We start from the raw sequence: 576716 nt of genomic DNA, 5'->3' as shown, positions 1-576716 counted from the left end.
TTTATTTCCCAAGGGACTTAGGCACCCAAATTTCATTGATGTTCAATGGGAGTTGGTCTTTCAGGACCAGATTTTAAAGGTATTTAGGCATCTAGTAGAATTTTCAAAAGTGTTTAGGCATCTAAAACTTAACAATTTTAATGGGAATTAGGCACTTATGTGCTTTGGAAATCCCAGCCTTAAAACATTAACTACATGTTGTTAGATTGTCATAAATAGTCATTAGAGCAAAGTAAACACAATGTGGGAGATTTTCAGAGCCACAAAGAGCTGTTGAATATCCAAAGAGACTGGGACTGGGACTTGGGCATCTTAATTGCCCTTTATATCTTTGAAAAATCTCACCTTATCTTGATTGAAATAATCTTATCCATTTCTTTTGTCTGCTATCTTAGTTGTGTAATGTCTTTATATTCACCATTATCTTTTAATTATCATTATAATAGATCCATGAATTTTGCCTTTTCCCCCCTTTTATCTTTTATCTAAATATACCAAATATACCACAATATCACTACAGGTACTAGAAGCACTAGGTGCTAATTGATTTTTCGGTTTGGCCACTGAACAAAAAATCCCTCCAAGTTGACCTGAAATGACAGGGTTTGTTTGTTTCCAAAATGAAAAACTGAAACAAAACATTTCATTTTGTTTCTTGTGTTTTTTACTGTTTCTGTTCTCTTTTGTTTCAGTTAAATCTAGCAAAATTCTAAAATGAAACATAATTTTGAAATGAAAACTTGAAATGCTTTTTTAGAAAATCTTAAAACAAATTGTTTCAAAAATATTTTTTTTCTGAAACTACTTTCCAAATTTGATATGAAATTGTGAACATTTTTATATAACCCAAAATTGTATTTTTTGACAAATAAACTATTCACTGAAACAATTTTGCCCAGCTCTAGCAAGGATAAGCAAGACCCTCCAAAGTTTTGAAGGCCTCACTTAGTAAAGAGATGCTCCACAAATTCCTCATCCATCCATCCATCCTTATTCAAATTCTAAACAGTTCTTTGGTCTAGGAAGCAATTGCTTTAAGCATGTGAATAATTTTCTGTGCATAAGCCTCGACTCAGGAGGGCACTAAAGCATATGATTAACTTTGGTCATGGGGGTAAGTCCAATTTGCTTCAACACACCAGGGATATCCCATTTCCCATAACATTTTGTGTTAATGAATAGTCTCATTAACATTACTCATGTACTTCAGTTTTTGCAGGATCAGAGTGTTGGCATATGAAGGCCTAAAGTCAAAGTATTTCTTGTCGCTATGCTATGCAGAAGTAAGATTCCCATTTAGCTTTGTGAGTAATGGTAAGTAAAAAAGCAATAGAAATTTACTTAGCAGAGTTAGCAGATAGATAGTTTCTAAAGTAAAAGAAGTATCATGTGCGTCACCATCTATTTTTGAAGACGCTTTCTGCTGTACTAAGCTGTAACTAAAACCACAAGAAAGGGTACACAGCATTAAGATAGTAGAGGGAAAGCATAATCCAATGTGCAGGTGTTTCATTATAAGTAGGTTAAAATTGTTTTAATGGAAATGTAGACATAATGGTATACACAACCCTGAACAACGGGGTGACATTTAGTGGTGATTGGTTAATATTAAGCTGTGCAAGCTAACTGCAAATTATAAGATGGGACAAACAATGGAGAAAGTGTCCATATAAACCCTCAGAGCCATAGCCAACTTTGAGACAGGGTGAGCTGCTGATTGGACCCCAGAATGCCATCTTTTCTCTTTGTGCTGTTTGATGTTAGATGCCTAGTCTTTGATTAATAACTTTAATCTGAGTTTGATTGTTTGTCTGGTCCATGAATAATCTAAAAGAACCAATTAGTCACAAGGGCCATGCTCCTGACTTTAGAGCACCAGAATTACAAGGAGAAAATAAATTCTAAGTCACGTGTATAGATCTGGCTGCAACCAAGTGAGCAACCAACAAAACATGACTCAAATTTTTTCAACTTCCAATACTCCAGGCTTTGGAATGAGATACTAATGAAGGCTAGGACCTCTTCTTTACCAGTTCAGTTATTGTTTCTCATATCACTAGAGCAGCAACCATATCTCCACTACTGGCCCACTGCACTGGGCACCATTTAAATACACATATGCTGAGGGTGGAATTTTCAAGGCAGTCTATGTGTTTTGGGTGCATAAACTCCATTAACGTTAGATTTCTCTTGAGGTTATGCTGATGTCACCTTATAACATTTTCAGGATGAGAACTGCCTATATGTAGTGAGAATTGGGCTCTACAGACCCCGAAGTAGCATTGACCATCTCAACCCTAGTCCATCTTGTTAGTTTAATCTTTGTTGTGCTTTTCTTTGTAGCATTTTCTCGTCAGCATTCAAGGACGTGCTTGAATGCAAGTTAGTACTAGAGGGTTCCATGCTTCATTGTTTATATTGGCTGAGTTCTCTGTATCCAGCAGGGGCTGCTTGCATACCTCATCCCCCCAAGAGCTCCTTGGGGGCCATTCTCCCATCATCCTCTATTTCAGGGACCCCTTGAACTCCCAACCTCCTCCCTCATGGCAGGGCTCTTTATGCTCCCCATTCCCTCTTCCAACCATACCAGAGGCCCCATTCTCCCCCGTCCATGATGGGGGCTCTGTATGCAGTCCTCTCAGTTGACCTCCCCACATTATAATTTCTCTTACTTCTGCCTAGGAGATAAGTAATTTTGGGTGTCAACATGTTAAACTCTATTAGGAGGATGGGCATAGTTGAAGTGGGGGTATTGTTATGCTGGTAGGTGTTAAGGGCTACCATAGGCAATTGCAGAGGGGGCTGAAGCTGATGCATGTGCTAACCAAGTGCAAGGGGCTCTGTGTTTTCCTCGTCCCCCCTTTTCAATATTCAGCAAAATCTCTTGGATTCTACCTACTGATACATAAAACATTCCCTGAATCTTCTGAATCGATCAGATGTGGCATTCAAATGTTGTTGTGTTACTCCCAAAAAGACACACAGGGTATGCCTACACTGCAATCAGACACCCATGGCTGGCCTGTGCCAGCTGGCTGAGGGTAAGGGGCTGTTTAATTGTGGTGAAGATGTTCCTGCTTGGGCTGCAGTCCATGCTTTGGGACCCTCCCACCTCTCAGGGTCCTAGATCCTGGGTTCCAGCCTGAGCCCAAACTTTCAACTGCAAACCAGGCAGGCAAAGGAAAAGTCATTTTGAACTGAAAAATAAATCCACGGTAAGCCCACATCTTGAATACTGTGTGCAGTTGTGGTTGCCCCATCTCAAAAAAGATATATTGTAATTGGAAAAGGTTCAGAAAAGGACAACAAAAATGATTAGGTGTATGGAACGGCTGCTGTATAAGGAGATTGATAAGACTGGGACTGTTCAGCTTGGAAAAGACATGACCAAGGGGGATATGATAGAGGTCTATAAAATTGTGACTGGTGTGCAGAAAGTAAATAAGGAAGTGTTATTTACTCCTTCTCAAACACAAGAACTAGGGGGTCATCAAATGAAATACAGTTCCAAAGCCACCTGACATCCCAGGAAATGGTTCCTTTCTTGGGGTTTCTGGCTTAGTTGTATATTTTCAGTTCCACAATAGTTACTGAATGTTGCCCCTTAACAATCATGTCCTATGACCAGTATTTAACCATCTGCCATCCTCTGCACTATGCAGCTGTTATGAACTTTAAGGTTTGCCTTCAGTTAGCAGTTGGGTCTTGGGTAACTTGGGTTTTGCCTTCTCTGATAACATTGGTGTGGACATTCTGGTTACCGTTCTGTGCATCCAATGAAATTGACCATTTCTTCTGTGATTTTGTTCCTCTGCTAAAACTGTCATGTACAGACACTCACTAACTCTGGCTTCTTATTACAAGATCATATTGACCATCTGGAAGATCCCTTCCACCACAGGAAAACAAAAAGCCTTCTCCACTTGCTCCTCACAGCTCATAATCGTTAACGTTTTCTATGGGATGGTCATTATGGTCTATGGGGCTCCAATAGGAAGCCAGTTACCAGAATTAAACAAAATCTTTTCCCTGATCTATACAGCGGTTTCTTTCATGTTCAAACCCATCATCTACAGCCTGAGAAACAAGAAGGTCAAAGAGGCCTTGAGAAGGGTTACAAGGAAAGCTATGTTTCATAAAGAAGGTGAATGTCTAATAAAGTGGCCAGATGGACTGAAATGAGGGAAGAATGAATGCCTTGAGTGTTTTGAAGGTTGTGATGTCCCTGTTCTGTGAGGACAATCTACCTCTCTGTGGTTTGCAAACAGCTTAGCCAAATTATTATGGAACTTTACTAGCATGGGCACAAAACTTTCCTATGAAGGGCTTAATGCAAACCACATGGAAATCAATGGCAGTTTTGCAAAAGATTTGAATTGCTCATATAGTGCAAAAGTGAAAATATGAATATAAAAGTTGATATTTTACTAACAAAATAATAATACACCTCTACCCTGATCTAACGTTGTCCTCGGGAGCCAAAAAATAATACCTCGTTATAGGTGAAACTGCGTTATATTGTACTTGCTTTGATCCACCGGAGCACGCAGATCCTCCCCCCCCCGGAGCGCTGCTTTACCACGTTATATCCGAATTTGTGTTATATCGGGTCGCATTATATCGGGGTAGAGGAGTAATAATCTTCCAAGGGCCTCAAAACACATTGCAAATATTAAACAACTTATCCCCATATTTTTAAAGGTCTTTAGGTGTTGCTGCACTCTGTGTTGCAATGCTTAATTGATTTAGGAACCCAAATCTCATTTTCAAAAGGGATTTAGGCCTTTTGGAGCCAACACCCCATAAATTGTCAATGGCGTTTTGGCTCCTAAGTACCAAAATCATTTATGAAAATGTGATTTAAACTCCAAAATTAATTAGACATTGCAATGCTGAGTGAAGCTCCCCCTAAATAACTTCAAAAATCTGAGTTTCAGTTTTGCAACTTACACTGTGAGGCACAGAAGCAGGGGAGGCTCTATGTTTTTTGCCGCCCCAAGCACGGCAGTCAGGTGGCATTCGGTAGCATGCCTGTGGGCGGTCCGCTGGTCATGCGGATTCAGTGGCGTGTTTGCGGGTGATCTGCCGGTCCCACAACTTGGCGTGTCTGCCGCCGAAGCCACGGGACTGGCTGACCTCCCGCAGGCATGCCGTCGAAGGCTGCCTGACTGCTGCCCTCGCAGCGACCAGCAGGCCGCCCTCCATGGCTTGCTGCCCAAGGCACGCGCTTGCTGCGCTGGTGCCTGGAGCCGCCCTTGCACAGAAGTATTAATTAGCAACACCTCCAGAGAGGTACCACCATCTGGAGATGCTCATATAGAATAGATTCTCCTGAGGCCAACAGACAAAGAAAGGACTTTTGGATAAATAGCCTGAATTTAAACTGACTCATGGCCTGTCTCATAGGTTTCACCCCCACTCTGAACTTTAGGGTACAGATGTGGGGACCTGCATGAGAACCCCTAAGATGATTTACCATCTTAAGTCAGTATGCTGCCACCACCAAATAGTTCAAACAAACGTTTATGGGAAAGTCATTTGGAAACTTTTCCTTCCCCCTTCCCACCAATTCCCTGGTGAACTCAATCCAAAATCCTTGGATCTTAAAACAAGGAGAAATTACTCATCCCCCCTTTCCTGGCAGGATTTGAATCTAATTTCCCTTTCCCCCATCAATTCCTGGTGGGTCCAGATCCAACCCCTCTGGAAAAATCAATCAGGTTCTTAAAAAAAGACTTTTAATTAAAGAAAAAGAAAGGTGAAAGGAAAACCTCTGTGAGATTAAAATACAAGGAAATCTCAGACAACAGATTCAAAACACAGAGGAGTTCCCTCTGGGTAAAAAATCTTAAAGTTACACAAAAGAAAAACCCAATTTAATTCTCCCTCTTATGCAAAAGAAGTCACAAAAGAAAATAAACATAATCTAATACATTCCTTCTCTAATACTCACTACCCTGTTAAGAGGCTGATTCCTGGATCTTTTCTCTCCGGTAAAAACATGCTGAACTGATCAAAGGACAAAGACTTCCCTCCTTCCTGTTTGAAACATCTTGTCCCCCCATTGGTTCCTCTGGTCAGGTGTCAGTTAGGCTATGTGAACTTCTTAACCCTTTACAGGTAAAAGAGGAATTAACCCTTAACTGTCTGTTTATGACAGCCTGTTCTTCAGGGAGGTGTAACTTTAGATCTTCATCGCAATGGTATTTTCCATCAACTGGCTCTCCTTAACTTTGACCCTATCACTCTCCATGAGATACAATTTGAATTATACTGCGTGCGCATCCTGGAAAGGTCTTTGGATCCCAATCCTTAAATGGTCTTCAAGGCAAACAGAAGGGCTCTGCCTTTGTTCAAACATCTGACTTTTGGACACAATTGAAGAGACACCTTTTTGATCCATAGGTTCTCGGGTTTATTTTGTTGCCTTTTTCAAAGGGATAAAAACTTTCCTGTTCTCTGTTATTTGAACAAATATGTTTCATGGCTCTCATAATTAATGGTAACAACAATTCTGGAAGGGATAGAAAACCTCATGTTTCAGGGTTTAAGCCAATCTCAAACTAGAGAGAACCAGGAGGTAGATTATCCCACATCTCCTCAATGCAGAATGCTCACAACTTCCTCTGAAATGTCTTGTGCTGGCACCGGTCAAAGACAGGATACTGGACTATCTTGACCTGGGGTGTTATCCAGCCTCGTAATCCCGATGTTCCTAATTCAAATCATTTAGCATGTTTTTTCTCTCACTCACAGCAGCATAAATCAGGGCTAGCTCTGCACACATCCAATAAATGGCTAGCCATGACAAGGTGAAAGAAATGGGGGGTGGTGGCAAGTTTTTCCAAAAGGTGGGTGCTTCCTCAGTTTCTCTGGTTGAAGCTGTTCCACTCTGGATAAATAATGAAAGGCTGACTGCGCCAGAGAGAAAGAGAGCAAAAATAAGAACATAAGAATACAAGAATGGCCATATTAGGTCAGACCAATGGTGTTGTTTGAAGAAGTACTTCCTTATGTTTGTTTTAAATCTGCTACCTAGAAATTTTGTGAGGCTGGCAGAGCAGCTCATGCCAGAAACTCAGGTCAACTCACTTGTGTATTAGTATAGATCAAAGGAATTGTTAAATGTATCAGTGTGTATTTGGTGTTTAAATTTCATGAAAACTAATGGGACATTGCTTGCATTGTTTTCACTTATCTGTATCCTATAGTAGCAAACATTTCCACTGTGTGTACCTCTGTAACTAAATAATCCATCAAATGCAAGATAAGCCTTGTGGAATGCAAATGAAGGACTTTATCGAAAATGTGCTAATTTCAAAGCAAGTGGCCACTGTGTGAAATGATCGGAGCTCAAAGACTCAAAGGGCATTCCTCACTCTCCATCATCAAAGGAAAAGCTCATGTAGGTAGTGACTCTGTAAGCTTGTTTTCTGTGAGAAGAAGCTACATGTATGGATTCAATGAAAGATCCTGCATTTCTGAACTGTTTGGACTCTTATAGGGAAGTGTACCACAAGCAAAGTGAAGATCCCCAGAGACAATCTGTGTACCCTGAAATGACCTTTGGGGAACTGGCAGTTTATTATATCACTGCCACCATCTGGAATTACTAAGTGTGACTCACCTGTGCATATATTTTACCTGATTTAACCTCTCAATGACTCTCATTTCCTTTTCTTAGCTCATAAACATTTAGTTAGTTTACTATAGAATTGGCTGCCAGCATTGTCTTAGGGATGAGATCTGGAGTACCAATTGATCTGGGGTAAGTGACTGGCCTCTTGGAACTGGGAGCAACCTGACGTTGTGCAATTTTTGGTTTTAATAATTGTTATCACAAAGTTCAGCTTGTCTGGGTGGTAAGATAGATTTTGGAGTCTAATGGAACTGTCTGTGACTACATGGTAAGACTGGTACAATGATCCAGGAGTTCACATTTGTTTTTGACTTGGTGGAATCTAATTATAGGACACACCACCTCAGCTTGGGCTGTCTGCCCTGTTTTTCTGACAGTTTGCCATGGGGTTGGCACTCATGGTTGTGAGCTACTCCAAACAGCATGACAAATGTCATTGTGTGACCCCGGGCTTTTGGGTTATGTGAAGGGGTAAATGCTGTAGAAGCTGGTGGTTAGACCACTCACCTAGGAGGTAAAAGCCCTGAGATCCAGACCACCTTCCTTAATTATTTATCAACAATGGAACAGCTTGAGCAGGAGAGAGGACATCCCTTAGCTCAGTGGCTAGGGCTTTTGTCTGAGAGGTGGAAAATCCCTGTTGAAATTCCTTCAAGGGAGCTCTTGAACTGGGGGGTTTGCCACATCTCATGTGCTTACCCTAACCTTAGGCACAAAGCTATGAGGGAACATCTCTTTCAAAAACAGCATAACACCAGGGTTCCTAGCTAATAATTCCAAGCAGAGATAGGTGTCATCCTGCAGCCCACACTTAGGTATCAAACTCCTTCAGAGGCCAAGTTTTAGGACACACCCTGGCACTCTCCTGGGCATCTCCGATTGGTTATCTTAGGGTACGTCTACACTACCTGCTGGATTGGCAGGTAGTGAGTGATCCCCGATCGCTCTACCGTCGACTCCTGTACTCCACCATGGCAAGAGGAGGAAGCAGAGTCGACGGGGGAGCGGTGGCAGTCGAGCCTGCACCGTGAGGATGCGAGGTAAGTCGACCTAAGATACATCGACCTAAGATACATCGACCTAAGATACATCGACTTCAGCTACGCTATTCTCATAGCTGAAGTTGCGTATTTTAGGCCTGGCTTCACAAAGCCCTGACTAGGATGATTTAGTTGGGGTTGGTCCTACTTTGAGCAGAGGGTTGGATTAAATGACCTCTTGAGGTCTCTTCCAACTCTAATCTTCTATGAGTCTATGATTTTAGGTATTGTATGGCAGTTACAAAAAAGGATCATATTCTTTCAGAAAAATGAACATACTATGTAGAGCTTTTTGGGACAGACATAAGGGAGCTCTCTGAAATTTGGTGGGAAAACACGACATTGCTAATAATGATGTGTGTTGTTGAACAAGTGATCGATGCCATTTCTGAAGTAATGAGGCAGAAATATAAAGGGTTGATGTGAATGTGTTGTATATATATATTTTCTTTTCCTAGAATGCATTGAAACATGTATTTATCTTATCCAAAGACCTGCCTACCCATGGAAAAGCCCCTAGGCAGGCTAAGCTTCCTGGAAAAACCTCCAGGAAGTCTTGGGGAGCAGTTCCTCCACCCAAACCTTCTCATCAATCTAGCCTTTCCTTTATTCAGGGAGAGTGTCTCTTTAAATCTACTTCAGTCTTTTGATCTTCCGCTCTTCATAGGGAGAGGAATTCAGTCTTGGGAAAACAAGTCTGGCAGGCCCACCATGGTTGGGAGAAGGATATCTCAGTTAATTGTCCTTGGTCTTTGCTGAGGAGCTCTTAAATGATCTGTCATTCATCTTCCTGGGTAGTTTCCCAACCACCCGGCTATTGGATTAACCCAATATATGACTACAAAACCATGTTTACAATATTCAGACAAACATACAGATTATATAGTATTTTCATGAATTACTACAGGCAACTCCAAATCCATCACAAGAATATTTTTTTTTACAAGTTTCAAAGAAATATTTTTCTGTCCATCACCCTTCCCAGGGTTTTCTTCACCACCTTATTCCTCGGGCTGTAGATTAAAGGGTTCAACATCGGGCACACCACTAACATTGGTTTTTGTTTTTGTTTTTTTGGTATGCATTCTTATAGAGTAAATAATTTAGTGTGTCTTTTCAGATGGACATAGGAAGTGGCATCAGGATAGCTATAGTATATTTTAAAATCTTTCTACTGCCTGATACATTTTGAAACCTGCTAACAAGTTTTCTCCCATTTTCAGGCTGTTCCAGAGCAAGATAAATCTGTTTTATTTGATTTGGTGTTTTGTGCATGTGCAAGTGTAGTTCAGAATAAAGCTACTACCCTGTCATGAACATACAGCTAAGGGTTCTTAACCCTTTATCTGTAAAGGGTTAAGAAGCTCAAATAACCTGGTTGGCACCTGACCAAAAGGACCAATAAGGGGAGAAGATACTTTCAAATCTGTGGGGGAAGGTTTTTGTTTTGTCTCTCTCTCTGTGTTCTCTTTGGGTCAGCGAGGAATCAGGGCAGGGAAAATACATCTCCCAAAGCCATACTTGAACTAAGCATCTAAGATTACAAATTGTAAGTAATAGGAAGGAAACGTGTTAGATTATCTTTTGTTTTAGCTTGTGAATTGTCCCTATACTAAGAGGGAGGTTTATTCCTTTTTTTTGTAACTTTAAAGTATTGCCTAGAGGGGAATCCTCTGTGTTTTGAATCTTATTACCCTGTAAATTACTTTCCATCCTGATTTTAGAGAGGTGCTTCTTTTACTTTTTTCTTTATAATAAAGTTCTGTTTTTTTAAGAATCTGATTGGCTTTTAGTGTCCTAAAAACCCAAGGGTCTGGTCTGTGCTCACGTTGTTAACCTATTTGGTTGGTAGATTATTCTCAAGCCTCCCCAGGATGGGAGGTGAAGGGACTTGGGAATATTTTAGGGAAACAGGAACTCCAAGTGATTCTTTTCCTGAATCTTTGTCTAACTCACTTGGTGGTGGCAGCAGTACCCATCCAAGGACAAGGAAGGATTTGTGCCTTAGGGAAGTTTTTAACCTAAGCTGGTAGAAATAAGCTTAGGGGGTCTTTCATTCGGGTCCCCACATCTGTACCCCAGAGTTCAGAGAGGGGAAGGAACCCTGACATGGTGGCAAAGCAGTGGGATCATTTTGAACCTGAAGCACAAACTTCAGGATATTAAAAAGGATTTTTTTCTCTTTTGGCTGATTGAAAACCAGGGAGGTTTTTTTTTTAAAAAGGACACTTTTTTTTCTTTTAGCTGAGAGCAGCTGAGCATTAGCCTTCTAAACCCAGGGTTGTGAGTTCAATCCTTGAGGGGGCCATTTAGGGATCTGGGGCAAAAAATCTGTCTGGGGATTGGTCCTGCTTTGAACAGGGGGTTGGACTAAATGACCTCCTGAGATCCCTTCCAACCCTGATATTCTATGATTAAAAAATAAGCTTAGGGGGTCTTTCATGCGGGTCCCCACATCTGTACCCCAGAGTTCAGAGTGGGAAGGGAACCCTGACATACCCCATGTATGTTACTTACTAGGAATCTGTCTAGTAGCAGAATGGTAGCACTCCACCTCACAGATGGAGCTGATGAGGGAGGGTAAGAGGAAGAACTGGGGAGGAGATAGTCTGACAAGAGAGTGACACGATATGGAAGCTTCCTCACCATAGTCTCTAATGTTCAGGCTCAAACCGGGGGGGGGGTCTCATGAGCAGCTGTGCTGTCCCTCAAGAGGGAGTGCAATTGGTAACTGGGTTTCAACCCTAAACCCAATTATAGAGAGTTCTGGGGACCCAGTAGGCAAGGCCTTGATGGTGTGCCACCCCTTCCCACAGGCCACCTCTTCCTCTGGGTAATGCCAGCATGCTAAGAGATGGGTTGCTTCTCATCCCACTGAAATAACTTAGGGTGAGGTCAGGTCCCATTTTACCATACCCTGTCCCTAACCCCATAACACCTGGAAGTGGAGTCTCACTCTTCCCCAAGGCAGTATTGCAGTTGTAGTCTCGAGGTTGGATTGTGGCACTCATGATCTTCCTGACCAGAATACACCCAATTAAGTTCAGAGGCCCCTATGACAGGGGGGTGCATATACAAGTTATGAGATTATTATTACTGTTGTAATATTGGGTTTGTTCTTAAAACAGAGGGAAATGTGGTGTTGCTAGATCCAGGATTGCGAGCTGAGAGTTGTAGCATGTGTGTTTAGAGAACTATCAGGAATCAGGCAGCATAAGTGTATGTTTGTGCGATGGCTGGCATCAGAGGCTGCTGCGGCAACTGCTTCTGGAGCTGCTGGATTGTTGTCTTAATAAACCTTGTTGGATTTCACCCTTTTGGTCTCAGCACTCACTACTCAGCAGTTGTTACCATACCAGAAGCCTGCAGCCCCAGACTGATGTTCCTTAAAGCTTATTCCCAAACTTATTCAGGACTGTATTCAATGCACAAGATGCTTACTGGATTGGGCCCTATAGGTGAGTTAGGTGGAGGAATGCTTAACTTCCCATGGTTAGTGCATCAGTTTGGGGCATGGGTGTCTGGACACCTACCAGGGAGCTGCAGTGTGCATTCTCAGAGGCAGAAACATAGGCGCCTCAGGAACTTTTACTGCAAAGACATTGGCACTGAGATAATTTCGGTCCCTACAAAATTGGATGGCAGCTGAGTGGAGGTTTTGCGAATCCTGGGAAGGCCTGATTCTGGAACTTAGGCACCTACGTCCCTCTGTGAATCTAGTCTCCAAATACTCATTTCCTTTTAGGTAATCCTAAATAGATAAAAGAAATTAACCCAGTTTTTGAAATCCTAGAGATTTGAATTTAAAATTAATCTTTTATTTAGTGTGATACCATGTAGTCTGCATTTAAAACATATTTCACATTGTCTTATATTTGAGGATACATATCGTTTCAGACTTTAATGCAGTTCTCCAGAAACTATAAGAAAGAAAGAAAGAAAGAAAGAAAGAAAGAAAGAAAGAAAGAAAGAAAGAAAGAAAATGTTCCCGATCAGAGTACATTATTTTATTACAATTGTGCTTGCTTTAGCAAATCCACTTTAATTGCAATTGTTACATTTTATCAAGAAAAAATATGTGGACCTCATACAAATGCAATATTAAGACATTTCTTTCTATCTGCTAGTTCCCTCAAGATAATATTTTCTTCTCTGTTCCTTCCAATACACATGATGGAGTTGGACATGAAAATCAAATCAAATCTTGAGGAATAGGGAACGTATCCCGTTGAACATGTCTGAATGAATCTTTTCAGTTTGTCAGAGAGTCTCAAATGTTGTGTAATATGGAATGCATAATAATCAATAACATGTCTAGTAGACTCTCCAAGAAGTCTCAAATAGATCTTCAGAAATCTAGAATCTCTGTTGAGGAACCAGAAATGTATCTTAGGGGTTCTGAATTGCCTGGTGAATAATTAAGAGATATCTGGAACATTATTTGAGGAATATGTGGTGTATTTTATGGAATCATTTTCCACTTAATATTTTCCTTAGGGCAATTTTCACTTCCTTGTTCCTCAGACTATATATGAAGGGGTTAAACATTGGTGTCATAATGGTATAAAACAGAGAGAGCAGTTTGTCAGTGTCCACTGAACCCTTTGATTTGGGTTTTAAATACGCAATCATAGCAGAGCCATAGAATAGAGTTACTACAGTGAGGTGTGAGGAGCAGGTGGAGAAGGCCTTGCATCTGCCCTGGGCTGAAGGCATCTTCATAATTGTGCTGGCGATTTTAATATAAGAAATAACAATGAAGAAAAAAGGGGTGATTATGAATAGCAGAACTGCAATAAACACAGCTATTTTATTCCTGAAGGTGTCCACACAGGACAGTTCCAGCAGAGGGGGGATGTCACAGAAAAAATGGTTAATTTCACGAGACTCACAGAAGGGCAAAGAAAATACCAAATACGTCTGCCCAAAATGTGCCAGGATGTTGACAAGCCAGGACCCGGCTACCATGCTAGCACAGACCTCACTGTTCACAATAAGTGTGTAATGCAGGGGGTTACATATGGCAACGTAGCGGTCAAAGGCCATGGCTGCCAGTAGAAAACACTCTGTACCACCTAATAAAAGTGAGAAATACATCTGGGCAGCACAGCCGATGAATGAGATTTTTCCATCCTCTGCCAGGCCACCATCTTGGGTAGGGTGACTGAGGTGTAGCAGATCTCCACAAAGGATAAGTTCCTGAGGAAGAAATACATGGGGGTGTGCAGGGTGGAGTCCAGCATTGTGACAAAGACAATGACACCATTCCCTATCAGAATCACCATGTAGATGATCAAGAAGACCACGAAGAGCAAACCCTGCAGGTTTGTGAGGTTGGAGTATCCCAAGAGGATGAATCCAGATGTAGTGGTGTAATTTCCACTCACCATTGGATGGCTATATGACTCTGCAGAGACAACAAAGGCAGTAGACATGGGTATGCCCCTGAGGAGCCTGTTGGCCTATGAATCTCTCAAAAATGTGAAATCACACATCTCAGATGTTATAGATAAAAACCTGCATAGAGACCCACACCCTTATGACTGGGTTAGTCACATATTCTGGCTAAGAGGTGTACAGAAATATAATTAGAACTGCATAACTTTTTGTCAAAGGCCTAATACTGATATCATTCTCTCTGAGGTCCAATGACCTGGATCCTGTTTTTTCAGAGCAGGAAGATGGGGTTTTACCTAGAGCTGGCAGACATTTTTTCAACAACAAACAAAACCCCTGAAAAATATGATTTTGACAAAAAAAAAGAAAGAAAAAGTTGAAAAAAGCGAGGGAAAAAAATAGGAAAATTTGGGAGTAAAAATACCTTATTGTTGTTTAAAACTTTTTGTCCCAATAGAAAAGTCTGAAAAGGATTTAAAATGTGACAAGTGTTAATCTTGCTCACATTTCATACCTTTAAAAATCTCTTCCCCTTTTTGATATTGGGGTGAAAAAGGGAAATCGGTAAAATGTGAAAGTGAGTTTTCCCCATTTTGTCTCATTTTTTTCCTCTTTTTCTTTCACTTCAGCACGTTTATTGCTCCACAGAGTCCAGGTCTCTCTCTTCAGAAGTACTTATCCTTTTCATTTGCCCTTTACTTATCTTTATCAGTTTCCATGTTTACAAGGAATACCCCAATGTCAACTGCACCCAAATCCCTCTAACAGGAAGAGAATCCCAAATAAAGGCAATGTTGGCCATGCTTAATCTACAGGTACGAGTAGCAAATTCAACTACTTTGGGCATCTAACAAAGAAAGGTCTATCACGATCCAATAGCTAGAAGTTGAAGCAGACTAGAAATAACGCCTATTTTTTTTAAATGAGAGTAATTAACTATTGGATCCCCCTACCAAGGGTCATGGCAGATTCTTCATCACTGACAATTTTTAAATCAAGACAGGATGTTTTTCTAAAAGATCTAATCTAGGAATTGCTTTAGGAGAACTCTAGGTCTGTTTTGTACAGGAGGTCAGATTAGATGGTCACAATGGCTCCTTCTGGCCTCTGAATCTATGACTGATTTGAACCGTTCATGGTAGTGAGTGCTATACCCTGGAGATAAATGCTTTTGGAATCAAGCTCTGAACATACATTCTGGATTTTCATAAAGGCCTACACGAGTTTGGTGAGCAACACCTAATGAAATTCAGTTTGATCTGGGTGCCTAACTCGCTTACTATCCTTTGAAATTCCCAACCAGGATTCTGCCCACTCACCCTTACAATGAGTAACTCCTGACTCCAGTAGTTCTTCTGACCTATCTCTACTCAGACATTAAGGTCCTACTCCGTGAGAAGGACGATGGAAGATTCTGGTGCTTGAAGAATTTCAAGTAAAACATACTTTATTAATTGAAGCTGAAAATAAAAATAAAAATGTTAAGTGTGACAGTGAAATTGGGAATCAAAAAGAGAAAGGATATGAGGAAGGCCACAAAAGAAATGCACAAAATTCTGTAGGGGGAAAACTCAATGAAGGAAAATACTAGATCTTCAAAAAAATGGAAAAACGTTATTTCTCAGAAATTTTGTAAATGTATTTTGTTCTGTTTTGATCAGTTAATAGGATTGTTGTTGTGTTTCAAAATTTGAAATTTTGAACCATAAAGAAAAATTTGAAAAAAATCCCAAGAATTTTTTGCATTTTTTCACCAATTCCAGGTGAAAAAAATTGTTTTAAATGAATACAAGTATAAGAAAACAATTTTTTTTATAAATCCTGTTTTCCCTGTCCAGTTTCACCACTTTTCTGCCAACACTAATGCAGATGACTAATATTATTCCCCAAAATAGTCCAGTTGACTTCTGAAATATCAATAAACACTTGTTTTTTTCTGTTTTATGAGTACAGTAGAACCTCAGAGTTACGAACACCAGAGTTATGAACAGACCAGTCAACCACATGCCTCACTGGGAACAAGAAGTACGCAGTCAATTTTCAGGTATAAACTTTTGAAAGAACAACTATGACATTTTGTTCAGTTATGAACATTTCCAACCTGTTCCCAAGGTGTTCGTAACTATGAGGTTCTACTGTACAAGGCAAAACACTGTCCATTGAAACTTAATGAGTCTGCTCTCAGTTATTTTGGTGTAAATCTAAGCTGGCTTCACTAACAATGAGGTTGCCCCGTGGCTAGTATATCAAATTAAATTCCTCATCGCACAAGTTCTATTTCTGGTTGTCTCATTTCTCTATCTCTAAAACAGGGCTATTGTTTGTTTTGGCTGATATTTTTGAAACCTCAGGCAGAAATGCACAAAAATACACATCTGTGTGCACACACAACTATACATAGGAAGACTTAGGGGCACACTGACTGATAGGAAGACCTAAGCAAAAATGTGTTACCTTTCACACACAAACAAAGCAAACGTGCAATTTACGAACATAGATAAAAGCATACATGTACACGGGGTCAGAGACACTACATACACACACCAATACATATACATTGCACATGCTTCCTAAAACCTATGTATAGACAGGTGCAAAGATACTTTTGCAGGACCTGTAACACAATCACAGCCAGACTCACAAATATACCTCCCCCCCACACTGCAAATGTACTTTCATTTTTTCTAACACACATTTGTTATAAATATACACAGGGACTTTCACAAACACATAAATATTACTACAAGCACACACAGCAATTACTGTGAAATACACCCATGGACTCACCAACTAATACCTTTGCAGAAACTCACATATTCAAACACAGGATCCCAAAGTATATCCCCATACACACTATCTATCTATCGATCTATCAATGGTGGTGAGACATGAAAAAAGTAAGGTATAAAAATTTGGTTTCAGGTTGCAATTTTCAAAATTTCCTGAGAAAAGTGTAGGCATCACATTTTTGTGAACATTGTAGTTTCAACCAATCAGAATTTTCTAGTGAAAGAAACTCACAGAAAAAGTCATGACTAGCCTATACTTTAGCCTATACTTATCTATCAGTCTTGAGTTGCATGTAACAGCTGCATGAAATGATGTAAAGTTAATAAACATGTGTAATCTCATTCACATGATGACAACAGGATTACTTGCATGAATTAAAAAGTTACTCATGGGCATCAGTTTTGTAGGCTCAGGTCATAAAAGATAACTTCTTGAAGCTCAGTCAAACACGTCAGACCAGGTATTGAACTGCTTCATGGAGTTTTAGAATGACTAAGGATAAGAATATCAAAATTACATATGCCAGGTATGGTCTCTCAGCCTCTTCTTTTGATATAGCCCAAATTATAAAGAATAATATTTTTGGTAGCGTTAACTGGGAAAAATTCATGGTAAAATGAATAAGAGAGTTCTACCTCCTTCAGGAGCAAAGACACAATGGGAGCAAGGTCCATTAGTCCACAATTCCAGTAAGAGACATTCCTCTGCACTACACTCTTTGGCCTCGTCCCTGCTTTGACCTCTTTTGGAAAACACATGCATGTCTTTAGAAGAACTTTCCATCAGTTTCTCCCCACTTCCCTATATACTGGTAGCCAGTCACCTCTGACGGAGTGGTAGAGCAGAGGGCACTGGTTACATTGTTGCTCATCCATTTCCCAAAGGGCATTGTTACCAATGTTAGAAACTGAATCAGTATGATACCAGGGGACTTGGTCTCATTAGCTGCATCCAAGCAGCGTCTAAAACAGTTCTAGGAACTTTACAGTGACACTAGCCAAATTCAGCAGTGAGTGGAACCTTCTCACTGCCCCACAACCAGCCCTAACCCCGATGCTCCAATCACTGCTCAGGGGGTCTGAAATTCTAAGGTTCAAACACTGCATAGGACACATGTTGTGATTCCTTACAGTTGTATGTTATTGGAAATCTAACTGTCTGTGGGAGAGCAGTGGTGTCAGTCAAGTCAAGGTCATTAAAAGCAGGTAACAAACTGTTCACATTCTTGTAGATTTTATGTTCCTGATTCAGGAAGTCACTCAAATAGGTGCTGAGCCTTTAGCATGTGACGAGTCCCACTGACTTCAATTAGACTAATCACATCCTTAAAGTAGGTTCATTTTTAAATTCTGTGATGAATTGGGGTCTATATTTGTTCTTTCTTTCTTTTTTTCCTTTCATCCCCAAGAATTATCATATGGATTGAATGCACATGCTCTGCTCTTCTTGTAGGGAAAAACTATCATGAGATCCAAATTTCACAATGGTCCTTTACCTCTATGTTGGGAGAAAATTTAATTTTCTATTCAGTCGCCCTCAGTTTTTGGAGGTAGGGCTCAAAATCCCCATTGCACTGGTTTGGCTCGGATCTAGAACTGATCCAAAATACCCCCAACCTCTGTGCAAAAAATTGACATTTTTTCCATAATTTTTTCAGCGGAACATGTTGGGGTTATTTTCTCAGAAACACAAAAAACTAGAACAGAATTTTTTTCCCCATTTCCTGTTGAAACCCCTCAAGGCAGCTTTCTAGAGGCACATTTGGTTCACAACAAGCTGGAGTGTAAATCTGTCCTGCACTAGCAGTTTTTTGCTGCCCCAAGCAAAAAAATTTTCCCGAGCCCCTCCCGGCCCTGCCCCAACTCCACCCCTTTCCCACCCCATTCCAACCTCTTCCCCAAATCCCTGGCCCCGCCTCCTCCCCCGGGCATGCCGCATTTCCCCTCCTACCCCTCACTCCCAGGCAAGCCTGGGAGGGAGGGGGGAGAAGCGGAGCAGCGGCACGCTCTGGGGAGGAGGCAGAGGTGGAGCGGAGGTGAGCTGGAGGGGGAGCGGTTCCTCTGCCCCCCCAGGGTTACTTCCTGCGGCCCTCCCCATGCCCCCCAGCGCCACAGCTCACCTCCGCTCCACCTGCTCCCTGAGCACGCCGCCACCACTCTGCTTCTCCCCGCTCCCTTCCAGGCTTGCTGCAAAACAGATGATTCGCGCGGCAAGCCTGGGAGGGAGGGGAGAGAAGCAGAGTGGCGGCGCACTCGGGGGAGCAGGTGGCAGTGGAGCGGAGGTGAGCTGCGGGGGGAGCGGTTCCTCTGCCCCCCTGGGTTACTTCCTGCAGCCCTCCCCGTGCCCCCCGCCGCCGCAGCTCACCTCCGCTCAGGGCCAGCTCCTGGCTTTTTGCACCCCAAGCAAAAAAAAAAAAAAAGGTGCCGGAGTGCCGCCCCTTGGAAAGTGCCACCCCAAGCACATGCGTGGAGCACTGGTGCCTAGAGCTGGCCCTGTGCACTAGCCTCCTGCACAGTAAGTGTCCATATAGAACCTTCTGGGGTGCATTAAAAGTTCTACAGTGTGCTTCAACTCATTTCTAAGCAGGGTGAATGAGTGAATGAAAAAATGCACCAAAAAAGAGTTTGTCAGATTAATCTAACAACCTTCCCTTAAAAGGGAAAAGAGAAAAGGGGAGGGGGGGATGAAGGAGAAGAGAAAGGGAGAAGAAAAGAAGAGAAGAACAAAGGAAAAGAGGGAAAACAATGGAAAAGGTAGAAAGAGGCAGGGAAAGAGAGAAATTAAATAAAAAAATGAAAAAAGAAGAGAGAGAAAAGTCAAAAAGGTCAGAAGATAGAGAAAAAATAAAATAATTGTCACAGTGCTCTGAGTGAACCAGCTCCAGGTGTCCGGCGTTGAGCCTTCATCTTTCTGGGTTGGACTCCTGTGATTCTCCCTTTCCCAGACCAGAGTCCCTAGGCTGAAACACCCTGTGCATCAACCAGGATTACTCAGCAGGTCCAACTGAACTCGATACCAGCACGTGCCCCCTCAGGGAGCTGTGACCAGTGGTGAACACAGTGTCCCAAAACAGCTGCCTTAAAACAAAATATTTTTCCACCTGAACAGTAGGAGTACAAAACACTAGAGAAAATTATTAAGAAAACAAAAGGCCTACACACATGTTTATCTTACCTAAAGACTTGCCTACCCTTGGCAAAGCCCTTTGGTAGGCTAAGCTTCCTTGAGGAACCCCCAAACATTGAATGTCTGTGTGTGTGTGTGGGGGGGGGGGGTTGTTTCTCCACCCAAACCCTCTCACCAAACTAGCCTTTCCTCTATTCAGGGAGTGTGTCTCTTTAATCTCTCTCAGTCTTTGATCTCCCTCCCTTCATAGTGGGAGGGATTCAGTCTTGGGAAAACTGGTCTGGCAGGCCCACTATGGGTTGGGGAAGGATATCTCAGTTAATTGTCATTGGTGTTTGCTGAGGAGTTCTTAACTGGGCTGTCCTCCATCTACCTGGTAGTTTCCTGACCACCCAACTATAGAATTAGCCCAACATATGAATACAAAAACACCTTTACAATATTCAGACAAACAGATCATACAGTGTTTTCATGAATTACTACAGGCAACTCCAAATCTATCACAACAATATGGGTTTTTTAAATTTTTTTTTACAAGTTAGAAAGAAATATTTTTCTGTCCATCACCCTTCCCAGGGCTTCCTTTACCTCCTTATTCCTCAGGCTGTAGATCAAAGGGTTCAACATTGGGCACACCACCATATAGAACAAGGAAAGCAGTTTGTCCTTGTCGAGTGAGTAGCTAGATTTGGGCCTCAGATATGTCACAATGGCAGTTCCATAGAACAAAATGACCACGATAAGGTGGGGGGAGCAGGTGGAGAAATCTTTGCTCCTGCCCGTGGCTGATGGAATACTGAGGATCGCATGGAGGATACGGATGTAGGACACCAGGATGAACAGGAAGGGGACCATGATAAAGGTGACAGCTACTTCATTACTGTAGGTGTCCGTGCAGCCCAGATTCAGCAGTGGGGGCAGATAACAGAAGAAATGGTTGATACTATTAGGTCCACAGTAGGGCAGAGTGAATATGAAAGTTGTCTGCCCTAATGACACCAGCACCCCAATGAGCCAGCACACAGATGAGAACTGGAGACACACACCTCTGCTCATCATGGCCGTGTAGCGCAGAGGGAGACATATGGCCACATAAGGTCATACGCCATGGCAGCCAGCAGGCAGCACTCCGTGATCCCTGAGAAGGAGAAGAAATACATCTGCATGGCACAGCCCAGGCAGGAAATACTTGTGTCATTGGAGAGGAAGTTCACCAGCATCTTGGGGATGGTGGATGAAGTGTAGCCAATTTCCAGAAAGAACAAATTCTGGAGGAAGAAATACATGGGGGAGCAAAGGGCAGGGTCTACTACCGTGATTGTGATAATGACGACATTGCCCACCAAGGTGATGAGTTACAACACCAGCACTGAGAAGAAAAGGGAGACCTGAACCTCCAAGAATTCAGAGAAAGACATGAAGAGGAACTGTGTCACAACTTCTTGCCGCCAAGTTAAAGAAGTATGGGCTGGATGAATGGACTGTAAGGTGGATAGAAAGCTGGCTAGATCGTCGGGCTCAACGGGTAGTGATCAATGGCTCCATGTCTAGTTGGCAGCCGGTTTCAAGCGGAGTGCCCCAAGGGTCGGTCCTGGGGCCAGTTTTGTTTAATATCTTTATTAATGATCTGGAGGATGGTGTGGACTGCACTCTCAGCAAGTTTGCAGATGACACTAAACTAGGAGGCATGGTAGATACACTAGAGGGTAGGGATCGGATACAGAGGGACCTAGACAAATTAGAGGATTGGGCCGAAAAAAACCTGATGAGGTTCAACAAGGACAAGTGCAGAGTCCTGCACTTAGGACGGAAGAATCCCATGCACTGCTACAGACTAGGGACCGAATGGCTAGGTAGCAGTTCTGCAGAAAAGGACCTCGGGTCACAGTGGACGAGAAGCTGGATATGAGTCAACAGTGTGCTCTTGTTGCCAAGAAGGCTAACGGCATTTTGGGCTGTATAAGTAGGGGCATTGCCAGCAGATCGAAGAACCTGATCGTTCCCCTTTATTCGACATTGGTGAGGCCTCATCTGGAATACTGTGTCCAGTTTTGGGCCCCACACTACAAGAAGGATGTGGAAAAATTGGAGAGTCCAGCGGAGGGCAACAAAAATGATTAGGGGTCTGGAGCACGTGACTTATGAGGAGAGGCTGAGGGAACTGGGATTGTTTAGTCTCCAGAAGAGAAGAATGAGAGGGGATTTGATAGCAGCCTTCAACTACCTGAAGGGAGGTTCCAAAGAGGATGGAGCTCGGCTGTTCTCAGTGGTGGCAGATGACAGAACAAGGAGCAATGGTCTCAAGTTGCAGTGGGGGAGGTCCAGGTTGGATATCAGGAAAAACTATTTCACTAGGAGGGTGGTGAAACACTGGAATGCGTTACCTAGGGAGGTGGTGGAGTCTCCTTCCTTGGAGGTTTTTAAGGCCCGGCTTGACAAAGCCCTGACTGGGATGATTTAGCTGGGAATTGGTCCTGCTTTGAGCAGGGGGTTGGACTAGATGACCTCTTGAGGTCCCTTCCAACTCTGATATTCTATGATTCTATGAGTGGTTCCCATTAGCAATGTCCCCCTGTTGTTTTCCAGCTACAAAGATAATAAAACCATTAATTCACTGGTTAATCTGGGAGAATCTCTCAATATACACATATATAACCAATGACAAACATTTTCAATAGTGGACACTGATTCTGGGCGCTCCCATTTTTGGACACCCAATGTAAGACCGCTGGTAGTTGATTATCAGTGGGAGTAAGACCCCTCAGCTCCTGTTGACTGGAATTAGAAAATCAGGCTCAAGGGGCTAGGTCACAAAGGGATTTAAACATCTAAGTGCCACTTTAGATACCTAAATATCAGTATCAGGCCCTACTGGGATGCACAAACCCCCCCCCCACGATGCCCCCAAACCCTGTAGGCACCTAAACACACTGGTCACCTAAGTTTTTACAGTAACAGCTCCCTAGGCAGCTGAGTTTCTTCCTCTGAGCATGCATGCTGTTGTCTAGCTCTTGGTGTCCAGACACCTAAGCCCCAGAATAATGCGTGAACATGGGGAAAGGAGGCATTCCTCTGCTTAGCTCACCTGTGAGGCCTGTTTTGGTAAGCGTGCTCAGAGCTCGCCTAACTACAGGAAACTGCTCCTTGCAGCCCCAACTTAAGTGCAGAACTCTGAGAGTGGGTGGGGCTTAGGGACACATCCCCTCCTTGGTATCGCCCATTGGCTATCTTAGGCAAGTGGCCATGCAGCACTCTGGCTTTTAGGAATCCCATTCTTAGGGTATGTCTACACTACGGGATTAATCCGAATTTAGATAATTCGGATTTGAAAAACAGGTTGTATAAAGTCGAAATGGATGCGGCCACACTAAGCACATTACTTCGGTAGTGTGCGTCCAAGTACCGGGGCTAGCGTCGATTTCTGCACCGTTGCACTGTGGGTAGCAATTCCATAGCTATCCCATAGTTCCCGCAGTCTCCCGCGCCCATTGGGATTGTGGGTTAAGATCCCAGTGCCTGATGGGACAAAAAACATCGTCGCAGGTGGTTCTGGGTACAGCCTCACCTCCTCCCTCCCTCCCTCCCCGCATGAAAGCAACGGACGGCAGACAACCATTTTCGCGCCTTTTTTCCTGGGTGGGTGAACACTGCAGACTCCATACCACGGCAAGCATGGAGCCCACTGAGCTCAAGACAGCACTCATGAATATTGTAAACACCTCGCGCGTTCTCGTGGAGTTTATGCTCAGCCAGGACCAGAGAAACGAGGCGAGGAGGCAGCGGCGGCGGCAGCGCAGCGACAAGCATGATGAGGACATGGACACAGACACGGATACAGAATTCAGTGAAACCACAGGCCCCGGTGCTTTGGAGATCATGTTGTTAATGGGGCAGATTCTATCCATGGAACGCCGATTCTGGGCAAGGGAAACAAGCACAGACTGGTGGGACCGCATAGTGTTGCAGGTCTGGGACGATTCCCAGTGGCTGCGGAACTTTCGCATGCGTAAGGGCACTTTCATGGAACTTTGTGACTTGCTTTCCCCTGCCCTGAAACGCCAGAATACCAAGATGAGAGCAGCCCTCACAGTTGAGAAGCGCGTGGCGATAGCCCTGTGGAAGCTTGCAACGCCAGACACCTACCGGTCAGTCGGGAATCAATTTGGAGTGGGCAAATCTACTGTGGGGGCTGCTGTGATGCAAGTAGCCAAAGCAATCACTCAGGTGCTGCTACGAAAGTTTGTGACTCTGGGAAATGTGCAGGCTATAGTGGATGGTTTTGCTGCAATGGGATTCCCTAACTGTGGTGGGGCAATAGACGGAACCCATATCCCTATCTTGGCACCGGAGCACCAAGCCACCGAGTACATAAACCGCAAGGGGTACTTTTCAATGGTGCTGCAAGCACTTGTGGATCACAAGGGACGTTTCACCAACATCAATGCGGGCTGGGCGGGAAGGGTTCATGACGCTCGCGTCTTCAGGAACACTACTCTGTTTAAAGGGCTGCAGCAAGGGACTTACTTTCCGGACCAGAAAATAACCGTTGGGGATGTTGAAATGCCCATAGTTATTCTTGGAGACCCAGCCTACCCCTTAATGCCATGGCTTATGAAGCCATACACAGGCAGCCTGGACAGGAGTCAGGAGCTGTTTAACTACAGGCTAAGCAAGTGCAGAATGGTGGTAGAATGTGCATTTGGCCGTTTAAAAGGTCGCTGGCGTTCATTATTGACTCGCTCTGACCTCAGCCAAAGAAATCTCCCCATTGTTATTTCTGCTTGCTGTGTGCTCCACAATCTCTGTGAAAGTAAGGGGGAGACCTTTATGGCGGGGTGGGAGGCTGAGGCAAATCGCCTGGCTGCTGATTACGCGCAGCCAGACACCAGGGTGATTAGAAGATCACACCATGAAGCGCTGTGCATCAGAGAAGCTTTGAAAACCAGTTTCATGGCTGGCCAGGCTACCGTGTGAAATATCTGTTTATTTCTCCTTCATGAAAACCCTCCCCCTTTACTGACTGATTTTCTGTAAGGAACCCACCCTGCCCCTTCCCCCAGCTTTCTTTCAAACCAAATAAAGTCACTATCATTTAAAAATCATTTATTCTTTATTAATAGATTAGAAAAAGAGGGAGGGAACCTGGGTGGTATTTGGGAGCAGGATTGCTGGGAAGGAAAAAGCCACAAAGAAAAGGTTAAAAAAATGACAGCCTTTTGCTTGGGCTGTCTACTGGGGTGGAATGGGAAGGTGTACGGAGCCTTCCCCCCCCCCGCGTTCTTACACGTCTGGGTGAGGAGGATACGGAACATGGGGAGGGGGGAGGGTGGAACAGGGGCTGAAGCGGCAGTCTGTTTTCCAGCAGCCGTTCCTGAACCTCCACCAGATGCCGGAGCAGCCCCAGCGTTGCATCCTTCATCCTCTGGTCTTCCTGCCGCCACCTCTCATCTCGAGCGTCTCTCCTCTCCTCACGTTGGTCCCTCCTCTCCTCACGTTGGTCCCTCCTCTCCTCACGTTCACTGACTTCTTTCCTATACTTTGAAACTGTTTCCTTCCACTCATTCACATGAGCTCTGTCACTGCGGCTGGATTCCATAATTTCCGAAAACATGTCCTCTCGCGTTCTCTTCTTACGACGCCTTATCTGTGATAACCTTCGGGATGGAGGAGGGAGGCTTGAGGAGTTTCCAGCAGCTGTAGGGAGGGGAAAAAAGAGTGAATTGTTTTAAAAGCTACATTTTGCAGAACAATGCTTATACTCTTTCACGGTGACCAACACTGTTCACATTACATAGCACATGTGATTTCTGTGCAAGGTCGCATTTTGCCTCTTAATGCTGAGTGCCTGTGGCTTTGCTGCTAGAGATCACAGGTCTGGGCAACAGAATTCGGCTTGCATGCGGCCATGGTAAGCTTCTGCGCCCTCCTTTCCCACATACCAAGCATAGCTTGTAGAGTGCTGAAGAAGCCTGGCCAATCTCAGCCAGTTGGGGGGGGGACAGTGTGGGGGGGCTTGTCTGGGCCCCTTCAGGCAAGTAGAGTGCTGCGGTTTTTCTGTTAACATTCAGCAGCACCAGAAAACAAACTAACCACCCACCCCCCTCGCCATGAATTCTCTGGGATGATTGCTGTACCCCTCCCCCCCACCGCGTGGCTGGTATCAGGGAAGATCCCTGCAGGCACCAAACTAACCCCCCCCCCGCCGCCGCCCCCCTCCCGCCATGAATTCTCTGGGATGATCACGGTACCCCTCCTCCCACCGCGTGGCTGGTATCAGGGAAGATCCCTGCTAGCCAAACGCGAAAAACTCAGGGCCAATTTCCCATCTGCGCTTGGCTAACTGCAGGGAAGGATTTATTTTCCGCCACAGGCAAACATCCCAGTAGGAACGGCCACCTCTGTCCCCTTAATTAAGTTCCCGTATTTCAACCAGGTTACCAGGAGTGATATCACTCTCCTGAGGATTACACAACAAGATAAAGAACGGATGTTGCTTGAATGCCAGCAAACACCAGGACCATACGCTGCCAGGCTTTGTCAGGCAATGATACCAGATTACTTGCTGCAAGCATGGCGTGGTCAAGTGTCCTACCATGGAGGAGGGAATAAAGATGCACTGCCCAGAAACCTTGTGGCAAGGCTTTCGGAGAACCTCCAGGAGAGCTTCATGGAGATGTCCCTGGAGGATTTCCGCTCCATCCCCAGACACGTTAACAGACTTTTCCAGTAGCTACAGACTTTTCCAGTAGCTGAACTGACTGCGAATGCAAAGTCAGGCAAAGTAATCATTAAAAACCGTTTGCTTTTAAAAGAAGTTTTATATTTTAAAAGGTAAACTCACCTGAGGTCCCTTCCATGGGGTCAGAGTCTTGGGTACTGGCTTGGGAGGCTTGGGAGGGTACTTCAGTCAGGCTGATAAAAAGATCCTGGCTGTTGGGGAGAACGGAGTGCTGTGTGCTCTCTGCAAGCTCATCCTCCTCCTCCTCCTCTCCCCCATCGGCAGAATCCTCAGGCGTCGCTGATGAGACTATCCCTGACCCAGAATCCACGAACACAGGTGGGGTAGTGGTGGCAGCCCCCCCTAGAATTGCATGCAGCTCGGCATAGAAGCGGCATGTCCGCGGCTCTGACCCGGAGCGACTGTTTGCCTCCTTTGTTTTTTGATAGGCTTGTCTGAGCTCCTTGACTTTCACGCGGCACTGCTCAGAGTCCCTATTGTGGCCTCTCTCCATCATGCCCTTGGAGATTTTTTCAAAAGTTTTTGCATTTCGTCTTTTAGAACGAAGTTCTGCAAGCACTGAATCCTCTCCCCATACAGCGATCAGATCCAGTACCTCCCTCACGGTCCATGCTGGTGCTCTTTTTTGATTATCAGCCTGCATGGTTACCTGTGCTGATGATCTATCTGTGGTCACCTGTGCTCTCCACGCTGGGCAAACAGGAAATGGAATTCAAATGTTCGCGGGGCTTTTCCTGTCTACCTGGCCAGTGTATCCGAGTTTAGATTGCTGTCCAGAGCGGTCACAATGATGCACTGTGGGATAGCTCCCGGAGGCCAATACCATCGAATTGCGGGCACACTAACCCTAATTCGAATTGCTAAAATCGATTTTGGCACTACTCCGCTCGTCGGGATGGAGTACAGAAATCGATTTAAAGGGCCCTTTACATCGAAATAAATAGCGTCGTTGTGTGGGTTGCAGGGTTAATTCGAATTAAAGCTGATAAATCCGAATTAAAGTCGTAGTGTAGACCAGGCCTTAGGTTCCTGTCTCTTTCCACTCATTGCAGAGGGACACTGGGCTTTGGGAATCCCGGGGATTGTCTAGGTGCCTAAGGCCCTCTGCAAATCTAGTCCCAGGTGTTCCAAATTGGGTGTCCAAAACCTGAAGCACTTAAAATCAGTGGCTAGTTCTGAGAATATCAGCCTGGATCTCCCTGTCCTGTAACATGAGGGGAGCATTCCTCTATCTAACATAGCTTCTAGCAAGTGGCAAGAGGCTTTTTTTCAGGCATAGAACTAGGTTAAATTCAATGGGAATTGGGTAGATAACAACCTTAGATTTTGTTACCTGGGATTTACAGAACCCATAGCAGTGGTAACTTAACTGTTTCACTCCAGGCAGTGTCAGGAATAAATCAATGGGAATACGACGGTTCCATCCAATGAAAGATTAATGCACGTAAGCATGTTCTATATAAAACTGCAGTTTATTAGATTTAAGCACACTGAGACATAAACAATAGGGTTAGGGTATACCAAATATTTATCTAAAATCTGGAATGGAATTGAGTAATTAACAGCAGGTTAATGGCCAGTTGTTCACCCACCAGGGAGAAAAGGTGTCAGGAAAAACACCTCTTAAGCTGGCTTCAGAGCACTGCTCCAAAGTACATTATAACTAAAGATAACTAACTTCTACAAAACAAATAGGTTATAGTGACCCCTGCTAAATCATCACTTTCCCTAACTTTCAATAAACTACTTATCAACAAGCATTCCTAACAATCTTAATCATAATAATACTTCTATAGCAAAGATGCCCAAATTTAAGGCTTCCATTCACTTATTTTCTTTCAGTCTCAATTAACAACTTTTTCTCTCCCCTCCTCCCATTCTGTCTAGCAGAAAGTGCCGGCTAGTTTTGACCTTGCCTCTAAAAGCCTGCTTCCAATTAACCCTATACTATGTGATGTTCTATTTTATTAATACATGGTGCTGAATGCACATAATATGGCTGCAATTAGCTTGATTACATTCTGTGGTACACACACACCTCAAATCCAGGGTAAGAGTTCCTCTAAAAATTCCACCTATATGTAATAATTCTTAGTATTATTCCTTAGAATAATGCCTAGAAGAGAGGAATAACACTAATCTATTATCTTTGGAGAGTCATGGGAGACGGGAGAGATTCCAGAAGACTGGAAAAGGGCAAATATAGTGCCCATCTATAAAAAGGGAAATAAAAACAACCCAGGTAACTACAGACCAGTTAGTTTAACTTCTGTGCCAGGGAAGATAATGGAGCAAGTAATTAAGGAAATCATCTGCAAACACTTGGAAGGTGGTAAGGTGATAGGGAACAGCCAGCATGGATTTGTGAAGAACAAATCATGTCAAACCAATCTGATAGCTTTCTTTGATAGGATAATGAGCCTTGTGGATAAGGGTGAAGCGGTGGATGTGGTATACCTAGACTTTAGTAAGGCATTAGATACGGTCTCGCATGATATTCTTATCGATAAACTAGGCAAATACAATTTAGATGGGGCTACTATAAGGTGGGTGCATAACTGGCTGGATAACCGTACTCAGAGAGTTGTTATTAATGGTTCCCAATCCTGCTGGAAAGGCGTAACGAGTGGGGTACCGCAGGGGTCTGTTTTGGGACCGGCTCTGTTCAATATCTTCATCAACGACTTAGATATTGGCATAGAAAGTACGCTTATTAAGTTTGCGGATGATACCAAACTGGGAGGGATTGCAACTACTTTGGAGGACAGGGTCATAATTCAAAATGATCTGGACAAATTGGAGAAATGGTCTGAGTTAAACAGGATGAAGTTTAACAAAGACAAATGCAAAGTGCTCCACTTAGGAAGGAAAAATCAATTTCACACAAACAGAATGGGAAAAGACTGTCTAGGAAGGAGTACGGCAGAAAGGGATCTAGGGGTTATAGTGGACCACAAGCTAAATATGAGTCAACAGTGTGATGCTGTTGCAAAAAAAGCAAACATGATTCTGGGATGCATTAACAGGTGTGTTGTGAGCAAGACACAAGAAGTCATTCTTCCGCTCTACTCTGCTCTGGTTAGGCCTCAGCTGGAGTATTGTGTCCAGTTCTGGGTGCCGCATTTTAAAAAAGATGTGGAGAAATTGGAAAGGGTCCAAAGAAGAGCAACAAGAATGATTAAAGGTCTTGAGAACATGACCTATGAAGGAAGGCTGAAAGAACTGGGTTTGTTTAGTTTGGAAAAGAGAAGACTGAGAGGGGACATGATAGCAGTTTTCAGGTATCTAAAAGGGTGTCATAAGGAGGAGGGAGAGAACTTGTTCACCTTAGCCTCTAAGGATAGAACCAGAAACAATGGGTTTAAACTGCAGCAAGGGAGGTCTAGGTTGGACATTAGGAAAAAGTTCCTAACTGTCAGGGTGGTTAAACACTGGAACAAATTGCCTAGGGAGGTTGTGGAATCTCCGTCTCTGGAGATATTTAAGAGTAGGTTAGATAAATGTCTATCAGGGATGGTCTAGACAGTATTTGGTCCTGCCATGCGGGCAGGGGACTGGACTCGATGACCTCTCGAGGTCCCTTCCAGTCCTATAATCTATGAATCTATGAATCTATGAATCTAAGGGAGGCTGATGCCCCGCTCTCCCAAATCACGAGCAGTCATTTACACTAGTGCAAGGTGAATGCACAAAGATTCCATCTCAATCTTATCCGTTCATTCCACTGGCTGGGATGTTTGCACATCCAGTTGGAACGCATGTTGTTCACATGTAAATGACTATACAAAGGTGCAAGGCAGTGGAGCCACAGGACCAACGTGCCTGGGTAAAGAGCAATAATGTAGGGGGAAACAATTACATATAAAAATATTTGAAGATAATCATTTTTTAAAATTTACGAGTAGTTGCGAGCTTAGTGTGTTTAGTAACACTGAAGAAACCACACCTAGATGGCTATGAGTATTTAAGTTATGTTATGTCTCTATTGAGACAGGTTCCTTTGTGCATTGAATCCTTGCAACCTAAAAGACTCATAGAAGAGATAATAAAATTATCTGGAGTGGGAGGGGGTTGTGGTTTTGTTTTTCTAACCAAGGTAGAAAATGTATAGTTGGGTTTTCAATAGTGCTAACATTTTGGTGGAAAACATCTGTTTTGGAAAATAGAAACCCCAAATCTGAAAATTTTTGGCCAAAAGCATTTCAGTTTTAGCCAAAAATTTTCAGTTTACAAGAAAAATCTGTTTTCTTGTTTTCAGGGGTTTAGTGGTATAACAACAACAACACCTATCTATCTCATAGAACTGGAAGGGACCCCAGAAGGTCATCGAGTCTAGCCCCCTGCCTTCACTAGCAGGACCAAGTACTGATTTTTGCCCCAGATCCTTAAGTGGCCCCCTCAAGGATCAAACTCACAACGCTGGGTTTAGCAGGCCAATGCTCAAACCACTGAGCTATTCCTCCACAACATCAACAACAAAAATTGCCACCCAATTTTTTTACAGAAACAACATTTGCTTTTTTTGTCAAGATTCTCTTAATAAAAAACAAAACAAAACTATTTTCTGATCACCCGCTCTGAACAATTTTGACCTGATTCTGCTCTCACATCATCTAAATCACGAAAGCATCACCTGATGTCTGTGTGCCAGATTCTGATCTCAGAAATACCTTTGATGGCAATATGACAATTTCTTGTCACACTTAGGCCTGGTCCCCACTAAGCCCCCACTTCGGACTAAGGTACGCAAATTCAGCTACGTTAATAACGTAGCTGAATTCGAAGTACCTTAGTCTGAACTTATCGCGGGTCCAGATGCGGCAGGAAGGCTCCCCCGTCGATGCCGCGTACTCCTCTCGGCGAGCTGGAGTACCGGCGTCGACGGCGAGCACTTCCGGGATCGATCCCAGAACATCGATTGCCTGCCGCCGGACCCTCTGGTAAGTGAAGACGTACCCTTACTCTAGTGTTTCTCCAAGCTACCTCCACAGAAATAAATGGAATTGCTCCAGTCAAATTACAATGGTGTAAAATTGGTGCAATTGAAGGTAGAATCCCACATTTGGTACTTAACAAACATGCTTTGGATTTTTAAAGGAGACTGAGGGAGTTACTCATCTAACTCACATTGAATGACAATGATATTTAGGGACCTAAAGTAGAAATGGGGAAATAATAGATTTTTTGGTTTAGCCAAGAAAAAATGGTTATTTTGCTCTCAATCTCTACTACTGAGGTTGTTGCGCTTTGGACAAAAAATTAAATGGACATTGGGCCAAAGGAAGAGAATGACTCTATAGTCCAGTGATCAAGGTACCCATTTGAATCAGTCATAGAGAAGATCTGCATCTCTTACCTCTGGGGCGAGTGTCTTAATCACCAAACTATAGAATCATAGTCATTCTAGCAATGGAGTGTGGACTTGTGCGAGTGGTGAACAAGGGGTGTATGCTACAGTGAGGGACTATATGTGTTTGGGGTTATTGTGAGTGATGGTTGGGTTGTTGTGTGGGTAGTTTCAAATTCCTCTGGCACACGGGCCAAGTAATCCACCATCTATTCAATCTCCCTCGTACAACCAATGAAACTGTCACATGCAAATTATCTGGAGAGGAAGGGTGGTGATTGGTTGAGTTACCTCTAATATCAGAATGGTATAGGACTCTGGGCATGGCATAGATATGTGCCTTGTTGGTGCACAGAGTGTAATTTGTAAAGTCAAATGGCTGAGAACTTAAAAATTGAACAGTAACAGATCGTGAATCTGAGTGATGATTGCCCCTTGTGATACTGTGAACAAAAGGAGCCCTCAACCATGCTTGTAGCTATTTTGATTCAATATACTGTATTTTCTGGCGTATAAGACTACTTTTTAACTCAGGAAAATCTTCTCAAAAGTCGGGGGTCGTCTTATACGCCGGGTGTCGTCTTATAGGGCGGGGGCTGAAACTTCCGAGCCGGACTGGAGAATCTGCGGTCGCCGCATATGGTGGGGGGAGCTCAAAAACGGCCGCGGCCACATCCCCGCCCGATGACGAGGTGAGGGGGCGCCTCACCGGGAAGGTGTAAGTGAAGGGCAGAGCAAGCTGCAGGCGTCCGGGATGCCCGGGGTATGGAAAAAAGAGATAGAGCGGCGCTGTGCCCAGAAAAACACGCCTCTTTCACCCGTCTGGCCCACCCTTGTATCCTATTACCGTACCTCCTTCTCTGCCTCTCAGATCTCGCTCCTGAGGACTGCAGTGAAGCGGCGCAGGCGCGCATGTGCGAGATCTGAGAGGCAGAGAAGGAGGTAATAGGATACAAGGGCGGGCCAGACGGGTGAAAGAGGCGTGTTTGCGCTACCGCTCTGATAGTCTTGGAGACAGGGAGGGCTGGGCAGGCAGGGAGAGCTGACCAATCCAAGCAGGCTTTGTATACAACAACCAGCCAATTGCCGGTAAGGTACATCGCTTGCCGTGATTGGCTGGTTGTTGTATACTGGGTACCACATACAGTACAGCACCAGTATCTGTACCTGTTCATACAGTATAGCACCAGTACATACAGTACAGTATACAAATGTCCAACAGTCAAAACCCCATCATGGCTCCACCAGCAAGAAGAAAGAAATATGAAGCCAGTTTCAAACTTAAAGTTGTAAACTTTGCCATGGAACATAATAACTGCGCTGCTGCAAGACAATATGGAGTAACAGAAAAGATGGTTCGGGACTGGAAAGCAAATGAAAAAGCATTAAAGAGTATGCCAAGGGGTAAGTGTGCATTAAGAAGAGGCACTCCACATTGGCCAGAACTCGAAAAACATGTAGCAGACATGGTGAATGAGCATCGCCAAAACGGTTATGTAGTGACACGAAATAAAATACATTTGTTTGCACTTCAGTGGGCCAAATCTAACCCAGATCACAGCAACAGATTTAAGGCCATTGTATCCTTGTGTACTAGATTCATGGGAAGGCATAATATGGTACTGAGGCAAAAGATGAAAATTGCCCCAAAATTACCTGCAGATCTTGATAGCAAAGTAAATAGTTTCCATCGATACGTAATACAACAGCGCACTAAACATGGCTATGCGTTAAGTAGTATTGGAAATATGGATGAAACTCCAATGAATTTTGATATGGTTGGAAATAAAACTGTCCATCAAAAAGGTGAAAAAACAATTTTAATTAAAACAACAGGACATGAGAAGTCCAGTTTTACAGTGGTACTAGGATGCACAGCTGATGGCGCCAAACTGAGACCAATGATTATTTTTAAAAGAAAAACAATGCCGAAATTCAAGTTCCCTGTTGGTTGTTTTGTACATGTGAATGAAAAAGGCTGGATGCATGAAGAAGGGGTAAAGCTATGGCTTGATAATGTATGGAGCAGGCGACCAGGTGGACTTATTCAAAAATGTAGTCTACTGGTGTGGGATATGTTCAGGGCTCATTTAACTCCCAGCACCAAGCAAATGCTTGCAAGACTAAACACAGATGCGGCAGTTATTCCTGCAGGATTGACATCGTTGGTACAGCCACTGGATGTGTGCCTAAACAAGCCATTTAAAGATCGCATTCAAGAACAGTGGAATGAATGGATGGTTAGCGACGAAAAGTCATTCACAAAAGGAGGAAACATGCGTGCTCCACAGTTGGATGTTTTGTGCAAGTTTGTCATAAAAGCCTGGAATGATATTGATGCAGAACAGTAATCAAGTCTTTCAAGAAGTGTGGCATATCAAATTCATTAGATGGTATGGAGGACGACTACTTGTGGCAAGATGAAGAGGAAGCCGAAGCTGAGACCACACCATCTGATACGGAATTCGATCCATACGATGACTGCCTTACAAATGTATCACAAGATGTCATTGATGTACTTATGATATCAGATGACGAACAGGAGGATTTTGAAGGCTTTTAAAGGGAAACTGTCACGCCAGCAAAACCTGTAAAAATACCGTAGCTTGCAGTTATGATGGGCGTTGCTAACTCGCCAGGGACTTGCCCGGCACTTGCTCTCTCTCTCTTGTTTGTTATCTTCCTCCTATCATCATCAGTTCCAGTTTGGTTGACAGTTTAGAAAACAAACAGCATGGCAGCTCCCATGGGTTTATTGTCTTATCCTTCCTTTCAGCTTTAGAGTGAATTAGGAAAAGTTTAATCCACTTGCACTGTTTTATGTTTACATGTTTGATGACAAACAGCCTTATGTTTATAAGTGACAGTTTTCCTGTTAAGTACCTGCATGTCATAAGCATTTGAATTAAAATTACCATATTGAAATCAAATCTGATGTTTTTTTAATTTTTTTTTGGTGTGCGTTGGAAGAGGGGTAGTCTTATACGGCGAGTATATCCCAAACTCTATATTTTAACTGGAAAAGTTGGGGGTCGTCTTATACGCCCAGTCGTCTTATACGCCGGAAAATACGGTAACTTAATTTTGATTGACCCAAACCAAATGTTTTGAACATTTTGCATTTTGATCCATAGGCGGGGAAATTGTTCTGATTTGAAATGAAAACAAATAAGTCAGACTTTCCTGTGGTATGGAAATAGCCAGTTTTAATCACCTTTTCACATTATCATAATACACAGAGATTTTAAAACATAGTCTGAACTAAAATCGCAAAAAATAAATACATAAAATAAACACATTTTTCTAAAATATTGAGGATCAATAAGTCTCCTATAAAATAATCATAAAAGAGCAAATGACACTCATCGAGTGGGAAGAGAGCAGATTTTGGAAATGGTGTATTGCATCTGGAATTTTCAAAATAGTCTATGGGAGGTGCTCAATTCACATTCAAAGAAATTTGGGTGCCTATCCCATTTAATCCCCTTTCAAAGCCCCAGACACCATAATTTATTTACAAACAACTAAGCTGACCTTACGTCAATGGGAGTTAGTCACCAGACCTGCTTAGGTGCTTTTGAAAATCTCAGTAGGTGTCTATGTGCATATTTAGGTACCTAAATACTTGTAATAATCTGGCATTTAGGCACTTTTGAAAAAATTTCCTTTAGTCTCTCAGTGTCCCAGTTACCCATCTGTGAAATGGGGTTAATAGCACTTCTCTACCTCACAGAATGTTGTGACAATGAATATGGGAAAGGGCTTGTCTTCACTGCAAGAGTTAGCTCGAGTTAGTGAACTCAAGTTACTCCACTCAAGTGAGCCTAGCCAGCCTTGGAGTGCTGTGTACACATACCCTCACTGCAGCCAGCCTCGCTCCAGTGAGGGTACATCTACATTGCAGTCTAAGGTGTGACTGCAGCATGGGTTGAGATGTCCACACTAGCACAGCTAAAAATGGTGGTCTGGACAGGGTGGCACGGGCTTCAGTGCAGGCTGGAGAGTCTGGTAGGTACTTGTGTAGCTAGTTAAGCTGCTTCATCTACACTGCTATTGATTGATTGATTTATTTGTAAAAGTTTCTATCAAGGCAACGTTACAATAAAATGTTAACATACTAATGTACATTACATATTTCTATTCAGGGTCAATACAGTGGAGTCGCATCTTACACGGGGGTTAGGTTCTAAAGTCAGCACGTAAGGCGAAAATAGCGTATAGTCAAAATTACCCTTGAAAATTCCTTAAATTGCCCATAAAGTACATGGTTTTGTGTATACAACCCTGTACAGTAATATGTATAAATGTATAATGTATACAGTAATGTACAGTATATAATAAAGAGTACATATGCAAAATATAATTTTACAGTACTGTATTTTTAATTACGGGGTAATTACAGGGGGTAATTACAGTGGATCATCAGGGCTTGATGTTAATCCAGGAGGCAGAGGTGACGGAGAGCTTGGATGATGGAGAGCGAGTTGTAGACAAAGTGGTTGGCTCTGATTCAGCTCGAGAAGTTGATTGCGTAGGCTCATCTGCTGCTGGTTGTTTTTCCTTGAAAAACATGGTGATCAGCAACTGTCACTGTTGTCTTTTGAGCTGCTCAAACATTTCTTGATATGGTCTCAAATCATCCATAATACTATGTGTGATTTTGAGGCTTTGTTCCATAGAGGGATCATATTCAGAAATTAAATCATTCAAGTGTTTTGCTGCTTGGAACACTTCAGCAAATTTATAAAGAATCCAACTTGCTGGCTCTTCCTGTTCGTCGTCATCATCTTCATCTTCTGTAGATGATTTTATCAGTTCCTCTAACTCTTCGTTAGTCAATGTTACTCTATGGCTCTCAATTAATTCTTCAATTTATTCCTCAAGGATGTCGATGAAGCCATCACCACCCACTTGCTTGGCCACCTGAACAATGTGTTTTACTTCTTTGTCAATGGTTGGGAAACCCTTAAAATCACACCTTGATCAAGAGGTTGGAGGATGAAGGTGGTATTGGGGGTGAGAAAGACGACTTCAACGTTGTTATGTACAAATCGGAGTGCTACAGGGTGGCCAGAAGCATTGTCTATGATCAGCAACACTTTAAAGTCAAGTCCTTTCTCTTCGAGGTACCGCTTGACCTCCAGAATGAAACACTTGTGGAAGCAATCCAGAAATAATGCTGCCAGCACCCAAGCCTTTTTATTTGATTGCCAGAACACAGGCAGGAGATTTTTGTTCTTGACTTTTAGGGCACGGGGATTTGCAACCCTGTAGAGCAAGCCCGGCTTTATTAAATGCCCAGCCGCATTGCCACAAAACAACACAGTCACACGGTCTTTAGCTGCTTTGAAGCCAGGGGCTTGTCTTTCTGGGTACGTCTTCACTTACCGGAGGGTCCGGCGGCAGGCAATCGATGTTCTGGGATCGATCCCGGAAGTGCTCGCCGTCGACGCCGGTACTCCAGCTCGCCGAGAGGAGTACGCGGCATCGACGGGGGAGCCTTCCTGCCGCGTCTGGACCCGCGGTAAGTTCGGACTAAGGTACTTCGAATTCAGCTACGTTATTAATGTAGCTGAATTTGCGTACCTTAGTCCGAAGTGGGGGCTTAGTGGGGACCAGGCCTCTGATTTCAAAATGTAAGTGCGGTTGGGCATTTTTTTTCAGAAGAGCCCAGTCTCGTCTGCATTAAAAACTTGTTCCAGAAGATAGCCCTTTTCTTCTATGATTTTCTTTAATTGCTTTTGCTGCCTCTTCATTGGCAGATGCAGCTTCACCAGCAGTCTACACGTTTTTGAGGTTGAAGCGGTGCCTAAAACTGTTAAGCCAACCTTGGCTGGCTTTGAATTCCTTCTCATAAGTCCCTCTTCGGCAGGAGGTTTGAACAGCACGTAGAGGCTAAGAGCCTTTTCTTGCAATGTGTTGCCATCGATAGGCACACGTTTATGGTTCATGTCTTCCAGCCATAAGTTTAATGCCTTTTCAGTCTTCACTAAAGTCTTATCACGCACCTGGCTCGTCACCTTAGCAGTTATTAGAGCACTTGATGTCACGGCTTGATGAATTTCTCTCTCTCGAATCTTGATGGCACAGATGCTAGATTCGTTGCGGCCATATTTACGCACCACGTTGGAGACCGACATACCATCTCTCAATAAGTCCAGCACAGCCAAATTTTCCTCCAGCATTGGAACAGATCACTGTTTCTTCAGTTGAGCACCAGATGAAGTAGTTGGCTTGCATTTAGGGGCCATGTTGTATGAAAAATATGTATCTTTAAACACTAGAATCACACTCAGCACGGCGAGATGCTCACACTATGAGAGGCACGCGGGAACTGAGACCGACTGAGGGAACAGCAGATTCACGTCTCCCATCTCACACACACTCCGGGGCATATGCTCATTGAGTGGAATGGTGGGTGGAATTGCCTGCACTATTTACAGGTATCTTGTTGTTTTTCTTTTTTTTGCCGAGCGCGTATAGTTGAATTCGCATAAGTTAAATGCACGTATGATGCGACTCACCTGTACTACACGTTACTTATTCAAAGAACTTGGCTAAAGATTCTGTCTCATTGGCTGAGGAGTCCTCTGCGTACACTGCAAGGGAGACCAAAAATCTTCCTACCTGTCCTCTCATTGCCACTTCTCTGGTGTACATGAAAACTTCTCCATTACAAGGATAGTTGATATTGTGGGGGACATGAGGGTCAGTTTGCACATAGACCAGTCCTTCATGCCCTGGCTGATGCCAATATAGGGTGCTAAAAAGGGGTTTCTTCTCCCCAGTCCTTCAGAGGAATCCAAGTCCCAATCTAGGCCTGAATTTGGCATCAAGATGCATCTATTTTGGAATTGTTTCACTTCATCCAAAGGGAACTGTTAACTTTCACCTGAACAAAACTGCAAACATCACTAGAGCTAGAATCATAGAACCATAGGGTTAGAAGGGATCGCAAGAGTAATCTATTCCAATCCCTCGCCAAGATATAGTATTTCTTGTATCTAAACCATCCGAGACAGATGGCTATCCAGCCTCTTCTGGAAAACCTCCAGCTTCCACGAGTTCCCTAGGCAGTCTGTTCCATTTCCCTACCACTCTTACAGCAAGGAAGTTTTCCCTTAGGTTTAATCTAAATATGCTATGCTATAGTTTGAACCCATTCGCTCTTGTCCTGCCCTTTGTGTCAAGTAAGAACATTTCTCCCTCTTTTTTTGTGGCAGCCTTTCAAGTATTTGAAGACTACTATCATATTCCCCCTTAATCTCCTCTTTTGCAAACCTAGCATATCCAGTTCCTTCAGCCTTTGCTCATATGACTTGTATTCCATCCCTTTGATTATCTTTGTCAGTTGCCTCTGGATTCCTTCCAGTTTCTCTCTATCTTTTCTATACAGCGGTGACCAAAACTGGACACAGTACTCTAACTGAGGCCTAACTAGTCCTGGGTAAAACGGCACTATCACCTGCTGTGACTTGCATGCTATGCCTCTGTTAATGCAAGCTAAAGTTTCATTTCTCCACATCTTATGGCCTTAAGAGAATGTAGCAGCTGCACAATGGTACTCAGAAGTAAAGAACTGTGAAAGATCATTTTCAAAGTTTACCCTTAACTCTGCCTCTGTGTTTGTTATCATGGGACAATTTGTGATGAAATGACCCCCTTCTGTTGCTCATATATTGTAATGGAACTGTGTGAATAGGAAAATCTGTGGTAGATTCACCAAGCACTAGAGTCACAAAATTATTTAGTCACTTAATTGTCACTTTACATATCTAAAACCCAGAGTCAGGCCTCACTGATATTCACAAAACCCCGCTCAGCTGCCCCTGAATGCTGTAGGTTTCTAAGCTCAGTCGGCACCTACATTTTTGAACAAAATGAATATAGAGTTGATTTGCAGAGTATGTATGATTCATTTGATCTGGCCAGTTGGCTAATCCTGGTGAAAATCAAGTAGCAGGGCTGAGTGAATAGTTTGTTTATTCAGTAGATGCCACCTCCTTTCTGTATGTGAATTGTTCATGAATAAATAGTGAGCTTTTCAATTTTGTTTGCTGTTTCATGTTCTTCTCTGTTGGGTTAAATTGTGCATTTAGAGTTAGACTTTCAAAAAGGCTCTCAATCTAAAAATGAGGCCTTTTATTCAGAAGAGCTCAGATCCCATTTAAACATCAGAATTGGTGACAAAAACTTTCAAAAGTTCTCAGGCTGTTCTCAGACAGTGCTTCTCAGAACTAGTGACCAACCTTTCAGAAGTTCTCAGGGTTAGAAAATGAGTGCTGCAGCAGCAGAGATGCCAACTCATGTAACTTTATCATGCTTCCTTTGGTTTTTGTTGTTTATGGTAAAGCTGCAGCTCCTAGTCATACAACCAGGGAGGTGGGAGACAACCTATTCAATTCCCCTCTCTGTGCAATATAGAGAAGGGTCTTCAACGAGGGTCTCCTCCTGTTACTCATAACTACAGTAACTAGTCTTTGTTTTACAGTCGTAAATAAATGGGGACATAGCTCCTCCATCTTATAAATGATTGGTACACACAAGAATGCTTTTACTCAAAAATCCTTGTTTTTATTGGGTTTAAGGCACACATTAAAATAATAATAGTCTAGAGCAGGGGTCTCAAACACACGGCCCGTGGGGTGAGTTTCTGCGGCCCGTGAGCCCTTCGCAGCCCCCCCGCCCTCCCCCAGTGTTTACCAGAGTGGTGGCCAGACATGCACCGGGAGCAGGGCAGGCTCCCTGCCTGCCTGCCCTTCCCAGCTCCAGGAAGAGGCTGTAACGTGGGGAAGGGGGGGCGGAGGGGCTGTGTGTTTCTGTTGCTTTAGGCAGCGCCCCCAGCAGCTTCCATTGGCCGGGAGCAGCCAATGGAATCTGCTGGAGGCGGTGCCTCAAGCAACAGAAATGCACAGCCTCTCCACCCCCCCTTCCCCACGTTACAGCCTCTTCCCGGAGCTGGGAAGGGCAGGCAGGCAGGCAGGGAGCCTGCCCTGCCCCCGGTACGCGCCAGGCCAGATCCTGCCCCCCGAACTCCTCCTACAGCCAAACCCCCTGCCCTGAGCCCCCTGCTGAACCCTGCATCCCGACCCCCTGCCATACCCTGAACCCCTCCTGCACCCTGACCCCTGCCCTGAGCCCTCTGCTGCACCCTGTACCCCAACCCCCTGCCCTGAACCCCCTGCCGCATCTCGCACTCCTCTTGCACCCCAACCCACTGCCCTGATCCCCCGCTGCACCCTGCACCCCTCTTGCACCCCAACCCCCTGCCATGAGCCCCCTGCAGCACCCTGCACCCTGACCCCTTGATGTACCCCTCACCCCTCCTGCACCCCACACCCCAACTCCCTGCCCTGAGCCCCCACCACACCCCACACCCCTCCTGCCCCCCCGGGGGCAGGGAGGGGGCAGAGTTGGGGTGGGGATTTTGTGAAAGGGGTTGGAATGGGGGCAGGGAAGGGGTGGGAAGAGGCAGGGTAGGGGCGGGGCCTCATGGAAGGGGAGGAGTGGGGGCAGGGCCAAGGGCGGCGGGTGAGGGGGGAAGGTGTCAGTAATGCAGCCCTTGGGACAATGTACTAGTTCTCATGTGGCCCTCATGGTCATTTGAGTTTGAGACCCCTGGTCTAGGACACCCCTGATATAGTTACACAAAGTCTGCAATGGTGTCAAGTGTTCAGCAGCAGATTTTTGGTGGCCACCCTTCCTCCTCGCTGCTGGGGAGGTGGATGTCAGTCTCCTAGTGCATCAAAGTGCACTCCAAACTTCTCCAAATTGGATACTCTAACTAATCTCTTTATAGGTTGTTCAAAACAAAGCATATAACTCATAGTGACCCCTCATGGGTTAACAATTTTCCTAGCATCAACAAGTAACTTATAATTTTACTTATCAGCAAAGCATCTCTCAGCAATAAACTGACTAGGTGGTATTCTCGCTTCCAGTTAATGGTGGCTGAGTGCACAGAATGGTTGTGGTTATGTCAAGTCTGGTTGTCTCATAACACTGAGTAATGGGGTTGGTACCGACCTCTCACAAGCACCCCCTCTGGTTGGATGTGTACTCAGTCTTTAAACCAGTCCCAGCCCTGCCATTGGGCTGTACTCCCAGGGCTTCCTCCCTGGAGGCAACGTTTTGCCCTCTTAATCTGTTTTGGCCCCAATTTTCAGTTGGGCCTCCTGACAGTTCAGTCCCCTTCTGGGGGTTTACTGATGTCCAGTTGTAGGCCCTTCCCCAGTGGCCTATGTGCAGGGGGACACACCTGGGCCTGCCCACTACTCCGGGCCCCAGACTTCACCGCTGCCTTACCCTTAGCCCAGGGATCTTCTAAGCTCAGTCCCAGTAGCCAGCCAGGAGCTCTTCCTTGCTCCCTTGGTCCCTACTAGCACTGGGCCATCTGTTGGGCTGCAGTTCCTTCAGCCAGCCACACCATCCATGCTCCTCCAGCTGCAGTGAGGAACTGCAGTGTCTCTGACTTTGTCACTCCTTTAAATAAGGCCCTCCTGGACCCTGATTGCTACTTCCCCTGCAGCCACTCTAGCCTGTTTGAAGGACCTCTCCATTGCTCCTTATCTGGGACAAGTGTGGCAGGACCCTGAGGCCTCTGGACGTAGTCCATCCCATCACACACTGTCACTCAGGTGCATGCCCTAAAGTCACTTTTGCTGTAAAGTCACTTTTGCTTTTGTCTGGACCAATTCATATTTAATTATTTATACACAGTAGAACAGCTTCAACAGGAGAGACTGAGAGACATCCACATCGGAATATCAATTTTATATCTTTGCTTTTCTCTTGGAAAATGTTGATTTTTTTAAAATTCTCCTCTGGGATCTGAATGAAAACATTTCAGTTTTTTTTTAAATCAAATTGAAATGTTTTGGGTCAGGACAGTGCAACATTCATCTGCATTTCCCTGAGCTGCTGTGGCACTTTATGGACATTGTAGTTTGGTTGCCTCATGCCTCTATTTTCCCCTTAGGGCAGGGTTTTCTGGCCAGACTACATCTCCCATGATGCACTACAATCTCCCTCTTGCTGACCTGACACGATGCATGATGGGAATCCCCTGACCACAGTTCATCATTGTGTGAAAAGTTTCCATTTTGACTTTTTTCCTTATCTAGTATGAAAAAAAAATCCCACAGGATGTAAATTGCACTTTTCAATCAATCCTAAGCCCCAGAAAGCATTTATATAACCCTCAAGCCTTCCCCCCAAGGATAATAAGGGTAAGACACCACCCATCAATGTGAAGGACTCCCATAATGCCAAGTAGCACAACATGGAAAACATGGTCACCAGGGACATATCAGTCTGGGAGATGGACACCAGCCAGAATGGAGGGGTGTAAGCACTGGATACTTTGTGGGGTTCCATTACTGCATGGATCCCTACATTGCAGGGGTGTTTTTAAATACATTAAAAATGGTGAGGAACTCGAATGTTGCTGTAATGGGGCCATAAGTACTTAGGGCAGATAGATAGTTGTGCATTGCAAATTCAATTGACATACGTTAGGTACCGTTTGTGGGGATGTACTGTCCATCTCCCTTTGAAATTAGAGCTTTCACTGCAGTACTAATTTCATTCTTCTTGTCCCATGTAAAATAACTCTATTTTTTCCCTTCTCAGTAATTAATATTCCCATCAGCAGAATTGTCAAGAGAGATTTCACCTTCTCCCAGAAAGGATAAATAATGAAACAGGAGAGATTATCACTTTTTGGTGCTGCTGGACTCAATACGGAGTGCATCATACAAAGTAGGGCAGGTCAACCAGGGGACATGCAGATGACATTACTTTCAGGAGTGACGCACAAGAAGAGAGATGGACAATGCTGTGTGGAGCCCAGAACCCAGCCCCTGAAATGCTGAGTGAAGCAGTCACGTCAGAGAGTCCAGGTGGTAACAGAACTGCCTTAGAGGTAAAGCAGCTCCTTTGCAATCTTATTGTCATGATCAGAATTGGAGACAGGGAAGACCTGCCTGGTCACCTGGTCCATCATCTCTGCTCAAAGCAGGATTTTATCCCTCAGTGTGGGAACCTACTTCAAAGCACTGTGGGGAGGTTTAGTGAGATAATATTGGTGAAGTGCTTTGGTAATGACAACTCTGGGATTTTTAAGGAGCAGGGTATTAGTAATTGTTAATTATTAAGATGACTTTATTGTATTTGTCACAGCTTTCTCAAGTGTATCTTTAAATTATTTTAGAGGTGAGTCTTCTATCTCTTTCCTTGGGACATTGTCATTGTTAATAAATGCATCCTCTCCCATCTGAGTAGCTCCACATGCAAGCATCTGTCTAGGATAGAATGTATCCTCCATTTCCTACCTCAATAAGTTTAAGATAAATATCTATTAAACAGATTTTTTTTAACCCAGATATACCCTCTAACTCAGTTTTCTTCATTGTTTTCTCCATATTAAATACCAGTTGTCGACAGATGTCAACCTCTCTGTCACACAGGATGAACGTTTGATCAATAAAAATATTTTCTGCTTTGGCAGTTGAGATAATAATGTAGGTTTTCACATTTCATTCCTTTTTGAATATTTGGATCACTGGGATGATTCTGTGATTGTCTGAGAGTAATTAATAATTTGCCAGAGGTAATTTTATTTGATTTCTATGTCTTTCCCCTGAAATCCCAAATACTGTAACTGTCTGTCACTAATAAAGTAGAAAGGTGTTGACTAGACCAGAATAAAATCACATTGTTCTGATTGGGTATGTCAGAAAGTGGGATAGAAAATATATGAATGAAGAGTCATCTATCAACTTAACTACCTACATACTAGCCAAACAATACTTTCTCTCTCTCCATCTAATCTATCTGTCTATCCATCTGTGGCACCAAGATTTTGATTAGTGATTTTGCTGCTTCATGTTTTGTACTGAAAATACAAGGCACTTAAAATCATGATTCACTTTTCACTATCTATCTATATAACCATCATCACAGTGGTGTCCTGTGGCATTTGTAAGGTTTTCAGAGATTGACATTCTGTTTAACCTGATGACAAAAAAAAAAAATCAAAAAAATTTGATGTATCTCCTCAGGCTGCATTCTCCATCCAGTTTTTCTTTCAATACCTCTCCAGGGAGGACATTTAAATGTTATGTTAAATGTATACTGAGATTTTCAAAAGAGCCCACTGGGGCAGGCAACCAAATCCAATTCAATTTGGGCACCTCCATAACTAAAGCCAGTTTAAAACCTGATATTGAATTAATTGCTCATAATCTGTGAAAATGTGATATTTGCTTTAGCTGTCTCCCAAAATACACCAACGTTTGTTTGATTTTCCCTAGATAAGTCACATGGCAGGCACAAAATGGAGAAATCAAACGTCTGTCACTGAATTCATCCTCCTGGGATTCGGGGATCTCCCTGAGCTGCAAATTCTTCTCTTCCTGCTGTTTCTAGTGATCTACATTGTGACCGTGGCTGGAAACATCCTCATTGTTGCGCTAGTTGTGACTGATCAGCACCTTCACACCCCCATGTACTTCTTCCTGGGGAACTTGTCCTGCCTGGAGACCTGCTACACCTCCACCATCCTGCCCAAGATGCTGGCCAGTTTCCTGACTGGGGACAGAACCATTTCTGTTAGGGGCTGCATTGCACAATTTTATTTCTTTTGTTCTTTGGCAGCTACAGAATGTTACCTCCTAGCAGCGATGTCTTATGATCGGTATTTAGCAATATGTAAACCCCTTCATTATGCACCTGTTATGAACAGTAGGTTTATCCTCCAGCTAGCAGCTGGATCTTGGATACTGGGGTCACTGGCTTGTAGCACAGTAATATATTTGATGTCACAGCTAATTTTCTGTGGTCCCAATGAAATTGACCATTTCTTTTGTGATTTCACCCCAATCATAAAACTCTCCTGCAGCGAAAACCACCTCGTCGTACTCCTGGATTCCATCCTGGCCTGTGTATTCACTCTGCCACCATTTCTGCTAACTGTGATATCATATATTTTTATCATCACCACCATCCTGAGAATCCCTTCAATCACCGGGAGGCAAAAGGCCTTTTCCACCTGCTCCTCCCACCTCATAATTGTTACAATTTTCTATTTGACCCTAATGATTGTTTATATGTTGCCAAAAACCAACCAGCTGCGGGCCTTTCACACAGTGCTCTCTGTTGGCTACACAGTTGTGACCCCCCTGGCCAACCCACTCATCTACAGCCTGAGGAACAAAGAGGTGAAGGAGGCACTGAGGAAAGTGGCGAGTAAATTGGTGCCTTTCACATGCCATCACACAAATTGAGCTAATTGCATTTCACTGGCAGTGAAATGGAGATAATTTGACGTAATTTACTGAGGCAGAGTACAGGTAGCCTGGAGCTAATGGGCTAACAAGAGAAGTAAAATGAACACAATACAAATGTTCTGACTGTTCAAATTCTTACTCAGGTTTAGGACTGATTCATGTTACTGCTGTGGGGGACCTGTTTGCAGCTTGTGTATACGTCTCTTAACATCCCCCTCTCATGAACTTTTTCTTTTCTTTATTCTTCATTCTCATCAACCATTGCACTCCCTTCTTCTCTTGCTCCCTCCTTTCTCCACCACCTTCCCCTGCTCTGTCAGCATCCCTCCATCCCACTCCCTTCCTTTCTTTTTTTCTCATCCAATTTCTTCCACCCCCAGGTTATTTTCCCTTTCTCCTTCCTCCTTGTCTTGCTCCTGTCCTTAAACCAGGTTGAGGTTAATTGTAGAAATTCATCCTACATTTCTCACTCCACAAACAAGCCTTCAAACAAACCCAGGCTGTTCCCTCCAGCTATGGTTGCTTTAGGAGCCAAACACTCGATGTTCTAAGGTATTTAGCTGCCTAAGATGCAAACAGGAGCCAAATGGGGTTTTCTAAAGAGGTTATGTGCCCAACTCCGATTGACATCCATATAAGTTAGGCAGGTAACCTGCTTAGGAACTTTACAAGTCCAGCTAGGCACCTAACTGCACCTTTAGCTGCCCAGACACTTTGAAAGTCTGTTCCTTAGAACCCTCTTCCACACAAGTAGGAGGAAGGTTACATTCTCCTCCTGGGGTAAGTAAATGTGACCTTGGTTCATTTATGAATGGAGCCTTCCTCTGCTTTGAGCTTGTGCAATATGGGTGAGATATTCAAAAGTGCCCAAGGCTTGGAGTGCACTTCAAAGTTAGGTTGACATAACTATATGCAGGGATGTGAAAAAATACACCTCTGACTGATAGAACCATGCCAACCTAACCTCCAGTGTAGACACAGCTTTGCCTACTGAAAAATTGCTTCCATCAATGTAGCTGACTTTGTTCCGGAACATGGTGTTCCTACATCAATGGAGAACCCCCTTCCATCAGTGTAGGCTGTGTCATTTTAGCTATGCCAACAAAGCTATGCTGGCATAATCTCTGTAGTGTAGACACAGCCTATGTGACTTTCAGTGGGAATTCTGCTTCTGGGATGTTCAGATTGTCCTAAGTGTCTTCAAATTCATTGTGTGATTAGGTTTCCTTTTTTTTTCTTTTGTTCATTTGTTTATGTTTTTTTTCGTGCCCCTCAGCATGGTGTATGAGCTTGTCATGAAAAGATACAAGCAACAGTTCATTTAAATTTGTGTCTTAGAGATTAAAAAATGTGATCTGCATAAATTACCTCCAAGATATCAAGACCTCCTTTGTCACTATCTATTTCATCATTGAAAAAAAGATAAAGGAGGGATATTATGTTTCATGGGCTTCAAATTAAGTTTCAATGTTTAATTTGCATTTTAATGATTGCTTGCCTGCACTGCTGAGACATCCCATATTTCTCTCTGAACTATCTGCTGTGTGTTTTCTCCAGGTTCACATGTATTATGAAAATAATTCACAGAACAATTGTAAATGCCTTTTGCTTTCAGAAAAATAAAAATAAAGAAACTTGATGGTCAGGTTAATAAATGGAAGCAATATTAGTATTTTTATTGGTGAGAATGATGATAATGATATGCCTGCAACTGTGTCCAATTCACTAACAATATGTGAGTTCAAAGAGTTAGGAACAGTTTAAAAATACAATTAGAATTAAATGAAATATAGGGAAATACTTGATGCTTTGGGAAGGCAACTAACACAGGGGAAGATAAGAGCTAAGTAATAGTAGTATATATGTATAATAGCACTAGTTAGGATAAGCGACAACGGATTTGGAAGTATAATGGACACTGGGGGACAGCAGAGGGTGATTAATGGGGTAGGATTGGCTATACTGTATAATGGGCACTAAAGGTCGTTAGAGATTCATTTATGAATTTCCAGTTGTGTCTACTATATGGCTGCAAGGTGTAACAACAGAAGAGAAAGTGGCAGATGTTTTCCAAAAGAACCAATAGACAGCAGCATATACTGACTTGATTGGGTCTCAGATGGTTCTGTCTTAAGCTCTGTTGTCCCTTTGACTCCTGCACTCAGCTTGGTTGACAGCTACTCTTCTTTATTTTTCTCCCCTGCCCCCATCTCGAACCTCATGCATGTTGCCCCAGTGAACCTGCCAGGAATGTAGGGCTGGAAGGGTCCTCAAGAAGTCATCAAGTTCAGCCCTGCGCTGAGGCAGGACCAAGTAACCCTAGACCATCCCTGACAAGTGTTTGTCCAACCTGGTCTTAATAACCTCCAGTGATGGGGATTCCACCACCTCCCTTGGAACCCATTCCAGAGTTTAGCTACCCTGAGAGTTAGAAAGTTTTCCATAATATCTAACCTAAATCTCCCTTGCTGCAGATTAAGCCCATTATTTCTTGTCCTACTTCTTGTGGGCATGGAGAACAATGGATTCCCATCCTCTTTATAACAGCCCTTGACATATTTGAAGATTGTGATCACTTCCCCCCTTAGTCTTCTTATCTCAAAACTAAACATGCCCATTTTTTTAAAACCTTTCCTCAGAGGTCAGATTTACTAGTCCTTTTATCATTTTTGTTGCTCTCTTCTGGACTCTCTCTAGTGTGTCCGCATCTTTCCTGTGCCCAGAATTGGACTCAGTATTCCAGCTGAGGCCTCACCAGTGACAAGCAGAGTGGGAAAATTTCCTCCTGTGTCTTACATACAATATTCCTGTCAATACCCCCCAGAATGACATTAACTTTTTTTCACAACCGCATCACATTCTTGACTCATATGCAATTGATGATCCACTCTAACCCCCATGTCCTTTGCAGCAATGCTACTACCTAGCCAATTATTGCTGGTTTTGTAGTTGCCCATTTGATTTTTCCTTCCAAAGTGAAGTATTTTGCACTAAATTTTATTGAATTTCATCTTGTTGGTATCAGACCAATTCTTCAATTTGTTAAGGTGGTTTTGAATTCTCATCCTGTCCTCCAAATTGCCTGCGACCAATCCCAACCTGGTGTCAACTGCAAGTCTTATATGCATACTTTCCATTCCATTATCCAAATCAATAATGAAAATATTGAATAGTACCAGACCCAGGACTGACCCTTGCAGAAACCCACTAGATACACCCTCCCAGTTTCAAAGGGACCTTTGATAACTATTCTTTAAGTACGGTCTTTCAGTCAGTTGTGCACCAACCTTATAATAATTTTGTTTAGCCCACATTTCCCTATTTTGCTTATGAGAATGTCGTGTGGGACTGTATCAAAAGCCATGCTACAATCAAGATATATCACGTCTACAGCTTTCTCCCTATCCACTAGGGCAGTAACCATGGGTCAGACTAAGGAGCAACTGTCCTGCTGGTGTCACAGTGTATGGAGTGGCTCATGACTCTGAATGCTGACCTCATGGCAGACTGGCAGAAAAACAGGGCAGACACCCCAAGCTGGTAGTATATTGTATAATTAGATTTCACCAAACCAGCAACAAATGTGAACTCCTGGATCACTATATTGTCCTTACCATGGAGTCATATACTCTTCAGTCTATCTTGCCACCCAGACAAACTGGACTTTGTGATAAAAGTTTATTAAAACCAAAAATCACACCACATTAGGTTGCTCCCAGTCCCAAGAGACCAGTAACTTACCCCAGATCTATTAGTATTCCAGATCTCACCCCAAAGACAACCCTGGCAGTAAACTAACTATAGGTTTATTAGCTAAGAAAAGGAAATGAGAAATATTGAGAGGTTAAAACAGGTAAAATATATGCACAGGTGAGTCACAGGGTGTAATTCCAAATAGTAGCAGTGATGTAATAAACTGCCAGTTTCCCAAAATTCTTTTCAGAGTACCCAGAGCGTCTCTGGGGATCTCTGCTTTGAATTGGTACACTTTCCTGTAAGAGTCCAAACAGTCAGAGAGATGCAGGATCATTCCTTGAATCCATATTTACAGTTTCAGAAAGCAAGCTGACAGTGTCGGTATAAATTATGTTGCTCATGGGGGTGGAATATTCACACCCCTTAGCGACATAGGGTTTACCAACATAGGCTGTAGTGTAGACATTGCCTAAAAGAGCTCTTCTTACTTAGCCTACCAAAATGAAGGCTGAGTGTGCTCTCTACAAATACATCAGAGAGGTAAATGCCATGGAGGGAGAAGAACAATGTTGTCATAAGAACATAAGAATGGCCATATTGGGTCAGACCAATGGTCCATCGAGTCCAGTATCCTGTCTTCCAACAGTGGCCAATGCCAGGTGCTTCAGAGGGAATTAACACAATAGGTGATCATCAAGTGATCCATCCCCTGTGGCCCATTCCCAGTTTCTGGTAAACAGAGGCTAGGGACACTCATGGTTTTGCATCCCTGCCCATCCTGGCTAATAGCCATTGATGGACCTATCCTCCATGAACTTACCTAGTTCTTTTTTGAACCCTGTTATCATCTTCCTCCCCGTTCCTTTTCTCCCTATGACTGGAGGGGTATTAAAAGGCCACTTCACCATCACAGGAACAAATGTGGACAAATTGGCCATGAATAAATTTAGTCTGGAATTTAGAACTTGCATTGTCTACATGAACTCATAGGTTGAGGCAGGCTGGGGTATGAATCTATCCCACTGTCCACGTGGAGCCTGCTGATGTGCATTAACAGTTCATTATTGTGCTTTGATCTAGTCCTTTTGGAAATGGCACCAGATCGAAGTGCATTAATGAACAGTTAGTGCATGTCGGCCAGGCCAACATGGATAGTTACTCTATGGCAGACTAGAGCAGAGTAGATTCACATCCCAGCTTGCCGTGAATTAATTGTCCATGTAGACAAGCCCTCAGAAGAAGGTGTCTAACCATCAGAGGAGGGAGTTTCTGGAACAGCCTCCCAACAGGAGTGACAGGGTAAACAACTTAACTCATTTTGACAGGGAGCTTGATAAATTTATGAATGGGGATTATGGGACAGGGTTGCCACTGCTAGCAGGAGAATGGACTTGATCACTCAGGAGATCCCTTCCTGTCCTGTGTGTGACAGGTTGTCACCCTGGGATGCAGTAAGCTTCTTGTTCTGGAGACACTAGGCTCAGAGAGAGGAGACATGCTCCCCCAGAGTCCTGGCTGGCTTCATATAGAGTAGTTCCAGAGCATCACCCCAGTGACTCTGTAACAAAGACAAATCATGCTGTCACTTTCCACCTTATATAGTCTTTCCATATGGTGGGAACCCTTTGTTCCAAGCTGAGTTCCCAGTCCAGTCTGTGGAAAAACACAGGTACCAAAATAGAGTCCAGTATCATGTGGTCTGGTCACGTGCCCTTGCATGCCTTGCTGAATCATAGCAGCCATTACTTACAGACTGGCTGATATCTTTACAGGAAGACTAATCTCTTCCATGGTCCACTGTCTGTGCTGATGAGCCATCAGCACTGTCTAGCTTCTGCATTGTTGTACCTAAAAGGCTATATGTGGGTGCTAGCCAGAGTAAGCATATTCGAAATACAGATACATAGGCAATATTCAAAACTCCAGATACAAAAAAGATGCATGCATACAAATAGAATAATTGTATTCAGCAAATCATAACTTTTCTGTAGACACCTCACAAGGCATATCTTGTGCAAGATGCATCATCATTATGTCATAATATCATAATCATACCACTATGATGAATATGGGCCGCAGTGTCTCACTATGTTTCTAAGTCAATAGCAAAGCTCCCGTTCCCTTCAATGGGGTCAGGCTTTCACCAGATGCTGGGAATAAGATATTGATGAGTCACCTGTGGGAAAGGCATTTTGGCTGATCAGACAGGCATATCTAAGGAGCATAAGAAGGGCTGTGTGAAATTGATCAATGTAGCTGTATGTCTAGATTGGGAATATTGTTTGTCATTTGATAGCACGGTGTTTGAACATGGAGGTTAACACCACCCTTTACCATGTTTTCTGGTTGTGGTTAACCCTAGGGGAAAGGGGCAAAGTCATCACTGACATTGTTACCTAAGATGAAATATTTTCCTATATCCCACAAGGTGGGTGTGGTAATATATTTTATTGGACCAGCTTCTGTTGGTGAGAGAGACAAGCTTTCGAGCTGACACAGAGCTCTTCTTCAGGGCTGGGAAACTTACACTGTGTTTACACGTACATCGCTGCAGAGGCAAAGATGTACCGATACAGCTGCGCTATTTCAGCATATCTAGTGAAGAGGCTCTATGTCAACAGGAGAGAGCTCTCCCATCAGCATAATAAAACCACCTCCATGAACGTCAGATGCTATGTCAACAGGAGAAGCTCTCCAACTGACATATCGCAGGGACTAATCATATAAATTAACCATTTTTTGAGAGATCGCTACAAAGTGTTCCCTGCCTGCTACTCTGTCCTGATACCCATGGTTGGTCCCCTGTTACTCAGCCTGAGAAACAAAGATTGTGTGAATCAAGGTCACATCAGCTGTTCTATCACTCGCTCAGCTTTTGGACAGATATTTGCTGTTACACTGCAGCTCAGGTAGTAGCTGACATATAATTTCTTATACAGTATTCTCCCACAGTATTCTTGCCAGCAAGTTAAAGGAGTATGTGCTGGATGAATGGACAATAAGGTGGATAGAAAGCTGGCTAGATCATCGGGCTCAACAGGTAGTGATCAATGGCTCCATGTCTAGTTGGCAGCCGGTATCAATGGGAGTGCCCCAAGGGTTGGTCCTGGTGCCAGTTTTGTTCAATATCTTCATTAATGATCTGGAGGATGGCATGGATTGCACCCTCAGCAAGTTTGCAGATGACACTAAACTGGGAGGAGTGGTAGATATGCTGGAGGGTAGGGATAGGATACAGAGGGACCTAGAGAAATTAGAGGATTGGGCCAAAAGAAATCTGATGAGGTTCAACAAGGACAAGTGCAGAGTCCTGCACTTAGGATGGAAGAATCCCATGCACTGCTACAGAGTAGGGACCGAGTGGCTAGGCAGCAGTTCTGCAGTAAAGGACCTAGAGGTTACAGTGGACGAGAAGCTGGATATGAGTCAACAGTGTGCCCTTGTTACCAAAAAGGCTAACAGCATTTTGGGCTGTATAAGTAGGAGCAAGCAGATCAAGGGACATGATCATTCCCCTCTATTCGGCATTGGTGAAGACTCATTTGGAGTACTGTGTCCAGTTTTGGGCCCCACACTACAAGAAGGATGTGGAAAAATTGGAAAGAGTCCAGCGGAAGGAACAAAAATGACTAGGGGGCTGGAGCACATGACTTATGAGGAGAGGCTGAGGAAACTGGGATTATTTAGTCTGCAGAAGAGAAGAATGGGGGGGGGGGGATTTGATAGCTGCTTTCAACTACCTGAAAGGAGGTTCCAAAGAGGATGGATCTAGACTGTTCTCAGTGGTAGCAGATGATAGAACAAGGAATAATGGTCTCAAGTTGCATTGGGTTGGATATTAGGAAAAAACTTTTTCACTAGGAGGGTGGTGAAGCACTGGAATGGGTTACCTAGGGAGGTGGTGGAATCTCCTTCCTTAGAGGTATTTAAGATCAGGCTTGACAAAGCCCTGACTTGGATGATTTAGTTGGGAATTGGTCCTGCTTTGAGCAGGGGGTTGGACTAGATGACCTCCTGAGGTCCCTTCTGACCCTGATATTCTATGATTCTATGATACCTATTATTTTGAAGGGTGTGGCTATAAGTCTGATGTATGTGGTTATATTTCTGCTTTTGAGGCATCCAAACAAGATTCAGTGGAGATATTTATGATTGTGCTAGCAAGAAAAGGAATTTGCAGAAATAATTCCAGGCTCAGTGCAGCTTAGGGCATGTCTTCACTAGCAACGTTAAAGCGCTGCTGCGGCAGTGCTGTTGCAGCAGCGCTTTAACGTGGCTGTGTATTCGTGGCACCAGTGCTGGGAGAGAGCTCCCCCAGCGCTCTTAAAAACACCTCCATGAGGGGAATAGCTACCAACACTGGTGCACTGTCTACACCGGCACTTTACAGCGTTGAAACTTGCAGCGCCCAGGCGTTTGTTTTTTTCAGACCCACAAGTGAGAAAGTTGCAGTGCTGTAAAGTGCCAGGGTAGACAAGCCCTTAGAAATACAACAAAATTGAGGTGAATTGTATCAAGTTATACTAGATATGTCATCTTCAAATCTTGTGATTACACAGTTGATTAAAATGAAAATAAAAGAATACAAATTGTATTAATGTTTTGTTTATTTTGCGTATCTCTGATTTTAGGGAGGTTTCACATATATTCCCCTCTGCATTTCATTTGGGTTTTTTTCCAGAATTTTCTGCAACAAAAAAATTAGTTTTCAATTAGATAAATATGACCACCATACCCAGAAAGTGTCAAAATGGAAAAAAAGAAAAAGAGGTGGGAGAGGAGAGAATGGGGGAAACAAACCAAAAATAAAAAAAACAGCATTTTCAGTCAGAAAACAAGAAAATTTGAGACAAAACCAACAATTTGCATTAAATATTTTGATTAAAAACAGGCCATTTCCCAGCATATTTCCTTATCCTAATGACAAGATTTAACCAGTTCTGAATTTTTGTTCTTCTTTCACTCCCATTTATTAATTTCCGTTAGAAGGAGACTTAAAAAAATAGCCCCAGTTTAAGGAAATTCATGCAATTATAAAGTAAAATTAGTTAACACATAGGGCTATGTTTTCCTGGAGTTTCTGCCTATAAATCTCACTTTGTGCTACTAAAAACACAATTGCAAAGAAAGACACAACTTGCAGTGGACCTCAGTGGTGTTCAGACGGTGCCACAGAAGTTGTCAGGAATAACTAGAAAAGTTTATTCCACCAAGCAGTATTCAAATAGAATCAAATTAGAATTGAGATTCAAGTCTATTCCAACTCAATCTGTAACCATAGCCATGAGATGAAATACAGTATTAGCTTTTTACCCTAAGGGGTGCCTGTTTGTGATCCAACCCCACTAGCTTTAGGATGGAGAACACCAGATATAGCCCCTTCCATTTTTTCCAGTAAGTTTGGGAGAGCAATAGGCCAAAGGGGACAATTACAAGTAATATTTATGTATATAACAGCTGTGATTTCATGCCCAATCCATGATCACACCCTTATGGTTCTCGCCAGGGCTTGAACACACACTATGAGATGATCCTGACTCAGGGGCCTTACATTCTAAACAGACAAAGGTAAAAAAAGTGGGGAGAGAAACCGAGGCACAGAGAAGTGAGGTAATTTCCCCAGACCACACAGCAGATACCTGCAGAGCGAGGACACTAATCCACATCTCTGGTGCCCGATCCACCACACCCTGCTGCCTCTGGCTGGGAAGGAAGGAGAACAGAGCAGTGATACTGTGTAAATGCTGTAGCATGTCTGAATAGGGTCACTGATGAGAACTTTGCACGTACACTGTACTGAATGGTTGATATGCAATGAGAAAGGAGCAGCTACATTGCATAATGGAGACATGATGTCAGCAGACCCTCTGGGGTTGCAAAAGGGCAGCCCTACTATATAAAGGCTTCTAGGTGACTGCAGAAAAGAAGGGATAAAAAAGGAGCAGCTATTGCGCCAGATTCTCAGTTCTAGTAAGCTGATATAGCTCTGTTAATGTCAGTGGGGCTACACCCATTTCCCGCAGCTGTGGATCTGGGCCATTGACTCCAGTGGAGCTATGGCTGAATCCCAGCAGCTGGGGTCTGTCCCACTGATCCAATGGAGCTACATCAATTAAAGCCAGATGGCAAACCAGTCCATTATCTTCAGTGGAGCAACCTTACTTTACACCACTGGACAAGGTAGCCCATAACGTTTTAGTGGGGAGCAAAAGGGAAGGTTGATAAATGGGCTGTTATACCGCAAAGTGACCACCTGGCCAGAGCATATTGGCAATTAGATGTCAGCAGATGATACCTAATGGGAAAGAGCAATTTATTCTGTGATGCGACCACTAGACAGCAGTATGTGTCAAGGATGAGTAATGGGCAGCTAGTCTGTGAAATAAAGGACGTCTATCGGTAAAGGGCTGGGAATTATAATGAACCATCATCGCTCAGAAAGGTAAACTAGACTTCATCATGACGTGAATCATACCCCTGCCCCAGAGATTCATTAGGCTGTTTCACCAAATGCAATTACATTTGGGAAAAACAACTCAAGTCACACTGGGCATTGCTAAGAACAAAGCTTTGGAGACACAAAATAATGGTGATGGGTTGAGTTAAAAGTTTTGGGATTTGATTGTAATTATCAAACACTTTGAATTGGACAGGAAATTACAATCTTCCACAAGGTTTTGCAATAAGAAGTGAATAGACTTATTCTTCCCCCGGAACACCAGTATAATTCAGGTCAGCGTGGGACAGCTTTCCTCATAGAACTTACTGATGGGCATGCTCACTTCTGGGAACAAGACATGGACAATGCATTGTGATGAATAAACCCAGTGGTTACAGAGACTATGCCAGAATGTTTACATTAATTGATGTGTATACCAATGTGCATGTGTGTCCATTTCCACAAACCACTGTCCTGTTCTGCCTGATTTCAGATGTTCTGAAGTTTGCTCTTTCTTACACATTGTAGAACAGATTTTCTTGAACCCAAGTGATGGCCAGTACTTCCAAAGCCACAATAGCTTTGGTATCTGGCAACCAGGAAGGCTGGGATTCCCAACGGAAGTGAAAGGAACTAAGAACCTAAATGATAGTTGGATATAGGTGCCTAACTCCCTTAGACATCTTTGAAAATCTCAACCAGATTCCATATTTGGTCAAGGATTAGTTCCACTATATAAGGCTATGCAGTGCAATGATATTTCAGATTGAGAAGAGGGACTCAGTTCCAACACGTCTTCACACATGCTTTACTTTCCCTACAACTTTGTATATTTTTGGTCATGCACTTTTTCTGAGTATTCTGTTTTTCTGGAAGTTTCTGTGTGCAGATAAAGCTAGTGGGAAGGAGCTGTTATTGTGGGTGTGTGGAGGAAAGACTGAGAGGGAAATCGAAGATCTTAGAAACGTCTAAGGCACCAATGCTTAATGTCCACATTTCATTTTGAAACCATGCCAAGAGACTTCCAACACAGCTGGACAATAAGGGCCTCATAGGTGAAAGTCCCTTTTCAAACTTCCTTCAGGAATTTTTTCAGGCCCAGTGTTGTGAAATCCTGAGTGCTGCTGAAGAAGAAGAAGGGCCTAGTCAAAGAAACCATTAATAAGTGCAATTAAGATTGTAGGTGATCTTCATAATTCTGTTGAGATCTAGGCTAGGTTATTCAAAGTGGCCGAAATAAATTAGGCACTGATCTGCAATAGAAGTTGGGTGCCAAACTTCCATACGTCGTTCTGAAAATGACAGCCTAAATCATGCCTAAAATCTGCAGCACAACTTTCTTGAATGCCCCCTTCACCTCTTTGTTCCTCAGACTGTAGATGATGGGGTTGAACATCGGGGTGATGACCGTGTACATGAGAGACAGAGCTTTATGCAATGCTGGGGACCACTCTGCAGATGGCATCACGTACATGATAATGATGGTCCCATAATACAGACTCACCACCAGCAGGTGAGATGCACAGGTGGAAAAGGCCTTCTGCCTCCCGGCAGAGGAGGCAATTCGCAGAATGGCCAAGAGGATAAGAATGTAAGACACAACAATGAAGAGGAAAGGGGCCAGGGATACCAGGGAGCAGGAGACCAAAACAATCATTTCTACCAGGAGGCTTTTTGTGCAGGACAATTTGAGCAGCTCCTCCATGTCACAGAAGAAATTATTAATTTCATTGGGACCGCAGAAACTTAGCTGGTGCACCATCCCTACTACTAATGCATTAGCTGAGAAACCAGTTACCCAGGAGGCAGATACCAGCTGAAGGCAGACCCTGAGGTTCATTATAACATTATAGTTGAGTGGGTTGCATATGGCTAAGTAACGGTCATAAGCCATGACTGCAAGGAGGAAGCATTCTATGCATGCCAAAGCACCAAAGAAAAATAATTGTGTGATACAGTCGCTGAAGGAGATTGTCCTGTCCTCTGCTAGGAACCCAGCCAGCAATCTGGGGGCAGTGACTGAGGTGTAGCAGGTCTCCAGGAAGGACAAGTTCCCCAGGAAGAAGTACATGGGGGTGTGAAGCTGCTGATCAGCCACAACTAGAGCAACAATCAGAAGGTTCCCAGCCAGGGTCACAATGTAGATCACTAGAAACACCACAAAAAGCAGAATCTGAATTTCTTTCGGGTTCCCGAATCCCAGGAGCAGGAACTTGATGATGGATGTTTGATTTGTCCATGGCATGTGTGCCATGTGTTCTCTGGAAAGGAAGGAAGGAAGGAAGATTAAACAAACCAGAAAGATCTCCTTTCCCCAAATCTGCAACTTTTTTCTTGTTATTCCACCCCTTTTAACAGTCTCTGCTTAGGGTCAGATTGTCAAAAGCATTTCAGGGCCTAAAGATTCAATTATTCTTGTAGAAGCTCCCTGGAAGCAGTTGGCATGTCCCTATTGCCCCTAGGCGCAGAGGCAATCAAGGAAGCTCTGCGCACTGCCCTACCCCCAGCAATAGCTCCACATCTCTCATTGGCTGGGAACCGCAGCCAATGGGAGGTTCAGGGGCAGCATCTGCAGGTACAGGCAGTGCACACCATGCAGAGCCACATGGCCTGCCTCCGCCTAGGGGCTGGAAATGCAGGTTGCTTTTGGGAGCAGCATGGAGCCAGGGCAGGCAGGGAGCCTGCCTTAGCCCCACTGTGCCACTGACTGGGAGCCGCTGAGGTATGTGCCGCCCAGCCGGAGTCCGCATTCCGAGCCCCCTGCCCCAGGTCAGAATCCCCTCACACTTTTTAATTCCCTCCCAGACCCTACACCCCCACGCAAACCCCTACCCCAGTGCAGAACCCCCTCTAAGAGCCTGCACCCCACACCCTTCCCACACTTCAACCCCCGTCCCAGCCCTGAGCCCCCTCCCGCACTCCAAACCCCTCAGCCCCAGCTCAAAGCCCCTCCTGTACCCCAAGCCCCTAATTTCTGGCTCCACCTTGGAGCCCACACCCCAGCTGAAACCCTCACCCCTTGCCACACCTCAAACCCCTACCCCAGTCCTGAGCCCGCTCCTGCACTCCAAATCCCTTGGCCCCACTCCAGAGCCCACATCCCCAGCTGGAGTCTGTACCCAGTCCTGCACCCCAACCCCCTGCCTCAGACCAGTGAAAGTGAGTGAGGGTGGGGGAGAGCGAGCAACGGAGGGAGGGGGGCTGGAGTGAGTGGTGGCAGGGCCTCAGAGAAGGGACAGGGCCTCGGGGAAGAGGTGGGGCAGGGGGCGGGGCAAGAGTGTTTGATTTTTTGGAATTAGAAATTTGCCAACCCTATGGGGAGCCCAGCCACAGCGGAGACGGAAACACAAGAAGGAAACCACAATTCCCAATAGGTACTATTTAAATTCCCATTTAAAATATTCTGAAAAAAAAAATGAAATTTTCCATTGAAAACAGACACATTTTTGAAAAAAAAAAAACAACCCCCCAATAGCCCATTAAAAATTAACGTTGAAGAAAAATTTTCAATCCGAGATTTTAGTATAAATGAGATTTTGTCCTATAAGACAAGATTCTTTAGCTCCAGTCCAATGGGTCAGAACACAAAATATGACCTTAACCATAAGATATGAATCTTTAGAAAAATGCCTGCATGGAAGTATGAGTCTAGCACTGTGTCCTGCAGGTGCCCAGACCTGGGCTCAGTTGAGCTCAGAGCTAATCTCCAAGTGATTCATCCCCTTTTGCCCATTCCCAGCCTCTTGCAAACAGACTATGGATACTCAGAGCATGTTGTTGAATCCCTTCCCATAATAGCCACTGAGGGACCTATCCTCCATGAATTTATCTAGTTCTATTTTGAACCCTGCTATAGTTTTGGTCTTTACAACATCCCCTGGCAAAGAGTTCCACAGGTTGACTGTGCATTGTGTGAATACTTCCTTTTGTTTTTTTCTTTTAAACCTGCTATCTATTAATTTCATTTCATGACCCCTAGTTCTTGTGTTATGTGAAGAACTAAATAAAACTGGTCTACAATTTTTGAGAAGTCATCTGCTTCAGAGATAAAATGTGCTATTTATTATCAAAGGATGAATATAGGCAAACAACACAGGAATGCAGGGGCAAGATTAGAAAGGCAAAGGCACAAAATGAGCTCAAACTAGCTACAGGAATAAAGGGAAACAAGAAGACTTTTTATCAATACATTAGAAGCAAGAGGAAGACCAAAGACAGGGTAGGCCCACTGCTTAGTGAAGAGGGAGAAACAGTAACAGGAAACTTGGAAATGGCAGAGATGCTTAATGACTTCTCTGTTTCGGTCTTCACCAAGAAGTCTGAAGGAATGCCTAACCTAGTGAATGTTAATGGGAAGGGGGTAGGTTTAGCGGATAAAATAAAAAAAGAACAAGTTAAAAATCACTTAGAAAAGTTAGATGCCTGCAAGTCACCAGGGCCTGATGAAATGCATCCTAGAATACTCAAGGAGCTAATAGAGGAGGTATCTGAGCCTCTAGCTATTATCTTTGGAAAAACATGGGAGACGGGAGAGATTCCAGAAGACTGGAAAAGGGCAAATATAGTGCCCATCTATAAAAAGGGAAATAAAAACAACCCAGGAAACTACAGACCAGTTAGTTTAGCTTCTGTGCCAGGGAAGATAATGGAGCAAGTAATTAAGGAAATCATCTGCAAACACTTGGAAGGTAGTAAGGTGATAGGGAACAGCCAGCATGGATTTGTGAAGAACAAATCATGTCAAACCAATCTGATAGCTTTCTTCGATAGGATAACGAGCCTTGTGGATAAGGGTGAAGCTGTGGATGTGGTATACCTAGACTTTAGTAAGGCATTTGATACGGTCTTGCATGATATTCTTATCGATAAACTAGGCAAATACAATTTAGATGGGGCTACTATAAGGTGGGTGCATAACTGGCTGGATAACCGTAAACAGAGAGTTGTTATTAATGGTTCCCAATCCTGCTGGAAAGGCATAACGAGTGGGGTACCGCAGGGGTCTGTTTTGGGACTGGCTCTGTTCAATATCTTCATCAACGACTTAGATATTGGCATAGAAAGTACGCTTATTAAGTTTGCGGATGATACCAAACTGGGAGGGATTGCAACTGCTTTGGAGGACATGGTCATAATTCAAAATGATCTGGACAAATTGGAGAAATGGTCTGAGTTAAACAGGATGAAGTTTAACAAAGACAAATGCAAAGTGCTCCACTTAGGAAGAAAAAATCAGTTTCACACATACAGAATGGGAAGAGACTGTCTAGGAAGGAGTATGGCAGAAAGGGATCTAGGGGTTATAGTGGATCACAAGCTAAATATGAGTCAACAGTGTGATACTGTTGCAAAAAAAGCAAACATGATTCTGGGATGTATTAACAGGTGTGTTGTGAGCAAGACACGAGAAGTCATTCTTCCGCTCTACTCTGCTCTGGTTAGGCCTCAGCTGGAGTATTGTGTCCAGTTCTGGGCACCGCATTTCAAAAAAGATGTGGAGAAATTGGAAAGGGTCCAGAGAAGAGCAACAAGAATGATTAAAGGTCTTGAGAACATGACCTATGAAGGAAGGCTGAAAGAATTGGGTTTGTTTAGTTTGGAAAAGAGAAGACTGAGAGGGGACATGATAGCAGTTTTCAGGTATTTAAAAGGGTGTCATAAGGAGGAGGGAGAAAACTTGTTCACCTTAGCCTCTAAGGATAGAACAAGAAGCAATGGGTTTAAACTGCAGCAAGGGAGGTCTAGGTTGGACATTAGGAAAAAGTTCCTAACTGTCAGGGTGGTTAAATACTGGAATAAATTGCCTAGGGAGGTTGTGGAATCTCCATCTCTGCAGATATTTAAGAGTAGGTTAGATAAATGTCTATCAGGGATGGTCTAGACAATATTTGGTCCTGCCATGCAGGCAGGGGACTGGACTCAATGACCTCTCGAGGTCCCTTCCAGTCCTAGAATCTGTGAATCTATGAATCTATGTATTTTGATGTGCTGAATTCAAATATGACAATTAAAATAACTGATTGGCTACTGTTTCTAAGATATTTAAATTTTTACATTTTATGTCTATGTATATTGTGTAGATATTAGAGTTTTAATCATAAATTGTAAACCTAGGTCTTTTCATGTGTTTATGGTTGCTTTACATGATAATATTTCACCTGTCCTGTTTATGTAACACTTTAAAAATCAGCAAAAGGGTTATATAAATAAAATTTATTATGAAACAAAAGGCAAAAAACTATTATGTACATAGTTTAGTCCTATTCAGTGTCTACTCAGCGCTTCTTGGCTTGTCTCTTGTATTTATTAAATGGAGCATCTCTTGTCACTGTCCTGCAATAGTCTGCAAGCATTGATGGACTCCATTTGTCCGGATAGCATTTCTCCATTGTTGCAATGTCCTGGTGAAATCGCTTGCTGTGCTCATTGCTCACTGCTCCGCAGTTCGGTGGAAAAAAATCTAGATGAGAGTGCAAAAAAATGTATCTTTAGTGACATGTTGCAACCAAGGCTTTTGTATGCCTTGAGGAGGTTTTCCACCAACAACCTGGAGTTGTCTGCCTTGTTTCCGAGAAAATTTATTGCCACTAACTGGAAGGCTTTCCATGCCGTCTTTTCCTTGCCACGCAGTGCATGGTCAAATGCATCATCTCGAAGAAGTTCACGAATCTAAGGACCAACAAAGACACCTTCCTTTCTCTTAGCTTCACTTAACCTTGGAAATTTTCCACGGAGGTACTTGAAAGCTGCTTGTGTTTTGTCAATGGCCTTGACAAAGTTCTTCATCAGACCCAGCTTGATGTGTAAGGGTGGTAACAAAATCTTCCTTGATTCAACAAGTGGTGCATGCTGAACACTTTTCCTCCCAGGTTTGAATGACTGTCAGAGTGGCCAATCTTTCTTGATGTAGTGGGAATCTCTTGCACGACTATCCCATTCACAGAGAAAACAGCAGTACTTTGTGTATCCAGTCTGCAGACCAAGCAAGAGAGCAACAACCTTCAAATCGCCACAAAGCTGCCACTGATGTTGGTCATAGTTTATGCACCTCAAAAGTTGTTTCATGTTGTCATAGGTTTCCTTCATATGGACTGCATGACCAACTGGAATTGATGGCAAAACATTGCCATTATGCAGTAAAACAACGTTAAGACTCGTCTTCGATGAATCAATGAACAGTCTCCACTCATCTGGATCGTGAACGATGTTGAGGGCTGCCATCACACCATCGATGTTGTTGCAGGCTACAAGATCACCTTCCATGAAGAAGAATGGGACAAGATCCTTTTGATGGTCACGGTACATGGAAACCCTAACTTCACCTGCCAGGAGATTCCACTGCTGTAGTCTGGAGCCCAACAGCTCTGCCTTACTCTTGGGTAGTTCCAAATCCCTGACAAGGTCATTCAGTTCACCTTGTGTTATGAGGTGTGGTTCAGAGGAGGAGGATGGGAGAAAATGTGGGTCCTGTGACATTGATGGTTCAGGACCAGAAGTTTCATCCTCCTCCTCTTCCTCGTCTGACTCAAGTGAGAATGATTCTGGTGCATCAGGAACTGGCAGTCCTTCTCCATGGGGTACTTGGCGTATAGCTGATGGAATGTTTGGATAATGCACAGTCCACTTTTTCTTCTTTGACACACCTTTCCCAACTGGAGGCACCATGCAGAAGTAACAATTGCTGGTATGATCTGTTGGCTCTCTCCAAATCATTGGCACTGCAAAAGGCATAGATTTCCTTTTCCTGTTCAACCACTGGCGAAGATTTGTTGCACAAGTGTTGCAGCATATGTGTGGGGCCCACCTCTTGTCCTGATCTCCAATTTTGCAGCCAAAATAAAGGTGATAGGCTTTCTTAACCAGAGTGGTTATACTGCGCTTTTGTGATGCAAAAGTCACTTCACCACAAACATAGCAGAAGTTATCTGCACTGTTCACACAAGTACGAGGCATCTCTGCTCACTTTGGCTAAACAGAAATGTGTCCCTTTGCAAAATCAAACACAGACAAATAAGAGAGCACAACACTGTATGATTTCTAGAGCTGATAGAGGGCAATTTGTTCAGCAGAGTGATGTAAGCTTCATTATGATTGCATCATCCATGACTTCTAGGAATAACATGATGCAATTCATATCATGTATGACGCAATACCAGCTTCAAATTGCATCATTCATTGTTTTGCCTAAAAAGCAAGTACTGTCCAAACCCAGTCATAGATTTATTCATAGATCCAGTCAAAGATGTATTTTAGTCATTTCTGGTTTAAATTGAGATCCCTTCCCTTTATAACTCACTTATCCTCCGCCATTCCCAAGTCAAGGGTCGTATATACCGACCCAATAGCATATCTTGAAAACTGGAGCCAATCAATAATTTTAAGCATCATTTTCATTCTCAGTGACCCAGAATTAGTAAAGTTTGACTACATTTATTTCAGAAGCATTTTGGCTGTAGAGCTAACACTTCCTTATTCACTTACTCCACATTAGTCATGATTTTATAAACCTCTATAATATCTCCCCTTAGTTTTCTTTTTTCCAAGCTGAAAAGTCCCTCCTCACATGGAAGCTGTTCCACACCCCTAATCTTTTTTGTTGCCCTTTTCTGAACCTTTTCCAATTCCAATATATCTTTTTTGAGATGGGGTGACAACATCTGCACACCGGATTCAAGATTTGGCATACCATGGATTTATATAGAGGCAATATTATAATTTCTATCTTATTAGCTATTCCTTTCATACTGATTCCCAACATTCTGTTCACTTTTTTGAATGCCACTGCATGTTGAGTGGATGTTTTCAAAGAACTATCCACAATGACTCAAAAATCTCTTTCTTGAGTGGTAACAGCTAAGTTAGACCCCATTATTTTATATGTATAGTTAGGATTATGTTTCTCAAAGTATCATTACTTTGCATTTATCAACATTGCATTTATCTGCCATTTTGTTGCCCAATCACCCTGTTTTGTGATATCCTTTTGTAACTCTTTGCAGTCTGCTTTGGACTTAACTATCTTGAGTAATTTTGATTTGTCTGCAAATTTTGACACCTCACTGTTTACCCTTTTCCCAGATTATTTATGAATATGTTTGACAGTACTGGTCCCAGTACAGACCCCTGGGGAACACTACTATTTACCTCTCTCCATTATGAAAACTAACCATTTATTCCTGTAGTGCCCATCTTTAAAAAAAGGGAAGATGGAGGATCCGGGGAACTACAGGCCAGTCAGCCTCACCTCAGTCTCTGGATAAATCATGGAGCAAGTCCTCAAGGAATCCATTTTGAAGCATTTAGAGGAGAGGAAAGTGATCAGGAACAGTCAGCATGGATTCACCAAGGGCAAGTCATGCCTGACTAACCTAATTGCCTTCTATGATGAGATACCTGGCTCTGTGGATGAGGGGAAAGCAGTGGATGTGTTATTCCTTGACTTTAGCAAAGCTTTTGACATTGTCTCCCACAGTATTCTTGCTGGCACGTTAAAGAAGTATGGGTTGGATGAATGGACTATAAGGTGCATAGAAAACTGGCTACATCTTCGGGCTCAACATGTAGTGATCAATGGCTCCATGTCTAGTTGGCAGCCGGTATCAAGCGGAGTGCCCCAAGAGTCAGTCCTGGGGCAGGTTTTGTTCAATATCTTCATTAATGATCTGAAGAATGACGTGGATTGCATCCTCATCAAGTTTGCAGCTGACACTAAACTGGGAGGAGTGGTAAATACGCTGGAGGGTAGAGAGACCTAGAGAAATTAGAGGATTGGGCCAAAAGATGATGATGATTGATGATGAGAATGAAGCTTCAATGAAGATGATGAGATTCAACAAGGACAAGTGCAGAGTCCTGCATTTTGGATGGAAGAAACCCATGCACTGCTACAGACTAAGGACCGAGTGGCTAGGCAGCAGTTCTGCAGAAAAGGACCTAGGGGTTACAGTGGATCAGAAGCTGGATATGAGTCAACAGTGTGCCCTTGTTGCCAAGAAGGCTAACGGCCTTTTGGGCTGTATAAGTAGGAGCATTTCCAGCAGATCGAAGGATGTGATCATTCCCCTCTTTTCGGGATTGGTGAGGTCTCATCTGGAGTACTGTGTCCAGTTTTGGGCCCCACACTACAAGAAGGATGTGGAAAAATTGGAAAGAGTCCAGCGGAGGGCAACAAAAATGATTAGGGGGCAGGAACACATGATTGATGAGGAGAGGCTGAGGGAACTGGGATTATTTAGTCTGCAGAAGAGAAGAATGAGTGGGGATTTGATAGCTGCTTTAAACAACCTGAAAGGGGGTTTCAAAGAGCATGGATCTAGACTGTTCTCAGTTGTACCAGATGACAGAACAAAGACTAATGGTCTGAAGTTGCAATGGGGGAGGTTTAGGTTGGATATTAGGAAAAAACTTTTTCACTAGGAGGGTGGTGAAGCACTAGAATGGGTTACTTAGGGAGATGGTGGAATCTCCTTCCTTTGAGGTTTCCAAGGTCAGGCTTGACAAAGCCCTGGCTGGGATGATTTATTTGGGGATTGGTCCTACTTTGAGCAGGGGATTAGACTAGATGTCATCCTGAGGTCCCTTCCAACCCTGATATTCTATGATTCTATGATTCCTACCCTTTATTTCCTGTCTTTTAACCAGTTACTCATCCATGGGAGGACCATCTCACTTGTTGCGATATGTAAGGGTTAAGTAAAGACATGGAAAACTGCTGGTGTGCTGGCATAGAATCATAGAATGTCAGGGTTGAAAGGGACCTCAGGAGGTCATCTAGTCCATCCCCCTGCTCAAAGCAGGACCAATCCCCAGACAGATTTTTGCCCCAGATCCCTAAATGGCCCCCTCAAGGATTGAATTTACAACCCTATGTTTAGCAGGCCAATGCTGAAACCACTCAGTTATCCCTCCCCCCCATAGTATCAGGAAGTAGGCACAGGCATGCACTATTCCTTCACTTAATAGATAAAGTGCTATCCCTTTCCCCTCCGTTCTCCTTGTTAAGAATTAATAAGTGTTGCAGCTGCATAAAAAATGTGGGGATCTAAAGGATACCTTCTGGGTAAAGAAGTTTCATCTCCTCCTCCCTTCCTTCTCCAGCTTCAAAAGTGAGCCCTGGGTCATGGCCCCTTCCTCCCTCCCCTGAGAACTGCAGATTAAGGGAATTTGCAGCAACAAATTACTACAAAGAACTGTATTTTCAAGGTAAAGATGTGTGTATAAGATGCGTAATGCTGTAATCACTCAATAGGTGTGGGTATAATCATAGTGTGGGAGTTTCTATTACTTAATAAGGGTAATGAAGGTGTTGTAGGAAATGTAGGCATTTACATACTAACTTAAATAAAAAGAGTGTGGTGTAACTAATCCAGGGCTTACTGGACAATTGGGTCCAGGGGAACAAGTATAGCAATAAAGAAGCCTGTACTCATATCTGCCTCTGGGTCAACCTGCTCCTTTTTTCTTCTAACACCACTTATCCCACGATAGCTTACTTTGCTTAAGAGCCTTTGGTGAGGGACCTTGTCAAAGGCTTTCTGAAAGTCTAGGCACACTATATCCACTGGATTCCCCCTTGTCCACATGTTTTTTTAACCCCTCAAAGAATTCTAGTAGATTGGTGAGGCATGATTTCCCTTTACAAAAGCCATGTTTACTCTTCCCTAACAAATTGTGTTCATCTATTTGTCTGCTAATTCTATTCTTAACTATAGCTTCAACCAATTTGCCAGGAACTAAAGTTAAGTTTACTGGCATGTAATTGCCGGAATCACCTCTGTAGCCTTTTTTAAAAATTGGCGTCAAATTAGCTATCCTCCAGTCATCTGATACAGAGGCTGATTTAAATTATAGGCTACATACCACAGTTAGAAGTTCTGCAATTTCATATTTGAGTTTCTTCACAACTCTTGGGTGAATACCATTTGGTCCCGGTGACTTATTACTGTTTAATTTACCAATTTGTTCCAAAATCTCCTTTAATGACACCTCAATCCGGGACAGTTCCTCAGATTTGTCACTTAAAAAGAATGGCTCAGGTGTGCGAATCTCCCTCACATATTCATCCAGGAAGACTGATGCAATTAATTTATTTAATTTCTCCGCAGGGGCTTTGTCCTCCTTGAGTGCTCCTTTAGCACCCTGATCATCAAGTGGGCCACTGATTGTTTAGCAGGCTTCCTGATTCTGATGTACTTTAAAAAAAATTGCTGTTACTTTTTGAGTCTTTGGCTAGTTGCTGTCCAAATTCTCTTATGGCCTGCCTAATTTTACTTTTACATTTGACTTGGCAAAGTTTATGTTCCTTTCTGTTTTCCTTAATAGGATTTAACTTCCAAATTTTAAAGGATGCCTTTTTGCCTCTAACCACTTTTTTTACTTTGTTGTTTAGTCACGGTGGCATTGTTTTGGTCCTCTTATTATGTTTGTTAATTTGGAGTATACACATTTAATTTGAGTCTCTATTATGGTGTTTTTAAAAAGTTTCCATGCAGCTTGGAGACATTTCACTTTTCGGACTGTTCCTTTTAATTTCTGTTAAACTAGCTTCCTCAGTTTTGTGTACTTCCCCTTTATGAAGTTAAATGCTACTGTGGTGGGCTTCTTTGGTGTTTTCCCACCCACTTGGATGTTAAATTTAATTATATTGTGGTCACTATTACCGAGTGGTTCAGCTATATTCACCTCTTCTAATGTGCCTCATTAATGACTAAACCCAGAATTGCATCTCCTCTTGTTGGTTCCAGGACAAGCTGCTCCAAGAAACCATCATTTATGGTGTCAAGAAACTTTACTTCTGCATCCATTCCTGAGGTGACATGTACCCAGTCAATATTGGGATAGTTGAAATCCCCCATTTTCACAGTCACCATCACCATCCTGGTCAGGTGGTCAGTAATATATCCCTACTGCTATATTCTTATTATTCAAGCCTGGAATTTCTATCCATAAAGTTTCTATGGTACAGTTTGATTTATTTTTACTACATTTGACTTTGTGCTCTCTTTCACATTTAGTGCCACTCCGCAACCAGCATGACCTATTCTGTCACTCCTATGTATATTGTACCCTCATATTACCATGTTCCACTGATTATCATTATTTGACCAAGTTTCTGTGATGCCTATTATATCAATATCCTCATTTAATACCACCCATCTTAGTATTTAGACTTCTACCATTTGTATACAAATATTTATTAAACATGTGATGTAATTGAGAATGTTTTATTTACATGTCACCTATATTGATACTGTAAATAAGAAGATGGTGGAAATATAATGATGGTAAAGGACAGTTTAATGTTAACTAGTATTATAATTATAGAGATACGCAATTAACATCCAAAGGGTACCATCACTCTGTTCTCAGTGAGCTGATCACACATTGATACACCATTCCATCTGTAAGTGTAATTGTAGAATTGTGCAAGTGGTAACTGCATGCCTTTTTGCTTAACTAATCATTTTTCATTTTAATAAAGTTTAGTTGTATTATTCAAAATGTTGCTTACATTGCTATACATTTTCTGTAACTGACCTAGAGGCTCATACCCAACAACTAAGTTGGGTTTTATTCCACCCTTATCTTTAACTATATAATATTAATTGGGAACATTTCAACATAAAGGCTAAAACAGAACAACCTACCAAGGAATGTAGTGGATACTTCATCACTTGGAGTCTTTAAATCAAGACTGACTGTTTATTTCTAAAAGCTAAGTACTAGCTCAACCATAAGGTATGGGCTTGATGTAGGACTTTATGGGCTAGAATCCGGCCTGTGTTATGCAGGAGTTCAGGCTAAAATGATCATTAATGGTTGCTTCTAGCTTGAAATCTACAATTATGTGACCTAATATGTCTCTTGTATCCCTAACATCAATTATTCTATGATAGTTTCCTGAGAGTCAGTATGATCCAGGGGGATTGATCACTGCTCTGAAATTCTGGCAGGCAGGGATCCATTCCTGGCCTTGTTACTGACCAGCTTCATGGTCTTGAGGATGTCACTGCCCATGTTATGCCTTAATTTCCCCAATTCTACAATGGAAGCTCTTATTTTGTGACTTAGGAGGGAAGGGAGAGACTTTGAAAGGCACAAAAAAGGATATAGAATAGGTGCCTAAATCCCATTTTGTGCCTCTGAAACTTTCCCCCCAAAAGCTCTATAGAAAGGTTGAGTGTTATTATTGCACACAGGAAAACCAATATTGCATGTGTGGATACTAGCAACATTTGTTTACTCCTTATCACGGTTAAGGGCTTAGCTGCATCTTTGACGTCTCTCAGTATGGATGAGAGACCTTGAGCCCTTATACTCTCTGAGGTGGAAACCCGCAATTCTCCCAACTCTTTAGACCCAGTCCCAGCCTTGCAGCACTTGTTTACCAGCAGTGAGTGCTTAGCAGGCCTGAACTAGGTTACTCTGCCCTTGCAAGATTTCCCCATGGGGAGCAAGGACCAGGTGAACACAGTGACCCAAATCAGGCTTTGGGACACTGAGCATCACTTAATCTGAACAGCAGGAATCAAAGCATAACAAGACACAGAGGGATTGTTTATAAAACAAACAGCCAAAATGCATCTGTCTGACCTAAAGCATAAGTAGGCTTAAGCTCATCCAGATTGCTGGTTCTGGGGGAAAGGTCTGGATCCCTGCAGCCTCTGGCATCCTCCTCTCCTAAGATACAGCAGCTCAGATTTTCTACCACTCCCAAAGCTCTTTGTTTCACTTTCCCACCTGTTGGTCCTTCCGTCTCTGGTTACCAATACCAGTGCTGAACCCAGCCTGGTGGAGGTAACACTTCAAGGTCACCAACACCAGTACTGTCCTTAAAGCACCAGAGAACATGGAGATACCAGGTGCTATAGTCTGCTTCCCAGCCTATGTGGCCGCTGGTCCTATTGGAATTAGCCTCCTGGCAGCCATCTAGCAATCCACTCAATAACGATCAAACCCATCAACCATATAATAGTCATAAGACAGCACAGGCAACTCACGTGTCCGTGACACAGTGACACTCCTTTCCAGACGTTCCTTCGAATGCTGAGAAGCTGGGACTTGGTTGTTGACTTGCAACACCCTTTAAAGATATTGCTACCTAGTTGTGTGCGCCTTTTGCGTATTCACTAATGATTACGTCATTGCGATGGTTTTCTTCCTGACCCTTTTGTGGATTGCTTTGACTCCCTTACTGAAAAGACATAACAACTCCCTCAGCTACCAGTTTGAAATGTGTGTTGCATAAACAAAATTAACAAGTGACCCTCAAGAGGGTTAATAGTTAGGTAAAGCTTTAATGACAAAACACTCTGGAGAAAAGTTCCAGTTTCTTTCTTTCGTTTTTTCTTCAATTAATTTTTTATTAATTTCCATAAAGAAACACAAAATGAAAGTGCAGAAAGGTAACTGTGATGTACAACTTGTAAATGTTTCCAAATAATGCATGCTACAACACAGAGGGTCTTCTCCAATATAGAGATCTGCTCAAACCCACTCCTCCACCCTGGCCACCCGCAACAGCTGCCTGCCCGGCTCACTTCTACTCGTGCCTGATATTGCTTTTGCCAGATGTGGCTCCTGCCCTGGGAAACAGCAATCTTCCATGTGCCCAAAAGTGACGAAAGAAAGGAGGAATGGGGAGGGGGGGGGAATGGGGGCTGGGTTGCACCATTTTTATAGTGTGAGTTTTCATACCCAACCAAGCATGACATTTGTAATTGGGTCCTGCACCCCAACCCAACACGAACCCAACACTTGTAGTCGGGTCTCATTGGGTTTGGGTTGGGTTGATCGGTTCTGCTCCAATAGAACTGAACATTCAGTACATTAGAGGTCCTTATTACTCTCTGACTCAGGTCACCTTCTGGGAAATTGTACTTTTTTAGGAAAGTCACTAAAGTCCAGGGGGAGTGGCCGCTCCACCACTGAGCATATTCACCAAAGGTGGCACCTTGCTGCCACTGACTCTGGGTGCTCTGGGGCTGGAGGGAGCGCACACGGGGAAAGCACAGCTCAGCTCCCTGGACCCCGCCCTGAGCCCCCGCCCAGCTCACCTCCAATTCGCCTCCTCCTCCTCCTCCCCTGAGCACCGCATTCTGCTTCTCCCCTGCCCTGGCTCCCAGTGCCTGCCCTGCAAAATTGATTCACGGCAAGCCTGGGGGGTGTGGAGGGAGAGGAGGAGGGGAAACGCGGCGCACTGGGAAAGAGGCGGGGCAGGGGCGGGGATTTGGGGAGGGGGTCAAATGGGGCAGGGAGGGGAGGGGTCAAATGGGGCAGGGAGGGGTGGAGTCAGGGTGGGACAGGGGGCAGGGATTTGGGGAGGAGTCCAATAGAGACAGGGAGGGGGCGGAGTTGGGGCAGGGCAGGGTTGTTCTTCGGCGGCGGGCTCTTGACTCACTCCAGGTCTTTGGCGGCACATTGGTGGTGGGCCCTGCAGAGCCGCTGATGACCCAGAGCGAGTGAAGGGCCCGCCACCAAAGACCCGGTAGGGAACCGGACAGTGAGTACAAGCCCCCTGTTCCCCCCATCCAGCCCCCTGCCCCCCCTCAGAATCCTCAATCCATCAACCCCCTCTTGTCCCCTGACCACTCCCTCACGAGACCCCCCCAGGACCACACCCTCTACCCAACCCCCCTTCCCCATCCCCTGACCGCCCCCCCTAGAACCTCCACCCCCTCCAACTGCTCCCTGTCCCTTATCCAACCACTTCTCCCAGCCCCGGCCCAGCCCCCTTACCATGCTGCTCAGGGCAGCGTGTATGGATGCCGTACGGCCCACTGGAGCTCGCAGTCCCACCCCCTTACCATGCCGCTCAAAGTGGCAGGAGCTGCCGAGCTGCCCAGGAGCAGTCCAGTGCGCTGGTGGCGTGGAATGCCAAGGCTCTGCGAGAGCGGGGAAGGCAGGGGAGCCTCCCCAGCCATTACCTCAGGCGGGCCGGATGTGGCCCATGGGCCAGTGTAACGACAGAAAAACCTCCCTCTCCCAATTGCCCACCCCTTTAACAACCACTTCTAAACCAGCTTCTAAATTTAACAACCGGTTCAGGCGAACTGGCTCCAGTTCACCACTGGATACAGGTGCCTCAAAATAATTTTTGAGTGGTGTCATTTTCTTCTGGACAAACTTCTGACACCCCCTCCATGCACTTGAGTATCAAGTTTTCCTTGGCATTTGGAGTGGGGGCTGAAGGAGGGGCAACGACGACCCCTCGGGTTTGTTTCAGCAACACTAATGGGTGTGTGGTGGGGGCGAGCAGCAGCACAGGAGGCAGCAAACAGGGGGGCTAACAGGGGAGTTTGAGTGGGAGTTTGCAGGGGGAGGTGGAAGGGGAGGCAGGAGAGCGCGGCGTGTTGTGTGCTCTGTATCCCCAGGTGCTGTGGGCAGAGACCGCAGCAGCCATGAGCCAAGCAGCAGAAAACGGAATGCAGATGGCTGCCTGTGGAAGCTGTGGTATGTACATAGTCCTAGAAGGTGAGCTGGAACAGAGGTATGTTTGCATGAAGTGCCGCCTTATAGAGTTACTGGAAGAAAAGATTAAGGGGTTGCAGATGCAGGTAGATACCCTGGTGGAGTTTAGACAGGGCTTTGAGCAGCTGATGCAGGACAGGCAAGGAGGGACCGAAGGGGAATGCTCAGGGGTGCAGGTGGAAGCAGAGGTAGAGGACAGTGAGGGGGGAATGCTAGAGGGAGAACAAGGGCAGTGAAAGCATGTGACCGTGAGAAGCAGGCCAAGGAAAAGGAGGGTTAGTGAGGGGGAAATAGAACTCAGGAACAGGTTTGGGTGTTTGGATAATGAGGAGGGGGGGCAGCAGGTGGTGACTGAAGGTGGGAGGGTGAGGAAGAAGAGAAGAGCGGCTAGTCTGATAGAGAGAGGGGAGGAGTTGATGGAGACAGCACCAATTCTGGGCCCCTGGAGGATTCAGGAAGGCACAAGGGGGAGTATGAGGGAAGATAGGAGCAGACACAGGTTAGGACTAGAGGGATCAGAGACTAGATTAGTAGATCGTACTGGTGCCAGGCGACGGCAGGTGTATGTGATTGGGGACTCTTTACTGAGGAGATTAGACAGGCCTGTGACCAGGGCGGACCCAGAAAACAGAAGGGTGTGCTGTCTACCGGGCGCAAAGATACGCGATGTGGACCTGCGGTTGAAAAGGATCCTAAAAGGAGAAGGTAAGAACCCCTTGATAATCCTTCATGTAGGAATGAACGACACGGCTAGGTTCTCGTTAGAGAGAATCAAGGGAGATTATGCCAGGCTGGGTAAGACGCTCAAGGACATAGAGGCTCAGATTATGTTTAGTGGGATTCTACCTGTTCCTAGAGAAGGGCAGCAAAGGGCTGATAGGATTGTGAGAATAAATAGTTGGCTAAGGGAGTGGTGCTATAAGGAGGGCTTTGGGATGTATGGCCACTGGGAGGCTTTCGGGGACAGACAGCTGTTCTCACGGGATGGGCTTCACCTGAGTAGGGAAGGAAATAGACTTCTGGGAGGGAGGCTGGCTCATCTTATCAAAAGAGCTTTAAACTGGGAAGTTGGGGGAGACGGTTGGGAGATGTACAGTTAATCTCCACGCCAGATTCCAACATTGAAAAGGCGAGTGATGAGGTAAGAGGAGGTATAGCCAGGGGGATGGGATTGGACATAAGAAGGAGAGGGGGGACGAACACAAAGAGGTCTGTAGCATATTGCGTTACTAAGGGGAGACAGGCTAAACGAGATACATTAGGATGTTTATACACCAATGCGAGAAGCCTAGGTAACAAAATGGAGGAATTGGAACTCTTGGTCCAAGAATTGAAACCAGATATCGTAGGAATAACTGAAACGTGGTGGAACGGCAGTCACGACTGGAATACAGGTATGGAAGGGTATGCGCTGTTTAGGAAAGACCGGAACAAAGGTAAAGGGGGGGGTGGCATTGTATGTCAATAATGAGATAAGCTGTAAAGAAATAATAGTTGAAGGAATAGATAAGACGGAGTCCGTCTGGGCAATACTTACATTGGGTAAAAGAACTACTAGAGCTTCTCCAGGGATAGTGCTTGGGGTGTGCTACAGACCGCCGGGATCAACCCAGGATATGGATAAAGAACTATTTAATGTGTTTAGGGAAGTAAATACTAATAGGAACTGTGTAATTATGGGGGACTTTAACTTCCCGGATATAGATTGGGGAACAAATGCTAGTAGCAATAATAGGGCTCAGATGTTCCTAGATGTGCTTGCTGATCAATTCCTTCATCAAGTGGTAGCTGAACCAACGAGGGGGGAGGCCATATTGGATTTGGTTTTGGTGAGTAGTGAGGACCTCGTTGAGGAAGTGGTTGTAGGGGACAACTTGGGCTCCAGTGATCATGAGCTAATTCGGTTTAAACTAAATGGAAGGAGTAACAGAATTAAATCAAAGACTAGGGTTTATAATTTTAAAAAGGCTAATTTTAACAAATTAAGAGGACTGGTAAGGGAAGTGGATTGGGCAAACGTATTAATGGATCTAAAGGCAGATGATGCCTGGGATTACTTTAAGTTAAAGCTTCATGAGCTGTCGGAGGCCTGTATCCCGAAAAAGGGAAAAAGGTTAGTAAGCAAGAGATTTAGACCGAGCTGGATGAGTGACCGTCTCAAAGGGGCGATTAGGAAAAAACAGAAAGCTTACAAAGAGTGGAAGAGGGGAGGGATCAGTAAGGAAACTTACCTTAGTGAAGTCAGAGCATGTAGAGATAGAGTGAGAAAGGCCAAAAGCCGTGTAGAGTTGGACCTTGCGAGGGGAATTAAAAGCAATAGTAAGAGGTTTTACAGCCATATAAATAGGAAGAAAGCAAAGAAAGAAGAAGTGGGACCGCTGAAGACTATATCTGGAGAGGAGATTAAGGATAATCTAGGCATGGCGCAATATCTTAATGAATATTTTGCATCAGTGTTTAATGAGGCCAATGAAGGGATTAGGAATACTAACAGCGTGACAGAGGGGGATACAGGAGGGGGGATTACAGTATCCGAGGTAGAAACCAAACTTGAACACCTTAATGGGACTAAGTCGGGCGGACCGGATGATCTTCATCCGAGAATACTGAAGGAATTGGCACGGGAAATAGCAGGCCCCTTAGCAATAATTTTTAATGAATCTGTAAACTCGGGGGTGGTTCCGTTAGACTGGAGAATAGCTAATGTGGTTCCTATTTTCAAGAAAGGGAAAAAAAGTGACCCGGGTAACTACAGGCCTGTTAGTTTAACATCTGTATTGTGCAAGGTCCTGGAGAAAATTCTGAAAGAGAAAGTAGTTGAGGACCTTGAGGTCAATGGCAATTGTGACAAATTACAACATGGTTTTACGAAGGGCAGATCGTGCCAAACCAATCTGATCTCCTTCTTCGAGAAAGTAACGGACTTATTAGATAAGGGAAATGCGGTGGACCTAATATACCTTGATTTCAGTAAAGCGTTTGATACTGTACCGCATGAGGAATTATTGGTTAAACTGGAAAAGATGGGGATCGATATGAAAATCCAGAGGTGGAAGGAACTGGTTAATGGGGAGAATGCAGCGGGTCGTTTTGAAGGGTGAACTGTCAGGTTGGAGGGAGGTCACCAGTGGAGTTCCTCAAGGTTTGGTTTTGGGACCCATTTTATTCAATCTATTTATTACTGACCTCGGAACCGATTGTAGGAGTGGGCTGATAAAGTTTGCAGATGACACGAAGCTGGGAGGTATTGCCAATTCGGAGGAGGATAGGGATATTCTGCAGGAAGACTTGAATGACCTTGTGAATTGGAGTATCAGAAATAGGATGAAATTTAATAGTGAAAAGTGTAAGGTGATGCATTTAGGGATGACCAACAACAATTTTAGTTACAAGCTGGGGACGCATCGGTTGGAAGTAACCGAAGAGGAGAAAGACCTCGGGGTCCTTGTAGACCGCAGGATGACTATGAGTCGACAATGTGACGTGGCGGTGAAGAAAGCCAATGCGGTCTTGGGATGCATTAGGCGAGGTATATCTAGTAGGGATAAGGAGGTGCTGCTTCCGTTGTATAAGGCGCTGGTGAGACCTCATTTGGAGTACTGTGTGCAGTTCTGGTCTCCCATGTTTAAAAAAGATGAACTCAAACTGGAACGGGTACAGAGAAGGGCCACTAGGATGATCAGAGGAATGGAAAACCTGTCGTATGAAAGGAGACTAGAGGAGCTCCGGTTGTTTAGCCTGACCAAACGAAGGCTGAGGGGGGATATGATTGCTCTCTTTAAATATATCAGAGGGATAAATACCAGGGAGGGAGAGGAATTATTCCAGCTCAGTACTAATGTGGACACGAGAACGAATGGATATAAACTGGCCGTGGGGAAGTTTAGGCTTGAAATTAGACAAAGGTTTCTGACCGTCAGGGGGGTGAAATATTGGAACAGCCTTCCGAGGGAAACGGTGGGGGCGAAGGACCTGTCTGGTTTTAAGATTAAGCTAGATAAATTTATGGAGGGAATGGTTTAATGGAAAAACATGATTTTAGTCAAAGGAATACCGTGCCATTGCAGGTAAATAGTATAATGGCTAACGAGGGTCAGGCTGGAGCCTCTTGCCTACATGCTCGGGGTTTTACTGATCGCCATATTTGGGGTCGGGAAGGAATTTTCCTCCAGGGTAGATTGGCAGAGGCCCTGGAGGTTTTTCGCCTTCCTCCGCAGCATGGGGCAGGGATCGCTAGCTGGAGGATTCTCTGCCAATTCAAGTCTCTAAGCCACAGGATTTGGGGACTTCAACAGCAGAGTCAAGGGAAAGGGTAGGGACGGCTTTGTGGCCTGCATCATGCAGGGGGTCAGACCAGATGATCATAATGGTCCCTTCTGACCTTAAAGTCTATAAGTCTATGAGTCTATGAGGCAGAGTTGTAGGAGAGAGATCTTTATTGGGCACGCTGAGGCTGCACAGTTTGTGGGAGGTGCCTGGCCCCAGCTTGCGTCCCTGAGCCCCCGGTGACACAGCGAACTAGGTCCACTGGAAACATGGCCCTCTTTGGCCCAGGTCAGGGAGAGATGCTGCTGTCTTGGGTCTGGACTAGAACAGTTCAGAAGCATTCTGCCATTGCAGGATGTGTGTTATAGGAGTAGTCAGAGACCGTAACAAAGATCTGGACCCCCAGTGAGTCATGTGGAAAGAGACTGAGCCTGCAATCTATGTAGGCAAGACAGGCCCAGGTTGGGAGGGGAAACAGAGGCACAGAGAGGGGAAGTGACTTGCCCAAGGCCACTTAATGGGTCAGTGGTGGAGCTCAGATCAGGGCCCAGCTCTCCTGATTCCCAAGTCCAGTGCCCCATCCACTAGACCCGTGCCACCTCCCACATATGTATTGGGTTTGATCCCTTCTTGTTACACTCATTCAGGTCACCTTTATGGAAGGGGGCCTATACAGTCTGAAAAAAACCTTCTGGAGGCTCCAGCTAGATGAGGGCCCATTGTGCTAGTAAGAGACAGTCCCCTCACTCCAAACAGACAGAGGATGGAATATTATCCCCATTTTACAGACAGGGAACTGAGGCCCAGAGAGATTAAGTGACTCATCCAAGGTCCCCCCAGGGAGTCTGTGGCAGAGGCAGGAACTGAACCTACATCTCCCAAGACCCAGTCTGTTGCCTTATCTAGAAGCCCACCCCCTAAGCTGCAGATGCCCCCTAAAGAATGGGAAATGCTCCAGAGCTCATGTCTGCACCATATGCTTTCCACGATGGCAGCTGAGTTTTCTCTAGCAGCAGGAGGATTGGCTGCTTTAAATGCTATATTTACTATACCCCTGCCCTAGAGATTGTACCCTGGACCTGTAGCCCCACAAGTACCAACCCCCTTGAGCCAAGGGAACTACCTCATTGGCTGTGAGTAAGTGGAACCAGCCACTAGGGGGCACCGCACTCCCACAGCCTACCCAATGTTTACTCCAGGGGTCGGCAACCTACGGCACACGTGCCAAACCAGTGTTGACAGGGTCAATTCGATCAGGGTGGATGTAGTCCACTCCCAATAATAGACGGGGTGCCACCCTGATCGAATTGGCCCTGTCAACACTGGTTCTCCACTTGTGAGGTACTCCCTTCTCTTTATGTGTCATTATATAATGCCTACATCTGTAACTTTCACTCCATGCATCTGAAGAAGTGAGGTTTTTTACCCATGAAAGCTTATGCCCAAATAAACCTGTTAGTCATTAAGGTGCCACTGGACTCCTTGTTGTTTTTGAGGATACAGACTAACACGGCTACCCCCGATAATGGGACACAATCATTCCGGGGTACAAAATATATCAGAAGGACAAAACAGGTTGTGTGGGATGTGGGGGTGGGGGAGGGAATGACACTGTGGGTATGTCTACACTACGGGATTAATCCGAATTTATATAATTCGAATTTGGGAAACAGATTGTATAAAGTCGAAATATATGCGGCCACACTAAGCACATTAATTCGGCGGTGTGCGTCCAAGTACCGGGGCTAGCGTCGATTTCTGCAGCGTTGCACTGTGGGTAGCTATCCCATAGCTATCCCATAGTTCCCGCAGTCTCCCGCGCCCATTGGAATTCTGGGTTGAGATCCCAGTGCCTGATGGGACAAAAAACATCGTCGCAGGTGGTTCTGGGTACAGCCTCACCTCCTCCCTCCCTCCCTCCCTGCATGAAAGCAACGGACGGCAGACAACCATTTCGCGCCTTTTTTCCTGGGTGGGTGAACACTGCAGACTCCATACCACGGCAAGCATGGAGCCCGCTCAGCTCAAGACAGCAGTCATGAACATTGTAAACACCTCGCGCGTTCTCGTGGAGTTTATGCTGAGCCAGGACCAGAAAAACGAGGCGAGGAGGCAGCGGCGGCGGCAGCGCAGCGGCAAGCATGATGAGGACATGGACATGGACACAGACACAGAATTCTGTGAAACCATGGGCCCCCGTGCTTTGGAGATCATGTTGTTAATGGGGCAGGTTCTATCCATGGAACGCCGATTCTGGGCAAGGGAAACAAGCACAGACTGGTGGGACCGCATAGTGTTGCAGGTGTGGGATGATTCCCAGTGGCTGCGGAACTTTCGCATGCGTAAGGGCACTTTCATGGAACTTTGTGACTTGCTGTCCCCTGCCTTGAAACGCCAGAATACCAAGATGAGAGCAGCCCTCACAGTTGAGAAGCGCGTGGCGATAGCCCTGTGGAAGCTTGCAACGCCAGACAGCTACCGGTCAGTCGGGAATCAATTTGGAGTGGGCAAATCTACTGTGGGGGCTGCTGTGATGCAAGTAGCCAAAGCAATCACTCAGGTACTGCTACGAAAGTTAGTGACTCTGGGAAATGTGCAGGCCATAGTGGATGGCTTTGCTGCAATGAGATTCCCTAACTGTGGTGGGGCGATAGATGGAACCCATATCCCTATCTTGGCACTGGAGCACCAAGCCACCGAGTACATAAACCGCAAGGGGTACTTTTCAATGGTGCTGCAAGCACTTGTGGATCACAAGGGATGTTTCACCAACATCAACGCGGGCTGGGCGGGAAGGGTTCATGACGCTCGCATCTTCAGGAACACTACTCTGTTTAAAGGGCTGCAGCAAGGGACTTACTTTCTGGACCAGAAAATAACCATTGGGGATTTTTAAATGCCAATAGTTATTCTTGGGGACCCAGCCTACCCCTTAATGCCATGGCTCATGAAGCCATACACAGGCAGCCTGGACAGGAGTCACGAGCTGTTCAACTACAGGCTGAGCAAGTGCAGAATGGTGGTAGAATGTGCATTTGGCCGTTTAAAAGGTCGCTGGCGTTCATTATTGACTCGCTCAGACCTCAGCCAAAGAAATCTCCCCATTGTTATTTCTGCTTGCTGCGTGCTCCACAATCTCTGTGAAAGTAAGGGGGAGACCTTTATAGCGGGGTGGGAGGCTGAGGCAAATCGCCTGGCTTCTGATTACGCGCAGCCAGACACGAGGGCGATTAGAAGAGCACACCAGGAAGCGCTGTGCATCAGAGAAGCTTTGAAAACCAGTTTCATGACTGGCCAGGCTACAGTGTGAAATATTTGTTTGTTTCTCCTTCATGAAAACCTGCCCCCTTTATTGACTCATTTTCTGTAAGGAACCCACCCTCCCCCTTCCTCCAGCTTGCTTTCAAACCAAATAAAGTCACTATCATTTAAAAATCATTTATTCTTTATTAATAGATTAGAAAAAGAGGGAGGGAACCCGGGTGGGATTTGGGAGGAGGATCAGTGGGAAGGAAAAGGCCACTAAAAAAAGGTTAAAAAAATGACAGCCTTTTGCTTGGGCTGTCCACTGGGGTGGAATGGGAAGGTGTACGGAGTCTTCCCCCCCCCCCCGCATTCTTACACGTCTGGGTGAGGAGGATATGGAACATGGGGAGGGGGGAGGGGGGTACAGGGGCTGTAGCGGCACTCTGTTTTCCTGCAGCCGTTCCTGAAGCTCCACCAGATGCCGGAGCATGTCTGTTTGCTCATGCAGCAGCCCCAGCGTTGCATCCTGCCTCCTCTGATCTTCCTGCCGCCACCTCTCATCTCGAGCGTCTCTCCTCTCCTCACGTTGGTCCCTCCTCTCCTCACGTTGGTCCCTCATGTCCTCACGTTGGTCCCTCCTGTCCTCACGTTTACTGGCTTCTTTCCTAAACTTTGAAACCGTTTCCTTCCACTCATTCAGATGAGCTCTGTCACTGCGGGTGGTTTCCATGATTTCTGCAAACATCTCATCTCGCGTTTTCTTTTTACAACGCCTTATCTGTGATAGACTTCGGGATGGAGGAGCGAGGCTTGAGGAATTTGCAGCTGCTGTAGGGAGGGGAAAAAAGAGAGAATTGTTTAAAAAGATACATTTTGCAGAACAATGCTTATACTCTTTCACGGTGACCAACACTATTCACATTACATAGCACATGTGATTTCTGTGCAAGGTCGCATTTTGCCTCTTAATACTGAGTGCCTGTGGCTTTGCTGCTAGAGATCACAGGTCCGGGCAACAGAATTTGGCTTGCATGCGGCCATGGTAAGCCATTGTCTTACAGCTTCTGCACCCTCCTTTCCCACATACCAAGCAAAGCCCGTAGAGTGCTGCGGTTTTTCTGTTAACATTCAGCAGCAGCAGAAAACAAACTAACCACCCCCTCCGCCATGAATTCTCTGGGATGATCGCTGTACCCCTCCCCCCACCGCGTGGCTGGTATCAGGGAAGATCCCTGCAGGAACCAAACTAACCACCCCCCCCGCCGCCCCCCTCCCGCCATAAATTCTCTGGGATGATCACGGTACCCCTCCCCCCACCGCGTGGCTGGTAACAGGGAAGATCCCTGCTAGCCAAACGCGAAAAGCTCAGGGCCAATTTCCCATCTGCGCTTGGCTAACTGCAGGGAAGGATTTATTTTCCACCATAGGCAAACAGCCCAGTAGGAACGGCCACCTCTGTCCCCTTAATTAAGTTCCCATATTTCAACCAGGTTACCATGAGTGATATCACTCTCCTGAGGATTAAACAACAAGATAAAGAACAGATGTTGCTTGAATGCCAGCAAACACCGGGACCATACGCTGCCAGGCTTTGTCAGGCAATGATACCAGATTACTTGCTGCAAGCATGGCGTGGTCAAGTGTCCTACCATGGAGGATGGAATAAGGATGCACTGCCCAGAAACCTTGTGGCAAGGCTCTTGGAGTACCTCCAGGAGAGCTTCATGGAGATGTCCCTGGAGGATTTCCGCTCCATCCCCAGACACGTTAACAGACTTTTCCAGTAGCTGAACTGACCGCGAATGCATCCCAAGTCCTCAGGGCAAAGTAATCATTAAAAACCGTTTGCTTTTAAAACAAGTTTTATATTTTAAAAGGTAAACTCACCTGAGGTCCCTTCCATGGGGTCATGGTCTTGGATACTGGCTTGGGAGGGTTGGGAGGGTACTTTAGTCAGGCTGAGAAAAAGATCCTGGCTGTTGGGGAGAACGGAGTGCTGTGTGCTCTCTGGAAGCTCATCCTCCTCCTCCTCCTCCTCTCCCCCATCGGCAGAATCCTCAGGTGTAGCTGATGAGACTATCCCCGACCCGGAATCCACGATCACAGGTGGGGTAGTGGTGGCGGCCACCCCTAGAATTGCATGCACCTCGGCGTAGAAGTGGCATGTCTGCGGCTCTGACCCAGAGCGACCGTTTGCCTCCTTTGTTTTTTGATAGGCTTGTCTGAGCTCCTTGACTTTCACGTGGCACTGATCTGAGTCCCTATTGTGGCCTCTCTCCATCATGCCCTTGGAGATTTTTTCAAAAGTTTTGGCATTTCGTCTTTTAGAACGAAGTTCTGCTAGCACTGAATCCTCTCCCCATATAGCGATCAGATCCAGTACCTCCCGTACGGTCCATGCTGGTGCTCTTTTTCGATTATCGGCCCGCATGGTTACCTGTGCTGATGAGCTATCTGTGGTCACCTGTGCTCTCCACGCTGGGCAAACAGGAAATGAAATTCAAATGTTTGCGGGGCTTTTCCTGTCTACCTGGCCAATGCATCCGAGTTTAGATTGCTGTCCAGAGCGGTCACAATGATGCACTGTGGGATAGCTCCCGGAGGCCAATACCATCGAATTGCGGCCACACTATCCCTAATTTGAAATGTTAAAATCGATTTTGGCGCTACTCCGTTCGTCGGGGTGGAGTAAAGAAATCGTTTTAAAGGGCCCTTTATTTCGAAATAAATAGCGTCGTTGTGTGGACGGTTGCAGGGTAAATTCGAATTAACGCTGATAAATCCGAATTAAAGTCGTAGTGTAGACCAGGCCTTTATGTGAAAGAAGATGTAGAATCAAATGAAGTAAAAATCTTAAGTGAATCCACATGTTCCATAGAATCTCTATGGATAGTAATTTCGTGTTCTAATAAGAATATAACTTTAGGGAACTATTATAGACCACCTGACCAGGACAGTGATAGTGATGTTGAAATGCTAAGGGAGATTAGAGAGGCTATCAAAATTAAGAACTCAATAATAGTGGGTGTTTTCAATTATCCCCATATTGACTGGGTACATGTCACCTCAGGATGAATTGCAGAGACAAAATTTCTTGATACTTTAAATAACTGCTTCTTGGAGCAGCTGGTACAGGAACAAACAAGGGGAGAGGCAATTCTCAATTTAGTCCTGACTGGAGCGCAGGATCTGGTCCAAGAGGTAACTATAACCGGACCGCTTGGAAATAGTGACCATAATATAATAACTTGTAACATTCCTGTGGTGGGAAGAACACCTCAACAGCCCAACACTGTGGCATTTTAATTTCAGAAAGGGGAACTATGCAAAAATGAGGGGGTTAGTTAAACAGAAATTAAAAGGTACAGTGACTAGAGTGAAAACCCTGCAAGCTGCATGGACACTTTTCAAAGACACCATAATAGAGGTCCAACTTAAATGTATACCCCAAATTAAAAAACACAGTAAAAGAACTAAAAAAGAGCCACTGTGGCTTAACAACCATGTAAAAGAAGCAGTGAGAGATAAAAAGGCATCTTTTAAAAAGTGGAAGTCAAATCCTAGTGAGGTAAATAGAAAGGAGCATAAACACTGCCAAATTAAGAGTGAAAATGTAATAAGAAAAGCCAAAAAGGAGTTTGAAGAACAGCTAACCAAAAACTCAAAAGGTAATAACAAAATGTTTTTTAAGTACATCAGAAGCAGGAAGCCTGCTAAACAACCAGTGGGGCCCTTGGACGATCGTGATACAAAAGAAGCACTTAAAGACAATAAAGTCATTGCAGAGAAACTAAATGAATTCTTTGCTTCAGTCTTCATGGCTGAGGATGTTAGGGAGATTCCCAAACCTGAGCCGTCCTTTGTAGGTGACAAATCTGAGGAATTGTCACAGATTGAGGCAATACTTCCCCTCTCGCAAGCACAGAGTCTGAGTGTAGCAAAATCCTTTTAATAAAGGAGGGAAACAATGCGGCATTATGTTGGGGAAACACCACAAACAGGATTCATACCATTGGCCATGAGCAAAAGACCCACCCCCACGTAAGTTTGTCAGTGTCCTTTTCCTCTCAGGGCCTTAAGTCCAAAAGCCCAAAAGATCACCCCAAAGTCCCAAAATTCCAACACCCCAAAAGTCTCTTGAGTCCAGCAACCCAAAAATCACCCAAAAGTCCAACAACCCAAAGTCTCTGTCCGTAGTCAGTGCAGCCCCAGAGTTCAAAAGTTTATCTGCAGAGTTTTACCTCCCAGCCTGGGTGGAAATGCCCCCACAAGGGGTGTTAAGGGGCACCTTACATGGTCCAAGGGTGACTGCCCCGCCTCTCCGTAGGGTTCTGCTACAGCCTTCACCGTGAGCCACTCCGCCAGCCGCTCTGCTCCACCAGCCATCCCATAAGCCGCTCCAGCCATCACACCAACTGCACCACTCCGCCAGCTGCTTTGCTCCACCAGCTGTCATGTGAGCCTCTCCACCAGCTGTCCCTCCAACTGCACTGCTCTGCCAGCTGCTCAGCCATATATCTTCAGCCCCCCCACTACTCAACACAACACTCAGTGATTTCAGCTTGTAGTAGTGGGAGCCCCAGTGCTAGTGCACATTGGCCCAAGATGAATTCAGCTCAGCAGCCTGTAAGTAGACTCCTAATAGAATCAAGATTAGCTCTGATATTCTACAGTAGAGAGAAAGAAGGAGGTACAATTGGTGTCTCAGGCCTTCAAAAGGGTCCCATACCATGAGGTATAAATACCTGTCCCCAACCTCTCTCCATTCACTGGGTTTTGGAACCCATGTCCCTTGTCTAGCAAGTGCTACTTAGTTGATGGCGAGTCCCTCCATCATAAAATGCCAAGTACAGTTCTACTGACCTTGTTTCACATAATCAGGGTAACAACACTTTATTCTTCCTGCCCCAATAACAGAGAAACTGGAGATCCCACAACAGTCAAAGTGACCATTTGGGCTGCCGTGCGCTCAGGCTGTCAAAAAAGCAAACAGGATGTTAGGAATCATTAAAAAGGGGATAGAGAATAAGACGGATAATATCTTATTGCCTTTATATAAATCCATGGTATGCCCACATCTTGAATACTGCATACAGATGTGGTCTCCTCATCTCAAAAAAGACATACTGGCATTAGAAAAGGTTCAGAGAAGGGCAACTGAAATGATTAGGCGTTTGGAACGGGTCCCATATGAGGAGAGATTAAAGAGTCTAGGACTTTTCAGCTTGGAAAAGAGGAGACTAACGGAGGATATGATGGAGGTATATAAAATCATGAGTGATGTGGAGAAAGTGAATAAAGAAAAGTTATTTACTTGTTCCCATAATATAAGAACTAGAGGTCACCAAATGAAATTAATGGGCAGCAGGTTTAAAACAAATAAAGGGATGTTCTTCACACAGCGCACAGCCAACTTGTGGAACTCCTTGCCTGAGGGGTTGTGAAGGCTAGGACTATAACAAGGCTTAAATGAGAACTAGATAAATTCATGGCGGTTAAGTCCATTAATGGCTATTAGCCAGGATGGGTAAGGAATGGTGTCCCTAGCCTCTGTTTGCCAGAGGGTGGTGATGGACGGCAGGAGAGAGATCACTTGATCATTACCTGTTAGAGTCATTCCCTCTGAGGCACCTGGCATTGGTCACTGTCTGTAGACAGGATACTGGGGTGGATGGACCTTTGGTCTGACCTAGTACGGCCATTCTTATGTTCTTGTGTTCTTAATGGACAGAGGGAAACAACAACAACACAGAGAAAGAAGTGATGAAACATAGACTTACTGGACAATGGAGAGCTTTTTTCCAAAGAGGGGAATTTTGCAAAAAGGAAGGAATATCAAGAGCAAACATGAGTGAAACAGAGTACCCAAAGAAAGTATGGGAAATATGAATAATTTGTTAATTGAGATCATGCTGGATTTAAAAGACATTGATCACTGACAAGCATTACCAAGAATGAAATTTATAGACCAGAAAAGACTTGATGATATAGTGCAAGCACTTAAAGAAGTGCCCAAGGAAGCTCTAAAACCAACATGAATTAACCTGTTGAATTATATCATTTATGCTACAGCAACAGGTGGCAGCTCATTGACCAAATATCAAGCCAGCTGAGGATGAGAGTCACCGAAAAACTCCTATATTCAAAAACCTCCACGGAAACAAAGAGTAAACAGGAATATTAAGCTTTTACAACAAGATACCAGCTAACTGGATGACTTTGAGGAGAAAAAAATCATTTGAAAAGAGAAGAGAAGCAAATGGTCCTGTAGATAAAATATCAGGTGAATGAAAAGGATGTGAGAGTTGTGAAGGAATAATGTAAACTGAAGCTGATCACTTGTAGTTATAGGCTTGAAAGATAATCAGCACAAAGTTGCCAGTATGAAGAGAAGAGACTCTTCAGGAGAGACACCAGGAGATACTGTGATCTGATCAATGATAAAGCTGAATAGGAAAAAATAGAGAGCCGATAAATAATGTGGAAGAGTTTCAGCACTACTAGAAGGAAATGTTGTGTGAGGATGTACAACCTAATCAGGCAGCAGCATGTACTAAAAATGTGAGAGAAAAATTTAAAAAATCATACAAGAGAGGAATACACAAGAATATCAAAGAAAGAAAGAAATGAGGTACTGAGAGGAATGAAAAACTGGAAAGCCTCTGGACTAGATGGGGGTGCATGGTTTCAGGCTGAAATACCTAAAAACTTTCTATGATTGCTTACTTGCCCAACATGTTTGAAGAACAGATGTCCAAGATGGATGGTGACAGGGAGAACTGTCTGCATACAAAAATAGAAAGAAAGAAGACCTCATTGATCCTATCAATTATCAACCGATCACCTGTTTACCAGCTATATGAAAACTTATAACAGAAGAACATAAGGACATAAGAACGACCATACTGGGTCAGACCAAAGGTCCATCTAGCCCAGTATCCTGTCTTCTGACAGTGTCCAATGCCAGGTGCCCCAGAGGGAATGAACAGAACAGGTAATCATCAAGTGATCCATCCCCTGTTGCCCATTCCCAGCTTCTGGCAAACAGAGACTGGGGATACCATCCCTGCCCATCCTGGCTAATAGAAGAGCCAGATACTGTTAGCTTGCAATGGAATGCTGCCTCCTGAGCAAAGAAGCAGAACAGTAAACATGAACAGGACTCAGGCTGAATGGGAGGATCACAGAAGATGCAAAACAAAGTAAGAAAAAAGTTAGAGATGGTGCAGATAGACTACCAGAAAGCATATGATAGCATCCCACATTCATGGATCATGGAGACACTGAAAACACACAAGCATCATGTCTTTTCTGGAGTAACCTATGGTTAACTGGAACTCTTGACTCTAGCTGACAAGAACTCTCATTGAAGAATTCTTAGACTCAAGTTTAAGACTTCAAACTGAGCCATTAATATGTGGGCATTACTAGTAGTGCGGTACACTGCTGGTGTGCTCAACTGGAATCAAGAGAAACAGTAAAATTTTGACATTTATACAAGAAGGCTCCTGGTGATGCATAGTGAAATGAATATCAATCAAGATGTGGACAGGATGGACATCCAATGATGTGGTGGAAGAAAAGTTCTGCTGTCGGTGGAGGAAGCAATTGATAATGAAGAATACAACATTAAAATATATGATGAGTAAGCTGGAGTAAAACATCATCCAGTCACGATAACAAGCAATGACCAACAATGTATCCCAGCCGAAGAAAGCATGAAAGAAAGGAGAAAGGAAAATCACCTCAGAAAGCTGCAAGAAAGATTTACACAGAAATCAATGCATCGATGACGGTGAAGAGAGATCAAACCTATTAATGATAGAAGATTCATAAACTCATAGCTTGTAGAAGGATACTTCAAAAAAGAGACAGAGAGCCTCATTATGAGTGCACAAGAGCAGTCCTTGAGGCTTAATTACATACGAAGCAAAATGGACTGACAGAACCGCTCCCCGAACTGCACAATGTGTTCCGAAAAGGAAGAGATGGTGGAGCATGTGTTGATCCTGGGTGGGAGAGATATATGAATAGACCCATTGAGGTTGCCAAGCGTCTGCATTGGAGACTCTGTGGCAAGTACAAATTCAAACATGCACTATTATGACCACAGAACTGAAAGTGCTCTAGAGAATGAAGAAGCTAAGGTTTTATGGGATCTGGCAATTGTCACAGACCGAACAGTGCAGGCAAAGAGGCCAGACATAGTTGTAAAGAAGACAAACAAGACCATGTTAATTGATACTGCCAGACCAGCAGAGAGAAACATAAAAGAGAAACAAGAAGAGAAGATGGTAAAGTATGAAGAACTCTGCCATGAAGGGGAACAACTATGGACGAAGTGGAACGAAAATTATCACAGAGATAATTGGAGCACTTGGGTGATTTTTGTACCTAAATCCTTTGAAAATCTCACCCAATGGGACTTTTGACTCAGTGTCCTGCATGTCTGAATTTCAGGCTGTTCATACAGTAGAGAATATCTCCTGCCTTCTAGAAGTGAGTGGTGATTTTGACATTAGTTTGTAATGGAAATGGGAATGAAACCAAAGTTCTGTCCAATATCAAATGTTTCTCTCTGCATGTCTCTTAGTGACAAACTAAACCTCCCTCCCCCCATTATCAGTTCATCAGACAAAGGCCTTAGTGGAGAGTTGGACTTGGGAGTAGAATCAGAATGTCAACACAGGCAGATGGTGTGCACAGTGAATTCCAAAGCTAAGCCCCTTCTCCAGAGAATGCTCTGCCCCTCACCTTGCAGCCCCCAACAGTGCTCCCACCCACACACTCGAAACTATAAACTACTGCTAACATGCCCCAACTATCTCCATTGTCTCAGTGCTGCCTTCAGAAATAGAGTGAGAGAGTTGGGTGGTTCAAATAACTGGGTTTTGCCAACCAAGGGCCCTCTGCTGCAACTGAGTCTGTCTGACGGACTGCTGCATCCAGGCAGAAGTCAATGGGCATCTGCAGAGACACCTGCCCTCTGAGATAAGGGGGCAGAATCTGGTCCCTTCAAATTGAAAGGGTAAAAAAGATTTAAAAAAAGGAATATGAATAAACTCACCTGCCTTTTAAACATTGATCAGAAATATGGTGAGCTGGGAAGTTGGGTCTCGTATCTCTCAGGAAATATGGTGAGAATATTCTGATATGTGATTTTCTCTTACTGGTTTCTTAGACTATCGACCTCCGATTTATCTGTCTGATCTCTCTATGTGCCTCTGGAATACAGCACCCAAGGATATCAAATAGTTTATACTTGGAGCAGTGAAACCCCTTGAGGTGTGCAGGGATATCAGTGGGAATGGGGCAAAACACCTCTCCATAGCAGAGTCCAAGACTAAGAACTGATTCTTGAGAGTTGTTTAAATGCTCTCTTGTTCCCCCAGGGACAAGATCCCTGAACTTCACTCTCTGTGACAAGTACTCAGTAACATTGTGCTGGTTCATCCCTTAAGAAGCATTTTACCATGTAAAACAATGACAGCAAAGATTATCAGTGGAGCCAAATTGATGTAGGTGCCCAATCTCAAGGAGAGTCAATAAAAAACGCCTGTATAGAGAGGCTCACATTTTCAAAGCAGCCTGAGGAGTTAGAAACCCAAATAGCAAATCATTTCATCTCCCTTTCACTCCTTTGAAGACCCTAACCATAATGTCTAACAACCACTAGAGGGCAGCAGAGGAGAACACATGGGAAATGGCCCATCCTTCTTAAACATCTCCAAGAGATGAACACACCGGTTAAGGAATGAGAAAGGAGCAAACAGACCATATAAGATAGCAGGACAGAACAGGAGATGAGACAAAGGAGCTGTATAGAGCTAGGAGAAATTTGTCAGACAAATAGTTTATTTTCCCCGTCAAGGTTCCTTTCCCACTCTGAACTTTAGGGTACAGATGTGGGGACCTGCAGGAGAACCTCTAAGCTAAATTACCAGCTTAGATCTGGTTTTGCTGCCACCACCCAAATCATTTAAGAGTTATTTGGGAAACTCTGTCTACCTCCCCTCCCAGAATATCTCCCTCCCAAGTACTATAACCCTTCCCTGGGTAGCCTTGAGAGACTTCTCCACCAATTCCCTGGTGAACACCGATCCAAAGCCTATGATTTTAAAACAAGGAGAAATTAACCGTTCCCCCTTCCCCCACCCACCAATTCCTGGTGAGTCCAGATCCAACCCCCTTGGATCTTAAAACAAGAAAAAATCAATCAGGTTCTTAAAAAGAATGCTTTTAATTAAAGAAAGAAAGGTAAAAATAATCTCTGTAAAATCAGGATGGAAAATAACTTTACAGGGTAATCAGATTCAACGAGCCCAGAGGGACCCCCTCTAGCCTTAGGTTCAAAGTTACAGCAAACAGAGGTAAAATCCTCTCAGCAAATAGGAACATTTACAAGTTGAGAAAACAAAGATAAACCTAACACACCTTGCCTGGCTGCTACTTACAAGTTTGAAATATGAGAGACTTGTTCAGAAGATTTGGAGAGCATAGATTGATGTCTGGTCCCTCTCAGTCCCAAGAGCGAACAACCCCAAAAACAAAGAGCACAAACAAAAGCCTTCCCCCCACCAAGATTTGAAAGTATCTTGTCCCCTTATTGGTCCTTTGGGTCAGGTGTCAGCCAGGTTACCTGAGCTTCTTAACCCTTTACAGGTAAAAGGATTTTGGTGTCTCTGGCCAGGAGGGATTTTATAGTATTGTACACAGGAGGGCGGTTACCCTTCCCTTTATAGTTATGACAGCCCCAAATTGCAGTTTTGTTCGACCCCCTGTTATTTGCAAATTTGACAGAAATTCCACAAATTTTTTCATCCGGGGGGAAAAAAAAGTCTAATTCACACAGCAGCATAGGGAACCTAAGTGCCTCTCCAGTACCTTTAACCTAGTGGTGAGGACACTCACCTGGAATGTGGGAGACCCATTGTTTAGTTCCCCTCACTGCCTGTTGTGGAGCAGAAATGGGAAGATGGGTCTGCTATTTCTCAGGAAAGTGTTTTAATTTCTGATTTATAAGGTACTTTAAACATAATCATGACTATACTGGGTCAGACCAATGGTTCATCTAGCCCAGTATCCTTTCTCTAACCGTGGGTTGTGCCAGATGCATCCAGTCCCAGTATCTGGCAGTTCGAGGTTTAAGGACACCCCAAGCATGGGGTTGCATCCCTGACCATCCTGGCTAATAGGCATTGATGGACCTATCCTCCATAAATTTATCTAATTCTTTTTTTAACCAAGCTATACTTTTGGCCTTCACTTTTGGAGCAGGACTTTCTCAGTCTCTCCTGTCGAATCTTTTTCACTTTGTATAAATCATCAGTTGATATACATGGCTGTAGTGCAGCCATAGGGGCATATAGAATGGATTTTCACTTTGGAAGTCTTTTTCCTTTGACAAGAGTCAGTATGGAGGGATTTAGGTTTCTCAAATCCTCAGAATTATTGGATCTTCCAATCTTATTTGTGGCTGACCTTATGCTCTACTTCCTTCTACCTGAGTTCTATAAACCTTCTGTAAAAGCATACTTTCTTCTGCATGTTGGACATGACACAGCATTGCAGCCATCTTGTTCTCAACTGAAGCAAGACTGCATCTTGCTGGGATTATCAGACTACCTCCTCACTGGTGACAAAATCAAACCAAGAAATGTGAAGAATATGCCATGATTTTGACACTGAAAAATGTTTAATTTCCTTTATTCAACTGTTTATAATGCATATGGTTCTGCTTCATATAACACAGTTGACATCACAACAGCACTGAATACTTACCTCTTAGATTTCACACAGATATCCTGCTACCAACAGAAGCCTCTGAAGATGCTGAACCACAAAACCACAAAACCAATCAGATGTGTGACTTCTTCAGCTATAAAACCTTCAGTTGTCAACTGACTATCCAGATAGGTAAAACTACTCACCCATTTAATGCCAATGTCATCCATATACAGTGTCAGCAGGCCGTTTGTTTCTGTTGTCTAGGAACATGCATAGTTTTGGTTGTATCATCGTAGGCTCTGCAATTTTTCTCAGCTCTTTCTGCTTTAGCAGTAGTTGGTCAGTTGTCTTTCCAAGAAGACAATATCATCCACATACTCAAGAGGTACTAATGAATCTTTAAAAGTCACCCTTCCTATTTGGGCCTCAATCAGCCCCATCATCAGAGACTATATTAGAACACTACATGGCAAAAGTGAGAGAAGGCATCCCGTGGATACTCCTGACTATGCAGAAAACCAGTCTGCAATGCAACATTGACCCTGATACAAATAGTTCTGCAGTACAGTTGCTCCATGAGGCATGATAAGCCCTCACGCATCCCATACTGGTGTTGCAGTAGCTGGTCGATACAGAGTCAAAAGTGGATGCAAAGTCTTTAAATATAATGTGAACCTCCTTTGGTCATGCTAGTTGTTTTCCAGTAACATTCCATTCTATAAATAATGACATAAAAGAGTCATTGGAGCAGGAACTGGGGTCTTCCGCCTCCCCAGGGAGTGCCCCAGCCACTGGGAGACAGTCATTATCACTCCGGCACTCCAGCCCAGTGGTTAGCCTTCAACTAGCCTCCGGCTATTGGATAATTGGCTCCGGTAGTCATAATGGTTTTGATCTTCACGGTGCATTTCTGTGCTTCCAAGGATGTAGGCCATCTCTTTTGTGATTTTATGCCTCTTGTGACAAAGTTCCTCCTCTGCCTTGGTGAGTTCTGCGCTTTCTGGCAGATTTGCTCACCTTGGAGGTTTTCGGCATTCCTCAGTTTGGCTCTTTTTTCACAAACCTGCCGTTCATTCGGCTAACCTCATCACTGGCCAGCATGGGGAAAAAGGAGGAGAACAATCGCCCGCAATCTCTGCTGGCCCACCTAATGGGTCGGGGGACAGGCCAGAGACCTTCCCCTCTGATGGGCCCACAGTACAGATCAACTTCTCTTATATCAAATAGGGAGTTGGGAGGCCTGCCCTCTACTCTGGGTTCCAGCCCAGGGCCCTGTGGATTGCAGCTGTCTTTAGTGTCTCCTGTAACAGCTGTGTGACAGCTACAACTCCCTGAGCTACTTCCCCATGGCCTCTTCCCAACACCTTCTTTGTCCTCACCACCGGACTTTCCTCCTGATGTCTGCTAATGTTTGTACTTCTCAGTCCTCCAGCAGTACGCCTTCTCACTCTCAGCTTCTTGTGCACCTCTTGCTCCCAGCTCCTTGCACACCCCTCATTGACTGCAGTGAGGTCCTTTTTAAACCAGGTACCCTGATTAGCCTGCCTATCTTAATGGATTCTAGCAGCTTCTTAATTGGCTCCAGGTGTTGTAATTAGCCTGCCTGCCTTAATTGGTTCCAGCAAGTTCCTGATTGTTCTGGAACCGCCCCTGTTACCTTACCCAGGGAAAAGGGACCTGCTTAATCTGAGGCTAATATATCTGCCTTCTATCACTCTCCTATAGCTATCTGGCCTGACCCTGTCACACTCTGTTAAAACTCACCTGTGCTGACATCCACCTGGTTGAATTTCTGTCTTTCATAGTGTCTGCCTTTGTGGGTGTGGTCCCATTTCTACTCACCCTAGCTTCCTACTATAGGACCCTCTTGACTATCCAAAGGATCCCTTCCAACTCAGGGAAGATAAAAACTCAGGGAGGTGCTCCTCACACCTCCAGGTTGTTTCTATTTCCTATGGTTCCATCACTATTGTCTCTGGGGCCTCTGTAGGAAACCAGTCACCAGATTTAAACAAGGACTTCTTCCTGCTCCACACAGCAATATCTTCCATTCTCACCCCCCTCATCTACAGCCTGAGGAACAAGGAGGTCAAAGATCCCTGGGAAGGGTCAGAAGCAAAGCAGTGACTTTCCTAAAGAAGAGCAGTTTCCCATAAAGTGACCCAGTCACAGGAGTCAGAGAGGAATGAGGACCTCAAATGTACTGAATGTTCAATTCAATTGCTGTAGAGCTGATCAACCCGACACAAACCCAATGGGACCTGACTACAAGTGTCGGGTTCATGTTGGTTTGGAGTACAGGATCCAGTTAAAAATGTCAGGTTTGGTTGGTTGGTATGAAAACTCACATCATAAGAAAGTGCGACCCAGCCGCCACTCCTCCTCCAGCCAAGCCCCCTCGGAACTGGGGAGAAGGGGGCACATGGAGGCAGGGACTGGAGGTGGGGTTGGTGGGGAAGGGGAGGCTGGGCAGCACCACATCATTTTGAGGATGGGAAGGAAGGCTCTTTCCCCTCCAGGACAGGAGCTTCTGCCAGTTGTGCAAATGCAATAGTAGGCAGGGGTAGCAGGGAGCTGGGCGAGCAGCTGTTGTGGGTGACCAGGGCAGGGGAGCGGGGACAACCTACCTCCACAGCTTCCCAGACCTCACTGCTCCCTCAGCCTGCTGTGTGTGTCTGAGGCCAAGGTAGCGGCCTGCTCCAATGCCCCCACCACATCCACCTCTGCCAGAGACCTGGGCAATGCTAGAGCTTCCTCTGCACCCCAGACGCCTTGGCACAAACCTTAGTGACTGTTCAAGGCAACCTGAACCCAATGGTATCTGACTATAAGTGCTGAGCTTGGGTCATGTCAGGTCTGAAAACAACTCGACACTCATGGGCTGGGGTTAGGTTCAGACAGGCTGTGCTCCAGGCAAGTTTGGGCTGGACTTTAAAATTAGGTTTGAGCAGATCTCTATATTGGTGACTCTGTGTAGCATGTGGTATTTGGAAACATTTACAAATTGTACATCACAGTTACCTTTCTGCACTTTCATTGTGTGTTTCTTTATGGAAATTAATAAAAAATTAATTGAAGAAAGAACAAAAGAACGGAAAAAAAGAAACTGGAACTTTTCTCCAGAGTGTTTTGTCATTAAAGCTTTACTTAACTATTAACCCTCTTGAGGGTCACTTGTTAATTTTGTTTATGCAACACACATTTCAAACTGGTAGTTGAGGGAGTTATTATGTCTTTTCAGTGATGGAGTCAAAGCAATGCACAAAAGGGTCAGGAAGAAAACCATCGCAATGACGTAATCATTAGTGAATGGGGAAAAGGCATATAACTAGATAGCAATGTCTCTAAAAAATGTTGCAAGTTGACAACCACATCCCAGCTTCTCAGCGTTCAAATGAATGTCTGGAAGGGAGTGTCAGGGACATGTGAGTTGCCTGTGCGGTCTTTTGACTATTATATGTTTTATGTGTTTGATCGTTATTGAGTGGATTGCTAGATGGCTGCCAGGAGGCTAATTCCAATAGGACCAGCGGCCACATAGGCTGGGAAGCAGACTATAGCACCTGGTATCTCCATGTTCTCTGGTGCTTTAAGGACAGTACTGGTGTTGGTGACCTTGAAGTGTTACCCCCAGCAGGCTGGGTTCAGCCCTGGGGTTGGTAACTGCAGTCGGGAGGACCAACAGAAGGGAAAGTGAAACAAGGAGCTTTGGGAGCAGTAGAAAATCAGAGCTGCTGGAGCTTAGGAAAGAGGGTTGCAGAGGCTGCAGGGGTCCAGATCGTTCCCCCCAGAACCAGCAGTCTGGATGAGGTAAGCCTACCTATGCTTTAGGTCAGACAAATGCATCTTGGCTGTTCATTTTATAAACAACTCCCCTTTGTCTTGTTATGCTTTGATTCCTGCTGTTCAGATGCTTGGTGTCCCAAAACCTGGTTTGGGTCTGTCATAACTATAAAGGGAAGGGTAACAGCTGTCCTGTGTACAGTACTATAAAATCCCTCCTGGCCAGAGACTCCAAAATCCTTTTCCCTGTAAAGGGTTAAGAAGCTCAGGTAACCTGGCTGGCATCTGACCTAAAGGGCCAATAAGGGGACAAGATACTTTGAAATCTTGGTGGGGGGAAGGCTTTTGTTTGTGCTCTTTGTTTTGGCGGTTTTTCGTTCGCTCTCGGGACTGAGAGGGACCAGACATCAATCCAGGTTCTCCACATCTTTCTAAACAAGTCTCTCCTATTTCAAACTTGTAAGTAAATAGCCAGGCAAGGCGTGTTAGTTTTCCTTTGTTTTTTCAACTTGTAAATGTACCTTTTACTAGAGTGTTTATCTTTGTTTGCTGTACTTTGAACCTAAGACTAGAGGGGAGTCCTCTGAGCTCTTTAAGTTTGATTACCCTGTAAGGTTAATTTCCATACTGATTTTACAGAGATGATTTTTACCTTTTTCTTTAATTAAAAGCCTTCTTTTTAAGAACCTGATTGATTTTTCCTTGTTTTAAGATCCAAGGGGTTTGGATCTTGATTCACCAGGAGTTGGTGGGAGGAAGGAGGGGAATGGTTAATTTCTCCTTGTTTTAGATCCAAGGGGGTTAGATCTGTATTCACCAGGAGTTGGTGGGAGGAAGGAGGGGGGATGGTTAATTTCTCCTTGTTTTAAGATCCAAGGGGTTTAGATCTGTATTCACCAGGGAATTGGTGAAGGTTTCTCAAGGCTTCCCAGGCATAGGAATTCTGGGGATGGTGGCAGCGGACCAGAGCTAAGCTGGTAGTTAAGCTTAGAAGTTTTCATGCAGGCCCCTACATTTGTACCCTAAAGTTCAAAGTGGGGATACAGCCCTGACAGGGTCACTGTGTTCATCCAGTCACAGTTCCTGTGGGGACGTGTTGGAAAGGCAGAGGAACCTAGTCAGGCCTGCTAAGCACTCACAGCTTGTAAACACGTGCTGTAACTCAGGACAGAGTTTAAAGAGAGGGAGAATTGCAGGTTTCCACCCCAGAGAGGTAAAAGCTCAAGGCCTCTCATCTGCACTGATGTATGTCAAAGGTGCAGCTAGTCCTGAACAGCGATAAGTACAAGGGAAAGGGTGGCTATATGTATATAGCTAGTGGCCACACATGAAATATTTGTTTTCCTGTGTGCAATAATAACACTTAGCCTTTCTCTAGAGCTCCTTGGGGGAATAGTTTTAGAGGCACAAGAACAGGATTAGGCACCTATTCTACATCCTTTTTTCTGTCTTTCGAAGTCTCTCCCTTCCCTACTAAGTCGCAAAATAAGAACTTCCATTGTAGATTTGGGGAAACTGAGGCAGAACATGGGCAGTGACATCCTCAAGATCATGAAGCTGGTCCGTGACAAGGCCAGGAATGGATTCCTGCCTGCCAGACTTTCAGAGCAGTGATCAATCCCCCTGGATCATACTGACTCTCAGGAAACTATCATAGGATAATTGATGTTAGGGAAAAAGAGACATATTAGGCCACATAATCGTAGATTTCAAGCTACAAGTAATTGTTATGATCATCTAGTCTGAGCTCCTGCATAACACATGCTAGAGGAGTTCACACAATAACTCTTTCATCAAGCCCATATCATGTGGTTGAGCTAGTACTTATCTTTTAGAAATAAACAGTCAGTCTTGATTTAAAGACTCCAAGTGATGGAGTATCCACTAGATTGCTTGGTAAGTTGTTCTGATGGTTAGTTACACTCAATGTTGTAGCCTTTATGCTGAAACGTTCCCAGTTAATATTAAGTAGTTAAGGATAAGGGTTCAATAAAACCCCACTTAGTTTTCAGGTTCAAGCCTCTAGGTTTAAGCCTTTGGATGTTAATTGCAGATCTCCACAATGTAGCAAGGCTACTCTTTTAATACTCCATTATAATACTAATTAACATTTAATTGTCCTTTACCATAATTATATTTCTGCCACCTTCTCATTGGCTCTTTACATTTCACATTACATAAATTAAGAGCTTCGCCAATGTTCTTCCCATATATCAATATACATAACATTTAATAAAACCTTCCCACTTCTCAAAACCACTGATTACAAACTTTGCTTAAACCGGTTATAACCAAACCATAATAGTAACATAGCCCTGGGCCATGTCATTGTTATTTCCCATAACACTCTGTCTCCAACTTATCTCTAACATTCTCACACCAACAGCTTCAGTTTCCCATTCTCCTCTACACTTAGTTTGACTTAGACCCAAAATCTAACATCTACTTATTTCTTAACCTAACCACCCTCTAGGCTACACTGTTAAAAAAAAACTAAATGAGCTTCCAGCCATTTGATGTTTTTCTTTTTTTTTCTGTCAGACTAAAAAGTCCTCTTTGATCAGAAATGTCCTCCCTATGTAGGTACTTAAAGACCATGGTCAAGTCCCCTCTTCACTTTCACCTCGTTAAGGTTAATAGACTGAGCTACCCATCCAGTCCATCAACTTGGGGCCAAGGCAGCATTGTACCTTATTGTTCATGTGGATCTATACACATTTTATTATGTTCAGACTATGTATGCTGTAACTTGCAATCCTTTTAAGTCCATTTACTTGAGTAGGGTGGATGATAGTTTGAGAGAGAGCAGATGTTTGTTCCCTGTATCTGCATACTCTCATCTGCAAAGCCCTGATCACAAGTTAATATCCCAGCTGCTCAGGTCTCAATGTCACAGCTTATGTTAGCAGGGACACGTCTGCAGCCAGCTCAGAGGGTATGTGCAGTTTGGGGCTGGGGACAAAGGTCTCTGAACGAAGAAATGGTGCTATGGATCCTGTTTCCTCTGAGGTAAACTGAGCTCAGGGCCGAGCACCTGCAGGGCAAAGGGATAGACTCATACTTCCATGCAGGCATTTTTCTAAATGCTCATGTCATGTAGTTAAGCTCATATGTTATGTTCTGACTGATCAGACTGGAGCTAAAGCAGCAAGTCCTATAGACCAAAATCTCAGTTATTTGAAAATCTAGGGCTGAAAATTTTCCTTCAACAGTGTTTTCCAATGGGATATTGGGGTTTTCACTATTTTTTTTAATTTTCAAAAATGTGTCTCTTTTCAGTGGAAAATTTCATTTTTTGTCATCAAAATATTTTAAACGGGGCATAAAATAGTTGCCTCCTGGGAGTTGTAGTTTGCTTCTTGTGTCTCCAACTCCTCTGTGGCTGGGATCTGCAGCTGGATTACATCTCCCATAATTCATCATGGTCTCTCATGCTGCATTATGGAAGATGTAGTCCAGATGAGGGATCTCAGCCCAGCGAGAAGAATGGGGACATGAGGAGTAAACTACATATTCCACAAGGCACTTAATCTCCCATTTGTGGCCAGAATCTCTGTTTTCAAATATGTTGCTGATTTCCATGAAAAATGTTTCAGAACAGTTCTCCTAAGACCATATTATGCCCATACAGCTGTGCAAAGGCAGGGGGCTTTAAGAGGGTGTGGAATGAGAAGTTTACTCATATGCATGTCACTGAAAAAATTATAGGTGGGTAACTCTGGATTTGCTGACAAATTGTTCTTTTTCCCCTTTACAGAGTTAACTGAAAATGTTCTGGGGTCATTTTAATGGATGTATTTGTAGTTGTTGAAACAGCCGCTATATTACATCAGGTCAGGTGAAAAAGCATTATATCATAGAATCATAGAATATCAGGGTTGGAAGAGACCTCAGGAGGTCATCTAGTCCAACCCCCTGCTCAAAGCAGGACCTAATCCCCAACTAAATCATCCCAGCCATGGCTTTGGCCATATACTAAGGCACAGGTTTTCAAAGGTGCCTAAAGATGCAGATAGGTGCCTAGCTGGATTCACTAATAGAATTAAACAGGTCATGGGTTGGATTTTTAAAGGTATTAGGTGCCTAGTAGGACTTTTAAAAGCATCTAGGCACCCAACATCCATTAAAATGAATGTGATTTAGGTCATGAGGTTCCTTTGTAAAATTTCTCTAGAAGAATAACTGAATCTTTAGGCCCTTAAACATTTTTGACAATCTAGCCCTAAGTACAGGTTTCAGAGTAACAGCCGTGTTAGTCTGTATCCGCAAAAAGAAGAACAGGAGTACTTGTGGCACCTTAGACACTAACAATTTTATTAGAGCATAAGCTTTCGTGGACTACAGCCCACTTCTTCGGATGCATATAGAATGGAACATATATTGAGGAGATATATATACACACATACAGAGAGCATAAACAGGTGGGAGTTGTCTTACCAACTCTGAGAGGCCAATTAATTAAGAGAAAAAAAAACTTTTGAAGTGATAATCAAGCTAGCCGAGTACAGACAGTTTGATAATATGCCAACATTTTTATGGCTGACTTAGAACAACGCTTCCTTAGCTCTCGTCCCCTAACGCCCCTACTCTACTTGCGCTACATTGATGACATCTTCATCATCTGGACCCATGGAAAAGAAGCCCTTGAGGAACTTCACCATGATTTCAATAATTTCCATCCCACCATCAACCTCAGCCTAGATCAATCCACACAAGCGGTCCATTTCCTGGACACTACTGTGCTAATAAGCGATGGTCACATCAATACCACCCTATACCGGAAACCTACTGACCGCTACACTTACCTACATGCCTCCAGCTTCCATCCAGGACACACCACACGATCCATTGTCTACAGCCAAGCTCTAAGATATAACCGCATTTGCTCCAATCCCTCGGATAGAGACAAGCACCTACAAGATCTCTATCAAGCATTCTTAAAACTACAATACCCACCTGCTGAAGTGAAAAAAACAGATTGACAGAGCCAGACGAGTACCCAGAAGTCACCTCCTACAAGACAGGCCCAACAAAGAAAATAACAGAACACCACTAGCTGTCACCTTCAGCCCCCAACTAAAACCTCTCCAGCGCATCATCAGAGATCTACAACCTATCCTGAAAGATGATCCTTTACTCTCACAGATCTTGGGAGACAGACCTGTCCTCGCTTACAGACAACCCCCCAACCTAAAGCAAATACTCACCAGCAACCACACATCACTGAACAAAACCACTAACCCAGGAACCTATCCTTGTAACAAACCCCGATGCCAACTCTGTCCACATATCTATTCAAGTGACATCATCATAGGACCTAATCACATCAGCCATACCATCAGGGGCTCGTTCACCTGCACATCTACCAATGTGATATATGCCATCATGTGCCAGCAATGCCCCTCTGCCATGTACATTGGCCAAACCGGACAGTCTCTACGCAAAAGAATTAATGGACACAAATCTGACATCAGGAATCAAAATACTCAAAAACCAGTGGGAGAACACTTTAACCTGTCTGGTCATTCAGTGACAGACCTGCGGGTGGCTATATTACAACAGAAAAACTTCAAAAACAGACTCCAAAGAGAGACTGGTGAGCTAGAATTGATATGCAAACTAGACACAATCAACTCCGGTTTGAATAAGGACTGGGAATGGCTGAGCCATTACAGACATTGACTATCTCCCCTTGTAAGTACTCTCACACTTATTATCAAACTGTCTGTACTCGGCTAGCTTGATTATCACTTCAAAAGTTTTTTTTCTCTTAATTAATTGGCCTCTCAGAGTTGGTAAGACAACTCCCACCTGTTTATGCTCTCTGTATGTGTGTATATATATCTCCTCAATATATGTTCCATTCTATATGCATCCGAAGAAGTGGGCTGTAGTCCACGAAAGCTTATGCTCTAATAAATTTGTTAGTCTCTAAGGTGCCACAAGTACTCCTGTTCTTCTTTTAGCCCTAAGTAGATACTGAATACAATAAAAAGGGATGGAATAACAAGGCTGATTTTTCTTCCTATCTTTCTTCCCTTCCAGAGAACACATGGCACAAATGCCATGGACAAATCACACATCCATCACCAAGTTCATTCTCCTGGGATTTGGGAACCGGAACGAAGTTCAGATTCTGCTTTTTGTGGTTTTTCTAGTGATCTATATTGTGACCTTGGCTGGGAACCTTCTGATTGTTGCTCTAGTTGTGGCTGATCAGCACCTTCACACCCCCATGTATTTCTTTCTGGGGAACTTGTCCTTCCTGGAGACCTGCTATACCTCAGTGAGTGTCCCCAGATTGCTGTCTGGGCTCCTCGTAGAAGACAGGACAATCTCATTCAGGGACTGTATCACACAGTTATTTTTCCTCAGTGCTTTGGCTTGCATTGAGTGCTTCCTCCTTGCAGTCATGGCTTATGACCGTTACTTAGCCATATGCAACCCACTCAACTATAATGTTATGATGAACCTCAGGGTCTGCCTTCAGATGGTATCTGCCTCCTGGATAACTGGTTTCTCAGCCACTGCTTTAGTAGTGGGGATGGTGCCCCAGCTAAGCTTCTGCAGCTACAATGAAATTAATAATTTCTTCTGCGACATGGAGGAGCTGCTCAAATTGTCCTGCACAAAAAGCTCCCTGGTGGAAATGATTGTTCTGCTCTCCTGCTCCCTGGTAACCCTAGCTCCTTTCCTCTTTATTGTTGTGTCTTACATTCATATCCTCTTGGCCATCCTGAGAATCGCCTCCTCTGCTGAGAGGCAGAAGGCCTTTTCCACCTGCGCCTCTCACCTGCTGGTGGTGAGTCTGTATTACGGGACCATCATTATTATGTATGTGGTGCCATCAGCAGAGCGATCCCCTGCCTTCCATAAAGTTCTGTCTCTCATGTACACGGTTATCACCCCAATGTTCAACCCCATCATCTACAGTCTTAGGAACAAAGAGGTGAAGGGGACATTCAGGAAAGTTGTTCTGCAGAGTTTAGGCATGGCTTAGGCTGTCATTTTCAGAGCAGTTTATGGAAGTTTGGCACCCAACTCCCATTTGCAGATCAGTACCTAATTTCTTTAAGCCACTTTGAATAACTTAGCCCAGATCTCAACAAATTGTGAAGATAGCCTACAATCTTAACAATGTCTTTGATTGGGCCTTTCTTCTTGCCCAGCATCACTCTGCTGTAATGCCATGACTCCCAGAGCAGGGCCCTGTACACTGGCCTATAGTGCTTAAACTGTAATCCAGAGGCAAATACTTTCCTAATGTAACCTTTCCATAGCCACAATTATTGTAGCTTCTGCCGGGATGTCCTGTGAAGTTGAATGGGCAGGGGACATGGTCATCATAGCCGTGCTTGGGTGTTGAGGAAATTGGCATGATCATGAATGAGAGGGAAAGTATTCACAAGTTAATCTCTCTATTGACATGGCCTATGAGCTGAAGAAAAAGTTGGAGAATCCCCTGATCTAAAGGTATCCACATGACTCTGCCTAGGTGGCTCATCTTTCAGAATTGAAGCCTAAGAGCGGATGAAGAATTTAAAGTCAATAGACTGATCATAGCCTCTGTACTGGAATTTTCCCATTAAACATTTTGTTAATCAGAAAATGATGATTCACTGAAACCAAAATGGTCTGCGGGAAAGTATTGTTTTTGCACGAGTCTCCCATTTCCATTTTTTAAAGGTTCCAAATGGTGGAAATGTCCCATTTTGAAAGATTTTTCTATTTGGAATTTCCATTAATTTATACGAAAGAACAGGGCAAAATTTTTTTAAAAGATCAAAATGAAACTTTCCCCAGCAGCCTGGGGTGTGGGTCCCATGGTGGGACCCATTGAACATGTCTCAGCTATTCATATATGTGCCATCACAGGGGCCTCAGGCATTGGGGCATCTCCTGGTCTCTGCCTGTGTCTCACAACAGTATAGTATGCCAAGAACTGAAATGCTCTGGTTTAACTAAAGACTTTTGGCTCAACATAGGGGTAACTGGGTGCAATTGAATCCCCTGTGACACACAGAAGTCTGAACTCGATGATCAGATGTTCCTTTCTGGCCTTAAACTACAAAAATTATTGAAGCAGAACATTTGGATGGGACCTCTCTGGGCTGCTTTGCCCAATTATCTGTTCATGAACATTGTTGAGATTTCGTCATTTTTGTCCTGATTTTGGACAGGAAAAAAACAAATCAGAATCTTGACAAGTCCTGCAGGATTCAAAACCCATTTCCTGGGGAGTTACGAGTGTTCTCCTTTCCTGGTTTTTACTTTCCGAGAATAATAATACTGAGCTGGAGATCTCAAAGCACTTTATTAGACTCAGTGTCACCATCCCCATTTTGCAAAGGGTACAAAGAGATGAGGGGCCAGATTTTTTAAATGTATTCATGTGCCTGGAACCCACAAGAGGAGAGGAAATTCATGATTTAGTCCTCAGTGGTGCACAGGATCTGGTCCAAGAGGTGAATATAGCTGAAATGCTCGGTGATTGTGACCACAATGTAATTAAATTTCAAACCCTTGTAGGGGGGAAAATGCCAAAGAAACCTACCACTGTAGCTTTTAACTTCAAAAAGGGGAACTACACAAACATGAGGAAGCTAGTTAAAGGGATATTAAAAGGAATAGTCGCAAGAGTGAAATGCCTGCAAGCTGCAGGGAAACTATTTTAAAACACCATAATAAATGCTCAAACTATATGTGCATCCCAAATTAAAAACAAAACAAAAGAATAAGAGGACCATAAATGCTTTCATGGCTAAACAGCTGAATATAAGAGACAGTTAGAGGCAAAAATCAAACCCTAGTGAGGAAAATGTAAAGGATCATAAACTCTGGCAAGTCAAGTGTAAAAATCTAATTAGGAAGGCCAAAAAAGAATTTGAAGAACAACTTGCAAAAGACACAAAAACTAGCAGAAAAAAATGTAATCACATCAGAAGCAGGAAGCCTGTTAAACAGCCAGTGCCTACTGGATGATCGAGGTGCTAAAGGAGCAGGCAGGGAAGACAAGGCTGTTGCGAGAATGTAAATGAATTCTTGGCATCAGTCTTCACTGCAGAGGATGTGAAGGAGATCCCCACACTTGAGCTGTTCTCTTTAGGTGACAAATCTGAGGACCTCTCCAAGACTAAGGTGTCATTAGAGTTGGATTTGGAACAAATTGATCAATAAAACAGTAAGAAGTGACCAGGACCAGATGGTGTTCACACAAGAGTTTTGAAGGAAATCAAATATGAAATTGCAGAACTACTATCTGTGGTATAGTATATAACTGAAGGATAGCTAAAGTAATGCTGATATTTTTTAAAAAAAGGATCCAGAGGCAATCCTGGCAATTAAAGGCTGGTGAGCCTTATTTCAATACCAGGCAGTTTGATTGAAATTGTAGCAAAGAAGAGAATTATGAGACACATAGATGAAGACAATACGTTGGGGAAGAGTCAACATGGCTTTTGTAAAGGAAATCATGTCTCACCAATCTATTAGAATTCTTTGAGTATGTCAATAAATATGTGGACATGGGTGATCCAGTGGATATAGTGTACTTGGACTTTCAGAAAGCCTTGACAAGGTCCCTCACCAAAGTCTCTTATGGAAACTAAGCAGTCATGGGATAAGAGGGAAGGTCGTCTCATGGCTCAGTAACTGGTTAAAAGATAGTAAACAAAGCATAGGAATAAATGTTTAATTTCCCAATGGAAATTGATAAATAGCGGGGTCCCTCAAAGATCTGTACTGGGGCCAGTGCAGTTCAATATATTCATAAATGACCTGGAAAAGGGGGTAAGCACTGGTATGGTAAAGTTTGCAGATGATACAAATTTACTCACGATAGTTAAGTGCAAAGCAGACTGTGAGGAGTTACAAAGGGACCTCACAAAACTGTGTGAATGGGCAACCAAATCGCAGACGAAATTCAGTGTTCATAAATGCAAAGTAATGCATATTGGAAAACATAATCCCAACTATACATACAAAATAATGAGGTCTAAATTAGCTATTACCACTCAAGAAAGAGATCTTGAAGTCATCATGGATATTTTTATGAAAACATCTGCTCAAAGTACAGTGGCAGTCAAAAAAGCTAACAGAATGTTAGGAACTGTTAGGATATAGATATTCAGGCCTGTCTGTAAAGGCCTATACTTTAGGAATGTAGGTGTATTCTTATCACTTAGCTAGTTATAGATGTATAAAAGAAAGAATCAAAATCACTGTCTTCTGTGAAAGGGCCTTCTCGTACTGTGACAGTCTGAGGCTAGGTCTACACTACCCGCCTGAATCGGCGGGTAGAAATCGATCTCTCGGGGATTGATTTATCACATCTCGTCGCGACGCGACAATCAATCCCCGAATCGATGCTCTTACTCCACCAGCGGAGGTGGGAGTAAGCACCGTCGACAGGAAGTCGCAGAGGTCGATTTTGCCGCCGTCCCTACAGCGGGGTAAGTCGGTTGCGATACGTCGAATTCAGCTATGCTATTCGCGTAGCTGACTTTGCGTATCTTAAATCGACCCCCCCCCCGTAGTGAAGACCTGCACTGAGGCTCTGTTCTAAGGCTAAATAAGGCCTTTGGCTAAGCAGCAGAGGCAGCCATAAGCTGAGAAGTGAACGGTCACATCCTCACATTCCAAACTAGTCACATGGAAATAAGGTGCTATTGGGCTGTTAGGAATACAATCGTGTTCTGATATTCCGATCACCTCCAGAGAAAGGAAAGAGCCTAGAAGATGTAAAAGGAAATTTAGTTTGATAGTTTTCTGTCTGGTAAGAACTCACTTATCAATAGACACAGCTGGAAAACCCTTAAGTCTGTATAGATGTAGTTGTGAAATTCTCACTTCTGTATTGTTTTGTATGTTTATTTGCATGGTCTCTGTCTGGTTCTGTGATGGTTTCTGTCTGCTGTATAATTAATTTTGTTGGGTATAAACTAATTAAGGTGGTGAAATATAATTGGTTAAATAACCGTGTTACAGTATGTTAAAATTGGTTAGTTAAATTTCAGTAAAATAATTGGTTAAGGTATAGCTAAGCAAAACTCAAGTTTTACTATATAGTTTGCAGTCAATCAGGAAGTAAAGGGGGGGAATGGGAACAGGGACTCAGGTGGGGAATTGGGATCATGTTTTGTTAAGGGGGGGAATGGGAACAGGGAATGGGAACAGGAACAGGGACATAGGCAAGGCTCTGTGGTGTCAGAGTTGGGAAGGGGGACACTGAGGAAGGAAACTGGAATCATGTTTGCTGGAAGTTGACCCCAATAAACATCAAATTGTTTGCGCCTTTGGGCTTTGGGTATTGTTGCTCTGTGTTCATGCGAGAAGGACCAGGGAAGTGAGAGCGGGAAGGAATAAGCCCCCTAACAGGAACTATTAGGAAAGGGATTGATAATAAGATAGAAAATATAATAATGCCATTATATAAATCCATGGTACACCAACACCTTGAATATTGAGTGCAGTTCTGATCACACTATCTCAAAAAAATATATGAGTTGGAGAAAGTATAGAGAAAGACAGCAAAAATGTTTAGGGGGATGGAGCAGCTTCCAAATGAGGACAGATTTAAAAGACTGGCACTATTCAGTTTAGAAAAGAAACGACTAAGGGGGGATATGATAGAGGTCTATAAAATCATTTATGGTGTGGAGAAAGTGAATAGGGAAGTGTTATTTACTCCTTCACATAACAGAAGGACCGGGGGTCACCCAACGAAACTAATAGGCAGCAGGTTTAACACAAAAAACAAAATGCACAGTCAACCAGTGGAACTTGTTGACAGGGAATTTTGCAAAGGCCCAAAGTATAATTGGTTACATAAAAGAATTAGATCAGTTTTTGGAGGATACGTCCAACAATGGCAATAAGCCCAGATTATCAGTGATGCAGCCCCGTGCTCTGGGCATCCCTAAACAGCCAGAAGTCGGGACTGGACAACAGGGGATGAATCCCTCAATGATTGCCCTGTTCTCTTCATGCTCTGTGAAGCACCGGGCATTGGCCACTGTCAGAAGACAGATACTGGGCTAGATGGACCATTGGTCCAACCCAGTATGGCCACTCTCATAAACTACACACAGGTGCCCCAGTCCAACACTGCCACTAGTGGCCTAAAAGGGGGGAATGGTCCCTATGTAGGTAGCAATGAATGCAAAGCTGGGTGTTTTGATCCTCAAAAGCCAGCAAACTGGACGGGGAGGAACCTAAGCTAGCCGGAGGGAGAAGGGGTATGTGCTAAGCTGTGCTGATCCCACAGTGTTAGGTGCCTCAGTCCAGGCTGGTGGGAGGCGTCTGTCTTGGCTTACGATCCACAATTGGGCACCCTCTCCTAGGTTCAGGCACATATGGCCTATTTTTCCTACAAGGAAGAGCCCCTCTCTCATGACTGTCAGCCAAGGGGTTAGGGTGCTCACCTGATTCAAATCTCTCCTCTGCCTGATGAGGAAAAGGGAGCTGAAGAGGGATCTGCCACCTCCCAGGGGAATGCTCTAACCACTGAACTGTGGGACATTCTGATATGGGGCTCCCTCAATCTGGCCTGCTGAAGCTTTTCCACTTTGGGTAAAGACTTGAAGAATCATTGGGAGGGAGGGAGGGAGGGAGGGAGGGAGAGAGAGAGAGAGAAAGAGAGAGATGACTCTCTAGCCCAGTGAAAAAAGCACTAAGTAAAAGCACTAAGCACCAGTAAAAAGCACTAAAATAAAATAAAATCATAAAAGAAAACAGAAAAGGAAGCAAGAACCAAGTAACTGCACTGATACCACAAACAGAATTTTTACCCTGGTGGGAGGAGAAGAGCTAGTGATTCCATAAGGTCTACTAGGGATTTTGATGTGGCTACTAATTTTATGTGGAAGGTGCTCAGATAGCATAGTAATGGGTTGCAGTATAGAACTCTACACCAGAATAGAGAACCCCCCACATAGATAGATAGATAGATAGATAGATAGATAGATAGATAGATAGATAACCCTAACTCCTGCTAGTCCTTCTTACATGTGATTATGGTTGGCCCCTGACACAGGGCAGGACGCTGCACTTAAATTCGTCCACTGTCTAAGGATCATGAGCTAAAAGTGAGACTTCCAGACCTACCAATCATGTTCCCCCAGCACCTACTTGCAGACTTCCTATACAGCAAAATCTTTGTCCATGCAGCAGGGCATATAGGTGAAAGGCAACCAAACTTCACTCCTGATGGCTCTGAGTGATGGTCCTTCAGTGAGGTAACATGTACCTTTCTCAGGTAGAAGAGCTGCAATGAACAAAGAGCAATAGGCTGCTATTGAGCAAGCCTGGGCTGGTGCAGTCACCGTGCCAATATTTCCACACATTACAGGCCACAGAACCTCACCCACACACTCCTGTAACAGACCCCTAATCTCTCTCTGAGTTACTGAAGTCCCCAAATCATGATTTACAGACTTCAAGTTACAGAGAATTCACCATTTACACTAGTTTAAACCTGCAAGTGACCCATGCCCTGTGCTGCAGAGGAAGGCGAAAAAACCCCAGTGTCTCTGCCAATAAGACCCAGGAGAAAATTCCTTCCTGACTCCAAATATGGTGATCAGTTAGACCCTGAGCATGTGGGCAAGGCCCACTAGGCATACATCTGGGAAAGAATTCTCTGTAGTAACTCAGAGCCCTCCCCATCTAGAGTCCCATCACCAGACATTGGATATATTTGCTGCTAGCAGTCGCATATCAGCTACATGCCATTATAGGCAGTCTCATCATACCATCCCCTCCACAAACTTATCAAGTTCATCTTGAAACCAGTTAGGTTTTTTGCCCCCACTGCTTTCCTTGGGAGACTGTTCCAGAACTTCACTCCTCTGATGGTAAGAAACCTTCACCTAATTTCAAGCCTAATCTTGTTGATGGCCAATTTATATCCATGTGTTCTTGTGTTCATATTGGCCCTTAACCTAAATAACTCCTCTCCCTCCCTGGTATTTATCCCTCTGATGTATTAATAGAGAACAATAATATCTCCCCTCAGCCTTCTTTTGGTGAGGCTAAATAAGCAAAGCTCTTTCAGTTGCCTCTCATAAGGCAGGTTTTCCATTTCTCGGATTATCCTAGTAGTCCTTCTCTGCACGTGTTCCATTCCATTCCCATTCTTAAACATGGAAGATGAAAATTGCACACAGTATTCCAGATGATGTCTCACCAGTGCCTTATATAATGGTACTAACACTTCCCTCTTATAAAGAGAACAAACACAGATTCTGAATAAAATTTGTTAACACCGTACAAGTTTATGAATCTTGATAATAACAAAAAGAAGTGATAATTAAAAAAAATATGTCTTTCTTTCCCTCCCTGAGAAGAGCATTCTGCTCACCAGTCTCCTTATGGCCTTCTTCATCTTGGCGTTCCTCAGCGTGTAGATCATTGGTTTCAGCATCGGGGTGATTACAGGGTAAAGGACTGAGACCACCTTGTCCATGGGAATTTCTGGAAAGGCCGAGCATAGATGAAGATGAAGAGGATGAATATTAAACACAGAACGATGATCTGGGTTCCACAGGTGGACAGAGACTTGCGCTTCCCTTCCGCGAGTTGTGTCCTGATCTTGACCAATATGATGGTCTACGAAATGAGCAGGAAAATGAAGATAATTATGGCAAGCATCCCACTTTGGGACACCATCAGCAGATCAAAGAGGTAGGTGTCAGTGCAGGCCCGTTTGATGACTTGTAGGACATCACAGTAGAAATTGTCCAGGATGTTTGGCCCACAGAATGGTAAATGGAGGATCAGTTCAATTGATGCCAACATTAGAGCCTTTGCAAATTCCCTCCTGTGCTGCGATGGCACAAGGATGCTGATTGGGACACTGTGGAAGAATTGGACCTTTGACTGGCCTCCAAAGCAGAGGAAATCCCGTGGCTGGTGAGCTTTGTTCTTGGCACTGAGATGGAGAGAGCTAAGCAATGAGTTACAGCGGGGGAGAAAAAATTCAGGGCTTCTCGGTTCCAAGCTAATTTTAGATGGGAAGCGGTCTCAATGATTAGAGGAGGAGGGTAATTGTATTTTGGAGTCCCTCTTGGCTCATTTAATATATATTGTCCAAGAGCTCTACTGAAAGGACTGATAACATTTGGTGAGATACAATACAAAAAGATCAGAGTCCAAAGTTGGTCTTTCGTACTTGGCAGCCAATACACAATCAGAGACCTGAAACGTCAATACTGAGATTCAGTAGGCACCTGGGGACTTAATATGTCAATGAGGTATAAACATCTCAATTAAAACATCCTTCTACCCAATTTTATCAGGCACTTCAAGTAACAATGGTAATGGGATCTTTTTTTTAGTGCTTGCATAGAATAGAATAGAATAGAATAGAATAGAATAGAATAGAATAGAGATCTAACCTGTAGGACTCTTACTGGCCAAGTCGTTATGGGTAGAGTTGGGTGAATAATGAACTTTTTTGGTTCACTAGCTATTAAAAAAAATTAAACTAACGTTTAATGTAAAATTTAAACTAAGGTCAAACTGAAAATAACATTAAAACATTTTTTGGAGATTGAAAAGTCAAAGAAGTTTTGACCTTGAAACAGTGGTAATATCAAAGCAAAGCTGGTTCTGTAGCAACCTGGAAATTTTGGTTTAGACTTTCAGGCATTTTGCAAAAAGCGAAGTAAAATATTTCCAAAACCACAGGAGGTAAACACTATGATGGTAGTGGTAGGATGCTCCCTCATAAGCCTCATAAACCTAGTGGTCAAGGTATTCATCAAAGACATAAGAAATGTGTATTCATTCTCCCACAAACCCCACCTGATGAGCAAACAATGGCATGTGATGTCTGTTATCAATAAAACTATCAAAGATGTCTTAAATTTCAATGTAAACTTCTCACATTGTCTACAGTCTGTGAATTATTCATAGGAGTTATTTTTGAAACATGAATAAATACAAGCAGATGCCAATCTGTAAACACAAAACTATGCTAACTAAATTATTCTTTGAATACTATTTGTTGATTGCTGGTACTATTAGAACTTATTATTATTCCACTTATGCAAATGTCCTAATGGGGTACCTGAGACACTATATTATTTAATTTAACAAAGAGAATGATAAGGAGTGACTTGATTACAGTCTAAAATATCTGCATGGGGAACAAATATTCAATAATGGGCTCTTCAATATAGCAGAGAAAGATATAACATGATGCAATGGGTGGATGTTGAAGCTAGACAAACTCAGACTGCAAAAAAGGCATAATTTTTTTTTATATTGAGAGTAATTAGCCATTGGAACAATTTACCAAGGATCATGGTGGATTCTCCATCACAGTCAATTTTTAAAAACAAGACTGGAAGTTTTTCTAAATATCTGCTCTAGGAATTATGGGAATTTTCTCTAGCCCGTGTTCTACAGAAGGTGAGAAAAGATTATCATAATTCTCCCTTCTGACCTTGGAATATATGAATGTAAGAGAAAGAAAAAATGACTGGACAGATTGGTTTTCAAGCTGCACAGTCACAGCTTATCTCTTGTTGAACCCACAGGGCTAGAATCACAAAGGGATTTAGGTACCTAAATCTCAGCATCAGGATACACCAGTATTCACAAAACCCTGCTCAGCTGCGGCCTAACCCAGGAGGCCCCTAAAGCACTTGGTACCTAAGTTTTTGCAGTCAATGCTCCCTAGCCGCCTATGGTTTTTTTCCTCTGAGCATGTGGGCTGCTGCCTCGCTCTAGGCATCTGAATTCCTCAACCCCAGAGACATGCACAAATCAAGGGAAGATAAGAATTCCTCTGCCTAACTTCCCTGCAGGGCCTGATCCATTAAGCATTCTCAGACCACACCTAACTCCACATAAAACAGCCTACAGGGTAGCAGAAAGAGGAGGAGTTCATTCATAATATTTAACCCTGTGCCTGAGGTACTCACCTGGGATGTGGGAGACCCCCTAATCCAAGTCCCCCATCCCAGCCTCTTGGTGGGGAGGAGGGTTTTAAACAGGAATCTGTTACCTCTCAAATAAGATTCCTAGCCACTGGGCTATGGGATATCCTAATGTTGGACTACTGGTGAAGCTGTTCCACTTTGGATAACTAATTAAAGAGTCATTGGAGGAAATGGACTGGATCCCAGGTATCTGCTCCAACCACCAAGCTACAGAGTCATTCTCATGCTTGCACTCTCTCTCTCTTTCTGGCTCAGTGTCTCTTTAATAAATTAATCCAAACTTGGACAGTTTCAACAGGAGACATTGTGGGAGCCCCACATCACAATATCCCAAAGCTCAGTGGGTCGGACCCTCAGCTCAGAAATGGCAGATTTACATTCAAATCCCTGTTTCCACCTCAGGTGGAGGGAGGGACTTGAACCAGGTGAGTGTCCTAACCACTGGGCTAAAAGTTATTAGGGAGCTTCCCCTCTGCAGATTCTTGCAAAAATGGTGTGGGTGCCTCACTTCAGGATGAGAATCCCAAGCAGTGGGAGATGCCTCCCTACAGCCTGGATTTAGGCCCTGAAATCCCCCTTCTTGGCATCTCCCATTGGTGAGGCAGCTCCCTGCTTAGCATGCTGGTTTTAGTGAACCCCATTCTGAGGTGCCTATTTCTCCCTCCACTCATTGCATAGGGAGCCCCAGTGCCAAATGTAGGGTCTGTGAATCCCATTGATATTCTAGGCACCTAAAACACAGGCACCGGGACACTTGGCATCACCCGATCTAGCTCCCTTTTTGAAACTGAGCCTCAGAAGTAGGAAATTGCATGCAATGAACTCACCAATCTCATTTCCCTTTAGACACAGGACTCCATTCATTTGGTAACACTTCTATCTCTCAATCTGTTACCGTAGGCTGGATATTCAAAAGTGACAGCCTATGTTTCACAAAGACTCAAACTGCATACAACATGGTGGAGGGGAAGGCTCCATCTAGGGCCCTGTACAGTCAATGAAAAGACTCCCATTGATTTCAGTGGGCTTTGGCTCAGGCCAAGGGGCCAGAACTTGTGAAGTGAGGAGTCATTCCTGAACTAGAGCCTGATTAAGCCCCATGCGGTGAGGAGTCATTCCTGTGCTAGCCTCCAGCCAATCCATAAGCCAGGAGCTGGGCTGGTGACTCTAAGGGCAGGTATATAAGCCCCACAGGAGGAACAGCAGCTCAGTCTGCCCAGCTTCATGACTTGGCACTCTCCTCTGCCTGTTAGTGGTGACAGACTCCACAGACCTTAGCCTGCTCCAGCCCTGCTCTGACTCCAGCTCTGTTCCGAGCCCGGGTCCTGTTCCAGCCTGGCTCCCAGGCCCATTCTTGCTTTGTCCCAAACCTACTCCTGACTTCAGCTCTGACTTTTGGCTCCAGTTCCTGTCCTAGCTGCCTCCATACTGATCACTAGGCCTGACTGCCACTGCTACAACCACTAGGCCTGACCCTTCACATCTAGGACACTGGCTCAATTTCTCTTGTCTCTGATAGTAAGATATGGAATTGGCCTGTGTGAATAATAGTTTGTAATAACTGATACTCTTCTTTCATTTGTAATCAATGACAACATTCACACTGTCTTCAATGGCAGCATGACTGAGCTCAAACTGATCAACAAAAAAATGAACTAAGAGCCAGATTATGAATCCCTTGCTTAGCAACTACCGATATTAATTGTTCAACTGAAGACAGTAAGACTCCTCAAGAGAGTAACAGCAATATATCAAAAAGATATTTAGGCACCTAACTCTCATTGAAATCAGTGCTTATGAATGAGAACACGAGTGCCACATGCTGGCAACTTTAATTATCAATAAGAGTGGCATTGTAACAGGGTGCAGGTGGGTCCCTCTATCTTCGGTCACTTCTGCACCCACAAACCAGCCAGAGACCTCTGCTTTGGTGCAATCACCCGTGCTCTTTATTTACAGTACAAGTTCCCACCAACTTGTAGCTACAGACAGCATCAGGCTCACAGCCTCAGGGACTGCTAGCTTCTGCAGTCAGCAGGGGAGAGCGGCCTCTAACTCCCTGGCTCCTCCATTTCCTCTCTTCCTGGCTTCCTTCCTGCAAGCCCTTATATAGCCCTTAGCTAATGATGTCGGCAGCTGTTCCCGGTTTGGCACTTAGGCCTGGGCTTACTCAAGGAGCTCTAATTCCCCTTTCCCGATTGGAGTTGGCCTGACAGAGGTCTGGCTCAGGGTTTCCTAGCCAGCACCCTGTCCCAGGCATGAAAGAAAGAAAGAAAGTGTCTTAGATTATGCTTCGCCAAACAGTGTTGAAGATAGTAATTCACATACTGAAAACAGACAGAATTCAACTCTCTTTATACTTAGATTTTCTTTTTTTAATGGTACATTCTGAATTTCATTAATTATCATTGCTGGTTAAAAGCCTGGGATTTCCATGGTAAATCTTCATAGTAAATTCGATCTGGCAAGACATAATGCACCAAAATCTCCCCTGAAGTCAACATGATGTTACCCTCAACAAATGCTGCGGGATAGGGCTCAAAGTGTGTTTTTCATTTCATGACCAAATCAAAAAGGAAAAGCTTTTTAAGTTGTTTGTTTCACAAAAATTATTGCCTCTTAAGAAGTAGAGCAAATGGGCCTGGTTCTCCTTCTCTATACACACACTTTAGAACAATGCAACTTTAGTGGAATGACTCCTAATTTACATCAATGTGAATGCTAGGGGAATCAGGCCCACTGACTCCAGTGACATTACTCCTGATTTATGTCAGGATCAATGAGAGGAGAATCAGACCTACTAGTGACTTACACCTGGATGAATGAATGCTCCTGATTTACACAAATAAGAGTGAGATTTGAAAGAAGACCACTTGCTTTACTGAGCTGTGTTACAAACATGACATAGGAGGGTTGTATATAGGTGACCCAGTTTTATCATTGACTCTATCAGTTTCCATTACCTGATACAGGTATCATATTGTTCACCATTTCCAGTTAGCTACCTCAACAGGGAATCAGTGATAATTCAAGGACCAGAACGTGAGGTGATGTAAATCAATGTAGATACACAGAAGTAAAGATTAGCTAAACCAATTTACATTACCTACGGATTTGTAATGAGGTCATTCCTATTCAAAGTATGGAAAAATATATAGAAATTCTTTATTGCTTGAAATATGTTTTATGGATGGTGTTCTGGAATGCTATAAGAACAAATGAATTGCCATGCAGCACCATCCTGTCTCTAGTGATGGCCAGAAATAGCTGTTTCAAAGACAGCAGAATTGTACAGTAAATCATAGAGAAAATTTATTCCTAACTCAGACAGGCAGTAGCTGACTGGTATCCCAAAGCATGAAGTCACTATACATATCAAGACATTTTAGAATTTTGAGAATATATATGTGACTAAATAATATCCAATGATAATGAGTTCCATGGGTCAGTTGATCAGGTACGTGGAGAGATACAGAAAGTGTAGGAGAGATGGACACACAGAAAAAAGATAGACAGATAGATAGATAGATACTGTGGATTGCAACGATTCATTTGTTTGTACTTGCACAAAAACTACGCCCAGTAAAAAATAAATATTTGGTCAGAATTTGTCATTGCAGTGCACGATACCTTGACCCACCGTGTTTCATCTCTATGTTCAAAGACTCTTCATTTTTTCAAACATTTCTTGATCACAATCCTTCTTAAGAATCTTTCACTTCCTTGTTTCTAAGGCTGTAGATGAAGGGATACACTCCGCTTGATACCACCTGCCAACTAGACATTTAGCCGTTGATCACTACCTGTTGAGTCTGACTATCTAGACAGCTTTCTATCTACCTTCATTCATCCAATCTATACATTTTTAACTTGCTGGCAAGAATACTGAGGGAGACTGTATCAAAAGCTTTGCTAAAGTCAAGGTACATCACGTCCACCACCTTCCCCATATCCACAGAGCCAGTTACCTCATCATAGAAGGCAATCAGGTTGGTCAGGCATGTCTTGCCTTTTGTGAATCCATGTTGACTGTTCCTGATCACTTTCCTCTTCTCCAAGTGCTTCAAAATGGATTCCTTAAGGACCTACTCCATGATTTTTCCAGGGACTGAGGTGAAGCTCACTGGTCTGTAGCTCTATGGATTCTCCTTCTTCCCTTTTTTAAAGATGGGCACTATATTTGCCTTTTTCCAGTTGTCTGGGACCTCACCTGATCGCCATGAGTTTTCAAAGATAATGGCCAGTGGCTCTGCAATCAAATGAGACAACTCCCTCAGCACCCTCGGATGCATTAGATCCAGACCCATGGACTTGTGCATGTCCAGCTTTTCTAAATAGTCCTTAACCTGTTCTTTCACCGCTGAGGGCTGCTCACCTTCTCCTCATGGTGTGCTGCCCAGTGCAGCAGTCTGGGAGCTGACCTTGTCTGTGAAGACCCTGGCAAAAAAAACATTGAGTACTTAAGATTTTTCCACATCATCTGTCACTAGTTTGCCTCTGTCATTCTGTAAGGGTCCCATACTTTCCCTGACCTTCTTCTTGTTGCTAACATACCTGAGCACTGCCATGATTGTGTTAATCTCTTATGTCTATATCATCTCCACCATCCTCAGGAGTCGCTCTTCCACAGGCAGGCGCAGAGCCTTCTCCACCTGCACCTCCCACATGATGGTTGTGACTTTACTTTATGGGCCCATGCTTTGATGTATGCCCAAACATAAGCTATCTTCTCTGTACCCAAGAAAAGTGGTGTCCGTGTTTTACACCTTTGTCACCCCCATGTTGAATCCCTTAATCTACAGCCTTAGGAACAAGGATGTAAAAGAATCTTTGAGAAGGACTATGGGCCACAAACTCTTCACAAAATGAGCCTTACATTTCAACATAGAGACAGAACATAGTGTGACAGGGTTGTTCTTAATTTCCACAAAAAACAGGAGCAACAACAAAAACTACAGAATTACGACAAGCTATTTCTTTGTTTTTCTTTTTTCTTTTTTATCCAGCTATAAAACTAGGAGTTTTTGAGATATCTGGTTGGACATCTAATTGACTAGGTCGTCTGTCTGTCCATCTCTCTCTTTCTCTGCCTATTACTATCACCACTCTCTCTCTCTCTAGTTGGCACTCTAATCATACCTGTTCATATCAGTAGCTCGGGAGATTATTCAGTCATAGAGATTTACAAAATTCTAAAATGTTTTTATCATTGATAGAGACTTTCCTCCTTCAGGACATGAGAAACCCCCTGACTGCTTGGGCTAGAATGAATTTTTCCTCATGGTTTAGCCCATAATTGTCCTTTCTCTGAAGCAGCTGATATTGGCCAACACTGGAGAAGGGTTCCTGGACTAGAAGGAATATAGGACTGATGTGCCACGGCAATTTCTCTGTCAAGTGACAATATTGCATGTTAAAAACAATAAAGTACTGCCATAGACTTCAAATCCTTGTGTAAGTTTTTATATTCCTAGATCTGTAGAATAGGTCTGAGCCATGTGCAGCTCCTCAGGGAGCTGAAAGAAATTCACAAAAGGACATAGGCATCTAACTCAGGGGTGGGCAAACTTTTTGGCCCAAGGGCCACATCGGCATAGAGAAACTGTATGGAGGGTGTGACAATGCGGTTCTGGCGGAACCCAACTGAGAGTGCCAACGCAGGACAAATTGCTCAAACAGGGCAGTTACAGCCCAAGGCTGGGGTTTTTCCACCTCTAAGGCAAACCAAACCAGCCAGACTCAGAGGACTTCGGTTTCACCCCACCGGCTAACCGCAAGTCTCACAAGCCATTTCCTTAGACACTCCAGTTTCCCAGTATCACCACCAGTACCACTCGTTATGAGGACAAATGGTTATGAAAACCAATACCCAAATAAAAGAAAAAAGGTTCTCCTGATCCCAAAGGACCAAGCCCCAGACCCAGGTCAATATACAAATCAGATCTTACCCACAAATCACGCTGTTGCCAATCCTTTAGCATCTAAAATCTAAAGGTTTATTCATAAAAGGAAAAAGATAGAGATGAGAGTTAGAATTGGTTAAATGGAATCAATTACATACAGTAATGGCAACTGTCATAACTATAAAGGGAAGGGTAACAGCTGTCCTGTGTACAGTACTATAAAATCCCTCCTGGCCAGAGACTCCAAAATCCTTTTCCCTGTAAAGGGTTAAGAAGCTCAGGTAACCTGGCTGGCATCTGACCTAAAGGACCAATAAGGGGACAAGATACTTTCAAATCTTGGGGGGGGAAGGCTTTTGTTTGTGCTCTTTGTTTGGGAGTGTGTTCGTTCTCGGGACTGAGAGGGACCAGACATCAATCCAGGTTCTCCACATCTTTCTAAACAAGTCTCTCCTATTTCAAACTTGTAAGTAAATAGCCAGGCAAGGCGTGTTAGTTTTCCTTTGTTTTCTCAACTTGTAAATGTACCTTTTACTAGAGTGTTTATCTTTGTTTGCTGTACTTTGAACCTGAGACTAGAGGGGAGTCCTCTGAGCTCTTTAAGTTTGATTATCCTGTAAGGTTAATTTCCATACTGATTTTACAGAGATGATTTTTACTTTTTTTCTTTAATTAAAAGCCTTCTTTTTAAGAACCTGATTGATTTTTCCTTGTTTTTAAGATCCAAGGGGTTTGGATCTTGATTCACCAGGAGTTGGTTTGAGGAAGGAGGGGGGATAGTTAATTTCTCCTTGTTTTAGATCCCAAGGGGATTAGATCTGTGTTCACCAGGAGTTGGTGGGAGGAAGGAGGGGGGGATGGTTAATTTCTCCTTGTTTTAAGATCCAAGGGGTTTGGATCTGTACTCACCAGGGAGTTGGTGAAAGGTTTCTCAGGCTTCCCAGGGAGGGAAATGGTGGCAGCGGAACCAGAGCTAAGCTGGTAGTTAAGCTTAGAAGTTTTCATGCAGGCCCCTACATTTGTACCCTAAAGTTCAAAGTGGGGATCCAGCCTTGACATGGTGGTAGGGGTGGGATCATTTTAAACCCAAAAGCCAGTGAGATTTTTTTTTCCTTCTAGCTGCTTGGAAAGCCGAGCTGGAGGTAGATAGATGCATATCTTATCTCTCCTTGCCTGAAGGCAGAGGTGTTAAGTTTTTTTAACAGGTCCTTTGTTAAGAGAAGTGTTCAAATGGGCAAACAAAGGTAAAAGGAATTTACAAGCTGAATTGTGTTTTTTTTTCTTTTTACATCCTCGGGAGTAGCTAGTTAGAAAGTCTCTGTTAACTCAGCAGCAGCCAGAGCTGAGAGCTTCCCAGTTTCAGTCAACTGCAGAGGGGGTGACCCAGCACAAGAAAACAGGAAAATGACTACCAAAGAAGTAGCTAAAAAAATAGAACTGGCCAAACTAGAAGCAGAAGAAAATGAAAGAAAACATCAGAGACTGCTTCAATTAACAAAACTCGAGACAGAGCAGAGAGCAAGAGAGGAGAAAGCCAAAAAGGAGGCCCATGAAAGAGAGATGGAGCTGGAAAAAGCCAAAGAGGAGGCTCACAAGAGAACTATGGAGCTGAAAGAAAAAGAGATGGAGCTGAAAGAAAAAGAGATGGAGGAGAGAGAAAAAGAAAGGAAGCATGAACTGGAAGTAGCAAAGGCTAAGCAGGATGCACCAGCCAATGCTAACGACCCCCCTCCAGGTACCACTTCCCATCCCAGAAAATTACCCACCTACAAGGCAGGCGATGATACTGAGGCCTTCTTAGAAAATTTTGAAAGGGCCTGCCTTGGATACAGCATCGCTGCAGACCAGTACATGGTAGAGCTGAGGCCGCAGCTCAGTGGACCCTTAGCAGAGGTGGCGGCTGAAATGCCTAAGGAACACATGAACAGTTATGAACTTTTTAAAAACAAGGCCAGACTCAGAATGGGGCTAACACCCGAGCATGCCCGTTGGCGGTTCAGAGCCCTAAAGTGGAAACCCGATGTGTCATTTACCCGTTATGCCTACCACATTGACAAAAATTGTGATGCCTGGGTATCAGGAGAAAATGTTAAATCTCTGGAAGATCTGCTTACCCTAGTAAAAATGGAACAGTTTTTAGAGGGTGTTCCTGAGGAAATAGAAAGGTACATCCTAGATAGGAAGCCCAAAACTGTAACTGAGGCGGGGGAGATTGGAGCCAAATGGGTGGAGGTGGCAGAAAAGAAAAAAACTAGTAGCAGTTGGAGCGAATATCAGAAGGGGCAAGCTGAAACAAAACCTTACCACCGGGGACAACCCAAGGCCCCACTCACATCCCAAGGGAAACCCCAGACGCCTTCTCACCCCACCACACCCGTCTCCACCAACCAACATCGTCCCGGTGATACCTTAGCTGGGCGATGTTTTAAATGTAATGAACTGGGACACATAAAGGCTCACTGCCCCAAGAACCCTAACCGATTACAGTTCATTACACCCCAATCACCCCAAAAATCCCCACACCCAGATGCCTCTCTCATACCCTCGGAGCGAAGGGAAACCTTGAGAGTGGGCAGAAAGAAGGTTACCGCCTGGAGGGACACTGGGGCTCAAGTGTCAACTATCCACCAATCCCTAGTGGACCCCAAACTCATCAACCCAGAGGCTACAGTGACAATTCAACCCTTCGTGTCACAGTCTGTAACCTTGCCTACAGCCACGTTGCATGTCCAGTACAAGGGCTGGTCAGGAATGTGGACTTTTGCAGTCTATGACAATTATCCCATTCCCATGCTGCTGGGGGAAGATTTGGCCAATCATGTGAAGCTAGCCAAGAGGGTGGGAATAGTCATCCGCAGCCAGGCTAAGCAAGCTTTCACCCCCATCCCTGTTCCTGAGCCGTCCACCAAGGCCCCGTCTGTGTTACCGGAGACCCAGATAAAGGTGGTGGAACTGGATCCCCTGCCAACGACTGCAACAGCCATAGTGGATCCAATCCCAGAGACCCAGCCAAAGCCAGTCCCAGAACTGGAACTGGCAACGCAACCAGCACCAGAACCATTGCGAGCCCTGAGTCCAGCGCTTGCAAACCCGTCTACAACTCCAATGCCAGAGGGCACCAGCGAGCCTGACCTGGCGGAAGCAGCAGATAACCCTACCCAAGAGGCTCAGCCAGAGCCTGAGATACCACATAGTGCACCAGCGGACAGCGGTTCACAGTCAATGGAAACAGCGCCAGCACCTGCATCGCTTCCAGAGGGACCAAGCCCCAGTCCACAGTCCAAGGAGGAACTGATGTCTCCAGCATCAAGGGAACAGTTCCAGGCCGAGCAGGAAGCAGATGACAACCTTCAGAAAGCTTGGGCGGCGGCACGGAGCACCCCACCGCCTCTCAGCTCTTCTAACCGATCCTGGTTTGTTGTAGAACAAGGACTTTTATACAAGGAGACTCTTTCTGGTGGGCACCAGGAAGACTGGCATCCTCAAAGACAGTTGGTAGTTCCCACTAATTATCGGGTAAAGCTCTTGGGCTTAGCCCATGATCATCCCAGTGGCCATTCTGGGGTGAACAGAACCAAAGACCGGTTGGGGAAATCCTTCCACTGGGAGGGAATGGGCAAGGACGTTGCTAAATATGTCCAGTCTTGTGAGGTGTGCCAACAAGTGGGAAAGCCCCAAGACCAGGTTAAAGCCCCTCTCCAGCCACTACCCATAATTGAGGTCCCATTTCAGCGCGTAGCTGTGGATATTCTGGGTCCTTTCCCAAAGAAGACACCCAGAGGAAAGCAGTACATACTGACTTTCATGGATTTTGCTACCTGATGGCCGGAAGCAGTACCCTTAAGCAACACCAGGGCTAAAAGTGTGTGCCAGGCATTAACAGACATTTTTGCCAGGGTAGGTTGGCCCTCCGACATCCTTACAGATTCGGGAACTAACTTCCTGGCAGGGACCATGGAAAACCTGTGGGAAGCTCATGGGGTGAATCACTTGGTTGCCACCCCTTACCACCATGAAACCAATGGCCTGGTGGAGAGGTTTAATGGAACTTTGGGGGCCATGATACGTAAATTCGTAAATGAACACTCCAATGATTGGGACCTAGTGTTACAGCAGTTGCTTTTCGCCTACAGGGCTGTACCACATCCCAGTTTAGGGTTTTCACCATTTGAACTTGTGTATGGCCGCGTGGTTAAGGGGCCATTACAGTTGATGAAGCAGCACTGGGAGGGGTTTACGCCTTCTCCAGGAACTAACATTCTAGACTTTGTAAGCAAACTACAAAGCACCCTCCGACACTCTTTAGCCCTTGCTAAAGAAAACCTAAAGAATGCTCAGGAAGAGCAAAAGGCCTGGTATGATAAACATTCCAGAGAACGGTCCTTCAAAGTAGGAGACCAAGTCATGGTCTTAAAGGCGCTCCAGGCCCATAAAATGGAAGCATCGTGGGAAGGACCATTCACGGTCCAGGAGCGCCTAGGAGCTGTTAACTGTCTCATAGCCTCCCCCACCTCCAACATAAAGCCTAAGGTATACCGTGTTAATTCTCTTAATCCCTTTTATTCCAGAGAATTAAACGTTTGCCAGTTTACAGCCCAGGAAACAGATGACGCGGAGTGGCCTGAAGGTGTCTACTATGAAGGAAAAAAGGATGGTGGCGTGGAAGAGGTGAACCTCTCCACGACCCTTGGACGTCTGCAGCGACAGCAGATCAAGGAGCTGTGCACAAGCTTTGCACCAATTTTCTCAGCCACTCCAGGATGGACCGAACGGGCATACCACTCCATTGACACAGGTAATGCTCACCCTATTAGAACCCCACCCTACCGGGAGTCACCTCATACCAAAACTGCTATACAAAGGGAGATCCAGGACATGCTACAGATGGGTATAATCCGCCCCTCTAAGAGTGCATGGGCATCTCCAGTGGTTCTAGTTCCCAAACCAGATGGGGAAATACGCTTTTGCGTGGACTACGGTAAGCTAAATGCTGTAACTCGTCCTGACAACTATCCAATGCCACGCACAGATGAGCTATTGGAGAAATTGGGACATGCCCAATTCATCTCTACTTTGGACTTAACCAAGGGTTACTGGCAAGTACCACTGGATGAACCCGCTAAGGAAAGGTCAGCCTTCGTCACCCAGGCAGGGGTGTATGAATTCAATGTACTCCCTTTTGGGCTGCGAAATGCACCCGCCACCTTCCAAAGACTTGTAGATGGTCTCCTAGCAGGATTGGGAGAATCTGCAGTGGCCTACCTCGATGATGTGGCCATTTTTTCTGATTCATGGGCAGAGCACATGGAGCACCTGGAAAAAGTTTTCGAGCGCATCCAGCAGGCAGGACTAACTGTTAAGGCTAAAAAGTGTCAAATAGGCCAAAACAGAGTGACTTACCTGGGGCACCAGGTGGGTCAAGGAACTATAAATCCCCTAAAGGCCAAAGTGGATGCTATACAAAAGTGGCCGGTTCCAAAGTCTAAGAAACAGGTCCAATCCTTCTTAGGCTTGGCTGGATATTATAGGCGATTTGTACCCCACTACAGCCAAATCGTCGCCCCGCTGACAGACCTAACCAGAAAGAAACAGCCAAATGCAGTTCAGTGGACTGATGAGTGTCAAAAGGCCTTTAACCAGCTTAAGGCAACACTCATGTCTGACCCTGTGCTAAGGGCCCCAGACTTTGACAAACCGTTCCTAGTAACCACAGATGCGTCCTAGCGAGGTGTGGGAGCAGTTTTAATGCAGGCAGGACCAGATCAAGAATTCCATCCTGTTGTGTTTCTCAGTAAGAAACTGTCTGAGAGGGAAAGCCATTGGTCAATCAGCGAAAAGGAATGCTATGCCATTGTGTACGTGCTGGAAAAGCTACGCCCATATGTTTGGGGACGGCGTTTCCAACTACAAACAGACCATGCTGCGCTACAGTGGCTTCATACCGCCAAGGGAAATAACAAAAAACTTCTTCGGTGGAGTTTAGCTCTCCAAGATTTTGATTTTGAAATACAACACATTTCAGGAGCTTCTAACAAAGTGGCTGATGCACTCTCCCGGGAAAGTTTCCCAGAGTTAACTGGTTAACAATTGTTCTTGGAATGGAACATATTGTTAGTTTTTATAAAATCAGTAGTATGTCTAAAGGTACATGTGTCTTATTAACTCTGTTTTCTCCTAGAACTCCAGGAAGAAATCAAAGCCAGTGTGGAAACGAACGTCCAACACTATCTGTGATTGGGGGGGGCGTGTCATAACTATAAAGGGAAGGGTAACAGCTGTTCTGTGTACAGTACTATAAAATCCCTCCTGGCTAGAGACTCCAAAATCCTTTTCCCTGTAAAGGGTTAAGAAGCTCAGGTAACCTGGCTGGCATCTGACCTAAAGGACCAATAAGGGGACAAGATACTTTCAAATCTTGGGGGGGGAAGGCTTTTGTTTGTGCTCTTTGTTTTGGGGGTTTTTCGTTCGCTCTCGGGACTGAGAGGGACCAGACATCAATCCAGGTTCTCCACATCTTTCTAAACAAGTCTCTCCTATTTCAAACTTGTAAGTAAATAGCCAGGCAAGGCGTGTTAGTTTTCCTTTGTTTTTTCAACTTGTAAATGTACCTTTTACTAGAGTGTTTATCTTTGTTTGCTGTACTTTGAACCTGAGACTAGAGGGGAGTCCTCTGAGCTCTTTAAGTTTGATTACCCTGTAAGGTTAATTTCCATACTGATTTTACAGAGATGATTTTTACTTTTTTTCTTTAATTAAAAGCCTTCTTTTTAAGAACCTGATTGATTTTCCCTTGTTTTTAAGATCCAAGGGGTTTGGATCTTGATTCACCAGGAGTTGGTGGGAGGAAGGAGGGGGGATGGTTAATTTCTCCTTGTTTTAGATCCCAAGGGGATTAGATCTGTGTTCACCAGGAGTTGGTGGGAGGAAGGAGGGGGGATGGTTAATTTCTCCTTGTTTTAAGATCCAAGGGGTTTGGATCTGTACTCACCAGGGAGTTGGTGAAAGGTTTCTCAGGCTTCCCAGGGAGGGAAATGGTGGCAGCGGAACCAGAGCTAAGCTGGTAGTTAAGCTTAGAAGTTTTCATGCAGGCCCCTACATTTGTACCCTAAAGTTCAAAGTGGGGATCCAGTCTTGAAAGCAACGTTCTTGGTTCAGGCTTGTAGCAGTGATGGAATAAACTGCAGGTTCAAATCAAGTCTCTGGAATACATCCCCCGCTGGGATGGGTCCTCAGTCCTTTGTTCAGAGCTTCAGTTTGTAGCAAAGTTCCTCCAGAGATAAGAAGCAGGATTGAAGACAAGATGGAGATGAGGCATCAGCCTTATATAGTCTTTTCCAGGTGTAAGAACACCTCTTTGTTCTTACTGTGGAAAATTACAGCAAAATGGAGTCTGGAGTCACATGGGCCAGTCCCTGCATACTTTGCTGAGTCTGAAGGCATATTTGCCTTCTCTCAATGAGTCCATTGTATAGCTGATGGTCCTTAATGGGCCATCAAGCAGGCTAGGCAGAGCTAATCTCAGCTTGACTGGGATGTCACCCAGAAGCATAGCATCAGTTTGCCATACAGACAGTATAGAGCCAATATTCATAACTTCAACTACAAAACTGATACACACATATAGACAGCATAATCATAACCAGTAAACCATAACCTTGTCTTAGACACCCCATTTGACCCCCTTCATACAAGATTTGGGTGCCACTACAGGACCTTGGTTGCAACAATGATCTATATGGTCCCAGTTTATGTCAATAACGTCACAGAGGGCCAGCTAGGGAAGGCTGTGCCTCTGCAAACAACCTGCCCCCCGCCTCCATTTGTCCCCTCCCACTTCCTGCCCCCTGACTCCCCCTCTCAGAACCCCCAACCCATCCAACCCCCCCCTGTTCCTTGTCCCCTGATTGCCTCCTCCTGGGACCCCTGGCCCTAACCACCCCCCGGGACCTCACCCCCTATCCAACCCCCCCACCTATCTCTGTCCCCTGTCTTCCCCAACCCTATCCACACCCCTGCCCCCCGTTACTCCCATGCCTATCCAATGCCCCCTGTTCCCTGTCCGCTGATTGACCCCCCAGAACCTCTGCCTCATCCAACCCCCCCTTCTCCCTACCCCCCGGGACACTCTGCCCCTTACCCAACCCCTCACCCCCTTACCACGCTGCTTAGAGCAGCAGGAGCTCGCACTCCCGCCACCTGGCCGGAGCCAGCGCACTGAGGCACTGAGGCTGCGAGGGAGGGGAGACAGCAGGGGTGGGGCAGGGGCTGTTGGGTATTGTTGGCTGAATACCTCTCAATTTTTCCTATACAAGCTGTTCCATTTTGTATGAAATAATTAAATATACACTGAGCAAGAAAGAGAGTGAGAACAAGTCTATAGTGCAGCTGTTTGAGCCCCAAACAGAGAGCTACCCTTGGGTAAATCCCCTTCCCTTCATCAGGGCAAAGGGCGAATTAAACTGGATTCATCCATATCCTGGATCACTACACTAGCCACTTGACTGCAGGTTGAAAGGTAGACCTCCTCACCCAACTGCTAAAACCTTTAGCCTAAACTCATGTGGTGCCTATGTTCTCCATGTAAATGTTCCCCAGGTGCCTCTGGGTATGCCTCTTGGTATGTGCAGTGCAGTCTCACTTGGGGATCCATACATCTGATTAAGCCCCAGCACAGATTCATGAGCAAAGATGGGTGTTCCTCTGTCTCACTCACTTGCAGGGCCTGATCTGGTAGGTGTGCTCAGAGCAGGCCTAAATCCATATATGGGAGAGGCAGGAGCAGGGGCTCACTTCTAACTTTTAGCCTAGCAGTGGCGATATCATTGGCTCAAGGCCCATGTCCCTCTTGGGGGGTGGGGGAAGAGGAGGAAGCTGAACAGGAAGCTGCCACCTCTCCAGTGAGTGCCTGAACCAATGGTCTATTGGGCATTCCGTTCTCGAGCTCCCTCAGTCTCTCCCATTGAGGCCGTTCCACTTTGGATAAATGGAATGAATCATATGGACTCCTTCCAATGGAGGGGGCATTGTGAAATCCCATGGGGACTCACGTGAAGGTGAACTGTTTCCCCCAAACTGAAATGCAAAGCGGTCCTGGGAGGCAGGGGTAAGGGGCAAGGCAAAAAAGCAATTAGCCAGGTTAATAACCGAAAACCATTTGTTCTGCAGCTTTACATGGAGCAAGACCTCGGGCATTGAGGCGACCACCGGTGCTTTGGTTTACTTTTTGGTAGTCTACAGTGAGGCGCCAGGCCTGCCCTCCCGCCTTTAATACCGGAAAGACCTGGCTATTGGTAGTTTGAAGTACCCCTTGTTTTTCCAAGTTGGCAATCACCCCTACGATGCCCTCTTCCGCTGCTTTGGAATAAGGATATTGTTGTTGTGGGGGAACAGGGGACCCCCCCACCTTCACCAGCGCTGTCTTATGCCTACCACATTTAGATGGATATTCTTGCCACACCCCGGCACTGTCTGCCATCAATATGCTTTCTTTTCTGCGGTTAGCGCAGCCACTGCAGCTGTGGCAAAACTTCTCCCCTCGTCCCTAGGCAGGGGCATACACCACTATATCCTGCCACAACATTCCCTCTTGGTTGTAAGGATTGAGTCACAGCCCATGATCTAGCATCCATGGCATTTCCAAAATTACCGTCTTCATAGAGGAGTGGTTAATAGTAAATGAGGCATGTAAAACTGTTCCTAGAATGGTTACTGGGATTTGGTTATGGGTCTGTCACTGTTGCAGCCCCAAATTGAAGGCAGAGACCCGCGTGGGGGGCCCAGGGTTGCCCTTAACAGGGGTGAAATTTAACACAGTTATACCCACCCCGGTGTCTAGTAGGGCCATACAGGGGTGCTCAGCGACTACAATGGCTATTTTGGGTCATCGGTTAGAGTTCCACATTACCTTACCCCAATACTGCCAGCGGGACCCCTGGCCGGCAATGGGGCCACCCCAGTCGGAGCCCTCCCTGGGGCCCCTGGTCTATGGGAGCTGATTGCGGGGCTGGTTCTACTTTTCCACCAGAGGGGCAGAAGGGGTGGCTACCGCCATGGGTCGGGGCGGAGGTGGCTGATTGCCCGCTGTGTGAGCCTGGGTTTTGTGGATACTGGCGGACCATTCACCCTGCCAGGCCAAGAGGGCCAATAGCCGTTCTACCAACAGGACAGTGGGTTTTTTATCCCACCAGCTTATATCCTCTCCCCGAGCCCAGAGGGAGCGCCAAATTTGCTTACAAACCTCCATCTTTGTTTTATTTCCATTTTCTTTAGTTAACGGCAAAAACCTGCCCTTCTGGGGGTGCCGGGTTGACCGGCCCTCGGCTGTCCCCTTTTCCCCTTCCACTGGTACCCGACTGGTATACACGGGGGTGCCTCCTGGCCCCGAGCTGGAGGGCAGTCACATTTACCATTTGATTTGCTTTCAAATTGCTTAGCAATTTGCATGATTTTACCCTTTAACGCTTCCCAATTTGCGGGTTCATCCTTGGCCCTTAGTCCCAATTTATTCCTCCACCAATTATTTATTTTTTCCATAAGCTTCCATAACTGAGCCACAGTCCACGGAAGCTGGCCCAAAAGGTGCTATTCCACATCCACTGTCTGGATTTGTTCCAAGACAACCACAATTAAACTTTGCTGGTAAAAGTAATTCAACCCGGTTTGCCCCAGGCCCTGATCTAGGTTGGACAGGAACTTCCGCTTCTCTTGAGGGGAGAGAAGGATGTTCACCACAGCTTGAACAATAAGCAACCCCTCTCCCTGCAAGTGGGCCACCGCGGTTTTCAGAGTGGAGGCCAGCTTCTGGTTGGCAGCAGTAAGCACCCGCTTGATTTTTTGCTGGGACAAATTGTTTACGGGTATAATATTTTAGAAGGAAAGTAGCCAGGTAGTGGCCTTTTCTGTTTTAAAGGGGCCAAGCTCATGAGCCAACATGGAGATGTTGGCCGGGCCCAGCAGACTCTGGATTTTGGCTAAAATACGCTGAGTCTCGACCCACTTCCCATCCTGGAGTTGTTCTGTGAACCTCTTCTTAGTCTTAATGAGGGCCGCTATCGGGGTGCAACAAGGTTTCGCCCATGATTGGGGATTCTCGCAAAGGGAGAGATTAAAGCCCTCACAAAGGTCACCCGAATCACTCCCCATGAGGCTCGCCACCTGGATAGAACGCATAGCCAATTGGCGTTTCAACTGCTTAATTTTTTTTTATGGTGAGCACATTGCCATTTAGCCGTATTCTGGGTATGAATGGCCAAATCTTTGATGAGTTTCTGAAGGACTGGTACTTGCTTCGCCAGTACTTTCAGGCGGGTGCATTTTGCCTTTTTTGCCTAGTAGTTTTGTCTTAAGGCCTGCAACTTATTCTGGGCAAAGGCTTGGGCACTTTTAGTTGCTTAATTTTCACTAGCTGTTGGGTACACATCTCATCCCTTCTCCCCAACTCCTCTTTCTGTCCCAACAACATTTGATACCACATGGCCGCCACAGTTCATATTAATTCCACAGCTTCCCCTACATTTTGCTTTTTATACTCAGCATGCAGGTTTAACAAATCCTGCCAAGTATGCACACTTTTCTGGGGCTCTACCACAGAGCTCTGTCACAGAGCCCCAGGGATTGTATCCCACTTTAGTGAGAGCCCTCTCCAACTGGGAGAGGTCCTCACACCCCTTTGACAGAGGCAGCAGGGTTCTGTCTCTCTTTGCTGCCTCCCCTGTAGCATGGGCATCCAGTTTTCCAGCCACCAGTGACCCCAGCAGGCCGGGTAGCTGGACTCCCATGTCCGTGCTCCTTAATGCCCATGCGTCCAGCCGTGAACCCATTGATGATGCCATTGCCCATGACTGCGGGACTCCCAAGTCTGCAGCTGTACCCTTCTGTTTCCTGAACATGTTGTTACAATTTGTTAGTATAACTTCTAAGATTTTTTTCAGTCACTTGAAATTTTATGCTGCCCACGCTGGCACCGGGGCTTACAATGTTTACCCCCTGTGCTGGAGGGAGAGATGCTAAGCCTCCCTCTGTATTACTTGGTCCTCTACCACTGAGGGTCCATACACCAAATCCAAAACCCCTTCTCGGGCAGAGCGAGAAACCCTAAATTTTTCTTTTATACTCAGTCATGCTATGACTGAGGATGTATACATGGAGGATTATTTCTTTCGCTTGCAGCGAGGGTCTCTAAGCCCTTCTCCTACTGCCCGGCACTTTTACGGCCAGGGTAGACCTACCTGCACCCTTCCCCCACCGACTGGGGTGGAGAGAGGAATGCTAAACCTCCCTCCATTTCTCAGTCATACTACGAATGAGGGTGGGGCACACCTTTAATCATAAAATCCTTAACATGAAATACCAACCATGCTGGGCAGAGCAAACATGAAACACCAAGGGCAGACCAGTTGGTGCACTCTGCAGGGCCCCTCCCGTCCACAATTCTCCACCAAAACTGTGACAGATTTATGTTACCAATCTGCCTGAGGCGTCAGGTGATTGGGCTCAACGGGTAGATGAATAAGCACACCAATTTAAAACAATTGCGCACCATCTTGGGTGGGGGGGGGCTTAATTTTATTCAGAATCACATTCCTGACTTTGCCACCCTTGCTCGCCCCTTATGGGCGTTGCTCAAAAAGAAGGTGCGGTGGTGCTGGGGAGAGCTGCAGAAAACCACCTTTAAAGTATTAAAGCGAGCTGCCTTGCAAGCCCCAGCCCTCGCTTTTCCAAACACTGCTAAGCCTTTTTACCTTCGGCTGTCATGCGGTCCAGAGGCGCCGGGGGGCGTCCTCTTCCAGAGAAATGCGGAGCGTCCGCTCATCCCAGTTGCATATAATTCCCGCATATAATCCCCGCTGCAATAGCCGGAGGTAAAATATAGCCCCTGTAAAAAGGAGTGCTTGGTGGCAGTGTGGGCGGTTCAGGCTTTCCAAGCATACACCAAAGGGGTGCCAATAATACTGTAACCCCCCCCCATTATATCTTAACTGGGTCCAAAATAAGTTTGGTCTCAAACACCTGCTTGGCACAGTGAACCCTGTTCCTCTACCAAAGGGGGGTGGCATTGGAGACTCTGCAGTCCCCGGACCTGCTCAGTGTGGCTCTGGTGGAGCAGGGCACCGAGCATTCCTGTAAGGTAGCAGAGCGGGAATGTACAGCTGCCCCAAAATGGAACCCCCTTTTAATTCTTCAAAATCAAACCCAAACTAACCATTTATGGTTTACAGATCAATCCTGCTTTTTCCTCCAAGGAAATCAGTACGTCCAGTGGGCAGCCTTAAGTGGGGGGAAAGTAAGCCTCACCAAAAACCTGGTGCATGGTTCAGCACAAAATGCCAAAATAAAGGCAGTGCTGCAGGTTCTAAAATATGAGAGTCAGCTGGGGGAGGACTTTGAGGTATATCTAGTAGCAAACAATAAGTATGTTGTACAGGGGGTATCAATGCACATGTTCTATTAAAAAAATAATTGAAACACTGCAAACCATAAGCCCATCAAACATCAAAAAAAGTGGCAAAAAATAATGGTGTATAAAGGACAAAAGGGGGAGGTCTACAATGCTTGGGTAAAATCGCATGCCCATAAAAACAATAAATTACTCCATAAATAAAATGAACAAGTAAATAAACTAACTCAAATTCGTTCGAGTAAGGTAGCAGCATTGGTCACAGAACTAGCCACCACTGAGCAGGAGGACTTTGTTCAAAAATTGCATAAGTGGGCACATAAGGGGGTGAAAAAAAACCTGTTCAAAGTCAAGCAGGTGGCACAGTGGAGAAAATAAAAACAAATGGTGCAAGAAATCATGAAGGATGTCTTCAGTGCACCCAGGTAAAATGAGGAGCTCAGCTCCACATTTTACAGGGGCAAAAAACCCAAGGGGTATGGCATCATCTGCAAATAAATTGTTTTAATCTGCTACCTACAACAAAAAAAGGGTATAAATACCTCCTAGTAATCGTTAATGTATTTTTAGCCTGAACAAAAGCGATCCCAACCGAGATTAATATGGTGGTCATGGCAGCCAAAAAAATCTTCTGCCAATATGGCACACCCCAAATTATTGGCTCGGACCTAGGGGGGGTGGTCTTTTGTGGGAGAGGTTCTTAAATCCTTACTTGCTGCCCTAAACATCAAGCAACAAATACACATCAGTTATTGGCCACAAAGCAGCGGCATTGTAAAAAGGCAAAACCAAAACCATAAAAACGCCCTCCGTAAAATGTGCTCTGCTTCAAAAACGAATTGACCCCAAAAGCTGCCAACTATTTTGGCAGGCTTACATAATTCTGACCACCTAGGTACCAAATACACCCCTTACCATATCCTTTTTGGTCATCCAATAATGTGTGGTAATCTGTGGAAATTGGAGGGGAATTTACTCACCAGTTCACCAAACGGTCGGTACATCACCCAGCTGAGGGAGGAGCACTGTAAAACTCGCAAAGACGTAAAGGCTGCTTTAAATAAGAAAAAGGCCAAATGCAAAGGGCTCATCATTAAAAACGTCCGGGAATGGCAAATTAAAAACAAGGTAATGTTGCAAAAACTGGAAAAAGTGGCCCACACCCTGAACATTAAGTGGGCAGGTCCATACTCCATTGTAAACCACATCTCCCCAGTAATGTACCAGCTTCAGCTACCCGGTAAACAAAAATGGGAGCATGCCAATCAGCACAAAACATATGTTTCTTCCTAGGTTTCTGGTCATGGCATCGTGGGTCTCAGTTGTGGACCAGCCACCTGCCTGAATCATCCAGGTTTCCATCTGTCCATGGGATTATCTGGATAATTACAATTATGAGAAGGGAAAGTACCTCCAAAGGCTTTCCATGATTCAAGCTACCAATGGGGCCTGAGCCACAGTGTGGCACAAGGCTGTAGGGGAGGAGCAGTGGGGGCAATGCATAGTCCAGATAAACACAGTACGGCCACAGCAAACTACATGGTGGGTGGCTCCGAACCTTCTATAAACCCCAAAGGGACAAACCCTGTTTCTCATGCGGTGGCCTCGAGCAAAATAAAAAGCCCTTTGGCGAGCAATAGCAGTCCCTAATCCCTAAAGAAAATATTGCTGTTCTAACCTCCTAAACCAGGCAAACAACATGCACAACAAAAACCAAAAAGGACTGTAACAAAACAACTAATAACTTTAAAAGTTTTTATATGTGTCTCGGTTTCCCCAATAAATGTATTTATGTTGTTCTTTTTCTTTCCCTTTTGCTTTGTTAACAAAACAGGCAGTAACAGCAAAAGCCCAGGAACACCCTGAACAGAAGTGGTGGAACTGCTGCTTCAGGCCTGCAAAATTCGCCAGTGTAATACAATGTATGTATGGTGGAACATATCTATAAAAATCCTTGGGTGTCCAACACTTTTGTCATCCTTTGTTAACTTTACCACTGTTCAAAATTGGTCATGGTAAAAAAAACATGTCAATTATCCATTGGCAGGGGGGCAATTGTGGCTTAGCATCCTGAAAATGTAGCATCACGTATTACCTGGGTATTTTTCCAGGGGCGGCCCCCTGCCGAAAGCCCCAGGTCCCCTGGCTCTGCATATCCCTCCCCAATTGAATCCCAAATGGGATTAACCCAAAAGGGTCCCGTACCTCGTCAGGCAACACCACGTAGGACAACACTACGTCCCATCGCTACCTAATCCCCCTCTCAAAAAGTTTGTGTCTACCTAAAAACAATGGCCCCTACCTTTAAAAAAAAACTCCATCCATACTGCCAATGCTTATGGTTCCACTGGGAAGGGGAAATCTAAACAAAATGGCTCAAGTAAACTACTGACGGGAGGGTACATGGGAAGGTGTTCAATGTCACAAAAAAGTTCAATATGCCATCTGAGTCAATGCTCCACATTGACAGCTGGCATCAAAATGTGGTTGCAGTATTAGTCCCCAAATGGTGTTGGGTTCAACCTAACCCCCATAGTTCCAAATGTTGGTATATCACGTATATCACCCACTCATCCGCACACACGACTCACCAGTGTGGGGAAGTAAATATTACATGCCCCAAACAATTTCCAGCATCACTTCTAAACTGTAGCCTCCTCTGCTTAGCCCCTAGTCTTCAAAACATAATTCTAGAAAAGCACCTCCATATCTCCCCCCACCAGCAGTTGTGGCAGTTGTTAGCCACCACCAAATGGGAGGCCGCCACTCAACACTAAATCCTTCTGAATGCCACCTTGGGAGCTTTAAACATTTACCTGCCCCTAACACGCTTTCAGGTCCCCACCTTCCTTCCCAATTGTACTGGGGGGCCACCTTCCAACTTGCCCTCCTCATGCAGACGTTGTCCTTGTCCCCCCCAAAAAGGTGAACCTTAGTGGGCTCCTTGTGGAATGGGGCCAATATGGCAGCTAGTATTTAAAATATTCAGCAAGGGTCCATAAAAAACAAAGGGTTAAAATAATTTAAAAAGGCCATAAAACTAGTCACAAGTGCAAATCTCACCCACCTTACAGTGGCCACCGCCCTTAAGCAGTATGCCCTTAAACATACTGCCAAATTGGCCCTCCACACATGGAATAACTTGAGGGACTAATTAAAACCATAATTGAGGCCGGGGACCAACTAGCAAAAATTCTGTGTTTTCCCAGCTCCAACAATATTTAATCCAAGAAGTCTGTAGCATCCAAAAAAATGTGCTCCATAAAGCCTGGTCCGGGAAAATCCATTCCCACTCAGGGATTCCCTGGGAGCAGTGGCCTTTTCACTATTTCTAAAGGTTCACTAAGTAAAAGTGCACAGGCATAGCCTGCTCCTTCATGGCCTTTGGTCCCATGAAAGGAGTGTGGGCCCCTGCTATAAAAATCCAACCATGCCTTTGGGAAGGCTGCCTCTGGGACTGGGTTGTCCATTGCGATGTGTGGGAGGTGGTGCCTCCCAATAACACAGCTAAGCGGTATGTACTGACTACATCTTCTGACTATCAGCACATATAAATTGCAAAGGGCAACACTTGGCAACTGTGGCCTATAAAGCTCCCTCAAATAATGTGTAAAAAAAGGCAATGCCAGGCCACTTTTATAAGGTGGGTCAGCTCATCTGCTTGGAAGGGGAGGCATCGGGATATGCCCCCACTAAGTCCCATGTGTTCACAATACCTCTGCATGTGTTTGAAGGATCACCTTCACCATGGTGCCCCTGAATTTGTAGTGACACTCTCAGGCACAAATTTTTTTGATGCATTGGCCCGCGGTTATGCAAAGTATGGTTAATATCTCTAACTATGTTGTGTTTAATTTTTCATAAATTACACCCAATTTTTTCCTGCCTTTAATGCACACTCAAAACAACTAACTGTATTCCAAACAAATGCCTCCTCCTTTACAAGTATCAGAGGGGTAGCCATGTTAGTCTGGATCTGTAAAAAGCGACAAAGAGTCCGGTGGCACCTTATACACTAACAGACATTTTGGAGCATAAGCTTTCATGGGTGAATACTCACTTCATCAGATGCACCTCCTTTACAGTGTTGCAGCACATGTCTAATCTAAAAAAAGCTGCCTTTGTCACAGCCATCCGGATGGGGCATCTATGCCAACAAAAAAATGTGTTATGCTATGTTACTAATAAAGCCAAAAGCCACTACTGGCTAGTGTATGCAATTGTTGCTGCCCTAACAATTTTGTTTGTGCTATATTGCTGTTTATGTAAAAAACCAACAATATCCCTAGCCACCGTGTTAAAGGAAGGGTAAAAACCTAAGTGGTGACGCCTCACAACAAAATGTTGATTTGGGGTTAGGGGGGGAATGTCAAAACCCAATGGCCCCCTCCCTCAGGGGGTCCCCTGGGGAGGCAAATCAACATTGTATGTTGCTAACGCTGTTGCAGGCATCGCAAGGCAGTTTGGAAAGGGTTAAAGGTGTAAGTGTGAAGTAAAAGGTTCCTTTGCAGGTTACAAAAGGCCACAGAGGGAGGAAGGGAAAAGGGAATGGGTTAACTCAACGCTCCAGCTAGGTCCAAAAATAAAATGCTAACTCCAGCCCAAGGCAACCACACAACCAACTCTCAGCTGCCTGCCAAAAAAACCCCAAAAAATGGGGGCCTGAATTCCAACCTCAACCAGCCAGAAAGAAAAAAGTCAGCTAAACAAAACTGCAGGGGCTGCAAAAACTAGTAAAACAGTAAAGGCCAGCAAAAAATCCCCCGACAGTTTTCACGTCCCTAAAGCGTGTTTTAAAAATGCTGAAAAAGCCACAAAAAGGCAGTTCAAACTGGTACTAAAAGCACGGGGGACAAAGGTCCCTAAATAAAATGCCCCCCAAAACCCCCCAAACTTAAACCCCTCCTAAAAGCTAAAGCAAATCAAAGATCAACAGTGGACCCTGAACAGCCTGTGCACAAAACAAAACTTTCGTCCACCCTTCCCCTTCTTCTTCTTATATTACACTCAGGCTTGGCCAGCCTTGGGTAGTGGGTGTGTTAGTATAAAAGTGGGTTAAGACATGGGTACTAACGCTTTCTTCCTTCCTTTAAATAATGTGAAAAGATCCCACACGCACGCTGTTATTTTATTAATAAAGCTTTAAAACTTAAACACTTGGTGTGCTCCTTCATTCCCTCCCCTAACAATCCTGCACCCTCAGCCTGATCACCTGATGCCTCAGGCAAATTGGTAACATAAATCTGTCACAATAGGAATAAGGGTGTGTGACTTTTGCGGGGGCTGCTTCAGCTACCTGCGTGGATGTTATGGCTGCTCCTTCATAACCTGAGACCCAGGAGAGGAATGCAACAAGGTGACTCTTGGCCTGGGAAGTGAGACAAAGGCCACAGGAGGAGCAATGGGTAGGGCAGGGGGAGGACCAGACCCCTGGCTCTGGGCTCCTCTCCTCCCAAGATGGACTTGGCTGAAAGTCACTGATTTCTGTGATAATAAATTCTGTCCTACGCTGTGTTCCTGTTGACTAATAAACCTGTTTTACCAACTGGCTGAGTGTCCCCTCTGACTGCAGAGTTTGGGTGCAGGGCCCACTGGTTTCCCCAGATGCTCCGCCCAGGCAGACTCGCTGCAGGAAGTACATAGTGGGGAATACTCTGAGGTCTGACCCAGGAAGGTCGAAGCTGTGTAAGCTTCTTTCCCTGGAGACAGTATGCTCAGAGAGAGGAGGCATGCTCCACCAGAGTCCAGGCTGGTTTCATATGGAGTAGATCCAGAGCATCACACTGGTGACTCTGTGACTGTCAGTAATGGTAATCAGTAATCCTTGTCAGTAACCTCTCTGATACTTGAGTAATGGTGAAGAATCACTAAAAATGTGAATTCTTTTTATTTAATTATTCAGATTTTTTGTGTGCAATTTTTTCAGAATTCTTTCAGTCAAAAGTATTACCAAAAATGTGAATTGAATAATATGATTATCATTTAAACTGTTTTAGTTGTTTTCAATTGAAGTTTTGCATGGCAATTTCCCCCCATTTTTTAATCAATTTTATTTTCTGTTTATTATTCATCATTTCAGTTTAAAAAAATGAATATTTTTGGTTAGCTATTTAGTCCAATTGAGGGACATTTTTAATGAAAATTTTTTAATTTGAATTTGATTTAAATATTTTTTAAAGAAAATATTTCTTTATAAAATGAGAAATGATAAACAAATATTTGTAATAAAATGTCATGAAACGTTTCAGATTTTAAAACTTTTTTGACCAAAAAAGTAAAATAGTAGTTTGAAAATTTTTATTGGTGCTGATGTCATAGCTTAGTGGTTTGAGCATTGGCTTGCTAAACCCAGGGTTGTGAGTTCAATCTTTGAAGGGGTCATGAGAAATGAATCACTTGACTCTATCAAGGGTTTTAAATGATGGCAACTGGAACCGTATGTCGAGACTCAGATTTTAAAGAAATGAAGGGGATCTGGGCAGCCAAATCTCATTAATTTTCTTGTGAACTGGGCACCCAAATGCCTTAAACTGTGTTGAAAATCTGAACCACATTCTTCATTTGTGTCTCTGAGATCTCACAAGTTAAGCAAGATTTGGCTGCTTGGTTTTTGGATGAGAACCCACCAAGAATACTTCAGTGAGCAGGCTAGGTAGCTCAGGTTGTGTGTGTGTGATATCCCCTTGGCCTTAGTGCTGGCTCCGATGCTCCAGCCCAGCAGTAGGGGGCACTGTGTTGCAAGGTGGGGGCTCATTAGTGGTACCTCCCCTCAAAGTCTGTACTGAAGCCAGTTGCTTGGCATGATTCTAAGCGAAGTTCTATGGCCTTTTGCAGAGTCACAGCTTCCCAGGATTGTGACCCCCATCCTGTAAGCATTCTTTGTTCTGAGATGTATACATTTCCATTTAGCCCTATTAAAACACAAAAGTTCTTCATTGGTTTCTTGGAAGATATTTGCATCTGCTTTGAAAACTAACAGGCTGAGCGTAATTGTCTATGTCTGGGATTTTCAGTGGAGCCCAAGGGAGTTGAGTTCCCAAATCGCACTGAAATTCTCTGATCCTGATTTTTAATCATCTCTGTGCTGCAGCCTTTTGGGAGTGAGACCTTGGGAGTGAGGTGTCTGGATATTCTATATTATAGATCTGCTGATGGGTCAGTTCACCCACACTCTGCTTTGAGCAAAGATGGGCTTGGTGTGTGTTTAGGGGTTGGGTTTTTCCATCCTTTAGCAGATGTGGAGAGTGCACCCTGTCTCACTTCTGATAATCATTGTGGGACTGAGAAGCAAGTGGAAACAATACTTATAACCAAGGTAAATGCTTCTTTATGAGCACTGAAGATGTTATCTTATTACAGCAGAGCAGAGACTTAGATAGGGTCTTAAAGGGCCAGCGTCCAGAGTTTCCAAAGGTATTTCAGCACCTAAAGATGCAGCTACTTACCCAATGGGCATTTCAAAAGCAATTGTTTTCAAGAAGGGAGAGGGAGCCAGTGCTTACGGCATGGTTGGGGTTATGAGTGACCTGTTTTCAATTCTCTGTTCTGCTGCAGATTTCCTGTGTGATTGTGGCTAAGCCAGGTATATAATGGTTTAATTTACATTGAAACCAATAGGAATTAGGCACCTGCTTCCATGCCCTTGAAAATCCCACTAGGTGCCTAGCTGCATTTTTAGGCACCTAAATACCTTTGGAAAATTGGCCCTTTGTTTCTCCAGATGTAAATATGGAATTCTTCCAGGCCTCACAAAGATCAATACATTTTAGATTGTGGGGTTTTCAAGGGCTAGGGATATGGAGCTCAGGTAAGTACCTAAGATAGGTAAATAGCTTTCAAAAGCTGGCTCCATGTTCTGATTTTGGTAGCCCTCTATCAACTCTGAAGAGGCCCTCCAGATTCACATCAGGGTCACTGAGATCAAAACCTTGCTTTCCAGGGTCTGAGATAATGGCCCGACTTCTGCAGTCTTTTCTCAGGCAAAAATCTCACTGGTATCAGAAGGAGTTTTGCGTAAATATTAGTGAAAACTGACCCTGCACTCCTTACTCATGTGCGTAGCTACACTGAAGAGAATCCCGTATTTTTTGTGGCGTAAGGTATTACTCATCAAGAGTAAGACCTGGTTTATCACAGACTTTCTACCAGTATAACTATTTTAGTTATGACCATGTTTTTTTATCAATATAGTTATACAGTACCAACTCCTCGTGTAGACATAATTATAGCTTATTTCTAGAACTGGTTTGAAACAATATGCTGTTTTGCCAAGACATATCAGTCTCCATGAAAAATTCATCTGGAAGTTTTTTGGGTGCAGGATACAAAGAAAGAGAGATTCAGTAGCTGTGTGCTTAGGGTAGGAGCTGGGGATGTGGAAAATTGATATTCAATCTGTCCTCTGCCTGAATTGGAATCCTTGGCTGGAAAAAAATTCTGCTGTGACTCATGCAGAATATCAGAGGGGTAGCCGTGTTAGTCTGAATCTGTAAGAAGCAACAGAGGGTGCTGTGGCACCTTTAAGACTAACAGAAGTATTGGGAAGAACCTCACTTCTTCAGATGTTCAGAGGTTCTTACCCACGAAAGCTTATGCTCCCAATACTTCTGTTAGTCTTAAAGGTGCCACAGGACCCTCTGTTGCTTCATGCAGAATAGGGACTCGAAGCTGGGTTTCTCCCATCCCAGACTGCTCACTAACTGCCAGGTGATACCCATCACTCGCTTAACACAGTTCTGTTTTCATTAAAATGTTCTGAAGGTTTTGTTTTCATAGTTTTATAGAAATGAGGCAGGAGTAAATATACTTAGACCATCCCTGATGGGTGTTTCTCTAATCCGTTCTTAAAACTTCCACAACGCCCCTAGATAACTTGTTCCAGAGCTCAACTACCCTTAGAGTTAGAAAGTATTTCCTAATATCTAACCTACATCTTCATTCCGCAGCATAAACTGATTCCTCCTTGTCCCAGCTTCAGTGGATGTGAACAGCTGATCACTGTCCTCTTTATAACAGTCCATAGCTGCAATGATATATAGCACCTTTATATTGCTATAACTGTGTCCACACAAGCAAGAATTGTAATTCCTACGTAGTACAACTGAGCATGACTGATTTTTTCCCCATCAAAACCATGTATTTTTCAATGGAAAATGGCTTTTCAATCAAAGGGAATTTTTTTTTTTGCAGAAACAATTGTTTTGTCATAATGTTGAAAAAACTAAAACTAGTTTTTGTTTTGTTTTTGGCAAACCAAAAAATGTCCAGTGACAAATTCCAGCAGAAAAGAAAAATGTTCATTTTTGTCAAAACTGTTGCAGAATTTTTTTTCATGATTCACCTCCAAAATCAAGCCCTAGAGGATAATTTGCATGAATGAGGGTTTTAGAAGTTTGTAGTAAGAACTTCTGGGATTTCTTTGATTCTGATGCTGATTCTCATCTGCAGTGTGCTAAAGGGGGCAGATAAAATGTAAAGTGTTATATAAACTGAACAGATTACGTTATTGATTATCAATTGCTAATCACTAGTATGTAACTGATATTCTTAATAACTACTGTTAATGAGCCATGTAAGCCTAATTTTTGGAGGGCTGATTTCTTTTCTATGCTGGAAATGTAGGCTGGACTTCTCAAAAACAGCAAAGGGAGTCAAGTGCCCAATTTCATTCTATTCTTTGTGATTGTGGTGCCTACATCGCTTAGGTTCTTTGCCTCCTGCAAGGCTCTGTTTCAATCTCAGCACTAGAGCTGGTCACGATTTTCCATCTAAAACAATTTGGACCAAAATTGTCTTTTTTATCTTTTTTTTTTTGCAGAAACATTTTATTTTCTGCAAAAACTGAAAATTTCTCAGTCAAAGTTTTTCTGGTTTAGGTAACATTCATTTTTGAAACATGATTTTTCAACAGAAAGCTGAAAATTTTCACTGAAAAGAGGTTTCTACAATCAATGTATTTTCAACAAAGGTAGTTTTTGGAAAGTGATTTTTTTCAGGTTTTTATTTTTTTTTTAAAGAAGGGGGAAGAAAGGAATTATTTCACGGGAAATATCAACAAAAATGAAAATTTGTCAAAATTTGCAGCAAAATATAATCAACCATTTTGAACTAGCTTCACTCAGCATGGAACAGCCTAACCCCGTTGCTTAATGCAAGAACAGCTTGGCTAGCAAGGGAATCAGCACAGCTGCATTCACATATTATAAAGCACTTTAGCTTGATGGGACAGCACCATTACCTTAATTCTTCTACAGGGAAACTGAGGCACGGATAGGGGAAGTGACTTGTCCATGGTCACACAGCAGGGCATTGGGAGAACCAAGAATAGAACCTAAGGGTCCTGACTTCTTGCCTTCTTGAAGACCAAGGGATCAGCTTTTCAAAAGAGTTTAAGGCTTAGGAGCAAAATCCCATTGAAAGTCAGTGGGATTTGTGCAACTACATCTCCTAGGGGCTTTTTGTAAACTGCACCCAAGATTATTCCCCTCTTGATACTATTGCTAAGTGCTGCCAAAAGCTATGTCACAACAATCACTAACAGACTCATCTCCTCCTGCAGCTCTGCACAGCGAGCGGCAGCCCCTGGAATGAGTCTCAGAGCCTGAGTTGCCCACCTCCCTCACCAGGTTTCAGACCCCAAGCTTCCCTCTGAGCTGCAACATGCACATGGCTAATTTTAGCATCCTATCACGAGCCCCGTGAGACCAAGTCTGTCAACCGGGATCTGAGACTTGCTGCCACTCGCAGTATAGATGTACCAGGGAATACCCTTTCATATAATAGTGCAGTGCCAGGGCAATAGATAATCTTTCAATAAGAACATAAGAATGACCACATTGAGTCACAACAATGGTCCATCTAGCCCTGTATCCTCTCTTCCGACAGTGGTTGGTGCCAGATGCTTGAGAGGGAAAGAACAGAACAGGGCAATTTCATGTGATCCTGTGATCCTGTCCCCTCTTCTGGCAGTTGGCAGTTTAGGGACACCCGGAGCATAGGGGTGCATTCCTGACTAATATACATGGAGGGAGCTATCCTCCATAAATTTACCTAATTCTTTTTTAACCCAGTTATACATTTGGCCTTCATAACATCCCCTGGCAATGAGTTCCACAGGTCGACTTGTGAGTTGTGTTAAGAAATACTTCCTTAAGATTGTTTTAAACCTGCTGCCTACTAATTTCGTTGGGTGACCCGAGCTCCTGTGTTATGTGAAGGGGTAAATAACAATTATCTATCTATCTATCTAGGTAGAGGCTAGAAGGGAGGGATAGCTCTGTGGTTTAAACATTGGCCTGATAAACCCAGGGCTCTGAGTTCAATCTTTGAGGGAGGGATCTAGGGTAAAAAATAATAATAGTTGGGGATTGGTCCTGCTTTGAGTAGCAGGTTAGACTAGATGACTGCCTTCTAACCCTCATATTCTATGATCACTAGATTATGTAATTTGACCTTCTGTTTATCACAGGCCCTTAAATTCTACCCAGTTATGCCCCTGTATCGAGCCCAATAACTTGTGTGTAGCTAAAGGCTATTTTCCAAAATGGCATCCAGTCTGGATCTGAAGTCATCCAGAAATGGAGACTTCATTACTTCCTTTAGTAGTTTGTTACAATGGCTACTCAACCCCCACATCTTCCTTTTACAGGGATCTTAAAGCTCTGAACTCACACTGAAATAAAGTGGTACTTGGACATCTCACTTCCTTAGATTCTTTTGAAGAGATGAGTCTTTTTAGACAAAAGGACATGTATGTCCAGCCCAGGACAGCTGTCAATATTATTGCATAGAAACAGGCATCGGAATGTGAAATTATATGATATAATCTTGCTATTAACTCATAAAATCCTATAATATTGTATAACAGTACGGGGGAATGTCGGTGCACTGAATTTTACAACCAGCTCAGGGATGTGTTTTGTATCAGTTCTACACTCCAATGAGGGACAACAAATTATTTAATACAAAGGATTCTGATTTTAGTTCTGCAGGAAAAGGGACCATGCGGTGAACTAAGGTATACTTATGTGGATCCAATTGCATTTATTGGCAATATCTGGATGAAAATTACACCTCTGGAATTTCCAAAAAGGGACTTCCATTGGCAGAAATCAATCACTCAGTCAAGCCAATTGGCCAGCCTTGTAGGATCACGATTATCGGGATGGCAGATGCAAGGAACCAAACAGGTGTGTCCGAGTTTATTCTGCTGGGTTTCTCTGACCACCCTCAGGTGCAGCTGATACTATTTGTCGCCTTTGCATCGGCCTATGCCGCGGCCCTTCTTGGGAATGTCTCCATCATCACAGTCATCTGTTCACAGCCTGGACTCCACACCCCCATGTACTTCTTCCTGGTCAACCTCTCCCTGCTGGACATTGGCTGTGTGACCTCGACCGTGCCACAGATGCTGAAGAACCTGCTGGCCCAAAAGAAGGCCATCTCCTTCCAAGGCTGTCTGGCACAGATGTACTTCTTCACCGCCTTCCTGGCGACGGAGCTGCTGCTGCTGACTGGCATGGCTTTCGACCGCTATGTGGCCATTTGCCACCCCTTGCGCTACTCCCTCATCATGAGCCAGAGGACCTGCTGCCACCTGGCAGTAGGGATATGGGCATTGGGCTTCCTAATCTCTCTGCCACATACTCTCTCCTTGCTCCGCTTGTCCTTCTGCGGGCCCAACATTATCAACCACTTCTTCTGCGAGCTACCACCACTGCTTCAGCTGTCCTGCAGCGACACAGGCTACAACCAAACCTTGGCCCTGGTGACAGATGTGTTCCTGGGCATAGGCTGCTTCCTCCTCACCCTCCTCTCCTATGTCTACATCGTCTCTTCTGTCCTGAAAATCCAGTCTGCCGCAGGGAAGCGCAAGGCCTTCTCCACCTGCTCCTCTCATGTGATGGTGGTGACGCTTTTTTATAGCACTGTGATTTACACTTACGTCCGGCCCCCCTCCGCTTACCTGGACAGAGACAAAGCCGTGGCTGCTCTGTACACTATGGTCACTCCCCTTGTCAACCCCCTCATCTACAGCTTGCGGAACAAGGAGGTGAAGGAGGCCTTTAAAAAACTTATGGGTGGAAACAGAGGCTGAGATTTTCCACTCCATCAAGGGCAGCATGTCCAAGCATGTCCCTTCTCCTTTAGGAACAGTAATAGAGGGCAGGGAAAGCATGGCCCATTGGGTGGGGTCCTGGCTTGGCTCATTAAAGATGAGGGTTCAGTTCTTGACGCCTACAGCCTTCATGTGTGACCTTGGGTGAGTCAATCAGGGAGATGTTTCCAAAGGCGTTTAAGCACCTAATGGGATTTTCAGAAGTGATTTGATTCCAAAGAGAGTTAGGGACCAGATTTTAAAAGATTATATTAAGTCCATGCATATGACCACCACAGGCACTTCCTACCAAGTGTTACTTACATAGATATAAGTGACCAAATTCAAAATATGCAAGTAACAGGGTACCTTCACCACTAGGCCACCTCCTTGTGGCTGGGTCTGGGGATTAGCTCTCACCTGGGCTGGCATTTCTTCCCGGTGGATGCTTACACCTTGGCCTCTCTCTCTCTGGGAGTTCCCTCTTCATGACATGGACCTCTGTCATGATGGTCAGGTCACTGTTTAGTTTTCCCCTTCCAGGATGTCAAAGTCACACTGGACAAGTTGTCTGTATGCCATGTCAGGCAGTCTTCCAGTCCACGCCTATGTCTGGAACCACTTTCCTAATTGATGGTAGGGAAACCTGGGCCCACCACTACTCTGGGACGCAGCCCAGGGACTCTCTGACCCGCAACCACAGTCTGCTCAATCTCAGATCCTGTTGCTGTTACCCTGGGATTGATCCTAATTCACCTTTCTATCTCCTGGCCCATCTCTGGGTTCACCAGTCTGAGCATCCTCCACTCACAGGGGCTACTTCACCCTTCTCAGCTTCTCACCAAACTATGTAGTCCAGGGCTGGATCCCGGGGCTCACTCTCCCCCTAGAACTCCTCCTTGTTCCTAGCCAACTTCCTTTCTCTATGGGGAATAGCTGCAGAACTCCTCCTACAGCCCCCTCTTGCTCTCAACTTCCTAGATTTGTACATGCCCAGCTTGGCCCTACACAGCTGGGCTTCATCACCAATTAAATTTTATCTGACCATGACTCTCCTCCAGGTGCAGCCTATAAGGTCAATTGGACCTTTTCAACCTGCTCAGATCTTATCTGGGTGACACCCCATCACAATAAAGGAGCGCAAAAATCAATCATCATTAAGGCTATGTTTTAGTCACGGGTATTTTTAGTAAAAGTAATGGACAGGTCACAGGCAGTAAACAAAAATTCACGGCCAGTCCTGTCCATGACTTTTACTATATACCCCTAACTAAAACTTGGGCTGGGGATCAGGGGTACTGGAGGGACAGTATTGGGGGTGCTCCTGGGAAGCGGCGACCTCCAGCTCCTAGCTTCACGTGCTGCCTCTGCTCCACCCCAAGCCCCAGGTCTGCAGCTCCCATTGGCTGGGAACAGAGGCAGCACATGGATCTAGGAGCTGAGTTCCTGTTGCCTTTCCAGGGAGCCCCCCCCCTCCCCACAGATAAGCATCATCCTGCACTCCAACCCCCAGCTCTGAGCCCCTCCCCCACCCAAACTCCGGGTCAGCCGCACAGGCCACTGCAGAAGTCATGGAGGTCATGGCAGGTCACAGAATCATCTGTGACTGCCGTGACCTCCATGACAAACGCAGAGCCTTAATCGTCATTAATATCAATAAGCGTTTAGAATTGAATTGTGCTGACAAACCCAACAATGATACACTACATAGGGGCTTCCCCAAATAAGACATCTTGTCTGTTCTGGGTCTGTCTTATCAACTGGGAGCTCTTGTGGGGCAGGGGCTGACTTCATGACTCTGATTTCCCACCCGTGAAGTCAGTAAGACTTTGCCATTGAGCTCAGTAAGAATAAACTCCATGTCTGTGTTTCGGGCAAGAGGGAACATGTTGTCAGTGCTAAGGAAATAAGAAAATACAATCAGTACATAAATCATAATGGCACTAACCTAATGATATGAATGACTTTGCATGATATTATATTGATATAGATTTAATAGTAATGCCACTAATAATAATTACCGGGTTGCCAGTATTTTTGTCTAGCTAATATTATTATTAATCTTTTTTTCTTTAAATTTATAATGTTGTTTAATAATTAATTGGGAAAGAGATATATCCTTGAAAAAAACTTGAATTAAGTTTAAGTAGCTCTGGAGTCCCTTGTATTAAAGGTAAAGGTGTTGTATTATTTTGGGTATGGGTGATCTAAGGACTATATTGAATGATGTGACAGGCAAGCATAATCCTTTGGGATAATACGGGTGAAGTAAATTTCCTGGGAAATACTTCAGCAGAGGTGAATACAAATTCCTCCCCCACCCAGTTATGCCAACACCAGCCTCCTGAAGCTCTGACCCGAGGAAACAACCATTGTCTAGTTCTTACATGTTCCATGAATTCAAAGGCCTCTGGTGTGGGCTCAGATCCCACTTCTTACACCATCTATGTCATAGTACAGAATACATCTCTGTTTCCCTGCCATGATCCTGCAAGTGCTACCAGCTCCTCAACTGTCCCCTCTTAGAGGCACAGGCCTGCATTTCCGTCCTTCCTGACCAGTGTTTCTCCAGAATAAATATGTATATTCAAGGATTATGAGGAGCATAGATGCTTCAGTAATGGGGTCTAACTGATTAACATGTTCGGGGTCTGGAAGCAATTTTCACCAGGTCTGATTACCAGAGACCCTGGGAGTTTTTTGCCTTCCTCTGTAGCATGCATCACTTGCTGGTCTGAACTAGACACCTAGCTCACATTGAATTTCAATAAAATTTGGGGACTTAATTGCCTTTCCTTTGACAGCCCCAGATTGTGGGAGAATAACCACTGTTTGGTTCACTCAGATTTGGGGAATCAGATATTTTTCTATTGATCAAAGTGCTGGGGAAGGCTCTGACCTATTTTGTGATGAGCAGTTGAAGAACCATGAAGCCTGCAATCTGGTCTTAGGTCTGACTCTTAGGGTGAGATTTTTGCAAGCTGTCTAGTGCAATAACAATTAAATTAATGAGACTTGTTCTCAGAAGATCTAGGCATCAGTGAAAAATCTGAGCCTGGCTTGGTTTGTTAAGAGCTCAGGCTCTATCACACCAGGATGATGGGTGGGATATACATGAAGGTTTTCCAAAGATGCCTTAGGGAGTTTGATACCCTAATGCTATGGAAAGGCAAGATATTCAGCTTAGTCACACAAGCCCTTAGGCCTGAAACAGGTTGCCATGACATGTGGACCAAAAGATAACCCTGTAATTATGAAGTGTACGATTTCAGTGAAAGATGTTAAATCATAGAATCATAGAATATTAGGGTTGGAAGAGACCTCAGGAGGTTATTTAGTCTGATCCTCTGCTCAAAGCAGGACCAACACCAAATATATCATCCCAGCCAGGGATTTGTCAAGCCGGGCCTTAAAAACCTCTAAGGATGGAGATTCCACCACCTCCCTAGGTAACCCATTCCAGTGCTTTCCCACCCTACTAGTGAAATAGTGTTTCCTAATATCCAACCTAGACCTCCCCCACTGCAACTTTAGACCATTGCTTCTTGTTCTGTCATCTGCCAGCACTGAGAACAGCCTAGCTCCATCCTTTTTGGAACCCCCTTCAGGTAGTTGAAGTCTGCTATCAAATCCCTCCTCACTCTTCTCTTCTGCAGACCAAATAACCCCAGTTCCCTCAGCCTCTCCTCATAAGTCATGTGACCCGGCCCCCTCATCATTTTCATTGCCCTCTGCTGGACTCTCTCCAATTTGTCCACATCCCTTCTGTAGTGGGGGGACCAAAACTGGACACAATACTCCAGGTGTGGTCTCACCAGTGCCGAATAGAGGGGAATAATCACTTCCCTCGATCTGCTGGCAATGCTCCTACTTATACAGCCCAATATGCCGTTGGCCTTCTTGGCAACAAGGGCACACTGCTGACTCACATCCAGCTTCTCGTCCACTGTAATCCCCAGGTCCTTTTCTGCAGAACTGCTGCTTAGTCAGTCGGTCCCCTAGCTTGTAGCAGTGCACGGAATTCTTCCTTCCTAAGTTCAGGACTCTGCACTTGTCCTTGTTGAACCTCATCAGATTTGCTGATGTTCTGGAAACTATGCAGATATTGACTGGAAACTATGCTGCAATGTGCCAGTTAATACCACAAGATGCCCATCAGTAACATTTTGTGGGATTCTGTAATAATGTCAAGTTGCTATGGAACTCATTGATGTACATGCTAGTGAGAAGAAGAGGAACTAAGTGGAATAGCCATTGAGAACTGGAGAACCTTTAAATTAGCGAGGTATGGAAGTATGGATAAGGAAAAAGGGGTTGGAACCCTTATACATAGTGTGAGCCTTATCAGGAGTAAGCATAACTCAGGATCAAAAGGTATTGCCCAGCCTGTGTGCTGGGAGGAAATGAAAGACGCCAGCATGACAATCACAGTGATGGTGATGACAATGAAGATGATGATGGGGAAAATAATGACTGACACTCCAGGGTCTCCCAGAAGGAGAGGTGAGAAGTGAGTGATTCTGGTCCTAGGGCTAACTACTTTGGACTATCTGTCTATCTTCTGTTGTATTTCAGTGTTTGTGGGATTGTTTATCTGCTTAATGGATTTCCTAATAAAGGGACTTCTGACAAATCACAGTTTTTTCTTGTGTGTACTTAGAGTCTCTCGTTCCAATGATACAGATAACAATATCCCTGATACTGTAGCCATAAGGAGACTGAAACTTTCTTGACCACTGTGCTCTAAGAGATGAATCAATAATCAATATTAATCAATTAATCAATCATCTGTCATCAATCATCAATAAGGCTACAGAGTGTAATTCAAGAAGAAGAATATGTATCAAAAACATGTTCAAACTATGTAACTAGGCAGGGTTGATGAACAAGGTTTTTCCAGACAAAGAAATGTTGGGTTATGTGAGGGAATAGGCCTGGACGGCCTCCCTTATGTCACTCGGGATACCGGCGAAGGCTCACTATACAGGCCTTTACAGGCCACAGGCTTGAACTAGACTAAGTGTCACAGCCTTCTGCCAAGTTTGGTCAAGGGTTATGATCAGAGGAGGGAGGAAGAAAAAACATGAAAAGCCCTAGTAAAATAATAGCTTGTGTGTTTATGGCTAACGAAATATAATAACCGCTTGTTGACGAAACTTAATAACTGCTTGTATGAAGAAATTGATTCTAGCTAAATGCAAACTTCTCCTGCAGCTCCAGCTAAATGCAAACCTAGCCAATCATATATCTCCTTTGGGTGTCTTGTAAAAAAACCCCAGTACACGGACAGTAGCACCCCGGAAGGTACTATACACCCTGCCGAGAATATACCCTAACTGGTGCCAAGTACTGCCCATATTGGAAACCACAAAGAAGCCCTCTACCCTATATGCACCCAATTCTTGGAAAAATAATAAGGAAGGTACCGGGAAAGGGGGCAGACCCTAACTCTTTATTTTTCGTAAATGATGTATAACTTGTACTATGTTTGCGGTTTGTAAGAATAAAAGGAGCCTGCAAGCTCTGATCGGGGATGTAGTTTCTAACTGCAACCCCCAACGCGTTGGTATGTATTACAATAAACTAGCCTCAGGCTTGAGTCTGTGAACTAAAATCAATGCGTGGGTGACTTTTTCCACGACAGTTACCTGTCTGCCTATGTCTGTGATGCAGCGTAAGTAGGATAAATCAGATGGAATGGGCATTCATCTGCATCTGAAGTCAACAGGAAAAGCAAATTAAGAAGAGAAGAGGATGGACTATAAGGAGGAAAAGGACAATATGTGGTCCCACACTGAGGGACAAAAAGCACAGTACTTTTTGCATCCATGAAAGTTGAATCCTGGTCCTGGTGGCTGGTGATGCTGAGGGCTTGCTTTAGGTGAGCAACTTAATTTTAGGCAGATTTTTAACCTGCTCAAGTCATGTTTAGTTACTTAGAAGCGTGTTATAATTTGTAATCATATCTGTTTCCACTATCCTTACTCAGCATCACTTCAATCTCTACCTTGGTTAATAAACTTCCATTTGTAATGGTAAGCAAAGTGTGAATGCATAGCTGGGCCAAACAACCTTGTGTGCAGTCTTTGGAGGCGGCAGACTTGGTAATTACTGTTTGTCCAGTGACAGGGGCTGAACGCTGAAGGGAGCACTCCAAGGACTCAGACAAAGCACTAGCCTGCACAGAAAGGGTGAGGTCTCAGAGACCTGGAAGGCAAAGCTTGTTGGGCCAGAGGCTGTTGGTTTCAAGGAGCTGAACCACAATAGTCATAGACAAGATTGCTTCATGCTAAGGGCAGGCACCTTAAGGTACCTCACAACCTTGAGTCCCCCTGGGAAGTGTTACCCCCTCCCCTAACACAAAGGACAGCTGGGGATGAAACTTTTTGGAAGGATGTCCCATTATACCTAATATATCAGTGGTTAGAGCACTCAGGACCACAGCCCTGCCTGACTTGGAGCAGGGGCTGGAGCCCATGTCTCCTATGTACCAGCAGAGTGCCCTAACCACAAGGATCTTGGCTAAAATTGGGTGGGACGGGTTCTCTTTCTAGTTTTGGTTTTGTTTATCTGATTAAAGACTTACCTGGTGTAGCCCAGCCAATTTGAATTTGAATTTCACAAGTACCCACGATCATTCCATTTTAGTGCAGGAATGGCGAGTGGTTCCAGTCTGTTTTGACCATGGAACACCCACCTGGGGATAATAACACATCAGGTAAATGTGCAAATTGGGACAGTTGTAGATGCCAGTACCTGGAGTTGCTCCAGTTTGGAATAAAGATACCACAATGTAGTAAAGCTGCTCAGACTAAAAGCAAACCTTCAAGTTTATTAAGAGGACAATTTGAGGGTTAACAAAGATTCCTCATAAATCTACACACAATCTTTTCATTATAGCAATACAGCAAGTACTATGCAAACAAAACAATAATAGTATGTAACATACAGATTTCTTCAGTACCAAAAGGTACACAAGCAACAAGTCCTATGCATTTAAAACATACACCACGGATTTGGCATTAACGTCCCCACACTGTCCTGAGCTGAACAAGCAGCAAGCACCCAGTTCTTTGAATAGGCTGGTATCCTTCTCCTTGGGGTATCTTCTTGCTGCAATTAGTAAAAGCAGGCCAGTGAGATTCAGCCCTCAGGGCAGAGATCTTCACCTCCCCTGTGGTCTCCCTCCCTCCCTCTGGGTCCGTCTGAGCTAACTGAAGAGTTTGGTGCTTTTGTTCTTTATTCTTGGGAGTGGAATTGGCCCCCAACCCTGCACCATTGACTCTGGTGCCTGCTCAGGGACTCTCAAATCTGACTACTTCTTTGATGGTCACAGAGAAGTCTCTCCTGATCACTGCAGGTCAGCAATATGGCTCTCACCTTTGCTTCCGCATGAAGACCCTCACCCAGCTCCAATGCAGCCCTTTAGCTCATCTGCATCTGGTTGCTTGACCTTGGCACCATCTGCCTCTGGCTCAGTACCTCACCCTTCCATGGACCAACTCCAGATCCCCACTACCACATGTTACAGGCACCCAGGAATATGTCCATTCTGTCCCCAGTACAGTGATCCTGGCATGGGTCTTGTTCAAGGTCTCTGGGGACCCCTTCCAGTACTGCATCACCCTGATTCTTCAGGTACTCCAAGTAATCATCTTACTCTGAAGTTGGCTCTCAGGTTTCCCGATACCAAGAGCTTAGAGCTAACTCATAGAATCATAGAATCGTAGGACTGGAAGGGACCTCGAGAGGTCATCTAGTCCAGTCCCCTGCACTCATGGCAGGACTAAGAATTATCTAGACCATCCCTGACAGGTGTTTCTCTAACCTGTTCTTAAAAACCTCCAATCAAAGAGATTCCACAACCTCCCTAGGCAATTTATTCCAGTTTTTCCTAATGTGCAGGCTAAACCACCCTTGCAGCAATTTAAGCCCCTTACTTCTTTCCCCTGTACTTAGTGGTTACAGAGAACCATTCATCACCTTCCACTTTATAACAACCTTTTACATATTTGAAAATTGTTAACATGTTGCCCCTCAGTCTTCTCTTGTCTAGATGAAACTAACCCATTTTTTTTCAATCTTTCCTCGTAGATCACAACAGAAGAGGACCAGGTGGCCGCTACCATGAGCAGGCACACCTGTGGGCTCATGACCACTGTGTAGCGCAGTGGGTTGCAGATGGCCACATAGCCGTCATAGACCATGACAGCCAGAAGCACGGCTCCACTGCTGCCCAGGAAGTGGAATAAATGGAGCTGTGCCAGGCAGCTGGTGAAGGAGATGGCTTGGCACCCTGAGAGGAAGCCAGCCAAAATCTTGGGCATGGTGACCGTGGAGAAGAAGATGTGCTTGGAATCCTAGAACATTTACAGGAAGCTGCAATGAATAAACCTAATAACAATCCCATCACATCTACTATGATTTGTAATACTGTAGCAATTAGCGGTGCCAACTGAGATTACAGCCCCATTTACACTGTATAGACACATGGTGAGAAATAGCCCTGCTCGAGTCCAGTCAGCTCCAACCTATGTAAACAGGAGAGACAAAGGGTGTGTGGGGAAGAAAAGAGAGGAAACAATATACCCAAGATCACACAACAGTTGAGTGGCTGAGCTGGGGTAAAATCCAGGTCATTTGAGTCCTAATTTGGCTGCTTGTTTTAAACTGAAATGCTATATGCTATATCTCACATACAAGTTATGCAGGAATCATCTGATGGGGTTCTTTGGCACATGTTATACATATGCTTGGAAGCATTAGGTTTTTTGTCAGTAAATGTCGGCGAACAGCTATTTCAATGTACACACACAAACTGATGGGAAAATATTTCCATTGACAATAGATTTTTAGACACAGTAGAAGTTAGAAAAATGCTGCTTGAGAACTTATTAGAGTCCCACCTTAATGTGTATAAAAAGTATTGTAATGAATGCTGCATAATTAGCTTTTTTTCAGTAAATGTCGATTTCACCATACAACACACAAATCCAGGGCCGGCTCCAGACACCAGCCTACCAAGCACGTGCTTGGGGCAGCACCTTGGGGCAGGGCGGCGCTCGGGGTTTTATTTATTTATTTATTTATTGGTTCATCGGGGCAGTGCTGGAGGGCTTTTTTTTTGTTTCCGCGTTGCGGTGCTCGGGGTGGTGGGGCTTCCAGCGGCACGGCGCTCGGGGGGGGCGGGGGCTTGGCGCTCGGAGGGAGGGCAGGGGCTGGTGCAGCGCGGCGCCCGGATGGGGGCAGGGGCTTGGCGTGGCACTGGGGGGGGCGGGGGCTTGGCACGACACTCGGAGGGGGGGCGCGGCCCTTGGAGGGGGTGGGGCTTCGGGCGGCTCGGCACTCAGGGAGCGGGGCTTTGGGCAGCGTGGTGCTCGGACGGGGGGATTTCGGCGGTGCTGGAGCGGGGGTATGGTGGCGCGGCGCTCGCGGGGGTGGGCAGCCCCCTCTTTTTTGCCTGGGGCGGCAAAAAAGTTAGAGCCAGCCCTGCACAAATCAATAAAAAAAATGTTTTGATTGTTAATAGAAATTTACAGCTAGGCAAAGTAAGAAAAATGCTGCTTGAGAACTCATTAGAGTTTGGTTTAAAGGTAGTTCTGTTATATATTTTGATGTGCGACGTTGACAAATTTGTGTTTTAAGGGTTATAAAGCTTAAACTTTTTGAATCTCAGTGTCCACTGTCATTACATAATTATTGTCTGGACCCCCCCATAAATTTCCCACTACTGTGAAAATTTAAATTGATAAAAATGTTTACAAATTGATATTATCCATCAAAATATATATTAAACAAATTGAAATCTGCCGAGCCTAGTTATACAGGATATCAGACTAGATGATAATAATTGTCCCTTGTGGCCTTGAAATTCACAAATCTATGCAACCTGCCACCTTCTTAACTATACTGTGCTTTGAAACTCCTAGTCTAGAAGACTACCTTAATTTTCAGGGTAATACCCAAGTTTCTCAAGCACTTGCCTTTATCATAGAATCATAGATTATAGGACTGGAAGGGACCTCGAGAGGTCATCGAGTCCAGTCCCCTGCCCGCATGGCAGGACCAAATACTGTCTAGACCGTCCCTGATAGACATTTATCTAACCTACTCTTAAATATCTCCAGAGACGGAGATTCCACAACCTCCCTAGGCAATTTGTTCCAGTGTTTAACCACCCTGACAGTTAGGAACTTTTTCCTAATGTCCAACCTAGACCTCCCTTGCTGCAGTTTAAACCCATTGTTTCTGGTTCTATCCTTAGAGGCTAAGGTGAACAAGTTCTCTCCCTCCTCCTCATGACACCCTTTTAGATACCTGAAAACTGCTATCATGTCCCCTCTCAGTCTTCTCTTCTCCAAACTAAACAAACCCAGTTCTTTCAGCCTTCCTTCATAGGTCATGTTCTCAAGACCTTTAATCATTCTTGTTGCTCTTCTTTGGACCCTTTCCAATTTCTCCACATCTTTTTTAAAATGCGTTGCCCAGAACTGGACACAATACTCCAGCTGAGGCCTAACCAGAGCAGAGTAGAGCGGAAGAATGACTTCTCGTGTCTTGCTCACAACACACCTGTTAATGCATCCCAGAATCATGTTTGCTTTTTTTGCAACAGCATCACACTGTTGACTCATATTTAGCTTGTGGTCCACTATAACCCCTAGATCCCTTTCTGCCGTACTCCTTCCTAGACAGTCTTTTCCCATTCTGTATGTGTGAAATTGATTTTTCCTTCCTAAGTGGAGCACTTTGCATTTGTCTTTGTTAAACTTCATCCTGTTTAACTCAGACCATTTCTCCAATTTGTCCAGATCATTTTGAATTATGACCCTGTCCTCCAAAGTAGTTGCAATCCCTCCCAGTTTGGTATCATCCGCAAACTTAATAAGCGTACTTTCTATGCCAATATCTAAGTCGTTGATGAAGATATTGAACAGAGCCGGTCCCAAAACAGACCCCTGCGGAACCCCACTCGTTACGCCTTTCCAGCAGGATTGGGAACCATTAATAACAACTCTCTGACTACGGTTATCCAGCCAGTTATGCACCCACCTTATAGTAGCCCCATCTAATTTGTATTTGCCTAGTTTATCGATAAGAATATCATGCGAGACCGTATCAAATGCCTTACTAAAGTCTAGGTATACCACATCCACCGCTTCACCCTTATCCACAAGGCTCGTTATTCTATGAAAGAAAGCTATCAGATTGGTTTGACATGATTTGTTCTTCACAAATCCATGCTGGCTGTTCCCTATCACCTTACCACCTTCCAAGTGTTTGCAGATGATTTCCTTAATTACTTGCTCCATTATCTTCCCTGGCACAGAAGTTAAACTAACTGGTCTGTAGTTACCTGGGTTGTTTTTATTTCCCTTTTTATATTTGCCCTTTTCCAGTCTTCTGGAATCTCTCCCGTCTCCCATGACTTTCCAAAGATAATAGCTAGAGGCTCAGATACCTCCTCTATTAGCTCCTTGAGTATTCTAGGATGCATTTCATCAGGCCCGGGTGACTTGCAGGCATCTAACTTTTCTAAGTGATTTTTAACTTGTTCTTTTTTTATTTTATCCGCTAAACCTACCCCCTTCCCATTAGCATTCACTATGTTAGGCATTGCTTCAGACTTCTCGGTGAAGACCGAAACAAAGAAGTCATTAAGCATCTCTGCCATTTCCAAGTTTCCTGTTACTGTTTCTCCCTCTTCACTAAGCAGTGGGCCTACCCTGTCTTTGGTCTTCCTCTTGCTTCTAATGTATTGATAAAAAGTCTTCTTGTTTCCTTTTATTCCCGTAGCTAGTTTGAGCTCATTTTGTGCCTTTGCCTTTCTAATCTTGCCCCTGCATTCCTGTGTTGTTTGCCTATATTCATCCTTTGTAATCTGTCCTAGTTTCCATTTTTTATATGACTCCTTTTTATTTTTTAGATCGTGCAAGATCTCGTGGTTAAGCCAAGGTGGTCTTTTGCCACATTTTCTATCTTTCCTAACCAGCGGAATAGCTTGCTTTTGGGCCCTTAATAGTGTCCCTTTGAAAAACTGCCAACTCTCCTCAGTTGTTTTTCCCCTCAGTCTTGATTCCCATGGGACCTTACCTATCAGCTCTCTGAGCTTCCCAAAATCTGCCTTCCTGAAATCCATTGTCTCTATTTTGCTGTGGAATCAGAAGCTTTACAAAAGGAATCTGAGGCAGTTTGCCTAGGAGCCAGACCCGCTGCTGGCCGCTTCTGGGGCGCAGCGTAGTCCCCGGTGCACCCTGGCTGCGCCACTGACTGGGAGCTGCCAGAGGTAAGTCCATGCCTCAACCCCGTGACCCAATCCCCTCATCCCCAGCCCAGAGCCCTGACACTCTCCCGCACCCCAACCCCCTGCCCAGCCCTGAGCCTGCCCCAAACCTGGAGCCCCTCCTGCACCCCAAACCCTTCATCCCCAGCCCCACCCCAGAACCTGCACCCCCAGCCCTGAGCCCTAACCCCCTCCCGCACCCTAACCTCCTGCTCCAGCTCAGAGCCCCCTCCCGCACCCTGAACCCTCATCCCCAGCTCTGTTGGGTAATGGGCATCAGCAATTTTCTTCAACTGGGTCCCCAGAAAAAGAGTTTGAAAACCATTGCACTAGAGCTACCACCTCTCTGGGAGATGGGTTAACTAAGCTGACAGAAGAACTCTCTCCCATCGGCTTAGAGAGTCTTCATTAAATTGCTACAGAGGTGCAGTCTCAAACAAAGTGTTTTCTGTCCTTTACACTGTCTTGATGCTCTGATCAATCCCCTCATCATCAGCCAGAGAAAAAAAGAGGTAAAGGAAGCCCTGAGGAGAGCTCTGCAGAAATGTCAGGCATTTGGAGAGGTTGATTTATATGGTAATAAATGAATTTTCTGGTTAGAAAGGAACAATCTAAGTTCTAGTCAGTCCAAACATCCTGAATTATAGAAAGAAGATACTGAGGACTTTTTAGTGTTGCCTCTCCCTTTCAGTTGTATTTATTTAGATGAATAAGGGCAGTGCCTGAGCTGGTGTAAATTGCCACAGCTGAATTGACTTTTATCCCCAATGTTATTTCAGTGTCTCTAACACTGGCTGCCAGGGGTTCTCCTATTGCAATGAGAACTAGGAAGAGTGGAGAAATTGGGTAGCTTGGGTGTGAATGTGTGAGATTTTTTTAATGGCATGTTTATTGGTTTTATATAAAATATAAGCACACAAGGAAACAAAATTTATATAAATACATGCACAATCCCCTTTTCCCCGGAGCAGGTGGAACAGCACCCACCCTCCCTCCCCTTGATGTGGCAAAATATCAGGTTTTGGTCAGGACCTGCTATGAGCATTGTACTAGACACTCCTTTCTGGGGGGCCTGGGAAGGAATTTTTCCCTCACCACCAGATAAGCCTAAGTGGAATGGGGGATTCAGGGAGTGCTTTGTTATGGTGTTATGATCACTTCTTCTCTAAACGGACAAGTCCAGTACCAATTGATCTGTTGTATTAGCGATAGTTGAGTGAAATTGGTAACATCCAAAGTTATTACTTATTTATCCCTTTCTTTGTGCAACTTTATAATATATAGTTTTTATAAAGCATTTTAGGGTATGTTATTTTAGGTCTGATAATGTGTTAAAGATAATGTGTTGAAGATTGTCCATCAAAAACTGCTTTTCATGGAAAATGCCACATTTTCATCAGAAACCATTTCAGCCAAAAATTTGGGAAACAATGCTCTAGTGGGAGAAGGGGTGTGGCCCCGAGTGACATAGTTATACCGATATAGGTCTGTAGCATAGGCCACCCCTAAGTAGATCACTAGAAACAGGAGGAAGAAAAGAATCCACCATTCAGGGAGATTCTCAAATCCCATCAGGATGAATTGTGTGATAGATGTTTGGTTGTCCTCTTCTCTTTTCTCCATGAGGTGCATGAAGGTTTCAATTTCCACCGTTCTCTGTGTGATGTACCTGGTGACTGAGAAAAAGCAATACTCATTTAGGGAGTTTGCTGTACTATTAAACTTGGTCAATTTCCATCCATTTCATTCCATAAAAATTGAGATTGCAAGCTCTTGACTCAGCTAAGGAACTGCTTCACTCCCAGGTGTTGCAGAGGATATTGGGATAGAGGTTCCCTACCAGCCTACCCAAGAGCAGCAACACGGTAAATATATCTTTCTTCTACCCCTGTCCCCACATTTATTCAGTTATAGATTTATAGATTTAATGGCCAGAAGGGACTATTTGATCATATGGTCTGACCTCCTCTACAACACACACCATAGAATTTCCTCAGTTACCACAGCACTGAGCTCAATAAATTGTGTTTGGCTAAAACGTAATTTCAAGAAAAGGTCTAATGGCCAGATTTTTAAATGTATTTAGGCACCTGGTTAAATTTTCAAGGTAATTAAAACTAATTGATTTAAATAAGTGTCAAGCACCTAAATGGTTTTAAAATCCATCTAGGCAACTATATACCTTTTACAATCTGGCCCAGAATGATTTGCACAAGGCTATAAAGAAAGGCTGTGGTAGAGCAGAGAATAGAAACCAAGTCTCCCTAATGACAGGCTAGTGTTGTAAACATCAGAGTATCCTTCCTCTTCAAAACTAAGATGGAGCAATAAATAGCTAGGCAAAATTTGTCTCACAAGTGCCACTATTTCCAAATTGGTAAGGATTTCCAGTCTCTATCCAATGCATTTCTAATGTACACTGTAGCCTATAAAAATGACAATTACTTATGTTCCAGAGAAATGTGTTGAAATATAAGTAGGCCCAAAACATCCCTTTCCTAAAAATATGCTTGACAATTGTCAAGTGAGGCTTGATAAAATATGAGAAAAGTGAAGTGAGACAATTCAGAGGCAAGCTAGAGATAATTTAGGGCATAACCCTAGGCCATGTTTTGGTCCTAACTGGTTTATACAAGAGTTTTAAATAAAATGTGAATGTTTAGGAAAATGTTATCTATATTGATGGTTGTGTAAGGGGCTTGATAAAGAAATAGGAAAGTAGATGTATGTAGATAGATAGAGCTCCTTTATGTTTCATCAGTTTCCCTGGCGATACATCACGTTCAGATTCTAAAGTCCTTATTCAGGTAAAACTTCCAGGGAGTGAGGACACTGTCCAAGAGTGTGTCTTTCGCATTAAGGGCTGTGTCTGAGGAAGAGAATGAGATTGTGCCCTGAGACTTTTAACCCTGATCTTTAATCCTCATCATAAAGCAGCAATTTCCCCTTCGATGGTGACCAGGTCTGGCCTCACAGTCTTGTCCTCTCAGTACCTATGTAGAAACCTATATGTTGCTGTTGGGGTTGGTCTCTCTCTTCTGCTGCTCATCATGATTGTTTGCATCACTCAAACCCTTGTCTGACTCCTGCTCTGGATCCTTGCAGGGTATATCAGGGAAAGCAGCCATCCCCTGACCCTTCCAGCTGCCGGGATCTCCCGTGGGCTCTGCTGCCAGTGAGCACTGAGAGTTAACTTCCCAAGGGAATTAACATGGTGGTGTTTGTTAAAACAGTGTCACACCAAAGCTGATGCCACTGACATTCAAATCCCAAAGGAAACCTCCCTTTCCCCACATATAGTGTATGTGTGCCAAGAGCCCAAGAGAATGGGAAATACATTTCCATGCTTTTAATAATGATATCTAGCTCTACCAGATCATTCGCCATGTGTTGATCTCAAAGCACATTACACAGGAGGACTGATAGCATTATCCCTGTTTGACTGATGAGGAAACTGAGGCAGAGAGAAGGAAAATGAGTCCCAAATGGTCATGAAGCAGGCATTCACATATCTGGGAATAGCCCCCAGGCGTCCTCAGTCAAAGTGTATTACCCTGGCTGCTGGACCACACAGACTGAGAGACGTTGTCTATTACCTTTCAAAGATTTGAAAGGTTAGACAAATATCATAGAATCATAGAATATCAGGGTTGGAAGGGACCTCAGGAGGTCATCTAGTCCAACCCCCTGCTCAAAGCAGGACCAATTCCCAACTAAATCATTCCAGCCAGGGCTTTGTCAAGCCTGACCTTAAAAACCTCTAAGGAAGGAGATTCCACCACCTCCCTAGGTAACTTCACCACTCTCCTAGTGAATTTTTTCCCCTAATATCCAATCTAAACCTCCCGCACTGCAACTTGAGACCATTACTCCTTGTTCTGTCATCTGGTACCACTGAGAACAGTCTAGATCCATCCTCTTTGGAACCCCCTTTCAGGTAGTTGAAAGCAGCTATCAAATCCCCCCTCATTCTTCTCTTCTGCAGACTAAACAATCCCAGTTCCCTCAGCCTCTCCTCATAACTCATGTGCTCCAGCCCACTAATCATTTTTGTTGCCCTCCACTGGACTCTGTCCGGGATGGTCTAATGTAATGGTCCCTCGCTCTCCTGGTTGGAGGGAGGCCAGTCAGGCTCATCCGGTCAGGTCAGGGCCAGAGTCCGTCAGACCGGCAAGAGCCTCCCAATAGGGCTGCGCGATTAACAGTCCCGACCAGGCTTTAGCTTAGGTCGCTCAAGTAGGCAGCCCTGAAACCCAGTTTATCAGGGCCGACATTGGCCTGGGCGGAGCTCAGGCCGGCAGCAAACTAACAGTCTTTACAGGACTGGCTTTGGCCTGGGCAGGGCCCAGGCAGCCAGCAAACACACAGTCTCTAAGGGGCTGGCTTTAGCCTGAGTGGAGCTCAGGCTGCCAGAAAACAAACAGTCTTTATAGGTGAGTGGTAAGGGAGCTCCTGTCCTGGGCTAGATCCTCCTTGCACTGTGTAGGGGTCAGCCCCCAGGGTGGAATGGTAGGGGGATGCGGGCCCACCCTACTCCACCTCGTCCCAGCCCAGGGCCCTGGCAGGGGCAGGATTGGCTGCCCCTGCATCAGCGGGGATCCAGACACAAGACGCAGACTGAGCCATGCCGGGCTCTGCAGCCGGCTGCTCCGTGGCTGCCCCTGGGCTACTTTCTGCCTCTCCGGGGTTTGGTACCTGCAGCCTCCAGGCCTCTTCCGGCTCTTCCGGGTAAACTGCAGCAGGTACTCCAGGCCAGTCATCATCCATGTCTGGGGATTGGGAACAGCCAGGTGCAGGTTCCTCTCGGGGCCTCTGGAGAACAGGCCAAGCGTCCTCCTCCGGTACAGGCTCTCTCCCAACTGAGCTGCAGGGCTGGCCTTTTATACTTCCAGCCTCACCCCCATCCTTCCGGCGAGGGGGGGTGGGGCAATCTAGGCGCTACCCTCCAAGGGGCGTGTAATGGTCCCTCGCTCTCTTGCTCGGAGGGAGGCCAGTCAGGCTCACTACATCTAGGTAATATCTAATCCTGCCATGAATTCAGGGGACTGCACTAGATGACCTCTCAAGGTCCTTTACAGTCCTACAATTCTCTGATTTCAGTATCTATCTGATTACTGCCCATCACCATTGTATTTGGAAAACTTCAACATAAAATCAACAGGGGAATAGCAACGTCCCTTGTAGATTTAATGAAGTCTCTGGTTCTTCTCCCTTTGGAGGTAAAAAAAAAATCCTCTTTAGGGTAGGGTTTTTGTTTTTTATTTTTTAGATTTGATTCATTTCATTTTTTCAGTGTGGGGTTGGAGTTTTGAGATAGAAAGGGGAGTCATTTTACATTGTTAAATAGTATCCAGGTCAACACCAGCAGAACTCACCAAAAGCACAGGGACTACTGCTATTTGACTATGGTGATTCCTTAAGGACTGAAATAGAGGTGGGGTCCCCATTGCGCTGTGTGATCCATAAACTCATATGGGGAGAGAATGTTCCTGCCCCATAACATTTACAATTGAAACAGACAAAAGGGGAGTTGGGAAAAAAGAGGCCAATGGCTTTTCCAAGACCCCATCTTAGGCAAGAAAAAATAACAGAAGGCAGGTGCTCTGATTTCAAGTGCAATGCCTTACCCGCTGGAGCACTGTGTAAGATATGTGGTGTCACACAATGTCTCCGTAGCTCAAGCATTAGAGCGCTGGCTTGTAAACCCAGGGTATCAGAGCAATTTGGGGTATTTTCCAAAGATGAATGGAGAATCCAAGAAACACAGACCACAGGATATCACAAATGGAATAGGATTCTGGCAATGCAAAAAGACTTGGGAATATTATTTAGAAATAAAAAACATGAGAAATAAAAGAAAAAATATTTTAAAATCCCAAATATTTTAATTTAATACATAACCATCTTTTGACAGGGCTGGTTGGTCACTGGTTAGCTCAGGGGTTCTCAAACTGGGAGTCGGGACCCCTCAGGGGGGTCATGTGGTTATTACATGGGAGGGTCATGAGCTGTCAGCCTCCACCCCAAACCCCGCTTATAATGGTGTTAAATATATATATATTAAAAAGTGTTTTTAATGTATGGGGGGGGGGTTGCACTCAGAGACTTGCTGTGTGAAAGGGGTCACCAGTATAAAAGTCTGAGAACCCCTGGGTTAACTGGTTGATTTTGTGCAGGAAAAGTGCATTTCTGAAGCGATTACACATTGTGGATGTATAATCAGAACCAGAACCCATTTAAAACCAATATTTTTCAGGCTGAGGTTTTCAGTTTTTGTGAAAATATCCTGATTTAAAAAAAAAGTTTTGAAATTTTCCATAGGTGGAATAAAAATCATCCATCACTTAGGAAATGTAGGAACCAAATCCCACTGATTTTGAATGAGGGTTAGAGGCCTAATTTCTCTACCCCATCTTTGAACATTTCTCCTATTCAGACTAGGGTCATATACTTTCCCCACTCTTCCTGTTTCTCATAGAATAGAAGAACCCTTGCCAGCCAAGGTAAGAGAGACTGAAATAACTCTGGGAATAACAGTAAAGAATGTTTTGATTTCCCACCACACATTTAACTATGCTTTTCATTTTGGCCAAGATGACTGGAGTTCAGGATGGAATTTTTGAAAACATATTTGGGGGAGATCATTGTCTGGTTCCAATCTCATTGCAGCACTGAAATAAATGAATCTATCGAAACGTATACTAGCTGAGGATCTGCCATTATTTACCTAAATAAATACAACTGAATGGGAGATACAACTCTAAAAATATCCTCAGTATCCTCTTCCTATAATGCAGGATGCTTTAACTGATAAAAACTTCGACTATGTAGATGGATCCTTTCTGACTAGTGCATTGATTTATTACCATTTCTATCAATTTCTCTGAATGCCTGGGAACACCCTACATTTCTGAAGCACTCTCTTCAGGGCCTCCTTGACCTCTTTGTTTCTCAGGCTGTAGATGAGGGGATTAATAAGGGGTGTCAAGACCGTGTAAAAGACAGAAAACACTTTGTTTGGGGCTTTCAGGGCACCGGTGTTTGGTAACATGTAGACAGTTATTAGTGTCCCATAGAAAAGGGTAACCACAATAAGGTGTGAGGAGCAGGTGGAAAATGCCTTTTGCTTCCCGGTGGTGGAAGGGATCCTCAGGATGGTGGAGATGATACAAACATAAGATATCAGGGTCAATAGAAATGGGGGAACAGTGTCTATGGAGGAGAATATGAGAGTCACCAGGGAAACCAGACTGGTGTTACTGCAGGAGAGTTTAATCACTGGGGTGAGATCACAAAAAAAATGATCAATTTCATTACGGCCACAGAAGGCTAATTGTGACATAAAAGATATTAACGTGGTAAGAATTATGAATGAACTTAGCCAAGATCCGGCTACTAACTGCATACAGAACCTGCCATTCATACGGATTACATAGTGCAGTGGATTACATATTGCTAAGTATCGATCGTACGACATCACAGCTAGCAGAGAGCACTCAGCAGTCACTAGGAAACCAAACCAGTAAAACTGCACAATGCAGCCAGTTACAGAAATGGTTCTGTCCCCAGTCAGGAGGCTGGCCAGCATCCTGGGCAGAATGGCTGAGGTGCAACAGATCTCCAGGCAGGACAAATTCCCCAGGAAGAAATACATAGGGGTGTGAAGGTGCTGATCAACCACAACTAGTGCTACAATGAGCGTGTTCACAGTCATGGTGACAATGTAGATCCCCAGAAAAAGGAGGAAGAAAATAAATTGCAGTTCAGGGAGATTCCCAAATCCCAGCAGGATGAATTCTGTGATAGATGTTTGATTTTCACCTTCTGCTTCCTCCATGAGGTGAATGTAGGTTTTCACTTTCACAATTGCCTGTGTGATGTAGCTGGTGATTGAGAAAAAAGGAATAATCATATAGTTAAACGCAGTGGATTGCCATCCATTTGATTCCCTAAAAATTGAGATTGCAAACTTTGATTAGAGTTTATATCCTTTCTCCAGCGAGGAACTGCTTCACACGCAGGCATTGCATAGTGTATAGGGAAAGAGATTCCCTACAACCTCACCCAAAAAGCAGCAACACAGTTAATTTATGATGTATCCACACCTGTTCCCATTTTTTTTTCAATTGGAGATTCATCTATTTAAAGGGCAAAAGGGACCAAAAAATTGTTGCAAGGAGGAGGCGGGGAAATTGTTCCCCTTAAACTCTGAGGATAGGACAAGAAGCAATGGGCTTAAATTGCAGCAATGGCAGTTTAGTTTGGATATTTGGAAAAAACTTCCTAACTATCAGGGTGGTTAAGCACTGGAATAAATTGCCTAGAGAAGTTTTGGAATCTCCATCATTGGAGATCTTTAAGAGGAGGATAGACAAACACCTGTCAGGGATGGTCTAGATAATACTTAGTCCTGCCACAAGTGGAGGACACTAGGCTAGATGACCTGTCGAGGGCCCTTCCAGTCCTACGATTCTATGCTTCTATGATTATCTTATCTGACCTATTCTGCAACACACACCAAAGAAGTTCCCCAGTTACCCCTGCACTGAGCTCAATTAACTGTGTTGGGCTAAAACAGATTTTCCAGAAAAGCATCCAGAGCCAGTTTTTTAAAGATATTTAGGCTCCTAGTGGGATTTTCAGAATCATCTGGGCAATTAAAATTCATTGATTTAGATGGTTTTCAGGCAGCTGGGTGCTTTTGAAAATCCCACTAGGCACCTAAATAACTTTAAAAATCTGGCCCAGGGTGACTAGCTCAAGGCTATACAGGAAAGCTGTGGGAGAGCAGAGAATAGAAACCAAGAGGAATATAAAGTGGGATTGTTTAAGATGCTCAATATAGAGATATATAGTTCTGTAGGAAATAACTAAGTAGAGTGATGTATAAGGGGTTCAACAGAGAGATAGAGAAATAGATGGATGTGTAAGGGGCTTGTCCAAGAGATAGATACGTTGGTGTCTGTGTGGATAGTTAGATCTCCTTTATTTTTCACCAGTTTCCCTGGCCGAATATCATGATGAGGTAATAGAGTCCTTATTCGGTCAAATAAGGGAGGACACTGCTAAAGAGGAGTGTCTTTCAGATTGGGGCTGAATCTGAGGCAGAGATTGAGGGTTTACCCTGAGACTGTTAACACTGACCTTTAATCCTCATCTCGAAGCAGTGACCTCTCCATCGGCAGAGACCGGGACTGGCCTCACAGTCAGTCTTGTCCTCTCAGTTCCTCCAGAGACACCTACAAGTTGCTGTTGGGATGGGTCTCTCCTGCAGCTCATCATGATTGTTTGCATCACACAAACCCTTATGTGCCTCCTGCTCTGGATTCTTGCAGGGTTTATCAGGGAAAGGAGCCTCCCCCCAACCCATTCTGCTGCTTGGATCTCCCGTGGGCTCTGCTGCCAGTGAGCACTGAGAATTATCTTCACAAGGGAATTAATGCTGTAATTTTTGTTAAAACAATGTCACACCAAAGCTGATGCTACAGACATTCGAATCACAAAGAAAATCTCCCTTTCCCCGCATGTGCTGTGTGTGTGTCAAAAGCCCAAGAGAATGGGAAATACATTTCCATGCTTTTAATAATGATATCTGGCTCTCCAGGCCATTTTCCAGCCATAGATCTCAAAGCGCATTACACAGCATGGCAACGGTCATCATCCCGATTTTACAGATGAGGAAACTGAGGTACAGAGAAGGGAAGTGACTACCAAAGGGTCATGAAACAGGCATTGGCATAGCTGGGAATAGCACCGAGGCTTTCTGAGTCGAAATGCAGCACCCTGGCTGCTGGATCACACAGACTGAGACACTTTGTCTATTAACTTTAAAAGATTTCAGTAGATATCACAGGGATTTATATTATATCTCTGTAGTATTTGAGCAGTTGCAACATAAAACCAACAGGAATAGCAAAATCCCTTATAGATTTAATGGACTCTCTGGCTCTTCTCCCTTTTAGAGGTAGAAAAACCCTTCTGTGTTGGGGTAAAGATATTGTTTTTGACTTTTTAGATCTGATTCATTGCTTTTTGGGGGTGGGGTTTTGGTTGGGGGACTTGGGATAGAAAGGGGAGTCATTTTATATGGTTAAATAATAACCAGTAGAAATGGCAGAAAGCAGAAAGGCTGTTATTATTTGATGATGTTGACTCCTTAAAGTTGCAAATTCTCTAGGAATTATTTTGGGAAATTTTTATCTCCTGTGCTATACAGAAGATCAGAGGAGATTATAACAATTGTCCCTTTTGGCCTTGGAATTTATAATCTATTATTAAGACAATAATTGGCAGAGCTCCTGGGAGGAACTAGATCTCAAATCACATATTTATTCCTCCTGCTTGCCTCTGCCTCTGCTCAGAACATACTGAGCTGTTCTGCAGCTGCAGTTTACATGTCGATAAAACTGCTGCTCTCTGAGGACAGAAGTAATTCCTGTCTCTTTCTCTAGTAGCGAACCTCATAGTACCCAGCATAGTGCTGAAGAGGTCAAAAGCAGACCTTGCAATGCAACCAGGTGCTGTGCAATGCAACAGGATACACTGATTTTTGGCTTGGCAGCCACCTTCTGCATCAGTTCCAGCTTCCAACAGGCTTTAAGATGTGTCCCTATGTGGAGAGCATTGCAATAGTCTGGTCTAGGATTTGAAGAGACACAAGGTGCCAAAATACCACTGAATTTCAATGCCTTTTTCTAAAAAAAAAAAAAAAAATCCAGTAGGGACTAGCAAAGGGTGATAGAAGGAAAAAAGTTTATTGTGTTAATACCCGGCAGTGGGAGGGGAGGAAGGGAGATAGGGACAGGTTTTAACTCTTTCCATTGACTTCACTGTTGAGCTTGTTGGGGGAAAATATATTTCCACAGAAAATTTTGAGTTGCACCACAGTGTCCCCTCCTGGTGGAGGGAGGTGCATAATGGCAGTTGCATGGTGGTGGTTCATCAGGGGAAATGGCATCCAGCCCGGGAGCCTGGCACATAGAGGGGTATGGGAGCATCAGGCTCCAGAACTACAACTCCCATGAAGCACTGCAGTTGTCTTTCAGCATCAAAAGATTTCAGTTTGGGGCCAAAATTGGAATTTTTTTTTTGTTTATTTGTTTTGTTTCCAAGTGTTCAGCTTTTTGATGTTAAATCTAAATTTTCCTTGGAAACCAGACATTTTTCATGAACAAATTTTTATTCAGACAAACACCAATTTTCTATTAAAAAAGCCCAGTAAAGTAGGAAAATTTTCAACCAGCCCTACTTCAGTGATCTTTGGATCAGGCCCCAGTTGCCAGGAAGCCTAGCCCTCTTGGGCCCCTTAGAAAATCCCAGGAACAGTGACTTGCCAAAAGTCACCCAGGAAGTCTGTGGCAGAGGAAGGATATGAAGAGAGGTCCTAGTTTCCCACAGGCTCCTTTGGAAATTTCAGCCCTAGTCCCCAAATAACAAGGGCACGGATTCCTAGATTTTAAGGATAGAAAGAATCTTGATGTCATTTCGCCTTGTATAACACCCATCCAGAGAGCTTCACTTAGTTATCCTTGTGTTGAGCCCAGTAGCTTGTGTTTGTGCCAGAAACACATTCAGTCTAGATTTGAACACACCAAGAGATGGAGAATCCATCATTTCCCTTGGCAGTTTGCTTCAATAGTTAATTACTCTCACTGTTAAAAAATGTGCCTAATTTTAACATTGATGAGAGTGTCTCTTCTCTCTGTCTCCCAACACAAGAACAAAGGGGCGGTCAATGGAATTAAAAGGGAAGAAACTGAAATTGCTAAAGGGAAATACCTGTTCTCATCCCCTGAATACCCTCAGCTTCCCCTGGACCCCCATACCCAGGCCCCAGTTATCCCCCAATTTCAGCTTCACTGAGACACAGCTACCCATCACCCAACTACCCCAAACTCCTCCAGTTTCTCCCAGACACCTCCATCCTACACATAGATCCCCCCACACATCCGCATTTCCCCTCCCAGCAACCCCCACCCAGCATTAGCTTCCACTCTTTGTGTCAGGTGCCGTACAAACACAGAAAGAGACAACCCTTGCCTTCAAGCTGTACACTGTTAAGAGTGGGAGTAACTAACCATGGGAGCAACTTGGATGGATTCTCCATCACTGACAATTTTAAAATGTAAAATTTAAATTTTAAAATTTTAAAAGCAATATTGGATGTTTTTTAAAAGCTCTGCTATAGGAATTATTGGTAGCATGGGGGGAGTTCTATGGCCTGTATTATTCAGGAGATCAGATTAGATGATCTATGAATCTTTAAAAAGCTTCTTATAAATTAAAGGTGCAACCAGACGAAGATATGGGATAAATATAGAAATTTTTTGGTTCATACCTTTTTTTTGTCTCAATGGAAAATTGATTTTTAAACTAAACAAAAGTGTTCTTGGCAAGCATTTACTTTGAGGGGCATCATTAAGGAAAAAAAATTGGGGGGAGGGGACTAAGTTGTATTAGGATCCCCACTTTGACCTCCTGGTGTGGCTGATCATGGGGGATTAGTAGGCCACTCCCAAGGGGGGGGGGGGGCAGACAGATCATATCCCGGATAGTGGGAGGAGGGTTGGTAGGGGGGTTTGTGTGTGACTAATGGTTAGCCTGGGACAGGGATCCAGGCTGAACTTGCTCCATGCTCAGCTCCAACACAGGTCACCACTATTTGTTCCTGTCCAACCAGCTGAGATGAGGGGATAATGCTGACAGAGGCCTCTGGAGACAATCTGTGACACCCCACTCTTTCATAGGCCCGGGCCAAATTTGAGTGGTGCCCAGTGTGTGCTCTGAGCTGCACCTCCCACAGGTCTGGGGGAGACACCACATAGCTGACTGGAGAACAAGGTCAAACCAAGGTCTGAGAGGGGCAGTGCCCCACCTGCCCCATTAAAAATGATGTCCCTTATAACCTTCCTAGAATTTTTTCCATCTTTGTCAGAAAATAAAAGCCCCTAAAATAGTTTTTTGGCGTTGTTTATATGAGTGTTTTGTTTCTGGATGGAAATATTTCAGTTACCAGTGACAAATTGTTAGTTTTTGGCACTTTGTCAGGGAAGGAGATTGGGTTTTTTGGTTTTGTTTTCAAGTTTTTAAGGAAAACCCAACATTTTCCATTAAAAAAGTAGATGAAGACTAAAAAAACTAGCAAAGAGAATGTTTAGGGGTGACTTGATTTCAGCTTATAGGTAGCTACATGGGGAAGAAATATTTAATAATGGGCTCATCAGTCTAGCAGAGAATGGTGGAACACGATCCAACAGGTGGAATTTGAAGCTAGACAAATTTAGACTGGAAATATGGTGTAAATTTTCACGGTGAGAGTAATTAACTATTGTAACAAGTGTCATGGTGGAGTCTCAATCACTGAGAATTTTAAATCAAGTTTGGATGTTTTTCTAAAAAGATCTGCTCTAAAAAGTATTTTGGGGATGTTCTGTGACCTGTGTTATTTGGGAGATCAGATTAAAGGATCCCAATGGTCCCTTCTGACACTGGAATCTATCAATATATGGAAACTTTTGGTTTCAATGAAATTTTCTGGGGAAAAAAAGAGAGAGACTATGGGCTTGTCTTCACTATGGGCTAAATTGGTGTTGCTGCGATTGATGCAGTCACATTGAGTTAGCGGGTCTCGTGAAGACACGATAAGTCAACGGGGGAGCACTCTCATGTCAACTTAATTAATCCACCTCAACAAGAGGCTGAAGTTATGTTGATAGGAGAGCATCTCCCACCGACATAGCGTGTGTAGACACCATGTTAAGTCAATGTATGTTATATCGCTCAGGGGTGTGTGGGGGGTTACACCCCCAAGCGACATAACTTACGTCGACTTTAGCAGTAGTGTAGACTGTCTATATAGTGTGTCTATAACTCACAAACTAAAAGAGCATTGTGAATAATTGCCAGATACGGTGGTCATCTAAATTGACCATACTGGAATTAGTAGGGCCAGATCCACTGCTGGTGTAAAACATCTAGATCTCTAATAGCAGCTATAGCTCCATGAGAGTCAATGGATCACATCTGTCAATATGTCTGGAAACTCTAGACAGGTGTTTGTACATGGGCTGAATATGAGAGCAATGGACACTTATGCATCAAGGAGAAGACCTTGCGAAGGAGAGACCTAGGACACTGAGTTGTGATTGGCTACGAAGAAGTCTTATTCCCCTACTATTAAGCCTGATTCTCACTTAAACCAGTCTGAAGCTGGTGGAACAGCACAGGGTTCGATGGTGTTACTCCAGATCTGCACTGGTATACGTGAGAATGGAATCAGACACAGTGACCTCAGTGGAGAATCTCCTGATTTACAGTGGGCAGAGTGAGAGGAGCAGGATTCAGCTCTATGGCTGGGATTTTCAAAGAAGCGTAAGGGAGTAAGGCACCAAAATCCCATTGAATTTCCTTGGGAGCTACTGAGGAGCACTTTGAAAAATCTGGCCACCTGTTTCAATGCCCAAATGGATGCTGAGTTCTCCCCACTCAATCTCACTACAAAGGTCGTGCCCATAGTCGTACAGTGCATCTGCGACAGGTCTGGAATGGAAGCCAATTTTCCCTAGTTCCATGTTACTGTGTTAACCACAAGTTCATATTTCTTGTTAATTATAGGTCAAGCCCTATAATCTATCTATCTATTGTGACAGACCCAGACCAGTGGGGTACAGGAGTCTGGTAGAGGGCAAATATACTGGTCACTGGATGAGTAGTTTCAGAGAGAGGCTGAAGGCCCATCAGAGGCCACAAAGAGTCGGAGCACTGAGGGAGAAGAGGATCGTGATGTTAGACTGCCCAAACCAAGAGACCGGGGAATCCTAGGGCTCCATACAGATGCTATGCCTGCAGGGAGTGGGGACACATAGATCAGATTAAAGGATCCCATAGTTGCACAGTGTCCCAATGCTGAGGAGCCTATGCAGTGTAACCTGGGGAACTGGGCAGACCATGTTCCCTAATCCACCTTGTGGGGGTCTCAGTAACCCCACATACGTATACCAGATCAGTGAAACTAAATGGGAGTGCTATCACGCTTATCTCAGGGAAGCTCGTGAAGCACAGTCAGCTGCGGCAGGCTAAACGTACAGGGATAACATGTGTTCATGGGACAGTTAGTTACTACTCCACCATCCAAGTAAAAATCGAGATCCAAGGAACACTATTGAGGTAGCAGCAGGTGTAGTCCCTAAACTCCCATACCCAGTGCTCATAGGGAGGGATTTCCCAGGGTTTGGAAACTTACTCCCAGTAGGGGGATTGGAGAAAGATGGGGACCCTAAATTGGTGAGGCATCCACAGACTGTCAACCCCCAGTCTTCTCTGAAATATCCCCAGATTTGTTCTCCACTCCCAGACAGGGTAGAAAGACAAAACGGGAAAGAACGGCACCTAAGGCCTTGGGACCTGAATACTGACCAAAGCCAGAGGGTTGATCTTGTAGGTAGGTGGACCTGCGCAACTGAAAAGGAGGCCACACAGAAGGGAGAAGCACCTGAGTCTGGCCCCCACCCTAATGCTTCTGAACCAGTAGAGGCAACAGAGACTGGGCCCCTAGATCTTAGGCAGATTAGCCCCGGGAGAGGAAATTTTGGACAGGACCAGGCAGAAGACCCAAGGTATGACAACATTAGGAAGGAGGTGACTGAAATGGATGGGGTCCCCATGGAAGGGAAAACCCAGGGACCAGGACCATATTTCATAATGAAGAAGGATCTCTTATACCGGGTTGCACCAGTACAGGGGCAGAAGGCACAGCAGATCCTAGTACCTCAAAAACACCAGAACGCTGTATTAAGTCTTGCTCATAGTCATCTTTTTGGGGGGCATTTGGGGGTAGAGAAGACCCTGGCACAAGTACTACGATGGTTCTTCTGACTCGGAGTACATGAAGAAGTGCGGAGGTACTGTGCCTCCTGCCCGGAGTGTCAGCTGCACAGTCCCCGTCCCCACTTGAGGGCACCTTTAGTACCTCTTCCCATCATAGAGGTCCCCTTCGAGTGAATAGCCATGGACCTAGTGGGACCCCTGGAGAAGACGGCTCGGGGCCACCAATATATACTTGTTGTTTTGGACTATGCTACTCGCTACCCAGAAGCCGTCCCCCTGCGGAACATGGCTTCTAAAACTATAGCCAAAGAGCTGGTGGGGATCTTTGCCCCAATGGGGCTACCAAAGAGGATATTAACCGACCAAGGAACCCCATTTATGTTGAAGCTAATGAAGGACCTCTGTACGCTGCTCCATATACATACCCTGAGAACTTCGGTCTACCATCCGCAGACTGATGGGTTGGTAGAAAGGTTTAACCGAACCCTCAAGGCTATGATAAGGAAGGTGGTAAGTTGGGACAGGAAGGATTGGGACACCCTACTACCCTACCTTATGTTTGCTATCCGGGAGGTACCTCAGGCCTCAACTGGGTTTTCCCCCTTCGAGTTATTATATGGGCGTCACCCCCATGGCATACTAGATATCGCCAAAGAGATCTGGGAAGAGGAACCCAATGAGGGGAGAAATATAATAGAGCATGTAATGCAGATGTGATACCGGATAGCCTGGGTTACCCCTATTGTACGGGAACATTTGGAGAAGGCACAGAAAGCCCAGCGAACCCATTACAATCGCCAGGCAAAAGCGCGACAGTTCCAACCAGGGGATCGGGTTATGGTGTTGGTACCAATGGCAGAAAGCAAGCTTCTGGCCCAATGGCAGGGGCCCTATGAAGTGGTTGAACCTGTGGAGGAAGTAACCTACAAGGTGCGGCAACCAGGACGCAGAAAACAAGAACAGATTTATCACGTTAACCTTCTGAAACCCAAAAAGACCTAACCCAGGAAAACAAGCCTTCCAAAAAGGTGAGAGTGTCTCCCAATTTAACACCAGACCAGAAGAATGAGGTGTCTGAGATCATCTTCTGGAACCAAGATGTGTTCTCGACAAAACCGGGTTGAACAACCAAGACATATCACCACATCGTCACGAACCCTGGGGCCAGAGTAACAATGAGGCCCTATCGGGTGTCAGCGGCAAAAAGGGAGGAAATAAAAGCAGAAGTAAAATAAATGCTGGAGTTGGGGATCATCGAAGAATCCCACAGTCAGTGGTCCAGCCCAATCGTGCTGGTGCCAAAACCTGATGGCACCACAAGATTTTGCAACAACTTCCGGCGACTAAACGAAGTATCCCAGTTCGACGCGTACCCCATACCTCGCATAGATGAGCTAGTGGACCGTCTGGGTAATGCCCGGTACTTGACTACCCTAGACTTGACAAAGGGGTACTGGCAGATTCCCCTTGCAGAAAATGCAAAGGAAAAGACTGCGTTCTCTACACCAAAGGGTCTTTTTTAATGTTCTGTCCTCCCTTTTGGACTACATGGGGCCCCAGCTACCTTCCAGCGCCTCATGGACAAGCTATTACGCCCGCATAACAGTTATGCTGCTGCCTACTTGAACGATGTGGTCATTCATACCCCAGACTGGGAAACCCACCTGGAGAAGGTGGAGGCAGTCCTCGATACCTTCAGGCGAGCTGGCCTTACAGCAAACCCTGCCTAGTGCGCTGTAGGGTTTACAGAGGCCAAATATCTTGGCTACATTGTGGGAAAAGGTTTGGTAAAACCCCAAGTGAACAAGTTAGAGGCCATTCAAAACTGGCCACAACCAAGTCACAAGAAACAAGTCCTGGCGTTCCTAGGTGTGGTGGGATATTACCGACGATTTATCCCCCACTTTGCCACAAGGGCAAGCCCCCTGACAGACCTAGTGAAAGCCCATGGACCTGATCTGGTGAGATGGTCTGACGCAGCAGAGGAAGCATTCACAGACCTATGGACTGCCCTCTGCAGTAACCCTGTACTGATAGCCCCTGATTTCACCAAGGAGTTTATCTTGCAGATGGATGCATCGGAAGTAGGGTTGGGGGCCGTTCTATCACAGGTGGTCGGGGAGGAGGAACACCCAATTCTATACCTCAGTCGGAAACTCCTTCCAAGAGAACAAAAATATGCAGTGGTGGAGAGAGAATGCCTCGCTGTAAAATGGGCCATGGAAACATTGCGCTACTACCTGCTCAGGTGCAGATTTGTCCTCGTGACCGACCATGCCCCTCTTCAATGGATGCAGCGGAAGAAGGAGAAGAACACAAGGGTGACCGGATGGTTCTTATCCCTCCAACCTTTCCAGTTCCATGTGCAACACATAGCAGGCAGCCATCATGGCAACGCCGATGGCTTGTCACGTGTGCACTGTCTGGCGTCCCAAGCTGCCCAACCCCTTGGCGTTGAGCAGGGGGGAGGGTTATGTGACAGACCCAGGCCAGTAGGGTACAGGAGTCTGGTAGAGGGCAAATATACTGGTCACTGGATGAGTAGTTTTCTGTTCCCTGAGTGACCAGAGCAGGGGCTGCACTAGAGTAATCAGGAACCTGCTAGAACCAGTGAAGGCAGGCAGGCAAATTAGGACACCTGGAGTCAATTAAGAAGAAGCTGCTAGAATCAATTAAGGCAGGCTAATCAGGGCACCTGGACTTTAAAAAGACTCACTTCAGTTTGTGGTGCGAGTGTGAGGAGCTGGGAGCAAGAGGCGCAAGGAGCTGAGGTTGAGAGGGTGAGGGTGTGCTGCTGGAGAACTGAGGAGCAGAAGCGTTATGAGACACCAGGAGGAAGGTCCTGTGGTGAGAATAAGGAAGGTGTTTGGAGGAGGCCATGGGGAAGTAGCCCAGGGAGTTGTAGCTGTCATGCAGCTGTTACAGGAGGCACTATAGACAGCTGCAGTCCACAGGGCCCTGGGCTGGAACCCAGAGTAGAGGGCGGGCCCGGGTTCCCCCCAAACCTCCCAATTGACCTGGGCTGTGGGTTCTTCCAGAGGGGAAGGTCTCTGGGCTGTTCCCCAACCCACATGGTGAATCTCTGAGGCAAGAAAATCCGACAATAAGCGCAGGACCCACCAAGATAGAGGAGGAACTTTGTCACACTATCTATCTATCTATCTACCTATCTATCTATCATTTAATATTTGCCTAGTAGCACCTATTGGTCTCAAAATTTCTTATCACATTGGCTGCTGGGCAACCAAAGTGCAGCACTGCCTAGTGGTTTGGGCACTGGACAAGGAGTGAGGCAATCTAGAAGCTACCTGTCTTCGATTCCTATCTGTATCTGACCTGTTCTGTAAGCTTGAGGAAGTCACTGTCAGGATCTCTCTGTGCCTCAGTTTCCCCCACTCTCAGATGAAGACAGTGGTACTACTTCTCTTTCACTGTGAAGTGTTTTTCAACCTGTGGGTGTAATGCACAGTACTAGGGCTAAGTGTGTTTAGCTAATGAAACTGAAGACTGAGAGATGACTTGAATGCCATGCATAAGTTCATTTATGGGGAGATAACAAGAGGTGATCTAATGGAAAAAGCAGAACAAGAACCAATATCGGGAAGATGAAGCCAGAGAAATTTAAATGAGAAGTAAGGTACATTTTTTTAGCAATGAGGGTGATTAACCATTGGGAAAAAAACAACCTAGTGCAGTGATGGATTCTCCATTTCTTGAAGTCTTCAGGTACAGACTGATTGCCTTTCTGGAAGTTATGCTTCAGTCAAGCACAAGTCATGCTTTAATCAAATGCAAGTTGTTAACCTCAATAGAGGGGTAACTGAGTGAAATGTAATGACTTGTTATGTACAGATCCCATAGAAAATCTTCCTAGTTCCTTTAAAAATCTCAGCCACAAAATCTGTCAACTTCTAAACTGCTGAAAAGATTTTCTCCCACCAGAAGCTTTTGATTCCAATGTAGTTAAATGAACATATCTCTGGAACAATGTTGAAACAGGCCCAAAACGTTGAAATGTATTTTGAAAGAAAGAGGCCAGAGCCCCACTTAGTGTGAATCAGCAAACCTCTGTTGACCAGTTCAATAGTTCTAGGGGGAACCTGAGACACGGAAAAATGCAAAAGTTGGATGGGAAACATATCTGGAGGGTTGTGTCTTCTGGCCTGTGTCATGCAGACTAGGTTATCATTATGGTCCTTTCTGGTCTCAAAATCTGTGACTCTACGAAGAAAACAAAGGTCCAAGACTCCATGCAATTGTATCATTAATTATTATTATTACTAATTAATATATTTGCTAAAAATGTAATCCCCCATCCACCAACAACATTTAAATTGCCTCTGAAGTCAGACTAATTTTTCTCATTCATGAACCACAGTTCTCCCCTTCCGCTCCAAGCTCCCCTCCATCACCTGGAAAGGAAAGGTCAAGATATCAGCCAATGTCATATGATGACTCATTCCCTAGTGACAACAGCCAATGTCAGTCCTAAAATTCAGTTAAATCTGTGTTTGTCTATGTTTTAGCGCAGGATTTTCAAAGAAACTTAAAGGAAGTAGGTGATCAACTTCCATTTACTTTTACTGAGTTTTAGGTGCTTAACTCCCTTTAAATGCTTCTAAAATTCCGCCCAAAGGGTATGTCTACATTCATGGCAATGAGTCTCAGAGCCTTGGTCAATTGACTCAGGCTCATGGGGCTTGGGCTGCAGTGCAAAAAAATGAAGCGCTAAAACTTGGGCTGAGGCTCTGAAATCTCCCCTCTTCATGGGGTTTCTAAGTCCAGGCTCCAGGCCAAGGCTTAAATTTTTAGCCCCACAGCCCAAGTCCCATGAGCCCTAGTCTGTTGGCCTAGGCCAACCGTGGCTATGCCACCTGTCTTTTATTGCAGTGTAGATGTGCCCTAAGTGACATTCCAAAGATCTAAGAATGGAATACAGTGCTCCTAACACTCAGAGGCCCCTTTTAAAATCTCAACCTTGTTTTACAACCCCAAAAGGTCTTTTTTTTCTCAGAATGGTGGCCAGAGGCGTGGATCTTCCAGAATCTACTCCTGTGGGTCACCAGATCTCTTAATCCCCATCTCATTACATTTTACAGTCTGAAATCTTGCAAAAGCCAGAACCTTATTGAGAGCTTTTCTTAGGGCCTCCTTGACCTCTTTATTTCTCAGGCTGTAGATGAGGGGGTTGACCATGGGGGTCAGGACTATATAGAAGACAGAGAACATCTTGTGTAAGTCCTTTGAAGGGCGGGTGTTTGGAACTATGTAGACAAAAATCAGAGTCCCATAAAAGACTGTGACAATGACAAGATGAGCAGAACAGGTGGAAAATGCCTTTTGCCTCTCAGTGGCGGAAGGGATTCTTAGGATGGTGGTGATGATACAAACATAGGATGCCACGGTTAATAGAAAAGGGATCAGTGACCCGATGGAAGACACTGTCAAAACCGTTAGTTCTAGAAGCCAGGTGTCACTACAGGAGAGTTTTATAATGGGGGAGAAATCACAAAAGAAATGGTCAATTTCATTGGAGCAGCAAAATATCAGTTTAGACATTAAAATGATTACTATGGTGCTGCCAAGAAAGCTGCTTGTCCAGGAACAAGCCACTAGCTGGAAACAAACTCTGCCATTCACCAGAGTGGCATAACGGAGTGGATTGCATATCGCTAAATACCGATCATAAGACATTGCTGCTAGCAGATAGCATTCTGTAGCTGCGAGGTTAGCAAAACAATAAAATTGTGTCATGCAGCCCCTAACAGAAATGGTTCTGTCCCCAGTCAGGAGACTGGCCAACATCCTGGGCAGGATGGTGGAGCTGTAGCAGGTCTCCAAGCAGGACAAGTTCCCCAGGAAGAAGTACATGGGGGTGTGAAGGTGTCGATCAGCCACAACTAGTGCAACAATGAGGATGTTCCCAGCCATGGTCACAATGTAGATCATTAGAAACAGGGGGAAGAGAAAAATCTGTAGTTTAGGGACATGCCCAAATCCCAGGAGGATGAAATCTGCAATGGACGTTTGATTTCTACAATCTGTGCTTGCCATGGGATGTATCTAGGGGACATAAAGCAAAATCATCAAGAAGAAGATAAACTCAACTTTTAATTCAATTCAATGTGGAACTAGATGAAAATTAACAACCTTTGCAAAATAAGTTGAAGAACATTGCGCTGAACTAAAATTTCATTCAGTTAATTTCAGCAATACCCCAAATCCACTCCCCCTCTTCAGGGAATTCCCATCACTGGAGATTGTTAAGAACTGGTTAGATAAACACTTCTCAGATGTGGTCTAGGCATACTTGGTCCTGCGTCAGCGTGGTGGGGGTGAACTAGTCGTCCTCTTGAGGTCTCTTTGAATCCCCACGTTTTATGATTTTATGTTATTTGTTCATACCCAAGACCAATTGTCCCAGTGGCCTGGTACTGTGATATGTTAATTAAGATGTGGGTACCTACTTTCTCCACTAACAGAGCAGATAATAGCTGTGTTTATCTGGACACACCACTACACTTATGAAAGATTGATTTTAGGCATGTAGGTGATTTTGAAAAACCCATTAGGCACCTAAATACACCGCTACCCCGATATAATGTGACCCGATATAACACGAATTCGGATATAACACAGTAAAGCAGTGCTCCGGGGGGGCAGGGCTGCGGACTCTGGTGGATCAAAGCAAGTTTGATGTAATGCGGTTTCACCTATAACGCGGTAAGATTATTTGGATCCCAAGGACAGCGTTATATCGGGGTAGAGGTGTACTTTTAAAATTTTAAGTCACTTTTGAAAATAGGACTTATAATGTTAAGCTGCTTAGCTGATTTTGAAAATGTGACCCCTAATTCAGATTTAACTTCAGCAGTAGTTGAGTGTCTAAATCCTTTTATGCTCTTTAAGAATCACAGCCTTTGGCTACAATAAAAATTTCTCTGTGGCTGAATAATTATAAATGATTCTGTAACAAGTTATCAGTATTAAAATAAATAAAGAAATAAACTGAACATTTACAATAAAAGAAAGAGATGAAACTAGTAGGTTTCTCTTTAAAAAAACTTTAAAAGCCCATAGAATTTAATTGAGAATGAAATCATTGCTTTAAATTTTTTAAACCAACCTAAGAAATAAATCTCTGCTAGACTGGTTTAAAAATTACTCAGAGAAGTTAAAACAATGAGGAGTCCTTGTAGCACCTTAGAGACTAGCAAATTTATTTTGGCATAAGCTTTTGTGGGCTAAACCCCACTTCATCAGATGCATGGCGTGAAAAATACAGTAAGCAGTATATATATATAGCACATGAAAAGATGAATTGAATTCAATTGAATTGGCCTCCTTAGCACTGACTCCCAACTCGGTAAGGCAACTCCCATCTTTTCATGTGCTGTGTGTGTGTGTGTATATATATATATATATACATGGAGTGAAAAATACAGTAAGCAGTATATATATACTGCTTACTGTATTTTTCACTCCATGCATCTGATGAAGTGGGTTTTAGTCCACAGAAGCTTATGCCCAAATAAATTTGTTAGTCTCTGAGGTGCCACAAGGACTCCTCGTTGTTTTTGCTGATACAGACTAACACGGCTACCACTCTGAAACCTGTCAGAGAAGTTATAATTTCTTCAGTGCCTTTAGCATTAGCCCATAAGGGAAAGAAAATAAGATAATTAGTGAAAAATATGTAGGTCCTGATTCAGAAAAAAAAATCCAACAACCCATCATGATTGCATTCAGGACATCACTGACTATGTGCTTAAATTTAATCATGTGCTGAAATCCCATTGGAGTTAATGGTTGAAACCTTGACAAAATGGCTACTGATTTAAATAGTGTCACTGAATTTACTTAAACAGGACTGACGCATATGTTTAGAGTTAAGCATATCCTTAAATTCTGTCCTGAATTGGAGCCAAATAACATTCAATGTTTTCAAAATGATTTATTAAAATCAATAATTCATTCATTTTCTCAGTAACCATGTGATAGATTTGTTATTGTAGCACAGAAAGAAAGAAAGAAGGAGGGGAAATACAAAACTGAAACATACCAAAAAAATTTTGGTAAGAAAAAATTGGAAACAATTTTATTAAAATTTTCATTTTGGGGGAAAAAAGTAATTTTGATTGAAAAATGTTGACCAAATGTTGATTGTATTAAAAATTCCTATAAAAGCAGTGTAAATTGACAAATACACATTTTTGTAAAGATGTTTAATGTGCTTAGCAGGATATTCAGAAGCACCTAGGTACCTACAACTAGGCAAATAGATGTCACTGAAAATCCCAGTAGGTGCTCAAACATTTTTTAAAATCTGACCCAAAATGACCTAATGTGGTCATCCTTTTCCATCTCCAAATCTGATGAAAAGACTTTAACTTTAAAAAGTGACAAAGATATATTTACCTCTAAGACAGGCCAGCTGCACTGTGGAAGCTTGAATATCAGATATCACCTTTCCATGCACCAGGATATGGTACTGCAGACTATTTTCTATCCTGATTCCTTCACACACCTCATATCTATATGGTAGGAGACCAGAATATTCCTGCCCTGTTTGTATCATTTTGTCTTGCATCCATTCCCACAATGTTTGCAACTCTTCTGATTTATTGTTTTCCCCCTATGTGAGAAGGTAACTTATCCCTTGACAATGCTTGAAATGGCTAAGGGAAAGAAACCAGTTCAATAATTTTCTAGATGGAATACACATCAGTGTTCATGTGACGAAAATGCTACTCTCCATGGTGATATTCTCAATGGAGAAGCAACCGAGAAAGCAAAACATCTAACCTCAGAGGAAAAGTAGTGGGGAGAGACACATTTTGAATCTCAAAGGAAAAGAAATGAAGAGAAGGAAAGTTCTGGCCTCAAAACAAATGTTTTCTGGTGTTAGACATAATGTTATTTTCACATTATCTATTTCCCATAAGCCCATGTTGAGTGGCATTCATTATATTATACACATTTCATACTATTTTTAATCAAGTCCCTTGTCAGTCTCTCCATCAACTTGCCCAGAATCTATATCAAACTGGCAGGCTTATAATTACTTTGGTTATACCATTTACACTTTTTAAATATTGGCAAACATTAGCTTTCTGTCTGTCTTCTGAACTTCCCCAGACTTATTGAAAATCAACACAAATGCAAACTTCTCAGCCAGCTCTTTTTAAACTCTTGGATGCAAGTTATCCAGACCTGCTAATTTTAAAATGTCTAACTTTAGTAGCTGCTGTTTATCCTCCTCCTGAGATAACATTTCAATGCAAAGATTGTTATCATGTGTCATGACTTCATCATCTGTTTTCCCCCAATATTGAACAGAAATACTTGTTGAACATTTCTTCAGTTTCTGCATTATTTTGATAATTCTACCATTTCCATCCTAGTAATGTACCAATACCATCCTCAGGATTTGTTTTGTTCCTAATATACTTTAAAAGCTCCTTCTTATCATTCCTAACTCTGCTGGCCATATTGTCTGCTTGCTTTATTTCTCCTTTTCCCTAGTAGAGATTGTTGGGTTTTGTTCCATAAAAATTTCATGGAATGACATTTTGTTATCCTGCGCTAGACTTTGCTTTGAAACATTTCAAAACAATCAAAATGTTCTGTTCTGGAGAGATTGGTGAGCCACTTATTTATTTATTTTGAATTAATTGACCTTGACACATTTCCACAAAATGTTTCACTATCAAATAATCAGCATTTTCTGATGGAGAAACGTTCCACTAGAAAAGTTCTGCTCAGCTCTGTTCACCATCTTCATCATAGAAATACAGGTTTGGAGGGGAACTTGAGAGGTTATCTAGTCCACACACGCCCTGTTGCCAAAATTCCGATGCCAAAATATATTGTGTGAATTCCTGGCCTCCACTGAACTCTTGCAAAACTCTCATTGAGGTCAAGATTTATCTATTTTGACCAAAACAGGAATGGATAGTTTCATTTCAGTGCTGAACAATACCTGGATTCTGAAGCTGAACTTCCTGCCTCCTATTGGGACACTTTCCTTTCTTTACCTTATTTCTCCTCTTTCCTGCTAGTGGTGGTTGGGTACTTTTTTTGTTTTTGTTTTGTTTTGCTTATCACTCCCTGGAATATTTCAACTTTTTCTTGCAAAACTGAAAACTCCAAAATATCCTAGCTGAAAATTGGTAAAAACTGAAAAAGAAAAAAAAAATCAGCTGAAAACATTCACTGAAATCAATGGAGTTACACTGCCATAAATCTGGAGTAACTCAGTAGTTAATCAAGCACACATTTCCTTCATGTCTTGGGTATCTTCATGACGTTGATCATATTGCTGTGATGGGCTGTGCAATAGAAATGCAGCCTGGATTCTATGAGCACTCTCATTGGTGAAGGAAGTAATTTATTGTCTTACCTGATGGGGCACAAAGAATTCTCAACTGCTATGGAGTTGATGTAAGGCCAAAGACTTTGGTGGAGTTATGCAGATTTACAACAACAGAGGAAATGGTCCTTTCTCTAAATACAAATACAACAGTTCCTTGCTGTTTTACTTTTGGGACAACTTCCTTTCTTTAATGTTGATTCATCCAATTCAGTGCTAAACTAGCCAATAGGAGATATTGATGACTGGGGTTAGACCTAAACACTGATCTTGATCCCATCAAGCTGCATGGGGGGGTTAGGGAGAGACGGGGGGGCAGGACTGGGAATGACTCCATATGCTGATGGTTCGGGCACCAACATGGAATCAGTCTTCTCTTCTCCAAACTAAACAAAACCCAATTCTCTCATAGGTCAAGTTTTCTAGACCTTTAATCATTTTGGTTGCTCTTCTCTGGACTTTCTGCAATTTGTCCACATTTTTCCTGAAATGTGGCACTCCAGACTAGACACAATATTCAAGTTGAGGCCCAAGCAGTGCAGAGTAGAGTGGAAGAGTTACTTCTGGTGTCTTTCTTACAACATCTCCTGGCTAATACATCCCAGAATGATGTTTGCTTTTTTTGCAACAGTGTTACACTGTTGACTCATATTTAGCTTGTCACCCACTATGATCCCCAGATACCTTCCCGCTGTGCTCTTTCCTAGACACATACACATTTTGTATGTGTGCAACTGATTGTTCCATCCTAACTGGAGTGCTTTTGCATTTGTCCTTACTGCATTTCATCCTATTTACTTCAGACAATTTCCCCAGTTTGTCCAGATTATTCTGAATTTTAATCCTGTCCCCCAAAGCACTTGCAATCCCTCCCTGCATGGTATCATCCACAAACTTTATAAGTGTACTTCAGTGCTACATTGACCTACAGGGACACCAGGGTGAACTTAATCCCTCACTGATCAATTTCAGAATGGTCTAAATTTTCCAAAGAGATAAAGGGATTTGGCAAGCCTTCCATAGGTGGTGTCCCAGATCTGGTGCCTTTAAGGGCCTGTTTTCCAGACAGCAAATGGCTCAGAAATTTCTCAAAATCAGAACAATCTGTCTTTAAGCATGGCAAAAGCAGGCTATATGGGGGGCCTGGACAGAGTTAACCCAAAAGTTCCTAAGGCACTTTTGGAAACCCCAGCTGTAAAACCCAATCTACACTTGGCTGTTCTTTCCCAACGTATGAGATTTGCTTTGGTTTTGTTAAAACTTAAGATGATGGGAAGTTTACGAAAGTTAACTAACATAATTATAAATCCAGGAAAGTGTTTTCGATTTCAACCAAAATATGTTTTTGAAAAAAAAAATGGAAATGAAGATTCAATGATATCCAAGTATTCCATTGTAACTGGAGTCAGGCAAATAATGTATTTTTTTATTTGTTGTGAAATTGAAAATATATATAAAAATGATTTGGAGTTAGACTGAAAATGAACATTTAAAAAAAAACTGGTTAATCAAAAAGTCAAAAATGTTTTTGTGTTTTGATGAGTATCATTTCATTTCAACATGGTTTTGACCATTTCTAAAAGTTTTTGAAAATCTTCGAAAGAAAACTAATGGACATTTTTTAAACAAAATTCCCGCTAAAAAATATTTTCTTTCAGAAAATGCTGAAATATTTTTTTATATATATTCCAGATTCCTTTGTCCAAAATGGGCAATTTGATGAAATAGACATGAATCTGTAAAATGTTTGGCGTTTCTCAATCTGATTTTTTTACAAAATTTTGGCCAAGAAATTTCACCAAGCTCTAAACATAATGTTTCTTTTTTCTTTTTGCTCTACAACAATTATCATTACAAGATTTGAAAATTTCAGTTTTAAAAATATTTACATATATATTTTAAAAGTCAAAAACAGAATGAATCGTGATTTTATTCAAATAAGTTTGCAATGATCCATTTTTTCCCCCAAAAAATATGTTTAACTGGAAATTTTGAAATATTTTGTTTTCACCCTTGTTCAGAACAAAAATTATGCAATTGCAGAATTCCCATGAAGTGAACATTCTAGATCCCACTAAGCTCTACTATAAAGTCCTTTGTGCACCCTCAGCTGGCAAGCGCTCTTTGAGCCAGTACCAATGAGTACATTTAATATCATAAACCAAAGTGGAACCAGACTGCTGGCACTAAACATTAAAAAGGTTGTAGAGCAGTTTTTAAACTAGGAGATGGGGGAAAGCCGACTGCTGCAGAGGAGCATGTGGATCGGATAGAGACTTCTCTTAGGGGAGATTCTAATCTCCAAGTTATAGACAGGAGCAGAGGATGGAAGAGGATGATGTAAGGGCCAGATCAGATGATAAACATTAACATAAAAAAGAATCTGACACATCAAAAAAGGGCAGACAAATAAACAGTGACAACTTTTTAAAGTGTTTGTACACAAATGCTAGAAGTCTAAATAATAAGATGGGTGAACTAGAGTGCCTTGTGATAAAGGAGGATATTGATATAATAGGCATCACAGAAACCTGGTGGACTGAGAACAATCAATGGGACACAATCATTCCGGGGTACAAAATATATTGGAAGGACAGAACAGGTCGTGCGAGGGGGGGAGGGGGGAGTGGCACTATATGTGAAAGAAAATGTACAATCAAATGAAGTAAAAATCTTAAGCAAATCCGCATGTTCCATAGAATCTCTATGGATAGAAATTTCATGCTCTAATAAGAATATAACATTAGGGATCTATTATCGACCACCTGACCAGGACGGTGATAGTGATGATGAAATGCTAAGGGAAATTAGAGAGGCTATCAAAATTAAGAACCCAATAATAGTGGGGGATTTCAATTATCCCCATATTGACTGGGAACATATCACTTCAGGACGAAATGAAGAGATAAAATTTCTCGATACTTTAAATGTCTGCTTCATGGAGCAGCTGGTACGGGAACCCACGAGGGGAGAGGCAACTCTAGATTTAGTCCTGAGTGGAGCGCAGGAGCTGGTCCAAGAGGTAACTATAGCAGGACTGCTTGGAAATAGTGACCATAATACAATAGCATTCAACATCCCTGTGGTGGGAAGACCATCTCAACAGCCCAACACTGTGGCATTTAATTTCAAAAGGGGGAACTATGCAAAAATGAGGGGGTTAGTTAAACAGAAGTTAAAAGGTACAGTGACTAAAGTGAAATCCCTGCAAGCTGCATGGACGCTTTTTAAAGACACCATAATAGAGGCCCAACTTCAATGTATACCCCAAATTAAGAAACACAGTAAAAGAACTAAAAGAGAGCCACCGTGGCTTAACAACCATGTAAAAGAAGCAGTGAGAGATAAAAATACTTCCTTTAAAAAGTGGAAGTCAAATCCTAGTGAGACAAATAGAAAGGAGCATAAACGCTGCCAAATTAAGTGCAAGAATGTAATAAGAAAAGCCAAAGAGGAGTTTGAAGAACGGCTAGCCAAAAACTCCAAAGGTAATAACAAAATGTTTTTTAAGTACATCAGAAGCAGGAAGTCTGCTAAACAACCAGTGGGGCCCCTTGATGATCAAGATACAAAAGGAGCGCTTAAAGACAATAAAGTCATTGCAGAGAAACTAAATGGATTCTTTGCTTCAGTCTTCACGGCTGAGGATGTTAGGCAGATTCCCAAACCTGAGCCGGCTTTTGTAGGTGACAAATCTGAGGAACTGTCACGGATTGAAGTGTCACGAGAGGAGGTTTTGGAATTAATTGATAAACTTAACATTAACAAGTCACGGGGACCAGATGGCATTCACCCAAGAGTTCTGAAAGAACTCAAATGTGAAGTTGCGGAACTGTTAACTAAGGTTTGTAACCTGTCCTTTAAATCGGCTTCTGTACCCAATGCCTGGAAGTTAGCTAATGTAACACCAATGTTTAAAAAGGGCTCTAGAGGTGATCCCGGCAATTACAGACCGGTAAGTCTAATGTCTGTACCGGGCAAATTAGTCGAAACAATAGTTAAGAATAAAATTGTCTGACACAAAAAAACCCATAAATAGTTGAGCAATAGTCAACATGGTTTCTGTAAAGGGAAATCGTGTCTCACTAATCTATTAGAATTCTTTGAAGGGGTCAACAAACATGTGGACAAGGGGGATCCAGTGGACATAGTGTACTTAGATTTCCAGAAAGCCTTTGACAATGTCCCTCATCAAAAGCTCTTATGTAAATTAAGCTGCCATGGGATAAAAGGGAAGGTCCTTTCATGGATTGAGAACTGGTTAAAAGAGAGGGAACAAAGGGTAGGAATAAATGGTAAATTCTCAGAATGGAGAGGGGTAACTAGTGGTGTTCCCCAAGGGTCAGTCCTCGGACCGATCCTATTCAACTTGTTCATAAATGATATGGAGAAAGGGGTAAAAAGTGAGGTGGCAAAGTTTGCAGATGATACTAAACTGCTAAAGATAGTTAAGTCCAAAGCAGACTGTGAAGAACTTCAAAAAGATCTCACAAAACTAAGTGATTGGGCAACAAAATGGCAAATGAAATTTAATGTGGATAAATGTAAAGTAATGCACATTGGAAAAAATAACCCCAACTATACATACAATATGATGGGGCCTAATTTAGCTACATCAAGTCAGGAAAAAGATCTTGGAGTCATCGTGGATAGTTCTCTGAAAATGTCCATGCAGTGTGCAGAGGCGGTCAAAAAAGCAAACAGGATGTTAGGAATCATTAAAAAGGGGATAGAGAATAAGAGTGAGAATATATTATTGCCCTTATATAAATCAATGGTACCCCCTCATCTCGAATACTGCGTACAGATGTGGTCTCCTCATCTCAAAAAAGATATACTGGCACTAGAAAAGGTTCAGAGAAGGGCAACTAAAATGATTAAGGGTTTGGAACGGGTCCCATATGAGGAGAGATTAAAGAGGCTAGGACTCTTTAGCTTGGAAAAGAGGAGACTAAGGGGGGATATGATAGAGGTATATAAAATCATGAGTGATGTGGAGAAAGTGGATAAGGAAAAGTTATTTACTTATTCCCATAATACAAGAACTAGGGTCACCAAATGAAATTAATAGGCAGCAGGTTTAAAACAAATAAAAGGAAGTTCTTCTTCACGCAGCGCACAGTCAACTTGTGGAACTCCTTACCTGAGAAGGTTGTGAAGGCTAGGACTATAACAGAGTTTAAAAGAGAACTGGATAAATTCATGGTGGTTAAGTCCATTAATGGCTATTAGCCAGGACGGGTAAGGAATGGTGTCCCTAGCCTCTGTCTGTCAGAGGATGGAGATGGATGGCCGGAGAGAGATCACTTGATCATTGCCTGTTAGGTTCACTCCCTCTGGGGCACCTGGCATTGGCCACTGTCGATAGATAGATGGACCTTTGGTCTGACTCGGTACAGCCTTTCTTATGTTCTTATGTTCTTATAAACTCTGCCAACACCCTCAGCAATGGTTTGAAGCCATGAGAAGCCAAAGCTGAAAAATCTGCATCTGATTTCAGAACACCAGTTGTAGAGAAGAGGAAGTTCTTATTTGAGCTTTCAATTCAGTACTTTCCAAGTCAGCCAGATGGTGTCAGTTTTGAGGACAGTGTGGAGCTGCTCCACCGAGTTTAGTTTGGGCCATCCTTTATCTCTTGAGAGCAAGGAAGACTACAAAAGCATGGAGTAGTTCTTCTCCTCTCCGCTTGGGGTAGCCCTCAAGGACCACTGTATATGACATTCAAGTCCCTTGCTCTCACTCCAGTGGGTGACCATGACTTTTTATCTCTTTTTTATTATTATTTTTTAATCAGAGATGGGCTCAGTGACTTTCTCTAATCATATACTTTCAGTCTGCATGAAGTGCCCTTTATATTAAAGGAAATCTAATCTATCTATCTATAATTGATTAATAGATTTCAAGACATGAAGGGACCATTGTGCTCATCGAGTCTGACTTCCTGTACAACACAAGCCATAGAACTTCCTGAAAATAATTCCTAGACCAGATCTTTTAGAAAAACATCCAATCTTGATGTAAATTTTGTCAGTGATGGAGAATCCACCACCACCCGTGCAAAGACCATGATAAAACAGACTTAAAGAGCTCTTCTGGGAAAGATATGATGAAGTTGGCACCTGGCAATGGCCACTGTCAGAAGACAGGATACTAGGCTAGATTGATCATTGTTCTTACCTTGTATGGCTGTTCTTATGTTCTTATGTAAATTTAATGTAAACAATGCTGACCAATGGAGTTTCTCCTTTGAAAAGAAAGAAAGAAAGAAAGAAAGAAAGAAAGAATTCATCATAAAACAATTATTAATATTACTGGTACTTGGCAGAATTCAATTTTCATTATTTTATGATTTCAATGGAAAATATGTATATTAAAGGGAATTTTTATTTTTATCAATTAAAATTTTCACAGTTGCAGGAAATTATGGGAGCTCAGATAAATGGGGCACTAGAAAATAATTATTTAATGACAACTGATGCTGAGATTCAAAAAGCTAAATCTTTATAACCATTAAAACACAAATTGTCAATATTATATGTTAAAATATAGAAAATTAATAACATTCAATCAAACTAATTATTTTTCAAGCAGCATTTTTCTTACTGTTCCTATCTGTAAATGTTTATAATTATCAATGGAAATATTTTTTTCATTGGTTTCTGTGTGTATGGTGAAAACAAATTTGTTGACATTTACCAATAAAAATTCTTATTTTTCCAGGCCTTCTCATATTGCAGTTGCACATAACTAGGTGCAGGACCTAACCAACATCAGAGCCCCATTTCCTTAGCTGCTGGAGATAGACATAAGTGTGAGAAATGGGGAAGAGCTCTGTGTAAGCTTGAAAGCTTCTCTCTTTCACCAACAGAAGTTGATCCAATAAAATATATTCCCTCACCCATCTTGTTTCTATAGCCGCGCAAGAGCGAGACCATCTTCCAAAAATCTTATGGTCTAAATAAAGAAGAGAGTCCTATTATGGGAGAAAGCATGCTTTTGTCCCCATTTTAAAGATGAGGAACTGAACCACTGAGGGCAGATTTATGGCAGTTAGGTACTTAACCTGCTTAAGTGCTTTTTCTCTACTGGGCACCTATTTGCATCTTTAGGCATCTAAATACCTTTGAAATGCTGGCCCAAAGTTACTTGACAGACACACATGGCAATCTTCAGCAGAGCTAGGAAATGAACCCACGTGTGTTGACCACAAAACCAAGTTGATTTTGAGACTAGCATGTTGAGACTATAACTACGCACATGCCTAACCATGGTGACTGGTGCAGAAGAATTCTAGTGTTTTTCTTACAAAAATACTTCCCTTTTATGCACTTTTTACTGATTGATATCATCATACTTTACAGAGGAGAGGAAACACTATTATTCCCATGTTACAGATGAGAAAACTGGGGCAATTTGTGCTGATTTTAATCTCATACAAAGTAAGTGTAGAAAGCTACCTGGCTCTATCCTTCCACTCATTTACACCAGGGCCCTTTGCAGTCAATTTCCACAGTTGTAAATGGCTCCACAAGACAAAAAGCAGGGGAGAATGTGGCCTGTAGTGCCTAGTTAAATCAATTCATTCCCCAAAATGACTCAAATAGAGTTTCTCCACTGAATAGGGCAGTGTGCTAAGTAGAAGTAGAAGTAGTTAAAAAGTGAAAGTCTAGTCTTGTGAAAAATCTCAATGTTTAGAAGTGTCTTTTGTTCTGAAGGGCTTGAAACGGACCAAATATTCTGAAATTTTCACTGAAAATGTGGTCGTAAACAAAAGGCACAAATTGCAAGGCAGCAGTGCCAAATTACACATAAAGGACTAGGTCCTCAGAAGGACTTAACCTTGAATCTCTCCATGTAAAAGCACACAGCTTGACTTCAATGACTACATCTGTCTGTTGGAAGCAGCAGCAGATTCATAAAAGCCACTAGAACAGACACAGACCAGCAGTATGTTAATGTGGGCTGAAGAAAGAAAGTGACATCCAATCATGGAATTCATAGAGGGAAATGGCTCTGAGGGCTGTGTCAGTTAGTTGGGATGTATAGTGGGGCTGAGTACAAGCCATGGCTGGATAACCTGCTCTCCTGGACGTGAGCTGGGCCCTTCCTGAGGATGGCCTAAACTGCCGTGGGCATTGTTCACCTCAGGTCCTCTGTGGCGCTGGAGCGGAAGCCGGGGGTGACTTCGGTCCTGGCTGGCACCTAGCCACTGATTTAGAAATGGTGGAAACAGGGAACATGGAAATCCAACAATATAATTAACATGAAGGGCTGTGTTTGGTGCTGGTGCAATGTGATTTCTCCCTTGGAGGCCCGAGGAGTTAGACCGGGAGGGCAATCACCCAATTGCAGGGGCCCGAGCAAGGTGAATGGGGCCTCTAATCCAACCCCATGCATCTCCTCTACCCCCCACCTGGGGCCTCCATTACAAACCCAGATGTATCCTCTACCCCCCACCCATACCAGGGATGTCCATTCCAACCCCATGTGTCTCCGCTAGTCCCCCCCCCACACCGCCAGTAGGCACCTCCATTCTAACCCAACCCCATGTGTCTCCTTTACCTCCCCCCCCACAATACCAGGGGCCTCCATTCCAACCCCATGTACCTCCTCTACCCTCCCCCCGAACCAGCAGCCTCCATTCTAACCCCATGTGTCTCTTCTATACCCCTCCACCCTGAGGGGCTTTTTCTGTAAAAAGAATCCAGGGATCACGTCTAACTTTTGAGGTCAAGCAATATAAATATGGCACAGTAGGCAATGTACTGTATTAAGGGCTTGTTGTGTTGAATAAAAAATAATTTTACATGCTCTTTTGTGTGTTTAATTAAATTCCAGTTACCATCCTGTAGCGGGATGGGAACCTCCTCCTGCCCTGAAGGGCTTAAAACAGCCCTTGGAGAGGGTTGTGGCAGGGGAAAAGCTGGGCTGATTGGGGAAGCGGCCACAGCTGGGCCACACCCCAATCAGGCCACAGCTGGCCTATATAAGACTGGGAGCCAGGAGCTCAGCAGTCTCTCTCTGCGTTCAGAGAGAGAAGGGCCTGGCTGCAGGGAGGTTAACCAGGTATCTGGAATGGAGCAGGGCTGGGGAAAGGCCACGGGAGCCGGGGAGCTCTGGCCTAGGAAAGCCCCAGGCTGCAGGCCTGGTAAGGCCTATTAGGTACTGGGTTGCAGGGGCAGCCCACAGGTAACCAGAGGCAGCAGGTCCAAATCCCTTTGCCTGTGATGAGTGGCTTATACTGCAGTCTGCCCTAGTGAACGGGGGCTAGATGGAGACTGGGCAGTAGCCAAGACTGTGGTGAAGTGGGGATAGTGGGTGGGGGTTCCCCTGGGAGGGGGAGACCCAGAACTGTGGAGGTACTGCCAGGGGCCAGCACCCAGTTAAAGGGGCACCAGGGTCCTGGGAGGGACATGGCATCCCAGTGGTAGTGGATCACCGGCTGGCAGAGGGCGCTCCAGAGGGCTGGTGAGCTAATTCCTGAGGACAACCAACAGGAGGCGTCGCATGGGGAGTCCACTCGCTTACTCATCCTAATGAAAATTATGAGAAAAAAGTTAAGTAGCTAGTAAATAAGCAATATATCATTCACCATTTTCTAACATACTAAAAAGGATAATTAATTAATAAGAATCTGAAAATATTAAGCTATATAATTGCTTAAATAAATGTATGTGGTCAGGGCCGGCTCTGGCTTTTTTGCCGCCCCAAGCCAAAAACGCCGGGCCGGCTGGAGCAGCAAAGTGGGGGGGAGAGGGGAGGAGGAAAACAAACCTGCCCCTGGCCGGAACAGCGAAGGGGGGGCGAGAAACAAACCTGCCCCCGGCCGGAGTGGCGGGGGGGGAGACCAAACCAGCTGGCCGGAGCGGCGGGGGGAGGGGGAGAACAAACCAGCCAGCAGAAGCAGCGGGGGGGGGGGAACAAAGCAGCCGTCCGGAGCAGCAAAGGGAGGGGGAGGAGCGGGAAACAAACCTGCCCCCGGCCGGAGCAGTGAGGGGGAGGAACAAACTGGCCAGCTGGAGCGGTGAAGGAAAGAAAAAACCAAAACAAAATACCTGTGGGGTGGTGGGAGCATGGGTGCAGGGGGACTCCCGGCCCTGCAGACCCCGGGCAGTGGAGTGCGCACCCCGGCTAGCGGGGCGGAGAGAGAGAATGGGCGTGGCCAGGGCTTCCTTAAGCGGGGCGCTTGCCACGCGGTCCCTCCCGCCGTGCCTCCTGCTGGGAGGGCTCCGCGCCACTCCGGTCGGCAGGCAGGGAAGGACGTGGGCTGCCCTACCGGGCTTGCTGCAGGGTGCTCCCCTCCTCCGCGCCGCCGCCCTGTAGCAGCAAACCAAATGGAAAAAACCTGCAGGGGCGGCCAAAGCGGTGAAGCGCAAAAAAAAAAAAAAAGAAAATGATTAGATGGAATGCCGCCCCTTGGAATCTGCCGCCCCAAGCACGAGCTTGCTCCGCTGGTGCCTGGAGCTGGCCCTGTATGTGGTCATAGCATACTCTCGTAAGTAGCAAAAATAATGTACTAAATCTAGTGTTAAGGCTCTGTTTAGCTGTAAATCAAGTGTGTTGGATCTGAAAGCAGAGGACTACAACTCCCATAAGCCCCCTGTCCACTGCATATCCCCTTCCTCCTGGCTAAGCAGGGGCTATGATTCCCATCAGCCCCCTGCACATTTCCTGTCCCTGGCCAGATAAGAGGAAAGGTTCTGAAGCAAGAAGTGTCCGGGCTGTGTTTGGTAGTAAGAGCTGCATGGCACCAGGGGTCTGGAGAGAAGCCCCAGGAACTGTGGATAGAGCTGTGAGTGGAACAGGCTGTGACTGTTGCACATCACAGCTGAGTGAAGATCTGTGTGGGACTTACGGGACAGCAGTAATGGCTGGGCAGGGATCCAATGCAGAAGGGTTCCAGTGAGAGACAAACTGAGCCTGGCTTGGAAACCTGAAAACATTTATTTGCTTGAACAGAGACTGGACTGGAGAAGACACCCGCGGGATTCACCCTGAAGAGCCTTTTCTTTCGATTGGCCTGCCAGGGACCCAAACAAGTACGGCTATTCCTCCCTTTGAAAAGTAACTGTCTGAGCCTCTGTGCTTAGGGGATCTGCAACCTTCCCCTCTCCTGCCAACCCTGGTAAAAAACCATTTTCCTTAGCCCAGTATCTGAGGGGTTATTGGGACCCACCAGGGCTAGCACATACAAGGCCTAGCTGCTGAAGCACTTACAGTGCTTTTCTCCTAGACACAGTACGCCGTGCATGCTACTGGCACTGTAAGGGTTTGCAGAACAGAGTCACCCCAGTAATTACACAAGATTGGAATTCTTTTTGAAGTTCTGCTCTACTTCAAGTTATTTTGGTGGAAATTCTATAGTCTGTGTTCTGCAGGAGGTCAGACTAGATGATCACAATGGTCATAGAATCATAGAATATCAGGGTTGGAAGGGACCTCAGGAGGTCATCTAGTCCAACCCCTTGCTCAGAGCAGGACCAATTCCCAACTAAATCATCCCAGCCAGGGCTTTCTCAAGCCTGACCTTAAAAACTTCTAAGAATGGAGATTCCACCACCTCCCTAGGTAACCCATTCCAGTGCTTTACCACCCTCCTAGTGAAAAAGTTTTTCCAAATATCCAACCTAAACCTCCCCAACTGCAACTTGAGACCATTACTCCGTGTTCTGTCATCAGGTACCACTGAGAACAGTCTAGATCCATCCTCTTTGGAACCCCCTTTCAGGTAGTTGAAAGCAGCTATCAAATCCCCCCTCATTCTTCTCTTCTGGAGACTAAACAATCCCAGTTCCCTCAGCCTCTCCTCATAACTCATGTGTTCCAGCCCCCTAATAATTTTTGTTGCCCTTCGCTGGACTCTTTCCAATTTTTCCACATCCTTCTTGTAGTGTGGGGCCCAAAACTGGACACAGTACTCCAGATGAGGTCTCACCAATGTCGAATAGAAGGGAATGATCACGTCCCTTGATCTGCTGGCAATGCCACTACTTATACAGCCCAAAATGCCGTTAGCCTTCTTGGCAACAAGGGCACACTGTTGACTCATATCCAGCTTCTCATCCACTGTAACCCATAGGTCCTTTTCTGCAGAACTGCTGCCTAGCCATTCAGTCCCTAGTCTGTAACAGTGCATGGGATTCTTCCATCCTAAGTGCAAGAATCTGCACTTGTCCTTGTTGAACCTCATCAGGTTTCTTTTGGCCCAATCCTCTAATTTGTCTAGGTCCATCTGCAAACTTGCTGAAAGTTCAATCCACACCATCCTCCAGATCATTAATGAAGATATTGAACAAAACTGGCCCCAGGGGCACTCCACTTGAAACCAGCTGCCAACTAGACATGGAGCTGTTGATCACTACCCATTGAGCCCGACGATCTAGCCAGGTTTCTATCCACACTATAGTCCATTCATCCAGCCCATACTTCTTTAACTTGCTGGCAATGTCCCCTTTGACCTAGGATATCTCCATTTAAAAAAAAAAAAACATAGATTCCAATCTCCTAGAACTGGAAGGGATGTTGAAAGGTCATCAAGTCCAGCCCCCTTCCTTCACTAGCAGGACCAAGTACCAATTTTGCCCCAGATCCCTAGGTGGCCCCCTCAAGGATTGAACTCACAAACTTGGGTTTAGCAGGCCAATGCTCAAACCACTGAGCTATACCTCCCCCTATGAGTTGTGTCACTGAAAACCCAGAGAAGAACATGTCACTAAGAAACACCCACAAAATAAGGATTAATTTTTTACATTCCAATTTATTTTAGCATTTGGGAGCTGGCTGGGAATCTGTAATAGACAGGGCCAAATTCACCCCCAGACAAAATTAGTGAGTTAAATGGAGAACTTTCAGCAAACAGGAAAAAGTTCATAATTCCTGTGTCCCAGATTTGGATTTCATAACTAGCTGCTCCCTAGTGTTCAGGTCAGGCCTCAGCACAATGATGTAGCATTTGGGGATGAAGATGCAGCCCAGTAGCCCAGTGCTGGAGGCCAAGATAGAGAAGATCTCCACAGCCATCATGTATTTCCCCTTGGTGCTCAGGTAAGTGGGGATGAAGGAGACCCACATGCTGCAAAACACCAACATGCTGAAGGTGATGAACTTGGCGTCATTGAAAGTATCAGGCAGTTTCATGGCTAGGAAAGCAACCAGCCTGTAGAAGGCAGCGTTTGATCCCTCATTATATTGCATTAAGATGTGTCCAACCTCTGATTTCATGTCAAGATCTGGGAACGGGAGAGCAATTCCCAGCCAGACAGCACAAATCCCAACTTGGATAAGGGAACAGGAAACGATGATGGAGCCAGCCAGTCTTCTCCCCAGCCATTTCCTCATGCTGGCTCCTGGCTTTGTGGCTTTGAAGGCCAGAACCACAGTGACGGTTTTTGCCAACACAGAAGAAACAGAGACAGAGAATATGACACCAAAAGCTGTTTGTCGGAGAAGGCAGGTCACCTGGCCAGGCTGGCCAATGAATACCAAGCTGCAGAGGAAGCAGAGCAGGAGGGAGAGGAGAAGAACGTAGCTGAGCTCCCAGTTGTTGGCCCTCACTATGGGAGTTTCCTGATGCTTAATAAACATTCCTAGCACCAGCACTGTGAGAAGAGAAAATAAAAGAGCAAAAGAAGCCAAAATAAATCCCAAAGGTTCTTTATAGGAAAGGAAATTCATAAACTTGGGTATGCATTTATCTTGGTCCCTGTTTGGATACTGATCTTCTGGGCACCTATCACAATGACCGCATCTGAAAGAAACAAAATGAAACAAAACAAAATGTAACTCCACTTAAACCAATGAAATTACACTAGGGATACATTTCACCCAGTCAGCTCTTACAGCAAAGATGAAACACAGGCACTGAAGGAAATTATTTACGTCTGATATTACATACATACATTCAAACAGCAACATGTATACATTGGGTTGCACAGAAATCCAGTCTGTTTAACTGCAAGATACCACAGGTTGCAACATGTTATTTCTGTCTGTTGAGGGGATGAGCAGAACTCCTAGAATCAGGTTTATGTTTTAAATATTCAGGATTATCTATTTGAAATTCCCTTTTAGCAGAGATTCTAAAATATTTGCTTAACATTTGTTGTTTCTATGAACACGCCTGCCAGTAAATTCATATTTGGGGAAACAAATACTGAAGTGGGCTGAACAGAGTCATAGCAAAATTTATTCACAGGTAGAGCTAGTCAGACATTTTCAATCAAAACCATTTTTTCAGTGGAAAACCTGATTTCTGAAAAATTTAAATATCCCAGAGGAAAATGGTAATTTTGACTAAATTTTCAATTTAACATCAATTTTCTCATTCCAGACTTCATCTCCCATGATGCACCATGGCCATGTGATCCTATGGTGACTGAGTCAGAGGGAATGACTATAGTGCATCATGGGAAATATAGTCCAGCCAGGGTTTCTGGCCCCTGGGATAGAATGGGGATATAAATCATCTAAACTACAGCTCCTATGAGGCACCAGGAGGATGGAGAGTAATATAGATTCAGAGCAAAACGAAACATTTCATTTCACGTCACTTTGACTTTTTTTTTAATTGATATTTTCATTCTGTTTTGATATTTCAAATTTGTTGTCCAAATTTTGGATGAAAACAAATGTCACAATACTGGAATTTTCCACAGGAGAGAAATTCAAATGTTTCAATCAGATCTGATCACAGCTAATTCTGTGCACAATTCCCCCAGCTGTGCCCTTTTATTAGGGGGTGATAATTCTGTTATGTTCACATCATACACACAGAGAAGTTAGATACCAAGCTAAAATACTTTTTCAGGAAGGTTGCAATGTCACACAACCTTATTTCTTACATTCTGGAACTTTAACAACACAAGAACCAAAAACAGGGGGAGACAGAGCAGGCTGGTCCTTAAAGCAGAGAGAAACAACCTACCACCCTTGCTGCAGACCAGCTCCTAGAAGACTGACTCAAAGCACACACTTTCTTACCATGCCCAGAGCCCCATAGCCTGCAAGAGCAGGATGAGGACTGACTCTCCCATAACACACACAAACTTAAAGCGATAGCTTGAAATTCCAACACAGTCCTCAATACTCTGCAAATTCCTCTGGAGACACCTACCTGTCTGGTTGGAAATGGTCCCTTCTGGGCATGGAGCACAGTTATAGCAACAAAGTTGCTTCCCCTCCCAAACTGTCCTAACATATCCAGGATGGCAGCTGTCAGTGCACATGGACCGTGGCACTGTCTGAACAAAAATAATAGGAGTGGGTTAACAACAGTAGGCCATTATTGTGGCTTCTTTTGTCCCTTCTCTGGAAGGAAGTGTGAAAACCAGGAAAAAATGTGTTTTATTAAAAACCCAATTTCTCATAAAAAAAGAAAAATGTTTTGCCAGAATTTTGTTTTAACCAGCTCTAATTCTCAATATACTTCCAACCAATTTGAGTGTCATCAGGGAACTCCTACCCTATATTGAAGATGGAGGCAAGGGTCACCTTATATTCTTGGTGCTTTAAATTCCTCCTGCACGGGGGGGGGGGGTGTCTCTGTTACAGGCACTCAGTGTTACGCAATGGGACTCACCCTGCCTGGCAGGAGAGATCTCCAAGGGCCAGGACTGTAACACTCCCCATCACTCTGGAAGCTGCAATGTTTCCCCACCTGATTGAACCTGCTGTTCCAAACAATGGCTGCCTCATTAATGGTGAACTCTTGGCCAACAGGAGCCCGTGGGTCCATGTGACCCACTTTGACTGTGATGAAGGAATCGTTGGGAAAAACGATCCAGTTTAAAATGTCGTATCCAGCTGATGATTCACCGTTCTCATCGAAATAAACTTCGTCCCCGGTACTGTTGTTAAATCGGACATTTTTCAAAAGAAGATGGAGCTAGATTGAAAGAGAAATTGGCAGGTGTTAAAAATGCAATAAATGGCTGCCAATGTCCTGAATCCATCAAAATGCAACTTACAAACTCCTGTCTTTGGAAGATTATGTTTTCTGTTTTCCCTGGGAGAGGGTGACTTTGTAAATGAAGCGATTTCTGGAGCTAACACATTCTGAAAATTGATAGATTCCACATTTTTGAAAAGGAATCTGTCAGGGTTACATCCTTTATAATAGAACTTTATTATAAAGAAAAAAGTAAAAGAAGCACCTCTGTAAATATCCGGATGGAAGGTAATTTTACAGGGTAATAAGATTTAAAACACAGAGGATTCCCCTATAGGCAAAACTTTAAAGTTACAAAAAAACAGAATAAACCTCCCTCTTAGCATAGGGAAAATTCACAAGCTAAAATAAGAGATAATCTAATGCATTTCCTTGCTTACTTACAATTTTTGTAATCTTAGATGCTCATTTCAGGTAGGGGTTTAGGAGATTTTTTTTCCTGCCCTGGTCCCTCTCTCGCCAGGAGAGAACAACAAAGAGAGCACAAACAACCCCCCCCAGATTTGAAAGGATCTTTTTCACTTAATAGTCCTTTTGTTCAGGTGCTAACCAGGTTATTTGAGTTTCTTAACCCCTTACCGGTAAAGGAGAGATTTTATGCTACCCTTAGCTGTATGTTTATGACAGGATCACTGTGCCTTTTGAGTTCTCCAGTGAACTAAAAATCTCCTTGCTTTTAAGAGTCCAAGTACATTATGGCACCTTAGAGACTAACAAATGTATTTGGGCATAAGCTTTCATGGACCAGAACCCACTTCATCAGATGCATAAACTCGATGCATCAGATGAAGTGGGTTCTAGCCTATGAAAGCTTGTGCCAAAATAAATTTGTTAGTTTCTAAGGTGCCACAAGGACTTCTCATTGTCTTTGCTGATACAGACTAACACAGCTACCACTCTGAAACCAAGTATATTATGTGGATCTGGTCAGCAAATTCAATTTTTTTCTCCATGGACAATTTAGATTTTTTGTTAAAAATCTCCAAGTTGTAATTTTTTTGGCTGACAACACTGCTCTACAGCCAAAATGCTTCTGAAATAAATGTAGTCAAACTTTACTAATTCTGGGTCACTGAGAACGAAAATGATGCTTAAAATTGTTGATTGGCTCTAGTTTTCAAGATATGCTATTGGGTCAGTATATACGACCCTTGACTTGGGAATGGTGGAGGATAAGTGAGTTATAAAGGGAAGGGATCTCAATTTAAACCAGAAATGACTAAAATACATCTTTGACTGGATCTATGAATAAATCTATGACTGGGTTTGGACAGTACTTGCTTTTTAGGCAAAAAAATGAATGCAATGATGCAATCTGAAGCTGGTATTGCGTCATACATGATATGAATTGCATCATGTTATTGCTAGAAGTCATGGATGATGCAATCATAATGAAGCTTACATCACTCTGCTGAACAAATTGCCCTATATCAGCTCTAGAAATCATACAGTGTCGTGCTCTCTTATTTGTCAGTGTTTGATTTTGAAAAGGGACACATTTCTGTTTAGCCAAAGTGAGCAGAGATGCCTCGTACTTGTGTGAACAGTGCAGATAACTTCTGCTATGTTTGTGGTGAAGTGACTTTTGCATCACAAAAGCGCAGTATAACCACTATGGTTAAGAAAGTCTATCACCTTTATTTTGGCTGCAAAATTGGAGATCAGAACAAGAGGTGGGCCCCACACATATGCTGCAACACTTGTGTAACAAATCTTCGCCAGGGGTTGAACATGAAAAGGAAATCTATGCCTTTTGTAGTGCCAATGAATTGGAGAGAGCCAACAGATCATACCAGCAACTGTTACTTCTGCATAGTGCCTCCAGTTGGGAAAGGTGTGTCAAAGAAGAAAAAGTGGACTGCATTATTCAAACATTCCATCAGCTATACGCCCAGTACCCCATGGAGAAGGACTGCCGGTTCCTGATGCACCCGAATCATTCTCACTTGAGTCAGACGAGGAAGAGGAAGAGGATGAAACTTCTGGTCCTGAACCATCAATGTCACAGGACCCACATTTTCTCCCATCCTACTCCTCTGAACCACACCTCATAACACAAGGTGAACTGAATGACCTTGTCAGGGATTTGGAAATACCCAGAGCTGTTGGGCTCCAGACTATTTGCCATCAATTCCAGTTGATCATGCAGTCCATATGAAGGAAACCTATTCATAGATTCATAGATTCTAGGACTGGAAGGGACCTCAAGAGGTCATCGAGTCCAGTCCCCTGGCCGCATGGCAGGACCAAATACTGTCTAGACCATCCCTGATCGACATTTATCTAAACTACTCTTAAATATCTCCAGAGATGGAGATTCCACAACCTCCCTAGGCAATTTATTCCAGTGTTTAACCACCCTGACAGTTAGGAACTATTTCCTAATGTCCAACCTAGACCTCCCTTGCTGCAGTTTAAGCCCATTGTTTCTTGTTCTATCCTTAGAGGCTAAGGTGAACAAGTTTTCTCTCTCCTCCTTATGACACCCTTTTAGATACCTGAAAACTGCTATCATGTCCCCTCTCAGTCTTCTCTTTTCCAAACTAAACAAACCCAATTCCTTCAGCCTTCCTTCATAGGTCATGTTCTCAAGACCTTTAATCATTCTTGTTGCTCTTCTTTGGACCCTTTCCAATTTCTCCACATCTTTCTTGAAATGCGGTGCCCAGAACTGGACACAATACTCCAGCTGAGGCCTAACCAGAGCAGAGTAGAGCGGAAGAATGACTTCTCGTGTCTTGCTCACAACACACCTGTTAATACATCCCAGAATCATGTTTGCTTTTTTTGCAACAGCATCACACTGTTGACTCATATTTAGCTTGTGGTCCACTATAACCCCTAGATCCCTTTCTGCCGTACTCCTTCCTAGACAGTCTCTTCCCATTCTGTATGTGTGAAACTGATTTTTTCTTCCTTAGTGGAGCACTTTGCTTTTGTCTTTGTTAAACTTCCTCCTGTTTAACTCAGACCATTTCTCCAATTAGTCCAGATCATTTTGAATTATGACACTGTCCTCCAAAGCCATTGCAATCCCTCCCAGTTTGATATCATCCGCAAACTTAATAAGCGTACTTTCTATGCCAATATCTAAGTCGTTAATGAAGATATTGAACAGAGCCGGTCCCAAAACAGACCCCTGCGGAACCCCATTCATTGTGCCTTTCCAGCAGGATTGGGAACCATTAATAACAACTCTCTGAGAACGGTTATCCAGCCAGTTATGCACCCACCTTAGAGTAGCCCCATCTAAATTGTATTTGCCTAGTTTATCGATAAGAATATCATGCGAGTCCGTATCAAATGCCTTACTAAAGTCTAGGTATACCACATCCACAGCTTCTCCCTTATCCACAAGACTCGTTATCCTATCGAAGAAAGCTATCAGATTGGTTTGACATGATTTGTTCTTTACAAATCCATGCTGGCTGCTCCCTATCACCTTACCACCTTCCAAGTGTTTGCAGATGATTTCCTTAATTACTTGCTCCATTATCTTCCCTGGAACAGAAGTTAAACTAACTGGTCTGTAGTTTCCTGAGTTGTTTTTATTTCCTTTTTTATAGATGGGCACTATATTTGCCCTTTTCCATTCTTCTGGAATCTCTCCTGTCTCCCATGTTTTTCCAAACATAATAGCTAGAGGCTCAGATACCTCCTCTATTAGCTCCTTGAGTATTCTAGGATGCATTTCATCAGGCCCTGGTGTCTTGCAGGCATCTAACTTTTCTAAGTGATTTTCAACTTGTTCTTTTTTTATTTTATCTGCTAAACCTACCCCCTTCCCATTAGCATTCACTATGTTAGGCATTCCTTCAGACTTCTTGGTGAAGACCGAAACAAAGAAGTCATTAAGCATCTCTGCCATTTTCAAGTTTCCTGTTACTGTTTCTCCCTCTTCACTAAGCAGTGGGCCTACCCTGTCTTTGGTCTTCCTCTTGCTTCTAATTTATTGATAAAAAGTCTTCTTGTTTCCCTTTATTCCTGTAGCTAGTTTGAACTCATTTTGTACCTTTGCCTTTCTAATCTTGCCCCTGCATTCCTGTGTTGTTTACTTATATTCAACCTTTGTAATCTGTCCTAGTTTCCATTTTTTATATGACTCCTTTTTATTTTTTAGATCATGCAAGATCTCGTGGTTAAGCCAAGGTGGTCTTTTGCCACATTTTCTATCTTTCCTAACCAGCGGAATAGCTTGCTTTTGGGCCCTTAATAGTGTCCCTTTGAAAAACTGCCAACTCTCCTCAGTTGTTTTTCCCCTCAGTCTTGATTCCATGTGACCTTTCCTATCAGCTCTCTGAGCTTACCAAAATCTGTCTTCCTGAAATCCATTGTCTCTATTTTGATGTTCTCCCTTCTACCCTTCCTTAGAATTTCAAACTCTGTGATTTCATTATCACTTTCACCCAAGCTTCCTTCTACTTTCAAATTTTTCTATTTTCAAAGGTTATATGTTGTGCCTTAAGCATTTGGCATCAGGCAGTGTTTGGAACATGATTCCTAACTAATTAAGCTATTGTTCATGATCAGCCCAGGCTGTAATTGTATGGCTGAAGACTGAGCCCAAGGTAGGTTAGTGGAAGAGGGGAATGTGAAAGAGAAATGGTGAAACAATTTTATTTTATTATATTTTATTGTATTTGTTCTTTGTCTCTCTCTATTTGTTTGTCCTGCCTTTTAGATTGTAAGCTTTTCGGAGTAGGGGTGGTCTTCTATGCTATGATTGTGCAGTGCCTAGCTGGGACCTTAATGTTCTACCAGAAGACACAATAAATAATAACCATAATTTCTAATTTTAAACGTTACTTCCTTGTTTCTGAGAATTTGGGGTGGGATTTTCTAAAGGCCTCAAGCTTGACCCACTGGAAAACAAGAATTCCATTTTGTGGGTGAAAAAAAGGTTTCAAACTTTAAGAACATGAGACCTTTCAAAAATGTTGGAAATAAAAAACAGGAGAGCAAGAATCCTCCCCCACAACATCCAGATGGTTTCAGCAGTCACCTGGTCATGGAAGAATCACGTTTAAGTCCCATCTCTGCTTGATTTGTAGGATGGACTCAGAATTATGCAAGTGCCCAAACTAACTATCTATAGAGTCAGTCTTTTCCATTTGTTCTCACTTTTATCAGTAATTGGATTCTGGACCCGATAAAATTTTTGTGATTTATGAGCCTAAGCAGGGCCGGCTCTAGGATTTTTGCCGCCCCAAGCAAAAAAAATTTTGGCCGCCCCCCCCCCGGTTTTTTCTTACCCCACCCCCGGCCCTGCCTCAACTCCGTCCCTTCCCCCGCCAGAGCCAACCGCTTTAGGTCTGTCCAGGGCTGCTCCTGGATACGGTGCGCTGAGGCTCCGGGAGAGGGGTGGAGGTGGGGTCGGGTCAGGCCTGTGGAGGGAGCCTCAGCCATTCTCGTGGGGGCCCCTGCAGAGCCCGGGGCCTGGGGCAAATTGCCCCTCTACCCCCCCACCCCCGGGTGGCCCTGCTGTATTCATCCATATAATGCTCCCCTTAAGGGAATGGGATAATTACTGCCAACCCCACACCTTCAAATATCACGAGTCATGCCTCAAAAAATCCTGAAATTTGCTGAAAAATCATTAGATTAAATAAAAATTGGGAAGCCATTTTATTTGTCCTCTGGTTTCTGAGGCTTTTTTTTACACTTGGTTCAGGTTTTAAACCTTTTCTCTGCATCTATCAGGGCTATACACTTTGGGCCAAATTTTTAAAGGTGTTTAGGTGTCTCATGGGATTTTGAAAAGCATCTATGCTCCCATCTCCATCGATGGGATCTGGTTGCCTGGGTACTTTTGAAAATCCCAGTAGGCATCTAAACACCTTTAAAAATCTAGCCTTTAATTCAAGAAAGAAAGAAAGAAAGAAAGAAAGAAAGAAAGAAAGAAACCTGTGCACATCACTTAATCACATGATTTCTGCAGCTGGGACTATTAAGGAAAATTCTCAATATTGTAGGGCTCACGATAACACCTCAAAAGTTGGCAACGTTTGCCAGAAGCTGGGAATGGGTGACAGAGGGTGGATCACTTGATGAATACTTGTTCTGTCCATTCCCTCTGAGGAACCTGGCATTGGCCACTGTTGGCAGACAGGATACTGGGCTAGATGAACCATTTGTCTGACCCAATCTGGCCGTTCTTATGTTCTAACATTGTGGCAGTGCACTGGGCACAAATATGACTCAGACTTGAGGCTGGAAATATCTGTCCTTGCTAAGAAATAGCTGGAGTGTAAAGTTCTGTATCATTCCTGTCACCTAGCAGGCACGTTCTGCACCATTTAAATCTCATTGCAGGCTGGTGCCTAAGAACTACCAGCATGTCTTGGCCTTGGTGTTTGTCATTAATAAAATGACGGGGGGGAGGGATAGCTCAGTGGTTTGAGCATTGGCCTGCTAAACCCAGGGTTGTGAGTTCAATCCTTGAGGGGGCCACTTAGGAATCTGGGGCAAAATCAGTACTTGGTCCTGCTAGTGAAGGCAGGGGGCTGGACTTGATGACCTTTCAAGGTCCCTTCCAGTTCTAGGAGATGGGATATCTCCATTAATTTATTTATTTATTTAAAATCAACCAGGATCCTGAGCTGTTATCCAACATCACGCTGGGGTTCCGCATCTACGAGAGCTTTTTCAGTCCCAGGAAGACCTATGAGAGCTCTTTTACCCTGCTCTCCACCAGGTACCTAATGATCCCGAATTACAGCTGCGACACCCAGGACAAGTTGTCAGCTGTCATCAGGGGGCTCGGGTCTGAAATATCCATCCAGATGGCAACCATCTTAGGCATCTACAATATCCCACAGGTAAGAAGTGGGGGAGGTATAGAAGGGTTTTACAGCTTAGTGAGACAGGGCCAAAGTCCCCACTGGTGTAACTTTATTAACCTCAGAGGAATGGCATCAGGGACAGAGATGGGGAACAGGAAGACACATCTGTCATGGATTTACAGGGACTTCAGTGCCCCAGATTCTACACAAGCCCTAGGCATAGTTTTGCGCAAAGGTAAGCCCTACAGTTCCACAACTCCAAGGCTGGACCTCCGGGCTCCAGGACCCTTTTTCTCTCTGTGGCTTTCCAGTGAATCCAAATGAGTTCGGACTCCTGTTAGAGACATCTACCCCTTCAGGAAGCAATGCAAACAGTACTATGTGCAGTGACCCAGGACAGCCTTTTCATAAAAAGCCAGCATTTATCAATCCATTGGAACACAGCCTTTGAGAGTCCTTAAATCAGCATGGAAAAACCAAGCTTGCCTGAATTTATATTGGCAGAAGCAATTGCCCCAATTTTCCATACTTTACTGGAGTCCATCTTAATATCTGTCTCTCTCTGATCCTGTGGCACCCTGCCCTGGGCAGCAGCAAAACTTAACAACCAATGTCTTCACATCCGGTTCATTTGTCTCCAGATCCAGCCATGATGTGTCCCTATACTCAGAATGCCTTGGCTTTCAGTGATTTAAAATTAATGTTTGGTCATTCGGTCTTCTGCTGTCTCTCAAGGGTACTCCATTCATCTGTGCTGATTACAACCAGAAGGACATATATCACATCCCCAAGTGCCTCAGTCACGGGAAAAATTAACCCTGAGTGGGCAGCAATATAGTGTGGGTGGGTAAACTGACTCATGCATATTGTTCATGAAAGTATTAAAAATAAATCTCACATTCTCCATAATGTCCCGCTTGCTATTTAGCTTCTGTGAACTCCCTTTTCAAGGCAGCTGCAGGACTCACATCAGGTCCCATTACTACAGCTTTCCTTATGTGGCTGCATCTCTAGCCAAGGGTGAAACTGGCCCTGATGTTGAAAAAAATCAGCTGGAAATTTTCTGTTGAAATGTTTTTTTGTTTGCTTAGTTTGGTGGTTTTGTACAGAAAATCGGGGTTGAGTTAAAAGAAAACTTTCAAAGAAAGTGTATACTTTCCTTGAAAATATTCAAGTTTTCATTAGGAACACAGAAACCTGGAAACAAAATATATGGGGTTTCTGGCTGAATTGTTTGTTTTTGGCTGAAATTTTCAGGATTTGGTTACTAAAAATGTTGAGTTTTAGATAGTCAAGAAAAAAACCTGTCATTTGCATAGAATTTTTCTACTGAGAGAAGAAAACATTTTCTAACAACTCTAGATTTTGCCCAAATCTACAAATCAACATATTTTCTCTTTTAAATCAGCTATGGCTCATTCCATGCCATGCTGAGTGATAAATTCCAGTTCCCTTCTGTCTACCTGATGGTCCCAAATGAGATACCTCAGTCGCTGGGACTGGTTCGGTTAATGCAACATTTCAAATGGACCTGGACTGGCCTCATCACCTTGGATGATGATAGTGGAGAAAAGTTTGTGCAGACTTTGAAGCCAATGCTTACTAGGAACAGCATCTGTGTTGCCTTCACCAAATAGGCCCCTCATGTGCCTTCCTCTTCGATGGACTACATATTTAGGGAGCAACATTTTAAGCCATATTCCAGTATCACCCAGACAAAGGCTGAGGTGATTGTTGTCTACGGTGACACAGACTCCCTATTAGGTTTAAAATTGTTTTTATATGCAAGCTATCAAACAGCACTGACACCTATAGGGAAGGTTTGGATCACGACAGCTCAGTGGGATTTCACATCGAATATTGCTTTGAATAGGTGGACTTTAAAGCCCTTCCACGGTGCCTTGTCCTTCTCAGTACATACAGAGGATGTGCCAGGATTCCGAGATTTCCTCCGGACCCTCAACCCTTACCAACTCCAAGGAGATATTTTTATTCAGTGTTTTTGGCACACTGTATTTAATTGTTCTGTTCTATATAGTAGCTTGACAATAAAGGGTGGGAGAAATTGCTCAGAGAAGGAGGATCTGGAAAGCCTGCCGGGTTCTGATTTTGAAATGAAAATGTCAGGCCAGAGCTACAGTACCTACAATGGTGTCTACGCTGTGGCACATGCTCTACATGCCCTAAACTCATCCAAATCCAAAAAGGAAGCCACGGGGAAAGGACATCTGCTGGAGCTTCAGAACATCCAGCCATGGGAGGTAATGTCTCTACTTACGGAAGCACCAATAAGAGCTTCAGAATTAACGTTGCACCAAGATTTTCTATTTAATGTGTGTCAAAATGTTCAGTAGGACTTTCTCACATGTATAATAATAATGATAATTAATAATTTTATCACAAACACTGGGGAGAAACTATTATAAGTGGGAGTTGAATGCAGCTGAATAACTTATATTATTAAGCAAATATTTATGATGATTTATTTGCAGAAGTGCTCACTGTGTGCTGGAAGCTTCCCAAACTTTTAAGAAATCATTCTGAATGTTCTCTGTGCATTGCTTCTCAATTCAGTTCTTAGGGCTAGATTTTTATAGGTATTTAGGTGTCTACAGGATTTTTCAAAAGTAAGTAGGTGCCTTTTACCAGCACTGATGTGCCACTCCATGTGAGGCACTTAAATGATTTTGAAAATTCCACTAGGCACCTAAATACTTTTTAAAATCTGGCCCTAAGTACATAATAATAGGGTAATCAAAATTTTTCATTTGCAATTATTTTCAGCCTAAAATTGTTGTTTTTGACTGAATAACATTTTTTGTGCAAAGTGCCAGTTTTTGTCAAAAATTTCCCTTATTTTGTTGGAAAATCAAAAATTCCATAATTGAAAAATGTCAACCAAAACACCAGGAAAAAATCAAATCAGTTTTTGGCAGTTTTGAATGGAATATGTTCAGTTTTAAGTGATTGCACTGGTCTACAGTTTTTGAGAATTCGTCTGCTTCAGAGATAAAATGTGCTATTTATTATGTATTTTGATGTGCTGAATTCAAATATGACAATTAAAACAACTGATTAGCTACTAAGTATCAGAGGAGTAGCCATGTTAGTCTGAATCTGTAAAAAGCAACAGAGGGTCCTGTGGCACCTTTAAGACTAACAGAAATATTGGGAGCATAAGCTTTCGTGGGTAAGAACCTCACTTCTTCAGATGCAAGTCACTAACACGGCTACCCCTCTGATACTTGTGGTTAGCTGAAAACTTTTTTTTGCTATTTTATTTTTAACAAAAAAATGAAGAAAAAAAAGAACTTTTGACAAAAAAACAAAAGTATTTTCATTTTTGTCAAAAAAATTGATGTAAAACAATAACTTCCCAATTGGCTCTACTAGTTATACAATTTACAAAAATACTATTTCTTTTTGTTCATCCTAAACTTTATACTATATGAAAAAAGAATGATGAGATATACTCAATATACTCATTCTTTCACAACTAGTATGTTAACTCCTCTAGGAGGCAAAGTTTTTAAATTGAACTTTTCAGATAGCTTGCATTACCAAGAAAGGCAAACCTATCCATCAATACAATTGCATTAAACTATAATGACATGATACACTGCATCTGGCTAATGAATCTAACTTATCCTGTCTTCTGATAGATTTTGTTAATACAAACTCCTTTCTTTCACCTTCTTTTTCTCCCCTGATGACACACAATAGCCTGACTGCTGAAAAATGGCACATCAACAAGTGGTGCATCTTCCTTCCTCCCCTCCTGCCCACCAAAATATATATCAAATAGAGGAATACTGCACACCTGGTTCACATGTACATCGAGATCATTTTATACCACTCTTGCAGTATAAAGGGCTTTAAAATATGTGTGATTAGTATAATTCTCTTCAATTTTAAGCCCCATTCTACTGCCAGAGTGGTGCAAAGTGTTGTTAGTAAAAATGAGACTCTGCTTCTTCAAAACCAAAAAACTCAGGCAAATTCTGTAGATTTTGACATTTGGTGGGATTCTCTTTCCAACAATATCCAATAGGCTTTACCCCTACCTACCCTGTTAATGAACTGCAGTTCAAACTGGCTGCAAGTAGAGGTTTATTTTGTACTCCACCCCCATCTCCCCAGCACTCTGGGGATATTTGATCTCAACAAAATTTCACAGACTTCCCTAGGATACGTAACACACTCTGCTGAGCCAGGCTGGTCTCCTGGTGAAAGCACAGACTGGAGACAAGAAATCTAGGCCTTTCTTTGCCAAACTCTTGCTACACAGGAGGAGCTTTGGTCTGTTACTCTAAGCCCCCCCGTAGCCTCATTTTCCCCAGCTGTAAACTAATGGCAAATGCCAAAATTTGACCTCTTCCACTTGCTGTGCAAAGACAAAGAGCTGGACAGAGGAAGCCACAACAGTGAATTTTATTGGTGCCAGAAAACCAAAGAATTGTGTTTTCTATACTTGATATCATCACTGACACCTAATCTTTTGCCCCAGAGGTGACCTGTGCGGGGGTATGCAGAGTCATGTGCTCCCGCAGATCTGTTGCTTGGCTTGTACTGTGCATGCCCACACGCAGCAAGCATGCTCAGTAAAATCTGCTGAAGCCACTGCCCTTTTTCTGCCCCCCACTATATGCAAGGACAGGCCTTTGATGGTCGGTGCCCCCCATAAGGCTTATGAATATATATATGACATAACTGGAATATGTTCTATGCTACATATGCCATGTAACATATCTATGTAAAGATTATGATCTACTGAATCTATTAATCCTATTTGTATGCATGGATCATTTTTGTATTCGAAATTATGATTATTGGCCGTTTACTGGCTTGATTTCTAAATAACCTTAGTAGAGCATTTGGTCAGTTCCTGGAGAAAGGAATTCGCAAAGTTAAGTGCCCAATCAAGAAGCACTTAAGGAAAAATGCATCTTGGAATGCTCCAATCCACATAAGAAGTCTTCCTGGAGACATTCAAGATACCATGTGGGCAATGGCTCCTGTCTGTAAAAACTGGGAGTCATGCATGGACATGTGACTTGCCCAGGTGACTCCAGAACTCCATTTTGTAGCTGGACTTTGCATAGGAGAGAGGAGGGAGTCTCCACCCACAAGAGAAAGTCTATTTAAGCCTGTGGGAGACCCCTCCATTTTGTCTTCAGCTGGCTAAAGAGAAATCCTCTCCATCCCCAAAGAAAACTGAAAGGGGTGTGAGTGTTTGCTGCACCCAGACTAGAAGGAAATTAGTCTGTAAAGGAAGCATTCTCGAACTGGTGAGGATTTTATTCAGTTTGATTATACATAGACTTGCATGTTTTATTTTATTTTACTTGATAAATCACTTTGTTCTGTCTGTTACTACCTGGAACCACTTAAATCCTACTTTCTGTATTTAATAAAATCACTTTTTACTTAGGGTATGTATACACTCAGGGTACATATACACTACGAAATTAAATCAATTTTATAGAAGTCCATTTTTAGAAATCAATTTTATACAGTTGATTATGTATGTCCCCACTAAGTGCATTAAGTCGTCGGAGTGCGTCCTCACTACCATGCCTAACAATGACTTACGGAGCGGTGCACAGTGGGTAGCTATCTCACAGTTCCTGCAGTCTTCGCTCCCCATTGGAATTCTGGGTTAAGCTACGAATGCCTGATGGGGCAAAAACATTGTTGCGGGTGGTTTTGGGTACATGTCGTCAATCGCCCCTCCCTCCGTGAAAGCAACAGCTGTCAATCATTTTGCATCTTTTTTCCTGGGTTACCCATGAAGACGCCATACCACGGCAAGCCTGGAGCCCACTCAGCTCACTATCACGCACTTGAAAAGCTCACTGGTGCTGGTTACTGACTAGGTCAGACCTCAGCGCAACCAACATTCCCATTGTTATTGCTGCTTGCTATGTGTTCCATAATATCTGTGAGAGTAAGGGGGAGACATTTATGGTGGGGTGGGAGGTTTAGGCAAATCGCCTGGCATCCAATTTTGAGCAGCCAGACAGCAGGGCGATTAGAATAGTACAGCAAGGCACACTGCACATCAGAGAGGCTTTGAAATCCAGTTTCATGACTGGCCAGGCTATGGTGTGACAGTTGTGTGTGTTTCTCCTTGATGCAAACCCACCCCCTTTATTGATTTTAATTCCTTGTAATCCAACCACCCTCCCCCTTCAAAATAAAGTAACTATTGTTTTGAAACCATGCATTCTTTCTTTATTAATTAAAAAATGAGATAATGAACAAAGTAGCCCATGTGAGGTAGGGGAGGAGGGAAGGACACGGCCACATTGCTTATTGTAGCCACACTAAAAATCTAACTGTTTGAATGACAGCCTTCTGTTGCTTGGGCCATCCTCTGGTGTGGAGTGGCTGGGTGCCTGGAGCCTCTCCTCTCCCACCCCCTGTGTTCTTGGGCGTCTGGGTGAGGAGGCTATGGAACATGGGGAGGAGGGGAGGCGGTTATACGGTGGATGCAGTGGGGGTCTGTGCTCTTGCTGGCTTTCCTCAGCATCACGTCCTGCCTCCGCTCTTCGCGCTCACTTAATTCTTTCCTGGCCTCTGCCACTGAATGCTTCCATGCATTAAGGTGTGCCGTATCAGTGCGGGAGGACTGCATGAGCTCGGAAAACATGTCATCGCGAGTGTGTTTTTTTCACCTTCTAATCTGCGATAACCTCAGGGATGGAGATGATAGGGGGAGCATAGAAACATTCTACGCTCTATGATTCTGGGGGGACTGCATGGTCACCACGCTGACCAAACAGGAAATTAAATTCAAAAGTTCACAGAGCTTTTCCTGTGTACCTGGCTAGTGCACCAGAGTTCAAAGTGCTGTCCAGAGCGGTCACATTGGCTCACTCTGGGATAGCTCCCGGAGGCCAGTACTGTTGATTCGCGTCCGCATTACCCCAAATTCGACCCCACAAGGTCAATTTTAACACTAATCCCCTCATTGGGGGAAGACAACAGAAGTCAATTTTAAGAGCCCTTTAAGTCAATGGAACGGGGTTGGTTGTGTGGACACATTCATTTTAAAATTGACCTAACATGTCTAAATTCGACCTAACCCCATAGTGTAGACCAGGCCCCAGAGTATGTATTAATACCTGGGGAAGCAAGCAGCTATGCATATCTCTCTATCAGTGTTATAGGGGGTGAACAATTTATGAGTTTACTCTGTATACACTTTATACAGGGTAAAACGGATGTATTTGTGGTTTGGACCCCAGTGGGAGTTGGGCATCTGAGTGTTAAAGGCAAGAACACTTCTGTAAGCTGCTTTCAGTTAAGTCTGCAGCTTTGGGACAAGTAATTCCGACCCTGGGTCTGTGTTGGAGCAGACGGGTGTGTCTGGCTCAGCAAGACAGGGTGCTGGGCTCCCAGGCTGGCAGGGAAAGCAAGGGCAAAAGTAGTCTTGGCACATCAGTTGGCAGTTCCCAAGGGGGTTTCTGTGAACCAACCTGTCACAGGGTTGTCTCTGTATTCCTCATTTCCAAATACACAGATATTGAACACTCCTGTAACAGAGGAAAGTAATTAGCACTATGAACACACAAACACAAGAACTGCCATACTGGGTCAGACCAATGCTCCCTCTAGCCCTGTCTCCTGTCTTCAGACAGTGTCCAATCCCAGAAGCCCCAGAGGGAATGAACAGAATAGGCAATCATCAAGTGATCCATCCCCTCTCATCCACTCCCAGCTTCTGGTAAACATAGGCCAGGGACACCCAGAGCATGGGGTTGCATCCTGACCATCTTGGCTAATAGTGATTGAGGGACCTATCCTCCATGAAAGTATATAGTTCTTTTTTGAACCCTGAGGACTGTGCATTATGTGAAGAAGTTCTTCCTTATGTTTGATTTTAACCTGCTAAACATTTCAGAACATGTATCTTTCTGGGGACTGTTTCTGATCTTTGTTGTGGTGGGCATTCAGGGGTTTCAGTGTTGTAATGGTCATTCTTCTGATGGACAGATTTTTTTAAGTGAAGGTTTGTTTAGTGTTTCCTTTAGACAGATTCTGGATATGCCTGATCTCCTTTGTGAGTATGTTCCAAAGCCAGATTACCACTGACAGACAGTGCTCCTTTGACCACTGCTCTAATGTCTTTTGTCCTCGACTTAGTTATCTGCAGTGTCCCAGAGGAGCCCAATTATTCACAAATTAATATTCAGTCTTTGATATAGCTGGGGTCTGATCCATTAATGCAATCCTGCTGATTTTAAAAATGTTCAGTGTTAGTGGAATGACCTCCAGGCCATTTGGAAATTATTTCTCTCCCAGAGATTGTATTTCCCAAGGCTTTCTTCACTTCATTTTTCCTCAGGGCATTGATGAAAGGCTTTATCACTGGTGTTACAGTAGCATTCAGGATGTTGGCTGTCATGGTCATTTCCAAGGAATTCTGTGCAGAAGGGGTAAATGGTGGAGCTGTACCATACAATTAAAATAGGAAGAGCAAGTAGAAAAGCTCTATTCCCAGCCTTCGGCTGAGGGGGTTCTCAGTATAGTGAAGATGATATAAATATATGAAAGGATAGTTATCACACATGAGCCCAAGATGGCAAAAGCTACCATCACAGTGATATTTTTTGGTCCCATTCAAAATAATCTAAAGCATCAGGCTTGGCCCACTACCCTTACAAACACATCAAAAGTACCATCTGATCTGTGGCCATAAAAACATACTTAAAAACTTTCTGGGTAAAAGTGAGGACGTTTTCAGTACTCCTTCCAAAAATATAAATCGGTTAAAAAAGTGTGGGCTCCCAGGCCTGGTCTACACTACGACTTTAATTCGGATTTAGCAGCGTTAAATCGAATTAACCCTGCACCCATCCACAAAATGAAGCCATTTAATTTGAAATAAAGGGCTCTTTAAATCGATTTCTGTACTCCACCCCGGCGAGCGGAGTAGCGCCAAAATCGATTTTATCATTTCAAATTAGGATTAGTGTGGCCGCAATTCGATGGTATTGGCCTCCGGGAGCTATCCCACAGTGCACCATTGTGACCGCTCTGGACAGCAATCTGAACTCGGATGCACTGGCCAGGTAGACAGGAAAAGCCCCGCGAACATTTGAATTTCATTTCCTGTTTGCCTAGCGTGGAGAGTACAGTTGACCACAGATAGCTCATCAGCACAGGTAACCATGCAGGCCGATAATCGAAAAAGTGCACCAGCATGGACCGTACGGGAGGTACTGGATCTGATCGCTATAAGGGGAGAGGATTCAGCGCTAGCAGAACTTCGTTCAAAAAAATGAAATGCAAAAACTTTTGAAAAAATCTCCAAGGGCATGATGGAGAGAGGCCACAATAGGGACTCAGATCAGTGCCGCGTGAAAGTCAAGGAGCTCAGACAAGCCTATCAAAAAACAAAGGAGGCAAACTGTCGCTCCGGGTCAGAGCCGCGGACATGCCGCTTCTACAACGAGCTGCATGCAGTTCTAGGGGGGGCTGCCACCACTACCCCACCTCTGACCGTGGATTCCGAGGCGGGGATCATCTCATCAGCTACACCTGAGGATTCTGTAGACGGGGAAGAGGAGGAGGAGGAGGATGAGCTTGCAGAGAGCACCCAGCACTCCGTTCTCCCCAACAGCCAGGATCTTTTTCTCAGCCTGACTGAAGTACCCTCCCAACCCAGTATCCAAGACCACGACCCCATGGAAGGGACCTCAGGTGAGTTTACCTTTTAAAATATAAAACTTGTTTAAAAGCAAGGGTTTTTAATGATTACTTTGCCCTGAGGACTTGAGATGCATTCACAGCCAGTACAGCTACTGGAAAAGTCTGTTAACGTGTCTCGGGATGGAGCGGAAATCCTCCAGGGACATCTCCATGAAGCTTTCCTGGAGGTACTCCAAAAACCTTGCCACAAGGTTTCTGGGCAGTGCAGCCTTATTCCGTCCTCCATGGACACTTGACCGCACCATGCTTGCAGCAAGTAATCTGGTATCATTGCATGACAAAGCCTGGCAGCGTATGGTCCCGGTGTTTGCTGGCTTCAAGCAACATCCGTTCTTTATCTTGCTGTGTAATCCTCAGGAGAGTGATATCACCCATGGTAACCTGGTTGAAATACGGGAATTTAATTAAGGGGACAGAGGTGGCAGTTCCTACTGGGCTGTTTGCCTGTGGCTGAAAAGAAATCCTTCCCTGCAGTTAGCCAAGCATGGGGGGTGGGGATTGGCCCAGAGCTTTTCGCGTTTGGCTAGCAGGGATCTTCCCTGATACCAGCCACGCGGTGGGGGGAGGGGTAAAGCGATCATTCCAGAGAATTCATGGTGGGGTGGAGGGTGTTAGTTTGGTTCCTGCAGGGATCTTCCCTGATACCAACCACGTGGTGCGGGGAGGGATAAAGCGATCATCCAGAGAATTGGATGGGGGGGGGGTTAGTTTGTTTTCTGCTGCTGAATGTTAACAGGAAAACTGCAGCACTCAACGGGCTTTGCTTGGTATGTGGGAAAGAAGGGCGCAGAAGCCGAAAGACAATGGCTTACCATGGCCGCATGCAAGCCGAATTCTGTTGCCCGGACCTGCGTCTGTGATCTCTAACAGCAAAGCCACGGGCACTCAATATTAAGAGGCAAAATGCGACCTTGCACAGAAATCACATGTGCTATGTAATGTGAATAGTGTTGGTCACCATGAAAGAGTATAAGCATTGTTCTGCAAAATGTATCTTTTTAAAAAATTCTCTCCTTTTTTCCCTCCCTCCAGCAGCTGAAAATTCTTCAAGCCTCCCTCCTCCATCCCGAAGGCTATCACAGATAAGGCGTCGGAAAAAGAAGACGCGAGACGAGATGTTTGCAGAAATCATGGAATCCACCCGCAGTGACAGAGCTCATCTGAATGGGTGGAAGGACATGGTTTCAAAGTATAGGAAAGAAGACAGTGTACGTGAGGACAAGAGGGACCAACGTGAGGACAGGAGGGACCAACGTGAGGAGAGGAGAGACGCTCAAGATGAGAGGTGGTGGCAGGAAGGTCAGAGGAGGCAGGATGCAACGCTGGGGCTGCTGCGTGAGCAAACAGACATGCTCCCGCGTCTGGTGGAGCTTCAGAAACGGCAGCAGGATAACAGAGTGCCGCTACAGCTCCTGTATAACCCCCCCCACCATGTTCTATAGCCTCCTCACCCAGACGTGTAAGAACGTGGGGGAGGAGGCTCCGTACACCTTCCCATTACACCCCAGTGGACAGCCCAAGCAAAAGGCTGTCATTTTTTTAACCTTTTTTTAGTGGCCTTTTCCTTCCTGCCGATCCTCCTCCCAAACCCCACCTGGGTTCCCTCCCTCTTTTTATAATGTATTAATAAAGAATAAATGATTTTTAAATGATAGTGACTTTATTTGGTTTGAAAGCAAGCTGGGGGAAGGGGGAGGGTGGGTTCCTTACAGAGAATGAGTCAATAAAGGGGGTGGGTTTTCATGAAGGAGAAACAAACAGATATTTCACACTGTAGCCTGGCCAGTCATGAAACTGGTTTTCAAAGCTTCTCTGATGCACAGCGCTTCCTGGTGTGCTTTTCTAATCTCCCTGGTGTCTGGCTGCATGTAATCAGCAGCCAGGCGATTTGCCTCAGCCTCCCACCCCGCCATAAAGGTCTCACCCTTACTTTCACAGAGATTGTGGAGCACACAGCAAGCAGAAATAACAATGGGGAGATTGGTTTGGCTGAGGTCTGAGCGAGTCAGTAACGATCGCCAGCGACCTTTTAAATGGCCAAATGCACATTCTACCACCATTCTGCACTTGCTCAGCCTGTAGTTGAACAGCTCCTGACTCCTGTCCAGGCTGCCTGTGTATGGCTTCATGAGCCATGGCATTAAGGGTTAGGCTGGGTCCCCAAGAATAACTATTGGCACTTCAACATCCCCAACGGTTATTTTCTGGTCCAGAAAGTAAGTCCCTTGCTGCAGCCCTTTAAACAGAGTAGTGTTCCTGAAGATGCGAGCATCATGAACCCTTCCCGGCCAGCCCACGTTGATGTTGGTGAAACATCCCCTGTGATCCACAAGTGCTTGCAGCACCATTGAAAAGTACCCCTTGCGGTTTATGTACTGGGTACCCTGGTGCTCCGGTGCCAAGATAGGGATATGGGTTCCATCTATCGCCCCACCACAGTCAGGGAATCCCATTGCAGCAAAGCCATCCACTATGGCCTGCACATTTCCCAGAGTCATTACCTTTCGTAGCAGCACCTGAGTGATTGCTTTGGCTACTTGCATCACAGCAGCCCCCACAGTAGATTTGCCCACTCCAAATTGATTCTGACCAGTAGCTGTCTGGCATTGCAAGCTTCCACAGGGCTATCGCCATTCGCTTCTCAACTGTGAGGGCTGCTCTCATCTTGGTATTCTGGCACTTCAGGGCAGGGGACAGCAAGTCACAAAGTTCCATGAAAGTGCCCTTACGCATGCGAAAGTTCCGCAGCCACTGGGAATCATCCCACAACCGCAACACTATGCGGTCCCACCAGTCTGTGCTTGTTTCCCTTGCCCAGAATCGGCGTTCCATGGATAGATCCTGCCCCATTAACAACATGATCTCCAAAGCACCGGGGCCTGCGGTTTGACAGAATTCTGTGTCCGTGTCCATGTCCATGTCCATGTCCTCATCACGCTTGTCGCTGCGCTGCTGCCGCCGCTGCCTCCTCACCTCGTTTTTCTGGTCCTGGCTCAGCATAAACTCCACGAGAACGCGCGAGGTGTTTACAATGTTCATGACTGCTGTCTTGAGCTGAGCGGGCTCCATGCTTGCCGTGGTATGGAGTCTGCAGTGTTCACCCAGGAAAAAAGTCGTGAAATGGTTGTCTGCCATCCGTTGCTTTCATGCAGGGAGGGAGGGAGGAGTGAGGCTGTACCCAGAACCACCTGCGACAATGTTTTTTGTCCCATCAGGCACTGGGATCTCAACCCAGAATTCCAATGGGCGGGGGAGACTGCAGGAACTATGGGATAGCTATGGGATAGCTACCCACAGTGCAACGCTCCAGAAATCGATGCTAGCCCCGGAACATGGACGCACACCGCCGAATTAATGTGCTTAGTGTGGCCGCATACATTCGACTTTATACAATCTGTTTCCCAAATTTGAATTATATAAATTCGGATTAATCCCGTAGTGTAGTCATACCCCCATATACTAAATCGTGCTGGGTCCATAAAAAAAATGCGTATCAAATTAAATTATTCACCATAATATCTAAAAAATTAAACCACCTGGTAAGCCTAGCCAATTTGTTGTTAGTGCTTCTAAAATAAAAATAAAAAGTCAATAAACATTTTAGCCGTTAAAACCACCACAGCTTTAGTGTATCCATAAACTAAAACCAAAAAAAATTGTCACTGTTCATAACTGCATGTGCTAAAAGGATAAAAAACAAAAAACTACCCTAACAAAGCACTTACTTTTTCAAGCTAATAATAGCTATGTGTATGTTAAAGCCACCACATTGCAAAACATACATTTTAATCTCATTACCACTGCAAGCAATCATATTATTTACTGGCCTGCAAATAAAATTTTGCAAGTAGCCCTTAGGTTCCAAATACCCTTTAATTTAACTAGTTTAGTGCCTATTCAATTTCAAAATTTGCTTTCACTGTTACCAAAAATTCAAAACCTCTCTAAAATACAAAAGCAAATTCACATGCTTCAAAATATATGTCAAATTAAAAAGTATGCCTTTCATACAGCTTGTAAAGTGTCTACTTTATATACTAAGTATAATGTATTGTCTTTATAACTAAAACTGTACAACCACCTCATCATATTATTGCTATAAAAATGTTATTGCTTGTGTTGCTATTGGTTAGCTTAAGATTATATTATTGTTGTTGTTGTAAAAAACTTAATAATAATAATACCTTTCATGTCCATGTTCATCATGTATTGTCATTACATCCAGTCAAACCCCTAAGGTTAAAGCATCTAAAGTAAAATCTAAATTCCAAAACTTAATGCAAATTAAAATTTAAAAATGTTTCTTGTACTAATAGTACAAAAGGGGGGGGGGGGGTTGTGGAAGCAAAACAAGAACTGACAGGAAGGGGATTGCAATGCATAAAATTTGTTAGCAAAAATCAGGCTAACTGTAACGCTAATAACGTGAAATTTGTTGAAGCAAGGAATGTGTAAGGCGAGTGGAAAAAAACTGTGTAAAAAGTTGTTGCAACCTTGTGTAAATAATGTGTAAATAATGTGCAAACAATATGAAATGTAGACTAAGAGTCTATGTTAGTAAAAAAAACAAAATATGAAAATGACCTATGTATAAACAAAATGCTGCGGTTACTTTTCATTGTCTGTAACAAAAGGTATAAATGCTTGCTGTAATTGTTTATCTGTGAAGAGACCTGCCTAGGAGGGGGAGACCCTGTATCCTAAGAAGTGGGATGTAGCCCACGAAAGCTTATGCTCAAATAAATTTGTTAGTCTCTAAGGGTACATCTACACTACAGGGGGGAGTCGATTTAAGATACGCAAATTCAGCTACGTGAATAGCGTGACTGAATTCGACGTATCGCAGACGACTTACCCTGCTGTGAGGACGGCGGCAAAATCGACTTCTGCGGCTTTCTGTCGACGGCGCTTACTCCCACCTCTGCTGGTGGAGTAAGAGCGCCGATTTGGGGATCGATTGTCGCGTCCCGACGGGACGCGATAAATCGATCCCCAAGAGGTCGATTTCTACCCGCCGATTCAGGCGGGTAGTGTAGACCTAGCCTAAGGTGCCACAAGTACTCGTGTTCTTTTTGCGGATACAGACTAACACAGCTTCTACTCTGAAACCTGAAATGTGTCCTAGGGCACTCTCTTCCTTTACACAGCTGTTAAAAAAAACAAAGTATCTAACTTTGCTGTACCCAAACAAAGAGTAAGAACTGTGTTATTCTCCAACAGGATGATTTTGTTTCCTCAGTTTTAGAACTAGAGCTCACACTTTAAATGATAGAAATGATCTCTTTCATTATCATCTGTAATTGTATTCGAGAGTGCCAATTGTTATTAGTGAAAAAAGAAAGGACTTTGATTATATATCATCTTTATTTTTTTCTTAAATATGTGCATTCAGATTCTAATTACACTGGTATAACTCCAAAGTGAGGACAATAAATACTGTGAAGATATCCAGATATCTTAGAAAACATTCTCGCATTTGCAGAGAAGAGGTAACATCTTGAAGTGGAAAGACATTTGATTTGGCATAAAACCTCCAAGGAGCTCATCTGCCAGTTTAGACAGCAAATGAAAAACATTATCTAAGAACAGACCAAAATGTTGCTTAACTAAAACGGTATCCTTTAAATTTGACAAATATCTCAGTCTCTAGTGATGGAGCTAGCCCTGCAATATCCTGGTGATTGTTTTCCATAATACTCTCATCTGTCAAATATATATATTTTTATGTAATATACTAATAAATCTCTCTCTCTCTCTTTCTCCAGTGTTATATGTAGTTTTACAGTCATTAAGATCTACATTAATTCTCCTTTAACCAAGCTAAAATAACCTCCCTTCAATGCTATATATATGCTTCACAAATTCCATTGGGATTTGATCTCCAAAGAACTTCAAAGTCATGCTTCCAATGTACAGTGTGTGTTGCTTGTAGAGATAGTGTAAGAGTTTGAGGGACTGGTTTCAGGGACAATGATTTATATTCCCATGCAGAAGGTTTGTGAACTCACATATCTGCCTTCATGCATTTGTTGTTTACTAACCTCATGATAATTCTTCTCATTCTCTCTAACCATCAGAGAAGTGAGATTTTGAATCAGCCTCCCAAGAAGAGTGGTGGGGGCAAACAACTTAATATGTTCTAAGAGAGAGATTGACTAGTTTATGAGTGGGATTGTCTGACGAGATTGCCTGTGGAGGTAGTGGATTGGACTGGTCAGTCATGGGGATCCCTCCTGATTTATGTTTTATGTTCCTAAACGCTCATGCTTCAGTGCTTTAGCTGGTCACTTGCAAAGATCAGGAAGGGATGTTTCTCCAGTGAATTCTGTTTGTTTGGATTTTTTGTCTCCTTCTTCTGAAGCATCAGACATGGCCACAGTCGGAGATGGGAGTGTCAGGCTCAGTAGCATCTCAGCCACTCAAAAATTCATGTCCGACTGAATGTCTTCCATAAAGCCTTCTCCAGCTCTTTATTTCTCAGAGTGTAACTGAAGGGGTTTAATAGCACTGTGACAACAGTGTTCAAAGTGCTGACAAACTTGTTCATTTCCAAGGAGCTCTGTTTGGAAGGCTGGACATAGAGGGAGATGGAGGAGCCATACCAGATAGTCACAACAGTGAGAGGAGTCGAGCAAGTGAAAAAGGTCTTTTGCTGGCCTTGGGCCAAGGGGATCCTCAATGCGGTGGAGATGATGTAAATGTAGACAACCAGGGTTTTGGGACGTGTTCCCAGGACGACGATGATCAAGATGAGGAAAGCAGCCCTCTCAATTACTGAGGTGTCTATGCAGGAGAATATGACCAAGGAATCTCTGCTGTAGGAGAAACGATTGATGATGTTAGAGCCACAGAAGGACAGCCTGGCTATCAGATATGCTGGGATAGAAATAACCAGGAAACCAGACACCCAGGAACCAAGGGCAAACTGAGCGGACAGTCTGCTGTTCATAAGGGTACTATAGCACAATGGGTAGCTGTGCCCGCAAGGGGGGCCGTGATACCGGCAAAAGAATGACACTCAGTGCCTGAGAGTAAAAAGCAAGGCTTTACTGAAGGAAGAACTTACACTCCAAGCTGCGCGGGGAGTCCCTGAGGCATGCGGAGGGGCTGCGGGGGATTCTGACTGTCCGGGACAGCTGGCCAGGCAAGACTCCACTGAAGGGAGTCCGCTGCAATGTTATATCCCACCGCGCTTATCTCAAGGTTACATGGGGTCAACAGCTGGCTACATTCATTGCATTCACAAATCGTACTCATTATATAAGCTAACTTGTTTACAAACAAAAACATGCTGAACTATACTAAACTACATTTTGGCAGGATCTGCTGAACAAAGTTCATTGCACGGCCTTCAACTGCTTCCGCTCACATTCAGTCACATATTCAGTCCACTACTTAGCTCCTTGCCATGCTTCCGTAACCTGTCCCCTACACTCCACCCCTTGGCGGACTGAGGTGTGTTAGTTTAGTCACTGCCACCAGTGCATGGTGAGCGCGCGCACCGGTTTGAGTGTTGCCAGCCGGGCCAGGAGGGTGGAGAAGCAGTTTATGCAGCATTGTAGGAGGTCAAATACATATACAAATCCCAGTAGTCCCACTAATAACAGGAGTCTGATGCGTCTCCCCCAGGCGCCGAGATCTGGAAGCCAGGAGGTGAGCCATCGCCAAGAGTCATCCCATGCAGAGGCCTCAGAGCCTACATCATGTAACACTTTCAAGTGGTCCATCATACTGTGAACATCATTTTCAATGCGCTTATCCTGATTCTAATAAAAACAACAACTTTCATTAATCAAGGCACAAACACCACCTTGGGCAGCTAATAAATAATGCAGCGCCATGCGATTTTGCAATACTACTTGCGATAGAGAAGTTACCTCTAATTGCAAAGCGTGGATTGCATCTATGGTATCATTTTCTATAATCTCTAACGTGGCTGAAATATTTACAATAGCGTGCTCTAATTCAGCCACCCTTAGCCAGGGGAGGAAAGCGCGGACGAATTGATGAAAGCCTGTGGGTCTCTGCACAATGGGGTTTGTGCTCCGTCGTGAACGTGTCACCAATATATAATTGTGCACTGCATGAGCGTGCATAGTGTGCATTCCATATGAATAGGGGAGAAGCCGTCCCAGTGTGCACTGTCTGTACCATTGATGGGGTAGGGTTTTGTACGCCCAGCAGCCACATAGCCAGTACAACCCTGGCAGCCCTGCTGTGGGGAGCCATATGCTGCCTGAGGTGTTGCGACACCAGCTATCAGAGCTCTGGTTACACTGAGGCCAATAATGGGTGCGTGGGATATGCCTGCGTCTAATCGTATTGAGGGGCATTTTCCATATGGGTGTGCTGGTGTTGAAATAGTACAAAAACCCACGGGTATGTAGTCCCCACTCGCCCCAACACCACCACCAATGGCAGAGGGTGGTGCCATTCGAATAGGTCAAATTAGTTCCAGAAGAACCAGAACAGTTGTCACTTGAGACCCACATCTCCCCAGCCATCCACTCACTGTACAATCCCGGTAGGCTGGCAGTGACATTAAATTGCCTGGTGCCTGGCAAGTATTCTCCTACTACTGCACATGAGGACAGGGGAAGTTCTCCAACAAGACAAATGGCGTCCATTGCTGGAAATCGCTGCACACACCAATGCGCATTCCCCAATACCACCACCGGTGTCCCTTGGCGCTGGTAGGGGGGTGTTTCATTATACTTGGTGAGAAAGGTGGTATCGTTAAGGCCCAGGATTCATTCCACGGCACTGCAGCCCACGGGATGCCAGTGCTTGCCAATTGAGGGGCGTGTGCGCAGTACCAGCAGTCCGACTTGTTACCTGCTAGTGCCACTGACTGCATCCACTGGACAGCTGAATTGTGGTGCCATGTGGCTTGGGCACCAGTCTCAATCAAACCTAATTCAAGGATTATGCTGTAGAGAGCATGTCGCAGGGACATCACACAGGTTTTGGTCTTCGGGTGGCGCGCCCGGGGTGCTCCACAGGGTTGTGCAAACTTCAGTGCAGTGGTCATGGTCGCTTGGAAGAAAGACACTTAGAGGGCACATAAATTGGGGCGTCTTCCTCTTTTAGCAACACGAGGTGAGTATCCCCGGGGCCATCGGCTAGGATTTCTCCTTCAAGTGGGTTATGCTTGGTGGAGTCATGGACCCAAACTGCACGCCCAGTCGAGTCGAACCCCCCTGCTCGAGTAGTGGGCATAAGCGCCTCCACTTCCTGCACATCAGGTAATCCAATGCGCTTGCAAATCAGCTGTGCAACCTGCTCACCTTGGGAGAGGGTTATTGCCTGCGGGCCATTGTGCACCAAAAGCACCTTAACCTCCCCCGTGTAGTCAGCATCGATCACTCCCGCCGCCACATCTATGCCCTTGAGGGCCAGGCTACTGTGTGGGGCAATGCACCCATAGTAGCCTTGTGGGAGCCCAATGGCTAAGCCAATACTCACGAGGTTTCGGCTATTAGGCTGCAGAGTGAGGCTCTCTTGAGGGACCCGTAGATCAAGACCAGCACTTCCCGGGGTGGCCCAAATGGGGAGGTGGGCTTGCAGGTGCAAACGCTGCACTTGCAGCACACGGGGCTGCTCGATGACCTCCTCCTTAAACCTGGCATACGGGGTGGAGCCATACAGCGGATGGTCATTGAGTGCGGCTGCAGCCTGGCGGAGGTTACGACTCCATCCGGCCAGGGATTCAGTGGGCGACAGTTTGTGTAGATGCTCTTTAAGCAAACCGTTCATGCGCTCAATGAGCCCGGCGCCCTGCGGGTGATATGCAATGTGAAACACCCACACGATTCCTCGCCCCCTAGCCCATTCTCTTACTTCCATCCCCATGAAATGGGTTCCCTGATCACTCTTCACTTCAAGGGGGGATCCGTAATAGCGGATAAGTTCTTCTAACCCCTTTATAGTCTGCTCCTGTGTAGCACTTGCGCATGGGTATATGAAGAGCAGGCCAGAATACGTGTCTACTGCAGTCAGCGAGTACTTATGCCGCTGACTTTCAGGCAGCGGGCCAATGTAGTCCACCTGCCATACCTCCCCAGGTCTTTGACCTCGCTTCAGGTACCCCTTCTCTGTTTTCAAGTGCTGGGGGGAGAGCCTCATACACTGGGGGCAGTGCTGACGGGCGTCCCGCTGCACACCGATCGTAGTCTGCAACCCACGATCGGTGGCCCATTGCATTGCCTTTTCCCCCCTCAGGTGACTGCTCTTTTGGTGTATCCACTTGGCCAGGCCGGGGACAGCTACTGCGAAGACTGTGACCATGTCATCTACCTCTCTGTTGAACCGAGCCTCGTCTGCTTCCCCTATCAGGTGGGCGTCTACATGATGAACAGCAGCGGGCCTCTGACTACAGGCATCCCAGATTGCAGGCCACATGTCGTACCCCCAAAGGGGTCTGTCATGCACCTTCCAGCTAGCCGCATGCCAGACAGCCATCCATTGCGTCATGCCTTTGTAGACTGCCCAGCTATCTGTATATATAAAGAGGGGCCCTGGGTTCTCGGTGATGGTTATAAACGCTGCCCATAGACATAAACATAGCCCACTGGCTAGACATGCCGGGGCCGGTCTCAAACAGTACTTCCTCGAGGCAGGGGTTGTACACGGCCGCTTGCCACCAGCGTTCTGCTCCCCTATATGAAGCCGATCCATCAGTAAACCACATGGCTTCTTGTTGTTGTTCGGTTAAGGAGGCGTAGGGAGGGACCTCCACACAGGGCGGCCGGGGGGGCATATGCATGCTGCCTTTCAGAGGGCAGTTCCTCAAAGGTGACAGCACCGAGGAGCCGTGCATGCATATCGGTAACGTTTGCCTGGGTCATTTGCATACGGAGCTGCAGGTAGTGTTTCCACTTTCATAGGGTTTGGGCCTGGGCTACTCCAGTTCGCGTAAGCGGGCTCTCGTCCCGGACCCAACCCATAATTGGAAGCGGAGTACGCACCTTCAAAGGCTCCGTGTCTGTTATGGGCTCAGTTTGTTGGAGGGCCCATTCTACTGCAAGCAGCTGCTGTTCAAGGGGCGTATATCGTTCAGCTGAGCCTCGTAGGGATCGCGACCAATACCCTATGGGCTCCTTCTGAGATGAAGCTTGCTGCCATAGCCCCCACGAGGCCACGTGGTCAACCACCGTTACCTCAAGTTCAAAGGGGTGCCCCGTTTACCTGGCCTCAGTACTGCATGCTGGCTGAGTGCCTCTTTAGCCTGTTGGAATGCGGCATGCTGTTTGGCTCCCCAACTAAATGTGGCTTTCTTCCGGACTACTGCTTGTATGGGCTGCAGGATATACCCTAGATGGGGAATAATCGTGCGCCAGTATCCTAAAAGGCCCAATAAAGTTTGGGCTTGGCTTACGTTAGTGGGCTCTGGGAAGTGGGTAATCGTTTCAATGGCCTTCTGTGGGATTTTACATTGAGGGCCTGACCAAAGTATGCCCAGGAAGATCACCTCCTGGCTGGGTCCTTGGATCTTACTGGGGTTGACGGCCCATCCTCTGGCCACCAAGACCTGCAAAACATTGTTCTTAGCCTCAGAAAGTGCCGTCTGATGGGGCCCGCTCAGTAGAACATCATCAATGTAGTGTTCCAAAACCACCCCTTCTGGGAGAGCCACCTGCTCCAGGTCTTGGCTAACCAACTGATGGCAAATGGCAGGACTATGTTTGTACCCCTGGGGCAGAACAGTGAACGTGTACTGCCAATCCTCCCACGTAAAGGCAAATTGATCTTGGCTCTGCAGGGCAATGGTGATGGAAAAGAAGGCATTCGCCAAGTCCACCAACACATGCCACTGCCCTACTCGCGTTGCGAGGCGATCCATGATGGAGACCATATCGGGAACTGCCGCCGTTAGGGTTGGGGTGACCCTGTTCAGATTGTGGTAGTCGACCGTCATGCGCCAGGTTCTGTTCTTTTTGCAGACTGGCCAAATTGGGCTGTTGAACGTGCTCATGGCGGGACGGATAATGTCCGCCTGGAGCAATCCTTTAACGGTGGCAGTTATTTCCTCGTGCCCACCAGGTATCCGATACTGTTTGGTATTGACTATCATGGTAGGGGTAGGAAGCACCATAGCGTCCCACCGCGGATGCCCTTGCAGCATGGTTACGACCGCTCAGATATACAGTGGGCGCCCAAAGGAAAAGGGTCCCCACTGAGTGTCTATGGTTTGCTCTCAGAGGAGATCTATGCTCAATATGTATTCGTGGATGGGGGCGATCAGAACGGTGACCCGCATGGGAGGGGCTTTTCCGATGGACAGTCTTAACTGCATTGGTGCGGCCTGAACATCTGCCCCTCTGAGGCCACTCACCATTACCGACCGGCCCCAACGGGGTGGGGTGCCATGCAATATAGTCACCTCTGCTCCCATATCCACGAGGGCCATTACTCGTTGCTGCCCCCCGCTAGGCCAGTAGATCTCTAGTGGGACATAAGTGCGGTGGTCCCCCACTACAAACCGCCTCACTTCCTCGGGTGGGGGCGCGGGGGACCTGCCACCCCATCAGTATTGGGCGGGCAGCTTCCACTCAACATAGTCTGCGGGTGGGGCAGATGGTTGTGCCCGCTGAGGTGTGCCATCTGCCTTGTTTTGGGGCCCCCCTTTGTCCTTGGTGTGCTGTTCTGGCTTGAGCTATAACCAGCACCTTAATAGTTCAGCATTGGTTTTCCCAACTACCTCCTCTAAGGGGGTCCCCGTTTTCAGTAAGTCTTTGAACATAGTGTTGCGGCTAACCCTCTCCTTTTGCTTTACGTTCACCTGCCGCGGCTTGGTGGTTTTCATCATACCATCAATCTCTGTCAATTGCATCATGAGCTGTGCCGCATCACCCACCGACCCTATGGCCCCCCCGACCATTGGGAGGATCATTGCCTTCAGGTGGGTGGGGGCATTCCTCAGGTGTCGGGTACGAATGGTGCGGGTCAGCTCCACAGTGACAGGCCCTTCAAAGTCCTTGGCAAATATGCCGGTGAGCATTTCCAGCTGTCGGAGCTGGCTAACCCCCTCTGGGATGGAAGCCCACTGCTCTAACCCGTCATCCATGTCTGCGGGCGAACTCCAAATGGTCTTAGTAGCCATGGTTAACCATGACATAAGGGAAGGATATGGAAAGTCCGTCATCATGGCGGCCCCTGCCTTAAGGCTCCTACGAAGGAGGGGGTCTGTGGTCAGCGAGCCCATCCTGCCTAGCTCAGCGAGAGTAAGGGTAATCACGTCCACCCCCTCATCCCACAATCGGAGCAGCCACGCCATCAGCGACTCTTTGGAGCGCTGCTTGAAACGCTGCATGAAGTCCTGTATCTCAGAGGATTTAAATTCCCGGATAGTATCCCTTCCCACCATATTATCATTATCCCCGTGCGGCCCCTTGTACCGCGTCTCGACAATGGGCTGCAGTTGCGGATAGAGCCCCGTCTTCCCTCCCTTTCGCTGCCGGCAGTTCGCAATGCGAGCTGCCATGACCTTGCATCGGTGCTCCAACCACTTGGCCCATTCAGCTGTACCAGTGATGACCTCCTGGGTCAGTGAATTTGCCTCATTTGCTTGCTGCAAATCAGCCTCTAACCGTCCTATCCTCTGGCGCTGAACCAGCAGCGCCTCGTCCACCGTGCGGAGCGCAGTCAGGAAAACCCATCCCAGATCTCCCGCTGCTTTACACTCAGTGGGTCCTGCTTTATCCAGCCAGAGCTTGGATATCAGCTTCTCCAGCCTAACGGGGGTAACCCCCGGCTCTTGCTCAAGCTCCGGCCATATGGCGGGGGCAACCATCCCGGCCAGCTTACGAGCCACTGGAGCCCACCGTCACGTGGTGGGCCACCCGGGGATGTGGCTCTCTCCCTCCCCCTTATCCTTCCTCCCCCAAAGAGGCATTCTCATGCCGGTATCCTGTTCGTGATGCCAATTTTCCCCGTAAGGGGGGCCGTGATACTAGCGAAAGAATGACACTCAGTGCCTGAGAGTAAAAAGCAAGGCTTTACTGAAGGAAGAACTTACACTCCAAGCTGTGCGGGGAGTCCCTGAGGCGCGCGTAGGGGCTGCGGGGGATTCTGACCATCCGGGACAGCTGGCCAGGCAGGACTCCACTGAAGGGAGTCTGCTGCAATGCTATATCCCCCCGTGCTTATCTCAAGGTTACATGGGGTCAACAGCTGGCTACATTCATTACATTCATAAATCGTACTCATTATATAAGCTAACTTGTTTACAGACAAAAACATGCTGAACTATACTAAACTACATTTTGGTGGGATCTGCCGAACAAAGTTCATTGCACGGCCTTCAACTGCTTCTGCTCACATTCAGTCACATACTCGGTCCGCCACTTAGCTCCTCGCCAAGCTTCTGCAACCTGTCCCCTACACTAGCAAATGGCCAGATAGTGGTCATAGGCCCTGGCAGATAAGAGGAATTGTTCTGTGCAGCCCAGGGAGAACATGAAGTACATCTGCAGGATGCAGCTAGTGAAAGAGATGGTTCTGCTTTTCGCAAGATCTCCCAGAAGGAGGTTGCAGAGGAAAGAGTATTTGGGGGTGCAGAGATTATGGTGGTCCCTCACTAGCAACATTAAGGAAATATATCATGGAAAACACCACAAAGAGAGAAATTTGCAAATATTGACTGCCAGGGAGTTCCAAGAGGATAAATTCTTGTGTGCTGGACTGGTTTTCCTTCTATATTCCAGTCACAGGCTCCATCTGTCACGATACAAGAGATCATAATTCAGGGGCAGTTTTGTTGCATGGATTGTTAGACATCAGAGGTAAAAATTTTAAAGATACCTAGCTGATTTAGAAGCCTAAGTCCTATTAAAAAAGCATGTAAGTCATTTAGGAGGCTAGAGACCAGATTTTCAAAAGTATTGAGGTGCCTAAAGTTGCAGATTTACAAAAGTGCCTAAGTAGATTAGATGCCATAGCAGTTAGGCACTAAATCTGCTTAGTTGCTTTTGAAAATCCCATTAAGTATCTATCTGAAGCTTTAGGTACCAAAATACTTTTGAAAATCTGTCTCCAATTAAATGATTAAAGTGCTTTTGAAAATTGGATTTAGGCTCTAAAAGACACCAAAGTCTATATTTTGAAGATATTTAAGCACGGAGAATATATTATTGCCCTTATATAAATTGATGGTATGCCCACATCTTGAATACTGCGTACAGATGAAGTCTCCTCATCTCAAAAAAGATATACTGGCACTAGAAAAGGTTCAGAGAAGGGCAACTAAAATTATTAGGGGGTTGGAACAGGTCCCATATGAGGAGAGATTAAAGAGGCTAGGGCTTTTCAGCTTGGAAAAGAGGAGACTAAGGGGGGGATATAATAGAGGTATATAAAATCATGAGTGATGTGGAGAAAGTAGATAAGGAAACATTATTTACTTATTCCTATAATACAAGAACTAGGGGCCACCAAATGAAATTAATGGGCAGCAGGTTTAAAACAAATACAAGGAAGTTCTTCTTCACACAGCACACAGTCAATCTGTGGAACTCCTTGCCTGAGGAGGTTGTGAAGGCTATGACTATCACAGGGTTTAAAAGAGAACTAGATAAATTCATGGAGGTTAAATCTATTAATGGCTATTAGCCAGGATGGATAAGGAATGGTGTCCCAGGCCTCTGTCTGTCAGAGGGTGGAGATGGATGGCAGGAGAGAGATCACTAGATCATTACTGTTAGGTTCACTCCCTCTGGGGCACCTGGCATTGGGCACTGTCGGTAGACAGGATACTGGGCTAGATGGACCTTTGGTCTGACCCAGTACGGCCGTTCTTATGTTATGTTCACTAGTAGGATTTACAAAAGCACCTCAGCACCTTAACTCATTGATTTCATAGATTTATAGATTCCAAAGCCAAAAGGGACGATTGTGATCATCTAGTGGTGACCTCCTATATCACACAAGACATAGAATTTTAATTATTTTACTTTTATTTCTTTTTTAATTGAGTTACTTTTCAGCCACTCCATAATCTTTCCTGGGACATATGTCAGGCTGATAGGCCTATAAATACCCAGGTCATCCCATTTACCCTTTCTAAATTTTGGCACAAAACTTTTGCTTTCTTCCAGTCTTCTAAACTTCCCCAGTGCTCCCAGTCTTATTGCAAATCAACAGTAAAGGTCCAGTGAGCTCCTCAGCCAGATATTTTAAAGCTCTTGAATACAAGTTATGCAGACCTACTGATTTTAAAATGTTTCACTTTAGTATCGTCTGTTTAACATCCTCCTGAGATGGAAATAAGATTCAAGGATAAATGATTGGTTGTCACTGTACAATGAGCTTTTCAAATGAATTTAAAGCAATTAAACATCCATATTTAATTGAGATTCAGTGGAATGGAAGTGCTGGATTCCCAAATATTCCTCTGAAAATCCCACCTGCAATTCTTATGCACACTATTCTAATATAAGACTAGTCTGGAAATATAATAATACCTTCTACTTATGTATCTCTTTACATCTTCAAATCACTGTCCAGTCATGAGCTATTTAATTCTACCATGGGTCAGAAAGAACTCCCTTCAATGCTCTTTGCAATGGGCCCAATGCCCCTCTGTAGTAAGTAATTAACCATTAGCAATCCTTTGCTATAGGAGGATAAACTAGGGTAGAGGGGTAAGATTCTTGCCCAGGGATGCACTGGGAGTCAGGGAAAAGCCAGGAATAGAGTCCAGGAGCTCCTTCCTTCTAATGCCCTAAGCTCCATGGTTATAGAGTGCCTGATGATGATAGTTAAAGCCATTCACTCTAGTAGGCTTTGGAAGAAGCTTGTGGTGGTTTTTTCACCTGTAGATCTCAGAGCACTTCACTAAGGTGGGTGAGTAGTATTACCTCATTTATTTACTGAGGCACAGAGCATTTATGTGAATTTCACACAGTAAATCAGTGACAGAGCTGGGCTAAACTCCAACTCCTTATCACCCAGCTACTAGACCACACTGCAGCTGAGATTTCCAAAGCTTCCTGAGGGTTATGGGGCAGAATCATAACGGTTTTTAGGTGCCTAGTGGGATTTTTCAAAGAAACTAGGTGTCTAACAGCCATTGAAACCAATGACTTTTCAGTGCCTAGATGCTATTAAAAATCTCATTAGGTGCCTAAATAGCTTTAAAAATCTGTCCCAAAAAAACACCTATTAAAATAAATGAGTATTGGGCATCCATGTGGCCTTTTAACTACCTCCCAGAGAAATATCCAATCAATTTTTATACTCTTATGTATGTGCCTCCATAAATGACAGCAGCGGTGAATTTCACAGATCTATCATATAGTTATATTATCTTATGCAGTCTACAGTTAATAATAATGGAGCGGATGATATGGGACTCTATTAATAAAAAAAAATAACGGAGGGTAATATAATTAATACCACTCAACATCAGCTTATGGAATATCAACAATCTCAAACTAACTTGATTTTTTAAAAATAAGATTAAAAGTTTTGTTGAGCAAAGTGATAGTTTTGATGTAAAATATCTAGATTTCTCTAAAGTATTTGACATTTTGATTAAAATAAACTAGAAAGATATAACATTAATATGGCCCATATTAAATGGATTAAAAGCTGGCTAGCTATAAGTCACAAAATGTAATTGTAAACGGGAATCATCATTGAATATGAATGTTTCTAGTGGGGTTCAACATAAATTGGCTCTTGTCCCTACGCCATTTAACATTTTTATTTATGACAGGGAAGAAAACAAGTCATCACTGATAAAGTTTCCAGTTGACACAAAAATTGGGGGAGTGGTAAATAATGAAGAGGCCAGATTACTGATTCAGACTAGTCTGGATTACTTGGAAAAATGGGCACAAGGAAACAATATGTGTCTTAATATAGTTAAACGTAAATGTGCACATCTAGGAAAAAAGAATGTAGGCCATACTTACAGGATGAGGGAGTCTATGCTGGGAAGCAGTGACTCGGAAAAGGTTTCGGGGGTTGTGGTGGATAATCAGTTGAAAATGAATACCCAGTGTGATGTTGTGAGCTAACACAATCCTTGGATGCATAAACAGGGGAATCTCGAGTAAAAGTAGAGACATTATTTTACCTCTACATTTGGCACTGGTGCGACCGTTGCTTTGGAATACTGTGTCCAGTTCTGTTATGCACAATTTGAGGGTGCTGAAAAGTAGAAGAGGGTTCTGAGAAGAGCCACAGGAATTATTAAAGGATAAGGAAACATGCCTTAGCGTGATAGACTCAAGGAACTCAACTTATTTAACTTAATAAAGAGACAGTTAAGGGATGTCTTGATACAGTCTAAGTACCTACCTGGGGGATAAATATTTAATAATGGGCTCTTCATTCTAGCAGAGAAAGATATAAGTTTTTGCTCCCAATAAAATTATGAGAATTTTAGATCTCAGGCACTGTCCCAAATACTTTTATAAAGTTTAGTGCCAGAAGGAAACATTAGATCATTTAGTGCAGTGGTTCTCAACCAGGCGTCCGCGGCACCCTGGGGGACCTTGAGCCAGTTTCAGGGGTTCCACGGGGCTAAAACTGGGAGACCCGGCATCCCACGAGGCAGAAGCCCCCCCCGTCTCCATGGCTGAAGCCCTGAGCCCCCCACCCCCACTCCCAGTGGTCCCTGGTGTTTTTATAGCATGTTGGGCGGGGTGGGGGAGGCTCAGAAAGAAAAAGTTTGAGAACTCCTGATCTAGTGTGAACCCTTGTGTATCGCAGGCCAAAAAAATGCATCCAGTTTCCCCTGTAGTGAATCCAATATCTTGTGTTTGACTAAAGCATATCTTCCCGAAAGGCAGCCAGTCTTGATTTAAAGACATCAAGAGATGAAGAATCCATCGTTTCCCTTTGTGGTTTGTTCAAATGGTTAATCATTCTCATGGTTAAAACTGTGTGCCTTACTTCTAATTGGAATTTGTTTGGATCTTGCTATGCCATTCTCCACTAGTTTAAAGAGCTCTGAGTAACCTATATTTAATTCCTGTGAAGGTACGTAGATACGCAAACCAAGTTACTTTTTTATCATCTTCTTTTTGATAAGCTAAACAGATTGAATTCTTTAAGTCTACCAGCGTAAGGCATTTTCTCCATCCTACCAATCATTTTTTGTGGCTTTTCTCTGTGCCTCCTCCAAATTTTAGCCTCTGTTACCCTGGATTTGAGGTGTGTGTGTATCCTCGAATGTGATCAAGTTAATTGCAATCATATTATGTGTATTCAGCCACTCTGAAATTAGAAGTTTATTGAAATTTAGGAAAAGTGATGATCCAGTAGGGATTATTATGACCTATGTGTTTTGTAGATGTTAGTTATAAAAAGTCTAGATAATAGACTTTGTAGCAGTCCTCTGAAGCCATCTTGAGAGACATTTTTCCTGACACCTTTTCTCCCTGGCGGGTGAGCAACTGGCCACTGTGTACCTGCTGTTAATTACTCAATACCTTTCCAGATTTTAGGTAAATATCTGGGATGTTCTAAACCAGGGATCAGCAACCTTTGGCACACGGCCCATCAGGGAAATCCACTGGTGTGTCAGGATGGTTTGTTTACCTGCAGCATCCACAGATTTGGCCACCACAGCAGCCACTGGCTGCAGTTCGCCGTTCCAGGCCAATGGGCGCTGCAGGAAGTGGTGGCCAGCACATCCCTTGGCCCGCGCCACTTCCCGCAGCCCCCATTGGACTGGAACGGTGAACCGTGGCCAGTGGGCGCTGCGATCGGCCGAACCTGTGGACGCTGCAGGTAAACAAACTATCCTGGCCCGCCAGCAGATTTCCCTGACAGGCTGTGTGCCAAAGGTTGCTGATCCCTGTTCAAAACCTATTGCTTATGTCTGTGTGTGCTTAAATCTAATAAACTGCAGTTGTAGATAGAGCACACTTACTTGCATTAATCTTTGATCAGTCGGAATTGCATTGATTTATTCCTGACACCGCCTGGAGTGAAACAGTTAACTTACCATTGCTGTGGGTTCTGAAAACCCTGGGTAACACCTCCACAAGACTTAAGTGCATGATTCATTAGTTTTGACTCAGGCTCAGCTCTTGTTGTGCCTGATCCCAATCACCATACTTCCACTGATGATTTAGCACACTGACTTCAGTGGAATAAGGCCAATTTTCATCAACTGAGGATCTGGCCCATGGAGTTCAGTTGATTTATATCCATTGACTCCAATGGAGCTACACTGATTTGCAGCAGCTGGGGAGCTGGCCAATTGACTCCAGTGGAGCTACCACAATTTACGCCAGTCTCATATCTGGCCCCAATGAATTTAGGCCAATTTACACCAGCTGGGGATCTGACCCTTTGACTTCAACAGAGCTACATATATTTACACCAGTTGAGGATGTGCCCCCCATTAACTACAGCGTGATGCACGTACACACCAACTGGTTCATTACATTAATATAGGAAGTAAGAATGGGGTATTCAAAATCAATGGGAATGGACATCTGAATATTCTAGGGGCTTGGAAAATCTCCATATGTATAAATTAGATTAGACAAACACAGACCTGCATGAAGAGCTCTTTGTAGTAAGAAAGTTTGTCATTTTCAGCAACAGAAGCTGGTCCAATAAAAGTTATTAACTCACCCACCTTGTCTCTCAATTATAAACGCTGGCAGGGACTTGACTGGGAGTTTGACAGAACAGGAACTGAGTAAGAATATCAGGATTTATTCCACTGACCTCAGCATGAATATTTCCCAAGTAACAATAAACACTAAGGCCGGGGCTTTCAAAGGAGGCTAAGGGAGTTAGGCACTCTGCTCCTAATTACCAATTGGTTTTAAGCACCTAATTCCCTTAGGGTCATTTGAAAATCCTAACCTAAGTAAGCACTCCATAAATAATAAATAATAAAAGTAAATGTTGAGTAAGAACTGAGTAAACACCCAATAAGAATTGAACAAACAGTAAGAATATGGAGTAGATGAGTAAACATGGAGTTAGAGCTGAATAAAAACAGAGCAAGGTGAATAAACAGAGTAAACACCAAATGACCACTGAGGAAGGACAGAGTAGCCACTGAATAAGGTCCACTGGATATAGATGAATAAGTAGCATGCTTCCCAGGCAACTGGAAATAAGGAATAATAAGAAATAGAGTTTTGCGTGTCTATGTTTTTCTGGTTTTTAATTATTTTTTCCACACACTCCCATGTCCCTGCTTAAGTTCTGCTAAGCTGTTTTTCTCAATTATTGTTTTGGCAGTGAAGAGATGAGAAAGAAAAACCACACCTCCCACACTGAATTCATCTTCTTGTATAACCAACACACCTCCTGGGTGTGGTGCTTTGTCCACTCTAGTGGCACTGAGCCACTTAAAGATTAATGAGTCTGTTACAGTGTTAGCTAAGTGCTATGTGGCTTTTAGGTCATGCAGTAGAGCTCATGCATTTAGCTCCAGAGGTCCCGGAAGAGCCCCCACTTGTAAAGCCCACAGAACCTAGTTGTTGGTGGGCAGGATCGAATCTGGGACCTCTGGAGCTAAATGCATGAGCCTATACTGCTAAAAGCCACATGGTGCTTAGCTAAATCAGTAGCAAATTCATTAATCTCTAAGTGCCATTAACGGGGACAAAACACCACACCCAGGAGGTGTGTGGGTTACACTTGGGCTTCCTAGAGCTCCTGGATCACCGCAATGGCCTACGACCACTATTTAGCCATCTGCCGCCCACTGGGTTACCCAGCTCTCAAAAATCACAGAGCTCTCAATATGCTACGCCTGGGCTCCTGGGTCATTGGCTTCCTGGCTTCATTCCAGTCCATCGCCAAGATCTCCAGGTTGCAGTTCTGTAGTGCTAACACCATCCAGCACTTCTTCTGTGACCTCTTGTCCCTCCTGAAGCTGTTGTGCATGGATAACCTCTGCAATCACAATGCTGGACTTCATGGCAGCACTGCCCATTCTCGTGATATCCCTGCTGTTGAGCGGAACCTCAGTTTTCTGCATCTTCTTTTGGTGACCAATATCCCATCTGCAGCTGGAAAGCATAAATCTTTTTCCACCTTCCCCTCCCACCTGGTGGTGGTTCCCATCTCTTATGACGCTTCCATCTGCATTTTCCCCTGCCTTAGGGCCATTGGCACCTTCCTCCTCCACAAGCTAGTGTCCGTTCTGTACATGGCCCCATTCCTGAACCCCATCATCTATAGCCTGAGGAACAAGGAAGAGAGGGAGATCCTGGGCAAAGGCAGCTCCTGGGTTTTGAGGGTCAGAGCCAAGTGGGGATAAAGTCATAGTGTTTAAAGCCACAAGGGCCACAAGATTTTGTCTGACCTCCGGTAGATTACAGGCCACCAACACCACCCAGCACCCACACACTAAACCCCACTACCAAATTTAGACCAAAGTATCACCCATGGGAAATAGAACAAACTTGGGTGTAATCAATATAAATGAGACTTAGTGTAGAGGCTGACAGATGTCTTTGAAGCCTCTGGTGCTTGCTGATGCTGGAGACAGCAAAGCTTGACAATCCCAGTGCTTGGAGCTCCTGCAAAGCTGTTCAGGGCATGCGGGAAACCCACGGTCCTACAAACAGGTTGGGAACTGGTATAGCACAGCATTGTAGCAAGAGTGTAAGCCTCTTAAGGCAGAGACCATCTTTTTGTACAGTGCCTGGGATCCTGGTCTATGGCTGGGTGCTCCGGGGATACAAATAAATGCACAGTAATACAGCTCCCCACAGTGGAGTCAGTACAGGTCCTACTGACTGCACTACCAGATCTGCCACCCCACTGCTCTACTGCAGACCAGAATTGGAATCCTGCATCAGTCTCGCAGGCTTTTAATTGCTCAGATAAAATGGACCCTGGATCCAAGAATTCCCTGGGATGGTGCTTTCCTTTAGCCAAACTCTAATCTGCTGGATGGGGTTTGTTGAATAGTAAAATTAAAATATGTCCTCTTAGGAGTAACCCTGAATGCTCCATCACTAACACCAGTTTAACATACTTGTAAACTCAATTGAGGCAATGTTGCCTAGTGGAGAGCGCTGTGGAAGGGGACTAAAGAGACCTGGGCTCTGTTCCTGCTGGGTGGCCCTGAGCAAGTCACTTCCCTGTTACGTGCCTCAGTTTCCCCATGGATACAAGAGGGATCATGATAAAGCACTTTGAGATCTATTGGAGAAAATGCTAACTAAGAGCGAGAGGTTTTTATTTATTACCTTTGATTTACAATTTTGTAAGTATGAAGAGATTCAGTTCTACTGACCAGAGTAGAGTTAATCCTGATTTACACCTAGAAATGAGAGAAGAATCAGACTCATATTTTTACTTTCCAAAGTTTAGCATCCATCTACTTAAATGTGTTCACTAAGAAATAACGCACATGTAAAACAGTAATTGAATTTATTTTTAAATAATAGATTAATTCTTTTTATAAAAAATCTCTCTTTGGCTGGGATTTGCAAAAGTGCATAAAAGAGTTAGGCACCCAAATTCTATTGACTACCAGTGGGATTTGGGAACCAAACACCTTCAATTATTTTGAAAATCTGACCTGGGCATCAAATAGCTCTGTGAAGGGGGCAAATATTGTTTTCCTCATCTGAAAAATGTGACTACTGAGACCTAAGCTGGTTCAACGCCAGAGCTGAGAATAAATCCCACTTTGACTTATCACCAGACATTCACCCTATCTATGGTTGGAATAGGCACTTTCAAATGTAGATGACAATCATCTCTAATGACTAAAAGGTGTGTCAATTGTTTGACTACACTTGGGGTTCAGTATTTAAAGGAGCAAGAGACCAAATAATCAAACCTAGCCAAATGCATTGTCTAAAGACAAAGCAATACAATACAAAAAGGAGACATACTACCCTTCTGGGAAGCAAATTCTCGCAGAGTGTTCATGTTACTCAAAAGGTGTGCTTTAAAAATATGCATTTCAGCTAGCAGTATTTATAGTATGATTTTATAACTTACAAAGTCCTTTACTTGTCACTAGAAATCCAACTGTGTAACAGTTCCTAAACTTGCGGTTTTGCTCTGTACTTTGCTTATCTCTGCTTTTGGGTACTACATGCCAAACCAACTGGGCATAGAGGTTCATCCCACTCTGTGCTAAGACACACCATTCATGCATCATGTCTTCGACAGGCATCCTATTTCCTAATGCCAAAGCTGGCTTCAGCTTTGCAAAGTGTTGTGGGATCCTCCACAGGAGTGAACTGAATTGTGAGGGACCATAATCTATTCAGTTAACATAACTTCCCAATACAGACATCAGTCAAAGTTCCCCTGAGCCAATGGTTCATAGATATAATATATATTATAGCAACATCATCTGCATAATACTCATTGATGTGATGAATTATTCACCCAACATGTATGTATTGGTTAACACTTCTGATGGGACCTACTCCCACTGAAGTCATTGGAAAGACATCCGTCCAGTGACCATTGGATGAAGCCCATGGCCTGAGATTTTCAAAGAAATCTAAGGCAGTTAGGGCCAGATTTGCAAAGGTATTCAGGTACCTAAAAAATGTAGATAGATGACTATTGGATTTACATAAGCACATAAGAAGGTTAGGTGTCTATCTTCCATTGCAGGTCAATAGTTGGGGGGCTATATTTTTAAAGTTATTCTTGCACTTAGCTTCCATTAAATACCTTTACAAATCTGGTGCTAGGAGCCTAACCTATTTAAGCAATTTTTTTAAAGTCCACTAGGAGCCTTAAGGGGCATAAATACCTTTGGAAATGTTAGCTCCCTGATGCCCACTGACTTTCAATGGGAGTTGGGTACCTAAATCCATTAGGCCCCTTTGAAAATCTTAAGCTGGATGTCTTCTCCTTTCTCTCATCTTCATTATAAATGCTAGCTGCATAGTGTACACAGAAAATACAGAGACTCCAATACCACTAGTTTGGGCCTAGTCCAAGAGATAAACCTACAGGTATCTGACCCCAGACCCAGAGCCGGCTTTAGCAAGTGCGGGGCCCGATTCGTGGGGCTTGTACTCACCGGGCGGCACTTCGGATTGCCGCTCTCTGGCTGGGGTAGCGGGGCCCCGGGACTTGCTGCTCTCCAGCCGGTGCTCTGACCAGGAGAGCGACGCCGCGAGGCTTGCCGTGCTCCGGCCGGGGTTGCAGGGCGTGCCGCACTCTGGCTGGGCGTGGGACCCTCTTAGGTGCGGGGCCCGATTCAGGGGAATTGGGGGAATCGGCCTAAAGCTGGCCCTGCCCAGACCATTGTGTTATCACGCTATTAGATGTTCCAGGAGATGCAGCAGGTTCTGGAAGCCACAGCATTGGTTTTTTTAATAAACTAGTTGATATTGCATAGAATAGAACCCACCCAAAAGCTTTGCCCAGGAAATGACAGCACACTCTGCAGTATGGGAGGAATGCAAGTGGCCCTGATTTTACCAAGACAATGTATAATGAATAGTCTTCCTGGCCCTGAACACTCTGACAGCTATGTCTGTGTCACCAGTGATCCTTGTACCATGGGTGCTGCTGTTCTGTAAAGGGACATGCTCAAGCATTATGAAGAGGGAGAGTGTGGTCCAGTGCAGAGGGCCTAGGGCTGCCGGTGAGGTAACCTGGGTTTTTATTCCCATGTTGAACTGTTGTGTGACAGTAGGAAAGTCTGTTGATCTTGTCCACCTAAATACACCCTTCAGGACAACTTGTGGCACCTTAGAGACTAACAAATTTATTAGAGCATAAGCTTTCGTGGACTACAGCCCACTTCTTCGGATGCATATAGAATGGAACATATATTGAGGAGATATATATACACACATACAGAGAGCATAAACAGGTGGGAGTTGTCTTACCAACTCTGAGAGGCCAATTAATTAAGAGAAAAAAAACTTTTGAAGTGATAATCAAGATAGCCCAGTACAGACAGTTTGATAAGAAGTGTGAGCATACTTACAAGGGGAGATAGAATCAATGTTTGTAATGGCTCAGCCATTCCCAGTCCTTATTCAAACCGGAGTTGATTGTGTCTAGTCTGCATATCAATTCTAGCTCAGCAGTCTCTCGTTGGAGTCTGTTTTTGAAGTTTTTCAGTTGTAATATAGCCACCCGCAGGTCTGTCACTGAATGACCAGACAGGTTAAAGTGTTCTCCCACTGGTTTTTGAGTATTTTGATTCCTGATGTCAGATTTGTGTCCATTAATTCAGGACAAGTGTTCCTGCCCTGCACACTGCAGCCCCTAGGTGGTGCTGTTGCAATCTTGATAATAAACCCACCAAGACAAATGGAGGTTTTACAGCCTGTCGGGTCTTGTGTCCGGTGGGCTCCCCTTCACTGCGTGTACATATTGTGCCTGGCAACTTTTTCATGCTACTGCACAATAAATCTGGGGATCAAAGCTGGAGCGACTTGCAGAAAACCACATTGCTGCAAGGAAGGAATGATAATTACAGCCATTGACTCACCACCATTCCTTAATTCCAGGTGTCCACTGAGTTCAGGAGAGCCACACAGATCTATGGCTTGCCGGGCCATGCCCTCACTGGAACTAAACTAACAGAGCTCCATTTGCTTGTGCATATTTAAATGTCATGGAGTTAGCTAGCGCGCTGGCCCAGATCATCTGCTGGAGGTAATGGTTTGATTAATAAGGCCTAAATCAGGAGCAATTTCATTGATATGACTACCACTTTGGTGCTGCACATTAATTTGAATGGAGAATGAAATAATAAGGATAGATATATGAATGAATCTGACTGTATGGTTGGGAAAATGACAGACTGCACATGTTGGAGTGAAAGGATGGGTAGCATAAGGTGTACATACCTTGAAGTGATGGATTTATTTAGTTTATGTGTTACAGTAGTTTTGTATGTGTGCATATGTGCGCTTATGCCTTAATATGGATGTGTATTCATGTCTGAGTTTGTGTGTGAGTGCATCTCTGTGTGTGGATCTAGATGTGTGTCCCTCCATATGTGTGTTTGTAGTGCGTGATTTTTCCCCTGTACCACTGATGTCCAGGCAGAATTGTGCTCCCCAGTGCAGTCGCTGCAGCTGGCTGATGCTAAATGTACCACTGCCTGATAGATCAGTGGGAGCATATGCATCACTGGCACCAACTGGATATTGTGTCTCATCTTACAGCTCTGTCCTGGCTTCTCTTGGTGCCACCAAGCTATTTCTTAGCAGCAATGGGCCTGAAATGAGCTGCCTAGACTGAAACAGGAACCTCAGATCTGAACACCCCCAATTATCTTTGTGAGACTCAGGATCCAGATGTGAATTTCACAGGCCGGGGCAGTCATTAGTTATAAGTGGATCTGTAGCCATACGAAAATCACAGCACTGGGTAGGATGCCAATTGGCCTCTTTACTGGCAGGCTTGGAAGACAGGTAAAGGGAAGACAGTCACAGTGTAGGTACCAACTTCTGAGTTCTGACCTAGAGAAATCACCTCCTTCGGTCAGGTTTGAAGCATATTGTCCGACTGAACAGTGGTGTGTGTGTGTGTGTGGGTGTGTGGGTGTGCGTGCGTGCGTGCGCTAACTTGTATTCCCACTGCTCTATCTAATCATCTATCTAATTATCCATCCCCTAATGGTCCATCTGGCCATTATCTAATTGGCCATCTGTATAACCATCTGTCCATTCACCTAATTGTCTACCCTGCCCTCTATCTGCGCATCGAGATGTCTGTCCATTTTCTTCCTTTCATCCATCTCATTGATCCAGCCATCTGTATTTCCAATTGCCCATCTACACTTCTGTCAATCTGCCATGTCATCTGTTCATCTGTCTAATCAGTTTCTGTCCACCTGCCTAATGTTGTTTACATTCGCCTACCCCTCCCTCCCTCCCACCCATCTATCTATCTATCTATCTATTGCTAAGTGGCCCATCCCTGTGGAAAGTGGACTTCAGTGGGCAGGGGCTGCTGAGTGGGTGTATTTCACAGTCATGGGCACTAAAATCTATTTAAAAATACATCATGATTTTTAGTAATTAAAGGATATTCCTTCTGACTCTGAGTGCAACTAATTTCACAGGCAAAGCAGGTGGGAATTGGAGCTGACAAGAGGCTTGCTGTAACACTCTGATAAGGGCAGCAGTGGCAAAGGGATAAACAAGAGCTATCGGTCTCTGGTGGCTGATCAGAGAAGAGGCAATGAACAGTTTGTCCATAGTATGTAAAGTGCTTGACCTTAAGGATGCTGCTGTTTCTATAGGTCTGATCACAGATTTGCTGTGACAAATCCCCAGTGTGAAGGAACCCAGATCAATTTCATTTGAAACATGTTCATTTCATTGACTCTTGCCTAAGATAAAAATAATAATCAGTTAAAACACCCTGCTTCATTGTGTGCTCATTAAAATCATGCCCGCTAGCAACACAGCTACTAAAATGAAAACTCTTCAATTAGTCATGCAGCATCTGTGGTTCTATAGGGATTTATAGGAGGACACACAGGTTGTTATAATTTCACATGTCTTAATCAGCACTCTGAGGAATGTTAAACCCAGCTGATACCTGGACACTGCCTGGAAATTTAACAAACCTCTCAAGGAATTAAGAGCCAGCGGCAGAAACAAAGTTACTTCTCGTTTTAATGAGTCCCGTCGAGGGCCATTAGAATGAAAACATTGTCGGGAAATGCAGGTCGCGGCAGCAGTCCCATCGGGGCTGATTAGCAAGGAAAGTCTGAGGCATTGATTAATGTTAGACAAAGGAAGGGGAGGGTTTGTTCCTATGTCAAGTAGCCCCCGATGCGTAAAGTGAAAGGGGTCAAGCCAGTTATGCCAGTTCCTGTGAAAGGTGATCCCTTCATTCATACATTCCACCAGAGTCCCATCTAGTGAGGGGATGTATAGGGATGTGTGGATTGCAAGGAAACTGACGTAAACAAACCGGAGATTCCCACTGGGTTAGCAGAGGCAGCAGGGCCCAGGTGCAGTGAGTGAAAGGCAATTCCAGGATTCTAGGCCTCAGTGACAGATCAGCCAACATACCTGGATTGTGACAGGCTTTGCTGTCCTGCCCACGACCCCCAGTTCTGCCAGTGTCCTCAAAGTCTTATCCATAGACCCCTACCCACAATGCTGCTCCATCTCTGGGTTCACACCCAGTCACAGACACATAGGTCTGGTGCTCTTGACAGTTTTGTCAACCCCACTGTCTCATAAATCAAGAGAAAAACTTAAAAATCAAGAGATTTGGTATATAAATCAAGAGTTGCTATTTTTTCAAACATAGACCAATATAGATATAGTGACGGCTTATAAACCTCATTAGAAGCCTGTTTAATTTTTGACAGGTCAGAGCGCTTTACAAAAACTCTATTGCTGCATCTGAAAACACTTTGTAGCAGACTTTTAAAAACTCCCTGTTAGCACCATGTTGCTGTGCAGTTCAGTTTAAGGTGACAGTGACAGATTCTCAATTAACAATGATGCTACATTCTAATTAGTCAGAGCCCAAGCACTGGAGGTCACTGTACACCTTAACTAAAGGTGATATAGTGATATCTTGTGCAAGCAAACCTTGGTTACCTGAAGGTGGGGAGAAGGGGGGGAGGGAAGGGGTTAGGCCTGAGGTGTGTGTGGGGGCAAACCCAGTCTGGGGTGGGGGGGGGTGAGGTAAGGCCCCTGAGTGTGTAGGGGGGGGGTAGTCCTGGCCCTGGAGGGAAGGGGGAGGGGGAAAGGCCCTGGTTTGTGGGTGTAGGGGGCAGACCAGGCCTTGGGGTGTGGGGGTTAGGCCCCGCAGAGGGGGGTGAAGGGGACAGGCCTGTGGTGTGTGGGGGGCGAGTGCAGGCCAAGGGTGGGGGGTGGTCGGAAGCAGGCCTGGCCCATGGAGAAAGCTAGGGGACACAGCCTGGTTGACTAGGCCCAGTGGGGCCTCTTGGCCAGCAGGGAGCAGTGTTGGTGGCGGGGCCCGGAGTCTCCTCCCTGGGCCAGGCTGGGGGAGGCGATGCGGACCCACTCAGAGCAAGCCAAAAGGCACTGTTCACCAAGCTGCTGGACTGATTCTGGGCACTGTACTGGAGGGAGGAGATGGAGCTCTCCCCCAGTTGGGCTGCTGTATACAGGCAAAATGAGAAACTTCATGCAAATCACACCAGCAGGAAAAAAATCCTGAGATTGGAGAGTTCTATCATCAGAACCTGAGTGAGACTTAATTTGACTTAGCAGTCATGTCTATCAACAGTAAATTCATGAGAAATGGCATGTCTGTCTTGAACGGCTCTGTAACAGTTTGTAGGAGGATTCCTTCAGTGTGCCAGCCCCCGGAGGTCATGCTCTCACTAGGGTAAGCCACTTGGCTTCACCGTCCCCTGGGACCGAACCTCGGTGCCTTCAGCACCCCTGCGTCACACCGTGAGCTCCCTGCAGCGTGTCCACATGAGTTGGACACCTAAGGGAGACTTGCACATCCAAAGGGAGCCATGAACCCCCACCTTCCTAAATCTGCAGTGACTCTCAGCCAGCCATTTAAAATGTCTGGAACATAGCATAGAAAGTCCTTAGTTAATATGAAGTACAGAAAGATGCAGCATAGTCCATCTGGGTCAGCCCCAGAGCCCAAACCCCTCTGACCCTCCTTTAGTCTTAGTCCAGAAGCATCTCCCTGCCTCCATCAGCCCACAGTTAACAACACCTCCTGCCCCCCGGCTCCTCCTCAGTCTTCTGTTCTCCACTGATTACACCTGGCTGGCCTCCTAAGGAGGGTGGGACATCTATGTCACTTGTTGATAGGTGCCAAATGTTCAGGCAATTGGAGTGGCCATTGTCTTCTCCATGGGCATAGGGGCCGAGGCCACACACCTGTGTCTCTGCAAAGAGTAAACAACCCTTTCCCACCACCTAGTTAACTATGCACCACATATGGGAAACTGAGGCACACACACTATTAATCCAAAATATGAAAAATTCCTGCTCCATCACACATACATGTGCACACACATGCACGCACACACACATAGAGCTCTGCCGGTGCCCCTCAATCCTGAGTTGCAGTCCCTTTCTATCCCAGTCCTGGGCTCCCCCCCCCGCACAGCTCTGCCAATGTTCCCTAGTCCTGACCTGCAGCCCCCTGCTGTTCCATGCCTAGACTTGATCACTCTTTCATACACACAGTTCTGCTGATGACCTCAATGCCAAAACACAGACCCCCTGTTACCCCAGCCCTGGACTCCCCCCAACCCTCACCTCTGCCAATGCCTGTTAATCCTAACCTACAGCCACCTGTTATTTCATCTCTGGGCTCTCACATACACAGCTCTGCAGATGCACAGCAATCCAGATCCATGGCCTCTGGTGTCCCAGCCCCGTTCCCCTCACATAGGGTTACCATCCGTCCGTATTTCCCCGGACATGTCCGGCTTTTGCGTCTCTAAATAGCCGTCCGGGAGGAATTGGTAACAAGGTTAAAATGTCCGGGGTTTTTTTCTCCCTCGCCTCCCTCCCTCCCTTCCATGCAGAGTGTGGCTGCTGATTGGGCGGCTAGGCCGATTGACCCACTCCTATTGGCCTCCAGCAGCCAGAGCCCTCCCCTGCTCCCCCCCCCTCTCTCTGTAGTCCTGTGTAACACACAAACCGACCCACGTGGAGCCAGAATGGTAAGAGGAGTGGGGGGGGCAGTCAGGGAGCGGGGGAGTGTTGGATGGGTCCCCAGCCTCCACCTGCCACCCCCCCTCCGTGCATCCCCCCCTCGGTGGGTCCCCCATTCCTGTCTGCCTCTCCCTTGTCTGCGTGTGCTGGCTCTGGCAGTACATGCAGACAACTGCTGTCTGCTGCCCCCGGGTCCTAGTGCCCCCATCCACTAATGGGAAGACAGGCTGCCCTTACCCTGCCCTTCCACCCTAGCCCTGAGCCTCTCCAACACCCCAAACCCCCCAGCCCCAGCCCTCATCCCCACACACCCTAATCCTCTGCTCCATCCCTGAGCCCCCTCCTGCATCATGAACCCCTCATCCCCAGGACCTGCACCCCAGACCTCCTCCCCCCACCCAACCCCCCTCCCAGAGCCTTAGGCAGGTGGGGTGGGGGGTTCTGGGCACCACCAAAATTTCTACAACCCTGCCACCCATGCGAGTGGATAAGGGTCAGGGCAGTCAGGGGACAGGTAGGGTCCTGGGGGGGGGCAGTTAGGGTAGGGGGTTCTCAGCAGGGGACAGTCAGGGGACAAGAAGCAGGGGGGGTTGGGGTTCTGAGGGGAGCAGTCAGGGGGTGGGAAGTGGGAGGGAGTGGATGGGGCGGGGCTAGGGCGGGGCTTCCCCCCCCCCCCAGGGTCCTCTTTTTTGTTTGTGGAAATATGGTAACCCTACCCTCACAGCTATGCCAATGACCCTCAATCCCGACCTGCAGCCCCCTACTATTCCAGCCCTGGCTCCCTTCACAGCTCTGCTGATGTACCTCAGTCCTGACCCACAATACCCTACTATTCCTGACCCCAAATACTTCCCCGCTCTGCCAGTGCATGACAATAATGAGTTACAACCTGCTCTGTCCTGGGTGTCTGGCCTCAAACACGCAACACTGACAATTTCCCTGGATCCAGACCCTCTGCTTGTCAAGTTTAGCCCTGCCCCCTCCCCACACTGAGCTCTCTCAATGCCCCACCGCTGTGACCTGCAACTCCGCCCGCCCCAGTGTTCCAGTCCTGGGTGCGCATGCACACAGTCCTAACAGCGAACCACTCTGCAGCACGGGCCGAGAAGGGTACATCACGTTGTGTTTAAACACCCGCGGCAGCCAGTCTCCAAGCCTGGTTTGGACTCAGGCTCATGGGGCTTGCGCTACATATCGTTGCCAGTTTTGGTTGGACATATTCCTGGAAGTTTCATCCCATGACACAACCTTTAATTAAAGATTAATCTATAATTCCTCGAGACTCCAGGACAATCCAGGAGTGTTGGCAACCCTAGTGCTATGGCACTAAAAACAGCTCGGCAGACGTTGCGTCTCAGGCTGGAGATCGGGTTCTGAAGCCTGGGGAGGGGGTGGGCTTCAGATCCTGAGTTCGAATGTCTGCATGGCTGTTTTCAGCTCCATAGCACGAGCCCAAGTCTGTATATCTGGGCTCTGAAACTAGATGCTGAGGGTTTCAGCCAGGGACAACAGCGAAACATGTAGTACACACACACACACACACACACACACACACACACACACACACACACACTGCTTTGAGATCTGTGGAAGTGCCACAGAAGAGCTAAATCTGGCATTTTGAAAGGAGATTATAGAAGTTAGAGGCCCAAACGCTTTTGACATTCAATAGGATTCAAGTGTCTAATTCCCTTTGGCTACATTGAAAATCCCAGCCTCATTATTATTTTAGCTTTAGTCACCCAAGTTTGGAAATGTTGGCCATGAATCCCAACTGAATTAGCATGTATAAAAAACCTTCCTAAATCTGGTTGTTTAGGGGAAAGGAGGGTTCCAATTTTCATTTACACGCAGGGTGCTTAATGATAAAGAATGTTTTGAACATCTATTTATCACAATTTCTCTAAGGCCTGGTCTTCAGCGAACACACCCCTAACCAACATAGCTACGCTGACAAAACCCTCAGTCTGGGACATCTGTTCGCATAGGCTCTGTGGTGTAGACCTAGGGCCAGATTTGTAAAGGTGTTTAGGAACCTAGTGGGATTTTCAAAAGTACCTAGGCCCAGGTGCTTTTGAAATTCCCTCTAGGCCCCTAAATACCTTTGAAATCTGGCACTATATGTACAGAGTGCATAGTACAGGCTAGAGACCCTCACCCAGCAGTTCCAGCATGGAGATGAAGCCGATCTCATGTTTCAGGCACTGGGCTGGCACTCTGAAATCTCAGCTCAGTGCCTGGCTTTGCCTCAGACTCCCTGCATGACAATGAGCAGACCACATAGGCTAATGATTTCAAACAAAAATTAATGGGCATAGTGTGTCCAAATCCCCTAGGCAGGGTTGGAAAATCTCAACCACCTTCATTCCTGTGGGCCATATCCCCAGCTGGTGTAAATCAGCCTTTGTTCCACTGGAGTCAGCAATGTCAGATCCCCAGCTGGTGTAAATTGGGGCTTGCTACATTGGAATGAATGGGCCAGGTGCCAGCTGGTATAAATCAGCCATAGCATCACTGGAGCCAACGGGCCAGATCCTCAGCTGGTATAAATTAGCCATAGCTCCATTGGAGTCAATGGGCCAGAAGCTCAGATAGTGTAAATAGGCCACAGCTTCACTGAAGTCCATGGGTCAGGTACTCAGCTGGTGTCAATTGGCCATAGCTCCATTGGAATCAATGGGCCAGATCCCCACGGGCTGTCTGTGTGACTACACAAGTCACTTAAACTGCCCTTTACCTCAGTTTCCCCATGTGTAAAATAGGCGTAATGGCACTTCCCTTCATCCCAGAGGTGCTGTGACAGTAAATTGTTAATATTAATGACTGCAAGGCACTGAGATAGCCCGTGCAGAGGCCTGCCTAAATGCCTAGGAAGGTAGATTTGCAGCATCTGAGGATACAGCCATCTGTGCCTAATTCCCTTCCATTTGGAATTAGGATAAAGCTCCTTCCCTACCTCATGTGAATGATAGGAGGTGACATTTTTCATTGGTGGTGGAATGTTCAGACACTGCAGTGCTCGGAAGCACAGACATTGTAATCCCAAACAATGGGCCCCAAACCTGGCCCCACGACGATCAAAGCCAATCTCCCATTGGTCTCAGGGTTACCAGGATTGGGGCCCACAAGCCATACTTGCTGATGGATTAACAATAAAAAGGCCAATCTCTGTGGGGGCCTGTGACACCACTATCCAGTCCAAATTCAGAGTGCCCCAAGGATATTTGGAATTTTGATTGACCAATGCAGTATCATAATATAACGGTAAAGAGAAAAGATATGCAGTATCATAATATAACGGTAAAGAGAAAAGATGAAGCATGCAGGTGATAGCAAAGAAATTCGGTTTGCATTATGTGATCATTAGATAGCAGCAGAGGAGAAGGAATGAGACAGAAGAGGAACTGGATAGAAGGAGATAATCATTCATAGATGTGTGGATTTTTAAGCCCAGAAATGACCACAGTGATCACTATCACACAGTCCTGATTTAATTTGTGCTTTAAGTCCAATAGCTGTGTCAAACTCACGCAGATCAGTTAGAGAAACAAATTCAGACAGGGGCAGCTACTCTGTGAAATAAGAATGATTAATATGAATAAAATATGTTGACATTATTAATTATTATTATTAATGCTAATAATACTACCACTAATGATATAGAACCTAAAGGCCCTACCCAAGATCAGGTTTCTTTTGTACACAGTACAGAAACAGAATAAGAGATAGCCTCTGCAGCAAAGACCTTACAATCAAAATAGAGAAGACAGTCAAAGGGTGGGAGGGGAAACTGAGGCACCAAGAAGGAAAATGACTAGCTCAAGTTCACACAGTAGGTCAATGGCAGAGCCAGGAACAGGGCTCCCTGTTTACAGTTTAGGAGAAAGGAAAAGTGTAGAGCTTGATGGTACCCTGGAATGAAAGTTAACCAGCATGTTTACATCATCCATCATCGTTATCATGTATTACTATAGGAACTACACGTCCCAATCAAGATCAAGGCTCCAATGTGCTCTGCACTGTAGGAACACTCAGTGAGAAACAGTCCATGCCCCATAGAGTAGGAAGACAACACAGACAAAGCATGGGAGGCATAGAAAAGTTAACAATGCTCCTCTGAGTATGATGGAATCATTTAAACACAGGAGGAGTGATGGCAAAATTCCTAGATTCCTAGATTCGTGGGCCAGAAGGGACCATTACATCATCCAGTCTGAGCTCCTGTATATCGCAGGCCATTAAACTTCACCCAGATGACCCTCTACTAAGATGTTAGTTACACTAATACATAACAGTCCTTAGGAGACTGTGATGCTTCCCAGGGGTACCAAGGAATGTGAAGCACCTCGCTACCACCTGTCCTGAGCATGAGGAAGACTGGCTGTGCCATGGGTCAACTCCCTGACTGCACTCACTGTGGGCATCACAAGCGCTGCCCGATCAGCCTACACAGGCTCTGCTGTCCCTTTACCAGTTAGCAATAGACAAACTCCAGCCCTAACGCCCTCCAAGCATCCCCCCGGAGTGTGCAGCTCCTGGTGCACTGGGCACTTGTAGTATTCACAGGGTCGCTGCTCCCAAATGAACAATACACTAAAGCTTCCTAGTTACATTCCTAATTATATTGACCAGCAGTGTCCCAGTATAGATCTTTGGAAGACCCTGCTATTCACCTGTCTCCATTCTGAAAACTGATAATTTATTCCTACCTTTTGTTTCCTATCTTTTAAGCAGTTACTGATCCATGAGAGGACCTTCCCTCCTTATCCCATGACTGCTTACTTGGTTTAAGAGCCTTTGGTGAGGGACCTTGTCAAAGGCTTTCTGAAAGTCCAAGTTCACTATATCTACTGGATCCCCCTCGTCACCATGTTTGTTGACCCTCTCAAAGATCTCTAATAGATTGGGGAGCCAGGATTTCCCTTTACAAAAACCATGTTGTCTCTTCCCCAACAAATTGTGTTAGTCTCTGTGTCTGATAATTCTGTTCTTTACTACAGTTTCCACCAATTAGTCTGGTGCTGAAGTTAGGCTTACAGACCTGTAATTGCTGTGATTGCCTCTGGAGCCCATTTTAAAAATTGGTGTCACATTAGCTATCCTCCAGTCATCTGGTACAGAAGTTGATTTAAATGATAGGTCACAAATCACATGTAGTAGTTCTGTAATTTCACATTTGAGTTCCTTCAGAACTCTTGTGTGAATACCATCTGGTCCTAGTGACTTATTATTGTTTAAAGTATAAATTTGTTCCAATACCTCCTCTATTGACACCTCAATCTGGGACAATTCCTCAGATTTGTCACCAAAAAAGAATGGCTTAGGTGTGGGAATCTCCCACACATCCTCTGCAGTGAAGACCGATCCAAAGAATTCATTTAGTTTCTGTAACAGCCTCATCTTCCCAAAATGGACACAGTATTCCAATAGTGGTCTCAAACATGCTATGTATAGAGTCAAGTTTACTTTCCTACATGATATTCCATTTTGTATACATCCAAGGATAATGTTAGCCCTTTTTGCCAAAGCATCAAACCTCATGTTGAGGCAATTGCATGTGCTAATCCCTAAATTTTTCTCTGAGTCACTCCTTTTAAAGAAAGCATCTCCCAACCTGCATTCTCTGTTCCCAGATATATTACAGGGATATCCAACTAATTATCAACAGTGACAAACATGTTTTATTCTATCTGAAAAGTAAGTACAATTGCAAGAACTTTCAAGAACAAATCTTTTTCAGTGCATAAATATTATACTGATAAGTACAATAGATAGATAGATAGATAGATAGATAGATAGATAGATAGATAGATAGATAGATAGATAGATAGATAGATAGATAATGTTATTGTCTTTGATATAGCCGAAGTCTTCTCATCAGTTTCCTGAGGGCTTCTTTGACCTCTTTGTTTCTCAGAGAGTATATGATCGGGTTGAGTGCTGGAGTTATAACTGAATATAGGACAGTGATCACTTTGTCTCTGTCTGGAGAGTAGGCTGAAGAGGGGTGTATGTAAGTGTAAATGGCTGTGGAGTAGTATAAGATGACGACTATGAGGTGGGAAGAGCATGTGGAGAAGGCTTTCTTCTTGCCTTCTGTGGAGCGAATCTTCAAGATAGTTCTCAGAATGAAGTAATAGGACGTTAAAGTTACCACACAGCTCCCCATCCCAAAGACCGTGTCAGCCAGAAAAGTCAGGGTTTCATTGAGGCTGATGTCTGAGCAGGAGAGTTTTAGCACTGGTGGCAATTCACAAAAGAAATGATTGATGATGTTTGAGTCGCAGAAAGAAAGCTGGAGCACAAATCCAGTGTTGACTGCAGAATTGATCACCCCTGCTATCCATATGCCAGCGATTAACCCAACACAAACCTCCTTCCTCATGATGATGGTGTAATGCAAAGGGTGGCAGACAGCAGCATAACGGTCAAAAGCCATGGCAGCAAGGACCAGTGCTTCACTTCCCAGAGTCCAAGTGAAGAGGTAGATCTGTGTAATGCAACCTAAGAACGCAATGGTCTTCTTGTGCTCCAGAAGGTTGTGTAGCATTTTGGGAATGGACACTGAGATGGATAAAAGGTTTATCAAGGACAAGTTGATAAGCAAGAAATACATGGGGGTGTGGAGGCTGGTGCTGGTAGTAATAGTGAGGACTATGAGAAGGTTTCCAGTGAGGGCTGCCATGTAGATGGAGGTGAATAACACAAAGAGGAACATCTGGTATTCAGGGAGGCTGGACAGACCCACCAAGATGAACTCTGTGACAGAGGATTGGTTCTTCATTTCTGAATCTCCACTACTCCTCACCTGTTGACATAAATCAGCTCACTGGACCAGAATTCAGCTGATGTAAATTAGTGTCATTCTAAAGAAGACCAGAAGCCAAAGGAAAGAGATTGATTTACACCAGCTGTGGATCTGGTCCATGGACTCCAATGAAGCTATGTCAGGCTGGGTCTACACTACCCGCCTGAATCGGCGGGTAGAAATCGACCTCTCGGGGATCGATTTATACGCGACAATCGATCCCCGAATCGACGCTCTTACTCCACCAGCGGAGGTGGGAGTAAGCGCCGTCGACGGGAAGCCGCAGAGGTCGATTTTGCCGCCGTCCCTACAGCGGGGTAAGTCGGCTGCGATCCGTCGAATTCAGCTACGCTATTTGCGTAGCTGAATTTGCGTATCTTAAATCGACCCCCCCCCGTGTAGTGTAGATGTAGCCTTAGTTTATGCCAGCAGGGTTCTGACTAATTGATTTCAATACCATACACCAATTCATAACAGCTGGACAGCTGGCCCATTGACTTTGAAGGACCTAGTATAAATCTTCCAGTGAAATTAATGTGAAATTAGCCTAGGGGAGATAAGAATGAGGCACATTACACCACGCATTTTAAAAGTATCCACATCATAATGAAGGGACTAGAGCGAGTTTCAAGTAGCACTTTGTGGAACAGAGGCCAGAAGAAAACAGTGAGATCACTTAGTCCAATCTCTTGTGTAACACAGGCCACAGAACTCCCCCAAAATAATTCATAGAGCAAAACTTTTAGGGGGAAAAAAAACTTGATTTAAAATTTGCCAGTTATGGAGAATCCACTCCAATCCTTGGCAAATTGTCCCTGTGGTTATTACCCTCATTGCTAAAAAAATTACTCCTTTTTTCCCTTTTAAAACTAGTGATCTCCATCCACTTCAGTGTGGAGTAATTCATCATTTACACCAGTGCGAGTTTGAAGAAAAGCAGACTCCATGTCATTGCAAATGACGAACAGCAATATTTCGTCTAGATAGGTCAATTATTAGAGCTAGAGTTACAAGCTAGGACTTTTGAGGGAGTCTAAGCAGTTAGGCAGCAACCCCCTTTGACAGGAAATCCCAGTCTATACAAATTGACTCCACATGTTAGCAGAGTCTTTCTACTCCTCTGATCTATCTATCTATCTATTCATTTTTTAAAAAGAAATCTGAATAAATAGCATGATTTAGTCTATATATTTAAAGTTGAGTTAATAATTTAAAAAAATACTTTACAAATAATTAGGTCCCACATTATCTAAATAACATGTCCAGACATGCAAAAGCAAACCAGTATAGGTAATTATAAAGTCTTTCGATATAACAGCAACCTAGATATTACATGATAGCCATGCAGAGATAGATAGATAGATAGATAGATAGATAGATAGATAGATAGATAGATAGATAGATAGATAGATAGAAAGAAAAAGTTCAAATTCTCCTGTAATTAGAAGAAATAAACAAAGAAAGAATGAAAGAACAAAAGAAAGAAACCTCTATTCCAATTCATGTATAGCTGTCCCTTGAATTAGATAATTCAGTCTCCTTAGCTCTACTAGTTTCTCAAGCAGTTTGAAATCATCACAGCTGGGAAGAGCATTCTTGTTCTTCTATTAGGCTGATGGCTGGAAATCAATATTTGTTTTTACTGATGTCACAGCCTTTTCATAGATTCAAAGATTCCAAGGCCAGAGGAACCATTACAATCATCTAGTCTGATCTCTAGCATAACACAGGCCATCTCCAAAATTACCATGATCACTCCATGAATTTCATCAATGAATGATCAGCATCACAATGCTTCTTAAATAGCCTCTTAGTGCTACTGGGGGAGGACACCTTATATCTCCTTTAGAAGTTAATTATCTAAAGGAGGCACTGATCTTGTATTTTAATTGCTTATGTTACCTTTGGTGTCATGAACAAAATACCAAAGCCCCTGGAGAGATACTGCTATAATGATAGATAGATAGATAGATAGATAGATAGATAGATAGATAGATAGATAGATAGATAGATATGGGCATGTATGGGGATAGTACTATGGAGTAATACCTACAAGGCCTTACCCAATTGTTACTCCTGGTTCCCCACTACAGAAGGGATGTGGACAAATTGGAGAGAGTTCAGCGGAGGGCAATGAAAATGATTAGGGGGCGGTGGCACATGACTTAGGAGGAAAAGCTGAGGGAACTGGGGTTATTTAGCCTGCAGAAGAGAAGAGGGAGGTGGGATTTGTTAGCAGCCTTCAACTAACTGAAGGGGGGTTCCAAAGAGGATGGAGCTAGGCTGTTCTCAGTTGTGGTAGATGACAGAACAAGAAGCAATGGTCTCAAGTTGCAGTTGGGGACTTCTAGGTTTGATATTAGGAAACACTATTTCACTAAGAGGGTGGTGAAGCACTGGAATGGGTTACCTAGGGAGGTGGTGGAATCTCCATCCTTAGAGGTTTTTAAGGCCCGGCTTGACAAAGCCCTGGCTGGGATGATTTAATTGGTGTTGGTACTGCTTTGAGCAGGGGATTGGACTAGATGACCCCTTAAGGTCTCTTCCAACCCTAATATTCTAATATTCTGATAGATCAATGGTGGGCAACCTTCGGCCCATGGGCCACACGCGGCCCGTTGGGGTAATCTGCTGGCGGGACACCAGACAGTTTGTTTACATTTGCATGGCCGCCCACAGGTCTCAGTGGCCGCGGTTTGCCGTTCCCGGCCAATGGGGAGCTGCAGGAAGCAGCACAATCTTCCAGATTGGCAGCCATTCTGGACTGGAAGACATCAAGACATGTAGAATCCACCACTTTCCTGGGTAGTTTGTTTAAACTTTAAAATTGCCATCCTTGTGATCAGTGCCTAAGGAAGTCATAGGAGCTGTTCTGATTTTCTTAAAGATATGGATCTGCTGCTGTGCCTGGAAGCTCATTGCAGCCATCTGCAGCCATCCATTTAGCTCAGGGATGGGAAAACATTTTGGCTCAAGGGCCACATCTGGGTGGGGAAATTTTATGCAGGAACATGAATGTAGGGCTGGGGCAGGGGCTTGGGGTGTGGGAGTGTGCGGGGTGTGGGAGGGGGTGCAGTGTGCAGGAAGGGGCTCAGGAGAAGGGGTTGGGGTGCAGTAGGGGAGCAGAAGGGGGCTCAAGGCAGGGGGCTAGGGGGCTCAGGGCAGGAGTTTGGGGTGCAGGAGTGGTTCGGGTGCGGGCTCTGGCCCGGTGCCACTTACCTTGAGTGGCTCCAGCATACAGCAGGGCTAAGACAGGCTCCCTGCATGCCGTGACCCCAGTACTCTCTGAGAAGAGTAAGGGAAGTCACCTGGAGAGCATCTCCAGTCGACGCAACACAATGAAGACACCAGACGTCAAGTAATCCATCCCCTGTCATCCACTCCCAGCTTTAGGCAAACAGAGACTAGGGACACTCAGAGCATGGGGTTGCATCCTTACTCATCCTGGCTAGTAGCTATTGATGGACGTATCGGCCATGAAATTATTTAGTTCTTTTTTGAATCCTGTTATTGATTTGGCCTTCACAACATCCTCTGGCAAAGAGTTCCACAGGTTGACTGTGTGTTGTGTAAAGGAGTACTTTATTTTGTTTGCTTTAAACCTGCTGCCTATTCATTTCATTGGGTGATCCCTAGTTCTTGTGTTATGTGAAGGAATAAATAACAGGTTTGTATTCACTTTGTCCACATCAGTCAAGATTTTATAGATCTCTATCATATCCCCCTTAGTCATGTTTTTTCCAAGCTGAAAAGTCCCAGTCTTTTTCATCTCTCCTGACACAGAAGCTGTTCCATAGCCCTAATCATTTTTGTTTCCCTTTATGAACCTTTTCCTATTCCAATATATCTTGTTTTGAGATGTGGTGACCAGATCTGCATGCAGTATTTAAGATGAGGGCATATCATGGATTTATATAAAAGCATTATCATATTTTCTGTCTTATTATCTATCCCTTTCCTATTGATTCCAAACATTCTGTTCACTTTTTTGACTGCTGCTGCACTTTGAGCAGATATTTTCAGATGAAAAGTTGAAATATTGAAACTTGATGCAGAAATAAAAGTTTCAGAAATTTTTATTTGGAAATTTCATCCCCAAACCAAATGTTTCATTTGGGTTTGGTGAACCATGTGCATCATGGGTCATTTTGTCTAGCCAAGGTGCCTGGGCCATAAAGGTATTTGGGGCATGAAGTACCTGAACTGCAACTCTCATGAGGCAAAAATGAAATGCTTCTATTCAGTTCAGCATATTGAAACATTTTGATTCAGGCCAGCTCAACTCAGAATAAATATTATGTTTCAGTTTTCCTGATAGAAAATCAAAACCTTTAGGAAGTTTCATTGGATTTTTTTCTTTCTTTCAGAAAATACATTTTCTGTTAAAAAAAAAGCATTTCTACAGAAAATTCTTGAACAGCTCAAGTTACTTTAAAAAATGAAAGTTTTCCCCCTCACTTTATACTATTTTCCAACTCTTTCCACTTGGGAAACAAAGGCCTGGTCTAGACCTAAAACTTAGGTCAACCTAGTTACTTTGCTCAGGTTGATAGTAATACATATAGATGAGATGCTAGGAACTGTAGAAAACTGATAAGGGAAGCAAAGAGACACAAGGAGAAATCTATGCCCAGCAGAGTTAAGGCATCATAAAAAGTTTTTAAAGTATAAGAGCAACAAAAAGAATTCTAACAATGGTATCGGTCCATTACTAGTTGGAGATAGTAGAATTATCAATAATAATGCCGAAAATGAAGAAGATTTCAATAAATATTTCTGCTCTGTATGGGGGGGGGGAACAGATGATATATTGTCATCATATCATGATGATAATAATCTTGCCATTCCACTAGTATCTCAGGAGGGTACTAAGGTTAAAACAGTTACTAAAGTTAATTTTAAAAGAGCTGATCTAGGAGCTTGCTGGACTGTTAATGCTGTTTTTCAATAAGTCTTGGAACATCGAGGAAGTTCCAGAAGACTGGAAGACAGCTAATGTTGTGTCAATATTTAAAAAGGATAAACAGGACGACCCAGTTAGTTATAGGCCTGTTGGTCTGACATCGATCATGGGCAAAATACTGTAACAGCTAATACGGGACTCGATTAGAAAAGAGGGTATTATAATTAATGCCAATCAATATGGGTTTATGGAAAATAGATCCTGTCAAACTAACTAGATATCCCTTTTTGATGAGCTTACAACTTTGTTGCTTAATGTAATAGTGTTGATGTAATACATTTCTGTAAGGCATTTTCCTTGATACTACATGATATTTGGTTAAAAAATAAGAAAGATATTAAATGAACATGCCAGACATTAAATGGATTAAAAGATGGCTAACTGATAAGTCTCAAAATATAATTGTAAACTGTATAAGAGAAGACTTATCAAATGGGAGTACTGCTAGAGGGATGAAATGGGAGTAGGTTCTTTGCCTTATGCTAGTCAACATTTTTATTAATGATCTGGAAGAAGAAATAAAATCATTCACTGATAAAGTTTGACAAGGGCATAAAATTTGAGGGGGTGTTAAACAATGAAGAGGATAGGTCACTGATACTGCATGAGCTGGATCACTTGATAAACTGGGAGCAAGCAAACAATATGTGTTTTAATGTGACTAAATGTAACTGTATACATCTAAGAACAAAGAATGCAGGCCACACTAACAGGACGGGGGACTTTATTCTGGGAAGCAGGGACTTGGGAAAAGATTTGGTGGAGAATCAGCTGAACATCAGCTTCCAGTGCGATGATGTGGCCAAAAGGGCTAATGTGACCTTTGGATGCATAAACAGGGGAATCTCAAGCAGACATAGAGAACTTATTTTACTTCTGTATTTGGCACTGGTGCAACTGCTGCTGGAATCCTGTGCCCAGTTCTGGTGTCCACTATTAAAGAAGAATGTTGGTAAATTGGATAGGGTTCAGGGCAGAGCCATGAGAATGATTAAAGGACAAGAAAACATCACTTGTACTGATAGATTCAAGGAAATCAATCTATCTTAAGAAAGAGAAGGTACAGTCTAGAACAGGGGTCGGCAACCTTTGGCACATGGCCTATCAAGGTAATCCGCTGGCGAGCCGCGAGACATTTTGTGTACGTTGACCGTCCACAGGCATGGCCCTCCTCAGCTCCCAGTGTCTAGAAGTGCCTACATGGGGAATATATATATTATAATTAATCTTTGGAACAACTTACCAAGGGTTGTGGTGGATTGTCCATCACTGACATTTTTAACTCAAGATATGATTTTTTTTTCTCAAAGATATTCTTTAGGAATTGTTTACAGGAATTCTATGGCCGGAGGTCAGACTAGATGATCACAGTGGTCCCTTATGTCCTCAGAATCTATTAATCTGTCAATGACTCTATGATTAGAACCATAATTACAGGCCTGTGACCATGACTCCATAGCAATGTATAAGTCAAGCATGGACTCTTTGTAAAGTAAAGATAAAGAAAAGGCTTCTGTTCCTCTTCAAAATAACTCTGAAGGGTGCCTTGATTTATTACAGATGATATCCTACCTGATCCCATTCATTACTGTGACATCTACTAGTGCATCAATAAGCCAAACAGCCAGTATGATCCAGAGGACTTGGGTTTCCATCAGTATGATGACACCATAACTCTGGATCGCATTATGGCCCTTTTCCAACAGTTTATCTGCTTCTCTTTATGCATTTGAGTGGCCCATTGAAGTCCAGGAGATGACTCATACACTCAGAGTCAAGTATGTCCTTAAGTGCTTGGCGGGAATGGGGTCTATACAAGCGAAAAGATTTTCCCCACTTGTAATTTTCACCCCTGAAATATCTCTCTCTGATCTGAAACTCAGTATGGGTTTTCTTTCCTACATAGCATTATTCTTTAAACCAAATTTAGTCTCATTAACATCTCAACAGCTGCCCTACCTTCAGATTTTGCATGCAGTAACATCCGTGTAGCTCCATGCAATCCTCATCTGTTGTGAAACAGCAAAATCAATGGAGCTGTGAAAATACATTGGTGAAAATGATATTTTCTCCTGGAAAATTCAGCATGATATACATCTGGGCATAACATCAAGAGGAATTTTGTCCACTTAATGGAGAAAATGTATTTGCAGTCTTATAGGTGACTCCAATTTACCTTCTAATAGGTGACTCCTTCGGGTCCTTGTTTGAGAGTTAACTCTTGCCCAGATTCACAAGGGATGCAAGATCTCCCTGTAGAAGGCTACAATATACGAAGAACAATCACCTTCAGCAAGTCATAACTCACTCAGAGTCTGGATTGAAATTACAGCTTGGTTCATTGTACTGGAAGATTGAATAAAAGGTGAGAATGTTCCGCTTGTTTTCTTGCTTTCTTGTTGCTTTCTTGTTTTCTCACAAATCGTGTTTCTGACAGAAGTTTTCTGATTTTTAGGCTGGTATTTTTGAAGTTTGCTAAGTGTGTTAGGCACCAACTCCCAATAAAATTCCCAGTGAATGGAGTGATTAATTCTTTTATTCTCTTTTGAAAGTTGAGCAACATTTAATTTATGAGTTATTGCATTTTTTGAAATTTGGCTAAATGTGTTTTTCAGGAATATACATTTCCACAACTGTGTTTGTGAGTCTTGGACTATATTCTCATCTGAATATGATCAGTACAATTTGGTGTAAATTCTCAGGCATCAGTGGAGTGCTTTTGAATATAATTGTAGTTGAGTCTAAAGTCAACTGAGTTACAATGTTGTAACATTGATTTGAGGAATAGAAGATTCATGACCTCTTATCTGATCCCTCAGTAATTTGCAATCAAATTTAAAATGTTATGTAAAGGTTGACCAATTTTTTTTAAAAAACTCTAATATGAAATACAAAAAAATTACTCTAATATGATCTTGTGATTAATTAGACTTGTTGGCCCTGATGCTCTTCTCATTTTCATCATTTTTACAATACAGTAACTCCATTGACTTCAAAGGAGATACTCCTGATTTCCTCCAGGAGGAGTGGGAGGAAAGTCAGATGAAGCAGAAATGTAGTAATAAGATTAGAGAAGTCTGAAGACAATGGAGGAAAAATAATCTGTAATCCAGGAGGGAGTGCTTGTCAAATCATGCTGCTGCTATTCCTACTAAATAAGCAACATGTATATATTGCCTTGTGACTTATCATAACAATGAAATTTTGGCACACATGATTCCCCTTTTGTTTACACTAGTTTTATGCCAGTGCAACTTCAGTGTGTATCAAATCAGCCACATTGATTGCAATGCAGTTATGCCTGATTTACACTGGCATGCCTTAAAGAGGAACCAAGTCATTTATTTTGTGTATCTTGATACCACCTAAAGCTACATATCATTCTGTTATGTCTTGTATTGTATATATTGCATGACTTATTTATACTGAAGGTGTCCTATACTGCAATAAACCTATTTTGTGAAATCAGTTTGGAAAGTGGAATCTTGCTTATTATGGTGTATGAATGATGTTTGAGATCATATTGCAACTCCTAACTGATGTGGTTTATGTAAACAGTACAATTAACATCTATCACAGAATCATAGAAATATAGGCCTGGAAGGGACCGTGATAAGTTAAAAAAAGAACTAGATAAATTCATGGCGCATAGGTCCATCAATGGCTATTAGCCAGGAAGGACAGGGATGGTGTCCCTAGCTTCTGTTTTCCAGAAGCTGGGAATGAGCAACAGGGAAAGGATCACTTGTTGATTACCTGTTCTGTTCATTCCCTCTGGGACACCTGCCATTGGCCGCTGTCGGAAGACAGGGTACTGGGCTAGATGGACGTTTGGTTTTACCCAGTATGGCCGGTTTTACGTTCTTATGTTCTTATTTAATCCAGTCCCCTCCCTGCACTGAAGAAGGACTAAGTATTATCTAGACCACCTCTGACAGGTGTTTGTCTAACCTGTTCCTAAAAACCTCCAATGATGGAGTATCCACAACCTCCCTAGGCAGTTTGTTCCAATGCATAACTACCCAGACAGTTAAGACGTTTTTCTCAATGTCTGAGCTAAATTTCCCTTGCTTTAATTTAAGCTGATTGCTTCTTGTCCTATTCTCAGTGTCTAAGAAGAAAAATATATCACCCTCCTTTCTATAATAACTGTTTACTACCTGAAGACTGCTATTATGTCCCTCTTCTGTCTTCTCTTCTCCAGACTAAACAAACCCATTTTTTATTTCAATCTTTCCTTGTAGATCATGTTTTCTAGACCTTTATTCATTTTTCTGTTGCTCTCCCCTGGACCTTCTTCAATTTGTCCACATCTTTCCCAAAGTTTGGCGCCCAGAACTGGACATAATACTCCACTTGAGGCCTTATCAGTGCTGAATAAGAGAGGAAGAATTACTTCTCACCTCTGGCTTACAACACTCCTGCTAACACATCTCAGAATGATTTTTGCAACAGTATAATATTATTGACTCCTATTTAATTTGTGATCCATTACAACTGCCAGATCCTTTTCTGGAGTATTCCTTCCCAGGCAGTCATTTCCCATTTGTATTTGTGTGATTGATTATTCCTTCCTAAGTGCAGTACTTTGCATTTGTCCACATTGAATTTCATCCTATTTAATTCAGATGATTTCTCCAGTTTATGAAGATAATTTTAATTTTGAATCCTGTCCTCCAAAGGCCAGGCTGGTATCATTGCCAAACTTTATAAGTGTACTCCCTATGCAATTATACAAATCACTGATAAAGAACTTGAATAGAACCTGACCCAGGACAAATCCCTGAGGGACCCCACTTAATATGCCCTTCCAGATCTATTTTTAACCATTGATAACTATTCTCTGAAAACAATTCTCCAGCCAATTGTGCACCCACCTTATAGTAGGTACATCTAGACCATATTTCTCTTGTTTGTTTATGAGAAGGTCATGTGAGCCAATATCAAAAGTCAATATGTTTCACATCTACTGCCTTCCCCCTTTCACAAGGCTTGTTAGCCTGTCAAAGAAGAGATCTTGACAGATTGGAGAACTGGGCTATAGACAACAAAAGGAAATTCAGCAAAGACAAATGTAAGATGCTGCACTTAGGAAAGAAAAACCAAATGCACAAATATAGAATGTGGGATAACTGGCTTGACAGCAGCATTGCTGAGAAGGATCTGGGAGTTATGAAGGATCACAACCTCAACATGCGCCAACAATACAATGCTGTTGCAAAAAAAAAATCCTGCAATTTGGAGTTGCATTAAAAGAGGTATAGCATGCAAGTCAGAGGAAGTGATAGTACCGCTCTACTCAATGCTGGTTAGTCCTCAGCTGGAGTACTGTGTCCAGTTTTGTAGATACAGACTAACACGGCTACCCCCTGATACTTGACAACATGTGTCCAGTTTTGGTCACCAATGGACAGAAGGGATGTAGAGAAACTGGAAGGGATCCAGAGGTGAGCAACAAAGATGATCAAAGGGATGGAATGCAAGCCATATGAGCAAAGGCTGAAGGAACTGGGTAAATTTAGTTTGGAAAAAGAGGAGATTAAGGGGTGGCAGCCCCTTCTCTGGTCACTCAGGGAACAGAAAACTACTCATCCAGTGACCAGTATATTTGCCCTCTACAAGACTGCTGTACCCCCCTGGTCTGGGTCTGTCACATATCCCTCCCCCCTGCTCAATGTTAAGGGGTTGGGCAGCTTGGGACGCCAGACAGTGCACACATGACAAGCCATCGGCGTTGCCATGATGGCTCCCTGCTCTGTGTTGCACATGGAACTGGAAAGGTTGGAGGGATAAGAACCATCTGGTCACCCTTGTGTTTTTCTCCTTGTTCCGCTGCATCCATTGAAGAGGGGCATATTCGGTCATGAGGACAAATCTGCGCCCGAGCAGATAGTAGTGCAATGTTTCCATGGCCCATTTTACAGCGAGGCATTCTCTCTCCACTACTGCATATTTTTGTTCCCTTGGAAGGAGTTTCTGACTGAGGTATAGAATTGGTTGTTCCTCCTCCCCGACCACCTCTGATAGAACGGCCCCCAACCCTACTTCCGATGCATCCGTTTGCAGGATAAACTCCTTGGTGAAATCAGGGCTATCAGTACGGGGTTACTGCAGAGGGCAGTCCATAGGTCTGTGAATGCTTCCTCTGCTGCGTCAGACCATCTCACCAGATCAGGTCCACGGGCTTTCACTAGGTCTGTCAGGGGGCTTGCCTTTGTGGCAAAGTGGGGGATAAATCATCGGTAATACCCCACCACACCTAGGAACGCCCGGACTTGTTTCTTGCGACTTGGTTGGGGCCAATTTTGGATGGCCTCTAACTTGTTCACTTGGGGTTTTACCAGACCTTTTCCCACAATGTAGCCAAGATATTTGGCCTCTGTAAAACCTACAGCGCACTTGGCAGGGTTTGCAGTAAAGCCAGCTCGCCTGAAGGTACTGAGGACTGCCTCCACCTTCTCCAGGTGGGTTACCCAGTCTGGAGTATGAATGACCATATCATCCAAGTAGGCAGCAGCTGTTATGCGGGCATAATAGCTTGTCCATGAGGCACTGGAAGGTAGCTGGGGCCCCATATAGTCCAAAAGGGAGGATAGTATATTGAAAAAGACCCTCTGTTGTAGAGAACGCAGTCTTTTCCTTTGCATCTTCTGCAAGGGGAATCTGCCAGTACCCCTTTGTCAAGTCTAGGATAGTCAAGTACCAGGCATTACCCAGACAGTCCACTAGCTCATCTATGCGAGGTATGGCGTACGCGTCGAACTGGGATACTTCGTTTAGTCGCCGGAAGTCATTGCAAAATCTTGTGGTGCCATCAGGTTTGGGCACCAGCACGATTGGGCTGGACCACTGACTGTGAGATTCTTCGATGATCTCCAACTCCAGCATCTTTTTTACTTCTGCTTTTATTTCCTCCCTTTTTGCCGCTGGCACCCGATAGGGCCTTATTGTTACTCTGGCCCTAGGGTTTGTGACGATGTGGTGATATGTCTCGGTTGTTCGACCCGGTTTTGTCGAGAACACATCTTGGTTCCGGAAGATCATCTCAGACACCTCATTCTTCTGGTCTGGTGTTAAATCGGGAGGCACTCTCACCTGTTCGGAAGGCTTGTTTTCCTGGGTTAGGTCTTTTTGGACCATTGTGCATGCCTCTTGTGCATGCGAGGATTTCAGAAGGTTAATGTGATAAATCTATTCTTGTTTTCTGCGTCCTGGCTGCCACACCTTATAGGTTACTTCCCCCATGGGTTCAACCACCTCATAGGGCCCCTGCCATTGGGCCAGAAGCTTGCTTTCTGCCGTGGGTACCAACACCATAACCCGATCCCCTGGTTGGAACTGTCGCACTTTTGCCTGGCGATTGTAATGGGTTCGCTGGGTCTCCTGTGCCTTCTCCAAATGTTCCCGTACAATAGAGGTAACCCGGGCTATCTGGTCTCGCATCTGCATTACATGCTCTATTATATTTCTCCCCTCATTGGGTTCCCCTTCCCAGATCTCTTTGGCGATATCTAGTATGCCACGGGGGTGACGCCCGTATAATAACTCAAAGGGGGAAAACCCAGTTGAGGCCTGAGGTACCTCCCGGATAGCGAACATAAGGTAGGGTAGTAGAGTATCCCAATCCTTCCCGTCCCGACTTACCACCTTCCTTATCATAGCCTTGAGGGTTTGGTTAAACCTTTCTACCAACCCATCAGTCTGCGGATGGTAGACCGAAGTTCTCAGGGTATGTATATGGAGCAGCGTACAGAGGTCCTTCATTAGCTTCGACATAAATTTGGTTCCTTGGTCGGTTAATATCTCCTTTGGTAGCCCCATTTGGGCAAAGATCCCCACCAGCTCTTTGGCTATAGTTTTAGAAGCCGTGTTCCGCAGGTGGATGGCTTCTGGGTAGCGAGTAGCATAGTCCAAAAAAACAAGTATATTTTGGTGGCCCCGAGCCGTCTTCTCCAGGGGTCCCACTAGGTCCCATGGCTTTTTGCTCGAAGGGGACCTCTATGATGGGAAGGGGTACTAAAGGTGCCCTCAAGTGGGGATGGGGACTGTGCAGCTTTCACTCTAGGCAGGAGGCACAGTACCTCCGCACTTCTTCATGTACTCCGAGACAGAAGAACCATCGTAGGACTCATGCCAGGGTCTTCTCTACCCCCAAATACCCCCCAAAAAGATGACTATGAGCAAGACTTAATGCAGCGTTCTGGTGTTTTTGAGGTACTAGGATCTGCTGTGCCTTCTGTCCCTGTACTGGTGCAACCCGGTATAAGAGATCCTTCTTCATTATGAAGTATGGTCCTGGTCCCTGGGTTTTCCCTTCCACGGGGACCCCATCCATTTCAGTCACCTCCTTCCTAATGTTGTCATACCTTGGGTCTTCTGCCTGGTCCCATCCAAAATTTCCTCTCCCGGGGCTAATCTGCCCAAGATCTAGGGGCCCAGTCTTTGTTCCCTCTACTGGTTCAGAAGCATTAGGGTGGGGGTCAGACTCAGGTGCTTCTCCCTCCTGCATGGCCTCCTTTTCAGCTGCATGGGTCCGCCTACCTACAAGAGCGACCCTCTGGCTTTGGGTCAGTATTTGGGTTTCCAAGACCATAGCTGCGCTTCTTTCCCTTTTTGTCTTTCTACCCTGTCTGGGAGCGGAGAACAAATCTGGGGCTATTTCAGAGAAGATTGGGGGTTGACAGTCTGCTGTGGATGCCTCACCAATTTTAGGGTCCCCATCTTTCTCCAATCCCCCTACTGGGAGTAAGTTTCCAAACCCTGGGAAGTCCCTCCCTATGAGCACCGGGTATGGGAGTTTAGGGACTACACCTGCTGCTACCTCAGTAGTGTTCCCTTGGATCTCAATTTTTACTGGGATGGTGGGGTAGTAACTAACTGTCGCATGGACATATGTTATCCCCGTATGTTAAGCCTGTACCAGCTGACTACGCTTCACGACCTTCCCTGAGATAAGCGTGATAGCACTCCCTGAATCAACCAGTGCCGTGGTCCCTACCCCATTTAGTTTCACTGGTTTGGTATACATATGTGGGGTTAGTGAGACCCCCACAAGGTGGATTAGGGAGCATGGATCTGTCCAGTTCCCCAGGTTACACTGCATAGGCTCCTCAGCATTGGGACACTGTGCAGCTATGTGTCCCCACTCCCCGCACGCATAACATCTGCATGGAGCCCTAGGAGTTCCCCGGTCTCTTGGTTTGGGCAGTCTAACATCACGATCCTCTTCTCCCTCAGTGCTCCGACTCTTTGTGCCCTCTGATGGGCCTTCAGCCTCTCTCTTTTTCCACCTGGGCTCTCCTGGTGGCCCAGTCACCCGAACTTTAGGGCTTGGTGCTGCTAGTTTAACCCGGTGTGCCTCTTGCTTAACTGCTCGGGTCAGCTCCCTCGCTGTCCTTTGCCTCTCTACCAGGGCAACAACCTCGTCATAGATGGAGGGTTCATTCTGGCTTATCCAGGCATGAAGGTCTGGTGGTAGTCCCCTCATGTATCGGTCGATGACCAGAACCGATTGTAACATTGTGCAGTCTATACTATACAAATCATGGTAGGCCTTCTAGGCCTCCCCACACAGGAATGGGGCAAGGATGCCAGACCACTGATCTTGAGGCCAGGCCTCCCGTAGGGCTGTCCTCTCAAAGGCCAGAAGGTATGCCTCTACATCATCCTCCCGTGTCATTTTCTGCATCCAATGGCTGGCCCGTATGAGCTGCGTCCCATCATGGCCGCGATTCAGCTCTGTAAGGGACTTTACCTGGTTTACCAGCTCCTGCAACATAGCTCGGTCTTGAGCAGCCTGGTCCATAAGCAGGCGATTAGTCTGTTGGGTGGCTGCCTGGATATGGGTAGCCTCCTGCTCGGCTGCCCTAGCTTGTATCATTGCCCACACTACGTCATCCATTGTGGTGAAAAAAAATAAACTCTCTCCCTTTTTTTTGTTTCTTTGTTGTTGTTGTTGTTGTTGTTTTTAAATCACCCTCCTTCTTCCGCCACGCTGTGCACCCCAAGATTCCACTACTTACACCAGTGTGACAAAGTTCCTCCTCTATCTTGGTGGGTCCTGCGCTAATTGGCGGATTTTCTTGCCTCAGAGATTCACCATGTGGGTTGAGGAACAGCCCAGAGACCTGGAAGAACCTACAGTCCAGCTCAGTTGGGAGGTTTGGGGGGAACCTGGGCCCGCCCTCTACTCCAGGTTCCAGCCCAGGGCCCTGTGGACTGCAGCTGTCTATAGTGCCTCCTGTAACAGCTGCATGACAGCTACAACTCCCTGGGCTACTTCCCCATGGCCTCCTGCAAACACCTTCCTTATTCTCACCACAGGACCTTCCTCCTGGTGTCTGATAACGCTTGTGCTCCTCAGTCCTCCAGCAGCACACCTTCTCACTCTCAGCTCCTTGTGCCTCTTGCTCCCAGCTCCTCACACTCGCACCACAAACTGAAGTGAGCTCCTTTTAAAACCCAGGTGCCCTGATTAGCCTGCCTTAATTGATTCTAGCAGCTTCTTCTTAATTGGCTCCAGGTGTCCTAATTAGCCTGCCTGCCTTAACTGGTTCTAGCAGGTTCCTGATTTCTCTAGTACAGCCCCTTCTCTGGTCAGTCAGGGAACAGAAAACTATTCATCCAGTGACCAGTATATTTGCCCTCTACCAGACTCCTGTACCCCACTGGTCTGGGTCTGTCACACTATCTATCTATCTATCTATCTATCTATCTATCTATCTATCTATCTATCTATCTATATGTTGGTCAGTCTAGAAGCTTCATCTGCCATGTTGCTGTAATTTCTGATTCAACACTTGACAGCAATTTTTAAACTTTGTTCCTACAGAAGGAACACTTAAGAAATGCAACCCTGTAAACACACCAGGATGACTGCTTTCATCCTGCCAGGGCTCTTTGACCATCCTCACTATCAGGGGCTGTTCTTTGCATGATTCCTATGCATTTATATAGCAGTCGTCATGGGCAATTCCCTGATCATTGTGGCTATTGTCCACCACCCACCTCTCCACACCCCTATGTACTTCCTTATCATCAACTTTAGCCTGGTCGACATTCTGTGCACTTCCTCAGTTCTGCCCAAAATGTTGGAAAACCTGATGCCAGGACAAGAAAACCATCTCCTTTGATGGCTGCATGTCCCAGCTCTTTTCTTTCACTTTGTCAGCGGGGACAGAGCTTGGCTTCTCACAGCAGGGATTTCCCTACACCCCCCCTGAATTTCCTGACCCCTCCCCCCCAATTTTGTGAACTAGTTACATGCAGTGTTGCCAATTGAGTGATTGTTTGGAAATTTGAATTGAAATTGAAACATTAATACACACTTGAAAAGAATATAGAGTGTATGATAAAATGATGAGGGAGGGAAATGAAATGTTGTTATTCTTATTGTAGGAGTAAAGTAAAGTAGAACTGTACTTAGCCTGTGCTGATTGAGGTCTGCCTGAGTCACAAATACTGTTTGACCTCTGCCCCTCTCCACTGTTTAAAGACAGAGCTGATTAGGCTCCATAGATAGTCTTTTGTTTTGTTAAGTGACCACTACAGCTGAAATCACTGATAATCAGGTCTAAGTGCTTAGACCTGCTGTGGGACAGTGTTTCTGTGGAAGAGACGGCCCAGTCTGCACTAGCAGCAAGGTTCCCCCACTGAGAGCTCAGCTGAAATCACTGAGAGCTCGGTGGAACCTTAAGAGACCAACTCTTAGAGGTCACAGTGGCAGGTGGCAGCAGTAGATGACGGTGCAGGGCCATTGGCAACAAAGCAATGTAGTGAACGGTGGCACAATGAACAACTGTTGCCAGAGTGAACAGTGAGCAGCTGGAGGAACAAGCACGGTCCTTCTTGCCCTCAACCTGGGAGGTGAACTCATGTGAAAGTAGTTGTGAACTCTGAGTCTCCACTGACCAAGGACAACACCGGTAAGTGTTAATGAGGCTGTTAAGAATGCTGGAGACACAACACAGTTCATTCAAACAAACATGGCTGTGGCATCATACTTTCTATTCAAGCAAGAGATACCCCACACTACAAACTGGAGGCCAATGTTAAGTGCATTGTCACTTGTTCATCCTGAAGTTGAACACTGGTTCCGAACAAGACCAGCAAATGCTCACTATCATTCTGTAAGAAACTCAACTGACTGGCTAGAAGCATGTGGTGCAACAGTGAAAGACTCAACAATTGAAAAAGTAAAAAAAACTCTCGCCACATTCAGAAAATTTGCATACATGGCTGATGAATGCACCTATGCAAATGGGTATCAAGTATTAAGTCATTGTGTATGTTATCTTGATGTCAGTGGTAGGCCAGTAGATGCATTTCTAGATGTTCAAGTTATAGAAGATACATTGGCTGCATCTGTGACAACCCACATTGTAGAAGAGTTAAATGCTTGTCAATTGGACCCCAAGCAGATGGCTGCTTGTGCATTTGATGGAGCTGCAAACTTCTCTGGAAGACATGGTGGAGTACAAGCTTTGCTCAGAGAAAAGTGTAACCCTAATCTCTCCTATACACACTGCAGAGGCCATCTACTCCAACTAGCACTAGTACGAGCTGCAGACTTTTCAAAAGACATTTAAAAAGCTATAAATTTAATATCTTCATTATATTCCTTTTTCAGCAAGAGTCCAAAAAGACTGAATATCTTGGAAAATAAAGAAGATACACTGTGACTGAACTTCAAATTAGTCCAACCTGGGAAAACCCTCTGGCTTTCTCAGGAGTGATCCTTGGCTGTTGTCTTAAAATTACTCCATCCATTATTACTGGCATTGGAAAGTATCTACCAAGATGGGATGGATCTAAGTAGTGAGGCTGGTGGTAATTTGCTGCTACATTCAGAGAAGACTATTGCCATTCTCTCTCTTATACGTCTACTGTTTGTCATGGAAAAAGTCACCCACGCATTGATTTTAGTTCACAGACTCAAGCCTGAGGCCCGTTTATTGCAAGAAATACCAACGCGTTGGGGGTAGCAATTAGAAACTGCTCCCCCGAACAGAGCTCACTGGCTCCTTTTATTCTTACAAACCACACACATGTTACAAGTTATACGTCATTTACAAAAAATAAAGGGTTAGGGTCTGCTCCCTTTCCCGGCAACTTTCCCCTTTATTTTCCAAGAATTGGGTGCATATTGGGTGGAGGGCTTCTGGAGAAGCCTGATGCAGTCAAAACTTGGCACTAGTTAGGGTACATTCTCGGTAGGGTGCATGTTAGTATGGCCGGGGAGGGGACACAGAGTACCCAAAAGAGAGACACGATTGGCTAGTTTTGCATTTAGCTGGAACTACAGGAGAAGTTTGCATTTAGCTAGAAATTACTTATTGCTTCACACAAGCGGTTATTATATTTCAACAGCCATGAACATATTTCATTAGTGCTGCGGCTGGGGCTTTTAATTCTTTCCCTCCTTGGCCCTCCTCCCTCCTCTGGTCATGACCCTTGACCGAGACTGGCAGAGAACATGACACTTAGTTTGGTTCAGGCTTGTGGCCTGCAGGGCAGGCCTATATGACGAGTCTTTGCTGATGTTCTGATCGGTGCAAGGGAGGCCAGCCAGGCCTATTCCCCCACATGTTGAAACCACTTAGGTCATTAAACAATGCCATCCAGGCATCTGCTACAACAGTAGTAGATCTTTGTCCAGCAATAGAAGCTACATTTGGATCAATCAGAGAACTATCCATTGAAAAAGTACTGGAAGAAGCAAAGACTTCAGTCTAGAAGTTGACTAATGAAGGCATTTATATTGAATCCTTAAGTGAAGAGGACAAGAAGACAAATGAAAAAGTGCACAGACTTGATTCTTAAAAATCGACAACAGTGACTTCTAGATTCTACTCAGCCTCTAGGTAGCTTTTATAGATCTCTGTCCTATAAAACACTGACAGTTGAGTGGAATGAGGCATTACCAGCAATGGGGCTGCCATGTGCTCAGGACAGAATAGAGAATTTGAACACAGAGTGGAATATCATACGACGAATGAATGAAGATTTGACTTCAACTTCTTTATCATCACTAGTGGCTCGAACCGATCTTTGTGCTATGTTTCCTGGGAGGAAAGAAATAGGAATTCATCTCTTGCTACTCCCAGTCACAACAGCTACAGTTGAGTGTTCTTTTTCATCATTGAATAGAATTTTGTCTTTTGAAAGAAGTTGCCTTCTGCCTGATCATGTGAATGAACTAATGAGAATATCAATTGAAGGAATGGAAGTATTGGACACTCGAGAAGCCACCAAAGATGAACGGATTGCATTCAAGAATTTAATTAACCGAGTTGTGCAAAATTATAACAAGAAACCAAGAAGGATGTAGATGTAGTGCTTCATAGAAGGTTTGAGTAGCCAACTTTAATTTGTGAAGCACATAAATCCACACCGTGTAGAGGTCAAAGCATAGGGGTTTATTACACACAGCACTGGCGGAGTGTCACCTGGCTTATTAGGCTCAGAGACACTGTCAATCAATTGATTACAATGAAATATATAGTTTTTCCATGGGCGGGGAAGGTGACGGGGTAGGCAGTTCCACAACCCGGGATAGGTTTTGCAGCAAGACAAGATAGCACAATAGCCAATGGTTAAAAGGTTACACAATGTCTCCGCCCATGATCTCAAGTTAGCAAGTTAACATTTAATTAATACTTTGATAAAATGTTATTAGTATAAAATATATATGTTGAATTCCGATTTGGGGTCCATAGGAATGGAACAACTCCTTTGATTGTCCAACAGGTACATTCCGGGGGGTTAAAGCAAAGAAACAGTGAAAGCATATGGAAATAGAGATTGTCTCCTTTATGTCTTAAGGCAGGGCATTGGTCCCTTGGAAGGGAGGTGGAAGGATGCCATATCATTATAGTGACATGTGCCAATATTTCATAAACTCCAGATTGGATCTGTGGGAAGACTGTTTTCCCTTCAGGAGAAATACAATAGGAACAGGGATCCTTTGTTCAATTTGAAACATTGGATGAAACATAATTATTCAGTTATTGCTTCAACATCTGGCATTTCTACTGACCAAGCATATTTTAGCAAAGGCAATGTAGACATAAATTTATACTATGGTCCGTTCACTTCAATGGAATGACAATAATTTACATCAGTTGGGAATGTGTTGCATTGATTCTACTGGGGTTTTTCTGATTAATAGTGGCTGGGGATATGTCACATTGACTGCAAATTTTAAAGGGATTTAGGTACCTAGTGGGATTTTCAATAACACCTAGGCACCTAAAACTCAGGGATTTCAATGGGTGCTGGCTGCCTAGTTACTTTTGAAAACCACATTGTGTCCAAATACCCATACAAATCTTTGTGTAGCAAATTACTTTGCATGCCATCTCACTGAAACAGAAGATGATATTCTATTCCTCAAGGAGTAAATATTATAAAAAAATCTATCTGATTTGTTCTCTGTTCTCTCTTTCCTTGTGAGACATAAAACCCTCAAAACTTTCAGACATAGATCTGCTGGGATCTGGAGGACGCCTGGCCATGTGTCATGGACTCACGACTGAGACTCTAATACATTTTTTTATCAAATTACATTTTATCTAACTATGAAAATACACTTTCAGCATCAGATATTGGTTCTTTTAAAAAGATATGTTGCATTAATAAGGCAATGTCTCAATCCCACCAATAGATAAGGTATTACTGAAACCGTTGTTCATGGTTGCAACAATGAAGAGTTCTCTGAGGTCAGGGGTTTTGTGTCCAGTTATTGCTAATGACTGCTATTATAAATTCCATCACTGAATATCTTTTTAAACCTTTTATTAAAGTCCCAGAAAAAGAAACATACAAAACCAAAAACGGTTTATATATGTGAAACAACGTATTAAGGATTTCATGGCAGCAATTTCCTTTATTCCCTTTCTTTTAGTTGTATAGAGTTTTTATATATATATGAAGAACAATCATTTTGGATGGTGTTCAAGATGGTCTTAGCTGTCCTTTCTGTGGACAAAGGAGAACATATTCATGTTGTGATGGTCTTGAGCTGTTGTTTTTGTTGTTGTTGGAGACTGATCTTCCTGATGCAAGACAAACACATCAAAAACGAGAGAAAAGAACATTGAAAGAAGAGAATGCAACTTCTGTCTCTTGTGCTGACTCACACTTGCAACATCACTCTAGCGAATCACAGGCCCAGCACACAGTCTGATCAGCTGCAGTGAGATCTGGCAAATGTGTTCCAGGATCCAGCTGTTTAAGGGATTGATTGTAGCTGTCTTTCTGGTCACAGGCCTCCAGCCTGTGGTGTAGGTTGGAACTGTCATGATGTCGTACACAGACTCCTACTAGACAGAAGACAAATGGAGAGAAATAAGAAGGAGAAACAAAGCAGAGAAGGAAAATGACACATGGCGGAGGGAGTGGAAGCAGGAACCCAAGGCTCATATTCCAGGGGTTGTTTGGGATTCAGCCAAAGCCAGTGGAGAGGAGGTGATATAATTAGTTTCCCTTTGTCTGACCTGTTTTGGTTAGGATACCTTTCAGAATCTGGACAAAGAAGGCCCAGTGGTGTCATGGTGGACTGAGAGACTCAGGAGTTGGTTAGGTTGACAGCTAGGATAATAAAGCTCTCCCCTTTCAGTTCACTGATGCTCCTCTGATCCCATGGAATGACTCCCAGATAATAATATTCTAGAAGCTGCGGCAGCCTTATCCCATCAATATTCACCAATCATTTTGGTGATTTCAACTGTAAAAATTTCTACCAATATCTAGAAACTTTCAGCTTGTTTCCACGACAATCTGTGAACTTACCAGGATCCTTGAAGACCATTTAGCACAGTTCCGTTCATTTCAACAAGTGAGTTTGTACCAGTCTAGTCCTGTCCCACTTTTGCTGAATTTTATAAACAATTTTTTTAACAGCATGGGTTCAATTTTTCTTGCTTCCAAAACTTACAGTACAGACCTCTGCATAATGGGTCTTGCTTCACTGATGTCTATGGAGATGATCCAACTTAAATAAACATGGATCTAGACCTGTTTTTTAGGGAAATTTATCAAAGATTGGAGGACTCTCCATCACTGGATCAATCTTAAAATCCAGATTGAATATTTTCATCTAAAAGATCTTCTCTAGTTCAAACAAAAGTTAAGTTAGGGAAGTTCCCTGGCCTTTCTATGGCCTTGTCTACACTATGATTTTATGTCGAATTTAGCAGCGTTACCTTGATTTAAGCCTGTACCCGTCCACACGACGAAGCCCTTTTTTTCGACTTAAAGGGCTCTTTAAATCGATTTCTTTAATCCACCTCCAACGAGGGGATTAGTGCTGAAACCGGCCTTTCCGGGTCGGATTTGGGGTAGTGGGGATGCAATTTGATGGTATTGGCCTCCGGGAGCTATCCCACAGTGCTCCATTGTGACTGCTCTGGACAGCACTCTCAACTCAGATGCACTGGCCAGGTAGACAGGAAAAGGACCACGAAATTTTGAATTTCCTGTTTGCCCAGCGTGGTGGAGAGTCCAGTTGAACACGCAGAGTTCATCAGTACAGGTAACCATGATGGAATCCCAGGATCACAAAAGAGCTCCAGTATGGACCGAATGGGAGGTACGTGATCAGCTCGCCATATGGGGAGATGAATCAGTGCTATCTGAACTCCGTAGCACTAAACAAAATGCCAAAAAATTAGAAAAAATCTCAAAGGGAATGAAGGACAGAGGTCATAAGAGGGACACACAGCAGTGCCGCATGAAAATTAAGGAGCTAAGGCAAGCCTACCACAAAACTGGAGAGGCAAATGGAAGGTCCGCGGCAGAGCCGCAGACATGCCACTTCTACGTGGAGCTGCATGCCATGCTAGCGGGTGCAGCCACCACTACCCCAACCCTGTGCTTTGACTCCATCAATGGAGAATCATGAAACACAGAAGCGGGTTTTGGGGACGAGGAAGATGATGATGAAGACATTGAAGATAGCTCACAGCAAGGAAGCGGAGAAACCAGTTTTCCCAACAGCCAGGATACATTTTTCACCCTGGACCTGAAACCAGTAACCTCCGAACCCACCCAAGGCATGCTCACAGACCCTAAGGGCACACAAAGCACCTCTGGTGAGTGTACCTTTGCAAATATATTACACATGGTTTAAAAGCAAGTGTGTTTAATGATTAATTAGCCCTGGCATTTGCAGCCAGTACAGCTACTGGAAAAGTCTGTTAATATGTATGGGAATGAAGCGAAAATCCTCCAGGGACATCTCCAGAAAGCTCTACTTGATGTACTCCCAAAGCCTTTGCAATAGGTTTCTGGGGAGGGCTGCCTTATTCCGTCCTCCATAGTAGGACACTTTACCACACCAGGCCAGTAGCATGTAGTCTGGAAACATTGCATAACAAAGCATGGCAACGTATGGTCCCGGTGTTTGGTGGCATGCAGACAACATCCATTCCTTATCTCTCTTTGTTATCCTCAGAAGAGTGATATCATTCACGATCACCTGGTTGAAATAGGGTGATTTTATTAAGGGGACTTTCAGAGGTGCCCGTTCCTGCTCTGCTGAACAGAAATGTTCCCCGCTGTTAGTGATCATCCCAGAGAATTGAATGTGGGGGGGGGGAGGGAAGGGGGGTTAGTTGGGTTTGTGCTGCACATTAACCTGGAAACTGCAGCCCCTCCTTTTAAATTGCAAACCCATTTTAAATGGCCAACCCAATGGCCGCTTGGTATGGGAAATGAGGGCACTGCTGTTTGAAACCATTCCCACATGTTATAAAGGTTAAAAAAGCCAAAAGACTGTGGCTTACCATAGCTGCCTACAAGCCGAATTCTGTTGACTGGCACTGCGTGAGTGATCTCTCATACCAAACCAGCAGGCCCTCAATATAAGAGGGAAAATGCAACCTTGTGACGAAAGCACATGTGCTGTGTAATGTGAACAGCAAGATTTAATGTGAAAGAGTGTACCCATTGTTCTCTAAAATGTGTCTTTTTAACTACCACCTCTCCCTCTCCTCCACCAGTTGCAAATGTTTCTCCTTCGCAGAGGCTAGTGAAGATTAGAAGGCGAAAAAGGCGCACTCAGGATGACATGTTCTCGGAGCTCCAGATGTCCTCCCATGCTGACAGAGCACAGCAGAATGCGTGGAGGCAGACAATGTCAGAGTGCAGAAAAGCACAATATGAACGCGAGGAGAGGTGGCGGGCTGAATAGTGGGCTGAAGAGAGCAAGTGGTGGGCTGAAGAGGATAGGTGGCGTCAGCTTGCTGACAGAAGGCAAGAGTCGATGCTCCGGCTGCTGGAGCATCAAACTGATATGCTCCAGCGTATGGTTGAGCTGCAGGAAAGGCAGCAGGAGCACAGGCTGCCGCAACAGCCCCTGTGTAACCAACAGCCCTCCTCCCCAAGTTCCATTGCCTCCTCACCCAGACGCCCAAGAACGCAGTGGGGGGGCCTCCGGCCACCCAGCCACTCCACCCCAGAGGATTGCCCAAGCAACAGAAGGCTGGCCTTCGATAAGTTTTAAAGTTTTAAAGTGCAGTGTGTCCTTGTCCTTATCTCCTTCCCCACCCCACCCGGCGCTTCCCTCCTCCTCCACCCCTCCCGGGCTACCTTGGCAGTTATCCCCTTATTTGTGTGATGAATTAATAAAGAATGCATGAATGTGAAGTAACAATGACTTTATTGCCTCTGCAAGCGGTGATCGAAGGGGGGAGGAGAGGGTGGTTAGCTTACAGAGTAGAGTGAACCGGGGGGGGGGGGGGGGGTCATCAAGGAGAAACAAACTGAACTTTCACACTGTAGCCTGGCCAGTCATTAAACTGGTTTTCAAAGCTTCTCTGATGTACACCGCACCCTGCTGTGCTCTTCTAACTGCCCTGGTGTCTGGCTGTTCGTAATCAGCGGCCAGGCAATTTGCCTCAACCTCCCACCCCGCCATAAATGCCCCCCCCTTATTCTCACAGATATTGTGGAGCGCACAGCAAGCAGTAATAACAATGGGAATATTGGCTTTGCTGAGGTCTATCTGAGTCAGTAAACTGCACCAGCGCACTTTTAAACATCCAAATGCACATTCTACCACCATTCTGCACTTGTTCAGTCTATAGTTGAACAGGTCCTGACTACTGTCCAGGCTCTCTGTGTATGGCTTCATGAGCCATGGCATTAAGGGGTAGGCTGGGTCCCCAAGAATAACTATAGGCATTTCAACATCCCCAAAGGTTATTTTCTGGTCTGGGAAGAAAGTCCCTTCCTGCAGCTTTTGAAACAGACCAGAGTTCCTAAAGACGCGAGCATCATGTACCTTTCCCGGCCATCCCACTTTGATGTTTGTGAAACGTCCCTTCTGATCCACCAGTGCTTGCAGCAGCATTGAAAAGTACCCCTTGAGGTTTATGTACTCACTGGCTTGGTGCTCCAGTGCCAAGATAGGGATATGGGTTCCATCTATCACCCCACCACAGTTAGGGAATCCCATTGCAGCAAAGCCATCCACTATGACCTGCACGTTTCCCAAAGTCACTACCCTTGATACCAGCAGGTCTTTGATTGCCCTGGCTACTTGGATCACAGCAGCCCCCACAGTAGATTTGCCCACTCCAAATTGATTCCCGACTGACCGGTAGCTGTCTGGCCTTGAAAGCTTCCACAGGGCTATCACCACTCGCTTCTCAACTGTGAGGGCTGCTCTCATCTTGGTATTCTGGCTCTTCAGGGCAGGGGAAAGCAAGTCACAAAGTTCCATGAAAGTGCCTTTACGCATGCGAATGTTTCGCAGCCACTGGGAATCGTCCCACACCTGCAACACTATGCGGTCCCACCAGTCTGTGCTTGTTTCTCTGGCCCAGAATCAGTGTTCCATGGCATGAACCTGCCCCATTAACACCATGATTTGCACATTGCTGGGGCCCGTACTTTGTGAGAGGTCTATGTCTGTGTCTATTTCCTCATCACTGTCATTGCTGTGCTGCCGTCGCCTCCTCGCCTGGTTTTGCCTTGGCAGGTTCTGGTCCTGCATATACCCCAGGATAATGTGGGTCGTGTTTAAAGTGCACATAATTCCTGCAGTGATCTGAGCGGGCTCCATGATCCCAGTGCTATGGCGTCTGGGCTGAAAAAAGGCGCGAAACGATTGTCTGCTGTTGCTTTCACAGCAGGGAGGGAGGGAGGGTGGGCCCTGATGACATGTACCCAGAATCACCCACGACACTATTTTTGCCCCATCCGGCATTGGGATCTCAACCCAGAATTCCAATGGGTGGCAGAGACTGCGGGAACTGTGGGATAGCTACCACAGTGCAACGCTCCAGACGTCGACGCTAGCCTCGGTGCTGTGGATGCAGTCTGCTGACTTAATGCACTTAGAGCATTTTGTGTGGGGACACACACAATCGACCTTATAAAAACGATTTCTAAACAACCGACTTCTATAAATCCGAACTAATTTCATAGTGTAGACATACCCTATGTTCAGGAGGTGAGATTCTATTACTATGTTCTTTCTAGCCTTATAATCTGCGACTCTATGAATGTATAACTCGGCTAAATGGGTCTACTGAGTTTAATTCTCACTTACACTGAGACAACTTGATATCCCTCTGGCAATGGAAAGGGGATTTAAAAAGGGAATATGTTCTCTTTAGACTCACTTTGAGGTGCCTTGATGCTACTGAGGTGGTGTAAAATAGCCTTACCGTAGGATCCTGAAGGGATTTAGGCACCTAACTGATACTTTTGGTGCCTAAGTCGAAGAATCAAGCACCCCATATTCACAAAATCCCCACTCAACTGGTGCTGCAAATTTGTAGGCTCTTAAACTTATTTTTCCCCTATGCTTTTGCAGAAGACGCTCCATAGGCACCTATGAGTGGATACTGTGCTCCACTCTAAGGCATATGAATGCTTAAATCCTTCAGCAATTCAGAAAGCAGGGAAGATAGACATTGTTCGGCCTCACTAGCTGGTGGGCCTCTGATTCAACCTAGAGATACCCAGGGTTGTGTGGTAGCTGGCTACCACCCGCCATTAACGTGCAGAACCCTTGTTTGTTCCTGCTGAGTGTCAGCTCCCTGACTCCACCAGAAATGGACAATGCAAAGCTCTCCTCTCAACCTACGCAGGCTCCACTGTCCTTCTGCAGGTTAGCCATATGCACGCTCCTTCCTGTGAACCCAGAGATGGGCCTGAACCATAATTCTTGTCTTGCAACACCCAAAAATGATGGGGAGATTACTCAATATACCTTGTCTCTGTAATGGGCCAGGCCAGCCGAAACCCTCACTCTATCTTATGTGGCTCAGATACAGTACCATCTTCAGCTACAAAAAAATTACACACACACACAACAAATGCAAGATGATAGTAATACATTGAAATGAGAAGCTAGGAACTGTAGAAAGCTGATAAGGGAAGCAACGAGACACAGGAAAAATCCATGTCCAGTAGAGTTACGTGAAGTTAAAAAGGAGATTTTAAAATATATTTGCAAATAAAACAAATCCTGAGAAAGTTATTGGTCCATAACCAGATGGTGATGGTAGAATTATCAATAATAATGCAGAGAAAGAAAAAGAGTTAAAAATATTTCTGTGCTGTATTTGGAGAAAAAAGTTGATGTAATGTCATCATATTATGATGATAATAAACTTGCCAATCCACTAGTATCTCAATAGGATGCTAAACAGCAGATACTAATGTTACATATTTTAAATCTGCAGGTCCAGAAACCTTGCATCCAAGAGTTTGAAAAGAGCTGGCCGAGAAGCTTGATGGACTGCTAATGCTGTGTTTCAATAAGCTTTGGAAAATCAAGGAATTTCCAGAAGACGAGATGAAAGCTCTTATTGTGTCAATATTTCAAAAGGGTGAATGGGACGATCCAGTTAATTATAGGCCTTTCAGTCTGACATTGATCATGGGCAAGATGTTGTAACACCTGATACGGGACTCAAACAGAAAAGAGGGTACTATAATTAATGCCACTCAACATAGGTTTGTGGAAATACATTCTGTCAAACTAACTAGATATCTTTCTGGATGTGCTTACAAGTTTGTTGATAAAGCTAATGCTGTTGATGTCATAGACTTTGGTAATGCATTTTCCTTGATACTACATGACATTTTGATTTTAAAAAAAGCAAGATATGAAATGAACACACCGGACATTAAATGGATTAAAAGATGGCTAACAGATAAGTCTCAAAATATAATTGTAAACAGAGAAGACTTATCAAATGTGTATACTGCTAGAGGGATGCAATGGGAGTAGGTTCTTGGCCCTATGCTAATAAACATTTTTATTAATGACATGGAAGAAAATATAAAATCATCAGTGATAAAGTCTGCAGAGGGTTGGGGGTGGGAGGTGTTAACTAATGAAGAAGACAGGTAATTAATTCAGAGCGATCTGGATCGTTTTGTCTGGGAGTATCATAAACATACAGTTAAGGGTTAATTCCTCTTTGACCTGTAAAGGGTTAAGAAGCTCACATAACCTAGCTGACACCTGACCAGAAGGACCAATAAGGGGACAAGATACTTTAAAATCTGGAAGGGGAAAAAAGTCTTTTGTCTGTGCTGGGTTGGTGCTTTTTGTCGGACACAGAGAAAGAAGGAGCTATCCCACTCCTATAGGGTAGTGAGTATTTAGAGAAGGAATGTATTAGATTACTTTTATTTTCTATTTGTGATTTCTTTTGCAAAATAGAGGGAGGATAAAATTGGGTTCTTTGTGCAACTTTAAAGTTTTGCCCAGAGGGAAACCCTCTGTGTTCTGAATCTGTTTGTCTGTGAGATTATCTTGCATTCTGATCTCGCAGAGGTATTCCTTTCACCTTTTTCTTTCATTAAAATTCTTCTTTTAAGAACCTGATTGATTTTTCATTGTTTTAAGATTCAAGGGTTTTGGATCTGTGTTCACCAGGACTAATTGGTGAGGGTATACTCTCAAGCTTTCCCAGGAAAAGGGGTGTAAGGACTTGGAGGGGGGAGGAATTAGTCTCAAATATGCCCAGGAAAGGGGGGATTAGGGATTTGGGAAATATTTGGGGGAAGGCAGAGTTCCAAGTGTCTCTCTCCTAAGATTTGGAACATGCTTGGTAATGGCAGCTTACTGTTAACCTAAGCTGGTAAATAAGCTTAGGGGTGTGATGGGGGAAGGCCAGATGGCTACAGTAAAGTAGTGAGGAACAGGTATGTTAGCCCCAAGCTAAACAAATCCCTGGTACCATGGTAACCAAATGACAGTTGCTCCAGGTTAATCAAGACACCTGGGGCCAATTAAGATCCTTCTAGAAGGTAGTGAAGATAGCTAGATTGATTGGGACACCTGGAGCCAATCAAGGACTGGCTGGAACTAGTTAAAAGCCTCCCAGTTAGTCAGTGTGAGGTGGGTGTCAGGAGCTATAGGAGGGAGCTGTGCTGTTGGAGGAACGAAGTAGTACGATGCCATATCAGGTGCAAGAAGGAGGCCCTGAGGGAATTATGAAGAAGATATTGAGTGGGGGGCTGCTGTGGGGAAGTAGCCCAGGGAATTGTACATATCCTATTTCCAAAAAGTCAGCTTCCATAGCTGCTAATTTTAGGGTCCCTGGGCTGGAGCCTGGAGTAGAGGGCGGGCCCGGGTTCCTCTCTCCCCTCCCTGATTAATCACTGATACTGGGAGACAACAGAGACTGTGCGAGGGAAGGTTGTTTCTCCTTACCTCCCTTGCTGGCTTATGATGAAAATGGCTCAGTAGACTGTGACCCTTACCTCTAAAGACAGAAGGGCTATGTGGAGGGACAAAGTGAGCCTCTGAGGCTAGCAAAAATCTGTCAGGAAATGCAGGACCCATGGAGTCAAGAACAGAACTTTGTCACAGAGGTCTTTCAAGGTCCCCACATCTGTACCCTAAAGTTCAGAGTTGGGAGGGAACCTTGACATGGTGGCAGCTTGGTGGGATCATTTTGAACCAAAAGCCCAATAAGATTTTTTTTCTTTCTTCCTCTTTTTTTTTTAGCTGCTTGGAAAAGCAGAGCTGAAAGGGGAGACAGATCTTATCTCTCACCTGGAGGCAGAGGTGTTAAGTTTTTTTAACAAAGGTCTGTTAGAGAAAGATTTCAAGCTGTGAGCAACTAGTAAATAATTAACATTTTGCAAAAGAATTCACAAAACCAGTTTTTTTGTTTCTTTCTTACTTGGGGGTGGGGAAGATGACAGAAAGGGATGCACAGAAAAAAAGTGAACTTGGCCAGATTTGAGGCTGAAGAAAAAGCAAAAGAACACAATAGACAGATGGCTCGGGAAGAGGCTGCCCACAAAAGAGCTTTGGAAATAGAGAGAGCCAAAATGGAGGCAGAGACCGCAAGGGTGGAGGCAGAGTAAACTGGCTATGGAGGGAGACCCAGAAGCATGAACAATTTATTTTAGCCCTCATTAAAGATGATATACTATCTTTTAAGAGTGATCAGCTGTGACATCAATAAGTCAAACAGAGAGTATGTTCCAGAGGACAGTTGAGGGATTTAGGTTTCAAAGAAAATAATAAAGAAAGTCTGTCATTGTTAAGGCTGCTTCCCCACTTTGAACTTTAGGGTACAAATGTGGGGGACTATATGAAAACTTCTAAGCTTAACTGCCAGCTTAGATCTGGTCCGCTGCCACCACTCCCAAAGTGCTAATTTCCTTCCCTGGGTAGCCTTGAGAGACTTTTCACCAATTTCCTGGTGAATACAGATTCAAACCCCCTTGGATCTTAAAACAAGGAGAAATTAACCATCCCCCCTCCTTTCTACCACCAACTCCTGGTGGATCAAGATCCAACCCCCTTGGATCTAAAACAAGGAAAAATTAATCAAGTTCTTAAAAAGAAGGCTTTTAATTAAAGAAAAAGGTAAAAATCATTTCTGTAAAATCAGGATGGAAACTAACTTTACAGAGTAATCAAACTTAAAGAGCCCAGAGGAATCCCCTCTAGCCTTAGGTTCAAAGTTACAGCAAACAGAGATAAACACTCTAGCGAAAAGGTACATTTACAAGTTGAGAAAACAAAGATAAAAACTAACACGCCTTGCCTGGCTGTTTACTTACAAGTTTGAAATATGAGAGACTTGTTCAGAAAGATTTGGAGAACCTGGATTGATGTCTGGTCCCTCTCAGTCCCAAGAGCGAACCACCCCCAAAACAAAGAGCACAAACAAAAGCCTTCCCCCCCACCAAGATTTGAAAGTATCTTGTTCCCTTATTGGTCCTTTGGGTCAGGTGTCAGCCAGGTTACCTGAGCTTCTTAACCCTTTACAGGTAAAAGGATTTTGGAGTCTCTGGCCAGGAGGGATTTTATAGTACTGTACACCGGATGGCTGTTACCCTTCCCTTTATAGTTATGACACGCCCCCCAAATTACAGATAGTGTTGGACAACCGGTTTTACACTGGCTGTGATTTCTTCCTGGAGCTCTAGGAGAAAACAGAGTTAATAAGACACATGCACCTTTAGACATACTACTGATTATATAAAAACTAACAATATGTTCCACATTCCAAGAAGAATGTTTAACCAGTTGATTTTGGGAAATTTTTCCGGGAGAGTGCATCAGCCACTTTGTTAGAAGCTCCTGAAATGTGTTGTATTTTAAAATTGAAATTTTGGAGAGCTAAACTTTACCGAAGAAGTTTTTTGTTATTTCCCTTGGCAGTATGAAGCCACTGTAACGCAGCATGGTCTGTTTGTAGTTGGAAACGCCGTTCCCAAACGTATGGGCGTAGCTTTTCCAACGCATATACAATGGCGTAGCATTCCTTTTTGCTGATTGACCAGTGGCTTTTCCTCTCAGACAGTTTCTTGCTGAGAAACACGACAGGATGGAATTCTTGATCCGGTTCTTCCTGCATTAAAACTGCTCCCACGCCTCGCTCGGACGCATCTGTGGTTACTAGGAACGGTTTGTTAAAGTCTGGGGCCCTTAACACAGGGTTAGACATGAGTGTTGTCTTAAGCTGGTTAAAGGCCTTTTGACACTCATCAGTTTACTGAACTGCATTTGGCTGGGTTTTTTTGGTTAGGTTTGTCAGCTGGGCGGCGATTTGGCTGTAGTGTGGTACAAATCGCCTATAATATCCGGCCAAGCCTAAGAAGGATTGGACCTGTTTCTTTGACTTTAGAACTGGCCACTTTTGGATAGCATTTACTTTGGCCTGTAGGGGATTTACAGTTTCTTGACCCACCTGGTGCCCCAGGTAAATTACTTTGTTTTGGCCTATTTGACACTTTTTAGCCTTAACAGTTAGTCCTGCCTGCCTGATGCGCTCGAACACTTTCCCCAGGTGCTCCACGTGTTCTGCCCATGAATCAGAAAAAATGGCCACATCATCGAGGTAGGCAACTGCAGATTTTTCCAATCCCGCTAGGAGACCATCTACAAGTCTTTGGAAGGTGGTGGGTGCATTTTGCAGCCCGAAAGGGAGTACATTAAATTTATACACCCCTGCCTGGGTGACGAAGGCTGACCTTTCCTTGGCGGGTTCATCTAGTGGTACTTGCCAGTACCCCTTGGTTAAGTTTAAGGTAGAGATGAATTGGGCATGTTCCAATTTTTTCAATAGCTTATCTGTGCATGGCATTGGATAGTTGTTAGGATGAGTTACAGCATTTAGCTTACGGTAGTCCATGCAAAAGCGTATTTACCCATCTGGTTTGGGAACTAGAACCACTGGAGATGCCCATGCACTTTTAGGGGGGCGTATTATACCCATCTGTAGCATGTCCAGGATAGACTCACAGACTCATTGACTTTAAGGTCAGAAGGGACCATTATGATCATCTGGTCTGACCTCCCGCATGATGCAGGCCAAAAAGCCGTCCCTACCCTTACCCTTGACTCTGCTGTTGAAGTCCCCAAATCCTGTGGTTTAGAGACTTCAGTTAGCAGAGAATCCTCCAGCTAGCGATCCGTGCCCCATGCTGCGGAGGAAGGCGAAAAACCTCCAGGGCCTCTGCCAATCTACCCTGGAGGAAAATTCCTTCCCGACCCCAAATATGGCGATCAGTAAAACCCCGAGCACGTAGGCAAGATTCTCCAGCCTTACCCTTATTAGCCATTATGCTATTTACCCGCGATGGCACGCTGTTCCTTTGACTAAAATCATGTTGTCCCATTAGACCATTCCCTCCATAAACTTATCTAGCTTAATTTTAAAACCAGACAGGTCCTTCGCCCCCACCATTTCCCTCGGAAGGCTGTTCCAATATTTCACCCCCCTGACGGTCAGAAACCTTCGTCTAATTTCAAGCCTAAACTTCCCCACGGCCAGTTTATATCCATTCGTTCTCGTGTCCACATTAGTACTGAGCTGGAATAATTCCTCTCCCTCCCTGGTATTTATCACTCTGATATATTTAAAGAGAGCAATCATATCCCCCCTCAGCCTTTGTTTAGTCAGGCTAAACAACCCTAGCTCCCCGAGTCTCCTTTCATACTACAGGTTTTCCATTCCTCTGATCATCCTAGTGGTTCTTCTCTGTACCCGTTCCAGTTTGAGTTCATCTTTTTTAAACATGGGAGACCAGAACTGCACATAGTACTCCAAATGTGGTCTCACCAGCGCCGTGTACAACAGAAGCAGCACCTCCTTATCCCTACTAGATATACCTCGCCTAATGCATCCCAAGACCGCATTGGCTTTTTTCACCGCCACGTCACACTGTCGACTCATAGTCATCCTGCGGTCCACAAGGACCCCGAGGTCTCTCTCCTCCTCCGTTACTTCCAACCGATGCATCCCCAGCTTGTAACTAAAATTCTTGTTAGCATCCCTAAATGCATCACCTTACACTTTTCACTATTAAATTTCATCCTATTTCTCTTACTCCAATTCACAAGGTCATTCAAGTCTCCCTGCAGAATATCCCGATCCTCCTCCGAATTGGCAATACCTCCCAGCTTTGTGTCATCCGCAAACTTTATCAGCCCACTCCTACAATCGGTTCCGAGGTCAGTAATAAATAGATTAAATAAAATGGGTCCCAAAACCGAACCTTGAGGGACTCCACTGGTGACCTCCCTCCAACCTGACAGTTCACCCTTCAATACGACCCGCTGCAGTCTCCCCATTAACCAGTTCCTTATCCACCTCTGGATTTTCATATCGATCCCCATCTTTTCCAGTTTAACCAGTAATTCCTCGTGCGGTACAGTATCAAACGCCTTACTGAAATCAAGGTATATTAGGTCCACCGCATTTCCCTTATCTAATAAGTCCGTTACTTTCTCAAAGAAGGAGATCAGATTGGTTTGGCACGATCTGCCTTTGGTAAAACCATGTTGTAATTTGTCACAATTGCCATTGACCTCAAGGTCCTCTACTAATTTCTCCTTCAGAATTTTCTCCAGGACCTTGCACACTACAGATGTTAAACTGACAGGCCTGTAGTTACCTGGGTCACTTTTTTTCCCTTTCTTGTAAATAGGAACCACATTAGCTATTCTCCAGTCCAACGGAACAACCCCCAAGTTTACAGATTCATTAAAAATTATCGCTAAGGGGCCCGCTATTTCTTGTGCCAATTCCTTCAATATTCTCGGATGAAGATCATCCGGTCCGCCCGACTTTGTCCCATTAAGGTGTTCAAGTTTGGTTTCTACCTCGGATACGGTAATCCCCCCTCCTGTATCCCCCTCTGTCACGCTGCCAATATTCCTAATCCCTTCATTGGCCTCATTGAACACCAATGCAAAATATTCGTTTAGATATTGTGCCATGCCTAGATTATCCTTAATCTCCTCTCCAGCTATAGTCTTCAGCGGTCCCACTTCTTCTTTCTTTGCTTTCTTCCTATTTATATGGCTGTAAAACCTCTTACTATTGCTTTTAATTCCCTTCGCAAGGTCCAACTCCACACGGCTTTTGGCCTTTCTCACTGCATCTCTACATGCTCTGACCTCACTAAGGTAAGTTTCCTTACTGATCCCTCCCCTCTTCCACTCTTTGTACGCTTTCTGTTTTTTCCTAATCGCCCCTTTGAGACGGTCGCTCATCCAGCTCGGTCTAAATCTCTTGCTCACTAACCTTTTTCCCTTTTTCGGGATACAGGCCTCCGACAGCTCCTGCAGCTTTAACTTAAAATAATCCCAGGCTTCTTCTGCCTTTAGATCCATTAATACGTTTGCCCAATCCACTTCCCTTACCAGTCCTCTTAATTTGTTAAAATTAGCCTTTTTAAAATTATAAACCCTAGTCTTTGATTTAATTCTGTTACTCCTTCCATTTAGTTTAAACCGAATTAGCTCATGATCACTGGAGCCCAAGTTGTCCCCTACAACCACTTCCTCAACGAGGTCCTCACTACTCACCAAAACCAAATCCAAAATGGCCTCCCCCCTCGTTGGTTCAGCTACCACTTGATGAAGGAATTGATCAGCAAGCACATCTAGGAACATCTGAGCCCTATTATTGCTACTAGCATTTGTTCCCCAATCTATTTCTGGGAAGTTAAAGTCCCCCATAATCACACAGTTCCTATTAGTATTTACTTCCCTAAACACATTAAATAGTTCTTTATCCATATCCTGGGTTGATCCCGGCGGTCTATAGCACACCCCGAGCACTATCTCCGGAGAGGCTCTAGTAGTTCTTTTACCCAGTGTGAGTATCGCCCAGATGGACTCCGTCTTATCTATTCCATCAACTATTATTTCTTTGCAGCTTATCTCATTATTGACATACAATGCCATCCCCCCACCTTTACCTTCGTTCCGGTCATTCCTAAACAGCGCATACCCTTCCATACCTGTATTCCAGTCGTGAGTGCCATTCCACCACGTTTCAGTTATTCCTACAATATCCGGTTTCAATTCTCAGACTAGGAGCTCTAATTCCTCCATTTTGTTACCTAGGCTTCTCACATTGGTGTATAAACATCCTAATGTATGCCCTTTAGCCTGTCTCCCATTAGTAAGGCAATTTATTACAGACCCCTTGATGTTCATCCCCCCTCTCCTTGTTATGTCTAATCCCATCCCCCCGGCTATATCTCCTCTTATCTCATCAGTCGCCCTTTCAATGTTGGAATCTGGCGTGGAGATTAACTGTACATCTCCCAACCTTTTCCCCCAACTTCCTAGTTTAAAGCTCTTTTGATGAGATGAGCCAGCCTCCCTCCCAGAAGTCTATTTCCTTCTCTTCTCAAGTGAAGCCCATCCCGTGAGAACAGCTGTCTGTCCCCGAAAGCCTCCCAGTGGCCATACATCCCAAAGCCCTCCTTATAGCACCACTCCCTTAGCCAGCTATTTATTCTCACAATCCTATCAGCCCTTTGCTGCCCTTCTCTAGGAACAGGCAGAATCCCACTAAAGATAATCTGAGCCTCTATCTCCTTGAGCGTCTTACCCAGCCTGGCATAATCTCCCTTGATTCTCTCTAACGAGAACCTAGCCGTGTCATTCGTTCCCACATGAAGGATTATCAAGGGGTTCTTACCTGCTCCTTTTAGTATCCTTTTCAACCGCAGGTCCACATCGCATATCTTTGCGCCCGGTAGACAGCACACACTTCTGTTTTCCGGGTCCGCCCTGGTCACAGGCCTGTCCAATCTCCTCAGTAAAGAGTCCCCAATCACATACACCTGCCGTCGCCTGGCAACAGTGCGATCTAGTAATCTGTCCTCTGATCCCTCTAGTCCTAATCCGTGTCTGTTCCTGTCTTCCCTTATACTCCCTCTTGTGCCTTCCTGAATCCTCTGGGGGCCCGGATTTGGTGCTCTCTCCATCAGCTCCTCCCCTCTCTCTATTGGACTAGCTGCTCTTCTCTTCTTCCTCAGCCTCCCACCTTCACTCCCCACCTGCTGCCCCCCTCCTTGTTATCAAAACACCCAAACCTGTTCCTGAGTTCTATTTCCCCCACACTAGCCCTCCTTTTCCTTGGCCTGCTTCTCATGGTCACATGCCTCCACTGCCCTTGTTCTCCGCCTAACATTCCCCCCTCACAGTCCTCTGCCTCTGCTACCACCTGCACCCCTGAGCATTCCCCTTCAGCCCCTCCTTGCCTGTCCTCCATCAGCTGCTCGAACCCCCTTCTAAACTCCACCAAGGTATCTACCTGCATCTCCAACCCCTTAATCTTTTCTTCCAGTAACGCTATTAGGTGGCACTTCATGCAAACATACCTCTGTTCAGGCTCACCTGCTAGGACTATATACATACCACAGCTTCCACATGCAGCCATCTGCAATCCGGGTACTGCTGCTTGGCTCATGGCTGCCACAGTCTCTACTCACAGCACCTGGGGACACAGAGTACACCATGCTCCGCGCCCTCCCCTTCCACCTCCCCCTGTAAACTCCCACTCAAACTCCCCTGTTAGCAGCCCTGTTTGCTGCCTCCTGTGCCGCTGCTCCCTTTTTATAGCAGTTTGGGCATGAGGTGACTACCGGTAGGGTGGGGTTTTAATTGGGTGAGCATTACCTGTGTCAATGGAGTGGTATGCCCGTTTGGTCCATCCTGGGGTGGCTGAGAATATTGGTGCAAAGCTAGTGCACAGCTACTTGATCTGCTGCCGCTGCAGATGTCCAAGGGTTGCGGAGAGGTTTATCTCTTTCACGCCATCATTACTTTTTACTTCGTAGAAGACACCTTCAGGCCACTCCGCGTGATCTGTTTCCTGGGCTGTAAACTGGGAAATCTTTAATTCTTTGGAATAAAAGGGCTTAAGAGAATTAACATGGTATACCTTAGGGTTTATGTTGGAGGTGGGGGATGCTATGAGATAGTTAACAGCTTCTAGGTGTTCCTGGACCATGAATGGTCCTTTCCACGACGCTTCCATTTTATGGGCCTGGAGCGCCTTTAAAACCATGACTTGGTCTCCTACTTTAAAGGACCGTTTTCTGGAATCTTTATCATACCAGGCCCTTTGCTCTTTCTGAGCATCCTTTAGGTTTTCTTTAGCAAGGGTTAAAGAGTGTTGGAGGGTGCTTTGTAGGTTGCTTACAAAGTCTAGAATGTTAGTTCCTGGAGAAGGCGTAAACCCCTCCTATTGCTGCTTCACCAACTGTAATGGCCCCTTAACCTCGCGGCCATACACAAGTTTAAATGATGAAAACCCTAAACTGGGATGTGGTACAGCCCTGTAGGCAAAAAGCAACTGCTGCAACACTAGGTCCCAATCATTGGAGTGTTCATTTATGAATTTATGTGTCATGGCCCCCAAAGTTCCATTAAACCTCTCCACCAGGCCATTGGTTTCATGGTGGTAAGTGGTGGCAACCAAGTGATTCACCCCATGAGCTTCCCACAGGTTTTTCATGGTCCCTGGCAGGAAATTAGTTCCCGAATTTGTAAGGATGTGGGAGGGCCAACCTACCCTGGCAAAAATGTCTGCTAATGCCTGGCACACACTTTTAGCCCTGGTGTTGCTTAAGGGTACTGCTTTCGGCCATCAGGTAGCAAAATCCATGAAAGTCAGTATGTACTGGTTTCCTCTGGGTGTTTTCTTTGGAAAAGGACCCAGAATATCCACAGCTACTTTCTGAAATGGGACCTTAATTATGGGTAGTGGCTGGAGAGGGGCTTTGACCTGGTTTTGGGGCTTTCCCACTCGTTGGCACACCTCACAAGACCGGACATAATTAGCAACGTTCTTGCCCATTCCCTCCCAGTGGAAGGACTTCCGCAACCGGTCTTTTGTTCTGTTTACCCCAGAATGGCCACTGGGATGATTATGGGCTAAGCTCAAGTGCTTTACCCGATACTTAGTAGGAACTACCAACTGTCTTTGAGGATGCCAGTCTTCCTGGTGCCCACCAGAAAGAGTCTCCTTGTATAAAAGTCCTTGTTCTACCACAAACCGGGATCAGTTAGAAGAGCTGAGAGGCGGTGGGGTGTTCCGTGCTGCCGCCCAAGCTTTTTGAAGGCTGTTATTTGCTTCCTGCTTGGCCTGGAACTGTTCCCTTGATGCTGGAGACATCAGTTTCTCCTTGGACTGTGGACTTGGTCCCTCTGGAAACGATGCAGGTGCTGGGGCTGTTTCCATTGACTGTGAACCGCTGTCTGCTTTTGCACTATGTTGTATTTCAGGCTCTGGCTGAGCCTCTTGGGTAGGGTTATCTGCTGCTTCTGCCAGTTGATGCTCGCTAGTGCCCTCTGGCGTTGGAGTTATAGACGGGTTTGCAAGCGCTGGAATCAGTGCTGGCAATGGTTTTGGTGCTGGTTGAGTTGCCAGTTCTGGTTCTTGGACTGGCTTTGGCTGGGTCTCTGGGATTGGATCCACTACGGCTGTTGCAGTTATTGGCAGGGGATCCGGTTCCACCACCTTTGGCTGGGTCTCTGGTAACACAGACGGGGCCCTGGGGGATGGCTCAGGAACAGGGATGGGGGTGGAAGCTTGCTTAGCCTGGCTGCGGGTGACTATTTCCACCCTCTTGGCTAACTTTACATGGTTGGCCAAGTCTTCCCCCAGCAGCATGGTGATGGGGTAATTGTCATAGACTGCAAAAGTCCACATTCCTGACCAGCCCTTGTACTGGACATGCAACTTGGCTGTAGGCAAGGTTACAGACTGTGACATGAAGGGTTGAATTGTTACTGTAGCCTCCGGGTTGATGAGTTTGAGGTCCACTAGGGATTGGTGGATAGTCGACACTTGTGCCCCAGTGTCCCTTCATGCAATAACCTTCTTTCCGCCCACTCTCAAGGTTTCCCTTCGCTTTGAGGGTATGAGAGAGGCATCTGGGCCTGGGGATTTTTGCTGTGATTGTGGTGTAATGAACAGTAATCTGCCACCTCCACCCATTTGGCTTCAATTTTTCTCGCCTCGGTTACAGTTTTGGGCTTTCCATCTAGGATGTACCTTTTTATTTTCTCAGGAATACCCTTTAAAAACTGCTTCATTTGCATTAGGAAGGGCAACTCCTCCGTATATTTAACATTGGCTCCTGATATCCAGGCATCCCACTTTTTCCCAATGTGGTAGGCATGTCGGGTAAATGACACGTTTGGTTTCCACCTTAGGGCTCTGAACCGCCGTCGGGCATGCTCAGGTGTTAGCTCCATTCTGATTGTGGCCTTGTTTTTAAAAAGTTTATAACTGTTTATGTGTTCCTTAGGCATTTCAGCCGCCACCTCTGCTAAGGGTCCACTGAGCTGCGGCCTCAGCCCTACCATGTACTGGTCTGTAGTGATGCTGTACCCAAGGCAGGCCCTTTTAAAAAATTTTCTCTGCCTTGTAGGTGGGGAATTTTCTGGGATGGGAAGTGGTACCTGGAGAGGGGTTGCTAGGATTGGCTTTCTTTTTTTTTTCTTTCTCATCCTTTTTTTTTTTAGCTTTATAGCTTTTTTGTGGGCCTCATTTTTGCCTTTTTATTTATTTATTTTTATTTATTTATGTTTTAGCTACATCTCTTTTTTTTTAGCTTCATTTTTTTTTTTAATTGGAGCAGTTTTTGATGTTTTCTTTTATTTTTTTCTGCTTATAGTCTGGCCAGTTTTAGTTTGTTAGCTACGTTTTTGGTACTTATTTTTCTGTTTTCTTGTCCTAGGTCCCACCCTCTCTGCAGTTCAATGAAACTGGGATGCACTCATCTCAGGCAACAGAGACTTTTTAACTAGCTATCCCCGAGAGGTAGAAAGAAAAAAAAAAACAATTCATCTTGTAAATTCCTTTTGCCAGCTGTTTGCTCACTGCTTGAATCCTTCTCTTAACAAAGACCCTTGTTTAAAAAGCTTAACACCTCTGGCTTCAGGCAAGGAGAGATAAGATATGCATCTACCTTCAGCTCTGCTTTCTAAGCAGCTAGAAAGGAGAAAATAAATCTTACTGGCTTTTGGTTTAAAATGATCCCAGCGCTCTGCCACCATGTCAAGGCTGCTTCCCCACTCTCAACTTTAGGGTACAAATGTGGGGGCCTGCATGAAAACTTCTAAGCTTAACTACCAGCTTAGATCTGGTCCGCTGCCACCACTCCCAAAGTGCTAATTCCCTTCCCTGGGTAGCCTTGAGAGACTCTTCACCAATTTCCTGGTGAATACAGATCCAAACCCCCTTGGATCTTAAAACAAGGAGAAATTAACCATCCCCCCCTCCTTTCTCCCACCAACTCCTGATGGATCAAGATCCAAACCCCTTGGATCTAAAACAAGGAAAAATCAATCAGGTTCTTAAAAAGAAGGCTTTTAATTAAAGAAAAAGGTAAAAATCATCTCTGTAAAATCAGGATGGAAACTAACTTTACAGGGTAATCAAACTTAAAGAGCCCAGAGGAATCCCCTCTAGCCTTAGGTTCAAAGTTACAGCAAACAGAGATAAACACTCTAGCAAAAAGGTACATTTACAAGTTGAGAAAACAAAGATAAAAACTAACACGCCTTGCCTGGCTGTTTACTTACAAGTTTGAAATAAGAGAGACTTGTTCAGAAAGATTTGGAGAGCCTGGATTGATGTCTGGTCCCTCTCAGTCCCAAGAGCGAACCACCCCCAAAACAAAGAGCACAAATAAAAGCCTTTCCCCCACCAAGATTTGAAAGTATATTGTTCCCTTATTTGGTCCCAGGGGTCAGCCAGGTTACCTGAGCTTCTTAACCCTTTACAGATAAAAGGATTTTGGAATCTCTGGCCAGGAGGGATTTTATAGTACTGTACACAGGAGGGCTGTTACCCTTCCCTTTACAGTTATGACAGTCATTTTTAAATAAAGATCCATTTTGCTTAGGATAAACATGAGGCCTCTTATTAGAGGCCTGGTACAAGGCTTGAGGCCTGAACTAAAGTAGCAGTCAGGCCCTGCTGATATAAAGCAAAGTTAGCAAATGTGAGGCTGTTAGGAGAAGTCAGGACTGGATATAAAACTTGCCTGCTTGCAAGTTGACAGAACCTGGCAAGAACAGGGCTGGTATTGCAAAAACACACACATTCCTAATTAGTGTTAGGCACAGAACACTCACACAAACACATTCCAGAAGGTTGGTACCAGAACACCCTGATGCCAAGGATGGTATATGCACACTCCCCAAAGATAACAGAGACACACTGACCCCTCCTAATGATAAAGTACCAGAATGACAGAGTGATGGAGAGATGTTGTGATTGAACTAGCATGTAATGTAAAAGGCAAAGGCTGGTAACTACTACCTCAGAGGGGCAATACGTAACTTGTTTCTATCAGTGCATAAAAGGAGGATCACAGAGGGTATGTCTCTGTCCAGCTGAGTGGGGAAAGGAAGGTCCCGCCACTCACTGAGCTGAGTCCACTGTAATGGGTATACATGTCTTAGTATCCCCGCAGTATCTGCCAGGTGCTATTACCGTGCTTTCTTGACAATAAACCTGGCCGAGTGCCTTTCCTACAGAACTAAGTCTGTGTTCTTTTGGGCAGTTCAGTCGAAGTCTGCTGTATGGTGCAGCACACTGAGGCCTTGGCTACACTTACCGGCAAGTTCGACGGCTGGAAATCGAACTTCTGGGTTCGACTTATCGCGTCTAGTCTGGACGCGATAAGTCGAACCCGGAAGTGCTCGCCGTCGACTGCGGTACTCCAGCTCGCCGAGAGGAGTACCGCGGAGTCGACGGGGGAGCCTGCCTGCCGAGTGTGGACCAAGGTAAGTTTGAACTAATTCGAAATAAGGTACTTCGAACTTCAGCTACGTTATTCACGTAGCTGAAGTTGCGTACCTTAGTTCGAATTAGGGGGGGTAGTGTAGACCAAGCCTGAGAGAACACACATGCAGCCAACAACTGACTACAGACACAATGGGTTTCCATAAGTATGATGACACTATAACTATGGATGATATTTATGGCCCTAATATAATAATATATGATATTTATGGCCCTTCTCTTTAAGCACCTGAGTGGTCCATGGAAGTCCAGGAGATGACTCATACACTGAGTCAAGCATGACCTTAACTGCTTGGATGCAATGGGGTCTATACAAGTTAAAAGATTTCCCCCTTTGTCACTGCCACCCCTGAAAAAACTCTGTCTGATCTGAAACTCAGAATGGGTTTTCTTTCCTACATAGGATTATTCTGTAAACCAAATTTGGCTCTCATGAACATCTCAACAGCTGCACTATCTTAAGGCTCTGCATACAGTAACACTGATGTAGCTCCATTGAATCCCTAATTGTTATGCAATAGAGCCAAATCAGTGGAGCTTTGCTGGTTTGCTCTATTTATTTTGAAGGTGTTGTTTGATTTACACCAGTTGGCAATCTGGCCTGTTGACTTTGAGGGAATGAAGCAGATTGACATCAGCTTAACATCTGTCCTATTGACGTCACAGGACTAATGGAGAAGTAAGACAATACTCAATGTTATCAGAAGTTGGCCTATCCACTGTATTAGTGAAGATGTTGGAGGCCTTTACCATGGCGAATCAGCTCTGATCATTCTATGTGGACTAAAGATCATTGATAGTAGAAGAAGTCTAAGGGTGACATCCAGGCCCCATTGAAGCCAAGGTCAACCTTCCTGGTGACTCCCATGAATGGGACCAGGACTTTACCCCGAGAATTTATTTACTCAACATGACTGATGAATACAGAATCTATCTCTACTGGTAGCACTATGTTCAGAAAGAAATACCTTGGTGATAACAATGTTTTCTCCTGGAAAATTCAGGGCCTAACATCAAGAGGAATTTTGTCAACTTAATCTAGAAAGTTTATTTGTGTTGATTGACATAACTGCCATTTTCCTTCTCCTTGGAGGCCTTGTTTGAGAGTGAACTCTTGCCCAGATTCACATGGGATGGACGATCTCCCTACGGAAGGCTACTATATATGAAAAAAAATGTCTTCCGTAGGTCATAACTCACTCGGAGTCTGTACTGAAACTCCAGATTTGTTCGTTGTATTGGAAGATTGAATGAAAGGTAAGAATATTCCTCTTGCTTGTTAGCTTGCTCAAAATTCTAAATGGAATTTTCTGACATTTTTAGGCTCGTATTTCAAATTTTCTAAGACAGTTAGGCATCAACACCCAGTCAAATCTGATGAGAATTGAGTGATTAATTTCATTCATGTGGTTTGTTGTAATTTTTTCAGTTTGGCTAAATATGCTTTGAAGGAATACCCATTTCCACCACTCTTTTTATTAATCTTTGACCATATTTTGATCTGAATTTGACCAATACAAATCTAATGTAAATTCACATACATCAGTGGAGTTCCTGTAATTGTAGCTGAGTCTAAAGTCAATGCAGATAATGTTGTAACATTAATAGAAACAGTGGAAGATTCCCCACCTATTGTCTGTGCCCTGAAAAATTTGTAATCACATTGGAAATGTGATATGAAGGGTGACAATTTCTTTAAAAAGTACTCTAATATGAAATAAGATAAATTAGTTTAATATGATCTCATGATAAGTTTGATTTGTTTACCCTGATGGTCTTCTCATTTTCATCATTTCTACAATTCAATAACTCCCTTAACTTCAAAGGAGATACTCCTGATTTCCTACAGTAGGAGCAAGAGGAAAATCAGCAGAAGTTGTAAAGTAGTAATAAGATTAGAGAAGTCTGAAGACAGTAAAGGGAGACCTAATTATAATACAATATAGAGTATTTGTCAAATCATGTGAATGATACTCCTAATAATGAAGCAACATATTGCCATGTGGCTTATCATAAAAGTCAAATTTTAGAGGTACAGTTCCCCTCTCATTTATGCTAGTTGTATAACAGAGAAATACAGTGAGTGGGGAATCATCCACATTCACTGCAATGGAGCTTTTTCTCATTTACACAAGGGCCCCTTAAAGGCGATTCCAGTCAATTTTTTGTGCACCTTGATTCTACAGAAATAAACATATTATTATGTTTTGTATTAGATGTGTGGTATACATCACACACACTAACAGCATCCTATATTGCAACAGATTGATTTTGATAAATTCATTTAGAAAGTAGAATCTTGGTTAATAATAAGTTTACTGGTGTATGAATGATGTTTATGATTATATTGTGAACTCCTAACTCATGCCATTGATGGAAACGTTCCCAATGACTTCACACACCTCTATTTGAGTGTTATTTTCCCCTCCTTGAATCAAATATCAGGCGAATGTAGATTTAGTAGCTGAGACAGATTATTGTGCTAACATATTTTAATATAGCTAAATTTGTTCATGTTGTGTGAAATGTCTAGAGTAAAACAAGATTTCTATCTGTCTGTCTCTCAGTCATTCTAGATTCTTCAGTCACCATATTGCTGTAATTTCTGATACAACACCTGACAGCAACTTTTATCTTTGTTCCTACAGAAGGAACACTCAAGCAATGGACCCCAGTAACCACAGCAGGGTGACTGAATTCATCATGCTGGGCCTCTTCGACCATCCTCACCACCAGGGCTTCTTTTTTGCACTATTCCTATGCATTTATATAGTTGTCATCATGGGCAATTCCCTGATCATTGTGGCTATTATCTTCCACCCACCTCTCCACACCCCCATGTACTTCCTCATTGCCAATTTGGCCATGGTTGACATTCTGTGCACTTCCCGGTTCTGCCCAAAATGCTGGAAAACCTGATGCAGAAGAAAAAAAACATCTCCTTTGATGGCTGCATGACCCAGCTCTTTTTCTTCACTTTCTCAGCAGGGACAGAGCTTGTGCTCCTCACTGTCATGTCTTATGACCGGTATGTAGCTATCTGCCACCCCTTGCGCTATGTCAATCTGATGAGCAGGAGAATTAGCATCAGTTTAGCAGCTGGTGTCTGGGCTGTGGGTGTCTTCAATTCATTGGTGAACACATTGCTCGTGTTGAGCTTAGATTTTTATGGACCCAACCTCATCCAGCACTTCTTTTGCGAATTCCCAACAACGCTGGCACTTTCCTGCAGCTCCACCTACCTCAACGAAATTATGGTCTATATGGCAGACATTTGCCTGGCCATGGGGAACTTCCTGCTGACCCTCATGTCCTATATCTTCATCATCATCACCATCCTGAAAATCCAGAGCTCCAAAGGGAAGCAGAAAGCCTTCTCCACCTGCTCCTCCCACCTGCCTGTGGTCACCTTGTACTACTCCTCCATCTTCTACACCTAGATCCGGCCAACCTCCAGTAACACTCTGGATAACAACAGGCTGGCGGCCATAATGTATACGCTAGTGACTCCCACCCTGAACCCTCTCATCTACAGTCTGCGCAATAAAGAGGTCAAAGTGGCTGTCCTGAAAATATTTCCTATCACCATAAAATAGGGCCATAAAAAAAAGACCATAACAGGGTTCAAAAAAGAACTAGATACATTCATGGAGGATAGGTCCATCAATGGCTATTAGCCAGGATGGGCAAGAATGGTGTCCCTAGCCTCTGTTTGCCAGAAGCTGGGAATGAGAGACAGGGGATGGATCACTTGATGATTACCTGTTCTGTTTATTCCTTCTCGGGCACCTGGCACTGACCACTGTCGGAAGACAGGATACTGTGCTAGCTGGACCTTTGGTCTGACCCAGTATGGCTGTTCTTATGTTCTTATGTTCTAAAATAGGAATTTTTCACAGAGTTAACCTTATTCTTATCTCCATTGCTCCTTCTAAGCCAGGTCCTCAGTTGGTGTAAATTGGGACAGATCTATGGACCTCAATAGACATAAATTTACATTACGGTACATTAAATTCAATGGAACTACTACATTTTACAGTGGCAGGAATGCATCGCATTGACATCACTGATTTACACATCTGGGGATCAGGCCCCATTGACAGCAGTTGTGACATGTTGAGTTATGCTAGCTGGACTAAGGTACATTTGGTCAGAATTTTAAAGATATTTAGGTACCTAGTGGGATTTTTGAAATCCTCTACGCACCTAAAACTCATTGGTTTCAATGGACGTTAAATGTCCTGATGCTTTTGAAAATCACACTAGATACTTCAATATACAGAGAAAACTGGCCCATTGTTCAGCAAGTTACTTTGTGTGCCGTGTCACTGAATCAGAATATTCTGTTCTATTCCTCAATGAGTAAGTAGCATAGCAAAATAAAACTGACTTTCTCTCTCCTCTAATTTCTTGTGAGACATAAAAACCCACAAAATTTTCAATCTCATATCTGTTGAGATCTACAGGTATCCTGGCCATGTGTCAGATTCAGGTGAGAGTTTTTTAATAAAATTTTTATCGGAATACATTTTTATCTAACTGTAATGATACACTTTCAAAATGAGAAATTTGATTTTTCCCCCAAAAGACCTGTTCTGTTGACAAGGCAATGTCTCAATCTCAGTAATAAATAAGATATTAATGAAAACGTTATTCACTCTTACAATAATATACAATTCAATGAGGTCAAGGGTTTCATGTTCAGTTATTGCTGTTTACTCCTATGATAATCACCATCATTACATATCTTTTTAACCTTTTATAGAATTCTCAGAAAAAAGAAACATACAAACAAAAACAGTTCAGGTATATTTAAAATAATGTATTAAATAAGGATTTCATTGCAACAATATCCTTTACTCTTTCCTTTTAGCTGTATAGAATCTTTCATATGGAAATCTTTTGTTTATGGGAGGGAGTTAAATGCTATTAAAGATGGTCTTAGCTTTCCTTTTTTGGGGAGAAAAGAGAAAACATTAATTTTGATGCTCTTGAGCTGTTTTTGTTCTTGTTGGAGTCCGATCCTAAAAGAAGGGCAACACACATCAAAGGAGAGAGAAAAGGTCAGCAAAGAGAGAATGCAGCTTCTGTCCCTTTTGCTGACTCACACTTGCAACCTCACGCTAGAGCAGTGGTTCTTAACATCTACTGCAGCCTGCACCCCTTTGGTTCTCAAAATATGTTCTCGCACTGTTTATCAAAAATCGTTGAAGGAGGTCAGTTCTTTAAATCTAGATATATATTTTTGTTTGTATATTACAGTAATCGCTAAAAAATGTATAATGTTAATAAATACATAGGTTTGATGAAACAAAGTAGTTGTACTTATTTACGTCCCTGTGCTTAATTTGTGTTTTCGATGATTTCCCTTCTAAAAAAATCTGGCATGTCTCGCACCCCCAGAAAGGGCATCTCGCAGCCCCAGAGGGTGTGGGCACCCCAGGTTAAAAACCACTGTGCTAGAGAAACATCGGCCCAGCACACAGTCTGATCACTCACACTGAAACCTGGAAAACTAGTACCAGGGTTATGCTGTTTCAAGGGTTGCTTTTAGATGCCTTTCTGGTCACAGACTTTCAGCACCATACTAAAGGGTGGAGCTGCCATAGAAGCTAAGCCAGAGTGTTACTAGACAAAAGACAAATAGCAAAATAGAAGACACAACGTGGAGACATAGATCTTTCTGGGCATTAGTAAACTTGTATATGGCTTGATTTGAGTGCAAGGTTACACTGTGAACATATGTTTTTGGGCTAGTTGAGATAAGAGAGAACACTGAACTGATAAGATGGAAATGTCGGTAAGATGAGGACATAAGCTATTGGTCCTTACACAATCTGCAATGCGATTGGTCCTTACAACAAACTGCAACAGAACTGGGCCTGCCATGAGCCGTAGGATGTCCCATCCAAGTAGATTTAACAAACATAGATGTTAGTAGCTAGGAAAAATGTATAATAACTGTTCAGTGTTTGACATGAATCAAGGTGTGGCAGCCTCATCCCATCAATATTCACCAGTTATTTTGGTGATTTCAACTGTAAACATTTCCACCCATTTCTGGAATCTTTTGACTTGTTTCTAAGACAAGCCCTGAATTTACCAGGAACCTTGGAGACTATTTAGTACAGTTCCTTTCACTTCAACAAGCCAGTTTGCACCAGTCAAGTTGTGTTCCACTTTTACTGATTTTCATAAGCAATTTTTATTAGCAGGATGATTTCATTTTTTGTTGCTTCCAACACCTACAGTACAGGCCTCTGGTTCATTGGTTTCTATGGAGCTATGCCTGTTTTGCACCAATGCAGTTCTTGATCAATTTAGATCCATTTAGTAGATGGTTTTGTGGATTCTTCCTCAGTGGCAATTTTAAAATCGAGATGAGATGTATTCTTCTAAAGGATCCTTTCTAGTTCAAACATAAGTCAGCAAAATTCCATGGATTTTCTTATTTATGAGGTCAGGTTAGATTAATGGTCCTTTCTAGCTTTATAATCCATGAATCTGTGAATATACTATTTGGCTAAATGAGTCTATTGAGTCTAAGTCTCACTTACACTGAGAAAATTTTTGCTGATTCCTCTGCCCACAGGCAATGAAAACATTTGCCTCTCAGCCTATGCAGGCTCCACTCTATCTCTGCAGAGATGGGCTTGAACCATAGTTCTTGCGTCACAACACCCAAAAGTGATTGGGAAATTACTCACTAGATTATGTCATGGACTAGGCCAGTGAAAACCCTCACACTATTTTATGTGGCTCAGATGCAGTACCATCTTCAGCTATAAAACCTTATACACACAGAGAAAACAAATAGAAGAAAGGGGAAGTTGATAGTCGCACATATCAATGACAAGTTAGGAATAGTAGAAAACTAATAGGAAGCAATGAGATTCAAGAAGAAAACTATGCCCTGCAAAGCTAGGGGAAGATAAAAAGTAGATTTTAAAGTATATTGGAAACAAAAAGAATCCTGACAAAGGTATTTGTCCATTACTAGATGGAGATGTTAGAATTATCAATAATAATGCAGAGCGTCATGGAGTCACTGGGGCGATGCTCTGGAACTACTCCGTATGAAGCCAGGCAGGACTCTGGGGGAGCCTCCTCTATCTGAGCATACTGTCTCCAGGGCAAGAAGCTTACACAGCTTTGATCTTCCTGGGTCTGACCTCGGAGCATTCAGTAGCCCCTTCCACACCGTGCGCTTCCCGCAGCGAGTCTGCTCAGGTGGGGCTCCTGGGGAAGCCAGAGGGCCCTGCACCCCAACTCCACAGTCAGACTTGACTCTCAGCCAGCGTTGTAAAATAGAAGATTTATTAGTTGACAAGAACACAGCATAGAACAGAGCTTTTTAGCATGGAAATCAGTGACTTTCAGCCAAGTCCATCTTGGGGAGTCTAGGGCCAGATGCCCTGAACTCCCTCTCTTCCAGTCCCCGAAGAAGACCGCCCAGCTACCTGCAATCCAACCTCAGACACTGTTGCTCCTCCTCCTTCTCTTTGTCATGTTTCCCGGGCAGTCACCTGGTCATCACCTGGTTGCATCCCCCTCCTGGGTCTCAGGTTATGAAGGGCACGGGTCATAGCATATGTGCAGGCAATTGGAGCAGCTTCACCTGCCCTAGAGGTCTCAGCCAAAGACACCCCCCCCCATTCCCACCACTGAGGTATTGGTGCAGCACACAGGGAAACTGAGGCACACACAGCAATCATGCAAAACAGTAAAACTCACATAGGTTCAACAGTAAAACTCATATACAACATAACAAGGGAAAATCCCCACTTCATTCCATCTCTCCCCCCTTTGAGACCGAACTGAGCGGGGTCACTTTAGTCAGTGGCCTGTGGAAGTTCAGGCCCCCTTCTCTGGGACAAAGCATCAGCTATAACATTTGCACTCCCCTTAACCTGGACCACCTCCATCTCATACTCCGGGAGGGAAAGAGACAACCTCAGGAGCTTGACAGTGGCCCCTTGCATCTGGTGTAGCCACGGCAGGGCGCGTGGTCAGTGCACACAGTGAAGCACTGTCCAAATATTTCTGGCTGCAGCCTTTTAAGCACCCCAGGGCCAGGCATTCCTTCTCTATGGCTGAATAGCTCTGCTCCCAGGGCAGCAGCTTTCTACTCAGGTACATGATGGGGTGTTTCTTCTCCTTTGCATCACTGTGCATCAACACCACACCCAGCCCTGTGTCTGAGGGATCGGTGAAGACCATAAAGGTCTTGTCAAAGTCTGGGTTTCCCAGCACCGGGCCCTTGACCAGATCCTCCTTCAGCATGCAGAGAGCCCTCTGGCACTGCCTGGTCCAGACCAGCTTGTCTGGCTTCTCAGTGATGGGAGCTGATATAGAAGTAAAGTGGGGCACAAACCTCCGGTAGTGCCCTGCCATCCCAATCAAGGCCTGGGCCTGTTTCTTAGTCTGGGAAGCAGGCCAGTCTCTGATCTCCCCCACCTTGGCCGGCTTTATGCAGCCTCTCCCCACCTTGTGGCCCAGGTAGGACACCTCTGCCATCCCCACCTTGCACTTCCCAGCTTTTACAGTCAGCCCTTCATCCTGGAGGCAACCCAGCCTCCTCTTCACCGAGGACACATGGTTCCCCCAGGTCTGGCTAATGACAAAAATATCATCAATGTCTGCTAGGGTACAATTCTCCATCGTCCTCAGTAACTGATCCCACTGGCGCTGGCAGACTGGCGCCTCCTCGAGGCCGAAAGGTAGGACCAGGGATTTGTACGGCCCCAAAGGGGTTACAAAAGCAGGTTTCAACCTGGCATCTGGAGCTAAAGGCACCTGCGAGGAGCCTTTGGTAAGATCCCTGGCCATGGGGTACAGAGTCCCCCACAATTTGTCTAGGATCTCACCAGGCCTAGGTATGGGCAGGCATCAGACATGATGATGGCATTGAGCTTCCAATAGGCCACACAGAATCAGATCGACCCATCTTTCCTTGGGACCAGCACCATGGGAGAGGCCCCTGGGCTGATGGATGGCTGGATCACTCCTAAAGCCAGCATGTCTTAGACCTCTCCCTCCAGGGCCTGGCCTGTGTTCCCAGTTACTCTGAATAGGGAATACCTGATGGGAGGGCCAACTCACATCTCCACCCAGTGGACAGCTTGGTTAGTGAGCTCAGGCTGGTTGGAAAACACCTGTTGGTACAAATGCACCATCTGTCTGATCTCTGCCTGCTGGGCAAGGATTAGCTGGTCAGAGAGGGGAAATGATTCCAGCAAGGGGCCAGCTCCTGTCTCAGGGAAGAGACTCAGCAAGGGATCTTCCCCCTTCTCCCATTGGCTACACATGGTCACAGTACGACTCCATCATGTTGACCTGGTCCCCTTGGTGGCTCTGAGGCCGGTTGGGCAATTCCACTACATCGTTCTTTTCATTCAGCTGCTTGATGACCTTGAAGGGCCCGTCCCAGGCAGCTTACAGCTTATTCTTCCTCACCGGGATGAGAACCTGCACCTGGTCCCCGGTGTCATAGGCTGAGTGGTTGTCCCAGACATTCTGCCTCCCTTGGGCCCCAGCTAGGTTCTCCCTGGCCAGACCCATGAACTCAGCCACCTTTTCCTAGAAAGTCACCACTGATTCTCCATCGGGGGAGGCCTTCCCCACCCATTCATCCATGACCAAGTCCAGGGCCACCTTCTGAAAAGGCTCCTCTATGACAGACAGGTGTCTCAAGGCTGCTTTACCCTTATCCTGGGCCTTTTACACCTCTGGAAAAAGCAGCCCTGGTTGGCAGCTGTCCCGCCATGGCTGTGGTTCCCCACACTCAGCTGGGGTCTCTGATTCCCCTGGGCCCAGCTTTGCCCCTACTGTCCCAGTGAGGGCAGGCAGTGAGTCTGCTGCTTTGCTCACCACTTCAGAGACAGGGTGAACCACATCCCCTGTGTGCAGGGGGGTGGGAACTATCTCTCTGTCCCACTCAGCTCCAGGGCTCTGGTTACAGACAAGCAGGTATCTGGAGCTTAGCAGCACTTGCCCCCTTCTAGCCACGTCATTTGCATTTTCACTGACTGCTTCAGTCTCCACCGATTAGTTCCCTGGATTCAAATTCAAATCCTCGGCCATTACAGGAGCAGGGCCTGTATCCCCTGGATGGGTCCTTATACCTCTCAGCTCAGCCATGGCCAGTTCATGCTGCCACTGTCTCTCCTGCTATTCTGCTTCATGCCTTCTCTGTCTCTCATGGTCTTCTGACTCCTTCAATCTCAGCTCCAATTCCATCCATCTCAGATCCACCAACAGGGAACCCAGTGGAGACCCCCTGCTGGTCAGAGACATGGGTCTCCAGGACACCCAACTGCTCCCAGCCTCTCTCACAGCCCCAGCTGCATCAGGAACTGGCTCCTTAGAGTGATCCTCCTCTTCCAACTGAGCAATCAGCTGTTCAAATATGTGCTGGGTTTTGTGCAAACAATAGAACTTAGAAGGGTTTTTTTAGAGTAGGGCAGTGAGATGCTTGGCTTCCATAGGAAAATTCTTAATGAATCTCCAATAGAAGATTGTGAAGCCTAAAAAAATATTGTAGGACATGCACATTGCATGTGACTGCCCAGTTGCAGACAGCCTGGACCTTGTGCAGATCCATCTTGATGCCTTCTGGGAACAGGATGAAAACCCAGAAACTCTGTAGAGGTCTGACCAAATGTGCACTTCTCTAATTTAGCGTACAGACCATGTTGTCATAATCTCTCCAGGACTGTGTGGATGTGAATGGTGTGGTAGTCCAGATTGTCTGAGAATATCATTATACCGTCTAAGTACATTACCATGAACTGGTCCAATAGGTCCGTAGCACATAGTTAATGAAATGCTGCTATATTGCTGGAGTATTAGTCAGTCCAAATGGAATAACTAAACACTAAAAGTGGCTGTAGATGGTCGAAAAGTTGGTCTTCCATTCAGGATATAAATGAGATTGTAAGATGCTGTGATGGGGTGTGCATACCCTTCAGAAGGTGGGAAACGGTTAACTCCACACTATGGGTGGAGGAAGTACCACAGCTCAGACCAGGCTGGGCGTTCCAACTTCTGTGCAAGTATAAAGGAGAGCAGCCCGGCTCAGACTAGGCTGACTGCCAAGGAGGAAGGATGCTTGATGGAGGCCCCAGTCCAGGAGTCATTACAGCCTTTGCATGTGGGAGCTGGAGATCCCGAGACCCTGACTGGAGACCTGTCACCTGCAGTTGACCAGCTGAAGTAGGAGTCCCAGCAAGTTACCTGCACTGAGGAGCCTGGAGCCTTCGACATCCTATGGACTACAGGTTCAGGAAACCCAGTAGGAAGTGGCCCAGGGAGGTAGAGTGAGTGTTATCTCCCACTCGGGAATGGTCAGTGTTGTGGCTGGATTCCCCGCTGATCCAGTGGTGTACCACTCTGCCACTGTTAAGGCCCTGGACTGGGACCTGGTGGAGTCAGATGGGCCCTCTACCCCAGCTGCCACCCCTACTTAGGTGGCGGCCCCCAGATCTGGTCACTAGACCACACAGCCCTGCACTCATGGGCCTCTGTATTGACCCTGGTCACTAGGCCACAGTTCTGCACTCGAGGACTGCCAATATTTACTTCAGCTACTGGGCCACACAGCCTTGCACTTGAGGGGGGGCATATTGTCTTGGGCCATTAGGCAACACAGCCCAGAACCCAATGGCTGTCACTTTGACTCTCGCACTGTCTCGAGTCCCTGAACAGTCGAGTGGCCTGTAACTGCGGTGTCACCACACCCACAATCCACCCTAAAGGGGGATGGAGTGTGCATACACCACCACAGCTCCCTGGAGATCCACTTGTGAATATGCAGGCAGCCCCCACATGATCCAACAACTCAAGGATGAGGGGTAGCAGGTAACAGTTCCATACCTGTTATCTGATTTAGGGCTCAGTAGTCGACAGAGAGCAGGAGACTGCCATCATTCTTTTTTATGAAAAGGACCAGGATTCCAGCTAGTGAAGTTGATTTGTGGATGTATCCCTGGGTCACATTCTCTTGAAGATATTCTTACAATGCCACCATTTCAGGCTTTAACATTGTGTATATATATACACAAACATTATCTTAACCCCTGTCTAAAGTTCTATGTGGCAGTCACAATGTGGATGGGGGGATTTTTCTGCATTCTTCTTCTTACAGACATCAGTGTGGTTGCGGTACTTGGGGGGGGGAGGGGGAAGTTCCATAGTTCCCCTACTAGGTGTTTCAGTGTGAGCCACTACTTCTACTTGAGCCTTCTTGGGTCTGGGTGCAATGTTTGCTGGTCCCTGGCCATGCTGTTGGCAGAGTTCTGAAGGGAAGGTGAGTTTTTGGTCCCGTCCGTGAATGAGGGGGTCATGAACCATCAGCCAGGAGATGCCAATCGTCAGGGGAAATGTGGGGAATGGATCACACCAAATTGTATTATTTCTCTGTGTCTCTGAATAACATCCTTCAGTGGGACTGTCTCCTCCAGAACTGGATCTGCGGACAGTGGGGAGACTTCAAGAGTTTTGGTAGTGTCAAGTTTGGCCTTGCATAGCAGGGGGATCTGTAGGGGATCTGAGCTGTAACTGCATCCATGGAATTGTCCACTGCTCCTGAATTCATGAGGGCCTGTTGGAGAGGAATCTGTCAGGAGTCACCCAGGATGTGCAGCTGGATAGGAACCTGTAAATGGAAAGCCTATGGATAAGTGCCTCTCATTGAGGACTAGAATATGGAGAAATTCTCTTCTCTCCTCTCAAGATCCAGGCTGGTTGCCCCCACCAGGCCTGCTCGGCTTGTTTCCCCATGCTCTTCACTGTTTATACTGGGCAGGCTGAGATGGCATGGCCAGTTTCAGTGCAGCGGAAGAACAGGGAGTGCTGGTGGCGCTGTTCCTTTTTTTTCAGATGTGAGTTGCTGGAGAGCTAGATTGTCTTGCATGGGTTCAGCAGCTGATACAGAAGCTTGTGTCATGGTATGTGGTAGGGTGGGCTACAGAGAACCCCCTTTCTTCTCCCTTTATTCTCACAGATGATTATCTATGTAGATGGTGATGTCAAAAAGGCATCTAGGCCTATTGGCATCTCTACACAGGCCTGTTCATCTTTGATTCCTTCCCTCAAGTCTCATTAGAACCGGTACAGCTGTGCTGATTTGTTCCACTCTGTATCCTGTGTGAGGCAGCAGAAGTGCGCTGCGTAGGAGGCCACTGTGTCTTGCCTCTGCCAGAATCCCCTCACGGCAGCCTCAACCGCTCACACTCAGTGTGGTCAGAGAAAATGGTAGACACTGAAGAAAAGCATCCCAGTCCGACAGCACTGGGCTATGGCCTTCCAGCAAGGGGAAGACCCAGTCTAATGCATCTTCTGTCAGCAGGCTGATTACTAGGGCCACTTTGGCCTGGTCAGAGGCATAGATTTGGGGATACTTCAGGAACAGAAGGTGGCATTGGTTCATGAAGCCCCAGAACCATTGGTGGTTCCTGTCCAACCGTTGGGATAATGGTATTACAGGTCCCTGTTCAGGGCAAGGCACTGCATGCTGTGTTCGCAGCAGGGTATTCTCAGTGCTGAGCTCCCATACTTGCGCCTGCAGCTGCTATTTGTCTGAGAGCAGCTGTGCAACTTGAGCTTGCAGTGCTTGATTACCACCTGGAGGTGTCAAGTATCAAAGGGGTAGCCATGTTAGTCTGGATCTGTAAAAGCAGCAAAGAGTCCTGTGGCACTTTATAGACTAACAGTCGTATTGGAGCATGAGGTTTTGTGGGTGAATACCCACTTCGTCAGATGCATGTAGTGGAAATTTCCAGAGGCAGGTATAAATATGCAAGCAAGAGTGAGTCAGGCTAGAGATAACGCGGTTAGTTCAATCAGGGGGGATGAGGCCCTCTTCTAGCAGCTGAGGTGTGAACACCAGGGAGGAGAAACTGCTTTTGTAGTTGCCTAGCCATTCACAGTCTTTGTTTAATCCTGAGCTGATGGTGTCAAATTCGCAGATGAACTGAAGCTCAGCAGTTTCTCTTTGAAGTCTGGTCCTGAAGTTTTTTGGCTGTAGGATGGCTACCTTTAAATGTGCGATTGTGTGTCCAGGGAGATTGAAGTGTTCTCCTACAGGTTTTTGTATATTGCCATTCCTAATATCTGATTTGTGTCCATTTATCCTTTTACATAGGGACTGTCCAGTTTGGCCTATGTACATAGCAGAGGGGCATTGTTGGCATATGATTGCATATATTACATTGGTGGACATGCAGGTGAATGAACCGGTGATGGTGTGGCTGATCTGGTTAGGTCCTGTGATGGTGTCGCTGGTGTAGATATGTGGGCAGAGTTGGCATTGAGGTTTGTTGCATGGGTCCATTTGATTACCTACCTGCAGGTGGAACACCCATGGAAAAAAAATTAGTGGGTCCTTCGCACCCACCGGCAGCCAAGCTCCCTGCATCCCCCTCTGCTGATCAACTCCTCCGTCTCCCTCCCAGAGCCTCCTGCATGCCACAGAGAAGCTGATCAGCAGCATATAGAGGTGGAGCGGGGATGGGGCATGCTCAGGGGATGGATGGAGCAGGGGCAGGAAGAGGTGGGGCTGGGTGTGGCCTTGGGGAAGGGGTGGAGTAAAGGGGGAGCTGGGGCCGGAGCAGAGGCGGGAAAAGGCAGGACAGGGATGGGGGCATGGAGTTAGGGATGGAGTTCGGGCAGGCCTGAGGTGGTGTGTGGGGGGGTCAAGCATCCCCCGAGTAGAAAGGAAGTCAGCACCTATATTTCTATCCCTCCCAATGTTACAACACTGTACCTTCACTGATTTTAGACTCACCTGCAATTAAAATCAAATAAACTCCACACATGTATATGAATTTACACCAGATTTGCAAGGGTCAAATTGAGATCAGAATATGGTCCAAGATTTATAAGCACAGTTGTGGAAATGTGTATTCCTGCAAAACATATTTAGCCAAATTACAAAAATTAAAACAAAACAAATTAAATGTTGCTCTACTTTCTAAAGAGTAAAAATGAATGAATCACTCAACTCTCACTGAATTTCATTGGGGATTGGTTCATAACACACTTAGGCCCCTTTGAAAATATCAACCTACAAGAGTTGGAAAACATCATTTAGAAGCACAAATTGTGAGAAAGCAAGAAATCAAGAAAGCAAGCAAGCAAGAAAGCGGACTATTCTCACCTCTCATTATTCAATCTTCCAAAACAATGAACCAAGCTGTAATCTCAATATAGACTCTGAGTGAGTTATAGCTTGTTGAGGATGACTGTTCTTCATATATAGTAATCTTCTGTAGGGAGATTTTGGATCCCTTTCATGCTTTCATCTTAAAAATAAATGTGCCTGCTTAGAAAGGGCTGTGTGTTAACTTATAATTATGGATATTTGCACTGTTTATAGCCTCTGGAGAGAAAGCAGAGTGCAGACCTGGGCATCTTACAGCTTGCTGGCAATAACACAGTGTAGGCAAAAAGAAGAACAGGAGTACTTGTGGCACCTTAGAGACTAACAAATTTTTTAGAGCATAAGCTTTCGTGGACTACAGCCCACTTCTTCGGATGCTGTAGTGGGCTGTAGTCCACGAAAGCTTATGCTCTAATAAATTTGTTAGTCTCTAAGGTGCCACAAGTACTCCTGTTCTTCTTTTTGCGGATACAGACTAACACGGCTGCTACTCTGAGAACAGTGTAGGCAGGGACCTGTGCAGTCTGGTCAGGAAACATGGATCTCTGCCATTTCTTGTTAGAGGGGGAAGAGTGATGCAGAGTCTGGGCATTTTCTTAATGTAACTTGTTTCATTTACATATAAATATGAGTTTTGGAAGACAGGTAGTCATAAACAGCATGCAAGCTGTCACTCAAAGTGAGTACAACTTCTGTCCCCAATCTTGCAAATACTTACATGCTTAACTTCACAACTGTGAGTAGTCCCACTAATTTTGTAACTAGTCATGGTAGTAAAGTTAGGCATGCACTTAAGTGTTCATCCTTAAACACCACTGAGGCCAATTTCTTTGAGTACATATGTAACCCACATTACAGCTTGTTTCGTCTCCCTTTCCTTCCTTCACCAACTTCAGGGGTGTTCTTGGAAATGTTTTTTGTTTTCATCTGAATTTTCCAGGTTCTTATTTTTGTTGTTGGGTTTTTTGGTGGTTTTTTTTTAAATAAAAAAAATTCCAAGTTTTGGCATAAATATTGCAAAACAATAGATTTTACTGAAAACTAAGCTTTAACCGAATTTTTAAAAATTCAGATTTTGGCAGGGGTTGGCTTCCCATTGGAAAACTGGAAATTTTTCATGTGTTACTTTTAAAGGTTTAGTCTCTTTAAAACAATGGAAAACCACAGTCTTTTTCAATTAGCTCTAGTGTTATAAAGAACATGGGTATAACATGGACCCTGGACTTCAGAAAAGCAGACTTTAACTCCCTCAGGGAATTGATGGGCAGGATCCCCTGGGAGAATAACATGAGGGGGAAAGGAGTCCAGGAGAGCTGGCTGTATTTTAAAGAATCCTTATTGAGGTTGCAGGAACAAATCATCCCGATGTGTAGAAAGAATAGTAAATATGGCAGGTGACCAGCTTGGCTTAACAGTTAACTCCTTACTGATCTTAAACACACACAAAAAAGATTACAAGAAGTGGAAGGCTGGACAAATGACTATGGAGGAGTAAAAAATATTGCTCAGACATGCAGTAGTGAAATCAGGAAGGCCAAATCACACTTGGAGTTGAAGCTAGCAAGAGATGTTAAGAGGAACAAGAAAGGTTTCTACAGGTATGTTAGCAACAAGAAGAAGGTCAAGGAAAGTGTGGACCCCTTACTGAATGGGGGAGGCAACCTAGTAACAGAGTATGTGGAAAAAGCTAATGTACTCAATGCTTTTTTTGCCTCTGTCTTCACGAACAAGGCCAGCTCCTAGACTACTGCACTGGGCAGCACAGAATGGGGAGGAGGTGACCAGCTCTGTGGAGAAAGAAGTGGTTCAGGACTATTTAGAAAAGCTGGACGAGCACAAGTCCATGGGGCTGGATGCGCTGCATCCGAGGGTGCTAAAGAAGTTGGTGGATGTGATTGCAGAGCCATTGGCCATTATCTTTGCAAACTCATGGTGATCGGGGGAGGTCCCGGATGACTGGAAAAAGGCTAATGTAGTGCCCATCTTTAAAAGAGGAAAGGAGGAGGATTTGGGGAACTACAGGCGAGTCAGCCTCACCCCAGTCCCTGGAAATATCATGGAGCAGGTCCTCAAGGAATCAATTTTGAAGCACTTAGAGGAGAGGAAAGTGATCAGGAACAGTCAGCATGGATTCACCAAGGGTAAGTCATGCCTGTCTAACCTAATTGCCATCTATGATGAGATAACTGGGTCTGTGGATGAGGGGAAAGCAGTGGACATGTTATTCCTTGACTTTAGCAAAGCTTTTGACATGGTCTCACACAGTATTTTTGCCATCAATTAAAGAAATATGGGCTGGATGAATGGACTGTAAGGTGGATAGAAAGCTGGCTAGATTGTCGGACTCAACAGGTAGTGATCAATGGCTCCATATCTAGTTGGCAGCCAGTATCAAGCAGAGTGCCCCAAGGGTCGGTCTTGGGGCCAGTTTTGTTCAATATCTTCATTAATGACCTGGAGGATGGCATGGATTGCAGATGACGCTAAACTGGGAGGAGTGGTAGATACGCTGGAGGGTAGGGATAGGATACAAAGGGACCTAGACAAATTAGAGGATTGGGCCAAAAGCAATCTGATAAGGTTCAACAAAGACAAGTGCAGAGTCCTGCACTTAGGACAGAAGAATCCCATGCAATGCTACAGACTAGGTACCGAGTGGCTGGGCAGCATTTCTGTAGAAAAGGACCTAGGGGTTACAGTGGACGAGAAGCTGGATATGAGTCAACAGTTTGGCCTTGTTGCCAAGAAGGCTAATGGCATTTTGGGCTGTATAAATAGGATCATTGCCAGCAGATCGAGGGACGTGATCATTCCCCTGTATGCGGCATTGGTGAGGCCTCGTCTGGAGTACTGTGTCCAGTTTTGGTCCCCACACTACAAGAAGGATGTGGAAAAATTGGGAAGAATCAAGCAGAGGGCAACGAAAATGATTGGGGGCTGGAGCATATGTATTATGAGGAGAGGCTGAGGGAATTGGGATTATTTAGTTTGCAGGAGAGAAGAATGATGGGGGATTTGATAGCTACTTTCAACTACTTGAAAGGGGGTTCCAAAGAGGATCGATCTAGACTGTTCTCAGTGGCAGCAGATGACAGAACAAGGAGTAATGATCTCCTGTTGCAGTGGGGGAAGTTTAGGTTAGATATTAGGAAAAACTTTTTCAGTAGGATCGTTGTGAAGCACTGGAATGGGTTACCTAGGGAAGTGGTAGAATCTCCTTCCTTAGAGGTTTTTAAGGTCAGGCTTGACAAAGCCCTGGCTGGAATGATCTAGTTGGGATTGGTCCTTCTTTGAGCAGGGGGTTGGACTAGATGACCTCCTGAGGTCCCTTCCAACCCTGACATTCTATGATTATGACTGGGAACTTGGTGATTGGATCTGAATATTTGTGAAAAGAAGCTGCTCAAGAAGGGTTTTATCTAAAATATGGGTAGTTACACTATTAGTTAGACCATTTCTAGTAGGATTTTTGGAAGTGCCTATGCAGGTTAGGCACCTGGGTCCAGATTTTGAAACATGAATTAAGCACTTATTATGAGATATTGAAGGTATTTAGGAATCTAGCTGGATTTAAAAAAAAAACATATAGGGTCTACATTTACAAGAGGACTTAGGTACCTAGCTCCAAGTTTAGATACCTAAATCCCGGAATCAGGGCCCATGGGATTCACAAAACCCTTGCTGAGTTGTTTCCAAACACTATGGGCACCTAAGTCCACTTGGCACACAAGTTTTGGCAGTAAAATTTCCCCAGTACCTCTATTGCTGCATCTGAACATGCACACTCCTACTCCATTCTCAATTTCCAGTTGCCTAAGCCCGAGAGCCATGCAGAAGAAAAGTGTTCCCCTGCCTAACTCACCTGCAGGACCCAATCTGGTAAGCATGCTCAGAGGCTGCTTCCTGGATCTGGCCCTGCACATAGGCTCACCCAAAAAGTCTGTCACCTGCATAACTTCCAGCTCCATGGTTAGGACATTCACATAGGATACCCTAGCCAATGGGATAAGGGATATTCTGTAGTGGGGCAGGTCTCTCAGGCTCTGCTGTTGAAGCCATTCCACTGTGGATATGCAATTAAAGATTGATTGGACCATGAGGACAGGATTGCGGGTCTCCCACATGTCAGATCCAGGAACTAACCACCAAGCTATAGAATCATTCTCATGCTGGTGCTTCCTCTCCACTGTGACCCAGTAACTCTTTAATTATTAGAGGGGTAGCCGTGTTAGTCTGAATCTGTAAAAAGCAACAGAGGGTCCTGTGGCACCTTTGAGACTAACAGAAGTACTGGGAGCATAAGCTTTCGTGGGTAAGAACCTCACTTGCATCTGAAGAAGTGAGGTTCTTACCCACGAAAGCTTATGCTCCCAGTACTTCTGTTAGTCTCAAAGGTGCCACAGGACCCTCTGTTGCTCTTTAATTATTGAATCCAAAGTGGAGCTACTGATGGGCTCTGACAGCAGGGTCTCCTCTAGCCCAGAGGTTGGGGGCACTCAGCTGATTGTTCAAGTACATCTTCAGCCAGGGGTATCCCATACCCAAGTGATCATGCTAACTACTGGGATAAAAGGTATATGAGGAAGCTGTTCTTCCTTCTTCTGGGAGGGGGTGGGGGCTTAGGACACACCCATCTCCTTGTCATCTCCATTAACTAGCTTAGTCAGGGAGCCACCTACCTTGCTGGAGTGACCGAGAGGTCCATTGGCTTATGCCCAAATAAATTTGTTAGTCTCTAAGGTGCCACAAGGACTCCTCATTGTTTTTGCTGATACAGACTAACATGGCTACCACTCTGAAACCTATCCTCAGTCAGTCACTCTTGTCAGACCTGAGACTCACTGTATCTACCACATTGTTGTCATAACCTGTATCAAAAAGGTGCCATGTAATACATCATTGGAAAGCGAATGACACACTGGTGGTTAATATCACTGTGAAATGTCTGTGTGAACAGAATGTGAGAAACTATGGCTACTCACTGATATTATGCTTTAAAGTTTGTGACCAAACAAAGGGAGAAAGACAGGCTTCTCCCAACCTGGAGGGAAGGCAGCTGTCTAACTGTCTCCAATGTCAATTAAGCAAGCTGTGACCAAAGACAAAGAGGAGCACATTTATATGGAAGGTAAACAAAGCCATCAGGAAAGTGAGTGGGGAAAGGAGGCTACTTAACTATCTCAACTGGCAATGGAGATTCCAGGCCCAGGAAGCCTTCCCACCTCTTGAGGCAGGCTCAGTGAACTTTGAAAAGGAAAAAGTTATGTAGTCATCCTCCAGCTGGAGGAACAAAGGAAACAAGCACTTTGAGATCTGTGAAGGTCCTGGCCAGAGAATCTGGTCAGCCATTCTGGAAAAGTGACTTTGAAAGGAACCCTTCTTTGAATGAGAAAGTCTAAGTTGTTAATTCACATGTTAGCATTTAGAACCATAGTTTTGCTTTGGCTTGCTTGTAACCCTTTCTATCTTTATTCCTTAGCCTTGGTATGACTTAATCCTATGTCCATTTGTTAAGTAAATTTGTTTAATTTTTACTATAAACCAGTTCAGCGTGCTAACCCCAGTTATGACAACAAGCTGCAGAGTATTGTCTCTTTAAAGGAGCAACAAGCTTAGTAACCTCTGGGAGTGTTCCATGAGATGGCTGGACATGACAAAGAGACATCTCCAAGGAACTCGGGAGCTGGGGTTCACTGATTGTTAGCTACTGGGCAAGGTTTGGACTGGCAGAGTCCTGGAGAGTTTACTGTCACACAGCTTAGCAGCAGCTTACTTACTGAGGCTGAGAGGGGTAATACAGTAACTCACAGTTTGGGGAACGCCAGCTGGATGTCACATTTTGTGCATGTTTTGGGGTAAATCTGGGACTGGGAGAGTGTTAGATTCACGCTGTGAAAAGCAATGAGGTAGTGGAAGCCAGGGTGAAACATGCATGCTTGTCTGTCACCCGTCTGTGAGCCACAGCAGCATAGCACTGAAGGCATGCAGAGTTGCAGGGCAGGTAGTGATACTGTTCTTCGCTAGTCTGGGTTGAACCTCAGAGCACCAGAGCTGGCTTTTGTGAATCATGTTCTTAGGTACCCATCTCTCTCATTCTTTGTATGGGGAGCCTGCGTGCCTAGCTCAAGCTTTGTGAATCCCGGTTCAAATTACCACACCTAAGTTTCTATGTGAGTCAAGCCCTAATATACCAGTGATGAGAACACCATGTAAAAGCGGATTGCCCAGTTAAATAATTAAGAATGCCTGGGGCTGCACTTTGAAGGAGGCAGTTAAAAGGAAATATTGAATAGTTGAACATTCATGAGCACCATCTATCATGTGCCAAAGGCGTTAGAACTGGGGGAGGTGACAGAAGGCCATGCCCCCTCCCACACTTTTTAACATGGGCATGATTTGGGAGGCAGGGGTGCCATCTCCCCCCACCAAACTGCAAGCCTCGAGCAGGCATGGAGCAGTATCGGCAGGGGCCTGCCACTGGCTGCCCGAACTACACCCAAGTTAAAAAGTGTGGGGCATGGCCTCCTGGATCCCCCAGTTCTGGCACCAGTGCCCCCCTACACACACTTCTACAAAGTTTCCATTGCCCTCTGCACTGACTGAGGCAGGGGTCTCATGGGAAAAAAGTCTTTGGCCATGTCATAAAATAGTATCCTAATAAGTAGGATCAAGGGGAAAACTTAAGAATATAAAAACATGAGAATGGCCATACTGGGTCAGACCAATGGTCCATTTAGCCCATTACCTTGTCTTCTGACAGTGGAGAGATACTTCAGATGGAATGAACAAAATAGCGCAATTATCGAGTGATCCATCTCCTGTCATCCAGTTCCAGCTTCTGGCAGTCAGAGGTTTAGGGACACCCAGAGCATGGGGTTGCAACTCTGACCATCTTGGCTAATAACCATTGATGGATCTATCCTCCATGAACTTATCTAGTTGTTTTTTTAACCCATTTATACTTTTGGTCTTCACAACATCTCCTGGCAATGCATCCCACAGATTGACTTTGCATTGCATGAAGAAGTAATAACCTCAAAAAATTCAAGTTGTGCACCCAAGCTTAAATCTGGCATTTCTTAACTTTGGGGTTTTTGACTTTGCAACCTTTACAGTCATGACAGAGGTGATATTGATGATGGTATGGAGGAGAAATACTGAAGCTATGTCACCAACCCCAAGCTGTAGTCCTGGTCCTGAAAGATTGCTTTTCTTACTAAAAGTGATTCATGGTAAAATCATCATCCTCACTGGTATTTAAACCAACAACATTAAGTTTCAAAGTGAACACAAAATTGAGAAGAAAAGGGCAGCTCACCGTCTGTCCTAAACTGTCTACAGATTTATTCAGACAGTATTCATGGGGCTTCTTTGGGAGAGTTTTCTTTAAACAAAAGGGAGAGATGTTGATGATTCTAATTAATAATCATCATGATAACCGTCATGCTGCAGAACATAAATCTGCCATCCACACTGTATTAGCACCATTCCTTAGGACATATGCAATATCCTTCTTCCCCAGATCTCTAGAGAATTTAGGTGTACCCTGTCATCTTGTCCACTTTACAGACAGAATCACTGAGACACGAAGAAGTCTATATCAATATTTTGCTGAGTGTACACCATGGCACACAGCATCTCACAGGTTTCTACCTAGGACCTGTGTTTCAGCAGTGCTAAGCACCTACAACTTGAAATCAGTGGGAGCAGTAGGGGTTTTGGATAGAGTGACCAAATGCCCCGATTTTATAGGGACAGACCCAAAAATTGGGACTTTCTTATATAGGCTCCTATTACCCCCACCCCCATTTTTCACATTTGCTGTCTGGTCATCCTAGTTGTGGCTCTTGGAACTATCCAGCCCTTTGAGTGTGTCAGTACTTCACTCTAAATAGAGACACCTAATATTTGTAGGTGATTTCGAAAAATTGAGATTTTGGCCCAGCAGTGGAAGGCAGCATGGTCCAGTGAATAGGGCACTAACCCCTGCCCTAAGAATCATCAGATCTTGTTCTAGGTCTCATTCCTTCACTGGCCTTTCGAGTCTCTGTCTGCATTAGTTTCCCTATTGATAAAATTGGCATAATGACACTGACCATCCTTAAAGCTGTTGAAGATCTATGGATGAAAAGCCCTCTCTAAAGGCTAATGATTATTAACAGATATAATTTTAAAGAATGATATCACAAACCAAAATACATGCTGAATATTTAAATGGATCATCTTTTTACCATCACCCAATCAAAACAGACATTTATTTATTTATTTATGCATTTGTTTTTCCTACAGGGCCCGCATTGTAGTGATTATTCTGAATTGCTTTGGGGAAACATATCCCCATGTTGATCTATATATTAGGCTGGAAACTCATCTGAGCCTAACCATTCTTATGCACTCTGTAGATGAATTACAATTGGCATAAGGGATACATTAGAGATGTGCAGACTGTGCTAGAACTGGAATTACTCCTATTATTATTATTAATAATAATCTAATCAACAATTTCCCAGGATTACTATATAGAATCTTCCTCTAACACCACAGTTGACATTGGAGAACAGGAGCAGCAACCAGAACTAGTATGTGAGCATTTACATGATTGTCAAATGTCTTAGCTACTTAATCTGTAGATAAGCAAGGAATTGAACCAAATGTGCTACTCATATTGATGGAACTTAATGGCAAAATTTTCATTGACATTAGAACACATTTTGCCCATAATGATATAGAACAAAATTAATTCAGACTGCCTCCTTTTTCTTTTTTTTTGATTCCACCCAGAAATTGACTGAGATCAGGGCCCTCCACTTTGCCAGGTACTGTACTGAGACAGCCAGGCTGCTATGTAGAAGAATATTTCTGCTTTACATTTGAAAATTATATTTTTCCCATTGGTGAGTTTCAATGGAGAAAGAGAGAGAGAAAAACATAACACTGAAGGTCCAAATGTCAGAAATCTGAAATGAAATCAAATTGCCTTCATTACACATAGTGCATGTGGTAAAATGGACACACACACACAATATTGATTCCAGTTGTAGAGATTTATAGTTTCCACAAATATTCTATGTGCTGTGACAAAGTTCCAAGCCTGTATTGGTGGGTCCCACGCTTCCTGGCGGATATAGTGGCCTCAGAAGCTCACTGAGGCCCTCAATATAACCTCCCTTTCCCAGTAAGGCAGCAAAGGTTACAGATTATTGAGCTACTTTCATCATAGGCCTATATGGGAGGTGGGAAGGTGGAATACCCACAGTCTCTGTTGCTCTTTAGAGCTCCTTAGGCACAGTTTGGTCTCCTGCCTGGATCCAAGTCTGTTTCCCTTTTCAAAGGGATTTCTGTAGATCATGGGGGTGGGGAGGGGAAAGGGGAACCCAGGCTTGCCCTCTACTCTGGGTTTCAACCCAGGGACCCTAATGATAGCAGCTATTAGTGGCTTCCCTCCTCCACTGACACTGCTTTGATTCCCTGGGCCACTTCCCCATACTCCCCTTTTCCAAGCTTCACCCTTACCTCAGGGTACAGTAATGCTTCCTCTCCTCCAGTTCACCTGGGCTCCTCTTAAGAAAACTGGAAAGGAGAGCTTTTAAAGCAGCATAAGTGGGACCTTAATTGATTCCAGCTGTCTCCATTAGCCTAACAGTCTTACCTGACCCTCTGTCAGTTAATTGAGGTCAGGTGCCGGCATTAGCCTAACGACCTTAACTGGCTAAATTGGCATCAGGTGTCTAGATTGGCCTAGAGTAGCCCTTGTTTGGCTATCCAGGGAACAGGGATCTGCTTATTCTGAGGCTGATATACCTGCCTTCCCCTACCCTCTTATATCCTTCTGGCCTGAGTCGGTCACAGTGCTTAGAATGAAGAATGCTGCTAGAACATTTTACATGTGCCCCATTTATGATGAATGTCTGAAGAAGGAAATACAAACAGCAGAAATCTTTAGATTTTTGAAGGACAGTAGCAGAAAATATCCCATTTGATTTGCTATGGTTGAAGAAATTCTAGCTCAGATCCTTATGTTGTGTACAATTCAGTAGCTCCAATTATTTAAATGGAGATATTTTTATCTACATTAATTGTGGATCTGTCCCCTAGCTTTTTACTATAATGACTGGCACTATTACCAAATCATTTTCCAGAACAGAACCACACTTAAAAAATCCTTTAAGGGATTATGCAGTGCACTGTTCATTGTGTGTTATGAGTTCTCCTAAGGTGGCTGGTCCCCAGGAGATGAGTCTACTACAAGTAGCAGTTGAAGGAGCCATCCTGTGAGTTCAGGTCCTAACTGGCGCTCACTGAAAAAGTCAAGAGTTTGGCTCCCACTGACCACCAATTAAGGTACTGGAGTTTGACACTTTTTATGGGGAAAAAGCAAATGTTTGGGGGGAACTTTTGCTTATGATTTGACAAAGAATAATTTTGATCCCCATTTTTTCTATGGAAAAGTGGGGGAGGGTGGGGGGAAAACAAACCAAATCCCCCCCAAAATCAATAATTTATTTTTATTCCACAAAAAATCAATACAAAATTGTGTTTTATTTCCAAATCCTGCAGAACAAAAAATATTTCAACATAGAGAGAGAGAGATGAACTCTAATCATTGCAGTTAGAAGAAATTGTGAGCAGGGCCGGCTCCAGGTACCAGCTTGGCAAGCAGGTGCTTGGGGCGGCCACTCCGGAGAGGGGCGGCAGGTCCAGCTATTTGGCAGCAATTCGGCGAACGGTCCCTCACTCCCACTCCGAGTGAAGGACCTTCCGCCGAATTGCTGCTGCAGATAGTGATCGCGGCTTCTTTTTTTTTTTTGGCTGCTTGGGGCGGCCAAAACCCTGGAGCTGGCCCTGATTGTGAGCACTTCTAACCACAATTTCAGCTAATGGGAAATGAGGGTGCAAATAACTGATATATACATAATAAAATAAAATAAAATGGCTTGACTCTAATTGAAAATGAAATTTTTTTCACAATTGAAAAATTAGCAAAAATATTGTTGTTTTGTTTGACCTGAAATTAAATGTTTAATTTTGGGCATTTTTAATAAAATCAAATAAAATGAATGGCTGGATTAAAAAAAAAACGCAATCAGGAGGAAGTAGTATCCCTCTTATTGCCAATAACCTCATGGGTGATGTTGGAGACCCATGTTTGAATCCCTGCTCTAGAGCAGAGATTCAAACTCAGTCTCTCTTCTCGGGTGAGTCCCTGAATCAGTGGGCTACTGGGTATTCCAGAGCAAACCTTTCTCAATCTTTCTTGTTGAAGCTGTTCGACTTTGTACATAAAATTAAATATGCACTGGAGCAAGGACTCCAGGTGTCCCCATCCAAGGTAAATGCCCTAACCGTAAGGCTATAAAGTTATCTGCATGTTCTTGCGTGGCCCAATATCTAGTCAATTATTTTATATGAAGTGGAACAGCTTCCACAGGGGAGCTAGAGACAGCACCATCCCAACAGCCTGCTGGTTGGGGAATTCATGGGGGAAGAAAACAATGTGGGGTGAGATACTTGCTCTAGAGTGGGTATTTGAGCCTAGGTCTCTATTTCAGTTGAGAGCTCTGGGTAGAAGTGGGGCAGAGGTATCATCACTATCTCCTCTTCTTCCAGCTTTGTGAATGGTGCCTGAATCTAGCCCATAAAGTCAAAATGTTTAATGTCAGAATTGTCAAAATGAATCATTTTCATATTTCCAAATTTTATTTTAATTTCAACTGGAACAATTAGCCAAGAGTGTGAAATATTTTGGTTCACCCAAATCTGCATTTTTCAGTCCAAAAAAAAAAAGTTTTAGTCAAAAAATTCCACCCAGCTGTATTCAGGATTTGGATGCATGGTAACTCATTGATCAGTGTGTGTTATGTATTATGCTAACTAACTGATCTATAAAAGATAAGGTGGAGAGTTTCAAAGTCCTCTCAGCCAGCTATTTCAAATTTTTCAGCTGAAAAATTTTCCTGTTGGAAAATGTACAAGAACTGTAGTACAATTTCTTAATTGTCAAAGTGCAACCTACAAATACAGAATTATTATTTTTTACATAACTGCACTCAAAAATAAAATTATTTAAAACTTTAGAGTCTGCAAGTCCACTCAGTCCTACTTCTTGTTCAGCCAGTCACTCAGACAAACAAGTTTGTTTACATTTCTGGGAGATAATGCTGCCCTCTTCTTATTTACAATGTCACCTGAAAATGAGAACAGGTGTTTGCATGACAATATTTTAGCCAACATTGCAAGGTATTTACTTGCCAGATATGCTAAACTTTCATATGCTCCTTCATGCTTCAACCACCTTTATAGAGGACATGTTTCCATGCTGATGACAGGTTCTGCTCAATAACAATCCAAAGCAGTGCGGACTGATGAATGTTCATTTTAATCAGCTGAGTCAGATACCATCAGCAGAAGACTGATTTTAGTTTTTGGTGGTTTGGGTTCTGTAGTTTCCGAATTGGAGTGTTGCTCTTTTAAGACTTCTGACAGCATGTTCCATACTTCATCCCTCTCAGATTTTGGAAGGCACTTCAGATTCTTAAACCTTGGGTCAACTGCTGTAGCTATCTTTACATTGGTACCTTTTTTGCATTTTGTTAAATCTTCAATGAAAGTGTTCTAAAATTGAACATATGCTGGATCATCATCTGAGGTTGCCATAACAAAACATATGTGGCAGAATGCAGGTAAAACCATGGAGCAGGAGACATACAATTCTCCCCCAAGGAATTCAGTCACAAAATTAATTAATGCATTATTTTTTTTAACAAGCGACATCAACATGGAAGCATGTCCTCTGGAATGATGGTCAAATCATGAAGGGGCATATGAATGTTTCGCATATCTAGCACTTAAATACCTTGCAATGCCAGCTACAAAAGTGCTATGGGAATGCCTAGTCTCACTGTCAGGTGACATTGTAAATAAGAAGCAGGCAGCATTATCTCCTGTAAATGTGACCAAACTTGTCTGAACAAGAAGTAGAGCTGAGTGGACTTGTAGGCTCTAAAGTTTTACATTGTTTTGTTTTTAAGTGCAGTTATATATCAAAAACATCTACATTTGTAAGTTGCACTTTCACGATAAAGAGATTGCACTATAGTACTTGTATGAGGTGAATTGAAAAATACTATTTCTTTCGTATCTTTTTATCAAATATTTGTAATAAAAATAATATAAAGTGAGCATTGTACACTTTGTATTCTGTGTTGTAATTGAAATCAATATATCTGAAAAAGTAGTAAAACATCAAAATATTTATAATACATGTAAATCGGTGTACTATTATTGTTTAACAGTGCAATTAAAACTGCAATTAGTCAAGATTAATTTTTAACAAACTTAATTTGTATTTGAGTTAATCACATGATTTAACTGCGATTAATTGGCAGCCCTAATTAAAACTGAAAATTTTGATTGGATTTTCAAGAAATGTTCCATGAAATATGAAATTTAATTTAGAATCAACATTTTGAAACAAAATTAAACTTTTGTTTTGGAATATTGATTCAAAATCAAAACTTTGAATCAACATGCTGATTTATGAACAAAACTTTATTTTGTGTGTCATCTTAATGTCCTTTGAGAAAAAAAGGTTGATTCAGAATAAAATTTGATATGTCAATAGTTTTTTTCAGTCATATATAGAGGTTAAAATTGACAATTTTCAGAATTTTTCATAAAATAAATAAAGAAAAATGATATTTTAATTTTCATCTCAATTCAGGATGAAAACCAATGCCAAAATATTGGTATTTCCCATGGAATTGAAATTCTGTTTTCCAACAGACTCTGCATCTAGGGATTTAAATGAAAATTGGGCATCTATTCCCCATAGGAAGCTTTGAATATCTCAGTCTGAGTTGTCCCATGCAAGTCCTAGAGAAGTTTCAGAAACTAATGCCTTCACCCATAACAATCTCCAGAGTTCCAGGAATGAAGAACCAAAGCATCATGACCACATTCATCATGCTGGGACTCTCCAGTAAACCCGAACTCCAGGTTCCACTCTTCATCTTATTCCTCTCCATCTACATCATCGCCATGCTGGGCAACTTAGTCATCATTGCTGCCATCCTTTCCAGTTCCAAGCTCCACAGGCCCATGTACTTTTTCCTCTTCCACTTGGCTGTGGTGGACATTATCTGTACCGCCACCATCATCCCCAATATGCTGGTAAATCTAGTGGCTGTGAGTAAATCTATCTCTTACCCTGGGTGCATGGCCCAGCTCTACTTCTTCACATGGTCTTTGGGGGCTGAGATGGTGCTCTTCACCATCATGGCTTATGATCGCTATGTGGCCATTTGCCACCCTTTGCGTTACAGCATCATGATGAACAAGACCGTATGTGTTGGCCTGTCTGCCCTAGTGATAGTCATTGCTGTGGTCAACTCGTGGGTGCACACTGGCCTTGTGCTGCAGCTGAGCTTCTGTGGGCCCAACGTTATCAACCACTTTTTCTGTGAAATCCCATCACTGCTGGCTCTCTCCTGCACCTCAGTGTATTTAAACGAGGTCATGGTCTTCACAGCAGACTTTTTCCTAGCTATGGGGGACTTCCTGTTGACATGTGTCTCTTATTGCTTCATTGTCAGGGCAATCCTGAGGATCAAAACGGCAGAAGGGAAGAAAAAAGCCTTCTCCACCTGCTCCTCCCACCTCATTGTGGTGTCTCTTTATTACTCCACTGTCATCTACACCTACATTCGGCCAGCCTCCAGCTACTCCTTTGACAGGGACAAGATTATAGCCACCTTGTACACCCTGGTGACTCCAACTCTCAATCCTATAGTCTACACGCTAAGGAATAAAGATGTCAAGATAGCCATCAAGAAAATGCTTCCATACCCTGGGAAATAGGTCATGATGGGACAAACCTAGACTGGTTCCGTAGCAAGCCTGGAGCTCTGGTGTTTGCTTTCCTGTGGAAATGGGACTCAGAACGAACCTTAGAAAAAGATGCAAGGTGCATGTCTTCATGCAGGACTTTCTAACTGGTCAAATGTTGATTTCCTAAATGGCTGAAATTTTTGGAACCAGTTGAAACTATGTTTCAGAAGAAAGAAAGAAAGAAAGAAAGAAAGAAAGAAAGAAAGAAAGAAAGAAAGAAAGAAAGAAAGAAAGAAAGAAAGAAAGAAAGAAAGGAAAAGATGACTGTTATCAACTATCTCAAATGTTTCAGACTTGTGATATAAATCCATTAAATACAATCTCTTGTTTTGTAGCTTTGCTCAAGTCACTTTCCTTCTTTGTCACTAAATTTTCCCAGCTGTAAAATAGGGAAAAGGATACTTACCTATAATTCTGAAGTCTTATAATTTCATTTCTCCATCAGAGGATTGTCTACTCTGCATGGCTAATTTCACTGCATGCAACTGGGCTCCAGAAATAAAGACACATTTCCTTCCTGCTGGATATTTTAGGTTTGCAACTACACCTTACAGTGGTGTTGTGATTGGATGATTTAAATAGATAATGTTTGTAAAATGCTTTTAAGCATCAAAGGTACTATTTGGGGGGATTAAGCCTGATTATTGACTGTGCAGTCATTGACACAAACACGGTTCATTCTTCTGATTTCCCATCTAAGTGTCTCCCCATATAAAATGGTGGTTAGAAAAGGCAGCTGTAGACCACAACAATACTATGCAGCTCTTTATCCCCCTCTAGTGGCTGAATTACATTTATGAGTCTACCTCTCAACTCATGTGACCATTCTTCTGGCTCAGTCAAGAGACGATAATGTTTTCAGTTCCGTAAGAAAATAAAAATGGACACACTGGGTCAGACCAAAGGTGGCCAATGCCAGGTGCCCCAGAGGGAATGAACAGGTAATCATCATGTGATCCATTCCCCATTGCCCATTCGCAGCTTCTGGCAAACAGAGGCTAGGGACACCATCCCTGCCCATCCTGGCTAATAGCCATAAATCCAGGGTTCAGTCTCTGCTGACGATATCACACACCTACAGAGCAGAAATAAAGGCTGGTAGTCTCAATATCAGATGGGTTTATGAGGATGAAAGATTTTGTATAGGATTTGAAATGAACCCTGTCTTTCTTCTTGGTAGCATGATGTATGTGTGATGGGTTGGATCACAGAACCCCCCCTTGGGAGCTGCCAACTGATGTGCCAAGACTATTTCTGCCCCTGCTTTCCTGCCCTGTCAGCTTAGGACTTCAGTGCCCTGCCTGGTTTGAGCAAGATTTGCTAGCCTGCTGCAAACCCAGACCCAGGTCTGAATCACGTCTCCTAACAGCTGCAGACTTAACTGAAAGCAGCTAACAGAAATGTTCTTGTCTTTAACACTCAGATGCCCAACTCCCAATGGGGTCTAAACCAAAATAAATCCATTTTACCCTGTATAAAGTTCATACAGGGTAAACTCATAAATTGTTCGCCCTCTATAACACTGATAGAGAGATGTGCACAGCTGTTTGCCCACCCAGGTATTAACACAGACTCTGAGTTAATTAATAAGTAAAAAGTGATTTTATTAAATACAGAAAGTAGAATTTAAGTGGTTTGAAATAGTAGCAGACAGAACAAAGTAAATCACCAAGCAAAATAAAATAAAACACACAAATCTATGTCTAATCATACTGAATACAGATAATCTCACCCCCAGAGATGCTTCAGTAAGTTTTTTTCCTCAGACTGGACACCTTCCAGGCCTGGGCACAATTCTTTCCCCTGGTACAGCTCTTGTTCCAGCTCAGGTGGTAGCTAGAGGATTCCTCATGACGGCTCTCAGCATTGCTCTGTTCCACCCATTTATATATCTTTTGCATAAGGCGGGAATCCTTTGTCCCTCTGGGATCCCACCCCACCCCCCAATGGAAAAGCACCAGGTTAAAGGTGGATTACAGTTCAGTGACATGATCACATATCACTGTAAGACCCCAAGTCTTCATTCCTCCCAGCCTGACTCACAGGAAGGCTTGCCTGCAAACAGAGCCATCCACAGTCAATTGTCCTGGTTGATAGAAGCCATCAAGATTCCAAGCCACCATTAATTGCCCAAACTTTGCATAATAACAGTAGGCCCTCAGAGTTATATTTCATATTTCTAGTTTTAGACACAAGAGTGATACATTTATAGAAATAGGATGAACACACTCAGTAGATTATAAGATTTGTAATGATACCTTACAAGAGACCTTTTGCCTGAAGCATATTCCAGTTACATTATATTCACTCGTTAGCATATTTTTATAAAATCATATAGACTGCAACGTCATGCTATGAATCATTATACTTTATAATAATGGTGCACAAGGGCTGTGTACACCTTTCAATGCAGTGTGGACAACAGGCACAAGGTGTACGGATCACATGTCCATCTCTCTATCTCACAATCTATAATTTTTTTATCCTCCCAACCCACCTGTAGGGTTGGCAAGTACTATTATTGCTATTTTACAGGTAGGGAACTACAGCACAGAGAGACTAAAGGTAAAAGTGACCTAGAAAACTAAGTGCTATTTTCAGAAGTGACTCAGAGCCAGATTTTAAAGGGCATTTAGGTGTCTAAAGATGTAAATTGGCACCTAGAGTGATTTTCAAACATATTTAGGCACCTAATTCCAGTTGCTTGGTCCACAAGGCTGAGCACTGTTGAGGGGGGGTGAGATTTTTCTTCATCATCTCTGCCAGTTGGAGGCACACTCCCACTTACTTCCAATACCATGTGTATTCCTAAATCATTTATGTACTTTTGTAAAGCTCCCACTAAGACCTTAATCCAGGTTATATTTACTACAAGTGACTTCAGTGAAAGTTGGATCACTAATTACTTTACAGGATAAGATCCAGAGTTCATTGTTGCTTGTTAGGTATAGACTTGCTAGCTTTGCCATTTCTATAGATGGATACCCCCCCCTAATTATCTTGACCAAATTTTAAGCTCTATTGCAGAATGGATGTATGGTGTGGAATACGCTCTCGTGTATTTTGTTTGTAATTATGTTCTCTAGCTATTTAGAACACATACTGAGATGTATGTGAAGGAAAAAATAGTTTTCACCCAACTTGTCTATCTAAATTGGCCTGGCAAAATTGCCATCAAAATTTTGCTTTGATTTGAGACTTGCATGGTGTCAAGTATCAGGGGTTAACCTTGTTGTTTTTGATTTGAAAGAAACAAATCATGCTTTTCCATGCAATCAATGCTGCTGCTTCTGCTGATAATGATGTTTTACTTCTCCATCAAAATATAGATTTCCTTCGGTCCAATGGAGAATTAAAATTTAGGAAGAGATTGATAAACATATAGATGGATGTGTATATATTTTGACTGAGAGAGAAAGAGAGTGAGAGAGAGGAATTTTCAACGTGACTACAACCATATGTTTTCTCAACATGAGTAAGGATGGGTGAATCTGTCTAGATAACCCCTCTGGCTCTACTTACTGCCATACTCAATGAGTAGCAGCTTACTCTTTATGTCCCTTCAGGTACAATAAGCTACTCATGGTGTAAATTCCCACTTAACATGAACAAGAGTGAGAGAAATCTGATAATGCAGACAAGGACAGCAAACAACAGTAGATGCAGAAATAATAGGTAGGTTCTGCTTGAAATTTTCAAAGGAGCCTAATGGAGTTAGATACCCAGTTCTTTTAAGACCCTTTCAAAATCCCATCTGTGGTTTCTATCACACTGAAAGATACAAATGTGGGATTTTCAAAAGACACACATTATTTAGGAGCACAAATCCCATTGAAAGTATATTGGTAAATCCTTAACAATGCCTAAATGACTTTGGAGCATGAGTCCAATTGAAAGTCAGCTAACATCTGCTATAGGATCCTTTCAAAACCTTAGCCCTGTATCCTTAGCTACCATCCTGGAGTCCTAAAGTTCCATTTGCCCTTTCCATTTGGATGACAATGACTGACACATAGACTCATAGACTTTAAGCTTAGAAGGGACCATTGTGATCATCTAGTCTGACCTCCTGCACATTGCAGGCCACTGAACCTGACCCGCCAACTCCTGTAATTGACCCCAACCTCTGGCCTAGTTACTTAAGACCTGAAATCATGATTTAAATTCTTCAAGTTACAGAGAATCCACCATTTACACTAGTTTAAACCTGCAGGTGACCCAGGTCTCATGCTTCAGAGGAAGGTAAAAAACCTCCAGGGTTTCTGCCAATCAGACCCAGGTTGAAATTCCTTTCCGATCCCAAATATGATGATGAGTTAGACTCTGAGCATGTTGGCAAGACCCACCAGGCAGACACCTAGGAAAGAATTCTCTGTAGTAACTCAGAGCCCTCCCCATATAGTGTCCCATCTCTGGTCATTGGAAACATTTGCTAATAGCAAGTCATGGATGGTCCATATACTGTTGTAGACAGCCTTCATAAACTTATCAAGATAAGATCGCCCTATATGTATGTGTATAATGTCTTGTTCCTTCAACGTTTATTCAAATGAATGTCTCTTGCTCCTTTGTAAGGCCAGAAGGATATGAAATGAAAGCCATTAGATATAATAAAAGAATGTGCAGAACATGTCCACCAAATGTACAGGAGCTATGAAGGATTTTGATTGTTTTCTTCCTAAGTGATCACTAAACTGCAATAATTATCTGAAATATACAGCACTTAAATGAAAAGGAATATTGAAAGGTATAAGCCACTGTGGCATTACTCAGGGTACTAGCTGGACTGCTGTGTTCCCTCAGTTCTCCAAATTGGGGTGCCTTTTACACTACTTGCCTGTGAGAGCTACCACTCCTCATCTGCTCACACCCAGCCTCCAGCATGTAAATCACTCCCAGCTATACTGTATGAGTACTAGAACCAGCTATTTGTGAATTACACTCGAGGGCAATACAGGCAAACCTCCAGTCCCAGACTTTCCCCCAGAAATGTGTGTCTTGTACTGCCCAGCACCCTCCTGGGCAATACAAACTCGTGTAAAGTCTGTCATTTATCAATAGAAAATGGTATGTACAAATTCAAATGAAGTTTCCCAAACACTTCAGTCCAAACATACTAAGACATTATGGACTGAATAGAAGCATTGTATTTATGGCTTATTACAGCAATCTACAATCCACTAACAACTTGTCCCCCACAGCTGCTGTTCACTCCTCTCTGTTTCACCTCCTCCCTTCCTTTCCCCTGAGTGGAGGGGTGTTAACAGGCCACTTCACCTTGAATGGTCCCTTAAAATATGTGTTATCTACTTATGCTAAACAATATGTTCCACCTTCTATTTAGCTAGGACACTCTGAGTTAGTTTCCCAGACTTGAAGAAGAGCTCTTTGTAATCTTGAAAACTTGTCTCTCTCATCAAGAGAAGTTGGTCCAATAAAAGATATTATCTCACCTACCCTGTTTCTCTGAGAATATCTATCTATCTATCTATCTATCTATCTATCTATCTATCTATCCAGGTCAGAACCATGGATTACATCCATTAACATCTCACATTTCTTGGAAACTCCAAGCTATTTGTGGATGAGTTGGTTTCACAACATTCTGTTTGATCCAAGAACATCACCAAAGTCTAGAATCCAACTAATAACATTTCTCCCCTTGTCCTGCAACTGGTACTTATTCAAGCATGAAAGTAAATTATATGGTTACATATAGAGCTATGAGAATAACGGCTTTTTTTTTTCAGTTCACCTGCGGTTCTGAAAAAAAAAATTATAATAATAAAATTGTGTCAACCTGAAACTAATTTTTCAGGGAAGGGGAATTTGGGCAAATCAAAGAATCAGAAAAATCATTTGGGGTCAAATTAAATATTCATACAATGTGGAACAGCTTTACAAGGAGACAGAGGCCCACCCATTAGCCTGAGGGCTTGTCTTCACTACCAGGGAAAATTGACCTAAGTTACACTAGTCCAGCTACATGAATAGCGTAGTTGGAGTTGACATAGCTTAGGTTGACTTACCCTGCTGTCTTCACTGTGCTGTGTCAACGGGAGACACTCTTCAGTTGACTTGCCTTACTCTTCTCAGAGAGGTGGAGTACCGGGGTCAACCACAGAGCACTCTGCCGTCAATTTAGCAGGTCTTCACTAAACAGAATAGATCTCCCTGTAGTGAAGACCAGCCTTGAGACTCAGGACATTCATCTTTGTTGGAGGAGACAAAATCCTTGTTTAAGAGGGGGGAGATTTGAACCTGGGTTTTCATATTGCAAGAGAGTGGCCTAACCATTGAGCTCTTGGTTCCATGAGACAGGGTCAGCAGAACCTTCTAATTGGTTTTGTGAATCTAGTTCTCATTTCCAAAAAAATTTACCCAATTTTTTTTTCTAAAATCAACCCAAAATAGCCATTTTTGTCAGTCAACCCAAATCTGCATTTTAAGAGGGAAAAAAAGGTTCAGTCAAAAAATGCCATTCAGCTCTAGTGAGATGAAGTGTGAGTTTATTTTTCTAGAAATTAAGTTATTAATAAACAGTAAAAAATAGAGCAATGGTACTGGCGTTATCTGATTAAAATATGACCCTATATATCATTGTTGCAACCACTGTTATATATTTGCAGAAAATATTGTACAAAGATTGTCAACTGAGGCATCTATGAAAAGCTTATGTTTTGCTGGTTATGATTATGCTATCTGTGTGCATGTATCATTTTTGTATGTGAAGTTATAAGTATTGTCTTTATGCTTGGATTTCAAATGTTTGCTCCTGGGGTAATGCCCACAAAGTAACTAGCAAGCACATCTTGGAGGGACTATTCAAATTGAGTGGCCCATCGAAAGAACATTTTACTGACAATGGACCATGGGAGATGCCCATCTACACTTAATGGAATGTCCTGCTGTGACTAGGCAAAATGCATGAACATGGGACTTGCCCACGTGACTCCAAACTCCATCTTGTTACTAAAACAACAAGGAGTCTGGTGGTACCTTAAAGACTAACAGATTTATTTGGGCATAAGCTTTCGTGAGTAAAAACCTCACTTCTTCGGATGCATCTTGTTACTGTAATTTTCCACAGTAAGAATAATGGGATGTCCTCCACATGAAAAAAGACTATAAAAGGCAGCTGCATCTTCTCTATTTTGTCTTCAATCCTGCTTCTTACCGCTGGAAGAACTCTGCTACAAACTGAAGCTCTGACCAATGGACTGAATGGCCCATCCAAGCTGTGGGTGTACTCCAGAGACTTGACTTAAGCCAGCAGTTTACTCCATCACTGCTACAAGCCTGAACCAAGAACTTTGCCATTACTGTATGTAATGGATTCCTTTAACCAATTTTAACTCTCACCTTTCTTTCTTTCTTTTTTATGAATAAACCTTTAGATTATAGATACTAAAGGATTGGTATCAGCATGATTTTTAGGTAAGATCTGAGTTACATGTTGACCTGGGTGTGTGGCTGGTCCTTTGGGATCAGAAGAACTTATTATTTGATGAGATTGGTCATAAAGAACCACTCATTACTGAATCCAGTGTTTTTGGTGGTGATATAAGATTTGGAATGCCTGAGGAAACTGCCTTTATGCTTTCTTGTTAGCTGGAGTGGTGAAATGGGAGTTTACATTTGTGGCTGCTTTGGTACATCTTATAAAAAAATAGCCACCAGTTTTGGGTTGTGTTTGCCCTATTTCTCAGCAGTTCGTCCTGAATTTGGCATCCTCAGTTATGACCCACTAAGGCATGGTTACACTGGGAAATGTGGCTTTTCAAAAATGTCTAACCGTTGGCTCTCCACATGTACATGGAGCCTATGAGAGGACAAAGAAGGCAACTGAAAAAGCACAGTGTGTGAATAAAGGCCAAAGGTGTTAAAGGGAATAACAAGAATGTTTAGAACTTCATGAAGGAATAAATAACTATTAAGGAGACACTAGTCACAAATGCTGGGCACAGTGTAATAACCCAGAGAGATGTTGTAGATACCACACAGACAGTTGCTGGTCTGTCTGTTCTATTCACCTTCTGTTTCTCATCTTACACTTAGATTGTAAGCTCTTCGGGGCATGAACTGCCTTTTGGTTCTGTTTTTGTACAGTGCCTAGCACAATGGGCTCGATTGTATTCATTTAGTTGGAATATATGGCCCCAAAGAGTCAAAGGTGTTAACATTACTCTGTCACTGTCCAACATTAAACAGTGTTAAACAAGTGTGGGGGTTGGTACACAGAGACGTCAGCCTGCTTAGTGACATGGCAAACACACCATTAAGCATCTTTATAACATTCTATTAAAACTCAGAAAAGAAGGAAACAGTTAATGCTTTTGAAATGTAGAGTATTAAACAAGGCTTCCATTTTGATCACATCCCAGTTTCCTTTCCTTTAGCTAGAGAGAGTTTTTAGATGAAGAAAACAAACAAATAACAAAAAGCCCTTATTTGACAGTGGTAATAACAGGGCTAACATCATCCGTGGGCTAAACAAATGTAACTCTTGCTGAGATCAAGAAAAGTTATTGCTACTTGTCCAAGGGGTAACGTTGCCTTAGGCCTGGTCCACACTAGGAGGTTATATCGAATTTAGCAGTGTTAACTCGATTTAACCCTGCACCTGTCCACACAATGAAGCTATTTATTTCGACATAGATGTCTCTTTAAATCAATTTCTGTACCCCTCCCCGATGAGGGGAGTAACGCTAAATTCGACATGGCCATGTCGAATTAGGGTAGGTGTGGATGGAATTCGACGCTAATAGCTCTGGGAGCTATCCCACAGTGCATCACTCTGTTGACGCTCTGGACAGCAGTCCGAGCTCGGATGCTCTGACCAGCCACCAGCCACACAGGAAAAGCCCCAGGAAAATTTGAATTCCTTTTCCAGTCTGGGCAGTTTGAATCTTATTTCCTGTTTGGACATCGTGGTGAGCTCAGCAGCACTGGCAACGATTCAGAGCTCTCCAGCAGAGGTGACCATGCAATCGCCGAATAGAAAGAGGGCCCCAGCATGGACTGATCGGGAAGTCTTGGATCTGATCGCTGTGTGAGGCAATGAGTCCGTGCTTTTGGAGCTGCGATCGAAAAAATGGAATGCGAAGATGTACAAGAAGATCTCAAAAGCCATGCTGGCGAGAGGATACAGCCGGGATGCAACACAGTGCTGTGTGAAAATCAAGGAGCTGAGACAAGGGTACCAGAAGACCAAAGAGTCAAACGGATGCTCCGGATCCCAGCCCCAGACATGTCATTTCTATGAGGCACTGCATTCCATTCTAGGTACGGCCGCCACCACTACCCCACCACTGTCCGTGGACTCTGACGATGGGGTATTGTCAACGGCCGCTTCCTCAGAGATGTTCACGGACGGGGAAGATGAGGAAGGAGATGAGGAGGTCGAGGTAGTCAACAGCGCTTTCAACGCTGATTTCCCTGACAGCCAGGATCTCTTCATCACCCTCACGGAGATCCCCTATCAACCCTCCTAAGGCAGTAACCCAGACCATGAATCAGGAGACGGATCAGTAGGTAAGTGTTTTAAACATTTATTTTGAACAGAATAGGAATGGTATCTTAACAATGGGTTTTTCATGATTAGTTTGCCCTAGGCACTTTAGTTTTTAGTCCTTGCCAGTGCAGCTACTGGAAAAGTTTGTCAACATGTCCGGTTTTTCATGATTAGTTTGCCCTAGGCGCTTTAGTTTTTAGTCCTTGCCAGTGCAGCTACTGGAAAATTCTGTCAATATGTCCAGGGATAGAGCAGAAATCCTCCTGGGACATCTCCACGAAGCTCTCCTTGAGGTATTGTGAAAGCCTTTGCATCAGGTTCCCGGGGAGAGTGGCCTTATTGCGTCCTCCATGGTAGGAAACTTTTCCGCGCCAGGCTAGCAGCAAGTACTCCTGGATCATTGCCTCACAAAACATGGCAGCATACGGCCTTGGTGTTTGCTGGCATTCACGCAGCATGTGGTCTTTATCTCCGAAATCCTCATCAGAGTGATATCACTCATGGTGACCAGCTTTGAATTAGGGGAATGTTAGTATTGGGACTGATTGCTTGTTCTTTTACATAACTATAACCGGCAGTTTACAGCCACACGGTGGAGGCGGGACAGGGGTAGCATGCAGGGGCAGCATGTTCCTGGGGACAGCCGCGAGGGGGATGGGATGGGGCAGAGTTCATGCTGGCTGGATTGCCGGCAGCAGGAACTGGCCAATGCTAGGAGCATTGCTTGGAACGTGAAAGGAAGGCACTGCTATAAATTAAGCTTTAAGCAGCCAAAAGTCTACGGCTTACCATGTCCGCCTGCTAGCTGAATTCCATTGTCCGGCCCCACTTGTGTGATCTGTACAACATGATCCCAGGCACTCAATGGGAAGGCCGAAAATTCGACCTTGTACTGAGGTCGCATCTGATAGGTACTGTGCATGGTCTTGTTCACAGAGAAAGACTATATTCATTGTTCGCAAAACTGTATCTTTGTGAGGAATTCACTCTCTTTTTCCCATCCCACAGCTGCGAGTGTCTCCTGAGCTACCCCGGCATCACCCTCCCAGAAGCTGGCGCAGATCAGGCGATGAAAGAGAAGGACATGGGACAAGATGTTCTCAGAACTTATGGGCTGCTCCCGAGCCGAGGCAGCCCAGCAGACCCAGTGGAGGGAGAACATGTCACAATACCAGCGATCACACAGCGAACTGGAGGACAGGTGGTGGCAGGAAGACCAGCAGGTAACTCAAATGCTACTTGGACTAATGAGGGAGCAAACGGACATGCTCCGGCGCCTTGTAGATATTCTGCAGGACCAGAGGCAGGAGGACAGAGCCCCGCTGCATTCTATCTCTAACCGCCCTCCCCCGCCACAAAGTCCCATCCCCCCATCACCCAAAGTCCCAAGAAGGAGGGGAGGCAGAGGCCGTGAAAACAGTCACTCCACCCCTGCAGACTGCTCAAATTGCAGAAGGCTCTCATTCCCAAAGATTTGATACGTCCTTTCCTTCCCTTCAAATGTACCTCACCCAAGCCCCCGTCCCAGTTTCATCCCTTAACTGTGTAGTTCTTAACAAAAAATATGTTTCTGTTAATTACTGTTTCCATCATGTTCTTTTAGAAGACAGTGTGTTTGAAGGGGGGGAAGGGGTTGGTAATTGGAGAGGATAGTCACCAGGGTACAGACACGGGGGCTTGCCCCATTAGTGTGGACTCACAAAGTCGAATTACTGTCCTTAGTGTGTATACACATGTTTGACTTTGTAATATCGGTTCCACAAATTCGCTTTAAGTAAAATCGAACTACTCTCGTAGTGTAGACATACCCTTAGTGTAGGTTATGTGAAATAGATGTAAGACTTTGATTTTACTTTCAAACCTCCCCACTAATTGTCAAGTACAGCAGAATCCATAAGTAAGGACAACATTTTCAAAACTATGATCTTAAAAGTCCCAAATCCAAATTTAAGTACTGAAAGATGAGATTTTCAGAAGCCTCTAAAAACACTGTGAGAACAAGTCTCACTGAAATTTATTTGTTTCCACACAGAATAATCATTTCCAGTGATTGGAGAAGCTGTGATACTATGGTGAGGGACACCAATATAAAAGCCTAGAGACATTGGCAGACAGGCAGATAGAGACAGCAAAAAGAAAGCATGCTGACATTTTTATATTTTGTTAGCTTTTCTTGCTATTTTCCCTACAGGATAATCACTTCACAATTGGGACATATGTAATAAAAGAAAGAGAGACAAAAATGAATGGAAAGCGGAAGAGATGAAGAAAGCCTTTAGCACTGGAATGGGTTACCTAAGAAGATGGTGGAATATCCTTCCTTAGAGGTTTTTAAGGTCAAGCTTGACAAAGCCCTGGCTGGGATGATTTAGTTGGGAATTGGTCCTGCTTTGAACAGGGGGTTGGACTAGATGACCTCCTGAGGTCCCTTCCAACCCTGATATTCTATGATTCTATGATTCTATGACTGGAAAAAGGAAAAGAGGATGAAAGATGAAGAAAATGAGAAAAGGAGACAATATACTAGATTTCCTAATCACTCGTTTGCCAAAAGTCAAGTTTATTGCACAAGAGATGAACAACAAAAGCACAGTGACTGAATTTGTTTTACTGGGACTTTCCAACCTCCAGGAGCACTAGATCCTTGCCTTCAGGCTGTTTTTAATCATCTACCTGTTAACACTGTTGGGTAACTCCACAATCATTGTAGCAATATTTATTGACCCCCCCTCCCACTCCACACCCCTATGTACTTCTTCCTCAGCAACCTGGCATTGGTGGACATCTGCTACACCTCTTGCACTGTGCCCAAGATGTTGTCCAACTTCATTGCTGAAAGCAGAAAGATCTTATCTGGTGGCTGCATGGCACAGCTGTATTTCTTTGTGTCTTTGTTGGCCACTGATTGCTTTCTGCTCAAAGTCATGGCTTATGACCGTTACAATGCCATCTGTGAGAACATAACATAAGGACGGCCATACTGGGTCAGACCAAAGGTCCATCTAGCCCAATATCCTGTCTTCCAACAGTGGCCAATGCTAGCTGCCCCAGAGGGAATGAACAGAACAGGTAATCATCAAGTGATCCTTTTCCTGTCGCTCATTCCCAGCTTCTGGCAAACAGAGGCCAGGGACACCATCCCTGCCCACCCTGGCTAATAGCCATTGATGGATTTATTCTCCATGAATTTATCTAGTTATTTTTTTAACCCTGTTATAGTCTTGACATTCACAACATCCTCTGGCAAGGAGTTCCACAGATTGACTGTGTGTTGTGTGAAAAATATTTCCTTGTGTTTGTTTTAAACCTGCTGCCTATTAATTTCATTTGGTGATCCCTACTTCTTGTGTTATGAGAAGAAGTAAATAACACTTCCTTATTTACTTTCTCCACACCAGTCATGATTTTATAGACTTCTATCATATCCCTCCTTAGACGTCTTTTTTTCAAGCTGAAAAGTCCCAATCTTATTAATCTCTCCTCATATGGCTGATGCTCCATACCTCTAATAATTTTGTTGTCCTTTTCTGAACATTTTCCAATTCCAGTATATCTTTTTTGAGATGGGGCAATCACATCTGCATGCAGTATTCAAGACGTAGGCATACCATGAATTTATATAGAGGCAATATGATATTTTCTGTCTTATTATCTATCCCTTTCTTAATAATTCACAACATTCTATTTGCTTTTTTGACTGCCGCTGCACATTCAATTGATGTTTTCAGAGAACTATGCACAATGACTTCAAGATCTCTTTTTTGAGTGGTAACAGCTAATTTAGACCCCATCATTTTATGTTTTCCAATGTGAATTACTTTGCATTTATCAACATTGAATTTCATCTGGCATTTTGTTGTCCAGTCACCCAGATTTGAGAGATCCTTTTATAGTTCATCACAGTCTGCCTGGGACTTAACTATCTCGAGTAATTTTGTATCATTTGCAAATTTTGCCATCTCACTATTTACCCCCTTTTCCAGATCATTTATGAATATGTTGAATAGGACTGGGCCCAGTACAGACCCCTGGGGACACCACTATTTACCTCTCTTCATTTTGAAAATGACCATTTATTCCTACATTTTATTTCCTATCGTTCAACCACTCCATGAGAAGACCTTCCCTCTTATCCCATGACAGCTTACTTTGCTTAATAGCCTTTGGTGAGGGATCTTGTCTAAAGCTTTCTGAAAATCTAAATTCACTATATCCACTGGATCCCCCTTGTCCACATGCTTGTTGACCCCCTCTTAGCTGCAGTGTATTATCAGGAGACACCTCAGGCTAGCTCACATTGGAGGGAGTGAGGACTGTAGTAGAAAGAAAGAACCTGAAGCATGGGTCCTGGTACAAGACTTGAAGTCAGAACTAAAAGACAGGCCCTGTGGCACAAAAGCAAAATTAGCATAAATCAGGTTATGATCAAAAGTCAGACAATGACAGAAAGCAAAATGCCTGCTTGCAAGTTCACTGTCTGGTACATGAACTTGTGCCTGGTGATTCTTAGCAGGGCCTCTCTTTGGTGTGGCTAGCCTTCACTTTGCTTTGCAGGTTAACAACAGGTGCAATCCAGTCCTAGAGCCTCTTTGAAGTGTTCCCCTGTGAATCCCAGACCCTGTACAGAAATACCAGGTCAGCTATCCCCAAGTGGACAGTGCACACACCAGTATGTTTTATGTTACAGTATCAGCTCCTGTATCACATCACAGCACTCAGATATATTTGCAGTGGAAACAACCATAAGTTTATTAGCTGTCTCTAGCCTCTGAATGCCAGAAGCTGGGAATGGGCGACAGGGGAGGGATCACTTGATGATTACCTGTTCTGTTCATTCCCTTTGGGGCACCTGGCATTGGCCACTGTCAGAAGACAAGATACTGGGCTAGATAGACCTGTGATCTGACCAAGTATGGCTATTCTTATGTTCTTATCAAAGGCTAAAATGTAAGAGACAGAGAGCAAGGATAATAATGGAATCAGGGAGATAAGATATAAAACAAAATCCATACATACTTTTTTAGAGACTTAAACTGTTAACAGTCTTATCTCACCTAAATGTCCCTGAGGCCTGGTCTACACTACGACTTTAATTCGGATTTATCAGCTTTAATTCGAATGTACCCTGTAACCGTCCTCACAACGACGTTATTTATTTCGATGTAAAGGGCCCTTTAAATCGATTTCTGCACTCCACCCCGACGAGCGGAGTAGCGCCAAAATCGATTTTAACATTTCGAATTAGGGATAGTGTGGCCGCAATTCGATGGTATTGGCCTCCGGGAGCTATCCCACAGTGCATCATTGTGACCGCTCTGGACAGCAATCTAAACTTGGATGCACTGGCCAGGTAGACAGGAAAAGCCCCGCGAACATTTGAATTTCATTTCCTGTTTGCCCAGCGTGGAGAGCACAGGTAACCACAGATAGCTCATCAGCACAGGTAACCATGCAGACTGATAATCGAAAAAGAGCACCAGCATGGACCGTGAGGGAGGTACTGGATCTGATCGCTGTATGGGGAGAGGATTCAGTGCTTGCAGAACTTCGTTCTAAAAAACGAAATGCCAAAACTTTTGAAAAAATCTCCAAGGGCATGATGGAGAGAGGCCACAATAGGGACTCTGAGCAGTGCCACGTGAAAGTCAAGGAGCTCAGACAAGCGTATCAAAAAACAAAGGAGGCAAACGGTCGCTCCGGGTCAGAGCCGCGGACATGCCGCTTCTACGCCGAGCTGCATGCAATTCTAGGGGGGGCTGCCACCACTACCCCACCTGTGATCGTGGATTCTGGGTCGGGGATAGTCTCATCAGCGACGCCTGAGGATTCTGCCGATGGGGGAGAGGAGGAGGAGGAGGATGAGGATGAGCTTGCAGAGAGCACACAGCACTCCGTTCTCCCCAACAGACAGGATCTTTTTCTCACCCTGACTGAAGTACCCTCCCAAGCCTCCCAAGCCAGTACCCAAGACTCTGACCCCATGGAAGGGACCTCAGGTGAGTTTACCTTTTAAAATATAAAACTTGTTTTAAAAGCAAACGGTTTTTAATGATTACTTTGCCTGACTTTGCATTCGCGGTCAGTTCAGCTACTGGAAAAGTCTGTTAACGTGTCTGGGGATGGAGCGGAAATCCTCCAGGGACATCTCCATGAAGCTCTCCTGGAGGTACTCCGAAAGCCTTGCCACAAGGTTTCTGGGCAGTGCATCCTTATTCCCTCCTCCATGGTAGGACACTTGACCACGCCATGCTTGCAGCAAGTAATCTGGTATCATTGCCTGACAAAGCCTGGCAGCGTATGGTCCCGGTGTTTGCTGGCATTCAAGCAACATGCGTTCTTTATCTTGTTGTGTAATCCTCAGGAGAGTGATATCACTCCTGGTAACCTGGTTGAAATACGGGAACTTAATTAAGGGGACAGAGGTGGCCGTTCCTACTGGGCTGTTTGCCTGTGGCGGAAAATAAATCCTTCCCTGCAGTTAGCCAAGCGCAGATGGGAAATTGGCCCTGAGTTTTTCGCGTTTGGCTAGCAGGGAACTTCCCTGTTACCAGCCACGCGGTGGGGGGAGGGGTACCGTGATCATCCCAGAGAATTCATGGTGGGAGGGGGGCGGCGGGGTGTGTGTGGTTAGTTTGGTGCCTGCAGGGATCTTCCCTGATACCAGCCACGCGGTGGGGGGGAGGGGTACAGCGATCAATGTTAACAGAAAAACCGCAGCACTCTACAGGCTATGCTTGGTATGTGGGAAAGGAGGGCGCAGAAGCTGTAAAACAATGGCTTACCATGGCCGCATGCAAGCTGAATTCTGTTGCCCAGACCTGTGATCTCTAGCAGCAAAGCCACAGGCACTCAGCATTAAGAGGCAAAATGCGACCTTGCACAGAAATCACATGTGCTATGTAATGTGAATAGTGTTGGTCACCGTGAAAGAGTATAAGCATTGTTCTGCAAAATGTAGCTTTTTAAACAATTCTCTGTTTTTTCCCCTCCCTACAGCAGCTGCAAATTCCTCAAGCATCCCTCCTCCATCCCGAAGGTTATCACAGATAAGGCGTCGTAAGAAGAGAACGCGAGACGAGATGTTTTCTGAAATTATGGAATCCAGCCGCAGTGACAGAGCTAATCTGAATGAGTGGAAGGAAACAGTTTCAAAGTATAGGAAAGAAGCCAGTGAACGTGAGGACAGGAGGGACCAACGTGAGGAGAGGAGGGACCAACGTGAGGAGAGGAGGGACGCTCGAGATGAGAGGTGGCGGCAGGAAGACCAGAGGAGCAAGGATGCAACGCTGGGGCTCCTGCGTGAGCAAACAGACATGCTCCGGCGTCTGGTGGAGCTTCAGGAACGGCTGCTGGAAAACAGACTGCCGCTTCAGCCCCTGTTCCACCCTCCCCCCTCCCCATGTTCCGTATCCTCCTCACCCAGATGTGTAAGAACACGGGGGGGGGGAGGCTCCGTACACCTTCCCATTCCAACCCAGTAGACAGCCCAAGCAAAAGGCTGTCATTTTTTTCACCTTTTCTTTGTGGCTTTTTCCTTCCCAGCAATCCTCCTCCCAAATACCACCCGGGTTCCCTCCCTCTTTTTCTAATCTATTAATAAAGAATAAATGATTTTTAAATGATAGTGACTTTATTTGGTTTGAAAGAAAGCTGGGGGAAGGGGGAGGGTGGGTTCCTTACAGAAAATGAGTAAATAAAGGGGGCGGGTTTTCATGAAGGAGAAACAAACAGATATTTCACACTGTAGCCTGGCCAGTCATGAAACTGGTTTTTAAAGCTTCTCTGATGCACAGCGCTTCCTGGTGTGCTCTTCTAATCGCCGCCGCTGCCTCCTCGCCTCGTTTTTCTGGTCCTGGCTGAGCATAAACTCCACGAGAACGCGCGTGGTGTTTACAATGTTCATGACTGCTGTCTTGAGCTCAGCGGGCTCCATGCTTGCTGTGGTATGGAGTCTGCAGTGTTCACCCACCCAGGAAAAAAGGCGCGAAAATGGTTGTCTGCCGTCCGTTGCTTTCATGCAGGGAGGGAGGAGGAAGGGAGGAGGTGAGGCTGTACCCAGAACCACCTGCGACGATGTTTTTTGTCCCATCAGGCACTGGGACCTTAACCCACAATCCCAATGGGAGCGGGAGACTGCGGGAACTATGGGATAGCTATGGGATAGCTACCCACAGTGCAATGGTGCAGAAATCGACGCTAGCCCCGGTACTTGGACGCACACCACCGAATTAATGTGCTTAGTGTGGCCGCATACATTTCGACTTTATACAACCTGTTTTTCAAATCCGAATTATATAAATTCGGATTAATCCCGTAGTGTAGACATACCCTCACAGTGCTTCCAACTGTGAGAATGTTGGGATCCTATTTTAAAGAATGTAATTGCACTGGCTGATTATTTCCTCAGGTGCAGGATACAGAGGTGTCCTTCTGCCTTTTCCTTGTATCTCCCAAAACATATTTTCAGTCCCCAGGGTTTATTCCTGGGGTGATGACTTCTTATCTTCATGACGTCAAGGTGGTTATGTATGCAAACAGGGCTCCAATTGTGTTAGTTTACAATGTTTAATTATTTGTGAACCAAAGCAGGTAGGTGAATATATATGCTTTGTCTGGCAGAAACCTGTTTAGAAAGACAGGTTGGCTGAGGCAATACTTTTTATTGGACCAACTTCTCTTGGTGAGAGAGAGACAAGCTTTCAAAATTATATAGACCTCTTCTTCACATCTGGGAAAGGTACTCTGTTCCACCTTGCATTTATCTGTGATGCTCAGATTGTTTAGCATAAATAGTTAGCACATATTCTAAGAGACCATTCAAGGCGGAGTGGCCTGTTAACACCTATGCAGTCATAGGACAAAAAGGTTTCAGAGTAGCAGCCGTGTTAGTCTGTATCCGCAAAAAGAAGAACAGGAGTACTTGTGGCACCTTAGAGACTAACAAATTTATTAGAGCATAAGCTTTCGTGGACTACAGCCCACTTTTTCAGATGCATATAGAATGGAACATATATTGAGGAGATATATATACACACATACAGAGAGCATAAACAGGTGGGAGTTGTCTTACCAACTCTGAGAGGCCAATTAAGTAAGAGGAAAAAAACTTTTGAAGTGATAATCAAGCTAGCCCAGTACAGACAGTTAAGAAGTGTGAGAATACTTACAAGGGGAGATAGATTCAATGTTTGTAATTGCTCAGCCATTCCCAGTCCTTATTCAAACCGGAGTTGATTGTGTCTAGTTTGCATATCAATTCTAGCTCAGCAGTCTCTCTTTGGAGTCTGTTTTTGAAGTTTTTCTGTTGTAATATAGCCACCCGCAGGTCTGTCACTGAATGACCAGACAGGTTATAGTGTTCTCCCACTGGTTTTTGAGTATTTTGATTCCTGATGTCAGATTTGTGTCCATTAATTCTTTTGCGTAGAGACTGTCCGGTTTGGCCAATGTACATGGCAGAGGGGCATTGCTGGCACATGATGGCATATATCACATTGGTAGATGTGCAGGTGAACGAGCCCCTGATGGTATGGCTGATGTGATTAGGTCCTATGATGATGTCACTTGAATAGATATGTGGACAGAGTTGGCATCGGGGTTTGTTACAAGGATAGGTTCCTGGGTTAGTGGTTTTGTTCAGTGATGTGTGGTTGCTGGTGAGTATTTGCTTTAGGTTGGGGGGTTGTCTGTAAGCGAGGACAGGTCTGTCTCCCAAGATCTGTGAGAGTAAAGGATCATCTTTCAGGATAGGTTGTAGATCTCTGATGATGCACTGGAGAGGTTTTAGTTGGGGGCTGAAGGTGACAGCTAGTGGTGTTCTGTTATTTTCTTTGTTGGGCCTGTCTTGTAGGAGGTGACTTCTGGGTACTCGTCTGGCTCTGTCAATCTGTTTTTTCACTTCAGCAGGTGGGTATTGTAGTTTTAAGAATGCTTGATAGAGATCTTGTAGGTGCTTGTCTCTATCCAAGGGATTGGAGCAAATGCGGTTATATCTTAGAGCTTGGCTGTAGACAATGGATCGTGTGGTGTGTCCTGGATGGAAGCTGGAGGCATGTAGGTAAGTGTAGCGGTCAGTAGGTTTCCGGTATAGGGTGGTATTTATGTGACCATCGCTTATTAGCACAGTAGTGTCCAGGAAATGGACCGCTTGTGTGGATTGATCTAGGCTGAGGTTGATGGTGGGATGGAAATTATTGAAATCATGGTGAAATTCCTCAAGGGCTTCTTTTCCATGGGTCCAGATGATGAAGATGTCATCAATGTAGCGCAAGTAGAGTAGGGGCGTTAGGGGACGAGAGCTAAGGAAGCGTTGTTCTAAGTCAGCCATAAAAATGTTGGCATATTGTGGGGCCATGCGGGTACCCATAGCAGTGCCGCTGACTTGAAGGTATATATTGTCCCCAAATGTGAAATAGTTGTGGGTGAGGACAAAATCACAAAGTTCAGCCACCAGGTTAGCTGTGACATTATCAGGGATACTGTTCCTGATAGCTTGTCGTCCATCTTTGTGTGGGATATTGGTGTACAGGGCTTCTACGTCCATAGTGGCCAGGATGGTGTTTTCTGGAAGATCACCGATGGATTGTAGTTTCCTCAGGAAGTCAGTGGACAAAAAGAGAGGGTTAATGGGTTACAAATTGTTGGAATACACCATAAATCCAGTGTCTCTGTCCAGTCCATGTTTTTTGGTGTCTAGCAGAGTGATGAATTTAATCTCCCAAGCTCATCTTTTGAAAGTGCTGTACAGGTTTCCTATGAGGATGAGGACTGATTGGTCACTTTATATCTGACCTATCTGTGAAAAGTGTTCACCCATAAGTGATAGGGTGTTTTTGTCTTCTATCATTTTTCTGTGTGAGTACATCTGAGAACATAGTGATTGTCTGATTTCACCCACATTGCTGTTATTACACTGGATGTGGTATATCACATTTTAAGGAACAGGTGGTGTTTTTTTGTGCTGGAATCTATGAGGAAGTTTGAGCCATCTGTCCAGAAGATGAAAATATCAACGTATCTCAGGTATATAATTGATTTTGTGATGCACTTGTCTAGAAATTTTTATTCAACATGGCTTATGAAGAGGGTGACATACTGTACCATCCTAGTACCCAAGGCCATTCACCTGATTTGGACAAAGGTTGTTGAATGTAAAATTGTTATGGGTGAGGATGAAATGGATGAGTTTGGCAATGAGGAAATTCAATGGAAGATGGGCAACTAAATCCTTTAGCTTCTTATGAAAATCCAAGCCTCATCCCTTCATGGAAGTAGGTAATAAGTAATGTTTCACTCACTCATCATTATTATGCAGTTTCAAGGCTGTAGTTAAAAGTATATGTTCATCTGTGTATGCAAAATGTGCCCAGCCATTTAATGGTGTCATTGTCAGCCAGGTAGAGAACCAGTAGCCTGCCATCGAAATATGTCAGTGGGCACTAGACAAAGATAAGTGACATAGACTGAAGGTGACCGTAATTGAAGAGATTGGACACACACTTGCCCTGTCCTGTTCAAAACCGGTTCAGAGATGACCATAGGTGCCTTGGGAGATCAAAACCTGGTGGATAGATGGTTGGGTCAGTGACAAAAGAGTGATTACTGACTGTTGTCCACTCGTTGTGCCAAGCAGATTCCACCGTCATGGCCAATATATATGTTCAAGGCCACACACTGCCTGCCATTAAGGGTTATATAATTAATATTTAATTTAACTGTAATGGTGTATGTTTGAGTTCTCTCTCAAACTTGCCTAGTGATTGACCTCCATTTTTAATAATAATGCTATCCACCAATATAAAAGCTTTCATCTGCAAATATCAAAGCTCTTTATAGCAGTGAGTAAGTATCATTAGCTTTAGTTTCCCAATGGGGAAAATAAAGCATAAATATTTTCCTAATGTTACACAATGCATTACTAGCAGAACTAAGAATAGAACTCATCAGTCCTTAGGCTACCAGTCCTCTGCTCTAACCACTAGGCCCTCTCTCCTAATAGAATTCAGAAAGCCTGCCCCCTTACCTTTACCATTCAGCCTCATTCCCCTTCAACAGTCATTGACTACAACCTAGAAGTTCTGACTCCAAGCAGCCCCTACTTCAATCACTAGACCTCACTCCCCTCCTTGAGCTAGGAACAGAACTTAGGATTCCTGCCCAGTGTTCCTATTTTCTAACCCCCTAGACACTATTCTCTACTCAGGAAGGGGATAGAATGTGGGCTGAGCCTTGACTGCCAGTTCCCATATGTTCTAATTCACTACATCCCACTCCTTTCCCAGCATTGGGGGTAGATGCCAGTAATGTTGACTCCCTTAGAAAAACATTTTCCTACCAAAGACCTTTTTCATAGCCCCCTTCACATCCTTGTTCCTCAGGGTGTAGATGATTGGATTTAACATAGGGGTGATGAAGCTGTACAGCAGGGAGATCAGCCTGTCCTTGTCCAGAGAGTAGCTGGAGATAGGTCTGATGTAGGTGAAGATTCAGCTGCCATAGTAAAACAGAACTACCGTGAGGTGCGATGCACAGGTAGAGAAGGCCTTTATCCTCCCCTGGGACGATTGCATCTTCAGTATCCTGAACACAATGTGCACATATGAAAGGATGATGCACAAGGAAGGATCCCACCCCAAGAAGAGGCTGGTGACCACTGTCATGGTGACACTGAGGGAGACATCTCCACAGGACAGAGCCAGCAGGGGTGGGATGTCACAGTAGAAGTAGCTGAGTCTGTTGACACCGCAGAAGAACAGGTGGATTGTGAGGACTGTGTGAACAGCTGCATTGAGAGAGCCAGTGAGCCAAGAGGCAGCCACTAATGTGGAACAAAGCTTGCTACTCAGGAGCACTGTGTAGCGCAGTGGGTTGCATATGGCCACATAGCGGTCATATGCCATGGTGGCCAGGAGAATGCCCTCTGCCCCCACAAATAAGAGGAAGAAGTAGAGCTGTGCCATGCAGCTTGTGTAGGAGAGGCTGCTGCTGCCTGAAAGAAGGTGCTGCAGCATCTGGGGGATGGTGGTGGTGGTCTGGAAGATGTCTAGGAGGGAGAGATTCCCCAGGAAGAGGTACATGGGAGTTCGGAGACATGGCTCCACCAAGGAAAGGAGGAGGGTGAGCATGTTCCCCAGCAGGGTAAAAATGTAGATGATGGAGATGATGCCCAAGAGGAGGAAACGCAAGACTGGGAGTTTGGAAAATCCCAAGAGGATGAATTTAGTTGGTGTGGTTTGATTTTCCATGGCCACCTCTTCACCTCATTAACCTCCAGAAACTGCTTCCCTCCCGGTGCTCAAAACAGACCCAGGGTGTCTCATTGCCAGAACACACTCTATTTCAAGGTTGCACCTCACTCCTACTACCCACTGCTCTAATCATTGAACCACACTCCCTGCCTGAACCCAAATGAGAAAAGTGCCCACCCAGACTGGCTTATAGCCCTGTGGTTTGGGTGCTTAACTAGAAAAAGGGGGGATGATTGTGGTTCAAATCCCTGCTTTAGAAGAGACATTCACACTGATACGTCCCAGCTGAGTGTCTGGACATATCATCTTCCTTTCCAAATGCAAACAGATGGACATCGTACTAAATGGACTGAAGGTGAAAAATCCATTGCTATCTACATACTGCACAGACCACAGGGAGAGATTATGCCATACATTATCAAAGAAACTGAGGAACCACCTGATCAGCATCCTATAATACAGCAAACAGGAAAACGTCAAAAAAGAGCCCTCCAATCTGGAGACTTTCATAAATAACCAACCCTCCACACAAATAGACTTTACTAAAATAAGACAGGAGATCTACATTACACACTTCACCTCTCTACAAAGGAAAAAGGACGGTAAGTGTCTAAAATCCTACCTGCCACATGGGGCCACAACAGTGGTACCCCTAACTCACCCAGCAATATCAGCAATTTATCCAGCTACACGCTCAACCCAGCAGAAGAATCTGTCCTATCTCGGGAACTCTCTTTTTGCCCCAGCACCCCCACGAACATGATACAGTTCTGAGGTGATCTGGAAGCCTACTTTCGCTGCCTCCGACTCAAAGAATACTTTCAAGATAACACTGAACAGCGCACTGATACACAGATACCCTCCCACCAACAACACAGGAAGAAGAACTCCACATGGATTCCTCCTGAGGGCTGAAATGACAGTCTGGACCTATACATAGAATGCTTCAGCCGATGTGCACAACCTAACCTAAGTCGTGCAGAACGCATGGCCATCCACAGCCTCAGAAACAACCCTGACATTATAATCAAAGAGGCTGATAAAGGAGGGGCTGTTGTCATCATGAACAGGTCTGACTACCAGAAGGAGGCTGCCAGATAACTGTCCAATACCAAATTCTACAGGCCACTTTCCTCAGATCCCACTGACAAATATACTACAAAACTGCACCATCTTCTGAGGACACTCCCTACACTAACACAGGAACAAATCAACATACTCTTAGAATCCCGACCGGGGTTATTCTATCTACTACCAAAGATCCACGAACCTGGAAATCCTGGATGCCCCATCATCTCTGGAATTGGTGCACTCACTGAAGGACTATCTGGATATATGGACTCTCTGCTCAGACCCTATGCCACCAGCACTCCCAGCTATCTCCGTGACACCACTGATTTCCTGAGAAAACTACAATGCATTGGTGATCTCCCAGAAAACACCATCCTAGCCACCATGGATATCTCACCATGGCTCTCTACACAAACATCCCACACACAGATGGAATACAAGCTGTCAGGAACAGTATCCCTGATGATGACACAGTACTAATTGTTGCTGAGCTCTGTGACTTTATCCTCACGCACAATTATTTCAAATTTGGTGACAATATATACCTCCAGACCAGTGGCACCGCCATGGGCACCCGCATGGCCCCACAATATGCCAACCTTTTTATGGTTGACCTGGAACAACTCTTCCTCAACTCTCGTCCGCTCAGGCCCCTTCTCTACCTACGCTACATGGATGATATCTTCATCATCTGGACTCATGGGAAGGAGACTCTGGAAGAATTCCACCATGATTTCAACAGCTTCCACCCCACCATCAACCTCAGCCTGGACCAATCTACATGGGAGGTCCACTTCCTAGACACCACAGTACAAACAAGTGATGGTCATGTTAACACCACCCTATACCAAAAACCCACCAACCGCTATGCCTACCTTCATGCCTCCAGCTTCCATCCCGGACACACCACACGATCCATCGTCTACAGCCAAGCGCTAGGTACAACCATATCTGCTTCAACCCGTCAGACAGAGACCAACACCTACAAGATCTTCACCAAGCATTCTCAAAACTACGATATCCGCACAAAGAAATAAGGAAACAAATCAACAGAGCCAGACGTGTACCCAGAAGCATCCTGCTACAAGACAAGCCCAAGAAGGAAACCAACAGAACTCCACTGGTCATCACCTACAGTCCTCAGCTTAAACCTCTCCAATGCATCATCAGTGATCTACAACCCGTCCTGGACAATGATCCCTCACTTTCACAGACCTTGGGAGGCAGGCTAGTCCTCACCCACAGACAACCTTAAGCATATTCTCACCAGCAACCATACACCGCACCATAACAACTCTAACTCAGGAATCAATCCATGCAACAAACCTCGATGCCAACTCTGCCCACATATCTACACCAGCAACACCATCACAGGACCTAACCAGATCAGCTACAACATCACCAGTTCATTCACCTGCACGTCCACCAATGTTATATATGCTATCATGTACCAGCAATGCCCCTCTGCTATGTACATTGGCCAAACTGGACAGTCGCTACATAAAAGGATAAATGGACAAAAGTCAGATATCAGGAATGACAATATACAAAAACCTGTAGGAGAACACTTCAACCTCCCTAGCCACACAATAGCAGATGTAAAGGTAGCCATCTTACAGCAAAAAAAACTTCAGGACCAGACTCCAAAGAGAAACTGCTGAGCTTCAGTTCCTTTGCAAATTTGACACCATCAGATCAGGATTAAACAAAGACTGTGAATGGCTAGCCAACTACAAAAGCAGCTTCTCCTCCCTTGGTGTTCACACCTCAACTGCTAGCAGAGGACCTCACCCTCCCTGATTGAACTAACCTTGTTATCTCCAGACTGATTTTTGCCTGCATATTTATACCTGGCTCTGGAAATTTCCATTACACACGTCTGACGAAGTGGGCATTCACCCACGAAAGCTTATGCTCCAATACATCTGTTTGTCTTATTGGTGCCACAGGACTCTCTGTTGCGTTTTACAGATCCAGACTAACATGGCTACGCCTCTGATACTTGTCTGGACAAGGAGTCTAAAAATCTTAAAGGGTACTCCTCCTCTTCTGGCTAACTGAAACATCCTTTCTCAACAAATAAACTCTTTGTCCAAAAAAATTCACCCAGCTTTACCCAGGAGCCCCATGAACCTCTAAACCCTAGAGCCCACTCCTCTTTTGCAGCTTGGAATAGAGCTCAGGAATCCTCTATAGGCCAATCACACACACTTCTGAGTACCTGAAGGAGAGCATAGGCAAATTCCTGATTCCTCATCTTTGCTGTCACACTTGGATACGAGTCTTTCCCTTAGCCAAGGCTAAAGCCAGGATTTTGGAAACAGCTTGTCCTTTCATGGACCGTAGAGTACCTATCCAAGTGATAAATAAAGGATGTTAATCTTTGTGGACTGTAAGTTTAATAGTACAGTCAGGAGCACAGTAATATGACAACACTAAATAGATAATTTTCTCAAAGTGGAAGAACATATAGAAATGCTCTAGTCTTCATTTACTTAGTGGCTACACATTTCCAGATTTCATGCAAAGTACCTTTTGTCTTTTTTTTTCCAACTCAGCTGTCCATTCAGAAAAAAAGTTCAATATTCTAACAAAAATTTCCTATGGGAGAGAGACTTCAGTGTATTCAGAAACATGGTAGCATTGTGGAATAAATGGCCAAGTTCTGATCTCCACAACCTCACTGTAAGCACTGAGTATAATAATATGGTTAGACAGATAGAGAAGGAGACTGAGAGAGGCTTCCACACCGAGGAAGAGAGAGAGAGGGAGAAAGAGAGAGATGATAATGATAATTATTAGCAAAATAAAGACTCACCCTAGGCTTCATTCTTATTTTGTTTAAATTCCCACAATTCTACCACGCAAAGTATCGCAGTCCTCTTTACATTGGTATCCACCATCAACTTTCAGCTTAGCTGAATTAGAAAGACAACACAATGTTAGAAATCAGTCAGTTGTTCAAAGAGAAAAAATAATACCCTAAAGATAGTGCTGAAGTATGAAATGTCTGGACCATCCAATGCATGACACGTTATAACACCTCTCTTCTGAAGAGCCAAATTCTATCGTTTCCAACAACCATAATTTTCAACTAATTCAACGGACAGGCAAAGAGTTAGATTGATAGATAAAGAAAGAGACACAAATATAGATGGAGAGAGACTAATTTGGTGATTGATAGATAACAATAACTTATTTTAATTAATAACATTTCGAATCATTATATTCCTTATATTTCACACTTTACATTTTAAGATTCCTGAGTCCATTTGATACTGAGATCCATTAATTTTCAGCATAGCAAAAGCAGAAAGATTACATTATCTGATGGTTACATGAAAGAAATGTATGTGCCCGTGAAAGGCATGGTAGTTTTTTAAAAGACTACAGATTCTGATTTCCACAACACCTGAAAGTTATGAACATTCCAATAGAGACACAAATGGTCACACAGAGAGAAAGAGAAAGAGACAGAAAGGAAAATACAGAAATGGGAAAATAGATAGATAGATAGATAGACAGATAGACAGATAGATAGACAGATAGATAGATAGAATTCAAACATGCATGAAAGATTGAACAATCAGATCCATTATAATAGCTATAGCAATACATAGACTAATAGACTCATAGACTTTAAGGTCAGAAGGGACCATTATGATCATCTGGTCTGACCCCCTGCATGCTGCAGGCCACAAAACCGTCCCTACCCCTTCCCTGGACTCTGCTGTTGAAGTCCCCAATACTGTGTTTTAGTGACTTCAATTGGCAGAGACCCTCCTGCTAGTGATCCCTGCCCCATGCTGCTGAGGAAGGCGAAAAACCTCCAGAGGCTCAGCCAATCTACCCTGGAGGAAAATTCCTTCCCGACCCCAAATATGGCGATCAGTAAGACCCCGAGCATTTAGGCAAGAGTCTCTAGCCTGATCTCTGTTAGCTATTATATTATTTACCTACCATTGCTTGGTATTCCTTGGCTACTATGTTTTACCATTAAACCATTCCCTCCATAAACTTATCTAACTTAATCTTAAAACCAGACAGGTCTGTCGCCCCCACCGTTTCCCTCGTGAAATATATCTCACCTACTAGCTCAAATAAATAAATGGTGCTGGCTCTTTATTACTAACAATGGGGAACTTGAAGGAGAACTTAAGTACATGTACTTTAAAAATGGCTCTTGAGAAGATATCCCCAGAGCTTCTGGTGTGTTTTCAAGGATGATGCAGTTATAGATGGAAAAAAAAGTCAGCATCTTGTTCTTTGGTGAAGTACATTTAATTGTAGTGTACAGCCTTGATGTAGATTGTATCTGGAAAAGGTGGTGTTCATTGTTGATATACATTTCTATGCCAGTTTACATCCAAAGCCAGGGTGTGTCTTTCTGGAGTGGTGTAGATCACTTGCACGTCTCTGGCTTTGACAATTTTACAGAAACAAATGTGTCGAAGGGTACATCTACACTACAGGGGGGAGTCGATTTAAGATACGCAAATTCAGCTACGTGAATAGCGTAGTTGAATTCGACGTATCGCAGCCGACTTACCCTGCTGTGAGGACGGCGGCAAAATCGACTTCTGCGGCTTTCTGTCGACGGCGCTTACTCCCACCTCCACTGGTGGAGTAAGAGCATCGATTCGGGGATCGATTGTCGCGTCCCATCGGGACGCGATAAATCGATCCCCGAGAGGTCGATTTCTACCCGCCGATTCAGGTGGGTAGTGTAGACCTAGCCTGAGCCTCATGGGTGGGAAATAAATGCACCAGACGTGACCCTGGTAAAGGATTCTGTGTGGAAAATCTGTGTTTAAGATTTTAAACGGGATCTAAGGAAGTTTGGGGTCTGAATTCCACTGAGTTTTAGTCAGAATCGAGCATCTAAAATTTGTAGCAGTCATTTGGAATCTCCAGAGAGAAATATTTGCTCTAACCTCATTAAAATCAATGTATTCGTGACAGGGATAAATTTGACCCAAGATGTTCATGGAACATGGTGATGGATCTCTCGCTTCTCAATTAGGGTCTATGCACACCATTATAGCTGTTTCACTGTTGATTAGTTCAACAGAAATAGAATAGAATCATAGAATCACAAGACTGGAAGGGACCTTGAGAGATCATCTAGTCCAGTCCCCTGCACTCTCATGGCAGGACTAAGTATTATATAGATCATTCCTGACAGGTGTTTGTCTAACCTGCTCTTAAAAATCTCCAGTGATGGAGATTCCACAAGCTCCCTAGGTAATTTATTCCAGTGCTTATCCAACCTCCTCCTTGAAACATTTTATGTACTTGAAAACTGTTATCAAATCCCCCTCAGTCTTCTCTTTTCCAGACTAAACAAACCCAATTTTTTTCAATTTTCCCTTAAGGTCATGTTTGTAGACTGTGAAGGTCCATGCCCCTACGGTCAGGTCCGCGTGGCCTATCCATCACAGTCTATGAAGCAGCCCTTCAGTGTAGGGCAGGGTGGCCTAGAGGCCAGAGTCTATAGTGCCGCCCTTGGGTGCAGGACAGCATGGCCTAGCGGCCAGAGTCTACAGAGCAGCCCTTGGGTGCAGGGCAGTGTGGCCTAACGGCCAGGGTCTACAAAGCATTGGGGCGCCCCTTATGGGGTGGGACATCCCCAGAAGGGGGGCCCAGGCCCACCCGTCTCTACCAGGCTCCAACCCAGGGCCCTAACAGTGGCGTAGTGGCTTGCCACTGACTCAGCGGGGGTGGGGGGTCCTACCGAAACACACTGAGTTTCTCCGGGTGGCAGGTACCACTCTGTCACCCTCCCTGGGTCACTTCCTACCAGAGTCTATGTTGGGGTTTCCCATGAGATGTCAGGTCCTCTGTGTTTGGCAGGGCCAGTCATCTCCAGGGGTTCCTCCAGTCGCCAGGGTGCAGGTGGGCTGTGGACAGCTTTGATTCCCGGTATAATCAGAAGCTGTGGCTGGCCCTCCGCAGGAGCTTCCCAGGCAGGTCCTCCCCCTGCGGCCTCCAGTCCAGAATGAGCTGGTCTCCCTCCCTTTATACTACTAGAGCACTTGGAGCATGCCCAATCTTGCCAGGAAGGCGGGACTTCCGCTGTCAGTACCATGGGCTTAACCCTGTCTGGGCTAGTGCGGGGTAAGCAGATCCCGTCACACAGACCTTTAAAAATTTTTGTTGCTTTTCTCTGGATTCTCCAAATTTGTCCACATCCTTCCTGAAATGTGGCACCCAGAACTGGACATAGTACTCCAGCTAAGGCCATATCAGAGTGGAGTAAAACAGAATTACTTCTCGTGGTCTCGCGTACAACACTCCTGCTAATACATCCCAGAATGATGTTCGCTTTCTTTGCAACAGTGTTACACCGTTGACTTAAAATTTAGCTTGTGATCCACTATGACCCCCCAGATCCTTTTCCGCAATACTCCTTTCTAGGCAGTCATTTCCCATTTCATAGTGTGCAACTGATTGTTCCTTTCTAAGTGAAGTGCTTTTGTCCTTATTATAGCTCTTTTTGGTGGTTGGGCTGGGAGTATGGAATTTTGGATGGAGATTGGGAGGTGAGTGTAACGTGAACTGATAGTGTGGTGTGGACAGAGACACCAGACTCCATTAGCCTTAGCAGAGGACTGCTACCATAAAAGCCACACATGATTAATTTCCCCCTGAAATCTTTCATGTTCTTTTCTGGAAACTGGAGGACCAAGAACTCTGTGAATTCAACTCAACTTCACAGTTGGTCTAGCTTCAGAAAAGTACCACCATTTTCCCACATACTAATTTCACCCCTCCTGGACATTGTGGGAATGGTGAGGGAAGAGCCTTGAGAGTGTGATGCCTGGAAGCTCTAGTAGGGGGCAGCAACCCACCAGGCAGGCAGGCAGGACTCCTGAGGATCTTGGGAGCGCCAGGAGCCAGCCAAAAGTGCAATCTCATGGGAGGTGGGAGACCCGGGTCCAACTTTCATTGAAGCAGGGTCTGGAACCTAGCTCTCTCAGGAAAATGCATTAGTCACATTAGCCACTAGGCTGTAGAGTAATTCTCACTCTCTCTTTAGCCTAGTGGCTTAGTACCTTGCTCCTGGGAGACCCTGGCGCCAAGTCCCTGCTCCAGGGAAGTTTTAAGTATGTACACAGAGTGGAACAGCTTCAGCAGGAGAGATTGAGAGAGAGAGAGAGAGAGACCTGAGCACACCCACGGGATCAGGCCCCTTAGGCAAGATAGGTGGGGGAACACCTAGTTTGTAAATTCCAGTGAGGTTTAGGCCTGAGTTAGGTGCTGAGCTGCTCAGCAGTGTCAGTGCTTAGGATGCTTTGCCTATGCCCACTGGCAAAAATAATGGCATCTTGGGGGCTCTACAGGTGGAAACTTAGACCCCTGAGGTTTGTAGGCACCTATAGGGCTAGGGAGCAGCTGAGCAGGGTTTCCATGAATGCCATCAGTTTCTAAATGTTGGCACTTAATGCAGCAGTTAGACACCTAAATCCACCTTGTGAATCTGGACCTAAAAGTCTCTGTCTGTTACAGTTGCAAAGACAGGAAAACAAGGAGACACAAACTCTCCCCTCCTCACAAAGCAACACCAGAGTTACAGAGCTTAGTGCTCTCAGTCTAATCTCACTGCCCTGGGAGACCTGGCTCAGGTTAGCAATTTTAGGTGAGGCAGGGTCTCTCTCCTGCCTTCACTGTCTTGAGCAATTCTGGGTTCCATGTGAAAGGCAGCACAATATAAGTTTCATGTAAGAAATCAAATAGAAGGGGAAAATATCTCTGGTGCTTGTTTTAATGTTCTGAAGAAAGGTCTCAAGGTTCAATTTGTTTTGGGAGTAAAACACCCAGAATTAAAGTGTGTGTATAAGAAGGATCTGCCACTAGATGGAGCTGTGGAGACAGCTGTGTTTGACTCTACAAAGGAAAACGTGCCAGTAATTTGAAACTAAGCTGGTCCTGGTTTGTTTGTTAGGGGGCTTTTTCTTTACCTTTTTATTTTTTCTGGTTCTTGTTGTGCACACAGAAAGCAGAAGACCGGACGATCAAAGTGCAGGCAATCGAATGTTTATCGGGGTTAGTTTCAGCAAGCATGTGTTCTATAACACAGCCTTGTTTTTCAGTGTTTTGACTTTCCCTTTTCAGTAGGCATCCTTTTCAGTAGGCATAATTATACCCGAAATGCACGCCGACAGTTTCATCCCTTATAAACTTATGGTTATGTTTTGGTTTGGGGGGTCATGAGTCTGGAGTTTTTATTTCACCCCTTTTGTACCCCCATGGGAGGGATAAGGGAGTGAGGTTGTGCTACGGTCAGGGGCAGGCATTTTTTGGTCTTTTTAGTGTTTTATCTCCCCCCCACACACAAATCCCTCATTTGCTGTTCCCGACTGGCTGCTTGTTTGACCTTGGCTTTGAGATAAGGAGTTGAGGGAGTTTTTAAGGGTGCACTCATATATTATACTTTTACCATGCCCAGTAACACTTTAACTGTTTTTATTTGTTTTTATTTTTATTCTAAAAAACCCATTTGGCTTGGGCAAAAGCAACATATACACAGTGTTGTTGTTCTTTTCTTAGAAAGGATCGCTTTTGTTCATGGAGTAAGAATTAGTAAGAATATATGTATCAAAAATTAAACAGGGAAGCAAAACTTAAAATACTATATTTTAGGCAAAAATACAGGCCTGAATCTTAACATTGACATTAGCACTCCCTAACACCATCATGCCAGGTTGGAAAAAAGGGTCTCAAGGTGAAGGCTTAAAATCCATGTGCATGTTATATAATGACCTGGTATATGAATTATGCCAGCTCTTTTCCAGACCCAAAGTCCAGAGTTTGGTCTGGAGACCAGATAATAGTGATCAGCTACGAGAAAGCTAGGGTAAACAAAATAACATTGCCTTTGCTAAGATCTGCTTGGTCAGTAGAAATGCCAGATGTTGAAGCAATAACTGAATAATTATGTTTCATCCAATGTTTCAAATTGAACAAAGGATCCCTGTTCCTATTGTGTTTCTCCTGAAGGGAAAACAGTCTTCCCACAGATCCAACCTTGAGTTTATGAAATATTGGCACATGTCACTATAATGATATGGCATCCTTCCACCTCCCTTCCAAGGGACCAATGCCCTGCCTTAAGACATAAAGGAGACAATCTCTATTTCCATATGCTTTCACTGTTTCTTTGTTTTATCCCCTAGACATGTACCTGTCGGACAATCAAAGGAGTTACTCCATTCCTATGGACCCCAAATCAGAATTCAACATATATATTTTATACTAATAACATTTTATCAAAGTATTAATCAAATGTTAACTTGCTAACTTGAGACCATGGGCGGAGACATTGTGTAACCTTTTAACCATTGGCTATTGTGCTATCTTGTCTTGCTGCAGAATCTATCCTGGGGTGTGGAACTGCCTACCCCGTCACTTTCCCCTGCCCATGGAAAATCTATATATTTCATTGTAATCAATTGATTGACAGTGTCTCTGAGCCTAATAAGCCAGGTGACACTCCGCCAGCGCTGTGTGTAATAAACCCCTATACTTTGACCTCTACACGGTGTGGATTTATGTCCTTCACAAGGAGGGGGTGAAAATGATGATGGTTGACACCTCTCATGGGACCCAAACAAAACACAGTGAGCCATTAGGGACTTCACACAGACAGGAGAGGCTGGGTTTCTTTAATGAGCTGCAGTGCACGCAAGTTGCCCAGGTTTGTCACAGAGCACTATAGCACATGGGGAGGGTGAGAGGAACCCATCAGTACACCTGCAAACAGGAGACCTTCAAACTAGACAGCTGTGCTTCCTGGAGGATAGGATTTATGAGATGAACAATTTCATGGAGCTGTATGTGATGGAAAAATGAACAGCCAAGATCTCATCCCCTTTATTATATTAATGTAAAGGTGAATGAAGTGATATTAGAAATGGAAATAGATACATGAGCGGCGGCTGGCTATATATGTCCATGATCTCTGAGAGGCTTACAAAATCCTTAAAAAAAACATGCCCACCCCTCAATTTTTAACGTGGGTGTAATCATTTGGGAAACAGGGGGCCATGCTGCAAGCCTGAGGTGGGTGTGGAGCAGTGCTGGCAGGGGCTGATCTTCATTGGTGGGGGAGCTGAGCTGATAAGGTGATCAGATCAGCTCCACTGCCGGTGTAGTGAAAGATACTGCTCCTCGTAGGAATGGTGCTACTGGAAGCATTTTCTGATAATTATAGACCATTAGAAGCTGCTATTGTATTAAACTGCTACCTGATGTAGCAAATGCCTACAGGTAGCAGTTTCTTGCACTATAGTATATGTGAAATTGCTATGTGTAGAAATGTGCTATCTGTAGCAGTTAGTGATATGTACAGATTGTAAGAAACAGCTTCTGTAAAAAGATGCTACTTTATTTGTACATGCTTGGAAACTGTTATCATATTTCTGCCATTATCTCAATCATTAAGATTTTGAATAGATCCTACTTTATTTGTACATGCTTGAAAACTGTTATCATATTTCTATGCCATTATCTCAATCCTATGCCATTATCTCAATCATTAAGATTTTGAATAGAAACATATCCAGAACTGATCCCTGAAGAACCCCACTTGTTATGCCCATCTTATTTATTGTTATGTCCATCTAGGTTTCATTTCCATAGTTTGTTTATGAGAAGGTCATGGAAGACAGTATCAAAAGCCTTACTAAAGGCAAGATATACCACATGTACTGCTTGTAGGCTTGTTACACTGTTAAAGAAAGCTATCAGGTTGGTTTTACATGTGAGACTGCTTGAAATACCTTTTTTAGCAAAGTTGGATCTTTCGCTGCTGCGGGTAGCATGGTCTTAAAGATATCATTTTCACACACATATATGTGTATGAAACTGCAAACTATAGGGATGTGCTCCCTGTAACACTGCAATGTGATGAAGCTAATTCCTACAGGCAGCAGTTTCTCACACCACTGATATGTAAGACTGCTATCTGTCAGAATCAGCTACAATGGCAGCAGGGCCCTTGCCAATGATGAGTGGCCATTACACTGCAGTCTGCCCCAGTGAGCGGGGGCTAGATGATGACTGGCAGTAGCCAAATGAGGCAAGGTGGGTTTAGAGGATTAGGGGTTCCCCTGGAAGGGGAAACCCAGAATAAGAGGTTACTGTGGGGGTAGCACCCCAAGGTAAAGGGCACCGGGGTCTGGCAGGGACGCAGGTGCCAGTGGCAGGTGCGACACTGGCCAGTAGGAGGTGCTCTGTACACTGGAGAGCTAATTCCTGAGATGACCAGCAGGAGGCGCTGCACTGGTGAGTCTCAATCTCGCTACAGAGGCATTGGATTAAAGAAGCTTTTGTGGAAAGAACCACCAATAGAGCAATGTATGTCTAATATAACTATGTTAAAAACTCACACCTTAACCTATCACTTCCAAACTCATGAGGATAAAAGAACTAACACAATGGATACCAGTAATATTCTAAACTTTTCTTTGTGGGTTAATTGGACAAGTCTGTACAAACTAATGAAGAAAAATAACCAAATTATCCAACTGACTGAAATCACACAGGCCCAGGTTCAGACACGCAGTCTGGCTATTTTACATCAGGGATCTGAAATATAAAGAGTATCTGCACAAGCAGAACAAATTAAAATGCACCATTGGTATGATATTTTTAAAGCATGGGCCCCCAATTATTCTTTTCTTTATTCTGATAAATTTAATGTTAATTGTAATGTGTGGTATGTTCTGTTGGATGCTGAAACCACCAGCTCAGATTGTTTCAAAAAAATTATATAGCCTTGAGACAATTACATAAAGTGTGACCCATTCAACACCTCTGGATTGAAGGGTCATTTGCGAGTCAATGTAGAGCTGAAGAATGAAATTGTTTCTTTTCTTTAATTACTATTATTAATATGACTTTATTCTGTATCAAATGAACAAACCAAACTTCACTGTTCTAACATTGTAACTCCTGTTTGCCTCCCAACATTTTAAATTGTTCATTACACTTGTTTTAATAAGATTCCATATTGTAACTAAAACCCCATTTTAAAAAGCTTACTCCATTTTGCAAAACCCCGCTGTAACCTCATTAACTTAGTTCAGTGGATGGTTAACAATGCGTTATAAGAAGTTTGATCCCATGGCCACAACAACCCCTGTCTGACCTGTTTGGTACCCAGCATACACTGCCAAACCAAAGCTTCCCAAAATACAGTGGGTGGACAGTGGGATATCTATTCATGGTGCACCTCATTCTGAATCTATACAAGTGCTTCTGGTGAGTACCCTGACTGCTGAGGCAAGGAGTCCAGGAGGCATGCACACAAGTGACATAGTAACCATAGTGACTCTATGGTGACATAACTTGAGTTAACCCACACTTAAATTGTAGATATGGCCTTAGGTATATTAAATGTTGGGAGTATGAGGGTAGACTCAGGCTAGGTCTACACTGGGGGAGGGGGGATCGATTTAAGATACACAAATTCAGCTACGCGAATAGCGTAGCTGAATTCTACGTATCTTTTTTGACTTACCCCGCTGTGAGGACGGCGGCAAATCAACTGCCGCGGCTCCCCTGTCGATGGCGCTTACTCCTCCTGACGAGGTGGGAGTACGTGTGTCGATTCGGGGATCAATTTATACGTCTAGATGAGACGCGATAAATCGATCCCCGAGAGATCGCTTTCTACCAGCCGATCCGAGCAGGTAGTGTAGACTAGCCCTAATATTCATTCAGGTGTTTAGGCTCAAGGCATTGGAACTGGCCTTCCTGCACCCATCCTACAGGCTCAGGAACAAAGAGGAACAAAAAAAGATATTTATTTATTAACATTTCTTGACTCAAGGGTGTATAACTCATGATTTTAGAATTCTTGTGGTTGTAAAGGTATCTTGGTGTTGTAGATGTGTGTGCATTATATTTTGAAAGGAAAAACTATGAATGGGTTGAACAAAGAATTAGATCAGTCCCTCAGGGTAAGTAGAATGGCTATTAGCCAAGATAATCAGGGATGCAGGCCCATGCTCTGCATGTCCCTAAAACGTTTTTTGACTGCCAGATACTGGGAGTGGACAATGGGATGGTTCAATGAGTCATTGCCTGTCTGATCATTCCCTTAGAAGCACCTGGCATTGGCCACTGTCACACGACAGGATACTAGAGTAGACGGACTATTGGTCTGATCACCAATATTTACACCATTGGTGGATTGACTGAAAACAAAGTTTTGACAATAGACCAGAAATTCAGTCAGAGTGGAGGTCAGATGATCCAACAGAATAAACATCTGCTCTAAAAATGAGAAGAAAAAAAATTAAAAAATCAGGGAATTCAGGGAATCCCAGCAGCAGGTAAGACAACTTGGGAAACTGCTCGGAGACTCTATGCAATCAGATACAGTGATTAGGGATTCTTTGTTTCTGAGGGGATATATGTAAAATGTTTCATTGAATTAAGTCTCAGGGATTATCAACCCTGGCAAGTTAAAGCGCTCTAACTTGCTGGCTCAGGGGTGTGAAAAATCATCCCCTCCCCTGAGCGCAGCAAGTTTGAGTGCTTTAAAGCACTAGTGTGGACAGGCTTGGCTCCCAGTGCTCGAGGTGGATTACCAGGAGCACCGGCACGCATGGCAGCGCTTTGAATTTTGTAGTGTAGACATAGCCTCAAGTAGGTTAGATCAGACAAAGAGGAGCTGCATTGACTAGGCATTGGGGTGCCTGTGCCTTTAAGAACTCAGCCTTGGGAAGCCGATGCTGAGAGGTGCTGTCTGTGAGAGGAGAAATAAAAAAAGCTGTTTTGCCCCCCATGACTTTTGCAAACATGGGCATCTCAATCCCACTGGGTTTCAGAGGGGCATTGCTGGCACATGATGGCATATATATCATATATCATATGCCATCATGTGCCAGCAGTGCCCCTCTGCCATGTACATTGGCCAAACCGGACAGTCTCTATGCAAAAGAATTGATGGACACAAATCTGACATCAGGAATCATAATACTCAAAAACCAGTGGGAGAACACTTTAACCTGTCTGGTCATTCAATGTCAGACCTGCGGGTGGCTATCTTACAACAGAAAAACTTCAAAAACAGACTCCAAAGAGAGACTGCTGAGCTGGAATTGATATGCAAACTAGACACAATCAATTTAGGATTGAATAAGGACTGGGAATGGCTGAGCCATTACAAACATTGAATCTATCTCCCCTTGTAAGTATTCTCACACTTCTTATCAAACTGTCTGTACTGGGCTATCTTGATTATCACTTCAAAAGTTTTTTTTCTCTTACTTAATTGGCCTCTCAGAGTTGGTAAGACAACTCCCACCTGTTTATGCTCTCTGTATGTGTGTATATATATCTCCTCAATATTTATTCCACTCTATATGCATCCGAAGAAGTGGGCTGTAGTCCACGAAAGCTTATGCTCTAATAAATTTGTTAGTCTCTAAGGTGCCACAAGTACTCCTGTTCTTTCTTCAATCCCACGGGGGTAACTATTACTCACTGTGCCCCGCCTGTGTCAGGTTTTGCCCTCTGTCACCCTCTGCCAGCACCTCACCCCGAGCTTAACTCCTGCTCCTCCCCCCGAGCCCTGATTTTGCCCTTTATCCCAGTGATGAACTCCCAAAATCCTAAGAACCGGTTCCCTACCGGGTCCTCGGCAGCACTTCGGCGGTGGTGGAGGGTGTGAGGGGATGTCTTCACTCACTCCGGGTTTTCGGCGGCATTTCGGCGGGCAGATCCTTCACCCAGAGCGACTGAAGGACCCGCTGCCAAAGTGCTGCCGAAGACCCAATAGGGAACCACATGGTGAGTACAGTACAAACCCCGCATACATGTCTCCCCCTCCACACCAATCCGACGCCAACCCACGTCCTGCCCCCGACTGCCCCCCTCAAAACCCGCAACACATTGTGACAGGATATTGAAGATGCAATCATCCCGGGGAGGAGAAAGGCCTTCTCTACCTGTGCATCCCACCCCATGGTAGTCATGTTCTACTATAGCAGCTGCATCTTCACCTACATTAGACCGATCTCCAGCTACTCTCTGGACAAGGACAGGCTGATCTCTCTGCTGTACAGCCTCATCATCCCTATGTTAAATCCAATCATCTACACTCTGAGGAACAAGGATGTGAAGGGGGCTATGAAAAAGGTCTTTGGTAGGAAAATGTTTTTCTAAGGGAGTCAAGATTACTGGCATCTACCCCCCAAATGCTGGGAAGGGAGTGGGATGTAGTGAATTAGAACATATGGGAACTGGTAGTCAAGACTCAGCCCACATTCTATCCCCTTCCTGAGTAGAGAGTAGTGTCTAGGGGGTTAGAGAATAGGTACACAGGGGCAGGAATCCTGAGTTCTGTTCCTAAGCTCAAGGAGGGGAGTGAGGTCTAGTGGTTGAAGTAGGGGCTGCTGGGGGTTTTATTCAATGACTCTTGAAGGGGAATGAGGCTGAAGGGTAAAGGTGGGGCAGGGCAGGAGTCAGGCTTTCTGAATTCTATTGGGGAGAGGGTCTAGTGGTTAGAGCAGAGGACTGGTAGCCCAGGAACTGATGAGTGCTATTCTTAGTTTTGCTAGTAATGTATTGTGTGACATTAGGAAAATATTTTATGCCTTATTTTCCCCATGCAGAAACTAGAGCTAATGATACTTACCCACTGCTATAAAGAGCTTTGATATTTGCAGATGAAAGCTTTTATATTGGTGGATAGCATTGTTATTAAATATGGAGGTCAATCACTAGGCAAGTTTGAGAGAGAACTCAAACATACACCATTACATTTGAATTAAATATTAATTATATAATGGCAGGCAGAGTGTGGCCTTGAACATATATATTGGCCATGACGGTGGAATCTGCTTGGCACAATGAGTGGTCAAGGACAACCGTCAGTAATCACTCTTTTGTCACTGACCCAACCATCTATCCACTAGGTTTTGATCTCCCAAGGCACCTATGGTCATCTCTGAATCGGTATTGAACAGGACTGGGCAATTGTGTGGTCAATCTCTTTAATTATGGTCAACTTCAGACTATGTCGCATAACTTTGTCGAGTGGCCACTGACTTATTTCGATGGAAGGCTACTGGTTCTCTACCTGGCTGATGATGATGCCATTAAATGGCTGGGCATGTTTTAACTACAGCCTTGAAACTGCATAATAACGGTGAGTGAGTGGAACATTACTTATTGCCTACTTCCCTGAAGGGATGAGGCTTGGATTTTCATGGATTTAGTTGCCCATCTCCCATTGAATTTCCTCATTGCCAAACTCATCCATTTCATCCTCACCCATAACAATTTTATATTCAACATTTGTCCAAACCAGAGGAACAGCTTTGGGTACTACTAGGAAGGTACAAGAAGCCATGTTAAATAAAAATTTCTGGACAAGTGCACCACAAAATCAATGATATACCTGAGATATGTAGATATTTTTATCCTCTGGACAGATGGCTCAAACTTCCTCATAGATTCAAGCACAACTTCAACAGCCACCACCTGTCCCTTAAAATGTGATATACCACAACATCCAGTGTAATAACAACAATCTGGGTGAAACCAGACAATCGATATGTTCTCAAATGTACTCATACAGGAAAATGATAGAAGACAAAAACATCCTATCTCTTATGGGTGAACACTTTTCACAGATTGGTCACTCTCTGTCTCTGACCTATCAGTCCTCATCGTCAATGGAAATCTGCACAACACTTTCAAAAAACCAGAAGTTCAAAGTGCAGGCAATCAAATGTTTATTGGGGTTAGTTTACAGCAAGCATCTGTTCCATAAAATAGCCTTTTTTTTCAGTGTTTCGGCTTTCCCTTTTCAGTAGGCATAATTATACCTGAAATGCACACCCCACACAGTTTCACCCCTTACAACTTATGGTTATGTTTTCTTTTGGGGGATCATGAGTCTGGGGTTTTTTATTTCACCCCGTTTGTATCCTGATGGGAGGGGTAAGGGAGTGAGGTTGTGCTATGGTCACGAGCAGGCATTTTTTTGTTGTCTTTTTAGTGTTACCCCTCCACCCAAACTGCAAGCTTCAGGTGAGTGTGGAGCAGTGTCACTCCGGCCATGCGGCACCCCAGCCTGGGAGTGAGGGGCGGCGCACTCCTGGGCTTCCAGACCCACAGACAAAGCCCGAGGGAACCACTCCCATTTATACTGGCTCTTGCTCTTGACGTACAGGAGGCTAGGTGACCCCCCTGTTATACACTGAGCAATGAGGGCTCCCTCTGTGTGGGGCAGAGGTAAGACCCTGCATTCCAGGTACAAGGTAGCTGGTGGACAGACCCCACTGGAGCGGGGAATGTCAGCAGGCACCACTCTGCCTTGGATGGAGTCATCTCCACTTGAGCAAGTGAGACTCCCTGCAACCACCAGTCACCTCTTCCGTCAGTGGATGGGGTGTCCCTTGGCTGGCCCCCTGGGGCGAGATTCAGCCCAGCCACAACGGGGTACACAAGTTACTAGGTGGAGAGGGGAAGGAGAGAGAGAGCCAGGTTGGAGGCCTCCGGGCTCTGCTCCCCTCTCTGCACCAGCCTGAGTCCCCCTACTCTGTGCTTTTCCCAGTGTATACCCAGCTCACGGAACCTTGTGACATGGGTCTGGGCCAAGCCTTCAGAATGAGGGGAGAGAAAAGGGCAACGCTGCCTCTGTTCGGGCTGTGCAGGGAATCACCCCGTCCTCCTGGAACTGCCTCTGGGGACCCAGCTGTGATTGTAGCTCATAGAGACTTCCAGAGCCTGGTCCTACTGCATTCACACTATGAAGGGGAACAGAAATATCTGCCTTTAAAATTCAACTCTATCTAGGGTGACAATATTTCAAGTTCCCAAATAGAGGACACTGCTGGGGGAGGGGACACAGAAGAAGTATTTGGGGGTATTGGGAGGGGGTTGGAGGTGTGTGTGTACTAGGAGGTGGCATTTGGGGGTGCTGGAGGGGTGTGTGTGTACTGGGAGGGGGTAATTGGGGGCTGCTGGAGGGGTGTGTGTCCTGGGAGGAGATATTTGGGGGAGTGCTGAAGGGATGTCTGTGTACTGAGAGGAGGTATTTGGAGAGTGCTGGAGGGGTGTGTGTGTACTGGGAGGGGGAATTTGGAGGGTGCTGCAGGTATGTATGTTTACTGGGTGGGGTATCAGGAGGGTGTGTGTGTAGTGGGACAGGAGAGGGTATTTGAGGGTGGGCGGATGTGTGTGTAGTGGAAAAAGGTATTTGGGGGGTAGTGGAAGCGGTATTTGGGGGGTGCTGTGCAATCCCTCCATATTAACACATGACACTGGTTTCAGAGAGATCTGACTCTGTCCAGTCCCAACTTTGCTACCAGTGAGTAACCCAGGATCATGACTACAGAATCAGAACCTGTTCTCACTTACTGTTATAAACCCACATTTCTTCTACTCATGCCAACCCCAGCGGTGTCTCTAATTGTGACTCTTTAATTATTTACCCAAAATGGAAAAGTTTCAATAGAGTTTGAGGGAACTGTTTTGATAATTGGACCTACACCTCTGCCTTGATTATGGGCTCAGCTGAGTGAAAGCTCATAAAGTGTCACAAAACCCTATAACAACAAATGTTGATGGGAAAAAGCACAAGAGGGAGACAGAAAGACTGAACTAGTGCAAACAAAAAGTCCACTGATATAATTCAAGAACTGTGTCAAGATCATGTTTAGTGCAAAAGAGAGGTGTCGGACTGGAAATCAGTGCACTAAAATTGGTGCTGGAAATGAGGCCTAAATGGTGAACAAAATAATGAAGGGATGAATTATTCTGCCCCTCACTTCCTTTGGGGGTTTTAAAAGAAAGCACTGTCGCCAAAAGGGCACCCGAGCCATGGCCTCGGCCATGCTCTGCCCCAAGGCCCTGCTCCTGCTCCTCCAATTCCCCTATGGCCCCACAAATGCTGCTTCTCTTCCCACCACCCCAAAACCAAAAACTATGCCTCTCCCCTCCCTACAATAAGTCCATTTCCTTCCATATCTTTGTTTTTCTCTTTCCTACCTCTCTCCTTTTTCCTTCTCTCAGTTAAGAGTCTGGCTTATCCAGCCAAGACTAAATGTTTTGTAACACCACTGTAAGCCTGTGACCAGAAAGACAACCAAATGCAAAACCCTAAATAGCTGTAGGCTGGTACAAGTTTGCCAGGTGTCAAAGTGGCTGATAAGACAGGTTGCTGTGCCTGTGTTTTTCCAAAAGAGGGTGTAGTAAGTGAGAGTCAACAGCAGAGACAAATGGGAATGGGAAATGGTGGATGGCCCGCTGCTCCCATTAGCCGGGAACGGTGAACCACGGCCACTGGGAGCTTCGGGGACCATGCCTGTGGATGGTCAATGTCAGCAAAATGTCTCACAGCCTGCAATCAGATTACCCCGGTGGGCTGCTGGTTGCCCACCACTGTTCCAGAGGAACTGAAAGAGGGGCTGCAGCCACACCCACTCTACATAGATGTGCACCAGAGTCTCCCTATCACCACAAAGGGAACACGTGTCAGGAGAGTTTGTGAACTGCACCAGCTCCATGCCCATGCTTATAGTTCCATTGTCACTACTGTTATTACTATAGTACCTAAAAACTCCAGCAAAGATCAGGGCCCCATCATGCTTGGGGTTGCCCAGAACAATAGTAGTGGAAAACTTCGGCCTCAAACAGCTTACCATCTAAGTAGGCAAGATGTAAGAACAATAGGAGGTCATAGAGAGGTAGATAGAAGGGAAATGATTGGCCTAAGGACGCACAGCAGGTCAGTGGCAAAGCTGGGATGAGGATTAAGTTCTTTGTATACTACATCATGCTCCTTTTCCATACTGCTATGCTCAGACCTCCTTAAGTCAGTGCCATTCTGGGCCTGAAGGACCTTCATGGAGTTGAGGATGGACATCCATTGATAGACTTCAACCCTCTGTGTGCACGAAAGGGGCCCACTGGGGCTGATCCTGCAGTCTATAAGGATTTTTATAAAATCATGGAATACCAGGGTTAGAAGGGACCTCAAGTGGTCATCTAGTCTAGTCCCCTGCTCAAAGCAGGACCAATCCCTAAACAGATTTTTGCCCCAGATCCCTAAATGTCCCCCTCAAGGATTGAACTCATAACCCTGGGTTTGGTAGGCCAATACTCAAACCACTGATCTATCAACTGGGCTTCACGTTTGGTCTCATGGGGTTTTTTGCACACACAAGGAATGCAGGATGGAAACTGTCCTTTCACCACCATCCAGTTCTGATATCGTGAGCCCACATACCCTGGGGCAGAGCCAGCACTAGGCAATTGCTTAGGACCCCAAGCAGCTCAAGGGGGGCTCCTATGTGTTTTTTAGTATGTGTTGGGGGAGGGGCAAAACTATTCCTGCTTAGGGCCCCCAATGGGTTAGCACCGCCTCTGCCCTGGAGTTAAGGAATATTTATAGGTCATTGTCAAGTCATTTATCCACTGGCCAAATTTTAATGCCAAAATGACCATGTTGCTTTATTGGTTGTGTTCCTGTATGGAAAATGTTAAGAAAAAAAATAATTAGAGAGACAATGTGTGTGGTTCGAGCGATCATGAGCTAATTCAGTTCAAACTAAATGGAAGGATAAACAAAAATAGATCTGTGACTAGGGCTTTTGATTTCAAAAGGGCTAACTTTAAAAAATTAAGGAAATTAGTTAGGGAAGTGGATTGGACTGAAGAACCTGTGGATCTAAAGGTGGAGGAGGCCTGGCTCTACTTCAAGTCAAGGTTGCAGAAACTATCAGAAGCCTGCATCCCAAGAAAGGGGAAAAAAACCATAGGCAGGAGTTGTAGACCAAGCTGGATGAGCAAACATCTCAGAGAGGTGATTAAAAAAAGCAGAAAGCCTACAAGGAGTGAAAGATAGGAGGAATCAGCAAGGAAAGCTACCTTACTGAGGTCAGAGCATGTAGGGATAAAGTGAGAAAGGCCAAAAGCCATGCAGAGTTGGACCTTGCAAAGGGAATTAAAACCGATAGTAAAAGGTTCTATAGCCATATAAATAAGAAAACAACAAAGAAAGAAGAAGTGGGACCGCTAAACTGATTGTGGAGGTTAAGGATAATTTAGGCATGGCCCAATATCTAAACAAATACTTTGCCTCAGTCTTTAATGAAGCTAATGAGGAGCTTAGGGATAATGGTAGGATGACAAATGGGAATGAGGATATGGAGGTAGATATTACCACATCCGAAGTAGAAGCCAAATTTGAACAGCTTAATGGGACTAAATCGTGGGGTCCAGATAATCTTCATCCAAGAATATTAAAAGAACTGGCACATGAAATTGCAAGCCCATTAGGGAGAATTCCTAACATAGTTCCTATTTTTAAGAAAGGGAAAAAATGTGATCCAGGTAACTACAGGCCTGTTAGTTTGACATCTGTAGTAAGCAAGGTCTTGGGAAAAAATTTGAAGGAGAAAGTAGTTAAGGACATTGAGATCAATGGTAATTGGTCAAAATACAACATGGTTTTACAAAAGGTAGATCATGCCAAACCAACCTGATCTCCTTCTTTGAGAAGATAACAGATTTTTTAGACAAAGGAAACGCAGTGGAAAAGATGGGGATCAATATGAAAATAAAAAAGTGGATAAGGAACTGGTTAAAGGGGAGACTACAATGGGTCATACTGAAAGGTGAACTGTCAGGCTGGAGGGAGGTTACTAGTGGAGTTCCTCAGGGACTGGTTTTGTGACCAATCTTATTTAATCATTTTATTACTGACTTTGGCACAAAAAGTGGGAATGTGCTAATAAAGTTTCCAGATGACACAAAGCTGGGAGGTATTGCCAATATAGAGAGGGACTGGGATATCCTACAGGAATATCTGGATGACCTTGTAAACTGGAGTAATAGTAATAGGATGAAATTCAATATTAAAATGCAAGGTCATGCATTTAGGGATTAATAACAAGAATTTTTGTTATAAACTGGGAACGCACCCAGGGCCGGCTCCAGGGTTTTGGCCGCCCCAAGCAGCCCCCCCCAAAAAAATAAAAAAGCCGCGATCACAATTGCGATCTGCGGCGGCAATTCGGCGGGAGGTCCTTTGCTCTCAGCGGGAGTGAGGGACCGTCCGCTGAATTGCCACCGAATACCTGGACGTGCCGCCCCTCTCCGGAGCGGCCGCCCCAAGCACCTGCTTGCCAGGCTGATGCCTGGAGCTGGCCCTGAACACATCACTTGGAAGTAATGGAGGAGGAGAAGGACCTCGAAGTATTGGTTGATCACAGGATGACTATGAGCTGCCAATGTGATATGGCTATGAAAAAAGCTAATGAGGTCTTGGGATGCATCAGGTGAGGTATTTCCTGTAGAGATAAGGAAGTGTTAGTACCGTTATACAAGGCATTGGTGAAACCTCATATGGAATATTATGTGCAGTTCTGGTCTCTCATGTTTAAGAAGGATGAATTCAAACTGGAACAGGTACAGAGAAGGGCTACTAGGATGATCCAAGGAATGGAAAACCTGTCTTATGAAAGGAGACTCAAAGAGCTTGGCTTGTTTAGCCTAACCAAAAGAAGGCTGAGGGGAGATATGATTGCTCTCTATAAATATATCAGAGGGATAAATACCAGGGAGGGAGAGGAATTATTTAAGCTCAGTATCAATGTGGACACAAGAACAAATGGATATAAACTGGCCATCAGGAAGTTTAGAGTTGAAATGAGATGAAGGTTTCTAACCATCAAAGGAGTGAAGTTTTGGAATAGCTTTCCAAGGGAGCAGTGGAGGCAAAAGACATATCTGGCTTCAAGACTAAGCTTGATAAGTTTATGGAATGGATGGTATGATGGGATAACCTAATTTTTGCAATTAATTGATCTTTGACTATTAGCGGTAAATATACCCTATGGCCTGTGATGGGACACTAGATAGGGTGGGATGTGAGTTACTACAGAGAATTCTTTCCTGGGTGTCTGGCTGGTGAGTCTTGCCCACATTCTCAGGGTTTAGCTAATCACTATATTTGGGGTCGGGAAGGAATTTTCCTCCAGGGGAGACTGGCAGAGGCCCTGGGGGTTTTTCACCTTTCTCTGCAGCGTGGGGTACGGGTCATTTGCTGGAGAATTCTCTGCACCTTGAAGTCTTTAACCACAAGTTGAGGACTTCAATAGCTCAGACATAGGTCAGGGGTTTGTTACAGGAGTGTGTGGGTGAGATTCTGTGGCCTGCGTTGTGCAGGAGGTCAGAATAGAAGATCATAATGGTCCCTTCTGATCTTAAAGTCTATCAGTTGCAAACAAACAAGAAAATACCCAAAAACATACAGAGTGAAATCCTGGCTCTGCTAAAGTCAAAGGCAAAACGTTAATTTACTTCAACAGGGCCATTGTTTCGTCCCAGGACTTCAACCTACATTCACACAAGTGCTTGATTTTCAAAACTGTACCACTTTCAGCCACCCCAGAAACAAGAGGCAAAATGAGGGAACGGGTTTAAAATTATTGGCCTATACCTCGTCATTGTGCCTACATAATTACCTGTTTCAGAGTAGCAGCCGTGTTAGTCTGTATCCGCAAAAAGAAGAACAGGAGTACTTGTGGCACCTTAGAGACTAACAAATTTATTAGAGCATAAGCTTTCGTGGACTACAGCTGTGGTGGGCTGTAGTCCACAAAAGCTTATGCTCTAATAAATTTGTTAGTCTCTAAGGTGCCACAAGTACTCCTGTTCTTCTTTTTATAATTACCTGTGATATACCTTAGAACTACAGAATCATGATAGATAGATAGATAGATAGATTCATAGATTCTAGGACTGGAAGGGACCTCGAGAGGTCATCGAGTCCAGTCCCCTGCCCGCATGGCAGGACCAAATACTGTCTAGACCATCCCTGATAGACATTTATCTAACCTACTCTTAAATATCTCCAGAGATGGAGATTCCACAACCTCCCTAGGCAATTTATTCCAGTGTTTAACCACCCTGACAGTTAGGAACTTTTTCCTAATGTCCAACCTAGACCTCCCTTGCTGCAGTTTAAACCCATTGCTTCTGGTTCTATCCTTAGAGGCTAAGGTGAACAAGTTTTCTCCCTCCTCCTTATGACACCCTTTTAAATACCTGAAAACTGCTATCATGCCCCCTCTCAGTCTTCTCTTTTCCAAACTAAACAAACCCAGTTCTTTCAGCCTTCCTTCATAGGTCATGTTCTCAAGACCTTTAATAATTCTTGTTGCTCTTCTCTGGACCCTTTCCAATTTCTCCACATCTTTTTTAAAATGTGGTGCCCAGAACTGGACACAATACTCCAGCTGAGGCCTAACCAGAGCAGAGTAGAGCGGAAGAATGACTTCTCGTGTCTTGCTCACAACACACCTGTTAATACATCCCAGAATCATGTTTGCTTTTTTTGCAACAGCATCACACTGTTGACTCATATTTAGCTTGTGGTCCACTATAACCCCTAGATCCCTTTCTGCCATACTCCTTCCTAGACAGTCTCTTCCCATTCTGTATGTGTGAAACTGATTTTTCCTTCCTAAGTGGAGCACTTTGCATTTGTCTTTGTTAAACTTCATCCTGTTTAACTCAGACCATTTCTCCAATGATAGATAGAAAGAAAGAAAGAAAGAAAGAAAGAAAGAAAGAAAGAAAGAAAGAAAGAAAGAAAGAAAGAAAGAAAGAAAAAGGAGGAAGAGAGAAGAGATGGACAAAACTCAGAATTTCCAATTTGTTGGAAATTTCAACATTTTAAAATTTGTATTTGGTCAAATTCTGGGGAGGAAAATGTCAAAATTTCCCATGAAATGAAAATTCTGAAAAAGAAATCAGTTTGGGAAAGTCATTTCAGAAAATTTCTCAATTTTGTTTCAGATTTCTGAAATGTTGTTTTGAATATTATTTAATTTTATTTTCAATGTTATTTTATTATATTTACAAGCTTCATTTCATGTCAGGAGCAGCGATGCATTACAGGGTTCCAAGTGGGTTTGTATAGCCCATCCTGAACCCATGCTTCACTGATATTGCTACTCAGGTAGCTAGGTTAGTGCTAGCTTGTGTATGCCCACAGGAACTTTAACCACACCCCTCGATTGCAGTGTAGACGTACCCCAGGAGAGTTAAATGATTTAGAATCATAGAATCATAGAATATCAGAGTTGGAAGGGACCTCAAGAGGTCATCTAGTCCAACCCCCTGCTCAAAGCAGGACCAATTCCCAGCTAAATCATCCCAGCCAGGGCTTTGTCAAGCCGGGCCTTAAAAACCTCCAAGGAAGGAGACTCCACCACCTCCCTAGGTAACGCATTCCAGTGTTTCACCACCCTCCTAGTGAAATAGTTTTTCCTGATATCCAACCTGGACCTCCCCCACTGCAACTTGAGACCATTGCTCCTTGTTCTGTCATCTGCCACCACTGAGAACAGCCGAGCTCCATCCTCTTTGGAACCCCCCTTCAGGTAGTTGAAGGCTGCTATCAAATCCCCCCTCATTCTTCTCTTCTGGAGACTAAACAATCCCAGTTCCCTCAGCCTCTCCTCATAAGTCATGTGCTCCAGACCCCTAATCATTTTTGTTGCCCTCCGCTGGACTCTTTCCAATTTTTCCACATCCTTCTTGTAGTGTGGGGCCCAAAACTGGACACAGTATTCCAGATGAGGTCTCACCAATGTCGAATAAAGGGGAATGATCACGTTCCTCGATCTGCTGGCAATGCCCCTACTTATACAGCCCAAAATGCCGTTAGCCTTCTTGGCAACAAGAGCACACTGTTGACTCATATCCAGCTTCTCGTCCACTGTGACCCCTAGGTCCTTTTCTGCAGAACTGCTACTTAGCCATTCGGTCCCTAATCTGTAGCAGTACATGGGATTCTTCCGTCCTAAGTGCAGGACTCTGCACTTGTCCTTGTTGAACCTCATCAGGTTTTTTTTTGGCCCAATCCTCTAATTTGTCTAGGTCCCTCTGTATCCGATCCCTACCCTCTAGTGTATCTACCATGCCTCCTAGTTTAGTGTCATCTGCAAGTGTCATTTGTGCAGGTAACTCCTTTAATTTTCTTAAATCCCCAGCAAAAGCCACTCAAGTTGTATTGGTAAGAAGCACTAAAGGTGCTAGGGACACAAGTCCAATTAAAAGTGAATGAGGCTGGTGTTTGTAACACCCATAATGACTTGGCCTGGTCAGAACCCTACAAATTAGAATTCTATTCTATCCAAAGGATTAATCAGGATCCTGTTAATGTTATTCTGAACTGCCTGATAAAATTAGGTACCAGAATCTTCTGAGATGTCTAGACCAGGTTCTGATTGATACAATAAGTTCCCAAGTGCCTGTTGAGCTCCAAAATGGTGAAGTTTGGGGACCCAGATTGATTGTATGTTATGCATCCGAAGAAGTGGGCTGTAGTCCACGAAAGCTTATGCTCTAATAAATTTGTTAGTCTCTAAGGTGCCACAAGTACTCCTGTTCTTTTTTTCCAGATTGTATGTTGGCTGCTGAGCCCAACTTTGAACTTTGACCTTTCATTTTGACTTCACCAAAAGGTTACCAGTCCCTTCAGTAGACCTCTTGGACAAAATAGGTTAATGGGGGCCATGAGGAACCAGCAATACAACTGCCTACTGCTATAGTTGTTAGACTGCATTGCCCTTTTAGAATTGGCATGAAAATTTTAAACCTTGATTACTTCTGTTGTGTTTTAGCCCCTTGATCAGATTTCTATGCCAGCATGAGGAACAGAACCCAAGAATCCGTGGATTTGCTTTGGAGGCCAGTCAAATGTCAGATCTTGCACTGTGACCCCAATAGCCCCCTTGTGTCAACTCCAGACAACTCTGCACGAAAGGGAATTTTCACAGCCTCTTGTATTTGAGTGACTAACATAAACACAAAAACAAACTGCAATACTCCATTAATTATTATTAGTGAGTCCTCCAGTGGAAGTATCCCCAGTTCCCCAAAGAGGCAATTTTCTTGATCATGACCCATGGCATGCAAGGGGATTTTAGAATTCTTTCTCCTCACATAAGTATCAGTAATTATAAATGGAAGTTTTGTGCCACTGTCCCCTCTTTGGAACGAGGTCCTCTTCCCCTGCCTGTCAGTAGAGCAAAGAACAGCTCTGAGATTTGACTTCCTCAGGCCATCCTCGATCATTCGGAGGCAGCTGGCTTAGAGATCACAGACATAGCTGGTTGTGTGAGGTATTGATTCTCGATGCATAGAATGTGCAATGTGATCCTACGGATATGCATTGTTTTTGCAGTGCCGATACAGGAAGCGAGATCTGGTTGGGGAAATAACATTTAGTATTTATAAAATGATTTATCGTCTGAAGGGCTTTACAGATATTAGCTGGAGATTTCAGAGGAGCCTGGGTTAGGAGGAGAACAGCCCCCAGACCCTGCTGACAAGGAAAGAGAGATCTGGTTGGAGGTAATGCACTTAGTAGTTATAAAGGGATCTTTTTTTATAAAGCACTTTAAAAGCCATTAGCTGGGATTTTCAGGGGAGCTTCCATGAGTTAAAAGGAGAATAGCGTACAGAACCTTTACTGCCATGGCTATCTGTGACAGTCTCTTTCAGGGTATGTCTACATGACAGCGGCTACAGCAGCACAGCTATTGCACTGCAGCTATGCCACTGGAGTGTAGACGCTTCCTACATAGACAGGAGGGGTTTTACGTTCTATGTAGAAAATTCACTTCTCTGAGAGGGGGCAATTGGCTTGATGGAAGAATTTTTCCATTGACCTAACTTCATCTACAGTGGAGACTAGGTGGACCTCACTACGCTGCACAGAACATAAAGTTTTTCACAGCCCTGAGCAATGTAGCGATGGGGCAAGGTGGAGGTGGGAAATGAAGACTAGAAAGAGCCCAGGGAAGTGCCTGGATCAGCACAGAAAACCAGAGTGAGATTCCCAACACCATAATGATCTGAAAAAGGGGGTAAACAGTGAGGGGGCCAAATTTGCAGAAGATACAAAACTACTCAAGATAGTGAAGTCCCAAGCAGACTGTGAAGAGCTACAAAAGGATCTTACAAAGTGGGTGACTGGGTAACAAAATGGCAGATGAAATTCAACGTTGATAAATGGAAAGTAATGCACATTGGGAAATGTAATCCCAAATATACATATAAAATGGTAGGGCCTGAATTAGCTGTTACCACTCAAGAAGAGATTTTGGAGTCAAAGTGGATAGTTCTCTGAAAACATCCACTCAATGTGCAGTGGCAGTCAAAAAAGTGAACAGAATGTTGGGAATCATTAAGAAAGGGATAGATAATAAGACAGAAAATATCATATTGCGTCTTTATAAATCAATGGTACACCGACATCTTGAATACTGCATGCAGATGTGGTCGCCCCAGCTCAAAAAAGATATATTGGAATTGGAAAAGGTATAGAAAAGGGCAACAAAAATGATTAGGGGTATGAAACATCTTCCATATGAGGAGATATTAATAAAACTGGGCTTTTCAGCTTGGAAAAGAGGTAACTGAGGGGCATATGATTGAGGTCTATAAAATCATGACTGGTGTGGAGAAAGTTAATAAGGAAGTATAATTTACTCCTTATAACACAAGAACTAGGGATCACCAAATGAAAATAATAGGTGCAGGTTTAAAACAAATAAAAGAAAGTATTTCTTCACATAACACAAATGTTGTGAAGGCCAGGACTATATCAGGGTTCAAGAAAGAACTGAATAAGTTCATGGAGGATAGGTCCATCCATGGCTATTAGCCAGGATGGGCAGAGATGGTGTCCCTAGCTTCTGTTTGCCAGAAGCTGGGCATGAACAAAGGGGAAGGATCACTTGATGATTACCTCTTCTGTTCATTACCTCTGACGCATTTGGCATTGACCACTGTCAGAAAACAGGATACTGGTTGGCCATTTTTATGTTCTTAAGTCATGGCCACACTTGCAGATATAGAGCGCTTTGAGTTAAACCAGCCTTCGGAGAGCGCAGTAGAGAAAGCACTGCAGTCTGTCCACACTGACAGCTTCAAGCGCACTGGGGTGGCCACATTTGCAGCACTTCCAGCAGCATTGGGAGCGGTGAATTATGGGCAGCTATCCCTGCATGCAAGTGACTGCAACGTGCTTTTCAAATGGGGTGGGGTGGAGTGTGACAGGGAGTGTGTTGTGTGTATGTGGGGGGAGAGAGAGTGAGTTTTGGGGGGCTGAGAGCATGTCAGCATGGTGTCTTGTAAGTTCAGACAGCAGCAGGCCTCCCTTGCTCCCCCCCCCCGCATTCCATAGTAATGGTTGCGTTCTCCAGCTTTCAGAAATGGAGCTTTGAAAGGGCATATCCGCATTCCTGCAGCAATTCAAAAACAATGACAAGAGTGGCCACTTGACTTACGGGGATTATGGAATGTTTCCGGAGGCCGATCAGAGCGCAGTAATGCAACACCTCATTCACACTGACGCCCAGGCGTTGTAGCCAAGGCACAACAAATGTTATTCCACTCGCCGAGATGGAGTACCAGCAGTGCTGTAGCCCCGGAGTCAGAGTGCTCTTGCCAGTGTGGACAGGTAGTGAGCTAGTGCGCACGGGGCTCCTTTATTGCACTGTAACTTGCAAGTGTGGCCAAGCCCTTATAATCTTCTTTCTACTAGAAAGGGGGTTGTGCACCTAACTCTCTTTAGTTCCATTGAAAATCCCATCCTGAGTGTCTGAAATATTCCAAAGCCACACATCTAACAGTGATGAAAGTGTGTCCTATGCTACTGTTGGGTGCCTTTCTCTTTCTCTTTACTAGCTAGAGCACATATAGAAGTTTGGTGACTCTCACACAATGTTTGAGCTAATAGTTCTGGTCCTTTAGTTCAACCTGTAGAAGTTCCTACCTGTAGATCATTAATTCATTCCTCACAGATGTCCCACTTAGAGATCCTCATCCTAAGAGCTGTACCAGAGTAGCAAATCTCGGATATGTACAGGTGGGGGAGAAACACAGGCATACACAGGGAGGTGTATTACCCCTGTGTCCGACCATCTTCTTAGTATTTCACTACAGAGGGTTTTGTGTGGTCTCCGCCGAAAGCTAAAAGCTGGCTGATCATCAGGGTTATTTTGTGATGTTCATACAAGAAGTAATTTTAGAGTACTAGGTAGGATATTGGGTTTCAAAACTGTTGAAGTGAAACTTCATCACAGGAGGCAAGGTGGATCTTAGGGCTAACTCTATCAATATTGAGAACAATGGGCATCCATGGAGCAGCCCATGTAAGGACCAGGTGCCAGTTTGAGGATTTACAAAGCCAAAATAAAATAAAAAAATAACAATAATAAAAAAAACAAGAAAAGTCTTGGAATAAGATGACCTCGGGTAAGAACTAATCGTCTGTAAGTGTATAAAAGATTAAGAAAGAGCTGTTGTCCATTAAAAAAAGAAACTCTGCCAGTGAGGCTGTCTCATGAAAGGTGGATCCCTGTTTTCTGAACTGGACAAGCACTGCAAGGACTAACCATTGGGTGAGAAATACCATATTAGGCAGGAAAGGAAGTTGTTAATAAGCATATACTATCAGTTGCGTTCTATGTTTTGGTCTTTTACTCATCACCTTACGCTTCCAAACCTTTATACTTCCTTTCTTTTGAATCTCTATCTCAAGCTCTGTTCAATAAACTTCAATGTGGTTTTACTACAGATGCATCTAATTGCCCTGTGCTAAGATAAGTGTTGAACTGAGGTGGGGTGCACGTCTTCCACAGAGGCAGCAGATCAGTGTGCAGTGCGGGTGTCTGGAAGATTGATGACTGGGCACTCAACTGTGACAAAGTGGGCTGTGTAAATTGCTAGCCTGCATTGGGACAGAGTGGGGCCTGTGGAGTTCAAAGCAGAGAGCTTGTGATGCCAGCAGCTGGTGGTTGGGGAGGGTTTCCCCTACTGGGCACAGATGAGGCCCTCACATGCTGGAAGCAGGTGGCAGTGATTCACCTTGGACAACTCAGATAATTCTGAATAGTGCCACAGTTACACCCACCCATCCTCCGATTTTCATTGCTTCCAAGCAATTGGCATCATCAATACTGTACCTGAGTGCTCACAGTCATTAGAATATTTAACCTCCCGGCACTCTGGCAAAGAGATGGGAACTTGCAGCATTATTGTAGAAAGGGAGAACTGAGGCTGTTATTTTCAAAGGACCCTAAGGGATCAGGAAACTAATTCTCTACGAAGATCAATGAGAACTGGTCCCCTAGTATCCTTATTCCCCTTGGAAAATCCCAGAGCAGGAGGGGATGGGATGTGTCCAAGGGCACAGAGATTGACTATGGCATGACAGAAACTGAACGCTGCTCCCCACAGTCCAAAGCAGTGGTTTGCTCTCAAAGCCATCCTCCCCTGCTGCTCATGCTTGGCGTGACATGGTGTTGTCCTCTATGTGAGAGATTTTCAGAGCTGGTTGATGTACATCTGAAAAAATAAGTCACTCTCAAAAAGAAGGATCAACATTTTTGATTGGAAAAATCACTTTTGGGGATGGATGTTCTCAAATTTTCTTTAGAATATGTCAAAATAAAATGGAATTTTTCATTTAATTGGGAGCCACTATTTTCATTTCTTCCATTTCAAATGGTAAAATGTAAGAACATAAGAACGGCCATACTGGGTCAGACCAAAGGTCCATCTACCCTAGTATCATGTCTTCTGACAGTGGCCAATGCCAAGTGCCTCAGAGTGAACGAACAGAACAGGTAATCATCAAGTGATCCATCCCCACACATCCATGTAAGTTTGCTGTGGTTTTCTCATACTTTTTTCATATTCTTATCCCCAATTGTATGGTAGGAAAAAATGGGGTAACGTGAAATATTAAAAAAGAAAAGAAGAGGGGAAAACAGACTGAAGATCCCAAATCTGGATCCTGAAAAAGAAAATCAGGGAGGTCTAGGGCTGCAGGAATATGAATGAACACAATGGTTACCAGAGGACTTCGTTGGTGGGCAGGTCACCCCCTTATTGCAAGTACCCCAGGACTGAAGATTGGTATTTGTGGAATGACAATCATCTGCTGTATCAGCATTCCCGAAGTGGGGATTAAATAATGTTTAATTTAGAAATATAAGAAAATTCCCAAACCACCTTGGTTTGTTGATGTGGGTTTAAAATAAATGTCATATGCATAACTTTAAGGGGGAGATTATAAAAACATTATTATTAGTAGTAAATTATTTCTGTTCAATTTGCAGATATATTTTAAGGACACAAAATGGAACAGCAGAATTTCAACACCACAATGACAGAATTTGTTCTCGTAGGCCTCACTCAGAATCGTAAGCTACAGTATTTTCTCTTTGTGGTCTTCTTCATAGTCTACATGACAACGTGGGTGGGAAACTTCACGATCATCATTGCCGTGATCACCGAACACCAGCTGCACACTCTGATGTACTTCCTGCTGGCCAAATTGGCTTTCCTAGATGTCAGCTATCAGAGGGGTAGCCGTGTTAGTCTGAATCTGTAAAAAGCAACAGAGGGTCCTATGGCACCTTTGAGACTAACAGAAGTACTGGGAGCATAAGCTTTCGTGGGTAAGAACCTCACTTCTTCAGATGCAAGTAATGGAAATCTCCAGAGGCAGGTATATATCAGTGTGGAGATAACGAGGTTAGTTCAATCAGGGAGGGTGAGGTGCTCTGCTAGCAGTTGAGGTGTGAACACCAAGGGAGGAGAAACTGCTTCTGTAGTTGGATAGCCATTCACAGTCTTTGTTTAATCCTGATCTGATGGTGTCAAATTTGCAAATGAACTGGAGCTCAGCAGTTTCTCTTTGGAGTCTGGTCCTGAAGTTTTTTTGCTGTAAGATGGCTACCTTTACATCTGCTATTGTGTGGCCAGGGAGGTTGAAGTGTTCTCCTACAGGTTTTTGTATATTGCCATTCCTGATATCTGACTTGTGTCCATTTATCCTCTTGCGTAGTGACTGTCCAGTTTGGCCAATGTACATAGCAGAGGGGCATTGCTGGCATATGATGGCATATATAACATTGGTGGACGTGCAGGTGAATGAGCCGGTGATGTTGTAGCTGATCTGGTTAGGTCCAGTGATGGTGTTGCTGGTGTAGATATGTGGGCAGAGTTGGCATCGAGGTTTGTTGCATGGGTTGGTTCCTGAGTTAGAGTTGTTATGGTGTGGTGCGTGGTTGCTTGTGAGAATATGCTTAAGGTTGGCAGGTTGTCTGTGGGCAAGGACTGGCCTGCCTCCCAAGGTCTGTGAAAGTGAGGGATCATTGTCCAGGATGGGTTGTAGATCACTGATGATGCGTTGGAGAGGTTTAAGCTGAGGACTGTAGGTGATGGCCAGTGGAGTTCTGTTGGTTTCTCTTCTGGGCCTGTCTTGTAGTAGGAGGCTTCTGGGTACACGTCTGGCTCTGTTGATTTGTTTCTTTATTTCCTTGTGTGGGTATCGTAGTTTTGAGAATGCTTGGTGAAGATCTTGTAGGTGTTGGTCTCTGTCTGAGGGGTTGGAGCAGATGCGATTGTACCTCAGTGCTTGGCTGTAGACGATGGATCGTGTGGTGTGACCGGGGTGGAAGCTGGAGGCATGAAGGTAGGCATAGCGGTCGGTGGGTTTTCGGTATAGGGTGGTGTTAATGTGGCCATCGCTTATTTGTACGGTGGTGTCCAGGAAGTGGACCTCCCATGTAGATTGGTCCAGGCTGAGGTTGATGGTGGGGTGGAAGCTGTTGAAAGCATGGTGGAATTCTTCCAGGGTCTCCTTCCCATGGGTCCAGATGATGAAGATGTCATCAATATAGCGTAGGTAGAGAAGGGACATGAGTGGACGAGAGCTGAGGAAGCATTGTTCCAGATCAGCCATAAAAATGTTGGCATATTGTGGGGCCATGCAGGTGCCCATAGCGGTGCCACTGGTCTGGAGGTATATATTGTCACCAAATTTGAAATAATTGTGTGTGAGGATAAAGTCACAGAGCTCAGCAATAAGTTGTGCTGTGTCATCATCAGGGATACTGTTCCTGACAGCTTGTATTCCATCTGTATGTGGGATGTTTGTGTAGAGAGCCTCTACATCCATGGTGGCTAGGATGGTGTTTTCTGGGAGGTCACCAATGCATTGTAGTTTTCTCAGGAAATCTGTGGTGTCACGGAGATAGCTGGGAGTGCTGGTGGCGTAGGGTCTGAGTAGGGAGTCCACATATCCAGACAGTCCTTCAGTGAGAGTGCCCGAGATGATGGGGCGTCCAGGATTTCCAGGTTTGTGGATCTTAGGTAGTAGATAGAATAACCCCGGTCGGGGCTCTAAGGGTATGTTGATTTGTTCCTGTGTGAGACCGACTCCCAGAGGTCAGAGCCTAGACTTTCCCAGACTGCCTTATCAAAGACAGTATCAGGAGTAACAAAAAACCCGCGTCTCTGCCCCCATTTCAACAAACGGGACAACGCGTCAGAGGGAAGCTTCTCTCCCCGCTTTTCAGCGATGCGTAATAAAAAATTATGCACTGTCTTCTCCTTTGCAGAGAAAGCAGAGCCCATTTTATTAAATGCAGCTGCTCACCGAACGCTTCAGTCGGCTGTGAGCTCACGAATGTCTCTCTCGGACGACCAGGAGCCGGTATCCTCCAGTACCTCCTGCCGCGGCTGCCACCACCGCCTTTTCTTACCGAACGCTTCAGTTGGCTGCCTCGATGTCCAAGCCGAATCACGTTGGGGTCACCATTTGTGGGGTCCCATGCGGAGCAGATAAAGCACACGACCAATATGGTTGCAAGCTGAATTCGAATTCTGTTTATTACAAGCTTTCTTTTATAGTTTTTTTCAACATTACATAACCCAATTAGGCTATAATCACACATCTACGGATTGGACAAGAAGGAGAATCATGTGTTTATCACATGTATAGCCCCACACCGATTGGTTCAACCGTTCCTTACATAAGGCCATGATTTATCACCTTGTTTACCTCATTTTATATAATCCCTAGACCACCAGGGGGCCTTACATAAGGCCATGATTTATTACCTTGTTTACCTTATCTTATATAATCCCTAGACCCCCAGGGAGCCTTACATAAGGCCATGAACTGTTGCCTGGCAAGTGTCCCATCGTGACCCTTACCTCCTCATGGAACTTTCCATTAGGTTGGTGTAGGGATGATACATCCCCACAAGGAATTATGGATATTATATCATACGTTATAAATTTCTCCCTCAGGCACAGATGCTGTATATTTGTGTTTCTCATGTGACTGGTAAAAATTCAATCTTTGCTTTTACAGAGAATTAGAGTTAATTCTTTGAGACAATGTTTGTACTTCTATTTCTATCTATACGGGTTAAACTAAAGTTCTCTTTGGTTGCCTTTTCCACTAATCCTTACATAAAAATACATTTATAAAAAAGTGATGGCTAATCTTTTTTGGTGGAAACTGGGCTTGATAAATAGTAGCTTTTTACTGAAGTTTGGAGATAACATTAAAAACATTGCTTTGCACGTTTTGAAAATTTTCTGAGGAAAAAAGTGGGGAAAATATTTTCTTACATTTATTTAGGAATTTTTTCTTCCCCTTTTCCACTCCTTTTCCCAATTTTACTTTAAAATGGGGAGAAAGTAAAAAGGAGATAAAGGAGATAAAAATAGAAAAAAGTGGAGGGAAATCCCAAGGTGAATCATTTTAGGTAACAGTTTATGTATTTTAATTTAAAGAAAAAATCAGTCATTTTCAAAATCATACAAATGAAAATACTTTTGAAAATTTGTGAAATATTTTTTTCTTTACCTACCAATACAATAATTATAACTTTTAGATTGTTAAAAAGTTGTTCCACTATGGAAATTAATTAAGTAAAAATGGCTTCTTTTCACTGTGTGCATATGTCATCCAGGTGTAATGGAGTTGGATTTTTAGGACCAAAAGAAATTTCCACAATTTTTATTCCTGCTAGACCTGCTAAGCAAACACAGTTCTATGAGAATGGCTAGATCAGCAGTTCTCAACCAGCAGCCCACGGGCCGCATTCAGCCCAAATAGCACACAGCTGCAGCCAAGCTCAGCTGTGTGCCAAAGGGTTCCCAGCTGCCCAGTGCAGTAGGGTCTGGGCTGCCCCACCACCCAGCATGGCAGAGTCGAGCCAGCCTGCCCCGCGTGGTGGGGGTCCAGGGTCAAGGCTGCTGGCTGGCCCCACAGCATCAGGGGACTGGGGGTCAGGGCTACTGCCCAACCCCACAATGTCCTGGGGCCTTGGCAGGCAGTCGGCCAGTCTTGCACAGCAGGGATCTGGGGTCCAGGGTGGGCAGCCAGCCGGCCCTAAATGGTGGGGGTCCAGGATCTGGGTCGGGCAGCTGGCCGGGGGTCCGGGGTCAGGGTCTGGGCTGCCACTGCTCTGCCACCCAGCCCCTGCAGCCCAGGTAACACATTGTGGGCTGCATATGCATCTCTTTCTTTGTAGCACAGTAGTTCAATCAACTTGTCCTCAGTACCAGACAGAGTCGATCCAAAGACAGTTAAAACACATCCCATCTGTATTAACTCCATATTGGACTCCTATAGGAAAATCAAATGGGACTATCTTCCTATCTCCTTACATACCCCTCAATCAAAGTAGGTCCATGCACATTTCTCTATCTATCCAACCAGCCCCCTATTCTCACATTTGTCTATCTAGGTTCTTACATGCCCTCCACTGCTGTAATATCTGAGCATCTGCATGCTGCAGTGAATGTTATCACATGTGCTGCCCCAAGCCCTCCCCCTAAACCATATGGAACCCCAGGCAAAGGGCTTCTACAGGGGACATAGAATATTGGAATGGAATGGGACAATGCTTCTGAGCCACTGCCTTGTGATAGGATAGAAGGACATCCCTGTGTGGATGCTCCTTAGAGGACAACCCAGGCTGGAATTTGGCCTAACTACTGCAGGAGACACAATGTTCATTGTTCTCTGAGTTGATCTACTAGAACAGGTGCTGAAAGTCTCCAGAATCCAGTGCCTCTTCTGGATTAGCGTCATCTGACCAAGTCAAGTCCTGTGCATGAAGAATGGCAGAGCAGGTCAAAGAGAATGCCCGTGGTTACAGCACTAGCCTAGAACATGAGAGATCTGGTTTTGAGTTCCTACTCTCTCAGAGATTTCCTTTGTGACCTGGGGTAAATAACCGAGAGCTGTATTTTAAAAAAGTATTTAAGCATAAGGTTGTATCTAAGAGGCTAGCAGGATTTTCAAAAGTCTCTAGGTGTCTAACTGCTATTGAGTGCTCATTGGGCCTCTTTAAAAATCCTAATAGGCCTCTATCTGGATCTAGGGTTGCCAACTTTATATTTGCAGAAAACCGAACACTCTTTCCCCTCCCTCTGTCCCAACCCTTCTCTGAGGCCACGCTCCCAGTTCACTCCATTCCTCCCCTCCCTCCATCACTTGCTCTTCTCCACCCTTGCTCACTTGCTCATTTTCACACAGCTGAGGCAGAAGGTTGGGGTGTGAGAGGGGGTGAGGGCTCTGGCTGTGTGCTCTGGTGTGGGGCAGAGATGAGGAGTTTGGAGTGCAGGAAGGGACTTTGGGCTGGGGCAGGGTTTTAGGGTGTGGGAGGGGGCTCTGGGCTAAGGCAGGGGGTTGGGTTGTGGGAAGGTGTATGGGCTCTGGTCTAGGGGTACGGGCTCAGGGGTGGGGCCATAAATAAGGGGTTTAGGGTGCAAGAGAGGGCTCTGGGCTTGGGGAAAGTGTAGAAGTGCAGGAGGGTGAGCGGGCTGCGGGTGGCGCTTACCTTAGGCAGCTCCCAGGAAGCAGCGACATTTCCCTCTGGCTCCTAGGCGGAAGCGCAACCACGTGATTCTGTGCGCAGCCCATACCTGCAGGTGCCACCCCGTCAGCTCCCATTGGCTGCGGTTCCTGGCCAATGGGAGCTGCTGAGCTGGTGTTATTCCCAGGAGCAGTGCACAGAACCCCCATGGTCGTGCCTCCGACTAGGACCCAGAGGGAGATGCCGACAGTTTCCCGGGAGTCATGAGGAGCCAGGTAGGGAGCCTGCCTGTGCTGCCAGCTGGACTTTTAATGTCCCAGTCAGTGGTGCTGACCCGAGCAGCCAGGGTCCCTTTTCGACTGGGCATTCCGGTAAAAAACCAAACACCTGGCAACCGTATCTGGATCTTATGCACCTAAATATATTTTTTTAAAATCTGGCCCTAAGCATCTCTGTGGCTCAGTTCCCCTATATGCAATGAAGATAATAACTCTGCCTCCCTCACAGTGGTGCTGTGAGAATAAATACATTAAAGTGTGTGAGGTGCTAAGGTACTATGGCAATAGGGTCTTAGAAATACCTCAGGTAGAGGTCAAAGCAATATTACAACTTAGATAGGATGGCAGCACATATACAGAGGCCCCATTCCCAAGATTAGTTTATGAGCGTTTCCCAGATCAGATACAAAGCTTCCTGCTATAGGGCAGAAGCCACTGGCCAACCATTTAATAATGGAAATTGGGAAGAAGCTGGCTCAATGGGATCTCAACAGGGCATGAATTAATAAATTAATAAAGCAGATTTTTAAAGGTATTTTCAGCACCTTGTGGGATATTCAAAAGCATTGATTTCAATGGACATTAGCTTTTGAAAATTCCATTATGTGCTTATAAATACCTTCAAACATCTGACCCCTAATGACATTGAGAAAGACAGCTGTGTATGCATTACCTGGGATTGGATCTTTGAAGCTCTGTCATTCCTCTTTGGTCCTGTATATATTATATTTAAAACAACTAGCAAACTCTTATGCATCACAGTGATGGGTGTGGTATAAGATAGATAGATAGATAGATAGATAGATAGATAGATAGATAGATAGATAGATAGATGTTGTTCATTTGCTAGCCAGATAGTGCATAAGAACATAACATAAGAAAGGCCATACTGGGTCAGAACAAAGGTCCATCTAGCCCAGTATACTGGCTTCCCACAGTGGCCCATGCGAGGTACCCCAGAGGGAACGAAGAAAACAGGTTATCATGAAGTGATCCATCACCTGTCATCCATTTCCAGCTTCTGGCAAACCGAGGCTAGGGACAACATCCCTGCCCATCCTGGCTAATAACCATTAATGACCCTATCCTCCATGAACGTATCTAGTTCTTTTTGGAACCCTGGTATAGCCTTGGCCTTCACAACATCCTTTGGCAATGAGTTCCACAGGTTGACTGTGCGTTGTGTGAAAAAATACTTCCTTTTGTTTGTTTTAAACCTGCTGCCTATTAATTTCATTTGGTGACCCATAGTTCTTCTGTTATGAGAAGAAGTAAATAACACTTCCTTATTTACTTTCTGCACACCAGTCATGATTTTATAGACCTCTATCATGTCCCCCCTTAATTGTCTCTTTTCCAAGCTAAAAAGTCCCAATCTTATTAATTTCTCCTCATATGGAAGCTGTTCCATAGCCCTAAGCATTTCTGTTGCCCTTTTCTGTACCTTTTCCAATTCCAATATATCTTTTTTGAGATGGGTCAATCACATCTGCATGCAGTATTCAAGATGTGGGTGTACCATGGATTTATATAGAGGTAATATGATATTTTCTGTCTTATTATCTATCCCTTTCTTAATGATACCCAACATTCTCTTCATTTTTTTTTGACTGCAGCTCCACATTCAATGGATGTTTTCAGAAAACTATGCACAATGACTCCAAGATCTCTTTCTTGAGTGGTAACAGCTAATTTAGACCCCATCATTTATATGTATAGTTGGGATTATATTTTCCAATATACATTACTATCCATTTTGTTTCCCAGTTACCCAGTTTTGTGAGATCCCTTTGTAACTCTTCACAGTCTGCTTGGTACTTAACTATTGTGAGTAGTTTTGTATCATCTGCAAATTTCCACCTCACTGTTTACCCCTTTCTGGAGATTATTTATGAGTATGCTGAATGGGACTGGGCCCAGTACAGACCCTTGGGAGACACCACTGTTTACCTCTCTCCATTCTGAAAACTGACCATTTATTCCTACCCTTTGTGTCCTATCTTTTAACCAGTTACCAATCCATGAGAGGACCTTCCCTCTTATCCCAAGACAGCTTACTTTGCTTAAGAGAGTTTGGTGAGGGACCAGTATAGTGGATGTATGGCTATTAAGACACATCCAGACTCTGTGTGGTGTGTGAGTCCTAAGCATTAGCTCAGCTTCGACTGAAAATAACCACTAAGTCTGTCAGTTTAGGATCTGCCAGAATGCATAAGGTTATAGACTAGTCCTGTAGGCTGTAGAAATGGCTAGTACCAGAGGCATCACAGACCTCCTAGTGGACAATCATGGAATAACCAAACCCTTAATGGCAGCTGTGAGGGGATCCCCAAGGTGCAGCCTGGGACTGTGGGACCGCTGTGCCCCCTTAACTCTCTCCAGCTTGGGTTGTCTCTCACAATGCTCTACTAGTGACAAGCAGCAAGCCCCTCCAGGTGCTATGATCACTTAGCACAACAGCATGTGGAGCCCCACACCTAGCTATATTGCATGAATTCTCCTAGAGTCACTCATGAATCACACAGAAAAAGTCACCAGAGCCAAATTCCCCCAGGTCCCAGCACTGTATCTCAGGAATATACCATCTTGCACTGCACGAGCAATGCAGTTTTATTAATTTGTTCACCACTTTGCAAATCTGAGCACATTTGCCACACACATCACTGGTAAAGATAAACAGTAAAAGAAATTTATTGATTACAAAAGATTTTAAGTGATATTAAGTAATAGGAAAAAAGTCAGAGTTAGTTATCAAAAGAAAAGAATATATAACCACTCAGTCTAAACTCTCAACCTTATTAGACTTGGCAACATTTAGATTAAGCAATGTTTCTCACCCCACTGGATATTGCAGTCCATGGTATACAGATTTCACCCTTGAAATCTGGGCCAGTCCCCTCAGTTGCAGTCTTCAGAGTGTCCTTGTTGCTTGCAGCATAGGTGGGTGAAAGAGAAAGGTCCAGCATATGGCCACTGTGTTCTGTTTTATAACCTTAATCACATGTGCTTGGGAAGCACAAGTCCATGCATATCTGGGGCTTTGCTGAGTCTCCAGGCAAGGTTGAGAAATTCCCCTGGTGTGGCCTCATGCAGCTGAGTCACTGAATTGTAACCTCTTGCTGCAGGGTGGCTCTAGCTTTTTTGCCTCCCCAAGCATGGCAGGCAGGCGGCCTTCGGCGGCATGCCTGCGGGACGTCCCCGGTCCCGCAGATTTGGTGGCATGCCTGTGGGAGGTCCGCTGGTCCTGCGGCTTCAGCGTACCCGCCGCTGAATTGCCCCTGAATCCACGGGACCGGCAGACCTCCCACAGGCATGCCGCCGAAGGCTGCCTAACTGCCACCCTTATAGGGACTGGCAGGGCACCCCCCCGCGGCTTGCTGCCCCAGGCACGCACTTGGAGTGCTGGTGCCTGGAGCTGCCGCTACCTTGCTGGACATTGGTTGTTGATGGGTTGTTTGTCACCGTGCCCGGGAGTTGGTTACTTTTGTTGTGTATTTGGTTGCCATAGTTTTTGTTCCTATGGCAACTGAGTTAGATTATTAGGGGATAGCCCAGCCATCTTCGGCTGGTCAGGTCAGCTCTGTGTCTGTAAATAAATGGTAGCTTTGTTAGCTTGCTGCTCTCTGGCCTCAAGTGATTTGTTCCTAAACTGGCTGCCCCCAAGGATATAACATGTGGTGACGAGGATGGGATACCGGTGCTGCCCCAGCAACAGAAGGAAGTAGAAGTCAAGGTAAACAAACAAACAAACAAACAAACAAAACTGCTTGTTGACACTGACTGTGAAACTGAAACTAAAACCATGGCTACTCTGACTGGGCCACTGGAAACTTTTGATGAGAAAACAGTGCAGTGGCATGTGTATACTGAGCGTTTTGAGCTTTTTGTTATTGCAAATGACATTACAGAAGTGAAGAAGGTGCCAATATTCTTAAGTGTTGTAGGGGCTAAAACCTACTCCCTGCTACGCAGCTTACTACACCCTGTTAAGCCTGAGATCAAATCTTACAGTGACATTGTGGAAATCCTGGGATCCCATTTTCCCCCCAAACCACTAGTAATTGCTGAAAGATATAGGTTCCACAAAAGACACCAAAAAGAAGATGAAACAGTTGTACAATTTGTAGCAATTTTAAAAAAGCTAACAGAACACTGTGAATTTAAGGAGATGTTAAATGATGCCCTGCGTGACAGGTTAGTGTGTGGCCTGTACAGTGAAGCTATACAGAAGCGCCTACTGACAGAGGCTCACCTTACTTTACAGAAGGCTGTTGATATTGCAGTCTCCATGGAACTGGCTACAAAGGAGGCGCAATACATTGGTGCATCCCCTAGGGTGCATAAAGTGTCACAAGAGCCTACCCACAAAACTGTGCAGAGTCAGGAATGTTACTGCTGTGGTAAGCCAGGTCACCAGGCATCAGAATGCTGGTGTAAGGACCTGGTACGTTGACACTGTGGCAAAAAGGGACACATCAAGTGTGCCTGTAAACAAAAGAAAAAGAGGCCTGTGGTCTGGCCGACCAAAAGGGGAACCCTGCATACCCTAGGGCAGACCCAGGATGATCAAGGTGACACCTCATCGCAAAAGGAAGTGCCACTGAACGTTTTGTCTTTGGCAGTGGGCTCACATGAATACTGGGTAACCCCGTTGTTGGATGGCAAACCTATACGCATGGAACTGGACACAGGTGCAGCCGTCTTGCTGGTCTCAGAGACTGTGTATAAAGAAAAACTACAGCATCTTCCACTTAAGGCAACAAAAACTGTTCTGAAGACGTATACGGGAGAAGCTGTGCCCAAGTTGGGCACTATTGATGTTAAGGTGGAGCTCAATGGACAGGCTGCTAAATTGCCACTGTTTGTGGTGAGCGGTAATTACCCAGCCTTAATGGGTAGGTCTTGGCTTGGGAAGATTCAGCTGAACTGGGCAAAAGTGCACTGAATGACTAAAGAAGAAACCAGTCTAACCCCTATACTAAGGAAACATGCTGCTGTTTTTGGAGAGGATCTGGGAAGTATGAAGAGAATCACTGTGACATTGAACATTAAACCTGACAGTCCACCAAAATATCTGAAAGCCCGAACTGTGCCATATGCCATCAGGCCAAAAGTTGACGCAGACATGGAGTGCCTAGTCACCAATGGAGTCCTAATACCAGTTACCCAAAGCCCATGGGCCACTCCTATTATTCCAATACTGAAGAAAGATGGCTCCCTCCTGATTTGCGGTGATTTTAAACTCACTGTCAACCTGGTGTTGTGTGCAGAGCAATACCTGCTTCCCCGCATCGATGACCTCTTCACGGGCCTGGCTGGGGGACAAAAGTTCAGTAAGATTGATCTGAGTCAAGCATATTTACAGATGCACATCGATGAAAAGTCCCAAGAGGTGTTGACTATTGTGACTCATAAGGGGCTTTATCGATACTGTCGCCTACTCTTTGGAATAACATCTGCTCCTGCCCTGTTCCAGAGGGCTATCAACCAGATCTTGTGTGGCTTATCAGGAGTTCAGTGCTACCTGGATGACATCCTGGTCACTGGAAGGAATGAAGAGGATCACTTAAAAAACTTTAGAGGCTACCCTACAAAGACTGGAAGAGTATGGCCTACGAGTTCGCAAAGACAAGTGTGAATTCTTCCAGCCCTCTGTTGAATATTTGGGACACATCATTGATGTTGTGGATCTTCATAAAGCCCCTGCAAAAGTTAAGGCTATTGTGGGGACTCCTCCACCTCGAAATGTTAGCCAGCTTCGCTCATTTCTAGGACTATTGAACTATTATGGAAAGTTCATCTCACAGTTAGCCACACTGCTAAAACCACTTCACGAACTCCTTGGGTAGAACAAGGCCTGGAAGTGGACTGAAGCCTGTGATGTTGCATTTAACAAAACTAAGGATGCATTGCTAAATTCTGAAGTTCTAACGCACTTTTATCCAGCCTTAACCCTACAATTGGCCTGCGATGCCTCCCCTTATGGAGTGGGAGCAGTCGTGTCACACATTATGCCTTCGGGAGAAGAGAGACCTATTGCTTTTGCTTCACGCACTCTAAGCAAAGCAGAAACTAACTGTGCCCCAATCGAATGTGAGGCATTGGGAATCGTTTTTGGAATTCGGAAGTTTCATCAGTACCTGTTTGGGCGGAAGTTTACTCTTCTCACAGACCATCAACCTCAGACGTCAATTTTTGGACCCTACACAGGCATTCCCCCATTAGCTGCTAGTCGTATGCAACGTTGGGCATTGTTACTTTCAGCGCACACATATGAAATCAAATATCAGAAATCCACTCTGCACAGCAATGCAGATGGCCTCTCAAGGTTGCCTTTGCTGGTCAAACATCAAGATAGTGCCCAAAAGGAAATCTTCAACTTTTAACAGGTAGAGAATACACCCATCACTGTTACTCAGATAAAGAAGGCAACTCGTGTTGACCCACTAATGTCCCAAGTTATGGACCTGGTGATGCATGGAAAATCTCGATAAACCTCTCCGGTCTCACCTGACCTTGTTACCTACATGTCCAGGATGTGGCCGGCCCAGAGGGCCCCAAGGGGGCAACAGAGTTTGTTGCCCGGTGTGCGCCGCACCAATAGACACACCAGGGTGGAGAAGCAAACCAAATTTATTCAAGATCTCGAAAAGGCACTCAGGAGACCAGCATGTCTCAAATCAGAAGCGCAGCAAATACAAGCAAGTTTCCCATTTTATATTCCAAGCTGTTTTGAGTAAGCCTTTGTTCTGTTTCTCCCTCCCACCCATCCCTTCCCGAGCACTTACAGCAGGCACACATTGTGGCATGTTAGAAAAGTTCCCGTTCGCATGCTTATCTTCAACCTTGCAAGCTAAGACGTAGTTGGCTTCTCCCTCCCCCTTCCCCCTCCTTGTCACTACTGTTTTTGCTAGTGTGAGCGAAACTGCAGCTGTCTGCTAAAAAGCTGTCCGTTACATATTCTGCTTCAGCATTTAGGCTGTTAGCATGGAGGCTGGTTAAAGTTCACAAGATGGAGTTACTGTGGCTCACTTAGACCCGGAGCAGGGGAGTTTCATCGGCACTTATGGCCTTCCACCCACCCCGAGTTACCTGGTAGCTATGCCTAGTGACACCAACAAGGAGGACGGAGTTATCGATCCAATCTGGTTGTTTGTTGTGTGGGAGATGTGTCATTATTCCACCACCACTGAGATCACAGATGTTAGAACAGGTACATTCCAGGTCACTGTGGAATAGTGCGCATGAAGGAAATTGCACGAAGCTATTTTTGGTGGCCTGGATTGGACAGTGCTATTGAAGAGAAGGCAAAAGCTTGTATGTCATGTCAGGGTGTGAGAAATGCACCTCAGTGGGCACCCCTACACCCATGGGACTGACCTGAAAACCTGTGGCAACATATGCACGTTGACTTCGCTGGCCCCCTTGAAGGAAGCATGTTCTTGGTGGTAGTAGATGCCCATTCTAAATGGCCAGAAGTCTCTATAATGCAGTCCACTACTGCAGAGAGTACTATCCAAAAACTACGGGGACTCTTTAGTCGTTTTGGTCTGCCAGAACAACTTGTGAGCGACAACAGACGGCAGTTCGTCTCTCAGGAGTTTCAAAATTTTATGAAGGCAAATGGGATACACTACATCACTTCAGCACCATATCATCCATCTACCAATGGATTAGCTGAAAGATTTGTGCAGACAATGAAACATGCTTTGAAATCGGCAAGTGGACAACACTCCATTCAAAAGCATCTGGATATCTTCTTACTATCCTACAGAAACACACCTCATGCTACAACCAAGGCATCCCCGGCCTTTCTAATGATGGGACGACAGCTGCGCACTTGTTTTGATCTACTGAAACCTTCTGAACCCCGACAAATTGTGCAATGTCAGCAGCAATATCAAGTCATCAGACAGGGCACCCAGAGCAAAAGACCGAACCTTTAGCTCGGGACAGCCAGTTTTGGCTCGGAATTATACTTCTGGAGCTAAATAGGTCCCTGCCACAATCATCACTCAAACAGGACCAGTTTCCTACACAGTTCGGACTGCAGAGAATCTCATCTGGCGGCAACATGTAGATCAGCTGTTGCCAGGTCATGCCAGTCCTCAGGACACATCTTCAGTTGAGTTGTCTGACTTCACCTCTTCTGACGAGACACCGAATCAAGAATCAGCTGTTCCTGACTGTTCTCCTCCATTACTGCCGGCAGCTGAGATACCCCTTTGCCCAGCACGAGCTGATACCACCACCTCACCCATTTGTGCTGCAAACCCTGAGCCCATTGTCAGGCATGCGCCCATGGTACTTTCGGGTGCAACAACACCAGAAGTTCGCCGTAATCCACCTAGAGAAAGAAGACCTCCTCAATGGCTGGATCTTTAGCTAGGGCGAACCCATGGTTTTGGGGCAAAATAATCCCCAGTGTTTAGCCGGGAATGGAGGCAGTCTACCCTCCTAGTTTAGTGTTTGTTTTATTTAGGGGATGTTCTTATTAAGGGGGGAGAAATATGTTGCGTATTTGGTTGTAGTGGTTTTTGTTCCTATGGCAACTGAGTTAGATTATTAGGGGATAGCCCAGGCAGCTTCAACTGGTCAGGTCAGCTCCATGTCTGTAAATAAATGGTAGCTTTGTTAGCTTGCTGCTTTCTTGCCTCAAGTGATTTCTACCTAAACCAGCTTCCCCCAAGGATATAACAACTTTCCTTGCTGTTGCCTCTGGGGAGTTAATATCTGACTGATTACCCAACTTACAGCATGTTTTAGTTACAACCATGCAACACAATTTTCATAACTTTATATGCATTAATAAGAACAGGAGTACTTGTGGCACCTTAGAGACTAACAGATTTATTTCAGCATAAAATTAAATAAAATAAATTTCAGCTGAAATAAATCGGTTAGTCTCTAAGGTGCCACAAGTACTCCGGTTCTTTTTGCGGATACAGACTAACATGGCGGTTACTTTGAAACCTGTCAATATGCATGAATGATATACATATATGGATAGAGAAATAACTTTCAGCATATCATAACCTTTCCCCTGATACCTTACAAGGCCTGTTTTATATTTAAGATCACAATTATATAAAAATGAGGAATGTGGGGGTTACAGGACCCTTTCCCAAGGTATAGAACGTCACAGCAGCTTCTTCCCAATCCCCTTCATTAAATGGTTGGCCAATAACTTCTACCCTATAGCACAAAGGTTTGTATTATGATTGATTGGCAGCATCTCCACTATGTGAAAGACAAAAGAAGCCAATTCTGTCAATGGCTCATCTTCTCTATTCCCTGCTGAACTCATCTCAGGTAGGAGATATTGATGTATTCCACAGGTGTATAAGAAAACAGCAGACGCGGATCATAAAGCAGTAGCTAGAGGTTCAAGACTTTGAACCAATGTAGGAGTTCAACTCGGCTGTCTTTTGATTTCATAATGTAAGTGGGACTTTGGATTACTGTTCTAATGTGGAACCAGGACTCTTTCCTACATGGCACCCTTAAGAGTTAAGAAAATCAACAGAATGATTTAAATGCAGATACACTTTGGATAATGATGGCTAAAGTAAGTATGGCAGCATTTAGTGTTTTGTACAATTCAGAAGAAAACACTACTAATCAGATAATAATAGTAGTAATAATAATAACAATACAACACTTTATTATTATTCATAATAATACCTTTGATTCAAGGATCTCAAAGAATACAGATTCTGGAGAAATATTACTACTACTACTTTATAAATAGGAAAACTAAGGCACAGAGGAGAGATGAGCTCACTGTCCATGTGAGTGAGCATCAGGGAAAGGAAGGGTATCAAGGATTCCAGACTTACAGACCACTGCTGTAATCACCACTGAAAGTGATAGTAAGAACTATTTGATGTGTACGTCTCTAGTATATTAGTTCACTTGAATTGTGCTAATGCTTTTCAGTAGAATACTTTTGAGGGGGTTGTTGACAGGTTTCAAAGAAAGATAGATCTTGTTTTTCTCTCCTAAGCCATATGTCAAATTAAAAAAATAATAAGATACATGAGTGTGGAAAAGATACCTGATTTTGAAAACATAGCAAGGGGAATCCTAGGGTCACTGGGAAAAAAAATAATTTTTGACACAATCCCATTTCTGAGCAGGAATATTTTTCATTGAAACATTTCAACCATCTTTACTCTGCACTATGCCAGTGAGATGGATTATCCATGGCCTATTGATATTTTTAATTAGTTTAAAGAACTTCCTTCAATGGCATAACCAGCTCAGGAATTTTTGGCATTCCCACTATCTTCATCTTTGAAAAGTGGTTCATGTGTAAGACTACATTTTAGTCACTGGTATTTTTACTAAAAGTCATGCACAGGTCACAGGCAGTAAACAAAAATTCATGGCCCGTGACCTGTCCATGACTTGTACTATATAGCCCTAACTAAAACTTGGGCCGGGGTCTGCAGGTGCTCTGGGGGGGCACCACGGGTGTTGGGGGTGGGTGGCCTAAGACCACCGCTGGCGCTGGTGGGGAGGGCGGGGGCGGTGTGCAGCCCAGGAACCCTGCTGGTGCTGGGATGGGGGAGGGGGTTGTAGAGGCTGGCAGGCTCCCTACCCAGCTCCATTCAGCTTCCCGGAAGCAGCCAGAATGTCCCTACAGCTCGTAGGGGGAGGGAAGGACAGGGAGGCTCTGCATGCTGCTCCCACCATGAGATCTGGCACTGCAGCTCCCATTGACCAGGAACCACAGCCAATCAGAGCTATGGAGGTGGTGCCTGCAAGCATGAGCAGCACACTGAGCCCCCTGGCTCTCCACCTAGGAGCTTCAGAGACATGCTGGCTGCTTCCAGGGAGGCCCCCCCTCTGAGGTAAGCGCCGCCCCACACCACAGCCCCCTGACCCAGCCTTAAGCCCCCTCCCATAGCCAAACAGCTGCAGAAAGTCACAGAATCTGTGACTTCTGTGACCTCCATGACAGACATACAGCCTTATTCATGTGCCACTGAGGTCAACAGGAGTAGAGTTAGGTCAATGTGGGGCACTTCTGAAGATATCACCACTAGGTTTCTCAAGCTGGGTGCCCAAATAGTGAGACCCTCAAAGATACCCAGGGGATGTAGCTGCCCAGTGGTGTCTAAATTTGAGCACACAGAGACAAAACTTTGTGGACATTTGTGAACCATGTGCCAGTAACTGATTGTCTCTGCTGTATTGCTCAGGTATAAAAACATGAAGATGGTGAATCAGACCATGGTTAGTGCATTTATCCTGGTGGGTTTCCCCAACCCTCAAGAAGTGGGGATCATCCTCTTCTTTGTATTCCTGGCATTCTTTGTGATGATACTCATGGGGAACGTCCTCATCATCATGCTGATATGCACTGATTGCCACCTTCGGATGCCCATGCACGTCTTCCTCATCCACCTGTCGCTCATTGAGATCCTCATGACCATCTCCATAATGCCCAAAATGATGTGGAACTTTCTTTCAGTGAGAAAAACAATCTCATTCTCCAGCTGCCTGGCCCCATCCTACTTCTATTTCTTGCTGGGCTGCACGGAATACATACTCCTCGCTGTGATGTCCTATGGCCATCTGTTTCCTCTTGCATTATGCCACCATAAAGAGCAGAAAGATTTGCCTCTTGCTGGTGGTTTGTTCATGGATGGGGGGATTCCTGGCTGTGTTCGTAACAACTGCTATGAAAGCCGGGCTACCCTTCTGTGGGCCCAACATTATCAACCTCTTCTTCTGAGACAGCGCCCCCTTGCTGCATCTGACCTGCACCGACATACGCCTCATCAAACTGGTTGACTTTTTGGTGTCAGCGTTTGTGGCACTTGGCACGTTGCTGCCCACAGTTGTCTCCTACGTCTGCATCCTAGCCACCATCATGAAGATCCTATCCACCAAGGGCAGAATCAAAGCCTTCTCCACCTGTTCTTACAATTTCACCATCATCACCATTGGCTACGGGACCTCCATATTCATCTACGTCAGGCCCTTTCAAGACCATTCCATAAGCCTTAACAAAGTGGCATCCTTGCTGACCACAGTGGTGACTCCCATGCTCAACCCATTCATATTCAGCCTCAGGAACCAAGAAGTCAAGGAGGTCTTGAGGGACTCCATTGCAAAGTGCTTTCCTTTGCAAAAGACACCAGACTCTGATTTGAGAATTGTGTTGAAGAACATATTTGAAAAGAATGACTGGATGAGAAGCTGGATATGAGTAAGCAGTGTGCCCTTGTTGCCAAGAAGGCTAACGGCATATTGGGCTGCTTTAGTAGGAGCATTGCCAATAGTTTGAGGGAAGTGATTATTCCCATCTATTCGGCACTAATGAGGTCACATCTGGAGTATTGCATCCAGTTTGGGGGCCCCCACTACAGAAATGATGTGAACAAATTGGAAAGAGACCAGCGGAGGGCAACAAAAATGATCAGGAGGCTGGAGCACATGACTTAGGAGGAGAGGCTGAGGGAACTGGGCTTGTTTAGTCTTCAGAAGAGAAGAGTGAGAGGGGATTTGATAGCAGCCTTCAACTACCTGAAGATGGAGCTCGGCTGTTCTCAGTGGAGGCAGATGACAGAACAAGGAGCAATGCTCTCAAGTTGCAGTGGGGGAGGTCCAGGTTGGATAATAGGAAAAACTATTTCACTAGGAGGGTGGTGAAGCACTGGAATGGGTTACCTAGGGAGGTGGTGGATTCTCCATCCTTAGAGGTTTTTAAGGCCCGGCTTGACAAAGCCCTGGCTGGGATGATTTAGTTGGTGTTGGTCCTGCTTTGAGCAGGGGGCTGGACTAGATGACCTCCTGAGGTCTCTTCCAACCCTAATCTTCTATGATTCTATGATTTGACTGAGAGCAGCACATGAAGCAAATCCACCCCTGGTCTAAGTCAGTCAATGGAACGCCACCAAGACATACCACCTGAGGATCAGGACCCATATTTTATTTATAATTAACCTTACAATAGAAGTCTTCTCCTCTACCTGCTTTTAATTCCACTCCTGCTCCTCAGCTTCAGGGATATATTAAATCCTGCCTTAGTGGGATGGTAGTGGTGGTGGGAATGGACTGAAAGACCCCTAGAGGTCCCTTCCAACCATACAAAGGGTGGGAGGGGAAATAAAATCACAGAGTGGGGAAGGGACTTGCGCACAGTGGGGAAGGGACTTGCTCAGAGCAGGTCAGTAACAGAGGAATTGAATGCAGATCTCCTGACTCCTAGCTCAGTCCCCCTATATGCTGGACAATACTTTGCAAAGGTGTAAATAATTACACCAAGATGCAAGACAGGGGCTTGTAACCTAAGCATCAGCTACTTTTGGGGTACAACAAAATGTGTGAGGAGCAATGTCTATTGAAATGAGTTGGAATGCACACAAATGCTGACTCCTATCCATGCTGTTACTATCAGTGAATAAAAGAAAATAAATGTCTCTACGGTACAATCTTCCTCTGGTGCTCACAGTGTAAATTAAGCTCCTAAGGACAAGCCATTGGTCAAGACCCATCCACTGATCTGACCCTTTGTGTGATTCAGGCAGGGCAAAGGGGCCTTATACAGGTGGTAGCTGACTCCTCCCCTGAGTGCACCACGTTCCCCCCTCTTCTCCTCCAGAGCATGCTAACGCTGCCAAACAGCTGTTTGGCAGCAGCCGGGTGGGAAGTGCTGGGAGGTAGGCGGAGGAGCAGAGATGTGGCGCACTCAGGGAGCAGGAGGAAGTGGGGAAGGGGGGAAGGGGGCTTGGCTGCCAGTGGGTGCAGAGGACCCAATAATTTTTCCCCATGGGTGCTCCAGACCCGGAGCACCCATGGAGACTGCGCCTATGGCCGGCCCTCCTATTAGGTGTTCCCCATTCAGAGTAATGGGGAACACAGTACATGCCCTGGAGGGAAAGGTCAGAGACTTTCTGGCTTTAGAGGTGATACAGCCATCCACCAGCCCCGGGGCCTCTCCCATGGTGCTGGTCCCCAGGAAAGATGGGACAATCCGATTCTGTGTTGCCTATCGGAAGCTCAATGACATCACCATGTCTGGTGCCTGCCCATACCTAGGCCTGATGAGATCCTAGACAAGTTGTGGGGGACTCAGTACTCCATGACCAGGGATTTCACCAAACGCTCCTGGCAGGTGCCTTTGGATCCAGATGCCAGGTTGAAACCCGCTTTTGTCACCCCTTTGGGGCTGTACAAGTCCCTAGTCCTACCTTTCGGCCTCAAGGCGGTGCCTACCATTGCCAGGTGGATCAGTTACTGAGGGGAAAGGAGAATTTTACCCTAGCGTACATTGATGATATTTGTGCCATTAGCCAGACCTGAGAGGACCAGGTGTCCCAGGTGAAGAGTGGGCTGGGTCGCCTCAAGGATGCAAGGCTGACTGTAAAAGCTGGCAAGTGCAAGGTGGCAGAGGTGTTGTACCTGGACCACAAGGTGGGGAGGTCTGCCTAAAGACAGAGCCAGCCAATGTGGGGGCGATCAGAGACTGCTCTGCTCCCCAGACTAAGAAACAGGCCCAGGCCTTGACTGGGATGGTAGGGCACTACCAGAGGTTTGTGCCCCACTTTTGCTCTGTGTCAGCACCCATCACTGAGCTTTGCAAGAAGGGTAAGCCAGACAAAATGATCCAGACCAGGCAGTGCCAGAGGGCTCTCTGCATGCTGAAGGAGAATCTGGTCAAGGGCCCGGTGCTGGTAAACCCAGTCTTTGACAAGACCTTTATGGTGTTCACTGATGCCTCAGACACAGGGCTGGGTGTGGTGCCAATGCACACTGATGCAAAGGAGGAGAAACACCCCATCATGTACCTAAGCAGGAAGCTGCTGCCCTGGGAGCAGGTCTATGCAGCCATAGAGAAAGAGTGCCTGGGCATGGAGTGGGTTCTTAAAAGGCTGCAGCCAGATCTATTTGGGCAGTGCTTCATTGTGTATCTGGACCACTTGCCCTGTCATGGGTGCACCAGATGAGAGAGGCCAATGCCAAGCTCCTGAGGTGGAGTCTGTCCTTCCAGGATTATGAGATGGTGGTGATGGTCCATATTAAGGGGAGTGCAAATGTTATAGCTGATGCTTTCTCCCAGAGTGGGAGGTCTGAACTTCCCCAGATCACTGGCTAAAGTGACCCCGCTCAGTTTGGGCTCGAAGGGGGGAAAGATGTGATGAAGTGAGGATTTTCCCTTCTTATGTTATATGTGAGCCTATGTGAGTCTTACTGTTTTGCATGAATTCTGTGTGTGCCCCTGTTTCCCTGTGTATTGCACCAATGTCTAGGTGGTGGGAATAAGGGGGTGTGATTTTTGTGGAGGCTGCCCCAGCTGCCTGCACTGATGCTATAGCCACCCCTTCATAACCTGAGTCCCAGGAGGGGAATGTGACCAGGTGACTCTTGGTCCGGGAAGTGAGACAAAGGCCGGAGGAGAAGCAACAGGCAGGGCAGAGGCCAGGCAGCTGGAAGTGAGTCAGTCTCGGCTGGCTTGGGCCTCAGGGGGAGGACCAGAGCCCTGGCTCTGGGCTCTCTTCCCCCCCAAGATAGACTTGGCTGACAGTCACTGATTTCTGTGCTAACAAGTTCTGTTCTACGCTCTGTTCCTGTCGACTAATAAACCTTCTATTTTACTGGCTGGCTGAGAGCCACATCTGACTGCGGAGTTGTGGTGCACGGCCCTCTGGCTTCCCCAGGAGCCCCGCCTGAGCAGACTCGCTGCGGGAAGCGCACAGTGTGGAAGGGGGTGCTGAATGCTCTGTGGACAGACCCAGGAAGGTTGAATCTTCTTGCCCTAGAGACAGTATGCTCAGAGAGAGGAGTCCTGGTTGGCTTCATATGGAGTAGTTCCAGACCACTGACCCGGTGACTCCGCGACAGCATGAAACATAGATAGCTAGATAGTAAAACAGATAGATGAGATTATTTGTGGTGAGATAATGAAGGAGGGAGAAGGGGTAATAATGTGGGAGTACATAGAGGGAGTAACAGTAAGCGGGGAGCAGATCAAAATGGAGGATACATAGGATGAAAGGGCTTTGCAGTGATGGGATAAAATTGAACAGGACCATGGGGTGGGACTGTGTAGGGCAGGGCTTTTTTTCTGTATCCTATTAGTTCTATGATGGTAGCACCCAGAGTCTCCAAGTGAGATCAGGGCTCCATTGGTCTGGATTTTGCACAGACACGTAGTGAGAGATAGCCCCTGCTCCCGAGAGCTTTCAATCTAACGAGGACAAAGGAACAATGAGAGAAACTGAGGCACAAAGAGATTTATGGCATTTGCCTCAGATCACACAAGGAATTTGTGGTAGAATCAGAAGTTTTACCCAGATCACCTGAGCGCCAGTCTAATGCCTTAACTACCAGATCATCCCTTCCTTTCATCATTGTATTATAGGCCTTGTGCAGCCTAGCAGTGGCTTCAATTTTCTAGCTACCAGCCTGGTTCTGCAACTGCTGACTGAGAGAGGAAAGATTCCATATGACATCCCCATAGTCTGAGACATGAAATGCCCTCTTCATTCAGTGTTTAAACCCACAGGTACAGCTCTTGCTACTCTGCTCTGTGGAGGTTCTCATACCACTTTCATCTCTGTAGTATTTTCCATTTGTGTGTTGAGCGAAGTGACCAATAATTCTTAACATGCTTTGTTCTCTCTCATCATCTGCCGGGGGTGGGAGGGGGGAGCAGGCAGGGATTGTGAGTGCAGTTGAGTGCTTTGTTCTGGCAGAGTTTTGTTTATGTTTTGGGGGAATATTGTGTTTATGTTAGAAAAATCATGTGGAATTAGTGCATCTGGCTATTGGAGCAGAAGGTGGGGAGGTTTGTAATGGTGTTCAGTCCTGTGGGAGTTCATTAGTCTTGGACTGGGCCCTAGAAAGGTCTGATTTCTACTGAGATCAGCTGCTCTTCAAAGGATGCCCCCCCAAAAAAATGTTTGAATTTTTTTCCCAATAACAAGAACGAAGCTGTAGGTGAAAATCGGGGATCCCAGAAATCCATTTTCCACAGAAAAATGAGGAAAAACACAAAATTTGCATTTTTACAGAGATTTTTTATTTTTATATTTTGTGAAAAAAATAAAAACATATTCAGCTGATGAAATTCAATGTTGATAAATGCAAAGTAATGCACATTGGAAAACATATTCCCAACTATACATATAAAATGATGGGGTCTAAATTAGTTGTTACCACTCAAGAAAGAGATTTTGGGGACATTGTTGATAGTTCTCTGAAAACATCCATTCAATTTGCAGTGGCAGTCAAAAAAGAAAAGAACAGAATGTTGGGAATCATTAAGAAAGGATAGATAATAAGACAGAAAATATCATATTGCCTCTATATAAATCCATGATATGGCCACATCTTGAATACTGCGTGCAGATGTGATTGCCTCATCTTAAAAAAGATATATTGGAATTGGAAAAGGTACAGAAAAGGGCAAAAAAATGATTAGGGGTATGGAACAGCTTCCATATGAGGAGAAATTAATAAGATTGGGACTTTTTAGCTTGGAAAAGAGACAATTAAGGGGGGACATGATAGAGTTCTATAAAATCATGACTGGTGTGCAGAAAGTAAATAAAGAAGTGTTATTTACTTCTTTTCATAACAAGAACTAGGGGTCACCAAATGAAATTAATAGGCAGCAGGTTTAAAACAAACACAAGGAAGTATTTCTTCAAACAACGCACAGTTAACCTGTGGAACTCTTTGCCAGAAGATGTTGTGAAGGCCAAGACTATAACAGGGTTCAAAAAAGAACTAGATAAATTCATGGAGCATATGTCCATCAATAGCTATTAGCTAAGATGGGCTGGGATGGTGTCCCTAGCCTCTGTTTGCCAGAAGCTGGGAATGGGTGACAGGGGATGGATCACTTGATAATTACCTGTTCGGTTTATTTCGTCTGGGGCACCTGGCATTGGCCACTGTTGGAAGACGGGATACTGGGCTAGATGGACCTTTGGTCTGACCCGGTATGATTGTTCTTATGTTTTTAGAATACTCTTTACCATCTTCTCCATTATTCGGTTCTGTGTATTAACTGAACCGGGGATGAAGCTCTACAGATTACTGGAATTTTTGATGATCCAAGATAAGCGGGGTTCCATTTTACTGGGGATAGGGAAACTAAAATTCAGTGTTCCATTTTAATCATGGAAAAGCAGAGATTTTTATGTTTTTTTTTTATCTCAGAATTTGGGGTTTTTTTATCAAGGAAAACTAGGATTCCTGATGAAAACTCACCTGTCAGTGACAGCTCATCCTCTTCTGTGAAGGATGCAGGGTGAGATGGGTCTGATATCTGCTCTCTGAGTCGCTGAGTCCCTGGGACTTGGTCTCTGGAGTGGTTAGGAGCAGCCAGATCTGGATTTGATCCCTGAAAGATCTGTGGACCCCCAGGGGAGTGCTAGGGAGAGCCCACCCAGTTTTCCACACACACATGCTACAGATTTCTCCACACACATACTCACAGCCCCAGTGATGAGCTGCCATAATCTTAACAACCGGTTCCCTCCTCACCCCAGGACTCCTGCCCCATCCACCCCCCCGCGTTCCTTGACGCCCCTCCCTGGGACCCCTGCCCCATCCACCCCCCTTCCCTGTCCCCTGACTGCCTCCCACCACCCCATCCAACCCCTGCTCCTTCCTGACTGCCCCCCAGGACCTTTGCCCCCATTCAATCCCCCTGTTCCCTGCCCTCTGACCACCCCGACCCCTATCCCACCCCCTCACACCCTCCCGAACTCCCCTGCCCTCTATCCAACACCCCCTCCCTGCTGGAGGCTGACCGGGCCGGGCTTGCTTCTCAGCCCTCCCAGGCTTCCTGCGCAAACAGCTGATTTGCAGGAAGTGGGGGGGAGGAGAAGCAGGGCGGAGCATTCAGGGGAGGAGGCTGAGGCGGAGCAGAGGTGAGCTGGGGTCGGGGGTGGGGAGCTGCCGGAGCTTTACCAGTTGTTAAATTTAAAAGCCCTTTTAGAACCAGTTGTCCCGTGGAACAACCAGTTCTAAACAACCAGTTCTAAAAGGGCTTCTAAATGTAACATCCCGCGAACCGGTGCAAACCGGCTGCAGCTCACCACTGCACAGCCCCCCCATCCCCACAAACTGGCCTTGGGGTGTCAAGATAAGGCCACATTGAAAGACCCAGCACCAGCCCCTTGGTTACATGTTGAATCTTGGCCAGGGGCTGGCATTACTACGGCATTGCTCTGTCTTCTACCAAGTGCTGGGTTCTCTCACTCTCTCCACACACCGAACATTCCCTCCCTGAGACAACCTACCCTTCAGTGCCAAGCCACCCATCCCCTTGCGGCACTCTTTTGTTGTGGCTCCCAAGCCATCCTTCCCCAGAGCTGGCTGCATCTCAGCACCAGGCAAAACATCTGCATGCAATGTCGCTGCATGGCTGTTAAGAAGCTAACTTGCACCAGAGCTGGCTGCATCTCACCTGTGCTGTGTACATTGAGTCAAATGGGGTGAAGATGTTCTATGAATGCAGGCCAAGAGCAGACTCATGCTGCGGGGGGATGATGTGTTTCTCCTTTGCGAAACCAAGGGAAAAGCATAACCCATTATGGGATCCACATTGTGTGGGCCCTATACTCAGCCAGCACTTTGTTGAACATTCTTATTAATTAACTAGAAGGTCTCACACGGCCCTGCTTCTCTAGGCTAAACTGTTCACCCAGCTGGGCCCTGTCCCCACTATGGCTGGCCTCTAGCCCCCACTCTGGTCAGAGCCCAATGGATGAGAGTGAAAACTGGAAAAACTTGCCACTTTTTGCAAAAAAATAAACAGGGTAATCTCCTGGGGTGACTGGAGTGGTGGAGAGGGGCCTGGTGGGGGTGGGGGGAGATGAATGGAGTGGGGGTAACAGACCAGGCTGGGGGGCTGGATAAAGTGGACGAGGCTTTCTTCTGGCAACTAGCAGAAGTTGCTAGATCGCAGGCCCTGGTTCTCATGGGAGACTTTAATCACCCTGATATCTGCTGGGAGAGCAATACAGCGGTGCACAGGCAATCCAGGAAATTCTTGGATAGTGTAGGGGACAATTTCCTGGTGCAAGTGCTGGAGGAACCAACTAGGGGCAAAGCTTTTCTTGACCTGCTACTCACAAACAGAGAAGAACTAGTAGGGGAAGCAAAAGTGGATGGGAACCTGGGAGGCAGTGACCATGAGATGGTCGAGTTCAGGATCCTGACACAAGGAAGAAAGGAGAGCAGCAGAATACGGACCCTGGACTTCAGAAGAGCAGACTTTGACTCCCTCAGGGAACAGATGGGCAGGATCCCCTGGGAGAATAACATGAAGGGCAAAGGGGTCCAGGAGAGCTGGCTGTATTTTAAAGAATCCTTATTGAGGTTGCAGGAACAAACCATCCCGATGTGTAGAAAGAATAGTAAATATGGCAGGCGACCAGCTTGGCTAAACAGTGAAAACCTTGCTGATCTTAAACGCAAAAAAGAAGCTTACAAGAAGTGGAAGATTGGACAAACGACCAGGGAGGAGTATAAAAATATTGCTCAGGCGTGCAGGAGTGAAATCAGGAAGGCCCAATCACACTTGGAGTTGCAGTTAGCAAGAGATGTTAAGAGTAACAAGAAGGGTTTCTTCAGGTATGTTAGCAACAAGAAGAAAATCAAGGAAAGTGTGGGCCCCTTACTGAATGAGGGAGGCAACCTAGTGACCGAGGATGTGGAAAAAGCTAATGTACTCAATGATTTTTTTGCCTCTGTCTTCACGCACAAGGTCAGCTCCCAGACTGCTGCACTGGACAGTACAGCATGGGGAGAAGGTGACCAACCCTCTGTGGAGAAAGAAGTGGTTTGGGACTATTTAGAAAAACTGGACGTGCACAAGTCCATGGGGCCGGATGCGCTGCATCCGAGGGTGCTAAAGGAGTTGGCGGGTGAGATTGCAGAGCCATTAGCCATTATTTTTGAAAACTCATGGCGATCGGGGGAGGTTCCAGATTACTGGAAAAAGGCTAATGTAGTGCCCATCTTTAAAAAAGGGAAGAAGGAGGATCCGGGGAACTACAGGCCAGTCAGCCTCACCTCAGTCCCTGGAAAAATCATGGAGCAGGTCCTCAAGGAATCAATTATGAAACATTTAGAGGAGAGGAAAGTGATCAGGAACAGTCAGCATGGATTCACGAAGGGGAAGTCGTGCCTGACTAACCTAATTGCCTTCTATGATGAGATAACTGGCTCTGTGGATGAGGGGAAAGCAGTGGATGTGTTCTTCCTTGACTTTAGCAAAGCTTTTGATACGGTCTCCCACAGTATTCTTGCCGCCAAGTTAAAGAAGTATGGGCTGGATGAATGGACTGTAAGGTGGATAGAAAGCTGGCTAGATCGTCGGGCTCAACGGGTAGTGATCAATGGCTCCATGTCTAGTTGGCAGCCAGATTCAAGCGGAGTGCCCCAAGGGTCGGTCCTGGGGCCGGTTTTGTTTAATATCTTTATTAATGACCTGGAGGATGGTGTGGACTGCACTCTCAGCAAGTTTGCAGATGACACTAAACTAGGAGGTGTGGTAGATACACTAGAGGGTAGGGATCGGATACAGAGGGACCTAGACAAATTAGAAGATTGGGCCGAAAAAAACCTGATGAGGTTCAACAAGGACAAGTGCAGAGTCCTGCACTTAGGATGGAAGAATCCCATGCACTGCTACAGACTAGGGACCGAATGGCTAGGTAGCAGTTCTGCAGAAAAGGACCTAGGGGTCACAGTGGACGAGAAGCTGGATATGAGTCAACAGTGTGCTCTTGTTGCCAAGAAGGCTAACGGCATTTTGGGCTGTATAAGTAGGGGCATTGCCAGCAGATCGAGGGACGTGATCGTTCCCCTTTATTCGACATTGGTGAGGCCTCATCTGGAATACTGTGTCCAGTTTTGGGCCCCACACTACAAGAAGGATGTGGAAAAATTGGAAAGAGTCCAGCGGAGGGCAACAAAAATGATTAGGGGTCTGGAGCACATGACTTATGAGGAGAGGCTGAGGGAACTGGGATTGTTTAGTCTCCAGAAGAGAAGAATGAGGGGGGATTTGATAGCAGCCTTCAACTACCTGAAGGGGGGTTCCAAAGAGGATGGAGCTCGGCTGTTCTCAGTGGTGGCAGATGACAGAACAAGGAGCAATGGTCTCAAGTTGCAGTGGGGGAGGTCCAGGTTGGATATCAGGAAAAACTATTTCACTAGGAGGGTGGTGAAACACTGGAATGCGTTACCTAGGGAGGTGGTGGAGTCTCCTTCCTTGGAGGTTTTTAAGGCCCGGCTTGACAAAGCCCTGGCTGGGATGATTTAGCTGGGAATTGGTCCTGCTTTGAGCAGGGGGTTGGACTAGATGACCTCTTGAGGTCCCTTCCAACTCTGATATTCTATGATTCTATGATTCTATGAAAGTTGAAATGATCAGATGGGATGATGAGCCAGGCTGGGGGGATGGAGGGAGAAGAGGTGAGGGACCTGACTGTGGGGGTGAATGGTGTAGAGGTGAAGAGGCTTGTTGTGGGGGCTGGACAGAGTGAGGTTCAGGGAGGGAGGTGCTGGACAGAGTGGAGGTGATAGGCCTGGCTGGGGTGGGAGTGAGGGGTCTGGTTGTGGTGGCTGGACAGAGTGGGGTTCAGGGGCCTTGGTGGGTGGGGTTGGATGAACTGGGGCTGAGGAGCCTGTCTAGGTTGGGGGGTTGGATGAAGAATGGTGAGGGGCCTGATTGGGGGGGGGGGGCAGGCTGGAGTGTGGTGAGAGGTGTGGCTTGGAAGATGATGGATGGAGTGGGGGTGATGGGCCCAGCTGGGGGGCAGGTCAGATTGGGGGTGACAGGCCTGGCTGGGTGGTGATGGATTGAGTGGAGGGTGATGGGTGGCTGGGGGTGGCTGTATGGAGTGTGGGAGTGGGGCCTGGCTGAGGTGGCTGGCTGGAGTGGGGGACAGGGTCATGGCTGGTGGGGTGATGGATGGAGTCGGGGTGAAGGCTGTGGTTTGTGTAGCCGAGCTGGGGTATATAGCTGGGGGAACCCAGAACGTGGAGATTCCCCCTATGGAGAGGGACTTGGGCACCTGGGGTGGGAGGCATATATGGGGGGGTCAGAACAGGGCTGTTCCCGCTAGATAGAGTGACTGGTGTGGCCAGGGTGTGAGGCATAGACATGGTACCTTAGAATGGGGTAATCCCCACCATGGAGAGGGACAGAGATGCCCCCTTTCCCATGCTTTCTCTGTTTAAGATGGTCCCATCTCCCCTTTCACTCAGCTAGACCCAGGCTTTACCCCCTGGCACTCCAATAAACCAACTCCATGGGCTGATCCTGAGTGGGAATAAATCTCACTAGGACTAGGAGACCCCTACCGAGCCCATCAAGGCCCCCTCCATCTGCACCTCTTCCCTAACACCTCAAGGCAGTAGTGACACCCGCCTGCTCTGTGCAGTGGGTCCTATGTGTAATGAGTGGGTTGGTTCCCAGCCAAGCAGGGGTCCATGTGAATCTGAGTCTCAATAGCTCTGCTCATTGCCAGATCCTGAAGACTCAAGTCCCCTCTCTACCCGTGTCCCGCAGTCCTGACCCACAGCCCCCACCCCACTCCTAGCACTGGGGTCTGTGCTGAGCTCTCTGAGGAGATGAGATATCTTTTGCTTTGAAATGCCTGGCTCCAACTGTTCAAGCAGGAACCAGTGGCAAAACTCAGCTCAGCTCTTTAATTGGCTTTGCCAGTGGCCCAAATCATCAATACCCAGAGTGAGAAATGTTCAGACATCAAAACAAGCTAATTCCGCCAAGGGATTTGCAGTCTGGTCTGTGTGATTTATTAAGTGTCCCTAACTCCCATGAAAGATACCGGGCAGACAATCCTCAGAGATGGACAGCCTCTGTTAATGCCAAGTGTTGACACAGCACAGGCAGTGGGTGTGAGGTCAGTGGTCAGAGGACTGGACTGGGAACCAGGACTCCAGGATTCTTTTACCAGCTCTCAGAGGGCAGTGGGGTCCTGTGGCATAGAGTGGAGAGGGATGGGTTGTCAGCACTCCTGGGATCTATCTATCGCTCTGGGCAGGGGGAATGGGAAAGTGGGATCCAGTGGCTTAGAGCAGGGTCTGGGAGTCTGGACTCTTGGGTTAGTGTTTAAGGCGAGAGAGGACCACCAGATCACCTTGTCTGACCTTCTGTAGATCAGGCCATTAGATAATGTCTTCTCCTTTCTATCCCTTGCTATGTGGGAGTGGAGTGGGCTCTGGTGGGTTAGATCTGGGGTGCTGGGACTCCTGGGTTCTATCCCTGGCTGTGGGAGGCAAATGGGATTGAGTGGGTTAGATCTGGGGATAGGGGGTGTCTGGGACTCCTGGGTTCTATCTCTTGCTGTGAAAGGGGAATGAGGTCCATAAAAAAAGAATATACTGCTGCCATGATTTGTGTCCCACCTGTGAGTCTCTCTACATCACCAGGGTTGCTCCTAATTGATAGCAAAGAAAATGAGAGCAGAATTTTTCTCACTGGCTCTAAGTGTGAACACACATTTATCTAGGTAACAATCTTGAAATACAGCTGCACTCACACATGCACACACACACACACTGAGCAGGGATCATTTCCTCCAGCAAGGATACATATGCCCCCCACCTCCACCGCCTAGCTCCTCTTTGTATTCTGGTTGTATCATCAAATGCATTTTTTTTATACTGGGAGTGACTCCTAGAGATCATGCAAAATGCTGTGTGTGTTCACTCTCCAGGACTGGAGTGAGCAACCCCTAGAAGGAAAAGAACTCATATCCCATTTCCCTCCCCCCTGACCAGCCAGTCCCTGCAGGCTGGGGCCAGAGCAGAACCTCCTACAGCTTCCCCAGCAGGGTCCTCCTCAGAGCATCCTTCATCTCCTTGTTCCTCAGGCTGTAGATCAGTGGGTTGAGCAGGGGGGTCGCCACCGCATAGAAGAGGGTTGCCATCTTCCCGCTGCCCCCTGCGGCTGACGGGCTGATGTAGGTGACCATGCCAGAGCCCCAGAAGAGGCTCACAACGGCCAGGTGCGAGGAGCAGGTGGAGAAAGCCTTGTGCCGCCCGGCCCCTGTGGGCAGCCTGAGCACTGCCCTGACGATCAGACCGTAGGAGGTAAGGGTGAAGAAGGCGGCACCAAAGATTATGAGGGAGCTCAGGACATAAGTGGCCAGTTCAGCCTGGGGAGCTGGGGCACAGGAGGAAGCCAGCAATGGGCCCGGATCACAGACAAAATGATCCAGGGTGAGGACACAGAAGGAGAGCTGGGAGATGAGGACGACAGGCACTACGAACCACAGAAAGCCGGTGACCCAGCAGGAGGCTGCCAGCACCCAGCATCTGTGGGGGGACATGAGGACGGGGTAGCGCAGGGGGTGGCAGATGGCCAGGTACCTATCCAAGGCCATGGCTGCAAGGAAGCAGCACTCGGTGGTCCCCATGCAAAAGAAGATGTAGAACTGCACAAAGCAGGCATGGGAGGAGATGGGGACCCCGGGGTTCATCAGGTCAGAGAGCATCCGGGGCATGGTGGTCGTGACATAGCAGATCTCCAGCCAGGAGAAGTTCCCCAGCAGAATGTACATGGGCAGGCGTTGGAGGCGAGGGTCCCGCAGGACGGCCCACACAATGCACAGGTTGCCTGTCAGCGTCCCGATGTAGGTGGAGGAAAAAAGGGCACAAACAAGATTGCGGCTTAGCCGGCCCAGGGAGGGGAAACCCAGCAGGATGAACTTGGTCACCGGGATGGTGCCATTGACTGGATTCATCAGGGGGCCCTGGAGCTGAAAGGAAATGATCAACAGGATTCTAAGGGGCTGCCCAGAGACCTGGAACAGGAGAGGGGTCTAGTGGCTACAACAGTAGGGACTAGCACACACAGCCACAGTCAGTCTCTTTCATACATCTCATATCCCAAACTCCACCTCAGAGCCCTGGCTCACCCCACAACATCCCATCTCCAGCCATGGGCATAGCCTGGTGCTTCAGAAGAAGCAGATTTAAAAACCAACCAAACAAAAACCTCTCAGAATACATGGTGGAAATCCCTTTCTGGCCCTGCCGATGGCCAGCTGAAACCCTGAAGCATGAGGTTTAGGGACATAGAACATTTACTGGAAGTTAGCCCCTGGGCTGCTGAGCCCTGCCTCTCCCCCCCCCCCCACCCAGTCACAAGCAGCCCGGTCATACAATCACACTCATATATTTGTCCAGCTCACCCTAAAAACTAAGTTGCTCAACTCCACAACTCCTACTGGGAGGCTGTTCCAGAACATCCCCCCTCTAATAGTTAGAAACCTCCTGCTAATTTATAGCCTGCACTTGTGCATGGCTGGGTTAGTGGTTGGAGCAGAGAGGTGCGGGCAGCAGAACAGTGCAGCAGCTAGGGAAGAATCAAAGCAAGAAGGAAGCTGTGTGTGAAAACCCACCTGGCTGTGAGATCTCAGCCTCCTCTCTCCGCCTCTGCTGTGACAGGAGCTGGGCAAGAAGGGGCTGATATCTGCTCTCTGAACCACTGGGTCCCTGGGGCTTGGTCTCTGGGGTGTGTAGGAGCGGCCAGGTTTGGATTTGATCTCTGTGTAAGTACCAGGGAGAGCCCCTACAAGCCTTCCATACAGCAGCAATACAAACACCCCACACCAATTTCCCCTCACACATACACACAGTCCCCCCCACTTCCCCTTCCTCACACACAGCCTTCCACAGAGCCCCCCCCCCCAGCCCTCCCTCAACACACACACACAGACCTCCACACACACAACCCCCCACTCCCACAAACAGGTCTTGGGGGTGTCAAGATGAGGCCACATTGAAAGCTCCAGCCCCAGCCCCTCGGACACATGATAAATTGAAGCCCCGGCTGGCAGTACTAAGGCAGTGCTCCAACTTCTACCAGGTGCTGGGTTCTCTCACTCTCTGCACCCACTGAGCAGGGTTCATTCCCTCCAGCAGGCAGCAGCAGGCACAGACACCACCCCTCAGTGCGAGGCGAGCCATCTCCTTGCAGCATCCTTTTGTGGCTGTTCCCCTGCCGTCCTTCCCCAGAGCTGGCCGCATCTCAGCACCAGGCAAGCCATCTCCATGCAATGTTGCTGTGTCGCTGTTACCGAGCTACCTCACGCCAGAGCTGGCTGCATTTCAGCTGCAGGTGCGCCATCTCCATGTAGTGTCACTCTGCGGCTGTCACCCAGCTGCCCTGACCCCAAGCTGGCTGCATCTCACCTGTGCTGTGTACATGGAGTGGAAGGGTGAAGATACTTTATAAACACAGGGCAAGTGTAGACCTTCCACTGCGGGGGAATGATGTGTTTCTCTTTTGCCAAGACAAGGGAAGAGCAAAACTCTGAGCTCCCCATAGTGTGGGTCTTATACTCAGCCGGTACCTCATTAACTAGAAGGTTGCACACTTCCCTGCTTCTCTAGGCCAAGCTCTTCACCTGGCTGGGCCCTGTCCCCACTCTGGTCAGACCCCGGCCCTCACTCTGGTTGGAATCCAATGGATGAGGGGGAAAACTGGAAAACTTGCCACTTAAAATCAGTTTTTTCCAGTTTTTGCCAAAATAAACAGAGTAATCTCCTGGGGGCTGGCTGGAGTGTGGAGAGGGCCCTGGTGGGACATGGGGGAGGGAAGGGGGGGGTTGGGCCAAGTATTAGTGAGCAGTGTGGCTGGGGCGCTGGAGAGAGTGGGATTGGGGGGCCTAGCTGGGGGTGTGTGGCTTGATGGTTTGCAGCTGGGGGGCCTGGTTTGGCGCCTGGACGGATTGAGTGTGAAAAGTCTGGTTGTGGGAGCTAGACAAAGTGGGGGTGAGGGCCTGGCTCGGGAGGCTGCATGGAGTGGAGGTGAGGGGCCTGGTGGTGGGGCTGGAAATAGTGGGGTTCAGGGGCTTTCCTGGGGGGGGCTGGAAGGAGTGGGTGTGAGGGGCCTGACTGAGGGGTATTGGCTAAAGTGGGGGTAAGGGGCTTGGGTGGCAAGGCTGGCTGCAGTGGGAGTAAGGGGGTGACTGGAGGGGCTCGACGGTGTGAGTAAGGGGCCTGGTTGTGGGGGGGGGCTGGTCAGAGTGGGATTGAGGGGTGTGTCTGGGGGCATTGGATGGAGTGGGGGTGAAGTGCCTGGTTGTGGGGGCTGGACAGATTGGGGTTCAGGAGCCTTGCTACGGAGAGGGGGTGCTGGAGGTGAGGGGCCTGGATGGACAGGGGTTGGACAGAGTGGGGGTGGGGGCCCTGGATGGGGGACTTGATGGAGTGGGTGTGAGGGGCATGGCTGGGGGGCTGCACAGATTGGGGGTGAAGGATCTGGGGGGGCTGGACAGAGTGAAGGTGATGGCCCAACTGGGGGCTCTGGATGGAGTACGGAGTGAATGGCCTGGCTGGTGGGGCTAGATGGAGTGGGGGTCTTGTTATGGGGGCTAGACATAGTAGGGGTGAGAGGTCTTTTTGTGGGGGCTGGACAGGGTAGGGTTCAGGGGAATTGCTGGGTTGGGCAGGACAGAGTAGGGTTCAGTGGCATTGCTGGGTTGGGCAGGCCAGAGTTGGGCTGGATGAAGTGGGGTGGTGGATGGAGTGGGTGTGAGGTGACTAGCTGGGGGGGCTTGATGAAGTGCAGCTGAGGGATCTGGCAGGGGGACTTGAAGGAGTGGGGCTGAAGGGCCTGGATGGCGGGAGGCTGGATGGAGTGGGAGTCAGGGGCGTGGCATAGGGGAAGGTGGGGGCTTGATGACATACAGCGGGGGGGTCAAGCTGAAGGGGTTTGGACAGATTGGGGGTGATGAGAGGCCTAGCTGTGAGGGGTGGAGAGAGTGGGGTTCAGGGGCCTTGCTGGGGAGGAAGACTGCTGGACAGAGGGGAGGTAAGGGGCCTGGCTTGCGTGGAGCGGGGAAGAGATGGACAAATTGGGAGTGAAAGTTCTGGCTGAGGGGGCTTGACAGGTTGCAGGTGAGGGACCTGGGATGGGGCTGTATGGATTGGGGGAAAGGGGCCTGACTGAGGGGACAGGACAGATTGGGGATGAGGTGCTTGGCTGTGGGTGCTGGATGGAGTGGGAGACAGGGCCTTGGCTGGTGGGGCTGTACCGAGTGGAGGTGAGAGGTCCGTATGTGAAGGCTGCATGGAGTGGGGATGAAGGCTGTGTAGCTATGCTGAGGGGTGTAGATGGGGGAGCTCAGAACATTGTGAACTCCCCTATGGAAAGGGACTTGGGCACCTGGGGTGGGGGGCATATATGGGAAACTCACAATGGGGCTGTTCCCCCTACAGAGAGGCACTGGTGTGGCTGGGGAGCAGGGTACTTTAGAATGGGGTGATCCCCATTATTGAGAGAGACAGAGATTCCCCTTTTCCCATGCTCTCTCCTTAAGATGGTCACATCTCCCCTTGCACTGAGTGAGACCCAGGCTCTGCCCCAATATACCAAGCGGAAGGGCTGATCCCAGTTGGGAAGAAATCTCACTGGGACTAGGAGACCCCTAGCAAGCCCATCAAGGCCCCTCCATCTGCACCTCTTCCCTGCCCTATCACTGCCTGCTCTGTGCAGTGAGTCCCATATGTAATGTGTGGGTTGGTTCCCAGCAGAGCTGGGGTCTATTTGAACCTGATACTCAATAGCTCTGCTCATTGCCAGAGATCAAGAACTGAATGGATCCTGGAGGCTCAGCTCCCCTCTTTGTGTCCCTCAGTCCTGACCCACATCCCCCACCCCTCTCCTAGCACTGGGATCTGTGCTGAGCTCTCTTAGGAGATGAGACAACTTTTGCTTTGAATTGCCTGGTTCCAACTTTTCAAGCAGGAACCGGCAGCAAACTCAGCTCAGCTCTTTAATTGGCTTCAGACATCAAAACAAGCTAATTCTGTCAAGGGATTTGCAGTCTGGTCTGTGTGATTTATTAAGTGGCTCTAACTTCCATGAAAGATACCAAGCAGAGAACTCTCAGAGATGGACAGCCTCTGTTAATGCCAAGAGTTGACACAGCACAGGCAGTGGGTGTGAGTTCAGTGGTCAGAGGACTGGACTGGAAGCCAAGACTCCGGGGTTCTTTTTCCAGCTCTCAAAGGGTGGTTGGGTCTAGTGGGTAAGAGCAATGAGGGAAGGACATAGTCAGTGCTCCTGGGTTGTATCCATAGCTCTGGGAGGGGAGTGGGAAAGTGGGTCCAGTGGGTTAAAGAAGTGTGGTTGGGCGTCTGGGCAAGAGAGTTAGAGTTTAAAGCCAAAAGGGACCAGTACGTCACCTAGTTTCAATGTCTGAAAATCTCAGGCCAGCAACACCACCTAGCAACTGAAACTCAACCAAGGTATTACAAACCTCAGGAGGCTAACTTGTTATGTGCTATGGGCGGAGAATAGCAGGGACCAGTCCCTAAAGCCCCCACAATGACAGGGAAATGATTAAAGGAGACACACCCAGCTAGTCTTGGCAACTGACCACATGCTGCCCCACATACTGCAGAGGAAGGTGGAAAAAACCAAGGTCACTGCCAATTTGAGCTGGGGGGAAATTCCTGCCCCAGCCCACATACGGAGACCAGTTAGACCCTGAGCATCTGAGCAAGAACTGCCAACCAAGCACCTAAGAGAGAGTTTGGCTCTGTGCTACCTCAGAGCTCTGGCCCACCCCACCCAGTGTCCCATCTCCAGCTGTGGCAATCCCAGTGCTTCAGACCAAGAAGACAACAACACAAACAACCCCCAAAAACAGATTGGGGGGGTTATCCCTCAGGTCTGCAAGTGACTAGCTGAAACCCTGAAGGTTTTAGGAACCTCAGACATGAAACAAAAGGGACCTTCAGGGTGACCAACCATTGGGAGGCAGTTCCAGGACCTGACACCTCTGTTAGCTAGAGATCTTCTTTTCATTTCTGTCCTTGGCTATGGGAGAATAATGGGGTCTACTGGGTTAGATTGGGGAAGGGCTGGGACTCCTGGGTTCTATCCCTGGCTGTGGGAAAGGAGTGTGGTCTGTAACATACAAGTATAATGTTGCCATGATTTTGATCCCAGCTGCATAGGTGTCAGTCTCATGACATCATTGGGGTTTCTCCTGATTGACAGCAGAGAAAAGGAGAGCAGAACTTTACTCTCTGGATCTAAGGGTGATAACTCATTTATCCAGGTAACAATTATAAAATACAGCTGCACAAAAAGGGCAAGAGATACGAGCCAGCCTCTCTGCACATGCACTTGGTTAGCTCTCCTACCCCCTGCAAACACACACTAAGCAGGGCTCATTTCCTATAGCAAGGACACATACACCCCCACACTTTCCCCATGTCCCCTTGTGTTCTGGGTGTATCATCAAACAGCCATTTTTTAATATTACAAGTGACCCCTGCAGGTCACATAAAATGCTGTGTGTTCCCCCTGCAGGATTGGACCCAGCACCCCCTGGAAGGGGAAGGCCTCATACCCCATTGACCAATGCCTGACAGAGGCCAGAGCAAAACCCCCTACCGCTCCCCCATCAGCGTCTCCTCAGAGCTTCCTTCATTTCTTTGTTTCTCAGGCTGTAAATCAGCAGGTTGAGCCGCGGGGTTCCCACCATGTAGAAGAGAGTTACCACCTTCCTGCTGTTCCCCGAGGCTGCTGGGTTGACATAGATAAAGCCATAGAATAGGACCATGATCACCAGCTGCAAATGAAGAAGCCCTTGTGATGCTCAGTCCCTGAGGGCAGCACTGCCCTGTCAACTAGCCCATAGGAAGCCAGGATGAAGAGGACGGTGGTGAAGATGATGAGGGCACTCAGGGCATAGAAGGCCTGTTCAGTCGAGGAAGTTGTCATGCAAGAAGCAGCCATCTATGGGGCCAGGTCACACAGACAAAATGATCCAGGGTGTTGGGGCCTGTTATGGGGTGTGCATACTCCAAACTAGGCAGGAAAGGGTTAATCTCACACTATTGATGGAGGAAGTCCTGCCCCTCAGACCATGCTGGGCATGCTCCAAGTGCCATGCTAGTATAAAGGAGAACAGCCCAGCTCAGTCTGGGCTGACTGCCAAGGAGGAAGGATGCTTGGTGGAGGTTCAAGCACGAGATCCAGACCGGAGGCCTGTTGCCCATAGCTGACCGACTGGAGTCAGAGTCCCAGGGATATGGGGTGAGAGGAATCTCCTACTTGTGTAAGGTCAGCATGTTGTGGTTGGATTCTTCGCTGACCCAGTGGCAGACCACTCCGCCACTGTTAGGGCCCTAGGTCAGAACCCAGTGGAGTTGGATGGACCAGGTCCCCCTACTCCGGCTGCCCCACTTTTGGTGACAGCCCCCACATTTGGCCATTAGGACATGCTGACCTGCATTCAAGGGCAGCTATATTGACTCCAGCCACTAGGCCACGCTGCCCTACATTCAAGGGCCACTTTATTGACTCTGGTCACTAGCCCACATAGCCCTGCACCCAAGTGCAGCTGTATTGATTCTGGCCACTAGGCCATGCTGCCCTGTGCTTGAGGGATGCTATATTGACTCTGGCAGCTAGGTCTCGCTGCTCTTCACTCAAAGACCGCTATATTGACTCTGGTCACTAGGCCACACCACCCTGTGCTCGTGGGCAGCCATAGTGTCTCGTGCCATTAGGCAATGCAGCCCACAACCCAAGGACTGCTGCTTTGATTCTGGCCATTGGGCCACACTTTTGAGAGGTCCAGGACAGTCTGGCAGACTGTAACTGCAGGGTCAGCGCACCCACGATCCACTCTGAAGTGAGACAGGGTGTGCATACACCACCACAGGGCCACAGAAGGAGAGCTGGAAGATGAGGACCATGGGCATCATGAACCACAGGACTCTGGAGAGCCAGCAGGAGACCCTTAAGGCCCAGCAGAGCTGGTGGGACATGAATACAGGGCAGCACAAGGGACAGCAGATGGCCAGGAACCTATCCAAGGCCATGTCCGAGAGGAAGAAGCACTCAGTGGCCCTGTGGAAAGGAAGAAGTAGAACTGCACAAAGCAGGCACGGAAGGAGATAGGGATGGTGTGGGATACCAGGTCAGAGAGCATCTGTGGCATTGTGGTTATGACATAGCAGATCTCCAGCCAGGAGAATTTCCCCAGAAGGATGAATATGGGCAAGCATTGGAGGCAGGGTCCTGCAGGATAGCCCATACAATTCACAGGTTGCCTGCCAGTGTCCCAGCGTAGGTGGAGGAGAGAAGAGCACAGAGGAGAGTGCAGCTCTGCTGGCCTGGGGAGTGGAAACCCAGCAGGATGAACTTGTTCACTGGGTTCTTGTCATTCGCCGGATTCATCAGAGGGCCCTGGAGCTGAATGGAAAACAGGACTCCAATGTTCTACCCAGAGCATTGGGAGTGGAGAGGGGTCTAGTGGTTACAGTCATGGGGAACAGCAGACACACAACCACACACACACACATTGTCTCTCTCTCATACATAACAGATTTCAAACTCCACTGGGACCCGATACTCAAGCTGGGTTAGTTCTTCCTTTGGAAACTCTCAGTGTTGGATAAAGATGGATGAGGGTGAAAACTGGAAAAACTCTCCAAGGATTGGGTGTGAAGGGCCTCACTACTGGAGCCTGGATGGAGTGAGGTCACTTGAACAGTTTTATGCCAGACTACTTTTTTTCGCTGCTTTCTCCCCCATCCAGCTGCGGCGGGGCAGTACACTGTTGAAAATGACATCACCGATGCAGCATGAAAAGGTCACTCTGGCAAGAGAAGCCCCACACCATTCCCAGAAGTGCTGGAATGTCCAATATTCCAAGAATGTGTACATGGCCACTCTAGTCCCTCACTAAAGGCTCTTAAGCAAACCATGGGATAAGAGGGAAGGTCCTGTCATGGATAAGTACCTGGTTGAAAGATAGGAAACAAAGAATTTGAATGAATGGTCAGTTTTCTCAATGGAGAGAGGTAAATAGTGGATCCAGTGCTATACCACATATTCATACATGATCTGGAAAGGAGGGTGAAAAATTAGTTGGCAAGATTTGCAGACAATACAAAATTACTCAAAATAGTTAAATCCAAATCTGATGGTGGAGAGTTACAAAAGAATCTCACTAAACTGGGTCACTGGGACACAAAATGGTGATTGAAATCCAGTGCTGATAATTGCATAGTAATGCACATTGAAAAACATAATCCCAAATATACATACAAAATGATGGGATCTAAATTATCTATTACCACTCAAGAAAAAGATCATCATGGATAGCTCTCTGAAAACTTCTGCTCAATGTGCAGCGGCAGTCGAAAAAGCTAATGGAATATTAGGAACCATTAGGAAAGGTATAGATAATAAAACAGAAAATATCATAATGCCACCATAGAAATCCATGGTGCAGCCACACCTTGAATACTGTGTGCAGTTCTGGTCACATCATCTCAAAATAAGATATGTTAGAATTGAACAAAGTGAGGAGAATAGCAATGAAATGACTAAGGGGATGGAAAAAGATGAGGACTGTTCTTCTTAGAAAAGAGATGACAAAGGGGGATATGATAAAGGTCTATAAAATCATGAATGGTGTGAGAAAAATGAATAAGGTAGTGCTATTTACCCCTTCTCATAAAACAATAACCAAAGGTCAAACAATTAAATTAAAAGACAGGAGGTTTAAAACAATTGTAAGGAAGTACTTCTTCACACAACTCACAGTCAATCTGTCCAACTCATTGCCAGGCGATGTTTTGAAGGCCAAAAGTATAACCAAGTTCAAAAAAAGAATTATATACGTTCATGGAGGATAGGTCCATCAATGGCTATGAGCCAAGAGGGTCAGGGATGAAACCCCATACCCTAGGTCTCGCTAAACCTACAACTCCCCAAGCTGGGACTCAGCAATAGGGGATGGATCACTCGATAATTGCCCTGTTTCATTCATTCCCTCTGAAGTTTCTGGTACTGGCTACTGTCAGAAGACCGGATACTGGGCTAGATGCACCATTGGCCTAACCCACTATGGCCATTCTTATATTATGTTCTTATGCTCACTCTCCTGGACTCAGACAGCTAACCCAGGTCAGCCCTTTCTTGCACCATTTTACTCAGAAGCCCAGTGTTTAAAGAAGTCACCAAGCATGTTAGAGACCCCTATTTAAACATTCAATCTGCCTCATTCAGAGCAACAACATGAACCCAGGTAACCTATCTCCCACATGACTGTCCTAACCGCTGGGTAATAGGATATACTGAGGTGGGTTTCTTTCCATCCCTCCTGTTGAAGTTGCTCCACTTTTTGTAAAATATGCCAGAAGAAGAGACAGTGTGCACCCCTGCAAGCTAAGCAGAGATTTTGAGGAGTTTAGTATTGGATTTAGGCATCAAAAGTGGCAGTTAGGTTCTTAAACCTCTTTGTGGATCTAATCCTTAGTTTTTTGTAAGATGTTTGACTTAGTGCTACACGACCTTCTAATTAAAAAAATATCACTTTAGAATGTCAATGCAGCACATATTAAACAGATTAAGAACTGGTTAATTGATTGATCTAAAAAAATAGAGAGACAAAGTGGGTGAAGTGATATATTTTATTGGACCAACTTCTGTTGGTGAGAGAGACTAGCTTTCAAATCATACAGAGCTTCACACAGACCAGAAGAAGAGTTCTGTGTGACTCAAAAATTTGTCTCTCTCACCAACAGAAGTTGGTCCAATAACAGATATTACCTCACCCACCTTGTTTCTCTAACATCCTGGGACTGATACGGCTGCAACTACACTGCATACTTTTTTAAAAAACTGTCATCAATGAGGACTAATCCTCTAGTGAGATTCTTCAGTTCCAATGACATTCATCATTTTAATCAATGATCTGGAAGTAAATATGTCTGCTGATATAACTTGCAGATGACACAAAGATTGGTGGAATGGTAAATAATGATGAGGACAGGGAAATGACACAGAGTGCTCTGGATCGCGTAATAAGTAGGGCCAACTCAAATGAAATGTGCTTGAACACAGCCAAATGCAAAGGTATTCATCGAGGAACAAGAAAGGAAGGTACTTAAAGGCTCTTTGATCTAGAGGAAGAAAGCAGAAGAGGAACTAGTGGCTGGAAGCTGAATCCAGACAAATTTAATTTAGAGACAAATTTAATTTAGACACAATTTTTTAACATTAATCATTGCAACAAGTTACCAAGGCAAGTGGTATATTCTCCATCTCTTGATGTCTTCAATAAAATGGGATGCCCTTCTAGAAGATACTGTGGGGTATAGGGCCCATTGAGTCCCCACCAGACCACAGTATGGGTTGCTTCCCTTTTTTAGCACTCACCAACTCCTTCCCCTGCTTGGGGCATATCAGAGTCTCTCAAAACAAATCAGTGCAGGGCAGATCAAAGTAAATAAAGGAAAAAGGGGGCTTAGTCTCTTGGTCACCCCTTTGGGGCCCAGCTTGTCTGTAGGTTTTTTCATGTTCTGCTAAGGATTAGAGTCTTATTGGTCCAGATAAGGACACAGCCTTTCTGTAATCTTCATTCTGTATCAGGGGCAGATAGTGTTAAGGACAGTGGGTCCATGACTCACTTTCACTTTGCTGATCTAGCCCTGTAGCCAGCTTTCTCCCAGGTATCTTCTCCTAGTTGCCATTTGTTCGTGTGGCAGGCTTTCCCTTTTTGAATCCAGTCCTCCACAGCCCTGTCTAGCCCACTGGACCCCACTCTCCTCTCAGATTTGGCCCAAGAATCTGGACTCATAGACTTCTCTTGCTATATCTCACTAGACCCACTCCTGACCTGGAGCCAGGGGAAAGAAGCAGAAGCCTTCCGACTGATCACCTCACAAGTCTATCAAAGTTTTGATTTCCTCTCTGAGAGCAGGATCCTTCCTATTAACTTCCTGACGGGCTTTTCATCTCAGTGTTCCTAAGAGTGTGGATCTTCAGGTTTAGCATTGGAGTAATCACTGTACAGCACAGACACTGCCTTGTCCACCATGAACTTCTGGAAAGGCCAGTCATAGATAAAGATCCAGGGTGAAATTGCAATCTCAGCACTGTGATCTGGATGGCAGAGGTGGTCAGGGCTTTGTGCTTCCCTTCCATGACTTGTGCCCTTATCTGGACCAAGATGATGGTATAGGATATGAGCAATGTGATGAAAACTCCTGTGGTGATCAGCCCACTGCTGGAGACCAGCAGGTCCTCCATCATGTATGAGTCAGTGCAGGCCAGTTTGAAGACCAGGGGGATGTCAAAGAAGAAACTGCGTAGTATATTGGGTCCACAGAAGGGAAGCTGGATGAGCAGTGCAACCTGGAGAATGGAATGGTCAAAGACACCCATAAGCCATGCTGGAGACCTCAGCAAAACTAGCAGTGTGAACCAAAGGCCATGAACCAGAGTAGGCCTGGACTTAACAAAGTACACACTGGATGTCATCAAACCAAGTAAGCACATTCCTGACCAGAGAGGATGGTACCAAAATACCCATAACTCTCAGGGAACTAATAAATGCATTCCTAAGAGATGGCACAGAAACACCTGGGCACCCCAAATGATAAGGAGGGGATAACAGGATAATGGCACATATGTGAATAAGGATGGTGACTAGCAACATCTGGAGTGTGACAGATTGCTTATTTGTATCAAGGAGGGAGGTTGTGGAATCTCTGTCATTGGAGGTTTTTAAGAGTAGGTTAGACAAACACCTATCGGCGATGGTCTAGATAATACTTAGTCCTGCCATGAATGCAGGGGACTGGACTAGATGACCTCCTGAGGTTCCTTCCAGTCCTATGATTCTATGTATAAAAAGAGAAGTCATAGGAGGGGCATCTTTGGGCAGGTGCAGGGGGACAGGATTCTGGTGTCCTGATTGTAGCAGTACCAGTCTCACGGACATACATGTGTTAAGTGTATCTATAAGGCCCTCGTACTGTGCTTTGTCGACAATATATCTGGCAAAGTGACCTCCCCACTGTACAGAGCCTGTGGTCTTTCTTTATGCACAACATGCTGAATCAACACACTTCACTCTCTGTGCACCTAACACCAGAGCTCCAAGAACAGTAGCACTGGCAGCATTGCCAACTTAGCAGCCTTAAAAAGCTCCGTGAATTCAAAGTGCAAATCTCTCTCACCACATGTCCTAGCAGCCTTACTGGCTGAATCTTTCCACCGGTCCCAAGCTGTTAACTTTGTTCTTCAAGTGTTCTGGCTGACATGAATAGAGATGAAGGCAGAGAACATTTGGGGCATCTGTTCCCCATTTTTGTATTTTTTTCTTCCTCTTTGAGAATCATCTCCAGCAGGGGTTCAGGAGACAGAAAGTCTGTGGGATGGGAACTTCCACCTGTTTCTTTGCCAATATGTAAATTCCTCACTCACATCCTTTTTCCTGCCAAAGAATGGCCGCTTAACCACGTGATAGTCCATTTGATTTCATTGACACCTGGCTAAAGCATCAGTTTGCCTTTTGTCTTTGAGAGACTGGTTTGTGCCTACTTGGAATATGCCTCAATAATGTTATACAGTAGAATCTTATAACTTTACCTACAATGTTGCCACACATATTTTACTATGACAATAATGATCAGCACATTATGAGTTTTCAAAAGATACCTCACAAGATGTACTTTGTACAAAATACATTATAGTTTTGTAAAAAGGGTGAACATAGGGATACAGACTGTCACACTAGGCTGAAAGAGGAATTAGCCCCAAAAGTTATCTCATTATATCATTTCTGACCCTTCCACTAACACTGGATGAAAAATCCCCTGGAATCCACCAGAGTTTCACTAGACATGGCCAAGAAAGATGCTACATTGGGAATTTGGGCATTATGCACATGTCACTTTGATTCCAAGTGGGATTATGAAAAAGTTCACAGAAGTTTCAGTTTTTGGATTTAAATTTTGCAAGTGTTTTCTTTGTGTGGAATTAACTGAGCATTGAGTTGCTGGAAAGCATTTGAGACTCAGAGAAAAGTTGGATGTTTGTTTGACTCCTGAGAGAGAGAAAAACCCAGGAGTCCTGGGTTATCCTTCTCTACCTGGGAGAGGAACATGATGAAGTGTTTTGAGAAGGAGAGTGGTAGTCAGAACCCCTTATTTCTTTCCTTGGCTCTGAGAGGGAAGTCGGAGTGAGTGATCAGAACACTTGGGTAATGTTTTCCAAAGTGCCTAAGTCTCATTAAAAGTCAACGAGACTTAGATCCCTTTGTCATTTAGGTGCTTGTTAAAGAAATGTACAGAGAGTGATTAGTAGCTCCTGCTTCTTTCTCTGGGGAGTGGGTCCAGTGAGTTATAACAAAAGAAGTCTATGTCCAGATTCCTGCACTATATCCCTAAATCTGAGAGGAGAGTGAGGTACAGTGGGTTAGACAGGGGCATGGGAGACTGGATTCAAAAAGGGAAAACCTGCCACAGGAAGGGATAGCAAGTAGGAGAAGATGGCTGGGAGAAATCTAGCTACAGGGGCAGATCAGCAAAGAGAGAGTGAGTCATGGACCCAGCTGCCCTTGACACTGTCTGTCCCTGATACAGAATGAACGTTACAAAAAGGTGGGGTGAGGGTCTAAGGATGGACTCTAATCCTTAGCAGGACTCTAAAAAGCCTACAGACAAGCTGGGCCCCAAAGGGGTGACCAAGAGACTAAGCCCCCTTTTCCCTTTATTTACTTTGATCTTCCCTGCACTGTTGCTTTTTGTTTTTTGTTTTTTGGGTTTTTTTGAGACTCTGTTATGCCCCAAGCAGGGGAAGGAGTCGGTGAGTGCTAGAAAAGGGAAGCCAAAAACCCAAAACTGTGGTCTGGTGGGGACTCAAGGGCCCCCGTGACCACAGCATCTTCTAGAAGGCATCTGGATTTGAAGGCATCTAGAGATGGAGAACCCCCCACTTGCCTTGGTAGCTTGTTGCAATGGCTAATGTTAAAAAATTGTGTCTAAATTACATTTGTCTGACTTCAGCTGCCAGCCACTGGTTCCTGTTCTGCCTTCCTCCCCTAGATTAAGGAGCCCTTTAGCTTTTCATTCCTTGTTCCTTGATGAATACCTTTGCATTTGGCTGCATTCAAACACATTTTGTTTGCTATATCATCTAGTCTGACCCCCTGTGTAGCACAGGCTGCTAACATCACTCAGCACCCTCACACTAAACCCAGCAACAGAAATTGGACCTAAGTATTATGGCCCACAGGAGACTAGGCTGTTATGTGCCACAGGCAGAGAATAGGCGGGACGGGGTGCACCAGTGCCTGAGGTCTCCACAATGTCAGGACAATGACTGAGATACACCCAGATAATCCTGGTGAGTGACCAGCACCCAATGCTACAGAGGAAGGTGAAAAATCCCCAACTCCCACTGCCAATCTCAACTGGGGGAAAACTCCTTTCTGATCCCACATATGGCCATCTGTTAGACCCCAACAATATTTGAACCTGCCAGCCAATCACCTAAGAGGGAGAATGCTCAGTGCAACCTCAGAGCCCATCTCATGCCCTCAAATGTCCCATCTCCAGCCACGGGCATCCCTGATGAGTCAGTGGTTTTTCACAGGTTTCATAGGCTGGAAGTTAATTAATAATTCTTTTGTTATTTCAGCTGAAAATAGCATCCAACCACCATCCCAGAGCTCTGTTGGCTCTGCAGGGCTAGCAGGGGTGAAAATTCAAAATTATTTTGACCCTGACAATCCAACTCTGATACCCCTGGATTGCAGATCTGTGGATTACAAAGGGGTCTTTTGTTATTTAATTAGATTTTACAGTGGAGCTGCATTTTAACTACTTAAAGTTATACATTTTGAGCTGATTGGAAAACAAAAAACAAAAATCAGAAAATTACTGACCAATTTCAAAAACATTTCATTGCAAAAGTTTTGGAAAGTAGTTATTTGCGGTAGTAGTATTAATGACACTTTTATCTAAAACTGTTAAGTTTTGTTTTTGTCAGTTTTCCTTTTTTCTCCTACTTCTCTCCCCGTTTTCTCTTTTTTACTTTCTCTTCTTTTTCTAAGGAAAAGGGCAGTACAGAAGGAGAAAAATGGGGGGAAAATAAAACCTAAAGAACAAGTAAATGAGAGAAGATTTTTTACATTTTTTTTTCTTTTTTTTCTCTGAGAATCTGGAAAAGTATGAAAATTTTTATTTACCAATTGTCAATTAAAAGAAAAACACATTAACAAAAACCTTTTCAATTAAAAAAGAAAGATTGTCCAGTTTTATTTATAAATACACCTTTACATCAGGAATCCTTCATTGTTGGAAAATATTCAGAGAGCACACTGAATTGCATCAGCTGGGGATCTGACCCATTGACTCCAGTGGAGCTATGCAGGTTTACAGCTGGGGATATGGTCTACTGGCTCCAATGCAACTGTCATGGAGTCACCAGGCTGATGCTCTGGAACTACTCCGTATGAAGCCAGTCAGGACTCTGGAGGAGCATGCCTCCTCTCTCTGAGAAAACTGTCGCCAGGACAAGAAGCTTACACAGCTTCAAACTTCCTAGATCTGAACTCAGAACATTCAGCATCCCTTTCCACACCGTGCACTTCCCACAACGAGTCCACTTGGGTGGGGCTCCTAGGAAAGCTAGAGGGCCCTGCACCCCAACTCTGCAGTCAGCTGTGACTCAACCAGCATTGTAAAATGGAAGGTTTATTAGTCGAGAGGTACACATTGTAGAACAGAACTTGTTAGCACAGAAATCAGTGACTTTCAGACAAGTCCATCATGGGGAGTACCGGGCCAGATGCCCTGGACTCCCCCTCTTCCAATCCCACACTGCAGACTGCCCTGGACCCCACTGCCTGGCCTCCAGCATGCCTGTTGCTCCTCCCCTGGGCTTTGTCCTGCTTCCCGGGGAAAGTGTCACCTGGTCTCATCCCCCTCCTGGATGTCAGGTTACGAAGGGCACCAAGCATTGCCTACGTGCAGACAGCTGGGAAGTTCACCTGCCCTGAGGGCCTCAGCTAAAGTTACACACCCAATTCCCACCACCTAGACATTGGTGCAGTACACAGGGAAACTGAGGTACACACAGTATTAGTGTAAGACAGTATGACTCACATGCAATATAACAAGGTGGAAAAAAACCCACTTCATCACAGCAACTACTGTACATTGATTTACACCAGCTGGGGATATGATCTATTTACTCCAATGGAGCTATGCTGATTTGCACCAACTGGCTTCACGGATTTCAGTGGAGATTATGGCCCTTGTTCCGTAACTTATTTATGCACATAATATTTCACAAGTTTGCAGGATGTGATCCCGTTCGATAGGATACACAATTCATGTGGCATATCCATCCCCACTCTGATATGGTCTAGTTTCTAAGAGAAATGATCATTCAAAAATAAATTATGTTTTTAGTTTCCTGCATGAGAACAGGAATCTGTTCATCAGTCTCTTGATGGCCTTTTTCATCTCAGCATTTCTCAACGTGTAGATCATTGAGTTCAGCATTGGAGTGATTACTGTGTAAATGACAGACACCACTTTGTCCAGGGCAAACTTCTTGAAGGGCCGAGCATAGATGAAGATGGTGGGTATGAATATTAAACACACCACGGTAATCTGGGTTCCACAGGTTGACAGAGCCTTGCGCTTCCCGTCCGTGACATGTGACCTGATCTGGACTAAGATGATGATGTAGGAAATGAGCAGAATTATGAATACAATTAGAAGGAGCACTCCACTATTGAAGACCATCTGCAGCTCGATCACATGGGTGTCAGTACAGGCCAGTTTGATGACCTGTGGGACATCACAGTAAAAATTGTCCAGGACGTTCGGCCCACAGAACGGTAGCTGGAGGAGCAGTCCAATCTGAACAGCAGAGTGAGCAAATCCACCCAGCCACGCCAGTGCCACTATCCCCACACACACACTCCGATTCATGATAATCAAGTATCTCAGTGGTTTATAGATGGCCACATACCGATCGACTGCCATCCCCACAAGGAAAAATACCATTGCACCCCCTATGAAGTGGAAGAAGAAGATCTGGAGGAGACAGTCATTGAATGAGATGGTTTTACACTGGGAGAGGAGACACAAGAGCAATCTGGGAGTATTGACCGATGAGTCACTGACATCTAAGAAAGCCAGGTTGGCCAGCAGGAAGTACATAGGGGTGTGGAGGTGGTGGTCAGAGATCACCGTGATGATGATGGTTAAATTTCCCAACCAAGTGGTCACATATACCATGAAGAAGGCAATGAAGAAAAAATGCTCTATCTCAGGACTCTGGGTGAGTCCCAGGAGCACAAATTCAGTCACTGTAGTGGTGAGGTTCTGCTGGTCCATTTTGTGGACTTAAAATATATCTACAATTAAACAGAAATAACAATAATAATTACGTCCTTTTTGTAATTCTCCCCACCTCTCCCTCTAAGGCTATATCTACTCTACTGCGGTAAGTCGACCTACGTTACGCAACTCCAGGTATGTGAATAATGTAGCTGGAGTCGATGTAGCTTAGGTCGACACTCTCAAGTCAATTTACCTTAATTTTCTCGTTTGGGGTGGAGTACCAGGGTCGACTGGAGAGCGATCTGCAGTCGATTTGGCAGTAGATCTGCTAAATTGACCTCTGTGCATTGATCTCGGGAGCGTCTATCCAGGCGGTAGTGTAGACATAGCTTAAGCGACTGATATTACATTTTTCTTAAATCCATGTTAGCAAACAAACTTTGTTTGGGAATTTTCTTATTTTTTCTCAATTAAACACTGTGTGCTCAGCTGAATTCAGAAGAATCCTGATTCAGCAGACTCTCTTTACTCCTCCAGTGGTGATCTTGTCCTAGGAATGAAAGGGAGTGGTTTGCACCACAAAAGTGTCCCTGTTCCTTACAGTGTCCATTCATCCATCTGCAACTTTGATGCTCTAGACCTCCCATTTTCCCCTCGCAATGTTTAGGCTTTGGATTTTCAGTCTCTTTCTTTTTTGACCTCTTTTTTAAAAAAAACTTTATCCCACTTTTCCATCCTAAAATTGTGGAAAGGAAAGTATGAAAAGTGGGAGAAAGTTTGCCTTTCTCTCACAATTTATCATGCAAAGAGTAAGAAGTGAAAATTTTGTATCCAAGTGAAATGAAAAGCTTCATTTTCTTTTGAACATTTCTCATGAAAAAGTGAAAAGACATAATTTTCCCATTAAATATTTTGATTCCAACCAACCATTTTTATAGTGATATTCTTTTCAAAAGAAAATGTTGATTTAAATGAAAGGAAAAACTTAATTTTGATTGACATTTTCAGATGAAAAATTGAAACATTGGGTTAAAAAAGCCCCCCGAAACAGATTTTCCCATCTGCAGTCTGTTGATATGTCTTACAAAAGGATGTTAATCGGCTCTAAAAACCTTGAGCATAAAGTATGGTTTCAGGTTGGGGTGTGAATAGTTGGAGAGGATGGCATTGAAGGTAGAGCACTAGATGCTTGGGAGCTGGGTTAAGTGTCTGCTCTGCCACAGGAGTCTGGGGAGGTTAATCTATTAAGGATTGTCAGGCACATGTGCACCGTGATGATTGGGGCCATGGCAAGTAATTAGGTGGAGAACTTGGGTGGAAAGGAATGAAGGTAGGGGCATTGCCTCATCTAGACATCAGAGACTCCAGAGGCTACTGTGGAAATTTCAACAGAAACACATCAGTGTCTACTGGCTGAGATAAAAGACCAGAGCCATTAGTTAAAAGCCTGTAGAAGATGTACTCTGTATGTGCTCTAGCCAGTAGAGAGGTGCCTCATTAGTTCAGCATGGGCTACAACTTGATCTGTTATGAAGTAAGTCACCTTTAAGCATTTTAGGATCTTAGTGTAAACGGGAGCTGCTCTCAACTTTCAGGGAGTTAGGTGCCCAACTGCATTGGAACAACTTACCAAGGTTGTGGTGGATTCTCCATTACTGACAGTTTTAAAATCAAGATAGAACTTTTAGAAAAAAAAGAGCCTGCTTTAGGAATCATCCTGGGAGAATTATCTGGCCTCTTCTGGTCTTAGAATGTATGACTCCATGTTAAATTTTCTGAAATGGGCCTTCTGAGAAAATTCCAGTCTAATATTATTCAAAAGCTTAAAAGCATAAAAGATTCTAATTGAAAGAAATCCATGGTGGGAATTTCGCTCTGATTTTATCTGCAAATCTGGAAACTTCTCTGGTCCACTTCCAATCTCCAACCTGCTCCAGAGAAAAATGCATTTCAGGTCTTAGCAACCTAGAGCCCTTGCCATGGGAGAAGATGAGTGACACTGAACTAGTCACATGAAGGTCTCAGACAGTGATGGTAGTGTCATGGAAAAAGTCACCCACGCATTAATTTTAGTTCACAGACTCAAGCTTGAGGCCAGTTTATTGCAATACATACCAACACGTTGGGGTACCAGTCCAAAAACTACTACACCTAGCACAGCACGCAGGCTGCTTTTATTCCTTCAAACCGCAAGCATAGTACAAATTATATGTCATTTGCATGAAATAAGAGTTGGGGTCTGTCCCTTTTTCCCTATACATCCCCTATCAATTTATGAGAATTGGGTGCATATTGAGTGGAGGGCTTCTTGGTGGTTTCCGATATGGGCAGTGCTTGGCACCAGTTTGAGTGTTTTTCTTGGCAGGGTGCATGTTGTTTTTCCGGGGTTTTACCATTATAGGACATAGGGGTTCATTACAGGACACCCAAAGAAGGTATCTAATTGGCTAGTTTTGCATTTAGCTGGAATTACAGGGTGCTCACAGGAAAAGTTGCATTTAGTCAGTTTGCATTCAGCTAAAGTTACCTATTGCTTCACACAAGCGGTTATTATATTTCATCAGCCATGAACATATTTCATTAGTGCTGCTGCTGGGGCTTTTTATTCTTTCCCTCCTTGCTCCCCCCCTCCCTCCTCTGGTCATGACCCTTGACCGAGTTTGGCAGGAGGCTGTGTCACTTAGCCTAGTTCCGGCTTGTGGCCTGCAGTGCCGGCCTATATGCCGAGTCTTCGCCGATGTTCTGATCGGTGCAAGGGAGGCCAGCCAGGACTATTCCCCCACAGTAGTAATGGGTCTGTGAGCTGTTATCTTCCTAACTGACTTAAGCTCTTCTGAAATCCCCAGCAAATACCTATAAACCTAAAAAAAAAGATCTTTCATTAAAAAATGTTATCTCTGTAAGTACATCTCGCCTTCCTTGTCAGCATGGTCTCTATGCATCTCCACCTAAAATAATGATGCATATCCTGGTATTACCTCCTACAAGCTGCTGTGTCTGTCATCCCAGAGTCGTCTGTCTGCAAACGATCATGTCTGTGATCTCAAAGCTGATCTTTGCTTTCCCGACAGGCAGGGGCAGGGGATCTAGAGCCATAAAGAAACAGCTGCAGAAAACATCCGCTTATATTATATTTGCCCCCTGTGCCAAGGCTGGAGGTATGATCAAAGAATCTGTGAAATCCCCTTTAGCTCTACTGGGCAGAATCAAGAGAGTTTGTGCTTTGGAGATCAGGGGATTCTGTCTGAAGGGGAGTCATTAATAAAGTCATGGAGAGTTTCCACGGCTTATGTGGGTTTTTTTGAGCCATGGAAACTCAACAGGTTTGGAAATACCCTCCTGTGCTGAATAGCCTGAGGGTGCTACAAGAAGGGTATTTGGAATATATGGAAAGAAATGGCTTTTGACTGGCTTGTGAAGCAAAGGAAGTCCTAAGACTCCTGGGTTGAATTCATGGCACTGGAAGAGAAATTTTCAACACTCTTGTGTGGTAGGAATCATAGAATCATAGAAGATTATGGTTGGAAGTGACCTCAAGAGGTCATCTAGTCCAACCCCCCGCTAAAAGCAGGACCAACCCCAACTAAATTATCCCAGTGAGAGCTTTGTCAAGCTGTGCCTTAAAAACCTGTAACAATGGAGATTCCACCACCTCCCTAGGGAACCTATTCCAGTGCTTAACAGTGCTCCCAGTGAAATAGTTTTTTCCTAATATCCAACCTAGACCTCCCCCAATTCAATTTAAAACCATTGATTCTTGTTTTGTTATCTGCCCTCACTGAGAACAGCCTAGCTCCATCCTTTTTGGAACCCCTCTTCAGGTACTTGAAGGCTGCTATCAAATCCCCCCTCACTCTTCTCTTCTGCAGACTAAATAAGCCCAGTTCCCTCAGCATCTCCTCATAAGTCATGTGTCCCAGCCCCCTAATTATTTTTTGTTGCCCTCCGCTGGACTCTCTCCAATTTGTCCACATCATTTCTGTAGTGGGGTGCCCAAAACTGGTCTCAATACTCCAGATGAGGCCTCTACAGTGCCAAATACAGGGGAATAATCACTTCCCTCGATCTGCTGGCAATGCTCCTACTAATGTAGCCAAATATACTGTTAGGCTTCCTGGCAACAAGGGCACACTGTTGACTCATATCCAGCTTCTTGTCCACTGTAATCCCCAGGTCCTTTTATGCAGAACTGCTGCTTAGCCAGTCGGTCCCCAGCCTGTAGTAGTGAATGAGATTCTTCCATCCTATGTGCAGGACTCTGCACTTGTCCTTGTTGAACCTCATCAGATTTCTTTTGGCCCAATCCTCTAATTTGTCTAAGTCACTCTGGACCCTATCCTTACCCTCCAGCATATCCACCACTCCCCCTAGTTTAGTGTCATCTATGAACTTGCTGAAGGCGAAATCCATCCCATCATTCAGATTATTAATGAAGATGTTGAAGAAAATCAGCCCTAGGACCTACCGCTGGGGCACTCCACTTGATACCAGCTGCCAACTAGACATAGAGCCATTGATCACTACCCATTGAGCCCGATGATCTAGCCAGCTTTCTATCCACCTTATAGTTCATTCATCCAATCCATCTGTCTTTAAATTGCTGGCAAGAAAACTGTTGGAGACCATATCAAAAGCTTTGCTAAAGTCAAGGTATATCATGTCCACCGCTTTCCCCATATCCACAGATCCATTTATCTCAACATAGAAGGCAATCAGGTTGGTCAGGCATGACTTGCCCTTAGTGAATCCATGTTGACTGTTCCTGATCACCTTCCTCTCCTCTAAGTGCTTCAAAATGGATTCCTTGAGGACCTGCTTCATGATTTTTCTGGGGACTAAGGTGAGGCTGACCAGGCTATGCTTTCCCGGATTCTTGTTCTTCCCTTTTTTAAAGATGGACACTATATTTGCCTTTTTCCAAGACTTCCCCTGATTGCCATGAGTTTTCAAAGATAATGGCCAATGGCTCTGCAATCACAACAGCCAACTCCCTCTTACATCATTGTCCCTCTTACACATCTGGGGAAGAAAGAAGAAATGGATTGACTTGCCCAAAGTCACAGAAGAAGTCCCTGGAGGATGAGGGAAATGAACCCAGTTCTTGATACTTCCAAACTAGGACCCTAGCCACTGGATGATCCACCCTTTCTCCATGAAGTCAATTTTATCCCTGCAAGAGTGACTTGTGATTTTGGATGCCCCTGTTCTTGGGAGACCAGCTTCCGACCCCTTAAACAGCTCTGATTTTCAGAAAGTGCCGAGCACTGGCCTTCTGAAAATCAGGCCCCTAGAAGATGTCTCAAATTGAGTATCTCACAATCACTAATCATGTTTAAAAATGTTGGCCATTATTCTTATGAATTCTTTGCCCACCTGAAATTAGCATATTACAGAATATTTGAATAGATCAGTGAGGATAGGTTAATATTTCATGGGTCCTTTCCTCCTCCTTATGTACATACATGGCTTTTATGTCTTTCTTAAATAATCTACCATCAACCTATCTTAATAAAGTTCAGACATTACTTTTGTAGAGGACTGGATATAATAGCATTGACATATTATTTATATTTCTACCTTAACATGTAAAACAAAGCTTCTCTTTAGTTGATTTTTCCCCATTTGATATAAAACTGGGTGCCTAAAGATGTAAATAGATGCCTAGTGGGGTTTTCAAAAATACATAGGTGCCTAAACCTTAACAAATCTCCTCCTAGGAATTTTTAAAAGGTGGGCAAGCATAACTATTTTATATTTATGGATAGACCATTTTATAAATTGAGAAACTGAGACACGGGGTGGTGTGGTCACATGATAAAGATGATGTAATGAGGCAGTCATGGAGCTCAGAATACTCAGACCCCAGATCTCTGAATTAATTCCTCCCAGTGCCAATAGGATCCAAGAGTCCTGACTCCAAACAGCACCTCTTCTAAATATGACACCCACTCCACAGCCAAGAACCCAACAACCCAGGACTCATGACTCCCAGACCCCTTTCTCTAGCCACTAGAACCTCCTCCACTCCCAGAGCCTGGGACAGAACCTAGGAATCGTGATGCCTAGCATGCTGTTTTAACCACAACACCAACTCCACTTCCAGAGGCAAGAACTGAACAACCCCAAAATATTTTTTGGTCCCCTTCTCTAACCACTAGATCCCACTCCACTTCTAGAACTTTAGGCAGAACCTAGGCCACTACTCTAAACACTAACCAGAAACCATTTCTGCTTTATCTCCTACAGAATAAATGCATTAACTTGATACATATGAGAAACAGGAAGCCCCTGTGAGGTTTCAAAATGTATTTTTAATCTGAACTGGAATGAAGGCAAGACCTTGCAAAATAATTAAATAATTAAATATAAGAGCCCTACCTAGAATAGGAAATATCCCACCCTCCCCCATTACACTACCCCCTCCGCTTGCAGAAACCAGAATTAACGACAGGAGAACATGAGCTTCTGACAGTAACCCGAAAGAGTGCTCACATTCAGGCTTTAATAAATTATTTGTAGAGTTCTGATTTCATAGCCACTAGACACCACTCATTCCTGGAAATGACATGGAACCCAGAAGTCCTGACTAATTTTCTCAGGCTTTAGCCTCTTCTTCATCTTTTTCTTCCAGTGCCATGAACCAAACCCAGGAGTCCTAGGACTTCCTTTGCTTCACAGGCCAGTCAAATAGCCACTTCTTTCTACGTACTTCAAATACCCTCCTTTTACCACCCTCAATATAGTTGGCACAGGAGAGTATTTCCAAAGCCTGTTGAGTTTCCATGCCTCAAAGAAACACATAAACAATGGAAACGCTCCATGAATTTTTTAATGACTCCCCTTCAGTCAGAATCCCCTGATCTCTAAAGCACAAACTCTTTTGATCCTGCCCAGTAAAGCTAAAGGGGATTTCAGAGATTGTTTGATTCTAGCTCCAGCATTAGCACAGTGGGGAGATATAATATAAGTGGATGTTTTCTGGGGCTGTTTCTCTATGGACCCGGGTCCCCTTTCCCTGCCTATTGGGAGAGCAAAGATCAGCTTTAAGATCATAGATGCAATTGTTTGAAGGCTGGCAGCTCTGGGATGACAGACACAGCAGCTTGTGGGAGGTAATGTGCAATATGAGACCAGGGATATTCATTATTATTGTGTGGGGGAGGATGCGCAGAGATCATGCTGATAAGGAAGGTGAGATCTGTTTGTGAGGATTACATTTATCACTGATAGATCCTTTTCTATTCAAAAGGAGCTTACAGGTATTGGCTGGGGGCTTTCAATGGAGCCTAACTCAGTTAGGAGCATAACAGCCCACAGACCCATTACTGCCATCACTATCTGAGAGCTTCACATGATTAGTTCTGGGTCGCTAGTCTTTTCCCATGGCAGGGCCATAAGCTGCTCAGATCTGGAATGAATTACCTAGGACAGGGAAGTGAGAACCAGGAAGGGACCAGAGAAGTGCCTGGATTTGGAGAATGACATTTCCACTGTGGACTTCTTTCAGTTAGAATCTTTTTGTTTTTAAGCCTTTGAAAAACTTTAGACTCAATGTTCTAAGAAGGCCCATTTCTGAATTTAATGTGGTGTCATGGACTCTAAGACCAGAAGAGGCCTGAGAACTTAGAGCAGATCTTTTAGAAAACAAAACAACAACAGCCTATCTTGATTTAAAAATGGCCAGGGATGGAAAATCCACCATGATCTTGGGAAATTGTTCCAATGGGAGTTGGGCAGCTAACTCCCTAAAAGCTGAGAGCACCTTAAACACTCCCCATTTACAATAAGATCCTAAAATGTTGCCACTTCACATAGATGAAGGTGTAGCCCAGGCTAAAATAATGAAACTCTTTCTTCCTCTCTATTGGCCAGAGGACATGGAGAGCATGTCTGCTACAGATTTTGAGCTAATGGTTCGGGTTTTTTTATCTCAGCCAGTAAATACACATGTTTATTTTGAGAGGTTCTGAGTTCAACCGTTGTAGATGTCCCTCTAAAAATTCCATAGCAGCCTAAGAGCTGCAACATCCTTGAGAGTCTCTGAACTCTATATGAGGCAGTGGTGGTCAGTACCCCTACCTTCATTGCCTTCTGCTCAAGTTCTCCACCTCATTACTTGCATGGCCACAGCCCCCATAATACCCAAGTGTTTGATAATCCTTAACAGTTTAACATCCCCACAATGCAGGGAAACAGTATTGTTAATCTCATTTAAGAGAAGCAGAACTGAAGTAGGGATTTTCAAAAAACCCAAGGAAGTTAAGCATCCAACTCCCAGGAAAGAATAGCAAAGGGGGCATCTAACCTTCTTTGGCCTTGAAAATCCCAGACTGAGAGGAGGTGTGAGTTATGTGTAGTCCCAGAGGTTGTCTGTGGCACAGTGCAAACTGGGCACAGCTCCTGAGAGACTTAATTTATTTTTGAATGATCATTTGTATGAAAAACCAGACCTCAACATATCAGAGAGGGGATGGATACCCCACATGAACTGTGTATCCCATCGAACGAGATCACATCCTGCACACTCCTGAAACATTGTGTCCATAAATCAGTTACAGACCAGGAGCCATAGTCTCCATTAAAATCTGTGGAGCCAGCTGGTATAAATCAGCATAGCTCTATTGGAGTAAATGGAGCATATCCTCAGCCAGTGTAAATCAATGTACAGTAGCTGCATTCTAGCTAGTAGACCATATCCCCAGCTGTAAACCTGCATAGATTGATTGGAGGCAATGAGTCACATCCCCAGCTGATACAATTCAGTGTGCTTTCTGAATATTTTCTAACAGCTGAGGATTTGACCCCGAGAATTTTTGGTAAAAAAATATTCCATGAATATTTCAAAAACTGAAAATAAAATCATAAAGATCACAGTATTCTCAGGAGGAGAAAAAAAAAATCAAATACATTGAAAAAATTATGTAACAAATAATTCTTAACTGGTATGAGGATGTTTTAATAGAATGTTCCATTAAATTAATAGGAATAACCTAATATTTTATGGGTTATCCTTTTCTCTCTTGTACAAATACACAGTTTATTTGTATTTCCCATATGACCAGTCAGTATGATTTAAAAAAAAATCTGTTTTTATTTTCACCAAGAATTTGTGGTATTGGATTGTTTGTTTGTTTTAACACAAAGTTTCCATTTGTATTTCTATTTTTACAGTTTCAACTAAAGTTGTCTTTGTCTAATCCAGATATAAAATTGTATTTATAAATAAAGCTTGCCAAACTGTTTTTTAATGGAAATGGTTTTTGTTAAAAAGTGGGATTTTTTTTAAATTGACAATTGGGAAATAAAATTTTTCATACATACTTTCCAGACCCCCTCTAGGTGGATGTTCCCATCATATAATAAATGAATCTTAACAACCAGAGATGGGCCTTCGGTGGAACCTCAGATCTGAAGAACCCATTGTGGGGGGTTGTAATCTGATTCATACTGAGGTGCCAACCTGTAAAATAATGTAGAGGAACAGGCTATCTGCCTACCTGAGAAAGAAAATTAATCAATCAGAGAAGCTTCTGCCTATGGAGAATCCTTCCCAGGGTTTACACAGTAATTAGGCGAGAGATTAAAATCTTTGTATTTAAAAAGCAAATTTTGCCCATTCTCTGCAATCTTCACTGGAAGTCAGATGATTCTGAACACTGGAGATTCCAGGCATGAACCGGTGGGGCTTCTTTGTGGAAATGTCCATGTGTTAGATGAGCATGAGATTTAACAAGCTGAATATTGATTCCTTTTGAAGTGTGTTTGAAATGTGCTGCTGTATATACGTCCACACATGTGTGTGTGTGTGTGTGTGTGTGAGAGAGAGAAAGAGAGGTGAGCATATATTTAGAAGGAATGTGGAAGAACACAATTTAATATATTTGTTTTCTCTCAAATACAACTCCAAAAGAGTGCTGACACTGATCACTTTCTCAGGGCCACATCCGGTCTAATAACATGTCCTAGTGACCAATACTGAATTAATTGACAAGATACATCTCCCTGGCCCTTGGGCAAAATCCAGAGGATTGCACTCGGGTTTTAGTCAAGGCTTACTCTTTTCAAATTATTTTGGAGTTTTGCCTGCGTGTGTGAAATCTGAATAAAGATGCCAGGTTTCCCTTTCCGTGATCTTGAGGAAGCTAGTCAGATCTTACTTATTAATTTCAACTCAGCGAGGATTTCACCCATAGAATTTCAATCTAAAAAGAACCATTTGGATCCATTAGTCTGACCTCCTGCATGACACAGGCCAGACAATTTCAGATAGCCATGCAGTCTCCTTTGCCCCATGCATCCCTTAGTGTGTTTACAAAATAAAACTAATTCCATCTGTTCCTACCTGTGGAAGAAAAAAAATTCTCTCCTCCTCTACATTTGCTGCTGCCTCTGCATAATTAAAGAGTGGAAAACAAGCCTTTAAAATCTCTTTCTAGCCCGTTGGGATCTCACGGCTAAAAGAGAGAAAGTGGCACTTCCCCTTAAGGGTGTTACCAGCAAAAGCAGTTTGTTATCTCTAAGTCTGTGCTGGAGAAGCCCTGGGGACTGGAGACCTCTATCCACTAAGTAGGTGCAGAATGGGCAGGAGCAGCAACAGACTATCTGACTCTCTGAATGGAAAGCCCTCCAGAACTGAAAGTGGAATTCAGTCTTCATGGCCATTCCAGTCTATGGGCTAGACACAGAATTCTAAAAGCAGAGTCAGTAAATGCTAATTATAGCAGCATTGTCTAGTGGTATCCCTGCTAGACATTAGTAACTGACAAAAACAAAAACAAAAACAAAAAAAGTCAATGGGAGTTAGCTGCCTAACTCACTCAGTGTATGTCTACACTGCAAGCTACATTTGGAAGGCATCCACCCGGGTACACACACTTACGGTCATGTGGATTAGGTCAGGGCTCTAAAAAAGCCGTTTAGCCAATGCTTTGACATTAGGCTTCAGAGCTCCAGCCCTTGCCACAATGTCTACACCCCAATTTTTAGCATGCAACCTGCTAGCCTGACTCTGCAGCCCCGGGCTGGGACACTCACTCCCAGATGCAGTGTAGACATGCCCTTAGGTGCTTCTTGAAATCCCACTGGGAGCTAGATCCACCAACGCATTTAGGCACTTAACTGCCCCTTTGGGTGCCTAACTCCAAAATGTTGTTCCCTGTTCAGTTGCTGCCTAACCCTATAGGTGCCTGAATTCCAGCCAGTGGGCATGCTTTCTATACTGATCTGCATTGTATCTGTTTCTTTTTGATCCTTCTGTCTGTTTGGTGTGTCCTCTTGCTGTTTTATGTCTTGCACTTATACTGAAGGGTCTTTGGGGAATGGACTGTCCCTTTGTTATGTGTTTGCACCTTAACTTCTCAAGTTATGACTGGGCCTCTAGACTTAGCAGTGCTGTGCTATGTCCACCCAGCCAGCTCTTTGCCTGTCCTAGTTGGTGTTAAGTCCCATAAATTTTCCCTTCTCTGAGTCATGCTTGACAGCAGGATTCTTTATGCCACACCGTTGTGCATGTCCCTCCTGCTACCCAATGACACACCAACCCTGGCTGACACCCTTGCTTCATTCTGGATATTCCCATCTGCTTTTCTGGCTAACTTCGGAGATAACGGGTTGATGAATCTTGGTATTTGTTACAAATGTATTCTGTGTAACACCTAGTATTTTTCAAAGACATGTAGACAGCTGTCTGTGTCTTGGTGGAATTCCAAATGATATTAAAAAGAACCCAGCCCCCAAGATATTGCCACTGTACACCAAAGTAAGAATTAATCATTATCATATAATTACTAATAGCAAATTAATAAGCAGTACATAGCAGCTAGATCAGTGGTGGGCAACCTGCGGCCCACATGCGACCCATCAGGGTAATCTGATTGCAGGCTGTGAGACATTTTGCTGATGTTGACCTTCCGCAGGCATGGCCCCCTGTAGCTCCCAGTGGACACAGTTCACCATTTCCGGCCTATGATGATGAGCACAGCATATGAACCTATACAACTCATAGACTTAAGGTCAGAAGGGACCATTATGATCATCTAATCCAGAAGTTCCAAAACTTATTTGGCCTACTGCCCCCTTTTCAGAAAAAAAATTACTCAGCGCCCCCCTGGAAATCTACCTTCTTGAAGTGAACAAACAGAAAGATGCAGTGACAAATTTGTGTTCTTTTATGCATCTATATTTCTACCTATATCCTACAATATAGTAAAGAAAGATGTTGTTGTAAATAAGACACCTTGAAGCTTGAAATTATAAAATTATTTATTAAAATAAACCATAGTAACATTTGCATTACACACAGAAAATTAAGATAACGAAGGATAATATTAAAATAAAAATTACGAATAACATTAAAAATAATCCTAATGAGAAGGATGAACCTGGTGCGCTGCTATCAATTTATTAATGTTCGGCTCTATTTTTGTCAGCAGCATTCTTAAATCACCGCGATTAGCTATTTGCAGTCAGTTTCTTTTTTTAGTTAACAGATTTGTGACCACACTAAACCCACGTTCCACTAAATATGATGAAGGAAATGCAATTAAAAACTTTTGTACTATAGCCCATAATCCAGGATAAAGTGGAGGTAACTGCTTTTGCAGCCAGAACTGTTGGTAGCCATCTTTGAATTTAAATTTGAATTCCTCATTTGTTGTTACTTCTATCAGTTCTTCTTGTAATTTTGGAGATTCTTCTGTGTTTGTACTTGAAAAAGGGACCAAAACCCAATCGGGTATGTTCATTTTAAGAATATCTTCAAATCGTTGATTGAAGTCAGAATGGAGAGCGTCCAAGTGCTAACAATATGTAAGCAAGTCTTCATCATGTTTTTCTACTGTTGATAAATTTGGAAACTGGCTGAATTCTCCTCATCCTAAATTTCGTTTGTACAGAAGAAGTTTTGCCACAAACGTGGAAATAACAGTTTTTGTTTTGATTAAATTCAGCTCATCACCTTGGAGCTGTAAATTTGTTTAATTCAATTTATTAAACAAGTCTGTCAAATAAGCTGTGTCATTTTTGGAATCAATCAAGTTGGCTCGTAAAGCATCATCTTTGTTTTCTAGGAACTGTAGCACCGAGTCAAAGAGTTTATAAAACTGATCCAAACAGGCACCTTTTGATAGCCAATGAACTTTTGTATGAAGCAGCAAGTGATTGAATTCTTCATCATTTTCAATACAAAGTTGTCCAAACAATCTGTCATTCAATGAATTGCTTCTGATTTTGTTGATTGCTTTAATGACATAATGTAATGACCTATGTAGGCATTCACTCAGATTTTTGGCAACTAAATGTTGACGATGAATGACACAGCATACAGCGAATACATTCGGAACCGCTTTTTTAAAATATGCAAGAAAACCCCTGTAGTGACCTATCATCGCTGGAGCACCATCAGTAGCAACTGACAAGATATTACTCAGGGGGGTTTCTTTTTCTTTAAAAAAACTCTTCCAATGCATGAAATATCAATTCTCCTTTAGTATCAGTTTGCAAATTTTTAGCAAATAATAATTCTTGGCAATTTTTTTCTTCTTTTATGAATCTCATGTATGCTAAAAGTAAGGCTTCATTTCCTGGCAAAGTTGACTCATCAAGCTGTATAGAGAACTGGGATGTTTTTAAATACTCACATAATGAGTCTTCAACATCTTGAGCCATTTCATCAATTCTTCTTTGTACTGTATTATTGCTCAAAGAAACTTTCTTGGTAATATCAGACGCTGGCTTGTGTAGCATAGTGTATATTACCTCACTTAGAGCCGGTAGAATTAGTTCTTCACCAATAGTATGTGGTTTTCCCGATTTAGCAATCAGTAAGGAAATATTGTAAGAAGCACTCAACCCATCGTCATCTTCTTTGGATGCTATTGAAAAGAGTTTTGCCAATGTCAGCTGTCTCAAAAAAATTTCTTTAAGTGCTTGAAAATAAGATAAATCCTTATCTTTCTTATCAGCAAAAAGAAGAACAGGAGGACTTGTGGCACCTTAGAGACTAACAAATTTATTAGAGCATAAGCTTTCGTGGACTATAGCCCACTTCTTCGGATGCATATAGAATGGAACATATATTGAGGAGATATATATACACACATACAGAGAGCATAAACAGGTGGGAGTTGTCTTACCACCTCTGAGAGGCCAATTAATTAAGAGAAAAAAAACTTTTGAAGTGATAATCAAGCTAGCCCAGTACAGACAGACAGTTAGATAACAAGTGTGAGAATACTTACAAGGGGAGATAGATTCAATGTTTGTAATGGCTCAGCCATTCCCAGTCCTTATTCAAACCGGAGTTAATTGTGTCTAGTTTGCATATCAATTCTAGCTCAGCAGTTTCTCGTTGGAGTCTGTTTTTGAAGTTTTTCTGTTGTAATATAGCCACCCGCAGGTCTGTCACTGAATGACCAGACAGGTTAAAGTGTTCTCCCACTGGTTTTTGAGTATTTTGATTCCTGATGTCAGATTTGTGTCCATTAATTCTTTTGCGTAGAGACTGTCCGGTTTGGCCAATGTACATGGCAGAGGGGCATTGCTGGCACATGCAATTTTTTTTGCGGATACAGACTAACACGGCTGCTACTCTGAAACCTTTCTTATCAGCATGAACTTTTGTCAAATGTTCTTGTAGTCTTGAAGGCTTCATAGCTTCATTTGATAAAACTTTTTGGCATATCAGGCACATCGGTAATGTACTGTTTGTAGGCGACTGAATAAAGCCATAGTTCAAATATTCAATACTATATTGTCTAAATTTTTTCTTGGGTTCAGTATCGTATTGTAAACAAGTCATTGCATGCACATATTCCTGCCGATGCATGTTGGACTTCCCAACAATGCGCGACATGCTCGCCTGCCAACACTTGCTTGTTAAGAGCTGTTGGCAGACTTGACACCTGATCGGTTATAATTTGTGAATTTATTTGGAAAATGAAGTAATCACTACAACTTTAACTCTATGTTACACAACAGACGAAACATGTATGAATGGTTTTTCAAAATTTTCTTATATTCTCTTATTTCTTTATGCTTCCACTGCCCCCTTATTTTTATTCAATGCCCCCCAATTGCACCCAAGGCTACTACTTCCCCCCTGGATCATTCCAGCACCCCCCAGGGGGTGGTATCACCCACTTTGGGAACCTCTGATCTAGTCTGACCTCCTGCACATCGCAGGCCACAGAATCTCACCCACCCACTACGGTAACAAAACCCCTAACCTATGTCTGAGTTATTGAAGTCCTCAAATCGTGGTTTAAAGACCTCAAGGTGCAGAGAATCCTCCAGCAAGTGACCCGTGCCCCATGCTGCAGAGGAAGGCAAAAAACCTCCAGGGCCTCTGCCAATATGTCCTGGAGGAAAATTCCTTCCCGACCCCAAATATGGCGGTCAGTTAAACCCTGAGAATGTGGGCAAGACTCACTAGCCAGCACCCAGGAAAGAATCCTCTGTAGCAACTCAGATCCCACCCAACATCCTATCACAGACCATTGGGCCTAATTACCTGCTAATAATCAAAGATCAATTAATTGCCAAAATTAGGCTATCCCATCATACCATCCCCTCCATAAACTTATCAAGCTTAGTCTTGAAGCCAGATATGTCTTTTGCCCCCACTACTCCCCTTGGAAGGCTGTTCCAGAACTTCACTCCTCTAATGGTTAGAAACCTTCGTCTAATTTCAAGTCTAAACTTCCTAGTGTCCAGTTTATATCCATTTGTTCTTGTGTCCACATTGGTACTAAGCTTAAATAATTCCTCTCCCTCCCTGATATTTATCCATCTGATATATTTATAAAGAGCAATCAAACTATATTATTATTATTAGTTATTGTCCCATCACTGTGACATCTGTTCAACAGACATTCAAGTTCTCAATAGATGGAATCAAACCCTTCTGCTCTGTGCTTCACAGGCCAGCAAGAAAGGAAATGTAGACACAGTGATCTGCGCAAACTGTTGGGACGGTACCAAATTATTATGAATTGCTGTGATTGATATGAATGAATGTGGGAAGCATGAGTTTGGTATAGCTTCGTATGTCTGAATTTGCTAGAGGATTCTGGGAGCAGGATTCTCTTAGCATTAGATAAATGATGTGGAAAATTACTGGAGGTGCTGAAACTGCATTTGAATGGTTAATAATGGCTTGATTTGCGTGTATGTTTCAATATCGAATTTTGGAATATCAGCCAGGGGTCTAGCTCACAAAGTAAAGAAGATGTAAAATCATGTGATCCGTGGGCTTGGTACAGGCTGACCTGGGTCAAAATGACAACTCTGGATGGCATCACGCTAAGAGCTTAAGTGAATGATTGATGAGAGCGTAAACATTGATTGAGCTTTGGTCTGTGTTTGTTCTACAGCCCCTGCTTCCAAAATATGAGAAAAAAAAACTGTGATGAATGCCCACAGGGCATATTTCTGGAACATTTGACTCCTTTGAGAACAAAAGATATAAATGCTAAGCAAAGTAAATTAGTTAAGTTCCCCAATTAACATCTGAAGACGCTGTGAGACAGAGGGCCTGGGGTGAGCTAGGCCCCACTTCGAGGGACCATTGTGGGATCCTAGAACCAGAAGGGCTCAGGGTGACCTAGACCCTCCTTCAGGGGACACTTGACAGACCAAGTACCTGAGAGGGAAAAGAAGAGAAGAGAAAAAATCTCCATCTAGAATTGGTAGATATACCTGCTTTGTTTGCCAATCAGGATACTGTGTCAGGCCAACATAGTTACTGAGGGTTTATGCTTGGGGAATTGAGGCTTATAGGGAAAAATGTGTTAGCATATTGGTTTCCGAATTCTCACTGGTATCAGTAACATCTGCCTAGCTGTGGGTCATTAAAGATCCATTTCAACACAGGCTTGGGACACAGAGCCGCTAGTGAGAAACCCTTGCTCCAGCCCCCCATGGTCTCCTATCTTTCAGTCCAATGCTCCAAATATTGTATTAATAATAACAACACTACTGAGCTTTTCTATAGCACTTTAATCAGTAGATCTCAAAGTGCTTTATAAAGGAGGTCTGTCATCACCTCCATTTTAAAGGTGGGAAAACTGAGGGACAGAGAGAGAAAGTGGTTTGCCCATAGTTATACAGCAGGCCAGTGGCAGAGTTGAGAACAGGACTCAGGTCTCTTGAATCCTAGACCAGTGCTCTAGTTACTAAGCCACATTCCCTTCCATAGCTACAGTGGCATTATGAAGAAGTCTGGGATAATAAGTGAGTCTTGTGGTGTGCCCTGGAGTTGATTAAACCTAGATACTAATCGACCAGGAGCACCAGGCTTCTACTTCTACCTCTGGATTGACTCTAGCCCTAGTGTCACAGCCAAAATTGAATGAATTTAGTATGGGGGGCATTCTGTCTGGTACCTGGGGTGTTAGTTACATTTATGAGAGCTGTGCAGGAATCCGAGTTTTTTTTTTTCATGGGAAATTCTGCATTTTGCAAATGTTTCCATTCCAAAATGAAATAGAAAATAAAATTTGACATTTTCCAAGCAACAAAATTCTGAAAAATTATTAATTTTGGGTCAATCAAAATGTACCTGTATTTGCATTGGTACCTGTATTTGCATCTGTCCTTGTTGTTCTTGTGTGTTCTTGTGTGTTTGTTTGTAGGGGCCGGCAGGGGCTGGGTGCTGGGAAGGACGCCGAGCCCTGAGTAGGGGGCGGGGCTTGGCTGATTAAGGGGCCCATAAAAGCGGCCGCCCAGCCAGGCAGCGGTACAGCTGCGAGCAGCGGCAGCAAACAAACAGGGCGGCTAACAGGGGAGTTTGAGAGGGAGTTTGCAGGGGGAGGTAAGGGGGGAGGCAGGAGGGCGCGGTGTGTTCTGTGCTCCATTCCCCCAGGTGTCGTGGGCAGAGACCTCAGCAGCCATGAGCCAAGCAGCAGCAGCAGACAGAATGCAGATGGCGACATGTGGGAGCTGTGGTATGTATATAGTCCTAGCAAGAGACCTGGAACTAAGGTATGTGTGTATGAAGTGTCGCCTGATAGTGTTACTGGAGGAAAAGATTAAGGGGCTGCAGATGCAGGTAGATACCCTGGTGGAGTTTAGGCGGGGGTTTGAGCAGCTGATGGAGGAAAGGAAAGGGGGGGCTGAAGGAGAATGCCCTGTGGCGGAGGTAGAGGCAGAGGTAGAGGACGGTGAGAGGGGAATGGAGGGGGGAGAACATGGGAGGTGGAAGCATGTGACTGTGAGAAGTAGGCCAAGGAAAAGAAGGGCCAGTGAGGGGGGAATAGAACTCAGGAATAGGTTCGAGTGTTTGGATAGCGAGGTGGAGGGGCAGCAGGTGGCGACTGAAGGTGGGAGGGTGAGGAAGAAGAGAAGAGCAGCTAGTCCAAGAGAGAGAGGGGAGGAGTTGATGGAGACAGCACCAATTCTGGGCCCCGGGAGGATTCAGGAAGGCATAAGGGGGAGCATAAGGGAAGATAGGAACAGGCACAGGTCAGGACTAGAGGGATCGGAGACTAGATTAGTAGATAGCACTGTTGCCAGGCAACGGCAGGTGTATGTGATTGGAGACTCTTTACTGAGGAGATTGGACAGGCCTGTGACCAGGGCGGACCCAGAGAACAGAAGGGTGTGCTGTCTCCCGGGCGCAAAGATACGCGATGTGGACCTGCGGTTGAAAAGGATCCTAAAAGGAGCAGGTAAGAACCCCTTGATAATCCTTCATGTGGGAACGAATGACACGGCTAGGTTCTCGTTAGAGAGGATCAAGGGAGATTATGCCAGGCTGGGAAAGACGCTCAAGGAGATAGAGGCTCAGATTATCTTTAGTGGGATTCTGCCCGTTCCGAGGGAAGGGCAGCAAAGGGCTGATAGGATTGTGAGAATAAATAGTTGGCTAAGGGAGTGGTGCTATAAGGAGGGCTTTGGGATGTATGGCCACTGGGAGGCTTTCGGGGACAGACACCTGTTCTCGCGGGATGGGCTTCACCTGAGTAGGGAAGGAAATAGACTTCTGGGAGGGAGGCTGGCTCATCTAATCAAAAGAGCTTTAAACTAGGAAGTTTGGGGAGACGGTTGGGAGATGCACAGTTAATCTCCACGCCAGATTCCAGTATGGAAAAGGTGAGTAAAAGGAGAGGAGACATAGCCGGGGAGATGAGATTGGACATAGGAAGGACAGGGGGGACGGACACAAGGAGGCCCGCAACATATAGTGCTGCTAATGGGAGACGGGCTAAACGACATACATTAGGGTGTTTATACACCAATGCCAGAAGCCTAGGTAATAAAATGGAGGAATTGGAGCTCTTGGTCCAGGAACTGAAACCGGATATCGTAGGAATAACGGAAACGTGGTGGAATGGCAGTCAAGACTGGAACACAGGTATGGAGGGGTATGCGCTGTTTAGGAAAGACCGGAACAAAGGTAAAGGTGGGGGGGTGGCCTTTTTGTATGTCAATAGTGAAATAAACTGTAAAGAAATAATAGTGGATGGATTAGATAACACAGAGTCTGTCTGGGCAATACTCACACTGGGTAATAGGACTACTAGAGCCTCTCCGGGGATAGTGCTTGGAGTGTGCTATAGACCGCCGGGATCGACCCAGGATATGGATAAGGAACTATTTAATGTGTTTAGAGAAGTAATTGCTAACAGAAACTGTGTAATTATGGGGGACTTTAACTTCCCGGATATAGATTGGGGAACAAACGCTAGTAGCAATAACAGGGCTCAGATGTTCCTAGAAGTGCTTGCTGATCAATTCCTCCATCAAGTGGTAACTGAACCGACGAGGGGGGAGGCCATTTTAGATTTGATTCTAGCAAGTAGTGAGGACCTTGTTGAGGAAGTGGTAGTAGGGGACAATTTGGGTGTGGGGATGTATCATCCCTACACCAACCTAATGAAAAAGTTCCATGAGGAGGTAAGGGTCACGATGGGACACTTGCCAGGTAAACAAATCATGGCCTTATGTAAGGCCCCCTGGTGGTCTAGGATTATATAAGATGATCATGGCCTTATGTAAGGCTCCCTGGTGGTCTAGGATTATATAAGATGATCATGGCCTTATGTAAGGCCCCCTGGTGGTCTAGAATTATATAAGATGAGGTAAACAAATCATGGCCTTATGTAAGGAACGGTTAAACCAATCGGTGTGGGGCTATACATGTGATAAACACATGATTCTCCTTCTTGTCCAATCCGTAGATGTGTTATTATAGCCTAATTGTGTTATGTAATGTAAAGAAAAACTATAAAAGAAAGCTTGCAATAAACAGAATTTGGATTCAGCTTGCAACCACATTGGTCGTGTGCTTTATCCGCTCCGCATGGAACCCCACAAATGGTGACCCCGACGTGATTCGGCTTGGACATCAAGGCAGCCAGGACTTTGCCCAGAGTGAGCTAGCAGAGATCATACTAGACACAGCCACCAGTGGAGCAGGGATCAATGTTCTCAGACAGTAGACCCAACAGGTGTTGTCTCAGAAGCTGAGCAAAGAAAAAGCAGATCCAACCAGAAAAAGGATCTGAGAGGTCAGACTCTATGTCATCTCTCATGAAGAAACTGGAACAATTGAATTTAGATATTGAAAAGGCTCTCAGTGCTGGCTCTTCTCCTTCCAGCACTCCTTCTACCAAAAAGCGCAAACAGCCGTGCCCTGTTAAGGTGGAAACAGGCCTTCTTCACAAAGATCATCAAAGAAAGGGAATCTGTGGGAATAAGAGGGCAGGCTACCAAGATTTAGATGGTTTGCCAAGCTCCATGTCAACTGAAGCACGACCAAAAACTGAAGCGTTCGGTAAAGAAAAGGCGGAGGTGGCAGCCGCAGCAGGAGGTACCGGAGGATACCGGCTCCTGGTCGTCCAAGAGAGACGTTCGTGAGCTCACAGCCGACTGAAGCGTTCGGTGAGAAAAGGCGGAGGTGGCAGCCGCGGCAGGAGGTACCGGAGGATACCGGCTCCTGGTCGTCCGAGAGAGACGTTCGTGAGCTCACAGGTGAGCGGCTGCATTTGATAAAATGGGCTCTGCTTTGTCTGCAGAGGAGGAGACGGTACATAATTTTTTATTACGCATCGCTGAAAAGCGGGGAGAGAAGCTTCCCTCTGACGCGTTGTCCCGTTTGTTGAAATGGGGGCAGAAACGTGGAAATGTACAAACAGGGCCTTCAGCTACAGGACATGCTGAATCAGTTGTCCCATTTGGCCGGTGAAAGCCATCCCCCGCAGTCCCACACATTGCGAGCCCTGAACCAGCCCGGCTTTCCTGTCACCAATAATGTTTGTACCCCAAAGTTCCGGGCAGAGTTTCCGGGGCAGGGTGAGCAGTTGCGGAATAGGTTGAAAAGAATGGCGGAGCCAGGCTTATCTAACTTTGAAAGGACATATAGGAAAAAACCACCGGATAAGATCCCTCCGGCCGTGGCTCAAGACACAAATTGCTAAAAAGCCCGATGCCGCCACGCAGAAGCCGGAGGACGACCCTGCGGCACCGGACCTGCACTTGTTGTTTGTCACAGCCTAAACACCTGATAATGCTGTACTTCTGTTTGTTCAAACTCCTTATTATAGAAGCAGGGGTCTTTGTATGTCCAAACTCTGTACCTTTTGTTAACCCACGACAAAATGTTTGAATCACCTGGGCGAACCAGACTGGCCAAGAAGCCCTTTTTGCTTGTCCATGGCCACCCCATCGGATCCCTTTAGAACATGTCTTATTGGCTATCCTTATTTACACCCCAATGGTTTTCGTGGGCATTTACGTAATATTACGTTTCCTTATTTAAGGAAAAGGGGGGAGGTGTGGGGATGTATCATCCCTACACCAACCTAATGAAAAAGTTCCATGAGGAGGTAAGGGTCACGATGGGACACTTGCCAGGTAAACAAATCATGGCCTTATGTAAGGCCCCCTGGTGGTCTAGGATTATATAAGATGATCATGGCCTTATGTAAGGCTCCCTGGTGGTCTGGGATTATATAAGCTGATCATGGCCTTATGTAAGGCCCCCTGGTGGTCTAGAATTATATAAGATGAGGTAAACAAATCATGGCCTTATGTAAGGAACGGTTAAACCAATTGGTGTGGGGCTATACATGTGATAAACACATGATTCTCCTTCTTGTCCAATCCGTAGATGTGTTATTATAGCCTAATTGTGTTATGTAATGTAAAGAAAAACTATAAAAGAAAGCTTGCAATAAACAGAATTCGGATTCAGCTTGCAACCACATTGGTCGTGTGCTTTATCTGCTCCGCATGGAACCCCACATTTGGGCTCCAGTGATCATGAGCTAATTCGGTTTAAAATACATGGAAGGAGTAACAGAATTAAATCAAAGACTAGGGTTTATAATTTTAAAAAGGCCAATTTTAACAAACTAAGGGGACTGGTAAGGGAAGTGGACTGGGCAAACGTATTATTGGATTTAAAAGCAGAAGAAGCCTGGGATTACTTTAAGTTAAAGATGCATGAGCTGTCGGAGGCCTGTATTCCAAAAAAGGGAAAAAGATTACTAAGCAAGAGATTTAGACCGAGCTGGATGAGCGACCGACTCAAAGGGGCGATTAGGAAAAAACAGAAAGCGTATAAAGAGTGGAAGAGGGGAGGGATCAGTAAGGAAATGTACCTAAGTGAAGTCAGAGAATTGAGAGATAGAGTGAGAAAGGCCAAAGGCCGTGTAGAGTTGGACCTAGCGAGGGGAATTAAAAGCAATAGTAAGAGGTTTTACAGCCACATAAATAGGAAGAAAGCAAAGAAAGAAGAAGTGGAACCGCTGAAGTCTATTGCCGGAGAGGAGATTAAAGACAATCTAGGCATGGCGCAATATCTTAATGAATATTTTGCATCGGTGTTTAATGAGGCCAATGAAGGTATTAGGGATACTAGCACCACTATAGAGGGGCATTCGGGATGGGGGATTACCGTATCCGAGGTAGAAACAAAACTTGAACGCCTTAATGGGGCTAAGTCGGGAGGACCGGACGATCTACATCCGAGAATATTGAAGGAATTGGCGCGGGAAATAGCAGGCCCGTTAGCGATAATATTTAATGAATCTGTAAACTCGGGGGTGGTCCCGTTAGACTGGAGAATAGCTAATGTGGTTCCTATTTTCAAGAAAGGGAAAAAAAGTGATCCGGGTAACTACAGGCCTGTTAGTCTAACATCTGTAGTGTGCAAGGTGTTAGAGAAAATTCTGAAAGAGAAACTAGTTGAGGACCTGGAGGGTAGTGGCAATTGCGATAAATTACAACATGGTTTTACGAAGGGCAGATCGTGCCAAACGAATCTGATCTCCTTCTTTGAGAAAGTAACGGATTTATTAGATAAGGGAAATGCGGTGGACCTAATATACCTGGATTTCAGTAAAGCGTTTGATACTGTACCCCATGAGGAATTATTGGTTAAACTGAAAAACATGGGGATCGATATGAAAATCCAGAAGTGGATAAGGAATTGGTTACTGGGGAGAATGCAGCGGGTTGTATTAAAGGGTGAACTGTCGGGTTGGAGGGAGGTTACTAGTGGAGTGCCTCAAGGTTCGGTTTTGGGACCCATTTTATTTAATCTATTTATAACTGACCTCGGAACCGATTGCAGGAGTGGGCTGATAAAATTTGCGGATGATACGAAGGTGGGAGGCATTGTAAATTCGGAGGAGGACAGGGATATCCTGCAGGGAGACTTGAATGAGCTTGTGAATTGGAGTATCAGAAATAAGATGAAATTTAATAGTGAAAAGTGTAAGGTGATGCATTTGGGGATGACTAATAACAATTTTAGTTACAAGATGGGGACGCATTGGTTAGAAGTAACGGAAGAGGAGAAGGACCTAGGGGTTCTTGTAGACCGCAGGATGACTATGAGTCGACAATGTGACGTGGCGGTGAAAAAAGCCAATGCTGTCTTGGGATGCATTAGGCGAGGTATATCTAGTAGGGATAAGGAGGTCCTGCTTCCGTTGTACAAGGCGCTGGTGAGACCTCATTTGGAGTACTGTGTGCAGTTCTGGTCTCCCATGTTTAAAAAAGATGAACTCAAACTGGAACGGGTGCAGAGAAGGGCCACTAGGATGATCAGAGGAATGGAAAAGCTGTCGTACGAAAGGAGACTAGAGGAGCTTGGGTTGTTTAGTCTGACAAAGCGAAGGCTGAGAGGGGATATGATTGCTATCTTTAAATATATTAGAGGGATTAATACAAGGGAGGGAGAAGAATTATTCCAGCTTAGTACTAACGTGGATACCAGAACGAATGGATACAAACTGGCCGTGGGGAAGTTCAGACTTGAAATTAGATGAAGGTTTCTGACCGTCAGAGGGGTGAAATATTGGAACGGCCTACCGAGGGAAACGGTGGGGGCGACGGACCTGTCTGGTTTTAAGATAAAGTTAGATAAGTTTATGGAGGGAATGGTTTAATGGTAAAACATAGTAGTCAAGGAAAGCCAAGCAATGGTGGGTAAATAGTATAATGGCTAACGGGGTCGGGCTGGAGACTCTTGCCTATATGCTCGGGGTCTTACTGATCGCCACATTTGGGGTCGGGAAGGAATTTTCCTCCAGGGCAGATTGGCTGAGCCTCTGGAGGTTTTTCGCCTTCCTCCGCAGCATGGGGCAGGGATCTCTAGCAGGAGGGTCTCTGCCGATTGAAGTCACAAAAAACAGGATTGGGGACTTCAACAGCAGAGTCCAGGGAAGGGGTAGGGACGGTTTTATGGCCTGCAGCATGCAGGGGGTCAGACCAGATGATCATAATGGTCCCTTCTGACCTTAAAGTCTATGAGTCTATGAGTTTCATTTGGATGAAATTGAAACATTTCATTCAGATTTCAACTATATCCTATCAAGTTGTATCAGATACTAAAACTGAAATGAAAAATCATTCTGCAATGGAGAATTGAAACATTCTATTTTGCCCATATCACAATGCTCTAATTTGATTAAGAAACAAAAACTAGAAATGTCATTGAAATGGATGCCTTTCATGTAACATTTCAGTTCAGATGAAACAGCCTTTCCAATCAGGTCTAATGTTTGTTTATTTTATTCCAGTTTCAAATAGGGGAACAAACTACCCATAAATAAGATCTAAAGTCCAGATTTTTAAAAGTGGTTAGATACCTAAAAAGCTAATGAAATCAAGAGGAGTGAGGAACCTAGATGTTCTAGAAAATCCCACTGGGTGCCTAAATACCTTTAAAAATCTGGACCTAGGTGCCCTGACACTGAACTCACAATTCACATAGGAGGAATTGCCCATCAGTACAGAGATACATCCATGCAACCCACAAACACAAAATATCTCATCACAAGCCCCCTCCCTTCGGCTTTTCCCAAACTTCCTATCTCATACATCCTCTTTGCAGCATGCCCTAAAATTCAGCAGGGCTGGTTTGAAGACTTCTCTACTAAATAGATCTTTTGTGGATGTTAAGACCAGAAGGGACCACTTTGACTACCCAGCCTGACCTCTGGCATAACACAGGCCAACTAATTGCATTCTTAATAACATGAGGCTGAGCTACTATTATTATTTATTGTAGCGTGAAGTAGCCCAAGTCATGGAACAGGACCCCGCTGTGCTAGGTGTAGAAAATATCTTTTAGAAAGATGTCAAATCTTGATGTAAAGATTCCAAAAGAAGAAGAATTTACTACACCCCTTGGTGAATTGCTCTAATATTTAATTACACACACTATTTACAACTTGCACCTTATTTCTATCCTGAATGTGTCTAGTTTCAACTTACAGCCATTGGATCTTATTATTCCTTTGTCTGCTAAAGACCCTCTACTATCAGAAACTATCTTCCCAGTAGCCCATGAACATGTCACCTCTTACCCTTCTCTAGGATAAGCTAAACAGGTTATGTTTCCTGGCTCTTCTCTGACCCCTCTTCACGTTTCACATGTTTTGAGGTATGAAGGCTACAAATGTACACAGTATTCCAGTAAAGTCTTTCCAATGACCTATTTACATTGAACCCAGTAGCTTCATCAACATCAAAAGAAGAAAAGGAGAAGGAGGAAGATGATGAAACGGTAGCAGAGGGGAAAGAAGATGTATCATATGTCCCTGGGATTGACATAACTCAGCTATGAGTGACTCCTGGCTGAAAATTGAAAAGAAGCCAAATGCAAGCTTCAGGTCTAAGACTAGTTCCAGCACAAGGGACCGTCCCTGCTAGTCAAAAGTAGTGCCACAAATTCTGCCCTGCTTTTCACCCCATGCCATGCCAAAGAAGTTTAATTTTAAATGGAGTGAGCGCCATCCCTTTCTACTCCTCGCTCTTCCTTAGTTCCAGTTGTTTAGAAGCCAAGCCAGGTCAGATTCCAGGGCCTACCTCTGAGAAAGGGACCATTGCCCCAGTTGGCTAAGGACTTCTTTGTGGCTCAAACTGGAGTTTTTCAGCTGTCTTCCCCTGCCCAGAAAGATTCATCGGTGAAAACTCACAGACACTTCCTCTGAGGACTAAGGTATTAGACCAGTGTGTCCCTTTTGGCAGGTATCAAGCTCTAGGCAGAGGCCTGGCAGGGAGCAGTCCTTGCAGTGCAGATAAACAAGGGCCATTATTCTTAGGGCTGGGTGGGAACTGGAATTTCCATCCCTTGGAAGAGACATTTCCAAAAAATTCCATTGCAGAAGAACCAAAATAGATTTTCTTTAAAGTTTCAAGCCCCACTGTCCAAGAGTCCCTAGCTCGGAAGCAGCCCATCTGCAGGATGCCAAGATGCTGGGAAACTTAGAAGTCCAGAGAGCTTGGGAGCCTGGGCTCCTCTGAAGCCCACCAGACGTCCTGCCAAGGAGGCTGGGAGCCTAGGGAGGAGTCTGGGGACAAGCTGGCAGGAACCCAGGCTGGCCATCCAGACTTCCTGTTTTCCAGTGAAAACTTCTGTGGAACCAACGTATTTCTGTAGAAGGTTTCAATTGCTGTCAAATCAGCGCTTTACAATTGAAAACTCTTCCCTCAGAAAATCTGCAACCAGCTCTCATCCTTCTATCTTGGATCTTCAGGGTGCATGAGAAACAGAAGGGGGGGGGACGTGAGACTCTTACTTTTGGGGAGCCTGGGCATGAACACCAAAAGCTCCCTCAAAGTTGGGGGCCATTCCCCCTGATTTGCCCCAAGGCCCACCCCCATTTGGCCCCCTCCCGCGGAGGCCCCATGCATGTGTCTGCCAAGAGTCCCACTCTGCCCCATCTCCCAAGGCCCCTCACCACCTGCCACTTTCTTCTCTTCCCCCCTTCCCCTGAGGGTAGCCCCCCACCTCTTGTGTCTCTTCGTGCCCTCCCCTGAGGTCACCCTGCCCTCCAGGGACAGAGAGGCACGAGCAGCAGGTGGAGGGGGGGCTTGGAGGAACGGTAGGAGCAGGAAAGGGAAGAGGGGGAGCATGGACTGGGCTTTGGGGGAAGAGGCAGAGGCGGAAGAGGAGCAGCATGGGTAGGGCCAGGAGGTGTAGAGGTGCCCGTTCAGTGGCAGTGCTCTAAAGGCAGCAGGTCGGGGCACCTCCAAAGGGAGGTGCGCCACGTCCCATTTGGGGAGGCTTAGCCTCCCTTGGCCTAATATACCCATTGTCTGTGGTGAGAAAAACCTCTTTTGTGCCTTGTTGCCTCTGTTCCCTCTGTTGCCTCTACAGTTCCTCAGAGGATGGGTTTAAGGCCACTGATTTTTGGTGCCATTTTTTTTCTTGTTTGCGGGGATGGGAGTGGCGGTGTCAACCTGAGATGTTTGGATGCCTCTGCCTTTGGAATCACTCCCAGGGCTAGTCCAGTAGATCCAGGGGTGGCGGTCTTCCCAAAATGATACTTCCAAAAGTACTTGAATTAAAAGGGAATCACCATGAGCAGTGTAGGGCCTATGACAGTGTCAGGCACCAGGGCCTGCAGCTGAGCCTGGGACCAGCTAACTGACCTGCAGTTGAAAACCCTGATCAACCAGGCTCCCCAGCTGGCTAAGAGACATCACCAGGCCTGCAGATGAGCATAGCATCAGCACTATGCCAGTGACTGCTCAGTGCTTACTCTGGCAGCTGCGATTGCTCCTGTACCTTCCTTATTTCCCACCTTGTTCCCAGCCTTGCTCCAGTGCTGCTCCTGTCTTGTTCCTGTTATGCTCAGCCCTGCTCCTTTTCCTGGTTCCTGATTCCGTCTCTGACACTGGGCTTAACTCCTGTCCCCTGACTCTGTGTACATCAAAAGAGAGAGAAAGAACACTGCAGCAGTGAGTATCAGAGCTCAAGCATGTGGGGCTTGCAATACAGGGCTAAAAATACCCATTTAGACATTTGGGCTTGAGCTGGAGCTTGGGCTCTCAGATACTCCCCTCTTGCTGGGTTGGTAGGGATGGGAAAGGTGATGGATGGAGCCCTACCAAATTCATTGTCCATTTTGGTCAATTTCACGATCATAGGATTTTAAAAATAGTAAATTTCATGATTTCAGCTATTTAAATCTAAACTTTCAAAGTGTTGTAATTGTAGGAGTCCAGACTGTGGAGGACAATCCAGTGTGAAAGGTGCCTGCTGGTGGAATCTCTCAGGAAACAGGTGGGAGAACTACAGGAGGAGGTGGCTAGGCTGAAGAGCATCCGTGCACACAAGGAATTCATTGATAGTATTCACATGGAGATATCCAAGGCTGAGGAAGCTATCGAGCTACAGAAGACTGCTGTCACGCCACCGGGGGAGGAGTATATGGCTCTGTCACAGGGAGGACACTTGCTGCTGATTACTTCTGGCAGCAGGCAGTGCTCCACACCTACTCCCACATCACCCACCATGGTGATGGAGAATGGTTATTCTGCCCTGGTAACGAGTGATTAGGAATCACCCTCAAAGGTGGAGGAGGAGAAGCCATGAACACACAAGGCTGGGAGGATCACAGCCACCACTCCCAGGAGGAAATGTAGGGTAGTGGTGGTTGGTGACTACTCTGAGAGGAATGGAGGCACTCATCTGTTGCCCTGACATGGCATCCCAGGAGGTATCCAGGAAGGGGAAGAGTATATTTGGCTACAGACTGGCTAAGCTAGTGAGGAGGGCTGTAAACTAGGTTTGAAGGGGCAGATGACCAAAGCCCACAGGTAAGTCAAAAACATGGAGACCTAGGAGAAGGGTCAGAATTTGGGGGGGGAGCATAGGTTGTTATAGCAGGGATAAGAGAGAGACAAGACAAAACTGAGAGGGGAAATCAAATCAGTATCTTAGATGTCTGTATACTAATGCGAGAAATACGGGGAAGAAGCAGGAAGAACACGAAATGCTAGTAAATAAACACAACTTACTTGGTGGGAGAATACACGTGACTGGAATAAAAGGTACAGGTTGCTCAGGAAGGACAGGAAGAGAAAAAAGGGAGGAGGTGTTGCTCTATATATTAAAAATGGATACACTTGGACTGAGGTTGAGCTGGCAATAGGAGACAGACTTGTTGAAAGTCTCTGGGTAAAGATAAAAGTGGTAAGAAACAAGGGAGCTGTCATGGTAGGGGTCTACTACAGACCCCTAACCAGGAAAAAGAAGTGGATGAGGCATTTTTTAAACAACTAACAAAATCACCCAAAGCACAGGACTTGGTGGTGATAGGGAACTTCAACTACCTAGACATCTGTTTGGAAAATAAAACAGCAGGGCACAGATTATCCAACAAGTTCTTGGAATGTATTGGAGACAATTTTTTTATTTCAGGGAGTGGAAAAAGCTACTAGAGGAGAGGCTATTCTAGATTTGATTTTGACAAATAGGGAGGAACTGGTTGAGAATTTGAAAGTGGAAGGCAGCTTTGGTGAAAGTGATCATGAAATGGTAGAGTTCATGATTCTAAGGAATGATAGGAGGGATATCAGCAAAGTATCCACTGCGTAGGAAGGATAGGAAGTATGGCAAGAGACCACGCTGGTTTAACCAGGAGATCTTCAATGATCTAAAAATCAAAAGAGTTCTACAAAAAGTAGAAACTAGGTAAAATTACAAAGGATGAATATAACCAAATAACACAAGTATATAGAGACAAAATTAGAAAGGCCGAGGCACAAAATGACATCAAACTAGCTAGAGACTTAGAGGGTAACAAGAAAACATTCTACAAATACACAAGAAGCAAGAGGAAGACCAAGGACAACCAGATACATAGATTCTAGGACTGGAAGGGACCTCGAGAGGTCATCGAATCCAGTCCCCTGCCCGCATGGCAGGACCAAATACTGTCTAGACCATCCCTGATAGACATTTATCTAACCTACTTTTAAATATCTGCAGAGATGGAGATTCCACAACCTCCCTAGGCAATTTATTCTAGTGTTTAACCACCCTGACAGTTAGGAACTTTTTCCTAATGTCCAACCTAGACCTCCCTTGCTGCAGTTTAAGCCCATTGCTTCTTGTTCTATCCTTAGAGGCTAAGGTGAACAAGTTTTCTCCCTCCTCCTTATGACACCCTTTTAGATACCTGAAAACTGCTATCATGTCCCCTCTCAGTCTTCTCTTTTCCAAACTAAACAAACCCAATTCCTTCAGCCTTCCTTCATAGGTCATGTTCTCAAGACCTTTAATCATTCTTGCTCTTCTCTGGATCCTTTCCAATTTCTCCACATCTTTCTTGAAATGCGGTGCCCAGAACTGGACACAATACTCCAGCTGAGGCCTAACCAGAGCAGAGTAGAGCGGAAGAATGACTTCTCGTGTCTTGCTCACAACACACCTGTTAATACATCCCAGAATCATGTTTGCTTTTTTTGCAACAGCATCACACTGTTGACTTATATTTAGCTTATGGTCCACTATAACTCCTAAATCCCCTTCTGCCATACTCCTTCCTAGACAGTGTCTTCCCATTCTGTATGTGTGAAACTGATTTTTTCTTCCTAAGTGGAGCATTTTGCCTTTGTCTTTGTTAAACTTCATCCTGTTTAACTCAGACCATTTCTCCAATTTGTCCAGATCATTTTGAATTATGACCCTGTCCTCCAAAGCAGTTGCAATCCCTCCCAGTTTGGTATCATCCACAAACTTAATTAGTGTACTTTCTATGCCAATATCTAAGTCGTTAATGAAGCTATTGAACAGAGCCGGTCCCAAAACAAACCCTGCGGAACCCCACTCGTTATGCCTTTCCAGCAGGATTGGGAACCATTAATAACAACTCTCTGAGTAAGGTTATCCAGCCAGTTATGCACCCACCTTATAGTAGCCCCATCTAAATTGTATTTGCCTAGTTTATCGATAAGAATATCATGCGAGACCGTATCAAATGCCTTACTAAAGTCTAGGTATACCACATCCACAGCTTCTCCCTTATCCACAAGACTCGTTATCCTATCGAAGAAAGCTATCAGATTGGTTTGACATGATTTGTTCTTTACAAATCCATGCTGGCTGTTCCGTATCACCTTACCCCCCAAAGATAATAGCTAGAGGCTCAGATACCTCCTCTATTAGCTCCTTGAGTATTCTAGGATGCATTTCATCAGGCCCTGGTGACTTGCAGGCATCTAACTTTTCTAAGTGATTTTTACCTTGTTCTTTTTTTATTTTATCTGCTAAACCTACCCCCTTCCCATTAGCATTCACTATGTTAGGCATTCCTTCAGACTTCTCGGTGAAGACCGAAACAAAGAAGTCATTAAGCATCTCTGCCATTTCCAAGTTTCCTGATATTGTTTCTCCCTCTTCACTAAGCAGTGGGCCTACTCTGTCTTTGGTCTTCCTCTTGCTTCTAATGTATTGATAAAAAGTCTTATTGTTTCCCTTTATTCCTGTAGCTAGTTTGAGCTCATTTTGTGCCTTTGCCTTTCTAATCTTGCCCCTGCATTCCTGTGTTGTGTGCCTATATTCATCCTTTGTAATCTGTCCTAGTTTCGATTTTTTATATGACTCCTTTTTATGTTTTAGATCATGCAAGATCTAGTGGTTAAGCAAAGGTGGTCTTTTGCCACATTTTCTATCTTTCCTAACCAGTGGAATAGCTTGCTTTTGGGCCCTTAATAGTGTCCCTTTGAAAAACTGCCAACTCTCCTCAGTTATTTTTCTCTTCAGTCTTGATTCCCATGGGACCTTACCTATCAGCTCTCAGAGCTTACCAAAATCTGCCTTCCTGAAATCCATTGTCTCTATTTTGCTGTTCTCCCTCTACCCTTCCTTAGAATTGCAAACTCTATGATTTCATGATCACTTTCACCCAAGCTGCCTTCTACTTTCAAATTATCAATGAGTTCCTCCCTATTTGTTAAGATCAAATCTAGAACAGCTTCCCCCCTAGTAGCTTTTTCAACCTTCTGAAATAAAAAGTTGTCTGCAATGCAGTCCAAGAATTTGTTGGATAGTCTGTGCCCCGCTGTGTTATTTTCCCAACATATATCCGGATAGTTGAAATCCCCCATCACCACCAAATCTTGGGCTTTGGATGATTTTGTTAGTTGTTTAAAAAAAGCTTCATCCACCTCTTCCACCTGATTAGGTGGCCTGTAGTAGACTCCTAGCATGACATCACCCTTGTTTTTTACCCCTTTTAGCCTATCCCAGAGACCCTCAACACTTCCATCTCCTATGTCCATCTCTACCTCAGTCCAAGTGTGTACATTTTTAATATATAAGGCAACACCTCCTCCCTTTTCCCCCTGTCTATCCTTCCTGAGCGAGCTGTACCCATCTACACCAACATTCCAATCATGTGTATTATCCCACCAAGTTTCAGTGATGCCAAAAATGTCATAGTTTTATTTATTTATTAGCACTTCCAGTTCTTCCTGCTTATTACCCATACTTCTCGCATTTGTATATAGGCATCTAAGATACTGGTTTGATCTTTCCTCCCAGTTTTGTCCTTACCCTCCTTTCTCTCTGCCAATATAGCCCACACTCCTCTCATTTCTGACCCATCTCCCAGTTCTCCATGTTCTCCACTTACCTGTGGGCTTTGCTCACCTGTCCCCGTCGAACCTAGTTTAAAGCCCTCCTCACTAGGTTAGCCAGTCCGTGCCCAAATAGGGTCTTTCCCCTCCTCAAAAGGTGAACGCCGTCTCTGCCTAGCAGTCCTTCCTCGAATAGAATCCCATGGTCTAGGAAGCCAAAGCCCTCCTGGCGACACCATCTTCGCAGCCAGACATTCACCTCCATGATGCATCTGTCTCTGCCCGGGCCCCTACCTTTGACAGGAAGAATCGAAGAGAATACCACCTGCGCTCCAAACTCCTTCACCCGTACTCCCAGAGCCCTGTAGTCACTCTTGATCTGCTCAGTGTCACACCACGCAGTATCTTTTCTGCCCACATGGATGAATAGCATGGGGTAGTAGTCAGAGGGCTGGATAATCCTCGACAATGCCTCTGTAACATTTCGGATACGGGCTCCCGGCAGGCAGCATACCTCCCGAGATGAAATGTCATGGCGACAGATGGGCGCCTCCGTCCCCCTCAGCAGAGAGTCTCCGACCACCACTACCCTACGTTTCCTATTCTCAGTGGTGGCAGCAGACCTCCCAGCGTTAGGGGTACGAGGCTTCTCCTCCTTTACTGTAGGGGGTGATTCCTTCTTTCCTGTATCAAGAAGAGCATAACGGTTACCTATTACCAGGGCGAGAGGGTTCGGAGCAGGGGTGGAGCACTGCCTGCTGCCAGAAGTAACCAGCTGCCAATGTCCACCCTGAGCCATCTCCTCCTCCACCAGTGGTGTATCAGCAGTCCTGTGTACTGGGACAGCTATCTCAGCTGTCTCCACATGGACACTGTCCAGGAATTGCTCGTGGATTCGGATGCTCCTCAACCTAGCCACCTCCTCCTGTAGCTCTCCCACCTGCTGCCTGAGAGATTCTGCCAGCAGGCACCTTTCACATTGGATGGTCCCCCCAGCCTGGATATCAGTAAGTGGAGATTGCAAGTTACAGTCTCTGCAAAACCACACCAGGATCTGGGTAGAAGCATCCATGCTCAGGCGCTCTATCTGGCTACAGGCGCAGGTGGAGGAGACAGAAGCAGTGCTGGCACAGGTGTTGTGGGTCTTCCTAACCATTGTAAGCCTCCCTCTGTCAAACTCCCGTCTGCAGCCCCCGTCCGCTGAAAGGGTTGTTTAAGCAAGACATTTAGGTTTTAAGAGGAATAAAGGGAAAACAGATAGAACCGGCAAGGGACCCTCGCCCCCTTCCCACTCCCCTTCCAAACTCCCTTGCGAAACTCCCTGTTAGCAGCCCCTGGTCACTTTTGCACTGCTTTATAAAGCCCTTGCCTGTATGAATGCCCCGCCCACTGATTAAGGCTCAGCCACTTACCAGAGGCTTCTAGCTTTCAAACCTTCCTTTGAAGTTTACAGCTTCCAACTGCCAGCCACAGCACACGGTCCTTCAAACAACCAACCAAACAAACAGACTGACAAACACAAGTTCAGCATACAGTAAGTAACCCCCAAACACAAACAAACACACACTACAGACAGTCACTTACCCCAAAGGGGTATTGTATTTCTCCTCCTTCACCTGGAGAACTCCCTTGCAAAACTCCCTGTTAGCAGCCCCTGGTCGCAAAAGGCCCATAATTCAATGAGAGGGGGGAAACAATAACAGAAAATGTGGAAATGGCAGAGATGCTTAATGACTTCTTTGTTTTGGGTTTCACCAAAAAGGTTGGTGGCGATTGGAGGTCTAACATAATGAATGCCAGTGAAAATGAGGTAGGATCAGAGGCTAAAATAAGGAAAGAACAAGTTAAAAATTACTCAGATAAGTTAGATGTCTTCAAGTCACTAGGGCCTGATGAAATGCATCCTAGAGTAGTCAAGGAGCTGACTGAGGAGATATCTGAGCCATTAGCGATTATCTTTGAGAAGTCGTAGAAGATGGGAGAGATTCCAGAATACTGGAAAAGGGCAAATATAATGCCAATTTATAAAAAGGGAAATAAGGACAACCCAGGAAATTAAAAAGCAGTCACTTTAACTTCTGTACCCAGAAAGATAATGGAGCAAATAATTAAGCAAACAATTTGCAAACATCTAGAAGATAATGAGATGATAAGTAACAGTTAGCATGAATTTGTCAAGAACAAATCATGTCAAACCAACCTGATATCTTTCTTTGACAGGGTAACAAGCCTTGTGGATTCAGGGGAAGTGGTAGATGTGGTACATCTTGACTTTAATAAGACTTTTGATACTGTCTCACATGACCTTCTCATAAACAAACTAGGGAAATACAACCTAGATGGAACTATTATGTGGGTGTACAACAGGATGGAAAACTGTTCCCAGAGAGTAATTATCAATGGTTCACAGTCATTCTGGAAAGGGATGACGAGTGGGGTCCCACAGGGATCAGTTCTGGCTCTGGTTCTCTTAAATATCTTCATCAATGATTTAGATAATGGCATAGAAAGTACACTTATAAAGTTTGCAGATGATACAAAGCTGGGAGAGGTTGCAAGTGCTTTGGAGGATAGGATTATAATTTTAAATGATCTGGACAAACTGGAAAAAATGTTCTGAAGTAAATAGGATGAAATTCAATAAGGACAAAGGAAGGAACAATCAGTTGCACACATGCAAAATAGGAAATGACTGCCTAGGAAGGAGTACTGTGGAAAGGGATCTTGGGGTCATACTGGACCACAAGTGAAATATGAGTCAACAGTATAACACTGTTGCAAAAAAAGCGAACATCATTCCGGGATGTATTAGCAGGAGTGTTGTAAGTAAGACACAAGAAGTAATTCTTCTGCTCTACTCCGCGCTGGTTAGGCCTCAGCTGGAGCATTGTTTCCAGTTCTGGATGCCACATTGCAGGATAGATGTGGACAAATTGGAAAAAGTCCAGAGAAGAGCATCAAAAACAATTAAAGGTCTAGAAAACATAACCTATGTGGGAAGGTTGAAAAAATTGGGTTTTTTAGTTTGGACAAGAGAAGACTGAGAGGGAACATGATAACAGTTTTCAAGTACATAAAAGGTAGTTACAAGGAGGAGGGAGAAAAATTGTTCTTAACCTCTAAGGATAGGACAAGAAGCAATGGACTTTAAATTTCAGCAAGGGAGGTTTAGGTTGGACATTAGAAAAAATGCCTAACTGTCAGGGTGCTTAACCACTGGAATAAATTGCCTAGGGAGGTTGTGGAATCTCCCTCAGTGGAGATTTTTAAGAGCTGGTTAGACAAACACCTATCAGGGATGGTCTAGATCAGAGGTGGTCAAACTACAGCCCGCAAGCCACATCCGGCCCGCGAGACCTTCCTGCCTGGCCCCTGAGCTCCTGGCCGGGGAAGCTGGCCCGCGAGACCTTCCTGCCTGGTCCCTGAGCTCCTGGCCGGGGAAGCTAGCTCCCAGCTCTTCCCCTGCTGTTCCCCCTCCCCCGCAACCACAGCTAAGTGCGCAGCTGGTACAATGTTCTGGGCATCCGGGCAGTGCAGCTGCAGAGCCGCAGCCTGACCCGGTGCTCTGGGTGGCATGGCTGTAGCGCTGCTAGCCACCGGTGATCCAGGCAGTGTGGTAAGAGGGCAGGGGAGTTCGGGGTGGTGGTCAGGGGGCAGACGTGTGGATAGGGGTTGGAGCAGTCAGAGGGCGGGGGACAGGGGTGGTTGAATGGAGGCAGAGGTCCTGGGGGGGCAGTCAGGAAGGGGGGGGTTGGATGGGTTGACGGGGGGCAGTCAAGGGCAGGGAGTCTGGGGCTGGTCAGGGGACAGGGAGCCGCAGGTGGTGGATGGGGCAGGAGTCCTGGGGGGGCCATCAGGGGAGAGGGAACAGGGGGCGTTGGCTAGGCTAGGTGTCCCGGGGGGGACTCTCAGAGGGCGAGAAGGGGGGGGTCCGATAGGGGGTAGGGGCCGTGCCACTTCTGGCTGTTTGGGGAAGCACAGCCTCCCCTAACTGGCCTCCATTCAATTTTGGAAACCCCAGGTGGCCCTCAGGCAAAAAAGTTTGCCCATCCTGGTCTAGATAATACTTAGTCCTGCCGTGAGTGCAGGGGACTGGACTTAGATGACCTCTCGAGGTCCCTTCCAGTCCTATGATTCTATGATACTGTATAACAAGCACTAGGGGCAGCAGATGGTGGGGTTGGGGAAGGGACAGTTGTGCTGCAATGACCATGAGATGGCAGTGGCTATTAGAAATGGGTAACTAATGTGTGACCGAGACTGAATTGTGTTTGTATTTAAGTTATAATGAATCAAGCAATTATTTATACTTATATATGAAGAAGTGAGACTGAAATGGCTGATTGTCAGGAAAACTGGAACAATAAGCAAAACAGCAGATAATGCAATAGGTGTCACATTTGAAATGTTTTCCCCCCTCTTATTCATTTGAACTAAAAGTACCAGACAGATTCTTGTTTCATTTAACCTGGTGTATATCTGGAGAAATAGGATTCAAATCAAAATTGTTAGTACTGATTTACACTGAGATAACAAGTGTCACGGTCTAGTCCTCAATACACGTTTTATGTATTGTAACATTTTAATGCCATACACACATTATACCATGGACAAATTAAAGACATGCTTCTTTACTACATAAAATATTATTGAGTCCTTAGAAAAGTCCTCCTTTGAAAGCAATACAATATTGAGTGACATAGATAGATTTCATTCAGGATTGTTAGCAAGGAAGCTTTGGGGACTGAATATGAGTCTGCTTTGAGATAAATGGGGGTGGGATAGCTCAGTGGTTTGAGCATTGGCCTGCTAAACGCAGGGTTGTGAGTTCAATCCTTGAGGGGGCCACTTAGGGATCTGGGGCAAAATCAGTACTTGGTCCTGCTAGTGAAGGCAGGGGGCTGGACTCGATGACCTTTCAAGGTCCCTTCCAGTTCTAGGAGATGGGATATCTCCATTAATTTAATTTAAATTGAAATGGGGCCTGTTTAAATGCAGCACTGACAACCCTACAACTTCCAAAATCACAAGTCAGTCCCCAAAGGTCTCCAAAAGGCGATGAGATTAGCCCAAAAATATGAGGACTTTTCATTGGTGGTGGTGGGATGTAGCAATTAATGTTGCCTGCATCACAAACTGTATTCAATAAGGTGCTTTTTGGCCTCTTTGCAGTAGTGCTATCTGGCTGCCTGATGGTGAGGAGCTACAACACAGACCGTAGAATGCCCTGAAAGTAATTCCTAGAGCAGATCTTTTAGGAAAACATCCCATCTTGATTTAAAAATTGTCAGTGATGGAGAATCCACCACTGATAAGTTGTTACAATGGTTAATTACTCTCACCATTAAAAATGTACAGGCTGGGAGGCTCACTTCTGTGGGCTGTGTAAACATATCCTTTGTTTATTTAAAAATATCTATCCTGTACTTCCATGGGTCCCAATGGACCTACAGCAGCATAAAGACGGAGTGATAAAGTGATGAATCTGGACCAGATAATTTTGATTGGGATTTTCAAAGGGGTACCTAACTCCCTTAAGCATTCTTGACAAAACCAACCCATTTCTCTGTCTTGCAACCAAAGACATAGTTTGGGAGTGTCAGATTTCCACTGCTGGTAGACCATTTGCTGATGGATTTCCTCATGGCTTCATGCACATCTTGTTTCTTAGAGTATATACAAGGGGATTAACCACTGGTATTAGGACTAAGTAAAAGAGAGAAAATAATTTATTGATGTCAATTGAAGGTGTGATGTTGTGCAGTCTATAAGGTTTTATAAAAACTTGATAATAAGTCAATATAATGTAACTGGGATAGTTTTAGAGAAAATACGGTAATAAGTGAATGTAACGTAACTGGGATATGCTTCATGCAAAAGGTCTCTTGTAAGGTATCATTACAAAGCTTATAATCTACTGAGTATGATCATCTGATTTGTATAAATGTACCACTCTTGTATCTAAAACTAGAAATATAAAATGTAACTCTGAGGGCCTATTGTAATTATGTAAAGTGTGGGCCATTAATGATGGTTTGGAATCTTGATGACTCCCATTGTCTGCAGATGGCTGTTTACCTGTGAGTCTCCCTGTATATGTGTGTGCTGGCAAGTGAGTAATGAAGTCTTGCAGTGACATGTGATCATGTCATCTGAACTGGAATCCATCTTTAACCTGGTGCTTTTCCAGTGAGGGGGGGTGGAAACCCAGAGGGACAAAGGGTTCCCGCCTTATGCAAAAGATATATAAAGAGTTGGAACAGAAGAGAGGGGAGAGGAGCCATCATGAAGAATCCCCTAGCTATCACCTGAGCTGCAACAAGAGCTGTACCAGGGGAAAGATTTGTGCCCAGGCCTGGAAGGTGTCCAGTCTGAGAAAAACTTACTGAAGCATCTCTGAGGGTGAGATTATCTGTATTTAGTTTGATTAGGCATAGATTTGCGCATTTTATTTTATTTTGCTTGGTGACTTACTTTGTTCTGTCTGTTACTACTTTGAACCACTTAAATCCTACTGTCTGTATTTAATAAAATCACTTTTTATTTAGTAATTTACTCAGAGTATGTATTAATACCTGGGGGAGCAAACAGCTGTGCATATCTCTCTATCAGTGTTATAGAGGGCGAACAATTTATGAGTTTGCCCTGCATAAGCTTTATGCAGGGTAAAACGGATTTATCTGGGTTTAGACCCTATTGGGAGTTGGGCATCTGAGTGCTAAAGACAAGCACACTACTGTGGGCTGTTTTCAGGTAAACTTGCAGCTTTGGGACAAGGGATTCAGACCCTGGATCTGTGTTAGAGCCAGACAGGAGTGGCTGGCTCAACAAGACAGGGTGCTGGAGTCCTGAGCTGGCAGGGAAAACAGAAGCAGGGGTAGTCTTTGCACATTGGGTGGCAGCTCCCAAGGGGGTTTCTGTGATCTCACCCGTCACAGAAGGGTTGGCTGATGGCACCATGTAGGTAATGATTAGAGTGCCATGGAAAATAGTCATCACTGAAAGGTGAGAGGAACAGGTGGAAACAGCCTTTTGCCTCCCAGTGGTGGAAGGGATTCTCAAGATTGTACCAATGATATAAATATAGGAGGTCAGAGTTAGTAGAAAGGGTGGGACTTCGCATATGGAAGCCTCTATGAATTTCACCAGGCTTATCAGGTGAGTGTTGCTGCAGGAGAGTTTTATCATGGGTATCAAATTATAGAATCATAGAAGTTTAGGGTTGGAAGAGACCTCAGGAGGTCATCTAGTCAAACCCCCTGCTCAAAGCAGGACCAACATCAACTAAATCATCTCAGCCAGGGCTTTGTCAAGCTGGGCCTTAAAAACCTGTAAGGATGGAGATTCCACCACCTTGTTAGGGAACCTATTCCAGTGCTTCACCACCCTCCTACTGAAAGAGTTTTTCCTAATATCCAATGTAGACCTCCCCCACTTCAATTTGAAACCATTGCTCCTTGTTTTGTCATCTGCCACCACTGAGAAGAGCCTAGCTCCATCCTCCCCTTCAGGTAGTTGAAGGCTGCTATCAAATCCCCCCTCACTCTTCTCTTTTGCAAAATAAATAAGCTCAGTTCCCTCAGCCTCTCCTCATAAGTTATGTGTCCCAGCCCCCTAATCATTTTCATTGCCCTCTGATGGACTCTCTCCAATTTGTTCACATCCCTTCTGTAGGGGCCCAAAACTGGATGTAGTACTCCAGATGTGGCCTCACCAGTGCTGAAAAAGGGAAATAATCACTTCCCTCGATCTGCTAGCAATGCTTCTGCTAACGCAGCCCAATATGCTGTTAGCATTCTTGGCAACAAGGGCACACTGTTGACTCATATCCAACTTCTCATCCACTGTAATCCCCAGGTCCTTTTCTGCAGAACTGCCGCTCTGCTGTTGAACCTCATTGAATTTATTTTGGCCCAATCCTCCAATTTGTCTAGATCACTCTGGACCCTATCCCTAACCTCCAGCATATCTACCTCTCCCTCCAGCTTAGTGTCATCCGTGAATTTGCTGAGGGTGCAGTTCATCCCATCATCTAGATCATTAATGAAGATGTTGAACAAAATCGGCCCCAGGACCAAAGAAATGGTCAATTTCACTGGGGCTACAAAAATTGAACTGTGCTAAGAAGAAGATGATAATGAGACTAATCAGCAAGCTGCTGAGCCAGGACTCAGCCACTAATTTGATGCAGGCCTTGAAGTCCATGAGGGATGAACAGTGCAATGGGTCACATATGGCCAAATAGCGATCCTAAGACATAGCTGATGAGGAAACACTCTGTAGCTACTGAGAACCCAAAGAAATATAATTGTGTGATAAAGGCGCTAACAGAAATAGTGTTATCCCCTGTCAGGAAATACTTCAGCATCGGGGGTATAATGAAGGATGTGTAGCAGACCTCTTAGTAGGACAAACTCCCTAGGAAGAAATACATGGGGGTGTGAAGGTGATGGTCAACTACAACGAAAGCTGCTTTCAGGCAATTTATGGCCATGGTGGAAATGTAGATGAGGAGAAACACCCTGAAGAGCAGGATTCGCAGCTCGTGGATACTTTCAAATCCCATCAGGGTGAATGTGCTCAGGGAGTATGCCGCTCAGCATGCTGGCCTTTCTTAACACCTTTCTTAGGTACCTAACTCTACCTCTGCATTGTATAAGCACCCTGAGCACCTGACTCAGAGCTCTAGGTTCCGCCAGGCTGCAGGGTGCCTAAAATTAGGCATTGCAGAACTGAGCCTGAGTTCCCTTTGTAAATCTAGCCCTTAGGTCTTAGGCATTGGAACAGCTTCCGCAGGAGAGATTGAGGGAGCCCCTGTAAGAATATCCCATAGCCCCGTGGTTGGGGCACTTATGTGGGGGATAGAAGATCTCTGGTCAAGTCCCTTCTTCCTTTCAGGTGGAGGGGGGACTTGAACTGGGGGTCTCCAAAGCTGTGGGGAGTACTCTGGCTACAACCAAATAGTGTTCTCACTCGCACTTTCCATACACACCCTCTAGCTATCAATCAGGAATATTAGAGCTGCCTATCAGATGTGAATATCCAATTGCTTTGAATTTGGTTGAAAAATGGCAAAAAAATGTTAATGCAAAATATTCTTGAATCTTTCCAAAGTATCTGAAAGTTTGAATTTTCACAAAAGTTTGAATGGCTGGTTGAAAAACAGTAAGAATTAACCAGTCAGGGTTTGGTCCTATACAGCCATACCTAAACCACATGGGGTTTAGAAACAGTCTGCATCAGCAATTCTGTCAGGAAGGGGCAGAGAAAATGTGCTGATTTTCTCTTATTTTTTGCTATAAAAGAAACTTGAAAGTGACTTTGACCAAGGAATGTGCATTGCTTTTCTTACCCCAAATTACAGAGTTTCCATTCATCTGGCTTAGGAAAGATGCCAAATATTTCCCTTATGTTCTTCTTTGAGATGATGATGATGATTGATGATGATGATTTTAGTGTCTAGAAGCTCCATCAGGGTTGAGGGACCCGTTGTGTTAGGTTCTAGAAAAACACATAGTGAGAGACAATCCCAGCCTCCAAAGACTTTGTAGTCTAAGGCTGGGATTGTCAAAGGAGACTAAAAGTGTTCACTGTGTTACCCAGGGTTCTTGCAACCCAAAGCTCTTGGTAACTTTTATTCTGTGTAAGGTGGTGTTAGGAAATAAATCAGGGGGGACATAGCCGTCTGACCGATAGATGGCTGGCACAAACAGAACAACTCAAGAGTGCTTTCACTTAAAGCTAAACTTTACTTAGTCTCAAGCACTTACACACGTCCACAACAGGTTAGTAAAACAACCCCAACCCTCGATAATTAACAAAGCTGAGTGTGGCTCTCAAGTGGCACAGCGGCAGCCCATCTGCCGGTGGAGAACACAAGATGCATCCAGAGGGAGAGACCAGCCCCCAAAAGTCCCACTACCTCAAACTTTTCCCCCTTATTTTATACATTAGTAACACAATGACATGTCCCTTAAAGAAAACTTGTTAAGTAAGCAGTTTCAATGGTCAAGCAAGAGGTTTCTTCCGATCATTGATTAACCAGGTGTGGGTTTTTCCAGAGTTTGCAGCCTTTACACCCTATTAGACACATTCCTGAGGGCACATCCTGCACTTCAACACAATTCTTATCAGGAAGGATGCGGGGTCAAGCTGCCCTTTCTGTGGCATCAAAACCCCCTCCCCTCCTTCCTTGGTCAAGCTGAGGCTGCTTTTAGCAATAAGCAATACTGGTTTCAGGAACTTTACTGGTTTGCCAAAATCTCCTTGTACAACTGGAGTTAAGTGCCCAACTCCCTTAGGCTCCATTAAAAATCCAGACTAAAGAGAAAAAAGAGAAACTCACTGCTGTGTACAGGAACAACACAAGGCCTTTGTTATACTTAAATCTCCCTTAAATCCTCAATTTAGAGGTTGGGTGGGACTGAAGTGATTTTTAGATAATTTCACCCTGAGGCTGCAATGTACACAGATGCTTAGGGGATTTGGACACCCAATTCCATTAGGCAGCTTTCAAAATTTCATATTTCTCTTTTATGGTCTCCAGTCCTTGTCAATTAGGTGGGACTTACGTGATGCACATGAGATGGCCATCATCTTAGCCATCTCGCTGGGGTTTGAAACTGGGACCCACAGAGCTAAAAGATTAAACTATTACAAGTTGCCCTAAAGTGCCAAGTCTGCTTAGCTATGACAGTAACAGACTCATATGTTCTGAAGATCATGACCATTGGATTACAAAGAGCTTTTGCTGGCCCTGTAAATTTTACCCTAAATCATCATCAATTATCATCATGTATTTAGGGGACTTGCTGCATTTGCAAAAACGTCCAAGTGCCTACACCTATTAAAATGGAGGTGTCCCTAGATGATTTTGAAAATCCCACTAGGTGCCTAAATACCTTTAAAAAATCTGAAAGGAATTATTTTTGGGCAGTTCTCTGTCCTGTGTTCTGCTGGAGGTCAGACTATATGATGATAATGGCCCCTTCTAGCCATGGTATCTGTGAAAATTCTAGCCCCTAAAATCTAAGTTATGTGAAGATGGCAAACAAATAAGAGAAGAATAATATAACAGGGAGACATTTGTGAATACATTATAATTATACAGGTGATATCACATTTTGCTTCTATTTTATAATCTCTCCCTTGATTCTCATTTATTTCTTTCACTCAGTGAAGGAAAAGGAAACCAAACATCCATCACCACTTTCACACTGGTGGTATCTAAGCACCTCTATGAGATGCAGCTCCTGCTCTTCCTGGTGTTTCTCATCATCTACCTTTCCATCATAGTTGTCGTTCATCACCACCTTCACACCCCTGTGGTCCTGGGAAATTTGTTCTGCTTGGTGGCCTGTTAAACATCCTCCATCATCCCCTGGATGCTGATGTATTGCCTGACTGGGGATAATAATATTTTCTGTTAGAGCCTATATCACAGAATCATATTTCCTTGGGTACTTGGCAACTATAGAGCGTTTCCTGTAGGGAGCCCATTGCACTGTGCACACCTCATGGACTTCAAGGCCTGTACACATTTAGCAGTTGGGTCTGGGCTTAGCAGCTCCATGATTAGTATCATAATCCTCCTCTTCATCATCTTGTGCTTCCATTTGTCTGGTCCCAGTGAAAGTAGCCATTTTTTCTGTGATTTGACACCCATGATAAAATTCTCCTGTACAGGTTATTTTGTCCTGAGATGACAAGGACAAAATCCGTGCTTTAAATGCAAAATGGATCTCAGCCTTAAGGATGGGCCTGCAATCCTCGCCTCCATATACGTATATATCATTTCATTTATTTTCGATTTTAAGACCTGATTCCCTGGAAATCTCTAGCTGCTTCAGGATGCTCCTGCATTATGAAAAGGAGCAAGAGCAAACTGTCCAATTAAACAGGGATTACTTAGATTGTAAAATCTGTGGGGCAGGGACTGGCTTTTTGTTCTCTATTTATACAGCACTTAACACAATGGTGTGCCAAAGTACTAGAATAGTAATAATAATAGTAATAATGATATGGCTGAATAGCACTGCCTGTGAGTGGGAAGCACCTACAATGTACTCTTGAATCTGTTTCTTTATTTGACCGACTTATTCAGTTATCTGTGTTACAGATTAACTGAATCATAATAACAATTCAATTCGTAGGTAGATGTGGGATTTGCAAAAGTGCTTAAATAATATCAAAGCCACAGAGTTAGGTCAGCACTGAGTGTTTCTGAAACCCTACACTAAAATGGTGGATTTTAGTCTTGGGGTTGAAAGGCAAGGAACATTGGAGAGGACTCCCAAAAATGCCTAAGGCTATGTCTACGCAGCAAAGAAAACTCACAACTGGCCCATGCCAGCTGACTCAGACTCATGGGGCTCGGGCTGTGGGGCTGTTTCATTGCTGTGTAGACTCCTGGAAAGTCCCTTGCTGCAGCTGTTCAGACAGAACAGAGTTCCTGAAGATACGAGCATCATGTACCTTTCCCAGCCATCCCATGGTGATGAAACAACCCTTGCTTGCAGCACCATTGAAAAATACCCCTTTAGGTTTATGTACTGGTTGCCAAGGTGGTCCGGTCCCAAGATAGAGATATGCGTTCTGTCTATCACCCCACCACAGTTAGGGAATCCCATTGCAGCAAAGCCATCCACTATGACCTGCACATTTTCCAGAGTCACTACCCTTGATAGCAGCAGCTCAGTGATTGCGTTGGCTACTTGGATCACAGCAGCCCCCACAGTAGATTTGCCCACTCCAAATTGATTCCCGACTGACTGGTAGCTGTATGGCATTACAGGCTTCCAGAGGGCGTCATAGTGTAGACATACCCTGAGACTCCCAACCTTCCACAGCCTTCCATTTTTTGTTTACCCAACTACAGATCTGCATAGAATACTGCCCAATCAAAGTTCTCCACTCACTGTGCTGGCCACATTTTTCACCTACATTTCAGAGGTGTAATTTAAAATGGAGGGTTCTAGTCAGTGGATAATGAATGTCATTGGCTTCAGTGGGAGTGGAAGACACCCAGAACCACTCAAAAGATGTTAAGCTTCTTGCAGAATTTGGGCATTAGTGTTCATGAACGGATGAGTGAAGCAGAGCGCTTTACTGAAACATGAGTCTGGAGAAAAAGCCCACTTTTCATAAAGAATATCTTTTACAGTGCCAAGTTTTGTATAAAGAAATATGTATTAAATGTAGAAAGATAAATGCTGAAAAATTAGCAGAGTAAAAGGAAAAGAAAGAAAGAAAGAAAGAAAGAAAGAAAGAAAGAAAGAAAGAAAGAAAGAAAGCTCACTAATGGGAAACTGTTTGCAAGGATTCAAATGAGCCATGTCTAGAAATTGTATCAGTTCATCTCTATTTTACTACTGTAACCAGGCTTCTTCTCCACCTCAGTGGGTCCTACGCTTCCTTCTAGTGGTGGGTCAGGATAGTATCTCATCTCAGAATTTCCCCCCTCTGTTTATAGTGGGTGGGGAATTTCTGTCTCCAAGAGGCCCTTCTGTTTCTGGGCCTGCTAGGCCCTTACTGCTTCACTGGGGCTTCGGGCCTTCTCAGTGGCCATCCAATGAGAGGAAAAGAGGGAGGGGGTGGTCCTGTCCTCTACTCTGGGCCCCAACCCAGGGACCCTACAAGTAGAAGCCTCACTCTACCAGTTCCCAGGAAAACTGCTAGATTCCCTGGGTTACTTCCCCACGCATCTTGGCTTATTGTCCGCACTTTGCTTGGGCAGGGTTCCTCCCAAATCTCCTGCCGGGGGAGGGAGAGCCCCTAGTCTCTGGTAGCCCTTCCAGATGTGGCAGCACCACACCAAATGCACGGCTCAGTCTCTCCCCTCTGGCAGGGTCCTTTTCTTCAGGTCTGTCAAGGCTGTATCCCCACTTTGAACTTTAGGGTACAAATGTAGGGGCCTGCATGAAAACTTCTAAGCTTAACTACCAGCTTAGCTCTGGTTCCGCTGCCACCATTTCAATGGATTCCCTTCCTGGGAAGCCTTGAAAAACCTTCACCAATTCCCTGGTGAATACAGATCCAAACCCCTTGGATCTTAAAACAAGGAAAAATCAATCAGGTTCTTAAAAAGAAGGCTTTTAATTAAAGAAAAAAAGTAAAAATCATCTCTGTAAAATCAGTATGGAAATTAACCTTACAGGGTAATAAAACTTAAAGAGCTCAGAGGACTCCCCTCTAGTCTCAGGTTCAAAGTACAGCAAACAAAGATAAACACTCTAGTAAAAGGTACATTTACAAGTTGAGAAAACAAAGGAAAACTAAGATGCCTTGCCTGGCTATTTACTTACAAGTTTGAAATAGGAGAGACTTGTTTAGAAAGATGTGGAGAACCTGGATTGATGTCTGGTCCCTCTCAGTCCCGAGAGCGAACACCTCCCAAAAAAAGAACACAAACAAAAGCCTCCCCCCCCCAAGATTTGAAAGTATCTTGTCCCCTTATTGGTCCTTTAGGTCAGATGCCAGCCAGGTTACCTGAGCTTCTTAACCCTTTACAGGGAAAAGGATTTTGGAGTCTCTGGCCAGGAGGGATTTTATAGTACTGTACACAGGACAGCTGTTACCCTTCCCTTTATAATTATGACAAGGTCTTTGAACCTGGAAGAATCCTTAGCTCCTGTTTAGGGTAGGGTTTCTCCCCAATCTCTATACTTGTGGGGTTCTCCCCTGGTCTTTGTCAGTTTCCTCACCACTCAGCTCTCCAGAAGCTTGTCTCCTCTCTCACAACATCTACGACTCACACTGACTGGCTGGGGGGAAGGCTTTTAACCTGTTCTGGCAGGTTGTTAATTGGCTCCAGGTGTCCTAATTAACCTGGAGTAACCCCTGCTCAGTTATCAGGGGAAGAGGGACCTGCTTATCCTAAGGATAATATTCCTTCCTTCCTGCACTCCCCTGTAGCCCTCTGGCCTGAACCTGTCACATATCCCTCCCCCTGCTCAACTCTATGGAGTTGGGCAACTTGGGTCATCAGAGAGTATACTAGTGATAGGCCATCCACATTGCTGTGGCAGCTTCCAGCCCTGTGTTGTATGCGGAATTGGAATGGTTGGAGGGACAGGAACCACCGGGTTACCTTGCATTCTTCTCTTTGTTCCATTGCATCCACTGGAGGGGGGCATGGTCGGTTACTGGGAGAAATTTCTGGCCTAGCAGGTAGTATGGCAGAGTTTCCATGGCCCACCTGATGGCGAGTCATTCCTTCTCTACCACTGCGTATATCTGTTCTCTTGGAAGGAGCTTTCTGCTAAGGTAAAGGATTGGGTGTTTTTTCCTCTCCCACCATCTGTGACAGGACAGCCCCCCAACCCTACTGTAAAATGAATTCTTTAGTAAAGTCCGGGGCTATGAGCATGGGGTTACTGAAGAGGGCTGTCCATAGGTCTGTGAAGACTTCCTCCGCTGCGTTGGTCCATTTCACCATGTCGGGACACCGAGCCTTCACCAGGTCTGTCAGAGGACTTGCTCTGGTGTCGAAGTGGGGGATAAATCACTGGTAGTACCCCACTATGCCTAGGAACGCTCAGACTTGTTTCTTTCAGTTCGTCTGGGGCCAATTTTAGATAGCTTCCAGCTTATTTAGTTGGGGTTTTACTACGCCTCTCCCCACAATGTATCCGACGTATTTAGCCTCCGCTAGCCATCTGGCGCATATGGTAAGATTGACCATGAGACCCACCCACCTCAGGGTATTCAGTACCGGTTCCACCTGTCCCAGGTGGGTTTCCCAGTCTGGGGTATAGAGAATCATGTCATCCAGGTATGCGGCAGTGTAACTGGCATGGGGGCGCAACGGCTTGTCCATGAGGCGCTGGAACATGGCTGCGGCCCTATGCAGCCGAAAGGGAAGGACAATGTATTGAAATAACCCCTCTGGTGTCAAAAAAGCAGTCTTTTATTTTGCTTCTTTAGCTAGGGAAATCTGCCAGTACCCCTTTGTCAAATCCAGAGTCGTCAGGAACTGGGCGTAGCCCAGTCGGTCAACTAACTCATCTATGTGGGGTATAGGGTAGGCATCAAACTGGGATACCTCATTCAGTTGGCGAAAGTCATTACAGAACCTTGTGGTGCCATCGGGTTTGGGCACCAGCACCATTGGGCTGGACCATTGACTGTGGGATTCTTCAGTGACCCCTAATTCCAACATTTTCTTCACTTCAGCTTTGATTTCTTCCCTTTTGGCTTCTGGGACCCAGTAGGACCTTATCGTCACCTTGGCTCCATGGTTCATGAGGATGCGGTGATACGCCTCAGTCATTCGGCCTGGTCTTGTTCAGAACACATCTCGGTACCGGTTGATCATCTCGGATGCCTCAGTCTTTTGATCTGGTGTTAAGTCAGGGGATATCTTCACCTGCTCGGGCAGGTTGCTCTCTTGAGGCAGAGCCTCTGGGATGACCACACATGCCTCTTGGGTCTGCCAAGGCTTCAGGAGGTTGATGTGGTAGATCTGCTCTTGTTTCCAATGACTCGGCTGTTACACTTTGTAATCTACTTCTCCCACGGGCTCAACCACTTCGTAGGTTCCCTGCCATTGGGCCAACAGTTTACTCTCTGCTGTAGGTACTAGTACCATCACTGGTCTCCAGGTTGGAACTGTTGAACCTTTGCTCGGTGTTTGATTACACAGAGCCACCTTAAGGTTTAGTGTGGTGCACTGTCTTTCTCACTTCTACTACAACTCTTATCTGCTATTTTGTTCCCAAAAAACAGATTTAAAATCTTTTCCCATTCTCCTGGCTTTGACTGCCCTGCTGCAGCCACAACTTTGGTCTTTATTTTAAAACACTTTAAATTTTGTAAAGCATCGAGTTACCTTAAGGGTTAAATGCTAAATACCAAAGTTAAACAACACTAGTTACCTGTGTCTGGCAAAAGTGTTTCTCAGTTTTGCAACTTTGAATGGAAGATTCAAATGGATTTTAGTGGTATTATTTAAAACAACACCAATTCATCTTAAACCTACAAAACACCAGGAGTGTTCTTTTAGGAAATTTGACTAACTTGTTCATAGTCAAATGATTTCACTTAGATAACCTCTTTGCCTGGATTATTTACAGACTTTCCGTAGGAAAAGGGCCCATTTTCCTTCAGAATGGCTGCAAAGAAACCAAGAATTTTCTTTTCATAAACACCTTTTACAACATTCAACTAATTAATTCTCTCCAGCCTCTGCAGAGTTAACTTCTCACGCTCTTTCCTTTAAAAGAACAGGAGTACTTGTGGCACCTTAGAGACTAACAAATTTATTAGAGCATAAGCTTTCGTGGACTACAGCCCACTTCTTCAGATGCATATAGAATGGAACATATATTGAGGAGATATATATACACACATACAGAGAGCATAAACAGGTGGGAGTTGTCTTACCAACTCTGAGAGGCCAATTAAGTAAGAGAAAAAAAACTTTTGAAGTGATAATCAAGCTAGCCCAGTACAGACAGTTTGATAAGAAGTGTGAGAATACTTACAAGGGGAGATAGATTCAATGTTTGTAATGGCTGAGCCATTCCCAGTCCTTATTCAATCCTGAGTTGATTGTGTCTAGTTTGCATATCAATTCCAGCTCAGCAGTCTCTCGTTGGAGTCTATTTTTGAAGTTTTTCTGTCGTAATATAGCCACCCGCAGGTCTGTCACTGAATGACCAGACAGGTTAAAGTGTTCTCCCACTGGTTTTTGAGTATTATGATTCCTGATGTCTGCTGAGTCCGGATGGTCAAATTTTTGACAAGCCCCTGAAGGACCAGTACTTGCTTAGTCAGTGCTTCCAGGTGGTTGAGTTCTGCCTTTTCCGCCTGGAAATCCTGTCTCAAGGCTTGCAACTTGTCCTGGGCGTAGGCCTGGGTTGCCGCCTGGTTAGTGATCTGCACTTTCAGTTGCTCAATTTCCCCCCCAGCTTTTCATACTCGGCATACAGGTCTAACAAATCCTGCCAAGAATGCACACTGCTCTGAAGCTCCATCACGGAACCCCAGGCGTTATATCCCGCCTTGGCGAGAGCCTTCTCCAGCCAGGAGAGGGCCTCACTCCCCTTTTGAAAGAGGCAGTAGGGTCCCGTCCCTCTTTGCTGCCTCCCCCATGGCTCAGGCATCAGATCCACCAGCCTCCTGTGATGCCAGCTGACCAGGCAGCCGGACTCCCGTGTCCATGCTCCCGAATGCCCGTACATCTAGGCTTGAACCCATCACTGATGCCATTGCCCATGACTGCGGGACTCTCGAGTCCGCAGCTGTACCCCTCTGTTTCCCAAACATGATGTCACAATCTGTCAGTACAATTCTTAAGATCTGTTAATCACTTTCACATTGCTCATGCCAGCACTGGGGCTTCCAATGTTTCCGCACTGGGCCAGAGGGAGAGACGCTAAGCCTCCCTCCATATTGCTTGGCCTTCTACCACCAAGGGCCCATAAACCAAATCCAAAACCCCGCCCAGAGGCAGAGGAAGAAACCCTAAGTTCTCCTCTTCCACTCAGCTCTTCTACAACTGAGGGCATACAGACTGAGGATTCTCTCCTGGACTGAAGATCTCTAAGTACTCCTCCTAGCACTGAGCATTTCTACGACCAGGGATTGACCCACCAGCACCCTTCCCCCACTGACCGGTGTGGAGAGCTGAATGCTAAACCCCTCTCCGGTTCTCAGCTATGCTACAACTGAGGGTGAGGAACACCTGTCATCATAAATCCTCAACATGAAATACCAACAGTGCCAAGTGGAGCAAATATGAAATATCAAGGGCAGAACAGTTGGTGCACTGCGCAGGGCTCCCCGCCTCCCCCCCACAATTCTCCACCAAAATTGTGACAGATTTTTGTTACCGATCTGCCTGGGCCCACATTTGTTTAGGCTGGGGCCACAGGATAATTTTTTTTTTGAGGAGGAGATGATGAGGCACACCAAGCTTCTAAATTTTAAAGCTTTATTAATAAAATAATAAAATACAGCAGAGAGTGCTGGGAATGCTCCCACATCACTCAGGGGAAGAAAGAAAGCATTAGAGCCCCAAGCCCTAACCCACTTTCATACTCACACATGCACGACCTAAGACTGGCCAGGCCTGGGTGTAACATAAGAAGAAGAGGGGAAGGGTGGACGTGAGTTCTTGCCCTGGGACCAGGTCATCCGGGGAATCTGCTGTAATCTCCAAATTGCTCCAGCTCTTGGGAGGGTTTTAAGTCCTGGGTTCCTTTGGGGGGGTCGTTGTCCAGTGCCCTCTGTGCCTGTTGCTCTTTGTACCAGTCCCAATCGGCTTGCTGTGGCCTTCTTGGCTGCCCAAAGCACACCGGCTCTGGAGAATTTGTTTTCCTTCTGTTGGCCTTCACCATTGCCTCCTTATTCACTCTGTTTTCATTGCTATCTTTGCAGCTCTACTCCATTTAGTTCTCCTTTTCTCACAGCTGCTCCGGCACATTCAAGCCCCCATCTTTCTTGGCTGTCAGCCAAGTCTCGGCTGTGAGCAGTGTCCTTGGGCGGGGGCCAGCGTCTTATCTTCCGACTGAGCTTGCTAGCCGCAGTGTTGAGTTAACTCGTTCTCTGCTTTCTTGTTTCTTCTCCCCCTCTCTCGGCCTCTCGTACTCCTGCAAAGGAATCTTCCATTCCCCACTCACAGACCTTTGACCCTCCCCAAAATGATTTGCGATGCTTGCAACAGTGTTAGCTACATACAATGGTGATCTGCCTTCCCCGGGGACTCCCTGAGAAAGGGGGACATTGGGGTGTGTCAGTTGGACCTCTTGTGCTTTCTCCAAGTACTCCCATATGATGGGGGTGACTCGGGCTAGCCGGTCTCTCATCTGTAGCACATGTTCGATTATGTTTCTCCCTGGGTTGGGTTCTTCCTCCCAAATCTCCCTGGCTATGTCTAATATGCCACGAGGGGGATGTCCATATACTAGCTCAAAGGGGGAAAACCTGGTGGAGGCCTGAGGAACCTCCTGGATGGCTAACATGAGGTAGCGCAGTAGGGTATCCCAGTCTTTCCCATCCTGACTTGCCACTTTCCTTATCATGGCCTTGAGGGTCCTGTTGGAGCTTTCCACAAGGCCATCTGTCCATGGGTGGTAGACCGAAGTCCGCAGGGCCCATACATGGAGTAAAGAGCATAGGTCCTTCATTAGTTTTGACATGAAGGGAGTCCCTTGATTTGTCAGTATCTCCTTCAGCAGCCCTACTTAGGCAAAGAGCTCCACTAGTTCTTTGGCTATTGTCTTGGAGGCTGTGTTCCGCAGGGGGACGGCTTCCGGGTACTGAGTGGCATAGTCCAGGACAACAAGCACATGCTGGTGGCCTTGGGCTGTCTTCTCCAGGGGACCTACCAGGTCCATCGCTATCCACTCAAACAGGACCTCTGTGATTGGCAGAGGCACTAAAGGTGCTCTTAAGTGGGGACGGGGGCTATGTAGTTGGCACTCGGGGCAGGAGGTGCAATAGTGCTGGACTTCTTTGTGTACTCCTGGCCAAAAAAATCTCAGTAGAATCTGTGCCAGGGTCGTCTCCACCCCTAGGTGCCCCCCAAAAAGGTGACTGTGGGCTAGGCTCAGCACGGCCTTCTGATGTTTCCGTGGGCCAGGAGCTCCTGAATCTCCTGTCCCTGTGTCTGTACGACTCAGTATAGCAGATCCTTCTTGATTATGAGGTAGGGTCTTGGTCCCCAAGATTTTCCCTCCATGGGCACACTATCTATTTCAGCAACCTCCTTCCTGGTGTTCTCATACCTCAGATCTTCCACCTGGTCCCGCCCAAAATTTTCCCTCATGGGACTGAGCTGTCCGAGCTCAAGGGGGCCTGTCTCTGTCTCCAGTTCAGTGGTGTTGCAGCTGGGCCCAGCCTCAGGCCCCTCTTCTGTCAGAGTGGCCTCCCTATCAGCTGCCCATGTTTGCCTGCCTATGAGGGTGATCTTCTGAGCCTGGGTCAGAATCCAGGTCCCTACGGCTTTAGCTAGACTCCTTTCCTGCTTGGTCTTCCTGACATTCCCAGGAGCAAAGAAGAGATCCTGAGCTATCTCAGAGAACATCAGGGGATTGCAGTCTGCTGGGGATAACTCCTTAATCTTGGGAATTTTTCTCCCTCCAAAAGCTCTGGTGGGAGTAAGCTTCCCAACCCCAGGAAATCTCTCCCTATGAGTACAGGATACGGGAGCTTAGGGACCACTCCTGCAGTTACCCCAGTGGTGTTCCCTGAATCTCGATCTTCACAGGGATGATAGGGTAATAACTAACTGCCCCATGGATGCATGTTATTTCCATGCACTTGGCCTGCATCAGCTGGCTATGTTTCACTAGCTTACCTGAGATGAGCGTAATGGCGCTCCCGGAGTCCACAAGAACCATGGTCTATACCCCATTCAGCTTTACCAGCCTTGTATACTTATGTGGAGTCACTGCGACCTCCATGAGATGGAGTAGGGTGCAGGAGTCTTCCCAGTTTCCCAGGTTATATTGCATGGCCTCCTTGGCATTTGGACATTGGACCACTATGTACCCCAACTTCCCACATGCGTAACACTTATACGTTGCTCTAGTTGCTCCCCTGTCTTTTGGGCTAGGGGGCCTGACCCCACAGTCCTCTATGCTCAGTTTGCTCTGTCCCTTCATGGCCTCCGGGTGACCCTTAGCTCCTGTCTTCTTCCACCTATTCCTTCCTGGGTTCTCAACCGTCCGAATTCCCAGGATCGGGGTGATTGTTCGATTTGGAGCGAATCTTCCCTGGGTGTTTGGGAAAGTCCCCTGGCCATCATTCTTCTTTCCACCAGTGCGACCACCTCGTCGTATGAGGAGGGGTCATTCTGGCCTACCCATGTGCGGAGGTCTGGTGGCAGTCCCCTCATGTACCGGTCTATGACCAGAATCAACTCTGGACTATGAGCCTCAGGCCATAGCCACTTCTGTGCAAGGTGGGTGAGGTCAAACAGTTGGGACCTCAGAGCCTTGCTCTCTTGGTACCTCTACTAATGATACCTCTGGGCCCACACTGCCATTGTCACCTCTGATTAGGCCAGGATTTTTGCTCTTAACTGAGAGTAGTTGGCTGTGGTTTCTTCGGGCATGTCATGATAGGACCTCCCGCCGCCCCCCCCAGGCCCCCCGCCTCCCGACGGGGAGCGCAGCAAGGGAGGGCACCGAGCCTGGCTACGGCCCCACTCTCCCTGGCCGGCCGGAGTGCCGCGGGAAGGGTGGCAAGCCCGGCCACGGGCCCGCTCTCCCCGACCAGCCAGAGCACCAGGAGGAGGGCGGAGAGCCTGGCCACGGCCCCGCTCTACCCAGCCGGCCGGAGCGCCGGGGGAGGGCGGCGAGCCCTCTGCGGCTCCGCTCTCCCCGACCGGCCGGAGCAGCAGGGGAAGGGCAGCGAGCCCGGCCACGGCCCCGCTCTCCCCGACCGTCCGGAGCACCGGCGGGAGGGCGGCGAGCCTGGCCGCGGCCCCGCTCTCCCCGACCGGCCAGAGTGCCGGGGGGAGGGCAGAGAGTCCGGCCGGGGCCCCGCTCTCCCCAATGGCTGGAGCGTCGGGAGGAGGGCGGAAAGCCTGGCCGTGGCCCTGCTCTCCCTGACTGGCCGGAGCGCTGGGAGGAAGGCGGAGAGCCTGGCCGTGGCCCCGCTTTCCCCGACCAGTCGGAGCGCTAGGGGGAGGGCAGAGAGCCCGGCCGTGGCCCCGCTCTCTCCGGCCAGCTGGAGTGCCAGGGGAGGGCGGCCCCGCTCTTCCCGGCCGGCCGGAGTGCTGGGGGAGGGCAGAGAGCCCGGCTGCGGCCCCGCTCTCCCCAGGTGAGCGCCGCCCCCCTCCAGGTGCTGCCCCAAGCACATGCTTGGAGGGCTGGTGCCTGGAGCCGGCCCTGAACAGAGTGAATTACATATCGCTAAATACTGGTCATAACACATTGCCGTGAGCAGCAGAGATTCTGTATTTGACACGATACCAAAGAAATATAATTGCACAATGCAGCCCTTAACAGAAATGGTTCCATCCGGAGTCAGGAGACTAGCCAGCAGCCTGGGAAGGATGGTGGAGGTGTATCAGATCTCCAACCAGGACAAATTCCCCACTAAGAAGTACATGAGGATGTGAAGGTGCTGATCAGCCACAACTAGTGCAATAATGAGGAAGTTCCCGGTGACAGTTACAATGTAGATCACTAGAAACAGCAAGAAGAGAAGGGGCTACAGTTCAGGGACATTCCCAAATCCTAAGAGGATGAATTCCACAATGGATGTTTGATTTCTTCCTTCCGCTTTCTCCATAATATGTAGCTAGAAAAAGAAAACCATTAAATATTGATGGAGTACGCACAGTCAGGTTGTGCTGTCAGTTACACTGGCAGAAACCTCGTACCACTGCATCTCTCCACTGGAAAAGTAAGTTGTCAATAAACAGAGAAAGACTCCTATTCTTAAGAGGTTGAGCTTCCTACATAGGTGAACGAAGAGCATGGAACCCTCTTGAATTACAGAAATGTCCCATCTAACTCCCTTAAGCTCTCTTGAACTATAAGTAAAGATTTTTAGGCTGGATTTTGAAATATCTTTATCATATCAGTGTCACAACAACAAATCTAGAAGACATAACAAAAAATCAATAGACTGGAAATGAAAGATATTTAGAGTTCTGATATGTCTATCCTGCAGCTCAGAGGTGTAATTCCCAGCTTGGGTAGACATACATGCACTAGCTTTGATCAAGCTAGCAGGATAAAATTAGCAGTGAGAACATGGCAACACAGGCAGCAGCTTGGGATACCCACTTGTGTACATACCTGGGATCCCAGATGGGAATGTGCTTGGGCAGCTATTCTGCACTGACGAGGCTACACTGCTATTTTTAACACAATAGCTCAATCAGAGATAGTGTATGGGGGTCTACTGAAGCAGGGAATTACACTATCCAGATGCAGCATAGACATACCCCATAAGACACATACTGAAATACCAAAGACGCTGAGGTTTGTATGAGGGTCTATCCAGCTGTCCTCTATCCCAACAGATTCAAAGAAAAAATTGCACCATTTGATAGGTTCAGTTGAGAAACAGAGAAAGACACACACAAAAAACACCCTAAACATACCGTGGGCTGTTATCTGATTTCACTTACACCAGGGTAAATTGCATCAGCTTCTTGTGGATTTACTCAAGTGCAACTGAGATTGCAATCCAACCCATATAAAGAAATGTAAGTCAAATAAAAATGAAAACTTATCAAGAGAGAAATAAGAGAGTCATTTTTTATAAAGAAGGGAGAATGTGCCTGAAGAAAAATGAAAAACTGGAGACAAAAGGAAGAGATATATAGACAGATGAGATAAAAATATAGAGAGCGAGAAAGAGATATTGTTTCTTTCTCCAAATTTGATAAGCAATAAAATACAGATATGTTTAAAGAGAAGTAACAGATCCTTGCTGTTAAAAAAGGGTATCAGAGACAATATGTCTGACACCTCATCCTTGCTTTTCCCCTACATACTTCTTGATACAGCCTGTCTTCTGATATTTTCGTCCACTAACTTATGATGCATCCACAGAAATTATGTCTACACTGGGAATGGCTCTGGTACATTGACACTGGTGAAAAATAAATGTCTGACAGAAAAATGGAAATCCAGAAACAAAGAAACACACATACACACTCACAGGAGACTATTTTTTTGTTTCAAAATTTTTTATGAGCAATAAAACTCATGGAGAAAGGGACAGAGTCTTGTGGTGAAAAATAAAATACACATGTCCATCAATGTACATTAGCCAGAAAGGTGTCCCTAGCCTCTTTTTGCCAGAAGCTGGGATTCATAGAATATCAGGGTTGGAAGGGACCTCAGGTCATCTAATCTAATCTAACCTACTGCTCAGAGGAGGACTAATCTGCAACAGGCCCCCTTGAGGATTGAACTCAGAACCCTGGATTTAGCAGGCCAATGCTCAAACCATGGAGCTATCCCTTTCCCCCAAAAACATGGTGTCTGGGACCCTTAGACACAGCCCACACCACCAAGTTCAAGTTCCTGTCCCCACCCTCTCTCCAATGGATGAGAGGGAATGGATCACTTGATGATTACCTGTTGTGTTCATTCCCTCTGAAGCAGCTGGCATTGGGCACTGTCGGAAGACAGGATACTTGGCTAAATGGACCTTTGCTCTGACCCAACATGGCCGTTCTTATGTTCTAAATCTGAGAGCCATTCATTGCTCTTTCTTAGGCATGTTTTACCATAACCCATCTACTTTCATTTACTTTCCCCCTGGATTGAACAAGCAATCATATTCTTTCTGAAATGGAGGATGCCTGAGCAGGTATTTTTTCTTTTCTAAATCAGATTAGTTCATTTTAACTTTAATAGCATGTATGATTACTTGCCCTATGGCAAGTTGGTGTTGGTCCTGCTTAGAGCAGGAGATTGGACTAGATGACCTCCTGAGGTCTCTTCCAACCCTAATAGTCTATTATTCTATGTTTCTATGGGCAGGTGGCATATGTGTGCATTCAGTGCAAGGAGCTTTTGGCCCTCAGACTGTCTACAGACTTTGGAGACCAGAGTGGCTGAACTGGAGGAGCTGAGGGAGGCAGAAAGATACATAGATGAGACTTTCTGGGACACAGTAGAATGGTGCCACCCCCGATCTGAAAGTCTCTGTGCTGTTGAGGAGGATAAAAGTCTCAGGGAAGGAGAACATCCAAATGGAGCAGAGGGAAACTATCCCATAGCAGGGACCCTCCTTCCAGATGATGATGAGGTATCCCCTCGCACTGAGGGTACCTCTCCAAGGGACAGAACTCCAGTTATTAGATAGACACAGGTATTTGTAATGGGCTATTTGAGCATTAGAAACATAGATAGCTGGGATTGTGATGACCGGGAGAACCACATGGTGACATTCCGTGAAGGCTACGGATCTCTTGAGACATCTAGATAGATTTATGTCTAGTGCTGTAGAGGAGCCGGTGGTCATGGAACATGTAGGTACCAATGACATAGGGAAGGATAGGAGAGAAGAACTGGAGGGCAAATTTAAGCTGCTAGATATGAAATTGAAGTCCAGGATCTCCATGGTAGCATTCTCTGTAATGCTTCCAGTTCCATGCGCAGGGCCAGGTAGACAGGCAGAACTGCAGGGTCTCAATGCGTGGATGAGATGATGGTGTAGGAAGGAGGAGTTTAGATTTATTAGGAAGTGGGGAAAATGTTTGGGAAAGAGGGAGCCTATACAGGAAAGATGAGCTCCACCTAAACCAAAATAGAAGCATATTGCTGGCACTTAAAATTAAAAAGGCCATGGTGCAATTTTTAAACTGAGGGCTGGGGGAAAGCCGACAGGTGCAGAGGAGCATGTGATTTGGACAGAGACATCACTAAGGGAAGATCTATTAATGGAAACTCTCTATGTCCTAGTAAGGAGGAGAAGTAAGGAAGATGATAAAATCCAGGTAGGATCTGATGAGAAACAGTCAAATGGAAAAAGGCACATTCAATTAATGTAATGCCAGAAAGCTCAAAAGTGACAAGTTTTTAAAGTGCTTATATACCAATGCTAAAAGTCGGAATAATAAGATGGGTGAACTAGAGTGCCTCATATTAAAAGAAGATATTGATATAATGGGCATCACAAAAACATGGTGGAATGAGGATAATCAATGGGACACAGTTATTCCAGGTTACAAAATATATAGGAAGGACAGAAAAGGTCGTGCTGGTGGGGGACTGGCACTATATGTGAAAGAAAACGTTTAATCAAATGAAATAAAAATCTTAACTGAACCATAGAATCTGTTTGGATAGAGATTACATGCTTTTCCATGCTTGAATATTAAGAATATAGCAGTAGGGATATATTACCAACCACCTGACCAGGATGGTGAGAGAGACTGTGAAATGCTCAGAGAGATTAGAGAGAATATTAAAATTAAAAACTCAATAATAATGGGGGATTTCAACTATTCTGATATTGACTGGGTACATGTCGCCTCAGGACGGGATGCAGAGATAAAGTTCCTTGTCACCTTAAATGGAGCAGCTAGTTCTGGAACTCACCTTCTTGTAGCAGCTAGTCCTGGAACCCACAAGAGAAGAGTCAATTCTTTATTTAGTCCTAAGTGGAGCACGGGATCTGGTCCAAAAGCTTAATATAGCTGAACCTGAACATAATATAATGAAATTTAACATCCCTGTGACTGGGAAAACATCACAGCAGCCCAACACTTTAACAGGTAATTTCATAAAAGGGGAACTACACAAAATGAGGAGGTTAAACAGAAATTAAAAGGTACAGCACCAAAAGTGACATCCTTGCAAGCTGCATGGAAATGTTTTAAAGGAACCATAACAGAGGCTCAATTTAAATGTATACCCCACGTTAAAAAATATAGTAAGAGGACGAAAAAAGTGCCACTGTGGCTAAACAACAAAGTAAAAGAAGCAGTGAGAAGCAAAATGGCATCCTTTAAAAAGTGGAAGTTAAATCCTAGTGAGAAAATAGAAAGGAGCATAAACTGTGGCAAATGAAGTGTAAAAATATAATTAGGAAGGCAAAAAAAGAATTTGAAGAACTGCAAGCCAAAGACTCAAAAAGTAATAGAAAAAAATATATTTAAATACATCAGAAGCAGGAAGCCTGCTAAACAAACAGTGGTTGATCGAGATACTAAAGGAGCACTCAAGGATGATAAGGACATTGCAGAGAAACTAAATGATTTTTTTCAATTGGTCTTAATGGCTGAGGATGTGAGGGAGATTCTCAAACCTGAGCCATTCTTTTTAGGAGACAAATCTGAGGAACTGTCCCAGATTGAGGTGTCACTAGAGGAGGTTTTGGAACAAATTGATAAATTAAAAAGAAATTGCAGAACTACTAACTGTAGTCTGTAACCTATCATTTAAATCAGTCTCTGTACCAAATGACTGAAGGATAGCTAGTTTGACATCAATTTTTAAAAAGGGATCCAGAGGTGATCCAGGCAATTACAGGCCTGACCTCACTACTGGGCAAACTGGTTGAAACTATAATAAAGAACAAAATTGTCAGACACATAGATGAACATAATTTTCTGGGAAAGAGTCAACACTTTTTTTTAAGGGAAATCATGCCTCACTAATCTACTAGAATTCTTTGATGGGGTCAACAAATGTGAGGACAGGGTGGGATCTAGTGGATATAGTGTACTTAGATTTTCAGAAAGCTTTTGACAATGTCCCTCACCAAAGGCTCTTAAGCAAAGTAAACTGTCATGGGATAACAGGGAAGGTCCTCTCATGGACTAGTAACTGGTTAAAAGATAGGAAACAAAGGGTAGGAATAACCGGTCAGTTTTCACAATGGAGAGAGGTTAATAATGAAGTGTTAGTTACTCCTTCTCATAACACAAAAACGAGGAGTCACCAAATGAAATGAATAGGCAGCAGGTTAAAAACAAAAAAAAGGAAGTATTTCTTCACACAACATACAGTCAACCTGTTGAACTCTTTGACGGGGGATGTTATGAAGGCCAAGACTATAACAGGGTTCAAAAAAGAACTAGATAAATTCATGGAGGAGAGGTCCATAACAGGGATGCCCAGAGGATTCAGGGGACCTGGGGCAAAACAATTTCGGGGGCCCCTTCCATAAAAAAAAGTTGCAATACTATAGTAACTTGTACATGGAAATGTAAAAAATAACCAGTGAAATACATTCAAAAATTAATTTTTAATAATTCGAAAATACACAAAATACATTATTTAAAAACATTAACTGTTTTAATGGTACATATACATTTGCAATTACATAATGCTTCTTATGAAATCTTTTTTCTTTTTAATTGTTCTGAATATTAATTATACAGCTGCAATTTTTTCCCTCGCTTTCATTTTGGCGAACTCATTAATAATGTTATCAAAACTTATGTCTTTGTCCATTTCATATTCTATGCTCAAGGTGAGCAAATGGTTCAGCCTTTCTTCCCCAGTGGCTGAAAGCAAATGATTTTTAATCAATATTAGCTTACTAAATGCACGCTCTCCCGATGCTACCAACACTGGCAACACTGTTAGTAGGCGTAAACAAATATAAATCTGTGGAAACACATTTTTCCAACCCTTTTTTGAAGAGAGCATTAAGAAGTGTAAGTGCAGAGGTTATATGTCCATCAACTCTTAAGTTGGAATCTTCTTTTATTTTGTAAAAGATTCTAAGTTCCTCTTTAAGATCTCTCTGGAGGTCTTTTGGATATGCTGTGGCCAAAGTGTCAACAAAATTTTCTATAGAAGATTCATCCACTTTATCTGGCGGACATAAAACGGGTGAAAATAAATTTGAGACTTCAGCCATTCTTTCGCCAAGATCTCCTAGTGCTGATAGAAGCAAATCCATTGTTGGGAAGAACACCTGTAATTTGAACTGAATATTGGGAGAGTCAAAGGTATAATCTGCATCCCCTGTGTCGTAGAAGAATCGCTTGTTCTTCCGGATCCTTGAGGCACCTTTCATTTTTGGGTCAATGCCGAGGCTTGAAGTGACTTGTTTGGCTTCTTCAAAAAAAAATTGGCCAAGAATCTTTCAATGTTTGAATTTCCTTGACTAAGTTGCTCACATGTTTAGCTTCCTCTTCCATTGTTAATTTGGAGCTTTGTAGGACCTTGTTCTTATCATCAATACACTGAAGCACTTTAAACCATATTATAGTAAGAAGTACAAATTCAAATGACTTAAGCCACTTAATCAAACAGTCAACATCTGCCTGGATTTTGGGAGGTAAATGAAGCTCCTCTTCAATTTTAATTAAACTTTCCAGCATGCCTGTGTGATTTTTGATTGGGGGCGAACAGCATCAACTGTTGCGCTCCTCCTAGTTTTAGATACAGAGTGAAGAGATATATTCACAGTGGTCTGCAAAATTTTCCATCTCTCAGGGCTAAGAGCAAATACTTTATAGAGTTTCTGAACATTTCCAAAATATGTTTTTACCTCTACACTGGTTTCCATAGCGTGGGTGCCACAGAGGTTCAGCATGTGAGCGCTGCATGGAGAAAAATAGGCTTGGGCATTTTCTTCCAAAATTCTTGTCTTTACTCCCTGAAATTTTCCTGACATGTTAGAGGCATTGTTATATCCCTGCCCTCTGCACCAAGATAGTTCTAAGTCACATTCTTTTAAAAACTCCTTTATCTGTTCTGCTATATCTGTGCCAGTCTTCTTTTCAAAATCTACCAGTTTAACAAATCTTTCATGCACATCCCAATTTAGGGTTTTTTTGCATCACATATCTGAGAATAAAAACTAACTGCTCTGCATGTGAAACATCAGGTATACCATCAACAACAATGCCAAAACATCAGGCTTTTCTTACCACTTCAAAAATAAAGTTTAAAACTTTCTCACCACACAGTTTCAAGAACTCATTCTGACTACGCCATGACAGCTAGTGAGCCTGCATTCTTCGACCAGACTCTCTGCCTTGAGCTACCATCTCCAGATGTTGTTTCACCTCAGTATTGTACCTGCCCACAAGTTTCAGTGTTGACAAGAAAAGCCCACAGTAGTCATAATCAACACTAGAATGGCTACCACAAAAATGGCAGATTAGTCTTTGCTAGGAAAAGAATTACGTCAATAATGGCAGTTAATATTTTATGCCATTTTTCCTCCTCCTGTTCAACATTATGTTGTTATGCTGCATCAATGCCTCTTTTATCACTGAGTGTCTGAAGTAATACCTTCCACTTAATGTAATTGCTCAAGTGTAAAGGATTTTCTTCAGGACTTTTGATTTTCTCGTAAATCTTTTTCCAATTATCGGCAATTCCACCTTCGACAAATTTTGAATGATGTAATTGGTTAGTTTGAGTTTCACTTCTGTAGAGACTGCTGGGAAAACAAATTATTGCTGCATCATCTTTACTCAACACCATCAAACCACTTTCAATACATTTGCCATTACTCAGATGTTTAGAAAAAACGGTTATCGGCAATTTCCTGCCAAAAGAATCACGAGGAAAGTTTTCGGGTTTATGTGGTAGACCCTAAATACAATAAGATCTCTTTTCTTTATATCTACGTACTTCCAAGAGGCTGGGTCGTTACTGCACAACTCTTCTTCGTCATTCCCATCTACAGCAGCAGGACCAGTCGATTGTACCAGTTTCTCAGTTATAGCAGTGTTACTGCTTTGTTCTCCATTGTCTATCCAAAGAGGCTGGATTTCCTTCTCTTCCTCCACAACAACCATAACATTGTTTTCTGAATGTGCTAATATTTTGGATACCTGCAAACAAATTAATTCCATTGGTATCTTTCATTTTGTTAGGTAGTGTGATGCTGTACCCCATAATGCTTTATGGGAATATGACATAACTGGAATATGATCTACTGAATCTATCTATGCTACATATGCTATGTAACATATCTATATAAAAGTTATGATCTACTGAATCTATTAATCCTATCTGCATGCATGCCCAGGTAACTCCTAAACTCCATCTTGGAGCTGGACTGTGCATAGGAGTGAGGAGGGGGTCTCCAACCACAAGAAAAAGTCTATTTAAACCCCTGGGAGACCCCATCAATGGTGGTCTTCAGCTGGCTAAAGAGAGAGCCTCGCTACCCCCCAGGATACTTGAAAGAAACTGGAACAAAGGACAGTGTGCAAGGGGTGTGAGTGATTGCTGGACCCAGGCTAAAAAGGAGATTAGTCTGTAAAAGGGAGCATTCTGGAACTGGTGAGGATCTTATCTGTATTCAGTTTGATTAGACATAGATTTGTGCATTTTATTTTATTTGGCTTGGTGACTTACTTTCTTCTGTCTGTTACTACTTGGAACCACTTAAATACTACTTTCTGTATTTAATAAAATCTCTTTTTACTTATTAATTAACTCAGAGTATGTATTAATACCTGAGGAAGCGAACAACTGTGCATATCTCTCTATCAGTGTTATAGAGGGTGAACAATTTATGAGTTTACCCTGTATAAGCTTTATACAGGGTAAAACGGATTTATTTGGGTTTAGACCCCAGGGGGAGTTGGGCATCTGAATATTAAAAACAGGAATACTTCTGTTAGCTGCTTTCAGTTAAACCTGCAGCTTTGGGGCAAGTAATTCAGATCCTGGGTCTTTGTTGGAGCAGACAGAAGTGTCTGGCTCAGCAAGACAGTGTGCTGGAGGCCTGAGCTGGCAGGGAAAGCAGGGCTAGAAGTAGTCTCTCGGCACATCAGGTGGGTGTACCACAGCACATGAGTTCAGAAATGCCAGTAGAAGCCATCTGAAACTTGTTTTCACAGCAATAGTGCCTATCTTTTATTTGTTCTTTCTGTATCAAATAGGGTGAAAAAAGGCCCCGGCCCTGGCCCCTTACCATGCCGCTTACCCCCGCCTCTCCCCTCTCTCAGAGCCTCAGCATGCCACGTCCAGCAGCTGGCCTTGACAGCGCTGCAGCGGCGTAGCTCCGGCGTGACCTGAGCTTGCAGCCCCGCCCCCTTACCACGTGGTTCTGAGTGGGAGGAGCTCAGGTGCTGCCGGAGCCACGCCGCTGCAGCGCTGTCCAGGGCCACTCCTGGACATGACGCACTGAGGCGCCGGGGGATGGGGGAAGGCCGGGGCAGGGTCTGGGGAGATCCTCAGAAATTCTCATGGGGCCGGGGTCCCATGTGGGACCCAGGGCCTGGGGAAAATTGCCCTGCTTGGCCCCCCTCTGGGAGGCCCTGAGTTTAGTTAATTCACCTGCCTGAGAGGCAGTCGCTAGTTTGATTGAATAATTCTTCTGTCGATCTAGCTGCATCCACACCAGGGGTTAGGTTGATCTAACTACAGCACTCAGCATATAACATTTTTCATAACCCTGAAAGACATAGCTGAGGCCATCTAACTTCTAAGTAATAGTAGTGCAGACCAAGCTTAGGCACTGCCATCTAACTTCTAAGTAATAGTAGTGTAGACCAAGCCTAGGCACTCTACCAGGTGATTCATTGTTGGACACTTCCACACCTCTGGAGTTCAGTGTTAAAAAGTGGGTTTGCCCCAGGTGGCAGGGCCTTTGTGCAAAGGGGATTGTGGAAGAGTGCCTCACAAGCATGCAAGCCCCCTTATTGCTGTGTGCATTGTTGCAGGGTGCTTTCCTCAGTCGCCTCCACCAGACACCATTCAGGCCTGTTAGTGGTCCATTCATTCAGTGACTTGGCTCACCAGCCCAGACACTTTCTGTCCCACCCCTTCTGCGGTAAAACAAAGCATCCAGCAAAATACAAAAGAACATAGATTCTTCTACCCTCTCTGGGCCCAGTTCTTTGCAAACTCTTCATGGACTCTCCCTCGCTCTGGAAAATTGTTTCCTGATCTACTACAGATTGCTTCCTCCCAGGGCTTTTTTTCCGGAGTCCAAGCTCCCCCAAGTTGCTGACCCTCTGGCCTGTTCCCTAGAATCCTTCTTCCAGGCATGCTTCAGGAGTCTCTTCCCACTTGCTCCCCTTCCCCCTGCAGGGCTAATGCCAGGATAAAAACTCCCTCTGTAGACTTTACTGCTCCTGGCCTCTCTGAGGCTAGGTCTACACTACCCGCCTGAATCGGCGGGTAGAAATCGACCTCTCGGGGATCGATTTATCGCGTCTCGTCGGGACGCAACAATCGATCCCCGAATCGACGCTCTTACTCCACCAGCAGAGGTGGGAGTAAGCGCCGTCGACAGGAAGCCGCAGAAGTCGATTTTGCCGCCGTCCTCACAGCGGGGTAAGTCGGCTGCGATTCGTCGAATTCAGCTACGCTATTCACGTAGCTGAATTTGCGTATCTTAAATCGACTCCCCCCTGTAGTGTAGATGTACCCTGAGAATGCTCCCATCCCAGGAAAGAGTTCCAAGCACTATTCTCCCCCTCAGTCACCTTCTTAGGAGAGACAATCAGGACTCCTAGACACTCACTCGCTTCCCTTTTACTGCCCTGAAGTCCTTCCTTTATATTATCCACGGCTCATTCCTAATTAAGCCTGCTAATCCCTTCAGGTACACCAGGTGCTCTAACTGTGCTCTCCAGCTCCCCTTAAGCTAGTGTGGAATTTATTCATTACATCACAGCAAGTGCTCCATTTAAATGAATGATCATCGAAGTTGAATGACCCTTTGTTGTTAGTTCTGCACTACACCCCTTGGAATGTTAGTCCAGGGTGGAAGTAAAAAGACAGCAGGAAGGCAAAGACCAGCCTTAAAATCAAACAGAAGTTTGCTATTTGACATAGAAAAGCATGGATAATCCCCAGTATCCACTACATTCATAAGAGGTACATAGTAAGATTTTCCCCAAATGGTCACATACCTTTTGTCCTTTTTCCATTTTGCCAGTGAAAAAAGGGAGGAAAAAATTCTAAAAACTTTTTTAAAAAATCTAATTTTATGAAAAAATGGAATTTTTAAAAAAGTTTTTTATCTTTTTGGTGAAAACTTTTCTTGTAAAATAAGTCTTTTTTTTACATTTTTTTTTGTTAAAAACAATTTTCTCTATTAATATGGTTGAATTCAATTTTGATGACCTTTGAGTAACTTAGGATACAGGGGCCAGAACTTTAAAGGCACCTATTGAGACTTTCAGTAGCATCTAGGTGCCTAACTCCCATTTGTTGCAATGGGACCATAGATTCTCTCCATTTCATTTTATCCTAAATAAATTGGCTCACAGTGTCTGCATTCTTGTGCAGAGCACAAATTTACTTAACCTTTTTCTCAGGGCCTCTTTTTCCTTCCAGTTTCTCAGGTGGTAGATGAGGGGAGTTTTAACACAGGGCTGAGATCACAGAAGAAATGGTCAATTTCATTGGGGCCACAAAAAGTTAATTGTGACATGAACAATGCTATTATGTTAAGAGCCAGAAATGCACTTATCCAAGAGCTAGCTGCAAGCAGGAGACAGAACCTGCTATTCATAAGGGTTGCATAGTGCAGGGGTGTACATATTGCTAAATACTGATCATCTGACATTGCTGCTAGGAGGTAAAATGCTTTAACTCCCAGAGAACCAAAGAAATGCATTTGTACAGCCCCCAAAAGAAATAGTTTTGTCCCAAGTCAGGAGACTGGCTAGCAGCCTGAGCAGGGTGGTCTAGGCGTAGCAAGTCTCCAAGCAGGACAAGTTCCCAAGGAAGAAGTACATGGGGGTGTGAAGTTGTTCATCATCCACAACCAGAGCAACAATGAGGATGTTCCTGGTCATTGTCATGAAGTAGCTAATGAAAACAGCAGGAAGAGAAGAATCTGCAGTTCAGGGAGATTTCCAAATCCCAAGAGGATGAATTTCGTGATGGTGGCTTGATTTCCCCACACAGTGTTTTCTATTGATTGCATCTAAAGGAGAAAAACTTCGCAAGTTTTCTAATACTTTAATCATTCTTGTGGATCTTCTCTGAACCCTTTCTAATTTATCAATATTCTTCTTGAATTGTGGACATCAAACCTCTCTGGGAGCAGTTAAACCAGGGCCAAATACAGAGGTAAAATAACCTCTCCTCTCCAACTTGACATTCCCCTGTTCATGCATCCCAGAATCACATTCGCTCCTTGGATGCATAAATAGCCCCACCTTCACTGTTCAATATACATTTCTCCCTGACTGTACCATTGGTCATCTTATACCATACATTCTGAAATTTGACACATCCCCAACAGTGGCCAGATCTAGTTGATTCAGATGAAGGAACAAGAGCTAATTTACTCCAGGTGTGTGAGTGGAAAATGAGCCTGATTCACTCCAGTGAAGTTACTCCTGATTTACACCATGTGAGTGAGAAGAGATTCAGCTTCATTCCCTCTAATAAGTCAGTAAAAAATAAGGCACAGGCTCCAAAGGGATTATACACAGTTGTCACGGTTCCCTCCACACTCTTAACTCTGGGGTACAGATGTGGGGACCCACATGAAAGACCCCTAAGCTTATATTCTACCAGTTTAGATTAAAAACTTCCCCAAGGCACAAATTCCTTTCCTTGTCCTTGGACGGTATTGCTGCCACCACCAAGTGATGTACACAAAAAGTCAGGAAAGTGTCACTTGGAGTCCCTATTACCCCAAAAGACCCCCCCCAAGCTCCTTCACCCCCTTTCCTGGGGAGGCTAGAGAATAGTATACCAAATAATTTGTTTTAATGTAAGTACAGATGAGACTCTTTATCTTTAGGACAATAAAATCAATCAGGTTCTTAAAAGAAGAACTTTATTATAAAGAAAAAAAGTAAAAATCACACCTGCAAAATCAGAATGGAAGGTAACTTTACAGGGTAATAAGATTTAAAACACAGAGGACTCCCCTCTTGACTCAGTTTTACAGTTCTAAAAAAACATAAATAAAACTACCTCAGCATAGGGAAAATTCACAAGCTAAAACAAAAGATAACCTAATGCTTTTCCTACCTCACTTACAGTTTCTGTAATTCTTAGATGGATTATTCCAGGTATGTTTTCAGGAGATGTTGTCCCTGCTTGGCTTTTCTCTCCATCTGGAGAGGGAACAAACAAAGAGAGCACAAACAAAACCTCCCCCCACAGATTTGAAAGTAGCTTCTTTTCTTATTGGTCCTTTTGGTCAGGTGCCAACCAGGTTATTTGAGCTTCTTAACCCCTTATAGGTAAAGCGATTCAGTACAGCTGCTAGGAGGGATTTTAAGCTACCCTTATCTTGATCTTTATGACAACAGTTTTTACTTCACATGCCTTTCCTTCCATTTAAGTGAATGAAACCGATCTCTGTCATGAATTTTCATAAGAAAAAGTGGGTGAGGTAATAACTTTTATTGGACCAATTTCTTCATCAGCTCTGTGTAAACTAGAAAGTTGGTTTCTCTCACTAACAGAGTTGGTCCAATACAAGATATCACCTTACCCACCTTGTCCCTCTAATACCCTGGGACCAGCACAGCTACAACAACACTGCATACATTAATTTTCATAACAATTACAGCGGTTGCATATGAAGGATACATTAAAATCTATGTGATGTTCAGATACGATGGTGATTTTTTTTTAACAGTGCACAATTGCACAGATGAGGGGAGGGCTGGCAGGGTCACCTTCCTGTGAAGCATCAGGGATTGGCTACAACTGGAGTGGAACAGAGTGGGACAAAGCTATGAGGTGGTTCAAAGAATCATCTTTCTAGATGGCTGGCTGGTGGGTCTTGCTCATTTGTTCTGGGTCTAACGAATCACCAGATTTGGGATGGGGAAGGAATTTCCCCCCTAGTTCCTATTGGGCAGGGACCGTGAGGGTTTTCACCTTCCTCTGCAGCGTGGGGCATGGGGTGCCTGCTGGGATCATCTGGGCATACCTCAACTAATCCATTCCATGCCATTGCAGGGACCGTGGGCACTGGTGGAACTTCAGTCTCTCCGTTTCTGCCTGGGCTCACAACAGTTTAGTCTCCTGCAGCCTGGAAGGCTTTAGTCTACCCAGTTTATACGGGTCAGCACCGAGCTGTGCCAGAGGATTCACATGTCTACTCAGTTATTAAGATCAGTAACACTGCTCTCAAGTCTGTGGAGAAGTTTTGCTATGTAGGACGTATGCTGTTGCAGAATTCCACCACTGATGATGCAATTACTCACTGCATTGCTAAGGCCAGGTCTGCCTTTGGAATGTTGTCACACCACCCTTGGAATAACAAGGTGAATGACATAAGAAACATTAAGCTAAATGTGAATTGGGAAGACATGCTTACAATGCTTCCAAATCTACCATAGGCAAGGCTCAGTGGTTTGAGCATTGGCCTGCTAAACACAGGGGTATCAGTTCAATCCTTGAGGGGGCCATTTAGGGAACTGGGGTAAAAATCTGTCTAGGGATTGGTCCTGTTTTGAGCAGGAGTTTGGACTAGATGACCTCCTGAGGTCCCTTTCAACCCTGATATTTTATGATCCAATGGGGCCAGATCTGCAGCCTGTGTAAACCAGTCATAGTGCCATGAATGTCAATGGGGCCAGATCCCCAAAAGCTTAAATTTACTACTGTGAAAAATTCCATCAATTTTGTTCTTTGCAGCAGGGAGCATCTTTTTGTTCAGCATCTATACAGTGCCTAGCACAATGGGTTCCTGCTCCATGACCGGATAGCTACTGTAAGAAAAAAATCAACTAATAAATGTTAAAAAATAATATCTACATCACTTAGGTGCTTTTGAAAATTGTACCCCAACACTGATCAAACACAGGTCTTTTCAGATACAAGGGTGCGGAATACAAATACATAGGAAATAGATTGAAAACCAAGAGGGGAGAGGAATAAAGAAGTCACTGATTGAGAAGGAGAGACTGAGGGCTCATCTCCACACACAAATTGTACCACACTGGCATCGTTAAAACTGTACAATCCCCCTAGTGCAGATGCTATGGTACCAATATACCAGTCAGGGGCAATAAGATATACCAGTATATGACAACAGTATAAGAAAGTGACAGGACCCTTTCCTTGATATACACCAGTGGTTCTCAAAGCCGATCTGCCACTTGTTCAGGGAAAGCCTGCCATTGGCCACTGTCAGAGGACAGGATACTGGGCTTGATGGACCTTTGGTCTGACCCAGTATGGCTGTTCATATGTTCTTATTTACAGCCCAAGGAACAGGGAGATAAAATGTGCTCTCAGATGCTGTGCTTGGAAGACTCTGGGAGTGGGGAAATTGTGCAGCTCCATTCTTGTCTTAAATAGGTAATATTCCTGTCTCAACTGCCTTCAGTGTTCTCCTCTCAGACAGGTGCAAATCATGAGTCTCTCCACTGAAGGATTATTTCTCCTTACATTCACGGCGTGTAAATGTATAAAACATCGGTGAGACCATTACTGAAATTTTGTTCCCAGTCCTGGTGGCCCTGCATTAAAAACCATGTTGAGTAACTGGAATGGCTTCAGAGAAAGGTTAAAAGACTGATTCATGATCTAGAAAACTGTTGCATGGAAGAGACTGAAGGAGCTATCTGTATTTTGCTTATTGAAGTGAAGGCTGGAAATAAGGCATAATTTTTAAGAGAGAGAGTAATTAATCATGTATCAGGGGTAGCCGTGTTAGTCTGTATCCACAAAAACAAAAAGTAGTCCGATGGCACCTTAAAGACTAACAGATTTATTTGGATATAAGCTTTCATAAGTGGGTTTTTTACCCATGAAAGCTTATGCCCAAATAAATCTGTTAGTTTTAAGGTGCCACCGGACTCCTTGTTGTTTTAATTAATCATGAAAACAATTTCTCAAAGGTTGTGGTGGATTCTCCATAACTGGCAAGTTTTAAAACAAGATTGGATTGGGTTTTTTTAAGTTCTGCTCTAGTTCAAAAGGAATTGTTTTGGAGGAAATTCTCTGGCCTGTGCTCTACAGGAGATCAGACCAGATGATCAGAATGGTCCCTTCTGGCCTTGGAATCTATGTATTATCTCTGGGAACACTTTCCAGAGGGATGTGATATCTCTCTGAAAAGTATCCTCATGTTCAGCTGAACTTGCTGTGTTATATTGAGGAACCACCAGCTGGGATTCTACAGATTGGATTGCCCTAAAGGTCCCCACTGGCCTTAAAATGTTTGATTCTATGAAAAATTTACTCAAGTCAATAGTCCAGATTCCCCTGTAACTTAAACCAATGTAAAACAAAAGTCATTCAGCTGAGGTAAAGATTCAAGCCCATGTGAACCTCATCTAGGTTAGAAATGCCCATTATTTTTATCACTTATGTATATCATGGGATTGCTGAAGTTTTGATGCATCTTAAAATGTCATTCAGTGGGATTGTAAACTCATTTGTTATGGAATAGTAATTTTCTGTGAAATTTTTAGCATACCTGTGTGTGCTATAAAATAATGCTACCTAGAACAAAATAACTCTTTAAGACTTTCCATTGTTCTTGCTATCTGGAGATACTCTGTGAATAAACATAACATGATTTTTTACCCATAAAGCCACCTTGTATTTTAAAGGGACATATGGGAGTTAGAAGTGATCACCAATTCTGAGACTAACAGAAGTACTGGGAGTATAAGCTTTCGTGGGTCAGAACCTCACTTCTTCAGATGCAAGTGAATTCTGAACACAATCACACCAATTCTGAGTGATTTTCTATGGCAATTGGGCATCTAATTTCCTTTGATTTCTTTGAACGTATCAGCCATAAAGAATCATGATTTTCTTAATGTCTTCTCAAAGAAAATGGTATGGTTATTAATGAGTATGACTGAATGTTTAATTGGTACACCTCTACCCCGATATAACATGAATTTGGATATAACGTGGTAAAGCAGTGCTCCGGGGGGGCGGAGCTGTGCACTCCGGCAGATCAAAGCAAGTTCGATATAACGTGGTTTCACCTATAATGCAGTAAGATTTTTTGGCTCCCAAGGACAGCGTTATATCAGGGTAGAGGTGTACCATTCTTTTTATTAATTAGCTGGTTAGTGACTGTATACACTTGAATTTTCATAACTACTCTACATATATTCACTCTTACCCAGTCTAAGGTTATAGAATGATAAATAAACTAATGATGAGGGACAAGTCAAACTCCACCAGAAGTCATCAATGCTCCACCTGTTGGCTTCACAGCGGTCCTAGGCCTGGAGCTGGAGCCATGGTTTTGACATGTGTCCACTAGGAAATGGGCCAAAGCTTTACCAAATTGTCATCACGTTTTACCAGCATTTAGACAGTAGCAAAATCACCTGGATTCATATCAGTGTAAAGCCCAGCTGACTGTTCCGAGCCCCTTGAGCTAGCCTGTGTGCAACAACCGGGGAATTTGAGATTTAAATAACTGATGTATAAACACAACACAAGAATTCTTTGATGGACTCTAAACTGTGTCTTCACGAATATATCCCACTAGTGATGGAGGGTTTGCAGTTAGGACCTTTGGGTATTAATTAACAGCAACATAGATTGTGTCATGTCCTCTGAAATATTGCTAGTAAGTTGCAGTGATTTTTCAATAGCATGGGCCAAATTGTTCCCTGGTGTAACTCCTCTCATTTTACTGTGGCTACACCAGGGGTGTATCTGAACCAGCGTGTTTTTATCACTGAGATACTGGGCCAGATTCTGATAACAGATACACGACTGGAGTAAGGGGAAATAGTTCGTAATTACACAAGGGTAACTGAGATGAGAATCTGGGCCATTGTACAAAAAGCTCTCCTGCATCTCAAAACAATGTGTGATTAAAATACTATTATCAAAAGGAGAACACAGAAGCATTGCTACCTGTTGTGCTTCCATTGTAACCAATCTGTGCTGCCCATGGACAAGAGGCACAGTTACTACACAGACTGTAAACACATGCACACATAGTTGGGGAGCTTTAATGGTATTTATTTGCCTAAAGATGCAGATAGGAACTAGTGAGATTTTCAAAAGCAGCAGGGGGCGAGATACAAAATATGGACTTTGGCTCCTAACTGCTATAGGTGCCTAAATCACATAATCGGGCCAAATAGAATTCTCTAAACCTCCACTCAGCTGCTCCCAAACTCTGTAGGCATTTAAACTCAACTTGTTGCCTTTTTGCAGTCAAATTCCCTAGGGGGCTTAGGTTTCTGTCTCTGGACATGCATACTGTAACCTCAGACCAGGCATCTGGAACATACATCCCAGAGTTCCCCCACCTAACTCACCTGAGGGATCCAAACTGGTAGGTGAGCTCACACAAAAAGTTGGGATGGAAGTAGGGATTCCCTTGTCACTTTTAGCCCAGTGGTTAGGGTACTCAGCTGGTATATCAGATATCCCTGGTTCAAGTTCCCTCTCTGTTGGAAGGGGAAAAAGGGGGATTTGAACAAGGCTCTGCTACTTCTCAGGTGAGTCCCTCACCACTAGGCAATGGAATATTGCAGTGTGTGGGGCTTCCTCTGTCAATCTGGTTGAAGCTGTTCCATGCTGGATAACTAATATTCTAAGCTTCAGATACAACAAGGACTCATACATACAAATTAGATAATCAGAATCAGTAAGTAATAACCTTTCCAATGATATCTCACAAGACCAATATTCCATAAAACATGTCTTAGTTATGCCAAATTCATATTATAACAATACCTCCATGAAGAATATCTCATAGACTCATAGACTCATAGACTTTAAGGTCAGAAGGGACCATTATGATCATCTGGTCTGACCCCCTGCATGCTGCAGGCCATAAAACCGTCCCTACCCCTTCCCTGGACTCTGCTGTTGAAGTCCCCAATCCTGTTTTTAGTGACTTCAATCGGCAGAGACCCTCCTGCTAGAGATCCCTGCCCCATGCTGCGGAGGAAGGCGAAAAACCTCCAGAGGCTCAGCCAATCTGCCCTGGAGGAAAATTCCTTCCCGACCCCAAATGTGGCGATCAGTAATACCCCGAGCATATAGGCAAGAGTCTCCAGCCCGACCCCGTTAGCCATTATACTATTTACCCACCATTGCTTGGCTTTCCTTGACTACTATGTTTTACCATTAAACCATTCCCTCCATAAACTTATCTAACTTTATCTTAAAACCAGACAGGTCCGTCGCCCCCACCGTTTCCCTCGGTAGGCCGTTCCAATATTTCACCCCTCTGACGGTCAGAAACCTTCGTCTAATTTCAAGTCTGAACTTCCCCACGGCCAGTTTGTATCCATTCGTTCTGGTATCCACGTTAGTACTAAGCTGGAATAATTCTTCTCCCTCCCTTGTATTAATCCCTCTAATATATTTAAAGATAGCAATCATATCCCCTCTCAGCCTTCGCTTTGTCAGACTAAACAACCCAAGCTCCTCTAGTCTCCTTTTGTACGACAGCTTTTCCATTCCTCTGATCATCCTAGTGGCCCTTCTCTGCACCCGTTCCAGTTTGAGTTCATCTTTTTTAAACATGGGAGACCAGAACTGCACACAGTACTCCAAATGAGGTCTCACCAGCGCCTTGTACAACGGAAGCAGGACCTCCTTATCCCTATTAGATATACCTCGCCTAATGCATCCCAAGACAGCATTGGCTTTTTTCACCGCCACGTCACATTGTCGACTCATAGTCATCCTGCGGTCTACAAGGACCCCTAGGTCCTTCTCCTCTTCCGTTACTTCTAACCAATGCGTCCCCATCTTGTAACTAAAATTGTTATTAGTCATCCCCAAATGCATCACCTTACACTTTTCACTATTAAATTTCATCTTATTTCTGATACTCCAATTCACAAGCTCATTCAAGTCTCCCTGCAGGATATCCCTGTCCTCCTCCGAATTTACAACGCCTCCCATCTTCGTATCATCCGCAAATTTTATCAGCCCACTCCTGCAATCGGTTCCGAGGTCAGTTATAAATAGATTAAATAAAATGGGTCCCAAAACCGAATCTTGAGGCACTCCACTAGTAACCTCCCTCCAACCCGACAGTTCACCCTTTAATACAACCCGCTGCATTCTCCCCAGTAACCAATTCCTTATCCACTTCTGGATTTTCATATCGATCCCCATGTTTTTCAGTTTAACCAATAATTCCTCATGGGGTACAGTATCAAACGCTTTACTGAAATCCAGGTATATTAGGTCCACCGCATTTCCCTTATCTAATAAATCCGTTACTTTCTCAAAGAAGGAGATCAGATTCGTTTGGCACGATCTGCCCTTCGTAAAACCATGTTGTAATTTATCGCAATTGCCACTACCCTCCAGGTCCTCAACTAGTTTCTCTTTCAGAATTTTCTCTAACACCTTGCACACTACAGATGTTAGACTAACAGGCCTGTAGTTACCCGGATCACTTTTTTTCCCTTTCTTGAAAATAGGAACCACATTAGCTATTCTCCAGTCTAACGGGACCACCCCCGAGTTTACAGATTCATTAAATATTATCGCTAACGGGCCTGCTATTTCCCGCGCCAATTCCTTCAATATTCTCGGATGTAGATCGTCCGGTCCTCCCGACTTAGCCCCATTAAGGCATTAAAGTTTTGTTTCTACCTCGGATACGGTAATCCCCCATCCCGAATGCCCCTCTATAGTGGTGCTAGTATCCCTAATACCTTCATAGGCCTCATTAAACACCGATGCAAAATATTCATTAAGATATTGCGCCATGCCTAGATTGTCTTTAATCTCCTCTCCGGCAATAGACTTCAGCGGTCCCACTTCTTCTTTCTTTGCTTTCTTCCTATTTATGTGGCTGTAGAACCTCTTACTATTGCTTTTAATTCCCCTCGCTAGGTCCAACTCTACACGGCCTTTGGCCTTTCTCACTCTATCTCTACATTCTCTGACTTCACTTAGGTACATTTCCTTACTGATCCCTCCCCTCTTCCACTCTTTATACGCTTTCTGTTTTTTCCTAATCGCCCCTTTGAGTCGGTCGCTCATCCAGCTCGGTCTAAATCTCTTGCTTAGTAATCTTTTTCCCTTTTTTGGAATACAGGCCTCCGACAGCTCATGCATCTTTAACTTAAAGTAATCCCAGGCTTCTTCTGCTTTTAAATCCATTAATACGTTTGCCCAGTCCACTTCCCTTACCAGTCCCCTTAGTTTGTTAAAATTGGCCTTTTTAAAATTATAAACCCTAGTCTTTGATTTATTTCTGTTACTCCTTCCATGTATTTTAAACCGAATTAGCTCATGATCACTGGAGCCCAAATTGTCCCCTACTACCACTTCCTCAACAAGGTCCTCACTACTTGCCAGAATCAAATCTAAAATGGCCTCCCCCCTTGTCGGTTCAGTTACCACTTGATGGAGGAATTGATCAGCAAGCACTTCTAGGAACATCTGAGCCCTGTTATTGCTACTAGCGTTTGTTCCCCAATCTATATCCGGGAAGTTAAAGTCCCCCATAATTACACAGTTTCTGTTAGTAATTACTTCTCTAAATATGGGTTGTAGCGTCACACCCCCATATGGCCCTGCATCAGGGGACAGTAGGAGGGTGGGGTTGGTGATCAGAAGAGCAATGGGCATCTAACCAGTTACAAGGAGAGCAGGGGAATGACAATATTTTTTGGTAAAAAACAGGGCCCCAAAATTTGGAGGAAGACCAAAAATACCAGGGAGACTCAGTGAGATTTTATTCTTTAATTCACTTTTTGGCCAAATTTTGCTGGTAAATATTTTTATGTGTATAGCATATTTCTGTCTGGGACGAGGGAGGACTGTGTGACAATATCTAGGCTGAGATTTGCAAAGTTGTCTAATGTTTTTTGGTGCTCATTTCCTATTCGTATTAATTCATTCCTTTCTTTTTATTTGGGTGGGGGAGGGAAATCAGGTCTTATGAGCTATGCAAATTTTGGCTATACATCTTATGTTTCCATTTCATATATCTGTATTGATATCTATATGACTATTGATATAAATATAGATATTTTAATGTTGCCTTGACCCTGCAAAATGTATGAACAGGCAGGAAGTTTCACATGGCAGGACACTGAGACTCCCAACCCTCCAAAGACTTTCATTTTTTGTTTACCCAGTTACAGATCTGCATAGAATACTGCCCAATCAAAGTTCTCCACTCACTGTGGCAGCAACATTTTTCACCTACTATTCAGAGGCATAAATGAAAATGGAGGATCCTAAAAAGTGGAGAATGAATGTCATTGGCTTCAGTGGAAGTGGAAGAGACCCAGAACCACTCAAAAGCTGGTAAGCTCCTTGCAGAATTTGGGCATTAGTGTTCATGTACGGATGAATGAACCAGAGTGCTTTACGGAAATGTGAGTTTGGAAAAAAGCCCAATTTTCATAAAGAATGTTTCTTACAGTATGAAGTTTTGTATAAAAGACATGTGTATTAAATGTATGAAAGATGAATGCTCAAAAAGTAGCAGAGTAACAGGAAGAGAAAGACAGAAAGAAAGAAAGAAGTATGAAGTAAGGTTAAAAAGAGGTAACCCTGTTCTCAAGGACTCAAATGGACTCAAATAAGAAACTATATCAGTTCATCTCTATTTTATTATATGCTAACATTTATACTTTCACATTCTATGCCTGTTTCCCTAAGCTACTAGTTTAAGAATAACTTTTCTTAGGGACTCATTGACCTCCTTGTTTCTCAGGCTGTAGATGACAGGGTTGATCATGGGAGTCAGGACTGTGTAGAAGACAGAGAATATTTTGTGTAGGACCTTAGGCGTGTTGGCTGTTGGAACTACATAGACAGTTAATACGGTCACATACAAAACTGCAAGCACAATGAGGTGAGATGAGCAGGTGGAAAATGCCTTTTGCCTCCCGATGCTGGAAGGGATTCTCAGGATGGTGGTTATGATACAAATGTAGGATGTCAGAGTCAGAAGAAAGGGCACAAATGTCCCTATTACAGAGATAATAAATGTCAACAGTTCCAGAGTCTGGGTGGCGACACAGGACAGCTTTATCATGGGTGAAAAATCGCAAAAGAAATGGTCAATTTCTTTGGAATCACAGAACGTTAATTGGAAAAAGAAAATATTTACTATGGTGCAGAGCAGAAAGCTACTTATCCAGGACCCTGCCACAAGCTGCCAACAAACCCTGCCATTCATCAGAGCAGCATAACGGAGTGGATTGCATATCGCTAAATACCGGTCATAAGACATTGCCGTAAGCAGCAGATTTTCTGTATTTGACAGGATACCAAAGAAATATAATTGCACAATGCAGCCCTTAACAGAAATGGTTCTGTCCCCAGTCAGGAGACTGGCCAGCACCCTGGGCAGGATGGCAGAGGTGTAGCAGATCTCCAGGCAGGACAAGTTCCCCAGTAAAAAGTACATGGGGATGTGAAGGTGCTGATCAGCCACAACTAGCCCAATGAAGAGGATGTTTCCAGCAACAGTCACAATGTAGATCACTAGAAACAGCAGGAAGAGAAGGGGCTGCAGTTCAGGGACATTCCCAAATCCTAAAAGGATGAATTCCACGATGGACGTTTGGTTTCTTACTTCTGCTTTCTCCATAATATGTATCTAGAATCAGAAAACCATTAAATATTGATGGAGTACACACAGTCAGGCTGTGCTGTTGGTTATACTGGCAGAAACCTGGAGTAGGTAACCTCATACCACTGCATCTCTCCACTGGAAAAATGAAGTTGTCAAAAAACAGAGGAAGACTCCTATCCTTAAGAGGGTGAGCTTCCAATATAGGTGAAACAAGAGCATGGAACACTATCGAATTATGGAAATGTCCCATCTAACTCCCTTAAGCTCTCTTGAACTGTAAATATTTTTAGGCTGGGATTTTGAAATGTCTTTATCATATCAGTGTCACATCAACAAATCTAGAAGATATAACAAAAAATCAATAGACTAGAAATGAAAGATATTTGGAGTTCTACCACTGGTACGTCTCCCCTGCAGCTGGGAGGTGTAATTCCCAGCTTGGGTAGACGTACATGCAGTAGCTTTGATCAAGCTAGCAAGATAAAATAAGCAGTGAGAACACGGCAGCACATGCAGCCATTTGGGATGGCCACCTGTGTACGTACCTAGGATCTCAGATGGGATTAGGCTCTGGCAGCTAGTCTACACTGCTATTTTTAGCACAATAGCTCAATCAAAGATTGTGTGTGATGGGTTTTACCAGAACAGGGAATTACACTGCCCAAATGCAGTATAAGCATTCCCCATAAGACAGATACTGAAACACTAATGAGGCTGTGGTTTGTATGAAGGTCTAGCCTGCTGTCCTCTATCCCAGCAGATTCAAATTAAAATTTGCACTATTTGATAAGATGCAGCTGGGAAACAGACAGTGACACAAACAAACCCTAAACACAGACCACGGGCTGTTTCCTGATCTCAGTTACACCAGGATAAATTGCATCAGCTTCATGTGGATTTACGCAAGTGCAACTTAAATCAGAATCCAACACCATATAAAGAAATGAAAGTGAAATAAAAATGAAATCTCATTACGAGAGAAATAAGAGAGTCGTTTTTATCCAGAAGGGAGAATGTGCCTGGAGAAAAATGAAAAACTGGAGAAAAAAAGGAAGATATATATAGACAGAATGAGACAAATATATGTATATATATATATATATATATATATATAGAGAGAGAGAGAGAGAGAGAGAGAGAGAGAGAGAGAGAAATTGTTTCTTTCTCCAAATTTTATGAACAATAAAATACAGATATGTTTAAAGAGAAGTAGCAGATCCTTGCTGTTAAAGAAAAGGTATCAGAGCCAATAAGTCTGAAATCTCTTCTTTGCTTTTCCCCTACACCCTTCTTGATATATTCTGCCATCTGATCTCTTCACCCACTGACTTATGATGCACCCATATAAACTATGTCTACACTGGGAATGGCAATGGTACATTGACACTAGTGCAACATAAATGTATGACAGAAAAATGGAAATCCAGAAAAACACACACACGGAGAGAAGACAGACAATTTTTACGAGCAATAAAACTCACATGGTGAAAAATAAAATGTACACACAAGGAGACAATAAAATAGATACATTCATGGAGGATAGGTCCATCGATGGCTATTAGCCAGGATGGGCAGGGACGGGGTCCTTAGCCTCTGTTTGCCAGAAACTGGGAATGGGTGACAGGGAATGGGTCACTTGATGATTACATGTTCTGTTCATTACCTCTGAAGCACCTGGCATTGGCCACTGTTGGAAGATGGACCTTTGCTCTGACCCAGTATGGCTGTTCTTACGTTTTTACATTCTAAATCTGAGAGCCATTCATTGCTCTTTCCTGAGGATGTTTTGCTCTAACCCTTCTACTTTTATTTACATTCCCCCTGGATTGAACAAACAATCATATTCTTTCTGACATGCTAGATGCCTGAGCAGGTATTTTTCTTTCCTAAATCAGATTATTTCATTTTAACTGTGCTGCTTTATGTTTCACACGGATAGTCTATTGCCAGCTGCCCCCAACCATAACCCTTCCTTCAGTTTTTCTGAGATAAGATTATAGTCTTTGCGCTACATTTTCCGATCTCTTCTACTCTTGATAATCTTCAATTATCTCAGTAAACTGAGCTTTGGGTTACTACCTGGATGTCTGGATCTTACAGTGCTCCTTGGTGTATTTTGTTGTTATTCCCTTTCATAGAAATTAATGTCTCTCCTGGTTGGTAATTTCTTGTTCTTATGAGGTGATGTAATCTTCCTTGATAGTTCTGCTAGTGGGAATTTGAAATGATTGCATAGAGGAAAGATAAGGTGTTCCCTCTAAGCTTTGTGGCTGGTGGGAGTGCCTTAAAAAGAAAAAGCACGGTCTCTCATAGGCTTCCCCAGCAGCCAGTACACTCACACTCTGTCTCTGTGTGTGTGTGTGTCTCTCTCTCTCTCTCTCACACACACACACGGTCTCTGTGTCTCTGACACACACACACATACATTCTATCTCTCTCTCTCTCTCTCTCTCACACACACACACACAGAGTCTCTCTTTCTCTCTCACACACACAGTCTCTGTGTCTCTCACACATACACACTCTGTGTCTCTCACACACACACATACACACTGTCTCAGTGTTTCACACACACACACATACACTTTGTCTCTTTCACACTTAGCTCCCAGCACATATTTGTGTTGTTGTTATGTTATTGCAGTTTTATGCATTACATAATTTTATTTCTCTCTTACGCTTAAATTTAATTCTTTGAGTAGTTAGTATTAAAATGCCTAACCTGTCCTGGATGTAGTAATTATCCCTATGGTAATTTTTCAAAAATATATGTTATATCTACGTTTTTGTTTTTGTTTTCACTGGTGGCACACATCACCGCTATACTGGTGCGCATAACAAAATTCACTATGCACATGGATAGAAAAAAATAAAGGGAACATTGATGTGAGGTAATATGCTGTACATGTGGGATGGGAAAGGTGTAGGTGGATTGTTCTATTGTAAAATGCAAATGTAGTCTGCAATAGTTTATTTTGAGTGGGCAGGGGAGACAGCGATCCTAGCCCATATCAGACGTGAGGAAAATATTTCTTGCCTTTTCCATGTAAGGGGCCTGACACAAAACCTCTTGTACTCAATGACTGAGAGTCTTTCCCTTAACTACAAAGGACTTTGGATCTGGCTCAGGATTATAATATAAGATGCAAGATGTTGGAGCATGTGAGCCATAGTGAGATAAAGAATGGTTTGGCCCCTATTTTATATCTACTAACAGGATGACAACTTACACAGTAGGGGGCTGGTCGGTGATGGGAAGTTGACTCATGGGGAAGTATTGATCTGATGACGTGAACAAACCAGTCCAACAGATACCATTCTCTCTTTGTATTGGTTGCAATATAATTATTGTAGCTTAGTGTTGCTGAATTGTATAGTAAATTGCTTCACTCACTTTGGTTCATTATAAAATATAGTCAAGAGACTAAATAACCAGTAATTATATGGTACAGGAAAAAGGGAATGGGTGACAGGGGATGGATCACTTGATAATTACCTCTTCCATTCATTCCCTCTGAAGCATCTGGCATTGGCCACTGTCAAAAGACAGGATACTGGGCTAAATGGACCTTTGGTCTGACATAGTTTGGCCATTCTCATGTTCTAAATCTGAGAGCCATTCATTGCTCTTTCTTAAGCTTGTTTTGCTATAATCCATTTTTGATGGCTTACCCCTGGGGTACTACAAGGAACTGTGGTTCCACTGAGCCCTCTGACCCACCAGTCTAGGCTCCCTCTGACACTGTGCTGCTGTGGCAATTTGCAGACCTACTCCTGGTCCTACACTTCCTCCAGCATTTACATAGGTAGGGACACACCCAGCTGGATTTGTATGCAGGCTCTCTGACCATCCACTGCATGAACCAACAGTAGAGAAGCCACAAAATCCCCAGCCTAGGACCCCACAGCTGTACCACCCTAGCCTGGTCAAAACACTGATCAGTAGAAATTTGTTACCTGGTTTGCCTCTCCCTCAATGTGGAGAGGAATATGCACACTTGTGCTAAACAAGCTGAGATTTTTCCCAAGATATTTCACTTAAAGGCACATTGGTTTATGTTAAACTACAAACAAGTTTAACTACAAAACACAAATTGTAAATGACTATAAGGGATAGCAAACAGATCAAAGCAGATTACCAGCAAATAAACAAAAACACAAACTAAGAATAACACAGTGGTTAGATTGACTATGAATGAGCAGTTGCTAACCCTGACTGATGATACCAGCGGTCTTGCAGATTCTCAAGGCACAGGCTGTATTTGCTTTGCAGTTAGGATTTCTCAGGTCTCCATACACAGGCTAAAATCCCTTTAGCCTGGTTCAAGCACTTCGCCCAGTTCAGTGTTTGTTCCTTAGGTCTTTCCAGGAGTCCTCTTGTGTGAGGAGTGAAGAAGAACTATTGATATCACTCCCTGCCTTTTATAGCCTTAGCATAGGGCGGGAACCCTTTGTTTCAAAACTTTGTGCCTGGACCAATGCGTGGAAAAGTACAGACATCCCAAGATGGAGTCCAGAGGCATGTGGTCTAGTCATAGCAACCATTACTTACAGGCTCTCTGGAGTGCTCTCAGGAAGGCTCATCAGGTGGAGGATAAGTTTCTCCTAAGGCCTATTGTTTTCCCTAATGGCTCATTACCCTGAATAGGCCCTTCCCAACCAGATATGTAGACTGAAAGCATCTTGCCTAGTGGAAGTTACCAAGGTGTAACTACATTTGAAATACAGATACATAGTCCATATTCATAACTTCAGATACAAAAATGATACATGCATAGAAATAGGATAATCATATTCAGCAAATCACAACTTTTCCAATGACACCTTACATGAACCGTCTTGCACAAAACACATCATAATAATGCTATAATCATAACATAATAATATCATTATGAAGAATATAGTGTGCAGTGTCACCCCATCAAACTTTATTTACTTTCCCCCTGGATTGAACATGCAGTTATACTGTTTCTGACATGGTGGATGCCTGAGTAGGCATTTCTTTTTTCTAAATCAAATTATTTCATTTTTACTGTGTTGATTTACCTTTCATACTGATGATCTATTGCACCCTAACCCTTTCTTCAGATTTCCTGAGATAAGTTTACAGTTTTTGCACTACATTATCCACTTGTCTACTATTGATAGTCTTACGTTATCTCAGTAACCTGAGCTTTGGGTTCCTATCTGAATGTCAAGGTCCTACAGCGCTTCTTGTTGTATTTTGTTGATATTTCCTTTCACAGAAATTATGGTCTCTCCTGGTCAGTAATTTCTCCTTCATATGAGATGATGTAATCTCCCTTGATAGTTCTAATGGTGGGAATTTGAAATTATTGCACAGAGGAAAGTTAATATTTATTTTTAGAAAGGAAAAACAAAGGTACAAGGAAGTCTCATTACTAAATTCAAAGGGGAAGTTATGGAAAACAACTGATTCCAAAGGGAAAATAACAGAGACAGCAGAACTGTTGACCCAAAAGACAAAGCAATAAAAAAAAAAGGGAATGTCTCATTTCAAAGAAAATTAATGCAGACAGAACTTCTGATCTCAGTGGAAATCTCTGTTCACCTGATGTATTCGATGAGTAGATCTGCTGGAATAATAGCAAAAAATGAACCAATCTCAATTTTATTTCATAGTAAAAATAAAATTAAATGCTCCAAAGTTAAAAAATTCTTGGCTAACGCTCCCGGGTCACTCTGATCTCTGGACCTGGAATTCCGAATTCAGGCCTAGTAGACCCCAAAGCTGCCACATGAAAAAAGTTCAAATCTCCCTGTTGACATTGGCTGTGATTTTTTTAGGAATCTAAAGGAGTTAGGCACCCACCTGCCTTTGAATCTCAAAGGGAGTTGGGCAGCTAACCTCTCTATGCTCCTTTGAAAATCTCCACTTAGATGATTGATGACATAATTATCACCCATCCTTCTGGTCTTTGCTGAAAGAATGAGGGGCTCCCTCTCCCACAGTGTGAGGGAATATTCTGTGTATGTGGGATGGGAAAGGTGGAGGTGGATTGCGGTATTGTAAAATGTGAATGTAATCTGCGAGTGTTTATTTTGAGAGTGGGCAGAGGAGACAAGGATCCTAGCCCATATCAAATGTGGAGAAAATATCTGTTGCCTCTGCCCCATATGCGTCCTTACACAAAACCCCTTGTAGTCAATGACAGGGGACATGTCTACACTGGCACTTTGCAGAGCTGCAACTTTCCTGCTCAGGGGTGTGAAAAAACACGCTCCTGAGCACAGAAAGTTTCAGCGTTGTAACGTGGCAGTGTAGAGAGTGCACCAGTGCTGGGAGTCAGGCTCCCAGTGCTGTTAACTATTCCCCTCATGGAGGTGGGTTTTTTACAGTGCTGAGATAGTTCTCTCCCAGCACTGGTGCCACGACTACATGGCCACGTTAAAGTGTTGCCATGGCAGCACTGCCACGGCCAGGCTTTAACGTTGCCAGTGTAAACATGCCCTGAAAGTCTTTTCCTTAACTACAAAGACTTTGGCTCTGGCTCATCATTATAAGATGCAAGATATTGTTGCATATGAGCCATAGTGAGATAAAGAATGGTTTGGCCCCTATTTTGTATCTACGTATAGGGTGACAACTAATACAATAGGGGGTGGGTGGTGATGGGAAGTTCACTCCTGGGGAAGTATTGATCTGATGACATCCACAAACCAGTCCAACAGGTACCATTCTCTCTTTAATTATATTGCAACCAATACAATGTTACTTAGTGTTGATGAATTGTATAGTAAATCGCTTTACCCACTTTGATTCATTATCAAATATATTCAAAAGACCAATGTCAGTCAAGTTTATTGCTTTAAACCGGTAATAATATAGTACAGGAAAAATGTTCAGTATGATACCAATCTCCAGGAAGTGATCTAATACAGTCATGTTATATTCACCTTACGCAGAAGGTGTGCTCCCAAAGTTATTCTCCTAAAGCCATTGTTTTATACCTGCCCTGTTTACAAGTAAAAGATGCTGCGTACATCACTTGAAACTAGTCAGCTTTATACCTTGTTTTTCTGGTAATATGGTGTACCCCTTATCTTCTAGGTCTGAACTGATACATTTCAAGTACCAAAGAGCATAAAAGCACCTGTAATAGGGCAGAACAAACATGAGTCTTGTCCTCTCAAAGTCATTCCAGTACAGGGCTATGAAAATCACTCCCTAGCTGTCACTATGGTAAAATTACACTGGTCTACAATTTTTGAGAAGTTGTCTGCTTCAGAGATAAAATGTGCTATTTAGTATGTATTTTGATGTGCTGAATTCAAATATGACAATTAAAACAACTGATTGGCTACTGTTTCTAAGATATTTAAGTTTTTACATTTTATGTCTATGTATATTGTGTAGATAGTAGAGTTTTAATCATAAATTGTAAACCTAGGTCTTTTCATGTGTTTATGGTTGCTTTACATGATCATATTTCACCTGTCCTGTTTATGTAACACTTTAAAAATCAGCAAAGGGGTTATATAAATAAAATTTATTATGAAACAAAAGGCAAAAAACTATTATGTACATAGTTTAATCCTATTCAGTGTCTACTTGGCGCTTCTTGGCTTGTCTCTTGTATTCATTAAATGGAGCATCTCTTGTCAGTTTCCAGCAATAGTCTGCAAGCATTCATGGGCTCCATTTGCCCTGATAGCGTTTCTCCATTGTTGCAATGTCCTGGTGAAATCGCTCGCCGTGCTCGTCGCTCACTGCTCTGCAGTTTGGTGGAAAAAGATCTAGATGAGAGTGCAAAAAATGTATCTTTAGTGGCATGTTGCAACCAAGGCTTTTGTATGCCTTGAGGAGGTTTTCCACCAACAACCTGTAGTTGTCTGCCTTGTTGTTTCCGAGAAAATGTATTGCCACTAACTGTAAGGCTTTCCATGCCGTCTTTTCCTTGCCACGCAGTGCATGGTCAAATGCATCATCTCGAAGAAGTTCACGAATCTGAGGACCAACAAAGACACCTTCCTTTATCTTAGCTTCACTTAACCTTGGAAATTTTCCACGGAGGTACTTGAAAGCTGCTTGTGTTTTGTCAATGGCCTTGACAAAGTTCTTCATCAGACCCAGCTTGATGTGTAAGGGTGGTAACAAAATCTTCCTTGATTCAACAAGTGGTAGATGCTGAACACTTTTCCTCCCAGGCTCCAATGACTGTCGGAGTGGCCAATCTTTCTTGATGTAGTGGGAATCTCTTGCACGACTATCCCATTCGCAGAGAAAACAGCAGTACTTTGTGTATCCAGTTTGCAGACCAAGCAAGAGAGCAACAACCTTCAAATCGCCACAAAGCTGCCACTGATGTTGGTCATAGTTTATGCACCTCAAAAGTTGTTTCATGTTGTCATAGGTTTCCTTCATATGGACTGCATGACCAATTGGAATTGATGGCAAAACATTGCCATTATGCAGTAAAACAGCTTTAAAACTCGTCTTCGATGAATCAATGAACAGTCTCCACTCATCTGGATCATGAACGATGTTGAGGACTGCCATCACACCATCGATGTTGTTGCAGGATACAAGATCATCTTCCATGAAGGTCACGGAACATGGAAACCCTAACATCAGCTGCCAGGAGATTCCACTGCTGTAGTCTGGAGCCCAACAGCTCTGCCTTACTCTTGGGTAGTTCCAAATCCCTGACAAGGTCATTCAGTTCACCTTGTGTTATGAGGTGTGGTTCAGAGGAGGAGGATGGGAGAAAATGTGCGTCCTGTGACATTGATGGTTCAGGACCAGAAGTTTCATCCTCTTCCTCATCTGACTCAAGTGAGAATGATTCTGGTGCATCAGGAACCGGAAAGAATGTTTGGATAATGCACAGTCCACTTTTTCTTCTTTGACACACCTTTCCCAACTGGAGGCACCATGCAGAAGTAACAATTGCTGGTATGATCTGTTGGCTCTCTCCAAATCATTGGCACTGCAAAAGGCATAGATTTCCTTTTCCTGTTCAACCACTGGCGAAGATTTGTTGCACAAGTGTTGCAGCATATGTGTGGGGCCCACCTCTTGCCTGATCTCCAATTTTGCAGCCAAAATAAAGATGATAGGCTTTCTTAACCATGGTGGTTATACTGCGCTTTTGTGATGCAAAAGTCACTTCACCACAAACATAGCAGAAGTTATCTGCACTGTTCACACAATTACGAGGCATCTCTGCTCACTTTGGCTAAACAGAAATGTGTCCCTTTGCAAAATCAAACACTGACAAATAAGAGAGCACGACACTGTATGATTTCTAGAGCTGATATAGGGCAATTTGTTCAGCAGAGTGATGTAAACTTCGTTATGATTGCATCATCCATGACTTCTAGGAATAACATGATGCAATTCATATCATGTATGACGCAATACCAGCTTCAGATTGCATCATTCATTGTTTGCCTAAAAAGCAAGTACTATCCGAACCCAGTCATAGATTTATTCATAGATCCAGTCAAAGATGTATGTTAGTCATTTCTGGTTTAAATTGAGATCCCTTCCCTTTATAACTCACTTATCCTCCGCCATTCCCAAGTCAAGGGTCGTATATACTGACCCAATAGCATATTTTGAAAACTAGAGCCGATCAACAATTTTAAGCATCATTTTTGTTCTCAGTGACCCAGAATTAGTAAAGTTTAACTACATTTATTTCAGAAGCATTTTGTCTGTAGAGCAGTGTTATCATCTATCCTGATCTGGACAAGAGTCCAACCTACTTCAGACAAAGCTGATTTCAGATAATGCAAGGCCTTATAGTTTACTTAGCATAAGAGAATAGAGGTATAGCCAATTTAGGCTATATAATGGCTACACTATTTGTGCTTAATATTATTTATGCTTAATGTTCACTAACATATAGATGGTTTGGATAATACAGATTATTATCTAAATCATCTAAGTGCCAATTGGGGTTGTATTCATAAATCTCATAGGGCCTGGTCTTTATAAATATATAGGTGCCTGAAGATTAGAACTGAGTGAAAAATAGATTTTTTTTTTTTTTTGGTTCAGTGCCTGAATCCAAAAATCCATGAAAATAATTGGCTCTTTTGGAACCAACACTTGGCATTCATCAGGCAGCTGTGTTGGATCCCAGTGTTATGCTTATACAATGCACAGAAGATCTTTTTATAGGGGAGAAGGCAAAACACCACATTTATTGAGAATACAGCAGTTAGCATACGCTTTTCAGTCACACAGACACACATAGTCCCGCCAGTTTATAATGCATTTAGGAAACAAGACCCCATCTTTTATAATACAACTTAGCCTAAAACAAAGGGTGACCATAATCAGTCATAAGGACTGTTCTGGTATGTCCCTGCTTAACATCAGTACAGACACTGGCAGTCTGTCAGATGCGTTTCTATCAATGTCCCAGAGGGTGATTCCTTTCTGCTATTCAAAAAGGATGGCTGGTAGGATAAACTGTGGCCTTTAATACAAATATAAAATCCTTCTCCTACATATCCTCTTTTTGATCCTGCAAGAACAATTCTTGAGTGGGTCATATTTTATATAATTGTTTCATAGCTACATATTGAGAGGCAATTTGAGCTTGTGGTTGCAATTTAACAAACATTCTTTTTATCCAGCAACACATACATATAATTCCAATTAGGCAAATGCAGGATAATACCAACACAATTAACAATGGATGAAGCATAATTGACAATATACCTTTGGAAGTGGGAGACCAGCCTGTAAAAACATCATACCAATGATATGCAGTAAGCTCCCTTTCAGAGTTAGCAATTTTAAATTTATCTCCCTTTGTATGTGTTATTTGGAGAATTCGCTTTCCTACATCTTTCCTGCAAAAACTGCGTTACTTTGGCTTCTAAAGGCAGATGATCAGCTAACTCCTGCCGATCCAAACCGAGAGATATGGAGAAATTAAACAAGGGAGCAATCACTGTACTTTGGGCTTTTTCCAGCTTAGGAAGGTAATAAGTGTGACTCTTAGGGCATAAAATGCTTGCATTCCATCTACACTCATCCACTGGCGGCTGGCTAATGCTATAATCCTCCCAAAATATTGTTTCCCAGGACACAACACGTACACATTGTCCATTATATACCACATGGGTTATATTTTCTAGCTCATCCCAGACACATGTGCCTAGCGATGTGTCCCTACTGCATGGTTCTGTGGTGTCAGGCAGGGAGAGGCATACCCATTTGTGGGGGTCCCACTCTGTACACTGTCGTGTGTCCAATATCTTTTCTCTTTCCCGGCCCACTGATCCATAATGCAGGTTAACCAAAAGGATCCCATGGCCAATTTCAGTAGTGGACTAACTTTCCATATCTCTGCCTCCACAGATTGTTGATGGGCAATTTTAACAATAATTTCTCCTAGTAACAATTCAGGCTTAACCCTGCTGGAGACATATTGTATCCATTCATGCTTATACGTATCAAACAAAGATCTTTTCTGTTTTTTTAAAAGGTGTTCCTGCACTTTAACATTGCCTGGTATTGCCAAGAACATTTCATATTCAAGTGCTGCTAAACTAAGAATTTGCATTTCAGTGCATCCCATAGCTAAGGCAGTTTTATTTCCCAGTTCCAGCTGTTCTTTGTATAAACTCCATGTTACTCTCAAATTGCCTAGGCCTATTTGCACCAAATCCACATTAGCATCTGCCTGTTCATGTATGAGACTCTCCCGCAATTGTGATAAGGTACTCAATTTATTTCTAATTACCTCTCAATTTACCGTATTCATAATCCCTGTTCCAAAACCAACCCCGCCTAATATGGTGTCTGCTACCTCAGGATGTTTCCCTGCAGTATTTAATACACAACAGTGCTAGCAACAAGACAAACAACACAAGACAAAATATAGAACACAAAAGGCACAATCAACTTTCACCAGAGTTTTGATTACTTTTAACTTTTAACTCTTGCTTCCAAAACACACCCAAAGTAACCTATTTGAAACAACACACAGTGATTTGAAAAAGAAAACACAACCTATTGTGGCTCCCTTTGGAGCCCTAATAGAATTCTAATTAAGTAGTATGGTATGTTTGCATTTCTTTTACCCCTTCTACAATGTACACTGCACATGTCCTGGGGAAAATGCACATTCCTTTCATAGTTTAACTTCTATAACATTATATTAGCCATATCATTTAATACATAAGGTGTAACTGTTTCTTTTGTGCTTACAGAGTTTTTATGTACCCTTATTAAAGTGACAGTCTGATTACACAGAGCTACCTTAAGGCTCAGTGTTTCTAACATTGCTTCTTTTTGTTTTGTGCACCTCACCCCTGCTGTTGCTTCAGAGGCGCACTGTCTTTTTAATTTCTTATCTTTTACTACAGCTCTCATCTGCTGTTTTGTTACAAAAAACAACCAACCAACCAACCAACCAAACAAAAAGAATCCAGAGTCTCTTCCTATTCTCCTGATTTTGACTGCTCTGCTGCAGCCACGATGTTGGTCTTTATTTAAAAACATTTTAAATTTTGTAATGCATTGAGTTACCCCTTAAGGGTTAAATGCCAGATTCCAAAGCCAAACAATTACCTGTGTCTGGCAAAAAGGTCTGTCAGTTTTGCAACTTTGAATTAAAGAGTTAAATGGATTTTTAGTGGCATTATTAAAAACAAAACAAAACCAATTTATCTTAAACGTACAAAATAGGAGTTTTACAAACCAGGTGTGTTGGTTTAGGTCCTTGGAACCTCACATATGTACACACACAGAAAGATACATACACATTTTTTCCCCCTTAACATCCTTTCTACACTGCTCTCTTTTTACATAGCTGTATATAGATTACATTCCCTTTATACATTTGGGGCAGTTAAACTTCAATAGAACCCCCTTATTTTTTTTAGCGAATTTGACTAAATTGTCCACAGTCAAATGAATTCAATCAGATAGTCTCTTTTCCTGGATTATTTACAGACATGCCTTTGGAAAAGGGACCATTTTTTCTTCAGAATGGCTGCAAAGAAACCAAGAATTCTCTTTCTATAACACTTTTCCTTTTTAACATTTTAAACTGCTTAATTCCCTCCAGCCTCTGCAGAGTTAACTTTTCATTCTCTTTCCTTAAACCACTTGCTTATTTCCCAGAATGACACCTTCATCAACTCAGATTTCATCATTCCAAGTATTGTTTCAGAGGCCTAGTCCCCACTAAGTCCCCACTTCGGACTAAGGTACGCAAATTCAGCTACGTTAATAACGTAGCTGAATTGGAAGTACCTTAGTCCGAACTTACCGCGGGTCCAGACACAGCAGGAAGGCTCCCCCGTCGATGCCGCGTACTCCTCTCGCCGAGCTGGAGTACCGGCGTCGACGGCGAGCACTTCCGGGATCGATCCGGGATCGATTTATCGCGTCTTAACCAGACGCAATAAATCGATCCCAGAACATCGATTGCCTGCCGCCGGACCCTCCGGTAAGTGAAGACGTACCCAGAGATCTGAATTCCCCATTCCTGCACTTATTCTTTTCCTTACTTCTGCCACTATGCCCTCAGGGCTTCCAACCTGTTTTCCAATTTCTTTATCTGTTGCCTGCCTACTTGTCTGGGCCCAATCCTGCTTTCCTCACTGAACCGTCCCTTTCCATGGGCACAAGCTTTGTTCCACTACCAATTTAGCAAGGAGGATGGGCTCCTCAACTAGCCTCCACCCCTCCTGGTCCCTTTCTGTAAACATTTCTTTCAAAATTGTGAAATCACCATAATATCACTCACAAAAAATACTACACTACCCAAACTCCTATATCTTTCAGAGTTTGGTTTAACAGAGTAATGTCTTGAACAAAGTATCATCTTTGGATTGCTTCCTTTTAAACATTTCTTACAGAAGTGCTACCACTATTTGCCCACACTCCTATATCCTTCAAAGTTGGGTCTCACATAGAAAATACCACCTGAAAATATTTCTTTATGAATCTCTTTTACCTTTATTACTCTTCCATGCCCACGCTTGTGCTGGGACTTAAAAAACACAAAAGTCTATACCCACTAAAAAGAACTCTGCCTGACAGAGCAGGAGGAGGAAACTCTAAGCCCCCTACCTTTTGGGCTTGATCCTGCTATTACCGAGGGTATATTCACCTATGCAATTTTTCCCTGACAGATGGGTAGCAGCGAGGACTCTAATCCTCCCCCTTATGGCCCGGCACCTCTACGACGGGGTGTGTATATATATGTAGACAGTTTGTATATATCTTATCTATATAGTTTTCCCATACAGACAGGTCGGAGCGAGGACTCTAATCCTCCCCCTATTGCCCGGCACTTCTATGACCGGGGGGGTGCACACCTGAATGATCGATCACTTTATACATATGGTATGCCTTTTAGTAATATTTGGTAGTATTTTCAACAATTACAGAGCATATTATTCCCCCTTTCGCAATTCTCCACCAAAAATGTTATGCTTATACAAAGCACACGAGATCTTTTTATAGGGGAGAAGGCAATATGCCACATTTATTGAGAATACAGCATTAGCATACGCTTTTCAGTCATACACACACACACAGACACACACAGTCCCACCAGTCGATGTTTATAGTTATCAGTCCAGAGTCTAGATCAATCTAGTGGCCAGCCAGATTGGTCGCAGAAGGGAGACGGGCTCTGTCGGTCGCAATCTGATGCTCCTGGATTTGTGGCAAGACGAACCAAAAGTCCCATGGCAAAGCACCCTGTTGTTAAGTTATAGTTGTATCACAGACTATGAAGCTATGGGGGTGGAAACACAATGACAATGGCCCATTTTGTTATCCTGGGCTTCCCAAGCCTCCTAAAGCCGCAGCTCTTGCTCTTCTTTGTGGGCTTATCTGGACACATCATCAAGATCACAATAGTTTGCATTGGCTCTTGCCACCACATCCCCATCTTCTTCGTCTTCAGTAACTTCTCATTCCTGGAGATCTGTTGCACCTCCAACACTGTCTCTATGGTGTTGGAGGTCTTCCTGGCCAAGGACAAGTACATCTCATTTGTTGACTGCATCACCCAGCTGTACTTCCTCTATACCTTAGGGACTGCTGAGAGTTTTATCCTGGCCATAATGGCCCTCAGCTACTACTTAGACATCTGCAACACATTGCACTACCTGACCCTCATGAACAACAGGGTTTGCTGTTTGCAGGCCGTATGCTCTGGGGTAGGTGCCTACCTGGTCAAAGTTCCACCTTTGGTCTCACAGTGCAAGTAGCCATTCTGTGGAGCCAACAAAATCAGCCATTTATTCTGTAATACGCTAACCCGGCTGAAACTCTCCTGCATGGACCCAGATGAGGCAAAGAAAGTCTATTCATTATGGCCACCAATGTAATTGTGAGCTCCTTCTTCCTGATCTTGGTCTTGTACCTCACCATCATCACAATCTTGCAGATGCCCCTAGGCCACAGGGCACCAGAAAAGCTTCTCCACCTGTGGATCCCACATGGCTATGGCACCTTAATGTTCATGTACATGTGGATGACTTCCATGTGCTCCTTTGACTCAGTGGACTTCAACAAGGTGGTGTCCATGTTCTACAGGGTGGTGCCCCTCCTCCCCATGCAGAACCCCATCATATACTGCCTAAGGAACAAGGAGGTCAAAGAGGTACTGAAGAAAGTGATGAGAGTGGCTGGGAATTTCAAAGTCCCCTAACATCAAAAAGTAGGGTGACCAGATGTCCCGATTTTATAGGGACAGTCCCGATATTTGAGGCTTTTTCTTATATAGAAGCCTATTACCCCCCACCCTCTGTCCTGATTTTTCACACTTCCTGTCTGGTCACCTTATCAAAAAGTCAATTGAAAGTCAATTGGAGCTGAACATTTCACTTCATTGCAGACCTCTCAGAGTCCTAGCCAATATCAGTATCTAAGTTACTGCATCTCCACTCTAATCACTCCTTCTCTGAAAAGATGTAGCTGAAATAGAAGAGGCCCATATGTATGTGAAATCGATGAATAGAGCCAAAGAAAGATTTCCATGTGAGAGGAAATTGAAATGTGTAAGCCTGTTTAGTATAGAGAGGAGATTGTTAAGAGGGGGCATCATAAAGGCATATAAAATAATGAATGATCTAGAAAGGTTAACTGCATGCTCTTATTTACAGTTTAATAGAAATCAAGCTCAAAGCAACGACTAGTGAAATTGAAAGGAAACACATGTATAAAATAAAATCAAAGTAAATATTTCCTTAGACAACTCATAATACACCTATTAGAGACATTGTCTCAAAGTGGAATTCATCCAAGAACTCAGCAGGATTCCAAAAAGCATGATATGTGTATATGGCTGAGAACTTTCTCTGCTATGTTAGATAAGATGGAAGTAAATATATAAGGGTTATAAACCCTCATGCTTCTAGGCATAAGGGAAGGGTTTTTCCAAAGCTGCTATAGGGAGTTAGGCACCCAAATGTTGTTGTGCAATGGTTTGGGGTACCTAACTCACTTAGGTTAAGCATCTCAGCCCACGTGAATGAGGCTGGGATGATCATATGTCCCTTATAGGCATATAATTTTCCACCTTGAATTCATCAATACAGGATTTCTTACACTTTTCTGTGAGATACCTTCCTGTAAGGCATCCCATTAAGGTATTAAACTATTTGCACCATTGGTCTGAAAGGTGTGACAATACCTATGTTACTAAAATAAACACTCAATCATTTACACAATATCAGGTTATCTAGTGTAATATTTATGCCATCAGGATTTAAAGCTGTGATTTTCAAAAGGGCTTACATCAATTAGACACCGTGATCCCATTAAAATTAAATGGTAATTGGGCAGCCAACTCCCTTAGCAACTTGGAAGATCTCAGCCCAGTTTTCTTCAGTTCTACATGCTTTTACTAACATGCTATTTAAGGAGTTCTGACATTGAGAAACGTCTGACTTACCCTAAAAGTTTCCATGCAGCTTTTTTCACCTCCTTGTTTTTCAGTGTGTAGATGACAGGGTTTAACATGGGGGTTAAGATGCTGTACTGGATGGAGACCAGTCTTTCCAGATCTGATGAAATCTTTGAGGTAGGCTTCATGTACCGAAAAAAGGCTGCTGAGTAGAACAAACCCACTACAATAAGGTGGGAGCTGCAGGTTGAAAAAGCTTTATACCGGCCTTCCACAGAGTGCATCTTCAGGATAGTGGAGATGATGTGAATGTAGGATATCAGAGTGAGGAGGAACGAGCTCAAGCCAAATAACACAGCAGAAGAAAGAAGCACCACCTTGTTGGTGAAAGTCTCAGTGCAGGAGAGCAGTAGAAGTGGAGGCAGCTCACAACTGAAATGATTGATCTCAGTAGGTCCACAGAAGTGTAACTTTATCATGGGAAGAGTGTTCACCAAGGAATATAAGAAGCCCATTGTCCATGCACCACCCACAAGGAGAATGCACACCTGCTTCTTCATAGTTACCAAGTAATGCAGTGGGTGGCATATGGCAGCAAATCGGTCATAAGCCATCGCTGAGAGCATGAAAACTTCAGCACAGCCTGACAAGAGAAAGAAGAAGAGCTGGACAATGCAGCCACCAACAGAAATGGTTTTCCATTTTGCTAGGAAGCTCTCCAGCATCTTAGGCACTGTGACCGTGGAAAAACAGATATCAAGGAAGGATAAATTACTTAGAAAGAAATACATGGGGGTGTGGAGATGAGAATCAGCCCTTATCACTAGCATGATCAGCATGTTCCCCACCAGGGTAATAAGGTAAATGATTAAAAACACCACAAAAAGGAAAATCTGGAGCTGCGGATCACTTGAAAATCCCAAGAGAATAAACTCAGTCACAGTGGTTTGATTTTCCAACTCCATGTATTTGGCAAATATTAACCTGAGGGGAAAAATTGCAATGAAATTACTGGAAATATAATACAGTTTATTAAAGGTTTAAGTAGTTATGTAAACTATATGCTCTTTCATCATTATCATCATCCCAGGTTTCCCATGCCCCATTTCACTACCCTATCACTACTTAAGTGACAACAGTAGGAGGCATACATTCAAAGGTGATATAGTGCTTATGAGCCTGAACAGATCTATTACATACTCTGTTATAGGTATAAAAGAAGTAACTGTTTCCAGGACTGGGATTCAAACTAAAACAATAATAATAATAAAAAAAACCTTGAAAAAAAATCACAGAAATTTCTCTAGGGTGAAGGAGACCTGGATTCTGGCCTTAGCTCTGCCACAAACCTGGGTGCAACTTTGTGGGACAGAAAACACTGCTTGGGTACAGTTTTCAAAGTGTGTGAATTAGGGGCCTAAATCCCATTGATTTTCAATGTGTTTTTGGCTCCTAAGTGCCATGGGGCCAGATCTGTAAAGTTATTGAAGTGCCTAAAATCTCAATAGAAGTTAGATACTTAAATGACCTTTAAGAATCTGGCCCTTAATTACTTTTGGAAATGAGATTAAGGCTCCTCAGCTCAGACCCTCAAAAGGATGTATTCAGCTAACTCCCTTTGAGGATCTGGGCCTTAAGCATACATCTACACAGCAAAAAACCCCGGGATAGCAAGTCTCGGAGCCTGGGTCAACTGATTTGGGCTTGCTGGGCTTAAACTACAGGGCCAAAAATAACAGTGTAGACATTGAGCTGGAGCCCAGGCTCTGAAACCTAGCAATGGGGTGGCTCTCAGAGCTCCGTACCCTTAGTCACTTAGGTGCTTTGGAAAATGTTACTCTCAGTCTCTCTGTGCCGCGGTTCCCCATCTGTAGAAAGAGGCTCATGCTTCCCAACCTCATAGGCATGTTGGACAAATAAATTCATTCAGTCACGTTTGTGAGATGCTCATATACAGTGGGAGTGCAGGAGGTTATATAGGCACACGAGCAGCTGTATAATCATAGACACTTTCCCAAGGTCAAACAGGAAATCTGTGGCAGAGATGGGACTAGGACAGAACTCCTGATTTTCCCTGCAGTGCCTTAACCAAACGACTTTCAAAATATGCATTATGGAAGAAAGAAAATGGACAGCTATTGAAATTTTGGCCTTGGTTGGAAGCCAGTATCACTTGGATTTGTCTTAAGTGGAAGCAGGCTTCAGCTGCTCCCATTGAAGTTAATTGCACAATAGGCAGAGTGATATCAAGAAAAGGATAAAGCATAAATAAAGCATGAATGCAATTGGTGTGGCAGTACACTCTTTATCCTTTGCCTGGTGGAAAGATGAAAATGTAGGTCATTAGTATGAACTGATTCACAAAAAATATGTTTCAGATTTCTTTTGATTTTCATAGGATCAGGACTTATTGGGGTGGTATGAGATTGTATCTACCCAGATATTTTTAATATGGCTCCCGTCACCATATGATCTGAGAATCTCACAACTTTCAATGAATTAATACCTATATAGGACCCTTGAGGCAGGGAGGTATGACTGTCCCCTTTACACCGAGGGGGAAGGAGAGATAATTTATATAATTTTATAATAAATAATGTAAGTAAATGAATGAATGAAACGTTCACAGAATTCCATTAAAATGTTGCATCATTTTTGAACTTTTGTACATTTTACAATAAAGAAAATAAAAGAAAATAAATTACTTTCCCATATGTCCAGCATTTATAATGAGTGAAATAATGTAAAGGGGGTGGGGAAGCTAGAAAATAATGGAATCATGAACTGTATATGGCATTGTGAATGTAGAAAGTTTGAAACATGACAAAATTAGAGGCTTTCTGTAGACAAAATTAGAAAATTGGTGGTTGCATAGAATTCAGGAATACTTGATACTTATATGGATTAGTTATTTTGGAAATTGGAGAGAGAGAGAGATGGAGAGAGAGAGATAGTGTCTCTGAGCTAAAAGTTCTTTTCTAAGCACATGGATGAACCTCTAGATCTTACATTATGCAGCCAGGTAGCTAGAGTTAAGTGATTAGATGGATAGATAGGTCTCTCAAGCGATGCATATGTTCTTAGCGAATGTGTGATGTATGAATGGATAGGTAGACAGCCTCTCATGAGAGGGACAAAAAGGCAAAGAGTTAGATTACATATAGATAAGAATAGTTAGATAGTTCTGAGTATAGCTTGACAGTAGATTTTAGCATCAATAGCTAGATATATAGACTGAAATCCGGACTCCACAAAAATCAGTGGGAGTTTTTCCATTAGTCCTGAACATTTTCCTATTTGTTCCAGCTGGCTAATTTGTTCCTATTTGTTCCATATGGCTAATTCATCATTTCAGTTGATGAAGTGCTAAGGAAACAAACACATTCTGTCCATTCTGATAAATGAATCAGATACTTACATGGATTTGCCAGAAGGCCAGAGACTGGGTCCACCAGCTTGGAAGACTCATTAACACCTCTGGTGGACAGAGTATCTTTTAAAGAGTTGATACGGTTTGTATTAAGAGATCACTTCTATTTTCATCTCCTTCCTGATATTCTGAGGGTTTAATTAGCAGAATCTCTCAGAGGACCCTGAGGCAAACACAGCACTAATTACAAGGATATGTCAGACCCTGCAAGGAAAGAGTTTAGATATGGATATTATCCTAGGGGATAATTACACCTTCTCTCTGGGCATTATATTCTTAAGAGCAATGATCTGAGGTCAGATCCCCTTTGCTGATGCTTATGGATCTATCAATGACATCTATCATCTTTAATCACTTCATTCATAAGGAAGGACCTGCATCTACACCACTGATCACTGAAGCAGGTCCAGCTTCTCCTCACCCACTTTCTCACTTCCGCACTGCAGCTTTTGTTGCCCATTCAGTGTATAAATTATACCCACTCACACTGGCTTATGCCAAAGCTTTGAGGTGCAGCTTGCTTCAACATTTATGCAGGTCCTGGCAAAAAAAAAGATGGTGTTTCTAATCACTTGTCATTGTTTGCATTGTGACATAGAGCTGGTGGAAATTTTTAAGCTAAAACTGTTTTTTTTAAGGAAATTTGAGTTTGGGACAATATTTTTAAATGTCTTCTTTCCATAGAAAATTTTGGCTTTTCATTGGAAAACTGAAAACTGAAGGTGTTTTGGCTGAAAATCTCTATTTTCACTTATTTATTTGTAACCTCTGCTTGTTCAAAGTGGAGCTCTGTCCTTCTCCAGCGGTGGCTAGTCCTCTGGAGATTGATGAGGGTACTACAGCCTTTGGTAAGAGAGCGGTATCTTTTAGCTCACACAGAAGCAGCAACTCATGGATAAGCCTCCACAGGCCCCAGATTTGATCCCCACTGCCAACATTGTGTGTGTTGGCATTCCATATTTATTTATTTTTGAAAAGTCAACATTTTCCATGGAAATTGTCAATGAAAACTTTTTTGTTTGTGTTCATTGAAGTTGTTTGGGGTGAGGAGTGGGGAGATCACACGTTCTGACTAGCTCTACTGATATATCTTTCCATGAGCTCTTTCCCGTGCTACCATAAAGTGGATAAAGAGTTAACTCATTGTGTCCAGATGAAATTATTGGACACTCTGGGTGCTCAATAGCTCTAAAAATCTGGCCCATTGTTTGTTCTGTGTTGGAGCTGTCTGAAAATGTTCAGAAAAAAACAGTTTTAGCATCAGACAATACTGTTTGATGAAACCTTTTTTTTTTGAACATTTCATTTTTGATTATTTTTTTCAGTTTTCGAGATGTTTTTCAAAATGTCAATGTCTGTATCACCTTCTGACGTTGTTAAAATTCAGATAACTAATTAACTAATTATTAGATGAGGGGGACTGGACTCAGAGGATATGTCCGCACTGCAATGTAAGCCCAGGGTTAGTGGGACTTCAGTCAAGTGACTCATGTTAGACAGCCTGGGGCTTGAGCATCCACACTGATTCTTAACCCTACATTTTCAACCTGTGCCGGGGCCATTGATGGGACTTATGTGCTCAGAGTTTTCCCTCCTCAAGAAGCACATGATACATCAACAGCAAAAGGAACTACTTCATTGTTATACAGGTCCTCATGGACCACAGAGGCTGATTTATGAGTGTCAGGGTCAGCTGCATTGGGAAAGTTCATGAGGCCAGAATTTTTTGCCTTTCGGGATTCTACATTCATGGACAGGCTGGGGCACTTCCCACAAAGTGACATGGTCATCAATGGAGTTATGGTTCCCATAGTTATTCTGGGGGACCCTCTTTTGCATTGTCTTATGAAACTGTACCTAGATTGCAGAGGCCTTGGTTTAATTACACTCTCAGCAGGTGCAGAAGGGTTGTGGAATGTGCTTTTGACAAATTGAAATCCCACTGGAGATGTCTACAGACCCAATTACAAATGGGTCTGTAGACATCTCCTATGGGATTTCAATTTGTCAGTGTCATTGAGCTGTCTGGATCATTGTGGTTCGCTGTGCTCTTCACAATCATTGTGAGGCCAGAGATGAGACATTTTCCCCTTAGCAGATCTGTGACATAGAGAGGCCACTGAATCGGTATGCTCAGCCAGCCAGTGCACTGACCACTGCTGGAGTGTTGTGCACCCAGGTAACAGAAATTAGGTAGGCTTTGTGTACCCACATTATAGATTTGCATGGCCCAATGGAAGAGGAGGAACAATACCTCTATGAATATGCTTGTGTGGGGCAGGTTCAGTTCTTGGCAGAGGCAGGGGCTTGATTACCACACCATGTATTTATGAATGACGTGATTAATTATGAATTGGGGGTGGGGGTGAGGGATGATCCACAGTATGGATTCATATAAGGAAGTGACTAAAGTGTGGACTGCTGCACCTAAATGTATAGAGGAATAGTGTTTCCTTAGTAATTGCAAATTGTTCCTGATCATATGCTTAGCCTTTATTCCAAATCATGATTGAGCAATGAGACGCAGTGATATCAATAAGTTTTCTTAATAACATAAAGGGCTTTATTTTATTTATTAAAATTGTACAACGGCCATCCATTGCCAGCCAGGCCAGCTGCCATGACAACACCAAACTCCAGTTACAAATGAACATTTTCCAAAACAAAACAACAACAAAAAAGTGCATGAACCAGTACAAACACAATAGAAATCCCCTACCACTGCATGTCCCCTGCCCCCTCTCTCTCCCCACACCTCTGGTTCTCCTTGCCTTCCTTTCCTTGTTTTCAATACATTTGGTACCAGGGCAGAGGAGTGGAAATATCCACAGTAGAGGAGATCAAGACACAGGTATGCATGGGATTTAGTTGCCCTGCCCAGATGCTCATGGGGCCTTATTGCATGGATCACCCAGAGGTGGAGTTTTCCTAGCTGTTTCTGGACTGAGGGGATGCTTCAGGGGAACCAAGTCACGGTGTCGGAGAGGCACCAGGAACTGGTAATCTTGCAGCCATGACTGAGATAAGCCATTCAGACAGTTATCTCTCCTCCCTTAGCTTCCATTCCTGTCCCAGGATCAGTTCCAGGAACTTTGTTGCATGCATCTGTACCTGTGCTGAAAGCCAGTCCTCCAACTGCGTGTCAAGCCTCAGACTTTCCTCTGGCATCTCGGCATGCATTTTCTCCAGTCTTAAGTCCCTCTGCTTCTAGTACTGTACCTGCTTGTGGCCCTCTCAAGAACTTTGACCATAAGTTCATCATGGAAACGCTTTCTCTTGGAACAGTCTATAAGGTTGGGCAAGGGTTGTACTGCACGGGGATTGAGCTGTGGAGGTACGGCAGACAGGGGAAGTCCAGGAGCCTGCAATAGGACAAGACACACAGGATTATTATCTCAAATAGTTCAGTGGAGGAGCACAGAATTAATTCTTGTGGAATTTCAAGGACGTAAAATGTTACATTTCAACAATATTGTGAAAGGGATGATGTGATCTACAAATTCTTCCTGGACACAATATGGTTAATCATATTTACAGTAATGCAGAAAACAATGGTAAGTTAAAATTTCTAAGCTGTTTGTCTTACTTTTACCATAAAGCAACTTGACACTGATTGAAGTGGAGAGTTTGTCAATCCCAGTTAAGTTTATAAGCTGCTGTGTACTGTCTCTTTAAAGGAGCAGCAAAGTTGGTTCAGGTTTGTGGGTGCTATAGTAGGAGAGGCTGAATACAGTGTTAAGGCATTGTGGGGGAAAAATTTGCTAGGGCCTAAACTTTAGTTGGCTCAGGCCTGAACTTTGGTTCAGACCTGAACATTAGTTAAGTTTATTGGAGAAGAGGGGTTCTTAGAGGCAGGATGAAGAAAAAGTACAAAAGCAGAACTATCTATAATCACAAGGCCTATGATTCATAATGGCTCACTAACAGTTTCGGGGGAAGCTTGGGAACTGCAAAGGGGCAGACTGAAAAACAGGAAAGCTTGCTAAGCTATATTCCCTTTTTGGGGAATATATTCCAAATATGTCAATAATGTTGATAAGAAAGTATGCATTATCTAATTGTGGTTTCATGCTATGTAAGCTATTTGAAAATCTGTAGTCGGGGGGATTGCCAGTTCACTGGTACCCCCCGTGCATGCATGAAAATAAAGAGTCCTCAGGCGATTCTGATCCAAACACAACATGTGATCATTTTTCCGCAACAGCATCTTTGGGGAGAACTCAGACCTCAGAAGGTGCTGGGATCACCTGGCTTCCACAAGACAGGGTGAGGCCACTGTGCTGTGGGCAAACTGTTGGTGTTCATGGTTCTGAATCTAAGCGGCAAGGCATAGAGGCACCCACTGTTTCAAGGCAGGAAGTGACAAAACCCCTTCTAGACTGTGTGGAACCCCAGAATGTCACAGTCCCTAAGTCTCTTAGGTGCATTTGAAGACCCAACCCAAAGAGTTGGATTTTTCAAAACACTTAGGGTGAGTTTTTCAAAGCCACCATAGGGTAGTTAGGCACCCAAATCCCATGGACTGCTTATGGGAATAGGGCACCTAATTGCCTAGTGCCCCTCTGAGACACTCCCTCTTCATATTGATGTAACTCTGATCCCCTTGAAGTCAATGGGAAGTTTACCATTGACTTCAAGGAGAGAAGAATTAGGGCATCTCTTGTTGGTTTTGAAAACACCACCCAATAATTCTTCATAGCTGTCTACTGGGGTAAAGGATTTTGAGGGGATTAAAGAACCAGAATACTGTAGAATGAACAACACACTCTATTCCCCTAGGCTACCATACATCAAATTGCTTAAGCACATTCTTAACTTTAAGCATAAGAATACTCCCAATGACTACCCTTGTGCCAAAAGTGAGACACATCCTAAATTACCCAGCTGAATCAGGGCTTAAATTTTGAAGTCTTTGAGACTTAAGGATAAGATTTTCAAAGCCACTTGGGCTATGTGCACATCAAGGTCCTGTTGGACATCAATGGTGACTTTGAAAGACTCAGAGTAGAATTCCAGCTATTCTGCAGGTGTCTCTTGCCCTAGAGGGACAATTGCATTGGATATCCTTTGTATTTTGTCATCATCATGGCAAATCCCAGAGGGATGTGGCCTCATAGAATCATAGAATTTGAGGGTTGGAAGAGACCTAAGGAGGTCATCTAGTCCAATCCCCTGCTCAAAGCAGGACCAACACCCACTAAATCATCCCAGCAAGGGCTTTGTCAAGCTGGGCCTTAAAAACCTCTAAGGAAGGAGATTCCACTACCTCCCTAGGTAATCCATTCCAGTGCTTCACCACCCTCCTAGTGAAATAGTGTTTCCTAATATCCAACCTAGACCTCCCACACTGCAACTTGAGACCATTACTCCTTGTTCGGTCATCTGCCACCCCTGAGAACAGCAGAGCTCCATCCACTTTGGAATCCCCATTCAGGTAGTTGAAGGCTGAAATCAAATCCCCTCTCACTCTTCTCTTCTGTAGACTAAATAACCCCAGTTCCCTCAAGTATCAGGGGGTAGCCGTGTTAGTCTGTATCTACAAAAACAACAAGGAGTCTGGTGGCACCTTAAAGACTAACAGATTTATTTGGGCATAAGCTTTCGTGGGTAAAAACCTCACTTCCTCAGATACAACCAGTTCCCTCAGCCTCTCCTCGTAAGTCATGTGCCCCAGGTCCCTAATAATTTGTGTTGCTCTCTGCTGGACTCTCTCCAATTTGTCCATATCCCTTCTGTAGTGGGGGGGGGGAACCAAAACTGGATGCAATACTCCATATGTGGTCTCACCAGTGCCGAGTAGTGGGGAATAATCACTTCCCTGACAACAAGGGAACACTGCTGACTCATATCCAGCTTCTCATCCACTGTAATCCTCAAGTCCTTTTCTGCAGAACTGCCTCCTTGCCGATCAAGCACCAAGATTGATCTCTGGCAAAGTGCTTACAGGGGTTTAGCTGTATATTCAGATTATGTCCATCACCAGCACATTCACATCATGCGGTGTCTATATTGAATCTGATTACCTGTGACAATCTGGTCAGTTGTTCTTATATCTGAAATGGCCAAGGGTTTCTATGCCTCTGAGCCTGAAAGTACCTTGAAAAAGGGTCATTGAATAACCTTGGGATAATGTAAAAATATAAACACATCCTCCACTGCATGAACTTCTAAGTGTTTGTCAAGTCCACTTAGAGTTTGTAATATTAAAATAGAGGATGATGTTTATGATTTCAGGACTATATCTTTGTCTTGAGGATTTTTTTGGTTCAATTGTTGTTTTCTATAATCAAGAATATAATTTATCTAACATAAAAAACAATGAATAAATAAATAAATAAGCCCCATACATACCTGTATGTAGAAATCACATCCCTCAATGGGGGACTGATACATAGCCTGTAATAGTCAGGGGAAAGGCTTCCATTGACTTCAGTTGGCTTCAGTTCAGACCCTTTGTGATTTTCACCTAGTCAGAATGTTAAGGATTTTAGTAATCTTAGAAACTGGGGAACTTTTTGGGAAGGAGGAGCCTATACAGGGAAGATGGGCTCCACCTAATCCAAAATGGAACCAGATGGCTGGCATGTCAAATTAAAAAGTTCAGAGAGGAGTTTTTAAATTAAGGGCTGGAGGAAAGGCGATGAGTGCAGAGATGAATGCAATTTGCATAGAGACTTTCCTTAGGGGAGGATTTATTAAATGGGATTCTCTATATCCTAGTAAACAGGAAAGGATAGAAAGTTGATAAGGTACAGGCAGGAACTGAAAAGAAACAGTGAAACAAAAAAGTCCCTTTCAAAAAGAACACATGATGGCAGACAACTAAATATTGACAAATTTGATAAGTGCTTGTATACAAATTATAGAAATCTAGATACTACAATGGGTGAACTTGAATACCTGGTATTAAATGAGAATATTGATATAATAGGCATCACAGAAACTTAGTGGAATGATGATAATCAGTGGAACAGGGTTCAAAAAAAAGAAGTAGATAAATTAATAGAGAATCAGTGACTCTTAGCCAGGATGGGCAGGGATGATGTCCCTAGCCTCTGTTTGCCAGAAGCTGGTAATGGGTGACAGGGGATGGATCACTTCATAATTACCTGTTTTGTTCATTCCTTCTGAAGCATCTGGCATTAGTCACTGCCAGACGACAGGATACTGGACTAGATGTAACTTTGGTCTGACCGTTCTTATGTTCTTATGGTAATAGCATGTTACAAAATATATACAAATGGCAGTGTAGGTCATTCTCGTTGGTGTGTGTCACTACAATTGAAATGATTAAATGTCTCAAACCGTACCATATAATCTCTATGGATAGAAATTCCATGCCTGAATAGAATCATAGAATCATAGAAAAAATATCGGAGTTGGAAGGGACCTCAGGAGGTCATCCAGTCCAACCCCCTGCTCAAAGCGGGACCAATCAACAACTAAATCATCCCAGCCAGGGCTTTGTCAAGCCTGTCCTTAAAAACCTCTAATGAAGGAGATTCCACCACCTCCCTAGGTAACCCATTCCAGTGCTTCACCACCCTCCTAGTGAAAAAAGTTTTTCCTAATATCCAACCTAAACCTCCTGCACTGCAACTTGAGACCATTATTCCTTGTTCTGTTGTCTTCTATCACTGAGATCTGTCTAGATTCATCCTCTTTGGAACCCCCTTTCAGGTAGTTGAAAGCAGCTATCAAATCCCCCCTCATTCTTCTCTTCTGCAGACTAAACAATCCCAGTTCCCTCAGCCTCTCCTCATAAGTCATGTGGTCCAGCCCCCTAATCATTTTTGTTGCCCTCCGCTGGACTCTAATAATAAGAGAATAGCAGTAGGATGGTGAAAGAGATTGTGAAGTGCTCAGGGAGATTAGAGAGAACAGAAAATTCAACAATTATGGGTTATTTTAACTATCCCCGTATTAACCAGGTACATGTCAGCTCAAGATGGAATGCAGAGATCAAATTTCTAGACACCATTATTGTCTTCTTCTTGGAGCAGCTAGTCCTGGAACCTTCAATGAAAGAGGCAATTCTTGATTTAGTACCAGCTGGCACACAGGATCTGGTCCAAGAGGTGAATATAACTGAACTGCTCTGTAATAGTGATCATAATAAGAACAGGAGTACTTGTGGCACCTTAGAGACTAACAAATTTATTAGAGCATAAGCTTTCATGGACTACAGCCCACTTCTTCGGATGCTTATGCTCTAATAAATTTGTTAGTCTCTAAGGTGCCACAAGTACTCCTGTTCTTTTTGCGGATACAGACTAACACGGCTGCTACTCTGAAACCAGTGATCACAATGTAATTAAATATTACAACCCTTGTAGGAGGAAAATACTAACGAAACCAACCAAAGCAACATTTAACTTCCAAAAAGGGAACTACACAAAAAATGAGGAACAGAAATTGAAAGGAACCGTCATAAAAGTGAAATGCCTACAAGCTGTGTGGAAACTTTTAAAAACACTGTAGTAGATATTCAAATTAAATGTATACACCAAATAAATAATAATAAAAACACCAAGAGTATGAAAATGCCACCATGGCTAAACAACAGATTAAAAGATGTGATTTGAGGCAAGAAGACATCTTTAAAAATTGGAGGTCAAATCTGACTGAGGAAAATTGAAAGGAACATAAAGTGTAAAAGCATAATTAGGCAGGCCAAAAAAAGAATGTGAAGAGCAGCTAGAAAAAGACACAAAAACTAACAGCAATTTTTTTTATAAGTACATCAGAAGCAGGAAGCCTGCCAAACAATCAGTGGTGCCACAGGATGATTGAAGTAATAACGGCGCATTCAAGGAAGACAAGAGCTTTGGCCTTCTGCTAGAATGAGTGTGGTCTGCTCCATCTCCATCTTTGTGTATATGTGTCACTTACCCACTACTGGAGGGAACGAGACCCGGTTCTGGTACATGTTTTTGTAGTTTCCAAGGCTTGAAGGAACCATTGTGATCACTTAATCTGACCCTCATGTATAGCACAGGTGAGACAACATCCCCAAAATAATTCCTAGAGCAGATCATTTAGAAAAAACATCTAATCTTGGTTGAAAAATTGTCAGTGATGAAGAATCCAACATGACCTTTGGTAAATTGTTCTGATGGCTAATTACTCTCATAGTTAAAAATTTATATCTTATTTCCAGTCTAAATTTATCTAGCCTCTACCTTCAGCCATTGGATCATGTTATACCTTTCTCTGCTAGACTGAAAAGCCCATTATTAAATATTTGTTCCCCATGCAATTTCCAATAGACTGTGATCAAGCTGTGACGTTGCATTCTATATGATTTTATGAAAATGTGCTAATGTAACTGGAATATGCTTTAAGCAAAAGGTCTCTTCTAAGGTATCATTAGAAAGCTTATAATCTACTGAGTGTGATCATCCTATTTGTATAAATGAACCACTCTTATATCTGAAACTAGAAATATGAAATATAACTCTGAGGGCCTATTGTAATTATGCAAAGTGTGGGTCATTAATGGTGGTTTGGAATCTTGATGACTCCCATTAACCAGGACAATTGACTGCAGATGGCTCTGTTTTACCCTTAAATCTTCCTGTATACGTGTGCTGGCAAGTGGGTAATGAAGTCTTACAGTGACATGTGATCATGTCACCTGAACTGGAATCTATCTTTAACCTAGTGCTTTTCCATTGGGGGGGGGGGGGGGGAGGGAACCCAGAGGGACAAAGGAAGTAAGTTTTGGCTAGTGCAATTAGGGAAACTGTCAAGATTAGGACAGATAGTGCTTTGTCAGAGCAGCAGATAGGGAGTTGCTCTGACAACCTGGACTGAAATGTTCCAAAGGAAGAGGATTGTCTAGGCCTAGTACAAACCTAAGACATGCCTTTGTACCCTTTGGTACCTGAAATACATGTTGTCAAAACAAAGAGATATGGGATACACCATGCTGCCAGAAGAACAAGGTAGAAAGCTGATTGGTTAAATGTAATTTCAGATTACTTACATACCCTGTTTCCCCGAAAATAAGACATCCTCCGAAAATAAGGCCTACTTACAGTTTTGCCTCTCGTTGTAATATAAGGCATCCCCCCGATAATAAGACCTCCCCGATAATAAGGCATCCACCGATAATAAGGCATTTTTCATTTCTGAAAAATAAGACATCCCCTGAAAATAAGACCTAGCGCATCTTTGGGAGCAAAAATTAATATAAGACACTGTCTTATTTTCGGGGAAACAGGGTAGTACCTTGTACTTGCAAATAGGTTGGATATAAAAAGATGGCTTTAAGGGTACAAGTTTGACAGTACAGCTTCTGCATAATGTGAATGTAACAGTGCTGTGTGATACGGCTTCCTGGAGACTGGTATTGTATTGAACCTTTGTCCTGTACTTTATTATTATTGGTTTATAGCAATCAACCTGACTGTGTTGCTGAGTTGGTTGGCTGAGTTGAATATATTGCATACAAAACTAAAGTGTGGTCAAGCAACTGAGTGAACAATTTATTCCCAGGCATTTATTTCCAGGCATTCAGAGTTGGAGGGTATGGGATAGGGGGTAGGGCTGGGACAGCAGGGTGTCTGTCAGTTGGGATTGAGGTGCAGCAGCAGAGCTGTGTGTGTTAGCCCAAAAATTGGATAGAAGGCAGGGGCTGCAAGTCAGGATTAATGGGCATCGGCAGAGCTTTAGGAGGCACAGAGGAGCACAGGACTGGGACAACAAGAGCCTGTGGGTTGGGATTGAGGGGAACTGGCAGAGCTATGGGGTGGGGGCTTTGCAGGGCTTTGACAGCCAGGGGACTATAGGGTCAGGATTGAGGTGCGTGTGTGTGTGCATGTGCACCACTCAGTGATGAATAGCATTAGGTGGAGGGGGCTGTGGGTTAGGACTGAGGGCACAACTGGGGTTCATGGTGGGAAGAACAGCAAAGCTTGTCACAGTCAGGCAGGTTTACTGATCTCTGTCACTGAGGCCTAGAATACTGGAATTACCTTTCACTCACTGCACCTGGGCCTTTCTGCCTTGGCTAACCCAGTGGGAATCTCCGGTTTGTTTACATGTCATTTTCACAGCACTCCCTCCTCCCCTTGAATCCCCTCACTAGGTGAGACTCTGGTGAATTTCTGAAGGAAGGGATCACCTGTCACAGGAGCTGGCTTGACCCCTTTCACTTTACACATCAGGGGGCTATTTGACATAGGAACAAACCCTCCTCTACTTGCGCTACATTGATGACATCTTCATCATATGGACACACGGAAAGGAGGCCCTTGAAGAATTCCACCTGGACTTCAACAATTTCCACCCCACCATCAACCTTGGCCTGGAACAGTCCAGACAAGAGATCCACTTCCTGGACACTACAGTGCAAATAAGTGATGGTCACATAAACACCACCCTATACCAGAAACCTACTGACCTCTATACGTACCTACATGCCTCCAGCTTCCATCCAAGACACGTCACAGGATCCATTGTCTACAGCCAAGCCCTAAGATACAACCGAATTTGCTCCAACGCCTCAGACAGAGACAAAAACCTTAATCAAGCATTCTTAAAACTACAATACCCACCTGGGGAAGTGAGGAAACAGACTGACAAAGCAAGATGGGTACCCAGAAATCACCTACTACAGGACAGGCCCAACAAGGACAATAACAGAACACCACTGGCCATCACATACAGCCCCCAGCTAAAACCTCTCCAGGGCATTATCCACGATCTACAACCTATCCTCGAAAATGATCCCTCATTCTCACAGACCTTGGGAGGCAGGCCAGTCCTCGCTTACAGACAACCCCCCAACCTGAAGCAAATACTCACCAGCAACTACACACCACACCACAGAAACACCAACCCAGGAACCAATCCCTGTAGCAAACCTCGTTGCCTACTCTGTCCCCATATCTACTCTGGCGACACCATCAGAGGACCCAACCACATCAGCCACACCATCAAGGGCTCATTCACCTGCACATCTACTAATATTATATATGCCATCATGTGCCAGCAATGCCCCTCTGCCATGTACATTGGCCAAACTGGACAGTCCCTCCGCAAAAGAATAAATGGACACAAATCAGACATCAGGAATGGTAACATACAAAAGCCACTAAGTGAACACTTCAATCTCCCTGGTCATTCTATTACAGATTTAAAAGTCACTATCATTGAACAAAAAAACTTCAGAAACAGACTTCAAAGAGAAACAGCAGAACTAAAATTCATTTGCAAATTTAACACCATTAATCTGGGCTTGAATAGGGACTGGGAGTGGCTGGCTCATTACAGAAGCAGCTTTTCCTCTCCTGGAATTGACACCTCCTCATCTATTATTGGGAGTGGACTACATCCACCCTGATTGAGTTGGCCCTGTCAACACTGGTTCTCCACTTGCAAAGTAACTCCCTGCTCTCCATGTGTCAGTATATAATGCCTGCATCTGTAACTTTCACTCTATGCATCTGAAGAAGTGAGGTTTTTACCCACAAAAGCTTATATCCAAATAAATCTGTTAGTCTTTAAGGTGCCACCAGACTCCTTGTTGTTTTTGTAGATACAGACTAACACGGCTACCCCCTGATACTTGACTCCCCTTCCTTTGTCTAACATTAATCAATGCCTCTGATTTTCCTTGCTAATCAACCCTGCTGGGACAGCCACTGCGACCTGAATTTTCCAACAGCATTTCCAGTCTAATGGCCCTCCACAGAACCCCTTAAAATGACTAGTAACTTTGCTTCTGCCACTGCCCCTTAATTCCTTGAGAGGTTTGACAAATCTCCAGGCAGTGCCCAGGTCTCAGCTGAGATTTCTCAGAGTGCAGATTAAGGCATGTGAAATTATAACAACCTGTGTGTTCTCTTGTAAATCTCTACAGAGTCATGGCTGCTGCATGGCTGATTGGAGAGATTTCTTTTTGGTGGCTGTGTTACTAACAGGGATGGTTTTAATGAGCACATAATGAAGCAAGGATTTAAAAAAAAAATTATCCTAAGCAAGAGTCAGTGAAATTAACATGTTTCAAATGAAATTGATCAGGGTTCCTTCATGTTGCCAGCTGTCACTCCAGATCTGGGATTAGACATATAGAAACAGTGGCATCCTTAAGGTCAAGCACCTTACACCCTATGGACAGATTCTTCATTGCCACTTCTTTGATCAGCCAGCAGGGACCAAAATAACTGTTGTTAAAGTTTATCCCTTTGCCACAGTTGCCCTTAGCAGAGTGTTATAGTCATACTGAAAGCGTCTTGCCAGCTCCAATTCCCATATACTTTGACTGTGAAATTAGCTGCAAATGGATTGAGAAGGAATATATTTCACTTACCAAAAATCATGATATATTTTTCAATTGAATTTAATGTCTGTGACTCTGAAATGTACCCACTCAGTAGCCTCTGCCTACATAAGAACATAAGAAGCCCATCTAGACCAGTATCTTGTCTTCCAACAGTGGCCAGTGCCAGATGGGTCAGAGGGACTTGAACAGAACAGAGACATCCAGAGCATGGGGTTGCATCACTGACCATCTTGGATAATAGCCATTGATGGTCCTATCCTCCATGAACTTATCTAATTATTTTTTGAACCCAGTTATACTTTTGGCCTTCATCACATTCCCTGGCAACAAGTTCCATGGGTTGATTGTGCATTGTGTGAAGAAGTACTTCCTTTGTTTGTTGTAAATCTGCTGCCTATTAATTTAATTGGATGATCTCTGATTTTTTGTGTTATGTGCAGGGGTAAATAACACTTCCTGATTCACTTTCTTCTCATCATTCACAATTTTATAGCTCTCTATCATATCCCCCCATAGTAAGCTCTTTTCCAAGCTGAAAAGGCCCAGACTTTTTAATTTCTCCTCATATGGAAGCTCTTTCATACCCCTAATAATTTTTGTTTCCCATCTCTGTACCATTTCCTATTATTATATAACTTTTTTTGATATGGGTTTGATACTGGCAGACCAGATGCCAGCTCGTGTCCAAGTCTCAGGTCAATTCACTTGTGTATTACGATAGATCAAAGTAATTGTTAAATGTATCAGAGTGTATTTGGTGTTTAAGCTTCATGAAAACTAAGGGGATGTTACATGCATTGTTTTCACTTATCTGAATCCTGTTATAATGTAGTAGTAAACATTTACACTGTGTATACCCCTGTAACTAAATAACCTATCAAGCAAGAAAGAACCCTTGTGGAATGCAAATGATGACCATTAATAGAAAAGTGCTAATTTCCATTGTAGTCATTGTGTGTAATGATCGGAGGTCAAAGACTTAAAATGCATTCCTCAATCTCTGTTATCAGAGGAAAAGCCCACACTGTCAGCTTCTTTTCTGTGAGAAGAAACTGTAAGAATGGATTAAAGGAAAGATCCTTCATCTCTGGCCTATTTGGATTCTAAAATGGCAGAATAACTGACTGAGAAAATGGAGATTATTCTGAGTAGTCCCGAGAACCTTTTTGGAAACTTGCAGATTACTACATCTCTGCTACCATTTGGAATTACAAACTGTGATTCACCTGTGCCTATATTTTACATGCTTTAACCTCTCAATAATTCTCATTCTTTTTTCTTAGCTAGTAAACGTCTAGTTAGTTTACTATAGAGTTGGCTACCAGCATTGTCTTTGGTGTGATATCTAGAGAACCAACTGATCTGGGGTCTCTGACCTGTTTTCTGATAGTCTGCCCAGTGGTAGGCACTCGCACGTGTGAGCCAATCCAGACATTGTGACAATGGGGAAACCAGAACTGCACATAGTATTCAAGGTGATGGGGTATCATAGATTTGTATAGTGGCACTATAATATTTACTGTCTTATTATCTATCCCTTTCCTAATTGTTCTTAACATTCTTTTCAATTTTTTTTACTGTTGTTGCACATTGAGCAGATGTTTTCAACGAGCTATCCACAATGACTCCAAGTTCTCTTTCTTGACTGCCAGCCTAGCAACTGGCAGGCAAGCTGCCAGGAACAATACTTGTCCAGGTCCCAGGAAACTTGCTGAAAATTCAGCCTCACTGGCTCCACAGCACCCCACTTGGTGGGCAAACACTCCCCAACTCTCTGGACAGCCACCTCCTTGACTACCTGGGTAGCCATCAATTTGACTTCTTGGACTACCTAGACAGCTCAGTGACCCACTGGGAAATTTCCCCTTGGTTTTCCTGAAGAGGCATTTTTTTGATAATTTCCCTCCTGTGAACACTTTTTGTCCCTGGTCCCTGTTGACTTGGGATGCAAATTTGTTCAAACAGCCACAGGAGAAAAGTTCTGTTTTCCAGGCAGTTCTAATCCCTGCCTTGTTCATTGCAGAAGCTGGAAAGAGTGTAATCAATGGTGCATAGGCCTACTGGAAGAGAAGGGATGGTCTGGTGGTGTCAGGCCAAGAAAATTGGCTTCTAGTCCTGGTTTTGCTACAGATTTCAGAATGTCTGCTGAGCCACTTCCATCAGAATTTTCCTGGGTGACCAGTAACTGTGTGCTCCTCATTGCCTAGGTACACAACTTGAAAAAAAGAAGGGTTGAGTACTGATAACAACAGCAGAAGTCACTGGGAGTACCAGGCCATCCTCAGAAATCAAGCCCTAGGAGTCTCAGTTCAGTTACTAAGGCAGCCAAAACTAATGGGTGCTTCTGCAAATTCCCCCCACCCCACCCCCCAGCAGTGTGATTATTCAAAAGTCACATTCTTTGAGGCAGAACAGGCTGGAAAAGCTGCCACTCAGGGATAGCAGGGAACCATTTTGTGCCACATATGTCTCCTCAAGGCTGTTTGGATTTCCCTGTTCCTTAGGCTGTAGATAAAAGGATTCAACATGGCAGGCAAAACAGTGTAAAACAGGGAGAGAAGTTTACCACTGTCTGGAAACTCACTGGACCTGGGTTGTAAATAAAGGATAATGCCAGAACCATAGAATAAAGCCACAACGATGAGGTGGGAGGAGCAGGTGGAGAAGATTTTCCTCTTGCCCTCAGCTGATGTCATCTTGATGATGGTGGCAATGATCCGGATGTAGGATAAGAGAATCAGGGCAAAGGGCACCATTCCAAAGAAAGTGACCACCATGTAAGTCAAGGTTTCATTCATGGAGGTGTCAGCACAGGCCAGCAACAGCAGAGGGGCTGAGTCACAGAAGAAATGGTTGATCTTTTTGGAGCTACAGAAGGGTAAGGTGAACACCAAACTTGTCTGCACTACCTGGGCCGGGATGCCGATAGTCCAGGAAGTGGCTGCCAGCAGGACACACACCTTCTTGTTCATAATCATGGGATAACACAGGGGGTTGCATATTGCCACGTAGCGGTCATATGCCATAGTGGCCAGAAAAGAAGATTCTGTGATCCCAAAGCAAAGGAAGAAGAACATTTGCACGGCACAGCTGGTAAAGGAAATGCGTTTGTCCCCTGAGATGAGGCTCACCAGCATTTTTGGGACAGTGACCGAGGTGTAACCAACCTCTAAGGCAGACAAATTAGAGAGGAAAAAGTACATGGAGGTATGAAGGGTTGGATCCACCAATGTTACAAGGATAATGAGGAGGTTTCCCATCACAGTAACCAGATAAATGGCTAACACTGCAACAAAGAGTAAAAACTGCCTCTCTGGAGAAGTAGAAAATCCCAGGAGAAGGAACTCAGTCATCACCGTTTGATTCAAATTCATTGTTTCTTCATAGGTTTTCAACTGGAAGACAAACAGAGACAAGCATAACATAGTGTATCTCTAGCTCTTATATCAATTAAGACTGGATGCCTTTCTGGAAGATAGGTGGGCTGATGGGAAACCTAGAGTTCAAGGGTCTGCCACTCTAGGGCAGCCCAATGGGGCATGCTGCCCTAAAAACGGGGCTCCATTCCCTTCTACAGAAAATGTCAAAAATGGTGGTTTTCATTCTGAATAAAACCCACTTTTGAAATATTGAAATCTTTCATGAAACAGGATCACGTTTCTCCGGCATAACTAGAGCTGGCTAAAGTGTTTGTTTTAAATCACACTTGTTACAAATGAACATGAATGAAGAGGGGAAAAAAGGGCCAAGTATCAGATTCTACCACTCTGGTCAATGATACCTTAGTCGCTGATGAGTGACACTGATTTCAAAAGAGAGATTCCATTACACTTTCTCTCAGGCTGGGATTTTCAACAGAAACTAAGAGGTTTATGCTTTTAAATTTCAATGAGATTTGGGCACCTCATTCCTTTATACACTTGGAAATTCCAGTCTCATGCTAATTTAAATAAGACCATTCAAACATGGAGGCACCAACTCAACATGTATAAGAATGCCAGCCTTTGCAATGAAGATTACTTGAGACACAAATCCCATTGACTTGGATCATTATTTTCTTGGGTCTAATACTCGAAAAATCATAAATATTTCATACTAAATGTACATACACTCCATTTCTCAGGCCCTGATTTTATAATCAGATTCATGTGGATTTTCCTGTATGCCTATGTGGAGATCACTGAAGTCAATGTTTTCTCCCTTTCCCCTGCATTTTATCTGTCTTGTCCAGTTAGAGTAAAAGTTCTTTGGGGCAGGGACTTTCTTTTATTCTATCTTTATACAGTATCTAGCACTATAGAGACTGTTCTAGGTTGGCCCCTAGTTAGTAGCATAACAAATATAGTAATTGCTACTAACAATAATGTTACTCTGCACAGACACAGGAGAGTATTTGAATGAATCCTGTTTCATAGCTTCAGCTAGATGGTTTGATTGATAGAACCCATTTGGAAAAAATGACCTATTAATAATGATTATCACAGTTCAGGTATAGCTGTATTTCGCAGACCCCTCAACGTCTCCCTGAGTGCAACCCATTTCAGAGACAGGCCTCTTGCCGTCACCTCTCTGGTGTGGAATCCTACAATTCTTCCACTCTCAAATGAGGCTACAGCCTGCTGGGTACCAACTGTGTTTGCTCCACAGGCCCAGATGGATTTAGCTGCCCTGCAAGGCTTCCCTTTAGGATCTGGGACTACTGGCGAACACAGTGAACACAAAGCCGCCTTTTCAATACAAAGTATTGTTTAATCTCAGCAGCAGGAATCAAAGCATAACAAGAGAAGAAGGTTAAACAATAGAAGGCTGGTGTGCACCTGTTTTACTTAAAACACCCATGCTTCTGGAACAGGGGTTCAGTCTGCTTCCCCTTTCTCCCTGCTCTGAACTCAGAGGCTTTGGTTTTCATCAACAGCAAAAGTTGTTTGATTCAGTTTTCCCACTTGAAACTCTTCCCACACCCCTGTACTAAGCTGGGAATTATGACTCAGTATGGTCAGAGGTAAATTTCAAAGGAATTGACACTTGAATTGTCCTGATAAGTATTGGTGAATGATGCTATATGAAACTTATACCTCCCTTCCTGTCTACCTGCTGTCCACTTGTGTGAGAGTTAATCTCTTTGTAACAATATAGCAACCACGAAAAACACAAGCAAACAAATAGATGAAGGAAGAATATTAATAAAATAATAGAGGCATCGCCCATGTCCCGCACAATGGTAATAATTTTATTTACCACTGTCAACTTTGGCAATTATCAGCAATGGGAAATCTTACTTTTACATATAAAAAGAAATGAAAAATACCTAGAAATACTGGTAGCTTTTATTGAAATGACAGCAATAGATTAACATTTACAGTAATCAAACAGTTTGCCCAGTTGTTTAATTTAATTATTAGAGATGAGATAGATAGATAGATAGATAGATAGATAGATAGATAGATAGATAGATAGTAATTGTCATTATGTCTTAAGCTTTTTTTTCTTCTTTCATGGGATTTCTCTTCTTTTTTTATATTGATTATAAAAAACAAAGGCAAAAAATACCATATTTTTTATCCTTCTATATAATTTTACAGTAATTATCCAAAACACTTCAGCTTTATTATAGGGATACTGCAATATTTTTGGCTATTGCTCTTGAACAGAATATTTAACCCTATTTCCTAATACTGTATGTTTAGCTTCCCATACCACCTACTCACCTTTCCCTTGTTATTGATGTTGATATATATCATGACCACAGAAGTCTCTGAAATCTCTGCTGGGGAGGAGACCTCTGTGGACTAGAGCTGGTTGAAAGTTTTTCAACATAACAGTTATCCATCAGAAAATGACGACTAATAAAAAATATGAGAATGTAGCAATTTTGACAAATTTTTGACTGAAAAGTATCAAAATTTATAATATAATATAATATAATATAATATAATATAATATAAATGTTGACATGATAAGTCAAAATAAAGGGCTTCAAACTTAAAAATGAAATGCATTGACCTGACTGAAATACGTTTTGGTAAGGTTGTTTCAATATTTCCAAAATGAGGGGATTTTTAGAATTGTAGTTTCATGGGACATTTCAAAATTATTAGTTTTTCTTCCAGATCAGGATGAATGAAAGTTACAAAATGTCAGAATTTCTAATTTGACAAGCTCTGCTATCAACTTTATACGGTCTACAAACAGACCAATTCTCCGTTTCAAATTAAACAACAAGCCATGTGAGCTATATGTAGCATTTTCTGTACATTTATCTGGAACCAGATAAAAACATTCCCAAGGAAGAGTGGGTTACAAAACATATATTTACTCAGTCTTCCCAGCCCCCTACTTGGCTATACATAGTACAAGTAGTAATAGCTCTAGAACTGTAGCATATAGTGTCCTAATCAGCAATCAGTTCCCTGTTGTGCTGGGTGTTTCACACGTACGTAGTAAAGAGACAGCATCTGCCCAGATAACTTACAGGCAGGATGCAACAAGTAGACCAAAAAAAAAAAAAAAAAAGAAGTTTAAGTATCAATGAGTAAAGAAAGGAAGAGGTCCCCACGTCCCTCACCCCCTTTTTTTTTTTGCAACCCCTCCAGGTACACCAGGTCTATCACCAGATAACACAAAACATCTTCTCCCAGGCTGCAAGGCTAAAATTTTCAAAGCTGCCTGAAAGTTTGGGCACCCCATTCCTGTTACATTTTCACTGGAAGTGGCAACCCAAATCCATGAGCTGCCTTCCCTGAACCAGTTCTGCACAAAACATCTCTCTCCTCCTTTATTTCAGTCTTCGGAACAACGCCTTATTTTAGAATCACTCCACCAATACTTCCAGTCAAGAAAGAAAGAAAGAAAGAAACTAGGCTGTCTGTGCTGCTAGCAAACCAACACTCATTGTCCAGTTGAGTGCATTCTGTCCATTGCCTGTTGTTATCTCCCCTAGTATCTTGACTTGCCAGGATCAGCTGAGTCAATAAAATCTTAAGAGCAAGGACCATGTCTTTACTCCCATTGTAAAGCACTGTGCACCCCAAATAGCTCTCAATACACAACTTAAAGAACAAAGTGAGATAATATTGTTATCAGTTCTCTAATAAAATCAAGAAAGTCTCTCACCTGCCTTGAGAACAAAGGGCTGTTTCTTTGGTGACTCATCAGGCTGCTATAAGTGTGAGCTAGTGAACATGTCTAGGGATACTAGGCCCTATGGGTGATCTCACTGATCTCAACAAACAGCTTCAGCCTCCCCATGGCATTGTCTGCCTTGAACACCGGTGTGAACAGGTGGGGATCTGTGAAGTTTAACATAACCAACTAATGTTGCAGCACTCAAGTGGATAAATCTTCCTCTAACAGTTAGTCTCAGAGATCTCCTGATCTCATCAGCAAGGATTACGCATTGCCCAAAAGAATAAAGGTTGCTATATCTTAGATAGGTGATAGGTTGGGTCCAGCTAGGGCACTAAAACTAGCAGTTTGGACTTTGCAGACAGTCAGGGGGTCAGCTGAGCTTTGGAGCCAGAGCTGCTGCCTGAGCCACAATGTCCACATTGCTAACTTTAGCTTGTATGCAGCTAGTGCAAGTCTGTTTGCCCAGGCTGGGGGGCCCAGCTGCAGTGTAGACCTAGCCCTAAGGATCTTCTTCAATCCACCAGGTCTTCCACTGAGTTTTGCTTGCAAAATTGGCCTCCTCCTGAAGCCCTTACTCACACAGGTATTAGTTACTCATGCAAGTGCTCATAGCAAAACCAGTGTGGTCACGTGAGTGAGTCATGGCTACTCATGTAAAGGTGGCCGGGTCTGGCCCACACCATGCAGGATTGGGCCCATGTCAATTACATGGAGTGACCTGGGAGCTGAACATGCCTTGTGATGCCAGCAGGAGCTGAGCGTGCTCTGCACCTCTCCAGAATGGGCCAAAAAAGCTTGCATTGATTCTATGAACAAATTACCCTGTGGATTAGTGCAATGCAGAGCTCTGCACTGGACCAACTTCTCATCCACAAAGGCCCATATTAAATAGTTTGAAAACTGTGTGATTCATGCAAACCATATGTACCCAAATGGTCAAGTTCCCATGTCTTTTAAAGTCTTCAGATCCAGACTGGTTGCCTTTCTGGAAGATGCTTTAGTCAAACCCAAGTTATTGGGCACAGTACAGGGGTAATTATCTGGTCTGCACTACGCAAGAAGTCACACTAGAAAATCTAATCAGTCTTTCTAGCCATGGAATCTATTAATCTATGAAAAAAGCAGGAACAACTAAAATCTTAGGACATTATTTCCAAAAGTTGTTTCTGGCTTTGGGCCTAATTTCTAGCATTGCTGATGACTCCCAGATCATAGTGAAGCCAATGGCAATTGCAGCTTCTCAGAACTGAAAGTAAATCAAGCCCAATGATCAAAATTTTCCTACTTGTCCACTAATTTTGGATGCCTCCATTTTTTGGTGCCCAATTTGTGAGAACTGAGTCTTGGGTTTTCAGATTTGCTGAGCACTTCCATCTTGCATGGATTTCAGTTGGGGTTGTGGGTGCACAGCAATTTTGGAGAAAAGGTCCAGATTGGCTGACATTAAATGAAGACATCCAAAGTTAGTGGCTATTTCACAAAATTTGTCTTGCAAACATCCATCACCTGTAGGTACAGCTTTTTGTAAAATCAGACCTTTAGCACCCTGTCCTTATGTTGTTATTTAGGGCCCCAGTCCTCCCTTCATCTTAGCTTTATCATGTGAGTTGTAATATTGGTGCCAATGAATAAAGGTCTGCAAAATCCATAAATTACTAGATTTTGTGGGCAGGATGGACCATTGTGGTCATCTGGTCTGAACTCCTGCGTAACACAAGGCAGAGAATACACCCAGTGTTTCCTGCATCCAGCCCAGCAAATTATGGTTGAATTTGAATGCATTGTTCGAAAAGGCATATCTTCTTTGGATAGGCTCAAAAGATCCCAAGGGATCCTAAGTGCCCAATTCCAATTGAATATCAATGGGATTTGGTCACCTAACTAATTTAGATTACAAGACTCCAAGATATGGAGAATGCAGCACTTTTCTTGTCAAGTCCTTACTCAGGAAAAGGTCCCACAATAGTTCTATTGTATATGGTTCTGTAACCAGGACTGAATGAAGGACTGAATTAATGCAGGGTCCTGACCACTCCTGTCATAAATATAAAGAAAAGGGTAGCATAACATCCCTCCTTGGCAGCTGTACTGGATCGCTTTACCTGTAAGGGGTTAAGTAGCTCAAATCACCTAGTTGGCACCTGACCAGAAGGACCAGTGAGGAAAGAAGATACTTTCAAATCTGGTGTGGGGGGAGGGGAGAATTTGTTGTGGCTCTTTTTGTTTGTTCCCTCATCTGTACCCCAGAGTTCAGAGTGGAGGGGGGGGGGGGACCCTGACAACTCCCAAGGCTGGAAGATTGTTCATGGAACCATGGAGCTATTGAGGTTGCCTCCTGTCTGAGAGTATTGGGATCTGCTATGGGGACAACACTGGCAGACTACAGAGCCAGCAGTATCATAAGCATTTTGCTGAGTTGGTGGGCCTGTTGCTGGATTTAATCCAGGCCTTGATCTTCTGCATGTCACCAGTGAATTTGCTTTCTGTGGCCTGTTCTTTAAAGCCCCAATTCAGCATGGTTCCTAAACATGTGCCTAGGTTTTAAGCATGTTTATAGTCCCATGGGACTCTGGGAATTCTCTTGTGCTTAAAGTTAAGTGTGTCCTCAAGTACCCTGCTATGTTCTTGCCTAAACTGCTCAGAATCTGCTGGGGGCAGCTACCTTTTTGGATTCACTTCTGAAGCAAACTTTTACTGAGGAGAGACACACCCACTGTGCTCTCATCATGGAAACTCTATTTTTATTCCTTCTTCTCTTGTTCTTTATCCTTAATATGAAATAAAATCTCATTTACACTGAGGCAGAGATTTTCATAGCTGCCTTAAGGATATTGTCTCCCAATTTCCATTAAAACCAATAGGAAGTGGGTGTCCAAATCCCCTAGACAGCTTTGAAATTCTCACCTGGAGAGTATATTCCTGCTCTTTGTGTATGGCAAACAGAACTGAGCAAGATAGTTATAATGGACTTCAAGATCACAGTTCAAGGCTGGAGAATTTGGGCCTGAACCACTGGCAGGCTTTGGGAATATATATTTTTGTATTGCTATATAACGTAATATAAATCAGCTCAGCGGATCATGAGCTCCCTGCATGATGCTGTGGCCAAAAAGGCTAATTCTTGAGTGGGAATAGAGAGGTTATTTGACCTCTTTATGTGACCACTACTGAAATTCTGTCCCCAGTTCAGGTGTCACAAACCAAGAAGATGCTGATAAACTGGATAGGGCTCAGAGACGAGACACAAGAACAAATAAAGGATTGGAAAACATGCCTTATGGTGATAGGCTCAAGGAGCTTAATCTCTTTAGTTTAACAAAGAGAAGGCTAAGGAGTGACTTGGTCACAGATTCTAAGTATCTTCGTAGGGACCAAAAGTTTGATATTGTGCTCTATAGTCCAGCAAACAAAGGCATAACTTGATCCAACAGCTGGAAGTTGAAGCTAGACACATTCAGACTGGAAAAAGGTACACATTTTTAACAGTGCGGATAGTTAACCACTGAAACAACTTACAATCATAGGGTTAGACAAGATCACAAGGGTCATCTAGTCTGACACCCTGGCAAGATGCAGGATTTGTTCTGTCTAAACCATCCAAGACAGATGGCTATGCAGCCTTTCTTTTTTAAACCTCCAGTGAAGGAGCTTCCATGACCTTCCTAGACAGTCTGTTCCATTGTACTCCTGTTCTTATCATTCAGCAGTTTTTCCTGATATTTAACATTGATCTGCTATGCTGTAGTTTGAGCCCATTGCCTCTTGTCCTGCCCTCTGTGGCAGAAGAGAACAACTTTTCTCCACCTTTTTTTGGCAGCCTTTCAAGCCTTTCAAGTATCTGAAGACCGCTATCATGTTCCCCAATAATATCCTTTTTTCCAGGCTAAACATACCCAGTTCCTTCAGCCTTTGTTCATATGGCTTGCATTCCATCCCTTTGATCATCTTTGTCACTCACCTTTGTATCCTTTCCAGTTTCTCTACATCCTCTCCATATAGTGGTGACTAAATTTGGTCAAAGAACTCCAGCTGAGACCTAATCAGTGCCTAGTAGAGCAGTACTATCACCTTCTGTGACTTGCATGCTATGCCTTTGTTAATGAAACCTAACATTGCATTTTTTTTTTTGCAACAGCATCACATTGCTGATTTATGTGGAGGTTGTGATACACCAAAACTCCTGGATCCTTATCACCAGTGCTGCTGCCAAGCCAGTTTTCCCCAGTTCCATATTTGTGCATTTGGTTTTTCTTCCCAAGTGTCATACCTTACATATGTCTTTGTTGAATTTCATTTTGTTCTCTATCGCCCCGTTCTCCAATTTCTCAAGATCCCTCTGAATTTTAGCTCTATCCACTTAGAAAGGGTTGTGGAAAATTCTCCATCACTGGCTATTTTAAAATCATACTTCCACCCCAAAAATGTATCTGGAACAAAGGAATAAATTAACCAAACATCCAACAAAACAAAAATCAGAGAAAACCAAGCAAACAAAAATAATACCCCAGATAGCATTTTTATACCAAAAAAGAGAAAACCAAGAGACTCCATGAAGTCCATGAGGGAATTTGCTATAGCTATTGCTTTTTATGCACAAGGTGTTCAGATAGCATGATGGTGTGGCTTGTATGAAACCTAAGTTATAAAGATAGCTGTGTATGGAGATAGATTCTGATCTTCTTTACACTGGTGCATGTAACTGTTCAGGACAACATTTCATAAACATACAGTTAAGGGTAGCATAAAATCGCTCTTTACCCTGTAAAGGGTTAATTCCTCTTTTACCTGTAAAGGGTTAAGAAGCTCAAGTACCTGGCTGGCACCTGACCCAAAGGACCAATAAGGGGACAAGATACTTTCAAATCTGGGGAGGGGGGAGACTTTTGTTCTGTCTGTTCCGTGTGGCTTTGGCCAGAGACAGATCAAGAAGGCAAACAATCCAACTCAATTAGAATGAGTAAGTAATAATAAGGAAATGTGTTAGCTTACTTTTATTTTGGCTTGTGATTTTCCTTTAATAGAGGGAGGTTATCCCTGAATTTGTAACTTAAAGGTTTTGCCTAGAGGGGAGATCCTCTATGTTCTTGAGTCTTTTGTAATTCTGTAAAGTATTTACCATCCTGATTTTACAGAGGTAATTCTTTTACCTTTTCTGTAATTAAAATTATCCTGATTGATTTTTCATTGTTTTAAGATCCAAGGGTTTGGGTCTGTGTTCACCTGTACCAATTTGTGAGGGTATATTCTCAAGCCTCCCCAGGAAAAGGGGGTGTAGGGGTTTGGGGGATTATTCTCAAGCCTTCCCAGGAAAAGGGGTGTAGGGGCTTGAGGGGATATTTGGGAAAGGTAGGGCTCCAAGTGGCCCTCCCTAAATGTTTGTTTAAATCACTTGGTGGTGGCAGCGTTACCTAATCCACGGTGCAAGGAAGGATTGGTGCCTTGGGAAGTTTTTAGCCTAAGCTGTTAGAAATAAGCTTAGGGGGTCTTTCATGTGGGTCCCCACAGCTGTACCTAGATTTCAGAGTGGGGAGGGAACCCTGACACAACTGCATTTATATTTCTCCTTAGTGGTCCTGCTAGGGCACCTACTCTCAAGCTTCCGGCTCCCCAGTCATCACCTCTTTTACTACTGGTCTACACTACGACTTTAATTCGGTTTTATCAGCGTTAATTCGAATTTACCCTGCAACCGTCCACACAACGACGCCATTTATTTCAAAATAAAGGGCCCTTTAAATCGATTTCTGTATTCCACCCCGACGAGCGGAGTAGCGCCAAAATTGATTTTAACATTTCGAATTAGGGATAGTGTGGCCGCAATTCGATGGTATTGGCCTCCGGGAGCTATCCACCAGTGCATCATTGTGACCGCTCTGGACAGCAATCTAAACTCGGATGCACTGGCCAGGTAGACAGGAAAAGCCCCGCGAACATTTGAATTTCATTTCCTGTTTGCCCAGCGTGGAGAGCACAGGTGACAACAGATAGCTCATCAGCACAGGTAACCATGCAGGCCGATAATCGAAAAAGAGCACCAGCATGGACCGTGAGGGAGGTACTGGATCTGATTGCTATATGGGGAGAGGATTCAGTGCTAGCAGAACTTCGTTCTAAAAGACGAAATGCCAAAACTTTTGAAAAAATCTCCAAGGGCATGATGGAGAGAGGCCACAATAGGGACTCAGATCAGTGCTGCATGAAAGTCAAGGAGCTCAGACAAGCCTATCAAAAAACAAAGGAGGCAAACGGTCGCTCTGGGTCAGAGCTGCGGACATGCAGCTTCTACGCCGAGCTGCATGCAATTCTAGGGGGGGCCGCCACCACTACCCCACCTGTGATCGTGGATTCCGGGTCGGGGATAGTCTCATCAGCTACACCTGAGGATTCTGCCGATGGGGGAGAGGAGAAGGAGGAGGAGGAGGATGAGCTTGCAGAGAGCACACAGCACTCCGTTCTCCCCAACAGCCAGGATCTTTTTCTCAGACTGTCTGAAGTACCCTCCCAACCCTCCCAAGCCAGTATCCATGACCCTGACCCCATGGAAGGGACCTCAGGTGAGTTTACCTTTTAAAATATAAAACTTGTTTTAAAAGCAAACGATTTTTAATGATTACTTTTCCCTGAGGACTTGGGATGCATTCGCGGTCAGTTCAGCTACAGGAAAAGTCTGTTAACGTGTCTGGGGATGGAGCGGAAATCCTCCAGGGACATCTCCATGAAGCTCTCCTGGAGGTACTCCAAAAGCCTTGCCACAAGGTTTCTGGGCAGTGCATCCTTATTCCGTCCTCCATGGTAGGACACTTGACCACGCCATGCTTGCAGCAAGTAATCTGGTATCATTGCCTGACAAAGCCTGGCAGCATATGATCCCGGTGTTTGCTGGCATTCAAGCAACATCCGTTCTTTATCTTGTTGTGTAATCCTCAGGAGAGTAATATCACTCATGGTAACCTGGTTGAAATACGGGAACGTAATTAAGGGGACAGAGGTGGCCGTTCCTACTGGGCTGTTTGCTTGTGGCTGAAAATAAATCCTTCCCTGCAGTTGGCCAAGCGCAGATGGGAAATTGGCCCTGAGGTTTTCGCATTTGGCTAGCAGGGATCTTCCCTGTTACCAGCCACGCGGTGGGGGGAGGGGTACCGTGATCATCCCAGAGAATTTATGGCGGGAGGGGGGTGGCGGGGGGGGGTTAGTTTGGTTCCTGCAGGGATCTTCCCTGATACCAGCCACGCGGTGGGGGGAGGGGTACAGCGATCATCCCAAAAAATTCATGGCGGGAGGAGGGGGGGGTGGTTAGTTTGTTTTCTGCTGCTGCTGAATGTTAACAGAAAAACCGCAGCACTCTACGGGCTTTGCTTGGTATGTGGGAAAGGAGGGCGCAGAAGCCGTAAGACAATGGCTTACCATGGCCGCATGCAAGCCGAATTCTGTTGCCCGGACCTGTGATCTCTAGCAGCAAAGCCACAGGCACTCAGTATTAAGAGGCAAAATGCGACCTTGCACAGAAATCACATGTGCTATGTAATGTGAATAATGTTGGTCACCGTGAAAGAGTATAAGCATTGTTCTGCAAAATGTATCTTTTTAAACAATTCTCTCTTTTTTCCCCTCCCTACAGCAGCTGCAAATTCCTCAAGCCTCCCTCCTCCATCCCGAAGGCTATCACAGATAAGGCGTCGTAAGAAGACGCGAGACGAGATGTTTGCAGAAATTATGGAATCCAGCCGCAGTGACACAGCTCATCTGAATGAGTGGAAGGAAACGGTTTCAAAGTATAGGAAAGAAGCCAGTGAACGTGAGGACAGGAGGGACCAACGTGAGGACATGAGGGACCAACGTGAGGACAGGAGGGACCAACGTGAGGAGAGGAGAGACGCTCGAGATGAGAGGTGGCGGCAGGAAGATCAGAGGAGGCAGGATGCAATGCTGGGGCTGCTGCGTGAGCAAACAGACATGCTCCGGCGTCTGGTGGAGCTTCAGGAACGGCTGCAGGAAAACAGACTGCCGCTACAGCCCCTGTACCCCCCTTCCCCCTCCCCATGTTCCATATCCTCCTCACCCAGACGTGTAAGAACGCGGGGGGGCGGGGGGGAGGCTCCGTACACCTTCCCATTCCACCCCAGTGGACAGCCCAAGCAAAAGGCTGTCATTTTTTTAACCTTTTTTTAGTGGCCTTTTCCTTCCCAGCGATCCTCCTCCCAAATCCCACCCGGGTTCCCTCCCTCTTTTTCTAATCTATTAATAAAGAATAAATTATTTTTAAATGATAGTGACTTTATTTGGTTTGAAAGCAAGCTGGGGGAAGGGGGAGGGTGGGTTCCTTACAGAAAATGAGTCAATAAAGTGGGCAGGTTTTCATGAAGGAGAAACAAACAGATATTTCACACTGTAGCCTGGCCAGTCATGAAACTGGTTTTCAAAGCTTCTCTGATGCACAGCGCTTCCTGGTGTGCTCTTCTAATCGCCCTGGTGTCTGGCTGCACGTAATCAGCAGCCAGGCGATTTGCCTCAGCCTCCCACCCCGCCATAAAGGTCTCCCCCTTACTTTCACAGAGATTGTGGAGCACGCAGCAAGTAGAAATAACAATGGGGAGATTTCTTTGGCTGAGGTCAGAGCGAGTCAATAATGAACGCCAGCGACCTTTTAAACGGCCAAATGCACATTCTACCACCATTCTGCACTTGCTCAGCCTGTAGTTGAACAGCTCCTGACTCCTGTCCAGGCTGCCTGTGTATGGCTTCATGAGCCATGGCATTAAGGGGTAGGCTGGGTCCCCAAGAATAACTATTGGCATTTCAACATCCCCAACGGTTATTTTCTGGTCCGGAAAGTAAGTCCCTTGCTGCAGTCCTTTAAACAGAGTAGTGTTCCTGAAGACACGAGCGTCATGAACCCTTCCCGCCCAGCCCGCGTTGATGTTGGTGAAACGTCCCTTGTGATCCACAAGTGCTTGCAGCACCATTGAAAAGTACCCCTTGCGGTTTATGTACTCGGTGGCTTGGTGCTCCGGTGCCAAGACAGGGATATGGGTTCCATCTATCGTCCCACCGCAGTTAGGGAATCCCATTGCAGCAAAGCCATCCACTATGGCCTGCACATTTCCCAGAGTCACTAACTTTCGTAGCAGCACCTGAGTGATTGCTTTGGCTACTTGCATCACAGCAGCCCCCACCATAGATTTGCCCACTCCAAATTGATTCCCTACTGACCGGTAGCTGTCTGGCGTTGCAAGCTTCCACAGGGCTATCACCACGCACTTCTCAACTGTGAGGGCTGCTCTCATCTTGGTATTCTGGCATTTCAGGGCAGGGGACAGCAAGTCACAAAGTTCCATGAAAGTGCCCTTACGCATGCGAAAGTTCCGCAGCCACTGGGAATCGTCCCAGACCTGCAACAATATGCGGTCCCACCAGTCTGTGCTTGTTTCCCTTGCCCAGAATCAGCGTTCCATGGATAGAACCTGCCCCATTAACAACATGATCTCCAAAGCACCGGGGCCTGTGGTTTCACAGAATTCTGTGTCCGTGTCCATGTCCATGTCCTCATCATGCTTGTTGTTGCGCTGCTGCCGCCGCTGCCTCCTCACCTCGTTTTTCTGGTCCTGGCTCAGCATAAACTCCACGAGAACGCGCAAGGTGTTTACAATGTTCATGACTGCTGTCTTGAGCTGAGCGGGCTCCATGCTTGCCGTGGTATGGAGTCTGCAGTGTTCACCCAGGAAAAAAGGCGCGAAATGGTTGTCTGCCGTCCGTTGCTTTCATGCAGGGAGGGAGGGAGGAAGGAGGTGAGGCTGTACCCAGAACCACCTGCGACGATGTTTTTTGTCCCATCAGGCACTGGGATCTCAACCCAGAATTCCAGTGGGCGTGGGAGACTGCGGGAACTATGGGATAGCTATGGGATAGCTACCCAGAGTGCAACGCTGCAGAAATTGACGCTAGCCCCGGTACTTGGACGCACACCGCCGAATTAATGTGCTTAGTGTGGCCGCATACATTTCGACTTTATACAATCTGTTTCCCAAATTCGAATTATATAAATTTGGATTAATCCCGTAGTGTAGACATACCCTTAGTTGCAGACCCGCACATCTCTTCCTCCTTACTGGGATATTTCCAGGCTAAGCAGTTCCCTGCCTTCACTGTGTTATTACCGGCAAAGACTGACTGCTTAAGCAGACCTGTTTTGCTTCCCTCCTCTGAGACAGTAAACAGTACCATTGCTATAATTACTGCAGTTCTTTCAAAGCAAGGACATTTTATTCCAACAGTAAAAACATTACAGAGAAAACATTAAAACAATAAAAGAACCTACACACATGCTAATTAGCTTACCAGAGATTACCCCAACTGTAGCATGGACTCTGGCAGGTGAGCAGTGCTTCAAAACCCCACCCAGGGTTTTCTGTGGTTTAAAATTCATCAATCCCTTTGCGGTGAACAAGAACTTTCCTGACTCTGAGTCACTGATTTAACCACTTTGGCTCTTTGAAGACACCGGGAATAGGGAATCAGCCAGACAATGAGTTCCCCGGCAATGGTGAAGCATCAAACAGCTGATAACCCCGGAGGAATTCCAATAGCATACCCCCTCATCTTAGAGATTTCCTGGTAAACCCACTTAATTTTAAAAGTTCAATTTATTTACAGAAGTCCTTTGAAGTTCCTAACGTTTCCCAAAATTTAAATTTGGTTACATCTCCTAGAGATGTCACATACAATCTCATTATGATACATAAACAGTTGTAGTTTGAATACAAGGCACCCCAAAGATATTAAACTTAATTCAATAAGATTTAACTTTATTCAGAAAGAATTCTCCAGGATATTGTGTGGAAGCAGAGAAAGAACTGACAGGAAGGGGATGCAATTCATGACAGTTCGTTAGCAAGAGTTAGGCTAACTGTAACCCTAATAACGCGAGATTTGTAGAAGCGAGGAATGTGTGAGGCAAGTGGGAAAGAACTGTGTGAGAAGTTGCTGCGACCTTGTGTAGATAATATGGAATGTAGACTAAGAGTCTACATTAGTGAGCAAAACAAGATATCAGAATGACCTATGTATAAACAAAATGCAGCTGTTGCTTATTATTGTCTGTAACAAAAGGTATAAATGCTTGCTGTAATTGTTTCCCTGTTGAGAGACCTGCTTAGCTCTCTCCCTCTGCGCAGTTGTGAGAGTTAATAAAACATCTGACTTGCTGTACCCAAACAAATAGTGAGAACTCTGTTTTTCTCTGACAATTTGGGGGCTTTTCCGGGATGGCAACGCCTGCAGAGGCACCGGCAGCTGCTACGGATCGTTCCCCTTCGAACCCCATGGCGCCACAATAGAGGTAGGAGACCTTTTGAAATCTCTATTGGGGTGTCGGAGGAGGACTGTCCGTGGGGCCCTCTGTCCCTGTTGGGCTCACGCCATCCGAACTTATTGACTGTGCAGCAAGGTCAGATGCTGAGTGGCTTAGGGGAATTGTTGCCGCCCCCTGTATGCATATGCGAGGTGCATAGGTATGCACCAGTGTTGAGGGGTTATTACTGCCTCAGGAGGGGTTTTTACCGCCTCGAGTGATTCATCGAGGTACTTGGGAATAGTACCTGGAGGTACTTGGGAATAGTATCTGGAATAAGGCCTTGGTGTGTGTGTGTGTACACCAGTGTGAATTGAGTGTTACCGGAAGACGCCCAGAGTACTCTGCGAAGTCTTTTGGCTCGTGACCAGAACTACTCTAACGCAAGCCCGGTAACTAGAGGATCTTTTAGGAGATACGACACACGGTGGGCTAACTCGGCCTGGCATCGTCCGGCGAGGAGGCTACCTGGGTCTAGGAGTGTGTGAACCCATCTTCCCTCCCCTTTTCCTCTCCGTGTGAGCCACTGACAGTCTGATCATCTCACTGGATGCAACAGAGTAAGCGGCGCCGTCTCTCTGAGACTAGCCGATGCTCTTTGCTGAAGGGAGGTGTAGGAGGGTCGTGGCCATCCTCGTTAATCTCTCCTGTGTGAATACCCTGTAGGGAGAGATCCTTAGTTTATGTGCCGCTAGCGCGGACAGGGCATCCTCCTCCCTGTGTGTGTGATTGGAAAATGGGTGGGGGACAGCCTAAGGATTCCCTCTCACCCACTAAGGGTACCCCAGCTTATTTCATGTACGTACATTATGGTACTAAAACCTGCAGGTATTTAGAGAATTGGAATCATTACACGCGTGCAAATTCATCTAAACAATGCCCCCTAGAAGGTACCTTCAATTTAGATAAGATCATACATCTCAGAGGAGCTTTTAATCACCAAAAAGCCTCTGACACACAATGGGAGCAATTTGTCTATTGAGGAAAGGAACGGGTTAATTTGAAATTCAGCTTGGTCCAGAGATAAAGAGAAAGTTAATCTGTGTTCAAGGTCAAGAATCAATGCAGACCAGGCTAAGTACAAAGAAAAACTGCTTTCGGCCCCAGCTGGCTGTGAAAAAATATAGACATAGTCAAACCAAAGGCAATACAAGTGCTGAGATTACATTTGCAAAGCTTAACTGTCCAGTGAGATCCAACAGTCTGCCTTTGCGACCCTGGAGCCGGCGTGGTTTGGGGATGCTGAAGAAGCCACAGGAAGCCGGCCTGGACTGGAATCACTGAAAAGATGCCCCAGGAGACCTCAGGGTGTAAAAGAACTGCCCTCCCAAGAGAGGAAGCAAGTTGGAGATTGCACAGCACCTTCTCTGAACGTTATACACAGACATGGCCAGTCTGGACATACGTGTGTGAGTATGAAAGTGTGCCTACTCTCAGCTGCAGTAAGTCTGAGAACCGGAGAGGGATTTAGCATTCCTCTTTCCACCCCGGTTGACCGGGAAGGGTGTCAGGTGGATCTACCCCAGTCGTAGCAGGACTGGGCAATAGAGAAGTTGGAGAAAAGGGAAGAGTTGTGTACTTGATAACTAGAATTGAGCAATTAAGAGCATAGATCATGAACCAGGCAGAAACTCAAACCTACGCCCAGGGAAAGTTGCAAGCCTTGAGACAGGACTTCCAGGCAGAAAAGGAAGCACTGGCTAAGCAAGTACCGGTCCTTCAGGGACTTGTCAGAATTTAACCATTTGTGTTTGCATATGCTGTAAGAGCAGTGTGTTTGCCACAAGAGAAAATTGAATAGTTAAAAGCCAATGGGCCATTCGTTTTGCTCAAGTGGCAAGCCTCACGAGGGAGGACTCGGGTAGCCTTGTGAGTAAGAATGTTTAAGAGAAGAGACCAGGAAGGGTGGGAGCTAGTTGAGAAGTCCACCCTCCTATCTAAATTGGTAGTGAAAAAGCCGGTGCCCATGGAAGGGACGGTTCAGCGAGAAAAGCAGGATCGGGCCCAAGCGGGCAGGCAATAGATAGAGAGATTGGAGAAAAGGTTGGAAACTTTGAGGGCATAGTGGAAGGAAAGGAGTAAGTAATTATAAGCATGGGGATTTCAAATCCCCAGGATAATAATTGAAATGTTAAAATGTGTGTAAGACAGAGTCTTTGTACCAAGGTGCAAGGCTCTCCTTTCTTCTGCTGAATAAAGCAACTCTTCCTTATCCCTGTCTGGCTGTTATTGGCTCTCAGCTAGGTGGACCTGATATTTTGGTGACAGTTACTGGCGACTCCGGTTAATAAATTTCTGTCTTATACATTTAGGCGTTAGGTGTGTGGACAGAACTGAGCCTCTCATTTGTAATTCCTCAGAGTGGAAGTCATCGCGTGCGATGAAGCTCTGAGGTCGAATTGGGATCCTTCTGTCCTGTCCCCTGTAGCAGTCAGTATTAGTAGAAATTCCTGTAATAGGATCCTATTAGGCCATAATTCCCTCTGTTCTCTGTGTAATTCTCTGTTAGAGTGTCAGCAGGCAGATGAGTGGGTCTCTGGTAAAACCCTCTAAGGATAGCCCTTTGAATTATATGTTAAGTAAATGGCCTTTACCTGGTGTTCAGGAAAGAATAAAGATTTGAATTTGGTTTTGGGTAACAAAATAGCAGATAAAAGATCTGGTAAAAAGAGAGAGAAGGACAGTGCCCCTGGCTCTTTGTGATCGAGCTGTCACTTTACTAGGCGTGCATGGAGATTTTGTAAGCACAAAAGAAACAGTTACACCTTGTGTAGAAATTGATGTGGCTAGTGTTGTGGAAATTGAATTGTGGATAGGATGTGTATATTGTAGCAGAGGTAAAAGAAATGCAAACCTACCAATATAGGTTGTGTTGTCTCTTTCAGATCACTGGGTGTTTGAAAGCAGAAGTTAGAAGTAAAAGGCAATCAAAAGTCTGGGAAAGTTAATTGTGACTTCTTAAGTAAGAATCTTTAAGCTGTGGATAGCTTTGGATCTGGAAGCAAGCCAGAAAGCATCTGTATTAATGCAATTTTCTAACTAATAAGGTAGAAGCCACTGAAACCTGGGCTGCCTATGAAACAAATACAAGGAAATATGGGGTAATTCCTCTGTTTTGTCTAAAATCAACAAGAGTATGTGTATATAGAGGAAATATTTTAAGCAATGACTGACTACCCAGAAGGGGTAGACCTCTGTTCTTTTGTCTTTCAGATCATCAGAGAAAACGGATGCCAGCTGAACAGCATTCAAAGTACCATGCATTTACTGGTACAATAGGAATTATTTTTGTGTTCTTTGTCCTGTCTTGTGGTGTTTGTCTTGTGGCCAGAATTGTTGGGTTTAATATTTTCATAAGACAGTCTAGTTCAAAATTAAATAGAAGGGTTAAATCAAAAAGCAGATACTTGTTTTATTCAACTTGGAATACAAAAAGTGTTTGGATAAATCAGGAAAATGTGATATACTAAAGTCTAATACAGTTGCTTAAGTAAGAAAAAGAAACTTCATTGGCCAGTATTTTTTTTAATTGAAAAATTGTTGTTAAAAATTTGCATACCAACAGTCTTTGGAAGCAAGGACATGGAAGGTTAACCCACTCCCCATATTGCCCATGGGATCCTTCTGGCTACCTCAGATTTCTAGCCAGAGGGCTGGGGAGGGAGGAAAGCTATTGGACACCTGAGGTTGTACCGAGTGAACTCCTCAAAAGTGGGTGTGCTTGTCCTGGTTTGTTGCGCCAAAGCTCTGTAATAAAGTTATTTTACTGGAAGGGTGTACATGGCATACATTGAATAATAAGACTAATGTACTGTATAATGGCAATGTGTATGTGTTCATTGTTGGGAAAAGGTGTATGAGTGAAGAGTGGAAGTTTCCTTTGTAGGTTAAAAGAAGCCAAGAAGGGGAGAAGGAAAAAGAACAGAATTATTTAACTGAGGAAAAAAATAGCTAGCAAGCTCAGTCCAAAGATAAGACGCTGGCCCCATCCCAAGAAAAGGGGGGGCCTGAATGTGCCCAAGCAACTATGAGATCTGCAAAACACTGCCAGGCATTAATGAAATGTGTTAGGTTTCTTTCCTCACAGATAAAAGAAGTGCTACCCAAAGACCCTAGCAGCCCTGCCATTCACTGAAACAAGAAGACTGAGTCTACGTAAAGTCCATCAACGAAAGACTGCTTTGGCTCCACACTGGAAAGGCCCTTTCCAAGTCCTGTTAACCACCACCACCACTGTGAAGTGCCAAGGACTACCTGCCTGGACCCATGCTTCTCACTGTAAAAAGACCCCTCCACCTCGGGAGGACTCTCCGACTGATAAGCCTATTTCTCCTTCTAGCTCTGCTGTGCCTTCTGGACAGCAGGAAAAAGGAAAAAAGACAAGGTGAAGTGCTAGTAACCTCTCCCTTGTCCACTGACAGACCTACTGTGCCTTTGGATTTTTCTAGAAGAAGCAAAACCATTACAGGGTGATGTGCTAGTAACCTCTCCCCTGTATGATGCTAAACCACACTGTTTCAGGAAAAGAGAAGAAGGAATACTTGCTTCATTGAAACCACAAAGTCCAGGGATTCCTGACTACAAGAGACATTAAGAACTGACCCTGGTGAAGAAACAAAGAATTATACACTGGCAGGAAGAAACTTGTGGGACCCATGCTTGGGAATGTGGTATAGTACTACACCAAAAAGAAATGTATTAGGATATCAATGAACTGTGATTAATACTACACTAGGGACTGTTAAATTTTCATTGCCCTTATCCAGTTTCCAGATTACCTCTACATACCCAAATTGCTCACAGGGGGCTGCCATTAGATTAGCACAACAGAGGGCTTGGGTTATTTCCTCTAGAAAGAAGAGAGACTTGACTGGATCCCTTTGGGATGGGGCCAATAATGTAGCAGCAGTTTGGAATATTTTTAAGAACCAAGAACATGATGAGAAATTGGGGCAACTAGAGAAGGCCATTGGCCTTGTTTCTGGAGTACAACTAACCCAGGTACAGGCTGGAGTTGGTGAGTTACATGTTATTTCCGCCCTTAGTTCAATGACCAAGAAGTTGCTGACAGAGATGGTATTGAATATCACTGAGGCTGGGAAGGCATTGCAGTGGGATCTAGCATGTTCAGAAATTCAGGATTTCCTGAATGACCAGCTAATGGCCATTCGGAATGATCTAGAGCATCAGGCTTGGCCCACTGCCCTTACAGACACATCAGGAGTACCATCTGATCTGTGGCCATGGAGACATACTTGGAGACTTTCTGGGTGGAAGTGCAGACATTCTCAGTGCTCCTTCCAAGCATATGGACCGGTTGGGGGAGTGTGGGCTCCCCCTTACCGAATCCTGCCGGGTCCATGGGGAGGATGCATGTGGGATTGGGTAATTCACCGAGACATCTGGGAAATTAGACCTCCTGGTATGCCCAATCGATTTTTAGTCAGTGCTCCTGGGATTATATCTGACATTTGGATGGGGTTAGGGAGTCAATGGACATTTTGGCCGTTACAACCCCCACAGCTTCAGTGTATCAGTAAACCAAAGCCAGGAGAAGTTGTTACTCTTCATGACTACGTTTGCTGGGAGGGTAGGGGACAAGGAACTATCCTGACAGGACACTTATTTTTTCAAGCTAATGATAGCTGTGTGTATGTTAAAGCCACCACATTGCAAGACATACATTTTAATCTCATTACCACTGCAGGCAATCATATTATTACTGGCCTGCAGATAGAATTTTGCAAGCAGTCCTTAGGTTCCAGATACCCTTTAACTGGACTAGTTTAGTACCTGATCTATTTCAAAATTTGCTTTCACTGTTACCAGACGTTCAGAAAATCTCTGAAGTACAAGGGCAAATTCACATGCTTCAAAATATATATCAAGTTAAAAAGAATGCCTTTCAGACAGCTTATAGAGTATCCACCTTATGTACTAAGTATGATATATTGTGTTATATGACTAAGATTGTACAACAACCCCATCATATTATCACTATGGGAATGTTATTGCTTGTGTTGTGCAGGAGTATGTTATCGTTGTTGTAAAGGACGTAATAACAGTAATACCTTTCATGTCCATGCTCATCATGCATTGTCATTACATCCAGTCAAAACCCCTAAGGTTTTGAAGAAGCATCTGATGTAGAATCTGAATTCCGAGATTTAATGCAAATAGAGATTTGAAAATGTTTGTTGTACTAGTAGTACAAAAGGGGGGTTGTGGAAGCAGAGAAAGAACTGACAGGAAGGGCATGCAATGCATGACAGTTCGTTAGCAAGAGTTAGGCTAACTGTAACCCTAATAACGCGAGATTTGTAGAAGCGAGGAATGTGTGAGGCAAGTGGGAAAGAACTGTGTGAGAAGTTGCTGCGACCTTGTGTAGATAATATGGAATGTAGACTACGAGTCTACATTAGTGAGCAAAACAAGATATCAGAATGACCTATGTATAAACAAAATGCAGCTGTTGCTTATTATTGTCTGTAACAAAAGGTATAAATGCTTGCTGTAATTGTTTCCCTGTTGAGAGACCTGCTTAGCTCTCTCCCTCTGCACAGTTGTGAGAGTTAATAAAGCATCTGACTTGCTGTACCCAAACAAATAGTGAGAACTCTGTTTTTCTCCGACAATTGTCACATCTGTCACTCTGTACGCATACAGTTTAATTTCCTGGCTTTGCCCTCCTCCAAGTCAATTGTATATGTGTCCCTAGTCGCTCCTGCCCCAGACAGCACTCCACTCTTCAGTAGACCCAAATCTCTGGGTCATGTGCTCATGCTATGAAGTTCCATCTCCATCATCATGCTTGTGGGTCCCCAGTGCAGAAAAATATTTGTTTCCTGGGGGCGGGCAAGTAGTTGAGACACAATAAAAAATGATGGCCCCAGATTGCAGTCTGGATGGCTTTCAGTGACGGTCCTCTATCTAGAACCTTACTTGGATAAGGCAGCTGCTGGAATGCAGCCCAATGGGGTGCCATTGAGCAAGTGCAGACCAATGAAGTCGTATGGCCTGTAATTCCACACATACTATATCCTACACTGTATGATTTAATTCTGTCATAACCCCCCTTGTCCCACAAGCAAACAACAAACCAAAAGTCATTGTACCCAAAGCAGAGTTTGTACCCCCAAAAAGGAGATGAACCAAAGTCCTTGTGAAGTCTAATAGGTGGCAGTAGAAAAAATCTTACATCAACACATTCTGATCTTATTTACACTGGTGCAAATCTACAATATGTCTATTGCCTTGAGTGGCATTTTTGCCACTGTAAAGACCACTTTGTGCATAGAATCATAGAATAGAATCATAGAATATCAGAGTTGGAAGGGACCTCAAGAGGTCATCTAGTCCAACCCCCTGCTCAAAGCAGGACCAATTCCCAGCTAAGTCATCCCAGCCAGGGCTTTGTCAAGCTGGGCCTTAAAAACCTCCAAGGAAGGAGACTCCACCACCTCCCTAGGAAACGCATTCCAGTGTTTCACCACCCTCCTACTGAAATAGTTTTTCCTGATATCCAACCTGGACCTCCCCCACTGCAACTTGAGACCATTGCTCCTTGTTCTGTCATCTGCCACCACTGAGAACAGCCGAGCTCCATCCTCTTTGGAACCCTCCTTCAAGTAGTTGAAGGCTGCTATCAAATCCCCCCTCATTCTTCTCTTCTGGAGACTAAACAATCCCAGTTCCCTCAGCCTCTCCTGATAAGTCATGTGCTCCAGACTCCTAATCATTTTTGTTGCCCTCCGCTGGACTCTTTCCAATTTTTCCACATCCTTCTTGTAGTGTGGGGCCCAAAACTGGACACAGTATTCCAGATGAGGCCTCACCAATGTCGAATAAAGGGGAACGATCACGTTCCTCGATCTGCTGGCAATGCCCCTACTTATACAGCCCAAAATGCCGTTAGTCTTCTTGGCAACAAGAGCACACTGTTGACTCATATCCAGCTTCTCGTCCACTGTGACCCCTAGGTCCTTTTCTGCAGAACTGCTACCTAGCCATTCGGTCCCTAGTCTGTAGCAGTGCATGGGATTCTTCCGTCCTAAGTGCAGGACTCTGCACTTGTCCTTGTTGAACCTCATCAGTTTTTCTTCGGCCCAATCCTCTAATTTGTCTAGGTCCCTCTGTATCCGATCCCTACCCTCTAATGTATCTACCACGCCTCCTAGTTTAGTGTCATCTGCAAACTTGCTGAGAGTGCAGTCCACACCATCCTCCAGATCATTAATAAAGATATTAAACAAAACCGGCCCCAGGACCGACCCTTGGGGCACTCCGCTTGAAACCGGCTGCCAACTAGACATGGAGCCATTGATCACTACCCGCTGAGCCCGACGATCTAGCCAGCTTTCTATCCACCTTACAGTCCATTCATCCATCCCATACTTCTTTAACTTGGCAGCAAGGATACTGTGGGAGACCGTATCAAAAGCTTTGCTAAAGTCAAGGAATAACACATCCACTGCTTTCCCCTCATCCACAGAGCCAGTTATCTCATAATAGAAGGCAATTAGGTTAGTCAGGCACGACTATAGGGATACTGCAAAGCACATTCTCATGGAAACACAAAATCAAAGAGGAAAGGTAGGCATTTTATTTTTCGAGATTAGCCTCAATCCCATTATTTTCCACAGGGTAGCTTTGATCTCCTTGTTCCTCATGCTATAGATGATTGGATTCATCACTGGGGGCACCAGGGTGTAGATAACAGCCACCACGAGATCCAGAATTGATGCTGAGCTGGAGGTGGATTTCAGGTAGGCAATGGTGCCAGGGAAAATAAACAAGGAGACCACAATGAGGTGGGGAAGGCAGGTGGAGAAGGCTCTATGGCGGCCCTGCTCAGAGGGGATTCTCAGTACCATTTTGAAGATTTGAACATATGACATAATTATCAAAACAAAGCAGCTAAAGACTAAGCATGAACTTAAGGCAATAGTCACAGTTTCACTGAGGTATGAGTCAGAACAGGAGAGCTTTAGTATCTGGGGGATTTCACAGAAGAACTGATCCACCATGTTGCCTTTACAGAAGGATATTGCAAACGTGTTCCCAGTCAGCATTGCAGAATTGAGAAGACCACTGATCCAAGCACTGGCTGCCATTTGGACACAAGCTCTCATGTTCATTATAGTATCATAGTGCAGTGGCTGACAGATGGCGACATATTGATAGTACACCATGACGGTGAGTAAGGCAACATCAGCTAAACCAAAGAACATGAAGAGAAAGACTTGGGCAACACATCCAGAATAAGAAATCAACCTGGTGTTCATGAGGGAATTGATCATGGATTTGGGGATGGTGACAGAGATGGAGCTGAGGTCTAGGATGGACAGATTCATCAGGAAGAAGTGCATGGGGGTGTGAAAATGGTGGTCTAGGGTTACGGCTGTGATGATGATGAGAAAGTTCCACATCAGGGTTGCCAGGTAAATCACTAGAAACAGCACAAAGTGTAAAATATACATCTCCCAAACATCCGAGAATCCCAGGAGAAGGAACTCAGTAATAGCGGTTTGATTGGACATCGTGTCCTGCCCGTGGAGGAATGGAGAAGGGTAACAGTCAGCATTAGAGTGACGGAGGGAAGAAACCTGATTCCCTCCAGGGTATCTCATGATGTGAATGTCAAAGGCTCTCAGCTCTTGTCACTTCCATCGGGCTAGTCAGGTGTGTTATCAAACTAGTGTAAATTGGCCTAGCCCCTTAAATATAATAGGGCTGCATCAGTTTACATCATCTGAGGATATGGCTCGATGTGTGCCTTGACCAAATGCATTAAAAAGAGGAAAATGTTACAGCTCAGACCCAACAGACCCAGCAAAGACGGTCCCTCAGTTCTGACAATAAACATGTCAGATTCTTAAAATCTGAGCATGACACAAAAATGCTAGAACATCAACACAGCCTGATTCCCATGTTCAGAGAAATACAACGGCCTCACCCAGTGTCATACATGCCAGCTTGCCTTAATGATTCCTTCCCAAGCTCTGTATATGGATGACCTGCAACCTGGTTACAAAATGTTTTATGGCACCAATACCATCTCTGGCTAATAATGGACTAGTAGCAGCCATCTGCCCTTCTATGTTGTATCATTTCCCTATGTAACTTGCTATCTGTGCCGAGTGGGTCAGTGGCCATTTGGCTGTGTTCTGTCCTTGGCTCAGCCATAGACCTGCTGTGTGACATCGGGCCAGACACTTCCCCTCTCTGTTTCACCTCCCTCCCTTTCTTTGCCTTGTGAGCTGTGTGCAGGATGGGCTGGGACTTACCATGTGTATGGTAAGTGCTACCAACACTTTACAGTCTTTGTGCTCAATGGGCAGCAGTGTTGCACACTGGATATGGTGATAGTCCAGGAGGACTGCATACTTGTCCTGTCTTGTGGGTCCATCTGCATACAACTGGGAGCATTCTTCCAAGCTCCAGTACACAAACTTGCTCTATCTCTGCTGGTGTTAGTGCACTAAACATGCCCGTGTAGCAGGAGGTAGCATGGGCATCAGCTCAGGCTGTACTGCTGTGTATGTGCCCACAGAGTTTGGGTAGGTTTATACACAAGTGCCTAGCCCAAGCCACCTCTATTGCTACCCCCAGCTACTCTGCTAGTGTTAGTCCGCTTCTTTAAGCAGAGCTAGTGCATGTCTGCGTACCTAGGCTGGGAAATACACTCCCAGCTGCATTGTAGACGTACTTTAATGTTCTTGGTCAGAGTCTAGATAGATAGGCTGTGACTGCTTAGTTCCACTCTGAACCTGAATGTCAAGGTGCTAGTAAGTATAAAACATATTCCAGGGGTTATTATCTCTGCTGTTTTCTCAGTTTCCCCATCCTGCAGCTGTGTCTTGCAAAAAGATATAAAAATGAGTGTTTGAAATTATGGTATCATTGAACATCCCCACCCTGCCAGAGAGCTATATTTCCAGCTGGGGATGTTCAGAAAAGTTCTGCTTAAACTGCTTTTAAAAAGGTAACTTCAGTTTTCTGTTAAACAAACGTTTCTGGAAATTTTAATCTAGCTATCCAGAAACTGAAATCTTTTTTTAATTTGGTGTAGAGGGGATTTTGGATGAGAATTTTCAGTTTTCAGCAGAAAATATTTAGTTCTCTGTTTTCTTTGTTGCCAAAACCCCAAATTTGGGGATTTTGGGGATTTTTATAAGAAGTTAATATCCTCTACTGAATAAAACTCTGACTAGCTCTACGTTTGCCTGAATTGAAAGCAAATGTCTTAAGAAGTTTCAGTTGCAACTTATATTTCTGTTCTTAAATCTGCATTCTATTTTAAGACACTAACAGTTAATTGAAAGAGCAAACTTACTGTGATGGTATTTCTGGATTTTTCCCCAGCTTGCAATGATTTGATCCCCCAGTGCTGAGAAACATTGGTCATTATCTATCCATTTGTCTATCCAAATGAACACAAATCCATCTTTTAATCTCTCCTAGACCCATCATTGTAGTATCCAGCAGCCCATGACACTGTCGGATTTCCTCAGTTGCTGAGTCTCTCTGCAATTCCTAGCAGAGAAGAATCCACTCCACAGATGGGTGCTCCCTGCTCCCCTCCTAGGACAGGCTTGGATGACAGGTGAAGGAGAAAATGGGATCAGCCCCTCGCTCCTCTAGAGCTGATCTTGGCATATGCTGGCTTCAGATACAGTTACAAGCGGCTATACACCAGCCCTGGAGCTAAATAGCTTAAATGGATCTCCAGGGCTGTGAGCCCAGCACTGATCTCACCTCTAAAGCAAACCACCCCAACAACCTGCCCTAGATAAGCCTATCCTCATGGAGGGGGAACAGCACCTGCCATGTATCACACATGATGGCAGCTTCCCTAGATGGATCCTTGGCTAATAACAAGGCAGG

At 44.3% G+C, this 576716-nt stretch overlaps 16 protein-coding genes and 4 pseudogenes across 19 annotated transcripts; 6 read left to right on the top strand and 14 right to left on the bottom strand.

The window, feature by feature from the left end:
* Nucleotides 1-13149: 13149 nt before the first annotated feature.
* On the bottom strand, nt 13150-14069 carry LOC103306637 (olfactory receptor 10AG1-like; annotated as a pseudogene).
* A 6454-nt stretch (nt 14070-20523) lies between these two features.
* On the bottom strand, nt 20524-38218 carry LOC112060506 (olfactory receptor 10A4-like; annotated as a pseudogene).
* Nucleotides 38219-45400: 7182 nt separating this feature from the next.
* LOC101934285 (olfactory receptor 6B1-like) lies at nt 45401-46363 on the top strand. Its single transcript, XM_024111207.3, has one exon. The coding sequence runs from the start codon at nt 45401-45403 to the stop codon at nt 46361-46363; it is 963 nt and encodes a 320-aa protein (XP_023966975.3).
* An 11444-nt stretch (nt 46364-57807) lies between these two features.
* LOC103306638 (olfactory receptor 5AP2-like) lies at nt 57808-58755 on the bottom strand. Its single transcript, XM_008174695.3, has one exon. The coding sequence runs from the start codon at nt 58753-58755 to the stop codon at nt 57808-57810; it is 948 nt and encodes a 315-aa protein (XP_008172917.3).
* Nucleotides 58756-103044: 44289 nt separating this feature from the next.
* LOC103306639 (olfactory receptor 10A7-like) lies at nt 103045-103992 on the top strand. Its single transcript, XM_008174696.2, has one exon. It carries the CDS (start codon nt 103045-103047, stop codon nt 103990-103992), a length of 948 nt encoding a protein of 315 aa, XP_008172918.2.
* A 22315-nt stretch (nt 103993-126307) lies between these two features.
* On the top strand, nt 126308-570075 carry LOC135975263 (uncharacterized). Of its 4 annotated transcripts, XR_010592190.1 has the most exons (4): nt 126308-126387; nt 461174-461319; nt 511328-511499; nt 561102-570075. XR_010592190.1 is itself a non-coding variant. In XM_065565464.1 (2 exons), exons 1-2 carry the CDS (start codon nt 559491-559493, stop codon nt 561650-561652), a joined length of 1098 nt encoding a protein of 365 aa, XP_065421536.1. In that variant the 5' UTR covers nt 552028-559490; the 3' UTR covers nt 561653-570075. The 4 variants fall into 4 exon arrangements, 1 of the variants encoding a protein (XP_065421536.1); XR_010592191.1 differs by lacking the exon at nt 461174-461319 and having other exon boundaries at nt 126312-126387; XR_010592189.1 differs by lacking the exons at nt 126308-126387; nt 461174-461319; nt 511328-511499 and adding an exon at nt 552028-560037 and having other exon boundaries at nt 561102-568100; nt 568918-569210.
* Nucleotides 165491-166453, bottom strand: LOC122174144 (olfactory receptor 11A1-like). The gene has a single exon (XM_042854988.2). The coding sequence runs from the start codon at nt 166451-166453 to the stop codon at nt 165491-165493; it is 963 nt and encodes a 320-aa protein (XP_042710922.2).
* Nucleotides 179488-180471, bottom strand: LOC122174143 (olfactory receptor 5AP2-like). The gene has a single exon (XM_042854987.2). The coding sequence runs from the start codon at nt 180388-180390 to the stop codon at nt 179488-179490; it is 903 nt and encodes a 300-aa protein (XP_042710921.2). The 5' UTR covers nt 180391-180471.
* Nucleotides 197681-215951, bottom strand: LOC101935136 (vomeronasal type-2 receptor 26-like). The gene is made up of 3 exons (XM_065565210.1): nt 215877-215951; nt 200479-200696; nt 197681-198560 (listed from the first exon to the last, which is right to left on the bottom strand). Exons 1-3 carry the CDS (start codon nt 215949-215951, stop codon nt 197681-197683), a joined length of 1173 nt encoding a protein of 390 aa, XP_065421282.1.
* LOC122174142 (olfactory receptor 287-like) lies at nt 223686-226289 on the bottom strand. The gene is made up of 2 exons (XM_065565209.1): nt 226075-226289; nt 223686-224232 (listed from the first exon to the last, which is right to left on the bottom strand). The coding sequence occupies exons 1-2, from the start codon at nt 226287-226289 to the stop codon at nt 223686-223688; spliced, it is 762 nt and encodes a 253-aa protein (XP_065421281.1).
* LOC101935972 (olfactory receptor 13A1-like) lies at nt 254663-255601 on the bottom strand. Its single transcript, XM_005284260.2, has one exon. The coding sequence runs from the start codon at nt 255599-255601 to the stop codon at nt 254663-254665; it is 939 nt and encodes a 312-aa protein (XP_005284317.2).
* LOC101936222 (olfactory receptor 13G1-like) lies at nt 300815-301746 on the top strand (annotated as a pseudogene).
* On the top strand, nt 327228-328166 carry LOC101936500 (olfactory receptor 13G1-like). The gene has a single exon (XM_005284261.2). The coding sequence runs from the start codon at nt 327240-327242 to the stop codon at nt 328164-328166; it is 927 nt and encodes a 308-aa protein (XP_005284318.2). The 5' UTR covers nt 327228-327239.
* On the top strand, nt 342867-345408 carry LOC135975260 (SRRM2 protein homolog rsr-2-like). The gene is made up of 2 exons (XM_065565462.1): nt 342867-343706; nt 344707-345408. Exons 1-2 carry the CDS (start codon nt 343160-343162, stop codon nt 345189-345191), a joined length of 1032 nt encoding a protein of 343 aa, XP_065421534.1. The 5' UTR covers nt 342867-343159; the 3' UTR covers nt 345192-345408.
* LOC103306791 (olfactory receptor 5V1-like) lies at nt 350025-350954 on the bottom strand (annotated as a pseudogene).
* On the bottom strand, nt 414807-415736 carry LOC101951754 (olfactory receptor 11G2-like). Its single transcript, XM_008175935.2, has one exon. The coding sequence runs from the start codon at nt 415734-415736 to the stop codon at nt 414807-414809; it is 930 nt and encodes a 309-aa protein (XP_008174157.1).
* LOC101952025 (olfactory receptor 4D1-like) lies at nt 432229-433176 on the bottom strand. Its single transcript, XM_005311890.2, has one exon. It carries the CDS (start codon nt 433174-433176, stop codon nt 432229-432231), a length of 948 nt encoding a protein of 315 aa, XP_005311947.1.
* Nucleotides 511852-512793, bottom strand: LOC101952824 (olfactory receptor 5V1-like). Its single transcript, XM_005311891.4, has one exon. It carries the CDS (start codon nt 512791-512793, stop codon nt 511852-511854), a length of 942 nt encoding a protein of 313 aa, XP_005311948.4.
* LOC112060710 (olfactory receptor 5V1-like) lies at nt 529679-530599 on the bottom strand. The gene has a single exon (XM_024112438.3). The coding sequence runs from the start codon at nt 530597-530599 to the stop codon at nt 529679-529681; it is 921 nt and encodes a 306-aa protein (XP_023968206.3).
* Nucleotides 570076-573409: 3334 nt separating the features above from the next.
* Nucleotides 573410-574369, bottom strand: LOC122174141 (olfactory receptor 14A16-like). The gene has a single exon (XM_042854986.2). The coding sequence runs from the start codon at nt 574367-574369 to the stop codon at nt 573410-573412; it is 960 nt and encodes a 319-aa protein (XP_042710920.2).
* Nucleotides 574370-576716: the final 2347 nt, after the last annotated feature.

The sequence above is a fragment of the Chrysemys picta genome, chromosome 13 (genome assembly GCF_011386835.1).
Source record: "Chrysemys picta bellii isolate R12L10 chromosome 13, ASM1138683v2, whole genome shotgun sequence".
Lineage (NCBI taxonomy): Eukaryota > Metazoa > Chordata > Testudines > Emydidae > Chrysemys > Chrysemys picta.
Note: the sequence above shows the minus strand (reverse complement) of the source record. Positions and strands in the feature narration are given on the sequence as shown.

Bases quoted from the DNA above. Each gene is read 5' to 3' on its own strand.
- LOC101934285 (XM_024111207.3), top strand. From the start codon at position 45,401: ATGGCAGGCACAAAATGGAGAAATCAAACGTCTGTCACTGAATTCATC.
- LOC103306638 (XM_008174695.3), bottom strand. From the start codon at position 58,755: ATGGCACACATGCCATGGACAAATCAAACATCCATCATCAAGTTCCTG.
- LOC103306639 (XM_008174696.2), top strand. From the start codon at position 103,045: ATGGCACAAATGCCATGGACAAATCACACATCCATCACCAAGTTCATT.
- LOC122174144 (XM_042854988.2), bottom strand. From the start codon at position 166,453: ATGGAGGAAGCAGAAGGTGAAAATCAAACATCTATCACAGAATTCATC.
- LOC122174143 (XM_042854987.2), bottom strand. From the start codon at position 180,390: ATGATCTACATTGTGACCATGGCTGGGAACATCCTCATTGTTGCACTA.
- LOC101935136 (XM_065565210.1), bottom strand. From the start codon at position 215,951: ATGACAGCCAACATCCTGAATGCTACTGTAACACCAGTGATAAAGCCT. The intron at 200,697-215,876 runs GTGAAGAAAGCC...CTTTCAATCTAG, and splicing joins ATGCCCTGAGGAAAAATGAA to CTCCATCTTCTTTTGAAAAA. The intron at 198,561-200,478 runs GTTCAATCAGGT...TGTTTCTTTCAG, and splicing joins GCCATTGTTTGGAACAGCAG to ATGCGGTCATTGTGATAGGT.
- LOC122174142 (XM_065565209.1), bottom strand. From the start codon at position 226,289: ATGACCACTGCACTGAAGTTTGCACAACCCTGTGGAGCACCCCGGGCG. The intron at 224,233-226,074 runs GTACTGCGCACA...TTGCGGGCACAG, and splicing joins GGTAACAAGTCGGACTGCTG to CTACCCATTGTGCTATAGTA.
- LOC101935972 (XM_005284260.2), bottom strand. From the start codon at position 255,601: ATGAAGAACCAATCCTCTGTCACAGAGTTCATCTTGGTGGGTCTGTCC.
- LOC101936500 (XM_005284261.2), top strand. From the start codon at position 327,240: ATGAAGAACCAAAGCATCATGACCACATTCATCATGCTGGGACTCTCC.
- LOC135975260 (XM_065565462.1), top strand. From the start codon at position 343,160: ATGCAGACTGATAATCGAAAAAGAGCACCAGCATGGACCGTGAGGGAG. The intron at 343,707-344,706 runs GTGAGTTTACCT...CCCTCCCTACAG, and splicing joins CCCCATGGAAGGGACCTCAG to CAGCTGCAAATTCCTCAAGC.
- LOC101951754 (XM_008175935.2), bottom strand. From the start codon at position 415,736: ATGAATCCAGTCAATGGCACCATCCCGGTGACCAAGTTCATCCTGCTG.
- LOC101952025 (XM_005311890.2), bottom strand. From the start codon at position 433,176: ATGGACCAGCAGAACCTCACCACTACAGTGACTGAATTTGTGCTCCTG.
- LOC101952824 (XM_005311891.4), bottom strand. From the start codon at position 512,793: ATGGAGAAAGCAGAAGTAAGAAACCAAACGTCCATCGTGGAATTCATC.
- LOC112060710 (XM_024112438.3), bottom strand. From the start codon at position 530,599: ATGGAGTTGGAAAATCAAACCACTGTGACTGAGTTTATTCTCTTGGGA.
- LOC135975263 (XM_065565464.1), top strand. From the start codon at position 559,491: ATGCAGGCCGATAATCGAAAAAGAGCACCAGCATGGACCGTGAGGGAG. The intron at 560,038-561,101 runs GTGAGTTTACCT...CCCTCCCTACAG, and splicing joins CCCCATGGAAGGGACCTCAG to CAGCTGCAAATTCCTCAAGC.
- LOC122174141 (XM_042854986.2), bottom strand. From the start codon at position 574,369: ATGTCCAATCAAACCGCTATTACTGAGTTCCTTCTCCTGGGATTCTCG.